We start from the raw sequence: 482,500 nt of genomic DNA, 5'->3' as shown, positions 1-482,500 counted from the left end.
CGTTTCAACGCGGCATTATTTATGGATATCACTACCATTTCTGGACATGCTGCTTCAGATACGTCTCCGCCTCCAAAAGGTATCACGAAACACGTATTCTCCATTTTCCTCACAATCCCTGACATGCACAAAAAGTCTGATGTGGCTGTTTCGGCAATATTCCAATTCGCTCAATCTCACTTGTTCGAAAAGTTTCCAGATTATCTTCAAGTTTTCACAGATGCATCTGTACACAACGACGGTCAAGGCGCCTCTGCAGCTTTTTACAGCCCTTCAACTCAAGTACGAGGTATCTTTCAGATACCTCATCCAACTTCGTCAACAACTGCGGAACTAGCAGCGATTAATGTTGCATTGAAATACGTGCTAGAGGTGTTAATTACATCGAAGGTTGTCATCTTTACGGACTCACGCGCTGCCCTTAGCAGGTAACAACGCAGTGAGCTTGATTGTCCACTTGTGCGCAGCAATAATGACCCTGCGAGCAAAATTACATCACGTGGGGTATCTCTCTTTGCTCAATGGATACCTTCACACGTAGGAATCACCGGAAACGAAGAGGCTGATCGGCTCGCTTCAAGTTGCGTTCATAACAACTGTGACTGCCCGGAAATTTTGTGCAAGCTTGATGACGTTCGTCTGCTGATTCGTCGCCACCTACTCAAGCAGCATCCAGATCAGCGCGTCGCAAATGGAACGTTCCCGCCCCGTGTTCGTGATCGAGGCTTGCCTCGTCGCGCTAGAGCACAACTGCTCAAGCTAAGGGTTGGTTGCGTGAACGTGCATGAACGTTTATACAGACAAGGGCGTGCGGAAAGTCAATTGTGTACGTCTTGTGGCTGCTACGAGACACTTCAGCACGTTATATTTGAGTGTCCCGCTTTCAGTGCGCAGCGCATGTCGCTAGTGAGAAACTATCATCTCCTTGGCCTGCGGTGTGCGACACTCGCGCAATGTTTATACCCCAGTGGCTGTACATCTAAACGTGATCAGGCCCATCGCGCCCTAATAACCTTTATAGAACTAACTAACTTAGGTTCACGTTTGTAGCATGAACATTGAACATTCTGTAGTAACATGACCTTCAGTGACCGGCCCTACTGTGTGTGATCAGTACTGTACCCTAATGGTTCTTCCTTCGAAGATGGGAGGTGGCGGGTTCAAACACCTGATAGTGTATATTGTGAACCGACTAACGGTGAAACGGTGATTACGTGCAGCTTTACTTGGCGTCTCATCGTGGAGAACACAATTAGCCGCATAGCGAACTAGCCATGGATGTGGTTGATAATTGTGGAGGCTGTTCGACGCGGCGTCACTTTAATTCCGGCTGCAGAGTTCTACTTTAGTCTAGAGTTGTCCTGTTGCAGTGTCCTGTTGCTCTCCTTTCCTCTTTCCTTTTTCCTCCCCTCCTTCCTATCTTCTATTTCTGTGTTGCTCTCACCTCCCTTCAGAAGAGTAGGCAGGCGTTGTGCCCCTTCCGGTGGCAGTTGCCAGCCTGCTCCTCGCTTTCCCTTTCCTAATACCTGTGTATATGTGTATATGTGTTCAAAACAAATAATAATCATAATAATAATTTAATGGTTTTTAGTATATTATTTTTGGGCGTCAAACTAAGCGCACATGCAGGGCATCCCACCGGAACGACAATTTGTTAAACATAACGCTAATGTGCCTAAGGCGATTCCGGATACATACTTAACTTTTGCAGTGAATATTGCACCTTGCAGCCTATCGATTCCGTTGCTCCCCTTCTGCACCGGGTTATTGCTTGTCGGCTGGCGTTTGCGCACCTTGTAAAAGATTTTTGTTTCCAGGCCTCCATTTAGGTCAGCTTCCCCTTTGGATATTCACATTTACCGCAACTGGCAGCCGTGTTATTCCGCGAGGTCCGGAAAAAGTGCACGGCGGCCATGTTCCTTAGATACCCGTGAGACATCTTGTACATTGCACTGGACATTGTTGCAATCCGTTTAAATATTAGTTAGGAAAATATTAAGCAAAACTTTCATCCCCGATGTGATGACAGAGGGCTGCGGAATTGTCTGAAAGAGCTTCAACCAGACTGACACGCACGAAGTGCGTTCCAAATACCCCAGGATGGCACGAACATCGAGGATGCAGCATCAAAATGCCAACACATCACACGACGTTACATCTTATTGAGCTAATGTGACTAGCATTCTTAGGGAACTTTCCCCAGTTTTGCGGTATGTTTGTATGTTGTACGAGCATTGTTGGATCAGTCTGCCCCGCTACCAACTGCGCATACGCGCCCGAAACTCGTCCATGGCACACAAAACACACTCATCGAAAGATTGTGCACGAAGGAGAAGGGGAAAGTGTTTTTACTCGCCTAACCTTAGCATAAGCAATGTGGGTGAGTGGGTAATCCTTGGTCTAAAGCTAAGGCTTCCATGCTCTATGGCGTTGTTGTTGGGAACCTTGCCTGTCTTCCCAGAGAGCTTGGAATGCAGGTGGGTGGGTCCTGGGCGGAACTGAACCTGACATATTCAGATGACCTCGTCTGAATATGTGTTCCGGCCTGCGCGAGGCGTCGATTTCATGGCGCTGCTGGTAGATGGCGCGGCCTGTCTAGAGGGATGCGTCAGAGAATAGCCTGGCTGCATACATGCCTCGTGCATGACGTGCCTCTGTAGTGAGAGTACGTATGTCGCTACATTGCTTCGGTGTTGTTAGCATAATGTCGACATTCATCGCGAGATGGGTCCTCCCCGAATTTCTTTCGTTTGCCGAAATAAAAGTGGTTTCTGCTATCTTAACAAGCATCGGCAGACGGTTACTTTCTCCACATACAAATGACTAACTTCAGCATGTAACTGAGGCATTTTAACTGTTCAAAATAGGTGCCGCGCGTACGCAGCGCACCAGGTGATAATAACATGTAACGGACTTCAAAAGTGATTCTTTTTCTGAGCAGTCTTTGCTTCACCCGCCGTGGTTGATTAGTGATTTTGGCGTTGCCTCAACCCGGAAAAAGCGGCCCTCTCAGTGCCAACTCACGAAAATTAAAGTTCTTCGAAATCGGTTTACACGAACATCAACGTAAGCCGCTATCAAGGCACTGCTGCGCTTTTAAAGGACAGTGAACTATGTGGCAAGTTGTGAATTCGTACTGTGTGACGAAGAATATATTATTGGGACGTTGACATTGTATAGTACTATGTACATTCTTCGCGGACTCTGTGTCAGCGCCCACAGAAAAGTTCTGCACTATGGGCGGTTATTTTTTCTTTCTCACATCTGCCTCACTCATTTCCCCGTTTCCCGATACAAGGTGTAGCCAACCGGATGTGTGATCTCGTAAACCTCCCTGTCTTTTCTTAGCCTTTAACTCTCGCTCTCTCTCTCTCTCTCTCTATCTATCTATCTATCTATCTATCTATCTATCTATCTATCTATCTATCTATCTATCTATCTATCTATCTATCTATCTATCTATCTATCTGTCCATCTATCTATCTCTTGGCGGTGCACTGCTAAGCATAATATCGCGGGCCACGGCAGCCGCACTTGGATGGGGTCTAAATGCAAAATCGCCCGTATACCGTGCATTGCGGGCACGTTAAGGAATCACAGGTGGTAGAATTTAATCCCGAATCCCCCACTACGACGTGTCTCACAATGAGATCGTGGTTTTGGCACGTAAAACCCTATAATTAATTTTTGATGAAGTGATGAGGGGTTCTATAGGTCCGATGATGGTTGATAACGGTTCGAGGCGGATGGATAAGATGCTGAAGAGCGAGAAGGACTTATAATAGCCGGAAGAATTCTTATAAGTTTGATAAGGACCGATAAGCATTGTTATGGGTCGGATCAAGTCTGATAATGTAGATAATGACCGATAAGGGTTGATAAGTGCTTATGGTGATCAGACCAAGTTTGATAAGATTGATACTGACACGGGGCTGCATTGAGATGAGCAAGTGGCACAATGTTTACGCATACTTGGACAACTTCAGTGGAGTTTCTGCGTGAATATTTTTGCATTTCGATTGTGTAACGTCACGGATTCTAGCATTGTTATGATTGATAGTAGCACTTGGTGGAATGGATGCATTGGTACAAACTGCGCGACAAGAAGGAACGCTAGGTAAAAAGCAAGACGAAATGGGACACAAAGTCAGACGAAACACACGACAGGCTGTAATGAATTTGTCTGTTCCCTTTCTTACAGTGTGCCTTGTCTTGTCGGCACGTTTGTACCAATATAGTGTTGCAGCGTGCTTCACCATATGTATGGCGTGCTGCGCACCGACCTAAATATATCCGGCCCAAGTAACCTTAGCAATAGGGCTTAGAAGCAGCGCTGTTTTCTTTTGAGCCTGTTTGTTGTTCATGTTTTTTGGGCGTGGCGAGCCGTGAGTTTGATTTTGACATATTTTCTTTTCAGGTAAAAGCTGACGCGTGCGACAATGCCACCACTAATGAAGCCCTGCTAAAAAAAGACGACGACGCCCAACTAACAACAACTGTTTGATGGAACGCGCACGTCGCATACAGACCGCCTTTTAAAGCACGTGTTATTGTTTCTCTTTAATCTAGAACATGGATTCATATTCGAGTCATAATATTAAAACTGGTTGCCAGCTTTCATCTTGCTTTTATCAGCTTTAATCAGCTTTCATCTCGCTTTAATATTTCTCGCTTACAGATACACAATCACGCAGCCCAGCCATTTAAAAACCAGAATCATTAACAATGACGAGGCCCACCTTCTCCAACTGTAGATTCAATGCCACACAACGCATTTCCTTGGCCGCCCACATAATGTTGCGCCATTCCAAATCCCTTTATTGGCTATCCTAAGCTTTTCTAGCAGCCGATCTTGACACAATATCTCGGCTAGTTAGCAAAAATACAGCAATTATTGTAATCACAAGCCTTGCTTCTGACAATAATTTGTACGTTATCGCAAGCCAAGGCCGACATCGCAACGTCCATTAGTCGCAGCGAAAGGTACTGTGTGTTTGAAAAATTTTGAGAAAGAATGGGGCCACGTGCATTGTATGTTACTGAATTTCGCTACATTTTCAACCCTTGGGAAGCAGCAAAACAACCATGTGAGAATTCACCGGGTGTTGCATATTAAGTAAAGATACTAAAAGCGAAACTGGCGGCATCCTCGGCAAATAGCACTGGTGCGCCCCGGGGCGCCCTCCTGTGGCGTTTCATCCAATCATCATCGCACCAGGGCGGCCCGGTGCGCACCGCTGCGATTTCCCGAGTTCGCCATAGCTTAACAGGTGGGCTGTTGCAACACGCGACGACGCAACGTCAGTTTACGTGATACACGCAGGATGCGCAGAAAAGTTCCAGAAAACTGCCAGGTTTAGATGGTCACTGATGCTCTATCCCGCATGATGCGTGCGTATGTCTCGAATAATTATGAAAACAACAACAGCGCTTTGAAACCGAGAGCATCGAAGTGATTTTTATAGGTAAATTTTCGCTGTTTGACAGAATGGTGGAACTGTCGCCCAAGTAAGACAGGCGTAAAGGGGAAAGAATGCACATATGAACATATATGCATGCATGTGCAATTATACACGCAAACACATACACAAGCACGTGCACACAAAGGCACACACATACGCACACACATACGCACACACGTACGCACGGGCACAGACAAACACAAAGTTCACGTCTGCGCTACACTGCAGCCGCACACGGATACTTCGTAGAGCGTATCTGTTACAGGTCCATAGGCCGTGGTGCTGTCCAGTCTTGCAAAGACTTGATACGTCGTTCCATTCAATAAGTTTGTAAGATTAATTCGATGGTAACTTGCGCTGGCCAGAGCACACAGCAAGCCAGGATAAAGAATAAGTTAACAAAACAGGAAAAACAACCATAAGAACTTGTGAAATATGGCACAACGACATGGTTGGCGCGTTTTAAGGCATAACATCCAGCATATTGTACACATTCAGCGTCACACAGTGCATAGAACAGATTTAAAAGGGGGCGAGGCAGGAAATTAGAATATTGTAAGCACTATTAACGTACTTCCTAGTTTTTATTTGTACATAGCCATCATCATCTTCCGTGTTCTTGTACTTCTTCGCGCATAAGCTGGGGCGTTGCGTTTCTTGGAATAAACAGCGCTGGACAACTTGATCGGTCTCGGTATTATAAAGTGGTGGAGGTACGTCAAGATCCCGACGTCCTCTCGCGTTCCCATCCTCCCTGGAGCTCCGTTCCGGTCGCCGCCTGCGGCCAGCTACCCCTACAACGATGGACATTTCCAACCCCGGTCCTTCCGGCCCCTCTAGCTAACCCTACCACACAGACAACTCCGCCTGCGGCGCCCTGTTGGACTGTGACGAGCCCTCAGCGTGATCCCCCGGATGACATCGACGATTGGATCGACCACTACGACCGCGTGAGTTCTTGCAATAAGTGGAACGCCATCCAGAAATTGAGGCCCGTCGCATTCTCCTTGACCGATGTTGCAATGATGTGGTATTTCAACCACGAATCCGACATCGCAGATTGGTCCACGTTTACATCCAAGCTGCGGCAAATCTTCGCTTCGTCGTCTGACCGTGCAGAAGTCGCCAAACAGAAGCTGGGAACGCGCCTCCAACTTCCTCAAGAGTATTACACCTCATACATAGAGGATGTCTTGGCTCAGTGCCGCCGTGCGAATCCTAGCATTACGGAAACCGAACGCGTTCGCCACATCTTAAAAGGCATTGGGTCTGTCGCGTTCAACAACTTAATCGTGCAATATTCGGCTTCTGTCCAAGACATCACTTCCACTGTCAAATCCTAGACGACCTGCAGTCTATTCGTCTTCCACATGACAGCAGCGATCCTCGGGTTCCTGATTCTCCAGATGTACGTGCTTTTATCCGCACCATCATCCGCGAAGACCTTCAACTACAAGACCGAAGGCGTCCACCTGCTGCCTGTGCCCCAACCCCCACCTTCGACTTGCGTGAGGTCGTAAAGCAAGAGTTGACAGCAATGACTGCACCCATGACGCATCTTGCTCCGGTAGCACGCCCCACACCTACCTACGCGGATGTTGCTTCGCTATCCACCCCTACCATGACCACTGCGCCCACTGACGTCCGTGCCTATGACCATTTGGCTTCGATGGGAACCAGAGCACCCTCAGTGGCGTCCACGTCGTCTGGTTTGTTTTTACTGTGGTACACGGGGCCATATATACCGCTTCTGCAACCGTCGCCAGCAGGATGAAAGGCGAGGCCATGCAGAGCACGAGAGAGACCGTACTCGCCGACCAGACGCCTTCTATCCCGCATCGTACTCGTTCCCTCAAAACCGTTCTTCGTCTCCTCCGGCTGCTCCGAATCGGCCTCATAGTTCCCGTTCGGCCAGACGTCGTTCTCCATCGCCTTACCGGCGCTCTACATCACCGCTTCGCCCCACTTCCTATCTTGTCGACCCGCACTCGGAAAACTAACTGTTGCAGTTTGCGGAGGGGAAACTGCTTCTTATCGGTCTTCGAAAATTCCTCCTGTTCGCCCAGCCTACATGCTTTCTCTAACTGTCGAAGGTGATCCCGCGTCAGCTCTCATCGATACCGGAGCCGCCGTTTCTCTTCTTCGTAGTGATCTGTGTTCACGGCTTCGGAAAGTAAAAACGCCTTATCTTGGACCTATTTTGCGTCGTGCTAATATTGCATTCATTCACCCCGACGGACAGTGTACTGCTCGTGTTCTCATCGACGGCATACACCACCACATTGAGTTCATCATCCTTTCAACGTGTATCCATGAACTTATACCGGGTTGGGACTTACTACATTCTGCTTCAGCCGTCATTTCATGTAGAGAGGAAGTTGTCGATATCACGAATACAGCGCTTGCACCTGTTACGGACTCTTCACTTTCATTTGTGAACTTGGCCATCGCTGCAGACTACGTCCTGCGTCCTAGTCACGAAGACGTTGTAGCCGTAACATCCAGTCAGATCGCCGACGGAGACGCCCTAGTCGCCTCTTCTTCCCGCTGTAATTCTCGCGGAATTCTCATTGCCACCTGTCTCGTCCGGTTTTCACGTGGCCGTGCCCTTCTGTCTGCTTGCAACACGACCCCAGATCCAGTGATGCTGCCCAAAGGGATGACTGGAGCAACCCTCACCGACGCTCAACCTATCTATATAGTCACGCTTTGCCCTTCTTCATCGTCAGCACCAACCTCAGGTTTGGATGATTCTTTCTCTCCTCCAGCCGCTCGTGGTTCTGACCTAACAGCCGTGCCATCTGAAGCCTTAATGGTGGCCTTGGCAAAGCACAAAGCCTGTTTCGATAGCTGTTCCCCAGTGATGAGCCAAACTCCTGCGGCTATACATCGAAACCGATGGTTCCGCTATAATACGACGACGCGGCTATCGTGTATCGCCATCCGAACGAAAGGTCATTGAACAACAGGTTGCTGACATGCTTGCACGGAAGATAATATGACCTTCATCTAGCCCATGGGCTTCTCCCGTGGTCCTGGTAAAGAAAAAAGATGGCTCCGTTCGCTCAGCCTCGATTATGGAGCACTGTATGTAAACCCAATCCTGAATGTAAATCCAATCCTGAATGTAAATGTATTGCATGTAAATCCAATACCTCGAATTGACGACGCTTTCGGCACAATACAAGGGGCGGAGTATTTCTCAGGCCTTGATCTTCGATCAGATTATTGGCAAAATCTGATGAACGAGACTGACAAAAAAAAGACCGCATTCGCTTCACCAGATGGACTTTATGAATTTAGCGTGATGCCTTTTGGCCTTTGTAACTCTCCTGCCACATTTGAGCGCATGATAGACAACGTACTTGGTGGTCAAAAATGGAAGACCTGCCTCTGTTATCTGCACGATATTGTCATCTTTTCGTCCGACTTCAACCAACATCTTCATCAATTAGACGAAGTTCTCAAATGCCTTGCAAGTGCTGGTCTCCAGATCAACACACAAAAAATGGAAATTTACAAGCAAGACTATAAAAGTATTGGGTCACGTCGTCTCAAAAGAACGCATTCAGCCAGACCCCGAAATTATTAGTGCTGTTCTGCAGTTTCCTCGCCCCCAGCAACAGAAAGATCTACGTAGTTTCCTCGGCTTGGCGTCATATTTTCGTCGATTTATACGCAACTTCGCTGCAATACCAGCTCTTCTACACAAGCTACTGGTAACCGGTGCCTCTTTCACATGGACTAGCGACTGCGAATCGGCTTTTCAAGCTCTTACGCGGCATCTTACTTCCGGACCAGTGCTTCGCCACTTCGATAATCGAGCCCCCACCATACTCCATACTGACGCAAGCGCACAAGGTATTGGCGCAGTACTTCTGCAACGTAATGCAGCCTCTAAAGAGCAAGTCATAGCATATGCCAGCCGAACACTTTCTCGAGCTGAGCGGAACTACACCATTACAGAGCAAGAGCGCCTGGCTATCACTTGGTCGATTCAGAAATTTCGTGCATACCTTTACGGCCGCCACTTTACCATCGTCACCGGCCATCATGCTCTGTGTTGGCTGTCATCAATGAAAAACATGTCAGGATGCTTAGGACGCTGGATGCTTGGATGGACGCTTGCAGGAATATGACTTTACTATGACGTACAAGTCTGGAAAAAGTCATCATGATGCAGACGCATTGTCTCGCTGCCCACTCTCACTCTCTCCCGGTGACGCGCCATCGTCTTCCCCACCACGTCGTTCCGATGCTACGCCTGCCTCACACCAGCTCTCGATAAAGCCCCTGGATCAAGTTATGCTTTCATCACTCTCTGGTTTCATATCCCTTCAGCGGGCCGACTCCTACTGTCGAGCTCTCGTGGATCGCCTTAGTGGGTTCACCGAACCACCCAACAGCCGCTTGCGACGCCAACTTCGACGATTCCGCCTTCAAGGTGGCGTGCTACACCGCTACGTTTACCACCCAACAGGTCACCGGTGGGTCCCAGTTCTACCTCGCTGCCTTCGCCTGCGAGTATTAGAGGCACTTCACGACGACGTACCGGCTGGTCACTTAGGCGTCCACAACACTTACGACCGCATAAAGACCCGCTGCTTCTGGCCTGGCCTATCCACAACGGTGGCTAAATATATTGCCTCTTGTGCGTCATGTAAGCACCGCAAACGCTCGACATCCCCTCCTGCCGGTTTACTACAACCTATCCCTTGCCCGGACGCACCTTTTGAATTTGTTGGTATTGATTTATATGGTCCCTTGCCGTTGACAGCCTCCGGTCACCATTGGATTGTCACTTTGGTCGACCGTTTAACAAGATATGCCGAGACTGCCCTCTGCGATCCGGTACCGCTTCTGAGGTCGTTGACTTTTTCTTGCGCCCCATCGTCTTGCGCCACGGGGCTCCTCGCGTTCTTCTCAGCGACCGTGGCAAGGCGTTCATTTCACAAGTTCTCGAGGAAGTTCTTCGGGCCACTAATACCGTCCACAAATCTACTTCTACTTATCATCCGAAAACCAATGACCTTACTGAGCGCTTCCACCGTACGCTGTCTGACATGATTCCCATGTACATCCGTCCTGACCACACTGATTGGGATAAAATTCTTCCTTTTGTGACATTCGCATATAATACTGCTATTCAACGGACTCCCAGCTACAGCCCTTTCTTCCTTGTGTATGGACGATCTCCTTCCACCATATTCGACAGAGAAGTCTTTTCCGCACCTTCTTCGCCTAACGCGTCGCTTCCAGAAGATTTTGCTGCCCGAGTTGCACATTGCAGTCAAATCGCCCGGCAAAGCACAAAAGCTACCCAAGCTGAGCGCAAGCGTTACTGCGACAACAAACGCCGTGACCTACGTTTTCACCCTGGAGACCAAGTCCTGCTTTAGACTCCAGTATACACCCAAGGCCTCTGTGAGAAGTTCCTTCAACGCTACATTGGCCCATACACCGTTTTGCAGCAAACATCTGCAGTGAACTATCTCGTCCACCCAGTACACTCCGTCACTGACCGGCGCCGCTGGAATGCCGAAATTGTTCACGTCTCGTGGGTGAAGCCCTTCACTCCCCGTTTAGATAATCTCTAATCTGCGGGCAGGCTGGCCGCTTCCATGACGGGGGGAAGTTAGTGTAAGCACTATTAACGTACTTCGCCGTTTTCATTTGTACATAGCCATTATCATCTTCCCCGTTCTACTTCTTCGCGCATGAGTTGGGGCGTTGCCTTTCTTGAATACACAGCGGTGGACAACTTGATCGGTATCGGTATTATAATATTTGTTTCTCTGCTTTACTAGTTTTTGTCATCACAAAGTTCAAAAATGTTGCCAGTTTCTTTTCGAATGTTAGAAACGAGTTGTTTCCTGGCAGCCTGTATGCAGTTAGCAATATCTAGGATATAGTCCGAAGCCTTCGCGGAAATGTCGAAATGGTGCTTCCGCCGATCTCTCATTTTGACCTCCTTTCTTCAGCACGATACCTCCGCATCGGCTTGCACTTGACGTGGCAAATCAGTTTTGTCGTCCCCATGGCTGTAGCCTCGTCGTTGCCTGACGTGCGTCAATTCGTGGTGTAATCGGCTAGATGACAAGTTTTCCTTTCTTCAAACTTTCACCATCTCGGTGAGTTCCAGCAGTAATGATTTGCCATATTCAGCGTCATATTCCCATGAGTGTCGCTTACTTGCGTCCATGAGGTGATTTCACCTTTGGCGCATACGTTGGCTCTTGGTGCATAGGTACCCGCTTTTGTGTAATACAATTTTCAGTTCGTACAAAGCGATGTCTCGTACTCTGCGCTTTCATCGTACTCCTCTTTTCGCGCAGTAGCTTCAGCTCTTCTCCAGCGTAGTTTTCAGCATGTTATACGTTACGAAGTTTCCAAATTTTCTGTTCTCAAGAAGGTGCACATACTTTCGCCCCCTGCCTTCTCACAATAGCGTCTACAACAAGAGCGGGAAGTATGCCGCCTGTAGCGAACGGCCAGCAAAACATCCGCGAGATGCTCATTTCTGTAGAAACATGTAGTCATTGAAAGGCGCACAGGAAGCATAGCAAACAAGCCACGTCTTCATTTTCGGCTGCCAAAAATATTTTGCGAATGAAATGCGGTGAATCTGTTATTTCATTTTTTTCGCGACCACTGCGAAGGATAAGCTATATGTCTGGTGAGGAAAATATAACTCTCCTGATTTCTTGTGGGTGATCGAAATTTCCGGAGACCTCCACTACGGCGTGCCTCATAATCAGAAAGTGGTTTTGCCACATAAAACCCCATAATAATTTTTTTTATATATTTCTTGCGGAAGAAGAAATCGGCTGGCGTTCCCGTCCCTTTTTTTTCTTTTGATAAACTTTGTGCATCACATCGGCGCACTCTTCAATAATTCAAACAAAACATAAGCGGATAAATGGCCATAAAAGCGAGCATCGTAAGAAATAACTTCTTTTGCTCAGCCTGTACGCAGCTTGCTTTGTTCGCAAAGAAAAATACACACTTTTCGACGCGCTTTGTTTCTTTTGCTTCGGGTTCGCCTAAAATGCTGGTGCGGAGCAAAGCTTGAAAAGAACCGCTTTCTTCCCTTTCTTTTGGGGCGTTTGAGGAAGTGACGTTGCTAATGGTTCATTTCTAGCGTCATGTTGATTTTGCTTTTGACGTCCAGGAATACGTTTTAAACGTGCAGCAGCTGGCGATTATCATTGCACCCGTTTCAACAGGTTTGTCACTGTCGCCTCCTTTTCATTCATTAAGCCCACGCATGTATGCAGCATGATAATATTGATTAGCCTTAGGACTAGCACTGGGAGTGTCTGCTTGCCAGTCTCTAGACGTTGTCTTTTTTTCTCGGAGTGGTCCCAAAAAAGAAGTAGTTTAGGTAGCTTTAAGTGACTTGCTTAATATTGCTGAACGGCAAGTCTTTTTCGGGGATAAGTTTGAGCCCCACTTACATTGGTGTAAATGGAAGCAAGGCAGCTGACTGAACGGTGGCTGATGCTCCCTGCTTGATTGTGATGATCAATCAGGATTTTTTTTTGTTTCAAATTGACGAGGAAAGCGTTCTGCGTAAGCTACGCAGGACGCTGTCTGGAGAGGTACCGGTTCAACAAGGAAACCAAAAGCGCTATTGTTGTATCGAATAGACCCTGCTCTACAGTTTTGTGTAAACATGAAAATTGACCGTACCTTCGATGCTCTTCTACTCGCTTTGCGACAGGGCGTCACCTAGACAACTCATTTTTTACATTGCGTGAAGGTAACCTCAAGCTGAACGTACTGTGACACTACAGACGCTCCTGTAGCGCATTTGTTCATCGATGTGACCAAGACCAGGTGCGAGCCCATTTCCACAGTACGTTATGTCCACTCGACCAGACATAACTTCGCTATTACAGTGAACTCTCACTTGAGTGAACTTCAAGGCGCCGAAGGAAATAGTTCACTTAACTGAAACTTCACTAAACTGAATATTCACTAGACCAACATAAGACATGGCATACAGAGTAAAAAGTTTGAAGTGCAATTCATGGAGCAAAAGACATGGCATCCATAGCGTTAGAAATGTATGAAATGGAATTTCTACATATCAACAAGTACAAGGTTCATAACAGTTATAACGGTGCCTTTCTCACTTAGAAAAAAATCTGTAATCTTCTTCTGCACTTGTGCTTTTAGAGCACAGGAAGTAGCAAAACTGTCCAAAGAGTCAATGTTTTTGTACACTTCTTCTGGCACAGCTTGCTGTTGAGACACAAAGGCTCTCAACTTTCCTATGTACCCTAAACCTCAGCTGGAGTTATAGGGCTTGAAACTGGCTCGGCAGTTGCCTCTTCTTCGTCTTCTTCGCCTCTTCGAAAGAAAGAGACGACGACCGTGCCACGACTAGCCGGTCGGAAAAAAAAAACGCACACGACGTAGCTTATGGTGTGAGAAATCGCCGCTTTGCACTGGCGGCGTTGTAAGTGCCAGCGATGTTACTTTGTTCATGGCCTCCGAGATTACATGCTTGCTCGTTTTTTGTGTGGGCGTGGCCATGCCTCTTCGTTGTTCGTTTTCCGCGCCGCCGCTTTGCCCCAGGGGCGCTGTAGCGCCAGCGACGTTACATTGCCGCTCGAGCGGTGGTTTGATGAGGGCGGGCATCGGTTCTGATCGTAAAAGCGAACAAAATCCATACCAACTGTAACAGGGACACAACATCGAGAGTACTCGCTGTCGGACAAGCAGTTTTCTTTCGAAACTTCGGAGGGAATCCAGTCTGGACGGAGTGAATGATTTTGGAAAAGCTAGGCCACAAATCATGGCTCATTAAAGGCCCTAACAGGTTAGTGCGATGACAATGTGACATCATCATGCCCGGTGCATTCAGGCAACCCACAGAATATTCGGTGACAAGGATAAGGGCTGTACGCTAACGGTGAACAGTGTCCCGCTCCCATTTATGCTTGGCATCAAAGCAGATAACTCCACGTTGTCAGAGGCCACTCTCTCAGGAATGCTGGAGCCTTCGCAATCATCGGTGTCCAAACGAGAGATTAGCACTGCCCCTGAGACCGTGCCAAACAGAACTGCAGAGTCATGCCCATTGCGGGAACGATGCCCTCCGGATCACTAAGGTGACTCCATTTGAGAAGGGAGGAAAGTGTTGTGTACAAGCGGTGTACCACCACTCCTCGGCTGGACAAAGCACCAGTGCAGACGAAACAGGAAGCGTTCCTAAGTCGAGTTCCAAGAATTCTCCATCACACCCAGCGTCTCGGCCACTGGGCAGGGACCAACAGTTTGCCCCCTCGAACACATGCGGCTCTCATCTGCGTCTCTTGTAGAAAATCAACTCGGTCTTTTTTCTGCCACCAACCAATGCGTATTCCTTTCACGGATGGGGCCACACCCTGTGCGTAACAGCTTGCAAGAACGCGCATACACGAACATACAGGTGTATCTAAGCCAATAAGCAAGGGATCTGTCGCAGCAGCAGCATAGCACACTGAAGCACCGCAGCGATATCTATTAATATACTGCTATACAGATGGTTCTATTATCACTAAATACAGCTCTGTTGACTGACAAGTCACTTCATCACCGAGCACGCGTGCGAATCATCAACAGTGCCTTGTTGATTTAGTTGCACTTTACGGCTGAGGTCTCTTTAGTAGCTATCATGTTAATAGTGAGCCTACAATTGATTACAGGCTGAATAATAGCAGGCTGAACAATATTGAAATTAAAGGTATCCCGTCAACGCAAGGAGAGGATTGCGCTGCCATCTTGAGCACTGTCGCTGAGGCAATTGACTGTCAAATTGATGTGGCGTACATCGACACAGTTCATCGGGTCGCTAGCAAATCACCCCATAAAATTTTAATCGTTCGATTTTGCTCCCGTGTCAAGAAGAATGACTTCCTTCGTAAGGCTCGTAAGGCGCGCCTGAGAACCTCCATGATTGGGCTCTCTGGTAATAATGATAGCCCTATATATGTCCATGAGCATCTCACATTTGAGAAGAAACGTCTGTTCAGCCGAGCTCTTGCTCTAAAGAAGCAGCATAAGTGGCAGTTCCTTTGGACAGACAACTGTCAGATTAAAGCACGGAAGACTGAAAATAGCAAAGTGTTCTTCATAAGCTCTGAGTCTGACCTCAGCGTCATCACTTAACCTGATTTGCGATTAGTCTGTGCGTTAGGCATCCAATCATTCCCTCAAACATGTCTTTGTTTTCACCTTCTGAAGCTACGTCACTGTTTAAATCTGTTGGTTGTTCATTGCTTCACTTCAATGCACGAAGTCTGCGTAAAAATCATGATAACATATCTTCATTCATTGACTCTCTTTCCCACACTTTTTCATTCATCTGCATAACTGAGACATGGCTTGGCCCGGCTGATAGCAATTTATACGGGTTCCGTGCCTATCAGGCTGAGTATTGTAACCGTGTTGCATATCAACATGGTGGTAGCGCGATTTTCGTCGCACCCCACATTAAATATAAACGTAGACTGGACCTTTCCATAGATCTATTTCACTGCGAAACTGTTTGGATCGAAACCGATGCCTTTTCTTTTCCAAATTATTGTGGCGGAATTATTATTGGCTGTATTTACCATTCTCCATCTTCTTCCATACCTGATTTCCTTCGTCATCTCAGCTTAGTTTTTCAAACAATTACTAGTCAAAACAAGCCTGTCCTAATTGTAGGTGATATAAATATTCGGACTGTTTTTCTGGCTTTGGGCTTGAGCAATTAATAACTTCGGCCACCAGGATTTCCACTCAAGGAAGCAGCTCCCTCTTAGACCATGCCCTCACTAATATTTCGCCTTCACCAGAGTCTAGTGTAATTGACATAGACACATCAGACCCTGTTTTCGTCACATTCAAATCTAGCCCTCCTAGGTCAGATCCCTGTTATCTTACGTCTCGTCTTGATATCATAAATTTTGTTGATGCAATTGACAAAATTGACTGGACAGTTATTGCTACCAAACTAAATCTAGAAGAAGCGCTTCAGTTATTTTCCTCTTTACTTTTAAAAGCGGTTCATGCTAACACTGTCACTGTTAAAGCAAAAAGAAATTTAAATTTCCGCATAATCCTTGGATCACTAATGGGCTACTTGTGAGCATGAGGAAAAAAGAAAACGTGTATAGGAAGACTAAAAACAGCCTTTCAATGTGAATTTAGCATTACGCTATAAGAAATATTGCAACATGTTGAGTAATTTATTGAAGAAATCTAAAAGACAATATTACGAAAATGAATTCATGAAAAATAAGTTTCATCCAAAAAAACAATGGCAACTTATCAACGAGTTTCTGAATGTACCACGTTCCGGCAGTTCCATTGAAAAGTAATCTACAATAATGTGACTATCTCTGACCCGCCTAGCATTGCTCTTGCGTTCAGTAATCACTTTTACGAAATTTATAATACTACCCATGTTCCTTCTGTTTATCATACTAGCCGATGCGATAAATCTTTCTTTTTGTTTCCTGTAACATATGAAGAAGTCCTTACTGAGATTTTCAACTTAAAGAACTCAAGTCCTGGTTCTGATGGAATTTCCGCATTTCATTTAAAGCATGCTCGTCCGACTATTTCAGATGCTCTCAGTAACTTAATTAACCTTATGTTCAAGACAGGTATATTCCCTAGTAGTCTAAAAAAAAGCTAAAGTGATTCCTGTTCATAAAAAGGGTGATAAAGCTCAAGTCGCGAACTATCGTCCCAAATGTATTTTACCTTCAATTAGTAAAGTTGTGGAAAAAATAATACATCGTCGTATTAACATTTACCTTAACAAATTTAGCTTGCTGAAACCCTGTCAGTTTGGTTTTCGTTCAGGAGGCTCAACTAACTTGGCTTTGCTAGCATTAACTGATTATATTCGACATTCACTTGATCTCGGATACTTTGTTGGCTCGGCCTTTTTAGACTTTACTAAAGCCTTTGATACAATAAACCACAAAGTTTTATTTACTAAACTGGAGTCTGTTGGCATTTCTGGTCTAGCTCTTAATTTATTAAAAAGTTATCTGTTTAATCGTGAATTAACAGTTTACGCAGGCGGGGCTTTCGCTGAAAGCAAAATTATTGACCAAGGAGAGCCTCAGGGCTCGATTTTATGTCCACTATTATTTACCATTTATATAAATGATTTACCTGACTGCCTTAATTATACCCTACCTATATTATACGCCGACGATACGACTGTTGCCCTCTCGGATAAATCATTACTTTCGCTAACATTGAAATTAAACAGTGGTCTGTCAAAAATTACTGAATGGTGTAACGCTAATTTTCTAGTTATAAACCCTACGAAAACGCAATTCATGGTATTTAAGTCATCACAGAGGCATTTACCTTGCTCTCCGACCATAATAACTCTGAATGGGCATGACATTCCTGCCTCCACTTGTGTCTCTTTCCTCGGCATCAAATTAGATCCCCACCTTAAGTTTACTAACCACATTGCACACATCAAACAAAAAACAGCATTTGGCATTAGAGCACTACTCAAATCACGTGCATTTTTTTTCCAAAGAAGCATTATTATCGTTATACTTCGCTTTCATTCATAGCCATATCATTTATGGTATCGCTTCTTGGGGTAATACTTATCATTGTCATCTTTCCTCTATTCAGCACATTCAAAATCAGGCTATCCGCATAATAACGCCAAGCCATTTTTTCTCTAACGCCTCTTCACAACTGCGTACAAACCGCATTCTTCAAGTTACTGATTTGTTTAACTATCATTTAGCGATACTATTTTTCAAATTACTAAGTCAACAAGTTTCTTACAACTTTGTTAGTTCTGATCTCCTTTTTAATCCCAATAACACAAGGTTTGCAGCACAAGGAAATTTCTTGTTGTCTTTATGTCATACTAATTACGGAAAGATGGCTTCCTCTTTTTGCGCGCTTAAACTTTGGAACAGTCTTCCATTTTCCATTAAGTTGTCAACTACCTTGTACACTTTCAAACCTGAACTCAAGAATTATTTGCTGTCTGATTAATTTCCTACAATGTTATTTTGCTATTTAGAAGCTGTGGAATTACCATTGATTGTGCGTCCTTCCTTTTGTTTTTTATGCGTGTCGTCACTGAGTTTCTTGGTTATGTTTTGCTTATTTCATGATTTCTTTCTCTGCTCTGTATTCCGCTTTATTTTTTTTATAACTTCTAAACCAAGGGTCCCGGTGCAGTCTCTCACTTTGGGACCCTTGTCTGTATACCATATTTTGTAACAAGTTGTTATGCACGAATAATAAACTGAAACTGAAATTGAAACTTCTGAACAATGATGTAACACTGAATGAACATACAATAGGGCACAGAGCTAGTATTTGTTCATTCTATGTTACGTCATTATTTCAAAGTGAACTGCCATGTTAAGTCATAACTAACCAACTAGCCATCAGTACGTCTTGAGCAATTGATTACAATTATGACAGGCATAAAAGTGATATGTACATATCACAGTTACTTCTTCAGGCAGAGATGCTTGTCAGATATGTTTTCAAGAGAAGAATTCTTGCACGAAAACAAATACTAATTCATATTGCTGAAAAGACACCCCATATAGGCGTGAATTCACGTAATGTTTCTGTTTCTTGTTACTGCTAAAATGTCCCTGCAGATAAAAGTAGCGTTATGTCTTTCATGCCTTAAGAGATGACAGAGGTTTACGCGGCGCACAAGGCAGCAATGCCCATGCATAAAGGCCTGGGTGGCCAATCTGCTGCCCCTTCACTATTTATCCATACCTCTATCAGCATTTCAACAATGTACAGCCTGTGGTCGAAGTGAATACAGGCACGCTTGCTCTCTCAGCAATGGCGACAATCAAGGATAATTGCCTTCAGACCGTTTGCTGCTGCCAACATCATTTGCACATGCATTCTCTTTTTAGATTTTCCACTAGATAAAAAGAAGCTTGCACAGTCAGTGAGCTATAGCAAAGTAATATTATTTGATTGCGATGGGCATGGCCCAAATGTCATTCATGTAGTGACAACCTAGCTAGCTAATGTACAGCCACATTAAAAAGAAAGAGAAGTGCATAGGCTAACAAACAGGTTCACAGTAGCTGTACTTCATCTCAAAGCAAACCAAGATTATCAAGCGACTATAGAGATCTAGATTAAGAGGATGCAAGCGTTGAGGCACCCTAGCACTTCGAGCCTCAACAATTGCATCTTCTTGATCTAAAACTCTCTAATAAGCTTTGCAATGAGTGCAGCTATCTTGCATGCGAAATGGTTAACGTAGTAAGTCGTTTTATATTTGCCTTTCTGAATCAGTAACCGCTTAAACAGGTACACAACAATGAAATGAAATGCTGGCTCATGTGGTGCACAAGACACAAGTAGGGGAGAACATTTGCCATACCTGCTGTAACACCAGTTCCAACATGCAGTAGCTTGTAGGCGATGAATGCATGTTCATTGTGTCAGTGCAACTTGCAACTACCTCTAATGAAAGCACAGAATGTCTGCATTGTAGACATTAGTTCACTAGCACCGTGTGTGCGGCAGCACAAGAAATTAAGGGAATGATTGTTGGCATTTTTTTATTTTCATAACCAACAGACAGTTTCTTGAGGGGAGCTTCGTGATGAATTCATAACATATTCTGTGTAAATCTGCAATGTGGGCATGTTCTATTATCCAATCACTTCATAAGTAGTCAAATTAATTACGCAGAAACGTAGAAATTTGCAGTTAGGAAGCCATAGTGACTCACACTCTGTGCTGAAAATAAAACAGAAAAAATGTGTAGTGGCAAGTTGGGTGGACATTCTCACCGGCCATACAAATCCACATATTACAACTAATCTTTGTCTTGTTCTCGTATTGCTTACAGTTGCACAAACCTTACTACAGCATCCTCTGTGGAGTAAAATAACCTTGCAAGTCAGAGCTACTTGTTCATTCTATTAACATATATTGGCCGCCAGGCTCTCCTCTATTCCTTAACGCATGCTACAATAGCATGACTGTGCTCAATCACCTCTTTCCATTCTTCTAAAATGAAGGTGGCATACATTTGTTACCAAAATATGCTCTAAAGCATAACTGTTTATCATTCTTTGAGCCTCTAAAAAGCAAGAATGGATGTTCAGCCTTGCTGTTGTGGCATTTCATAGGTTCTAACCCATCGTCATATTTCTAAACAAGCAATGATGAAATTCTATAATCAAGCCATACCATTAGTACAACTGAGGTATTGCTTCCCCAGGGAGTTTCACTGACACCTCCCCAATTTCGTAAATACTTAGACATGTTGACAACCTAGACACATTGAAGTTAACTTCACAGCCCATGTTTTAACACGACAAATAAACCAGATTAACCCAACAGCCCTTATATCATTCTCTTAATCACTTGAAATACTAACACATGGCATTATAGTCATATTATATTCTGTTTGTATGCTTCTTGAATTGTACAAATCACTTTTGTAGCCCTTACAGCCTAGCTGATGCTGTCTTTCTTTATAACATTGAAGCAACAACCTTACTTGGTGCATTGCTGCGAGAACTATAACTAGCTTCACAGTATCACTGCACATGTACCCTCAGACCACATCGTCGACATGCTTCTGTACATACTAGAGGCTGGCCACAGTCAATATAATTTTGAAATCTAGATTAACAGGGTGCGAATTTGTGTTTATCAAATAAATGTCTGTTCCATTGAGAGGCTGTGTATTTGTGTGCGATATAGTTATCAGTTCAGTATACTTATGGCAGAAGAACGGAATACACAGAACAAAATCAAGTTCTCTGAAAAACTGCTTTTCACCACTGTTATATACAGCAAAGTAGGACTTCAGAAACCACAAATATGGCTTGGGCGCATCTTTGTGCATTGTATAAGTAGAGGTGGGCGAATGCTTTTTTTTTTCAAATACAGATTGAGCAAAAATAGTAAGTGTCGAATATTGAATAGTGACACGATGACGTGAGTACTTGTAGTAGCAATATTTATTCCCATGTATTTACGTACTACATCTTAACCAACTAGTGCAAAAAAGAGCTAACTATTGGGGACAAAGGATAAGCTTTAAATGTAAGGCTACTAAATGTTACACTAAAAAACTATTTGAATAGTCTAGCAACAATTTCAGAGCCTCGTTGCAAAGAAGATTTCCAAGAAATAACGGCTGCTCTATGAAGAGCTTCCAAAAATGCACAATAAATTGTTTCCAAGAAAACGTGAAAGTTGTAGAAAAAATGAACATAACGAAGGCCCAATGTTTTGCGGACACATATAAAAATACTTTTTGCAAGGAAAACAGCACAGACTTGTCACATAAAAGATAAATATGCTAGCTCGAGATGTGTGGTTGACTTTAGGCAAAAAAAGCCTATGGGAAAGTTTTGTGCCAATATGGCTAAAAGATACATTCGTTATCGTGCTTGTCTTGAGAGGCTCCATACGCTTGTTCACATGCAAGTACTTGTTACATATTCATTGTTAAAAAACTTCCAATTTATATATTGACACAAAAGCCTCCTCTGATCACAGAAAAAGAATAGAACTGTCATATCGTATACATAACATTTAGAACGTCAGGGTACGATTTTTCACATTACGTAAATACTCATTAAAGGCAAAACTGCAAGAAACAGCATAACACTTTGGCATAATCCTTAACTGATTATAACAATGAGTTTACCATTTCATGTGGAAAAGTTGCATAGGGCAGATGGGATATGATATCTATGATTCATAGATACGTCATTGTATCTGGGCACCAGTATTATACAACTGATCATTGTGGGAATAAAGAAATAACAGGCATTAATTACCAGTGTCATCATGTCACTTCTATCTGAAAAGTGGCTGTCATTTGAAGTCAAACTTGCCACTGGCAAACTTGCATTGAGCGTCATTTTTATGTGCCCATATATGTGCACCCATAAACCATTGCTTTAAGTTATGGCCAGTCTCATGCCATTCCTGTATGTAATTGTGGTTTTGTACAATAGACCTATAAAACATTTGATCATCATCCTAGTACATTTCCTTGTTCTTGCACCACAGGCTTTCTGTCGCAGCACCCTCTTCGCACCCATGATAAATGCTGCAGTCAGTAAAATAGAGCTTTAGATTATTTCCTAAACTGCTTTCATTCCAGCAAGTAGATGCCGAGCAGACCCTGTGCCGCAAGTGAACATTTATGAGGGCGCTTATCCTTGCTGCTTATTAAGGTGGCTGCAAGGTAAATGGAGCGAAAGTGTACAGGTGAAGCGAACCTCTGCTGTCACATGCACGTAAACAAAGCTTATGGTTATGGCGTCAAAACATTTTTTCGTCAATCCTCCAACCATAGAGTATGTAATGAGAGGATGGAAAGCAGACACCGAGCAGATGGTGCGGCACGATGAACACATCTTGAGGGAAACTCAGCCTTCCTATTGGCATTAATCTGAGTGCAGCCCAGCAGCTTCCCCAGTGCTGCAGGGAACTACTGAGATGGAGTACAGCTCACAGAACAGATTGTTAGCCTGAAAGGTTAGGTGTCGTGTTCCAGGGCTTCTGTGTACGAAGAGGCAGACTGAACTTAAACATGTTTTATTGCATGGCGGCAGCAACTTAACGGGGCAGAACGACAGCCAAGGAATATAACGACAAAAACCACACCACAGCTTGGCGGCCAGCAATTATATACACATAGTGGGCGAGGGTGATGTGATCACGATATTGCCCGCGCGACGGAAAGGGAAACGCTATCCCACGTGTACGCGTGCACAGGTATGTGACAGTTGGGCAGTGGCAGAGAAGGTGCTTTGCTGTGTCGTCACATGCGCAAAAAATTGCATAAGGAGCATTTGCATAGTTTACATTACAGCAGATGACACCTAGCATAATATGAATAATCGCAATACATGGAGCTGTGATACAACTTCTAAGCTGTTCCCTGGCCTCTCCTCTTCATAAAGTGTAAAATGTGCAGAGACAGCTCTGAAAACAAACATGTACAAAGCAAGGGATCTGCTTTGATAAAATACCTATATTGATATGCATAAGAACATAAGCGACCAGCGATGCTTCTGCAGTGTTTATTACTTCAGAGCACATGCAATTGACAGAAAAAAATCTGAGACGATTACGACACTCCATAATACGAAACTTGAGTGCAGTTCTACAGGTGTTGTCATTGCGCTGGCATGGACGATCGGTCTCGTTTGGCATGTTGCAAACAGAGAGAAATGTGGCGCCACTGCCTTGCTAATCTGGAGATCGCGTGAGCCAGTGCATGGGTGACGCGTGGGCATGATTCACAGAAGCCACCACCAACAAACCTGCCAAACATTGCATGCTACTCTGGCACCATCTCGTAGCTACCGTCAGCGCACTTTGCTTTTATTCTCACACTTTTGCCATACACTCCTCTGCTTTCTGCCTGGTGGTTCTGCTGCACCTTCCTCTCCACTGTCCTTCTCATGCCTCTTCTCACTTGCCACTTTTTTTTTTCATCTCCCACTGCATGCTGCATTCACTCTCATTTTTTGCTGAACTCGTTCGCTTGTTTAAACTGTGCGAACAAGTGGTCCTCACAGCAGAACTAAAGCTAAAGGGTATGTGTTCAAAAGTAAACGGAATGACCAGCGAAAGGAATACCCTGAATGCCTGCACTACAAAGCACGTTAAAGGAATACTTGAATGCACAAGAGACGTGGTCTACAATATACCTTTGACACATGGGGCTCATTACGTGGGCCAACCAGGCAGGTGAGTAAATGATTGACTGTGCGAACATCGATACAACTGCAGTCTGATATAAGCACCCGGAGACCTTACCATACGAGGCTATTCATGCAAGTGCAAGCGTACCTTCCACAGGACGGGGATCTTACTGAAATGCAGTAACCAAACAAAAAGAGAAGTCATGGAAGACTACATCAAGAAGACCTTATGTGCCATCTATATCACTCAGCAAAGACATTAGCTTAATGACTGACATTAGATGGTGTGGGTAGACTGGGAAGAGCCTCCCTGCTCATACGAGTAGGCTGTATGAAGGTCTCATTTTCCGAAAAATAACACAGTTGTTAATTTGCACTCGGGTGTTGTGCATTGTTTTATGCTTTGCATATTGCAATCACTCAGTTCAGCCCTTGGGCGCGGCCGGGAAGCCACCATTGAGCTTATGAGCCATTGTTCATTGCTGCGCGTCTCATATGTGGGTCTATTCTATTTTAAGTTTGCTATGTTTGTTATTAAGTTGCTTCTATTTTTATGCGCTGCATATTGCAATCACTCAGTTCAGCCCTTGGGCGCGGCCCGGCAGCCACCATTGACCTTTAGCGCAACCACGTGACGTGCCGTGGCCCCCAACTGGCCCCCAAAAGCTGGCCCCCAACTCGCGCAACATGCAACGCATTCTTGGCTTAACCAAGCTAAGCCTGGCCATTTTTTTCTCTCTTAAGTCCTGTCCCTTCGTCACTTTGCGCAACAGTGTTATGTCGAACCAACCAGCCCACTGGGAAATTTTTTTTAATTATATGTAATATGCTCTGAGTGCACGTTTAAGTGACAGTCTTGTTTGCTATGCACATGTGAAAGACAGCACAAAAAAGATGCAATATTAGAGGTGAGCAAATAGGGATTTTTCGGACCGAATAGAATATTGCCAGAAGCAAATTGAATCTAATAATTTTGTAAAAATGAATAGCCATTATCATAATATAAACTGGTGTTTACATCTTAATATTTTTGAAGTTAGCAAGTTTATGTCATCATATAGTACCTTATTAGGTATTGTATCTGAAGGACACGAACTGAGCATTACGAGCAAACAAGTACTTTATTCGCAGGCACAGGGCTCTTCAGAGCATGCAAATGATCACTGTAGAGCCTGTAAAGTGTGGCTACCTGAGTGACCTAGCTTGCTCCCCTATGCAAGTTCTCATGTTTTATGGGCTATAGTATGCCTGTCGTCTACTCAACAATAGACCATATGACTATAGTATGCCTGTCGTCTACTCAACGATAGACCATATTCACACTATCCATCAGGTGATAGAAAAATGTGCAGAATATAACCAACCCTTATATTTAGCTTTCATTGATTACGAGAAAGCGTTTGATTCAGTCCAAACCTCAGCAGTCATGGAGGCATTACGGAATCAGGGTGCAGATGAGCCATATGTAAAAATACTGGAAGATATCTAAGCGGCTCGACAGCCACCGTAGTCCTCCACAAAGAAAGTAACAAAATCCCAATAAAGAAAGGCGTCAGGCAGGGAGATACGATCTCTCCAATGCTATTCACCGCATGTTTACAGGAGGTATTCAGAGACCTGGAGTGGGAAGAATGGGGGATAAAAGTTGATGGAGAATACCTTAGCAACTTGCGATTCACCGATGATATTGCCTTGCTTAGTAACTCAGGAGACCAATTGCAATGCATGCTCACTGACCTGGAGAGGCAAAGCAGAAGGGTGGGTCTCAAAATTAATCTACAGAAAACTAAAGTAATGTTTAACAGTCTCGGAAGAGAACAGCAGTTTACGATAGGTAGCGAGGCACTGGAAGTGGTAAGGGTATACATCTACTTAGGGCAGGTGGTGACCACGGATCCGGATCATGAGACTGAAATAACCAGAAGAATAAGAATGGGCTGGGGTGCGTTTGGCAGGCATTCTCAAATCATGAACAGCAGGTTACCACTATCCCTCAAAAGAAAAGTGTATAACAGCTGTGTGTTACCAGTACTCACATATGGGGCAGAAACCTGGAGGCTTCCGGAAAGGGTTCTGCTGAAATTGAGGACGACGCAACGAGCTGTGGAAAGAAGAATGATCGGTGTAACGTTAAGGGATAAGAAAATAGCAGATTGGGTGAGGCAACAAACGCGGGTAAATGGCATCTTAGTTGAAATAAAGAAAAAGAAATGGACATGGGCCGGACATGTAATGAGGAGGGGAGATAACCGATGGTCATTAAGGGTTACGGACTGGATTCCAAGGGAAGGGAAGCGTAGCAGGGGGCGGCAGAGAGTTAGGTGGGCGGATGACATTAAGACGTTTGCAGGGACAACATGGCCACAATTAGTACATGACCGGGGTAGTTGGAGAAGTATGGGAGAGGCCTTTGCCCTGCAGTGGGCGTAACTAGGCTGATGATGATGATGATGATGATGCCTGTCATGGTGAAAATTTAGCATGCTTTTCTACAATTTTATGTTTATGTGGGTGCGGCTGGCATTTTGAAATACCCGAAAGGTACGAAAAAAATATTCACATTTACAAAAAGTGACTACCGAATCGAATAAGGCGATATTCAATGTATAACTACAAAGTTGCAAATATTCACACATCCCTATGTACTATCAACCGTTTCAAATAATGGTTTCGACGCTTAAATACACACTACATGATCCAGCAGCCAACAGAATATCATATAATGACAAAAGGGTGTTTAACTGGGCTAGTTGGTTCATTCTTTGAGGATTGTAGCAGCAGAATTTAAGGAACACGGACACAGATGGAAGGACTAGACGAAGACACAGCTGCACTGTCAACTGATTTCTTTATTGAAATTCCCACTCTTACTTATTTCGTCGTCATATCTCTTCTCTTATATGTCTGAGGCTGTCTCAAAAAGGCGACTTCCTTTCTTGTCAAGGCGACTGACGGTGTGCTTACACATTGCACTTCTGTTTTACTTACAGCGAGTGCAGCGTTTAGTTCAGCGCTAAAGAAATCATGCCAGCATCAAACTGAACAAAGTTTTCAGCGGCACTTAGGTAGGCTGAAAAATGCATGGTACCCCAAGTCAGTGCTATGCAGCATAGCTGAAGGCCTCGTAGAGAAGAATAAAAGGAAACAAGAAGACAAAAGCTGACCTGAAGTTGCGGATGCCAAAAGTAATTCTGGAAGAATTCGATATGTGCATAGACTGATCCACAATCTCATCAAGATTGGTAAACGACACGGCGTCCGAGCAGTGTGCTCAGTATCAAAACAAGGGAAAAAGCATGTGCTCACGAGTTAACCAGGGAAAAAAGGAACCACAATGTCAGATCACGCACCAGAGCAAATACTGCGATTTCATCAAAGGGGTTGTGTACACCATCACCCGATCCTGTGGAAAACAATACATAGGGTAAACAGGAAGATGCCATAATGATTGGACAAGAGAGTACGCATTATCACTTTCAGGGACCTCTGGCAGCAATCTGGCCTTGCATTGCAAACATTGCGAAATCAACAAGAAGGGACAAGATAGCCAAGTAAGCATGTGCACCCCCAAATTTCATGAAGTGCAAGTCCTGAAAAGGAACAACAACAGGCTAACTCGGGAGATTCTTGAGGCATTTGAGGTAAACAAAACAGGAGCGCAATATGTAATCACACCGTTAGTCGCCTTGACAAGAAAAGAATTCGCCTTTTTGAGACAGCCTCAGACAGATAAGAGAACAGATATGGCTATGAAATAAATAATAGTGGGAATTTCAATTAAGAAATCAGTTGACAGTGCAGCTGCGTCCTTGTCTAGTCGTTCATTGTGTGTCCATGTTCTTTAGGTTCTGCTGCTACAATCCTCAAATCATATATTGACCATACTAGTTGTTTTATCATCCTGATACGTTGTTACATGCATATGGCATTTTATCAAAAAATGCAAATTTGTCAAGAATCAAAATGAAGTACCCAGTTTTCACACATTATATGCTCATCATGCCATGCCACTGGTGTTTGCACAAACTGTGTACTCGGACACTAACAACAAACAGCTGAATTTCTTGCACATGCAAGGCGTTCACATCCCTCAGTATAAAACTGTATACTTCGCTTAATCTAGAAATACGCCTCAGGATTTCTGCTGTTCACACCAATGTCCACATGACCAAAAATGAAGAGTGCCCTAAATTTGCGTTCATAAGAACAGTGCATAAGCGCGTCCACATTTTACGACAGCGCGCATGTACTCATGTAACTTTTAAGCTGTTCCTTTTGTTGCCCTCACCGATTATAAACACCTTCATAGCACAGAAATAACTTCTGAAAAACACATAAGATACGAGAACGAGGCAGAAAGAGCCAGAACCAAAACTCGCCCGCAACACACATGCACGGTTCACTTCAGATCATATGCATATTGCATAAAACGAACAATGATACGCCTAGCACCACTGTGACACGTTGCACGTACACATCACAATAGACTTACGCTTCGTAATAGTAAGAGCCCCAGTGCTCGAACGTTCTGTAGGTGCTCGTGGTCACCAATGCGCATCGCAGCCCGCAAAACAGCTCACACGAAGCAAGAGACAAACAGCACATTACGAATGACTGCGATGACACGACAACGAAGCTCATCATTACACATCGTGTCATCACTCCTGAACACTGCGCAAACTTAAATCTTCGTATCGATGAAGCGCGCACGCACAACGCCTACGAACACCATATGCTGAGGTGGGTGATTGCAATCTTTTCATTTTGGCGCGTACCGAATTATTGTCCTGCTTAGGATACAGGTGTATGCGATGGGAGAGGGTCTTCGCGTTTGCAATGCACATGCAAAAGACGGCCTAAAACACGAAATCGGCGGCTTCATTCCTTATGACCCTCGCGTAAACACATCACACATCCGTCTGTTTCCTTTGGCGATCGCACGTACTGAAGAGGTCAGGAAGAGTACGGGGTACAGGACTTGCTGCGTTCGACAAATAGCTTTCCAGCTGCTGAATAGCTCTAGCAATTATCACAATAAACCACGCAAAAAAAAACTGCTGCTGCAACCTAGGGGCCTAGGCCTCGGGCTTCGCTTCGCTACGAACCAGCGCCGTGTTTGTGCGGTCGCCGCATGGAGGCAAAAGTTCACGACCGTCTCTCGTGACCTCACCGCGGCCATTACTGACGGACCGCTCGCTTGCGGTGCGGTGTGCGGCCATGGGCGGCTCAAGCGTAAATCGTCCCTCAGGCGGGCATTCATGTGGCGAGTGTTGGCGGGGGCGGCGGCAGCGTAACCGAGCGAATGAGCACCGCGAAAGATGAATGCGGAGACGAATGCGGAGCGCAACAAGGAATGAAAGACGCGATGAGGAAAGCAGAGAGGAGGGTGAAGCGAAACCATGTGGCGGAAAGCGGAGGAGGGTATGGCCAAAGCATGAGAAGAAAAGCGTCGTGCGGCGATGATGGCTACTAGAAGCCGCCAGAGTAGCGCGCGTCACCTGAGAAATCTGTCGGTGGTTAGCGGCTGCAAATCGCACCCACGCGTCGCCCACGAGCTGGCTCTCGCGATCTCCAGATTAGCGAAGCAGTCGTGCCACACTTCGCTTCGTTTGCAACGTGCCGCACGAGACAGATTGTCCGCGCCAGCCAATATATCGCGAAACGAAAACACGTATAAAGCTGCCTTCAAATTTCGCACTGGGGATTATCCTAGTCGTCGGTAGTTGTTCTTGCTTGTACTCATAGTGGAAACGATGTAGGGACATTCACGTATCCAGTTTATTTATTTTTATTTGGCATTTAGTTATTAGGCATCTAATTTGGCAGTTTTATTTCGCACGAAAAGAGACGGTCCGATTAACCCATCACCAGCCACGTCAGACAGGCTGCCCCTGCCTTTCCCTTTCTCTTTTCTTCATGTTTGATGGCGCAAGCAATCCTATATACTGAGTCTTGCATAAATAGGAGAACTCGATTTACACTCAACCACAAAATTTTACGGACCACGAAATCTGAGAAAAAGCCTAAACATCTGCGCAGCCTCACAACGCAGCTTCGTATTCGAACAACATTGCGATGCACGGTTTTACTGGCTACTCTTTTAGGCTGGTCAGGAATGTCATGTTTCCTTAGGTACCATGCTCCGTAAAGATTTGTTGTTTGCTATACATGGCTTTATCCGTTATACCACTGCCTAATGTCCGCTCATTTTTTGCACAGACTTACAATTTTGCAGAAGGATAACTGCTGATTGCTTCCCTGACCTTCCAGGTTACTTACTCAAGCGTTCTTATGAATTTCATAGCGATGAAAGTTTTCTTTTTGATCGTACCATTACCCTACGACATCAAACAGTCTACAGAACCATCCGTCTTTATCCTACATGACGCTTTCGCCTTTGCCCTCCCCTCGAAAGTAATGCTGTTACTTTCGGGAGAGGTTGCGTGCCGAAATATGTGACCTCAGGGAAGCTCATAATTTCAAACACAACGCAACAGCTTTACTAACAAACCGTGCTTTGCGCTAAAAAGCCACCGTCAGAAAGGAACAGTCAATACTAGGCCAAATGAGGCAAGTCAGGCCACGCAGGAGAGAGCACCGTCGAAAGCCGAACGCAGTGACCGCACTAACATGCACCCGAACCCTTTGCGCGTCTTACGAATACTGACATGCGCATGGCACCGTCACTATCATAGACGACCAAACTGACAAGATTTAGTATGTCAGTTCAGTTCAGTTTATTACCTTAAAGTCCCCGTAGGGGCATTTCATAAGCGGTGGGTTTTATAAAATATCAAAAACATCGTGAGAAATAATAGTGGTTCACGTACCCTTGGATATTTAAAATGTTACCAATAATGCGCGACCACCTCAAATAAATAAAAATGTTGTTATATCTAACATTCTTACATGCACGGCTAGAATATGGGTAATCTATCTGGCACGCTTCTAAACCATATCTAAGGAGCACCGGCTCCCCTCCTCCCTTTGGCAACAGGAACGCTGCCGCTACTCACAACGAGGTTATTAAATTCTTCTACGTGTCTAGAGGGGTCTTTCCACTCCCTCACCCAAATTTGAATAGGGCGCAAGGCGTTTCGCTTAGCCTCCTACAGACCAGCCTATATCCGTGTCTGTCCGTTCTACACGAGGCTTACCGAGGCAGGCGATGACGCCTGCCCGTCCTGTGGGCAGACCTCCACTATAACACACATGCTCTGGGAGTACGGGTCGACATACCCCAAGTTCATCAAGGAGGAGTAGAACTCGCTTCTACGTAGTCCCGCTCTAGACAAGCAAATCCTGGCTGTCCGGCGTGCCCGCGACAGGGCCAGCGGGCACGCCTGCCGGTCCCGACGAGGGCCTAGCCGGGTTGCGACGAGTTCGCGTCTTCGCCGGAACTGCAATAGAGTTTCTTCACTCATTCACTCACTAAACCACATCTCAACTCCGATAGATAGATAGATAGATAGATAGATAGATAGATAGATAGATAGATAGATAGATAGATAGATAGATAGATAGATAGATAGATAGATAGATAGATAGATAGATAGATAGATAGATAGATAGATAGATAGATAGATAGATAGATAGATAGATAGATAGATAGATAGATAGATAGATAGATAGATAGATAGATAGATAGATAGATAGACAGACAGACAGACAGACAGACAGACAGACAGACAGACAGACAGACAGACAGACAGACAGACAGACAGACAGACAGACAGACAGACAGACAGACAGACAGACAGACAGACAGACAGACAGACAGATAGATAGATAGATAGATAGATAGATAGATAGATAGATAGATAGATAGATAGATAGATAGATAGATAGATAGATAGATAGATAGATAGATAGATAGATAGACAGACAGACAGACAGACAGACAGACAGACAGACAGACAGACAGACAGACAGACAGACAGACAGACAGACAGACAGACAGATAGATAGATAGATAGATAGATAGATAGATAGATAGATAGATAGATAGATAGATAGATAGATAGATAGATAGATAGATAGATAGATAGATAGATAGATAGATAGATAGATAGATAGATAGATAGATAGATAGATAGATAGATAGATAGATAGATAGATAGATAGATAGATAGATAGATAGATAGATAGATAGATAGATAGATAGATAGATAGATAGATAGATAGATAGATAGATAGATAGATAGATAGATAGATAGCACCAGGAGAGTGCGTGAAGTAGCCAAGCTAAAGCGCCAATGGTAAAGCTCAAGGGGCGGAATTGGCTTTTCCTTCATAATTACTCTTTGCCATTGTCCATCCGTCTTCGCTACTATTTCCGACATCACGAATGGCTGGCATCAGCTATTGCAAGCAACTTTTGCCTAAGAACTTTCTGTGAATACGGCCCGAATGAGCGGCTGCTTTGGAAAGCCTGGAAGTTTTTTGAGTAACATATTACAATGCAATGATCTCATTTGACGACTGGGAATGCGGTGGGACCTTTTTGTATCTGTGTTGTGAAGGCCCCCGCGTCAGTGCGCCTAGAATGTTGCGGCTTCTTTCTTTCTCTTTTTTTTTGTGGCAAACATGTGGGCGCGTTTCCAATTTTCTCCACTTTTAAAATGCAATGTGTAGCCGATGTACCGAGTGACCTCAATTTCATCTTACGCGTAGGCATCACATGCAGCGAAGGGCGTCCGAAACGCGACCCAGTTTTTCTTTCCTCCTTTTTCTTTCAATGGAGCACTTTTATTGAGAACAAAAAAAAAAGTTGTCGATCTCGTCCAAAGAGCCATCGAGACTGACAGTGATCTTTAGATTGGCGTTTGAGCTCGTGGGACGATGTTTCAGCCATACACGAGTCGCCTTTGGACAACTGCTAACCGTTTAAGCTGCACACTCCAGGCATAAGACGAACAACGATTGTCGGGCTCATTATATCTTCGGCGACTGGAGGTATAAAAGCCGACAATGCGCAGTGATGTCGACCATAGCACGGGAGCACATTGAGACGCCTATACCTTGTACATAAGCAAGCAAGCGCCGGCCAACACTATTCAGAGCGGATCGGGAAGCCTCCTTTGGACGACTGCTAACCGTTTGTTCTGCGCGCTACAGGTGGGAATTTTTACGGTCAAGCTGTTAGCGTCTAGTTGGTCGGCATCTTTCGTGCCCGTAGACGTCAACAAAAATGTGGGTTGATCCCGGCGGCAGTGCCGGAGCAGTGGCTCGTACCCCGTAAGGCACAGGCTTCAAGCAGTCAGCAAAGTGATGCGAACAGTCTATACATTCTTTGGAATTACGTGTACAAGATACAGAATATTATACGTTTCAATGAAGAAAAAGCAGAAAACAATCATCCGAACCCCATATTTGATCATAAGATACTCTTGATAACAATGCGTAGTACGTAGCACTCCCCACATACATTTCCCGGTGACGATTACAGTTGCACAAGGCGCCGGCCGACGGCAGCTTGAGACGTGGAGAGTGACGTCCCTAGCCTTTCATATAAAAAAGAACCAGCCTGGTAATTGATTTCAATGTTGGTGCAGCACGGCTTTGGGCGGAATTGTGCTGTCAAAAGTACAGTTATTCTCATTACTCCCATTACTCTAAATTAAAATTACTCCCATTACTTGAAGTCACCATTACTACCATTACTCTAAAGCAATAAAGCACTGTATACCACCCTCAGCAGTTGTGGTGGTTTTCAACAGCTTCGCTGGACATCCACTTTCCCTGGGCTGGGTTGGCGAGTCAATTTTTTTACTTTCGTGCAGTCTAGCACAACTGTCTCATTTCAGGCTCCGTAACTGCTCTGAACCCAACCTGTCCATCGAATCTTGGTCGTTTTTAGTTTTAGAACAATTCAAAAACAAAAAGACTGTCCTAAGCGACAAAATAGAATATAAATAGCTAGACAACCTGACCGATCTTGTCAGCGCTTCGAGCGAAAAAGCACCCAGTACTGTAAAGGATCTGCAAGCAGTACTGCTTCAGATTACTATTAACTTCTTGGATGCCTTGTCCGATATCAAAGCTGATATCTCTCAGGGCATCTGTAAGCTTCACAAGGGACAGTTTTTATGAAGTAATGAATGAAATAAAATCGCTGCACCAAGATATACAGGATGCAAGAAGTTGCAGCCCCGAGTGCACGAAAGAGAACATGAGGATAAATAAAAAAAGAGGTAACACAAGAAAACAGCTGATAGACTTGCGGTAATACTCGAGATGGAGCAACATTGAATTAAAACCTAGAGAAAGCAGTAGAAACAATTGCCAGCTGATTACGCGTTGATCGAGCTTTCCTGTCAAGACTTGAACGTAGTGGACAGAGTGCCGGCAAAGACCAACAATGCCCCAAATGTCGCGGTAAAATGTCACTCGCGGTTCGTGCGTGAGAAGGTACAAAGATCAGCAAAATAATTACATGCTTAACACAAGAATACTTAGTTTTGGAACAAATGCAGCCGTGTTCGTGAACGAACGCTTCTGCCTCGAGAATAATGTTTTGCTAAGTAAAGCCATACAGAAAAAAAAGGAAAAAAGCTGAAAATTTTTCTGGGTGTCAGAAGAAAAACTATTGACATGAACATCGAACAACTCGAACGCCACTCACAAAACATGCGAGGATGACCTCGCGAGGCTAGTGTAGGTACCTCTGGGACTTAAATTCCGCCTATCAGCATAACCATGCCATCGTTCACAATAACCCAAGCCTATAAACATCCATGGAATAAGAGTGGAAATGTTTTGACTGCAATATCAGCTGCATAATCACAAATTTGAACTCGCTCCTTGCATTTTTGTCAAAGTTTGGGCCCAGATTCGGCATGCCAGCAACCCCGGAAACTTGGTTAAAAAAATAAAGGAATATGGCCATTGTTGGTTATGTAGCTGTCGCATCCGCGAAACTAATGTTCACGTCGTGGTAGCGTGTCACTTCTTGCAAAGAGTGGCTACGCATTCACTAAAATATTATCGCTGAATTGCAGTTGCCCAGATATAGAAGCCCTCTTTCTTAGATAGGACAGTTTTTGTATAATCACCGCCATTTAGCGGCCGCCAAATTCTAACGTTGCTTCTATTTTCGACAAAGTAGAACAAATATCCTTTAATCTTTTGACGAATAACAACAAACCGGTGGAAATCGTTTAAGACGTGAACACTGTAACACACCACACTAGTCATGTTAACCACACACAACTCCTTAATTCATTCAATTTTCGCAACCTGGTCAACATTCCCACGATAATAACTAATCCGTCGACCACAACAATTGACCATACATCGACAAACATGGAATCGAAAATGAATGCTAGCATTTACAATAAACCAATATAAGATCACCTTCCTCTTTTGCTTGCATTAATGAACCAAGTAAAAAGAGCGCGACGTGTTTGACAATGGTCAGCAAAGTAGATTACAACTTACTGCGGAATAACTTTCTGGTCATTGACTTTGATAATGTATGCGATAATGACGTCCCTAAATTTCAGAATGTAATAAATATTCTACGCTGTGCCATCGATAATAGCCGTTTAAACGTACCCGTGTGCTCATGCATATGTCTTTTGAATCGCTGAGTGACGAACGAGATTCCTGTGTGGCTGAAGCGAAAATATTTCTGCTACCACCAATAGAGGCAAGATAAACATAATGATGACTATTTAGGGCAGCTCAACATTTTAAAAAATAAGAGCGCTCTTCTTGTGTGAGCCCGAAAGAGGGAATATTAATATCGTCTTATTGAACAAGCTCAAGTGAATTGTAAAAGAACTTGGGAGATTCAAAGCACATTCAAGAGAACCTGACACGGCACTGCCGCAAACTACTCCGACAATCAAAGAAAATGGTTAAAGATAAAGGCTACGAATACGTCTTGTACAGCCACAGTAAAGTTCTCGTCCGGAAGACGAAAGGAGCACGTGCTGTTCACATTAGGAGTTATGCTGACCTTACCCGACTCCAGACAATCTCATCACCGTTATGTTACTTTGCGAAAATACCTTAGATTACCAATCACCGTTATTATCTGCCAAATCCCCTCAATGATATTTTATGTCGGCTACGTCCTGATTCGTGTAGATGCGTGCACCTAAATGCGAGGTCGATTAGAAATAAGGTATCGGGCCTAGAACAGTTTTTCACTGAATTTTAATTCCAATACTCCGCCATAATGCTGACTGAAACATGGAGCACCAATAAATGCGACGTTTTTAGGCTGTCCATTTACAGGACAGTTTATTTAAATCGCATGTACGGCCATGGTGGGCGTGTTGCTTTGTTGGTTTGCAAACATGTTCTCTGTCAGCTGTTGCATTACTTTACGCAGACTACCCCTAATTATGAAATGCCTTGTGTACGTGCAAACAATAACGTGCTTTCAGTTTTTTATCTCCCACCAAATGGCGATATTGCAACGTTTCTTGATTTTTATGATCAATTCCTTTCATTTATGCCATTAGATAAATATACATTAATTGCTGGGGGAAACTTTATTATTTACGCCAGTTCTACAAGCTCTGTTAGCCGTGACTTTAATGCTATCATACTGTCTAATTGTTTCATAAACACAACGTACCCACGAGAGTGGCACTTGAACGCGAGTCAGTCCTAGATATTTTTGTAGCAAATTTGTATGAGATGAATATTAGGCAAGGTGTTTTGTCATGTTGTATCAGTGACCATCTTCCAATTATTTGATGTGATGTGTGGAACTATTGACACAAGGTACAGCAAAGCCTCGAATAATTAAGTTTCAGTAAATTACACCTGTGGCACTCAGTGTATTTCGTAACACTCTATTGCAGGGAGATTGGAGTGATATAAGAAAATCGCTTGACGCAAACAATGCTTACGATAAATTTATTTCAATTTTCAAGCGATTATATCATTTGAATTTTCCGCTAAAAGAGCGCAGATTAAATTGTAAAACACGAGAACCATGGATAACGCCTGAGATGCGTCATCAACTGAAAACAAGAGATAAACTTTACTAAACATCCATACATATGCCTTTACCGGAGGACTGGCTGGCCTTCAAGTGTTATCGCAACAAACTTACAAAACACTTGCGATCCGCGAGAACTCATTATCAATCCATATATCTTGAAGTTCCTGGCGAACGTTCTGACGTACTGTAGTCTGGATTAAACACACTCCTTCATCGCAGCCACTTTACCGCCCTTGTTTCAAAACCAGAAGTAAGCGGTATAGATATGGATGGATCAAATATGGCTGACGCATTTAAAATTTTTTTCACTGATATGATAACTACCGGAATCGCGGCTGATGCGTGCGAATACGTAAGTGTTCACAACGCTAAATCATTGTACTTGCGTCCTGTCACCGCCCACGAAGTCTTATGAACAATAAAAAGTATAAAACATAGCGCCAGTTGTGATATCGATGGAACTTAAATACGTCGTGTCAAAGACGTGTGTGATATTATCGCGCCGATTTTATGCGGTATCTTTAACATTTGTTTACCTAACTCTGTCTTTCCTTTATATAGGCAAATAGCAAAAGCAACCGTGCTTTATAAAGAAGGTGACCGAAATAACTTTGGCAATTATAGACCGGTGCCTATCTTACCTGTGATCTCAAAGGACTTCAAAAACATTCTGCACACTCGGTTTTCAAGTTTTATTGATAAATATAATTTATTTACGCCTAAACAACTTGGTTTTCGGAAAAATAAATCAGGGTAACTGTCGCTGCTGGAACAAAAAGGGTATATTCTTAAACAGATTGAAAATAAGGCGCTCGTTCTTGGCATTTTTACTGATTTTTCAAAGGCCTTTGATTTAGTAAACCATAAAATATTGCGCAAGAAATTGCATTGCTATGGTACTCATGGACAAACCTTAATGCTTATCGACTCTTATTTATCAGACAAGCAGCAGATCATTCAGATAAGCGACTCTATTTCCGGAGTGAAGCCTTTGCTGTGTGGAGTGCCACAGGGCAGTATTATAGGCCCACTATTATTTAACATCTATCTTAGTGACATAGTAAATATTAATTGCGAGGCCAAAGACATGCTGACGATGCCAGCATACTTTTTTCAGGGCACGACTTTCGCGAGCTTATAAGAACTTGTAATGACACAATGAACCGACCCTGTCTGACCTGCTTTAACTGCTGTAACGCACCACCAATGTTCCGACATGGTGCCAAACTGCTGATGTTGTTAGAAGACCCTACCCTCTTGTTGTAGTCAGTTGAAACTTTTTGACCCTTGGCCGATATTCTGAAATATAACCTTGAAAAAAAATTTCCCATTCAGTTAAACTTGTGCATTGCTGTGGAGTTCCAAAGGAGAATGTCCAGAATTCCTGGACATGTATTATGTGCGTGCACTTAAATTTCATATTGCTCTCGTTCATCAAACAATCGCCTACATATTGCCTGTAATGCATTGCATATCTCCGTCTTCTGACTGAACTCAACCTAAACTTATTGATCAGGGCCTCAGAATATGCTTTGGATTTCCTTGCTCAACATCATTTCACCAACCTTACTATAGCTGAAGCCAGGGAACCACCTGTCAAGCTCTACGTTCTGAGGAAACTGTTGGATATTTCATCAGGTTCAACTCATCAGGTTCAGGCTCAACTCAATAGTCACTCATGGCAAATTATTCTCTTTAAAAAATGTATATGAATATGCAGTTTATTACGCTTTAATTATTTCCCAGCAAAGTCAATCATCTCGCCCAAACTTCAACTTCTCTCCCTGGTATTTCACCGTACTTTCTGTAGCTCTAACAATTCAAGAAATCGACAAAAAATTTTAACGCGCTTTCGTTAAGGCTCCCGTTCAGCAGAAGAGGAGGCGGCTCCCACGGCGTGTCAAGAAATCCACGTCACAGTCACGTGATGGCTCACCAATCATCTAAGTTTATAAAGCACACGATTTTAGCTTTAAATAAAAGAAATGTTTAGATTCTAGGACTGAAACTGGGTCTGTTGGGTTGGGAGTCGGACTCGCCAGTCGGACACGCTACTGCTTCGCCACACAGGCAAGCTTAGAAAGTGTGAATATAAGCTTAGGTTTATATGTATGCTGTGCGGTCTTTCAAATGAAGCAGTATTTGGTGATTGTCGGCTCTGAGTGTTGGCATGTTGTCCCCCTATAAAAAAAAGAGTGATCTGCTTTTCCCCAACATAAAGCTGTATTCGACAGTTGTCGACTACCACCATGCGATTGCTGCTCCTATGTGGATTACTTTGGCATCGGTGTGCAGGTATGGGACAAATAAACAAAAGAAGGCCAAAGCACAACGGGCGTAAAGTTCATGAGAATCGCCCTTCAAAACGCCGTTATTACCAAAAATATTGGTGTGGAAGTCCGAACATTTATATGACTTTTTTAAATAAAACAACTGCAAAAGCCTCTCTGCAAGCATCAGCAGGCATTGCAGTTGCATTTCTGATATTCACCTTGCAGACCCGAGTTCAATTCACATCTCTTTTGTTGGCAGCTTCTCTCACGTGTGAAAGGTATTTTCGCCCCATCTCACAAAAATAGTGACAGCAAGCAGCGCGTCCTCACCACCACGCGAGATCTTCACCTATGCACCGTCGGGTCATGCGCAGAGCTACGTTTACTGCGCTGTGCTGTCTTGCACAAAAACATACGTTGAGTTTGTTGTTTTTACAAGAGGTCTCCAGCCAACGTAAAAATCGCTAAATAGACATTTAAGCACGAGACACACTTGTCCAATGGATGTGACTGTGCGGCATCAGCGAGAACCCACTGTTTTATGTCATCCTGTCTTGCCAGCTGTACGTGGCGAAAAAAAAAATGTTTCCACATGTCAGGCGAATTCCCACAGGCAAGAAATTGAAACGAGAAGAAAGCAATTTGTGGTTTAAGTGCAACGGTAACAAAAATTGCGAGCGTTAATGCGGTTGTGATAATAACCACACAGTGCAAACTGTCCCGTTTTCTGAAGCGTAGTTGTTTCTGTGCATTTCAGCGCTTAGGAAAGTGAATACTTATTCTCTTTGCGTAAATTCTACTCTAACTTCTTCCCTATAACGTAATACATACGCAGAGCCACCTAGAACCATCTGTTTCGTTACAAAAGTGAGGCTTTAGGCACGCTGGCACTGATTGCAATCTAAGTGAGTTGTTCCATGTAGATTCTTCCTGATGCTTTCGCAGAACAGTACCTATACATGATTTGCTAGTTTCAATAGACGCAACAGCATGAATGTATGAAGTGTGCATGAACACAGCCGAAAATTCACGGAAAGATACGCAGAATCATGACGTCTCATACAACCCTGTAACTCGCGTGACCGATTTCCAAGTTAGTATTAGTGGTCTGCATAGCGGAATGATTAAAGCTGTCTCCCTAGGAGCGCCAGGAAAAACTGCTTGCGAGTGCCTTTGGTAACTCGTGCCTTTTCATGAACGAGAAATGAAGACTTGAGGAACGCTCAGCACAGCTAACTGTTGGGAGACGAGTTGCTCTTCTCGCTTTAACTGAGGGAAGTTTCTGCTAAATTCTGTATTGCAGTTCCGAGGTTAAAATCCTCGTTATCACCAAACTCCTGCACCCAGGACACATTTCCGACAATCTCGTAAGCGGATCGGTAGCGGAGCGTTATTGCCTCACTGCCCTATTTGCAAGAAGCGCACATTGTCGAAGTATTGCGTCGAATGACACCGAATTGAATGCGCTGTTAGAGCGAGCAAATATATGGATAGTCCAGGCACATTTCTTTTGTCGGTGTTGACCTCACCGTGAGGTTCTGTCCACGGGCGATAAAATCGTCGGTGTGAGTCTTATGCTATATGTGCGCGCGAAAGCATTCGAGGGTGAGTCGACGATCGCGGCTCAATCTCGCGCACCCAACGGCGTCTTCCGCTCCCAACGCCTTCCGTCGCGCGCAAGGTTTCGGCGGGAGGATAGGGAGTGGTGCGCGCTCTACTCCGGGCGGCCCTGGCGGCCGGGCGCGCCCGGCCGCGTATTTCCAAGCGCTCGTGGGTACAGCGGGGCGTGGAACTTGCGGAGACGACGGACGTTTGAGCGCATGCGCGAGTGAGAGCGGGTGCGAGAGAGGAAATGTGGGGAGTTTTGCTCCTCGAAAATGCGACTCTGCCTTGGTACTACAGAGGAGTTTCTTGGCTCGCGGTGTATGCGCTTGTCCCTAGACATGACGGCAGAAGTCGCGGGGCACGGTTGTGCTGAACTTAGCATCGCAAGTTGGCGGCTTGACGCAATCATATTTAATCGATCATGTTTTTACTAATGAAAACAACGTGTCATTATTTCGCATTATTCGCGGCGCCTCCAGGACACCAAAGCGGCAACGGGGATATCAAAGCTAGAAGCCGGACTGGTCCGTGGGTTGGGGCTCGCAGAGGCCTGCGCGTGCCAGGGGAGTATAAAACATTGGCTGTCCGCGATAGCGGACAGCCAATCTTATACTTATTATTATACAATCTTATTCCAGATCCACTGCGACGATCTACCACACCGCGAAGACCCCCAAATCACCTGGCCTACACGCAGGGATTCCAGCAGACAAAGAGCCTAGGAATGTCGACTGCTACTGATCGATGTAGCGTGCTTTCCGTGTTTTCAGTGTTTTCATTCTTCAAAGAAAAGAAGATGCAACAGCCAACCAAGACAGCAACACTGTACGAACGAAGAGAGCAACGCGGCGCGCAAGCGTGGCTTACGTTCTCTTGCTGTCAATAAAGGAATCACCTTGTGGCCACCACCCTGTGCAGTACGCTCGATACAACAGAGAAAATGGTAGGTGATTGCCGTGGTTACATTATTTAATTTATATTAGTGTACAATACTTCATCTTGTGTGGTCACTGGCTGTTCCCACTTTTCTTACTCCAACAGTGCTATGTTGAGGTCATAAATTTATGAAATCTTCAGAACAATCACAGGCAGAATTGCTATGCCTCGCTTTTTCTGTGCCTGCTTTTTTTTCGTTGTATGAGGCTGAAACCTCACGAACTAAAATATTTCTGGGTTCACGTGAGAGCAGCCTGTTGATAGGATACTAGGTCAGAATAATATACCTCTTGAGATGGTGAACGTGGTGCGCCAGCTTAGATTCCACGACTAATTCAGCGTTCAGTGCGCACAAAATAAACAAAAATTTGGAGGACGCTTAAGCTTCGCCTTTCAGGGCCGAACACGACAGCGTTCGAAGACAATTAACTGCTTTTAATCCTCACCTGAACGGCGTACAAACATTATTTAGTGAAGGCCAAAAAAAGGGAAATTAAGATGCCGCCGTTCCGTGGGTGGCCTTCACGCTGCCGGTCGTGGCCACCAGATCATGCCTGGCGGTGACTTCCGCTTCCCAGATCGTTAGCTGTAGCTGGACATCCGGCTCCGAGCTGGCCAAAGCAGCTTCCCACAGCTGCGGACTAGGTAAATTCTAAGAGGCAGGGGGTGAGTGTTTAGGGCATGAATAAGGAATATGAGCATAGTCTGCTCGTGGGTGTCTGCAGACCGTGCATTCAGGTGAGAAGGCACCGGGTTGACTAAGGGCAAGTCGGAGCAGGAGAGAAGAAAGTGTGGGCCTGTGAATGGTGACACGTGCTCTGTTGGAGCTTACACAGGGATTTGTGAGGGGGAGGGAGGGATAGGCGAGAGTTGCGGTAATGAAGGCTGATGTCATGGAAGGTGAGGAGGGAGTCACGCTTGTCCATACCACAGTGGAGGGGGCCAGCTCGGTCTGTCATCTCGCAAGCGATGGAATTTGCCGCCTCGTTGCCAGGGTGTCCCGCGTGAGCCGGAACCCTGAGGAGTTGGATACGACGAGAAGGGGGAGGGGAGTGCTCAAGGATGATGAGCGCGGAGGAGGAGATACGACCCTTCGCAAAATTGTGGACTGCAGCTTTGGAGTCGCTGAGTATGAAACGGGCTGGGTTAGTGGCAATGGCGAGCGCAATAGCTGCTTCCTGTGCGGCAGTTGAGGTGGGCGCAGGTATAGTGGCAACGGTCAGGGGAGAAAGTGTATGGGAAATGGTGGCAAAGGCGTAGGCGGGGTGGGAATTGTATGGGCCGCATCGACATACACAGCGTTAGACTGTGTGCCTATTGGCGCCAGAGGGTAGAGGCACGGGCAGAGTGGCGGGCGGCGTGATGCTCAGGGTGCATGTTCTTGGGAAGACTGCTTTTAATGTTTCCCTGCAACTGCAGGTTATGTAACCCTAACGTTTATTGGGAAACGCTGGCTGCGAACGCTATGCACGAAGGCGAGCTTCCTGGTAGAAACGCGGCCTCTTGCGTGGATCGATCTCCTGTTATTGTTTCGTTAATATTTCAGTCTGAGAAGAGCTAACATAAAGGACATGCACTGTCGATGTTTTTTTTTTCATTACATATGTTTGTGGGTTGCCCTTCTGAAAATTCTGAGGAATAACCTTGCAAAGAATGAAAGACAATTAGAAAGTGGCGCACGACACCAGTTTTTAGGCTTTGTGAAATGTTGTGTGAGACAGCTGTACCTCCACGGACAGCTACTACACAAACATGGACAGCTGTGCTTTCACCTGATTTGCCCTCTCAAGTGAAGGATTTTCATTGGCAATATCAGTGGGGCATTCTACCTACAAGAGACGGGCTTGAACGCTGGCATATGGTAGCGAATGGTAAATGCATATATTGCGCACAAACTGAGACGAACGCGCATGTAGTAACGGACTGCGTTGTAGCACGCACCTTCTGGAAGCTAGTTGCAAGAATGTTCGGAATATCCATCGTGCGGCCACCACAGCGCCGAGATCGGTTTGCGAGCCTCGTCTACTACAGCGCTAGCTACATTTTGTGGTGCTTTTGTAACATCGCAGAACGATCTCGGCAGTCAAATGGAGCAATGTACCCTAGAATGCGGAAACTACGGTTGATAATATGGGGTCATCTTGAAGAACAGTTGTTCAAACTCGGTGAAGCCGAATTTCTTCGCCTCTGGTCTACGCGGTACATAACCGTCTCCCAACGCAAAGTCCTTCTACAGCCAGAATAATGCTCAATTCGGTTGCCCGAGTTCAGACTGTGTCTGTATGTGCCCTGAGTACCCTTCATAAATCCGAGGCCGACAATAATGCTTTTGCGTGGATGCGGTAATGAGTTTTGTTGTTGTTGTTGTTGTGTGGCAAAGCCATTGTCAAGCAGACACCATTTATTATTTCATTTGTTAATCTGTTTTGTTTACATCAAGTATGATGTATTACATGTGATGTACCTCATATTGTACTTTTCGTTCCTACCACAATTGTAAGCGTGCCTACGGGTGAATAAATTTCCTTGTCGGCCAACTGCGATACGAGCCTCCTTAACGCTGTCGCATTAAAAATTTAAAAACGCTCAAGCTTCGCCTTTAAGAATGCAACGCGATGGCATTCAAAGAACCCTGACTGATATTCGTGCTTCCCGGCAACTACTGCTTATGTAACCGTAACATTTACTGGGAAACGCTGGCGGGGAACGCTGTACACGAAGGCGAGCTTTCTTGTCAGAACACGGCTTATTGCGTGGGTCATTCTGCTGTTAATGTTTCACACTTCTAGTATTTGAGCCCGAGAAGAGCTAACATAAAGGATATGCGCTGTCGGCGGTTTCTTTCTGAAAACATTTGTTTGTGTGCTGCCGTTCTCAAAATTCCGCAGAATAACTTCGTAAAGAATGAAATACAAGATGTGAGCAACTTTGGTGTAGAAGAGTGATTGGCTATGCGTGGTTCTAATTTTGGTTAGCATCTCTCTTTTCCCGAAGCAATGCCGGATGCGGTACACCGATACAGGTTTTTCTGCGACCCGGGGCCCTAATGCTATCGCATTAATATTTCGGTCCAATTCAGGCTTTGTCGTTCGTAACGTTCAAACAAGGGAATTTGGTCCTATCCGTTAAATGGATATTGAATACAATTTTTTTTTTTAATTGCTGGCTCTCCCGTAATCGAGAGCAGGTGGAAGCATGAAATGGCAACCATTAAAGCAGATTGGTTGGAGATGATACTAGCCGCAATCTTAAAATCGGTGTAGTGCATGTTCGCAACGGCACACCCCACCACATCGCGACAGTAGATGGAAAGAAATACGGTGAAGTTGGTGGATGATAGGCAGATAAGAACGGGAACGGGAGTTGGTGAATCAAATTGGGGCAACTGGGTTTCTCGTCTTTTTTTTCTTTATCGGGTTTTACGTGCCAGAGCCACAATATGGTTATTAGGCATGCGGTAGTGGGCAAAAACAGAATAATTTGGACCATCTGGGGTTCTTTAACTTGTGCCTAAGTGGGTCTATACTGGCGTTTTCACCGTTCACCCCTGCTTCATAGTGAAAGTGATGACGTGGACAGAATACCGCATTTGCCGTGACGTCAGGCTGACCTTAGGAAGCACTGTCGTCTGGTCGTCAGCATCACCGGTCTGACTGTCAGTGGTTTTCTGTTGGCCGCTGTGGCTCTTAACCCACGTTCGTCAATACGCCTGCCTCTGCGTATACGGGTCTCCTCACCGAGTTTCCTGAAATCAGCTAGCAGGCCCCAAGGGAAAACCTCTTAAAGACACCGTGATAAATTTCTTGTCGCTAGAAATACACCAGGTATTATTTGAGTCTGTCCTTTTGTCACCACAGGCACGCATGAGCACTGCCACCCACACCGACATGGTCTTGACAAGTTCCGTATTGCTCGCAGTGGGTTCGAGCATACGTTGCAGCGGAACATAATTCATCAGTCATCAAGCGAGTGATCGTTGGTGCTCCGCATGGTGCTGAAGGGAACAACGATTGACGGCCCTGTAGTGACTGGTGCACACTGTCTCTGACCACTTCCACCTATCTAGCATTCAGCACTGCACTGTATTTAAAGCGTTAGCATTCGTTGGGTAGTTCACGCACTTGTCGGGGGCTATCTATCTATGTTTGGAACTTTCTACGTTTGCATCTATGTGTATGTGTATCTAACCTTTTTGCCACCTACCTCGGTTACTTCAACGAACCTGTTTCCAGTCGACAAGGGTCACTATAAACGCGGGACTAGGTAGGTTCGAATGGCCTCTTTGTCGCCGCCTTCGAGTACTGTGTATGTGCCACTAGGTCTGTGCTAGTCTCCAATGAACCTCTTGAAGACAACTTTTGTCACTGGGCATGTGCCAGTAGTGTGCCGCTCTTCAATAAACGTCTTTCACGCCAACTTGGTTAGCTAGGTATCTGGCTCTAGGAATTTACCACCCTACACTGACAAAAGGTATCCCTTAAATTTCTTCGATGCTCAGTGCAACGAAGTCCACGGCCCAAGGGTTCTTCAAGGGCAGCAACCGGGCTAATTAGCAGGCTGCTCCACAAATGCATTAAATATGGCTCCCTTTTCAATTAATGTATTTAAGTCCAACGGTTTAGCGAGCTACGGCATTAATGCACTGGGTATGTGCCACACTTCGATGAAGCTTTCGCCAACTTGGGTCACGGAGTATGTGCCACTGAGTGTGCGCCAAGCGAGGGAACAATTCTCAGCGTTCCCACGCACCGGCCCTCCATGCGTTTTGTCTCGGGGGCAAGCGCGGACTTCTCAGCAATGCCACTAGATGGCGCAGTGTGTCCAGAAAGAAGCGCGACAGAGGAGCCCAGTTGCCAGATGACGCGTTTCTGAGCGTTCGAAGGCACTAACGCGCCATGTATTTTGGGTACCATGCGCAGGCTTTGCACGCAGGAGGAGTCCCGCTACAGTACACGCTCTGCATACGGGCACGTGTTAGTGATCGTTAAAGATATTATACCGTTTCCTTGGCAGTCCTCTTCGCATGGCCTTAGTATAATTTAGCAGGACAATCAAGCTGCTGTAGGGCCAGCGCTGGTTTCCTATAGAGCTGCAACGGCTGCAACACCCCATTAAACATTAATGCTGTAAATAACGGATTTTCATTATTTATGTGTAATCTTATGTCCCATTGATAATTGCTTTGTGCGGTTTAATTACCCAAAGCAAGTCTGTAGCAGTCAGGAACGCCGTAATGAATGGCTCTGAAATAATTTTGACCACCAAGGATTCTTTAACGTGCGCCTTAATCTAAGTGCACAAGCCTTATCGCATTTGACGCTGATCAAAATGAAGCTTCCGTAGACGGCAATTGAACCCGGGTCTTTGTGCGCAGCAGTAGAAGACTCCATTACCTCACTGTTATTGCAATACGTAGGCTGATGTCAATTCCGCCTCCACCTAAGTGAGAACAGCGCAACCGCGAATCGAACCAGTAACCTCTTTATGGGTAGCATCCAAATAATGTAGATTTTGATCTTTCGACCCATCACAAAATATCCGCCATTTCGCTTTGGCAGTGAACATGTTTCGCTGCTCCAATTACGTGCATAACGAGAAATGGGGTAGTGAGAGCTGCCAAAAATTACGGCCTGGAGTGATAGCGGTTACACTTGTGAACCGGTCCCACTCGGTAAAGTTCAATATGCATCTTCTCTCTCAAGCGATATCGCTCGTAAATGATCACTATGTTTGGGAGTTCCAAACAAGTGAGTGATTGCGCAATATTGTCATATGAATTAACTTGCAGATATAAATGACACCGCTGATCTTTTTCCTTTTTTTTTTCTTCTCTGGGATTTTCAGGACCAAAACTTCATGCCCCACTACAGAGCCTTCAGTTGGAAAAGCACGTAAACTACTCCCCGTGGTTGTTGCCAATACTTTAAGAGTGCGTGTGTGCATGCCAGCGATGGTGCCTACGGCAGAGTACGCCGTGTTCAGCGTCTTGATGGCCCTCAACCTGGGACTGGGCCTGTACTTTTCCCTGCCGCGGAAGAAAGCGAGCAGCGCTGGCACCAAGGCAGAGGTGTTCTTGGGGAGCCGAGCGCTTCGCGTCTTCCCTCTGGCAGCATCGGTGGCTGCCAGCCTCATCTCTTCCATCGGCCTGGTGGGCTTGACGGGGCACTTTTACGCTTACGGCTTTCACTTCATGTGGACCTCCCTTACCACCGTACTAGTCGCGCCCGTGGCTGGCTGGCTGTTCCTGACTGTCCTGTACGAACTGCGCGTCACCTCCATCTTCGAGGTGAGACAGAGTGCCTTTCGGTTTCATGGCGAAAGTGTCAAGTGGCTCGTTGCAAGGGAATATACCCGGAAAAAGTGGTGTCTAGTCCAGTGGAGCAAAAAAATATCATCATCAGGAATGGCTCATAAACCTGTAAGCAAGCAAATATGCAATGGCTGAATATGAAGGAAGAAACGAAAGAAAGAACGAAGTCAAGAAAGAACAAAAGAACAAAGAGAGAAATAACAAAGAAAGGAATAACGAAAAAATGAAAGACGTAAAGAAAGAGAGGACCAAAAAATGAACAAGTTAACTGTTAAGTAGTGCATTAGGTGCTCCCATGCGTTGTTGAGGATGTGGACCTACAGCGCCATACGTTTACTTCACATTGCGGTTCGTTATGCCTTGTAAGAAGTCTGAGCATTCCGATCCTACGACTTAATTTGTTACTGCGTATGCAGCAGTCTTTCGTTTTCCCGTGTTACAGGGGTGTAACATGCTGCCAAACTTTATTATTGCAACTTTCATTGCCCTTACGACAGTCAGCATGCTTCAGCTACGCCTGGCTCATCTGAACCTGGCAGGGTTTCAGACTTTCAAACCTATCTTGGCAGTCCGAACTCTGAGCTCTTCTCGTATAATAAGTTTGTCTCTCTTCCCCTCTCTGATAAAATCGCTATAAAGTGGCCTTCGCAGACACTAAGAGCTGCTGCGTAATTCTTGTTACCATAGTACAGTATATGACTTCACTTATATCAACAAAAGCTTTTTGGGCGTAAAGCGGATATGCTTGTGTATAATATATTTGCTACTCATTTGCACCTATTTGTGCAATTGTAGCACACAAACAATAATATTAAGCTTGAATAATATGCTAATTTATCTTAACGTACATTGCACATTTGGCCATCTTTTGATGGAATGTGAGCAGCTGTTGGCGCCCGTTACAATGATTCGTTTAAGCTAGCGAAGGAAGGGCGCTGAGTGGAGGTCCATGAGATGTTGGCCGGCCATTAGAAATGGCGCTTCTATGGCTCAATACCGATTGCAACTTCGGGCGTTGATACCTGGGCAGAACACAAGGTCGCTATATCAGTTTTTTCCTGGCCTTCTCGGGAGCGCATTCTTTTAACTCCTGCCACAATGAAGAGGATCCAGAACAGAGCACCATGGCATTTAGTAACCACGATCAATCATGTTAACAAGGTGTCCGCAGGTCACAAGTAATCCTTTTTATCCAGCGTGTACACCGAACGTGTTTAAAGGGACGCTGGCCCCAAATGCCTCCAGAAGAAAATATGATAATATTACCCAGGAAAACGTTGAAAAGCAATTCCTAATGAAGATAAACAACGTGTGAAATGCTGCAGAGCACGCATTTAAAAAGCCAGGCTTTCTAGTTCTGTTGATTTTATTTGTGAAATCTTAATAAACGTAGCGAGAAAAGTAGTGTCAAAGTAATCGATTACTCTTTAGTAATAGCTCAATGTCCTTTGTAAAGCAGTAACGGTCACTGTAATCAATTACATTTTTCAAAGCAGTAATTTGTAATAGTAATCGGTTGCATTTTTTTCGGAACGTGCACAAGTTTGGTCCAATTATATAGGCTTGAGGTACGCGTTTTGTCGTACCTTAGCAGTTAGAGAATACTCCTGATATATAACCATTTTGTCGTCTATCCAATCGGTAACTGTTTATGAGGGCTAGTGGAGGCCCAGTGATTCCTAAGGCGGTCAGTTTAGTTGCAAGAATATTGTGACAAATGGAATCAAAGGCTTTAGTGAGGTCAGTGAATAGCGCGTGAGTATACAAGCCCGTGTTGATACAAGCCCGTAGACGAAAACAGTGTTACGTTAGTTGAAAAACCTGGGCGGAATTCTCATTGATGGGGTGATAGCAAGTCAAATTGAGATAGGCATTTATTTACAATCTTTTCTATAATTTTCGTAATATCTTGCTGAATAAACGCAAGTTATCCATGGGAAAACAGTTTTAAACGAGGCTGCGATGTTTTCTTATACATTAGGCCCATTCTCGCTTGTATTTTAACGCGAGAGCGTTAAGGAGCTCGTGTCGCAGAAAAGCCGGTGTCGTCGGCGTTGGTGTCGGCGTCGGTGTCGGTGGCATTGGCCGTGAGCGATAAATCCCAGCAGGCACTTCATGAATAAAAAACAACTTGCAAGATGGGCTGGGTGGGAATCGGACCAGCGTCTCCGGAGTGTGAGACGGAGACGCTACCAGTGAACCACAAGTTTTTTCTTTATTCACAAAATGACATACATACATAAAAACACGTTGGCCTACTTGGACGAACGTGACAAGCTAAAATTTCTTGAAATTCACTAATTCATCAAGAATACCCGACCAGTCAGGCGGATCTGCCTGTACACGATATATCTCACGTATGAAAATAATGCTTTCAACAAAATTTTCTCGTGCTGAGCGCGCATTCACATCGGCGTCGTACGGAAAGCCCTGATGGCTGTCTACCGGCTGGAAACGTATACCCTGTGCTCTTATCGGCAGTTCCCTTTTACGAGTTCTTTGCAAGACGTCCAAATAAAAAATTGCATCCCAGCACTCAATGAAAGCGTGCTCAATGGTCTCCGGCTTGTTATTCAAAGCGGTACAAAAGCGCCTCTAGTGAATACGGTGCTGCCTTAGAAACGAGCTGTTTCTAAGGCTCAGGCGTGCGTCGCTTGCTCAGGCGCACATTTCGTTGCCGCGCCGAACGCTGCGTTGCTCGACGCTCACCGCGTCCGATGCGGGGCGCGTAGTCTCGGCGCCGTAGCCCATTGTCTTACACCCCTTCGTGGGTCGACGGGAACGCTGTCGCGTTCCACTCTTGAAGGCGAAGCTTAAGCGTCCTCCAATATTTTATGCGAAGCGTAGCCACACAACCACGCTCTTCCTTTCTGCGCCGCGCGCGGCCGCGTAGCTACCATCTGACGTCATAACAGCTGCAAAAGCGGAGGCTCAACTCATGCGCTCGCTTGCGGCCGTTTTTATGCGAAGCATATTACGAGAGCTCAACCCAGCTCCTCAGGCGCGGCGGTGTCGCCGTCAATACCACGTGACACCGTGCCATACCACGTGAGACTGTGACGTCACGACAGAGCAGAAACGGGGCTCTAACTCGCGCCGTCGCTCGCGGCGTCGCTCAACTCTCGCAAGATGGGCTGGGTGGGAATCGAACCAGGGTCTCCGGAGTGTGAGACGGAGACGCTACCACTGAGCCACGAGTACGATGCTTCAAAGCGGTACAAAAGCGCCTCTAGTGAATGCGGTGTTGCCTTAGAAACGAGCTGTTTCTAAGGCTCAGGCGTGCGTCGCTTGCTCAGGCGCACATTTCGTTGCCGCGCCGAACGCTGCGTTGCTCGACGCTCACCGCGTCCAATGCGGGCGCGTAGTCGCTGGCGGGTTGACGGGAACGCTGTCGCGTTCCACTCTTGAAGGCGAAGCAGAGTAACGCATGAGTTGTTTCTTCGTCTAGCCGAACCAAATATAGCCAAGCAACAGCAGTTCACCAGGCTAAACAGTGGTTCAACAACTAAAATAAAGGCTAGTATGCTTCGCATCCTGGGCTTAACCTTAGCTAAGCCACAGCCATTTTTTTTTTTCGTTCTGAAAATACCCGGCTTGAACATGAGATTTGTAATATGGGAGCCAGGTAAGCGGTGATATTGTCACGTACGGGTTTGTGCCGCTGTGGACAAAAGTATGTTGTGAGGTGAAAATGAGATTGAAGTGTCTCGACAATCGGTAGATGGTGGTACCCTGTCTGCTGAGCTACAACCTCGTAACTGTATATACTGTAAATACATATATTTTATCCCTCCGTAACATTTTGGTGGACCTGCGGGGGACTCTCGCCACAAGCCGGCCCTGGATCTTCGCAGCGGGCGTCATATCGGTTCCGCTGTTATGGCTACTGACGCTGCCTCCGCCGCTGACGCTGCTACTACCGCTCAGACACCAGCGCAAGTAGTGCTAACCCAGCTACCTTACCCGATAATCTTTATCGGCAGTGGCAAGGTGGACGTCGAAGACTTGCTGACGTCGTATAAACACGTCGGTAAGCACAACAAGGGGGATGCCGCACTTTTGATGGCCAACGTGATCTTTTACTTGGGAGGAGCGAAGGTAGGGTTCGAGACACATGGAGCCGACATTAAAAGCTAAGACTCCTGCAAGGAAAAGCTACGCGATCTTTGCGGAAGACCTGTGGGACGTCAAATGGAGGCAAAGCAAGAGCTAGCGTCTCGTGGAAAGACATCAACCGAATCGTACGTCACGTATATTCAAGAAGTTCTGGCACTCCGCCGCAAAGCGGACGCGGACATGCTGGAGGCCGATAAGGTAGGACACATATTGAGGGCATCGCGGACGATGCGTTCAACTTCCTTTTTGCAGAATATGCTCAACGGTTGAGTCTACCATTAAGGAATGCCGGTATTTTATGCGAAGCATATTACTAAAGCTCAACCCACCTCCTCAGGCGCTGCGGTGTCGCCTTCAATACCACGTGACACCGTGACGTCACGACAGAGGAGAAACGGGGCTCCAACTCGCGCCGTCGCTCGCGGCGTCGCGGCGGTATACAAGCAGCTGCGCTTGCCTCTGCTAGACACTAACGAGGTGAGATGCCTCCTGGAGACAGAGCTGCTCGTTGGAATGAGAAGCGAAGGTTGCGGCGTGCTACAGAGACTCTTTCTAGGTGGCTTTGCTACGGCGCAACGACTACGAGCCCCGCATCGGACGCGGTGAGCGTCGAGAAACGCAGCGTTCGGCGCGACAACGAAATGTGCGCCTGAGCAAGCGCCGCACGCCTGAGCCGACGCCGACGACACCGGCTTTTCTGCGACACGAGCTCCTTAACGCTGTCGCGTTCAAATAAAGGCTAGTATGCTTCGCATCCTGGGCTTAACCTTAGCTAAGCCACAGCCATTTTTAGCAAGCGAAGAGCAAACGGATCGTACAACGCTTCGACCGACTGCAGAATACGGCTGCCACTTCCTCCTGCAACGACCCTCTGGCGTCACATTCACCTACAACGCCAAGCTTGACGCAGGTCATTCGTCGCGATCTTGAAGCTATGGCTACAAGTTCTGAATGCCCCCTTACGCGTGACAACACCATCTCGCTTAATCAAGCTGATGTTCGCCAAGAAATCGGAAGCATGGACATCCAGTCTGCCGTCCGCCCACGTCCCACCCCTACCGCTCCTGTCATTGCATCTGCTGCACCTCGACAGTCGTCCCCGAATCTATATTGGAAGTCCTCTGAGTGGCGAACACCGGATGTCAGGCCAATTTGTTTTGCTTGCTCCTGGGCCGGTCACATCTGCAGCCACAGCCGTAGTAGCCGCTGGTACACCTCGCCTCGACCATATGCTGATCGCCGCTTCGACCGTGACCCTTGGCCTCTGTCCCCCCTCTGAACCATATCATGCCGGCCTCCCACCTCGAGGACACACCACTGCCGCTCGCCGTCGCCACAACGCCGTCAATCCCGTTCGCCTACACCTCGACGTCGCTCATCCCCGTCCTACGTGGGCCGCTTCTCGGCAAACTAAGCAATCCAGCCCCCGCACGTGCGGCTACAGTGATAACTCCGACTGCAAAACCTCTGCTGACCCCTACTGCTGGACAGAACCTTGCTGAAAGTTTTGTTGATGATGTACCTGTTCAAGCCCTCCTCGGCACAGGCGCTCAGGTGTCGGTTATGGGATCAGATCTTCGTAGCCGCCTCCGTAACGTCCTGCCACCTGCCGAGTCGCCTGCCGTCCGAGTAGCTAATGTCAGTACAACAGCCGCGATGGGAATGCGCACCGCCCGTCGCCCGTGTGACCATTCCCCGCCGTCTAGTGTTAGTCCTGTTCACCGCACTGGCCGAGTGTCCCCCGAAGTGATTATTGGAAGCGACTTTCTTGGAATCGGCCATTCAGCACTTATTGTCTGTGCAACCGGCACCCTTCGCCTTGAACTGCCCCATTACTTTGCCCACCCGAGCGATGACCTCAAGTCCCGACTTCGTTCTACTGAATTTGTTCGACTGCAACCTGATGTTGCGACTTACGTCCTCATGTCACCTTCTGCACCATTTCGACATGGTCCTTACGTGGTGTCCCTACATTGCGACGTCCTCCTGGCCCGTCAAATAGCACTACCAAGCTCAATTGCGACTCTCGTCAACAATCAAGCGTGGCTTCCTCTTCTGAACTTTGGTTCGTGTCTGCAAACGTTTCCTGAAGGTGTATCTCTCGCTGTGCTGTCTGTTTTGAAAGACTGTATAGTAGCTGCTCTTACGCCCGAACCACGGTTCGACACTACTGCATCTCCTGCCCCTTCTACTTTACGCAACTACAAGTTTACACGAATGAAAGCTACTGATTTACCACCTGCTTACGATGACGCCCTTCGCCACATTCTGATGTCCTATGAAGATATCTTTAATTTTGGCAATCACCTGCTAGGTGGAACCCTTGCCGTCACCCATCCAATCCACCCTGATGACACTCCTCCTGTACACCGGCGGATCTACCGTGTGTCTGCGGCTGAACGCCAGGTGATCCAAACGGAGGTGGACAAAATGCTCTTCAAAAATATTATCGAGCCTTCCTGCAGTCCGTTGGCGTCACCTGTCGTGCTGGTTAAAAAGAAGGACAATACCTCGAGATTTTGTATCGATTACCGTCACCTCAATAAGATTACCAAAAAAGACGTGTATCCACTTCCACGTATAGATGACGCGCTTGACTGTTTACACGGTGCCAGTTATTTTTCGTCGATTGATTTGCGCTCTGGTTATGGCAAATCGCAGTGGATGAACGAGATCGCGAAAAGACCGCCTTCGTCACCCCAGATGTTCTCTACCAATTTAAAGGGATGCCTTTCGGACTGTGCAATGCCCGTGCTACCTTCGAGCGCATGATTGACTCTCTTCTGCGCGGATTCAAATGGACCACGTGCCTCTGCTACCTTAATGACGTCAATGTGTTTTCACCGACGTTTGAGAACCACCTCCAACGTCTCTAAGCTATCCTTGTTGTTTTTCGACGAGCTTACCTATAACTCAATTCTCCAAAATGCCAATTCGGCCACCGCCAAATACGAGTACTTGGTCACTTGGTTGAGGCTGCAGGCGTGCAGCCTGATCCTGATAAATTTCGCGCCGTTAGTGAGTTTTCACTTCCACGTTCCTCTAGTGATGTCCGAAGTTTCCTAGGGCTGTGTTCCCATTTTCGGTAATTTATCCAGAATTTTGCCCAAATCACTCGTCCTATCAAAGACCTCTTCAAAAAGGACACCACTTTTTGTAGGGGACCCGATCAGGCTGCAGCATTTTCAACGCTTTTCAGTCGCCTTATCAATCTACCCTTGTTGGGTCATTTTGATCCGCATGCCTACACAAAAGTTCGCACTGATGCAAGCGGGCAAGGCATTGGCGCTATCTTATCCCAATGATAGCGGGACACCAATCGCGTGATTGCGTATGCTAGCCGTCTTCTTTCAGCACCAGAGCGCAACTACTGCATAACAGAACGTGAATGCTTGTCCATTATTTGGTCCATTGCAAAGTTCCGCTTTTACCTGTTCGGTCGACATTTCACCATCGGGACCAATATTCATCCCTTATGTTGGCTATCCTCACTCAGGGATCTGACAGGCCGTCTTGGCGGCTTGGCTTCACGCCTGCAAGAGTACACCTTTTCCGTGTACTACAAATCTGCGTGGCTGCATAAGGACGCTGACTGTCTCTCCCGCTATCCTGTCGACCTTCCCGATGGCACCAAAACCAATACAGATACCTCCGTTTTATCGATCTCGGACTTCTCACGCATCGCCGATGAGCAGAGTCGTGACCCATATTCCCGATCCACCATCGAATGCCTTACCTCGGAGAAACAGGACGTTTGCCTCCCTATGTTTGTTCTCCTGGACGGGACTTTTTATCGACGCAATATGAATCCACATGGTGCTGAACTGCTTCTCGTCGTTCCCCAGCATCTGCGCTCGACAATTCTCTCACAGTTACACGATGTGCCCCCCGCTGGTCATTTGGGTGTCTCCCGTACTTTACGGCCGTGTCGTGCAGGCGATTTTTCAGGCCTGAGCTATATCGCTCTGTTCGAAGTTGCGTCCCTGCCTACGAACTTTGCCAACACCACAAGAAACCTCCATTGTATCCTGCTAGGTACCTTCAGCCTATAGATATCCCCTGTGAGCCATTTTACCGCGTCGAGCTGGACCTCCTTGACCCATTTCCAACTTCATCCTCGGGCAACAAGTGGGCGGCCGTTGCGACGGACTATACCACGCGTTATGGCATAACGCGGGCCCTCTCTACGAACTGCGCAAGTAATGTCGCTGATTTTCTCCTTCATGGAGCTATCCTACGAGGGCCGTTTTTATGCGAAGCATATTACGAGAGCTCAACCCAGCTCCTCAGGCGCGGCGCTGTCGCCATGAAACCACGTGACACCGTGACGTCACGACAGAGGAGAAGTGGCTTTGCCTCAACTCTTGCAAGACGGACTGGGTGGGAATCGAACCAGGGTCTCCGGAGTGTGGGACGGAGACGCTACCACTGAGCCACGAGTACGATGCTTCAAAGCGGTACAAAAGCGCCTCTAGTGAATGCGGTGTTGCCTTAGAAACGAGCTGTTTCTAAGGCGTGCGTCTCTTGCTCAGGCGCACATTTCGTTGCCGCGCCGAACGCTGCTTTGCTCGACGCTCACCGCGTCCAATGCGGGCCGCGTAGTCGCTGCCCTGTAGCCTATTGTCTTACACCCCTTGGCGGGTCGACGGGAACGCTGTCGCGTTCCACTCTTGAAGGCGAAGCAGTAATGCATGAGTTGTTTCTTCGTCTAGCCGAACCAAATATAGCCAAGCAACAGCAGTTCACCAGGCTAAACAGTGGTTCAACAACTAAAATAAAGGCTAGTATGCTTCGCATCCTGGGCTTAACCTTACCTAAGCCACAGCCATTTTTTTTCAACCTCCGATAGGCTATAAATAAAAGACAAGTTCATCTAAAACAATAATTTTATTACCAAAAGATTAGTACAGTTACGCTTACTTTTCGACATAATCACCGAAGAGATTAAGGCATTTGTCATATCTGTGGACAACCTTTGCAATACCCTCTTCAAAAAACGTTGCCGCCAATGAATTCAAGTAGTCCTTGACGTTGGTTTGAAGGTCTCCATTGGTTTGAAAGCGCTTCCCACCAAGCCACGTCTTCAGTCCAGGAAAAAGATGAAAGTCACAGGGTGCTAAGTCTGGACTGTATGGCGGATGATCGATAATGTCCCATCCAAAATGTTCGAGAAGCCGTTGAGTTGCTCCAGCAGTGTGTGGACGGGCACTGTCATGAATCAGAACAACTCCAGCGGTCAGCTTTCCTCTTCGTTTGTTCTGAATGGCTCTACGCAAACGCCGTAATGTTTCACAATAAACAGCTGCAGTGATTGTGGTTCCGGGCTCCATAAACTCCACAAGCAACACACCTTGTTGATCCCAAAACACAGTAGCCATGGTCTTTCTGTTCTTGAAGGTTTTTTTTTAATTTTTTTGGTTTGTTTGGTGAATTTGAATGCATCCATTGTTGTGATTGTCGTTTTGTTTCCGGTGTGTCGTATTGACTCCAGGTTTCATCCCCAGTCACGATTGATTTCAAAAGGTTGTCTCCTTCATCCTGATAACGCTCAAGGAACTTCAAAGCTGACGCCATTCGTTGAGTTTTGTGGCCGTCCGTCAACATTTTTGGGACCCAACGTGCACAAAGTTTTTTGTAGCATAACCGTTCAGTAACAATAGAGCACAAAACAGACCTTGAAACTTCTGGAAATTCGGTGGATAAAGCAGTAATGGTGAATCTGCGGTTTTCTTTAACCATTCTGTCAACTCGTTGAACCAGGTCATCTGAAGCGACAGATTTGCGTCCTTGGCCCCCTTCATCATGCACATCATTACGTCCATCTTTAAAATTCGACACCATTCACGCACAACACCATCACTCATGAAGTTTTCCCCACACACTCGACTCATTCTCCGATGCATTTCTGCAGCACCATGGTCTTCAGCCTGTAGAAAACGAATAACACTTCGCAATTCACACTTGGCGGGAGCAACAATAATAGCAGCCATGTTTACGTGGCTGTAGCACAATGCCGACTGACGCCTGAATGTCAACAATGGCGGAGTGTGTAGTGCGAGAGCTGCGCAGTCGCCTACAGCGCATGTCCGCCTTCTGCTGCCCCCGTAGCGTCTGCACGCAGCGATCGGAGGTTGAAAAAAAAACAGCCCTTGTACATCAGGTTGCCCCATGTCAGCTACTCACTGGTAGAGGCCGCTGTGTTATTTCTAAGGTTGTCGACGACCTTCTTCGCTCTTGCTCCACGTCCCACAAGTTCACGAAGGCTTACCACCCACAGAAAAACGGACTTACCGAGCGTCTCAACCGTACACTCGCGGACATGCTTTCCATGTACGTGTCCGATGATCACCGCGCTTGGGACTGCACCTTACCCTTGGTGACGTTTGCGTACAATTTGTCGCATCACGATATTACTGGTTATTCTCCGTTATAGGTACTATATGGCCATGACTCACTCCTGTCTCTTGGCTCGCTGCTCCCTTTCGATGCCATCACTAACACGTTCTATGCTCACGACGCCATTGTTCGCACGGCCACAGCACGTCGCATTGCCCGTGACCGTCTTCTGGCATCCAAGACTAGCCAAAAGCACTATTACGACAGTCGTCGTCGGGACGCTCATTTCAGCCCTGGGTCACTTCTTCTGCTTTGGCTACCCTCCCGCCGCGCCGGCCTTTGCGAAAAACTACTGCCACGATACGTCGGGCCATACTGAGTTTTTCGCCAAGTCACCAGCCTCACATATGAGATATCACCTGTGACTTCGACGACTACTACCCCATGAAGAACTGATATCGTGCACGTTTGACGACTAAAGCCCTATAACTCGGACACTGATTCGACACCCTAAGAAGCATCGAGACGGTGCTTCTGCCACCGGGGGTTAATGTCACGTACGAGTTTATGCCGCTGTGGACAAAAGGATGTGATGAGGTGAAGAGGAGGTTGAAGTGTCTCGGCGATGAGTAGATGGTGGTATCCTTACTACTGAGCTACAACCTCGTAACTGTATATATTGCAAACACATAAACTTTATCCCCCCGCAACAATATGTTCGACACGTGTTATATTTGCTGGGGGAATGTTGGTTAATTTAAGCTGCGTTATGATGGTAGCGATTTCTTCAGGACATGTAGGACACAGGAAGACAGATTGGGCACGACGATTAGATGATGCAAGTACTGCGTAGCGATAATTCGAGGAGTTATCAATTAACAAACTCATTAAAGGTGTTCGCAATGTCATATATACGATCGCACAGGAGGCCGGCCCTCCGTTGGCAATTCATTTATTGCTGTGCCATGTGTGTTGCTGCTCAAGAAAGAATTGAATATTTTCCATTGCTCTTTTGTATTACTACTTGCTTGATACAATTTGTTGTCACAGTACTGGCTTTTGGCTTCACTTAAAACTTTTTTGAGCGTATTACATCATGTAGAGTATCGTAGCCTTAAGCATATCATTGAACCATGACTTTTTAACTTTATTTATATTTTCTTCTTTTTCTTAAATGCAGCTCAAAGAGCGTTAGGGCTGTGTTGGGCAATTTTTTTTACACATTACAGTTGTAGATGGCAGTTGTAGACAGTTCTTTATGATATACTAGAAGTTAGTATGAGCAACGTTATCATCCGTAAGTGAAGTGACAGTTGACCAATCAATTTTGCTCATACCATCCAGAAAATGTTTTCTATGAGGTAATTTACTCTATAAAAAGGCATGAGTTTACGGCGTTTGATTTTATACCATTTGAGTCTAATGACTCAAATGACTTGGATCTCTCTATACCTTGTGACAAATTAAGGTCAATGCTCTGTTAATACGGAGAGCAACTTAATAACGCGATTATGCTACACGTTTCGTTATTGACTGGCTCAAGTGGCAAAGCTGCGTCAGCAGTTTTGGAGAAGCGAGTAAACCCCGAGGGAGTGATTGGTACTCTAAAGGACATTTCCATTCATGGTTGTGATTTGTAACCGAGAGCGATTCCGAGGCTTTTCCTTTGCTAACTTCAAAAGTAATGTCTCCAAGTGTAAATATTCACTGATTCACTAGCTATCTCAAGGTTGTTGTATTGGTCCTTTGAATCAAAGTAACCCTTTATTTAAAGTTCTTTTGAACTGTCTATATGTCATTTCACGCAATAAACCTTTTACTTTGTATTCAGCACAGAGTCCTCTATCTTCTAGTTGCTTGCCATGTGTTTGGAACTGTTTGTTCTGAAAAGCGTGCCGATTAACTCACCTAGTAACGTTAAGCCCCGTTTGTTTCGCCAGCTTGTCGGATGTGGCAGAGAAGCTCTTCATTCTAATGTACTCCTGAGTAAAAATAGGAAAAATTAAAAGACACTGCTCTGAATAAACCCCGTCCAAATGGTGTTGTTGTTCTTTGCTGTCTGTTAAATTAAGCTTTCAGCCAGCATATTGCACGCGGAGACGCAAGATGCCCAATGAATTATGAAACACGTGGATGGAACTGGAAGAAGGAACGTTATTAGAGGTATCAAACACCATTGTTTCTTTTTTCCTTTTTTTCTTTTTTTTTTGAACAGCAAAGAACTTGAAACACCCCTGCGTGAGAGAACATGTTGGAGCAACGTTTCCTTATTAACTATTTCTTCCTTTCGCGGGCCACTTGCTGTGTATAGTACTAAGCATAACTCGCCACTTCCCTAAATGATCCAATGCATGTTTACCAACTCGTAACGAAGCGTCGGAAAATGCTATTCAAGAATGTGAGGACGGGCTTATTTACGCATTTAGAAAAGACTGGCCCTGGGTTTCCGCGTTCTCAGCGCTGTCTTAGGAGAGTCCATTGTTGTGAAACAGGCATGAAGTTAAACAAAAGAGTCGCAGTTTCGCACGAAAGGCGAAGGATTGATAAAAATTTCAAAGTATTAAAAATAAATCCTGGCGTTTTACGTGCCAAAAGCAAGATTTCATTATGAGGCACGCCTTTGTGGGAGACTACGTATTAACTTTAGCCGCCTGGGATTGTTTAACATCCATCCAACACACGGCACGTGGGTGTTCTTGCATTTCGCCCCAATCGTTATTGCGGCCGCCGACGCCGGGATTCCATCCCGCAACCTCGTGCTTAGCAGTGCGTATTTCGGCAGCAGCTCCACCAAATGAAAGGCACAGGGTGTACCCAGATTGTGCCTATAGGAAATATGTGAGACTATAGGTGGCTAAGAAACGAAGAACTGGTGAATTCTACAACCGGTTTCGTGCTGAGGACGGCAATGAGGGTAATAATTTCACTTTTTAACACGAACTAACCATGGGCCATATAATGTAAAACTATTTCAATTTGTTTTTATTCCAATCTCCCGATGTCGAACTTGCGTAACCAAAAAGTCAAGCATCGGGCAGCAACCGGAGCGTTGTTTGGAAGGCCCAGTCAAACGCTCTCCTCATGTACAGGAGGTCACATTTAATTGCTTTTAAAGCACATAGTACTGCCGAAAATGAGCAGTTTTTCTTACATAATTGGCGGACAAGAGGCAATGAGCACGCTGAGATGAGGAGGGTTTCTGTGAGGCTGGGCTAGCGCAGTAAAATTAGACAACCGGACGAGGGAAGCGGTACCGGCATCTGCGACTGGTCCGCTTCCCCTTAGCTTGCGATGGCTGGTCGAAAATTGCGGTGGCGTGCAACGGAAGGTTGAAGATACCACTAAAGCGGGGACTCAGCGAAGTAGAGTTTGCAAAGCTGTTTGATGTACGTGCCGCAAGGGCCCGTTAACAATATACTTCAAGGGGTGTACGGTGGTGCGATTAAAAGACGGGACAAAAGAAGACACACAGCGGCATACACAGCGCTGTGTGTGTGTCCTTGTGTCTCTTTATTTGACCAGCCTTTTATCGCGCTATCATGCACACCTTCAAGATGCATTACCAACAAGCCCACATCGCAAGCCTCGGGAACAGTATACTGCCATGCAAAAATTTTTATGATACGCAAATAGATCCATGCACCCCGGCAGCTCCGAGTTGCCAGTGTGAGAGCAATCATCAGTCAGCCATGTTCTATCCGTTTCGGAACGGGGCTATCGTCGGCTATTCAGAAAATAAAAAGTAGTTTCGTTCGGCATGTTAATACATCTTTAAAGCGTACACGTCAGTTTGCCGCGCTTAGTTTTGACAGTTCTGTGGCGTCGCTTGAAAGAAAGACAAAGTGGGCACAGCCGAAAGCTGTTGACCAATAGCAGAGGGCTAATGGCGAAAACTGCGTCAAATAAGAAAGAATTATTTTTCTTTTGTTTGATCAAATTAGTCATAGTCATTGTGTACACGTCATATCATATGGAAAATTTTCGCGGTTTCCATGACGTCTAGCGATAGACAGGTGAGGTTGGGCTGGCTCGAAAATTGTTCGGCCTATTGTGGCGGGCTGACAGCAGAACGGGAATAGAAACAGTATGGAATAGCTTTCTTTATATTATAGCTCCCCATTCCTCCGAAATCACTACTCGCTTGTATTTCTCGTATTTACCGATATCAAATTGCCATCGCGTCCTGCAATTATCGGTAATGTCGGCGTCCATTCTTAGGTTAACAAAGGCTACGGTGATCGAAAAGTGTTTTTCATTATTATTTTCGACTCACTTCCTAACTGAATCACTGCACTTTTAGGCCCTTCGAATGGCAGGCTTCTATCTCACTATAAGATATGCGGTCCGTGACAAATGCTACACAACCTAAGGTTTACAGAATGCTTCCAGCACCCACTGCCCTACATACTCGGACTCAGCCAGAACAGTACCTTTTTTTCCCCTTCAGCCGTCAAAGTATACAGATGCTCCTGCATATGAAAATTAAAGCATTTATGAGCGTGTTTAATTTATAGCATGAGGGCAACTACGTCAAACATTCTCGGCATTGAAACAAGGGATTTTATATCCTAACAAATGTTTGTGTATGCGAACAAACCGCCTTTCATTGCCTTTTTTAATCTCCTCGTTAAGAATACGAATTCATCGTCCATAAATACCAGAGAGCAGTTTAAAATTTTCTCGCGTGAATTATAGCTTCAACTACGGTACATTAAGTTTAATGTCGTGGCGCACCAAGTAGTCCGACCTCGCGCTCTTTTAATAACATGACCTTGAAAAACTTCATCAACGTTGTTTCGCGTCCTGCTCTATTCGAATCACTAAAATAATCAAACAAACGAAAAGGCCGCAAAGTGCAGCCCTGACAAGGCTGCGTTCCTCTACACAGTTCAACAGCGATCAGCCTTGACACATTTCTGAGCAACACTTGTGCAGGAATCGAGAAAACATGCTAGGTGATGTGCTACGAAAAATGAAAATTTACAATATACATACACTTGTAAAGCATATGAGTTCGCGCCAGAGCAGTTAAGTTTCTTGTATTGCTGTTGCTGGTGTTCAGTGGGACGCTAGCCGTAGAGAGTCATGCCGGAAGCAATGTAAAAAAGTGGTAAATTTACTAATTTATTGCCAAATCGATTTGATCTTCATTGGTCGAAGAGGGGCGGACGGGACGGAAAGTGTCAGCAGCGAGTTTACGGAGGTCCTGGCTCCGTAATACGTGGTTGCACAGCTGTCGTGGAGAACGAACATTGTTCATAGATAATAAACACGTGGAACTCTTATAACGGTCAATATGCATGCACACCCGTGGTTTTACACTGCAAAGAGGAAACAGCAAAGAAAAGTTTTCATAGGAATATTACAGCAAGAGAAACACTTGTAGCACAGTTTGCACTGACAGAAGCACCTAATAGCTTTAGTGTCAGTGAAAAGAGGGTCAAAATACTCCCCGAGTAGTTTATTTAATTGTACAGGAATCGTGTAACGGAAAGATTTTGTATGACCGCAAGCTCTGCGGGTAGACACAGCACATGATTCTTTGAATCTCTTATTCGTGATACACGAATTTAGTTTCAGGTTCCTTAAGCAGAGAGTATAATTTTCATTCTAATGGAGGAAGCATTTAGTGTAATAATGTGTAATAAGATATAGAAAATGTGTAATGTGTAATAAAATATAGAAAACACAATCGAAATTTGATGTTAAAGAACAACGTCAGATGTCGCGTACAGGAAAAAGACATCTGCTTTACACCAGGCAGCTGTCTTTTGAAGCACATGCTGCTTTTTTTTTTAGGTTTGTGTCCCCAATTGCGCACCGCGCAATGCAATACGCTAGAAGTGAGGAGGCAAGTGAATTATGAACAGAATTCTAACTATGACACAAAGTATGTGCCTCAGCCTTGATGGCTGGCCGACAGCACTAAAAACTTTATATACACTTTCATCTGAAAAGTTATTGTGCGCAACAGACAGGGACGAAGAATAGAAGAAACACAAGGACGAGCGCTTTCATGTACTGTACTGGAATGAGCACACTGCACTCAGTGTGCTCACTGTACTCAGTGTGCTCATCCTTCTCGATTATGTGGGCAAGGGCTCTCTCTAAACCTTCTTTCTCCACCTTATTGCTGGATGACACTCCAGTGGACTGGAGAAAAGTTGAAAGTTATTCAAGTATGCAACTATAGCAATTATACAATTAGAGCAGCAAAACAAAGTACACCCAGTGTGCCCAGTGGATACACCCAGTGGGTGTAATTACACTGTGCATTCCACTTCATGCCCTTGAGCATCTAATAGTTTAGAGGGTGCATTTGAAAATTTCTGCATGCACAATAATGTGTAAAGGAGTGTCCAAGTAGCAGTCTACTGAAGTTTTAAAAAGGATTTAGTACTGTCTGAAATGAAACCAAATAAAACAGTGCATGGAAGTCAGGCACCCATTCCACAGCATGACTATTTGACCCCTCTGGTTGCTATGCACCCGTATCGGCTTTTACTGATTCCAATGCTGAAATTGTGCAAGGTGCAATTGATAAAAATGTTTATATGTAATGAGCATTGTGCTGTCTTACTTTTGTTTCCCATGTGTTACTGTATTACAACTCTGAAGCCATGCTACCCCCGACTGCATGCACCTTTATTACTCGGAAGGCCTTACCCTGCAAAATCTCTGCTTAGGCATGCATTTTGAATAGAAGTTTAGTATCGTTTACGTTGATTTTTTGTGAGATGCTGAATAGGAGGACGTAAAATCGTAAATGACATACAACTGTATCTGAGCTGAAGACATTGGACATTGCTGTCTCATTTAAAAAGGTTGGGAATAAATTTAAGCACACACTGAGTTCATCCATATTTCATCTGGATAAATTTTTTAATCAGAATGAAATCCTGTGCCTTCACAAATTCCACGTGCAGGACATTGTTCATGGCAGTTTCCAGTAAAGTATATATACCAAAGTCAGCAGAATTACCAGGTGTGTCCCAGGGGCCGTCACCTGCCAGGGAAAGTGGCTGTTGTTTCACCTGGTCAACAATGCCCCTTTGGTGTGACATCTATGCCCAAAAAAGAAGCACAAAACATTATCCCTACCTGTAATACTGAATAAAATTTCAAGAGCCTATATTTTGAAATTGTCTTATGCAATCTTTCTTTGCGAACCTATCTTCGCGCCATGACAGCGACTACACTTCCATGAAGAAAATTTAATGCCTTAGAGTTATAATTTTATGAACTGCGGCTACTGCTACTCTTCAAAACAGGTTTTAGTGTAAGTACATGTCAGTATTCCGACACATGCATACTAACATTATATGCTGTGTGGCCAAATTAGAAAAAAGATACTCTGCACATACCTGTTTTAAAACTTTCTAGTTCTATTTCCACCAACACTGCATTCACTAAACATAAGCTTAGCTGTGCCACGCTTCACTACAGCTGTTAGTTGTCATTTTAATAACATATTTACGAGTAAAAACCTGCTGTAGCGCTGGGAGAAGGTAGCGCCTCTTCTGCTGAAATTACTGGGTTTTTTGTAAGGATTGTACTCCCATCACAGACAAGAGCCGGATAAATTTCGTTGGGCTCCTACAAGTGAACAGGATCACACAGCTTAAGAGTACATTGCCAGGGGGCTTGCCTTTGGTCAAAGGTTGACTGCACCACTTTATCACCTGATTGCTGCATGTTCTGGTTGCACAAATCCTTGTTTTACTAGACACAATCTCTACAGTGGTCTCTTATCCTCCACAAACCACAAACTTGGCACTTTTTGAGGAGCTGAAAGTGGCGACAGTCAAAAATTGAGTATATTCTGAGCATAATTGAGTATACGCGCTTATGGTGCTGCTGGACTATGGAGACAAAAGGGAAAGCAGGGAATTAATTTTTACAGTGAATGCAGTTTCAGAAAGGCAGCTGCTGGTAACTGCTTGAAATGAATAAGTTGCTACTGACGTGTTTAGCACTTTCACAAGCTGCCCAAGTGGCAAATAAGGGAATCTCTATCCACTTGCTTGCTTATAAGAAGCCTTATAAGAAACTATTGTTAGCTTACTCAGCATCACTGTCATCTCCCAGCTCATCACACACATAGGATGATTCCTTTGCCTAGTCCCTGTAATATTTTAGCAGGTGTCTTAGTCAAAGGAGGGAATTCACATGCACATTTTATCAGTCAGGTGATTACTATGAACATTATAGAGAAAGTGAAAGGTCCCATTTACACGGCATTTGCAGTAATATTAAAGCATTAAATGTAAAAATCGCATGATTATATGCTTCTTTGGGTATGCAGTGTGACATTTGTTCCTTGTAACGGCAGTTCTGTGTGGAACTTCAAATCCAAATCATTGCATTCCTACGGGCTGTGTCAAGGAGCATCAGTAAAGCTTGGCTTACAGCATTACATGTATGTTGTGTGATCTGTATATGTGCATAATGAGCACAGAGCCCTGTAACACAAACCTCTCATGCATCTGCAGCTGAACATTTCTGTTAAAGTGTTTATGCAAATTCATGAGAAATACAACAGCCATATCTTACTCCTCATCAAGGTCCAATTCATCAGAGGCACACGGGATATCACGAAGGTAGCCACGCCTGAAGAAAAAATTAAAAATTACGTAAACAACTTTATTGGAAAAGCATTTTAACTTCCATTCTGAAGAATGCGTCACTGCCATGTCCTACCTGTTCGCATCGAAAGGTGGTGCATAGATGTTCTGTTTGATGTCAAACACAGATGTTGCTCTTGAGGTGACTCGGAAACATCTGCTAGCATGTCACTTGTTTGGATGCCGCTGTCCTGAACAAACACTGCATTGACCTGGACCCCTGTGATGCATTACAAGAATACGTAATACTTCTCGCCAGGGCTCAGTTTTTCTAGTCACACCAGTACTAACGATTTTTCACCAACAAATGAGTTCTTGAAACTGGTTTGGGTCGCCCTGGTACAATTACCAAGGTATGTCTGCACACCAATGTCACGCGAACGTTGTGCTGCGGCACTTGTATCTGTAACCCTTTGTTCGGCCCTGCCTGCTCTGCTGGTGGTGGCCTGACAGCTAGGGACACTCTCAGCACTGTCTTTCAAAGAACTGTCAAAGTGCGCAGCTGCATTGAAAGCTTCTAAGACGAGCTGTTTGCAAACCAAAAAATGAATGAAAGTACACTTTAGCAAACACACTGATCACGTAGGTGGGCTGTTATATATTTGGCTCTAACTGCGGAGGGCTGCACCAGCTTCCTGGAAAATTCCACAGTGAGAGCAAAATAACGTACAGATGATGTGAAATGGAAATATGCGCAAATTGTTCACATGATTGCAATACAATGTTATTACGGCAACCTAGTATTGCTGTAGCGCTATTAACCACGCCACTCTAACTATCTGGAATGTTCCAGCTATTCTTTTCTGTTTTGCAGTAGGCGTCATATCGTTCAGCGTTCAGTTACAAAGTGCATATGCGCATACCGTAAAATCCAATACGAATAAAACATTTCCTTTTGTGCATGCAAATTAGCCACAGGAAAGTTACACTGGTGCCACACGTGGCATTTTGGGTCGTGGTCAAACCCCGTCAGAATGGAATTTCTCAATCGTGCTTGCCTATTCTACGCAAGCTCCGGAAGGTAGCCAATCGCGATGGAGAAATTTGATCCAGACTGGGCTATTAATCTTAAGTGCCTACGATAATAAATTAAATCTCAAACAAGTTAGCGATTTTGGACATCGGCCTCAAAACCGATGAGAGACCGAAGTATGTCACTGGGATTTATTTGCGCGGTAATTGAGAGAGCTGGCGCTTGGTAGCTTTGAACACGTCACAACATGGTCTAACCTCTGGCATAACTTACCTCAGTTCATTTCCGCTTGACCGCTGTCCCTCGTGGTATTAGAGGCTGGCTGGGCTTAGTGTACATGAACTCCGTCGACACAGCGCCTTCCTTCAAGTACATATGGTAGTTTGGCGTTGCGAGTCCAAAAGCTTTCCCCATGTACACGCTGCCTTTATAGCACTCCGGGTGATGTGATCCGATCAAACAGACACGTTTTTGCTTGAGAACCTGTCGGCGACCCAAATAGCACAAAGCCACTTCTTCCGAAGAGCGCTGTTGGAAGGAAACCTGTCATAACAGACACCCTTCGTCTTCGCTGCTGTGTTCGTGTAACCGTCAGCACAACACCAGCTTCCACCAATCGCTTTATCGCCTACAATGCCTACAAACCGAAGAAGAATGCTTGCAGCAACGAGCGTCTGTCAAAACGATGATTGTAGGCTGCCGTCCCGCAGAAGAAGGAACGCGCTTCGTAGTCTGCTGCGCGAGCGGCGCTGTAGGTTCGAACGTCACAAGAACAGGGCAGCCAGTAAAAAGTTATATTCATGGGAATGAGTTGGGAACATGCAACCAATCTTTAAAACTCAATATCAGGGAAACTAAGTGCCTTGTGGTCGCATTGTTTGGCACAGATAATCAGAGTGACGAAGAGAACATATGTTCAAAATTATATTGAGATCAGTGGATATAAAAAAATCGTTGTAGTTGCCCTTTAAACGTTCTCTCCGTTCTTTCCCGGCCATGACCGTCTTCCCGTAGTGTCAGGTAGCAAACCGGGCATCATTCAAATTGATGTCCTTGCATTTCTCCACTTTATGCTCTTTCCTTTCAAATATTTATATTAGGTGGCTTCCGCGGGTGAGCCAGGGCACGCTGATAGCCTCGGAGGCGACGTGCTGCAATTTACGTCCTATCCGCTAACCACCTGGTCCATGCGTCGTCAGCTTAGGTTATTTTAAAACACTGCTAATGAGAAAGATATACAAATTATATCCCTTCAGCTTTGGCAATGTTTCAATGACTTGGACTGCGCATATATAAACAATAGAGCCAAAGTGAAATGTCATTGTAGGGGGTCTTTGTTGCCCTCGATTTATATATAGACATTTACTCCAACATGCCAAGAAATATATTGGCATGCAATATCTGTGATACTTGCATACAGGTGTGTTGCGGTTTTTGTCTGAATATTAGCTTCATGAAAAGAACATATATGAGGGATAACTAGTAATTGAAGCCCCTTTTTGAATAATTTCATGTATCCCTCATTCTCTTGCGCCCCGCTTAGCTGAAGGGAATTGCCCTGCAAAATAAATTTTTAAGGCTTCTGCTATTGAGTGGTCCCGTGCTCAAAATATTCTACAGTAAATCAGCTAACTAGAGCACCATGACAGCTGATAAAGTGATACGTTCTTGGTTTTGCAGGATGTCAATCTTTAGGTCAAGCTTTAAATATGTTCATTGTATTTAACCGCCAGTTCAGTTGCATATGACGGGTTGTGTCATGATAAATTTATGTCAGTTCGGCTACGAGTCTGCACAGCATTTGTTGTGCAAGAACAGCAGTCCTCAATAATAAAATGTTTGTTGCTTCTTTCAGTACATTCGGCTGCGGTTTGCTCCATGCATCTCATTACCCACCTCAGTAATCTACATTTTTGGCTCGGTAAGCAACAAAAACAATTTGCTGAACTTCGTTTTCTAAAAAAATCGAATGTGAGCATCCGAAGAACACGTCCGCAAAAGTTTATCTCCGTCTTTAGGTCACAGGTGTAAGTAAATAGCCCGATGGCACAAATGTTGAAAAAGTAGTACTTGAATGGACAAAAGTATTATTCCAATGTAACACTTTTTCGAAATTGCCGAAAGCGCATGAACTTGCTTATTCTTGTAGTGTTACGACAACTATGGGTTGATATTTTAGCAAGCCAATAATGGCAGTCATGTTTTTGACTCCATACTTTAAACAGCAGTGCTTGAAATGTCAAGTTGTGCTGGAGCTTCAGCATTAAAGGACGTAAATTTTCGACAAGAAGTTGTAATTTCGTGGGCTTTGCGCAAGCTAGCGCAGATAACCATGGTACGTGACTACCATCACAAATTCATTACGAAAAGTGGTTTGGAGAACTGCAAATTGTCGCTGCGTAAATAATTTGAGTCATAAACAATATGAGCCAACTTGCACAATTGCACCTCTGTAGCGTGACACTGCGTTGCGCGCTACATGCACTATTACTCGTACTCGACCCCAGAGTTGCGGAATATCGACTTCGAAGCTAGCATGATTCGGCAATAGTTACACGTTATCAAGAACTCGAAATGCAATGGAAAAATGGGACGGCAGCAATCATGAGGGTGGAATCGTAGTGGAATTGGAACCCGATGTTTCGGAATAGAATTCGAATAGAATGGGCTCATGGATCTTGAGCACTAACTGTTCATTTTAGGCGTGACTACAAAACTGGTAAATTTGTCAATTCAACTAAACATAACGCGGCCAATTATTTACATTTCTCCATTTTTTTACTAAATACCTGCTCTTTCAATATATTCTTAGAGATATGACCACATCTGCCGCGGTAATTATAAACAATATGGTATTCTAGACATCCTAATCCTCTGAAATCAGGTATCTTTTATGCATCACAAGGCTTGAGTGCATTTAAAGACAACAACGTTTACTTGTCAAGAATGATTCGATCTAGCTTGCTTCACCTATGGACCAAGCATGGAGGATGAAAACGATGTCGCAAACATTTGCACCATGCGTGGGTTCGTGGGGACGTCAAACGCGCGGAATGTATTTTCTCGAGCTGTCGTGTATCCAGAAGACTTGATAATAGGCATTCAAAGACGTTCGCTGAAAAAAAAACAGTGCCTGTTAAAATGGCAGTAAATGTGAAAGGAGAAAAATCATCCTGCAAGATATATGAAAGCGTTTAGTTTTTATGGTAGCCCTCAAAATTTCATGATACAGTGCGCACGCGAAAAAGTATCACCTAACGTTATTCATTTCGTACTTAAGATTTCCAAACTATGGTATTTCCTTCCATAGGCACGAAGGCAGGGGTAGCTTCATAATTAAATATAAAAGAAGCGTTTAACTCACTGGAATTAGAGTGGTGGAATATATCAGGTCAGACACTCCAGCGGCCGGCATGGTCCATCTCTCAACATTCCGAGGAGTAAAAAGGGTTGGAAATACGGTGTTCTCCACTCTCTGTAATGAAGTGTGAATAAAATGGAGCTTGCCACTCCGCAACTCTGTAGGACACACTGCGCGGGGGAAGTGGATACACGCGACTAGAAGGATTTGTCTTAGGGGATTATTCGTGCTAAGATTGTGTCGATGCCGAAAGAGGCACCAACCGCTATTCGCTGTATGAGACTGAAGTGTTTGTAACACACGTACTTAACCTTAACCGAGCTTTTCATGAACTAACCCCCACTGCTTTCATTTCAGCAAAGCTTTGGTGCGCTGGCCATTTTTGCGGCAAGCCTGACGATTGTAACAGGTATGTCTCGTGCAGTGTGAGATATTCAACCAATCGATCAATCAAGCAATATATCAATAAATAGATCAGTCATTACATCGATCAATACGTCAGTCAATACGCCAATCAATCAGTCAACCAATCAATCAGAAACTTTAATCACAGAATAAATTACGTTGTTCTATGGCGTGCGGAGGAAAGTCAGAAAAACGGCGACTTGACTACCAGTCCTAATTGCCAAGACAAATCAGAATGGCAGCAGGCGGGACAAGAGAATAAAAAGACGACAGATCTTGAGAGAACAGCAGCAACTACACAAAAAGAAACGTATTAGCCAGCTATCTTAACAGATGACTTCAAAAAAGAATAACATAAACAATATTCTCTTGTCAACCTGCCTTGAATTTATATTTAATTATGGTCAGCAGCTACTCGCCCCAAGTTGTTTTCACAAACGTTGCAACAAAACGAAACAACAAAAGGTCACAAACATCACACAAAAGTTGCAAATTTGTCATTGTTTCCTCTTGCTGACAAAAAAATTACAAAACTCTTCGGATTTGAGAGTATACAGGTTTCCGCGAGAACGGAGGGGGATCTATCATTTCCCTCATGAAAGTGTTCACAAAAAACATTCATAGCATGTTACTATATTTTTTACTTTTATTTACAATTCGATGGTACAGTATTGTTGCGTGCACAAAGTCTGGTCATTTACCGACATTCAATCTGACAAGTATTTCAACTTATTATTCATCCCACGAAAATGCTGGCTGCTCACACGAAGAAACATGGTGCTGCAAAGCTTGAAATGCCAGACCCTAGACCCCGGTGAAGCAGACTGAAAGCTTCTCGTCTAGAATCTAACTGCCTCACCTCACATGCATTGAACAACATAGCTTGATCCAACTACTCTTTCCTTTCAAAGAAAACATATATTCTCGCGCCTTTATGTTCGCTTGACTAGCGAATTAGTTTGACGACAGGTTCACTATGCAGATGAAGTCAAATTGAGGGTGCGGCTCCCGACGACAACTGCATGTCCATTATCAGTGAGCGCCACGTTATACCAGTTATTTCCGTCAAAAAGTATGTCAAAATAAAGCAGAGCTCATCACTGCACAGTGTTTCATATGGCGGAAATATAGCTTTAAGACGTTACAGTTGGGTTTACCAGCTTTTGCAGTGTAGCCTTGGTAAATATGGCTCAACTCTACTCTATTGCTTTCTCTTCTGAGATGCCTTCGTGATTACGGAAAACAGTGTTTAATGCTCATGTGGAACTACAACAAATATGTTATGCAAGAACACTGCCATTTCTTGCAGTATTCGGCGTTTCGCTGCTCTGGAGTAACATCGCAATTGGACTGTGCGCGACATGTTACACGGCACTGGTAAGTTTAACACTTCTTTAAGGAAGATGGTACTAATGCATTGCACATTAGTATGCGAGCTGTTTTCTGGCAAACAGTACTCTTACCCAAATATATAACCTAGAAATCCTACAATCTGTAAAAATGGAACGTATTGAACATGCCATAATAGACTCTGATTGCAAAACAGCCGTCACGGAGCAAAAAAAAGATATTAGGCTATGTCTCAACGTCCGCTATGAAACGGCCGTCCTGCACAAATGCATTCCAGTGGAAGGAGCAAAGCCATGTAAATGTAAAAGCAAGCCGCGTAAATGTAAACTTGCGCCCTCCGAGAACGTCTTTGATCTTATTTACATTTTCATCAGTTTCACTGAATTACTATATATATGGACAGTTACCTCTTGAGCATTCTTAGCGTACACATTCGCAGACCAGCTACGGATTACGTTGCAACCATATAACGGATTTTGATGCAAGATGGGACGATATGTGAGCGGTCTCCATAGCTACATGTCATGGACGGTGAGCAGCCGTTTTGCAGCAGCTGCAGTGATGATACATAGGCTTTAAAAATGTCATATACCGTGGTACTGATGTGGTCTTCGGCGCCACCGGAAGACTCTACGCTGTTGGGCTGTTGACGTCTTCGATCACTGAACTCTAGATTAAACGTGGCGAAATTACAGCGAGATACATTACACGTAGCAGACTGAAGACAATGCCCTTCTGCCACTGGGACACTCAGAAGTGGTGGCATCTGGCCATGTGTCCTACGCGGGATAATAATACGCGGATAATGCGGGGGTCTTGACAATTCATTGAGTAACAGCGAAAATAACGGCGGCAGTTTCCTGTTGTCCAGAGTCAGTGTGACATACAGTGTCGGTCCCGAAATTCGGCATCAGTAACGGTGCGTTGTATATATATAGAGAGAGCATGGTTCCCATGCAAAACATTTCAGGGGCGGTTCAGCGGTAAATCCGACAGAAGAGCCTTAGCATGACGTCACACCAGTTTGAGCTCCAGGATCCATCATTCATACCCCGTTCACCACATTGCACAGTGTTGTGCAGCAGTTCACCGGATACACGTTCTGCCATGATAGAATATCTAAGCTCCACTGGACGAGGATGTAGAAAGAAACAGCCACACAGAAACAGTGCAACTTTCAAGTATAGATTTAGTTTTCGCTCGCGTCTATAAATATATACCGAACAAGCAGAAGCAAACGCGGCAAAAAACATTCAGTGGTGCATGTCGATGAACAGTACACGTGTCCGGACATGATCAAAACATACACTCCTATAGTCATAGCGATCAACCAAGGAATCGTATCTCTTTTTCAGATCGCTATCTGAAAAGAAGATGTGATGAGGTTTGTTTGCTCAGATGAGAAGTACACCATATGTCAGTGCAGCTGCTTGAAGTCTGCACTACATTCATGGGTTTACTCTCATAGTTTTATTTCCTTGTGCGATGCATTCGAAGCTGGCGCAACAAGACTTTAGGTTTTATCTTGATTGTTTGATCAATTGAACACAACATACTTAGGTAACTTCCAATAGTTAACACGACATACAATACACGGCGGTCTCGTACTGTATCTCAATATGTCAGATTTCTAGTATGATGTTGAGGGGACAGCACTAATATAGAAAATGAACTTTTCTCAATGATTTGGCTATGAGAGACTGCAACGAGAGACCCACACTGGCTGGTCCATACCAATCAAGAACGTCACGCAGCCATTAAAATGAATCCTTGCAGAACGTAAGAAAGAATTGCGCTATATGAAAATGAAGACTAAAGGCAAATACAGACGCAATCTGGTCATATATAGCTCATTTGGTGCGTTCGGTTTTAAGAGCGCCTAATAGTAACGAACCGTCAAAAAAGTTCGAGGTAAAAATTTCTCCTTTCAGGCTGCACGGAAAGCCTCATTCTATAATGAGGCTTTCCTCGTAATGCAATGCCGAGCCGACCCGCGGCGGAAGTGACGCAGGCGTTAAGCTCTTCCCGTACGCTGGCCAATCCTGAAGGTAGTGCAATACCTGGCCGATCCGCGGCAGAGGTGAACCAGGTGTTGAGCACTCCCCGTACGTGGGCCGATCCCGAAGTATTGCAAAGCCGGGCCGACCCGCGGCAGAAGTGAATCAGGCATTAAGCACTCCCTATACGTGAACCGGTCCCGAATATTGTGCAATGCCGGGCGGACCCGCGGCGGAGGTGACGTAGGCGTTAACCACTCCCCATACTTGATCCAATCCCAAAGATAGTGCAATGCGAGGCCGACCCGTGGTGGAGGAAGTAAAAAAAAATCATGGGGTTTTACGTGCCGAAACCACTTTCTGATTATGACGCATGCCGTAGTGGGAGACTCTGGAAATTTCGACTACCTGGGGTTCTTTAACGTGCACCTAAATCTAAGTAGACGGGTGTTTTCGCATTTCGCCCCCTCGAAATGCGGCCGCCGTGGCCGGCATTCGATCCCGCTACCTCGTGCTCAGCAGCCCAACACCGTAGCCGCTGAGCAACCACGGCGGGTAGGTGGAGGAAGTAGGCGTTAAGCACTCCCCATACGTGCACCAATCCTGAAGATTGTGCAATGCCGGGCCGACACGTGGTGGAGGTGAAGTAGGCTTTAAGCACTCTACATACTTGGGCCAATCCCGAAGATAGTGCAATGCCGGGCCGACCTACGGTGGAGGTGAAGCAATCGTTAAGCACTTCCCATACAATTGGCCGATTCCGAATATTGTGCTATACCGGGCTGACCCGTGGCGGCGGTGCAGTTAACCAGTAAGGGGTCCACATTTCACAGCTTCCCTGGTCATCCTTCTGCACAGACCGGAAGGGTACTAATTTTTTTTAACTGCACCAAAAAATTACCTGTGGTTGAGAGCACAGTTTTAACTGTTGATTCAAATTACTGCATGAGGCGGCCATTATTCCTCCGAGAAAGCAAAATCAACCCTGTACATAGCGCTGCAAAGCTGGGGCAGGTATTTATGTGTTTTAGGCACATAGAAAGCTCCAAGTCTGTTAAATTTGTGTGCTTTCAGACGAAGTCTAGCTAAACAGAGTGCAAGTTTCGAAGCAGGATCATTTGCCTGTGAACATATGTCAGAGATTCAAATTACGCACCCGCTCACTTTGGAACTGCAGAGCCATTCCCGCCCTTCAAGTAGAATCCAAGAACTTCATACGGGCAATCCTAATACTTCCTGCCGCGAAATATTCATTTAACCTTAACATAATTTTGTGCTCTGCTGCTTCTGCGTTTCTTTGCCGACATCGTAGTCTTTTCTTCAACTTTCACTGCTTTTAAATGTACAAATTTTTTACACCACTTACGTTTACTTCGAGCCCATGTCCAAGCTTTTACAGCGGAGCTGTATATGGCTACTACCTGGGAAAAAATGAGTCCCCCACTCCCGAAATGCTGACAAAAACAAATCATATTGGGGGATACCGCAGAAAGGGTCCAAGCTCAGCGGCACATGCCTCTGTGGTCTCGGGGACCTGTAACGTGCCCTTGAACTATCCTTGTCATGCGTGGGACCCACGGAGGTCCCAGGTAGACGGGTAAAACAGACTTTTTTGTTCAAAAATGTGTTATACAAGTTTTTCAAAAAGGACTTAAAAACTTCGTGGCACCAACCGCGCAGACGCGTTAGTGCCACTGCTCGCGCGTTCGTCGTCATCGTCTTCATCAACAGCTCACTCCGTTGTGCGAAAAACGACCATCATCAGCAATGGCTCGAGTGTCGTCATGTTCTAAAGCTGGCTCCGTTGTCGCTCATCATTCCAGCGTAGATGATGATGATAGCAACATTATTGTACCGCCGGATAAGGAGGCCCCCTACTGCTCGTCCCCGGCATACAGGTCTTGGGGACGGGGGCCGGGAACTCCGCGATTAGAAGCAGGCAAAGAGGTCTGGACTCCTCGCGGCTTCTTCCGCTAGGTGGATGGCGTGTTGCTGTTAAGTAGGGTCCTCGTTCCGCAGCAAGGCTTTCCAATTTCACTTCCGTCGTCATAATAAGGCGGCCGCGTTTAGGGGGGTATGCGCCATGGCTTAAGGTGGTATGAGCCATTCATTGTTTTACGTGACGGGCACCTTTCATGACAGAGTTATTGCGCGAATGTGTGCGTGTATCTATATCGCCACGATGAACACAGATTAGGACAATAAATATGTTTGTACCTTTGTTAAATATCCTGGGTCACCTCTGTGTCGTGCGCTAAACAGCTTTACTGGTCGTAAATCTTCACATAGTGGAACGGCCTTAAGATTTTCACACTCTTGTGCGTATTATAATATCATGCTCAAATAGAAGGAAGAACGAGAAGAGCATAAACGTGTGACAAAAAATGAGAGAGCACCTGTCATGGTTTGTTTTCATTGTCTCCTTCCCATTTTCCATTTGTCCTCTACAATATACAAATTAGGGTGGACTCAGAGGTGTCGTCTGGACAGACTGCATGCAGTTAGTCTTCATCCTGCTGGGACCGGCAACTGTCATAGCGAAGGTCATCATAGACTCGAGAAGTTCTGCAACGGCAATACAACCAGTCGATGATTTCAATTTGCGCCCATACATCGCAAAGTAAGTTGCCTTCGAGAGTGGCGCTGTTATATCTTAATTGAACAACACTTTCCTGCGCCTTCCAGGAAGCAGCGATGGGTCTTCAACTGGCGCCAACAACAGACTAGTCGACACCATTGTGCGACATTATCGACAAATATTTCATCATCATCATCGTCGTAATCACCATCATCAGCCCGTTTTATGTCCACTGCAGGACCAAGGCCTCTCCCTTTGATCCGCAAAACCACTGTCCTGCGCCAACCGATTCCAACTAACGACAACTACTTTCCTAATTTCATCGCTCCAACTTGTCTTCTCCCGTCCTCGATTGCGTTTCCATTTTCTTGGCACCCGCTCTGTAACCCTAATGGTTCAATGGCTATCTAACCGGCGCGTTACATGAAATGCCCAGCTCTATTTTTTTCTCCTAATGTCAATTAGAATATCGGCTATACCCATTTGCTCTCTGATACAAACCGCTCTCTTTCTGTCCCTTAATGTTATGCCTAGCTGTTTTCGTTCCATTGCTCTTTGCACGGTCCTTAACTTGTTCTCAAGCTTCTTTGTCAGCATCCAAGTCTCTGCCCCGAGTGGGTGGTAAAATGCACTGAATTTACACCGTCCTTTTCAAAGATAACGGCAACCTTCCAGTCAGGAGTTGACAATATCTGCCGTATGCGATCCAACGCGTTTTCATTCTTCTATGAATTTCCTTCTCATGATCATGTTTCCCTATGATTAGTTTACCTAGATAAACATGCTCCTTCACAGACTCTAGAGGATGACTGGCGATCTTGAACTCTTGTTGACTTGTTCGGCTATTCATCACTATCTTTGTCTTCTGCATAATAATCTTCAACCCCACTTTTACACTCTCTCTGTTAATGTCCTCCATCATTTGTTGTAATTCGTTTGCATTGTTGCTGAACAGAACGATGTCATCGGCAAACCAAAGGTTGCTGAGATATTCGCCGTCGATACTTACTCCTAAGCCTTCCCAGTTTCAACGCTTGAATACTTCTTCCGAGCCCGCAGTTAATAGCATTAGAGAGATTGTGTCTCCCTGTCTGACCCCTTTCATTATAGATGTCTACCTGCTTTTCTTGTGTAGAAGTAAGGTAGCTGTGTTATCTGTGTAGAATGTTTCCAAGGTGTTTACGTTAGCTGTCTGTACTCCTCGACTACGCAATGCCTCTATGAATGCTGGTATCTCTACTGCATCAAATGCCTTTTCGTAATCTATGAAAGCCATACCGAGAGGCTTATTGTACTGTGCGGACTTCTCGATAACCGAATTAATGCCATGGATGTAATGTATTGTAGAGTATCCCTTCCTGAAGCCAGCCTGTTACCTTGGTTGACTAAAGTCCAGTGTTGCCCTTATTCTATTGGAGATTACGTTGGTAAATATTTTATATAACACCGGGAGTAAGCTAACGAGCCTATAATTTTAAATTCTTTAAGGTCTCCATTTTTGTGAATTAGTATAATGTTTGCATTCTTCCAGTTTTCTGGGACCTTTGCAATCGATAGACACTTCGTATAAAAAGCCGCCAGTTTTCCAAGCAATATATATGTCTCCTCCATGTTTGATTACATCGACTGTTATTCCATCTTCTCCTGCCGGTCTTGCTCATCTCATGTCTTGCAAGGCCCTTCTGACCTCATCGCTAGTTATAGGGGGCGTTTCTGTATCCTGCTCGTTACAGTTTCTAATTGAGGTATCCTGACTCCCCTGGGTACTGTACAGGTCAGTATAGAATTCTTCCGCTGCCTTTACTATGTCTTCGAAATTGCTGATGATATTACCCTGCTTATCACAATGCGTTGGCGGGCCAGTATGTGCGAATCCATGAATACTTTGTTTAGCGCAAAATGACAGACACAAGAAAGACGACAGGACAAGGCGCTTGTCCTGTCGTCTTTCTTGTGTCTGTCGTTTTGCGCTAAACAAAGGTACCCTGCTTATCTTTCAGTGCATACATCTTGGTTTGCCCCCTATGCCAAGCTTCCTTCTCACTGATTTCAGGCTGCGTTCATTTTTTACGGCTTCTTCAGACTTTCTCACATAATAGTTTTGAAAATCACTTATTTCCGCCTTGTTGAACAGTTTTGATAGTTCCGCGAATTATATGTTATCTCATGAGTTAGAGACTATCATTATTTGTCGTTTCTTTATAAGGTCCTTAGTTACTTGGGAGACTTTGCCTGCTGCTTGCTTTGGTGCCTTGTCTCCCATTTCAATTGCTGCTTTTGAAGCCAACCTGGTTACGGTTTTATTCTTTACCTCCATGTCATCTTCATGTCTTGGTTCTAAGGCAGCATATTTGGGTGCAAGTACCAGCCTGAATTTGTCTGCTTTTACCCTTACTGCCTCTAGGTTCACCTGTTTCTTCTTGACCAATTTTACACTTTATTTCTTCAAATTGAGTTTACTCCTAGCCGTCACTTACGTATGATCACTGCACTTTACCCTACCTATCACATCCACATCCTGCACTATGCTGGGATCTGCAGAAACTGTGAAATGAACTTCATTTCTAGTTTCACCATTAGGGGCTTTTTCAAGTCCACTTTCTGTTGCTACGCTTCCTGAAAAAGGTGTTCATTATTCGAAGCTTATTCCTTTCTGCAAATTCTACTAGCATCTCTCCACTAACGTTCCTAGAATCAACGCAGTAGTTGTCAATTGCTTCTTCACCAGCCTGCTTTTGCCCCACTTTTGCATTGAACTCGCCCATTACTACACTATACTCAGTTTGCGCGTTTCTCATCGCGAATTCAACATCTTCATAAAACTGATCTACTTCATTATCATCATGACTCGATGTTGGATCGTAGGCTTGTACTACCTTTAATTTATACCTCTTATTATGTTGATTACGGCTACAGCTACCCTCTAAATAATGCTGTAGAATTCATCAATGTTGCCCGCTATGTCCTTATGAATTGGGCATCCTCCCCCGTATTGCTTCTTATCTGAGAGATCTCTATAGCAGAGGACATGTCCGTTATTCAGCAATGTATAAGCCTCGCCATGTTTTCTAATCTCACTAAGGCCGATGATATTGCAAACAATGTCTGATAATTCCTCAGAGTCCTGCTAAGCTATCCTCACTTCACAGAGTTCGACAAATAAAGGTTGACAGGTTCAGTTTCCATTGGTGGCCTGTCCGGACCAAGAGATTGTTAGCACCCTCTGCTGCATTACAGGCCTGACCGCCGCCTTGGTCAGGTGCTCCGCAGCCACTCGGGACTGAGGGCCATGGGTTAGTTGCAGGAATAATTCAGGAGGTGGCCGAATACTGCACCAGGGAGGCTAATTCATGTTCTGGTGTGAGAGTGTCTTTGTTGAAGATTAGTGTTTCTTCCTAATTAGGTTGTACCTTGATTAGTATAGCCCCACTCGCTCTCGGCATCTTTTGCCGCTGACAGGCGTCCCTCCAAGCCTGCGGTGTCAGGCCTCGCTCCAATATTTAGGTCATACCAAATCATCCCTTTAGTGAAGCCTTAAGAAATACAAGACACGTATGTGCACCAGTGGAAACTGTATATGCAAGCCTCGAGTAGAACACTAGCAGGATTGTCCAGTATGGCCACTGCGACAATTTACAGGCTACCGCTATACCGGCTGCTTGTTTGCTCTGGTAGACGGGCTCAACACTAGCGGAAACCACATAAGTGACACAAGTGCTTCGGCATGATGACATTGTGGTAGTCAAGTGGCATGTTTTCGGACCATTTGTACCGGTAGACACCTGGCCTTCGTGGCTGTATGTGCTTCGCTTCGGCATCGTTTTTCAATAAACCTGTGTTTTTGCGCTGTTCTGTACCATTGGCCCGTCAGCTAGACGATGCTGCAAAAAGGATTAAGAAGGTGTTTGATTCTATTGTATTTTAGGAGAACTTGCAGGACGAATTGAGATTACGTCACATCTGAACGTAATGTAACAAAAGTGGCACAGCCTCATTCTTAAGATGGACATTCTACATCCTTCATCGATATCGTAATGTGCTTTGAGAGTTCTAGCACCCAGCATTATGTTTATGTGCACAAACTCTTTCTGCATTTTCGTTTTAGCTCGCCTCCATGGAGCATTTCATTCGCTTTGCCTTCTTTTTCCAGCAAAATGTAGTCAGCCAGTATTTACACTGGTCAACTTCCTTGTCTTCACGTGTCTTCTTTCTCCTCCTTCTTGAGAATTTACTAGTGGTTTTTTGGAGACAGCAGTGTAGAAAATCCCTTGCAGCTCTGTGAGTTCCAAGAATGTCAGAAATGAGTCGAGCATCAGCTTACGGTTGGTAGGCATGCTCCTCAGTATATCATGCACTCTTAGCTAGCCTAGCATGGTAGATAATGACGTCTGTTTTTCTTTTCCCGTGCCTCAGGCATTATAATGTGAAAGCAATAAGTACCCTAAAGTTGTATGGAGCGAAAATCTATGGCAGTCGGCGTTACCGAAGGATGATGTCAAAAATGGCTGACATCGCAAGGCGTAAAAATACGTGAAAATATGCTAGGATTGGCGTCACATTTCTCAGGGAGGTTCCTTTTAACAAAGTAAATCAACGGCTTTGAAAAAAAAAACAATATTTCATAAGTTTTGATCTTTGTGATAGCCGAATCCGGGTCTACAAGGTGCGACACCAGCACGCTTCCCCGACGCCACAGCGACTCTACGGTTCTGGCTGACTAGAGCTGTGCCCAGTGCGTGCGCCATTAAACAAGTGACGTCGCCGCCATCTGTCTGACTAAAGGTGTGGCCTAGTGCGTGCGTAATTGGGCATGTGACGGCGAAGCCAATGGGGAGGAGGTGGCGCCACTTGGTGAATATATGACATGAGCGCACTCATGGCGGTGCGAGGTCTACAAACGGTATAATGCTTTCGCATTCCCACACCTGGGCTGTCTTACTGGCCTCTGTCGAATTTTGATACCATACCTGAATTTTGCACACTCCGAATAGTTTCATAGCCTGGTATTAAATGGCAAAAGGTTATCATTACAAGAAAAATTGCACACGCATAAATTCCGCAGCGTCAATGTCCCTCACAATATACGAACGTTATGTTAGAGATTACTTTACATGATACAAGCCTACAGACCTATCCTTATGTCGAGTGGACGAGTCGATCTCAAATGCAATGAAATTTCTGCTACGGAACGACTCAGACCACGACCCTAACATAAACGGGGCCTGAATTGGCTCTGGCAAAATTACATTAAGTATTTTTATCAAAGTAACAGAATTTCCGGAATTGCCTCCAATAAACCTTGGCGCTCAGGGCGATCACTCTTCATTGATGTCTGTTTAATTTTTATCCTGATATTGTTGGTACATCTGAAAATCGTAAATGTGTGCGGTATGTGAAGCCTCTAGTTTAAGGCATTTCATGCAATTTCAAAGTTATCTATAGTTCAATTATACCACCGTCTTTACTTTAAGATTTTTGCTTCTTTACTATATTATATTTCCTCCTTCCTAACGCAAAGAAAATGGGGACTTGCATTTTGTAATTTATATTGAAACTGCACACATTATTTCTTTTTGTAACACAGGGGCCTCTCGCGCAAAAGCCACGGTGCGCATATAAGGTACGCCATATTGGGGGACTACCAATGCATTTTGAACATGAGGCGTTATTTAATGTGCACCTAAAACTACATACACGAGCCCCCATTGAAGTGTGACCTTTGTGGCTGGAATAGAACCCTAGGCCTTAAGCTGAGACGTGGAACGCCGTAGCCACCGGGTTAACCCGGTGGGTATGGAAATGTACCTAATTTATATGGTACACGCCAGCGTGTTGTATACGCTGTAACACATTATATCAACGAATAATCTTAGCTCGTGCATTAGAGCTCCACTACTGTGTTCTTCGGCTATACATTTGCAGAAAGGGTTATAGGGTTAGCACAAGGTGTGGAATTTGGCCCCTGAGTCACACATCACGTGAAGTCAAATAAAACATGTTTGGTGTCATCTTGTGTAGGTTTCTGATTATGTTAAAGCATGTCCGAGGCGAATTTCACTACAATAATCTAACCTGTAGCAATCATTGCATTGCTGGACTTTTTAAATTTCAAGCACCGAATTCGACCTTTCTCACGATGAAAACGTCTGGGTTTCTGTCGCTGCACTGACGGCATCTCTTTACGCTGTGGGCATGAACCAAGTCGTCGTTCAAAGGTGCATGGCTTCCAGAAGTCAAGCCAGTGCTAAAAGGTAAGAACATTTATGATATTCGGCATAAAACGGTAAACGTAGTGAGAGTTTCTCTGTATCCTGCAAATTTCGATGTACTTAAGAAAATTGGATGCATGTGGAATGTATTTGTCCGCTACACCAGAAGAGCATTAACTTATCGCCTTCTTTCCGAACTGGCACAACGTCGCATGAGCGAACTTATGCTTAGCGCTTTGACCTAATCATAAAGTACAAGCCTGTGCAGCGTCTGAGACTAGTTTTTTCTGAGATGCCCTGCATCTGTGAGGGCGGCCAACCAATGGGAAAGAGCACTTATGAATAAATAGCTTAGTGAAATCGTACCCAGGCTATTGCGTAGGCTAGAAATCATCATGATAAGGCTTGGAACGCACATAACAGGACAACAGGCAGTATTTACATCGTATAAATAACAAGCTGATTTTTACGTTTGGCATTATGTTTCAATCACATAAAGTTGGAATTGAAAGGGCAAGAGTACCGACAAAATTTGGCGATTTTATTTCAGTGCACTCTACATCGCTTGTAAAGAAGTGGACCTAAACATATTTTTCTTTGTCTTTCTGCTTGCTCCACACAGAACAGTTATATTAGGGGCCGTCCTTCTCATGGCCGTCAATCTTGTGAAATTAGCCATGGCAGTCGCCCTCATCCTGTGGTTTCGGGGCTGCGATCCTGAGCTTTTGGGAGCAATCAGAAGCCATGACCAGGCAAGTACGCGCTTTCCTTTTTTTATTTGTTACTCTCAAATTAACTAACGTCTCTTTGTGCCGCAATAACAAAGTGGAAGCACAGGTATTTCTTAATACGTCGACGAGAGGCTTCTTAAAGTCATAGGTAATAACGTCAGTTAAGAGGAAAGATAGGAACATTTACATCTAACGGCGTATATTGCATCCATTTGCATGGTACGCGATCAAAATGCTTTTGAGGAGTTGCCATGGCTGCATAACCATAGAGCTGCAGTTCATGTGCCTTGTAGGTAACAGGCGCTCAATAGAGAAAGGACGTTGCCATTTAGAATGCGTTGATGTGATCCGCAATACTTTCAAAGGCACGAAGAAAGGAAATTCCGTGGTGAAATTGGTGACAAGCTTTTTTAGGAATTCTGATCTCACTTTGATGACGGCCGATAACGAAGGAGGCTTTGTGGTCTTACCCCAGAAGCCTTTTAGTGACAAGGCCATGTCCGCTGTCTTAAAGAACTTTAGGATTGTAGATCTGAAACCGTCTAAAGTGAAGGCAAAGGCGGTTGCTCTATGAAGGGACCTGAATCTCGATCGGCTAAGAAGTGAAGTGGTGAAAAACAAGGTCACTGTGCTCTCAGTGTTCTTCAGTGCCAAGAGCCACAAGATGGAATGCCCTCTCAGAGCCATCGTTACGGAAACTGGTTCCTGGCAAGCTGCGGTCAGTCAGTACCTTCTGCGCCATCTGGGAAGTCTGACACCAGACGATCCGTACAAGGTCAGCAGCTCAGACCGTGTGGCGCAAGCACTAGGGGATAACGTTTCTGCTGTTAACTCGGGCTTCTCGGTTGACATTGAAGAGCTGTTCTATTCCCTTCCCCACGAAGACCTGTTCTGCGCAGTCCGGAACTGTATTGAACGATCTGGTGCTGTGTCTTTCCAGAATGCGTGTGGTATTTCTGTGGAAGGTTTTCTAGAGTTGCTTAAGGCATATCTTTCTTCAACCATTGTGAGTTTTCAGGATAAATTTTATGTGCAAAAACGCGGCATTTGTATCGGGTCGTGTGTAGCCCCTGTTTTGTCTGAGATCCTTTTAGCCGAACTTGACCTCTCGCTATCGCGGGTACTTTCTGACGACCGCATCGTTCGTGTGTTCCGATACGTTGATGATTTTTTAATTCTTTTAAATTTAGACCACAATGATAACTTGACACAGGTGGCATCGCAGGCTTTAGCATCCTTTAAGTCTGCTTTTGCCAGTTTTCACTTTACTATTGAACTTCCTGAAAACTCTTGCTTCCAATTCCTAGACTTAAAATTATTTTTTAACGATCCTGACCACCTCTGCTGGGCGTACATGCCTAGGTCGAAAAAAGCACTTCTACCCTTCAACTCGAGCCATTCGAAGCTGGTCAAGAGGGGGATTGCGTCAACGTGCCTCAGGGCTTCGTTAGTGAAGTCCTGCCCACATAAGGTTCAGTCTAGTTTTGATGCCCAAGCTGATCGCCTTCGGTCAGCCGGTTTTCCATTGGCCCTTCTTCGGGCTGTTGCCGAGTCCCTGCTGAAGTCCTTCCGACCAAGTTCAAAGCCTCGTGGGGTGGATCCACAGGAGAGGAGGAAGTATGAAGTTACGCCCTATGTCCACAGGGTCTCGCATGGCCTGAAGAGGGTCGCGGGTAAATTCGGCATACAGGTTCTCTTTTCGGCACCTTGTAAGCTGTCCAGTCTGTGCAATTTAGTTAGACCTGATAGGAAAAAGAAAATCGAGTGCAGCACTAACCACAGGAACAAGTTTGTGCCCTGTAGTGCGAATGTCATCTATGAGATTCCGCTGAGTTGTGGCAACGTGTACGTTGGACAAACAGGCCGCTGCATTAATATTAGATTATTAGAACATGCCAATTCCCTAGATGATTCTAGAGGACAGCATCTTCCTAAGCATTGCAAGACCTGCAGGCATGACGGCAAAGTTTGTACCCCACTTTTCGGCTGGACTAAGATTGTCGGACGCGCAAGGGATAAGAAAGAGCGTGAAGTAATCGAAGCTTTAGAAATCGCGAGATTAGGGCCAGATAAATGTGTTAGTGAGGCTTCCATACATTTGTACCGCAAGGAGTTGGTGTTTCTAGGCTCGACTACATGATAGCGGCATTGATCGTTGTGGTTGGGTCGCATGCGTTCTGTTGTTGGTGGGAAAGAGGCGTTGGAGCCTTAAACCAGTTGTTAGTCTGCGCCTGTGTCGTGTGGTTCTTTCTCTGTCTTGTCCTTTTTTTGCGCAGTTTTTCTTTGTTCTCATAAAGCTCAATATTTCCTTGCTCCTACAGCTAGAAGATGTGTAATTACATGAGGACGGATCAGAAAGTATTTGCCCCTTTTATTTTTTAACCAAATTATTGCTGTAAATGCCAAGTCAACATATTCATTCCCAGCGGTGGACCTTTGCTGGACCTGCCCGGCCTCATCTGCCGGTAGCTCTGCGACATGGCTCTGCTGTAGGTTGTTGAAGATGGCGTTCATGCTTCACAGGTCGACGCGTACGACCAACGAAGTGTGATTCATCATCTATGGAGCAAGGGACGAACGCTTATCGAAACCTGCGGCAAAGTGCAGTGCACGAATGAGGAAGGGTGCCTCGCTTTCAGAAGTGTGAGGTGGTGGTTTTTTGGGTTCGCACAAGGCCGTGAAGACTTGCATTACAATGAGGGTTCGGGGAGGCCGCGTGCATCGCTGACTGACGACAGGGGGCATCTCAAATTTAGTGCTGCGATGGGACAAATATCTGAGCCAGTGTGGGTACCCTGTGAAAAAATAGTGTAAGGCACGTATAATTTTCATTTTTCATTTCATTTATTGTACCCTCAGGGCCGAAGCATTACAGATGGGAGTGGCAAAAAAAAAACATTTCTGTGAAAAGATACACTGATACATGGAGTTATATAATGTACCAATACAAATACAAATACTCTAATTAACAAGGAAATCAATACAAATCACCAAACTACAAAACAATGTAAAATGAGTAGATGATGCAGGTAAGCACAAGCAAACAAGAGGAAAAAACGAGAAATAACATGAGGTAAAGATATATTAGTTACTGTTAAAGCATTGTCGAATTGTTGATGGTCGGTAATTTCTGCAGTAGTGGTAGGAAGATGGTTCCACGCTTCACAAGTCCAGGGAAAAAATGAATACTGAAAAGTAGAAGTCCGGCAAAAAGGAACGGCTACTTTATGTCGGTGTTGAAATCATCGATGAAATCACCGTGTAGTGAATGATGGTAAAATATGTGGTGAAAAAGACAAGCGATAAAACTTACGGCGACATGCTGGTGATGGTAGTTCAAGGCTCGATTTCATATTAGTCACAGTTGCGGTTCGAGCATAATTAGACATAAAAAAACGTGCAGAGTTATATTGAACCATTTCGAGCGAGTAGATTAGATTGTCATGGAAAGGGTCCCAAACAGAGGCGGCGTATTCCACCTTCGAACGAATAAGTGTCTTATAAAGTAGAAGTTTCAGAGCCTGAGGAGCGCGGGAGAAATTCCAGCAAAGATATGCAAGTGTTCTGTTGGCGCTGGCGATTAGGGATTCAATGTGATCATTCCAGGTTAGTTTTGAGGATATAGTGACGCCAAGATATCTATATGACGATACAACTTCTAAAGGAAAGTTATCAAGATGATATGAAACATTTGCACTAGTAGATCTAGTTACATCCATGACTTTGCATTTTAGAGCGCAGCTCTTTGGCGTCCGTTCCTGGGTTTCGCGTCGTCGTCGGCGTCGTCATCGTCGGCGTCGGCCTCGTAACCAGCTCGCCTCCGCCGCCGCGCTCCGCCGCCGCGCATGCGCCGCTGCTCCGCCGCCGCGCATGCGCGCTGTCGGCTCTCCGGGCGAGGGAGGATGATGGAAGGGAGGAGGAGAGACTGTGGAGGAGGGCTGGCTACACAAATGGCTCTTTGGCGTCCGTTCCTGGGTTTCGCGTTGTCGTCGGCCTCATAACCAGCTCCGCCCCCCTTTCATCCCCCCAGCGCTAGCAGCGACCGACTGATACCGCTTTCGTGAGTCCGCTACCGCACTCACGAAAGACGTCGTGCACTTCCTGCAACTCGCATTAACCGTCCATCGATCCACACCGATGTTAGTAGTGGGGGACTTTAATGTTGACATAAAGACAAACAGCAATTTCCTAACACTTATGCGGGAGAACATCCCGTTCCTCTCGCTCGTAACGCGTCCCACGGCTGTGACAACCTCGCGAGGCACTTGTATAGATCTCGTCTTTGAGAATCAAGCATTGGTGTACCAAGTCGAACATATATCAGTCTATTTCTCCGACCACAAAGCTTCCTTCATGACTGTCAAGAACTGTTAATGGAGTCTTTGTTAAAGGAATACGTGTGAAAAATAAAAAAAAAATTCTGTGATAGCGCATACATGTGTTGCTCGATTTCTTTGCCTCAATCTATCGAAAAGGTGAAACAGCTTATTTGCTGCGCTCAAATTTCGCATTAGGAAGTAACGTAATCGTCGGTAATTTTTTTAGTGTTTAATTCCATGCACCAAGTCTTACACCAAGTGGACACAGAATCAAGATCAGACTGTAGAATAGTAGTATCGTTAGGACTAGTTATTTCTCGAAATATTACACAGTCATCTGCAAACAAGTTGATATGGGAAGAGACGCAGGAAGGCAAGTCGTTAATGTAGATTAGAAAGAGGAGAGGGCCAAGCACCGATCCTTGTGGTATTCCTGAGGAAACAGGACTCGGAGGAGAGTCAGTGTTATTAACAGAGACAAACTGGGAACGATTTAGTAAAAAACATTCGGGCCATGCAAGCAGTTCAGAATCCAAATTTAATAACTGCAACTTATATAAAAGGAGATTATGGCATACTTTATCGAATGCTTTTGAAAAATCTAAAAATGTACAGTCAGCTAAAGAAGAACGATCGAGGATGGCATGAAGACGGTGAGTGAAACATACGAGTTGAGTATCACACGAGAATGTCTTGCGGGAACCATGTTGTGAAGGCGGAAAAAATGAATTCGATTCAAGAAAAGAAACAAGATTTGAAAATAGAATATGCTCGAAAATTTTACATGGAATGCTAGTTAGCGAAATGGGGCGATAATTTAGAGGTGAGCGTTTATTGCCAGACTTGTGAAGCGGAACCACCCTCCCGATCTTCCAGTCAGTGGGGAGGGAACTGCTCTCTAGAGACTGTTGAAAAATTTTGTTAATATAATTGATGAGTAACAGACTGCATTTATAAGAAACCTAGGATTAATTGAATCGTACCCAGGTGAGGAGGATGCTTTTAAATTTTTTATAGCTTGGACCACGCCACTGTAGTCAATTATAATGGGAGACATTACTATAAATCCTAAAGGCTTAACATGAGGAAGCATTGTTTGTGTTGTTGTATAGAAGTTGGAGACAAAAACTTCATTCAACACACGGGCACATTGCGCATCAGGTGTAGCATTCCCTGCAGAATCAACAAGACTGATTGCGCTATCATTTTTAGGATGAAACACGCGCCAAAATTTTTGGGGTCGGATGTGAGCATTGACGGTAACGTGTTAATCAGAAAAGTATCTTTAGCATTCTTTATGGCTGCTATGTACACGGCGGAAGCTTGTTCGTAGGCTGCCCAGTGGTCGTCATCTGGGGACCGTATTGCTGAGCGGTATGTGCGTTTTTTCTTATTCGACAAACGTTTTATGTGGCGGTTGTACCATGGTGCATCAGCGTTTACAATTATTGTACGAGTAGGTATGTATTTATTTGATAATTCTTTAACCTTAAATAAAAATAAATCCCAGTTTGATTGTACCATTCACTCTTCAAAAGCATCGAGAAAACCGTCAAGAAAAGTGCAAAGTTCCAGGATGATTAGTTCGAAATTCGCATTTTTATAATCTTTTATAACTTTCAGGAGAACATTCATTTGGGCTAGATGGTGCATACTTGAATTAGGAAGGAACAGCGCCAACTAAGACGAACACAAGAGGGGAGAACCACACAGGACAAGCGCCAACTTCATCTAACTTTATTCACAGAAAATTCAGCAAATATAGGAAAAAACACAGACATGCGCACAATGACCATCATGCGTCATCTGCCAAACCGCTCCAGATATGACATTTCACTTTTGAAGAGGGTCACGGAAGTATCACTTACACAGTTTTTTCCTCTTTTCTTTATATGGAATGCTTCTAACTTATATACCTTTATATAACTTTTATAACTTTCTTTCTGTTTTTGCATTTTGGACGTGAAAGGTTAATGCAAAATGATAGAATAGAGTGGTCACTTATACCGGGCAGGTGAGTGACGTTAGAAATGTATTCAGGGTGTGTTGCTAGTACGTGTAGGGTGTATAGTGTGTAGGGTGTCTGATACGTGTAGGGTGTAGTACGTGTAGGGTGTTGCTAGTACGTGTAGGGTGTGTTGTAGTACGTGTTGCTAGTACAGCGATATACAGAAAATTTATTAACTGGTGAAAAAACTTCATGATCCATTACCTTTGGCCGAAGCCAGGTTTCTGTTAATACGAGAATGCGTGCATTGCAAGTATAAAGAGCAGAGTTTAAACAGTCACGCTTATTAGACAGACTTCGAATGTACTAGTACGTATATTTGTAATTACTTGCACGTACCTTAGTTTGGCTGATAAAAAATAGGGCACTTATTCGCACAACGTAAAAAGCAGAACAATAGTTCTGCTAGTAACGGTATTTGTAGTTAATACCCACAACAACACGTGTGATATTTGGTTCTTGTTTGCATCTGTGCGTTCCGATCACGGAGATCACATGAATTGCGTTGTTGAGCACACGAACAACTTTGCGCCAGTCAAGAATGCGGCTTATTTATAGCGCAAGGTATGCTCAGTAACTGTTCTCTTCTACCTACAGATCCTGCCCTTCTATATAAAAACTTCCCTGATGAGCTTCCCGGGGTTCACGGGACTTTTCCTCGCCGCAGTAGTGAGCGCCGCAACCAGGTGATAGTCAAGCACAACAATATCTTTTGAAAATGGTCCTTTCCGCGTGAAGCGTAGTAGCAAACAGCGGGTTCGTTTTTCTTTTTCTTTTGATCAAACTGATCGAGCGATTGCTTTTCTTTGTTATTCTCCGTACATCACGTTAATAGTTATTACTTTCACTGCGCATGAATTCGATTTATCGAATCTTAACCATATGAATGTATTGTCCAGGCGGTACAAAAAAAAAAGCGTCAAAGGAGAATAGCTTCTACGAAGACTGTTGAAAGATTTGGTGACGGTGGAATAAAAGCCATCGCTAGGATCACATGTAGCGCGGAGTTGAAGCATTGTAAACAACGAAAATTTCAAATTTTCGAAAATTTTATGCCAGACACCTCACATCCCGGTGCGTTTTGGTGGTCACTGGATGAGCCTTCCGTTGGGGCGTTTCTTCAGTGACCGAAATGCGACTGATCTGTGAGGGCTAATGCGCTTCGCGTCACGCAACACTGACAGATAAGCAGTCAATGAGTTGATAAGAATAATACGCAGTAATAAGGGGTTATATGGGTCTCATCACGGTTGATAATGGTTCGACGTGGATGGATGAGGGGCCAAAGAGCGATAAGGGTTTGTAATGGCCGAAGCAATGATGATAAGCTTGATATGAACCGATAACGGTTGGTGAGGGTCGGGTCAAGTTCGATAAGGTTGACAAGGACCAATAAGGGTTGATAATGATCGAATCATATCCGATAGGGTTCATAAGAACAGATCTGAGTTCATAAGGATTTCAGCAATTGCCATATGGTTGATACCAACTAATAACTGCTGATAAGGCTTTGATCGAGGCCAATTCACCGCTGCAATACTAAGTCAACGGCGCACTAATTCACCTAAGAACCAGCTCTGCTTGAAATCAATAAAGCTATTGCCAAAGCTGGAGGGGGATGAACAAAAAACAGAAAAGGCGACACCAGTCCTACTTGATAAATTCAGTAAGTAGGGTGTACTGAATTGAGGTATCGAGCCGTTTATTCTATTTTATATTCCCATTTAGGTGGGGGTAAAGGTGGGCACGCTTGGCAAGCTGTATTCTTACCAAATCGGCAATAAATGTTATATTTTGCGTATGATTCGTACAGTATGTGACAGTTCATTCCACATGAGATCAGTACTACAGTTGCGAGTTAGCACCTCGAGGAACTAAACAGACAAGAATTTATCCTGTGTTGTTTGATTCAAGATGGTTTCTTCGAAACTCACATTTTACTATCATTCCATTTGCTTTATATACGACCACGATACAGTGAAAGCTGTTTCTCATACATTTAAATGAATTTTATGCGCCATAACTATCCCGAAAGATACCCCGAAACTGATATCATTTGATATAAAAAAACAAAAAACACAAGTAGGAACATTAAGCAAGCTGGAGAACAAAGCGGCTTGATTTTCGTTACAGTCGTATACGATTCGAACATTCGATCAAGATGAATGAAAAATGCGGACAATTAGCTGTGATTTCAATTTAAATGCAGGAATAAGGAGAAATTATTTATACATCCCAATTAAAGTCACAGCTAAGTTGTCCCAGTGTTTTCCTTAGCTTTTCTGTCCATTTGGCATCATGTTGTAATAGACAATGAATGTTGTGGTTTCCGTACTATTTTTCACAATTAATCGGCAGTTCCTGCTGCATTTTCCCCAGCACCATATCCTCTGCTATAAATTCCCAGGCAGCCATTATCTACGTCGACGTCGTATCGCCACACTTCAAGCAGCTCGATTCTCACGTCCGTTGGATAACCCGCGGTCTTGGTAAGTAGCACTGAATATATTATCCCACCGTAGCTGCACTTATAAAGACTTCATAGCGATGCTGCTACTTTGGTTTAATTTATTGTCCAACTCGAAAAGACGTTTGGGGCCGGAGGGCGGGCGGATGCGAGTGGACTTCGTTTTGACAATGAACCAAATACCTTTCTTTGCAGATCTTCCACTTCGGAATCTCTTACTCGACATCGTTGGCGTAAACCCATCAGTATCAGGAATAGGTTAAACTCCCACTTGCGCATTCCTCTGCGCAATGTATGACACACCTCTGTGTGGTTCATGCAGAAATTAGAAGATAAACTGCTGCGGTGTATTTGTTGTTGCTCGGAACTCATTAAATCAAACGTGACGTCGCCGTAGTCACCTCCTTAGTCATGACATCGTCGTCGCATTCATGGCATCATCGACGCCGTCATGCGCAAGCCACCGGTGTCGCCATCCCGTGGTTTTCGTCGCGCGTTCACCTGCCGTTCTTGTCACGCCTACGCGATTACTTGCCGTACACGGACACGTTGAGCCATCTGGTAACGATCAAGTACAATGAAAGTGTCTTGCGTAACATTGGTTCTCACTGTGCATGGAATCGCCATTTTTGCTTCCTTTCTCTCTCTCTCTTTCAACCATGCAAATAGGGATATTAATGTGAAGTGTGTCTTCAGTAGAAAGCAGAAGCGAAACCATAATTATCTCGGCACATTAACCACACTGTGACTGTGAAATTTTTCTCGTCGTAATACATTATTCCCCTACGAAATGGCAACACCTTCCCAAACCCGATCGCTTGTAATCATTGTTACCCTGAACTCTATTCGGAAAGATGCAAAGTCAAAATCTTCTTCATGCAAAACATTTAACTACATTGAGATGTCACATTCGTACTATCTTGACAGACATCCTTGGGGTCACTATTAGTGATTTTCTTGTAAAGTTTTGCGTGTCTTCTCAGTAAATATTTTCTAAAGAAAGCATACCTTTTCTTTTCAGCATTCCTTCTTGGTATCATCATGACTGTTTACAGCTGTGTCTGCGTCTATTTGGGATCCGTAATTGGGGTAAATGTAATTTGATGTTTATCCCTACTTAGCCCGTTTTTTTATTCAACGTTACGGTTTTCGGAATCCATAAAGTGTATCTCATAGCTAAACAAAGACGCCTATGTGTCACCTACGAAGGCGTTACCACATCTTCTTATGGAAGACGCAAAGCGAATTCTCGACGCACTGCCCTTGTTACATTTTGCAGCCGATAGAACCATGGTCAGCCAAGACGCGAATAAAGCGGAAAAACCTATCAAATTTTATCTGCCCTTTTTGAAAACGTGCTTTGCGGTGACGTTTTAGTATAACCAGGTAGCTCCGTATGCGTGCTCACTGATTTATTTATTTATTTATTTATTTATTCATTTATTTATTTATTTACTTATTTATTTATTTATTTATTTCCACATAATATAACCTTCTATGACATGGCGGCAGCAGAAGTGGTTAAATATAGATTTCAGCAATAGACAAGGTAAACAGGAGCAAAATTATTAAACATACGCAAGCGACAGAAGCAAACAAAAAAACTCAGTGCCCTTCCACTCTGTGAAGAAGGATGACCAGCCAAGCTGTGTATGTGGGCCCCATAATGACGAACTGCACTTCCGCCGCGGGTCGGCACGGCATTGCACTATCTTCTGTATTAGCCCACGTATGGGGAGTGCTTAACGCCTGCTTCACCTCCACCACGGGTCGGCCTGGCATTACACTATCTTCGGGATCGGCCCACGTATCGGGATTTTCTTGCTTACGACACGAAAAGTTCCTTAGGCGGTAGAGGTGTACAGCTTCGCTGCAAAAGGGATGAAGGCAAAACATTTGAAAGCGCAATTGTAATGGAAAAAACATCCATGATGAAACCATGTGCCAACAAGCGGGGAAAGAGTGCGCATGCTACCAATTCCTGAACACAACGGCCTAGCATCCCACGCCGTCTTGACACTATTTGTTCATAGTAAGTAAACCATGATCTTCTTTCATTTCTCTATTGCAGGCCGTAATTATGGTGGTTGTAGCAATTAACGGTCCTTGCATCGGACTGCTGATCCTGGCCATCACATGCCCGTTTGTGCACTCCAAGGTCAGATCATTGTCACCTTTATTTCTTCACGGAGTTCTATGTATAATGCCAGCATAAACTCGCTGTATTTCTTGGCATAGTTCTTGAAGTCACTGCGCTTAAAACACCCTTGTATACAGATAATTGTGCAGCTTTTAACTTTGTATTTTAAGTAAAGGATTTCCGACTGTCTTTGTTAGCTTTGCAGTTAGAGACACAGCTAGGCCCTCCCGCCATAAACACAGTCTGAGCGTTAAGTTCGTATATGTGCGCCCAAATGTGTACAAATGCTCTAGAGCAATAACTGATTACAATGCTGCCCGGCATTATTGTGTTAGCTGTGCATTCCTACCTGGATTTATCAAAGTGATTGAATTTGTAGTGGGAAGCTCTCCTCGTTTCGATGTATCAATGTAGCGCATCCCATTCACGCATTACTGCTCTTTCACGCGGGTTCCTGTAATCGTTTCTTTGCCTCTCCTATTTGGACCCTCCGCGATCGCAGTATAGCACAAATTAAAGAAAGAAATAAGTAATAAAGCATTCTTTCGAATGCATTTCGCAAGTGATTACGTGAACCCAGAAATAGACACGTTTCATGAAAAATCGCATGGAAAGCAAGACGGATAAAAAATAGACGACAGCAGACAGCGATTAGCCACAACTGATTTAAATAACAATAGCCATTGCATTTATAGTTTACTGTACTACTTTCAAAACCAACCCGGTAAGAAATATAGCTCATTATCAGCAGCAACTACCAAAACAAACAATTTCGGAAATTCTTCTGGCGAGATGTCCTTGACAAAATGTTGCGAATTTACACTGCTAATGGTGCGGGACATTTCGTTCTGGCAGTTCGGTTTTTCTTTCCTTTCTTTTTTTCACTGTGACTTAGTTTTTACTTGGGTGGAAATCGAGGGGTAGTGAATCTATGTCTTCAGCTTGCTATCTGCCATTTTTTGTAATCACGCATGAATGATAGTCAATTAGCCCTGATTGCTAGGATAGTTTTCGCTACTGAAACCAGCTTTCTACCTCGTATTTAAAAGGAACACTTGTGTTGTTTAGGTTATATTAGCATACAGGCGGCGAATATATAAGGGACGAGGGGTTTGGCATGACTGGTTCTATTCCTTCCGGCACTCTTGTGAGAATAGAAGTGGAATGTAACTATCGACAGACCAAATGAGTTTATGGGAATATGACGTACGCGTCACGTCAGCCTTGAATACACTTGTGCTGTTGAACAAACGACCACTTCATGTTTAACTTTCTCAAAAAAAATTAAAATAAAGCATAAAAACTGCATATTCCTATTGAGCCTGAAGTACGAGACTGCCTGGCTATGGATGCAATAGGTGACTCAAATCACCCTGAAATATTAGACTTGCCATTGCCTATTTCTTTAGCGTGATTTTTGGTTGCTAAACGACCCCAAATTCACCATGGCTGTTCAGGTGAGGCAATGAAATTGGGAAGTTAGCAGGTGCAAGTTGGCATCAGCTAGAGCAAGTTAGGGGGGATTCGAGATCAATTGGAGAGCCCTTCGTCCTGTAGTGGGTATGAAGATAGGCCGTTGTTGTTGTTGTTGTTGTTGTTGTTGTTGTTGTTGTTGTTGTTGTTGTTGTTGTTGTTGTTGTTGTTGTTGTTGTTGTTGTTGACGATGATGATGATGATGATGATAATTAAACATGCAGCGTTCCGAATGATATGTATAAACTCCTAATGTGGTTGCAATTTTCCAGGGCGCTGGCACCGCTACGCTAATCACGTTCGCCATTCAACTCTTCCTTATGTGGCAGAGAATCAGCAGTGGACACAAACCCCCGCACATGCCGGTGAATCTCGACTACTGCCTTGGAAACAGCAGCTCTTTTAGCCACAAGAAAAATGTCACTCTTCTCTCAATGCAACACAGGTACTAATTGTGCAGGAATTGCACATAATTAATTCCGTTCCCAAGAGAACCCCAATATTTCGACACAATACAGATTATACAGACCGGCAGTTGCATAAACGCGCATGTCTGGATTTTTTAAAGCCATTAGCATTCTTTGCCAACTTGAGCTGCTTTGAATCTATCTATCTATCTATCTATCTATCTATCTATCTATCTATCTATCTATCTATCTATCTATCTATCTATCTATCTATCTATCTATCTATCTATCTATCCTCTTACGTCGAACTAGTGACCCAAGTTGTGTAGCAGCTTGGGCCGCTAGGTATGTGCTGAGACAAACTTGCTCCGATCATGTGACCCGCCGCGGTTGCTTACTGGCTATGACGTTGGGCTGCTAAGCACTAGGTCGCGGGATCGAATCCTGGTCGCGGCGGCCTCATTCCGATGGGGCGAAATGCGAAAACACCCGTACACTTAGATTTAGGCGAGTGTTAAAGAACCCTAGGTAGTTGAGATTTCCAGAGTAACCCACTGCGGCATGCCTCATTGTCAGATCGTGGTTTTGGCACGTAATTCCAAATACATTTTTTCAGGATTATGTGTTGCTATTACGTTCTGATATAATCAGAACACTTGCAAAGGAAGGTTCCGAGAACGACAAGCACAGGGCATTTGCGAACTGTTTTTCTTTTCAGCAAACTGCACAGAAAATTCGTAAAATCTTAAAACGAGTCCAGAATTCTAGACTTTACGGAAAATTAGGAGCGTTGGCAGGCACGCTTTTAAGCCTTTGAGAAGTATTTTAGGCCTTTTGACATGTCGCGACCGTCCATGGTTGCTTAATGGCTTTGGCGTTGCGATGCTAAGCCGGAAGTTGCGAAATGAAATCGCGGCCGTGGTGGCCCCATTTCTGCGGCGGGATTAATACAAGAACGCTCATGTGTCAGGCATTGGGTGCACCTAAAAGAATCCCAGGTGGTCAAAATTATTCCGGACCCCCCCCCCTCCCTTCCCCACTTCCACTATGGCGTGCCTCATAATCATGTCGTGATTTTGGTACGTGAAAAATTGAGAATTAAGAAAATATTCACGTGTCACCTAAATGGGCCAAGTTTCAAGCATATAAATTTCTAAAGAATCTGAAACTCCAGGAACTCGAAATAGCGCTAAAACAATGTGATAGCGAAGCTCTGCTTGTGTTCTTCGCCGCGAAGGGACGTACACGCTAGATGTACCATTTAGGGTCATCATCACTAAAAGAAGCTCCCGGGAGACGCCAGGGGGTTCTTACAGCGATCGCTACAAGGTCTCGCTCCTTCGCACCCGTTTGCTATCTAAAAAGTACATGTATGTCATGGACTGGCTCAATCCAAACGAGTTTTGTGCCAGAGCCACGATTTCTGTTTATATTGAAAAGCGTGTGTGTGTGTGTGTGCGTGCGTGTGTGTGTGTGTGTTTGTTTGTTTGTTTGTTTGTTTGTTTGTTTGTTTGTTTGTGTGTGTGTGTGTGCGTGTGTGTGTGTGTGTGTGTGTGTGTGTGTGTGTGTGTGTGTGTGTGTGTGTGTGTGTGTGTGTGCGTGTGTGTGTGTGTGTGTGTGTGTGTGTGTGCGCGTGCGTGCGTGCGTGCGTGCGTGAAGATCAACCAAAATATGCATGGGAAGCAAGCAGTAACCACCTAAATCTCAAGCTGGAACATTCTGGAATAGTCTGGAACATTCGCCTACCGTGCGGCCCCATGCCGCGCTGGCCTTCGTATTAGTCAGCGGCTGCTTGAGCACCGCAATCTGCTTCCCACAAGTGCAGGGAGAAATCTCCTCCTGCATAGCAACAAATTTCGCCGTAGCCCAGTGTCGCCGTAACATGCCATAGGCATACCTTTGCTGCAACTGAACCTAGTTTATAGGTGGTTAGGTCATCGTCCTTGTTTTTTACAGAATTATTCAACGACTAAACAAACCACGGATTTATCCCCATTGCAACAAGTATACGTGATTAAGAGTACAATTCCTCTAATACAGGAGGATTAGGATAATAAATATCCTAATCTTGAGGATTTGCGTGTAAATGCTTGTGTGACGTACGTGCATGGAATAGATTTTGCCGGAGTCCGGCAGAGAGCTCTGTTGCGTTAAATAGCAAAGCCCTGGAGATTTGTCACTGTTGCTAACCAGACTCGACATCTTCCACTGCGCGCGGATTTCTCGGCGCTAGAAAGCTCTGTAGTATTACTGCGATACTTCACCAGCATCTCTAGAGATTTAGAGCGCTGCATACGCAACTGCGAGCAGGCTAGACATCGCAGAGTAAGCTATACCGTCTGTGCCTAGTCACTTTGGTGGCTTTGACGCAGGCTACACTCGATGTCTCAGAAATGTGCCGTTCTATTTTTGTTTTTTTTCATCCCTGCAGGTCACAGGATAGCACAGTTTTCTTCCAGATTTCACCTTTCTGGAGCTGCCTGTTCAGTACCGTGGCTACAGTTGTCCTAGGAATCCTGATAAGTTGCGCAGCAGGTATGAAGGATACGCCAAATTTATTAACAAAGTAGGGCACTTTGCATGCGTTCACCGTTCACCTAACTTGAAGTCAGCTGTCAAGTTACAAAAAAAAAACGGTGCGCGCGCATGCTCCTTCAGGTGTGCTGCCTGAGAACGCAAAAAAAATCTAATCTGCCTACTCATTATTATACGCAACTGGAGTAACTGTTTCGGTGATCGGCGCAAAGTTGCTTCAAGCTAAGGAACATTTTATGTTGTTTATCTTGATGCTCACATAAGGAGCTAGCTTTTTTCTTTTATTCGACATTAGATACAATATAGGAACAGTATGCTGGCTCTTCAGCTAACTGACTCTGCAAATGTCGGTAAAACCATCATGAAATCTAAAAAAAGGAACACGATACAACTGCTTAACATTCAAGCGAACCTTGGAGTGAATATCATCGATTACCCCGTGCTTCTTAACGTTTTCTGGCCAGTTTCACATTTCATTAAATATTTATCATGCTTGAAAACCTTCTCTAATTTAAATGGATAATTAGAATTTATATACTTCAAACAAATCAAAATTTGATATACATTATCAAACTATACCCGCGCGCTAATCCTTGCCTGTATAATATTTTAAAGAGGAATATTGTGTCTATCTTGGTTTAATGCGAGATTTTATTTCAATGGAATCACGACTATTCGCTAAAGGAAATTAAGAGACCTTGACATTTGACCAGTTTGGTTATCTCTCTTTTTACAGGTGAGAACCGACAGCGTCGAGCAGATTCAACTCTTTTAAACAGCTGGTTTGTAAAAATGTGGAAAAAACTAGGAATTATGGAGCGCGACGAACAGAAGGTTAGTTTGTTATGTCTCAGTCTACTGCTTCTTTTTTCTCTGAGGCTATATATCACTCCTAACATTTGTAGTTGAAGTTTTGATATTTCAGGTATATTGTTTGGAATACAGAATATTGAGAACAGTGTCTATTAATTGACTCAAACGCATAATATGTCGTGGCTTTGTTTCCGTCTGGAGCACTTTGCCAAAATGCGGGTTTCATAAATGAGAATACAGCAAGAAACAGGTGGCAACGAGCAAAAGCACGAAAAAAAGCGTGAATTCTTAGACAATCGAAGAGCCAAGCACTGAGATCTAATTCGAGACAAATTGTAATTTTTTTGTGCCAAAACACACTTATAATAACACAAAAGTGCTTAGGATGCGCTAACTTTGTTACGGTGTTTTATAAGAAAACAAAAAGACTTCTAGAGCTCCATATATTTGATAAAAAAAAAGAAAAGACTGCACTAGCGACAGCAGCGAGCATGTCCATGCCTTTTCTCCTTTCAACGCGTTTGCTCTGATTTGCACGGCGCTTATGTTGTTTCTTATGTGTTGACACTAATTTTAATGGTTTTTACTGTATTATTTTTTGGCGTCAAACTAAGCGCACATGCAGGGCATGCCACTGCAACGACAATTTGTTAAACATAACACTAACGTGTCTAAGGCCATTCCGGATACATACTCAACTTTTGCAGTGAATATTGCACCTTGCAGCCTGTCGATTCTGTTGCTCCCCTTCTGCACCGGGTTATTGCTTGTCGGCTGGCGTTTGCGCACCTTGTAAAACATTTTTGTTTCCGGGCCTCCATTTAGGTCAGCCTAACCTTGGATATTCACATTTACCGCAACTGGCAGCCGTGTTATTCTGCGAGGTCCGGAAAAAGTGCGCGGCGGCCATGTTCCTTAGATACCCTTGAGACATCTTGTAGATTGTACTGGACATTGTTGAAATCCGTTTCAAGATTAGTTCGGAAAATATTAAGCAAAATTTTCATCCCCGATGTGATGACAGATGGCTGCGGAACTGTCTGAAAGAGCTTCAACCAGACTGACACGCGTTTCAAGTGCGACGAAGTGCGTTTCAAATACCCCAGGGTGGCACGAACATCGAGGATGCAGCATCAAAATGCCAACACATCACACGACGTTACATCTTATTGAGCTAATGTGACTAGCATTCTTAGGGAACTTCCCCCAGTTTTGCGGTATGTTTGTATGTTGTACGAGTATTTTTGTATGAGTCTGCGCCGCTACTAACTGCGCATACGCGCCTGAAACTCGTACATGGCACACAAAACACACTCATCGAAGGATTGTGCACGAATGAGAAGGGGAAAGTGTTTTTACTCGCCTAACCTTAGCATCAGCAATGTGGGTGAGTGGGCAATCCTTGGTCTAATGCTGGGGCTCCCATGCTTTATGGCGTTGTTGTTGGGAACCTTGCCTGTCTTCCCAGAGAGCTTGGAATGCAGGTGGGTGGGTCCTGGGCGGAAGTGAAGCTGACATATTCAGATGACCTAGTCTGAATATGTGTTCCGGCCTGCGCCAGGCGTCGATTTCATGGCGCTGCTGGTAGATGGCGCGGCCTGTCTAGAGGGATGCGTCAGAGAATAGCCTGGCTGCATACATGTCTGGTGCATGACGCGCCTCTGTAGTGACAGTACGTAAGTCGCTACATTGCTTCGGTGTTGTTAGGATAATGTCGACATTCATCGTGAGATGGGTCCTCCCCGAATTTCTTTCGTTTGCCGAAATAAAAGTGGTTTCTGTCTCAACAAGCATCGGCAGACGGTTAGTTTCGCCACATACAAATGACTCGCTTCAGCATGTAACTGGGGCATTTGAACTGTTCAAACTAGGTGCCGCGCGTACGCAGTGCACCAGGTGATAATAACATGTAACGGACTTCAAAAGTGATTCTTTTTCTGAACAGTCTTTGCTTCACCCGCCGTGGTTGATTAGTGATTTTGGCGTTGCCTCAACCCCGAAACAGCGGCCCTCTCAGCGCCAACTCACGAAAATTAAAGTTCTTCGAAATCGGTTTACACGAATATCGACGTAAGCCGCTATCAAGGCACTGCTGCGCTTTTAAAGGACACTGAACTGTGTGGCAAGTTGTGACTTTGTACTGTGTGACGTAGAATATATTATTGGGACGTTGGCATTGTATAGTACTATGCAAATTCTTCGCGGACGGTGTGCCAGCGCCCACAGAAACAGTTCTGTACTATGGGCGAGTATTTTTTCTTTTTTCACATCTGCCTCATTCAATTCCCCGTTTCCCGATACACGGTGTAGCCAACCGGATGTGTGATCTGGTAAACCTCCCTGTCTTTTCTTAGCCTTTATCTCTCTCTCTCTCTCGCTCTCTCTCTCGCTCTCTCTCTCTCTCTCTTGGCGGTGCGCTGCTAAGCATAATAACGCGGGCCGTGGCAGCCGCACTTGGATGGGGCCGAAATGCAAAATCGCCCGTATACCGTGCATTGCGGGCACGTTAAGGAATCACAGGTGGTAGAATTTAATCCAGAGTCCCCCACTACGACGTGTCTCACAATGAGATCGTGGTTTTGGCACGTAAAACCCTAGAATTAATTGTTGATGAAGTGATGAGGGGTTGTATAGGTCCGATGACGGTTGATAACGGTTCGAGGCGGATGGATAAGGTGCTGAAGAGCGAGAAGGGCTTGTAATGGTCGGAAGAATTCTTATAAGTTCGATAAGGACCGATAAGCATTGTTATGGGTCGGGTCAAGTCTGATAATGTAGATAATGACCGATAAGGGTTGATAAGTTCTTATGGTTATCGGACCAAGTTTGATAGGATTGATACTGACACGGGGCTGCATTGAGATGAGCAAGTGGCACAATGTTTGCGCATACTTGGACAACTCCAGTGGAGTTTCTGCGTGAATATTTTTGCATTTTGATTGTGTAACGTCACGTATTCTAGCCTTGGCATGATTGATAGTAGCACTTGGTGGAATGGATGCATTAGTACAAACTGCGCGACAAGAAGGAACGCCAAAAGACAAAAGACAAAGAAGGAAGAAGGAACAAGACAAAATGGGACACAAAGTAAGACGAAACACAAGAGAGGCTGTAATGCATTTGTATGTTCCCTTTCTTACAGTATGCCTTGTCTTGTCGGCACGTTTGTACCAATATAGTGTTGCAGCGTGCTTCACCATATGCTCGGCGTGCTGTGCACTGACTTAAATATATCCGGCCCAAGTAACCTTAGCAAAAGGGCTTAGAATCAGCGCTATTTTGTTTTTAGCATGTTTGTTGTTATCGTTTTTCGGGAGTGGCGAGCCGTGATTTTTGATTTCGACATCTTTTCTTTACAGGTAAAAGCTGACGCGGACGATAATGTCGCCACAAAGGAAGCGCTACTAAAGAAAGACGACGACGCCCAACTAGCAACAAGTGTTTGATGAAGCAAGCACGTCACATATAGACCGCGTTCTAAAGCACGTGTTGTTGTTTCTCTTTAATCTAGAACATGTATTCATAATAGACTCATAATATGAAAACTGTTTGTCAGCTTTCATCTAATGGGTGTCAGTAATTCTCGCTTACAGACGCACAATCACGCAACCTAGCAATTTAGAAACCAAAAGCATTAACAATGGCGAGGCCCACTTTCTCCAACTGTAGATTCAATCCCAGACAAAGCATTTCCTTGGCCATCCACATAATGTTGCGCCTTTCCACGTCCATATATTGGCTATTCTTTGCTTTTCTGGCAGCCAATCCTGACACAATGTCTCCGCTAGTTAACAGAAATACAGCAATTATCGTAATAACAAGCCTCGCTTCTGACAATAATTTGTACGCCATCGCAAGCCAAGGCCGACATCGCAACGTCCATTAGTCGCAATGAAAGGTACTCTGTGTTTGAAAAATTTTGAGAAAGAATGGGGCAACGTGCATTGTATGTTACTGAATGTCGCTACATTTTCAACCCTTGGGAAGCAGCAAAGCAACCATGTGAGAATTCGCCGGGTGTTGGATCTCTAGTAATGATACTAAAAGTGAAACTGGTGGCATCCTCGGCAAATAGCACTGGTGCGCCCAGGGGCGCCCTCCTCCGGCGTCTCATCCAATCACCATCGCACCCGGGCGGCCCGGTGCTCACCGGTGCGATTTGCCGTTTTCGCCATAGCTTAACATGTGGGCTGTTGCAACACGCGAAGACGCGTCGTCAGTTAACGTGATACACACAGGATGCGAAGAAAAGTTCCAGAAAACTGCCAGGTTTAGACGGTCACTGACGCTCTATCCCGCATGATGCGTGCGTATGTCTCGAATAATTATGAAAACAAAAACAGCACTTTGAAACCGACAGCATCGAAGTGATTTTTATAGGTAAATTTTCGCTGTTTGATAGAACGGTGGAACTGTCGCCCAAGTAAGACAGGCGTAAAGGGGAATGAATGCACATATGAACATACATGCATGCATGCGCAATTATACACGCAAACGCATACGCACACACATAAGCACACACATACGCACACACATACGCACACACATACGCACACACGTACTCACGGCCGACACACATCGTTTTACCGAAGACTGGAAGGCGGAGGACAGTTCATGAAAGGGCAAATTGTCGTCTACCTGGCTGTAGCCTCGTCATTGCCTGACATGCGTCAATTCGTGGTGTAATCGGCTAGAAGACGTTTTTTTCCTTTCGTCAAGCTTTCACCATCTCCGTGGGTTTCGGCAGCAATGATTTGCCATATTCAGCGCCATATTTCGCGAGTGTTGCTTACTTGCGTCACTGAGGCGATTTCGCCTTTGCAGCATGCATTGGCTCTTGATGCATACGTACCCGTTTCTGTGTAATAAAATTTTCAGTTTGTACAAAGCGATGTCTCCTACTCTGCGTCTTCATAGTACTACTGTTTTCGCGCAGTAGTTTCAGCCCTTCTCCAGCGCTGTAATCAGCAGTTATACGTTACGAAGTCACCAAAAGTTCTGTTCTCAAGAAGGTGCACATACTTGCTGCCCCCTGCCTTCCCACAATAGCGTCCACAACAAGAACGGGAAGTATGCCGCCCTGTAGCGACACGCCAGCAAAATAGTTGCGAGATGCTCATTTCTTTAGAAGCAGGTAGTCATTGAAAGGCGCACAGGAAGCACAGCAAACATGTCACGTCATCACTTTCGGGTGCTAAAAATTATTTCTGTGAATCACATGCGGGGAATCCGTTATTTCACTTTTTTTTGTGACCACTACGAAGGATAAGCTATATGTTTCGCGAGGAAAATATAATTCTCCTAATTTCTTGCGGAATAAAAGCGGCTGTGTGGTCGCATCTTATTTTTTTTCTTTTGATAAAAATATTATGCATCACATCGGCGTATTCTTCAATAATTCAAACAAAACACAAGCGGATAAATAGCCATAAAAGCGAGCATCATAAAAAATAACTTGTTTTGCTCAGCCTATACGCAAGTTGCTTTGTTCGCAAAGAAAAATACGCACTTTTCGACACGCATTGTTTCTTTTGCTTCGGGTTCACTTAAAATGTTGGTGCAGATCAAAACTTCAAAACAACCTCTTTCTTCCCTTTCTTTTGTGGGGCTTGAGGAAGTGACGTTGCTAATGATACGTTTCTCACGCCAGCTCCATTTTCCTTTCGGCGCCCACCAATACCTTCTAAACGTCCAGCTGCTCGCGATTATCACTGCACTCCTTTCAACAGGTTTGTCACTCTCGTATCCTTTTCATTCATTTAGCGGATGCATGTATGCGGTTTGATAATATCGATAAGCCTTAGGACTAGCACTGGGAGTGCCTGCTCACCAGTCTCGACACGTTTACCTTTTTTTTTTGTTCGTGGGAGGGGTTCGAAAAAAGAGGTAGTGTCAGTAACTTTGGGCAACTTGTTTTTGTAATTGCTGCACGGGAAGTATATTGCGGGGACGAGTTTGATCCCCAGTCACGATGGTGTAAATGGAAAGAAACCAGCTGACTGAACGGTGGCTGATGCTCACTCCTTGAGTGTGATGATCCATCAGGATTTTTTTTTTAATTGACGAGAAACGCGTTCTGCGTAAGCTACGTAGGACGCTGTCTGGAGAAGTGCCGGTTCAACAAGCAAACCAAAGCGCTATTGTTGTATCGAGTAGACAATGCTCTACAGTATTGTGTAAACATGAAAATTGACCCTGTTTTCGATACCCTTCTGTTCGCTTTGCGACTGGGCGTCACCTACACATCTAGCTTTTTTTTTTACACTGCGCGAAGCTAACATCAAGCTCAACGTGTTGTGACATTACAAACGCTTCTGTAGGGAATTCGTTCATCAATATGACCAAGACCAAGTGTGAGCCCCTTTCCGCAGTACGTTATGTCCAGTCGACCAGGCATAACTTCGCTATTACTCAGATGCTTCGAATTCATTGAACACACCCTCAAGCCCCTAGCCCGCAGCCCCATCTTTTCAGCGGAATTCGCCAAACATCCATACCTCCAAGAACAGACGCAAGCCCCACCCTCGCCACAACTATGTCCCAACACCAATCCACAATAGCATCGCTACCAGGCCTTATGGTCTGGCAGTGGAACTGCCACAGTTACAACAACAAGAAAGCAGTGTGCCAACAACATATTACCACAGTAAACAAGAAACCCGACATTATCCTGCTGCAAGAAACGGCGACGGTGACCCCCACCCTCCCTGGGTATCGCGCTCACGTTAGCCAAGCGGAGGGACGGGGCGTCTGCACGTTCATCCGCAAAGGGCTCACGTTCATCGAGCACCAACTCAAACACGGCCGCAGCAGGGTGGAATACGCCTTCACCGAAATCATCCCAAGCAAACAACGGAAAGGCAGCCTGTTCATCGCCAACATCTACAGTAACCCCAAGCACCAAACACAGAAATTCAAGACCCTACTACACACAGCCAGCACCCAAGCCAGAGACAACACGTTGCTGATCGGAGGGGACTTCAAAGCCGCCCATCCAGCGTGGGGTTATGTGAAGGACACGGCCAAGGGAAGGGACTTACTACAGGATACCCCGGACAAAAATGTGTCCTAATCATGGACCCCGCGCATCCTACCCGCATCGGCAACTCCGTAGCACGAGACACCACACCAGACATTACGTTCATAAAAAATGACCACAGGGGCAAAGTAACATGGCACAACACGGGCGTCGACCTGGGCAGTGACCACTACATCCTCGAAATTACGATACCCAACCAATTACGGAGCAATACCATTATACATAAATGGAGCGACTGGGACGAATTCCGTAGGGGGCGCCTCACCACAGCACAAGACATCACAGAGATCGAAACCTGGACGGCGGAACTCCGCGATGCAGTGCGCTCAGCCACAAAGACCATAGAAACAGACGAGGACGTCATCATCATGGACAGCCGCCTCGCCCATCTGATAGCGGCCAAACGTTCGATACAGGCGCGTTGGAAGCAGCACCGACTGAATCGCAAATTGAGGAAGAAGGTGGCTGACTTAAATAGGGCCATTGAACAACATTGCAGGCTCCTGTGCCGTCAACAGAGGAACGAGATCTGCAACCGAGCTGACAGGGAATTACATCGCTGTTGTACATGGAATCTATTTCGGCACCTCCTAGACGAAACAAAAACCAAGACAAACCAGGGCGACCACCTGGCCCACCTCATGCACACCATCACACAACAACAAGGAAACGACGCTGTTATCAGGCGTCTGGAAGCCAAGTATCTGCCAGACACGCCAACAGAAACCCACCCGCCGTACGGGGGGCTGCCCAACGCGTGGCTCGACCGAGATATTACCATATCAGAGGTACGGGTAGCGCTGCACGAGCTCAACACCCGCTCAGCAGCTGGTCCAGATCTCGTTACAAACAAGATGCTACGCAACCTGGACGACGCTTCGATAGAAGCCCTAACCGATTACTTCAATGAATGCTGGCATTCGGGCAAGCTCCCCCAACAGTGGAAAACGGCAAGAATGATCCTAATTCCGAAACCGGGCAAACCACTGGACATCGGCAACCTGCGTCCCTTCTAGCTTGCGTCCTGCGTGGGCAAGGTGCTGGAGCACGTGGTCGCCAACCGGTGGCAGGAATACCTAGAGAAGGAAGGCCTCTATCCTGACACAATGATCGGCTTATGGCGCAGACTCAGCACACAAGCTGCCATGTTACAACTCAAACAAGAAATCCTCGACAACAAGACACAAGACAGCAAAGTAATTCTGGGGCTCGATTTACAAAGTGCATTCGACAAAGTCAAACACTCAGCCATATTAGGACAAGTATCAAGACTCAACATGGGGGTGACGAGCTACAATTTTTTTCAAGACTTCTTGACCGACCGCATGGTAGAACTGCACGCCGGAGACCTCAAGCTCCCCGAACACAAGCTCGGCAGTACGGGTACTCCACAGGGTACGGTCATATCGCCGTTGCTCTTTAACCTCGTCATGATCGGGGTAGCGAGGGCAGTAGCGGGGACCGGCGTCCGGCACACTATCTACGCCGACGACATTACCCTGTGGGCAGTCGGTGGCACCGACGCCAGCATCGAGCAACAGCTGCAAGCGGTGGTTGCCGCCATCGAGCAGCACCTTGATGGCACAGGCCTAATGTGCTCGCCCGCCAAATCCGAGCTGTTCGTCCTCACACCGCTTCGACCGGGACGGAAGCGCGCTCCTCTTCGGGAGTGTGATCACATCAAAATTGTGACTGCATCGGGGCAACGCATCCCCGAGGTTCCTAAGATCAGGGTACTGGGCCTGCTGCTCAACAAGAGCGGCCGCAACGACGAGACCATGAACAAGCTTACCACCAAGGCAATGGACGCCATCCGGCTCATACATCGAGGCTCTACACGACGGGCGGGCATGCGTGAAGACAGTCTCGTGCGCCTTGTCCAGTCGTTCGTGATCAGTCACATCGCCTACGTTGCGGCCTACCATAATTGGCACGTCACTGACGGGACCAAGATCAACACGCTGATCAGACGGGCTTACAAGACGGCGCTGGGTTTAATGGAGACCACGAGTACGGCTCGGCTCTTGCAGCTCGGCGTCCATAACACCCTAGAAGAAATTGCCGAGGCGCAGCTCACCGCGCAATTCGAGCGCCTCTCTACCACCAAGACGGGGCGCAGTATACTGACGTCCCTGGGTAACAACCCCCAAGCTCCCAGCCGGCAACCGTGCGAGATCACAGATGAGGCGCGGGCCCACATTTACGTGGACCCCATCCCGAAGAACATGCGCCCAGAATACAACCAAGAACGGCGGCAGGCGCGAGCCAAAGCCCTCACCGAACAGCACGCCCAAGACCCGCGCGCCTGGTACGTGTACGACGCGGAATACAAGCGGGAAGGCTTCGCGGCAGTGGTCGTTGCGGCGGCTAACGGCACCAAGACAACGGCAGCGAGCGTGCGGTGCACGAACGCCACAGACGCTGAGGAGGTTGCCATCGCTCTGGCGATCACCGAGGCGGAGTGTCGCACCGTGCTCAGCGACTCGAGGAATGCTGTGTGCAATTTTGCCAAGGGGCGAATATGCATGCCGGCGGCCGCCATCATCGGCAAGCTCCAATTTCAAGACCGCGGCAGCACCGTCCGTATCAAGTGGTTCCCGGCGCACGCCGGCGAGTGTGCATCCTCACCAAGGTGTGCATCCTCACCAAGGTAAGCGCGAGCGCTTACCTTCCGCGCCCCCGAGAGTGACCGTTCCGTGTGGCGGCTCGAAATCAAGGACAGATTGACTAGTTATGCCGAAGTAACCAAGTGTTACCGCTTGGCTCGACGGACAATGCCGCCACCCCACCCGGCGCGCAGTCGCGAGGAGGCCGTAATCCTAAGACAAATACAGACCGCGTCACTCCTCGCCCCCGCAATGCTGCACGTGCTTCACCCAGAGCTCTATCCGAGTGGGTTGTGCGGTGTTTGTGCAGCGGGTCCGGCGGACCAATGGCACATCATGTGGGACTGTGCCAGGTTCCCGACGGCAGCTACCTCCAGGACTTACCCGCCAGAACTTCAAAGTGCACTGCAGTCTACAGACAAGGACTCCCAACTGTGGGCCGTCCAGCAGGCCCGGGGTGCGCTCGAAAAGCACAAGCCTCATGACCCACTACAAACGGGCCCAACTGGGCTAGTGCAGAGTAGAGTGTAACCCCGAGTCGATGCTTGGCCAGCGTCACGACTCGTTAAATCGTCGTTTGCCGGCACTTTATTAAAGCTATCCCTATCCTATCCTTGGTCCATGGTCAATACTCGCTGAACAGCCAGACAGACAAGAAACATTAATTGGTCCTAAGGCACTACGTTGTTGTAGTCGCGGGCCGCATCCGCGCCGGGGCCGAAGACCGTGATCTTCAGCTCTGTCGCAGGCCCTTTGGACAGCCCGAAGCTGGACTTGAAGGTCGTCGCTCTTGATGGCTTCATTCCAGTCTTCTTGCCTGTTGAAAGGCGAGTGGCGCAACGCAGAACATTGCCACAGCTTGTGGTTCAATGTGGACCGTTCCTCGCCGCAGTCTGGGCAGCGGAGATCCACACCCAGAGTGTAGCGGCTCAGCCTTGAGCGAGACAGAAAGGAGCCCATCTGCAGCATTCTCAGCACCGAGGCCTGGAGTCTGCCTAGCTTCGGGTGAGGAGCCGGAAACTGCCTGCGTCCCCGCTGGTAGTGAGCAGTGATCTCGTGCAAAGTAAGCAGTGGGTACGTGGTTCTGCCGATGCCCTGCGAAGCCACGCCCTTCGGACCGGCGCCGTTGACAAAACCTCGCGCGCCTGGTCGTGGGCCAGCTTATTAGGGTTGATCGAGCCGGCGGAGACGTTCCGGCCCATGTGAGCCGGGAACCAAGTTATGTGCTGACGGGTCGTGCCTGTCTTGCGGGTCCTCAGCACCGCCTCGGCTGAGACCGAGCCGGCGAGAAAGGCCATCGCCGCCGACCTGGAGTCCGTGAAGATCTGCGTGCGCTCGGGTTCACACAGAACCAGCGCCACTGCGACTTGCTTTGCGACGGACGCCATCGAGCATTGAATAGACGCTGCATTCAGGATCTTGCCCTGTAGGTCAACCACCGTGACCACGTACGAGCTTGATCCGGGATACCACGCCGCGTCGGCAAAGGACGCGAGCTCTGGATTCAGCAGGACAGTCTTGATGAGTGCTTGGGCTCTAGCTGCGCGCCGGGCCTCGTTGTGCTGTGGGTGAACGTACCTCGGGGAGGGGGAGACTGGAAAGGCGCCCCTTTCACCCTGGCGGAGCGGGACGGCGCACAACGCCTCGGCCATGGCTACCAGACCCACCATCTCGAGTATTCGGTGGTCGGCCTTGGTGGTAGAGAGACGAACGATCTGTGCCATTTACTGTGCTTCGACGGCTTCGCTCAGGGTCTTGTGGACCTCGAGTTGCATCAACTTCTCCGTGCTGGTCGTCATGGGGTGCCAAGGACTCGTTTAATGCTCTTCCTCATGAGTGCGTCGATCTTGTTCTCCTCAGACCGCGACCAGTTTAGGGTGGAAGCCACGTAGTTCAAATGGCTCATGAGGAAGGCGTGGTAGGTCCTTACGAGGTGCGGAACACAAATGTGCTTTGGTAGCCCTACGGGATTTTGTTGTAGACAGCAATCTAACTGAGTTTATTCTAGATTCTTGTGTCTGATGTCAGTATACTTCAGAAATTATATTGATGTGTTACGGCTGTAGCAGTGTTTTTACTGAACATTGGGCATCCACTTCTTTTAAATAACGTGGGCGCATAAGGGGTCACTTCGCCCACTTTTTTGTGTATATTACTGCCGAGACTGCAGAGCAAACGGCAATCAATCTGGCATTAACGACTTACCCTGAAGTAGAAGTAATCCTAACAGACTCCTAAGCAGCAGCTCGCAACTATCAAAAAGGATGCATATCAGAAACCGCACTCCAGCTACTTCGAAATCACATCGCAAGCGCCCCGCTCCTTGACACCCACATCAATTGGATTCCAGGCCATCAAGGCATGACAAGAAATAAGGCGGCACACGCCGCTACACGCGAGCATACCAGCCGTGCTTTCCTGCCATCCCACACCAGTCTGACCACCAAAGTTGATGACATCGCGCTAAACTACCCGGAGCTTCTGCAACACCACCGACTCAACAGAAGGACGTACCCTTCACCACACAAGATTCTGAGCAAAGATGAAGTCATCCTCCACCGCTTACAGACAAACACCTACATACACGGTATAATCATGCACAGACTCTATCCTGCGCAGTACTCGCACACTTGACCCCGCCGTGGTTGCTCAGTGGCTATGGTGTTGGGCTGCTGAGCACGAGGTCGCGGGATCGAATCCCGGCCATGGCGGCCGCATTTCGATGGGGGCGAAATGCGAAAACACCCGTGTGCTTAGATTTAAGTGCACGTTAAAGAACCCCAGGTGGTCCAAATTTCCGGAGTCCTCCACTACGGCGTGCCTCATAATCAGAAAGTGGTTTTGGCACGTAAAACCCTAAATATTATTATTATTAGTACTCGCACACTTGTACCTAATGCGACGTCTCAGACACCTTGCAACACATGATGCAGGATTGCCCACTGCGAGACACATCCTCAGGCCCCATCTCACAAGATACACAAGACGATTCCAAATGAAGACGCCACATACAATCACAAGAAGAGCGTCCACACTCACCGCAGATCTATACCACAACTGAAACGTTGGAGGCCAAGGTTTCCTCTGACGACCTGAACGCCCGACGCGATCTCGTCACTCGGGCCAAGGAGGCAGCCTAAGCCAGATGGTTCCTGGAATATCGAATCTTCCCACCTAGGGTGAACCGGGTCCTGATTTGAAATTATTTCTCTCTCTCTCTATCTCTCTCTCTCTCTCTCTCTCTAGCTCGCTCGCTCGCTCTCTCTCGCTCTCTCTCTCCTTCTTGTTTACTTCTTTACAGACAAAGTATGTTTTTTGTATCGGTGCTAAATTAAAAATTAAATTCTGGGGTTTCATGTGCCATACGTACGACCTGATTATGAGACACGCCATTGTGATGAATTACAGATTAATTTTGACCACCTGGGTTTTTTTTCCGAGCGCCTAAATCTAAGTACATCGACGTTTCCGCATTTTATTCCCATTAAACCCGCGACTTCGAACACACTAGCACATCGCCGTAGCCATTGAGCTTGCATATTGTGTGCATGCATATTTACAGAGCAATGGGTTGTAACAACTTCTCGACTGTGTGTTAAGATAGCATTCACTACTGTAGCCTATGTTAATATCAGTGCTCATTTATTAAACAACAAGTACACGTTTTAGAAAGCTGCTGTTTGGGCAAATAAGTTGTTTATATGCACGTTATAATTAGTGCCTCTCTTACTAAGACACCTTTCCACATTAAGCATTCTTCTTTGTAACAGAACTACGGAAACGCCTACGGAACGTTCCCATGCATGCAAATTATGCATTACACACTCTTCTTAAACGAAAACCCAAAGGAAAGGACAAATAAATTCTGTTTACCGCGGATTCCATCTCCCGAGAGATTGAGCTCATGGGTACACAAGATGCTCCTTTAAGAGGGCCAGATACTTTTTTGCCAACAGCAGATAACGTGTAGCAGACCTCAATAAAAGCATTGTTCTTGCAAACTTTCTGCTTGCACGCATCCGCTGCCTGGAGCTAGCTGTACAACAGATAGCTGCAAAAAATACAGTAATTCCACTAAAATAGCAGCCATTTTATTGAAGCAACCACTCTCGAAGTCATCGATAACGCTTAGCATCTCCAGCAGCACAGCATTGTTCAAGCGTTTCTGTGCCACCATCAGAAACCTCAAAGCTCACCGACATTGCCATTACTAAAATACCAGAGCCAATCATGGCAGTGGTAGAACCACACAAACCACGGCGCCAGCGAAACCCAGCAAACACCACCTTGGCGAGGACAGGTCGAAAGGCGCAAACAGCTATGCGTGTCACGATGCTGCTATGATTGGCGGCTCTGTTCGGTTTTCGGTAATATATTTAAGGACGCAAGTTAAGGAAGCTTATACCCGAAGCTGTTTTGGTGATTTTTTCTAGCTACCAACCATCACGTGAAGCTCCGGAAGTAATCACTTCCAATCAAAATCACTTCAACCTGGAGCAGCAAGAAGGTGGCGCCCACATAATTTTAATGAAGTGTTTGCGAGTGATATACGGTGTACAAAAGCACAAACGATGTCACAGAACACAAATAGACGCGGGTCGCATTTCCAGGGCTTATTTCTCATGGCATATAGCGACCATAGGTCGTCTGTGCCCCCACGTGTCTATGCTGCAACAAACACAAAGAAACTTCAGTATTCAATAGCGTCGCTAACAGGAAAGTATATATTACATGTAGACAACGCACCCCAAAGCTCGGTGAAGGCGTCTCTAGTGAGGTAACACTAGGACAGCAAGGCGACCGCAATGAACGTGAGCCATCTTGTGAACAACAGGAAAGCTGATCACACATAAGTTAATGCGGGCTTTGTTTGTTAACATAACAAAAAATTGACCTGAACAAGAAACGATCATAGCTGATAACAGTGCAATGCAAGTATTGAGGATGTAGTCTTTTTATTGGCCAAGCATCTGCCTCTTTTGCCGTTTTGTTGTCCTTGTAGTCAAGAGTCCCATTTTTGTAGCAGAATAAAAGCATTGTTAAAGAGGTATGCTCTAACGTTTCGACGATTCTTCTATCACCGAACTCACAGAAATGCCGACTGCAACAAATTCAGGAGTAGGTATGCAGTGAAAAAAAAATGATGCTGCCACTTGTGGAATACTTATGAAATACAAACGCCCACCTGTGGACATTTGTTGTAGTCACTTGTGGACATTTTGTTGCACCGGCGCTACAAAAGAAATTGCAAAGGAGAACAGTTTCTGTCAAGGCTTTGTTAAAACATTTGGTGACGGTGGAATAAAAGCCACCTCTATGACCACATGTTGCACTGGAGCATTTTAGACGACAGGAATGTTCCAACTTTGCAAGCACTTAATCCCAAGCAGGCCACGTCCCCGATGCGTTAAGGGGGTCCCGGGATGCGCGTTCCGTTGGGGCGTCCCTCCACCGACCTAAATGTCACCGATCTCTGAGGGTCCATGCACTGCGCATCGCACAACATAGGTAAGCACTCAACGAGTTGATAAGGACGACAAGAAGTGATGAGAGGCTAAATGTGTCTCATCACGGTTGATAATGGTTTGACGCGGATGGATAGGGTGCTAAAGAGTGACGAGGGCTTATAATGGTTGGTAATTCTGATGAGGTTGATAAGTACAATTAAGGGATGATAAAAGTAGGATCTACTACGATAATGCTGATAAGGGTTTATAAGGATTTATAGTTGTCTGATCATGTTTGACAATACTAATAATGAAACCAGGCTGCACAAAAATGAGCAAGTGGCACAATGCTTACGCGTACATAGACAACTTCCGTGGAGTTTCTGCGCAACATTTTGCACCATCGAGGAGCGACGCTTGCAACGCCATCGCTTTTTCATTGCGTTAGTATCGTTGCACGGCTGTTATCTTCCAAGGCGCTGCTCCTGATGTTATCTCGCGTGCTGTGCCGCAGCGTGTGTCCTCCACCTATTATTATAATACCGTGCGATGTGGTCGAGCGAAACGCTAAACCTTGATCTGACTTTTTTTTTACAATTTTTTATTTACCAGTAGACTTCCTCCAGGTCATCTGCATCCTAGATATACTTTCTATGCAATTAGCAAAATTCGTAGTATTCGGTGACAAAGGCATTAGCTAGTATTTATGCTCTTTAAGCTGTGTGGTGAACTTGATGCTGGCCATTATGTTGCTGGCCCCTACTTCTTCACAAGGGGTACCCCGAAATTCAGACAACAAATGCATGTGCACTATGCAATGATTTAGCGAATTTACCTCACATGCTCTGGTGATGTCCCGCGTTACACAGCGATGAAAACAACACTTCTTCACGTTGGGGTGCGGTCCTACACAGCCCCAACCTCGAAGAACAGTTATGGGCTGTCCAACGGGCCCGCGACGCGGCGGAGAGACTCGGCCTCTCTGTCCCGACGTGGGAGCGGCCCGCTGCGCGCTAGTGCGCGCCCTAAAGGACTCTAATAAAGATTTTCATCCATCTATCCAGGATCGGCCCACATGATGATTTTTCTGTTGACGGACGCCGAAAAAAACTACTTGAAGTTAGTCATTCATTGCTTTCGCGGTAAAAGGTAGCAAAATGTTGACCACCGAGTAGATTGATTTGTCGACGCTTTAGGAATGTGTGTGAAGAGTGCTGCCTAGGGCACATAGGGGGATGGGGGTATGCCACTTAATTTCAGAGAGGACCCGCCCCCCCCCCCCGGGTCCCCCCTTGGATACGCGCGTGGTTCTCCCTAAATATGCTCTTCTAATAGAGAAGTAGGGTAGAACTGTCGGTGCTTAGGCGTGGTGACCACTGCATTCTACTGACGACCGTTTTCAACTGCGGTCACCATTACAAATCGATCACTTTTGGGAGCACCCTTCACAAGCGATAGTTAGGTGCACCAACGGTGATCACGGCAATTCGAATCATCGTAGTTAACGTGATGATACCTATGTGGCATCTTCAAGTGTACACGTCCAGAAATTTTTGACATTGATCATTTGAAAATCTGTTCAACTTCACCGCAATACACCACCGTAACACCAATGGCAAGATTTTCAAAAAAAAAGATTATATTTCGGGAGGTGAGTGAGTTTCGGCAAGTTTCCATTAGCAATGTCGAGAGTCTACTACCTTACAATAACAAATGCATTTACGGCACTTATGCTAACTTTGATTTTGCTTGATAACAGCGTTTCGATGAGGACCAAAACATCGCTACAACGCAGCCCCAATCGCCGACTAAGTGTCATAAGTTTCGTATAAACATTTGTGAATGTAGATGGATCTCTTGAAATATCATGTTTGGAAGTGTTGCCCACTGAGTAACGCTGGTATGTTGCGGTAAAGTTCAACAAATTGCTGAAGGAGCGATGACAACAACTCCTGAGCATGCCCCGCCTCCCCCCCCCCCTCCTATCTCAGGCTTCTTCAATTCCTGTGCTTCTCGCAGAGCCAACCGACAGCGAGTAACAGTGAGGACTGTGCAATTCATCCTTAGAAAAGGCGGCTCTTGTAAAACATGAATGATCGAATTCTTTAGGCTATGCGTGTTTTGGCCAGTTTGCTTCACAGCTCTCACAAAATTTACCGCATTACACAACTTCAAAGAACGAAAACTTTCCAAGCCTTCTCGTATACCGAGTCGAAATCGACGTCAATGCAAGCGTGTTCCATTCTGTCGCGTAGCTGTCGTACAGATAAGATGTCCCCTTGACAGTTTTCTATTTGGGATCTGCTGCTGAAACACTGATATGTTAAGACATATGTATATATATTAAAAAATGACCCAATGTCATATATCTGGGGGTACATGTCACCACTTGCCGGTCCTTTTTGTACTCACTGCCAATGAAATCTGAATCATCTGTGCGCACGATCACTGACTCGCTTTTCACGAACTTTAAGAACCGACACCAAATCACTCGTGCAGTTAAGTGATTACTGACATTCTGTTCCGCAGTACTGTTGTCGTTGCGAAGTATTGCTTGAATGCTTGTTTTCTTAGTTCAGAAGCGCAGCTCTTTTCGTAGTTTCATTTTTTATACTCACAACAAGCGCAAGCTCAGTCCTCCTATACTGCAATATTTTAACGCAAAATGCTACCAAGTCAGACATCATAACCACATCTGGTACTCGTCTTATGCATCCTAGATATATGTTAGTAAGAACGTCCAAACAAAAAGCAGGAGATTTTTGTTTTCCCGACCGAAAGAGACACGTATATTCTACATTTACGCCGGCCAAGTTAAGGCGTGGCGCTTCTCAAAATAACGCATTAAATTGTGCAATTATTCCACAGTCTGTTCAAGGAAACGTAACAATCATAAACTGCCTCTTTAAATGGCGCTCCTAACAACGCGCATTTATAGCTATGTTGTAGCGCTGTTTTTCTTGTTTTTTTTTCTTTTTTACAAACGGTGAAACTTGTCTCTAATTCACTTGACCTCGACTGATGCTTCACGTAATAACATATTTCTTTTTATTTAGCTCACGTTTTTTTCTTTCTTGTTAAGAAGCCCCACTCAACAGAAATGCAGCTGCTTGCTTTACACCACCACAGTTGTCATAAAAGAAAGCACTATCTTAGACTTAACGAACGTTGTCTTGTGGGCATCGTGTTTTCACGGTCACCTAGTCGCTTAACCATCAAAAGGTAAGCTCCACAAGCAGCGTTCTATATATCTGCATGTTATTTCTGCGCTACGTAAGAAACCGATGCTAAGAAGGCAGGGACATCGACAAGAGAGCAAGCTAGTGACAGCTTTGTTTTAGTGCTGACACAAGTACTTATAAAGAACAGAGAATAAACTAAGTGAAGGAGCGTACATATTCAAATCAGCATTTCATATCAGGTGATAGTCACTCTGACTGGTGCAATGGTGTGGCGATCACAGCGTGCTCTTTTGGCCAGAGTGACTTGCCAGCTATAGGAAGCGCTATCTATAGAACTCGCTTTTTTGTGCAGCCGTAATAGATATAGCCACTCTCTGGTTGCGTTCACAGTCTCATTAAAGGGCATCACCATGTCGCTGTTATAGCAAAATGACGAACACTGGCCCATGATAGCTTAAAAAGCAAGTTGTCCAGAACAGTGGCGCAAGAAATCTCAGCGTCTTTTACTGAATTGAAAAAATAAATCCAAACACAGTATTGTGCACTGCAGTTGGTTTTCTCGGCATGTTCACGAATGGGTCCTTTCCAAAAAATTATATTTTCGAGACCATCAGCATATTTCCCTTCGGTCTTAGGTATGGAGGGCGCCTGTACAGAATGGTTTATAACTTACGATATTATTTTGCATAGATGTCTTAGAAACCTAAAGTTTGAAAAACCTTCACTTGTCTAGCACATTTTTATTTACTGCGTGTCAGGTAGCAGTCGCAATTTTATTCCACAGATACTTCCCTGTGTTTCCGGCAAGTGGTTACGTGAAAACGGTAGTGGGGTAATAGGGGGACCCAACGTTTAGACTCACCGGGGAAGTAATCCGTAAAAGGAGCATGCGCAATTTTGTGCTTTCATTGCACCAATCCCTTATTAGTACAGACTGTGTGCATGACAGGATTATTGCCGGCTCAGAAATGTACGTCTACACTATCCTGCATATTGATCAAGAACAGCGCATATGGTCTAACATTTCGTTGTTTTCTTTGCCTATAAAAGGTATACAAAAGATGATGAGTATACTTACGATCATGTCTTATGTTTTCATTACTTGTTCTAATGGCCATATGAATGTCGCGTTTTTGCAGGATCCGCTCGTTAACATAGTTTCTTTGGTCAACAATGAAATGCTTAAGTGATTTAAACCCACGTGCTATCCGTCCTCGAATAAATACTAATAGACTGTACAGTCAACAAAATAAATTTGTTCATTTCCAGACTACAGAGCACAATAATGAGCCGGACAGCATGGATAACCTTGGTGTGCCTTCTTTATTTTAATGTTGCTGCGGGGAAACGTAGGCAGGTTTGTATAATACATATATTTTTAATCTCTCCTTCTAGTGTAACAATGTTCACCATTTCTGAAAAAAACGTCTTCATACCTCACAGCTCAGTTTCGCAGATCAATTTTGCAAGACAGTTAATGAGACAATTGCTTTGTAGTGCAGTTACTAATGATCAGTGTTTTACATAACTATTGCATGATATAATGCAACGACATTTACTTGAGTACCCTGAAGTTATTGCTTCTCAAGTGTGTGTTCACGCGTTTCCCACAAGGTAATAAGCTACCTATTCGCTAGTTAACCAGATTTGTTATATTAGGCAAATAGTTGTGACCCCTTTCTTCATTTAAAGCGCAGCTCTTAGTCGCCTATTCTTGCACTGAACGTCGGCGGGATTCGGCGTCCCTCGGTGTAATCGAGTGAACGAGCACAGCGAAGGATGAAAGAGCGAACGCAGAGCACTGCGAGGGATGAAAGACGGCGGTATAGCGAAGAGAGCGCGAGAAGGAAAGCGGAGAGAAGAGAGTATGGTGAAAGGGTGAGAAGGGTGCCACACGACACTACGAGATGGCACCATAGTATTTGTAATCCGATTGTATGTGCGACGCAGATTGCGTAATGCTTTTTTGGAAGCCATGCGGGAACCAGCTATTACACTGGAACCTTCGACGAGCCATGCATAAAAGCCGGCGGGCTACACCAACACCACTGCCTAATGATGCGGAAGGGGTCGCCGGCGCTCTTGTAACAGCGATGCAAAGAGGCGCTAGGAAGGGTGACTGAGTGGAGTGCTCACAGCAGGCATGTGGAGAGCTCTCCGCGGCATTGTGATTCAGTAGTGACCACAGCGTGAAGACGGCGGAAACATAATGAGCACAATGACGACGAATAAATGATCGGAATAGCATGAATGCGATGAAACGACGATGACGGGATGATGAAAACAACATGTGGGTGTTAGAGCACACGCCCGCGCTGGCGTATGTCACTTGCCATCCCTGGCCGCCTCAGTTTGCACTATATCCAGTGCTTGTTTGTACTATGTCCGCTACCGGCCAGTCGTGCAAGAGGACAGCCAGCAGGGATTACTATGGTATGATCAAGCCGGCGTGAAGATGACGGCATCGTGAGGATGCTATGTCGATGCTAAAATTACCACGACGGTGTGGCGACGACGTCGCGACAAAGGAATCACAACATTGGGATGAAGACCCTTCCATAACTACCAGATAACGATGACGATGGACCGACCATGTAGGGCATGAAAAGAACTGTTAGACGATGGACCAATGACGACGACTGCTCGCCGATGGGGGAGTGATGACGATACGACAACGCCATGACGATGATATATTAAAGATGGCGGTAGCATCATCGCGACATGACAACGAAGGAATGATCACAGACATGATGAAGGCGATGGAACGACGACGATGAAATCACGACAGCATGGCACGACGACGGCGTGTTGGTGTTAGATCTGACTCCACATTTACGTGTTTCGCCCCTCCGCATTGTCTATTCCACCCTTGCTTCTTTCAGCCTTCCCCAGGTGTCGCGGGAGCGTCCCTGGTTAGCTTACCTGTCTTTCCTTTTTTTTGTCTCTCTCACTCCCCATTTGCTGAGCCGCCCAAATTCGAACTGTATCTGGTGCTTCTTTGCACTATTTCCAGTACAGCCCAACTGTGCAAGGCAGAAGCCAGCAGACAGAAGCCTGAAGAAAAATTACTTAACAGGGGCAAAGAAAGCGTCGCTTTAAACAAGCAATGTTATTGGCACGCATACAGAAAATACAGTTTTTTTTTGTGCTGAATAAAGTATAATTTAGCATGAGTAATTTTAAACCTCTGAATAATGAACAAGCTATGACCGCAATAGGCTCCATCGACCTGCAGACCGGATTTTCAATGATCGCCGACTCAGCTTCTCGCTATCCTTGTGCTTACGTGTTACTTTTTGCATACTCTTTTAACCTATGAACACAATGACCACACAACTTTCTGGTTTTCATATTGATCGCGGATATACATGGTCGAGTTTTGTACGTATACATGCGTACAATGTTTTAGAGTGCAGCTGTTAGTCGCCCGTTCCTGGGTTGAGCACCGGCGTCCCTCGGCGCAACCGCACGAACGCGCTTGTGCCATTATTGGCGCCTTCGTCGTCGCCTTTTTCTACAGCTGGCTCCGATGTCTCGTCATGCCAGCGCTCCCACACTGCTCTTCCCTCTGCCAAGGCGCTGACGTCACTGGCCTACTGCCAGTCGGTGCGGTGATTTCGGTCTCAAATTCTTTGCCTCAACATATCGCTCAATAAAACCAGGTATACAAGTGCGCTGAAGTTTCCATTACAGAGTAACATAATCATCGTACATTCTTTTTGACTCTCTTAAATTAAATTATGGGGTTTTACGTGCCAGAAACACTTTCTGATTATGAGGCACGCCGTAGTGGTAGACTCCGGAAATTTAGACCACCTGGGGCTCTTTAACGTGCACCTAAATCTAAGTACCACGGGTGCTTTCGCATTTCGCTGCCATGGCCGGGATTTGATCCCGCGACCTCGTGCTCAGCAGCCCAACACCGTAGCCACTGAGCAACCACGGCGAGTCTTTGACTGTCTTGAACACTCTTAATACAATCAACAATATCTCCGTTGTTCTGTTTAGTACAGTTCTTTCGTTCAGTTATCGCAACAAGCTAAGTATTCGTGAAGCGTGCATAAGAAGTGACATCTGTGTGGAATCTTAGAAGATTTCAGCGTGTGCTTAGCCCAAATAACCGGGCAAAATAAATTTAAGCTGAAAAGTCATTAGAAATAGTTTAGGTCGTCGAGGGATGCAGCTGCTATGGCTAAGTTAGGTTAAGTGTACCTCTTTACCGCTTAGCAATGGGAGGAAATATTCAGAGATGGTGACACGCATCCTGCTTTTTTTAATAGTAGCGTACTTCAGCCATTCCTCTGGTTCTCCACTAATCTGCTGCGACAGCAACAGGTTCTCACTGAAGACACTGCCATACACCGTTGAACACCATTTCTAGCGACGAGAGTTGCCGAAGCCTTCAGCCGTGAAAAAACAACTCAATTTTAGCCCCTCACATTGTTCACTTAATCCGTCAAACTTGAGGCGGCTACTGCGAGTGTTAACGCAGAACGTTGCGTTCCGCAGAACGAAGTAGGTAGCACATTGCTGGCTGCGTAATTAATAGAACTCTTTTTGGGGTGAAAGGATAGCGAATTTTGAGACCAAACCGAATAAGGTTCGAATAGCGCCAGTGGCAAATCGAATATAAAATAGTTTTCTAATAATGAACAACCAGTATAACAATTATTATAAAACGATTTTCACCTCTTATAGTATTCTAAAAATTACCAATTTCTGTCATTCATAGTAGATTATGAAATGTTCATTAAAAGCACAAAGGGAGCATTAGGAGCAAACTCGCAGCTCATCGCATGCACAGAACTCTTCAGGCAGCCTGTAAGGAAGGCTACCCAAGCGAAGCTGCTTGGGGCCCTATAACGTAACACTGTTCCAATATGTTTTTATTCCAATCTCCTGATGTCAAATTTGCGTAACCGCCAACGCAAGCATCGGGCGGTGACCCAGAGGTGGTCTGAACAGACCAATCAAACGCTCTCCTCGATCATAGGAGGTCACTTTTGTTTGCTTGAAAAACGAATAACAGTGCCTACATTGAGCGGCTTGTAGTATCTAATTGGCTGACAAGAGGTGAGGAGCACACTCAAGTGGAGAAAGATTCAATGGAGCCAAGCCACTGCACTTAAAATTGATAACCGGATGAAGAGGGTCGTGCCGGCGTCTGCGATTGGTCCGCTTTACCTAAGTTAGCTTGCGCTGGCTAGTCGAAAATCACGGCGACATGCAACGGAAGCTTCAGAATGACACTACAACGGATCCTCAACGAAGAGCCATTGGCAGAAGGAGGTCGTAAACATGCCGAAAGTGCTCGAAAACGTTACGCGGCCACGCAGAAAGCTTTATTATACGCAAATAAACCCACGCTCTCCGGTAGGTGCGAGTAGCCAGTGCCTGAGTGATTGGCGGCAGCTATCTTTTATTCCTTTCGGAACGGAGCAGCCTGCGGCTATTCAGAAGAATATTCAGTTTTGTTCGACATATTAATGCATCTTTAGCGCTTACACGTCACTTTGACGCCGTGAGTATTCGCGGTTTTGTGACGTCGGGTGACAGCAGATCAAGTAGGTGCAGCCCGAAAACTCTTGACAAATAGCCGAGGACTAAAGTTGAAAAAGCGTCGAATCAGAAATAACTAGTTTTAATTTGTTCGTTCAAATCATGCATAATCAGTGTGCACACGCTATATCATATGGGGAGCTATCGCGATTTTTGTGACCTCGCGTAACAGATAGGCGAAATGGGGATGGTCTAAAACAGTTTTCGACTAATCACTGAGGCCTGATTGCAGAATTTGAATAGAAAATTTTGGAATAGCTTTACGCTATAGCGCCCCTGCACCACTATACAAGTTGTCCTGTTTTAAGGCTATGCTATGCCCGCAGGGGTGAAAATCAACAGTATTTTTGTTCCAGTTTTATGCTTAATTGGGCACAGTTGAGGTTTCGAAATATTCGAACAGTATTCGAAAAGAATCTCATTTATGAATAGTGACTATTCAATTCGGCCTTCGAATCGAACAGGACGCTTCGTTTAGTTGTTCGAAAGTTTAGAATATTCGCAGACCACTAAACTCTGTAGCCGAGCATGGTATGTGTCGACGGTATAGTCAAACGCTGATCTCCTCATGTGTACGGTGGTTCCACACAGTGGCAGCGAAGGCGCACCCGGCGTAACGTATCGCGTACTACAGTAGCCTATTTCGTATTACGCAATGCTAAATCAACCTATTATTTTATTTAAAATCGCGAGAGAGCTAAAGCTACATTGGTTGCACTCCTATGGCTCGCATAAAGCAAGCTTTTGTGCGTTCTGGATCTCATACTCCTGTGCACGTAGCACTCGCTTTAGCTTTACATCTATAGCACGTCTTATATGCAGTTGCAATTACGCTTTCTTTTTCTTTACTAGTGCATGTCTCATTCAGTCATGGTGTAGACGACCACGTTTCCTCGCAGCTCTGAAGGTGTCACCGATCTTCCTAATGACAGCGCGGTTAGAATAATGTTAGCATTTGCTTTGCAAATAATGCATCGCTTTTTTTTTCTTTCTTTTAAGCGGCCACTTACTGTGGCACCTAGCCCTCGTGCGGGTACAGAGGTTCCCGATCATGTGTTACACTGTCAACTTACGGGGCACTCGGTAAGTTACCTTTCCAGCGTACTCACCTAAAAATGTATACATGCACCTAATGTTCGCCTCTTCGAATTAAAGCATCGGGGAATATTCAGCCCAATTGCTGAAAAATTACCCAAGTTCAAAGAACGAGGAGCGAGAACTTCGCGCACGTACCGGTAATGTGTGCAAGTGTGCATAATCGGCGCAGCGAACCCCCCCCCCCTCCCCCCCGCAAATTCTGCATCAGCCTATTCACACTTTGAGACAACACGCTGGTCGACACTGCTACTAAATGCGCGTGAAACGTGCGGCTGACGGGCTCTGCTATACTTACGCAGACGACCATAGATTAGGTGACACCGCTCTTCCATCAGAGAAGAAAAACGAGACGACATGCTCACACTTTATGTTATTTGGTCTAACACCTCAAAAATACACAGCGGGTTATGAGGGGCACAGTTCTGCAAGGCTCTAGATTAACTTGCTGTTGATGTTCTTGCTTGGGACTTTTCCGCCGTTCTCTTCCACCTGTGTCACGTGAACAAACCACTCGACAGCTCCTCCGCGGTAATCGAAAAATGGGTGAGCGTGCATTGATAGACCGCGGGACCTGTTTGTCAATATCTCTTGTCGAGCGGCGTCGGGCCAGACTGGGAGATGTCACCTTCTCGAGTGGCTTCAGGCTGAGCATAAAGCTTGATTTCGTATGCCCAACAGAAGCCCTTCAAAGACGCGTAATTAGAGGACATGTCTGTCACAAATATTAAACAGCTGAACTCGCCCGTCTTCATAACGTGACGAAGGTGCCCCTTAATTTTGCATTATTGTACAGGTGAATATAGGGCGCAATTATTTCGGCGCTGCACTCGGGAACGCCTTATTTCTATACAGCATCCTCCTAGTGAGGTTAGTGTGGCGCTTGCATGAGCCAGAGTTCCCAGGACCCGCCGTGGTGGCTTTGTGGATATGGCATGGTTCTGCTGAGCACACGAGCTCGTGTGTTGAACCCTCGAGTCCCGGCGACCACACTCAGACGCTTGTGTGGTGTGCTTTACGTGCACTTAAACAGACCGCACGTAACCAAATCTATTACGGAGCTCTCCATTACGGCTTTCCTCATAGCAATCTGTGAAGATTTCGTAGGTTCTACACAAGAATTTTTTTTAGCAATTATGGTATATATGGAGGTTCAAGCAGCCTGAGAATAAAGGATTGGTAGTGCGTCGCTGTTTCTATACAACCTGCGGCTTCAAAAATCTAGATTGTTATGGAAAGAGCGACGCTTAAAGGCAAAAGGCGAAATCAAGAACGCAAAAATGCTGCACTGCCACATGGCGTTTGACATTACAGATATCTGCCAACACGCTGGCCAATTGTTTGGGATCCTGTCTGGCTGTGTAAAAAGCGCCTAAAGCGCATACATTGGTACTTCTTTTTCTTTATTTCAAGAAGAGTGAAAAGCTTTTGCGGAAACTAACGGAAGAACGAATGGGCGTATTAAACCATAAGCTCCGTTTTGCAGGAAAATAACCTTGTGCAACATAATTAATCACGTTTATATGCTCATGCGACTAATATTTGTGCGCAAAAAATATGATAAAATGATACAGCTGCATGCACAGAAACGGGACGCCCAATGCAAACGAGTGTTTTGTAACGCGATGAACGGTGTCAATTGGTGCACGTTCATGGTTATATTGGGCGGAGCTTTAGCGCTGAAAACAGGAACGACTGCGATAAGATTGCAGCTCGTCCTTCTTTGTTGCAATCGTTCAGCGTTAATACTCAGCGCAACGTAATCGTGGAGTAACTGTTTATATTTTTTTTTTAAATAACATTTCTTAGTTGCGCTTCGTATCCTGTGTCTGTGGTAGTGTGCTGCTTTCGTAACTTTTCAGCACAAATGATATGTTTGTTTAACCGACTAGCCTAGTGTCAAATTTTCCTTAGGTGATAAGATCAGCCTCTCAAAGGAGATGAGGATGAATTTACGCTCCTGGTAAATTCCCTGCAAGAATTATGTTGATTGTTGTAGCTAAATGGAGGAACGGCGCAGCCGACAGTCACTTGTCTGGGTTTGTATTCCGTTTATCCATCTCCACTCTTTTATTTATTTATTGTTATGGGGAATTATATGGGTGATTATTTCTGTGTGTGTTATATGCGTATACACTGTTCGCTCCAATATGCTGAGCGCTTGTAGCCTGTGCCTTACGGGCATTGAGCCATTGCATTTTCGCTTGCCCGAGAGGGAATGATCCATTGCTCAGGATGATGGATGCTTGTTTTGAGCTCGTTCTTTATTGAAACGAAACGCTGTTCTGTATGTTGTATGCGTGATTGTAACGAACGTGTCCACCGTTCGCTTCACTTTGCTTAGTGATTGTAGCCTATCCATTACGAGGGGGATAATCCATTGCATTTTTCGCTTGCTTTGGAATGCATGAGCAATTGCTGCTGATAATTTTTATAACTCAGGTTTTTTTAGCGCCCGAAAAGGGACGAAAGACAGTGACAAGACGCGGACACAGCGCGGTGTTTGTGTCTTGCCACTGTCTTTCGTCCCTTTTCGTGCGCTATAAAACCTGAGTTATGGAATACCAACACGCCCTAACCTACGCTCTTTCATTGTAATTTTTGTTCACGGACGGACACAATATATGCCGACGACGGAGTGGCTAACAGCTTCGCTGTAAAACTACTCTGTTTAGATACAACACGTAACAACCATCGTAAGTTGGCACTCTTCTGTTGGAATGCCATTAGTTTCACCTAAGTGACTGTGCATGATTCAGGGAAGGACAACCTAGGGAACTGCGTTGGCTGCGCTATTCACTAGCGGCGTACGCTTTCTGCTCCGCTTGCTGGACTTATCTGGCACACTGTCAGTGCCTGTGTATTAAAATTAGGCTTCTTTTTTATTGGCGTAACATAAGCAGATGTTATCGCGTGAATGGGGTGCCGGCTACTCCTTTGCTCCGTTTTTAATTTTCGCTGGCTTCTCAGTAGTACCCAAGTCAAAAGACATAGTGAGAGAGCCAGAAAAAGCTATCCTGACACCTGTATAGCGGTTATTATATTGTAGAACCGAATAAGATGGAGGTGTACTCGGTCGATTTTTTTTGGACGGAATTCTGAGGTTTTATATGCTGAATCAGCGATTTTATTATGAGACCCGCCGTAATAGTTTTGACCACCAGGGGATCTTTAGCGTGCCCCTAATGCACGGGACAGGGCGTTTTTTTTTTTTTTTTGCATTTCGCCCTCATCAAAATGCGGTCGGGAAGCGGATAAGCAACCACGGCTTGTTCGCGTACTCGATTGGCTGTTAAAATGTTCTTTTTTTAAGTTCTAACATATGTACTGTTTTAGAAAGTGCACTCGAGTTGTGTTACTAATAATAGCATAAATACAATTTACAGACTTGGGGCGCTATAACGTAAAACTATTCCAAACTTTTCTATTCCAATTGTGCTATCAGCCCTCCATGATTGGTCAAAAACTTTTTTCGACCACCCCCACTTCACCTGTCTGTCATGCGACGTCACGAAAACCGCGATACCTCCCCATCTGATATGTTGTGTACATACTGATTATGCATGATATCACAGAAAAAAGAAAAACAGTTATTTCTGATTCGACCTCTTTTCGCCATTAGCCCCCGGCTATTGGTAAAAAGTTTTCGGGCTGCACCCACTTCACCTGCCTGTCACGCGACGTCACAAAACCGCAAGAACTCACCGCGTCAAAGTGACGTTTATGCGATAAAGATGCATTAATATGCCGAACAAAAGTGAATTTTCTTCGGAATAGCCGCAGGCTGCCCCGTTCCGAAAGGAATAGAAGATGGCTGCCGCCGATTGCTCAGACGCTGGCTACTCGCACCTGCTGGAGAGCATGGGTGTATTTGCGTATAATAAAACTTCTTGCGTTGCCGTGTAACGTTTTCGAGCACTTTCGGCACGTTTACCCCCTCATTCTGCCAACTCTTCTTTGCTGAGGGTCCGTTTTAGCGTCATTCTTGAGCTTCCGTTGCATGCCGCCGCGATTTTCGACCAGCCACCGCAAGCTAAGTAAGGGAAAGCCGACCAATCGTAGACGCCGGCAACACCCTCTTCATCTGGTTATCCACTTTCAGTGCAGTGGCTCGGCCCCATCGAATCCCTCTCCACCTGAGCGTTCTCCTCGCCTCTTGTCAGCCAATTAGATACGACAAGCCACTCAGTGAAGGGAATGTTATTCGTTTTTCAAGCAAACAAAAGTGACCTCCTATGAACGAGGAGAGCGTTTGATTGGTCTGTTCAGACAACCCTGCGTGTGACCGCCCTGTGCTTGCGTTGGTGGTTACGCAAATTTGACGTCAGGGGATTGGAATAGAAACATATTGGAATAGTTTTACGTTATAGAGCCTTTGGTTATGAAAAGCCATATGGCTCCTGCTTGCCGAGATCGCAAGCCAGTGAATGCGACGCGTATTCCTTTTCCATCCGGGGCCCGATAACTTAATAAGGGCACGTGCGTTCCCACTACATTTTTTTACGGTTTAACCATTGCAACGCTATCTTCATTTATTTTTCTCAGTGTCACGAGGCCATTGAATGCTGCCAGGGAAAGCCGTGCAAGGACGGGAAGTGCCTGTAGGCTGCCTAATTCAAGGGCAGTGACATCCCGGAACCTACAAGGAGACCAGTGCCATAACGGCACGTCTATCGAAAAGAAAAAGAGCCAGCGATTGATACCGCAGTCTGCGTGGCGGGAAATACATTTACAGTAAATATAAAGCTTCAGTGATATCATGTGATTGATCTCACTCTGTCCTAATGAAATTATAACTGGAAAGTTTTATTTAGCCATATAAATTTCATTTGTCAGGATAGTTTTCTTCTCAAAGCTCGCATTCTTGCTTCCACCAAGAAAGCGAAAGCATTCGAGCATAACAGAAGCCGCAGCTAGCGTTGCTGTTGTTTGTAAGTGAAGTACGGTAGGCAATTGTCTTGGGCATTTAAAATTTCCAAGGTCAAATTTATTTCACTTAGCAGGACTGCTTTACTTCAGGCAGAAATGAGGCCCGAGAGGTTTGATTCGTAAAATTGATAAATATCTGGGCTGAGTATCAGCTATGTTACGTCGCTCCGTAATGATGACGTTGAGGGCAGCAATAGAAACGCGATGAAAAGACCCTTGCCTTTCGTTACCTTGTTGTAACTGCAGGCGCTCATGTATTACTAATATCATAACTATGGAAAACTTTCTATTAAGTGCGCTGTGACCACAGCTGCGTATAGCCTGTCCGGTAAAACAACTGTGTTCAATAGGTTTTAATTTAACTAAACGGTTTTGTCACTGTTAACAATAAGCGTTTGCAGTTTTGAAGGTCATATTCGTTCCTTTCGCCTAGTATGCAGCACAAATATTGTAACTGTGCAAGGCGCAGAAATCAAATATTTTCGCTAAGTGTAGAGTGCCAACCATATAATTAAATATTACGCGTGATATTTGGTTCCTACCTTCGTTGCCTCTCACGTATTATTAGAATTTTTTATGCCATTGTCAGTCATTACAAAAAAAATCAAAACGAAACGAGGCAACTGTTAACATTTTCTCACTTGTTGCGCCTTAATTTCTGTCTGGAAGCACGTCAGAATGTTCTACATTCATGAAACAATATCATTTCACAATAAAGAGCCCTTAAACATTGCCTCTAGAGGAGGTTACGCAAGCTTCAAAGAAAGTTATTTCCTTCGCGTGACGCAAAAAAAAAATCGCACGGTGGCAGATTTCAAGAAAGGTAGGTAACCTGTGGCATCACGAGTTCACACCTGAATGTAAGTCGACAAACGTTGACCTCATTGTGCACCTAGTCTCTCAACGTTCCACGTTTGGCTGATGGCTAAGAACCTTCCCTGAAATGAAAGACGGTTTCAGCAGCATGCCAACCACACTTTGCACAGCGATAACTACCATTGAATCCCCCCCCCTAGTTACTTTGATGTACTAAGGCATCCGTCACTCAAATTCTGGAGTTTCTTGCCAGAACGCTTTGAAAAAATAAAGTAGCAGGGCCCCGCGAGTACTTGGACTCCGGATGGACCTACAGATCGACAGTTGAAGATTCTTCCTCTGTCACTTCGCCGACGCTGGAGCAAATTGAAGCACCAACGGAGCGCAGCAGGAAATGACAAGGCTTTGTCGGTTTAAAAAAATGCGTGCCTTTGTGCTGCATGTGAGATAGCTTCTCTCTAGTGGGCACAATGGAATTTTCATATTAAGCTGTAGCATTTATTTTTTCTCTGTTCATTGTGTTTCCAGCGGTTTTATTTGGCTAGTATAATTAATTATGTGTCTTTGAAGAGCACGAACTCTTCTCGCGCTGTCAAGTACAGCGCATCCTAGAAAATTTCTAACTGCAAACAAACGGCAGCTTTTAGCCCAGGAGCGCGTTTCAAGTGTTTCATGGAAGAATAAATAAAGTTCAGGTTGAATTATGCTTCACTTGGTATCTTGAGAGCTTGTTAAAATGAGTGACTAAAGCCACGCGCTAAAGCTTGTCTATAACCGAGGGCTGAGGTGAAAGATATTAAACAAAGTTAGTGATCACATGAACAGGCAGGACACGAAAAGGGAGGAAGGGAGATCGTATTTCAGGGCATCTCTACCACCAGGGAGCGCCACAGACACGAACGAAGATGGGCGGCTAAAGATCACAAGTATCTGTACCTGAAAAGCGCGGACACAGAATCGAGGAACAGGTCGAGGAAGTGGGCAACCAAGCCCAGGGTAATTTAAAGTGCAAACAGACAAACCAGGAGTCATCAGAAATGAAGTGAGATAAGCAGAGACAGCGAAGTGGATGCAACGAATGGAAGCAAAAAAGACCACGGATAATTACAAGAATGATAAGAAAGAAATAAGAATGGAAAAGTCCCACGATAACACAAAGGACAGTGCCTTGCTATTTGAGGCTCGAGCTGGTTGCCTAAGGACAAAAACATACCGAAGGAAATATTTGCAAAAAGGGGAGGCGTAGGTATGCTGCAGCAAAAATCCGGAGTCGACTGAGCACATCCCAAAAGAATGCGAATGGATTTACCCAGTGAGGCACGTTGGTAACGTAGAGACGATTAGATTACTGGTGTGAAAAAAAATCTGGGAAAATACTGATATGACGGGATCTCTTACAGGCATAGGTAGCGATACAAGGTAGATAGAAAAGTTTTGAGGAAGAAAAAGAATTTCAGGAGACGTATACAAGAATGATAGAATGAAAATCATGTATAGCATTCCTGATTAAATGAAGCAGGCTAGGTGAATATTTGTAACTGTCCCGTTTCAAAGGGGATGCCACTAACTCGTCATCAATATCACCAAGGCCACTCAGACTAGAATCATCACTGAGTAATGTTTTCCTGTTCTACTCGAAATAATATTGATCGCACCCACCTGCGTATGTTTACTTCAACGGCTACCACGCAAAACAGTGAAGGACTTTAGGCTCACTGTACTATGCCAGCTAACGCATAGATTATTTGCATTATCGACGAAACAACAACTTATTTCCGAAGCGATACGGACAGGACCAGCGATGTATGAAAGGGCGTTCGTTGGAGGTGGCAGGCACGACTGCGGAGAACACGAGGTGTACAGCGCTATAGAGTAAGATTCAGCGAGATGCTGGGTCGTATTTCACGTCGCAAGAGTAGTGAAAGTATTGAGCATTATTACAGACGCTCTTGTTCTGCCTCGTGCTGACATGTCTTGAAACTCCAAGGCGAGACGTCGTTCTGTTAGCATGACAACTTGCAAATGTTTGCTACCTTCAGAAGCCCTCTCTATATGCGCCGTAGGGTGCTGACGCTGACGGTACAAGAAAAAATATGGTAGCGCAAGCCTTAAATTTAACCATTTAGTAATGCCTAAAAACACGATTGCCATTAAGCTCTCCTATAAAGGCCATACTATTTACGGCATGAAAGCCTTACCATCGTCCATCGCTTGCTAAAAATAATGCCGCGAAAAACTTTGTGGAGAGAACGTGTGATAATGTAACTACAAGGCAATTTCGACTGCATAATGCTTCCCAGCTAAAACATAACTAAGTGCAGAAGTTGTACACTTCCTTTAAAAACCTGAAGACATTCCCCTCTATGTACTGCCCGATTCTGGGCCCTTAGCCTAAATAAATGAAATTATATTCTGCACGGACCATTTCCCTAGGGCAAGTATTTTGTATTTGCACACAAACGTGTAATTTTTGGGATTGTTGAAATAACAGCAAGCGCTCGAAACGCCGATCGATTCTAAAAGAAGTTGGGCAGCGCCAGAACTTTCAAGGTTTCTTCTGCGTTTGTTCTGATTATATATATATATATATATATATATATATATATATATATATATATATATATATATATATATATATATATATATATATATATTGCACCGAGACTCAGTTCGCGCAGCCGATCCGCCCTTTATTGTATCAGAAACATGCCTAACCAAAGTTTATAGCAAGTCGTGCTTCATTATACTGCTAAAGTTTCGAGTCACAAGTAGCTGTCAATATCGAAGTGGCGTTGTTGTGCTCCGAATTGAACCCTACACTAGAATGAAAATGATCGTTTCAGATGACAATGATACAAACGCACAATTATGCCTTAATTCACTTTATCTTTTTCTTTTACACCGAACAGCAACTGTATAAGCACTGCGCGCTCTACCTAGGTGAATCAGTTAAAAACAAAAGTGGTGAAGCAGTAAGTCATGTCAAAGAAGACAATCTTAGCAAGATGCCTCGCTGGAAGGTCTTCGGCAAAACAACTGTTGCTATCAAAGTTCGTTGAACAAGCAAGCTTCACATGGCTGACACTCCAAGCGTAAAATTAACGGTCCTGTCAACGCGGCCTCACCCCATCTGGCTAGCTTGCCGGGTCCTGCAATAGCGTTAGCGTGCATAAAAGCCAGGTCTTTTGTACATACTGTATTACACACCATCGAGAGACGAACGTCGATAATAGAAGGCTTGCAAAAATCGGTCCCCCTCGAGTACAGGTAAGCTGGTGTATCTTTGCTGGGGCACCAATGGGAGGTGGTATATACGGAACGGAGGTGCGGACTTGAGTAGAAGTAGTATTTGCACCGTCTCATTCCACACCAGGAAGTAGGTCTGAAATTATTTGCTTGAATGCGGTCAGATTATGCATTAGTATTGCACTTCACATATCCTTCTACATGACGTTTTTACTACCTCGAGCGTACTGCTACTCATGGTCATTTACGCGTCTAACTGCTAGCGTCTTCAACAGAAATAGCTGATTGCTATTATTGTGTAATTTAATAAGGCTGCACATAAAAAATTTAAGATGGTGTGATACCCCAGGCTTCTTCCCCAATATCTAAAAACTAAATTGTAACATTTATTTTTGCTACGGTGCTCTCAGGTCTGCCTGTGACGAATTCCCTTCATTTGACATTTGGTTATTTTTTGACAAACGTAAATAAATTGCGCATATTGGACTCTCATTTAAAGGATCGTTACGACACCACATTTTCGCAACGCAACTCTTCCTGTGCTCTTCTTTGCCGTGCTATTCGTTCTCCAAAAGCAGCACGAATTAGTATCATTTTGTGGATATTTTTCAATGAACATTTTTTGCTTACTCGAGAGCGCTATCATAGTCTGGTTGCTTTCGCGGTATTGTTCAGTTTTTGACGTCATAAGCCACGACCCACTCCTCGCGTTATCGGCTGTACTGGCTGCCGACGTTACGGGTTCATTTGACGTGACGCGAAAACTGCACTTCACTCTAAATAACGTGCCAACACAAGCAAGCACTACAAATTTAGTGAACAGCTTAGTAATGTCATATGAGTGCTGATGAAATATGAGTGGTCGAATTAGGCAAAAGAGTCGGAATGCTGTTTGCATCAGGGTCAATGCCTGTATAGTGCGCTCACTGCGGCATCGTAAACGCGGTCGGACCACGTGATCGACTATCGCAAGCAAGGTTTCTGTGGTGGTTAACACACTTCATCTAATCCTGGAGACAATTGTACTTACATGAAACCTCTGGCAGTTTTTTTAGAGCGCAGCTCTTTGGCATCCGTTCCTGGGTTTCGCGTCGTCGTCGGCGTTGTCGTCGGCCTCGTAACCAGCTCCGCCCCCCTTTCATCCTTTCATCCCCCCAGCGCTAGCAGCGACCGACTGATACCGCTGGATGCCGCTGACGCCGCTAGAGAGTCAAGATAACGTGACTGCATAGAACACCGTCGCCGCCATGCAGAAAGAGGAGGAAAGGGTCCCCCCCCCCCTGTTCTTGTGTGGCGGATAGGGTACTCTTCAGTTGCCGACGCGCCGGTTATTTCACGTAGGCCCCGGCACGTCGACGAATACGTGACCACCTTCCCACGGCTAGACCTGGTTCTTAGCGCTGCGGAAGCGAGGGTATCATATTGTTTGTGTCGGCATCGGCGGCGTTGTCCCTGAAACCAACTCCGCAACTGGGGTTGACTCACTATCGGCGTCAGCGGCATCAGTCAGTCGCTGCTATCTCTTCCCTCCTCCCTTTATCGTGTTGTCCGCTTGCTGCGCGCGCTTCTGCCCCCATCGTTTGCCGCTAGGTGTACACGTCACCCCCCTCCCCCTCTTCCTGCGCGTCTCCGGTTGTCAAAGCGCCGGCTCGAACTTAATTCCTTTCTTCGCTCCTCCTCCAATGCAACCCCTGTGCGGTGGCAATCAGAGAGCCAGATCGGTGGCGGCGGATCTGTATATGTGCACCGCCCGAGCCGAAATTGCCTCTGCCGTTCGCCACTGCGAAATTATCTGCCAGTGATAGCGCATACATGTGTTGCTCGATTTCTTTGCCTCAATCTATCGAAAAGGTGAAACAGCTTATTTGCTGCGCTCAAATTTCGCATTAGGAAGTAACGTAATCGTCGGTAATTTTTTTTCTTTTGTAACTGACTGTCTGTCACTTTTTTCCGCGGGATTTGATAGTACAAATGTTGCTCAGGTCTCATCTTGCGCAAGTTTGATGCTTAGACTAAGCCAAACGGCTCTAACATAGGTGCACAAAATTTTAATTTGACAGCACGACACTCCTAGATGGGCGATGCTCGAGGTCACGCTCATTTTCTCCAAATTTCCATCTTCTTTCTAGGCGACTCAGTATAAAGCACACTTCATTCACAAGCTAAAAGAGCCTTGCAACGCTCTTTGAACCTTGGAAATACATCAGACCACACGCGCGACAACACCGTCATGAACACAAAAATCTAAATATAACAGACTTCCACGCAGCAACACATCGTGGAATGTTTGTTTATGAAATACTTAAGTGGCTCGTACCCTGGTCTGGAAAACGCGGCGTGCGGTACAGAAAGTTAGGTGAGCTCGCCTCGCGCCACTGCTCACACGTTCGTCGTCTTATATGCCACAGCGCGTCTTTTATGTGTCTAAGGTGTCGTATGTGTGCCCTATAGAACGTCAAATTACATATACGTCATGATTCCGTGATAACGGGCGACGGTTCCAGCATGTGCTCTAGATGCACTCATCGGATGATTTAGGCAGGTCCACAGTTCTTTGACCTTTGATGTTCTGAAGTGTCCTGATATTGGTTGAGCAAGTGTTTCTCCCCGCAAGTGTACTATATCTCAGGCAGTCCACATACACGGCACGGCTCTGTTGCAGCATCGATTGCACTTATGAACCCAGAGTACACACGCCTAAAATTTTTAAAAACTCCAAAGTTACATGTGTCTAAAGCATCCGCACAAAAATTATATGTTGTACTTCCCGTATTCGGTGGCCCTGGACTGTTCAAGTTATGCCGACGCCGCAGTGCAATATACTGCTGTAATTGGAGTTCGGCTGACCTCTAGGCCAGTGCGAGTCTGTGTGCTACAGAAGGCCTTGCCTTTGTGCGCTGAATTTGTGCACACCTACAAGCTCAACTGAACGAAAGCGGAACTGGCATCAATCGTTTTTTTATTCTTCTAAGACACATAATTATTTATAGGTTTTGTCTGTCATGCCCTCAAAGATCACCATGCGTGATAGTTAAAGGAGGTGTGGGTATTGGTGAAGGCTACGTAATTATTGTTTTGAACCGGCTAAAAGAAATTTGAAGGAAGCAAGTTTTGTTGTGGCGATGGAAACGGGAAGTGTAATCCTTCAAAAGTTGCACGTGTTGTTAGGAGACAATGAATGATAAAATATGGGACAAAGGCAAAGACGGTCATTTTTAAGAGAAGAAGAGTTGTTTGATCAAGCTGGAATCAAGCTAGGAGGGTCAAACACTGAGCATGCATAACTTATCTTCAGTCGCACCGGGGTATTGTAGGCGAGAAGCTTTAGTTAAAGTGGTGCTCAGGCTACGTTGGGCCTTAATAAAACCAAGAACACGATTAGAAGAATTCACTATGGCATTATTAATGGACCGATCAAGCTAGATCCGGACAAATGTGTACACCTAAAGGCTTCTCCACATAAGTGGTTTCAGCTGCCTTACATTTAAGAACATAGCTACGTGGTGTATATAGTTACTCGGACGGGGGAATAAGATTACCATTGACTCAACGACAGCAGTCATTTATTGCATCATTATTTAAGTGTTTAAATAGTCCAAAGTCAGAGTGAAAAACGGAAGCAGCGTTTGTTGTAGTAGTAGGGCGCTGAACTACAATCCTCGGCGAAAATCTGTTTTTAGAAAGGAAAATAGCGGTATTTCTTCCATTCTAAACGGCGCAAAAAAACACGCGGACAGAAAAGAGCACAGGACCAGTGTTAACAGCCAACAACATATTTATTGAAGCCCGCACAAATACGTGCAATATCCGCAACAGCCTTAAAGAGCCAAAGAAGAAAAGGAGGGCAAGTCATGGTCAATCAACTCTTGCTGCGCATGCGTCACCAACGTAAAACTATGCAAATGTGAAATACACGATATCGACACAACCCAAACTGATTAAATTCCAAGGAACTTAAGTTCCTTAGAAGGTGTGGTTGGAACCACGGATTGTGCTTCTAGAAAGGCTCGCACCAAACGCTCTCGCTTTCTCGGAGGCCCAGAACAGCGAGAATGTCACAGACGCGGTTGCTTTGGGAACGTGGATGCTTGGACCATTGCTGCTCCTTCGCGAAAAAAAAAAACAGCGCATGACTTACGCCACACTGTCTCCAACACGACCCGGCTGGCCGGAAAGTCTCCCAATCTTTCCTTCCGCCTTGTGCGTACTGCAGCAGCGGTTCCTCTCTCACGCTACCGTCTGGACATGCTGAATCATCTAGCGGCGCTGCCGCAAGGTCCACGCGTGACCTCGGAGATGCGTGACGCACTTGTGCGTAGCAACACTGGGAATTGCACCCTCGAGGGCCGTGTACCCAGTGGTACAAATACGGCAACCAAAGTTCGCGTAAAAGAAGTTCATTTAGGAGCGGTGTATACGTATAGCCAGTGCATTCGTGCTGCAGCTCACTAAACCATCGGACTGCTGTACTTCAGGAATCATTGTGACATTGGTTCGATTCCGCTCAGTGCGGGACATATTTTAGAAAAAATGATTGCAATAGAGGCATGGTAACAGAGCCTATAGGGACATTGTTTTTCTATTCATTCTCGATAGATGAGGCTTACAATCGCAAGTTTTGTCCAGGTGGTGAGCTTCCTGTTGCAATAACAAGCGAGCATCAGGGTTGGCTGCGTTGGCAGAAGCTCATTCTTAACTTTTCGCCAGTCCTCAGGTGACGTCTATGCTTCCTACCTATGAGAGTCGGACGAGCGAGAATTCATGATTTTGTTGTACTCAGGCCGTACCCCAACAATACGGCTGAGTCTCTCAGCTGCAACACTTCTTTGCTGTACCTCAAAGAAATATTTGCCAAACTCTCTCTTTTGGGGAAGGCCATTGCTATAGCCATACTGTAGTTCAGTAAAGTTCATAAGAGCTTTGAATAAGGCCTAAAGGATTTAGGTGTTCTTAAAAGAAAGGAGTTGATCGCTCTGAGCGACGAGAACGAGAACGAAGAATTAGAAGAATCTCCAGAAGTAATTGTTCAGAACATTCAATATATTCTACATTATACCTCTCCTCTACACGCCTAACATGAAGCCCACACATATTGCGACCGCAAGAAACCCCACTTTTCTCACTTTCAGGAGGCACCAAAAAATAACCACATAATTGAAAGGCGAAAATAATATTTTGAAATAGGAGAATAAACTCTCTCTTGCACATAGATATCATCCATTCGTCTATTATAAGCCAAAATGAATCTCTAAACTTAAAACGCGCCATAGTGACGTGAAGGGCATGGAACGTTGCGGGTCCCACCCCGATCAGCCATAGCTTCCACTGTGCAAATCGTTGAAGGAACGGGATCACCGCGGAGGGACCTTTGTCATCTCCATATTAATCGTCAAACCCACTCTTATGCTTTCTCGGTGAAGATTATGAATTATTTGTTGCAGTTCATCGTCAATGTTGCAGAACAGGACAATGTCATATGCAAACCGCAGGTTGCTCAGGTATTCACAGCTGATCCTCACTCCTGTGCGTTCCCAATCTGCTAGCTTGAATAGCCTGCAGTGACTACCATTGAAGAAATCGTGCATCCTTGCCTAACCTCTGTCTTGATAGGTAATTTTCTACTTTTCTTCTGGAGAACTAAGGTAGCTGTGGAATCTGTTGATATTTCACAAGATATTCACGCATGCCTCCTGTACTTATTGATTGCGCAGCACCTTCATGGCTCCTGGTATCTCTGCTGATTCAACTGCCTTTTCACGATCTATGAAAGCCATATAGAGAGGTTTATTGAACTCCGAAGATTTCTGAATAACCTAATTGATGGCATGCATGTGAGCCGTCGTAAAATACCTCTTCCTGAAGGCAGCCTGTTCTCTTAGTTTATTCAGGTCAAGTGTGGCCCGGATTCAGTTAGAAATTATCTTCGTGAGTATTTTCTACAATACTGGAAGCAAGCTAATGGGAATATAATTTTTCAATTTCTGAACGTCTCCATTTTTGTGGCTTAGTATAACTTTGGCATTCTTCTAGTTCTCTAGGAGCCTTGAAGTTGTGAGACATTTCGTATAAAGGGCCGCAAGCTTTTCAAGCATGACCTCTCGTCCATCTTTGAATAAATCAACTGTTATTCCATCTCCACCTGCCACCTTTCATCGTTTCCTGTCTTCCAAGGCCCTTCTAACTTCATCGCTAGCTATATGAGGAACCCCTGTACGCTACTCATCCCTACTTCCAATGATTGTACCGTGGCTGCTTTGGGTTCTGTACAGGTCCGTATAGAATGCTTCCACTGCTTTTGATATATCTTCCAAATTACTGATTATACTATCCTGCTTATCTTTCAGTGCATACATCTTGGCTTGTCCAATTCCAAGTTTTCTTCTCACTTATTTCATGCTGTGACCATTTTTTGCTGCTTCCTCAATCTTTCCGACGCTATAATTTTGAAAACCCCTTCCTTCTTGTTTATCAGTTTTCACAGTTCAGTGAATTCAATCTGATCTCTCGAGTTAGACACTTTCATGCTTTGTCGTTTCCTTATTAGGTACTTTATTACTTGGGAGAGCATACCTACTGTTTGCGTTAATGCCTTACATCTCACAATAATGGCTGCTTCTCAAATCAGCCTAGCTGTGGTTTAATTCATTACCTCCATGTTACCCTCACCTCCCTATTCTAGAAGTTTTTTTTTGTTTTTGTAAAGCTACCACTTTCGTGATCTCCAGCCTGCTTTTTTCCCACTTTTTCATTGAAGTCGCCCATGACTACAGTATTTTGATTTAGCACCTTTGATATTGTTAGTTCAACATATTTATAAATCTGCTCTATTTCTTCTTCATGATGACTGGAGGCTGGAATGTTGGAAACTAGAATACATGATCGCCTGTCAGCCTATAGAGTCTATAGGGTCTATACACGAGTGCATTTATCTAGATTAATTACTCACATACTACCCTGATAATGAGAACGATCTTTACAGAAGAATAAAAATGGGTTGGAGTTCACACGGCAGACATTACGAAGTCTTGAGTGCAAGCTACCCACCGTCCTTAAAAGTGTACAATCATTGCATTCTATCGGTGCTGTCATATGGGGTTGAAATTCGAAGATTAACAACGAAACTTGAGAACAAGTTAAAGACCGTGCAAAGAGCGATGAAACCAAAAGTGTTAGGCGTAACGCTAAGAGACAGGAGGAGGCTGGTGGGAATCAGAGAGCAAACGGGGATAGCCAATATTCTAGCTGGCATTAAAACAAACAAATGGAGCTGGGTCCGGCCATGTAATGCATAGCGTAGATAACCGCGAGACTATTCCAGTTAAAGAGTGGACGCCAAGGGAAGAGAAGTGCTGTGGAGGATGGCACAAAATCAGGTGAGGCAATGAAACTAGGAAAGTCGCAAGCGCGAGTTACCATCGGCTAGCTCAAGACAGGAGAATTTGAGATCACCGGGAGCGGCCTTCGTTCTGCAGTGGACATAAAAATAGGCTGATGATGATGAACTGCACCTATACTGAAGGAGAAGAAAGTGAACAGAGGGGCCCGATTTTTATTAATCAAACGGCGCCGCAGTAGCTCAATTGGTAATAGCATCGCACGCGTAATGCGAAGACGTCGGTTCGTATCCCAACTGCGGCCAGTTGCTTTTTCATCCACTTTCATTCCCATTAATTTATCATTTCTTGTACTCAATTAGTAACTGCAAGCAGTTCCCTTTGCGTTCTCCTTGGTGTCTTTGTTTGTTGGCTTATTATTATACTACTACAGAAAACATTGAAATACATTTTGTTTTGGAACATTACTACAATAGTGTCTTTTACACGATAATACATCTTACGACTTCTTTATAAAGCAAAGCCTCTTTGACGCTCTGCTGCCGAGGTTCACTAATTCTTGACGTAGTGAATTATCAGCAACTCCAGGGTAACGCACAGAAATTACGGGCTAGTTTTGGCCTTTTGTGTTCTCCACAGAGGGTGCCAGGCTAACAAATAATCTGAATTAGAAGCGAACAGGCATCGACGCAACCTTGCTGCAGTCGAGCGCGTGCATTTTCGCATTTTACGTATGGCGTTCAACTGCTGTATAGGAGATGAGGCTGATCACAAAATATAGCTGGTTTTTGTTCTCGTGCACCACAACATTTGTTCGCACCACTATAAACCTTCCAGCATGTGGATTTAGGCCTTGAATGGCTGCATTTAAATGGCTGGACACCGGGCATTTGCGAATTTTGTCGTACTCCCGTGGTTAGGCAGAACTGCACCACGTGTTAAGCGAACAACTAACAAATAAATCATATTTAGCAACGCTAGTCGAATCAGGTAATCAGGTAGACCATCGGCAGCTGTTATCGTGACACTGATGGTACTTTCAGTGATGTTTGATGGGTTCTGATGCAATGCGACACGCAGGAGATGGCGGTGCGTAACGCCACTAGCATGCTTTGTTTATTTTGTAACGCGGGATGCACGGCTTAGAGATTACCTAAACTAATTACCAGGTTTCGTAATAAGAAGTACAAGGGCTCGTTTTATGTAATGGATGCACATCCTTTTGGTGGATCAGTTCCTCTGAGGACGCGTCTTCCACCGAAAGGAGACAGTGATGGCAGCGAGACTCAGAGAAGATCATGACGACCGTGCATACAGAATCCGAGACACAACGTCTCAAATTATTAACACGACCAGTGAGGACGAGGAAGACGAGAAGTACAGTCGCTCCGAGTGCGTGATCTTCAGCAATTGAAAAAAAAAATGTAGCGGACGAAGATGCACGAAGAAATGTGACATGGCGGCAGCGGCAGAGATCTACGTGAGGGTTACAGGGGGAAAACTGCGGTTGAGTATTTCGGAATTTGGCTATGAAACAGCATGCTGTATAACAAGAAAAACGACACTGCTCCATGATATAGTGGCAGACTGTCACTGTCTATGAAAAAAAAAAACCATCTTACTTGCGAAGGGGATGGGCCTCCTGAAGCCAGTTCCAACTTCTGGCGTCAGGATGATAACTCGGGGCATTGGCCACTAACAAAACACATACGTCAGAGTTGCAAAGAACCTAGCTGTAAACAACAGTAGGTTTTTACGTAATGCCTGTCTCTTCTCGGTAAACATAAGAATTCCTTCTTGAATATTCATCAAGATTTGAGCAAAAAAAAATAATAATTTATAAGGCTTCTTATATACAAAGGGTTTTATAGACAAAAACCGTGCATTATTTAAGTGCGTACGTCTGCATAAATTTTCAACATTGAGTGAAGCTGGGCCAAATGCCCATTGTCGTGAAGTCGTGACCTTTTAGTTTTGATAAATGCAACAGTGCAATTAAGTATTCTGTTTTAGTCCTTTAACGTAGGAGGAAAAGCGAAGTAAACCGCTAAGCTCGAAACTTTTTCGAGCTCATAAGAAATCGGGCCCCAAGGGATTTAGAAGTCCCTGGATATACCCAGAGCAATCGAAAATGCAATATCAGTCAAATGAAGCAAAGAAAAGCCTCGTGCTTTAAATTTTGTTTTGCTGCTTTGATCAGGCAAAAGAAATTCGTTTTAATAGGAGCTACGTACCTATCGGCTATGTCTTCGTGCTCGTGAACACTGTGATTATTTATTTCTTACAAATCCAGTGATTTTCAGCACTAAGAAGCCAGGATGGGCTCTTTTGGGAGGATTCTAGCTCTGGCACTGGTGACAGCAGTTATTGCTTATTCATCGGCTCACGAGGTTTGTATAATTTATATCTTACTTCTCGCTTGCAATACTGCGCGAAAAGCCTAATACTCAGGAAATAAAAGATTTTTTCTATTACAGCAGTGGTATAAAAAGGCAACATTACAGTATACGTAAGACCGCAAGATCACAAATATTGTTAAATAATAAGGCTGTCCAGAGTGCAGGAAAATAACGCAGGGCTCTTGCTCGATGTTCCATGTGATATTACAAAACAATAGTTTTTTTTTTTATGAGAAGCAGGGTGAACTGAAATGAAAAGAACAAAGTGAAGTTCACGCTTGTGCAACGCTTGTGCAAGCAACAACGTAATCAATGAGTTGGGTATTGCACTTTGCGGCCAGACAGGAAGAAGGACTCTGGAGACATGTTCGATTAACGGCGATGTGCTTTTATTGTGACTGCTTGATCAGGAACTCAGTATAGTATGTTTTGTCACCTTTCCTCGTCTTATGTCTGTGTATGCTCCAGCGCGTCTAGCTAATTACATAAGAACTCTACTTTAGACGTTCTGAACTGACGAAGCTAGTTCTTATTTTAAGAATATTTTTCTTAATATTATTACGTGAAAAGGAGTAGACGTCACCATTACAAGTGAGTAAACATATGTTTTATTTTCCTGACAATAAAAACACAACAACACGGAATTCTATGGAATAAATATTTACCGTACATAAGCACAGGAAAAAATGTTGACCCCTGTAAGCCTGTGGAGAACACTGGCTGTCCATAATTCCTTTCCTATCATCCCCTGTGTGACACTTCAGGTATTCCCGAAGCAGAACGAAATGCTATAGGAGAGCGATAAAGTATCATTTATATTATACGATAGGCTGTTTCCAATCAGTTTTTTTTTTCTGAAAGGTTTATAGCTTTGTCTCTTCACTTCATTCCGACATGCAGTGTACCCTGACCGGCCGCCAGGGTCAATACGAAGGAGAATTTACCCGTGAAATGCGCGTCATGCAAAGACAGGTTCTGAGACGCCACAACCATTATCGCCGCTCGCATCGTGTCCCCTTCCTTCGACTGGACGATACGGTGAGCTTCGTTGGCAATATTATGTACACCACAGTTCATGAGAATGTATATGGCGATGCCGTCCGGGTGGCAGCGCGGAATCATTGACGCGATAAACCATAAACAACAGAATAGACTAAACCTAAAATAGCGCATAAAGACGCGGTCAAGACTGAACACAGGCGCTTACCAACAAGTGACGCCTCTCAGGAAACAGGTGAAATAATAAAATGAGAATTCAAGCTCCGCATATGCCCGACGCGAATGTCAACGAGGCGTTCAAAAGCGAACAATTTCCGCCAGTCCTTTATCTCATGTATTGAGCCTGTCAACTCAGTGTTTCCGGCAACTTCGCTTCTCCCTTTCTCAAGCTATAACAGACGTGTCACTAACGCAATCGCCACCCCTCTGCTTGATAAAGAAAACTTCCAAGAGCTCACGTGCCACAGAGTCTTTACTCCGACCTAACATCTTTTTCTGCCCAAACAATGGCACGCAATAGCAACTGCCGCAGTGCGCTGGAAGATGAGCGTTTCCCTTGTTTTCCCTCGAGCGTCATTGCACACGTCATGTCGCAGCCATTTGGCTCACTGTAAGTGTGGCCTAGTGCGTGCGCCATGGGGCACGAGGTGGCGCAGCCAGCGGGAAGGAGGTGTCGCCACGTAATGAACGCATAAAACGAGCGCGCTGCTTCCTGCGTGTCAGAACACCGTATAAAACACCGAACCAGCAGACAGTTCTTCAATGCATCATGACGAAAACATCAGTCGAGACCCACTTCCCCAAACCACACCAAATCGAGACCATTTCAGGCGATACAGGCTGTGAATAACAACCTGGGCAGGGCAACTGATAGACCGGCTGACCTGAAAAAGAATGCTGTTAGCGTATTAGGGGACCAAGAACTGCGGAAGCTATCTGCGACTATAATGCTGCCGCATATCCAATCGTGAGAAGTCATAAGTGTTTCTGCCGAATTTTTTTAGCACTCTCTGCTGCGCCGCAGGTCTGTACGCAGCCACTGGAGAGTTAGGGTCAGGTGTTCGTTGCGAAATGCACGAGGAAAGTAGCGGCAAACCGCTGCTCCCGCAAGGCCGGTTCCTGCGGTGGTGAGGGAGCGTCTTGTTGAAACGCAGTGGGAATTCCTAATTTCGTTGTAGCTGCACTAGTACAGCCCCTTGGCTCTGGTGTTTTCATTCTTTTTTTGTGGTTGCAGACGCCACTTCGAACCTGAAAATGTATTGACCTCGACGAGGATTCGAACTTCCGACGCCAGCACATTAAAAAGTCTTTAGTCTTACTTTGTCATTGGCTAATTATATGCTCTTTTCTTTTATATTCCAGCTTGTTAACTTACGTGCGAGTGGCTTTGACTGCGTAGCATTGTCCGTGCACCTGCTCATCTCGATCGCACACCTTGCTTCATATATATATATATATATATATATATATATATATATATATATATATATATATATATATATATATTGTTACGCTCTTAGGTGCATAGTGGGTTCACGCCTCAACAAACAGTATGCGGGGGCACCGAAGAGTGGTGAACGAGGAAGACGACGTGTGGCTAGCTGGCTGAATCTCGACAGGCGCTCAGCTGATCAAGGCCATCGCTTCTAACTCTACCCGGCTTCAAAGTAACGCCTTTTGTGGGCGCAACAGAGTGGTGGAGGTGCGGGGTACTGGCAGATTCCTATGCACGCGGCAGACAAGGAGAAAACGGCATTTGTAACACCAGATGGACTTTTTGAATTTAATGTGATGCCGTTCGGGCTCTGCAATGCGCCTGCAACTTTCGAGCGCTTCATGGACAACATCCTGCGTGGTTTGAAGTGGGAAGTATGCATGTGCTATCTAGATGATGTAGTGATTTTCGGGCGCACGTTCAGTGAGCACAACGCACGTCTCGATCTTGTGCTAGACTGCTTGGACAAAGCGGGTTTGGTCCTCAACTCGAAGAAGTGCCATTTTGGAGAGCGCCAAACACTCGTTCTGGGACACCTAGTGGATAAGGACGGTATACGACCTGATCCAGCGAAGACTGCTACGGTGGAAGCCTTCAAGCAACCTCGCCATGTAAAAGAGCTACGCAGTTTCCTAGGGCTTTGCTCGTACTTCCGCCAGTTTATTCGTGGATTTGCCAACATCGCGTATCCGCTGACATGCCTCCTCCAGAAGGGCGTTCCCTTTGAATGGACACCTGAATGTGAAGCTAGTTTTCGTGAGCTGAAGTCTCGTCTGACGTCTCACCCCATTCTCCGACACTTCGACCATGCGGCTCCCACAGAAGTTCATACGGACGCTAGCTGTATTGGCATCGGCGCTGTCCTTATTCAGCGCGTCGACACCAAAGAACACGTCGTCGCCTATGCGAGTCGTTCTTTAAGTAAGCCCGAGCGTAACTACACCGTTACAGAGCAAGAATGTCTTGCAGTTATTTTCGCAGTACAGCGCTTCCGGTCGTACCTGTACGGGCGCCCCTTCACTGTGGTGACAGACCATCATTCTCTCTGCTGGCTGGTTAATCTCCGTGATCCGTCGGGCCGGCTTGCGCGTTGGACACTCCGTTTACAGGAATATAACTTTACCGTTTCTTATAAAAGCGGTCGCCGACACGCCGACGCTGACTGCCTCTCGCGCATGCCGCTTCCAACGACGGACTGCGACGCGGACAACTTCGACTGCTATATTGGATCACTGGAGCCGGGATTTCCTGATATAAATACCTTCAAGGTCGAGCAACAAAAAGACAAAACTTTAGAACGACTGCTCATTACTGCAAGGCAATCAGCACCATCCTCTCGTTTCTGTGTTCGTGATGGGGTTCTTTACAAAAAAAACTATTCTACTACAGGCCCACGATATCCTCTGGTGGTCCCGGAGAGTCTCCGTGTCTCCGTCTTGCGCGCTATGCATGACGATCCAACATCTGGACAGTTGGGTTCTGCGCGAACTCTCTACCACCTTCAAGAAAGGTTCTACTGGCCTAAAATGCGCCAGACGACCGCCCAGTATGTGTCCAGCTGCAGCGAGTGTCAACGTTATAAGCGTCCGACGAGTGCTCCTCCTGGTCAACTCCATCCAGTGCCACCCCCCAGCACTCCCTTTGAGCAAGTTGGCATCGACCTCCTCGGTCCTTTTCCGCGTTCATCCGATGGGAATCGCTGGATTATCGTGTGTGCCGATCACTTGACACGCTACTGTGAGACAGCTGCAATACCATCGGCTACTGCAACCGAAGTGTGTATTTTGCTGCTGCGTTTTGTAATTCTCCGACATGGACCTCCCAGAGTCATCATCAGTGATCGTGGGCGGCAGTTCACTGCAGACGTGGTCGAAGAGATGCTTCGTATATGTGCTTCAAGGTTTCGACATTCCACCCCGTATCATCCCTAAACAAATGGCCTTACGGAACGCACGAACAGAACTCTTACTAACATGCTGTCCATGTATGTCGAGTCAGATCATAAGAACTAGGACAGCGTGCTACCTTTCATTACGTACGCATTTAACACCTCAAAGCATGAAGTTACGGGCTACAGTCCCTTCTTTCTTCTTTATGCTCGTCCGCCTCGTTATACACTAGACACTATCTTCCCGTTTTCCAGCCACGATAATCTTTGTATATCAGAGACAGTCTGTCTTGCTGAAGAAGCCCGACGACTTGCTTCCTTACGCACTCTTGTTTCACAGGACAGCTCGAAGGCACGCTGCGACCGCCGACGCCGACACGTGATATATGACCCTGGTGATTTAGTGTTGCTCTGGAAACCAACCAGGAAACGTGGACTATGTGAAAAACTGCTGGCCCACTATGTTGGACCCTATGTTATTACGGAGCGCGTCAGCGAATTAACCTACCGCATAGCACGTCTCACATCAAATGGCCGACGGTCAGCCAAGACTGAACTTTCGCATGTCGCCCGTTTAAAGCCCTTTATTTCTCGACAGCCTGTTTGACTTGCCCGGCGGGCTTCGTCTGCGCGGAGGGAAATGTTACGCTCTTAGGTGCATAGTGGGTTCACGCCTCAACAAACAGTATGCGGGGGCACCGAAGAGTGGCGAACGAGGAAGACGACGTGTGGCTGGCTGGCTGAATCTCGACAGGCGCTCAGCTGATCAAGGCCATCGCTTCTAACTCTACCCGGCTTCAAAGTAACGCCTTTTGTGGGCGCAACAATATATATATATATATATATATATATATATATATATATATATATATATATATATATATATATATATATATATATATATATATATATATATATATATATATATATATATATATCCCTTTCTATTTCCGCTTTTTTTTGTCCCAACGAAGGGTAGCCAACCGGACTCTTCACTGGTTCGCACATCTACCTTCTTTTGTTTTTTTCTCGCTCTTGTTCACCAACTTTGGCACGTATTTAGATACCTTGCAAAACAACATTCGTACGTTCTGTCGAACTGCTAAGCAACATTCTGCGGACATACGCGCTCTTCATGCGATTTAAGTAATCATGGTTGTGGGCTGCTGTATTTGCGCACGCGCAATTTCCGTACAATCTGGGCTTAAGTGTCTAATCAGGCACAATATATTCTGATCCTGGTTTTGTTTGATTGTGCCCCTAAAATAGATCTTTATTTTCCACAGCTAACCCGCATCGCACAAGGCTGGGCTCAGCACTTAGCGGATACGCATACTTTCAAGCATTATCCTGTGAGAAAATACGGGGAGAACATCTTCGCCGGAACAAGTGGAATGTGGAACGGTAATGGGGATTAGTTCACAGAAGCGATTCATTGTTTTACTCCCAATTTTGTACATTTCAAAAGGAGCTACCTCATTTTTTTTTCGCTATAGAGAACTGTAGGTCATCCTCTCTGTACTTCTGACAGGCAGAACTTTTGTTGTTTCTTTGTTCTTTTGTTGTCTTGTTCTAGTTTTCGTTTTTTGAAGGAAATAATTAAAGACCAAGATTACCAAGTGTTTCACGTCTTAGCTCAATGTCAACCATAGTTGCTCGAAAAGTTTGGCATAGGAAGCTTCTTTACACAACCTTTCCTTTCTTTGTTTTTTTTTGTGTGTGTGTGTTTGTGTATTTAACATGAAGAGGAGAGTCAGTCAGGGAAGTAAACGGAGCATAAAGCCGCAATGAACAGTCCGGCGCGAAAGCCCTCTGCTATAGGCTGCTCCGGGTGACTGGGCCAACCTAACGTTACCGCTTGCTTTTGGGGTCTATTACGGCATTCAGTTCTGTTTTCTGCATGCCACTAAAGTAAGGTCAGGAAAAGCCGTGTCATATGACATAGGTGCAAATATACCTAACCACTCATGCTTAAGAAGAAGCAAGTTCATCGCAGGTCGTGTTCACACATCCTTAGAGAGCATTTTATAACCCTTACGACTCTTTCAAGGAGGGCTATCGTTCACTCCTGCTCTTCCTGTCTGGCCTTTACGAGCAAGTTCAATCTGTGCCATGAAAATTCCCAGTCGGGGAGAAAATTACAAAAGTAAGGGAAAGAGGCATAAGCGTGTCAATGTTATAGCCGACTTCTATATTCTTATTTTTGTGCGACTGCCTGTGTTAACTATTCAAGTGTGCCCATCCGCAAAATGTTCACGCTGTTATTAGCAATGTAGCGTCAGAGCTTACGAAGGCGTTACGGGAAAGCTCATCTCATGGCTTTTTTTTTTCTTTTTTATTTGTCTGATGTCAAAGGACAAGTTGGATCATTTAGGCGACAGCGGCTACTCTTTGTCGCTTGGCAAAATGAAATATTGTAATGAAATTTCCATAAAAATTTGACAAAAAACATTTGAAAAATTCAGTCAGTCAGCAGTATCACAAAGTTCTGTACACTAGCCCAGGGACCCACAGAAGGGGAACATGCATACAGTAGCATACGCAAACACATGTGCTTCGTATTTCCCGAGAAACAAATGCGCAGACCCATGTATACCTACACATAACATACTACGTACGTATCTATTTATTTATTCATTTGTTTGTTTGTTTGTTTGTTTGCTTGTTTGTTTTTAGTGTTGGTTGGTTGGTTTGTTGATTGGTTTAATTATTTACAATACTGTAAGCCCTTCCGGACTGTTGCAGGAGTGCGAAAACAATGTAGAGATATGCAGAATAACCTGCACAGTACAACACAAAGCATGATACAACAAGCTTATACAATACTCATGCAAAAAGTGTTTCCAGTCGTTGCTGAAAAGAATCGGCTCAGTGGAAACCTATGAAAACTTATGAATAAAGCTTATTCCCCTCATTAATTGTTGCGGGCAAGAACGAGAATTGGAATACATTATCTCGTGTGGTGCTGGGCAAAATATCGTCAGGATTACTTGTACGAGCTGATAGTCGCCCAGGAGGGAGCAAATACCAGGCAGGATCTGGTTTTAAATTTCCGTTATACACCTGGTAAAGGAACTTCAAGCGAGCAATCTTTCTACGGGTGGAGAAAATTTGAACACCGGTTCTGCGGTATAAAGCAGGGCTTGGGTGCGGGCTAGTTGGCATTCCATTGGAAACCATACTTACAGCGCTACAGCGACAGGGACGAAAAGAACGACGACGACAAGCGCTCACTTCAAACTGATTTTTATTTTTCAATTTGAAGTCAGCGCTTGTCTTCGTCGTTCTTGTGGTCCCTGTGTACGTGAGCGCTGTAAGTGATGTTTGCTGCGGAGTAAAGCCTTTACAGAATGCGTTCTCTTGTAGCATGACGAAACGAACCTGAGTGGTAACCTCCGGATACTCTCTAGCTCTGTCACTAAGGGCGCTCGTGTTGGTTCATTCTCTGCTACGTCGTTTTTTCGAAGTGCGCTGCCATATTCCATCGTGACTAACCAACTAGCCCACGAGTACGTCTCAAGCACTAAGTGCTGACCGTGCGAGTCCCATAAAATGTTGACGTGCTCTAAAGCTGGTCGAACTCTCGCTTTACATGCCGTCAGTTTTATTTCAGGTGTGGTGCCCTCAACCTTCCCTCTTTAAAAAACCCCTAACTTGCGCTCTGCCTATGCACAAGTGTTCTCAATGTGCTTGTCCCAATTTATATTATTGCTGATTGTGGCCCCCTCAAACTTTAGTTCATTGGATCGCATAAGTTCTCTACCATGAGATTTATGTTCAAGCTGGAATGGTTCTTTCTTATTTGAAGCACTCATGAAGGCCACTCTACCGAAATCGATTTCCGTACCCCGTTTTCGCACCGCTCAACAGCAGTCCTAGAAGAATTATTAGGAAAACTGGGTCTGCAATAGTCTTGACGCGACAAAATAGCACAAGATTATCAGCAAACAATCGCACTTCAACAGAACAAGGGACAGAATTAGCAAGATCACTTTTATGTGTAAGGAATAAGATCGGTCCCAAAACCGTTTGAAGACGTGCGAGCACCATGCGTTCCATGGTTTTCCCCACACAGGAAGTGAGCGAAATGGATCGCAGGTTGGAGAGGGTGGCAGGCTTTCCAGGCTTCGGTATGAATGATGATGGAAGAGGTCCATTCATTGGAGAAGGTGCCGGTGGTCCAGGGCTCACTTATTTTGCGTAAAAGAAATAATCCGAGTCAGGTAGGTTCTTCAACAGGTGATGTGGCTCGCACCTGGAGTTGTTGCAGCCTTGTTTTGAGCCAAGGCCTCAGCCAGAGTGAAAGGGCTGTCGAAACCGTTATTGGGAGGCCCTGTGTAATCAGGGTACAGGGAAGAAAGTGGGGGAGGGATATATGTATCCGTGATTGATGAATTAGGGAAGTAGCACTATGCTCGGAGAGATGCTTTCGGTTTGTGGGGATAGGAACAGGTTGAGGGCCAAGGAGGGACTGGAGGACAAACCAGGCTGATTTAGTGTGGATGGAAGAATTGATAGAATCGCATATGCGATTCTAATTTGTTGTGTCAAGGGTGGAGCATTGAATCAGTATGTCAGTGTTGAGTGTGCCTACGGTCTGTCTAAGCTGAGTGTTCGGAGGTTGGGAACAGATGCAGCTAAAGAGGCGTTTACGGCGTCTCCAGAGATGCATGAGGTGTGGGTTGGGATGGTCTGACGGAGGGTTAGCTTCTGTAGTAGTGGTGGCCTGGGGCCGCTTTCGCTGTAGCGAGTCCACACACACACATCATAGTTGGGAGCTGACTGCTAAACTCGCAGGAGGTGAAAGAGGTCCAATTTGATCTCAGTGATTCGTTTTGGGGGTTTGTGAGTGAGGGTGAGCTTAATTTCAGATAAGTGATGGTCGGAAAGTAGCGTGTCCGGAAGAATTTGCCTAGTCTATGGAGGGTTGTGGCCATCGTGAAAAGTTAAATCAGGCATTGTATGGCGTTCTGTCGCGTGTCCATTCCGTGTGGGTGTGTCTGGTGTATTGATGAGTCTATATGAATCTTACATAGTGCGTGCGTGCAGAAGGCGGCCAGGGCGCAGAGTGTCTGGATATCCCCAGATGGAATTTGGGGCATTGCATTATTAACCAAGAATAATGTCACGGTGTTTTGGATAGGATCGAAGAAAATGAAAGAGTAGAGAGAGGGTGGTAGTAGAATTTGGGAGATAGTAGAAATTCAGAAGTGGGAAAGATGGAAGGGAGGCGAGGTGTCTGGGTAAAACGAAAAGGCTGTTCTCCAACATTCTCCAACGGACGCTTAGAAAGGACATTGGCAAAACTCCATACTCAATTACATTTCTACCGTTTAACATTTCTGGCGGTCCTCCTAATGAAATCTTCATGGTACTGGGTTTATATAGCCTATGGAGATGTAGACTGTGCGTTCGACATGCCGAAAACCCGCGATGTGCATGCTCCTTCTTTAGCGAAAGTGCTGCTCATGTGAGAAGTGTGCATGCTGAGGAGGAAGTTCCGCCAGACTGGATGCACTTGTTGGACGCATGTGTGTGTTTGCCTGAGTTCTGAGTGTTTACGTGTGTCCGCTCTGTAATCTACCTTCAGTTTTGTTTTCCATGTAATAAAGAAAATCCACGTGATACAGTGGTAGGATACTGCGTTCAAAAACCTTAGGTCATAAGTTTGAATCCCAGGCTGAAATGTTTTTTTTTTTACTTTCTACATTTTGTTGCACTTACAAATTTACATAGACTGAAGGAGCGCCCTGTTGAATTTTCATTAAATATTGATCAAGAACTACAGAACGTCAGACTACAGGACGTCAGACTACAGACGTCAGAAAACAGAGCGTCCGAAATTACGAAAGGCTGAAATTTCGTATTGTGTCTTTAAACTGGGAATTAATTATTTTAAGGCATATATTGCAATTTACTTATTGCAGCGCATGAGTTTGCAAGGAGTATCCACTTGGAATTCATTTCAATGGCACGAGTTTGGAGATATGCGCCATCAAACGTCGGAAAAATGCACTGTTGTTCCATTTACTTCTTTAACAAAACGCTCTTTTACCTGTTGGTTTAGAAGTGGAAAAGTAACTGGAATACCCATTGGTTTCGTCTTGAATATTGGGAACTAATATCTCCAAACTGGTGCCATTCTGTAAATTCACTCCAAGTGGATACGCCTTCCAAACTCACCGTCCACAATTCGTCTATTGAAATCTGTGGCGTAACGTAATTAAGAAGTGAAATATAACATATTTTGTAAATTCTTTGAATGTTTGTTTTGATTTCTCGTGCTAGCAATGTTCGTCTCTTTGCATATTCCAACACAAGTACAAGAATTATGATATCTGCCAAAGGCGATTTTTAATAAATCCAGGATATCTTAAAAAGTATCACCCTACAGATCTGCTGGTTAACGGCTCTACGGAGTTACGCATTGAATAAACAAACGCTACCTAACAATTATCACTGCAGCATGTGTACGCTTTCAAGAGCATCATCATTTTATTGAAAGGAATATCTTACTGGAAGCGTTCGGCTATTGCCTTACGCTGAAATCATCGCCATTGGTTTCAGTGCAATGTTTCCACACACCAATGGCCTCACAACCACCATGCCGGAGCTTGTTCTGTAGTGCGTCTGTGTGTGTGTATGCGTGTTGTATGTGTGTGCGTGTATGTGTGTGCGTGTGTGTGCGTGTCTGCGTGCCTGTGTGTGCGCGTATGTGTGTGCGTCTGTGAGTGCGTGCGTGCGTGCGTGTGTGTGTGTGTGTGTGTGTTTGTGTGTGTGTGTGTGTGTCTGTGTGTGTCTGTGTGTGTGTGTGTTTGTGTGTGTTTGTGTGTGTGTGTGTGTTTGTGTGCGCGTGCGTGCCTGCGTGCGTGCCTGCTTGCCTGCGTGCGTGTTTGTGTGTGTGTTTACCAACATTTCCAAGAATTTACATTTATTGCTACACGCTCGCACTGGATGCTTTCTAGATCCAAAACTCTGCAAAACGTTGTCACCAATTTGACTGCACGAATTGCTCGATTCTAAGAATTGAAAATTCTAAAGCATATACCGAACCGACTTTGTTCGTCTCACAAGATTCGATGACCACCGATTGTGCGCGCAGCTATCATTTGCACTTAAGTTCTGCTTTCTTTCTTAAGCAAACGTACGCTGCATAGCACGTCCGCATCCCGATTTAGCGTGATGGCAATTTTTCTGATCCTTGACTGTCGCTACCTCGTGACAGTAAAATCTCATAATAATACTAAATATTATGGCTGTTTGAATCTATGAGAAGGTGTCTGTGCTTTAGTGACTCCTATGAGATCACGTTATATTTACGTTTTATGTATTGATATGCAATTTTACAACGCCGAACAAAGATGAGCACAGGCGCTACATAATTGGTCGACATCCTGTGCAAATATATATGCCGGTCATATTTTACATGGTTACGTGTGCGTGTGTGTGTGCAAGTGCTCGTAATTGAGTCCATTCATGACGTGTTTCTTTCTCCAAACGCAGGTAAAGGCATTGTAGACGATTGGTACTCCGAGATCTGCAAGTACGACTTCGATGACCCTAAATACGACCTTGAAACGGCGCATTTCACCCAGATCGTATGGAAAAGCACCCGCCTCATCGGCGTTGGGTTTGCTAAGGGCAGTGATGGTAAGGACTACGTAGCCTGCTTCTACACGCCAGGTCAAATCCCGCAATGGATAAAGACCCATGTTAAAAGGCCGAAGAAAGGCATCCCTATAAAATGCCGGGATATGGCATATAAATAAGGATTGAGCGTGGGGCTCTTTTCTTCAACAGCTATGAAATATACGTTGCTTAAATTTAGTGCATCATCGCACATTTGTCCCACAAGTCGACTGGCCATGCCTGTCATTGCGATCAATGCTCAGGTGTGTGTTCTTCCTCAACGAAAGCAATAAAGGCAGCACACTGCTGTGCTTTTCTATGATTTATCATCATTTAACTCAGTCAGCAGCCAAGGCGGTGGAAATTTAAGAAAGCACGCGGGACGGTTACGAGTGCGTAGCACGAATATTTAAGCGCTGGGCTGTGTTGTGTGGGCTAGGCATTCTCGCTCACGATCTTGATCTCGCAGGATTACTTGGAGGTTTGAATGCCCCCTTTCTGCAGTGAGAGTAAAGGGTAAATGATATTTTATTGCGTTCGTGTTTAAGCTACTGTGCTCCTCTCCGATGCTCCTACGCTCGTCGGCTTTCTGGGCATGCTTGTTAAACAGCCCAAACCGAAACAATCTCCGTCCTTTGTCTCGTTTTGCGCTGCTTAAAGGGAAGCTGAAGAGTCTGTCGAATTCAATAAGGCGCTCATATACGGATGCGGAAACCTTATAAACCATGAAGGTAAAATTTTGGGGGGGATTTTTCACTTAGGAGCGACGCAATCGTCGGTTAAAATTGCGCTTTAGCTCCACCCCCCGTCGAGCGCCGCGCGCTGCTGCTGACGCTGACGATGCGAGCGGAGACCGGAAACCGCGGTATAGTGACGTTAACACTGGTGTTCCGCTCCTTCGCAGTCTCCACGACCGTGCCTGACCTGGCTTATTTCTGCGTGCGTGCCGTCCTAATCTGCTTCGCTCGACCCTACATTCCTTTATTTGTGTGAATATAGGAGTGGTAGTTGACGTGCGCAGCATCAATTGAACCTTTAGGCCGATCATGCCGGCGTTCTTTGCAGCCTACGCTTGCACGAACACCAGCGGCCGCGATGATGTTCCAATGTTCCATTAGTTCCTGCAATACAAGAAGCTTTCAGCTAAGTGGGAGGCTGCTGTGAAGCGAAACAACTTCAAGCGCGCAAAAACAAGTGTTGTGCTCTAACCACTTCCGTGACGATTACTACCGGAGTTTATCAATAATGCGTGCTTTGGGTTCTCCTAAAAAAATAGCAGGCTGAACCGAAGGTGCATCTTTATCGCCCACCCTTGACACAGGTTTCATCGCCAAGAGCCGAGAATTTTCTATTTGCACGTGTGTTGTGAAACAGCCTGCATGCAGCTACCATAACGCAGTGTAAGCGTAAAGTTTGCATGCGTTGGAAAGCCTGCTCACGCCGACACTGCGCTCCCCCTTCTCTCGCACACATAAGAAACCGACCATCTCACGTAGCCGACGGAATTCGCCGGTTACGAGTAGGGTGCGGATGGCGCACTGATGAAGGTTCCATACTACACGTGCTACAACAGCCGGTAAACTTTTCCCGCGTTTAAACCGTCTTTCAGCTTTCAGCGCACAAATGCTGAAGGTCGCATCACCGCTTACGTTCTACGAGGAGGCATGCAGGAACATAACACTACAGTTGTTTGCCCGGAAACGTACTCACTGGAGCGCTGAATACAGCTTAGAAAAAAAACATACTCCGCAAGGAACATTTCCAACAAAAGGAGATGCTAACACTTCGCCTTCGTTCGCGTGGAAAGCAGTGCTTGCACCAGTGTTTTTCGCTTCTTAGAGAGGCCGGCTCTTCGCAATCGGCTCGTACATGTAGTATGTAGAAGTATGTACGTACGTGTAGTATGTACAAGTATAAACCCCTTACAAGTGATCTTGCACGTGACAGCCAAACCGCTACAAGCGACGCTATGGCTGTCGCGTTCACTCGTCGTCTGCAAGCCGAACTACACGCGAGCGACGGCTTTGAGCGACGACTTCCCGGTATGAGGGCAGCAATATACGCGCCGAAACTAGCGTGACGCATACTTTATCAATTTAAGTTGATGTACTTTACTGAAAAAGGAGCATAAAATATTTCTGAAGGTCTTCCACTAGGGTATTATTCTTGCACGTGTAAAATTCAATAGTTTGCTCGTTCCGTGCGACAAACAGTAGTATTTGAGTCATGTACATCCAGCTTCGGCTTCGCACAATTGGCTAGTCGCTCATAGCATTTCCGGGCGACGAGCGACGAGTTCTAGATTTCTAGAAACGAGCAATCGAGCGACAACACCGAGCGATTTGTTCAGGCGACGGCCCGTTTTGTCGCTCGAAGCCGTCGCCCGTCACCGTCGCGCGCAAAATCGCTCTCGTAGAGTTTGGACTTAACGCCGAACTCCTCAGAGAAACGCAAGCTCTCGAAAATTTCCATGACCGGCTCAGCAAAACATCACCAAACAACTTTGCACCGTGCTTCGTGTGTAGCGGCAGCAGTAGGTCCGGACGAGCACCATTATTGACGTCACGAGGCGCCCGACCAATCACAGGCGGAAACGAGGCGCACAAGCTGGGCGTGTCTGCTGCTGCACTTTTCGTCGAAATAAAATATGTTTGCGCTTTCTTTCGCTCAATTTCGATACGATATTCGAATTCGGAGGGTTGAAAACCATTATGTACAGATGTTCACTCATTTTTTCTGGACAACCTTTCAGCTTCCCTTTAACAAGATGGCACACAAACTAGCCCGGTCTCAAAGCCTACTGCGGTTTACTTCTAAACATGCGCTGGCCCAACCGAAGGCGTTATGATGACGACGGCATGAAAATGGAATGACGATGAGTGTATGACGACGATGCTATGACAAGGATCCGGTATTGAAGCTGGAATGGCGATGATGCAACTGTAGAAGTGGACGGCGCTCGAGCGATTGCTGATGATGATAGTTTTTTTGCACAACGGAGCCAGCTGTGGAAGGCGATGACGACGATGAACGTGCGAGCAGTGGCACGAGCGCGTTCGCGCGGTTCGCACTGCCATTATCAGTCAAGGAAGGCAGTGACATACGATATTGCTGAAGTGACGTTTATCTACAAAAAAAAAAACTCGCCATTCCAGCCCTGCGAAAGTGGATGTCCAGCGAAGCTGTTGAAAACCAGCACAGCTACTGCTGAGAGGGTTTTAAAGGCTTTAGAGTAATGATAGTAGTGCTGCTTTAGACTAAACGTAAAAATGGTAATTTTGACAGCACGCCACCGCCCATAGCGTAAGTGAAGCAACCTTGAAATCTGTTGCTAGGCTGGTAATTTCTTATGCGAAAGGCTAGGGACATCACACCCCATGTCGCAAGCTGCCGTGGTGACGCCAGCTTGCGCAATAATAATGTTTACCGGGAAACGTATGTAGGAAGCGCTACGTGCTTCGAATTGCAATCACGAGCACCTTATCATCAGTTATGTGGTTCGGATGCTTCTTTTGAGCTTGTTCTTCATTAAAACGTATGCTGTTCTGTATGTTGTATGCGTGATTCCAAAGAATTATGCACCGTTCGTTTCACTTTGCCGAGTGCTTCTAGCCTCAGCCTTACGGGGCTATCATCAATTGCATTTTTTTGCTGGCTTACAGCGATATGGGTGCTTAGTGCTTACTGGGGTATGCGCCCTTAATTATGATAGTTTTCTGTCGACAGAAGCAAAGAATCTCGGCATCCTAGCCATATGCAGCTTCGCTGTAATATGTATTGGTCAATCTGAGAATTCCCTTACTTCGGCTATATGCGACACACACTCTCTCGGTTATCGGCCCACTTTGGAATGACGTTCACTTGAGAAGGTCTCCCTTGGGCACGACGGCACGACATCGACTGTATGATGACGACGCATTGCCGACGATGGAATGATAAATGAATAACTTCACTGGAACCACAAGGGTGGTATGGCGAAGACGGAATGATGACAACGAAATAAAACGTCGCAGTTTCACCCGAAAGGCGGAGCATCGATTGTGATAGCAAATTAGTAGACAGCTATAAGAAGTATAAGGATAACAGTTTTATCGGCCGTGTAAACTTGGAGACATTCTCTTACTAAATTAACAAAAGCATGGTGTCAGCGCTCAAAGGCAAACACAAACACATCATTCTCGACGACAGTGGACATAAGCTGGCAGCAAGAGCGAGCGAAGTGACCTTCGTGCTGGTAATCGCTTCAAAGCAAACTGACAGGCGAGAACTCAGCCCACGCAAAGCTACGGGCCGTATGCCCATTAAGACTCTGCCCCCAAAGCAGACCGCCTTCACGATAAAGCCCACGCGTTGCTGCCGAAGTACAACGTACCCGCAAAACCCTAATCCCCCTCTTGTCGGCGCGCTTCCTGTCCGCTTTCCTCCCGCCATTGAGCGCGCGAGATTTAGCCGCGATCGTCGGTTGCCCTTGCGCGCGGTCACGAAATACGTAGTTGTTGCCGGAGACCACCGCCGCCCCCTTCCCTGCAATGACGATGCAATGACGGCGATGGCATGACAACGGCGGCATAATGAGGATTGAATGACGACAGCATGATTACGCCGGAAAGGTGGAGAAGAATTGACGTTGATGAAACAACGAAGGCAGTAGTCAAAGATGGCTTGATGCTATTGGGATGAGGTTTCGGTTGCGATGACGGTGTTAAAAGGACAGGGTGACAGCAACTGCATGAAAAAAATTGTGTGATGACGACGGTGTGAGTACGATGGCGGGACGACGACAGCTTTGACAAGTGTGGGGTGAAGAATTTATATTGACACGGAAGGAATGCCAACGATGGCATCATGAGGACGGAATGACAACGAATGCAAGACAATGGCGCAATGGCGACGATGACATCCCAAGCCTATGAATACAGTGACACGCCGGTGAGTGTATCTCAACGACAGCGATACGACTGCTGTATCACGAAAGCTAGGAGAGTGATGGTGTGACGACGACCGCGTTACGACAGCCGGATCGCGATGATGACGTCCACAAGCTGCAAAGCACGGCATCCCGACGATGGTGTGGCAATGAACGCCCAATGACTGCATGACGACAAAAGATACGATGATGGCTTCACGACTACGGTCTTACAACGAATGCGTGAGCGCGACTTTCTGATGGCGACGATGGCATTACAACAACGGCATGATTAAACGATAGCAGCATGAATGCACAAGAATAACGCAGAAGGGATGACGCCGATGGAACGGCTAAGGTAGTATGATGACGACAGCATGAGGTCCATGAGAGCATGTTTATGAAGTGAGGACGCTGGCATAATGACAAGGGTATGACAGGGACTGCGTGGCGACGATAGCGCGACGACGATGGCATGACGAGAGTGGGATGGCGAAGGTAAAACGATGACCAAGGAACTACTACGACAGTATCAGGACGACTGTATGATAGCTAGTGTATGACGACAATCGCGTGACAACTACTGTATCACGATGAGTGTGTGACGACAATGGCTTGATGACGACTGCATGAGAAGAGCGGGATTACAAAGACATAATTACGACGATGCGCCGAACACGATCGCATCACGACCACAAGCACATACACAGTGACCCAAGCTGCTAGACTACTTGGGCCACTGGTTCGGCTTAGATGGCGTAACGAAGGAGTCATGATGAGAATCAGATAACGAAGTTGGACCGACGACAATCAAACTACCATGACGACATCAAGGCTACGAGCATATGCGTAGTAGCTCAAACTGGAGAAGGGCCCACTGTGGAAGTGCCCAACTCGCCCAAGAACTCGTTTGCCTCCGCGCAACGCTGGCAGCGTGCGTCGGCGGTAGCAGCTGCAACAGCCATGAGTCAGGACGGCGTCGTCGACAGCATCGATATGACTCCGGAAGAGATCCCCGATTGGCGCGCGAAATTTATTTACTCCGAAACAAAGAAGCTTTCACCCATCTCGCCCACCACCCTAAAAACTCCACCGCAAGTAAGCCACATTCTGCCTCGTCCTCCTCCACTTCCAGCAGCAGAATACAAAATAATTCTTCGTGTACACGGTGGAGTCTGCGCCAACATACATCCAGTCTCTCTCCGCGATATCATCATCAAGGCCACTGGTCTCTCCACGGCTGCAGCATCGCTAGATCGACTCTGGGCCAACGAGATTAACAACACAATCATCATAAGCACTCCCTGCATGGACAGGTCTGATCGTTGTTTGAAGAGAGCCACCCTCACCATCATGGCAAGCGCTACGAAGTCTCCACGCACGTGGCAGACCCTAAAAATTCTTGTAGGGGTATCACCAAGCTGCCAGCCTCCCTGGTAGAAGGGAACGCGTTGGCTAACCTTCGAGAGTCCAATCCAGCAATCAAAATCCTAGCTGCTCGTAAAATGGGCTCTACAGATTCCATGATTTTGGCTTCTAGCGCGAAGTGATACACGGACACAGCTACCGTACCAACTCGCCCAACTGTCTATCCTTTTGCTCTACAGATTCCATCCTGGTCACTTTCCAAGGTTCAAAGGTCCCCTTATACGTACATTGACTACCTCCGCACACACCTCCGCTGCCGACCATATCCACAAAAAGTGGAGTCATGTACTAAGTGCCGGCAGCTTGGCCATCGCCAAGACATCTGCCCCAATGTGACCATATGTCTCTGCCCAAAATGCGACACGCCAGGTCCTCCTCAGGACCACAGCTGTACTCTCACTTGCATCATCTGCAACGGAACACACGGGATTGGCTCCTCAGAGTGCAAACTTCGTTAAAAACCATGGACACCTGCCCCGGCACCTCCAACGTCACTGTACAGGCCCCCAATCAACGCACCGGACATGAGAAGCCGCAGAGCAGCTCTGGCCGCAAGCACACTGCAACAACGGCGCAGCTTCCATCATCGAAGCAAGCTTGGCCTCCGCTGACTTCACGGAACGAGGAGAGACCACCCATCAACCATACAAAGGTGAGCTGGGCAGGAATAGTCTCCCACGATAGCAGTTCCTCACAAGATGCTGATAGCTCTGTCATCAAATACATGCTAAATCAGAACGAACTGCTTAAAAACGAAATCAAGCAGCTCAAAGCAATGCTCCACCCCCCCCCACCCCTCCCCCCATAGAAATCACTGACACTCCTGCTGCTACTACCAAACCACTACCACAAACTCTTGTGCCCAAACTCACACACCCTCCGACAGAACAAATCGACACTCTTGCATCCACTGCTACGACGGAAGCCGCAACTCTAACGCCGCCTTCATCACACACGCAGCTCCCACCCGCAAAAAAGGAAGAATGCCGAAATACCAGACACCGAGAACAACGTTGAAAATGCCATATTTGTCCTCGCTGACCGCATGGACATCCTGGAAAACAAACTTGTTGCGCTTGAAAATCGACTAGAGAGCAAGCTTGATGCATTTATTGGTGAGGCATCTGCACAGTTTTGCCGGTTCCAAGAGCTAACCGACAGCTGGGGAAGACGCTCCGCGACGTCACAAGTTCCCATCCTTCAAAACGACAATAATGATGAAGCCATAATGATGAACCCCCTGCAGTTCCACCGCAGGGGGTTCCGCAACAAGTGCGCATGTCTAACACTATTTCTACAGAGTCTTCACGAGCTCCCTGACATTATAGCCTTGCAGGGAACACACGGGTAAGTCACGCTACCTGGATACCACATGTTCCAAGACCCTCACATAGACAAGCGCATTACTGCCACACTTGTAATGGGACATCTTTCTGTTAAATGGGACACATTCAGCAGTACTGAAATCCCCCATGATTTCATCTAAATTCTACCTCAAAGCCACAAAAAACCCACCCTATGCCTCATCATCATCATCATCATCATCATCATCATCATCATGGTTATGCCCACTGCAGGGCAAAGGCCTCTCCCATACTTCTCCAACAACCCCGGTCATGTACTAATTGTGGCCATGTCGTCCCTGCAAGCTTCTTAATCTCATTCACCCACCTGATTTTCTGGCGCCCCCTGCTACGCTTCCCTTCCCTTGAAATCCAGTCCGTAACCCTTAATGACCATCGGTTATCTTTCCTCCTCATTGAATGTCCTGCCCATGCCCATTTCGTTTTCTTGATTTCAACTAAGATGTCATTAACTCACGTTTTTCCCTCACCCGATCTTTTCTTCTCCCTTAACGTTACACCCATCATTCTTCTTTCCATAGCTCGTTGCATCGTCCTCAATTTAAGCACAACCATTTTCGTAAGCCTCCAGGTTTATGCCCTGTAGGTGAGTACTGGTAAGACACAACTGTTATATACTGTTCTCTTGAGGGATAGTGGCAACCTGCTGTTCATGATTTGAGAATGGCTGCCAAACGCACCCCAGCCCATTCTTATTCTTCTGATTATTTCCGTCTCATGATCCGGATCCGCCGTCACTACCTGCCCTAAGTAGATGTACTCCCTTACCACTTCCAGTGCCTCGCTGCCTATTGTAAGTTGCTGTTTTCTTCCGAGACTGTTAACCATTACTTTAGTTTTCTGCAGACTAATTTTTAGACCCACTCTCCTGCTTTGCCTCTCCAGGTCACTGAGCATGCATTGCAATTGTTCCCCTGAGTTACTACGCAAGGCAATGTCATCAGTGAATCGCAAGTCACTGAGGTATTCTCCATTAACTTTTATCCCCAATTCCTCCCAATCCAGATCTTTGAACAGCTCCTGTAAACATGCTGTGAATAGCATTGGAGAGACCGTATCTCCCTGCCTGACGCCTTTCTTTATTGGAATTTTGTTTCATTTTTTATGGAGGACTACGGTGGCTATGGAGCGGCTATATATTTTCAGTATTCTTACATACGGCTCGTCTACACCCTGATTCCATAATGCCTCTATGACTGCTAAAGTTTCGACTGAATCAAACGCTTTCTCGTAATCAATGAAAGCTATATATAAGGGTTGGTTATATTCCGCACATTTCTCTATCACCTGATTGACAGTGTGAATATGGTCTACTGTTGAGTAGCCTTTACGGAATCCTGCCTGGTCCTTTGCTTGACAGAAGTCTCGAGTGTTCCTGATTCTGTTTGTGGTTACCTTAGTAAATAGTTTGTAGGCAACTGACAATAAGCTGATCGGTCTATTATTTTTCAAGTCTTTGGCGTCCCCTTTCTTATGGATTAGGATTATTTTAGTGTTCTTCCAAGATTCCGGTACGCTCGAGGTCATGAGGCATTCCGTACACAGGGTGGCCAGTTTCTCTAGAACAATCTGCCCACCATCCTTCAACAAATCTGCTGTTACCTGATCCTCCCCAGCTGCCTTACCCCTTTGCATAGCTCCCAAGGCTTTCGTACCTGGGGGATTTCGAATTCCTCTAGACTAGTCTCTATTCCATTATCGTCGTAGGTGCCACTGGTACTGTATGAATCTCTATCGAACTCCTCAGCCACTTGAACTATCTCATCCATATTAGTAATGATATTGCCGGCTTCATTTCTTAACGCATACATCCGATTCTTGCCAATTGCTAGTTTCTTCTTCACTGTTTTTAGGCTTCCTCCGTTCCTGAGAGCCTGTTCAATTCTATCCATATTATAGTTCCTGATGTCCGCTGTCTTACGCTTGTTGAAGTGGCAAAACTTGGAAAGTTCTGCCAGTTCTATTCTAGCTGTAAGGTTAGAGGCTTTCATACATTGCCATTTGGCTGCTATCAGGAACTTTAATAACGGCTACATTAACAACCTCGCGCACTCTGTACTAGTCGCTCACCCACCAGAAAACGACATCGCTCTCGTATGGACTCCAGCACATCAAGGACTCCATGGCAACGAAACGGCTCATGCCACTGCTCGAGGACTCACGGACCGAGTGGCCGCAAATATGCGCCTAAATCTATAGCCCAATGACTCCCAACAACACACCAATGAAGGCATGCTCGTCACATTCCATGAAATTCGCACACATTACAAACATCAACGCCTACTGTATCCACCTCTCTCTGTGCCTAGAAAGCGCCAGAGAGAAATACTGTGGCGCTAACTACAAACTCACACTTTCCTTACCCCACGGACGGACGGACGGAAAAAACTTTAATGGAAAAAGGACCTGCGAGGTTGCCAGCTCGGGCTCAGGCCACCCGGGCATTGTGTGCGGTGAGGCATAGCCTTTCCACCACTGCCCGGGCCCGCTGGATAGCCCATAATTGGTCGTGTAGTTCTGAGCTAGTCAGAGCGCTTAGCCATCGCTCCTCGAGAAGGTCCGGTTCTATCTTGTCCTCTACGTATACTGAACCGATCTGTGTGCACTTCCACAAGATGTGTGCCATGTCTGCGTGTTCGTGTTTGCAGAGCTTGCAGCTTGCGTCTGGATATTGTGTTGAATTTATTCTGTTTAAGTGTACTGGGTTTCGGAACGTTCTGGTTTGAAATCTTCTCCAATCTGTTTCTTTAGACCTGTCGAGTTGTTTGTGGGGTTGTGGGTATGCTTCTCTTTGTTTCGTGTAGTGTGTCAGTATGTCCTGGTACGTGACCAGTCTGTCCCTGTCGTCTTTTACCCCACGCACTTCGCACTTATTCTTTCCCGCCACATACCCGACACCCAAATGTTGCTTTTGCCCTGTCCCGATAGCAGATCTCTACCATATCATGTGGCTGCGCCCGATCAAAACTCCCGCCCCCCCGCACCCTCAAACCATTAATTAGTAGCGAGGAGTTGTGGGAGACTGCCCTGCGCAGCTCCTATCCCACCCTACGGACCGAGTCCTGAGGTGGGCTGAGGAGGCAGCGGAGGCCTACCGCGACGGGTAGACGGACTTCTAGCCACATAATGTGGTGACGGACGCCTGCTGGGACTGGAGTACTTTGACTTCCCTCTCTCTCCCCGGACCCTGCCCACTCCTAAAAGGAGCATAAAGTTCATTCATTCATATTTGTTCTACAGTGGGCCCTTTTTTTGTATTAACCAGCAATTTTCTTCAGTCAATGCATTATTCGCCAACATTGTCTAAAACGGTATCCCGTGCAAGGCACATTGCCGTCTGTCTCAGAAAAAGTCAGATTCCGGAAGAAGTGAGTGCCCTTTTTGGTCCTGTTACGCCTTCGTGGGGACATGTGAAGCGCGTTGGCAAAATTCTACGTTCGGAGCTATGGCGACAAGTGCGTATTTACCAGGACTGGCTGTCAATGACTTGCTACTCCCATAATCACCAGTGGCTGGCTGTAACCAAGCTGCGCTACCTCATGTGTCTCACGGGACAACAGACTGCGACGTGAAGGGGCTATTACCTAAAACAAGCTCTCCAAAATCTGCAGAAGAAAAAGATGGAAATAACTAGGGGAAGCTTCACAGTACTTGGAGGAATTGACTTGCCCCATAACATAAGCGGACTCCTGAAAAGGGGACCCAAGTATGGACTACCACCATCGGTACCTATTCAAGACATGCCGCACTGAATCGCCGTATAGGAAGGAAGGAAATCAACTTTTTTCGAGGTCCTGCAGGCCACGAGAGCTTTGGACTAGCCGTATAGCAAAGAAAACACCGACAGAACAGCGAGAGAGATGCTTGCTTCAAGGGGTGGACTGTCTGAAGGAAGCTGTTGTGTCTAGAAATGAGCAATGTACAATGTCTTTGCAGAAGGTTGTCGCGCACTTTAAAGAGAAATAATTATCACTTCTACAGGCCGGCAAAGAAGGAGGCTTTGTAGTTCTACGAAAGGGCATGTTTCACGAAAAAGCACTTCAGGCAGTTCAGAACAACTTCACTGTTAAAAAAGGCCGCCCCACTACTGCAAAACAAACAGTTGTCAACTTCACCAAGGGTGTTAGAATCGACAGGCTAAGTAACGAGATTATCAATTGTAAAGGCAATACGTTGGAAGTGTTTTTAGTGCCAAGACGCACAAACCTGATGTTCCTTTCTGCACTATAGTCAGTGAAAAGGGGGACTTGGCAATTGCTTGTTAGACAGTTTCTTTAAAAATCAATAAAATCATTGACCATCACTGACCATTTCGTTACAAAAAATTCGAAGGAAGTTATCAATTTTCTGAAGTCTAAACCGGACATTAGCTACGCGTTTTATGTAGATGTAGAATTATGTTATTCAATACCTCCCCAAGAGCCCTTCACAGCACTGAAACAATGCATTGACAAGGGTGGCGTCATTCCTTTCCAGAATTCGGAGGACATGTCTGTTGACAATTTTTTTACCCTTATAGATTTTTGTCTCCAAAGTACTTTTAATGCTTTTAATAACAAGCACTATTTGCGCACCAAAGGCATTTCAATTTAATAATGCGTTGCACCCTTTTTACGTGGTATTTTTTTAGCAAGCATTGACCCCATTTTATCCTCTCTTTTTAATCCTGACGAGGTCACGAAAATGTACTGATACGCTGACGATTTTTTATTGTATAGGAAAGGCAGAGCGCTTTACACTACTGCGTTACTGTTAATAATACTTTAGATGCTTTTAAAAAGCATGGAAAGGGACTGACGTTCACTTGTGCGTCACCGAAGCGGAATGCCCTTCAGTTTTTAGACATACGTGTAAAGATTGGCGAGGTAAAGTCGCCCAAATCTTTAACTGGTGTGCGGGAGCGGCGACTTTTCCGGGCGTCAGCGCCGTATGACGCGGCGAGGCTGGAAACAGCCTAGTAGACGATGGGCCCAGCTGAGCGCGCTTTGTCCGCATGCGCTTAGCCTCAGACTGTTTCCAGCCTCGCCCCGTCAAACGGCGCTGACGCACGGAAAAGTCGCCGCTCCCGCACACCAGTTAAAGATTTGGGCGACTGTACGTGTGTGTTGGGCCTATGTTCCATGTGTACAAAAGCAGCTCTTGTCTTATGATTACGCCCATTCAAAGACAGTAAAATGAAGTATTGGGAACCTATGCCTGCTATCAGCACTGGAGAAATCGTGCGAACATGAAATGCAAACAAGCTTTAATAGTCAATTGGTAAGATTTTTAGCTTCTAGCTACCCTCAGCTGGTCGTGACGGCTGTTTCCGAGACCCTTCTGAAATAAGTGAATAGCATGACGAGCCTGAAGACGAGTGAAGAGGATAGAAGCTTTCGACCAGAAGTGGTGCCCTCCTTACACAATATTTCACACAACCTGAAGAAGGCTGTGAGCAGGTTTGGTGGACCACTCGCTTTTTCTGCTCCGGAAAAGCTATCAAAGCTATGCCCTTGTATCTCCAGCAAGGAATCCGCAAAAGGTGTATGTGGAATAAAGCATATGCCAGGCCATATATGCGGTGCCAAGCAGGAGTGGTATACGATATACCGCTGTGCTACGGAAAAGCCTATGTAGGCTAAACAGGCAGATGCCTGAACGATGCTGAGGGAACACCAACGAAATTTAGAGAACAGCGAAAATGTGCGCTTAGTACAGCACTGCAGTTCCTGCAACAAGTGTTCGCCGCATTTTGACTGCGAATATATTTGGTAGAGGCAAAGACCAGACCGCATGAGGGCTACTGGAAGCCTTCCATATACAAAATGAAGTGATTGCATTAGTGATACGTCAATTGTGTTATATAGTTCGGAATGTCACCTTTTGTCAGCAAGAAGATGTACTTTGTGGGGTGTTGCGGTAGACGCATTCTCTGTCACCGAACGCGCATGCGCGAAGCAGCCTTTATATTCAACTTCTTTTCATGGAATAAAATCAGTTGTGAGTGAATCGACTGTCCATGCCTGTCAGTGTTCCTTTCTTTTGTGCGTGTTTTTTGGCGCTGTTTTTATGCCTGCAATTACAAAACCATGCCAATCATGCACTTCATCGCGAAAACAATGACAGCTACCAACTGGAAAAGCCAGTACTGCCTCAAGAGGCCGACCAACTCTATCTCAAACTCGTTCGTCACTGCCATTCCTAATTCGCAGCACTCCTCTATTCTGGTCTCCTGAGGTTACTCTCACGCAGCAAAAATTTCGGGCCAAACCATTCATATGTTGGCGGATTAGCCAGCGAAGCTGTCGATCGCAGACCGAGCAACTATGGCCCAACTCCGCGTCCAGAAACATTCTCTTGAATTTGGAATTCACCGCGGGGAAACTCAAAAGAGGCAACTCACGCTTCCGTCGCTAGAGAGCAGACTCGAACGCCCTAGCTTGACGCTTACGATCGGCTTCCAGTGCGCGATCTTGATCGGTAGCTTGCGCTCAACGCCGACGACTAGACACTCGCATCTGCTCTCGCTGACGTTCCTCGGAGGCAAAGTCACTGGCCAAACTCTCCGCTATTGCACAGGCACGTTGTCGTTGGTTATAGCCGCATCTCTGCTGTCGACGCCCTTCCTCGTGCTCGGCTTGTACTTCGGCCGTGGGCACAATGCGTGGTTTTCCCACTTTTCCGCCTTTGTTGGAGTTGCAACTGAGGAAATGGTCAACCTATGCAAAGCAGAATCCGGTTCCTACACACCGCGGCGGCTACAGCGGCGCACATCCCCGTGTTTTCCCGCCACAACTGCAGCGCCGTTGGATTGAGGGCAGACGACAACAGATGCAACCGGCAGCAACGGCGGCCAGGGCTGGTGCGCTCTCCCACTGCGCAGCTGCGGCGCGCGGTGAAATCACGTGTCATTTCTTTCTTCTGCGCCTTCCTATCGTTCTTTATTCTTTTTGTTCGCTTTAGGGGCGTTAGCCAGCCCAGGCAGCAGTCCGGCGAGGTCACGCAGCGCCGCCATCTTTATTGTTCACATCACGGACGTTAGCCAGCCCGGATGCCCTCCCTACGAGACCCCGCAGTGCCACCATGTTTTTTGTTCACTTTGCGGACGTTAGCCAGCCCAGATTTTTCAGGTTAGCCAGTCAGACATTTCAGGATGCAGAATTAAAATAATGTTTCAGCCGTTAATGCCCATGTCACAAACATTCAGTGGTAACAAATTGCTGCTCCTCTACATGGGCACATACATTGCACATAATTTTCGCCTATCGCGGGTAACGCTTGTACATCAGTTCTTTTTTTTTAGTTTTCTGTTTCTCGGTTTTGCACCGCCTATATCCACCCGCATTCTTGATGCGTCATTGTGATTCCCGACGACGTCACACAAAACGGTGCTCCAAGCCGCCATCACTCCATCACCTTTGAGAGAGAAAGTGAAGGAAAGCGAGAGAAGTGAATGAGAGACTCCTCCTGTTTGATACCCTGTGCAGAAATAAGGGAGTAATTGGAGGAAAAGAAAGGGAGTAAACACTAGGGGTTTCGCTTGTGTAAACTACTGACGTTCACAGAGGTCTGTGTAACTACAGCAACTGGAGTAACGCACGCTTCACTTTCTGTGCTTGTGAGACGTGGGACCACGGCCCATGTACATTTGTCACCATGAATGATCTTCAATCCTGGTGATTTAACGTGATGTGGTACGTCGCCATAGTAGTGACACATACAGTGGAGATTAGTAGCGTTCCATTGCTATAGCTGCCGAGTTTAACGCTCACTATCCTCCAAACCGCCATCACCTTTGAGAGAGAAAGTGAAGGAAAGCGAGAGAAGTCAATGAGAGACTCGTCCTGTTTGATACCCTGTGCAGAGATAAGGGAGTAATTGGAGGAAAAGAAAGGAAAGGGAGAAAACACTAGGGGTTTCGCTTGTGTAAACTACTGACGTTCACAGAGGTCTGTGAACTACAGCAACTGGAGTAACGCACGCTTCACTTTCTGTGCTTGTGAGACGTGGGACCACGGCCCATGTACGTTTGTCACCATGAATGATCTTCAATCCTGGTGATTTAACGTGATGTGGTACGTCGTCATAGTAGTGACACATACAGTGGAGATTAGTAGCGTTCCATTGCTATAGCTGCCGAGTTAACGCTCACTATCCTCCACGTTCCCAAACCAGCCAGTGTGCACCTGGTGATGAACATAGCCCACCACTAATTACTTCCTATCTTATTACGTGCTCTTCGGCATAAACATAAGAACGTACTACAGGGATTCAAACTGGCTCATGCAGAGGTCCTTGTATGATAAGTTTATTCTTTTTACTGCAGCTGTCGTTTACGATTCGTAGACACCCCTTTATGTTACAGGTGACAGCTTGCTAAGCAATAATGTTTCTGTGTGGGTGCTCAGCCTTCATGCATATGTAAGCTCTGCAGTTGTGATGTCATTTTTTATTTCTCTCTAGCACGCTCGCGTCTGTCTTTTTCAGTTTTTGCCTTAGGCCCTGCGTTTGTACGATAAATGTCGAACAACAGTTACGTTAATAGCGATGGGAAGCCCATACTATGAGCCGCAGACTCCGACAATTCAGCAATGACGCTTTATCATTTATGTTTCTGCTACTGCATTGGTTTTGACAGAAACACCGGTCTTCAATCTTGACGACCACACGTGCCGAGTACGAAAGCCCTGTGTCATCCAGCTGGTGTTTATTATTTCCGTTCCGTTCAACTGTTCTCTATAACGAGCTTCGTTCCATAGGCGTATATATCGGGGGGAAGGGGGGGGGGCACTTGCACCCTCCCTCTTTGCCGGAAGTAGAGGGAAATGTCGGCCACTTGGAACCTCATTTATTTAGAGCAGCACTGTCAGCTCCCCACTGCCAAATCGAACAGAACAAGAGCCGAGGCCAAGTTTCCTTTTATAGCACCGTGAATAGAATCGACTAACAGCGCCGTGAATATAGCCATCGTGAATCAATACTTCACAGCACCTTTCAGGTAGATCAAGGACAAAACTGCAGTATTTGAATCGCATACGCCGAGTGAACATCGAGAACCGGGAAAATGTGTGTGGGTGGGCTTTCACCCTTTCACACCCTCACAAGCAGTATGCAAAGCTAATTTCCAGAAAAACAAATAAATAAACAAATTCAAGGGGTAACATCGTTCAAGTGGGCAAAAACAATGTAAAAACGGTCGCCATTCCTGGAATTAGAAAGGAAAGGAGAGTATGTGTGGATGGTGCAGAGTAGAAATCGATTACATTCAAGTTGTTTTTCTTCCAACATTCAGTAATCTTGCACGAATACAGTAAATATACAAAACGAGCTCTTTGATTGCATTGTGTCAGCCATTAACATGTTCTTCAAGCTCACTAACAGCTGTTCGAAACTTTCATCGCTCATCTTCCCTCTCTTCTAAAAACATCAACAGCGACACTGTAAACTCACTTGGTGTGTGCATCGGATATAATGGCGGTACTGTAGCGGGTGAACATCTTGAGCGCGAGACCCTGGCATCTCAATCCTATGATGCTCGTGTCGGGGTCATGTATGAAGCGTAGTGTTTCATTGTTGCTGAAGCTCGGAGGAGACGCTCCTGCTAGGGAAAATCTGAAAAAAATCGTCCGCAGGTGATTCGCTGTCAACAATGAGAGAGAGAGAGAGAGAAGAAAGGCAGGGAGGTTAAGCAGAGGTGAGTTTCCGGTGTGCTACCCTGCCCTGAGGTGGGGAATGTAGAGGTTAGAAAGGGGGCATAGAGAAAGTGAAAAAAACGAAGAAAACATAAAAATAAAGAAAAAATAACAGGAAGAGGTAACAGAGAAGGCGTTCCCACCACAGTCGTTCATACAGGTCAGTCGACCTCAAGAAGTGCAGTAGCGCTTGCACGACAGTAGCACTTGCAGTAGATTTTGCAGTAGTGTTTGCAGTCGCGTCGATGTTTCAAAATTCTTTCTTCCGACAGACGCTGGCCGTCCAACTGGATGACCCCGACGGAAAGCAAGTGTCTCTGCGCACAGTACTCCGGGCACTGCCAAAGAACATGCTGAATTGTTTCCGCGTCACCGCAATCACCACATTCTGCGGTATCGGCCATCCCTAGGCGGAAGGCGCATGAATTGGTGCACGCGACGCCCAACCAAAGCCTACACAAAATGGTCGCGTCCTTTCGGGGAAGTCTTGGTGGAAGTCGGAGACTTAAGGTTGGATCCAAGGTGTATAAACGGGCGTGCATAAAATTCGGTTCCTTCCACTCTCATGTAGTGCATTCGCGTGTAAGTAGGCGGACCATCCTTGCAGCATCTGTCCTAGACAGCGGGATTGATAGGCGGTTGCCTCGAGCTGAACATGAGTTGAACGAGCAGCTTGATGACACCACATTGACTTGGTAGCCATTGAAAAATTATTTAACCCGCCATGGTTGCTCAGTGGCTATGGTGTTAGGCTGCTGAGCACAAGGTCGCGGGATCGAATGGCGGCCACGGCGGCCGCATTTCGATGGGGGCGAAATGCGAAAACACCCGTGTACTTAGATTTAGGTGCACGTTAAAGAACCCCAGGTGGTCGAAATTTCCGGAGTCCTCCACTACGGCATGCCTCATAATCAGAAAGTGGTTTTGGCACGTAAAACCCCATAATTTAAATTTTTTTAAAATTATTTAATGTCCTTTTTCGCCAGGTGGTGTATGATCTTTGTGATTTCTAATGCCATGTGTTCATGTGTACCACGCCGTGAGACTGACAATAAGCACTTTAGTGCCATCCTCTTATTGTTGTGTTCATATAGGAGGTTGTGGCCAAGTACTGCACCAGGGTGGCCAATCCTGCTCTGGTGAGGGAGTGGGTCACCGGTTCTGGTCACCGGGATCAGGCCACACTCTAGTCGCAGAAAAGCGATCATTTCTGTGTTGGTTCGTCATTAATAAAGTGCAGTGTGACTCGAAACGCTGCGAGTTCTGCTGACGTTGACGTTGTCAAATGGGCTATTTTTCAACCTGACAGTGGTGGTTTTTGCTGGAATAACGACAGCTGCGGTATGTATAGCCGTTAGGCTGGACGGAGCCGCGCTGGCAACAATTTCCGAGGTGGTAATTGTTGTGGAGTCGTATACTGGTTCAATTTGTCACCCAACATTTCTCTTTCCAGCCCCCTTTCCTCGTGGCCATATCTACTTAAACAGAAGTATTGCAAGGGACATCTCCAGAAATTCACGTTCTTCTATCAGATGACTAAATCTGTAATGTAAATAAATATACAACTGTTTATCACTCAGCCTTCAAAATACTGTTTATGACATAATCGCAAAAGTAGTGCATATGAGTTACATATCCTGCAAACAGACAAGAAAATGTACGTTTAACGGCCGAAAACCTGTTTATGTGAGAGACTTAATAAGCAGCGCTCAGCGAAGAATTGAGTAGCCAGTCTTACTGCCTTTCCCGGCGTGGTTGTTCAGTGGCTATGGTGTTGGGCTGCTGAGCACGAGGTTGTGGGATCGAATCCCGGCCATGCATGGCCGCCTTAATGCGGTAACACCCGTGTACTTAGATTTAGGCGCACGTTAAGGAATCCGAGGTGGTCGAAATTTCCGGAGTCCTCCACTACTGTGTGCCTCATAATCAGAAAGTGGTTTCGGCACGTAAAACGCAATAATTTCTTCTAGTCTTACTGCCTATAGAAGCCGTTCAAAAGTGCCTCCCAGAGAGGTGTGCAAAACTCGGCTCTGCGGGAAGAAACAAGTGCATCTAGGAGGCTTCCCCGTTGGAGGGCCGCGGTCGCCCTACTGCAGTTCTCGCCGAATTCGAGTGGTAAAAGCTGCGTGTTCTGTTCCAGCTTCTTCTCGCAATAAAGTAACTGGTTGCATGTAACTAGCTACTGAAAAAAGGAGCTGAATTATGGTGACCATAACTGAGCAAAAAAGTAACACTTAAATTGCAAAATAACACACAGAAAAGTAATCGATTTCAAGAAATTAATTACATGTAATCCAGTACGTGTCACTCTGGTATAGACGGTCTGCCTATAAACACCCCAGTGGGGCTTACAGATGCGCGTAGGCGAGATACACACGCGTCACAAAACAAAATATGTCTTAAGGAGGAAGAGGAAGCTCGAAATGTAAAAGTAAAAAAAAATCGCAGTTTCGCCTGAAAGCCGAAGCATCAATTGCGATAGCAAATTAGTAGACAGCTATGCGAAGTAAAGATAGTAGTTTTATCGGCCATACAAAGTTGCAAACATTCGCTTACTAACCGCAGCCGCCGGAGCAGAATGCCCACCCCCCCTCTCTCTCTCTCTCTCTAGACGCCCCCTCCCGTGTGCCTCGCGTGCAAAAGAAGACAGCGCGTATCCACCCCGCCTTCCTCCATCACGCATACGTGATTGAGCCGCTGTCGTCGGCTGAGCCTAGCAAGTTTTCACTCGCACTTACAGCGTACGCTGCGCGGCGACAATGTTGTCGTGTTTGGACTTTATACGAAACAGTACAGCGACGGCGACGGCAGAAATTCCCTATGAGTGCCCATACATTTGATAGTGCAATAAACATCAAATCAAGGACAAGACAAGGCCGCGGCACCCTGTGGCCCACCCCACTGGCGCACCACGGCTCTGTTACGAAGTGTTAGTCTTGGTTATCGTCTGGAAGAGCACGGCCTTCCATTACTGTCGGTGCGTCTGTCGCTTTCCTTTCAATGAATGACGCCCCTACTTTTCGAGTCAGGGAAAAGCCCCAACTCCTCCTCCTTCTGTCTCTCTCTTATTTATTTATTTATTCATTCGCGTGTGGGCGTACGTGTGTGTGACTGTATGTGCTATTAAGCGTTTACCACTGCATATCGTGAACATCACCCGCCACTTGGAGTACCATGTCACGTGAACAGCCAGACTAACATCTCCAGCACGTCATTAACGCTTTCATCTCTCTCTCTCTCTCTTCACTGCTTCGAACAGCGTGAATCGCTTAGATGAACACTACGCTCGAATTTAAACTTCTGCTTTCAAAGAAGTTCAGAATTGGAAGCCGGTATGCGTGCCCACGATTTATTCTAATTCTATAAAGTTCTTCCATAAGTTAATGCATCTATTGAACTTTCACATTTTGTTTCTTTGAAAAGAAACGCTGTGTTGCGACTAAAGGTTGCACGTTGGTCTTGATGGTACGTCGCACGTCGGAGTACTCGCAAGTGCAATCAACGCACACACACAAACACAAACAAATACGCCACGCACGTACTGTTACGTTTCGCCTACGAAGCGCGGTATAGCCGGCGCGGATGCAACAGACGCCGAAACTTCGTTCAAAGCGGCGGACATTTTGGCCCGTTCAGATCTGCCGCAACGCATCCTCGCCAAGCGCGTCCAGGCATGTTCAGTGCCACGTGTCTTCGTGTGTGCGTGTGTGTGTGTGTGTGTGCCCACGCTTGTCAAAGCGCGGCAGCCGTGGAGAGGAGCTCCCCAAGTGTGAAGCGAGGATGTCTGACCGGCGCCGGCTCGGCGGATGAGTCACTACACTCGTCTCAACATGTCTCTCAGCTCGTCCGTGCCCTGCCGTCACGTGGTCTCATCCCGTGACCTTCCTTCTTGCCCGCGACGCCGAGAGTATAAAAGCAGCTGCCCCCGGACGCCAAGAGAGAGGCTCCGAATTCTTCTGTCGTGCAACGTGCTCTCCCGTCTCTCCACTTCGGTCGACCTGACCGGCCGCTCTTTTGCGATGCTAGAATAAATAAGTTGTTCTGTTAGCAGTCGACTCATGCTTTGCTGGGACCTTCGGATGCTTCCAGTTGTGCCCCAGGCCGCCAGGCCAACCCTACCCTTGGGGCTTGCGACCCAGATGCAACAGTACGCACACACCAGTCACCACCGTGGCTTCGTGATTAAAAAAAATAAATTAAAAGACAAGAACGCGTGTCAAAACAAACAGAAGTGGTTAAAAAATAGATAGAGGCAAATTGTTTGGTTCTAAAGGACCCACCGTTTTAGTCATGAGAACAGCTCGACGTTGCACGTTTTGACGCACACGTGAGGTACAGAAAGCGACCAGGACCGAAGTGAGGCGCGTATAAGGCCAACGGTGCATATTAACCAAGAAAAAATAACCAAAAACAAGGATGCGATTCCATGAACAAGGAAGGCCGCTAAGCAACAGGTGCAAAGCCTTGGGGCCTGGAAACAACGGCCAACACATGGTAGCTGAATACAAGCGTTAGCGTCATTCAGTGACATGTTTTCCATGCCACTAAAACGGTACCGCGCATGCTGCCGCAGCGATTGTCTACTGTCTTTTTGCAGAAACTTGATGCCCGTGGTTCTTCACAGTCTTTCCTACAAAAGTTACTGTAGAGGTAGTTCTTACGATAGCGTCTACGGGAACTGCAGGCAAGGTAGTTCGGCCGTCATGTGAATGGTGGTTAGTAGATGTGGATTTCCCTAGACCTCGTTCTTCTGGCTTCAAATGCCTTCTGGAACATCGGAGATTGGCCACTTTCAAAAATATACTACTTCGCAAACGCAACAGTTCGCAATGATTATGCATTTGCGCGGACAATGCGTTCAGAAAATTATGACTGCCTTGTAGTTTTATGAAGATAACACCCTATATATACTACCGCAAGAACGCCTGGAGATAAAAGTATAAATATTCGATAAATCGAGGTACTAGCCATTATTGCCATGGCATTATTGCCATGCCATCGCAGCACCGCAATATCCTTTAGTAATTTTTGTAAGAAACTGTTTGTTTCTGCAGAAGCCCAACTAACGCCTTTATTGTCGACGCGAGGCCTCACTCCAATGTATCATTTCAGCAGGAGTAACACCGCTAAAAGGGAAAAAAAGTGATGAAGCTCCTGGTCACTTTAGACTTCCCGCAAGTTGTCCGCACAGTCACATCTATTGTAAGGAATATTCGCTTCGCCTTCTCAACCCTCGAGGACCAGCGAGCCCTCGTGAAAAGCGCTCGGTGGCCTTCGCCAACGGAAATCCGGAATAAGAATTCGACCACCCTTCTCCTAACTCCCCTTCCCTTTTCGTTAAACAGAACGTCTTCATCAACATCAGCAGCAGCAGGGACATAGTTACATCCATCTTACCACGAAGGCCTCTGCCAGGGCCTCTCCCAGGGATGGGTGATTGCATATTCGGGACAGAGTATGCGCTGCTCTTCAGTGAAACTGTTTGACGCTGACTTGGAGCACTAGCTCTGTTCTGGTGCTTAGGGCACCTATTTGATGCCAACTTGTTTTACTGGGTACGTGCCAGTAGGTGTGTGCCGCTCTACGATGGTGAAAAATAACTGTAAAATTTTATGATAAAAAAATGTGGCCACCATTGCCCAGCTTTGATCCCGTGCCTTCGAGATCGGCAGCGCTACGCCGAGGAGGAGGAATAGGAGGAGGAAATGAAGAGAGAACACAGGGTTGTTAACCAGAAATTCGTCTGGTTGGCTACCCTGCTCTGGGGGACGGGAAAGAGGGAATAGATAAGATAAGATGGACAGGACAGGGAGGACAGCCGAGGTGAGCTCGCGTACGCGCGCGGAGGGCCAAAGTGAGTCAAAGGCGTCCACATAGGCCAGTAGTCCTCAAGAAAGACAAAAATGCCTTCGTAGCTTTGTGGGCCACCACCACCAACACCAATAGCCGAGGTTGCAGAAAAAAACAGTTGCCATTCATGGAACGTAGGGTGTCCAACTAATGTGAGCCAAGGTGTTCACCGATAACGAAAGATTTAAAAAACACGGTGCAAGGCACAATCATAAGAGCTAAGGTGTTCGTCGTCAGTCGTCTGATAACAGAATAGCGTAAGTCTTTGTATCTTGCACCATGTTTCTTTTTAATATTTTTTTCTTTCTGTAAAAAGCTAGGATAACGTTAGCTGGGACGCACTGTATAAAACACTGTAGGCCTAGAATGGAGGTATTTTGGTGGCTTGTTTCATTCGGTAGAGCCAAATAAGAGGTTCGAGCCAATGGCATTTTGCGTATACGGACAATGCACTGCCATGAAATTGTCAGTGCTTTAGACAATCCTTAGCCGGCGGGTGCCTCAGCATACGTGTTGAGTGAATTCCGCCGCGCAACTGCCACTTTTCGAATACTCTTGGAGGTCCCCCTAGCAGGTTCTCACTCGGGAACCTCCTGATGATGTAATATGTACGACCGTTTTGTGTACATGCAGTGACAAACAATAAACTTCAAACTATTGCCTTGTGCAGCTGCAACGTACTCGCCTATGTCAGTGCCTGCGAAATAAATAGTTGCCGTAAAATATATAACTGCATTTCCTGTCCTTCTGCATAGCCCTCCACAGCTTTTAAAAAAATTGACGACGGTTTTTGATAATAGCTGTGTCTTACCAGTAGTCACCTACGGGGCAGAAACCTGGAGGCTTACGAAAAGCGTTCTACTCAAATTGAGGACGACGCAACGAGCTATGGAAAGAAGAATGATAGGCGTAACGTTAAGGGATAAGAAAAGAGCAGATTGGGTGAGGGAACAAACGCGAGTTAATGACATCTTAGTTGAAATCAAGAAAAAGAAATGGGCATGGGCAGGACATGTAATGAGGAGGGAAGATAACCGATGGTCATTAAGGGTTACGGACTGGATCCCAAGGGAAGGGATGCGTAGCAGAGGGGCGGCAGAAAGTTAGGTGGGCGGATGAGATTAAGAAGTTTGCAGGCACGGCATGGCCACAATTAGTACATGACTGGGGTCGTTGGAGAAACATGGGAGAGGCCTTTGCCCTGCAGTGGGCGCAACCAGGCTGATGAAAAAAAAATACACTCGAAACGCGCCTCATTTTCTACGAATTATGACACAGCAAAGTCATGATTCAAAAGGGATACCGCTGTATCGCGGCCAAAGAGCACCCCCAATGTTCACGTCGCAGGATTCGCAGCCTTATAACAAATGAAAAAAAATACTGTAGGTGAACATGTTGGGAAGTTTATGGCCTAGCACACGTACATATTCTCCAAATGCTCTGAGTCTTCGTCAAACGAAGGAACAATTGCTGCCGTAACGTGGATCATCGAAAAAAAGTGAATCGATCCCTCAATGGCATAGTAGGATCCAAAACTCAGTTATTGCGGAAGTGCTCCCCATCGCGCAAACCTTACGCCGCCGCGCATGCGCTTTGCCTTCATCCTTCTGGCGCCGCGTGTTTAGGACGTTGACGCCTCTACGCCGTCCTTGTGTGAAGCGCAGTACCGACAGATCGCGGAAAAGCTAAATGGTGGAAGCCGCGTGACATGAAAACACTTGCGACTGCGCGAACAGACCCCCTGCAGTCTGTCGATTGCTGCCCTGCGGCTGCCACAGGACGTTGAATCTGAAAGCTCGCAGGTAAGCGCCGAACTGCTGCGGGCCACTAGAATGCACGTTCATGGTTTCCGTATAAATGACGACCATTACCTGGCATTAGAGGCTAGAAAGTACCGATTGGTGTCACTGGCGACCGTCGTCATTTGTTTCAGCCACCGCTTATTAGGTACGTTGTTAGTAACGCATGTAGCGACTCACGCACACAAGCGGCGTAACTGACTACCTGATGCATTCGTGCCAACCACTGCCTACTTCAGTTACTGGATTACCGCAGTCTTTTCGCTTGACAAAACGTTGTCCCCAATACTCGTTCGTCCTTTAAGTGCAAACTATCCTCCTTGTTGCCTGCACCGAACAGCGCGGTCCCTTCACGTGTTATATCCAACTCTGAATCAACAGTTTGTTTCATATCGCCCAGGAGAAGGCTCATTTTCTTCATCTGCCACCTCTTTTTCTTAGTCTCGCCAGCCGCATACACCAGATCCTTCCCATTACAAGAGCCTCTGTTGCTAGCGAGCAGCCTTTTTACACATGTGCTTACTACACCATCCACATTTCATCTATCCAGGCACACCAGGTGCAGTGCGTCTCGTTCACTTAAAGTGTATACTTTATGGTGCTTGGCAAAAGCAAAGTACGTCGTATTCACAAAAATGTCTTACACTGGAATTGTTCGTAAGAGCAAATACCAGTCAATCTTGATACTGAACACATTATTAGCAAATGCCACCAGCCAATGACTCAGAGGACTTACCAACGAAAAGCTTTGTGGATTTGGGCTCTGTCCTTATTTATTTTGCCTTATCGTTTTTTTTCTTTTCTTCGTTTTCTTTTTCTCCTGTGAACAGCCTGTAACATGTCAGGCTTTATATGCCTGCGAAAACGACAGCCTGTGATACGAGCACACAATCAGCAAACGTGTCTTTGACCCCCAAAATATCTCTACCGAGAAATTCACACGCTCGCGAAGAGCTGGCTTTAATTCGGGCTCATTCAGATTATTCGTACTATAAGTTTGGGACGACTCAGTCCGCATACGTGCCAGGCACGTCCCGCAGACAAGCGTAACCATGCCAGGTTCCGAAGGGGAGCTCGTGTTAGGCAGCTGTTTCATTTTGTTGAATCAAAAAGACGTCTCGATCGCTTCTTTTTTTTAATTCTATCCGCGCCGCACCAGTGTTTCTGTAGCTCAATAATGTGCCAACATGACGTTGCTGCAGATTTACACGTCAAACTACTCCGCACGGCGCAGCGCCAGCGCACGCTGTAGCGATCATGCTACCGCTAAATACTCATGACACCGTTGAATAACTACCTCAAAAATCGCTTCAGGTAGAGCAGTTGGAAAATTATTATTGGAGCCGTGTGCTGCCGTCAACAAAGTCTACAAAAGCATGGGTGTATAGAGGTGCGAGTTAGCGCTGCGACACTGATGCCATTTCGCTTCGTACGTCGAAGAACTGCCCTTCCCGCTGGTGTTTTCTCAATTGGAAGTTCTCGTGCGCGGTGTCATCCGTCCGAACGTGCAAAGCTTACCAACTGGTGATTGGTTTATTTTTTCGATTGTTACTGGGAAGAAAAGCTACGCAATATATATATATATATATATATATATATATATATATATATATATATATATATATATATATATATATATATAAGAGAAGAAAGGGTGTTAACCGAGGGGCCCGATTTTTAATGTTTAGTAGTCATATCAGAAGAAGCCAACAAACACTGGCGCCACGGGCAACATAGTGGAAATTACTTGTGCGTAATAAATGACAGAAAGAAAGCATAATTTATGGAAATGAAAGTGGATAAAAAACAAATTGCCGCAGGTGGGTACCGAGCCCACAACCTTCGCATTTCGTGTGCGATGCTCTACCAATTGCGCAACCGCGACGCCGTTTTCCCATCCGCATTCAAGGGTATTCATGTTTACTGGTAGAACCATGGGAGTATTATTAGCCAGCGCCACCACTCACAGACCTTAGCGGCGGATGTGGAACATCCTTTCTGTCGCAGACGTCACGAGATCTTTTTGGGTGAAGGCAACTGGTCAGTAAACCCACAAATGCTACCTTGAAGACATCAATGTTGCCCGATTGGAGACCCTCGTTATGTAATAAACGAGAATGTATATATAAAGGCACAGCAACGCCGGTCAATGTCGATGCGCGTTGGCGGCAACGGTGGGTTTAGTCGTTTTCGGCGGAATAATTGTAATTTTTTTTCTTATCGTTTCAGACATGAACATTGAACTCATATGCTGCAAAAAAAAATAATTTAAGCTATAAGATTGTTACAAAACGCACACTAAAACAGATTTCAGCTTGCATTCAAACAAAGCACTCTGCATGATTAGTATGCTCAAACCGCAGCAAGCTTTAATGACTTCACAAATGGGACGCCAATTCAGCGAGAATCCAACAAAAATGCCTTATGCAGGAGCTAACAGCATTCTTCACTCTGAACTGCGTCTTTTCTGAAAAAAAAATTCAGTAACCACGATATCGAAGATGTCTTCGGGCGAAAACAAAAAAAAGTACTTTTTCGTAGTCATTCTGATAAAACTCAGCGTGTTTAATCCTTCTACAAACGAGGTTAGGCAAAAGCAAAATCGACGACAGTTCTGTGTGAAGCCACTGCAGCAACAGCTCAACATTGGCAAAAGCTGGGCATAAATTGATCCAATAGCATGAATAGCGTGACAGCCGAGTGGACGATTTAACGGGCCACATAAAAGCACAAACATCAGTGCTTGCAAGTCGAAGCAGTTTTAGCAAAACAATGCGATGCAGTCGTGCATCCTAGCTAGAGCAACAAAGAAGCGACAAACGGTAGAAGTGCATGGCAAGTGACATTTAGAACCTAAGTTTTGAGCATAACATATTTAAATGGTTTCACTGACCATAAATAAGTTAATGCGAGTCCCGTCCCGTTTCGCTCGTGCCAGAACAAAGAGAATCCAAGATTATAACAAAGGAAAATACAATATTATCAATGCTGGACTTGAAACGCTTCTTGGAAGCTTATCATTTCCTTATTTCCCTAACCGATCAGTTCATGATAACTGAGTTTCGTTCAAAAACAAGTTAATAATACTGGTTAATGAACATGTTCCATTAATTAAAATGACAAATGATAAAAGCAACCTGTCGTTCACTAAGTCACTTAAGAGAGTGGGAAATAATAATTAGCGATTGTGCGCGGCCGCGAAATTCACGTGCACTCTAACATCTTGGAAAAGCATACAGTGACTCCTTGAAGACGTACTGATCGGCAGTACGCGCTGCCTGAGGTAAGCATTTTTTCCATGATTTGCCATCACTGCTCACAACTAACGGCAAAAAAAATTTGGGGAAGCAGCGAGTCCGGATCGACACGACAGCAAGATCACCTGGCCGGATGACGACCAGATTTCTATTCCAGACGATGACTATACTAACGCGCTCAATGCATTATTTTCATCGATATATACACCAACGAAGGTCATTACAAGGCACCCGAGGTAGGTGATCTTGACTACCGCTTTTTGCAACCCATCGAGATCACTGTCCACGGCATCACATCCATTATAAATCATCAAAAAGTGTCCACATCAGCAGGCGTTGACGAGATTAACTCAAAAGATACTAAAAAACACGATATCAGTCCCATGCAAAATATCATATCATATATTCGGACAATCGCTATCGACAGGAAAGTTTGCCCATCACTGGAAAATAGCGAGGGTCGTTCCCATCTTTAAGTGCGGCAATAGATATACGCCCCCGGAATTAAAGACCCATTTCACTAACTTCCACCTGCTATAAGATGCTAGAGAATATCATCGTCTCTCATATTTACAATCATTTATAGCGTAATCACTTCTTCTTTATAAATTAGCATGTGTTTGGTAATTACTTATCGTGCGACATTCAACGGAATTCCATGGAGTTCATGACTGAATTACATTTTAACCTGGACAAAAACTTGCAAAGTGAGTGCGTTTTTCTAGATTTTTCAATAGCATTTCAACGTGTTGCTTAAGTGCCGACAAATTTCTAAGCTATCTTCTTTTTGCTTAGATTCACAAAAGCTATCTCGGATCCGGGACTTTCGTACCAATTGGCAGCACTTCACCGTTGTTAATAATTTTTCCTCCCTCTCTCTTACGTTCCACCTGGTGTGCCGCAGGGCACTACTCTTTCCGATATACATTAACGTCTTTTCGAACAGCAAATCTTCTCATGTGCTGATTTTTGCTGAAGATTGTATAATTTACAGGGTCATTACTAGTACTGAAGACCACTTAAAATGCAAAGTCACCTTGACCTTAATTGCAATTGGTGTAGCATGTGGTCAATGTGGATGTGCCCAAATAAATGCAAAGCAATGCCTTTCCCTCGCAAACATTTAAAATCAAACTTTTCATACTATATGAATAACAACCGTGTGTATGAAGTCACATCTTTCAAATATCTAGGCGTAACCCTGACATCAAACCTTTCCTCGGCGACACAAAGCAACAACGTCTGCGGCAACGCGTCTCAGCCCATGGTCTATTTTTGCCTAAACCTGCGTAAGACGCCGAATTATGTACGCATATTAGCCTACCTAACAGTTGTTCGCCCTAAACTTGGATTTGCATCTTCAGTATCGTCCCCTCATTACATTATTTGACCGCTATGCTAGAATAAGTTCAGCATAAAGTCGCTGGATTGAGCTCAGCAAGTTAGAACCACAACGTAAGCATAACGCCCATTAAAAACAGTTTATAAATTCCTTCTTTGAACCCTCATCGTGATGTAGCCTTCTTATGGCTGTTTCACTATACGTTCACGGATCAAGGCCATCACCAGTAAATATGCAGGCCTCCCTATTCCTTTCCGGGAGATTGCATAATCATCTGTCCTTCACGCACATGTATGGTAAAACGGACTCTTTTAACTCATGTGCCCTTGCACGTGTCGAGCGCTTGTGGAATGACCTGCCCGATATCCTGATAGCTGAAGCTAACAAAGCAAAATGCCGTGGCGACATGAAGGCGCATTTCTTACTTTAACTAACTTCTGTTTTGCTTTCCATCTTGCTCTGAGGATTTTCGACTTCGCGTAAACTCGTTTCTCCATTGTATCATCATTAAGAAAGCGTTCTTATGATTTGCATGCTCCTTATACCATGCAAGCTCCCCTTACCCAATGTTCATTCTTCGGGCCTGCAAAGTATTTTGAATAAGTAAATAAATAGGTGAAATTGGAAATCACGGGGTATCGGTCTCCCACCAGAAATTTATTTAATATACAGTTTTTTTTTAGATGCCAGCTGTTTCTTGAGCGCATCCACGACCCTAATTATAGCAAGCGAAGAAGAAACAAAATACTACACTCTCGAGAGCTCTTTTTTTTCTTTTTGAAATGTTGTTCGACTCGCAAACGTCACCTCCAACAAACCCTCAAATGCCCAAAGCTAAAAGCACTCCGCTTCCTGCGAATACATGCTTATGATGGCGAAGTGGCACTATATGGTGCACCACGGCAGGACCGAAGAAGAACAGGGCCGTCCCCGCGCCCCCAGCGGCTCCACCACAGCCACGTAAAGGCTTTCGGACACCCCCAAACACACCGCGCAAGTGCGTCCCAAAGGGCTGTAATTGTTGGCCTTCGGTGGAGAACGCACCACGCTACTCGGTTGCGCGCGCGCGCATGGCCTTTCTACTAAGCAACACACCGTTCGATAAAGTCTCACAGAGCCAGTTTCCTCTCAGCTACGGTACATTTCGTGGTTACCAACTCCGCAAAGGGTTACGTACGCCAACTACTCAGTATTTCGGGGTGATTTTCGATCGAGAATTCATCATCATCATCAGCCTGGTTATGCCCACTGCAGGGCAAAGGCCTCTCCCATACCTCTCCGACTAGCCCGGTCATGTGCTAATTGTGGCCATGTTGTCCCTGCAAACTTCTTAATCTCATCCGCCCACCTAACTTTCTGCCGCCCTCTGCTACGCTTTCCTTCCCTTGGAATCCAGTCCGTAACCCTTAATGACCATCGATTATCCTCCCTCCTCATTACATGTCCTGCCCATGCCCATTTCTTTTTCTTGATTTCAACTAAGATATCATTACCTCGCGTTTGTTCCCTCACCCAATCTGCTCTTTTCTTATCCCTTAACGTTACACCTGTCATTCTTCTTTCCATAGCTCGTTGCGTCGTCCTCAATTTAAGTAGAACCCTTTTCGTAAGGCTCCAGGTTTCTGCCCCGAACGTAAGTACTGGTAAGACACAGCTGTTATAAGCTTTTCTCTTATAGATATATAGAGCAGAACAGTCGCCTGTTCTGCTCTATATATCGCCCGAAGGCTCGTTGCACTAATTTTCAACAAGCTGCTTGTGAGCTTTACTTAGCGAGGAAAAAAAAAAGAAGAAACCTAGTGCTCGACATTTCAGAGTATCGACAATAACTGTCATGATGGCAATTTCTGTTTCCGCTGCAGCACATGGGTATATAGCTCTCATACATTGAGAGGGGACATTTTAATAGAGCATTAGACGCACTTAAACTGACAATTATAATTGTACGTTTGCTTTATTTTTTCTCCAAAGGTCGATAGTGCGCTTCATCAGCGGATACTTCGTCTCTAGTATTTTTGTCATCCACCAAAAGACATTGCACAAAGAGAGCCTCGGCATGGCGTAACCATTTGGATTGATTAACGAGCCGATGTTGTAATAAAAAGGGCTGTTTCACTGAACCGTCCTGGCGGTGGTGGGCCGCACCTTCTAACAATAAGAAAAGAAAATGATCTGCTGAATGCCACTCTGAATGAAACTGGCACAACATATCCGGCTCTAAGAATCACATTCACGAATATCCCGTCAGATTAAGCTGGCTAGATGACTAAGCTGGCCAAAGCGGTTGCGGCGACCGAAATGCTCATCTTGAACTACGAAAGAAAATACGGCAGAACCGTATTTATACTGGCAGAACTGAATTTATACAGCGCCACAGCGTGCTGCCGCTGCCGAAACGAGTTGTGCATGACGTGCGTACTGCAGCGGTACGCAGCTAAGCCATTACCGCCCTGGGAGTGGCAGGTGATAGACTATGACGTGTCCTTTGTAGAGGTCACAAAGCACGCACCTGATCTCGAAATCGCTATGCAATTCCGCGAACTCCAATAGACGTACGTGTGCTCAGAATTCTGCACAAATGCGCCAAAATCGCATGCTGGTGTATCTTATGCTGCTGTTGGCCCCTCTTTTTCTAAATCTAACGTATTGAACCCGTTAAAAAGTATCTTCACTGCAGAAGCCTATGCAGTACTGTCTGCAGTAAAACATATAAATAAATTAAAACTCGACAGAGCAATAGTATTTACAGACTCGTTAAGTCTTGTAAAAGCACTCATTTCATTACAAAAGCATACGAATCCTGTCTTCAATGAACTCTACTCATTCTTACGTAACATCTACTTATCACATAGACATGTTGTAATATGCTGAGTTCCCGGCCATAGAGGAATCGAGGGAAATGTGCCTGCCGACGAGATGGCCAAATCAATAGCATCGCAGGGCATTCGTTCTGCTGCAGTCCCTGCCACAAACAAGAAGCCTTTCCTAAGAAACAAACTGCGAAGCCACTGGTAACGCTTGTGGGACGCAGAAACGAGTAATAAGCTTCACCTAATTAAGCCCAAGTTAGGTCTCTGGCACCCAACTACGAAAACACGAAGAACAGACGTCCTATTCAATAGACTAAGAATCGGACACACATTCGGCGCTCATAATTTTCTCCTTACTGGTAACGAGCCTCCAACCTGTGGTAGATGTGGCGAAAGCCTGACCGTCCTCCATGTCTTCCTGGAGTGCCGGGAAGCCGAAAAAAACAGAAAGAAACATTTCCCTTTTGCACACCGCCATTGTATTCCCCTGCATCCGGCCGTGTTTCTTGGTGAAGAACCGCTTTTTAAGACCAAAGTCGTCCTCGCCTTCTTGAAAAATGTTGTGCTACATGTTACAAGCCCGTTCATTTCGTAGCGCATCCTCTTTCCAGAGGATATCGCTAGGATAGTTTTCTTTGTATAGCACACACCTCTGGGCCCTTGGGTTTCAAGGGCTCTAGTGAGGCAGTAGTGCTAGACAATTTTAGCATCGCACGTATTTTATATATTGCATCATTCTTTCTCAATGCATTATGATGTTCATAGTACACGTAAATAGTCATTCCCATAATTTTATGACACGTACATTTTATGGAATTTACATCAACTTTTTTAGGCCCCTTTACAGCCACGTCACATTAAGATCACAGAACCCATCAGTCCACTGCGAACTCATTAACACTAGCATGGCGCTCTTTGGCCACACCTGGCCCTTGCGTCATTAAACATCAAATATTCATTCTACTCCTCTTTCGTGCTTCTATGATGATGATGATGATGATTATGATGATGATGATGATGATGATTTGTTGGCATTCCCTTTGAAACGGGCTGCTGACAAATAGTAACCTAGCCTGCTTGAATTAATCAGGTACACCATACATGCTTTGCATTCTACCATTTTTGTGCACATCTCCATAATGTTTCTTTTTTTCCTCAAAACTTCTCTATCTACCTTGGTATCGCTACTTATGCCTGTAACTGATCTGGTCATATCAATTTCTTCCCTGCTTCATTTTTTTCACCAATACTCTAAACGTATCTTGCCTATCTCGACAGCTGACCGGTTGGTGCTTTCGTTCACTTTAAATACAAGCGCTTCTGAAAGGTGTCCGTTACCTCCGGGTCTCACGGGATGAATTCCTTCGCATTGCATAAGGACGTGCTCAGTGGTCTCGGGAGTTTTGCTGCAGCATACACGTGCCTCAACTTGTTCCGAATATTTCCTCCGGTGTGTGTGTGTTTTTATCCTTAGGCAACCAGCTCGAGCCTCAAATAGCAAGGCACTGTCCTTGGTGTCGTGCTACAGATTTTCCCTTCATATTTTTCTTTCTTCCCATTCTTGTAATTCTTCACGGTGTTCTTTGTTTTCATTATTTGCATCCAGTTCGCTGTCTTCTCTCGCTTTCCTTCTGATGATTCCTGGTTGTCAATTTACACTTGCTTTTACCCTGTACTTGGTTGCCAACTTTCTTGACCTCTTCCTTTATTCTGTGTCTACGCATTTCAAGTACAGATACTTGTACACTTTAGCCACCCATTTATTTTGATCCATGTTGCTGTGTTTCTCTTCAAAACTAATTTTGATCTGCGCTTCCCTGACTTCAAAAGAAGCCCAAGCCATGTCATCCTGCACTTCCTCATTTTTGGTACTACCGTGGCCCCCTAAACGAACCGGCCTACCGTTTTTTGGTTAATTTCCAACCCCCGAGAAGATATACAATTTTAAGCGCAGAATGATATTTACGAACGTTAGCACTGGTGCCATTGCTCCTGCCCATTCCCATTGTTTCTTCTGCCTTTCAACCTCTGACACCGCGCACACTGCTATTTGTATTTCCTTTTAGACATTGCGCAGATCGGTAACCCCCGTTGGCTATTGGCTTCACGATGCATGTCCTCCGTCCTTGCAGTATGTCAATCACTCCGCCCTTTAGCGCCACTAGGAGCCTCTCCTCCATTGTGTCCCACATGTGTTCCTTGGCTTTCATTACACTTCCCTATTCGGCTCTCCCGGGAGCATACTAACCTGGATTCGCTCGTCTGCACTGACCCTCTCTAGTATCACTGGTTCGACTTCGCACATGTTTGAATCCCCAACAAGGACAACTCGACGCCTTTCCTCCCCCTCGCCACCGAAAGCTGCACCTCAGGCCGCGATGTCCTCCCCTCCTGTCTTAATGTCAACCTTCACTTTGTTCTCTTCCTCCGCGGCCGGCACATCAGCGGTAGCCCCTTCGTAACCATCCTTGACGTGTACGGCACTGCTTTCCAACGTGGTGGTTTCGGCTTCCTTACTGTTCTCGCTTCGGAGCCAGGCCCATTCGCGGTACTCCCATCAAAGCATTCGCCATTTCTTTGCGGAATGGCGGCCTTCGGCTTCATTTCTACGTTGACTTGCTTATCTTCTGCCGCATTCCTTTGTGTCTGCTCGCTCCCGAGTTTCTTTTCCAGCTTGCCAACCCGCTTAGCTAGCTTATCGTCCCGCTCTAGACGGTCCAGTCGCGACCCTCGCACACACACACATCCTACAGATAAAAACTTCCCTGTTTGCATCGCGTACTGACTCAAATCTCTTTTTTGCCAACGTATAAGAACGCTTCCTCCTTATTTATTTATCAGTTACCTACTTATATCTGGCCCAAGAATCCAAATAGCATGAAAAGCTATATATATATATATATATATATATATATATATATATATATATATACATATATATATATATATATATATATATATATATATATATATATATATATATATATATATATATAGAGAGAGAGAGAGAGAGAGAGAGAGAGAGAGAGAGATATGAGAGAGAGAGATTGCTCGTTCAACCTAACGCTTCTAGCAACCACGTGAGTGAAAAACCACACAATAAGAACATCGCTTTCGCTTGGTGCTCTAGCTGCGCTGAAAAGGCACTCCCAATCGTCACGTCTGTTCCGTTCGGCGTCACTCGCGAGAGTAACGCCATCACGAAACCTGCGCGCGGCCTTCGAAATGTATGGCGCGCCAATGCGTGCGAATGCTGAGAAATGCGTCACGCGGCAGCCGCGCTCCTCTCTCGCGGTTCTTTCTGTGCGCGCTGCGCCATCTAGTGGCATTGCCGGGAAGTCCGCGCGTTGCCTCCGAGACTACCTGGTGCGCTGTAGCGTGCGAACGCCCAGAATTGTTCCCTCGCTTGCCTTACACCAGTGACCCAAGTTGGCGAGAGGTTCGTAGAACAGCGGCACATACCCAGTGCATTCGTGACGCAGCTCGCTAAAGCATTGGTGTGAAAAACGTTCACTGAAGTGCAACACATACCCAGTGCATTCGTGGCACATTTTGCTAAAACGTCGGGTTTCTGTCTTTGAAGAAACCGTGTGACGTGGGCATGATTCCGCTAAGCATCAAAGAAATTTAAAGAATATTTTTCGCATTGTAGAGCGGCACATTCAGAATGCCACATACCCAGTTAACCAAGCTAGTGTCAAAGACGTTCATTGAATAGCGGCCCCAGACCGAGTGGCAAATATCCAGCGTTCAAAGTCTGCGTCGAAGAGTCACTTCAAGCATTGGTAGCTACCGAGTCCCGCATCTACAGTGACCTATGCCGGCGTGAAAGAAGTTTTTTGAAGAGCGGCACATATTGCCACATATTCAGTGGTCCCCGCTGGTCCCACTGTTGGTTTCGAACCCTGTTGCTTCAGCACAGCAGCCCGACGCGCTACCCGTTCGACCATGAACTAACCAGTGACTGAGGTAGGAGGGAAAGAAGTTAGATACGTAGATATATACGTAAACAGTTAGCCCCCGGAATGTGCGTGAAGTACGATAAGAATGCTAGTGCATTAAAACTCTGGCAGAACCATCCTTGGGTTGATGTGACTGTTAGCGACAGCTTGCTTTCTTGTGCCACTCGAAACTGGACAAGCTTCCCTTCATCTCTACGCATTCTCAGCAGTTTCTACTATACCGCTTAGCCAGTAGTAAGCGCGGACGCCTTTATAGATGTTAACCTGCGGCGCACTGTCTTCTCGGTGTCTATTTCTCATTCGCTCACCACCGTGCTCACGTGCCATACTAGAGTGGAGTACTAAATTTGTGATACAGAGCACAATCAGGCCTGTCGAGCGCTCAAGATCGTCAACTCATCACTAGTTCTAATGCTCCGACACCATCTGCGAATCGTAAATTAAACCGCATTTGCCGCTTCGCGTCGTCTCTGCACACTTAGCAGCGTCAAAACAAACAGCCGATATCAGTAACAACAAAACATACCTAATAATTTTGCCCTCGGCGTGAAATGAAACTAAGCGATGACGGATTTTATCATTTGCTTGTGGCTGTGAAGTTTAGGCTGGCTATTATGGTTATCTGTAGTAACCGCCTCCATTCATCGTGGTATCGACACGAAAGCAAGATCACTTGGCCGGATGGCGACCAGATTCCTACTCCAGACCATGACTATACTAACCCGCTCAATGCAATATTTTCATCAATATATACACCAACGAAGGTCATTACAAGGCACCCGAGGTAGGTGATCTTGACTACCGCTTTTTGCAAACCATCGAGATCACTGTCCACGGCATCACATCCATTATAAATCATCAAAAAGTGTCCACATCAGCAGGCGTTGACGAGATTAACTCAAAAGATACTAAAAAACACGATATCAGTCCCATGCAAAATATCAAATCATATATTCGGACAATCGCTATCGACAGGAAAGCTTGCCCATCACTGGAAAATAGCGAGGGTCGTTCCCATCTTTAAGTGCGGCAATAAATATACGCCCCCTGAATTAAAGACCCATTTCACTAACTTCCACCTGCTATAAGATGCGAGAGAATATCATCGTCTCTCATATTTACAATCATGTATAGCCTAATCACTTCTTTCTAAATTAGCATGTGTTTGGTAATTATTTATCGTGCGACATTGAACTATTTGAGTTCACGACTGAATTACATTTTAACCTGGATAAAAACTTGCAAAGTGAGTGCGTTTTTCTAGATTTTTCAATAGCATTTGAAGATGCTGCTTAATTGCCGACTAATTTTTAAACTATCTTCTTTTTGTTTAGATTCAGGAAAGCTATCTCGGATCTGGGACTTTCGTACCAATTAGCAGCACTTCACCGTAGTTAATAATTTTTCCACCCTCTCTCTTACGTTCCCTCTGGTGTGCCGCAGGACAGTGTCCTTGGCCCATTACTCCTTCCGATATATATTAACGTCTTTTCGAACAGCAAATCTTCTCATGTGCTGATTTTTGCTAACGATTGTATAACTTACCGGGTCATTACTAGTACTGAAGACAATGTAAAAATTCAAAGTGACCTTGACCTTAATTGCAATTGGTGTAGCACGTGGTCAATGTGGATGTGTCCCAATAAATGCAATGTAATGCCTTTCACTCACAAACATTTCAATTCAAACTTTTCATACTATATGACTAACAACTGTGTGTCTGAAGTCACATCTTTCAAATATCTGGGCGTAACCCTGACATCAAACCTTTCCTCGACGACACAAAGCAACAACGTCTGCGGCAACGCGTCCCAGCCCATGGTCTATTTATGCCTAAACCTGCGTAAGACGCCGAATTCTGTACGCATATTAGCCTACCTAACAGTTGTTCGCCCTAAACTTGGATTTGCATCTTCAGTATCGTCCCCTCATTACATTATTTGACCGCTATGCTAGAATAAGTTCAGCATAAAGTCGCTGGATTGAGCTCAGCAAGTTAGAACCACAACGTAAGCATAACGCCCATTAAAAACAGTTTATAAATTCCTTCTTTGAACCCTCATCGTGATGTAGCCTTCTTATGGCTGTTTCACTATACGTTCACGGATCAAGGCCATCACCAGTAAATATGCAGGCCTCCCTATTCCTTTCCGGGAGATTGCATAATCATCTGTCCTTCACGCACATGTATGGTAAAACGGACTCTTTTAACTCATGTGCCCTTGCACGTGTCGAGCGCTTGTGGAATGACCTGCCCGATATCCTGATAGCTGAAGCTAACAAAGCAAAATGCCGTGGCGACATGAAGGCGCATTTCTTACTTTAACTAACTTCTGTTTTGCTTTCCATCTTGCTCTGAGGATTTTCGACTTCGCGTAAACTCGTTTCTCCATGTATCATTATTAAGAAAGCGCTCTTATGATTTACATGCTCCTTATACCATGCAAGCTCCCATTACCCAATGTTCGTTCTTCGGGCCTGCAAAGTATTTTGAATAAGTAAATAAATAGGTGAAATTGGAAATCACGGGGTATCGGTCTCCCACCAGAAATTTATTTAATATACAGTTTTTTTTTTTAGATGCCAGCTGTTTCTTGACCGCATCCACGACCCTAATTATAGCAAGCGAAGAAGAAACAAAGTACTACACTCTCGAGAGCTCTTTTTTTTAGTTTGAAATGTTGTTCGACTCGCAAACGTCACCTCCAACAAACCCTCAAATGCGCAAAGCTAAAAGCACTCCGCTTCCTGCGAATACATGCTTATGATGGCGAAGTGGCTCTATATTGTGCACCACGGCAGGACCGAAGAAGAACAGGGCCGTCCCCGCGCCCCCAGCGGCTCCACCACAGCCACGTAAAGGCCATCGGACGCCCGCAAACACACCGCGCGAGTGCGTCCCAAAGGGCTGTAATTGTTGGCCTTCGGTGGAGAACGCACCACGCTACTCGGTTGCGCGCGCGCGCATGGCCTTTCTACTAAGCAACACACCGTTCGATAAAGTCTCACAGAGCCAGTTTCCTCTCAGCTACGGTACATTTCGTGGTTACCAACTCCGCAAAGGGTTACGTACGCCAAGTACTCAGTATTTCGGGGTGATTTTCGATCGAGAATTCATCATCATCATCAGCCTGGTTATGCCCACTGCAGGGCAAAGGCCTCTCCCATACCTCTCCGACTACCCCGGTCATGTGCTAATTGTGGCCATGTTGTCCCTGCAAACTTCTTAATCTCATCCGCCCACCTAACTTTCTGCCGCCCTCTGCTACGCTTTCCTTCCCTTGGAATCCATTCCGTAACCCTTAATGACCATCAATTATCCTCCCTCCTCATTACATGTCCTGCCCATGCCCATTTCTTTTTCTTGATTTCAACTAAGATGTCATTAACTCACGTTTTTCCCTCACCCGATCTTTTCTTCTCCCTTAACGTTACACCCATCATTCTTCTTTCCATAGCTCGTTGCATCGTCCTCAATTTAAGCACAACCATTTTCGTAAGCCTCCAGGTTTATGCCCTGTAGGTGAGTACTGGTAAGACACAACTGTTATATACTGTTCTCTTGAGGGATAGTGGCAACCTGCTGTTCATGATTTGAGAATGGCTGCCAAACGCACCCCAGCCCATTCTTATTCTTCTGATTATTTCCGTCTCATGATCCGGATCCGCCGTCACTACCTGCCCTAAGTAGATGTACTCCCTTACCACTTCCAGTGCCTCGCTGCCTATTGTAAGTTGCTGTTTTCTTCCGAGACTGTTAACCATTACTTTAGTTTTCTGCAGACTAATTTTTAGACCCACTCTCCTGCTTTGCCTCTCCAGGTCACTGAGCATGCATTGCAATTGTTCCCCTGAGTTACTACGCAAGGCAATGTCATCAGTGAATCGCAAGTCACTGAGGTATTCTCCATTAACTTTTATCCCCAATTCCTCCCAATCCAGATCTTTGAACAGCTCCTGTAAACATGCTGTGAATAGCATTGGAGAGACCGTATCTCCCTGCCTGACGCCTTTCTTTATTGGAATTTTGTTTCATTTTTTATGGAGGACTACGGTGGCTATGGAGCGGCTATATATTTTCAGTATTCTTACATACGGCTCGTCTACACCCTGATTCCATAATGCCTCTATGACTGCTAAAGTTTCGACTGAATCAAACGCTTTCTCGTAATCAATGAAAGCTATATATAAGGGTTGGTTATATTCCGCACATTTCTCTATCACCTGATTGATAGTGTGAATATGGTCTACTGTTGAGTAGCCTTTACGGAATCCTGCCTGGTCCTTTGCTTGACAGAAGTCTCGAGTGTTCCTGATTCTGTTTGTGGTTACCTTAGTAAATAGTTTGTAGGCAACTGACAATAAGCTGATCGGTCTATTATTTTTCAAGTCTTTGGCGTCCCCTTTCTTATGGATTAGGATTATTTTAGTGTTCTTCCAAGATTCCGGTACGCTCGAGGTCATGAGGCATTCCGTACACAGGGTGGCCAGTTTCTCTAGAACAATCTGCCCACCATCCTTCAACAAATCTGCTGTTACCTGATCCTCCCCAGCTGCCTTACCCCTTTGCATAGCTCCCAAGGCTTTCGTACCTGGGGGATTTCGAATTCCTCTAGACTAGTCTCTATTCCATTATCGTCGTAGGTGCCACTGGTACTGTATGAATCTCTATCGAACTCCTCAGCCACTTGAACTATCTCATCCATATTAGTAATGATATTGCCGGCTTTATTTCTTAACGCATACATCCGATTCTTGCCAATTGCTAGTTTCTTCTTCACTGTTTTTAGGCTTCCTCCGTTCCTGAGAGCCTGTTCAATTCTATCCATATTATAGTTCCTGATGTCCGCTGTCTTACGCTTGTTGAAGTGGCAAAACTTGGAGAGTTCTGCCAGTTCTATTCTAGCTGTAAGGTTAGAGGCTTTCATACATTGCCATTTGGCTGCTATCAGGAACTTTAATAACGGCTACATTAACAACCTCGCGCACTCTGTACTAGTCGCTCACCCACCAGAAAACGACATCGCTCTCGTATGGACTCCAGCACATCAAGGACTCCATGGCAACGAAACGGCTCATGCCACTGCTCGAGGACTCACGGACCGAGTGGCCGCAAATATGCGCCTAAATCTATAGCCCAATGACTCCCAACAACACACCAATGAAGGCATGCTCGTCACATTCCATGAAATTCGCACACATTACAGACATCAACGCCTACTGTATCCACCTCTCTCTGTGCCTAGAAAGCGCCAGAGAGAAATACTGTGGCGCTAACTACAAACTCACACTTTCCTTACCCCACGGACGGACGGACGGAAAAAACTTTAATGGAAAAAGGACCTGCGAGGTTGCCAGCCCGGGCTCAGGCCACCCGGGCATTGTGTGCGGTGAGGCATAGCCTTTCCACCACTGCCCGGGCCCGCTGGATAGCCCATAATTGGTCGTGTAGTTCTGAGCTAGTCAGAGCGCTTAGCCATCGCTCCTCGAGAAGGTCCGGTTCTATCTTGTCCTCTACGTATACTGAACCGATCTGTGTGCACTTCCACAAGATGTGTGCCATGTCTGCGTGTTCGTGTTTGCAGAGCTTGCAGCTTGCGTCTGGATATTGTGTTGAATTTATTCTGTTTAAGTGTACTGGGTTTCGGAACGTTCTGGTTTGCAATCTTCTCCAATCTGTTTCTTTAGACCTGTCGAGTTGTTTGTGGGGTTGTGGGTATGCTTCTCTTTGTTTCGTGTAGTGTGTCAGTATGTCCTGGTACGTGACCAGTCTGTCCCTGTCGTCTTTTACCCCACGCACTTCGCACTTATTCTTTCCCGCCACATACCCGACACCCAAATGTTGCTTTTGCCCTGTCCCGATAGCAGATCTCTACCATATCATGTGGCTGCGCCCGATCAAAACTCCCGCCCCCCCGCACCCTCAAACCATTAATTAGTAGCGAGGAGTTGTGGGAGACTGCCCTGCGCAGCTCCTATCCCACCCTACGGACCGAGTCCTGAGGTGGGCTGAGGAGGCAGCGGAGGCCTACCGCGACGGGTAGACGGACTTCTAGCCACATAATGTGGTGACGGACGCCTGCTGGGACTGGAGTACTTTGACTTCCCTCTCTCTCCCCGGACCCTGCCCACTCCTAAAAGGAGCATAAAGTTCATTCATTCATATTTGTTCTACAGTGGGCCCTTTTTTTGTATTAACCAGCAATTTTCTTCAGTCAATGCATTATTCGCCAACATTGTCTAAAACGGTATCCCGTGCAAGGCACATTGCCGTCTGTCTCAGAAAAAGTCAGATTCCGGAAGAAGTGAGTGCCCTTTTTGGTCCTGTTACGCCTTCGTGGGGACATGTGAAGCGCGTTGGCAAAATTCTACGTTCGGAGCTATGGCGACAAGTGCGTATTTACCAGGACTGGCTGTCAATGACTTGCTACTCCCATAATCACCAGTGGCTGGCTGTAACCAAGCTGCGCTACCTCATGTGTCTCACGGGACAACAGACTGCGACGTGAAGGGGCTATTACCTAAAACAAGCTCTCCAAAATCTGCAGAAGAAAAAGATGGAAATAACTAGGGGAAGCTTCACAGTACTTGGAGGAATTGACTTGCCCCATAACATAAGCGGACTCCTGAAAAGGGGACCCAAGTATGGACTACCACCATCGGTACCTATTCAAGACATGCCGCACTGAATCGCCGTATAGGAAGGAAGGAAATCAACTTTTTTCGAGGTCCTGCAGGCCACGAGAGCTTTGGACTAGCCGTATAGCAAAGAAAACACCGACAGAACAGCGAGAGAGATGCTTGCTTCAAGGGGTGGACTGTCTGAAGGAAGCTGTTGTGTCTAGAAATGAGCAATGTACAATGTCTTTGCAGAAGGTTGTCGCGCACTTTAAAGAGAAATAATTATCACTTCTACAGGCCGGCAAAGAAGGAGGCTTTGTAGTTCTACGAAAGGGCATGTTTCACGAAAAAGCACTTCAGGCAGTTCAGAACAACTTCACTGTTAAAAAAGGCCGCCCCACTACTGCAAAACAAACAGTTGTCAACTTCACCAAGGGTGTTAGAATCGACAGGCTAAGTAACGAGATTATCAATTGTAAAGGCAATACGTTGGAAGTGTTTTTAGTGCCAAGACGCACAAACCTGATGTTCCTTTCTGCACTATAGTCAGTGAAAAGGGGGACTTGGCAATTGCTTGTTAGACAGTTTCTTTAAAAATCAATAAAATCATTGACCATCACTGACCATTTCGTTACAAAAAATTCGAAGGAAGTTATCAATTTTCTGAAGTCTAAACCGGACATTAGCTACGCGTTTTATGTAGATGTAGAATTATGTTATTCAATACCTCCCCAAGAGCCCTTCACAGCACTGAAACAATGCATTGACAAGGGTGGCGTCATTCCTTTCCAGAATTCGGAGGACATGTCTGTTGACAATTTTTTTACCCTTATAGATTTTTGTCTCCAAAGTACTTTTAATGCTTTTAATAAGAAGCACTATTTGCGCACCAAAGGCATTTCAATTTAATAATGCGTTGCACCCTTTTTACGTGGTATTTTTTTAGCAAGCATTGACCCCATTTTATCCTCTCTTTTTAATCCTGACGAGGTCACGAAAATGTACTGATACGCTGACGATTTTTTATTGTATAGGAAAGGCAGAGCGCTTTACACTACTGCGTTACTGTTAATAATACTTTAGATGCTTTTAAAAAGCATGGAAAGGGACTGACGTTCACTTGTGCGTCACCGAAGCGGAATGCCCTTCAGTTTTTAGACATACGTGTAAAGATTGGCGAGGTAAAGTCGCCCAAATCTTTAACTGGTGTGCGGGAGCGGCGACTTTTCCGGGCGTCAGCGCCGTATGACGCGGCGAGGCTGGAAACAGCCTAGTAGACGATGGGCCCAGCTGAGCGCGCTTTGTCCGCATGCGCTTAGCCTCAGACTGTTTCCAGCATCGCCCCGTCAAACGGCGCTGACGCACGGAAAAGTCGCCGCTCCCGCACACCAGTTAAAGATTTGGGCGACTGTACGTGTGTGTTGGGCCTATGTTCCATGTGTACAAAAGCAGCTCTTGTCTTATGATTACGCCCATTCAAAGACAGTAAAATGAAGTATTGGGAACCTATGCCTGCTATCAGCACTGGAGAAATCGTGCGAACATGAAATGCAAACAAGCTTTAATAGTCAATTGGTAAGATTTTTAGCTTCTAGCTACCCTCAGCTGGTCGTGACGGCTGTTTCCGAGACCCTTCTGAAATAAGTGAATCGCATGACGAGCCTGAAGACGAGTGAAGAGGATAGAAGCTTTCGACCAGAAGTGGTGCCCTCCTTACACAATATTTCACACAACCTGAAGAAGGCTGTGAGCAGGTTTGGTGGACCACTCGCTTTTTCTGCTCCGGAAAAGCTATCAAAGCTATGCCCTTGTATCTCCAGCAAGGAATCCGCAAAAGGTGTATGTGGAATAAAGCATATGCCAGGCCATATATGCGGTGCCAAGCAGGAGTGGTATACGATATACCGCTGTGCTACGGAAAAGCCTATGTAGGCTAAACAGGCAGATGCCTGAACGATGCTGAGGGAACACCAACGAAATTTAGAGAACAGCGAAAATGTGCGCTTAGTACAGCACTGCAGTTCCTGCAACAAGTGTTCGCCGCATTTTGACTGCGAATATATTTGGTAGAGGCAAAGACCAGACCGCATGAGGGCTACTGGAAGCCTTCCATATACAAAATGAAGTGATTGCATTAGTGATACGTCAATTGTGTTATATAGTTCGGAATGTCACCTTTTGTCAGCAAGAAGATGTACTTTGTGGGGTGTTGCGGTAGACGCATTCTCTGTCACCGAACGCGCATGCGCGAAGCAGCCTTTATATTCAACTTCTTTTCATGGAATAAAATCAGTTGTGAGTGAATCGACTGTCCATGCCTGTCAGTGTTCCTTTCTTTTGTGCGTGTTTTTTGGCGCTGTTTTTATGCCTGCAATTACAAAACCATGCCAATCATGCACTTCATCGCGAAAACAATGACAGCTACCAACTGGAAAAGCCAGTACTGCCTCAAGAGGCCGACCAACTCTATCTCAAACTCGTTCGTCACTGCCATTCCTAATTCGCAGCACTCCTCTATTCTGGTCTCCTGAGGTTACTCTCGCGCAGCAAAAATTTCGGGCCAAACCATTCATATGTTGGCGGATTAGCCAGCGAAGCTGTCGATCGCAGACCGAGCAACTATGGCCCAACTCCGCGTCCAGAAACATTCTCTTGAATTTGGAATTCACCGCGGGGAAACTCAAAAGAGGCAACTCACGCTTCCGTCGCTAGAGAGCAGACTCGAACGCCCTAGCTTGACGCTTACGATCGGCTTCCAGTGCGCGATCTTGATCGGTAGCTTGCGCTCAACGCCGACGACTAGACACTCGCATCTGCTCTCGCTGACGTTCCTCGGAGGCAAAGTCACTGGCCAAACTCTCCGCTATTGCACAGGCACGTTGTCGTTGGTTATAGCCGCATCTCTGCTGTCGACGCCCTTCCTCGTGCTCGGCTTGTACTTCGGCCGTGGGCACAATGCGTGGTTTTCCCACTTTTCCGCCTTTGTTGGAGTTGCAACTGAGGAAATGGTCAACCTATGCAAAGCAGAATCCGGTTCCTACACACCGCGGCGGCTACAGCGGCTCACATCCCCGTGTTTTCCCGCCACAACTGCAGCGCCGTTGGATTGAGGGCAGACGACAACAGATGCAACCGGCAGCAACGGCGGCCAGGGCTGGTGCGCTCTCCCACTGCGCAGCTGCGGCGCGCGGTGAAATCACGTGTCATTTCTTTCTTCTGCGCCTTCCTATCGTTCTTTATTCTTTTTGTTCGCTTTAGGGGCGTTAGCCAGCCCAGGCACCAGTCCGGCGAGGTCACGCAGCGCCGCCATCTTTATTGTTCACATCACGGACGTTAGCCAGCCCGGATGCCCTCCCTACGAGACCCCGCAGTGCCACCATGTTTTTTGTTCACTTTGCGGACGTTAGCCAGCCCAGATTTTTCAGGTTAGCCAGTCAGACATTTCAGGATGCAGAATTAAAATAATGTTTCAGCCGTTAATGCCCATGTCACAAACATTCAGTGGTAACAAATTGCTGCTCCTCTACATGGGCACATACAATGCACATAATTTTCGCCTATCGCGGGTAACGCTTGTACATCAGTTCTTTTTTTTTAGTTTTCTGTTTCTCGGTTTTGCACCGCCTATATCCACCCGCATTCTTGATGCGTCATTGTGATTCCCGACGACGTCACACAAAACGGTGCTCCAAACCGCCATCACTCCATCACCTTTGAGAGAGAAAGTGAAGGAAAGCGAGAGAAGTCAATGAGAGACTCCTCCTGTTTGATACCCTGTGCAGAAATAAGGGAGTAATTGGAGGAAAAGAAAGGGAGTAAACACTAGGGGTTTCGCTTGTGTAAACTACTGACGTTCACAGAGGTCTGTGTAACTACAGCAACTGGAGTAACGCACGCTTCACTTTCTGTGCTTGTGAGACGTGGGACCACGGCCCATGTACATTTGTCACCATGAATGATCTTCAATCCTGGTGATTTAACGTGATGTGGTACGTCGCCATAGTAGTGACACATACAGTGGAGATTAGTAGCGTTCCATTGCTATAGCTGCCGAGTTAACGCTCACTATCCTCCAAACCGCCATCACCTTTGAGAGAGAAAGTGAAGGAAAGCGAGAGAAGTCAATGAGAGACTCGTCCTGTTTGATACCCTGTGCAGAGATAAGGGAGTAATTGGAGGAAAAGAAAGGAAAGGGAGAAAACACTAGGGGTTTCGCTTGTGTAAACTACTGACGTTCACAGAGGTCTGTGAACTACAGCAACTAGAGTAACGCACGCTTCACTTTCTGTGCTTGTGAGACGTGGGACCACGGCCCATGTACGTTTGTCACCATGAATGATCTTCAATCCTGGTGATTTAACGTGATGTGGTACGTCGCCATAGTAGTGACACATACAGTGGAGATTAGTAGCGTTCCATTGCTATAGCTGCCGAGTTAACGCTCACTATCCTCCACGTTCCCAAACCAGCCAGTGTGCACCTGGTGATGAACATAGCCCACCACTAATTACTTCCTATCTTATTACGTGCTCTTCGGCATAAACATAAGAACGTACTACAGGGATTCAAACTGGCTCATGCAGAGGTCCTTGTATGATAAGTTTATTCTTTTTACTGCAGCTGTCGTTTACGATTCGTAGACACCCCTTTATGTTACAGGTGACAGCTTGCTAAGCAATAATGTTTCTGTGTGGGTGCTCAGCCTTCATGCATATGTAAGCTCTGCAGTTGTGATGTCATTTTTTATTTCTCTCTAGCACGCTCGCGTCTGTCTTTTTCAGTTTTTGCCTTAGGCCCTACGTTTGTACGATAAATGTCGAACAACAGTTACGTTAATAGCGATGGGAAGCCCATACTATGAGCCGCAGACTCCGACAATTCAGCAATGACGCTTTATCATTTATGTTTCTGCTACTGCATTGGTTTTGACAGAAACACCGGTCTTCAATCTTGACGACCACACGTGCCGAGTACGAAAGCCCTGTGTCATCCAGCTGGTGTTTATTATTTCCGTTCCGTTCAACTGTTCTCTATAACGAGCTTCGTTCCATAGGCGTATATATCGGGGGGAAGGGGGGGGGGCACTTGCACCCTCCCTCTTTGCCGGAAGTAGAGGGAAATGTCGGCCACTTGGAACCTCATTTATTTAGAGCAGCACTGTCAGCTCCCCACTGCCAAATCGAACAGAACAAGAGCCGAGGCCAAGTTTCCTTTTATAGCACCGTGAATAGAATCGACTAACAGCGCCGTGAATATAGCCATCGTGAATCAATACTTCACAGCACCTTTCAGGTAGATCAAGGACAAAACTGCAGTATTTGAATCGCATACGTCGAGTGAACATCGAGAACCGGGAAAATGTGTGTGGGTGGGCTTTCACCCTTTCACACCCTCACAAGCAGTATGCAAAGCTAATTTCCAGAAAAACAAATAAATAAACAAATTCAAGGGGTAACATCGTTAAAGTGGGCAAAAACAATGTAAAAACGGTCGCCATTCCTGGAATTAGAAAGGAAAGGAGAGTATGTGTGGATGGTGCAGAGTAGAAATCGATTACATTCAAGTTGTTTTTCTTCCAACATTCAGTAATCTTGCACGAATACAGTAAATATACAAAACGAGCTCTTTGATTGCATTGTGTCAGCCATTAACATGTTCTTCAAGCTCACTAACAGCTGTTCGAAACTTTCATCGCTCATCTTCCCTCTCTTCTAAAAACATCAACAGCGACACTGTAAACTCACTTGGTGTGTGCATCGGATATAATGGCGGTACTGTAGCGGGTGAACATCTTGAGCGCGAGACCCTGGCATCTCAATCCTATGATGCTCGTGTCGGGGTCATGTATGAAGCGTAGTGTTTCATTGTTGCTGAAGCTCGGAGGAGACGCTCCTGCTAGGGAAAATCTGAAAAAAATCGTCCGCAGGTGATTCGCTGTCAACAATGAGAGAGAGAGAGAGAGAGAAGAAAGGCAGGGAGGTTAAGCAGAGGTGAGTTTCCGGTGTGCTACCCTGCCCTGAGGTGGGGAATGTAGAGGTTAGAAAGGGGGCATAGAGAAAGTGAAAAAAACGAAGAAAACATAAAAATAAAGAAAAAATAACAGGAAGAGGTAACAGAGAAGGCGTTCCCACCACAGTCGTTCATACAGGTCAGTCGACCTCAAGAAGTGCAGTAGCGCTTGCACGACAGTAGCACTTGCAGTAGATTTTGCAGTAGTGTTTGCAGTCGCGTCGATGTTTCAAAATTCTTTCTTCCGACAGACGCTGGCCGTCCAACTGGATGACCCCGACGGAAAGCAAGTGTCTCTGCGCACAGTACTCCGGGCACTGCCAAAGAACATGCTGAATTGTTTCCGCGTCACCGCAATCACCACATTCTGCGGTATCGGCCATCCCTAGGCGGAAGGCGCATGAATTGGTGCACGCGACGCCCAACCAAAGCCTACACAAAATGGTCGCGTCCTTTCGGGGAAGTCTTGGTGGAAGTCGGAGACTTAAGGTTGGATCCAAGGTGTATAAACGGGCGTGCATAAAATTCGGTTCCTTCCACTCTCATGTAGTGCATTCGCGTGTAAGTAGGCGGACCATCCTTGCAGCATCTGTCCTAGACAGCGGGATTGATAGGCGGTTGCCTCGAGCTGAACATGAGTTGAACGAGCAGCTTGATGACACCACATTGACTTGGTAGCCATTGAAAAATTATTTAACCCGCCATGGTTGCTCAGTGGCTATGGTGTTAGGCTGCTGAGCACAAGGTCGCGGGATCGAATCGCGGCCACGGCGGCCGCATTTCGATGGGGGCGAAATGCGAAAACACCCGTGTACTTAGATTTAGGTGCACGTTAAAGAACCCCAGGTGGTCGAAATTTCCGGAGTCTTCCACTACGGCATGCCTCATAATCAGAAAGTGGTTTTGGCACGTAAAACCCCATAATTTAAATTTTTTTAAAATTATTTAATGTCCTTTTTCGCCAGGTGGTGTATGATCTTTGTGATTTCTAATGCCATGTGTTCATGTGTACCACGCCGTGAGACTGACAATAAGCACTTTAGTGCCATCCTCTTATTGTTGTGTTCATATAGGAGGTTGTGGCCAAGTACTGCACCAGGGTGGCCAATCCTGCTCTGGTGAGGGAGTGGGTCACCGGTTCTGGTCACCGGGATCAGGCCACACTCTAGTCGCAGAAAAGCGATCATTTCTGTGTTGGTTCGTCATTAATAAAGTGCAGTGTGACACGAAACGCTGCGAGTTCTGCTGACGTTGACGTTGTCAAATGGGCTGTTTTTCAACCTGACAGTGGTGGTTTTTGCTGGAATAACGACAGCTGCGGTATGTATAGCCGTTAGGCTGGACGGAGCCGCGCTGGCAACAATTTCCGAGGTGGTAATTGTTGTGGAGTCGTATACTGGTTCAATTTGTCACCCAACATTTCTCTTTCCAGCCCCCTTTCCTCGTGGCCATATCTACCTAAACAGAAGTATTGCAAGGGACATCTCCAGAAATTCACGTTCTTCTATCAGATGACTAAATCTGTAATGTAAATAAATATACAACTGTTTATCACTCAGCCTTCAAACTACTGTTTATGACATAATCGCAAAAGTAGTGCATATGAGTTACATATCCTGCAAACAGACAAGAAAATGTACGTTTAACGGCCGAAAACCTGTTTATGTGAGAGACTTAATAAGCAGCGCTCAGCGAAGAATTGAGTTGCCAGTCTTACTGCCTTTCCCGGCGTGGTTGTTCAGTGGCTATGGTGTTGGGCTGCTGAGCACGAGGTTGTGGGATCGAATCCCGGCCATGCATGGCCGCCTTAATGCGGTAACACCCGTGTACTTAGATTTAGGCGCACGTTAAGGAATCCGAGGTGGTCGAAATTTCCGGAGTCCTCCACTACTGTGTGCCTCATAATCAGAAAGTGGTTTCGGCACGTAAAACGCAATAATTTCTTCTAGTCTTACTGCCTATAGAAGCCGTTCAAAAGTGCCTCCCAGAGAGGTGTGCAAAACTCGGCTCTGCGGGAAGAAACAAGTGCATCTAGGAGGCTTCCCCGTTGGAGGGCCGCGGTCGCCCTACTGCAGTTCTCGCCGAATTCAAGTGGTAAAAGCTGCGTGTTCTGTTCCAGCTTCTTCTCGCAATAAAGTAACAGGTTGCATGTAACTAGCTACTGAAAAAAGGAGCTGAATTATGGTGACCATAACTGAGCAAAAAAGTAACACTTAAATTGCAAAATAACACACAGAAAAGTAATCGATTTCAAGAAATTAATTACATGTAATCCAGTACGTGTCACTCTGGTATAGACGGTCTGCCTATAAACACCCCAGTGGGGCTTACAGATGCGCGTAGGCGAGATACACACGCGTCACAAAACAAAATATGTCTTAAGGAGGAAGAGGAAGCTCGAAATGTAAAAGTAAAAAAAAATCGCAGTTTCGCCTGAAAGCCGAAGCATCAATTGCGATAGCAAATTAGTAGACAGCTATGCGAAGTAAAGATAGTAGTTTTATCGGCCATACAAAGTTGCAAACATTCGCTTACTAACCGCAGCCGCCGGAGCAGAATGCCCACCCCCCCTCTCTCTCTCTCTCTCTAGACGCCCCCTCCCGTGTGCCTCGCGTGCAAAAGAAGACAGCGCGTATCCACCCCGCCTTCCTCCATCACGCATACGTGATTGAGCCGCTGTCGTCGGCTGAGCCTAGCAAGTTTTCACTCGCACTTACAGCGTACGCTGCGCGGCGACAATGTTGTCGTGTTTGGACTTTATACGAAACAGTACAGCGACGGCGACGGCAGAAATTCCCTATGAGTGCCCATACATTTGATAGTGCAATAAACATCAAATCAAGGACAAGACAAGGCCGCGGCACCCTGTGGCCCACCCCACTGGCGCACCACGGCTCTGTTACGAAGTGTTAGTCTTGGTTATCGTCTGGAAGAGCACGGCCTTCCATTACTGTCGGTGCGTCTGTCGCTTTCCTTTCAATGAATGACGCCCCTACTTTTCGAGTCAGGGAAAAGCCCCAACTCCTCCTCCTTCTGTCTCTCTCTTATTTATTTATTTATTCATTCGCGTGTGGGCGTACGTGTGTGTGACTGTATGTGCTATTAAGCGTTTACCACTGCATATCGTGAACATCACCCGCCACTTGGAGTACCATGTCACGTGAACAGCCAGACTAACATCTCCAGCACGTCATTAACGCTTTCATCTCTCTCTCTCTCTCTTCACTGCTTCGAACAGCGTGAATCGCTTAGATGAACACTACGCTCGGATTTAAACTTCTGCTTTCAAAGAAGTTCAGAATTGGAAGCCGGTATGCGTGCCCACGATTTATTCTAATTCTATAAAGTTCTTCCATAAGTTAATGCATCTATTGAACTTTCACATTTTGTTTCTTTGAAAAGAAACGCTGTGTTGCGACTAAAGGTTGCACGTTGGTCTTGATGGTACGTCGCACGTCGGAGTACTCGCAAGTGCAATCAACGCACACACACAAACACAAACAAATACGCCACGCACGTACTGTTACGTTTCGCCTACGAAGCGCGGTATAGCCGGCGCGGATGCAACAGACGCCGAAACTTCGTTCAAAGCGGCGGACATTTTGGCCCGTTCAGATCTGCCGCAACGCATCCTCGCCAAGCGCGTCCAGGCATGTTCAGTGCCACGTGTCTTCGTGTGTGCGTGTGTGTGTGTGTGTGTGCCCACGCTTGTCAAAGCGCGGCAGCCGTGGAGAGGAGCTCCCCAAGTGTGAAGCGAGGATGTCTGACCGGCGCCGGCTCGGCGGATGAGTCACTACACTCGTCTCAACATGTCTCTCAGCTCGTCCGTGCCCTGCCGTCACGTGGTCTCATCCCGTGACCTTCCTTCTTGCCCGCGACGCCGAGAGTATAAAAGCAGCTGCCCCCGGACGCCAAGAGAGAGGCTCCGAATTCTTCTGTCGTGCAACGTGCTCTCCCGTCTCTCCACTTCGGTCGACCTGACCGGCCGCTCTTTTGCGATGCTAGAATAAATAAGTTGTTCTGTTAGCAGTCGACTCATGCTTTGCTGGGACCTTCGGATGCTTCCAGTTGTGCCCCAGGCCGCCAGGCCAACCCTACCCTTGGGGCTTGCGACCCAGATGCAACAGTACGCACACACCAGTCACCACCGTGGCTTCGTGATAAAAAAAAATAAATTAAAAGACAAGAACGCGTGTCAAAACAAACAGAAGTGGTTAAAAAATAGATAGAGGCAAATTGTTTGGTTCTAAAGGACCCACCGTTTTAGTCATGAGAACAGCTCGACGTTGCACGTTTTGACGCACACGTGAGGTACAGAAAGCGACCAGGACCGAAGTGAGGCGCGTATAAGGCCAACGGTGCATATTAACCAAGAAAAAATAACCAAAAACAAGGATGCGATTCCATGAACAAGGAAGGCCGCTAAGCAACAGGTGCAAAGCCTTGGGGCCTGGAAACAACGGCCAACACATGGTAGCTGAATACAAGCGTTAGCGTCATTCAGTGACATGTTTTCCATGCCACTAAAACGGTACCGCGCATGCTGCCGCAGCGATTGTCTACTGTCTTTTTGCAGAAACTTGATGCCCGTGGTTCTTCACAGTCTTTCCTACAAAAGTTACTGTAGAGGTAGTTCTTACGATAGCGTCTACGGGAACTGCAGGCAAGGTAGTTCGGCCGTCATGTGAATGGTGGTTAGTAGATGTGGATTTCCCTAGACCTCGTTCTTCTGGCTTCAAATGCCTTCTGGAACATCGGAGATTGGCCACTTTCAAAAATATACTACTTCGCAAACGCAACAGTTCGCAATGATTATGCATTTGCGCGGACAATGCGTTCAGAAAATTATGACTGCCTTGTAGTTTTATGAAGATAACACCCTATATATACTACCGCAAGAACGCCTGGAGATAAAAGTATAAATATTCGATAAATCGAGGTACTAGCCATTATTGCCATGGCATTATTGCCATGCCATCGCAGCACCGCAATATCCTTTAGTAATTTTTGTAAGAAACTGTTTGTTTCTGCAGAAGCCCAACTAACGCCTTTATTGTCGACGCGAGGCCTCACTCCAATGTATCATTTCAGCAGGAGTAACACCGCTAAAAGGGAAAAAAAGTGATGAAGCTCCTGGTCACTTTAGACTTCCCGCAAGTTGTCCGCACAGTCACATCTATTGTAAGGAATATTCGCTTCGCCTTCTCAACCCTCGAGGACCAGCGAGCCCTCGTGAAAAGCGCTCGGTGGCCTTCGCCAACGGAAATCCGGAATAAGAATTCGACCACCCTTCTCCTAACTCCCCTTCCCTTTTCGTTAAACAGAACGTCTTCATCAACATCAGCAGCAGCAGGGACATAGTTACATCCATCTTACCACGAAGGCCTCTGCCAGGGCCTCTCCCAGGGATGGGTGATTGCATATTCGGGACAGAGTATGCGCTGCTCTTCAGTGAAACTGTTTGACGCTGACTTGGAGCACTAGCTCTGTTCTGGTGCTTAGGGCACCTATTTGATGCCAACTTGTTTTACTGGGTACGTGCCAGTAGGTGTGTGCCGCTCTACGATGGTGAAAAATAACTGTAAAATTTTATGATAAAAAAATGTGGCCACCATTGCCCAGCTTTGATCCCGTGCCTTCGAGATCGGCAGCGCTACGCCGAGGAGGAGGAATAGGAGGAGGAAATGAAGAGAGAACACAGGGTTGTTAACCAGAAATTCGTCTGGTTGGCTACCCTGCTCTGGGGGACGGGAAAGAGGGAATAGATAAGATAAGATGGACAGGACAGGGAGGACAGCCGAGGTGAGCTCGCGTACGCGCGCGGAGGGCCAAAGTGAGTCAAAGGCGTCCACATAGGCCAGTAGTCCTCAAGAAAGACAAAAATGCCTTCGTAGCTTTGTGGGCCACCACCACCAACACCAATAGCCGAGGTTGCAGAAAAAAACAGTTGCCATTCATGGAACGTAGGGTGTCCAACTAATGTGAGCCAAGGTGTTCACCGATAACGAAAGATTTAAAAAACACGGTGCAAGGCACAATCATAAGAGCTAAGGTGTTCGTCGTCAGTCGTCTGATAACAGAATAGCGTAAGTCTTTGTATCTTGCACCATGTTTCTTTTTAATATTTTTTTCTTTCTGTAAAAAGCTAGGATAACGTTAGCTGGGACGCACTGTATAAAACACTGTAGGCCTAGAATGGAGGTATTTTGGTGGCTTGTTTCATTCGGTAGAGCCAAATAAGAGGTTCGAGCCAATGGCATTTTGCGTGTGCGGACAATGCACTGCCATGAAATTGTCAGTGCTTTAGACAATCCTTAGCCGGCGGGTGCCTCAGCATACGTGTTGAGTGAATTCCGCCGCGCAACTGCCACTTTTCGAATACTCTTGGAGGTCCCCCTAGCAGGTTCTCACTCGGGAACCTCCTGATGATGTAATATGTACGACCGTTTTGTGTACATGCAGTGACAAACAATAAACTTCAAACTATTGCCTTGTGCAGCTGCAACGTACTCGCCTATGTCAGTGCCTGCGAAATAAATAGTTGCCGTAAAATATATAACTGCATTTCCTGTCCTTCTGCATAGCCCTCCACAGCTTTTAAAAAAATTGACGACGGTTTTTGATAATAGCTGTGTCTTACCAGTAGTCACCTACGGGGCAGAAACCTGGAGGCTTACGAAAAGCGTTCTACTCAAATTGAGGACGACGCAACGAGCTATGGAAAGAAGAATGATAGGCGTAACGTTAAGGGATAAGAAAAGAGCAGATTGGGTGAGGGAACAAACGCGAGTTAATGACATCTTAGTTGAAATCAAGAAAAAGAAATGGGCATGGGCAGGACATGTAATGAGGAGGGAAGATAACCGATGGTCATTAAGGGTTACGGACTGGATCCCAAGGGAAGGGATGCGTAGCAGGGGGGCGGCAGAAAGTTAGGTGGGCGGATGAGATTAAGAAGTTTGCAGGCACGGCATGGCCACAATTAGTACATGACTGGGGTCGTTGGAGAAACATGGGAGAGGCCTTTGCCCTGCAGTGGGCGCAACCAGGCTGATGAAAAAAAAAATACACTCGAAACGCGCCTCATTTTCTACGAATTATGACACAGCAAAGTCATGATTCAAAAGGGATACCGCTGTATCGCGGCCAAAGAGCACCCCCAATGTTCACGTCGCAGGATTCGCAGCCTTATAACAAATGAAAAAAAATACTGTAGGTGAACATGTTGGGAAGTTTATGGCCTAGCACACGTACATATTCTCCAAATGCTCTGAGTCTTCGTCAAACGAAGGAACAATTGCTGCCGTAACGTGGATCATCGAAAAAAAGTGAATCGATCCCTCAATGGCATAGTAGGATCCAAAACTCAGTTATTGCGGAAGTGCTCCCCATCGCGCAAACCTTACGCCGCCGCGCATGCGCTTTGCCTTCATCCTTCTGGCGCCGCGTGTTTAGGACGTTGACGCCTCTACGCCGTCCTTGTGTGAAGCGCAGTACCGACAGATCGCGGAAAAGCTAAATGGTGGAAGCCGCGTGACATGAAAACACTTGCGACTGCGCGAACAGACCCACTGCAGTCTGTCGATTGCTGCCCTGCGGCTGCCACAGGACGTTGAATCTGAAAGCTCGCAGGTAAGCGCCGAACTGCTGCGGGCCACTAGAATGCACGTTCATGGTTTCCGTATAAATGACGACCATTACCTGGCATTAGAGGCTAGAAAGTACCGATTGGTGTCACTGGCGACCGTCGTCATTTGTTTCAGCCACCGCTTATTAAGTACGTTGTTAGTAACGCATGTAGCGACTCACGCACACAAGCGGCGTAACTGACTACCTGATGCATTCGTGCCAACCACTGCCTACTTCAGTTACTGGATTACCGCAGTCTTTTCGCTTGACAAAACGTTGTCCCCAATACTCGTTCGTCCTTTAAGTGCAAACTATCCTCCTTGTTGCCTGCACCGAACAGCGCGGTCCCTTCACGTGTTATATCCAACTCTGAATCAACAGTTTGTTTCATATCGCCCAGGAGAAGGCTCATTTTCTTCATCTGCCACCTCTTTTTCTTAGTCTCGCCAGCCGCATACACCAGATCCTTCCCATTACAAGAGCCTCTGTTGCTAGCGAGCAGCCTTTTTACACATGTGCTTACTACACCATCCACATTTCATCTATCCAGGCACACCAGGTGCAGTGCGTCTCGTTCACTTAAAGTGTATACTTTATGGTGCTTGGCAAAAGCAAAGTACGTCGTATTCACAAAAATGTCTTACCCTGGAATTGTTCGTAAGAGCAAATACCAGTCAATCTTGATACTGAACACATTATTAGCAAATGCCACCAGCCAATGACTCAGAGGACTTACCAACGAAAAGCTTTGTGGATTTGGGCTCTGTCCTTATTTATTTTGCCTTATCGTTTTTTTTCTTTTCTTCGTTTTCTTTTTCTCCTGTGAACAGCCTGTAACATGTCAGGCTTTATATGCCTGCGAAAACGACAGCCTGTGATACGAGCACACAATCAGCAAACGTGTCTTTGACCCCCAAAATATCTCTACCGAGAAATTCACACGCTCGCGAAGAGCTGGCTTTAATTCGGGCTCATTCAGATTATTCGTACTATAAGTTTGGGACGACTCAGTCCGCATACGTGCCAGGCACGTCCCGAAGACAAGCGTAACCATGCCAGGTTCCGAAGGGGAGCTCGTGTTAGGCAGCTGTTTCATTTTGTTGAATCAAAAAGACGTCTCGATCGCTTCTTTTTTTTTAATTCTATCCGCGCCGCACCAGTGTTTCTGTAGCTCAATAATGTGCCAACATGACGTTGCTGCAGATTTACACGTCAAACTACTCCGCACGGCGCAGCGCCAGCGCACGCTGTAGCGATCATGCTACCGCTAAATACTCATGACACCGTTGAATAACTACCTCAAAAATCGCTTCAGGTAGAGCAGTTGGAAAATTATTATTGGAGCCGTGTGCTGCCGTCAACAAAGTCTACAAAAGCATGGGTGTATAGAGGTGCGAGTTAGCGCTGCGACACTGATGCCATTTCGCTTCGTACGTCGAAGAACTGCCCTTCCCGCTGGTGTTTTCTCAATTGGAAGTTCTCGTGCGCGGTGTCATCCGTCCGAACGTGCAAAGCTTACCAACTGGTGATTGGTTTATTTTTTCGATTGTTACTGGGAAGAAAAGCTACGCAATATATATATATATATATATATATATATATATATATATATATATATATATATATATATATATATATATATATATATATATAAGAGAAGAAAGGGTGTTAACCGAGGGGCCCGATTTTTAATGTTTAGTAGTCATATCAGAAGAAGCCAACAAACACTGGCGCCACGGGCAACATAGTGGAAATTACTTGTGCGTAATAAATGACAGAAAGAAAGCATAATTTATGGAAATGAAAGTGGATAAAAAACAAATTGCCGCAGGTGGGTACCGAGCCCACAACCTTCGCATTTCGTGTGCGATGCTCTACCAATTGCGCAACCGCGACGCCGTTTTCCCATCCGCATTCAAGGGTATTCATGTTTACTGGTAGAACCATGGGAGTATTATTAGCCAGCGCCACCACTCACAGACCTTAGCGGCGGATGTGGAACATCCTTTCTGTCGCAGACGTCACGAGATCTTTTTGGGTGAAGGCAACTGGTCAGTAAACCCACAAATGCTACCTTGAAGACATCAATGTTGCCCGATTGGAGACCCTCGTTATGTAATAAACGAGAATGTATATATAAAGGCACAGCAACGCCGGTCAATGTCGATGCGCGTTGGCGGCAACGGTGGGTTTAGTCGTTTTCGGCGGAATAATTGTAATTTTTTTTCTTATCGTTTCAGACATGAACATTGAACTCATATGCTGCAAAAAAAAATAATTTAAGCTATAAGATTGTTACAAAACGCACACTAAAACAGATTTCAGCTTGCACTCAAACAAAGCACTCTGCATGATTAGTATGCTCAAACCGCAGCAAGCTTTAATGACTTCACAAATGGGACGCCAATTCAGCGAGAATCCAACAAAAATGCCTTATGCAGGAGCTAACAGCATTCTTCACTCTGAACTGCGTCTTTTCTGAAAAAAAAATTCAGTAACCACGATATCGAAGATGTCTTCGGGCGAAAACAAAAAAAAGTACTTTTTCGTAGTCATTCTGATAAAACTCAGCGTGTTTAATCCTTCTACAAACGAGGTTAGGCAAAAGCAAAATCGACGACAGTTCTGTGTGAAGCCACTGCAGCAACAGCTCAACATTGGCAAAAGCTGGGCATAAATTGATCCAATAGCATGAATAGCGTGACAGCCGAGTGGACGATTTAACGGGCCACATAAAAGCACAAACATCAGTGCTTGCAAGTCGAAGCAGTTTTAGCAAAACAATGCGATGCAGTCGTGCATCCTAGCTAGAGCAACAAAGAAGCGACAAACGGTAGAAGTGCATGGCAAGTGACATTTAGAACCTAAGTTCTGAGCATAACATATTTAAATGGTTTCACTGACCATAAATAAGTTAATGCGAGTCCCGTCCCGTTTCGCTCGTGCCAGAACAAAGAGAATCCAAGATTATAACAAAGGAAAATACAATATTATCAATGCTGGACTTGAAACGCTTCTTCGAAGCTTATCATTTCCTTATTTCCCTAACCGATCAGTTCATGATAACTGAGTTTCGTTCAAAAACAAGTTAATAATACTGGTTAATGAACATGTTCCATTAATTAAAATGACAAATGATAAAAGCAACCTGTCGTTCACTAAGTCACTTAAGAGAGTGGGAAATAATAATTAGCGATTGTGCGCGGCCGCGAAATTCACGTGCACTCTAACATCTTGGAAAAGCATACAGTGACTCCTTGAAGACGTACTGATCGGCAGTACGCGCTGCCTGAGGTAAGCATTTTTTCCATGATTTGCCATCACTGCTCACAACTAACGGCAAAAAAAATTTGGGGAAGCAGCGAGTCCGGATCGACACGACAGCAAGATCACCTGGCCGGATGACGACCAGATTTCTATTCCAGACGATGACTATACTAACGCGCTCAATGCATTATTTTCATCGATATATACACCAACGAAGGTCATTACAAGGCACCCGAGGTAGGTGATCTTGACTACCGCTTTTTGCAACCCATCGAGATCACTGTCCACGGCATCACATCCATTATAAATCATCAAAAAGTGTCCACATCAGCAGGCGTTGACGAGATTAACTCAAAAGATACTAAAAAACACGATATCAGTCCCATGCAAAATATCATATCATATATTCGGACAATCGCTATCGACAGGAAAGTTTGCCCATCACTGGAAAATAGCGAGGGTCGTTCCCATCTTTAAGTGCGGCAATAGATATACGCCCCCGGAATTAAAGACCCATTTCACTAACTTCCACCTGCTATAAGATGCTAGAGAATATCATCGTCTCTCATATTTACAATCATTTATAGCGTAATCACTTCTTCTTTATAAATTAGCATGTGTTTGGTAATTACTTATCGTGCGACATTCAACGGAATTCCATGGAGTTCATGACTGAATTACATTTTAACCTGGACAAAAACTTGCAAAGTGAGTGCGTTTTTCTAGATTTTTCAATAGCATTTCAACGTGTTGCTTAACTGCCGACAAATTTCTAAGCTATCTTCTTTTTGCTTAGATTCACAAAAGCTATCTCGGATCCGGGACTTTCGTACCAATTGGCAGCACTTCACCGTTGTTAATAATTTTTCCTCCCTCTCTCTTACGTTCCACCTGGTGTGCCGCAGGGCACTACTCTTTCCGATATACATTAACGTCTTTTCGAACAGCAAATCTTCTCATGTGCTGATTTTTGCTGAAGATTGTATAATTTACAGGGTCATTACTAGTACTGAAGACCACTTAAAATGCAAAGTCACCTTGACCTTAATTGCAATTGGTGTAGCATGTGGTCAATGTGGATGTGTCCAAATAAATGCAAAGCAATGCCTTTCCCTCGCAAACATTTAAAATCAAACTTTTCATACTATATGAATAACAACCGTGTGTATGAAGTCACATCTTTCAAATATCTAGGCGTAACCCTGACATCAAACCTTTCCTCGGCGACACAAAGCAACAACGTCTGCGGCAACGCGTCTCAGCCCATGGTCTATTTTTGCCTAAACCTGCGTAAGACGCCGAATTATGTACGCATATTAGCCTATCTAACAGTTGTTCGCCCTAAACTTGGATTTGCTTCTTCAATATCATCCCCTCATTACATTTATTTGACCGCTATGCTAGAATAAGTTAAGCATAGAGTCGCTGGATTGAGCTCACCAAGTTACAACTACAACGTAAGCAGAACGCCAATTATAAACAGTTTATAAATTCCTTCTTTGAACCCTCATCGTGATGTAGCCTTCTTATGGCTGTTTCACTATACGTTCACGGATCAAGGCCATCACCAGTAAATATGCAGGCCTCCCTATTCCTTTCCGGGAGATTGCATAATCATCTGTCCTTCACGCACATGTATGGTAAAACGGACTCTTTTAACTCATGTGCCCTTGCACGTGTCGAGCGCTTGTGGAATGACCTGCCCGATATCCTGATAGCTGAAGCTAACAAAGCAAAATGCCGTGGCGACATGAAGGCGCATTTCTTACTTTAACTAACTTCTGTTTTGCTTTCCATCTTGCTCTGAGGTTTTTCGACTTCGCGTAAACTCGTTTCTCCATGTATCATTATTAAGAAAGCGCTCTTATGATTTACATGCTCCTTATACCATGCAAGCTCCCATTACCCAATGTTCGTTCTTCGGGCCTGCAAAGTATTTTGAATAAGTAAATAAATAGGTGAAATTGGAAATCACGGGGTATCGGTCTCCCACCAGAAATTTATTTAATATACAGTTTTTTTTTTTAGATGCCAGCTGTTTCTTGACCGCATCCACGACCCTAATTATAGCAAGCGAAGAAGAAACAAAGTACTACACTCTCGAGAGCTCTTTTTTTTAGTTTGAAATGTTGTTCGACTCGCAAACGTCACCTCCAACAAACCCTCAAATGCGCAAAGCTAAAAGCACTCCGCTTCCTGCGAATACATGCTTATGATGGCGAAGTGGCTCTATATTGTGCACCACGGCAGGACCGAAGAAGAACAGGGCCGTCCCCGCGCCCCCAGCGGCTCCACCACAGCCACGTAAAGGCCATCGGACGCCCGCAAACACACCGCGCGAGTGCGTCCCAAAGGGCTGTAATTGTTGGCCTTCGGTGGAGAACGCACCACGCTACTCGGTTGCGCGCGCGCGCATGGCCTTTCTACTAAGCAACACACCGTTCGATAAAGTCTCACAGAGCCAGTTTCCTCTCAGCTACGGTACATTTCGTGGTTACCAACTCCGCAAAGGGTTACGTACGCCAAGTACTCAGTATTTCGGGGTGATTTTCGATCGAGAATTCATCATCATCATCAGCCTGGTTATGCCCACTGCAGGGCAAAGGCCTCTCCCATACCTCTCCGACTACCCCGGTCATGTGCTAATTGTGGCCATGTTGTCCCTGCAAACTTCTTAATCTCATCCGCCCACCTAACTTTCTGCCGCCCTCTGCTACGCTTTCCTTCCCTTGGAATCCATTCCGTAACCCTTAATGACCATCAATTATCCTCCCTCCTCATTACATGTCCTGCCCATGCCCATTTCTTTTTCTTGATTTCAACTAAGATATCATTAACTCGCGTTTGTTCCCTCACCCAATCTGCTCTTTTCTTATCCCTTAACGTTACACCTATCATTCTTCTTTCCATAGCTCGTTGCGTCGTCCTCAATTTAAGTAGAACCCTTTTCGTAAGGCTCCAGGTTTCTGCCCCGTACGTAAGTACTGGTAAGACACTCCTGTTATAAACTTTTCTCTTGAGGGATAATGGCAACCTGCTGTTCATGATCTGAGAATGCCTGCCAAATGCACCCCAGCCCATTCTTATTCTTCTGATTACTTCAGTCTCATGATCCGGATCCGCAGTCACTACCTGTCCTAAGTACATGTATTCCCTTACCACTTCCAGTGCCTCACTACCTATTGTAAACTGCTGTTCCCTTCCGAGACTGTTAAACATTACTTTAGTTTTCTGCAGATTAATTTTGAGACCCACCCTTCGGCTTTGCCTCTCCAGATCGAGAATTAGGTTCCCGCTATGCCGGATGGCGGACCTCCAATTATGAAATTGGCGTCCAGGTATCCCGTCCATGCTTAGGGCTACCAGCCTCAATAGACGAAAGGCGCCACGAAAGAAAGCAGCTGCTATACGCAGCAATTGTGAAAAATAGCCGCTTCCGGCTGACGTGAACAGAAATTTCTTCCTGTACGTCGCGCGAATGTCGCTGCGCCAGCAGCGTTTCATCCTCGCAGTGACCTTACCTCGCGATCAAGAATCCACAAATAGTGCAGCGGATGCATTTGCGCAGCTGTGCTATTTCGAGCGCTTCCAGAGGCATTACAGTCGCCTGTTCTGCTCTATATATTGCCCGAAGGCTTGTTGCACTAATTTTCAACAAGCTGCTTCTGAGCTTTGCTTAGCGGGGAAAAAAAAAAGAAGAAACCTAGTGCTCGACATTTCAGAGTATCGACAATAACTGCCATGATGGCAATTTCTGTTTCCGCTGCAGCACATGGGCATATAGCCCTCATACATTGAGAGGGGACATTTTAATAGAGCATTAGACGCACTTAAACTGACAATTATAAATGTACGTTTGCTTTATTTTTTTTCCAAAGGTTGATAGTGCGCTGCATCAGCGGATACTTCGTCTCTAGTATTTTTGTCATCCACCAAAAGACATTGCACAAAGAGAGCCTCGGCATGGCGTAACCATTTGGATTGATTAACGAGCCGATGTTGTAATAAAACGGGCTGTTTCACTGAACCGTCCTGACGGTGGTGGGCCGCACCTTCTAACAATAAGAAAAGAAAATGATCTGCTGAATGCCACTCTGAATGAAACTGGCACAACATATCCGGCTCTAAGAATCACATTCACGAATATCCCGTCAGATTAAGCTGGCCTAAGCTGGCCAAAGCGGTTGCGGCGACCGAAATGCTCATCTTGAACTACGAAAGAAAATACGGCAGAACCGTATTTATACTGGCAGAACTGCATTTATACAGCGCCACAGCGTGCTGCCGCTGCCGGAACGAGTTGTGCATGACGTGCGTACTGCAGCGGTACGCAGCTAAGCCATTACCGCCCTGGGAGTGGCAGGTGATAGACTGTGACGTGTCCTTTGTAGAGGTCACAAAGCACGCACCTGATCTCGAAATCGCTATGCAATTCCGCGAACTCCAATAGACGTACTTGTGCTCAGAATTCTGCACAAATGCGCCAAAATCGCATGCTGGTGTATCTTATGCTGCTGTTGGCCCCTCTTTTTCTAAATCTAACGTATTGAACCCGTTAAAAAGTATCTTCACTGCAGAAGCCTATGCAGTACTGTCTGCAGTAAAACATATAAATAAATTAAAACTCGATAGAGCAATACTATTTACAGACTCGTTAAGTCTTGTAAAAGCACTCGTTTCTTTACAAAAGCATACGAATCCTGCCTTCAATGAACTCTACTCATTCTTACGTAACATCTACTTATCACATAGACATGTTGTAATATGCTGAGTTCCCGGCCATAGAGGAATCGAGGGAAATGTGCCTGCCGACGAGATGGCCAAATCAATAGCATCGCAGGGCATTCGTTCTGCTGCAGTCCCTGCCACAAACAAGAAGCCTTTCCTAAAAAACAAACTGCGAAGCCATTGGTAACGCTTGTGGGACGCAGAAACGAGTAATAAGCTTCACCTAATTAAGCCCAAGTTAGGTCTCTGGCACCCAACTACGAAAGCACGAAGAACAGACGTCCTATTCAATAGACTAAGAATCGGACACACATTCGGCGCTCATGATTTTCTCCTTACTGGTAACGAGCCTCCAACCTGTGGTAGATGTGGCGAAAGCCTGACCGTCCCCCATGTCTTCCTGGAGTGCCGGGAAGCCGAAAAAAACAGAAAGAATCATTTCCCTTTTGCACACCGCCATTGTATTCCCCTGCATCCGGCCGTGTTTCTTGGTGAAGAACCGCTTTTTAAGACCAAAGTCGTCCTCGCCTTCTTGAAAAATGTTGTGCTACATGTCACAAGCCCGTTCATTTCGTAGCGCATCCTCTTTCCAGAGGATATCGCTAGGATAGTTTTCTTTGTATAGCACACACCTCTGGGCCCTTGGGTTTCAAGGGCTCTAGTGAGGCAGTAGTGCTAGACAATTTTAGCATCTCACGTATTTTATATATTGCATCATTCTTTCTCAATGCATTATAATGTTCATAGTACACGTAAACAGTCATTCCCATAATTTTATGACACGTACATTTTATGAAATTTACATCAACATTTTAGGCCCCTTTACAGCCACGTCACATTAAGATCACCGAACCCATCAGTCCACTGCGAACTCATTAACACTAGCATGGCGCTCTTTGGCCACACCTGGCCCTTGCGTCATTAAACATCAAATATTCATTCTACTCCTCTTTCGTGCTTCTATGATGATGATGATGATGTTGATGATGATGATTTGTTGGCATTCCCTTTGAAACGGGCTGCTGACAAATAGTAACCTAGCCTGCTTGAATTAATCAGGTACACCATACATGCTTTGCATTCTACCATTTTTGTGCACATCTCCATAATGTTTCTTTTTTTCCTCAAAACTTCTCTATCTACCTTGGTATCGCTACTTATGCCTGTAACTGATCTGGTCATATCAATTTCTTCCCTGCTTCATTTTTTTTCACCAATACTCTAAACGTATATTGCCTATCTCGACAGCTGACCGGTTGGTGCTTCCGTTCACTTTAAATACAAGCGCTTCTGAAAGGTGTCCGTTACCTCCGGGTCTCACGGGATGAATTCCTTCGCATTGCATAAGGATGTGCTCAGTGGTCTCGGGAGTTTTGCTGCAGCATACACGTGCCTCAACTTGTTCCGAATATTTCCTCCGGTGTGTGTGTGTTTTTATCCTTAGGCAACCAGCTCGAGCCTCAAATAGCAAGGCACTGTCCTTGGTGTCGTGCTACAGATTATCCCTTCATATTTTTCTTTCTTCCCATTCTTGTAATTCTTCATGGTGTTCTTTGTTTTCATTATTTGCATCCAGTTCGCTGTCTTCTTTTCTCTCGCTTTCCTTCTGATGATTCCTGGTTGTCAATTTACACTTGCTTTTACCCTGTACTTGGTTGCCAACTTTCTTGACCTCTTCCTTTATTCTGTGTCTACGCATTTCAAGTACAGATACTTGTGCACTGTAGCCACCCATTTATTTTGATCCATGTTGCTGTGTTTCTGTTCAAAACTAATTTTGATCTGCGCTTCCCTGACTTCAAAAGAAGCCCAAGCCATGTCATCCTGCACTTCCTCATTTTTGGTACTACCGTGGCCCCCTAAACGAACCGGCCTACTGTTCTTTGGTTAACTTCCAACCCCCGAGAAGATATCCAATTTTAAGCGCAGAATGATGTTTACGAACGTTAGCACTGGTGCCATTGCTCCTGCCCATTCCCATTGTTTCTTCTGCCTTTCAACCTCTGACACCACGCACACTGCTATTTGTATTTCCTTTTAGACATTGCGCAGATCGGTAACCCCCGTTGCCTATTTGCTTCACGATGCATGTCCTCCGTCCTTGCAGTATGTCAATCACTCCGCCCGTTATCACCACTATATAGGAGCCTCTCCTCCATTGTGTCCCACATGTGTTCCTTGGCTTTCATTACACTTCCCTATTCGGCTGTCCCGGGAGCATACTAACCTGGATTCGCTCGTCTGCACTGACCCTCTCTAGTATCACTGGTTCGACTTCGCACATGTTTGAATCCCCAACAAAGACAACTCGACGCCTTTCCTCCCCCTCGCCGCCGAAAGCTGCACCTCAGGCCGCGATGTCCTCCCCTCCTGTCTTAATGTCAACCTCCACTTTGTTCTCATCCTCCGCGGCCGGCACATCAGCGGTAGCCCCTTCGTAACCATCCTTGACGTGTACGGCACTGCTTTCCAACGTGGTGGTTTCGGCTTCCTTACTGTTTTCGCTTCGGAGCCAGGTCCGTTCGCGGTACTCGCATCAAAGCATTCGCCATTTCTTTGAGGAATGGTGGCCTTCGGCATCATGTCTACGTTGACTTGCTTATCTTCTACCGCATTCCTTTGTGTCTGCTCGCTCCCGAGTTTCTTTTCCAGCTTACCAACCCGCTTAGCTAGCTTATCGTCCCGCTCTAGACGGTCCAGTCGCGACCCTCGCACACGCACACATCCTACAGATAAAAGCTGCCCTGTTTGCATATATATATGTATATATATATATATATATATATATATATATATATGTATATATATATATATAGAGAGAGAGAGAGAGAGAGAGAGAGAGAGGAGAGAGAGAGAATGCTCGTTTAACCTAACGCTTCTAGCAACCACATGAGTGAAAAACCAAGTAATAAAAACATCGCGTTGGCGTGGTGCTTCAGCTACGCTGAAAAGGCACTACCAATGGGGCTCTTGCATTGCCCAGGGGGCGCTGCGAAAAAGGTGCTAAAAAGCGCCCTCTGTCCTAAAATGGGTCGTACCAAGCTCGGTCGTCTGCTCCGGAAAGCACGTTTACAATATGGACCCGACACTTTCGTTTGTGTTGTATCACGGCCTGCAGCGAATATCGGGCACCGAAGAATTTTTCAGGGGTGGCACGCTGCGTAAAGGCAAGAAATTATGCAGTGCCGAATGCGTGTATGCCGTTCAAGAATTAAGCGGCGAAGTTTTAGCGCGGTGTCAATGGCAAGTGAAGCGAGTCGCGTACGAAGTGGAACTTCAGGTAAGGTTTGCACGCTGCTAGATTCAGGCGCACAAACGCGAGGAAATGCTTGCTATAAATGAATCCACAGCAGCGATAAGCAGACATCATGTGTACGGAACTGCTCGAGCACACGACGGTACGCGCCGCGATGTACGAACTGCTCGAGCGCACGATCGTACGCGCCACGACGGCAGCGGTCTTTCGCCATGCCGCGAAGCGGCGGGCCTCCTGCAATCTTTGTTGACTGTATGCCGCTAAACAAGTAGTTATGTCTGCGTTGTAGTAGCGGCCATCTGTCCCTTTTAGTAATTAGTAATAACTGATGCAACGCATGTGAGCTCGCACGTACGTGCGAATCGCACTGCAGCGCGAGCTCGTGCGCTGCTCGTTTGATGTAGCTTTTAATGACAGCGCTCGAACATCGATCTGCTGTAATCAATGCTACCTTGCTGCGCTGCCTCAACATGCTGGCTTGAGGTCAAGTATGAGCACATTTAACTCTCTAACCTGTGCTGCTCGTAGTGAGGTAGTGAATGGTCACCGAATCTGCCCGGCCATTTGTGGTCATTTGCACACACCTGGTCACTTCACCACTTCGCATCGGTCGAATTGTTAATCGTCTCTGTGGCCGGGTCTCGAATCGTGAATTACCAGCCATGCCTGCTGCTATGTCGGTCTGCTGTCGGGACTGTAGGCGCAAAAGACCGAAATTCAGAACGCAGATAATCAAGCAAGCTTCAAGACAGGCGAAGCAGTCAGCATGGCGCGAAGTTTCGCTTACTCAGCACGACGAACTGCAGCTATGCAGCGCGCCCGACGCTCCACTTCATGAGGTCTTGAAGGAAAACGGTAAAATCTGATGTTGGTATTCAGGCCTTCTTGTTCATGGCAGCCCACGACACAGAAGTAATGACGGTGACGCCTTTTCGAGGCTGGGCTAGTTCTCTCCGGATCGGCGTCACCGATTGCTTCTGCTCCCAGCATTACGTCCCACGGCACACGGAGAGTCCGTTTTCGTTAAATTATAGGCTGCGGTGAGCTCGCAGCGTGGTCGGGTCGGTATGGTCTGTGAGAAGTGACGAGCATTTTCGCACTTGCAACATAGCAGAAAAAAGTGCGAATCGACGCAAAACTCGGCCTAGAAACGTGCTTCGCCACAGCCACGGCTAAATACGACCCAAGCTGGTACGACCCAGATGTCGTTTCCCGCGCCGCCACCAGGCGCCGCTACTATACCTCAAACTCTAGTGTTCCTGTTCCTTCTTTCGGAACTGTACACCCTTTGCGGTGTGTATTCATATAGCCTCGTTCACCAAGTGACCCAATTCGTCTAGTAGGCTTGGCCATTAGGTTTGCGCTTGCTGCGTTCCCGCCTAGCAAAGAGCATTTGCCACTGGATATGTGGCCGAACAGACATCTTCGGCACTGCGTGTGTGGTACTGGCATGTGCCCATTATTGGCCAGTTCTCCAGAAATGACGTTCTAATTTGGCGCAAGGGCTGTGGAACCTTACGTATATTAAAAGCGATAGCGCCCCATCCGCAACAAACATCCCCGCGTCGAATGCGACCGCTTGATGGAGAGCTATCGCAACCAAGTTGCAGCCAGGATACTAAGGACACCATGGAGTTTAAGCTGGCGCACCCGTTGACAAAAATCATGTACGCAAAGTACGTGTCGTTTAACAGAGCACATTTTAGTGTGAGAAGAGCCTACCTCCGAAGTATAGCTAACGCATTGTCCTCCGGAGTGCATGGTCTCGGGTTGGAATGCATGCAGCGACTGCTTCGCAATGTGGCGGCAAATTAAATGAGCCGGCAGATCAAATGAACCCAGGTAATTGAAATTCGGTAAAGTCAACCACTTGGTCTGTGCTACTTTGGGATGCTAAACTCATCAACGCAGATAGCTGCAGCAGAAGATATAGAGCACGCTTAGCAAACTATAGGGACGTTTTACACCGGCGGTGGTTGTGGATGGCGCGGCTGAGCGCGACCAAGAGAGCACTGTCTTGAAAGTGATCTGAGATGAGCAGAGTCTAGCCACGGGCAGGGTTGATGGCTTCGTACGCGCTGTGTTCTCGCCGCTTTGTTCGCGTTGAAGTGAGAGGCAGCGTGAAGGTCAGTTCCCTGCTGCTCCCGCTCTTCCTCACGGCAGCGCTTTGACAGCGAGTGTCCGCGGTCATCGAGTGCGATGCGTGCGTGCTTGCCTGTGCGCGCGCGACACCGTGCTTCTTATTGTAGTTAATAAGCGAATGTTTTCAAATTTATGCGGCAGATAAATCTACTATCCTTACTTCGTATAGGTGTCTAATTATTTGCTATAGCAATCGCTGCTTCGTATTCCTGGCGAAACTGCTACTTTTTTAATATATAATTCAAACTCCACGTGCCAATTTAGCTCGGCTGACAATGATTCTGACGACGCTGTCGGTTCAACTGTGCCGACTAAAAGTGAACTATATACCTCAAATAAAAAGTATTGTTGGTTGTTGGTCGCCATATGCGACTACAGGGGTATAGTTAAAACTCTTGAGGAGTTTATTGATCCTAGTACATAGTGAGGCGTAAAGGGCGTCTGAGTTTTGTGTGCCCAAACTTCTCACTAGCCTCATGAGACGTTCTTTTTGAAATGTTGTAAGCCAAATTTTTTTTAATATATAAGTACGTGAGGCTTGATGCCCAAATACTTGTATTGACTAGGCGCAATAACAGCGACAGGACAAGCGCTTGGCTTGTGACATTTACTTAAGTCCTATCTCTTGCTACACATCAGAATACACTCCCTATGATTTCGATGTTTATCATGGAGAAAACTACCTAATTTAGCCGCCAATCTTGTTATCAGCGAACAGGTGACATTTGTTGTGGTTCTGCACATATTCCTGGTTCCCCACCTTTAAGCACTCTTGTTAAACCCTAGGCATGTCTGCCTATAACCGTTTGGTGTGTCCGTGCTTTGTTTCAGAAATGGAGTGGCCTGACCTAATAATTCCAGGTTTAGTTAGCCTCGTACTGTATTTTCTCTGGTATTTCCAACTCGGCAAGAAGCGCATTCCACCTGGTTCCCGGCTACCCCCTTCTCCGCCAGCCAAACCGCTGATCGGTCACGTCGAGTACAACCGGCCACACTTCTGCGCGACTACGGCAATCGAATGGGCTCGAATCTACGGTTCTACCTACAGGTGAACTCACTATGACCAACCGCGGTAGCTCAATGGCCATGGCGTTGGCTGCAGAGCACGAGATCGCAGGTTTAATCCCGGCCACGGCAGCCGCACTCCAATAGAGGCAGAGCGTGAAAACGCTCGTGTGCCGTAATCCAGACTTACCCACTACGGAATGCCTCAAAGAATTAGGTCGTAGTTATGGCACGCCAAGCCCCAGAATTCAATTTTTAATTAGTACTTACTAGAACTTACAAGTTCAGGAGGATAAGGAAAAGAGGAGGGAGGTTAAGTGAAGGTGAATTCTTTATTGTACCGCTGTGGAGATGAAGTGGTGAATTGGTCTTGTACACCAGGAACTACATAATTATTAATTATTCGGTTAAATTACATTCGCTAATCGACTTCTAAATTACCTGCCGAAGATCACAATATGCACCTCTGATGGGCGATTCAAGCTGATCATCGAACAAACCATCAAATAATCCCAAATTCGTTTACGCGTCTTGTGTATTGCCCTGACATGGAGCCTTTGAGGTAACGAAGAAATTAAAAATTAAATCAGGAGGCTTTACGTGGCAAAACCACGATCTGATTATAGTGCACGCAGTAGTGAACATACTTCGGAATAATTTTGACCACCTGGGGTTCTTTAACGTGCCTCTAAATCTAGGTACAAGGGTGTTGTTGCATTTCGCCCCCATCAAAATGCGGCCGCCGGGGCCGGGATTCGATCCCGCGACCTTGTGCTTAGCAGCCATAGCATCACCATAGCCACTAAGCAACCACGGAGGGTAAGAAAGAAATGACGGGAGGAATCATGTTTAAAATGCAGATTTGTTGCCAGGAAGTGTTCAAAGCAAGCCTGATTTCTTTTAACATTGACTATACAAACGGTGTTGGAGCGTCGGAATCCTAAGGGTGCCAAAAGATACATCGGTACTAAGCATTCATCCTGTAGTGCGTAAAGGTAATCAATCAAGAAAATGATGAGCGGAATACCGATGCACTTCGCAGCAATCTTGCACAAAGGTATTTCAAATCTAGTGCTCTTTTCCTGATACCTATCACATGCACACAAAGCCAATTACTTCTATTCCACATTTGCAGCAAGTTTCTCAAGTAAACAATTACAAAATTAGCTAACTTCAGTCAAATAAGCTATTAATTAGTGATTTTCCTATCGAATTGCATACGAATATCCGAGAAAAATGACCTCCAACGGTCGAATCGAATATTTAATACTTTCAAGTTCTAAACAAAGTGAAACTTAAATGTTTCATGGAGTCTGGCAAAAGAAAAAGTCCTATATAGATTATTTCATATATGTATAATGCCGTTAACAACTGGCTTTCAGTTCAATTAAGAAGCTTCAAAACAATAAGCAAACGAAGGTTGCCGCATATGGTGCACCATGACAATGACAGTACTAAGATAAAGAAGGAGCACGCAACTAGATGCGCGTAGTAGAGTGTATAGCGCTTGTTGAAAGGAGCTATGCCCAATACTACAGCGCCACGCATCGTTTTAGAGGAATCCGCACATGGTGACACTGGCCAAACGAGAAACTTACTTGCCTAAATCGAGACGGTGGGTCTGTAGGCTGTCTGAGGTGATACATGCATATTTAACAAGAGCAAACTATTGCGCATAAGCGCACTTAAGGTTTGATCGAGAAGTGGTGCGTATACCCAACAACCATGGCTCTCCTAAAGTATTTCTACCTGTAGGCTGCAAGAGCAGTTGCTTTTCGCTTATAGTGCTCGAACGAAACGAATATTCGAAAACTTCTAATAACGAATTATTGAATGTATTACGAATCAAAAAGCGACGACTATTCGATTCGTATTCAAAATTTCATATATTCGCAAACCTATTGCGACTATCGAAAAACAGTTTTAGTATTCGCCGACGCAAATCACAAGCTGCCATAGAAAAACACCTTTTTTTCTCTGCTGCACTGCTGCATTACGAAATTGTTAAAGCCTTCGCGGAAGCATTTAGTACTTTGAGAAAAGTCTCCTTATGAAAGCGTCCTGACGCTTTCATTTCTGTGAAAGCCCGTGTTTGAGCCTGCACTCATCATTCGGCGAGCGAGTTATTTAGTGCCAGAAACTGCGTCTTTATGACTGCTCGAGCGGGTACGACGCTTTATTGCCATGTTTTATGCCCTCTGTTGCACCAGTTCGCTTTGGCCATGGCAGGGTCATGCACCAAGAAAAGCTAGCATATTTCCTTCTACCTATAACGTTCTTGTGCGGCTCGAACTGCGACTAGGCCATAGCTTTCAGCTATGTGATAGAGCCAGATATCAGCCGCACCAACCTATGAAGTAGACAAGCGAATGATTAACTTCTCTCAAGCTGGTATTTTTACCCGCTCCTCATTTTCTATACTCATTTCTTTAAAGTTTATTGCAGTTTTTAGCTCATAAAATTATGTGGGACGTGTAATATCGCAAGACTGTCTTGTATGTTGTTGATCAATATTTTCAGTCATATTGGGGCTTTCAAGCTATAGTAAAGATCAGACACTACGGGAAGCATTGCCTTTTAATATGGCTAAGAGACAGAGAGATGCTTTCTCTCCGCCCCGTCTATGCAGAGAAGTGTGAAGATTGGCTTAAGAGGTGTGCCTGTAACGAGCTGTTCCACGTTCGGGATGGCATTAGGGGCGAACTTGAGAAACATCTAAAGTGACTTCAGCAGATTCTTCATGGCAGGTGTGTTTGCCTACATCATTTCCAGATCCGCAACATTAACGTGAACAAGTTTCCGACGATAGTTACTACTGTGACCAAAAAAGTACAAAGCTCCACTTACTGCACCATGTTCAGGAAGGCAATTCAGCATTCAATACCGCTGTGTTTACAATGATGTGGTCATCTTCGTATTGGCACTGCCAAGCAATATCTACTCACAGAAACGATTAGTATTATTCTGCGACGTACTACCTGATGATTAGCAAGACTCTTTTGAATATAATTCCTGAAATGAGTCAAAGGCACCGTAGCACGTATACTATTAGCTTTTTTAGGCTTACCAGTGGACGATGCCTGAACACAGAAGCAATAACACTGTCGCCTCCTCCATCTTTCAGGATCAGAACGGGATTGACCGAGATGGTCATCGTGAATGACTTTGATGCCATAGAAAAACTGTTTACCAGGGATGAGCTCCTGTACCGCTCAAAGAACTGGCGCCTTTATGGACTCTCTGTCGGATGTAAGTAAACACAAATTACATCTACACAAAATTTAGTTTCACTTGCACAGCTTCAATTCTTCGGAAATCCACAAGGGGGAGGGGTGGGAGAGTTTTCAGAAGCGGACAATTGTAATGCACCCGAAAGTAGCTCACAGCTACCAAGAAAATCTCGGGTTTCTCAGAAACTCGTTTGGGATGGCATTCACTTAACTGCATAATAACAGAGCTCCGATGCCCAGATGACATCAAAGATAGGTAACGTGACGTCATTCAACTTACCTGGTGGTGGTGGTGGTGGGGTGGTGGTGGTGGTGGTGGTGGTGGTGGTGGTGGTGATGGTGGTAACATCGTGAATATGGGCCTCCTGTAGATCGATGCAAGAACTGGGAAGTTCAAAACGAAGTAAGAAATACGAAACGTAAGAAATCGGACAACTGCGCCAACAAAATACTTGCTTTGCCTTAGTAAACTTGGGTGACGAAACGCATGACCGGTACTTTTCTGGGGTCACGATCACAACGCTGCCACAGCGCGGATAAATCGGGTCTGTATGATAAAAACGCTTGACGCTGACTTCACGGTCATGTAGCTGCGTTGAAGTTTGAGCGAAAAATTCAAGTGGATCTCACCGGTAGTAATCAGCCTCTTGTTCGTCATATGAGTGAAACAAAAACTACGAAAGAATATTCTAACAATCTAACCTGATTTAACGTTTATTTTTATTTTCCCTTTAACGCATGGAATCATGGCACACAACGCACGTGAATGGTGGCGATATTTTACAGGCTGCCAAACAATAATTATTGAACCGTATTTCGTTTCACTTCTTTGCATGTAATCTTTGTAACCGCATATTATTCGCAATGTTGCGTCTGTTTTGCAGAATCATTTCAATGCGTTAGCGCACATGATTTCGCGTGCGTGTACTTGCCGTCCATGTTTCGTTCTTTCTATTTTCTTTTAAGAAGGACGAGGGTAGCTTCTTCTATATTTGCTGTTTTGTCGTGACTAAAAATCAAGGGTCCCGTCACACTTGCTGACTTCGCGACCTACTGTATAGATACAATCTGAACATACAATTCGTTACCCGCCGGTTATACACATCACCTGTAGATAACGGATTGTGTTATGAACGAACAATAAACTCAATGTGTAACTAACAAGGAATCTTTTTTGCACTCGATTCACGTGGAACATTTGCGATTCAGCGCCTTCTCCAAAATTATCACTCGCATATAGGCTACACTTAAATTGCCCTGTTTCTGAGCAGCTGTGCTTATTTTTGTTTCACGGTTTCAGCTTTGACGCAACTGTCAGTGCAGCTGCAGAATGACAGTACAGCTCACCATTAGCGCGTTCGCCACTTTCCAGCTTCCTGCGTGATATACCACTGTAAGGAATTGTTATTGAGAATAAATATATAAGAGAAAGAGCAGGGCAATTTTAACAACACTTTTGTGAGTTGTCTTCCCCCTCTTCTTCTGCTGTTTCACCAAAGCAATCAGCAGATTTCATTTGTTCGATTACAAAAAGGATGTTTTTAACAAAGCTAGTTCTCTTATGGGAGTGTACACCGCTACGACGCTCTCACTACAATTTTCTCATTGACGCTTTTCATCTAGGTATAATAATTGAGAAGTGGATTGGTTAATTAATAGCAACTATGTAATTAGGCGGAATGCGAGAAATTATCTGAGTATCTCCAAGTAACGGCAAGCAACATTACCTTGGTTCTATCCATCTGCGTGGCAAACGTATATTTTTCAATCTTGGTGCGTGATAGTTGGAACATCCTGTATATATATTGAACGAAGAGAAGTGTAGTTGCCCGATTTCTTTTATTATTTTTTTTGTTAGTGACAATCGTATGAAACAAACGGCTAGACAACAAAACCAAGGAAAGCATATGATGATTTCTTTCTTCTTTTTTTTGCGATTGAAATGTAAACATGACAAAGCAAGGAAATTTAAAGTTGAGGAGAAAGAAACTACAAGCAGGCGGGATCCGAATCCACCTCCTCGCGGTATATTTTGCATCGTTTTGCTTCGTTGTGCCAGCGTTTTCTGTGGACCACCTTCTCGCGGTATGCACAAGGCTGCCATCACTCGTATCCCACACAGATCCAATGTCACTGGAGGGAGACGAGTGGGTCGAAAACCGCAGGTTCTGCATCCAGGCGCTCAGAGATATTGGCTTCGCGAAGCCCACCATACAGAACGACATTCTGGTAAGAACGCGCCGTTTCTCAGGCTGATTTCGAATCTATATAAAAAATTAAGGTAGACTCCCCACTGGGGAATTATCATAAAGTACGTAGCATTCTTTGTGAATACTTATGAAGCCTATAATGTACCTTTGAAACCAAGAGGAGGAGGAGGAGGAATAAACTTTATTTGTGCACAGCAGATTTGAGACCTAGGCCTCTACCTAAATGACGGCCTCGAGCCCTTGGGCCCTGGCGGCATCTTCGGCCTACTGGATTGCATTGCGTTGGTCTTCCGGTGCACAGCTGAGCAACGCGGTCTCCCACTGCTCTCTGGTTTTAATTATTTTATTCTGTATGGGTGTACAAGGACAAGCCCATACCATGTGTTGTAGGTCCGCCCTTTCTTCACAGAATCTACATCTAACCGTGTAAAGGTCCGGGTAGTAGCGGTGGTAGGCCACCGGGTTCGGATATGTATCTGTTTGTAAGAGGCGCCATGCCGTCGCTTGCCGTCTATTTAACGAGGAGTGTGCCGGGGGGAAATGGGCCCTTCCCAATTTATAGTGTTTGGTGATCTCGTTAAAGCTGGTCATCCGGTCTCTCTCCGTTCCCAGTATTTGTTGCGTGTCACCTGCTCGGCCTGTCAGTTCTCGAGCCAGGTTGTGCGCTATTTCGTTGCCGGGAAGGGAGGAGTGTGCGGGTGCCCATATAATGTGAATGTCGCGATCTTCACGAAAGTTGTTTAAAATTCTGAGTGCTTCCGGCGAGATTCTTCCTTTTGCATAGTTCTTGACTGCTGTCTTGCAGTCGCTTACTACGATGTTGGCTTCCGTGGAGGCTATTGCCAGTGCTAAGGCAGCTTCCTCCGCCACCTCTGCCTTCCATGTTTTCACCGTCCCACTAACTCTGCAGTCACCCTCTAGACTCGTAGCAACTATCGACATACTCTGTCCATTTGCGTACTCCGCCGCGTCCACATAGACCACGTCCCTGGCATCACGGAATCTTTTGTGGAGAGCTCTCGCTCGTGCGTTTCTTCGATCTTGGTGAAACTCCGGGTGCATGTTTCTGGGGAGTGGGGGTATTGATAGATGTTCCCTTATTTTCCTTGGGATGTCGTATTTTTTCAGAAATAAACAACTGCAGAGAATACCAGGCACACTGTGACGATCACCCCAGTAGACTCATCTTTACTACCGATCTTGTGTTTTGTAAATGAAAGAAATGTTGCTGTAGTGCTTGCTTTTCTAGCACAATTTGCCCGCCAAAACGCTCGCGTTCGTTACAACGCGTCCTCTCGAGAAGCTTCTCCCCGTTCTGGTGGCTTGCGTTATTCGCGCGTTCCTCGTCCACCCTAACACTACTTAAAACTGCAGCCAACCAAGTGGCCCGCATGATAACGCGGGTCTCACGGAAAAGACACGGCATGAAGGAAGCAGACACACTCAAACTGGTCAGAAGCCTGGTGGTCAGTAGAGTGACGTACAGCCTCCCGTACTACCACTGTACGAAGCACGAAATGCAACAAGCGGACGCAATCCTGAGGAAAGCCCTCAAGACGGCGCTCCACCTACCGCAGTCAACATCGACCGGCAAACTCCTGGCCCTGGGGCTACACAACAGTCTCGAGGAGCTCCAAGAAGCGCAGATAATCGCGCAAATGCAAAGACTAAGGCTATCGGCAACGGGCAGAAGACTCCTGAGTAGATACGGCGGTGAAGCTACCATAAAGGAGACACAAAGCACGGAGACGATACCGGACGAATACAGAAACACCACCAAAGTAGCACCGATACCCAGCAATATGGACCCGAACCTACACATGGCACGAAGACAAGCAAGGGCAGAGTATGTACAAAGAACACTGGCAACTAGACATGACACAGTGTACGTAGACGCCGCCACCTACACTCAGGACAAAAACCACAAGAAAAGCAAAGTCGCAACGGTGATCAACTCGGACTTAAAAGAAATCACCAGCGCATCAATTCGGAACTGTACGGTAGTTGAGGCCGAAGATGCAGCCGTGGCTCTAGCGGCAGCGGAGGGCTACCGATCCAACAGGTCCTTAACCATACTCACAGATTCACAAGCAGCATGCCGCAACTACCTAAACGGCAGAATCAGCCACAGCGCGCTCCGCATCCTCCGCTCAAGTGGCAAAACCGTCAACAACCAGGCCAAACACACGATAGTTTGGGTGCCGGGACATACCGACATTACGGGAAATCAGGAGGCCGATAGGATAGCTCGAGGGCACGCAACAATCCGAGCATCCAACATTCCCGACCCCACTGAGGAACCCGAGCCGGTAGCCCAAAGCTATTCAGAGATACTCAATTACTACAGAGGCATCACACGAAAATACCCACCCCCTCACAAACAACTAAACAGAGAAGACGCCGTAGCATGGAGACAGCTACAAACGGGAACATTCCCGTGCCTAAACATGCTAAGCAAGATCTACCCCACGCAGTACGAGAGCAAGCGCCCACGGTGTGGAGACAAACCAACCCTATATCATACCACATGGGCTTGCCAGAAAACAGAAGGGCTAGCCATAATAAAAAACCCGAGTGCGGAACAGTGGGAGAGGATGCTATCCAGCGACACCCTGAAAGTCCAACAAGGACTAGTAAGGCGTGCACGCAGGGCAGCTACCCTCAGCGGAGCCCTGGACTAGGGGAACCGACCCTGGAGAGAAGATGGAAGACTCCATCTGATGCCGCAAAAATCACTGCAAAATAGAGCAAATAAACGTTTTTCATCATCATCATCATCGTCCACGCAAGCTCCCGTCTGCGTTCTAACTGCGCCTCGCTTAAGGCCAAATCAAAATGCGCCTAGATGGCGGTACGGTAGTTTTACAGCGTAGCTCTTAGGCGGCCCGTTCCTGCGGGTAGCATCGGCGTCGTACCTCATAACCGAGCGAACGAGCACAGCCAAGGATGAAAGCGAACGCGGAGCGCAGCGGGAGATGAAAGACGGGGACAGCGAAAGGCGCGCGAGGAGGAAAGCGGAGAAGGAACGTACAGCGGAACAATGAGGCGGACAGCGGAGGATGAGGGTATACGGCGAGAGCGTGAGAAGAAGAGCGTAGGGCCGCGCAAGACGGACTCTGCGACAGGGATAGCTACGACACTGGCTGCGCATGTCGTCGTCTTCTCAGGGCTGAACCAATCCACTAACGGCATTAGCGCACGTGACACAACGCATATACGAGCGTTTTACAAAACGAGTGGAATCCTTGCCCATGGGTCCCGCAGAGAAGAACGGAGAATGGCACCGACGTCATATCTAATGCAAACAGGGCTCAAGTGGACGCAAAACTTAAAATGCGTCACTCAATTGCGTCTTTCGAGGTTCATAATTATTGCGCCGCTCGAAGGTGTTATACAAACGTTACGCAGATGAAACACACGTGTTTCCCCCTTGTCCCGGGAGAACGAAATGTGACACTAAGTTGAACACTGAGGATATTTTGAGTAACACTATGGTGTATGTGCCGGCACCATTCTTTAAGTGTGTCATATCTTATAGGCAATTAAAGGTAGGAATGCAGCTGTTAACTGAAGAAAATAATTAATAGAACAATAATTACACCTGGGTAGCGTTACTCGCAAAACGTTAGCTATATTTGGGAAACTGAAGGCTGCAAGGTGTAGACATTTATTTATCCAAGAAAATGCGTGCCACTAATTGCGAGGATAACTCATTACAGCTCTAAATAAATATTGCGAAGCTACCATGCAATACAGTTAAACTTATGGTAATAGCATAATTTGCAAAAGGATATAGCGTTGGGCGAGTTGGTACTGTAACAAATTCTTGGATTGTAGCGCGAAGTTACACACACACACATACTTGTTCCAACACAGACATGTTTCAACAGGAACATGTATGTTGGTACTGCTCGCCCAGGGCAAAGAAACCACTGCTTGAATTTTCTTCTTGCCATTCCAAACTTGTTAAACAGGGGATAGCGTACTCAGCTCTTAGGTCTGCCATCGCTAAGTCATGTCCACACTGTACACAACAGAGTTTTTCTCAACAGATAGATAGGCTCGAGAAGGCTGGTTATCCTCTTCATTTGTTATCACTAACCCGTGAAAAGCTTTCGAAATGGGTAAAACGTGCTGCTGAAACAAGAAAAATAGAAAAAGGAAAAAAATGTTTGCTGTGGTGCCCTATGTACGTAGGTTGTCACATGTTTTACGGAACGTGGCCAGTAGATATGAAGTCAATACAGTTTTGTCGGCCGCCCGCAAATTGCCTATGACGTGCCCTATGACAAATAGGAAACTTGAAAAGGGGAGACAAATGAAGAAATAAATTATTGCGGTATTAGGCACGTGTCCCCTTTAGTGCCTTGTAACACTGGTATAGTTTATCAGATTCCACTCAAGTACGGGAAACCTTACACTGGACAGGGCGGCAGGTGCCTCAATGTCAAACTAAACGAACACAAACAGTCACTTAATAACCCTAATGCTTCACATCTAGCGTCGCATTGTTTCAATTGCGGTTGTAAACCTTTGTTTGAAGACCCAAAAATCCTTTCAAGCCACAAATGCCAAACCACACGGGAAATAATTGAGACATTTCACATTAAAAGATTAGGAGATACTTGTAGTAGCCGCGCATCAATATCTCTGTTAGAAAGCGAATTTCAATATCTTCTCAGCAAGTGTGTTAACCTTGGATTGTGCCTTCACTCCAAACACTCCAAGCATGACTTGCAATGCACGTTCACAACAAGCCCACGCCAAACAGTACCAAAACGTATCCACTAGAATATGATTCCCGGTGCAGCGCCAAATCCCCCTCGAATTTTGCCGAGGCACTTTTTGCCTTATACGGGGTACTTTGCGATACTAGCACTATTTCGCGAGTGACGTCAAGGCGAGGAGGATACGGTTCGCTTGGCTGCTGCGCGTGCTCGTCCACACGTTCATGTGCGTAGTAGTGAGGCCGCCAGCGTAGATCCTCAAAAATATTTCGGCACTTTTCGGTTGACACGCCTAAACTTCAGTTTGCTGTTCGAAACCACGTCACTCGTGACAATTTGCAAGCTTGGACATTGGAACTTATGTATAGCAGAAGGAGTCTGCTGCTCTTCCAACGTGGAGGTGCATCGTGTCTGTCCATAAATGTTGTCGCGAAAGACTGCTTGAAAATTAAACGTGCGAAAGTTTGTGCGCTGTGTCGCCCCAAACATAAGGCATTCGCGTATTACTTATTTATAGCAGACACTGCATTTTACACAGAACAGCCATCTTGCTATTTAGTGTCAACATTACAAACTCGTATGTAACACGAATAGTGCATGCGAAAGTTTAATCAACCGTCATGTTGCTTTGATGACTTGATGACTTTGATGAAACGGATGCATTGAAATAATGCGCTAAAAGGGGGCTATGCGCACATTTCGTATGAACGAATTTGCTGACTTTCACCGCCCTCCCTGACAGGCAATCACATAAACATTGTTCATGGCAATTAGAACGGTTTCGCGTCATATATACTATAGACTTCACAAATTCCTTAAAAGTAATCATAGTGGCCTGCAGCAGCCTTCATTCGATGATATGGCTCACTCTTGCCGCTACGGAGCCAAGTGATTGCCCTTACGCTAGCGAAATCCATCCGTAAACGACAACGCTGCAACTTCGAATTGAAACTGCGAAACGGCTTTTTACACATGCAAATTGGACTGCCTAGAATTTACTCGAGGCACAATTGCGCAGCTTATGCTACCTTGGCCAGTAAAGTGAGTTATCCTGTGCAGGAAACATGCCTCGAATCTTCGTGGCTTGAATGCAAAGCTACAGCTATTCACTTCGACAGTACAGTACATCCAATCAAAGCATGCAGTGCCGTGCCTCACTTTACTTTCTCGTTTCTTTATTTATACATTTGGTGTTGCCCTCGGCTCGCGAATTCGCTGTCGAGGTCACACAGACAGTCGCGACTGTGCGGCCTCGTTCAAGCATACTGCACATGACATGGGCCTCACCTAAGACCACGTCCACAGCCTGTCAAACTTTTAGAGTGGCATTATCGCATCAACATGGCTAAAACAACGCTCAGTCGCCCATTTCTAGTAACGCAGCGCATGGAGTGCACGTCAATGTTGTGATTAATGTACCTCTTCTGACGCATCGCTGTGTTCTTCATCGGTAGTTTGAAAGGACAATCCAATTATAACAAATTGCTTGCATAGCGGACACGTTGCGTGTAACGAAGGTGCTCGTTATATGCGGGCTCCGCTGTAGTTCATTAGCGTCCCGTTTCACTCTACTCGACTCAATTGCTCATTCCTCAGCGACGTCAAGGCGATTTGATTGTAGCGCATCTTTATTATTGCGATGTTGAACAAGTCAAGGCAAATTGTTGGAAACAATTTGCCGCATTTGCTCTCTCGATCTAACCAGGACGAGTGTCATCGCCTCATTGAGCGCATATCGGAATCGGACGGCCGTCCGATCGCCATCGAAGAGCTGATGCTGCCCAGCGTTTCCAACACCGCCGTCGCGCCCGTCTTTGGAGAGAGTTACCCCTTCGACCACCCGAAGCGCAAGTGGCTAGACGACACGCTGCGGAACCTCGCTGTGGCCGTCAACACGACCCGCCGAATGACGCCTTTGGGCTTCATCAAGGGCCCGTTCCTGAACACGCTCGCGTTCCCCGGAAGACAGAACATCGAGAAGCACTTTCGCGCTTTGGGCGACTTTACAAGGTGCGTGTGTCAGTTGGAAACGATCTTTAAACGCTGCCGCAACTGCCCAGAAACATAGGCGACAATGGTCTATCCTATTAGACTGTCCGGCCTATCGAAAGGAAAACGAAATTCAAACGTACAAAATTTTGCCTTGTACCACGTTAGGGTCCTTTGCGTTGTTCCTCTGTGCAGCGTCAGCCTTTAAGCTTATTGTTTTCATTTTAACGGAACGTTCACTTGTTTCACAAGCTCTGGGAAATGCTTCAAGCACATCACAATAACTGAGTTATACCGCCTCTTTGTTCCCTCCTTATTTTCTGTCCCTTTTTTTCTCCCACCCTCTCTCTCTTTCTTTCTCTCTTGAATTTTCGATCCCTCATCCCTTTTCTCACGCAGAGTAACATGTAGAGTATGCCGGCACACACGCATATAGAAATCTCTGTGTTTTAATAAAATGCTTTACATTTACTTGAATCGAATGCATCTACACGTTGCTTGCTCCCAACACATTACTAGTATTGTCAGAAATATATTAGTAGTAGTAGTAGTAGTAGTAGCAGTAGTAGTAGTAGTAGTAGTAGTAGTAGTAGTAGTAGTAGTAGTAGTAGTAGTAGTAGTAGTAGTAGTAAAGAATGGCGTCGGTGGAAGCCCTCAGCCCAGAACTTCGATGGTGCAGTTTTTCAGGACCGCGCCGGTGAATCGATAGGGTAGAGCGATGAAGAGGTAAGGCAGAATAATGTGGAGGAACAGGCGAGAGGGAGCACTGTCATAGGATGAGCTAACAGTTAGATTAGACCCCACAATGACAGACAGGAGGAGGTTCATCGATGAATGCGCAGAAATGTAGGCTGTTTGGAGAGTGGCAAACGTTGAGCTGAGCCTGTCGTATTAGAACGTCGTGCGCACGTGAGAGAGAGAGAGAGAAAGAGAAAATAATTTATTATATTCTGCCACCTATTCGAGGCTACTGAGTATTGGAGACGTTATAAAGAATAACGGGAAACGGCTCTGAGGGTGCAACGTTCATGGCATCGTCTTGTAGAGCCCGGTAGGACAAGGCCGGGGTGGGCTTACACGTCTCAGAGAGCCGGATAGTTCTACACTGAAGGATGTAAAGGATACGTGTACAGAGTTCTTTCCGACATCTAGGTAGCCTGGCGTAACGTTTCACATGCATGATGATCAGCTCGCTATTTCCCTGCAAGAAAAGCAGAGCACACGACGGCCCTCTCAGAGAGATAGACACGGCATCTGTGTGTCGCGTTTTCGATTGCAGTCATTGTTGTTGTTGAAAAGCTGGAAACCATTTTCATGTACATCCTTTCTTGGTGTTACTAGATCCTTGGATTGCACGAGCCTGATCATCTATGAATATTGGCGCGATTTCTGGTGAATAGATGTGCCGTGTGTTTAAAAACGCGCAAGCCAGTGCAGCTCTTACAAAAGCGCATGTGTCATCTTCTAATCACTCTAATGTCGCAGCTAGCAGCCTTTCTGGTACTATATAAGCTCACATGCAGCCGCAGACCTCTCAATTCAATAGCCAAGCTGCAGAGCGTGACGTCACGAAGATGTGATGGTAGCACCACCGCGTCCGTGCAGGCAAGAAAAAGAAAATTGCTGTAATTTATTTGCGTGAACTTTCTCTGAAGCAAAGATTAATATGCGTGGCCACGTTTTCGATAGTTTTTTGGCAAATATTACTCTTCCAATCGACGAGCAATGAAGAATCACACCCCTGTCATCGTATATACTAGTAATCTAATCATTTTGCCTATGATGCCTGTTTGTTTACAAGCGCTGCAGCTTGTCTATTCTGGCACGTCAATGCTGGACGCCTTCGTTTCGAAATAAGGCCTTAACTGCACTTCGCTCGTCACCAAACTTTGCCTCTCTCTCTCTTATCCCCCTCCGTTTCCTGCATCCTTTCTTTCTTTTTTTTTCTGTTACCTCTTCTTTAACAGATCAACACGATAGCTCACGCTTAGCAGGTGGCGTCATAAGCAAAAAGTTACCCATGCTGGCCTGCCTTGTTGCACCCATGTATTTATTTCTGGAATAAAAAAGAACCATTAACTGTTCCGCTTTTCTTTCCTTAGAAATGAGATCAATGCTCGGAAACATTCCATTAATAAATCACCGTCCAAGACGCTTATCGACGCGTACCTGACGAAGATGGAAGAACGAAAGAGTGATCCGGAATCTAAGTTCAGCGGTAAGTGGCGAAGATCATTTGAGTGTGGCCATGTCCGAGCTATCGAGTTAATGTGCGGTGTCGTACATTAGTGTGCCGACGTTTGTGCATGTCGTACAGAAAACTGGTCACCGACTGCAGTTTTCCTTTTTAGTTCGGTGACACCATTCTCGTGACTAGGCATTATGACAGGAACACTCTCCTAATACACCTCTGTTGTGTGCTTTTATTGTGTGTTTGTATCTTAGATACGAATTCTTTTCTTATCCACATTTCGGAATGCAAAGGCATTTGCGAACAGTCCTAAATGAGGTCACTGCGTCGATAAATACGAAGGTATTTGCATCAACTACACTCGTTAAAAAACCCTGAAGCAATTACTAACGTAAGTTAGTATCTGTAAAACATACACGTAGCTGGGGCCCGTATTCAAAAAAATCTGTTACGCTACTTTTTCTCGTAAGAACATTTCGCTGCCAATCCTGACGTATTATAAGCGAAGGCGATCAGCCAATATGGATCACTTAGGAACGAAAAGGTTTGTGGGGAATTCGGTCCTATAGGTTCTTAGTAAGGTTCAGACAATAACGGTAAGGTTGGTTAAAAGACTACGTTGGCAAGCTCGTCGCACGAACAAGGAGCGGCTTCGCTAAACCTCGTAGCAAGTAGGGTTTTGCATACCGCGCTCAAAGGGCCACCAAATCACACCTGAGCGCAAAAAATACGGTGTACGTCGTTGCAGTACACCATTGTGGGTCACCGCAGGAACAACCGAAACAGTTATTGGAATAGTCTATGTATTGTATTGTATTTAGCCCACACATTATATCTGTCGGAACAATTATGTACATTTCTGTGTTAACGAAAACAGCCTAAAGATTTTCAACTCCGCATCACTAACGAAATAGTACGTTATAACAAAGCGCCCTAAAATTGTCATTATACAAAATAACCAACCGCATCGGTTAGTTGGATTTACGAACTGAACAATCAAATTGATTATGGGTCTCTTGTGTATTCCAGGGGGTTATTCTAATGTTAGCTGGATATAAAAAGTTTTAAAAGAAAGAAGTTTCTCCGTTTTGATTACCCTTCTTTTACAAGTGTATGCGCTTCAATACCCTCCCCTCTCCTTTCTCTCCTAGCATAAGAAAACTATCTTACTTTTTTTAGTTCCAGTGCACAAAAGCAAGGACATGCGTTTCGCACATGTTAGTAGAAGTATCGCTGAGTAATGTTTCTTGCTTCTTTTTAAATTTCTACATAAAACTTTTTGCGTTTAATAGTTTCGATAACCACGAACCATACCTAAACATGTAGTTTTCATTAAGCGCAATAATTCGTAGTTGTGAATCCTTATTAGCAGTCCTTGTAACACTGTAGTGTCCGTGTGCTTACACTGTGCTTTATTTACGCCGCTACTTCTTAACCAAGATGTTTTCTAACCCTTTGTGCGTTCATTCTTTCGGCTCCGTGCAGTGGAGAACCTGATGAGCACCGCCATCGGCTTCTTCCAGGCCGGATCGGCGGGTGTCCCAACGTACATGAACTGGCACATGATCAATTTCGCTCTGCGAGCCGACACGCTACAGGCGCAGGTGCAGGCCGAGATCGATCACGTGGTGGGCTCGCTCAGGCGCCCCACGTGGGAAGATAGGCACAACATGCCGCTCACCATGGCCGTCGTGTGGGAGATGCTCCGTTGGAAGGCCATCACGCCGCTCAGCGCACCTAGGAGGTAAAGCGAGTGCGCCCTTGCTTGCATCTAGGCTGAATTCAAATGGAAGATTCGGAGCGCGTCCGGGCCAGTATACTCTGCTCATTGTTGGAGCAAGTATGTTCCAACGGTAGATCGAGAGCCAATCTCGAGCTGAAACTGCCCGGCAGAACAACCCAGCGCCCTATGCAGAGATCGGTGTATACGACCGGGAGTCTGCTTGGTAATTCCGTCAGCGGGTGTTGACTGATGCCGTCCCTGTAGCGTAGAGTAAGATGTCTGTAGCAGACGATACCAGACAGCACACGAGTGCTTCTTCGTCTTGCTACAGCGATGGATAATGATTGAGGTCACAATATTTCTATACTGAAGTCGCGACTTGCAAGGAAGCCTAATTAATGTAAACATTTGTGTGTAAACACAAGCTGTGTGTGTGTTGTGTGTTTCAAAACAGGGTGTTTGAGCATTTACGTGACCGGTGAGAAAATGGCGAGTTGGGCGAATTGGTAAGAATGCACGACTAAAAAAGAACTGAAAATAAAGACGTGAGAACGTAAGTATGCCACCAGAGCTCAGCGTGCTCCACTAAAGGATTACAGTGGGGAAAAAATGACATGCAGTTAACGCACAGACAAACGTTAGCTCAGGAAAAATTACTATTCGCAGGTTGACGCCCAACAGATATATATGCTGTGCAGATGTTGTTGCACTGCAAAATGCTTAGAAGGAGTGAGAGCGACGCTTGTGTCAAGCGGCAGGTCAAGATGGTTTTCGAAGTCGGTGAAGGGTACAGCCACAATGCGCGTAGTATGTTGAAACTCCTACCTTGGGATTTGTGATGAAAATTATCTTAGCGTTGGACAATACAATAGTTCGCGTTTGAAATGTTTACAATTGTAGAGACCATGGTAAAGGTTTTCTTTAGGTGCGTGCGTGCGTGCGTGCGTGCGTGCGTGTGTGTGTGTGTGTGTGTGTGTGTGTGCGTGAGTGTGCGTGAGTGTGCGTGCGTGTGCGTGCGTGTGCGTGCGTGTGCGTGTGCGTGCGTGTGCGTGTGCGCGTGCGCGAGTATGTGTGCGCGCATTCTTAGGCTTCCTTAAGGACGTCATTTCCGAAATCCCACATGCACAGGCAAAATTAATGCAAAAAAAACTGAAGCATTTCTATAGCAGTTGTTGTTTAAGTGCGTTTTGTGTCTAACTGTTTGCTTAGTAAAATTAATTTCTTGCACAGAGCCGCGGTGGATTTCACCTGCGATGGTTTCTTCTATCCTGCCGGAATCACGGTGATGGCAAATTACTGGGCCGTTCACAACGATCCCTGCGTGTGGCCTAATCCGGAGAAATTTGACCCGAGTCGCTTCATGAACGACGACGGTTCAGCGACTTGCGAGCGGCCTAAGCGCCTTCTCTCATTTTCCTTGGGTACGTATCACTTGAGCGCAGAAATGGATTAAGTACGTTTTGCAGGAAAAGAAAAAAAAATGAAGGGTGGTTAACCTTGGCCTTTAAGAGTGGAACGCGATAGCAAAGATCCCTGACGGCTTTTCGCGCATCCCTGCAACTGCAGCTTGTGTAACCGTAATGTTTACCGCGAAACGCTGGCGACGAATGCTACGCACGAAGGCGAGATTTCTGGTAGAAACGGGGCCTCTTGCGTGGGTCGCGATGAGCCTTCGCCGCATCGGTGTTGCAAGGAACCGGGCGCGCAGCTTTATAGTCTCTGAGATTTGCCCGGGCCAAGGCACGCAAATATCGGTGGCCATGGCCGCTCTGTGAATGGTAGAAACGCGGAAAAAGGGGTTTGTGTTTTCAGGTTCCGCGTAACGGAATTATGTTTTCTCGCATATTCAAATTACAGTCCGACGCTATCATGTCTGTAGGTTGTGTGTAAGTCGTACTTTACATTTTTTCTGAAGTAACTTCCTTCAGTAACTTCCTTCCGCTATACGTGAATGGCGTGCGTGATTGGGTTTGCTTGGTTCGAAATTATTTTTGCCGAAACGATAGTCGACGTTGGACGCGGGACGCCACATTTTCTGCGACACGAGGCTCTTAACGCTTTCGCGTTAATATGAAGACGCATTGAAGAGGCTGCCATCAGCGTACATGCATAGACTCACCAGCACAATATGATCTGGGTTCCGTAATTACCGAAGTTCGTTTGACACGTATTGGCGGTACTTGGGCAGCCGGGGTTGGCCTGCATTGTTACTACGGAGGCTTCTACACCATCTGCGTTCTCTGCAGTGGCAAGAATAACCGGTTAACTTAAGCGCCTGATCGCCACCACGAAGCCTCATGTGCACTCCTGTTGTAATAGCAGTGGGCTACTCTTCTTTTTTTCCGGCGTACACGTTGCCTTGCGGTGTCAAATCGAGATCCATTGATTTCCACAAACGTATAGCAACGTTAACACTACCGAACAGTGCTCTACACGTGCGCCGTTGCAAAGGTCTATAAACTCTGAAGATTTCCAATGTGCAATAACCTTAGCTATTTGTCGAATTAGAGAAGACAAAAAGCAGCGCGCAACGCCCAATAGAACGAATGTTGATAGGTGTAACGTTAAGAGACAGGTAGGTGGTATTATGCACTACGGAGCGAACAGGTGTTGCTGATATTGCAGTTAAGATAAAAAGAAAAAGTGTAGCTGTTGTGGCCGTATGATGCATAGAGAACATAACTGGGGACTTATTACAGCAAAAGGTGCCAATGAAAGGGTAAAGCAGCCGATGACAGCAGAAAATTAAGTGGCAAGATAATATTAGTCATATCATAAGAAGGTGCGGTAGCTCAATTGGTAGAGCATCGCACGCGAAATGCGAAGGTTGTGGTATCGTTCCCCACCTGCGGCAAGTTGTTTTTTCATCCATTTTCATTTTCATTAGTTTATCGTTGCTTCATTAAGCACAAGTAATTTCCCCTATATTGTCCTGTGTGTCAGTGTTTGTTGGCTTCTCATGATATGACTAATAAAAATCGGGCCCCTCGGTTAACCCCCTTTCTTCTCATTTATTACATAACGAAGGCCTCGAATCCGGCAACATTGATTCCTTTAGGGAGCATGTGTGGGTTTATTGATCGGTTGCCTTCAGCCAAAAAAGATCACGTTCTCTTGACGCTTGTGGCAGAATGGATGTTCCACATCCGCCGCCAAGGTTTGTGAGTGGTAGTGCTGGCTAACACTCCCAGGGTTCTACTAGGAAAACATAAATACCCAAGGAAGTGGATGGGGAAACGCAGCCGCGGTAGCACAATTGGTAGAGTCCCGCACGCGAAATGCGAAGGTTGTGAGATCATTCCCCACTTGCGGCAAGTTGTCTTTTCATCCACTTTCATTTCCATTATTTATCGTTTCTTTATTAAGCACAAGTTTTTCCCCTATGTTGTCCTTGGTGTCAGTGTTTGTTGGCTTCTTATGATATGACTAATAGAATTCGGACCCCTCGGTTAATCCCCTTTCTTCAAGATAATATTAGGAAATTTGCAGGCGCCGCATTTATCCGGATGACGCACGACAGTGGCAGTGGAGACCACCGCAGGGACATTTGCCTTGCAATGACCCCAAATCATGATGATGACGATAATAATTTAAAGTTATAATGCATTTTAGCAGCCGTTCCACGCTATTTCAATGTACGACACAGGCTAAATCAGCTGTTACATGTCATTATCTCATCACTGTATTTATTAGCTGCAATCTCTTGCTTTGTTTAGACGTTGGAAATTCACAGTCCCTTCTTAACGAAGAGGCGCGTGAAAAAGACGGAGACGGGAAAGAGAGAAACGACAAACACGGACGCTCGTGTTTGTCGTTTCTCTCTTTCTCGTCTACGTCTTTACCACGCACTTTTCGTTAAAGTGGAACCACGCCAACTCGCCCAGCTCTCAGTTTTGATGAATTCACAGTCCCTGAATGGTGAGAACAAGAGCTGTACGAGCCTTGGATTCCTAAATTACCTTAGTGGTTGGTCTCCGGTAACATATTTCCTATTTTATGTGCACGGCTCCCTTACCATATTCCCACTGGCGCATCGCTACGTCTTTCCGGTGCCCTTCAATAAGCCTTGCTTCCAGCAGTTATAACGCCGACTTCAGGATCGGCGTCGTAACATTTTACTTGTTTCTATGGGTTACTAATGAAAATACGCTGTACAAACTATTTAAAATGATGACCGTCCAAGCACTCAGTACGGCTGGTTAATCAGCGAAGCTGAAACGTGCAGCCCCGGTGTTTTATCACTGGGTTAATCCCGACGGTTCACTAAATGACGGCTTGGTAGGCTGCCGGATCCTCAGTACGCAATTGCTGCTGGCTTCACGATCTTGTTCTTGCATCCGGGCTGCAGCATCGGGACGCCATAGCCGAGTTCATTCCTGGTTCTGCTAGCAGCGTTGCTGATCGAAAGCTGCCTGCTCCTCAGTAGTACGTATGACGCGTCCCCTACACATTTCGGAGCCTGTGTAAAACTGCTGCGGGCGCGCTCGGCTGCGACGGAGAACAACGAGGTCCCTACTTGCACAGCCAATCGCGCGCCTTTGTTTTATTTTTTCCGTGCAAGCGCATTGGCTTCCGCCGGAGGAGTTTTCGGCGTACAGGCGACAGAGGCACGGAAGAAGCGGTTGGCCATGTGCAGCTTCGCTGTAAAATTGCTTACCATGCCCATACGCTAAAGACAAATTCACATTTTCCACGGAGTTATGGTCCTTTTCGCACCTTTGCTGGCACGCGGTTGGCATTTAAACTTCGGCTTATGCTTTCATTACACGCTTTTATAAAAATAAATATTCTTTGTGTTTCTGCTGCTATATTTCTTTCATTCAGCGTACGAGTTCAATAGGCCAACAATGTCTTTTAAATGTTCTTTATCTTCCAGGAAAGCGCAAGTGTCCAGCGGAGACGCAAGCCATCATGGTGATATTCCTTTACATCGCTTCCATACTTCAACGCTTCCGAGTGCTTCCCGAAGAAGGAGTCACTATTGACCTTGGCGATGCAAACGATCGCCTTCCCACCAAGAATAAGTACCGGCTCCGATTCACTCCCAGGAGAAAGTAACGTGCAGGGACAGAAAAAGAATTAAGCCAGGTCTATCCATCTGGTTCTCCTGAATGGTTGTGCAGCACCGTTCCACGTTGCCGGCAATCTTCACACGCCACTATAAGCAGTCGCGTGCGTTTACTGATATTAAACAAGCTTGTGTGACTTACTGTAAGTGCGTTGTATTCATGGGCGCTTTAAAGCGAAGCTTTCTTTGCCTCTTACCTCCACTTTGCGGGTGAGAATGTTGCTGCTCCGCCGAGTATGCAGCGACTTGGGGCCCTCCAGAATGCGGATGTGGAGCTGGGTAGACACGCCCTTATAGACGTGCAGTAAAAGAGGGAAAAAGTGAAAGAGTCGGCAAAAGAAGTAGCCAAGTGCAGAAAAAAGAAGCTTAGCGAACGAAGTGGAAACAACAGGAATCAAGATCAACCGGAGAGCGCATTGAGCGAAAAGCGTTAAGGCACACAGAAGCGGAGAAGAAGGACACGTGAAAACATTTCAGTAAATATCAAAAAAAGCTCCGCGTATCAGTGATTTCCCACGTATGCGTAGGATTCGTTTATTTGTTTCCTTGTTTCTTCGTTTTCTTTTATTCGTTAACATTGTTTACGTTGTATCCGCTATATAATTCTGTATCTTAGAGCGAACAGTCATTGCCATTCTGAGGTCAGTAGGCCTCGATTTTATATTTTAAAGGATGTGAACAAGGGCACTGAGCAAATGACCAGAGCTTACGCCTTTAATCCAGCTGGCGCCCAGTCGCTCCGTACTTCTCTAAAGCTTTGCAGAAAGTGGATAACTTCCGTCCGCAACGTCCGGAGCATTCTAGCACTCTACTGACTGACACAGGCTGCCCAGGATTCTACAACACTAGTGCTCCCATTCGTTAAGTTTTTTTTTTCTGACAAAGGCTGCGTACTACACCATTTCCGGGTGATGATTACTGTTCAGACATGCTTTCTACGAAACTACAGTGTGTCTTTCCATTCAAGCTTGAGTAGCGAGCACTTGTGCCTGTGTAGGAGAAGTAGTAAGGTTGAAGGGGAAAATGACCAACCCGTCCTCCACCAGAAAATCGATGTAAGCGAAGCTTGTCCTGCGTGCGCCTGACTTTCGTCACGGTTAACAAGCAATTAATATCTAGTGAGGAGCAGTGGGAGGCTGCCTTGCGCAGCTCCAGGCCCGATCTTCAGGAGGCCATCCTGGAGTGGGCTGAGAGGATAAAGGAGGCCTACTTCAAGTAGTTCCTCCCCCACCCTCTATTCCATTGCCCCCTTCCCTTTAAAGAGGGATAAATAAAGTTTTTCATCATCATCACGGTTAAGTAACCCAGAGGTAATGGTGCCGGTTTGCTTCCGCCTCCCGCTCTCTATGCTTGGGGTCCTCTTCTCGTTGCTGTCGAATTGCCTTGGCTTGGGTGGCACTAACGGCTCAGTCGGTGCGCCAACGGTGAGCCCTTTACCGGGCGAGGTCTCGCCTGTACTCGTCGAACACTGCCCGTTATTCAGGGGAACGCCCAACGCGGGACCGTCCCATCCGTTTTCCGACACTGAACTGAACGCAAACGAAGGCAGCGTAGCGCGCTCGATACCCTTTCCTGCCCTTGCCCTCTTCGGCGGAAGCGAAACGGCTCTGATTGGTTGCGTGCGTGGCGTGAGCGCGCGCCTATGCAGCTGGAATCCTTGCTAATGACTCACGATTCGGCACCGGCGCAGCTGTCAAGTGATCAAACCGCCCTTTCCCGCAGCTGCTGTGCTCTAGGAGCAGCTGGGTTTTTTGTGTGACTACGAAAACGCCACTTGTGTCCCAATACAAGCTTCGATTGAAAGAGCTGCGATGTCTTAATGTCTTAATGAAAGTGCTGCTTTACGTCAACGTGATCACAATAAAGCTTCACATTGTCAACAGATTATTATGATGTTAGATAATGGAGTCGCCGTTGCATAAGAAGTGACAAGCAATATTAGCCTAGCTGCGTGAGCTAATTACGTGTTATTATAGATATCGTAATCTGGCATACAATCTATCTCTGCTTTGTCTTGTAAAGTTAACCATGTCTGTAACGATTCTGCTCCCATTCCTTCCCGGTTCCTTTTCTTTGCTCTTTTTTTTACCATTATTCCACTTGTCTGTTGCTGAACTCCACAGCTCGCCAGCTAGCACTCTCATGCGCTCTGAACCCAAGTACTTCTGGAAGGGGGACGTTCTTTTCAGCTTCAGCAACTATTGAAGTTCCTCCTGTACGTTTTGATTGTCGTAAGCTCGTAGTGGCCAGGAGCAATCTGGAGCAATCTGGCGCCGAGCCCAAGTGTTTCATGAAACTGCGCTGTTAGGCTTTACTGAACTTCGCTAGGGAAACATTTCATTCACTTGTCACTCCCAATGTGATAATTGGATGAGAAGGACGTCACCGATTGGAGTGGGCAACGAGCTGAAAGGAGCACCTTTAAGGTGTTCACAAGTGCCGAACAGTATGAACGATAGGAAACAAGCAGAAGCCACGGAAGGAGAACATCCAAAGGATAATTAGACATAACATCGTGCGATATTCACTATTTTACCTTTCGTGTGGTCGCGACACCACGTTTCCCTTTGGCACCATCCTGCCTTTCACGCCGTCTGGTGCTGCTGAATACGGTCATGACGTCATCGAGTTGGCTCACATGGCTGATCAGATCACCCAATATTGCCTCTCCACGTCGCAGGATTTGCAAAAAACTCCGCTATGACCACCGGCATCGAAACATGATGTTCTTTTCAGGCTCTTGCGTACTCCTCTGGTCCCCATGTGGCCTTGTCGGCATCTCCTAGAAACTTCTGTCGCGCTCCATACGGCCCTACAAAGTCTTGCGCTAAGTTAAAGGTGGGAATTATGACATTGCGCCGTTGCGGTCCATGTTGTCCGTGTTTCCCGGCTGATAGCACCAGACTTCCTTTCCAAGTCCTCACCGGACTTTCACCAAGACGGCGATTCAGCTTTCGGGGGTTCTGTTACAGAGTGATAAAGTAAGAAGACAACGTTATCAGGGTACAGCCTGGTGAGTGAATGTTTTGGTGAGCCATCTTGACTTTGTCTGTACGCTGTCTGTAAGTGCACCATATATATTTTCTGCATCCCCGAACAATAAAGAATACTTATTTAACCCTCCTTGCATCATTCCATTCTTTTGTCTCGTCATTGCTTTCCAATCGTGTACTTGTTTATACTATTTGCTATACTCCCTCAAAGCGGAGTGCTACCTGCCATAGTGCCCATTATTTCTTTCATCATCAACCTGTGCCAGAAGCAAAAAATAATAAAACAACTTGAAAATCTCTCATGGCCTCAGAATGCTTTCGCAATGTCGCGATTCAAAGAGAAAAGGTTGAGGATCTCCTTTACAGGCTTACTGTACTCTATAGAGGATATTTTACCATATACCAGCTCTCATCCCAAGCATTGCTTATATTAATTTTTTTATCTGAATAACACTATTTCTAAAAAAAACCTATTTTCTTCTTTTTTATTGCTTGCGTCACTTGTAATCTGCAGATGAACTTCTTAAGTACCTACTATGGTCTTTGTCGTATGAATAATTTGATACTGTACTTATTCTACAATATGTAAAATAAATCTGTTTATACAGCTAAATAATTACGCTGGCACACCCTATGTTTTAACTCATTGTTAAAAACTGCCTGGTCCGATTTTAGAATGTCACGTTTTTTTCGTTAATAACGCTTTTCGCTGATCCACCTCAAAGTTTCACCGCATTCTGCCAAAACTGAACACTATTTTCTCTGCTATATTCGTCTACATATTAGGAACAGCATAAACTGCTCGGAACTATTTATTTATTTATTTATTTATTTATTTGTTTATTTATTTATTAAGAAAATACTGCCAATCCAAATTACAGATTTTAGGCAAGAGTGGGCGATACATTGGAGGAAACGCAGTACAGAAAATTCAGGGGCACAAAAAGAGCATTGCGAGATGTAGACCTAAGAAAATGAAATAGAAAAAAGAATCAGTCGTCTAGAACAAAAATCTAGAATGAGATGTAGAGTAAAACAAAGAGATATAATACTACAGTAACAGCAAGTACCACTTACATAGCACAATGAGTAGTGATGAAACAGATACAGGAACCGTAAAGAAACGAAATCTGGAATATTAAGTAGAAAAGCTGTATCAGCAAATGATGAGAAATATTTTGGCGGCAAATACCACCAAAAACAATAATAATGCAAAGTAAAAGATAGAACAAGTGCACGATAGCATGTCCAGTTACAAAACTGATGAAAAATCCGATCACGAATGAAATAGTCTAACGTGAGAATGGGATTTCACAATATCTGAACCATTGATGCATAAGCTGCAGTGTGTTGTTCCTTCTTCGTTATATGATAAGCTTGGTTTTTTCGAAGGGTACTATGACGACACGCCGTACCTATCAGCCGCTGCGTGTATTCGAAATATTTATTAATAAATGGGCACAGGGGCCCACACGTTGCGTAATAAAAAAGAATCACCGCCCAAGCACTCCATACAGATGGTTAACCAGGGAAGCAGAAACGTGCGGCCCCGGTGTTTATCACTGGGTTAATACCAAAGGTTAATTAAATGATGGCTTGGTAGGCTGCCAGATCGTCGGTACGCAGTTGCTGCTTGCGCTCGGCTGCACGAGCCCGTTCTTGTGCCCGCGCTGCAGCAATGGCAGGGCGTAGACGAGCTCATTCCGGGTTCTGCTCGTGACGTTGCTGATCGAAAGCTGCCTGCTCCTAAGGAATACGTATGAAGCCTGTTTCACATGATGCGATTTTCGCCGCATCGGACGTGCGATTTCCGTCGCTTGCGACGAACATCGCAGTCCCAGTGCCACTTTCCCGATTTTCGGCTGTGACCAACTTGTTCGTCGCGCGGTCGCACTGTCACAGCGATCGCTGCTATTTTCCGTCGAAATTGCGCCGGGAGCTCTTTCGCAGTTTGTTTTGGGAAATAGCGTCTCGCTCAAAAATTGCAATGCGCGGAGCCATGGATTGCCGAATGCGGTACGTACGCGAAGGGAGAATAAAAGGCTTGTACCGCACATTGCATTCTCCCATTTCTATGCGTTCGTTGACACGCTAGGCAGCAAATGAAGTGCATTTTCACATTTGCTTCGTAGACCTTTACGAGTTGTCAATACTACGAGGCGTTCTATCTGCACAAGAAGACATGGCATTTTGGGGTCTTCACATTTTTTTTTTTGTAGCACACAAAAATTGCGCGGTCGGATCAGCTTAGATAATCTCAACCACGGCAAGTCGGCATGTCAGCGGGCCACCGGTCAACACCATGACAAACCCGTTCCTGCTTTTTGCGCAGATTCCACTCAGCCGGACTGGACCGGCACGCATACCGGATGGAGCAACACGTGTGACCATTGCCAGACTTTACGGAGTCTGCGCGCCAATACTGCCACTTTAAGTCGACGCTTTGAAGGCACCGACCCCAAGTTCCACGGCCACGACCTGTATAAGAACCTCGTCGTACGCTCATCACTTCAGTGCGCATGTTAGCGGGCCACTGGTCAACACCATGACAAACCCGTTCCTGCTTTTTTGCGCAGATTCTACTCAGCCTGACTGGACCGGCATACCCGATGGAGCAACACGTGTCACCACTGCCAGACTTTACGGAGTACCTGTATGTACAGGGTACCTGTATGTACAGGATATTTTGGTTTCAATGCTGATGCTCTGTGGTGATGTCGAAGTTAATACCGGGCCAACCACTGAGGAGCTGCTATTGCAACTTCTGAATGGTCGAAGAGTATGCAGGAAAGGCTGGACGCAATCGAGGCAGAGCTTGAGCAGGTGGAGGAATCAGCGGCAATAGTACAGAGGTAGGCCCGAGGATCGCTGATATGGAAAGAACAATTAAAACTCTGTAAAGAAAGTTAGTTGAAATTGATGACAGAAGTAATATAAACAACCTAACTGTGTTTGGCAATCCTGAACACCGCGATGAAACTTCTACGTCACTAATGGAAGATTTGGTTGATGGCTTGTTCCAAATTACACTATGCGTACAGGTATCTTCCGTAGAAAGGATACACAGAATTGGGAGGAAGAAAGCTGATAAACCAAGACGAGTAATTATTAAACATATTGATCACCGTGAAAAAGTGAACGTTCTTCAAAACTGTTTCACGTTAAAAAAAACATATCTGATGAAGAGTTCTCGGCAGCCAAGAGGCAAGTAAGAAAAATCTTGTGGGACAATACGGCTGCAATTAGAAGGCAGGGAGGAAAGGTAAAGTTGATATACGAAAAACCCGTAAAAAAAAATTATTGAGAAGGCATTGAACTCTCGTAGGTCAATGTTGAGTTTTTTATTGAGGAATTATTGATAGTTGGTTGGAGAATTGTTGGGCTGAGTGTTGAAGACTCTTGAATATTGGTCACTGAAATTTAATTGAAACACCATTGCGTACCTCAATGTTGAATAATTGTTAAGTTACCATTGAAAGTCCATTGTGTTTAGACGGCCCGTTGTGTTCGTTTTGTTGAATGGTTGTTGAGTTACCATGGATTCTCCGTTGAACTGACGTTCAGATAGTTCTGTTGACCTGTTGTTGAATTATTATTGCCACAGCACTGAAAAGCACATTGTGGCACAGTTGAGATGACATTGAGATTTCAGAAGTTTCCATTGAAATATGATTGACGTTTCGTTGGGCTAGTGGATGTTTATTCATATATTGAAATTGCTTTGCTGTTCACACTTGCATGCCCCGGTGCCTTCTCATAACACAAACAAGATCAAAGGAGAGACTGATCAACTTGAAGTACCTTTATTTACACTAAAGATACGTGCACGTGAAACATTATTACAGTACATAAGGCACCACTACATCGAACCTGGAGACATAGGCTAGTACCTACAGCACTCTAGCAGTGTAAATACATCTGAAAAAACCTATACATACGAATTCAATCAAAACGATCATTGTGGTCTTCACTTTCGACTTAAGTTTATGACTAGAAGGCAAAGCGACTCAAAAGGCAGGGATTAAGCATACCCTTGTAACAACCAACTTTTAACACATGAACACTTGAAGCTGCTTGCATGTGAGTACACAAAATACATCTGAATATGTTACATTAAAATGTTTCGTACTCTAACACATCACAGGAAGAGCTACAGCTGACTGTGAGAATGAAAAATAACAGACTTGAAACAAGTGACTTCACGTAAATATATACAAGCTTTATCACGTCTTTCACCGCGATTAGAACAGAGATGAGAGCTTGCTAGTGAATCAGCCACATATCAACGGGTGTCTCTTGCACGACGTCAAGGTGTGTTTGGCGTAGAACACTTTGCCACCTGGTAATTTGCTGCATGCGTGACCTGTGTGAAGGGAATGCGGACAGAAAATGAGATTACGCGGAATAAGAATCTGCCACAACAATGCACATAAGTACGCACGAAATAGAAGTACACACTATACTGGCAAGTAAAAATTTGCGACTCTGTACGAGTGCCATCGAGAAAAGGAAGGAATGGGTTGCTACGGTAAATGTTAGCTAAAACACGCACAGTGATGTTTCGCAGCGGGGAAAAATATTCCCGGCTCTCTCGCAGAACCAAAGACCACGCGACAGTGCATAGCCGATACCAAGCAGATATGGAATCTTTGGGTAGAAGTCCAGCAGAAGGAATGACCTAAAGATACGCCGAGAGCGATGCGAGCGTGAGCGTGCCTGTACGAGTGAGAATATGTACTGCTTCTTTAAAGCTAGCCGCTCCGGCGTGGCTCCGATCATCCCGCGCGATTTGTGTGCAGAACGTCGCGTACACCCCCTTGCACGTTTTGCGTGATAGCCTCCGCGCAGTGAGCTAGCTTCATGCACGCGTCGTTCTTCACCGCGCAAACGGTACTCAAGTGCAACGCTCAGCTCGAGGCGACAACGCGCCGATTGGCGCTACTTTCGCTTCTGGAAGCAATGCACATTCGGATCGGTCCAACTCAAAGAGGCAGCAGAGAACGGTGGCATGTTTCGGTTATCGCCAATTAAAATTGTACAGTATGCCTTCAACGGCAACCCACCGCGCTAGATAAAGATGCTTACTGCGGTAGTTTTGGCGGTGATAGGCGATAAGGTGAGCCCGTCGGCGGCTGTGGTTTTTGCCGACGTCGTCACCAAACCTCTGTTCATTTGCGCTGTGTATCCGTGTACAGTCACCGCGCGGAAGCTGCGACTTATCGGTTGGCCGCTCTCCGCAAATCCCAAAGAGGCGAAATATATTTCGCGACGCGCCGCATCATTAGCCGCAACCTAAATCGAGGAGCGCTTAACCCCTACGGCACAAAAGGTGATCACACTAACCGTATGGTATACGATAAGCCACTACGAAAAAAAATAATTCTGATGTTCCACGTGCCAAACCAACGATCTCATTATGATGCACGTCGTAGTTGGGGACTCCGTAATAATTTTGACTTCCTGGAAATTTTTACGTGCATACAATGCACAATGCACGAGCGTTCTTGCATTCCGCTCCTTTGGAATGCGGCCGCTGCAGGGATCGTATCCACGACCTCGAGCCCCAAATTGCCACGGCGGCCGCCATAGTTACGAAATGTGTAAGCGTGAAGTGCAACACTGCCCTCCGGTACGAGTGTGGTACAAGCGCAGCACAGCTGCACACCTGCTGCTCAATTATTTGTCGCGGTTCTCCTACAAGTTCGTAGTGCCTGCCTAAATACCTTGAAAGGCAGCGCGCCTCTCACGTACCGGAATGCGATAACAAGCGCTTAGACAGCCCACGTGAGCCCCCATGAAAGATGACGTGGCCACTGTACAAAATTATCACTGCGCAGAGAAGCCGATCCTTATGTTCCAATAGTGTTCTGTCATACAAATGAAGGAAATGGTATTAGACAGGAACAAATGAAGCAATGCAATTTTACGCACATGGGGCGCCGCTGCCTCTTCGCCTACCATTGTATCAAACGAAGTGACGGAGGCAGCGAGAGATATCGCACGCATTTGCTCCGGGGCATGCGGTTTGCTAGAAGAAAGTGAACGGTGTGCTTAACATGTCACGCTCGTCAATGTCAAAATAGAAAAGAAGGCTTCGTGCCCAAGAAAACGTGATTACTTACCTATCTTCAGAAGTGTGGCTGCGACTGTTTCGGGGTGCCTTCTCTCCAACAGGCATCATGGCCTATGCCGCGCAACTCATCAAAACCGTCAGGCTCACACATCAGTTGAAGACTAGTAGCTGGGTGAGCCAACCACTTCAACGGATAAACGTCCCACTTATGTCGTTAAAGCATTTCACTAAAATGTGCGTCATGATGTCCGAAAAGAAACAAACACTTTCATCAAGAAGCACGAGGCGCGAACCACCGCTCAACTGCAACCGAATAACTAAGTCCGAAAGCCTTTCACAGCTTCACTATCGTATTCAGTTATACAAAGCTTTCAAACACAACAAAACGGCACTTAAAAACCGCCAATTGATTAGCAATAATTTTTCATCAACTAACCTTTATAAGTTTTTAAGAACAACCTAATTCATAGCGTAAACAATAAATACTACGACCAAAAATGCGACTACGAAACTAGCGGTAACCGTGTGTATTGTTGCAAAAGTGTGCGCAAAACGAAGCTCGGTTGCACCCGCTTGCGCGCACACATACGCACCCGAACGCTACCTTGACGTTTGTCGCGCCACCTAGAAATAAAGATTACTACTAGTTCTGTTATTTCTATAAAAATAAAGCTTCTAAAATAGTTTGTAATGCCCTTGCAGATGACGAGGTGACAAGTAAGGCATGATAAGAGTCCGTTACCTGTATTTCTTTCATTTGCCTTTGGTGTTCTTAACTGAACATACGAGACCTGCACAGGCTAGGGAGATTAGACGACGACAGTTCGGCGAGGCTCAAATAAATCGCGTGCTTCTTGCAAGGCGAGAGACGGGAGCAGCCGCAGATACAGAAATGAGCTGTAATACTGTTGCGGCCGTTGCTGAATCTGAAGCTCTTTGAAGTCAATGGTTATAGCGGCTGCGCGCTGCGATCTCAAAGCGCGTTCTTCTTTGATCTCTAGTACCACGCACATTGCATAAAAAAACTATATTTGCTTTGCGGACAGAGGGTACGCCGTAGGAAATTCGAAGACCTCACCCGTGTATGTTTGCAGCGTGTGCGCGCTTGCATCATACGGTTCCCGCAGCGCGTCTGATGCTCGAAGGTAGCGTCGTCGCCTGTCGGCACCTGTCTTATCGCCGGCCGCGCTGCCGCCGGGTCTACTTTTGGGGAACTCCACATGCGCGTAGTCACCGTGTTTGCAAGTGAATTTCGCATTCTTCTGCTCCCCGAAACATGCTCATTTCGGATAGTACCAATGGTTATGTCATCTAGTGTATGTTAAAACGACGATGGCATTTGTAGAGAGGCGAAGAAATAAATCGTTATGAATTTTGGCGCTCATGAATCTAGTCTAACGTTGCAGTTTTTACGTAGCGAAAATGGCTACGAAAGTGGGGCGGTCCCGGAGATAGGCGCTTCAAAGCACCAGCTGTAGCGACAGCACCAGGAAGTGGCACGCGGCGCACGCGCCAAGCATTTCTGAGCTTACTGGTTTTCGAATGAGAGGAGTATGCGCGCGCTCGTGGCCTATTCGTTAGAGTACCGGGCTCGACGGCCGACCTTCGATTCCACCCCATCGGTCATACATTATTTTCTTTTAATGAAAGCGAGGTGAAAGAAGAACCTACCTGCCGCAAAGTGACAGGAATGAGGTTGGAACACATCGAAATAAATGTTTGGAATGTCTTCATATGCGAGTCCTAATTGTTGTATACTGGACTCAACTGCTAAACAAAAAAAAACAACTAAAAAAATCAACAAAAATTACCCAATAAATTGTTTATTGGGAACACTAAACGGTAACATTGTTGTGCAAGGTTTGAGTGAACTCAATTGCTCTTGAAAATTTGTTGAAGTCCGTTGTTTGAACAGTTCCCCAACAATATATCAATGGTTAATCAACAGTAATTTTTGTACGGGAAGTTCGCATTGACAAAAAAATGTTTCAGTGGGATAGTACCCAAATGAAGATGGTGCCTATCGTTGTACGTTCACTCGCGTCTGAGAAGAAAAGATGACCCGATTTTCCTGTTAAAAGTACATTTTGTTGTCTCAACGTGAACGCACGTAGTATAGTTAACAAGAGAGCAGATCTGGTAAGTATTGTTAATGGTCCATAACCCACAGATCATAGTTATTACTGAAATTCGGTTACATTGAGATTTCAACGATGCCGAAATCACTCCAGCAGGTTATGGAATTTACCGTAACGACAGAGATTCCTGAGGTAGTGGCGTAGCCATACTTTTTAAGGAGTGCTTGAATGTGTCCAGACTACCTGACCCTGTTGGAATGGAAAGCGTTGTTGTAAAGTTTGTTCTTGAAGATTTTTATATAATTGCGGGATATTATCACCCTCCAAAGTGCAGCCCTGCATTTTTTGAAAACCTGAATGAATTTCTATGCGAACATAGGAACCAATCTTGCCGAATTTTGTTGGCAGGTGATTTTATCGTCCCAGATGACAATTGGGCTAATGAGTTCCCAAATGCGCACTCTCCTACTGCGGATCCCTTTGTTGACATAGTTCTGCTGCACAATTTAACGCAGTTAGTGAAACTGCCTACTCGTGTTCACGGTGGAAGTGCGTTAACTTTAGATTTATTCCTCGTTAATGACAAAGTTATTAGTATGAATCCGAGTGTGCACATTTTTGAAGGGACTTCAGTCCACAAAATAGTGCCCTTTATCGTGGAATTGACGAAAGTTTCAAAACTGAAACAGACGGGGACCTTTGTACTCGATTTTTCTCGCGCCAGTGATGTGGATGTACTCGTGAAGTGCATTGGACAATTCATTCCCTTCCTTTGTTTTCCAATATGAATGCAATGGCATATCCGTTGATACGTTATGGCTGCTCTTCAATGATTTAGTCATGCACTGCACAATATGCTTCATTCCAAACAAAAAGGTTGCAAAACGTACTTGCAAGCCTTGGATGACTAAACAAATAGCCAGTGCAGGCTGTAAAGCCAAAAAAGCAAGGAAACGGTATCTACAACGCCTTTCCCCTGAGGGCGCACACCAGTTATCTGAACTGCCTTGTCAAAAATGCTATCAAAAAAGTAAAGATCATCATCAAAGTGTACGTTTAACAGAGTTTCTTGTTGCGTCACCGGCAAAATTTTGCCGTCACTTGCCGCCAAAGAAGCAATCAGTTTCGAACCTTATGATAATTCGCACTGCCGTAATGGATCGAAAGGACGTAGCGAATGCCTTAAACCTTTACTTCTGCTCCGTCTTCACAAGCGAGCATGTAATTCCACAATTCAATTCTTTTGACGAAATTCCTGCAATAAGTAATCTATCTATTGGGGAAGAGAGTATACTGGCACTTCTGCAAAATCTAGATATCAGAAAGTCGCTGGGAATTCACGGCATTCCTGCTTCTTTTGTCTTCTGTAACCCTGAATGGTGCGTAAGCACTTATGCTTTACATCTGACAAATCATTTCCCCTGCTGAACTTACGAATGATTGGAAACATGCTCGCACCAATACCGGAAACCGATGACCGGTCTCTTGTCTCTTCCTAGAGGCCTATTTCCTTATTATGTACATGTGCGAATATACTCGAGCACATTATGTTGGCACATATTTGCACTTTTGCTGAGGAAAACTGCATTATTGATAGCCGACAGCATGGTGTCCGTCGCAAACATTCCACGGTAACGCAATCATCAGAAATTGTCCATGACCTCGCAGCAGCATTAGATAGGGGTAATCAAATAGACATGATATTTCTGGATTTCGAGAAAGCTTTTGATAGAGTGTGCCACCAAAAACTGCTTTTGGAACATGGACCTATTCTGAAAAACGGTACATTGCTCGCATGGCTAGCGGCATACTTATCATTCAGGCATCAAACTGTATATATTGATGGATTCAGTTCGGACCCTGCCCCTGTAGAGTCCGGTGTCCCTCATGGCCCCGTCCTAAGACCATTACTTTTCTTGGTTTTTTCTAAATGACATTGCTGCCAATATATCAATTAAAACACGTATGTTTGCCGATGATTGTATACTTTGCCATGATATATTGTGCCACGACCATCAGGAATTATTGTATATGTCTCTACGTAAAATTCAGACCCGGTGCTCAACTTGGCAAATGTGCATTCATTATGAAAAAATAGTAGATATAACTGTGACACGCAAAGTTAATCCTTTGAAGTTCCGCTACACCATCGATAACACCTTATCTGAGGTTACAGAATACAAATACTTAGGAGTCATAATTACATCAGATCTGAAATCGAATGACCGCATAACGAACACTGTAAATATACAAGTGAAACCACTTGGATATTTGAGAGGAACCCTTTGTAAATCCTCTACAGAAATTAGACTGCTCGCGTACAAAACTTTCATCAGATCAATTCTAGAATATGCAGCAGTTGCGTGGGATCCACACACAAAGTGCAATATTTTACCAAACTTGAGAATGTCCAACACAAATGGATCAGGTTCATATATATTTGTTACAGTTGGAAAAAATTCCCATCAGCCCTTTTGCAAACGGCCTATTTAGGGACCCTACAGGTAAGACGACCGCAGGAAAGACTAAAAATGTTCTAATTATTTGCCATAACCAACTTGGAATAAACAAAAATGCATATTTTCATTCAATTACCCAGCGACAAACCCGTTCTTTCCATTCAAAGAAGGTGAGCGAGTTCTTGTGCAGAGGAAAATGTGTTCAAAGCCTCTTTTTTCCCGAGCACAAATCGCACATGGAATAACCTACCTGCCAATGTGGTTGAGTGTTGGAAGGTGTCTTCTTTTATAGTGCTTTCCGCAATAGCTAACGATGCTTCACGTTGTCGTGGCACATTGTTTGTACTTCGCTTGGTACGTCTTATGAAGTTTCTTCTAATGCCGCACTTCCTCGACCAAATGTACATTGTATTCCTATATACTGTACTACTACTTACCCCACTCCTCCCTAAAACCTGACATCCAAGCTGGAAGTAAGTAATAAATAAATAAATAAATAAATAAATTGCAAATGACAAGAAAGACAAGTACCCGAAGTTTTAACGGTGTGCTGAACGTGGTACAGTTCAGCTGCATATTCATGTCTGTTTTCTAGCATGAATTTCCTTATGCGCCTTGAAAGGTTATCTTACCTCAATTACCCAATAAATTTGACATGGCGAATGTACAGGCTATCGGAAAAAAATTTGTACGATAGCATTAACTCCGTGGCATGAATAAACAGCGTTGTCATTTTGTTTTCGAATGTTTTATGCACATTAATTTGCATCTCTTCTCTGGATAATTTTTTTCCTGCACAGAAACCAATAAATCTTGAATATGTTTGTCTGTTGTATGCTTACTGCACCTGTATTAACATTTGCTTTGAATGGTAATTACCTCTACAGATAGCAAATTATTGGCTTGCTATAGTGGCACAGTGACAACGCACCCTCCTACACCGTCATGTAAAACGGGCCACAATGCGCGGGAGAGCAGCCTATTCTTGGGTAGACAAACGGTAGAAGACGATACGTCAAAGAAAAGTAATACAAAACTATGCAGCGAAGTCAGCCAGTTGCATCACTTCCTGTGAATTTTTTAATCACGCGCCGCGAAGTCATTCTTTTTCTGGCATAAGTAGGAACACTTGCCGCGGCCTTGGCATTCTTCTGGCGCATGAAATTTTCCGCATTGGCGGCATTAGGACTGCTTTTTGCTGACTCGTTCAGTTCCTCTCGTGCACTCTACTTGTAGACTTTCCTTAGATCACGCCGCATTTTGCTGTGCAGAAACTCCAGATGCTTTGCACATTGGGTCATGTTTGTGCAGGCTAAGGTCCTTCTCGTCAAGCAACTTTGGTCTAAGCTTTTTATCGTTGATACCACAGACCACTTGCTCCTTTATCAAGATTGTTCAAGCTCTCCAAAGTTGCAAAGTTTCGCTTCCTTCTTGATATCCCACAAAAATCTTTCAGAGTTTTGCCTCGTCCTGTACTCGAACGCGGAACAAGTGCCTTTCATAAACTTCGTTCCCTTGCTGGACACCATACCCTTCAAGCTTCGTGACCAAAGTTTAGTAATGTTCTTTGTACTCACGTTCTGCAAACACGAAGTTGTTGTACACCTCCAGGGCATCATCACCAGCGGTGCTGAGGAGGGTTCACACTTACAATGCTTCTATCCTTGGCTTGTCTGACGAAGTCGCTGCGATGAAGAGTTCCAACTGCTTTTTAAACAGCAGCCAGTTTCTTTTCAAATTTCTGGAAAGCTGCAGCGGCATTGAAGGCTTGATAGGGTCCATTCTGCTGCCGAGACACAATTCTGAAGCCGTGTATTGTGTTGGAAGTAACAGACTGAAGAAACACGTTGTTGAGCAAGGAATGACCGGCTGGCCGTTTATTCATATCGCTAATGTATCTGCATGGGCAGCGAGGAAAAAGAAGAGTCATGGGAAGAAGACGCAAACGCTATCGGCGCACACGCGCGATAGCCCGTTCTGATATACTGACCAGTTACGTTTGCGCGTAAAAGTACGTTATGCTTGTTATCTGAGACCCCCCCCCCCCCACTTAATTAAAAGTAAATCAAAGTATGGGTATTCCCGTGTCAAAACCGCGATCTCAGTAAGAAACATGCCTTTGCGGGGGACACCGGAAAATTGAGCAACTAGGGTTCTTTAACTTCCCCCGATACTCGGTACACGATGTTCTTGCACTCAGCCCCCGTCCGAATGCGGCAGCCGGGCCCAGAATCAAACACGTGACCTCGGGCTCAGCAGCCCAACGGCACGGCCACTCAGTTCACAACACTTCAAGAAAAGAACATCTATTAACGTAGCTTGGATTAAAATTCCTGGGTATGCCTGATTTCTTTACATGAGTGGTTGCGTGCCAGACTAAAATGGCTGCATAGACAATTGGGCACGCGCCAACATCATCGTCCCTAATGTGCAATCCAGCAAGTTGCTCACACAGCCTCCTATATGGTCCCTCATTAAACAGCCGCTTCTCAGCACTTCGACGGTGCTGAGTTGACAATGTCTTGCGGATGATGACTATGTTTAAGTGCTTCGATGGTGAAGCACCGTCGAAGCACTTCGACGGTGCTGGCGGTTTTCACCTGCTATCCTCGATGCCTTGCAGTCATCTTCTCATACTTGGTAATTTGCCCTTGAATATGCATGATGTCCTTAGGCTGTAGCGTGTATTTTGAGGAAGGAATAGTGGAGCTTCCTGCAATACGTAGAATGACAGAGGCAGAAGGTAAGCAATACTGGAGTCTCCAAAGCTATTGTATGTAGGTGCTACGTTCCTTCGTGTAATACATATTTTTCTGCCGCGTCACTGTTTTCGCCGGCGTCATCACTCATTGTTGCGCATGATTAAAGAAAAGAATGCAAAATGAAATTATACGTTACCGATGGTCAGCACCTGTTTACTTCTTCAAGGCCATTATGCCCCTTCCGCCACTTGTCCATGCAGCTACCAGTGACACAATGAAATACGAAGAGAATAAGTAACTCTTTAACAACATGCAAAATAACTTCCTGCCGTCTTACCATGAAACGGCGACGAAGCAGTAGTGTCACACGCTGGCAGAACCCAACAACAATCCTAAGAACCTAAGAACGATGCTCAGGCGCATTTCATAGAGTAACGACGTCGTAAGCCCGGAGACCGGGCGACGGGGTGTTACTGGGCATCGCTGCTAGTCATTGCTGCAGGCGTAGCCACGACCGCCGCCACCTCATCGGGAAACACGTAGGGCCACCTGCCGGAATCGGCGAATCTCCACAGCTCGGCCGCGAAACGGCTCGTGTCGTTTACTGTGTTATTATATGCAGTTATATCGCAGGCGAGAGCTTGCGCGGCCAAGAAACACGCGGATAGAAATAGGCTCCGAGAGTGAAAGCGAGGGTGACATGTCACCGCGGTGATGCCCTCTCCCCTCGCGCAGCACCTGGCGCGCTGATGCGGCAGCAGCTGTGCCCTTTCGCCCACTCTGCTCCGTCGAGGCGCGCTCGTGACGTGGCGTCGTAGCCAATAAAAACCAATTTACGTGCCGTTTCGCTGCTACAGACCGGCTTTTACGCTCAATCAGCCATTTGACACTTTCGCATCAATAACAACGTGTAATTGTTCGTAAACCCACTATTGTTCACCACTAGGCAGAATTGGAAATCAGCCTTTCAACCCTGGCTTGGTAAAGTCAACAGAACAGCCAGGATAATCTATGCGTCAATCGGTTGTTTTGTTCTTATTTGAGTCCAAACTTCCAAGTTTTTCTTTCTGTGCCCCTGGATAATCATGTTGTCCGCCATCGTGTCTGGTTCTCGGTTTGCGAAGAGAAACGGAGGTTGAAAAGCTCCGTATGCGATAACCATGGTTAGGCGACTAACCACGGTTACATCTGCCACGTAGCTAGCAGTAAGTATACAGTCAGCCGTAATCGTAGTTAGCTTAACCATGGTTAAGTCTCCCCGTGTGACAAGGATATAAGTGGCCCCTATATTTTGTTTTCATCTGACCGACGACCCGGATCACATTAACAACAAGGCTCTCAGAAACCTAGAGGACGCATCGATCGAGTTTTTCACAGATGAGATAAATCGGATTTGGGAGGAGGGAACTCTACCGGAACAATGGAAGTTGGCGAAGGTCATACTCATCCCAAAGCCCGGTAAACCGCGGAGCTTGGACAACCTCCACCCCATCTCACTGACGTCATGTGCAGCGAAGGTAGCCGAGTACGCCATCCATAACATAATTGCCCAGTGTATCGAGACCAACGACCTTTTCCCTCACAACATAATAGGTTTCAGGCCAGGCCTCTCCACCCCGGACGCCATGAAGCTTGTCAACACTCAAATCCGGGAATGCTGCTCTCGGGATATGAGAGCCATCCTTGGTTTGGACCTGGAGAAGGCCTTTGAAAAAATCCGTCACTCGACCTAAGCTCGTCCTTCCATGCCTTCGTCAGTTCTTTCTTGAGCAAACGATGTCCCATCCTTAAAGCTGGAGATTTGGAATCACAGAAAATGGAGATGAGCAGAAGAGGCACCCCCCAGGGATCAGTCATCTCACTACTCCTCTTCAACATTGCAATGGTCGACCTCTCGAGATACCTAGGCAAGGTCCAGGGCATCGGTCACATGATCCACGCGGACGATATCACTGTGTGGGCGCGGGTGGCAGTGACGCACAAGTCGAAGTAGCTCACAAGGAAGCTGTCGACACTACGGAGAACTTTCTAACACACAGGCGACTCCAGTGCTCCCAAAATAAATCGGAGCTCCTTCTCTACAGCCCAACTAGAAAGGGCCGCAAGCCACAGAACTGGAAACCCCCACTGAAATCGACATTTATCTCTACACTAAATGGGGATCACCATTCACAATAGCATCAATTAAATAGCATCAAATAGCATTACCATTCAAAAACTAGAAAAGAAGACGGATAGCGTCATCGGTGTAGTCAAGCGGGTAGCTAACAGGAGATTTCTGAGCGAAGAGAATCTGATAAGGCTAGTCCACGCTTTCTTGTAATGCCATTTCACGTACGTAGCGGCCATGCACGTCTGTAAGACGGCCGAGCTAGACAAGCCAAATGCCATGATAAGGAGGGGGATCAAGAGTGCGCCCGGACTACCAAACTACACATGCTTTGAACGACTCCTGCAGTTGCGTATTCATAATGCTCTGGAAGAAATTGCAGAAGCACAAGAAAGGGCAAAGATTATTAGACCCCTCCGGCACCAGGGCGGACAGACGACTCCTAACAGAAGTGGGCATCTCCCCGGCCACTGTCGAAGACGCCTACAAGGGCCTTACGAAAGAGCAGAAAGAAAAGCGCTTTCCCCGCTTTACCTGCGGGGAAAGCGCTTTCGGCTCGATGGGGCAACAGGAGATGTAGTTCAGCAGTGGCCTTCGCATAAGCGTACAACAGGATTGCCTCTCAGGGTTCTAATCATTATTTGCAGGAGCATAAAGAATAAAATTGACAAATTTCAATGTCTGCTACGTACCCTACAGCCCACGGTAGTGTTGGGCACCGAGTCATGGCTGGATTCTTCGGTTTTAGATTCTGAAATTTTTCCGGCAAGCTACCAGTGTTTTAGGCGTGATAGAAATTATCATGGTGGAGGTGTCTTTATTCTTGTAAATAGTAGAATACATTGCGTTCATGTGGCAAGCCCACTACTTGATATTGAGGCAGTTTTTTGTAAGTTTCGGCTCGTAAATGGAAAAAGCATGGTGTTCGGCTCCAACTACCGTCCACCAAGCGCGTCGTATGAGCAGTTCATCAAACTTTCTGAGTTTTTGGAGTGTTTGAAAAATGACCGTGTTTTGATCGGAGGGGACTTTAACCTACCTGAAATTGACTGGTCATGTGCAGTTCCCAGGAACTCTGTTAGTGGTTGTTTGTACTCCTCGTTTTTTGATCTAATGGACACTCATGCATTTGAACAATACGTCCTCAGTGCGTCACGTGATGATGGTACTGGCCATGTCTTGGACTTGCTATTGTGTAATTGGTCTGGTATTGTATCAGACGTTCATGCACTACCTGGATTGAGCGACCATAATATTTTTATTGCTGACGTTAGCGTTACAAATGTGCCAATAGTGAAAAAACCGCCTAGAAAAGTGTTCTTCTATGGTAAGGCTGATTACTGTTCTATAAATCAGTCGTTAGATTTGTACTTCCCAACGTTTGACACATTGGCGGATGATTTGAGCGTTGAACAGCTGTGGGAAAGCTTTAAAGCAAAGCTCTTCTATCTTCGAGATAAGTTCGTTCCAGCTCGGATGCTTTCATCTAAACGTGATAAAGATAAACCGTGGTTTCGGCAGGAACAGCGCATCTTGCTGCGCAGGGTGCGGAGGGTATACTTAAAGTATAAAAAACACAGGTCCCTGGAAGACTTATCCAAACTAAAGAGGTTAAAGCTTGATTTTGAGAATTCAGCCAAATCGGCTAAGGAATCTTATTTTGCTCGTCTTGGGGAACGGTTGGTAGAAGATACCAAAGAATTTTGGAAGTATATTCGGCATAGTGGACAGAACGACAGTTCTGTCCCTCCTCTTGAATACCTAGGCACGGTACTTGATGATGACAAGCGCAAAGTTGAAGCATTTGGTAGTTATTTTTCTTCTGTGTTTAGTAATCGCCAGTTTCGGGTTGTAAGTCTCGATTTTTCGCTATGCAATGAAGAAATGCCCGAAGCTGAGTTTGCTTTGGAAGGTGTACGCAAGCTCTTAGAAAATGTTTCTCCCAGAAAGGCGAATGGACCAGACAATATAGCAGCAGCAATGCTTAGTAGTTGTTGTGAATCGTTGTGCATTTATTTCCGCCGTCTTTTCCAAAAATGTTTAGACATGGGTGCCGTACCTACCGACTGGAAATTGGCAAATGTTGTGCCTGTACACAAAAGTGGGCCCAAAAACTGCATTGAGAACTACAGACCGGTGTCTTTGACTAGTATTACATGTTAACTAATGGAACACGTTATATATAGCTGTATTATGTCACATCTAGTTAAAAATAATCTATTAAATGCAAACCAACATGGATTTCGGCAGGGTTTTTCTTGTACTACGCAGCTTGTTGAATTCACTCACGATTTGGCTCAAGCAATAGACAAAAGGCAGATAATTGATTGCATCTTTTTAGATTTTCGAAAAGCATTTGACGTTGTGGCTCACGACCTACTTATTAGCAAATTACACGCCTACAAGTTGCACAAAAAGGTAATTGCATGGATATCTGAATATCTTTCACACAGACAACAGTCTGTGGTTCTCAATGGCATCTCCTCTGATCTTGCTGCAGTGACCTATGGAGTACCCCAAGGTTCTGTGTTGGGGCCCCTCTTGTTTTTATTATATATAAATGATATCACTAGCGGTATTATGTCATCTTTCAGGATGTTTGCAGACGACTGCGTAGTATATAGGGTTATTGATAGTGATTCCGATTTTTATGCACTTCAGAGTGATTTAGACAAACTTTCAACTTGGTGTGCGAAATGGGAAATGTCACTTAACGTTTCAAAATGTTTAAACATCACCTTTACAAGGAAACATTCACACAAGACATACGAGTACAAATTAAATAGCGTTACCTTAAGCAGGGTTACGGAATGTTAGTACTTGGGAGTTTGGTTTACCTCGGATTTAAGGTGGAACAGGCATGTACAGGAGGCAAGAAAGAAGGCGGCACGAAAGTTGGGCTTCCTCCGTCGAAATTTTGGCCAATCACCTAGTAAATTGAAAGAACAGTTGTATTTTACTCACGTACGTTCGGTACTTGAGTACGCTTGCATTTGCTGGGATCCTTATACGTGTCAGTTAGTCGATTTACTGCAAAAAATTCAGAATAGGGCGGTTCGATTCGTTCTTGGTAATTACGACAAGAACTTCAGTATTACCGAAGGCAAGCGCAGACTTAATTGGCAAGATCTAAAGGATAGAAGAAAGTGCCTCAGACTCAAATTTTTTCACAGTATTTACTATTCTAAAATAGGCATCGACAGGAACAAATATATTAAATTACCATCGTACATTTCCCGTAGAAGAGACCATGCCTTGAAACTCCATGAATTTCCTTTTAAGGGTGACACCTTGCGTTATGAATTTTTTTACAGGACCACGAGGGAGTGGAATGCTCTCCCGTCAAATATTGTTGGTATACAATGTAATGAAACGTTTTACCGCGCTTTGTGTGTTGAAATTAGTGTCAACTGATGTAGATATGTATATACCCCCCTGCTGTAATGCCTTCTAAGGCGATGCAGGTACTCAATAAATAAATAAATAAATATGCCCCGCCCCGCGCAATATGCATCTCCAGCGCAACGTAGAAAGAAGGAAGGCCAGGGCGGTGGCGCTCATACGCCGCGTGACAGAACTTCCTGGCGGCTGCTGCTTCGTTGACGCGGCCTAGTATAGCAACAGCAACAATTTCACGGTAGTCTCCATCAACCACGGGTGTCGTGCCGTTAACGGTGCTTCGGTACGAAGCACGTCATCGCGTGCGGCCGAGCAAGTGGCCATTGCCTTGGCCCTTCTGGACGACAAACATGCTAATAACTTCAGTGACTCCAGGGCAGCCATCCGCGCCTTCAGCATTGGCGCAGTGCGTAGGGAAGCCTGTCGCATCCTCGACGACAAAAGCATCGCCTCCCACACTCTCACGTGGTATCCCGCTCAAATGGGATCCATCATGGGAGGCCCCCAAAACCTCAACGAGCTGGCCCACTACAAGGCGCGAGGTCTCGTTTTCCGCGACCACGGATAACTCCACAAGCCATAACATATGGCTAAAGGGGCAGCCGATACCGGAAAGCCAACAAATCAGGATCCTTGGAATGTGGGTGCAATCCAACCAGCGCTGCACCCACACGCTGAAAACACTCAAGCAGTCAACAACCCAAATAGCACGCATGATCACTCGGGTGTCACAAAAGAGATATGGGATGAAAGAAGGAGACACACTTAAGCTGGTTGGCAACCTGGTGGTCAGCAGGGTCGCATACTCACTCCCGTACTTCAACTGCACCAAACAGGAAATACAAGAAGCGGACACAATTTTACGCAAAGCGTACAAAACAGCACTTCACCAGCCGAACAATACATCGACAGAGAAACTAATGGCACTTGGTTTAAGCAACACCTTCGAAGAACTAAAAGAAGCCCAAAGTATCGCACAGCTCATGAGACTCCAGCAGACCAAAACGGGAACGGAACTGCTAATAAGGCTAGGCTTCGCGGAATCAATCAAAGAAACCCAAAGAACGGAGGGGATTCCTGATGAATATCGGAAAACATACACTGTTAGCCCCCTACCCAAAAACATAGACCCAAACCTCCACACGGCGCGAAGGGACGCAAGGGCGAAATACGTCGAAAAGTACCTGGCCACGAAAAACACAGTATACACAGACACACAGTATACACACACAGCATCTGTGTATACACAGTATACACAGATGCTGCAGTATACGCCAAGCAAAGAGGCACAAACATAGTAAAGACAGCTGCGATAGTAATAAGCCAGGACTACAAAGAGATCAGCAGCGCGTCAATGAAGGACTGCTCGGTAACGGAAGCTGAGGGAATAGCCGTAGCTCTAGCGGCAGTGGAGGGCTACCGATCCGAAAGGTCTTTAACAATACTCATCGACTCGCAAACTACGTGTCGGAATTACATGAACGGCAGAATAGGACGCAGAGCGCTTCACATCCTCCGCTCCTGCAGGGCTATCAACAAAGTCAGGCATACAATTTTCTGGGTACCGGGACACGCTGGAATAGAAGGGAACCTAAGGGCGGACAAGGCAGCTCGAGAGCACACAAACCGAGCGGCCACAAGCACCGACCCTGAGGAACCCATACCAGTCAACCCAAGCTACTCAGACATTTTGAATTACTATAAGGGCGTCCGAATCAAATACCCTCCACCCCACAACAGCCTAAATCAGCATGAAGCAACCTCTTGGAGGAGGCTGCAAACAGGAACATATCCAAACCTAAACATACTAATAAAGATGTTTCCCACCCAGTATAGAGACATTTGCCCCTGGTGCAGCGCCAAGCCCACCTTATATCACATAACATGGGAATGCGTTCAGAATCAACAATTCCTTCAAATAAAAGACCCGAGTGCGTAGCAGTGGGAGAGAGTGCTCTCCAGACCATATGCTCTGGCGTCGCCCCTCGTTACGAGGCACAGGACAAATCAATGAGCTCAACTGGCTCTCCGCTATCAAGAACCCCGATACCGGGGTGCAACTATGGGCTGTCCAGAAGGCCCACGACGCGGCGGTCGAGCATGGCCTGACTGTCCCAACGTGGGAGCGGCCCGCAGCGCGCTGAGTCGCATGCCCCAGGACCTTCGTTAAAGTTTTCCATCCATCCATCTATCCACCCATTTGACGGACAGTACTGTTTGTCAACTTCTTCCCCCTTCGTTTCTCGCAAGTTAATCCTGCTTGTTGACGTTCGCACTCCTGTGCTATAAGTAAAAAAATTTCACCTACTGTAACACACCACGCTAGAGGGAGCCACGGCTCCCACTCACCGCCAAACTTTCGAGAGGGCGGCTATGCTATTTGCAGGCCCAACGAGCCCAACGTCATGGCGCCGCGAGCAACGCGCAAGCACCTATTGCCGTCACACGCCCTACGTATAGAAAAAAGGCACTTTAGAAAACATATTTTACGGCTTTGGAAGAGTCAGTAGAGCAGTGCGACATAGTTGTGAACGCCAGGCAACCACCGAAAGCCGGTTACGCACCCGCACTCAATGCGACGTGGGGCCCAGTAAAACATTAAGCTACTTCTACCAACAAAGGTGTTCGATCCATACTTGTTTTAACCACCACCGTGACTGAGTGGTTATGGCGTTCTGCTTCTAAAGAGTTCGCGAATTGTATTCGCATTGAACAACAACTGCGTTCTGACAGGCACGAAATCGGAAACAAAACGCTGATATGCATATTAGGCGGACATTTATAAACCACACGTGGCTTACGAAGCAAACAATCCCTCACTCACCGCGCTTCTTTTATACGGTGTTTCCATCGCGCAGGTGCGTTATGGCGTTACCTCTAACGCGTAATATCCGAATATCGGTCTTTGAAAATCTGTGCGCAGCTGCGTGGTTGCAAAATATATGCAACATATCGCTAAGCAAAGCGCATTAAAACTCTTGAACAATATACTGCCTTCGCTGGGGAAACATTCACTCCGCATGACTCTCAGAGCAGCGCCGGGATTCGGACAAACACCCTCTCACGACACATGCTGCTATGTATTTCTAAAAGCATCGTCATCCCCAATAATACCCACGTGTGTCACAGAGGTGAAGCGCAAAAGTTTTTGCGAAGACATGACTGTTTCTTTTATATGTTGAACGACCGCCCAAAGTAGGGCGCGAAGCATTTAAATTCATCTATAGTAAACTTTGCCACATTTCTTTGTTTGGCCAAAGTACCTCAATTTACCAGCAAAAAAGTGTAGTAAGCACACTTATCCAAATCCCCAAGCAGAAAGCAATGTGACTGTTATTCTTTCACCCCCATACAAATTCAGAAAGCTGAGACAAGCGTGCGATGCGGTTTGGGCTTCGCGGTAACCACTGTCCGTTTCCAGATTTTACCATCTTCAGTTTACCGACTTTATGCAAGAGTGATCCGGGCAGATTATGCCCATTGTTCGCGCGCTAATATAACGGCGCGCTTATGAGTCCGTCTGTTGGGCGCTGTCTCGAGTTGGCACTTTGTTCGGCGAAAAAAGGAAGGCGCTAGAACGCCGGGCACTCCATATCGTCGGAACCTGAGGGTTGATGAAAGGCGGTGTCTCGGGCGAACTGCTACTTTCCTTCGAGGTTACGGCAGCGCTTGTCAACGCTGCTGCTCTTCCGGAATCGTCCTGTTGAAGATTTTTAGCATCGTCGGTCGTCCGATCCCAGGCACAGACTTCTTGTGCTGGCAAGCGACGGCCCTCAGCCTCATTTTCTGCTTCTTTTTTGCCGTCCAAGCGTGGTGGAGTGGCGGCCTCTGCAATGGCAACACCGAAGCTGACTCGCTTTGGGTCGAGAACAATGGGCCGTTCCTGTGACACTGACAACAGGCCATGTGAGTCCTGGCCAGGCGGCGTGGCTCTGGAGCTAGTGGAGCCCTGAGAGACTCCTTCGAGCCATCCGCTGAGCCGGGACACCATTGGTGCTTTCGGAGCGAGTTGCCCCGATGTGGCCATCACGGTTTGTTGGTCTGAGCCTTCGGTCCGATTGAAGCCGACAGAAGGAAAGGAAAGTGGCCTCGACGAACTGAACAGGACCCCTCGGGTCAGCCCTTTCGCCGAAACCTCGATTGGGCTGACTTGTTGGGCCACTGCGATGAAAAGAGGCCCTCGTAAGAGAACTGTTCTCTTAAAGGGGTTTGATTGCGAGGAAAAATATTATGCACACCTCAGGCGCTCCAGGAATTCATTTAAGTGAAGCTTTTATCTGTGTTTGCAAAAACGCTGTTCTTGTGACCTTTTTCTTCCCCTCTTCCCCTTCCCTTACGTAGAGTAGCAGGCCAGATTATCCGGCCGACCTCTCTACATTTTCAAGTAATTAAGATACCTCTCCTTCTTTTCCGTTTGGAGATATATAGCTCACAAAACGCATCGCTCAATATAAACTTGTGCGGCCGAATTTGGAAAGCTTTTCGTTAGTAATTGCTGTTTTTCAATGGCTGATGGCCTTGGCTAATAATATTTCCTACATCACTATTGGCTGGCACGAATGTTTTGCCGTAAGAACCTTTTGTGAATGCGGGCCCTGGTGTTGGAAGATACAAGTCCTGTGCAATAATGACGAAGGAATGTGGACGACGGCGGGAATAAGGGATGACGACACTACAGCAACGACCCTATGACGACGTTAGATGACGATGTTAGATGACGACGACCTCGTGACGACGGAGACTTCGGGACAACTGGATAGCCACACTGGAATGACAAAGACAGGTTGACCACTATGGAATGACCGTGATGGCATGATGACACTTGAATGACTACGACAGAACGATGACCATATAACGACATGACGACGACATTATAGGGCGATCACGGCAAGGCAACAATGGGTTGACGACAGCGATACTACGACAATGCGATGACGAAGCTAGAATGACGACGTTGGAGGGATCACGACGGCGTTACGACAGTGCGATGACGAATCGGGAATGACCGCAATGAATTGACCACAAAGCGACACATATAAGTTTCGCATATATCTCGTGAGGAAGCCAAAACCCAATCCCGGAGAAGAGATAAAGAAATCACTTAACTAAAAATGTTCACTTTTGCTGACGGAACGTGGGGCGTCGAATGTCGAAAATTGCAGTGCCTTTTCTGAAGTGGTCATGTGTCAAAAATGGTCGTGTGTAGCTATACCGTCCAGCTCGAAGTAAACTAGAATCACGTTAGATATAGGCAGATGGTTCAATTTAAACGCAGCTCAGCGTAAGTGCTTTTCTTGTATTTTTTTTCTCTACACCACCACGGGGACAGAATTGGCACACACACAAAAAGCGCGTACTCAAATGTAGACAACGTGACTGAAGCTGTTATGTTGAAACACTCTGCGCTAGAAAGAGTGCATATCGCTGGAGACAAGAAACCGCTTACACTGCTCCGGCTGGTCCTTAGCTGGGCATTCGAGATCGTGGCCTTCGTCGGCGACCAGGTCGGGTTCTGTGGGAAGGACCAAGCGGCGCGGATCGTAACGGGCAGTCTCCTCGAAGTGCCTCATGTGGGGCGGACCCAAGCCGCATCCGAGCTCTTCGATCTGCATCGCCTCGAAGCTGGATGAGGAGGGGATCCACCGCTCGCGAGAGCTGCTCGCCCCTGGCATCTCAGCGTTCGACGAAGACTTGTGCAAAGTGTACGAGATCCGCCCCAGGTTGGGCACCACGTGCATGGCGTAGCCGCTCTGCGAGGGGGGGCAGGGGTGCAGGAGAGGGATGTCAAGGATAGCTGGAGAGGCTATAGCGTGGCGAAATGCCTGGCATGACACTCCGTATTATTAGGGCGAAGGATTCAATAAATAATTTCCGGGAACGATATTAAAAAGCTCGGTGCGAAAACAATCATTCATGGAAGAAGAAACAAGAAAAGCAAAAAAAGAAACGACACACTTTAACAAAGGTCCTTGTGTTTCAGTAACAGTATAACTTCTCCTTCAGTAACAAAGGTGAAGTTAGTTCCGTCATGTAGTATTGAAAAGCAGTACTGACGGCATCTTTCCAACTTTTCATATTTTTTTACCGCAATCGAAAGCCCGGGCCCTCTAAACAATAGACGAAGAGGTAAAGCATATGACCGTCCTAAAAAATTTACTGCAATGCTTGATTGTCATGATCCGTCCGGGTTCGTGAACAAGGTAGGGCTCGAGGCACCCTCCGTTAGACGGATGCTCTGCAGCGTAGTGGGGACGAACGATGACTGACCGCCGAGCAGCTGTGCTCGTCGGTGTTTACTGGGTGCGGTGCCCAACGTTGCCTACCGGGCATGGCGGGTCAACGAAGACTATGCCCGAGGGGGCGTCACATGCTTGTTACATTGATTTCTTTAACCAGTTTCGTTTCCAATACCCAGGAGGGTTGATTAATTATGACGTCACCATGTAAGTTAGCGCGCACCGTGCCTGCGCTTCTTATGGTTGTCACACGCAAGCGCAGCCATAATAAATGCGTGCAGCACACTTGTTGTATCTCTCTATGAAAACGCTATCATGCATAGCCTTATTGTTACAGGATGTCAGCAAATTTAAATCTCTCATGACGTCGCGATGTCGGCTATGACGCAAACCCTGTCATTTTTAGAACAAATTTAGTGTCAGATAAAGCTATCTTATAAGTGCTTCCCAAATTTCCCATTTAGTAAGTGCCATCATTCCTCATGCGCGACACCTGTAGCAGAGCAAGGTCGATCCAAATAGGTCGCGAAGCGGTTCAGTACAGATTGTCATCGACATGAGCATGGGGGGTTATGGGAGCAGCGATTGAAGCGCGACTATGTTTGGAGGGAACAAACACTGGGAAAGAAAAGCGCGTTTTTAATTCAAACGAGACACAATTAGATTCATTAAACGAAAATAAAATTCCTAGTCAATTTTATATATTCGGGATGAGTTAAAAAAATACGTTTAATTTCATTATTATTAACAAATGCATTTCTTTTCAGCGCCCATCGCTACAGGGGGCGTTGACGCCACTATCACTCGAAGTGCAATGCACGTCTTGAAAAGGGCAGAAAGGCGATCTCATATCACCTGTTGAAATACGCCCCCCTCACAATTTGTGCTTTCTTGCTTGTCGAAGTTTGTCTAAAATTGGTGACGCGGGTAGCTTCATTGCTTCTTAATCTGTTCAGTCTAAAGTAGTGAGTTACGACCGCCAGATAATTGTGTAGTTGTTTTCGTGCGACTGCGCTGGCCGACGGGCTTGGCATCCGACAATAGGATCGGCACTCTACACCTAAAGCTTTCGTCGGCCTCCAAAGAAAGTATGTTCTGTGCAGGGATGCGATTTCGACAACCGTACGGCTGGCCTTTTCCTGCATCGCTTTCCACGCTGAAAGCTCGAAACGCCCATCAAGTCGAATGGCGGGGCATTTGAATATATAGCTCCAAAGGAAGAACAACAAAACAAATTTCGCGCCTTCGAAAACAAAATCACGTCACTTCTGCTTTTAACGGACATGGCGTCATGTTATTTTTTCTTCCGCCGGAAGTGTTTCCACAACATACAGATGGCGCTAAGCCCCATGAGCCGGCGATGGACCGCCATGTTTTGAACGTATGGGCTCCTATGGAAGCTTCGCTACCAGGTATATTTACCTTGTAGCAGAGTGTCTAAAACTTCGAAAATACATGTGAGTGCTCCTTTAATCCGTGTGTCTCGAAAAGAAAAGTCACACACGCCTTTGCCGCACGCAAAGCAAGCACGGTGTTTCCCCCCCTAGTCAAGAACGATCCGCGCGTTCATGGCGTGTTACTCGATGGACGTTTAGTGAACTATTTCAGTTCTTTATTGCGGATACAAATCACTTGCATGTGCGTATTATAGGTGCCAAATCCGCGCGAACAGTGCATACGTGGCATATGCACGAAGACATGCGCATTGAGCGATCAATTTGGTGAGCGGTCAATTTGGTGGTCATTGCCCTGGTTCTTACCGAACCATAATTTCTATGGCTAAGAATGCGTTCTCGCCGCTTCCGAAGCATATTGTTTCTTGTGGCTCCACAGTTACGCCAAGACTTTTAAGCTGTACAAACATGATCTCGAATGTGCGCACTCTATTCCTACGAAATTTTTTAATGCCCCGTATTTCTCTGTCAACTTTCTTCCCTTTCTTTTCATAGCGAAGCTGTTAAGGGCTAGTTCCCCCGGGACCGTGTCCGTGTGTAGACACAAAACCAGCGTCGTCGTGTGCTTCCACAGCTGGCTCGTTGGCGCCCCCTGATGCTACCTCACGAACGCCCTCGCGCCACTGCTCCCACGTTCGTCGTCTTCATTAATTAATTAATAGTTTAAGTAAGTAAGTAACATAACGACATAACCAGTTTTACACAGAAGCTATTAAGGGTTCGTGTCCCCGGGATCGTGTCTGTGTGTGCACACAAAACTCCTCATATGTGGGCTCATCCCGATGGTTGTACAAGGCCGCGCCGGCCCGCGGCGGGGGAGGCAGGCGTTAAGCGCTCCCCATACGTGGGCCGGTCCCGAATATAGTGCAATGCAGGGCCGACCCACGGCGAAGGTCCAGTTCGCCATTAAGGGGCCCACATACACAGCTTCGCTGGTCGTCCTTCTTCACAGAATGGAAGGGCAATGATTTTTTTTTTCGATTTGCCAAACCCTCTGCTAGGCGCTTCCATAAGCGCGACATTGATAATTTTGTATCGATACAGTACGTGACCAAGTTTTTCAAGGACCGTAAAGCTACAGTCCTAATCTGCATATGTTCTTCCAACATTTCAACTGTGTCCGCCCAGAAGAAATCTTGCCTAGTTCTTCCAACCCTACGAAATGCTTCCACAAGAAATTAACGAAGATTTTTACAATTTCCCACAGATGACCAAATTAATCAACATACTCATCACCTTGCCTGCACACCACCCACAAAGCACCATTAAACGAGCAGCAGTTCTCCAGCTATCAACGCAGACGCTTGACGGACGTGCTGAGCAGCCTTAAGCGGGACACTTTTGACTGCATCTAGTTCTTAACATCTAGGTCGTAACATCTGTACCTAATTGTCTACATTTGTCTGTAAATGCATCTAGTATTAACAACACCGAATGGAAGTTCTTACGAAATTGTTAAGACAACTAGATGCTGCGCAATCGATGAAATCACCATGCGGACCACATAGCAACTTTTCTGTCAGGAAACGGCACAGGCACGGCAATGACCTGCATTTTGGATACTCAACAACAAAGTTATGTTATTTTCCGCCTGGTCGCTATTACGTCATATTGCTTCCGGTGCATGCGTCTTACGTTCCCTCTTTGTACGTCTTCGTTTTAGGTGCCTTTTATGGTGCGGGGAGAAAGTGCTTCGCTGCAGAGAAAGAGCATAACTAATTGAAATGATGGGACTTTGCGCCTCTGAAAGCTACACCATGGCGGTGACGGGCATCGTATAGTCGCAGAAGGCTGTGGATTAACCTCAGCCTTGATTGAGTTCTGAGCATACATCTACGGAGTTTTCGCATTCCACTCCTGTTGAAACACGGCAGCCATAGCGTGGAATTCAACCCGTGGCACCATGCATTTCGTCGTAACCCACGAGTTACTTTCACGTGGGTCGCGGCTGAAACAAATTGTACTCTGTGTAGAAAACAAAAGAAAGGCTTCCCATTTACTCTGACAGAATTATTGTCCGTAAGTCTAACGTACCTTAAAGGGGCCCTGAAACACTTTTTATCGAAGTGGAGAAATACATTTTAAGTGAAAATGGGCTATTTCAGAAATACCTTGCCGCAAAAAGTACTTCAATGCATTCAGCAGAATGCGGAGTTATTGACAATCAAACACGGCCTCCACTGTGCTCCCGTTCCTTCTTCAATGCTTTGCACTGCGAAGGCTATGGCCCAGAGTGGCGTCCCCAAAACACTCCGCCTTCTAAATGTCACCGTGGTGCGCAGTTCAAATTTCATTTTGGATGTTGACGTAGACGCCATGAATTCTGCCTTTGATGTATCGACGCGCTAAGCATACGCCAAGCGCGGTTGTCCTCAGCGAACCGCAGTGCGCTTAGCCAGTGGACTCGGGCCTGCATCCGACCGCCATGTAGCCGACCGCAGCTCGATGTCAGCTATCGGCCAATAGTTGGCGTCTAAGGGAATGACGAAATAGTGCGTCTAAAAGAGAGTGAGGACAGGGCCTGCTGTTGAAAAGAGAGCGTTCGAGAGAAAGGTTAATTCGTGATCCACTTGCGAGCTCCACGCACCGTGTACGACAGCAAAATTTCGCTGAGATGTTGACAGCAGCGTATGCTAGCCGCGGACTATGTTATTTCACCAAGCCAGAGGTTTGATTCAGGGCCTCTACAATAGTTTGTTTTCAAATCCGTTTATTAAAGTGTGTCCTTCGTCCTGTCGCCTGCCGGCCGACGTTCAGTCTCGTTTGATTAATATTACTTGTTTGTTTAGTTGGTTGGGAATGAAAAATTTTGCGGGTTGGGAATGAAACAGCACATCGCAAACGTCTGAGCCTCGTGTACCACCACTTCAGCTGTGTGATTAATATAATGCTTTTCGGTTGAAGAACTAATCACGTACAAGACCTGCCTTCAGTAAGTTAAGCGTATCCGCCATTTAAGCATATCCTCCGCGAACATTTCTTCTTTTCCTGTTTACTGTCTACCTATTCCTTCATGTACAAGACGCAGTCTGCTCCAATGAGAAATATGTACCCACAAAGTAGTCCACACTGTGACTGATCGCACAGTCTAACACATTGCGCGAAACGTGTTGGTTTCTCGGCAAAGTCGCCAGCCAGTGCGTACATTTTGAAAGGAAACATCCACCGTTGTGCACACTTACTGGCGGCAACCACTCGCACGCGATATTCAGGTGACAGCGACAAGCGACGCGACAGCACGACTCCGTCACACTGTAGTAATTGCGGTTCCATGGAACCACGTGAACGCGCCTGCCGTATGCCGAAATAAAGTATCTGAGGAGGCTTAGGCACGCGTCAGTAGGTGCACATCATTGTGCGCATGAGTGTAAAATGGTCCAGATGTTTGGGTGACCGGGGCTCTCTGTCTGGGTGTATATATTGCATACGCGCATGAGCCCATGTTAGAGCGTGGATGGATGGATGGAGTAACTTTATAGAAAGGTCCTGCGAGCTACGGGGCGCAAGGTCCCATAGAGCGGGCTACTCCCACGTTGGGACCGGGAGTTGTAACTCCCTGGCCGCATCGTGGGCTCGCTGGACGGCCCAGAGCTGCTCCGCCAGGTCCGTGCTGCGTAATGCGTCTTGTAGCCTGGCAGAGTCTTGATCCTTGTTTGCGTGGGTCCGACCACACGGCCAGAGCAAGTAATGTACGTCTAGTGTGCTATGGCAATTTTCGCAATATGATGTTTTGTATAGGTCAGGCATGTAGTGATGTAGTCTGTTCTGCGTGGGGTACGTGTTTGTTTGAAGCATTCTGAACGTCAGGGCTTCAGGCCTGGTGAGCTTATTGTGAGGTGTGCTGTATATTCTGCAGTCTAGATAAAAGTGCTTTATGATCTCGTTATATGTGGAGGGAGGGTCCCGATTCTCGCTGGGATGGTCACGACCAGAATAGGTGGCGTCGCGGAAGATTAGGTCTCGCGCGCTCCTGTGAGCCATCTCATTGAGATTGCGAGGGGCGTTTTCGATCTCTCCGAGGTGTGCCGGGAACCAGCAGATGGTGTGATGCTGCAGCGGTGCGGATCGATTGATTATTTGTAGTGCTTGTCTTGCACCTGTTCCTTTCTGAAAGGCTTTGACGGCCGAGCGTGAATCGCTGGTGGTCGGGTCTGTGAGCGCGATTGCGATGGCAGCCTGTTCTGCTATCTCGGACTTGTGGGTCTTGACTGTGAGAGCGTTTCTCACTTGACCTTGCTTATTGATCGTGGTGGCAACGAAGGCCTTCCTGGTTGTGTACTGTGCCGCGTCAACGAAACAGGCTAGGATTTTCTTATCACGTATTTCGCGCAGGATGAACGATCCGCGTGCCAGCCTTCTGGGTTGATGGTGCGTGGGGTTCGTGTTCCGCGGTAGTGGGCGAACCGTGTAGGAGTTGCGTGTGCCCGTCGGAACGCTTTGATGTAGATTCTCGATTGCTGTGGTGTGATGGCCTAGTTTGGCTAGGATTTCTCTACCCGGTTTGGTTCCAGAGAGTCTTGTCCATTGAGCCCGTTCTTGAGCTTCGGCGATTTCTTCAAGTGTGTTGTGTACCCCCAGTTGCAGCAGGAGCTCTGTCTCGGTGTTCTTGGGGATTCCCAGCGCTAGTTTGACCAGCTTCCTCAGTTGTACATTGAGTTTGTCCTTCTCCGCTACCTTCCATCTGTGCATGGCCGCCTCGTAGGTGAAGTGGCATAGCGCAAAGGCGTGTGTTAGCTTGAGGAGATTTTCTTCCTTAAGGCCGTGTTGTCTGTTGGCTACGCGTCGTATGAGATTCAAGGCATTATTAGACTTTGTCACGATCTTCTCCACTGTAGCTGCGTTAGAGCCGTTGCTCTCAATGAACATCCCAAGGACTCTGATTTTGCTGACGTGTGGAATGGTTCCTCCGTCTTTTGTTCTTAGAGTAACGACGTGTGTGTCTCTGATTTCGTTCTTTGGTTTGGGACCGCTCCTCGATGGTTTGTAGACGAGGGGCTCCGACTTCGCACGCGAACATCGCAGGCCAGTGGGAGCGAGGTATTCCTCGATCACGTCGATCGCTTCCTGCAGAGCGCTTTCAATTGATCCCAGGCTACCTCCGGAGACCCAGAGCGTTACGTCATCGGCGTATATCGTGTATTTGACGTTCTCGATTTGATCCAATTTCTTGCCTAGGCCGGCTAGCGCAAGGTTAAAAAGCGTCGGAGAGATGACAGAACCTTGCGGGGTGCCCCTGCCTCCGAGTTTGTATTTCTGGGACTTGATTTCCCCTAGACGGAGGGTGGCCGTTCTGTCACTCAGGAATGATTTTGTATAAGCGTAGAGTCTCGCGCCGAGGTCGAGGTTGGAGATCGTGTCGAGTATGTAGTCATGTGATAAATTATCGAATGCCTTTTCGAGGTCTAGCCCTAGGATTACTCTCGCGTATCTCGTGTCTGCGTCAATGATCTGATGCTTGAGGAGCTTCATGGCGTCTTGGGCGGATAGCCCGGGTCTAAAGCCGATCATTGCTGCGGGGTAGACATCTTTATCTTCGAGATGTTTCGAGAGCCTGTTTAGGACCGCGTGCTCGGCTACCTTGCCGACGCAAGACGTCAGCGAGATAGGTCTGAGGTTATTGATGCTGGGCGCCTTGCCAGGCTTTGGGATGAGCACGATAAGGGCCGTTTTCCAGTCTTCTGGTAGTGCTCCATCCCTCCAGATGTTGTTGATTTCCTCTGTGAGGGTTTCGATTGAGGTTTCGTCGAGGTTTCTAAGTGCCTTGTTAGTTACGCCATCCGGCCCCGGCGCTGACTTGCTGTTTAGGTTCTGAAGCGCCGTGCATATCTCTTCGGTTGAGAAGTCCCGATCAAGCTCTGGGATGGCTTTGCCGCGATATGCATCGGCGGTCGTGCCTCTAACATTTTTGGCCAGCGGGAGGTACTTGTCGGCGAGTCGGTCAATGAGCTCATTTTCCGTAGTAATTTTGAGTTCCTCGTGCATGATCTTGTTCAGCGTACGACCCTGGTCCGCTTTGGTTTTGGTTCTATCTAAAAGATGTTTGAGCAGGTGCCACGTCGTCCCGCTGTTGATGCGGCCGTCCGCGGCGTCGCACACCTCGTTCCATTGCTGGTTAGATAGTTGCGTGCAATATTCTGCAATCAGCCGGTTGAGGGAAGAAATTCTTTTCCTGAGCCGTCGATTGTGTCTTTGTTCTTTCCATCTCCTGGTGAGCGATTGTTTGGCTTCGAGCATGTGGGCCAGTCGGCTGTCCATGCTTTGAACGGGAAGATCTGTCTCTATTTCTTTTGTGGCCGCCTTAATGTCGGCCTTTAGTTGCGACGTCCATTGTTCCATTGATTCTTTGCCTGTTCGGCGTACGTGTCTGAACTCGCGGAACTTGTCCCAGTCGACGTACGTCATTTTTCTGGGTCCTCTGGATGGGGTGTCAATCGTTGTCTCAACAATGTGATGATCGCTGCCCAGATCCCCGAAGAGGTTGTTCCACTGATAGTTTGGGACGTTGTGGCGTCCGTGAATATCACGAACAATTTCGTGCCTATGTGGTGATGTTTTGCTTGCGCTTGGCGTCGACCGTCATGTAGGTGTGTCGGTCAAGCAAGGCGTCAATCATTCCTTATACCTGGGTTGATCCCAAAGATAGTGCAACGCTCAGCTGAGCCATGTTGGAGGTGCATTGTGCCATTAAGAGGGCCACATACATAGCTTCATTTTTTTTTTCTCCACCTTTTTGAGGGGTGAGAGGTGGCTGAGTTCCAATGTGGCCCCGTGTCACTCCCTCCTATCTTTTCTTCACTCCATCTATTACTCAAACTTTTTTGCCTCGTTGCTAGTTTTGTCACTGCGCAATGCACCACGGCGCGTCGAAGTCACACGTGCAGCTCCCGTAGGCACCGTAGGGACAACGTTCCCTCTAGTAATTTTTCGTTGCAAATTCTGTCCTGTTCTCTACTCGCTGGAGTGAGTCGACGAACATTATTACTATTTTTATACACGTCCGCACGCCAAGTTACATCCTAGACGCCAGCGCTCGTGTCTCCCCCTGGGAGAACGCTTTCACCTCCCACGGGTGTACATTTCCACCGCTTCCCTTCAAGGTTGCGCCCACGCATAGCTTGCGCTGAGCGCGAAACGTCTCCTATTAGCGACGGCGCCTCTTCGTATGACTGTTGTTAACTGTCACAACAGCAATGTAAACACGAAATTCTTGATGTCACCAGTGAAATTGTGCCGATTCACGAAAAAAATGGTACGAAAAAAAGCAGTTAACGACATGGATTATTGCAGTGCCCCGGACAAAGTAAGCAAACAAGTGGCAAACGAAGCGATCTCGTCCATTGATCATTCGAGAGCGTATGACAGTTTTTACATGTTCTCCACATGAATTTCATGATTACTGGGCACATAATTCTTTTATCCAAATAAAACCTTTCAGTTGTTAGACCAGCGCTTGTCCTGCCTTCTTTCTCGTGATTATTTTTTGTGTGCGCTGCCCAAGTATGGAAACCATTTGTGTTGCATGCGCTAGCAGTGGCCGGAGTTTACGCGTGCCGAGAAATTAAATATGTGCATGATGCATTGAACATGACCGGAGTCCATTCCTTCATCCCCTCTGCAGCGACCGATCAACTTCATCATCATCATCATCATCATCAGCCTGGTTGCGCCCACTGCAGGGCAAAGGCCTCTCCCATGCTTCTCCAACAACCCCGGTCATGTACTAATTGTGGCCATGCCGTGCCTGCAAACTTCTTAATCTCATCCGCCCACCTAACTTTCTGCCGCCCCCTGCTACGCTTCCCTTCCCTTGGGATCCAGTCCGTAACCCTTAATGACCATCGGTTATCTTCCCTCCTCATTACATGTCCTGCCCATGCCCATTTCTTTTTCTTGATTTCAACTAAGATGTCATTAACTCGCGTTTGTTCCCTCACCCAATCTGCTCTTTTCTTATCCCTTAACGTTACACCTATCATTCTTCTTTCCATAGCTCGTTGTGTCGTCCTCAATTTGAGTAGAACCCTTTTCGTAAGCCTCCAGGTTTCTGCCCCGTAGGTGAGTACTGGTAAGACACAGCTATTATATACTTTTCTCTTGAGGGATAATGGCAACCTGCTGTTCATTATTTGGGCATGCCTGCCAAACGCACCCCAGCCCATTCTTATTCTTCTGATTATTTCCGTCTCATGATCCGGATACGCCGTCACTACCTGCCCTAAGTAGATGTATTCCCTTACGACTTCCAGTGCCTCGCTGCCTATTGTAAATTGCTGTTCTCTCCCGAGACTGTTAAGCATTACCTTAGTTTTCTGCAGATTAATTTTTAGACCCACTCTTCTGCTTTGCCTCTCCAGGTCAGTGAGCATGCATTGCAATTGGTCCCCTGAGTTACTAAGCAATAAACGCCCGCGTCTTCGTCGTGCCCGCATTGCTGGAGCAGAAATGACTATTAATACTTTCAACTTCCGTCTCTTGACCACTGTTAAGAAATGGCCAAGCTATTTATGCTGCTGCCTACATTCTATATTGTAAGGGACGTACTAGTTAAAGTTGGGGGCATATGTCTTATTTGTGCTATGCGACATGTTTTGTATATTTCCGCGCAGTGTCGATGGAAGTTCGTTGTCGCCAACAGTGCCAACACAGATTTGTAGCAAACATTTTGAGGGCTATTGCAAAAATGACTTAAGCTAACACGCATCGTATGTGCCGACGATTTTTCCGGCGGCACATACGATGTCGTTTCCTATTGCTTGCTCATCGTTACTTACATGGCAAAGCAGACGCTGCCCTTTCGCCGCATTGCAACCATGAAAATAATCGTCAAGCGCACCAATCTTCTTAAAGGCAAATACAAGCGTGTACATCGTACCTTGAATAGAACGTCCGCTCACACGCATGCACACAGCGCGCGCGGTACGAAACGTGCCCAAACACGCGCAGTGCAACAGGCAATCAAGGCGGTGTAAACGAGAGATGGGAGAGGTGTATACACCCGCTAGTTGAATTCCGCCCCGCGCGCGGCGCTCTCACGCCGGTGTGACAGCGCCGCTCGGCGGTGCCATTCTTGACCGTTTGTGCGTACAGGAGGCAATACTACATGATACTACCTGCTCCTGCAAGTCCTCGAGGCCGCTCGGGCTACGTAGCTCTGCCGGGTCGTACAGCGTGGCTGGTTGCGTCACCCCGCTGGCCAGTGATGGGGCACCGCCAGTACTGCCGCGGCTTCGAGTCTTGGCGAGTCCGCCGGGGCGCGGAGGCCCGGGACCGGGGGTGGGCTCTGCGGTGTAGCCAGCAGAGTGTGTGCTCGCCATGCGACTCGCGCAAAGCAACAACTTGGGGAATTGTAGTTCGGTTAGTATCACGTGCACCATCATTTCAATGAGCGGTTTTGGGTGTTGGTAGGAAGTTAACAGGAAATATATGACCATTTCTCTTTTGCAAGAATGTTACTAGGGTGTATAAAGATAAATGTTCATAGGAAATTGGTAGGAAGTTTAAAGACATCCTATGAACATGTTTCTATTGAACAGTCGGTGACATAGGATGTCGGTAGTATAGTTGGTGACAACCTAAGAATACAGTACCCGCTCCACCCACAAAAAACGCAGCGCATCTGCCCTTCACCTCTGCAAGAGAGCCGAGCCAGCTGCAGTCCCTTTGGAGGAGCACCGTCATCAGGATCACCCGTAAAATTTGCACAGACGCTCAGATTTCATCCCAAAACCAGGGCGCTATGATGTAAAGCCATTTTTCTATTTCATTTGTACGATCAGCTTTCCACGATTGGTCAAACTTTTTTCAGGCCACCCACACCCCCACCATCGCTTGTGTGTCACGCAACGTCAGGAAAAAGCGCCAAAGCTCCTCACCTGATATGACGTATATACACTGATAATGCGTAATTAAAAACTGAACAAAAGAAAAATAAATCTTTCTGATTATGCACCTCTTTCACCGTCAGCCCTCCGCAATAGGTCAAATGTTTTCGGGTTGCGGTCACTTCACTTGTCTATCATGCGACGTCACAAAACCACCAAACCTCGCCGCGTAAAAGTGACGCGTACGCAAAAAGATGCATTATTATGCCAAACAAAACTGAATGTTTTTCGGTGTAGCCGGAGACTGCCCCGTTCCATAATGCATGGAAGATGGCTGTTAGCCGAGCGTCCTGGCACTGGCTACTCGGAGCTGCCAGGGAAAATCGATTTATTTGCGTAATATGAAAAGCATTTGCGTGGCAGCACAACGTCGTCGCGTCTTTTAAGCACATACGTGATATCGCTCTGCCAAATTTTGTTCGCTCAGGTTCTGGATTAGACGCATTTTTACTCTTCCATTTCACGGCGCCGCGGTTTTCTACCAGACACCGAATGCAAGAAGAAGTGGGCCGTTCTCGTCAGGTTATCTGCTTTCACTGCGCTAGAAAGGCCACCCTGAAACCCACTCTACTTATGCATGTTTCTCGTCTCTGGTTAGCCAATTAGATAAGAAAAGCAGCGCACTGACACGGACACAGAGAAGACACACAAGACGACACTCGCTGCACTCGCAACCATTTTAGTTCAGAACGCATACTTCATATTTACATACCTGCGCAACCTCAGGCGTCAAAGAAGTTCAAGGCAAGGTTAAAGGCAATTTTAAAAAATCATTTACCAGCGCCCACTCGGGCGTCAAAGATATGGCACCTGTCTATCGTATTTGTTGCACCCCCAAAAACATTTTTAACACAGTTCTTTTCCTTTAGTGTACTTCCAAAAAGGCAACCTAAACATGGCTTAGATGTACAGATGACTGACTGATACAACCCTCTCCTCTCTTGTGAATGTGAAAGGCTTCGATTATCTCCTTGATCAGTTGATCCTTATGGTGCGATAAAACTGTAGTGTCATTGTAAAGTGGCCAGCACCCATGTGGTGAGCAGTGCCCTTTAATGTGGGAATGAGTGTTTCCCCCCCAGTGACCTTTTGTGTTCCAAAAGTTTTGTGTGTCGTCACTGTGTCCGTGTCAGTGCACTGCTCCACCAGCAAGGTATGATGATCAATCACCAACTAGCCCAACTTTATCCATTACTGGACCTTACTGGATAAGAAAAGCCTGTCAAGGTAGGGAATGCTCTTGGCTTCGAAAGCAAACAAAAGTGACCTCCTGTAAACGAGCAGAGCATTTCATTGGCCTGATCAAACAACGCTGTGAGTCACCGCCCGATGTTTGCGTCGGCAGTTGTGTAAATTTGACGTCAAGAGTTTGGAATAAAACAGATTCAAATAGTTTTACGTTATAAGGCTCCAGCTGCACAAACATAGGATAAGGAGAAAACAGTCCTCTTAAGCACGCAATGCCGCTTGACGTCAGGGAATTAGGCGAATCTAATTGGTTCATCTAATGCAAATTATCTTTGAGTTGGACAACGTACATATTACATTTCATTCATTGCCTGTCGCCGACTATAGTTTCTATTGGATCTGCAAGCATGGCTGTTCCGTCAGCATGCCAATGAACGATGGTTAGGACATTTATTTGCTCTAAACATCGTTCTCCTGACTTGAGACGGCTTTGCAGCCTAAAAACGAACTATTTTCTACAAAATATTGCGTTATGCGTGAGCCAAGTCGCAGAGATTATGTATTCGCATAGATTGTTACTTCCTACTGCGCTTAGAAAAATATTATTGCTTGCAAATGAAGGCCAATAAAGGCAGGCAAAGCACATTAAGTAAAGCCACATTCACGAAGATTATATAGTAAAGCTATACACTAACCACCATACCCGTATATAGTGGCAGAACGACCGTAGCGCCAGAGTTTTCTCTAGTCATATTGTCGGCTAACTTTATGAGGAGCAGCATAAGGGACTTTCCTGTTGTATCGCGCCCGCCACACGTGCCACATTGGAGGAGAGCAAGAGAGGATTGTATGAAGTTGCCATTGAAGACGATCGAAAAAAATGCAGATGCCGTTTACGACGCCAAGGTGTAAGTTTGGGCTTGTTGGTGACCAATTACCAGCAGTGTAAACACGTAGAGCAAAAAAGAAGCGACTCCTTTCGATTCTTTTCTTTTTTTTTTGTCATATTCAGCATCGCGCTATATCTGTACTGCACTTCTCGAAATCGCCTTTGCTACTCAGTGCCATTCCTCAGTTCCTCTGGCTTTTTTAAAGATACCTGGAATCCAAAATGAAATACCCGCTGCCTGTGGCGAAAACATTTTGTGAGGAAGTCCTGGGATCCAAACTCTGACTTTCTCGTACCCTGCATGTAGCTAGCCCTGCGCCGTACTCCGGACTCTTTCATGGCCACAATGTCGCTGCTATCGTACACAAAGCGCACTTTGCGGCAACAATTCCACAACTCAACAGTTCCACAATTTCGACAATTGATTTGCAACACAAAACTGCTTATTTAAATCGTTTCAGCGCTTGGCCTATTGAAGCACTTCAGTGTTTCTCTCGCACTTAATTGAATAAGTTCTCTCGTACAGGGTAGCCGCTGAAGCTCGCTAGCTGACGTGACGTCATGATGTTGTGCACAAAACACAAATATTCAAACGGGAGTCAGGAGCTAGGCAAGGACCATTGCTTAATTATGGCTTTCGTGTTCTTATCCCTGTGTGTTTTGCAAAGCAAGCAAACGTCCACGTCATAGCTCTGTGCTCAGAAGCTTTGTCTGGTATCTAGCTAGTAACTATCCATTTCATGTTCTATTGTTCTTTCTTTTATTGTCAGTCGCACAGAGTAGCCGATCCCAAAATTAATGCCCTCAGGAGACGATGATTCCGCTATAACCAATAATGTCGAACTTAAAACGCATGGACACGGCCCTTCGCACGATTTCCCCTCTGATTCACTGACAGTAGGTTCGGCTTCCTCTGCATGGCCACGTTGTGCAACACAGCGTAGAAATCGTCCAGAGCCTTGCGTTGCACGACATGTTATACGCTATAATCAAGCGCCTACTTCGTATTAGACATACCCGCTCAAGAAAAAAAAATTACTGACGATTATGATACTCCCTAATGGGAAATTTGAGCGCAGCTCTATAGGTGTTTTCATTTCTCGAAATATCGGTTGGCGCGGACAATCTGCCTCGCGCGGCAAGTTGCAAACGGAGCGAAGTGCGCCGCGGCTAGCGCGTGGGTGATGTGTAGGCACGATTCCCAGCAGCCGCCGCAGGCAGCCCTCCGCTCATGCAACGCTTTATTTCCATACAAACTATGCGCGTTACCCTAGCGCCATTCCATTGCCATTGTTGTCGCACAGCCCGTCTTGCGCGGCAATACGCTTTTCTTCTCACGCCTTCGCCATAACCTCCTCCTCCGCTTTCCTCCCATCGCCGTCTTTCATCTCCCGCTGCGCTCCGCGTTCGCTTTCGTCATTCGCTGCGCTCGTTCGCTCGGTTACCAAGTGCGACGCCGACGCTCACCGCAGGAACTGGTGCCTAAGAGCAGCGCTCTAAAACGTACACGAGCCAACCGTCGCCGCTGTACGGTGGTCTTGCTTTCAATATGCGAGCCTGTGGACATACGTCGAGTACGCCATTTGCTGATAACCTCTTTGTGTGTTGCACATCACCCGCTTTCCCTTATGGTATATCAAAAATGAAACGCACCGCTCGACGACCCAATGGATCGCCAGGGGTTAGGAGTTAGCCACTCGAGGAGCGAGAATGACCCGGCACCGCTGCGTCGAGTCTGGCGACCGTCGCTGGGAACGTGGGGCGAACGGGGTCTGCTCACGGGGCGCCTTTCGATCTGGAACCAGCGCCACGGGTTGCGCGGATCCACAACCGAATGGCTTGACAGGTCGGGTGACAGCGCCGGTGTGGCCTCCGCCTCCTGTTCCAGCTTCGACAGGTAACTCAGGTAGAAGCACACCAGGACCAGCGCCTGCCCCGTCCCGAAAAGTCACTGTTTATTGATGACATGTTCTATCCTTGATCTGTGGCAACGGTAGAGTATGCCAGTACAATGAAAACATCACTTCAAGCAATTCAACAAACGTATGCACGAATATTGCACTCATACAATGGTCCAGCGCGCGCCGACGGATGCGCCACTGGTGGCGGCTCAGCTAAGTGCCCTCGGGAGAGGAGGCAGCCGTCCGCCATGGTTTTCGGCGTCGTATCTCGTGCTTCTCTTTCTGATCCACATTTTTTTGAGTAAAATAGGCAACACCCATCGCATAAGCGCGGTGGCCACGTCATCGAGGTATGCTGAAAAACAATTGTTGCGTGCGAGGTGCTCAAATACTTTCAGAAACTCCCCGGCGACACGGTTCTAATCATTTCCCCGTATGCCGCATGAAAGGCAACAAAGACATTAATGGGCCGAAACCGTTCGGCAGAAAATTGCTTGGTTTCGCGGTTTCTTTTGTCACTGCAGCGTTGCACTCGATCATGTTTACACGGTTAAACAGCGTGCAAAGTAGTCTCCATTACCGCTGTCGTGCGTCAGCCGGATAAATGCGGCGCCTGCAAATTTCCTAATATTATCTTGAAGACAGGGGGTTAACAGGGTGGTCCGAATTTTATTAGTCATATCATAAGAAGCCAACAAACACTGACACTAAGGAAAACATAGGGTACCTGAAGACACCCACACATGCTACCTGAAGGCATCAATGTTGCCTGATTCGAGACCCTCGCAATGTAATGAACGTGAAGAAAGGAAACCGAGGGGCCTGATTTTTATTAATCAAATCGTAAGAAGCCAAGAAACAAGACACCTTGTACAACAGAGGGAAAATTACTTGCACAGCTACGATTTCTTCGATGTATCAGTTGCTAATATTGGCATACATCTGCTGTTCTTTTTATAATTCTTATTAGTTTGGGTGCGTGCTTAGCCTCTTCAGACGGCTCACCGGGAGAAACTAACGTTATTTGCACAAGAAATCAAACTGTTGAGGCAGTTATTATCCGTGTGTCAAAAGAGTTTGACTCGCTGTATTATTGCCAACTCGATGTTGTAGGATGATAGGAGTTCTTCAAAAAGCTCCTGTAGCATTATTTTTCTTACTTCCTCGATTTTTATTGACACAATAAAACAAGGAAGAACGAAAGTTAAAAAGAAAGCAAGCGAATTTAACAGCACCGATGATCATCACTGCTTTGCTCGCAACAGTATGCTGGGACTGGGTTTTCTCGTGTAACTGAGCGTAACTGCGGCACATCTCCAAAGTGATATAAAGTCAGCCACGAAAGTTCCCAGGACACGTTTTTCACCACAAATGCAAATCTCTGCTCGGTTATAGCATGGTGCTTTTAATTTAATCCATCAATACGTACTCCCATGAGTAAAGGTGTACCGACCACAGGATCGCCGAAAAAGAAAAGAATTTCTTCGTAATCAACATGCATAAACTAAAATTGGCGAATGCACTAGAAAGTTAGCAATGCCAAGATTGGACTGCAGTCGTCTATTTGAAGCTACATTCGCAGAAAAAGGAGAAAATTAGCTTTGTCGCACAATCTCTGGTTTGTAAATTTGTGCTCCCTGGTGTACATCTCAAGAACTATATTAGAGATTAAAATCTTGCATTCGAAGTTACGCACCTAGGCTTCACATGGTTCGTTCTTTTTTTTTTGCAAGACCTCCCTTGCCCACACAGTTTTGTGGCCTGTCCTTAAGGGCATCATCGAAGGAAGGAGCCATCCAAATATGACGTGGAAGTCTTCCACGTCGTATTTTTCAAGTGCACTCCCTTTCCGAAAAACACATAATAAACAAATCATGAACGCAGACTTCACATGCTCACTGCTCTATACTTACCCTCACGCTTGCTATCACTGTGACCAACACGAGAACACTCCAAAAATCCCGGTCCTGCAATGAGGAGTGTAACCGTGAAATAGGCAGCAGCACGCAGCTGTGACGCTACATTTTAATGTCACAACCATACTTCTTCAGCTGAGCAAATATACTGCAAGGATAACAAATTTAACGCAGTCATGCCACGGCAGCGCTTCCCTTGTTGATCAAGTTATGCGAACACTGGCAAATTCCTTCATGTTCGAGCTTTGAGCCTATCAGAGAGGACGTAGCCGCCCTGCTAACCATCAGGTTGAATAAGGTTGAATTTGACAATGTCCAGACTCGTTGACTACCCAATAGCTTTTCTCAGCAAAGAAACAGCTTGACTTGGCTTTCTGTCTAATTCTAACAAGGACAGCATCCGCACAAGTTCCTTCTTTTCCTTGACTCTCGGTTTCAATGAAAGCCTTGATGCTGTCACATTCCAAGCAGGTAGGTTCTCCGGCAACTCAGCTCAAGCTGACGCTCTTCTAGAGCAACAATTTGGAGTTGCTTCCGACAAATAAATTCATTTCTAGATGTTCTATCAGGCTGGAAATTATGTATGCGCGTCCAACTTTTTCATGTGGAACGCTTCGCTAATTTCTCTTTCCATTTTGCTGCGCTCTCTCCCCACTGTCGATACACTTTCAACTCCCAAATATTCAAGTAGTAGTACATTACGATTAACATATGGAAAAAAAACCCTTTTCTCCGCGGGAAGCAAGGCAAAAAATGAAATGCAGAAACAAAATCTGGATGGCGCCTGAATTTCCCTGAACTGGCTTGCCAAAATGTCATGGATTTTGGCAACGTTTGCATGTATCAACAGTTAACTATTCTTCGCTAAAAAAGTACCGCAGTCTGCATGGCATTTTGAATAAACGAAAGGCTCAATCTAGCAGCTCTTGTGAACACATCTGACACCGAAAACGGCCCATACACCAAAGCAAAATTTGAGCTCGTCACGTCACATTTACGTGCGGCTCTGTGATTTTCACAGAAATTGAGAAAAGAAAGTTTGGCCTGCCTTTCTTTCAATTATTTACCAAGCCTTCTCTCACTGAATGAATAAAAGTTGTAAGAATACTGTATCAGTGTGAGCTGTGGGTCGCACGAGACAATCTATATATTTACGGCTCATCTGTTCCCAATATTTCCGTACCTCGTTTCCGGCCACGTGGTTGACCGATATAGTCCTTGCCATAGTGAACCCACAACACGCAACGGAGCCTACGGCATCCGCAGTCCGAAAACCTGAACTTCCAGGTGTGTGTGGACAATACGCCAGCCAGCCCTCCCCAAGAGAGTACGAGAGCGCGCAGGTGGCATGGTCGGTATATGAGAATTCTGAATGTTGCTACGAATCTGAGTGAATAAAGAAGGTAGTTATTTCTTATAGAATGTCAGCATCCTGACGCAAATTTTAGAAATAGGTCCCAGGGTGCACTGTCGTCTACTGTTATTATTACTTCCATTTACTAGAACATTATAGAATACTTTTGCTATCCTTCTAAAATTTGCGGAAAGAAAAACCTTTTGTTCTTTTCATGTCCTGTTTCGTGCGTTCGAAGTTACCGAAAAGTTCACCCCTCTAAACACAACAAAGCTCCCACGAAGTTACCGCTTTACTCTGACAGTCATCCCCCGATGGTTCCTGCTCAACATCTAGCTCGACATCAAGCGGAGCTTTCTTAACCTCTCCTCCCCACTTTGCGGGTGTTGGCTGCTGCTGCCTTGCCAACAACTCGGGTCACTGGGTATGTGTAACCTCGCCATGTGACACGAGCTATAACATTCTCGCTCAATACCCCAGAATGGGTATGCGTCACGGGGTGCTCGCACATACATACAGAACAAGAGGCAAGAAATGAAGAAGTCGTCAACGTTAACAACAAAAATAGGTCGGTAACAAAAGCAGCCGAGTGCCAAGTGAACGAAATGAGACCAGAGAGTGTATTGAGCGACGAGAGTTTGGCTGCCTAAAAGTGAACAAGGAGAAGTGAAAACATTTCAGTAAACATCAAGTGAAACTTCGCTTATCAAACGCGCGGGATATCCGCCGATTAATGCAAAGTATTCTTCGCCACATTCTTCGCACATTACGGTGGGTGCGTAGTTAAACAGGTAGGTTCCTGTCTTACCTCGCTTTAACAGAAAGAAAATACTCTGAACCTATGGGGCTATCAAAACGCTTCCACGGAGTACAGTAGCCGGGTATTATAACCACTGGGCCACGATCGCACGCACACTTCAAACGTTCTAAAGGCAGCCAGCTCGTCGAAACACTCGGCGCGTGCGGCACGTGCCACTTTCTGGTCTAATTTCCTTGTGACAACTCGTGCTTCGATGTGCTGTGTATTAGACTACTCCCTAAACTGGCCCACTTTCCCCAGCACTTTCACGTAGCACTTTGCGCAGTTTAGCGGTTTCTTCGTAACCCCCACACTCACGTACGCTCGCGACCCGCACCCACAGCAATTCAATTTGCACCAACGCGTTTGTTGCCTTCATAGCCATTTGCAGTACCTCAAGCACTGCAATGTAGCCAGGTACCTGCAAAATGCTTCGCAAAACGGTGATTCCCATGGTGCGTGGGATATGTAGATTTCTTTGTTTTTTTTTTCGTTCCTTTCTGGTGCGTCTGTGAGCACCACTTACCTGCTCGTGTGGTTTGTGATCTTCATTGACCGTAAACACATTGGGTCCCCTCGTTTCGAGGCTGCCGTTGGGCGAATCACCAGTGTCTTGAAGTACCTGAGAACAACATGACAGAATCCGCTAAAGAGCGAATGCAAATAACCCATAATGAAGACGGATATAACATGTACTCACCTGGCTGTACCTGTAATGAACTTGAATGCACGCAGCGATCCAGCAGAGGAAGATGGTGACGGCGTTCCAGGCGATGAACATTTTCAATATTCCGATGATGTTCTGCGCAAGTAGAGTGGTTACATGCGACTCACTTGAAGACAAAGGAGCTGCTGAGGGGGTGAACGCCGAAGACTGTTATTGGAGACTGAACAAATACTGAAGACACGCACCAAATGCTGCTGACCTTCAAACAATTCCGTGGCATACGCTACGTGTTTAAATGCTATTTTTCATCAATCAGTGAGTGATTTGTGCAGCTTGATTACGCTGGAGGATCCAAAACGCTAGGGGGTAGGGGGAAGGGGGTCAGATTAGCCCATGGGTTAAAGCATCTGCGGCCTCGGGCCTGCGACTGACAGGGGCCCCATATATAAGGATTATTTGACGCCCCTTCAACAAGTCTAAGGGGAGCCTCGTCAGGGCCCCGCCACGAATTTCAGTTACACAATAAATGTAGTAATGCGTCGTGCAGGGAGCGCTCTACCACAGGAATTCATAAAATAAGTTTAGCAGTAGCTGAATTAGAAGCAAACAATCTATCTAGAGGCTATCTTCCTTTGCTCGACCAGCGTCCGCAAGCGACCTTTCTATCTGGCCTTATCTCAACGAAGACAGGATTCACATCCTCAGCAACAAAGTCAATGAAGAGGTAGCCTCACGGTCAGGTTCAGAGCACAGCAAGGATGTGCCTACACTTTTCTAACGACACTCGCCGCGCCTTTATTATACTTTTTAATGCGATTAACATTCTTTGTCGACTTCAGCCGTCTTAAATCTATCTATCTATCTACCTATCTATCTCTCTATCAATCTATCTATCTATCTATCTATTTATCTATCCTCTTACGCCGACCTAAAGCGATGCCGTCGTGGTCGTTTCATCGTCGTCATTCAAGTTTCGTTATTTGACTCTCGTAATGCGATCGTTGCCATACCTTCAGCACCAACCCAGTGGTCAATGTTTTCTATTTGATCGGGCCTAGGTAGGTGCTCGTGGTCGTGATGTCATTATGGTCTTTGCACCGTCGTCATTCAAGCTTTGTTATTCGACTCTCCTCATGCCGTCGTCGTCACGCCCTCGTAGTCATCCAGTCATCATGCGTACGTTGTCACACCGCCGTAGTGATGCCATCGGGGTCATTCCATCGTAATCACTGGTTTTATCGTCTGACTCTCTTCATGCCATCGTCGTAATAGAGGCTTCGTGATACAGTCGTCGTCCCGCCTTTCTCGTCGCAAAGTCGTCGACATCCCATTGTCTTCATACCGTTGTCATTCAGTCGTCATTGTTGTGTCGTCGTCATGCACTCGACGCCATGTATAGCCTTCACACGTCGTAGTGACGATGTTCCATCGTTGTCCATCTCACTTCATTATCCGACTCTCGTCGCGCTGTTCAGCGTGACGCCATTGCCGTCACAATGTCGTCATCATACCGTTGTCATCATGTCATCGCCATCCGGCTCTGCTTTCACCATGGTTATTAATCCAGTAACGCGGTCCCATTGTCGTCGTCGTACCAGCTTCCTCAGTCCGTCGACGTCATTCCATCTTCCCTGTTCTATCGTAGTTATGCTATCGCCATTCAGTTCAGGTTATACCCCGTTGTCTTGTTATCGTCGTCATTGCGTGGTAGTCAGACAGTCGCTATCATGCATATGTTTGTGTGATACCGTCGTCATCATATCGTCGTGGTCGGGCAATCACCGTCATTGCAGCTTCGTCATACAATTGTCGTCATACCGTCATCGTCACGCTATTGTCGTCATACACTTGTCATCCCACTGTCCCCGTGTGGTCGTTATACCATCGTCACCATTTAGGAAACGTCTTCTCGTTGTCGTCATACCATCGTGGTAACACCGCCTTTGTCGCTCCATCGACGCCATCGCTTCTTCGTCATTCCACTATCGTCACTGCATTAGCACCGTACAGTCACCGTCATGCCACCATGCTCATGAGAGCACTTGGCAAGTGAATGCCATAGCAAAGTAGGCCAATACCGATGTACGTCACATGTAGCCGAAGCAACGAAAATATCAGAATGACCACTACAGATGTTAAATAAATGTGACTTCAGAAATACGGTGTGTCGCTACGTTGCTCGAGGGCTAATCGCATTAACATGGGCAGTCATCATGAGGTGAGTTGTGCCGTAATTTGTATCGCAATTGGTTCGCAGAAGATAATTTAATACGTCCACTAGGGTTGAGGATAGGACGAGTTCGTGTTGCATTTTAGAACTGGTACAGCGCAACATACAAAGGAAGAAACAACGCGAGGCGGCCTGATGAAGTTGGAAGTCACCGCTTTGTTCCTTTATCTGGCCGGCTCGACTTGTTTCTTCCTTTCTATGTTGCGCTGCACCAGTTATAGTAATACGTCCATCATATTTCCAAGTCAATCTGCAGTGAGATTGTTGACATTGCGGCATGTAATTAACGTAAGGAGATGGATTGTTGTGAAGACGAGAGAAGCCAAATGTTCTTTCGTTGTTGATTCCCTGCCATATATTGGCTAGCATTCAGTAATTATCAGATGCATGTTACACGATGATGTAAACCAAATATTCATTGGGTTTGTACTAATTCAATTGCGCACTTGTGAACATCTGGCAGCATTCGTCTGTTCCCTTCTTCGGAAGAACGTGATTTCAATCAGCACCTGCGGAGGCCAGTCCTAGGATTCAGGCCAGCAACAAGGCAGGAGTGTACCAACTCTCAGCTAGAAGCACGAGGGCCTCCAGCTGCAAATAAAGAAGGGCCTACTGGATATTTATGTACCATGCTGCAGTCACTTTTTAAACCCGCTCCGTGCTTGGAGTGTAGACTGTTGTGTCGAGGAAGTCGATCTTTTTCTACACTCTGTGAGAAGTTGTATGAGTTCTTTTCCGCCTTGCCAAAGTAATGGAATTACTTTTTGAAGGGACTCTAACAACATGGAAAGCTTTCTGTTCCGAAATGCTTGTGAACTACAAAGTGGTCCCGCCATGCTGAGTTGTGCCTTTCCGACTCATGGAAGATACTCTTCATATTCTGGCTGAACATGAACGAGAAACTGGCAACACCCGGGTCGATCGAGACACAGATTTCTTCTCAGAAGCTGTCGAAACTCTAAAGTGCTTCACAGCAACTTTATGAACCAAAATTTTTGAAGTGCTTTGGCAACACGAGGCAGTGACGCGCTTCAGAAGCCTGGTTTACATCTTTCCTAAATAGACGTGTATGTTGACTCTGTGCGCCCATATACGCATATCTCTACCCTAAGTACCAGCTTTTTTTAGGGGAGGGCAAAGGCACTGAGTGTACACATAGGCGCTATCTGTCCTTTGCGAGAACTTTGAGTTTTTGTCAGGTATCAAGGAGGCCTCTGAGTGCAGCGCAGTATCCATCAAGCAGGCTGACGAATTAGTCTAAATGCGCCGAGTCGATCTTGAGTCGACATTTTCTGCTCAGGTCGCACAGTTTATCACTCTCGCGTAACTGCACATAGCGAGAGAGTAAACTTCGTAACCTCACGAAAATGTTGAAGCGAACACACATTTTGACCACTTTTTTTTTCTAATGTCTTTATTTTGCTTGGGATATATTCAATTATTCCAGTCTCAAACTGTGAGACGGAAAGCCCTTTTCCAAAGCGTTTGCATGATTCAGAATTGTGTGCGCTCCACTCTCAGCGATAGGAAGCTGTGGCACTCCGCAGAGAATATGACTGTTGGAAGCCACAGTGCGCGTTTTGAGAAGTTAAACTAAGAGAATGCCAGAAACTTAAAGCAGAAAAAATCGAGAAGAAGACACAGACAAAGCGAGGGGAAGGTGGCTCTCCTAGTATTTTCTCCTAGTATAACCATGTACCAACTAGCCAAACAAACCGCTCTCATGAACTCATTTAAAAGTTAAATTTGTTTGTGCTTCACGACATTTTCATAACCTCATTTTTCGTATATGAATTAAACCAACTGTCGCGAGGCTACTGTGCATACTGGGATTCTAAAGAAAGCTAGAAACACAGGTGCGGACATAAAAATGATAACACATAACGCCATGTGTTATTTATTTATTTATTTATTTTATTTTTTTTAAGATATCTTACAGGCCCCTGGAGGCATTGCGCAACGAGGGAGAGTACACTCAAAGATTATAATACACAATAATCAGAATACACACGTGAATATATATACAAAACATACACTTTAAGAAATGCGCTAACATAGAATAATGTTGTGTTACAATTGTACAATGGACAAACCGAATGATTTTCAACGCGAGAGGTCACTGCACAATGTACTTTCGCACAGTAAAATATAATCAATAGAATTACAGAGCGAGCGGGACATATTTGGCTATAAAAAAACATTATTTAACGGATAGCAGCACATTACTAACGGGAAAGGCAACAAAAAATAACACGTTAGGTTGTGTAGAGTTTGGAAAATGCGTTGTTAGAAGACACCAGAAATTTTCTTGGTCACTCTCATAGGCAATCGCCTTAGGAAGGCCTTTCCAAAGCCGAATGGCTCGTGGAAGAGCGGAGTAGTTTTTGTTTTCAAGTATGGGCGTTGTCTTTTTAGCGCTATTTAAGAACCACGCTTGGGGCGCATCTCCTCCTTCCCACAGGCATGCCGGCACTTTAGCGGTAGACAATATTGAGTCTGCAGCAGTATTCCTCTGTAAACCGCGAAAATGTGTACTTCGATCAAGATGCAACAATGAAGTGTTCCGTGTGACCTTGCTTGATTCTTATTTCAAGTATTTGTTTCACGCCTTAAATACAATATCAAGTACGTCATTTAAACTTCTCGCTACCAGCATCTGTCTGGTCACCTAAATATTGTTAAGAAAAGTCACAAGTTCGTTTGTATATACTTACGCGACCTTCGGTATCTGCATGCGTGCACTGTTTCTGAAAGTGTATAAAACAAGAGTAAACCTTTTTAGGCCTGCCTCAAAGATTTTGGGCCTCCACTGATAGAATACCGTGTTCATGTATATAGCATCTGAGCCAAACCCCCAACACCTGAATGAGTTGTACAGGAAGACTCAGACGTCTAAAATATCAATCCCAAGAAGATATTAAGGCAAAAGTACCCCTGCAGTATTATTGAATATTCAAGAAAATAGCTCCTCACTTTCGAGAAACTGGCGTATGAGTGAAACTAAAGAGCACACAGCGAAAACAAAGAAATCAGTTACAGAGAACTAAATTTTTAAATACTAAAGCAAGTATTGTAACAATAATATTGTGAAACCTGAGATCTGATATTTTCGTTGTCGCCCATCACTTAGTCGGAAATTTCTTCCCCAATCGCATTAGCCCTTAATTGTCCGTAGGTATCTTACGTGCACTTTCCTACCAATAAGTGACGGGATTCGACTCGACAGCGTAATTACGATGCCAAATTTCTTCAGAGGGTGCTTGAAACACAGCGTCTTCTGTAGAGCACATAATCGAGCGGGTTACAATAACATGTGGGACAAGTTCTTCGTTTACAGCATGTCAAGCAGTTATACAATCGTCTTTCTTGTAGAGTAGGAGAAGCAGCTACGACCCAAAAGAAAGGAGGGAGAAAGCATACGCACAAAATAAATGCTGAATATGAGGATGACGTCACTGGCTGCGTTTGTGAAGAGCACGATGTTGTACACAGTGTTGAGCGCCAGTTCTCCTGCAAAAGCGGAGATAAAACGGCTCTATATTTAGAGGAACCACCAACAACGAGGCAGTTATGTGGCAGCGCACCGTAGAGCATCGAGCTACTCTGCGTGAGGAAATCCTGTGAAGAGGCTTCGATTCCGCAAAGCACTGGAGAAATTCTAAAGGACTTGTTTATTATTACTTAAGAGCGCCGTGAAAGATGTCAAAAGAAAACAGCTAACACAGATGTCAGACGGTCAGACAGATGGCAGGGAGAATCGCCACTTGGGGAAGAACCCCGGCACGCTTTTCCGGGAAGTCGAGGGCGGAGAGTGGCCCAGATCTGCGCAACGTCCGTGATCGGCCCGCATTTTTTTAGACTGTGCTATCATCAGGACCAGCCCATTAAAACGGCTAGCCAGATGGCAGATGACAGGGAAAAAACGTGCTACACTGCTATGCCCTCGACAAGAATGCTTCGCTGTAAAAAAACAGCGCATATGATAAGACTACGGGAATACAGTGCCCGTGTTGGCATCTTCCCGTATTCCTATTCGTTGGCGCTGTTTTTGTCTATGAGACGCGACCACGAGATCAGCAGTGCAACGCTATAACCACAGGGCTACCGCGATGAGTGTCAAATATGAGACTTCTTTCTCAGCAGCAGATCACCACATTATATAACTTACCATTATAAATCATTATACAACTAGCTGAGAAAAGTATCACGGAAGCAGCTTGATCCAACTATGGTACATGGTGATCCTGGGAGCATCGGTGCCACAGTTAAGCCGCAGTACAAGGAGGGCGATTACCAGCCGTGTTTGCTCAGTGGCTATGGTGTTGGGCTGCTGAGCACGAGGACGTGGGATCGAATCCCGGCCACGGCGGCCGCATTTCGATGAAGGCGAAATGCGAAAACACATGTGTACTTAGATTTAGGTGCACGGCAAAGAACCTCAGGTGACCACAATTTCCGGAGTCCTCCACTGCGGCGTGCCTCATAATCAGAAAGTGGTTTTGGCACGTAAAACCCCATATTTTTTTAAGGAGGGTGATTCTAACGCAGCGTAGTAATATTGGCGAGGGTCGTAACGACTGCGTGATAAAGCCCCAAAGCTTGCCATTGTTACCAAATTTTCAATAAATCATGGTGCAGCGCGGCCACCACCGCGGCAATCAGCGGAGAGCGCTCCTTTTCGAAATTTTACCAGTCTCCACGTACGCTTCTTCAGGCTTCAGTGATTTTTGTTTATAATACAGCACCACCTAACTATTGCATATGGGATTCCTTCACGGCTCTTAAGCGTTCGCCTTCAGTTGATGCCGTTCTTGATGCATGTTTACAAGAAGTTCGCGCAGACCTGCGAACGTTCTCGAAAGTGAACCTTTCCTTTTCGGAGGTGGCTGAGCTGCTGGAACATCTTCAATTATGAACTTATTTTATCGCAGGCTTGTGCAGACGATTATAGCAATGATAATCACTATTTATGAGCTCAACTGTAGCTGTGAATGTAGCTATAAAGTCACTGTAGCACCTATACAATCACTGTAAAAGAGCGTGCACTTGTTAAGAGGAAACACAGCAGCAACAAAAAAGTAATACCTTGTGTTTGGTGCATCCCGATTTTTTCGAATCCCCAATCGTTGGGCACCGCGAAGAGGAAGACGCAGTTGTAGCACTGGAAATAAGTGCAGACGCACAGAGCGCAGAAGTTACGGGAGCACTGTTACGATTTCCTGAAATGCAGTTGGATGATGTCGATTAACCTTTATGTCTATATAGGCTTCCAATTCATACATAAGTAAACCGTGAGGAGGAGGAAGCGCTCGCTTTCTGTTCTTATGGTGAGTGACAGATAAATAGCTAGGGCGGAAGGAAAGGAAGCGAGGTCAACTAGACTTTGTTTGATTACACTACACGTGGGGAATGGGACAGTGTTGAACAGGGAGAGATAGGACAGCAGTTCAGAGAGCTCAAAGAAAGAAAGAAAGAAAGAAAGAAAGAAAGAAAGGAAGAAAGAAAGAAAGAAAGAAAGAAAGAAAGAAAGAAAGAAAGAAAGAAAGAAAGAAAGAAAGAAAGAAAGAAAGAAAGAAAGAAAGAAAGAAAGAAAGAAAGAAAGAAAGAAAGAAAGAAAGAAAGAAAGAAAGAAAGAAAGAAAGAAAGAAAGAAAGAACAGACAGACTTTCAAAGCGATGCTTTCCGTGCAAGCAGGTCATACATACACTGACGCTTACCAAGCAGCCACTGGTGACCAGTAAAACCACCCTCGAACTCTGGCAGACCTTTCTTGTCCACATCTTCTCCTCTTGAGGATCAGCCATGTAGAGTGATGGGGTGCCGACGCCTCCGCGATGCATCATCCGGTAAAAGTGCCGTAGGCACGCCTTGTCCTTGTTCCTTAGGGAAATGGCGCACCGCCGCGACAATGCATCTTCTTCTACTTCTTCCTCAGAAACAGCTGCCGCGTGTCAGCGACGCAGTCGATTGTTGCTTCTTCTTCACGCCGGCTATACACGCGACTCCATCATCGAAAAAGTGATTTCTGGCGTTCCGCTGGCTTATCATTATGCTTGGTAAAAAACTTTTATATAACATGTATCGAGCAACACAAACCTGGATCGGGAATTTTTCAGGATCGTCTACCATTTACTAATTTGCACTTTTGCTAGAACAGAACATTTACGAAGTTGATTCATTATAAATAACGAATTATGTGATTCGCCGGCACACGAAAAATAGTCTGACTCAACCGATTGCTAAAGCACACAGCACTACCTTGGTTCTGCCCAGCTACGTGGCACTCGCATACTTGGAAGTTTTCGCACAAGTTACTTGGTACACTTTGTTATAGTGAAAACAATGTGTAAAAACCCCCTTACTCAATGCTCATTGCTGGTCCGTAAGGCAGTTTTGAGTACCCGATTTGCCTATGAAGTTGCAACGTTGTATTAGTTGATGTATACTTTTGTTTACCTTACTTTTGCAGCTCAGCGTTAATATGGTTTCAGGAACGCTTGATTTTTTATTGACAGGCAGTGCTGGTCGAAATGCCGGCTTTAATCAGAAATTGGAGATGTTAGGCTGCAGCTGACGGCATGTGGAGCTGCTCCAGAGGCTCCTCTGAACCTCAACGAGTCTGCCCACGAGGCGGCGCGTGGCTTTACCGACCGCGCTCCTCTCGGATCGGGCGAGTCTCTCCCCGGATACAGAGGCGCTCCTATAACGCACAACGAAATCACTAAATTTTTCACTTAGAGAGAAGGCTTTTCCCGCCGCCTCACTCCAAGCTAAGCAGACTGCAGGCGGTCACACTCAGACTCCTGCAAACGAACTCCTACCCAAATCCGGCGTCCCTTAACCGCATATATCCCGAGATTTATCCGAATTGTTCTTGCGTGGCCTGTGGTGAGGTCGCTACTTTGCCTCATATGCTCTGGGAGTGCAGGACGCAGGGCCCGAAGTTCATCAAGGAAGAGTGGGACGCGCTCCCGCGAAGCCCCGTCTTTGAGGACCATATCCTGGCGGTCCAGGGCGCCCGCGATCGGGCCGGCAGACTAGATCTGTCAATCCCGTCGTGGGATTAGCCGGGTGCGCGTTTCATCGCGTTTTGCTGGGCCAAATAAAAGTTTATTCACTCACTCACTCACTCACTCACGATCTGTAGTGGGTACGTGCCATCAATTCAGATCATCATGACTATCATTATCATATCATCATCATACTGGACGGGCAAGGACGTGGTACGCCGGGTCGCTCCGCCACCAACGCTTTAATTGCAAATAAATGTGGCCATGGTTGCCTTGAGCGTAAAACACATACTAGACACTAACCAAAACCCACGACCCCACGACCACCCACGACCAATCCTGATCATTTGGGCACCAGCACACTCCTCCCTAGCCGGCAACGATGCCGCCCACACTGCCGCTCTAGGACTCGCCAACCGAGCACCCGGGCGGCTCACGCTAGGGTCAGAGAGGGATCGCATGGTCAGTTACCATGAAATAACACAGCAATAAAGGTTAGCCAAGCCAGTGTACCCGTCAGCACACAAGTCGCTTAGCAAGCGACAAGAAGTAGCTTGGAGACGACTTCGGACGAACACCTACCCCAACTTTGTCGATTATCGCTAATACTACCCGCACCTATACCCTTATACACGTAACCATTTTAAAGAAAAAGCGGATCTGTTCTATATTATGTAGTCGTGCCCAGCGGAAAATCACACAAATCACGAAATAAGTAAGACTGAGCATTGGGAGGCCGTGTTGCTCAGCTTCGACCCTGAACAGCAGGCCAAGGTCATCAAGACAGCTGAAGAAGCCGCCCGGGCCCAAGGGCTCGTGGCTGCCTAACAACAAGGTCATCTGTCAATACCTTGTTTTCAAATAAAGTATTTACTCACGCACTCACTCCACATGATTAGTCTCGAGTGAGACGGAGCGGTGGATGGGAGGGTGAGTGAGTGGATAAACTTTCATTGGGTCCAGCAAAACGCAATAAAGCACGCACCAAGCTAATCTCACGACGGGGCTGACAGATCTAGTGTGCCGTCCCGATCGCGGGCACGCTTGACGGCCAGGATTTGTTCCTCAAAGACGGGACTTCGCAGGAGCGCGTTCCACTCTTCCTTCGTGAACTTTGGGCCCAGCGACCCGCACTCCCAGAACATATGAGGCAAAGTAGCAACCTCACCACAGGCCACGCAAGAACGATTCGGATAAATCTCGGAATATATGCTGTTAAAAGACGCCGGATTAGGGTAGGAGTTCGTTTGCAAGAGTCTGAGCGTGGCCGCCTGCGGCCTGCGACCGCCGTGAGGCGGCGGGAAAACCCTTCTCTCTAAATAAAAGAATTTAGTAAGTTCATTGTGCGTGATAGGAGCGTCTCTGTCTAGGGGCAGAGAGTCGCCCGATCTGACGGCAGCGCCGTGTTTAAAGCCAGGCGCAGCCTCGTGGGCAGTCTCGTTGAGGTTAAGAGGAACCCCTTCAATCGCCCCGACGTGGGCAGGGAATCAAAGGGTGGGGTGTATGGAGGTATCGCCGTGTTTGGCGCCTTTCAGAATTTGAATTACCTGCAGGGCTACCCAGCCTTTCTGGATTGCCCTTACGGCCACTTTCGAATTGCTATACACCCTTTCTCTCCGACCGTCTTGCATGGCGAGTGCAATGGCCACTTGCTCAGCCACCTCGGGGTTCATCGTCCGCACTAAGCACAGTTGATGACTTCACCCAGCGTGTCCACGACGGAAACCGCAAAAGCCTTGCCATGTCGATATGCAGCTGCGTCAACGATACCATCTTCGATCTTGTCCTTGTTTATTTCCTTCAGTATATCAAATGCTCTTGGCTTGCGACGACCTGCGTTGTGAACGGGATGAACATTGTGGGGCAAAGAGCAACCACAATCTTCTCCCCTATTTCTCTGGAGATTTCGGTGTTTTCAGCCGAGTTATTGGTGGGTGCGACTCCGATCTCCTCGAGGATAAGCCTGCCGGCCGGCGTTGTGGACCGCCGAGTTAGCTGGGCGCGTTCCTTAGCCTCGGCTATCTCCTCCATGGTGTTGTGTATGCCGAGCTGAAGGAGGTCCTCGGTATGCGTTCTGACGGACAACCCGACGGCCCTCTTGACGAATTTTCTAATGAGGGCACTAGGTTTTTCCCGCTCGGCTCTGAGCCAGTTGTGCATGGCCACCGTGTAGGTGAAGTCACACAGCACAACGGCGTTGATGAACCGAAGCAGGTTGTTCGTGACCCTTCGCTCGAAGCGAAAAGCATTGTCGGTCTCCGCAATTATCTTGCGCAACGCAGTGCCATTGCCACCACCTGATTCAATGAATATACCCAGAACTTTGATGGTGTCGACCCTGGGTATCGGGTCACCGCTCCGAGTGAACAGGTGAATATCACTTTCCGAGACCGGTTTCCAGCCCTTTGGTTTGCCGCCTTTTTCTTATAAAGCAGAAGCTCATATTTGGTCGGGGAGCATCTGAGTCCGGTGGGTAGCAGGTATTGCTCCGTGACGTCTACAGCCTCTTGCATGGCGCTTTCCACTTGCCCTTCGCTACCGCCGGTGTACCAGATCGTGATGTCGTCGGCGTAGATGGTGTGTTTGATTCCCTCAACTTGGGCCAAATTCCTCGAGAGGCCGACCGTGCAGGTGTTGAAGAGAGCAGGCGAAATGACCGAGCCTTGTGGCGTGCCCAGTTGGCCCAGGGGCACCTAGTCGAAGACAAAGCCGCCGATCCGCAGCTTCGCTTTCCTCCCGGTCAGGAACGAACGGACGTAGTTATATAGTGTGGAACCCAGCTCGAGGTCTGCGACGCAGGCCAGAATGTACTCGTGAAGAACGTTGTCAAACGCTTTCTCGAGGTCGAGTCCGAGCAGGGCCCTGGTGTCCTTATTACTGCCGTCAATCATTTGATGTTTGATCATCTTCATGGCGTCCCGCTACGAGAGGCCGGCACGGAAGCCAATCATGTCGTGAGTGTAGATGTCGTTCTCTTCGAGATATCTGTTTAGTCTGTTGAGGACGACGTGCTTCACCACTTTCCCGACGCGGGAGGTGAGAGAGGAGTCGGAGGTTGTCCACATTCGGAGCCTTACCGGGTTTGGGGATCAGGACGACGTTGGGATGGATGGGAGGACTGTACCGAACAACCCTGCAGCATGAGAAAGGTAACCTGGCAATGTTGTCAAGTCATTCAATACGAAAGGCTGGCATTTAAGCAGCATATATAGATGTGTGCGTGCGTGCGTGCGTGCGTGCGTGCGTGCGTGCGTGCGTGCGTGCGTGCGTGCGTGCGTGCGTGTGTGTGTGTGTGTGTGTGTGTGTGTTTCTTTCTACCGATCTTTTATTTGGCCCATGTTACTACCTTTGCATCTCTTTAAAACAATGTGCGGGGCTGCGCAGTATATCACTTTACCCTAGTTTCAACGAACACAGGGCTGTACGTGCATCTGGCAACGTATGCTGTTGCGCTATTTCATTAGTGTCATTGCCACAGTGCCCCAGAAAGCATTATTACGCGTGAGCGTATGTTCCCCCACTTGGAAGATTCGCGATGCAGGTGTATAAAGCTCAGTGATAAAAGCTGGCACCGCGCCAAGAATGAGGTCAGCGGCCCAGCTGTCATGGCGAATGGTGGATGACCTAGGTAAGAATAGGTTGGTTTTATGAAGTTTCATGTCCCAAAACCACTTTCTGATTATGAGGCACGCCGTAATGGGAGCTCCGGAAATTTCGACCACCTGGGGTTCTTTAACGTGCACCTAAATCTAAGTACACGGGTGTTTTCGCATTTTGCCCCCATTGAAATGCGGCCGCCGTGGCCGGGATTCGATCCCGCGACCTCGTGCTTAGCTGCCCAACACCACAGCCACTAAGCAACCACGGCGGGTAGGAAAGAATAGACGAACGGCGCTGCAGATGACGCAATCGCCACAGCAGGCGGCGGTGCCGACTCGCACAGGTATCGCGGAGCGGAGCAGATGGCTTCAGCGCCTGACATAACTCGGCGCTCGGAGAGGCGCGTTATCTGTATCGGCGCTTGGAAAGAACAGTGAACAGTGAACGCTAAGCACGAAGGCGAGTTTTCTGGTAGAAACGCGGCCTCTTACATGGGCCGACCTTCTCTTATAGGTTCGAACTTTTAATACTTCAGTTTGGGAAGATCTAACATAAAAGGTATGCGCTGTCGGTGTTTCTTTGTTTGCGATAGCAAATATATGGACATTCCAGGCGGATTTCTGCCGTCGCCGTGAGCTTCCGCATGAGTGAAAGCGTGTGATGGTTAGCCGGCAAACGCGGTTCAATCTCGCGTGCGCGAGCGAGGAACGCGGCCCGGATGCGTGCCCTCTCCTGTGAGGCGCGAGGCAGGCGGGTGAGGCGAGGGAGGAAGGGCGTTCTTCACCGGCGGCTGCTAGGGTGCCTCGATGTCCTCGTCGCCCCCCGCTCCGAAGAGAGGGGACACAACCACGGTGTCTACTACGGCGTTCTATGGGAGATTTTTGATGAGACAAACAAAACTAAACCACCGCCTCGGGATAGGCGATCCAGTCTAAAACATTTTTTAGATGAAAAGTCTGACCAGCAACAAGCCAAGTTTCGTGTAAAATAATACTATGTGGAGAATATTTAGAAATAACATATTATAAATCTGTTGCAGCGGAAAGTATGGAACGACATTTCCACTGAATTATTGTTAAAGTTACTATGGTGAATAAATCCGAGCAGCAGAGACTGCTTGTTCTAAAATGCTCTTTTTTAAGAAGTCCTGCTTAGTCGGAATCTCTCTAACGTGTTTTTTTGCCTTGGAGTTGGTGGGAGAGCTAGGTTTTTTTCTCTCTCGGTGACCTTGTTCATTTAAGAGATGTTGTTGTTGTTGTTGTAGCCTGTGGCACGTGTGGCTCCTACCCACGATGGGGGATTGGCCAAGAAATGGATGGATTATTCCAGAATAATTTATAATCGGAGGTCTATATCTACATCTTGATTTTCCATCCCATCTGCGTCGGTGAGACAGATTTGGTCGACTTTCTCAGAAGTTGATGGCTTTGATGAATCGTTATTTGTGAATGTCTGCGCGGTCGATATTTCAATTGGTGGAGTCCGCGGTAGACCCGACACCGGATCCTCAATATTGGCTTTATTATTTAGTTGAAGCCACGGAGCTAGTTGAGAGGACAGCACCTGAACAAGGGAGTCGGTGAGATTTGACATAGTGCGCTCCACTGCTTTCTCCAGCGCCTTTTCTACGGAAGCTGCCACAGCCTCAGAGATTGAGTTTACCGTACACAGCGTTTGACAGGCCGTTATAACCAGCATACCCCCTGAGTCCTGCTCTGAATTTCTACAATGGCCATCACGACGAGAGCACCGACGTCTATCAATTATTTAAACGATTTGTACTTCTTTTGACCTTGCAGGGCAATTAGGCTCATCTGCGGGGTGGGGACCACTGCAAAGGCAGCAGGACTCATTTCGGGAAGAACAGTCATTAAAATGATGGCCTTCTCCACAAATTCGGCATCGTGTGTTCGACCTGCAGCCTTTTTATGGAGTGCCCGAACCACCAGCACTTCAGACACTGAAGCACACGAGGTGATAGAGGCTCAACTCGGTATATAAGTGGCCATGCCTTGATTTCCAATGAGTGGTTCATTCCAGCAAAAGTAGCAATGACTGCTTATGTGGGTGTGCACTTATTGTGAACGACAGGGCTGCAACGATACACAGAAATCACGCCTGCCGCTGAAAACATTTCCAAAATTTCTGCCGGACATAGACTTATGTCGACACCACGGACTAGGCCTTTGGTACATGCAAGGTGATTAGAAATGACACTGCACACCGGATGTGTCGCGAAAACATCGCACTCCATTAAATCTTGAACACAAGCCTGGTCTGACGAGCAGCGAACAATGCCCGCTTGGCCAAACTGCAGAACCTCGGTGATTTGTTTAAAATTGGCCGAGGCGGCCGAGGCCATCCGGAGTTCGGTTTGAATTGCTTTGGGATTCTTCATGCTATTCACTCCGTCATCACTCGGAACCAAAGCCACAGGTACGCTGCTCGTCCCACTGCGTAAGAAAAGCTCCACCGGCAAATCAGAGTTAAGCCGACCAGGAGGAAGCCTCCTGACCTGGCGATGAGAGTGACAATGCAAAGAAACAGAAAATTACTCTGCAAGGTTAGCAGATATTGAAACAAAAGGTGAAAAGCAATTACGTGAAAGAGACAGATTAAAAGAAAACCGCCAGCTACTTGACCAGAACCAGTGTTCGGGAGCTCAGGCACCACGCCTCGTCAGCGCGCTCGCTCCAAGAGGCCTAGGCTCGCCGAAGCCTCTTGCTTTTAAAGGTGACGTTTTGCGGTTACTTTTCTGTCCTGACAGCAAGCGCCTGAAATCTTCTTCCGCCTGATGTTGTGGTAATTACATCTGTTGATGCTTTTTACCACGCTTTGAGTGTATAAATACAGTTCTACAAATTATTGTATTTTGAATGAAATTCCGCCAGCTGTAATGACTTATTGGCGATGCAGGTACTGAAGGAATAAATAAATAAATACATAAATAAATACATAAATAAATAAATAAGCAAGCGGGAGCCACTTGCTCACATTTACCGACAAACTTTCCAGAAGGCGGTTATACTATACGATCATTTGCAGACCCAACGTCACGGCACCGCGAGCAATGCGCAAGCAGATATTGCCGTCACATGCCCTACGTATAGAAGGGCGTTTTAGAAAGCTTATTCTACATCTTTGGAAGAGTCACTAGAGCACTGAGGCATAGTTGTGAACGCCAGACAACCACCGAACGCTGGTTATGCACCCGTACTGAATGGACGTGCAGCCCAGTATAAAACATTTAGCTACTTCCACCAACAAAGCTGTTCAATCCGTACTTGATTTAACGGCCGCAGTGACTGAGTGGTTATGGCGTTCTGCTTCCAAGGAGTTCGCGAATTGCATTCGCATGAAACAACTGCGATCCGACGGGCACCAATTCAGGAGAAAAAAACGCCGACATACACATAGCAGACGCAAACCATCACCGGCTCACACCGCTCCCTCTACGATGTGTCCATCGCGCAGGTGCGTGATGGAGTCAGCTCTAGCACATAATACTCCGAATCTCGGCCTTTGAATATTTCTGCGCAGCAGCAGTGGCTGCAAAAGATCTTATGCAACATATCGGTAAGCAAAGCGCTTTAAGAAACACTTGAACAATATACTGCCTTCGCTGCTGATACAATCGCTCCACACGACTCTCAGAGCGTCGTCGGGATTCGGACAAACATCCAGTCACGAAGTATGCTGCAAGGTATTTCTAAAAGCAGCATCATCCCCAATAATATCTATGTGTGACACAAAGGCGCAGCGCAAAAGTTACAGGCATGGCCACGAAGAGTCTTTGCTAAGACATGACCGTCTCATTTATATGTAGAACGACCTCCCAAAGTAGAGCGCGAAGCATTTAAATTCATCTATATTAAACGTTGCCACATTTCTTTGTTTGCCCAAAGTACGTACCTCAATTTACCTACGAAAAATGCAGTACGCAAACTTATCAGAATCTCCAAGCAGAAAGCAATGTGGCTGCTATTTTTTCGCACCCCTACAAATTCAGAAAGCTGAGGCAAACGTGCGACGTGGTGTGGGCTTCGCTCTAACCATTGTCCATTTCCACATTTTGACATCTTCAGTTTACCGACCTTAGGCAAGTGTGATCTGGGCAGATCATGCCTATTTCTCGCACGCAAATATAACAGCGCAATTATGAGTCCGTCTGTTGGGCGCTGTCTCGAGTTACCACTTTGTACGGCGAAAAAAGGAAGGCGCCAGAACGCCGGGCGCTCCATATAGTCGGAACCTGAGGGTTGATGAAAGGCGGTGTCTCTCGTCGACCCCTTATCGGCTGGATCCTCTGTACAGGCACCGAACTGCTACTTTCCTTAGAGGTTACGGCAGCGCTTGTTGACTCTGCTGCTCTTCCGGGATCATCCTGTTGAAGATTCTTTGCGTCGTCGGTCGTCCGATCCCAGCCACAGACTTCTTGCGCTAGCAAGCGACGGCCCTCAGCCTCATTTTCTGCTTCCTTTCTGCCGTCCAAGCGTGGTGGAGTGGCGGCCTCTGCAATGTCGACACCGAAGCTGACTCGCTTTGGGTCGAGAACAATGGGCCGTTCCTGTGGCAATGACAACAGGCGAGGCAAGTCCTGGCTAGGCGGACCGGCTCCGGAGCTAGTGGAGCCCTGATGGACGTCCTCGTGCCATCCACTGAACAGGGACACCATTTGTGCTTCCAGAGCGAGTGGCCCCGATGTGGCCGTCACAGTTTGTTGGAGTGAGCCTCCGGTCCGATCGATGCCGTCAGAGGGCAACGAAAGTAGCCTCGACGAACTGAACAGGACACCTCGGGTCGGCTCTTCCACCGAAACATCGTTTGGGTTGACTTGTTGGGCCACTGCAATGAAAACAGCCTCTCGTAAGAGAATTGTGCTCTGAAAGAGGTTTGATTATGAGGAAAAACATTATCCATACCTCAGGCGCTCTAGGAATTCATTTAGGCGAAGCTTTTATTTGTGTTTCAAAAAACGCTGTTCTTTTTTCATTTGTAGACATAGAGCTAACAAAACGCATCGCTCAATATAAACTTGTGGGGCCGAATTCGCAAAGCTTTTCGTTCGTAAGTGCTGTTTTTCATTGACTGATCGCCTTCGCTAATAATATATCCTACATCACTACTGGCTGGCACGAAGGCTTTTATCGCAATAACTTTTTGTGAATGCAGGCCCTGGTGTTCGATAACACAAATCCCGTGCATAATGAAGAAGGAATGTGGACGACGGAGGGAATATGGGATGACGACACTGCAACATGACGACGACGCTATGACGACGGTATATGACGATGACCTAGTGACAACGCGACGTCAGTACAACTGGATAGACATATTTATACTTTTTGTGCGCAAACAAACAGGAACGAAGAATAGGGGCAACACAAGGACGTGGGGCCGAATTCGCAAAGCGCTCGTCCTTGTGTTGCCCCTATTCTTCGTCCCTGTTTGTTCGCGCACAAAAAGTATAAATATGAATATGTTCCAACTAGGCCGACTCGCAGTTATGGATAGACACATTGGAATGGCATAGAGAGGTTGACCACGATACAACAACAGCGCCGATATGACGACTACACAACGGCGACGATGGCATGACGAAACTGGAATGACTGCGACAGAGTGATGACCATATACCGACATGACGACAGCATTATACGACAATTACTGCAAGGCAACAATGTGTTGATGATAGTGACACTACGACAATGGAATGATGAAGCTGGAGTGGCGGTGTTGGAAGGATCACGACGGCGTAACGACAGTGCGATGACGAATCGGGAATGACGGCAATTAAATGACCACGAAGGGGCACATATAAGTTTCGCATATATGAACCCTTCAATATATCTGGTAAGGAAGCCAAAAGCAAAGCCCAACCCTGGAGAAGAGGTAAAGAAAGAGCCTACCTAAAACTGCTCACTTTTGCAGACGGAACGTGGCCCGTCGAACAACAAGATTGCACTGCCTTTACTCACGTGGCCTTGCCTCCAAAATGGTCGGGTGTAGCAATACCCTCCAGCTCGAAGTAAACTAGAATCACGTTGAGTATAGGCAGATGGTTCAATTGAAACGCAGCTGCGCGTACGCGTTTTTCTTGTATTTTTTTTCTCTACACCGCCTCGGGGACAGAATTGGCAAACACACAAAAAGCGCGTACTCAAAGGTAGACAACGTGACTGAAGCTGTTATGTTGAAACACTCTGCGCTACAAAGACTGCATAGAGCTGCAGACAAGTAACCGCTTACAGTGCACCGGCTGGTCCTCAACTGGGAACTCGAGATCATGGCCTTCGTCGGCGACCACGTCTGGTTCTGTGGGAAGGACCAAGCGGCGTGGATCGTAAGGGGCAGTGTCCCCGAAGTGCCTCATGTGCGGCCGGCCCACCTCTGAGCGGCGACCTCTGAGCTCGGCGATCTGCATCGCCTCGAAGCTGGATGAGAAGGGGAGCCACTGGTCGCGAGAGATGCTCGCCGCTGGAATCTCAGCGTTGGACGAAGACTGGCGCCAGATGTACGAAACGCGCCCCAGGTTGGGCACCACGTGCATGGCGTAGGCGCTCTGCGAGTGGGGGCAGGGGGGTAAAAGAACGATTCTAACGATAGCTGGAGACGCTATAGCCTGGCGGTTTGCCTGGCATGATACTCCGTATTATTAGGGCGAAGGATTCTATAAATAATTTGCGGGAATTATTCTAAAAAGTTAGGCGCGAGAAAAGTTATTCATGGAAGAAGCGACAAGAAAAGCAAAGAAGAAACGGCACATATTAACAAACATCCTTGTGTTTCAGTAAGAGTATAACTTCTGCTGCAGTAAAAAAGGTGAAGTTAGTTCCGTCATGTAGTATTGAAAATCAGTACTGACGGCATCTTTCCAACTTTTCATATTTTTTACTGCAATCGAAAGCCCAGGCCTTCTATAACAATACAAGAAAAGTTACAAGCATATGACCGCACTAAATAATTTACTGCAATGCTTGATTGTCACGATCGGCCCGGATGCGTAAACGAGGGAGGGCTCGAGGCACCCTCCGTTAGACGATGCTCCGCAGCGTGGAGGTGACGAACGATGACTGACCACCGAGCAGCTGTGCTCGTAGGTGTTTGTTGGGTGCGGTGCCCAATATTGCCCACCGACCATGGCAGGCCACCGAGCCTGGCGGACCAACGAAGATTATGCCCGAGGGACCGTGACATGCTTGTTAAACCTCCTTACCCCCAGTTTGTTTGTCGACAACAAACATCCAAGTTCAAAGTACGAGGCTCCGCCTCCGTCCTAGCCGGGTCGACAGTGCCTGCTACACAGGCGAGTTACGGTCCGGTGGCCTCCGCCGTGGAGTACTCCGCCTGGGCACAGGTGTTGACGGGCCAGGTGTGTCAACGCCAGGTGCTGCCCGAGCCAGCCTCGCTCCATCCGGAGGGTTCGTAGTGGTCGGCCTTGTGAGTGGTGCCGGACTTGTCTGTCATCGGCCAAACGGGCGCCGCACCACTGGCAACGCTTGCGGCCTCCGAGATGGGCGGTGCTCCGCTGGAAGCGACAGATGTTGCCGCCAGTCCTCCTGCAGGCCGTAACTCTGAATTGGCAGTCGAGGGTGCGCCCCGTCTGGCATGCGCACGAGCAGCGATGAGACGCTGGCAGGATACACCACCAGTCCGGCGGAACAGGGTGGGCCAGGACGGAAGTTACTGGCGAAAACTGGAGCTCCCTACTCCGGCAAAAGCCCGCGACGGCACGCTTGGTCAGCAGCCAGCTTCTGCTTCAGCTGCTTCAGGAGCACTGTGGATCGGATGTCCGGATGCGAGACTTCCAAGGGTATCTTGACCATGCGACCCACCAGGAACTCACAGGGGGCAAGGCCAGTGACATCGTGGGGCGTGGTCCGGTACTGAAACAGTATGCGGGCAATCTGAGTCCGGAAAGCACCTCGGGGTACGCATGCTCCAGCATGAACACTTCAGCAGGTTCCGGAACAGCATGAGATACCTTCGGCAGGGGCAGGCGGCTCAAGGCATCGGCAGGTCCCAGGTCCTTTCCCGGATGGTAAACCAGCTGGTACCTGCAAGCCGCCAGCCTCAAGGCCCAGCGTACCACTCGAGGTGATGCCTGCACGGGAACTGCCTTGTCAGGCCCCAGCAGCCCCAACAGCGACTTGTGGTCCGTTACCGCCTCGAACTTCCACCCCGTAGATACTGGCTAAAGCGTTCGACACAGAACATGACGGCCAGGCCTTCCTTGTCCAGCTGGCTGTAGCATTGCTCTGCAGCATGAATCCGACGAGAAGCAAACGAGACAGGGCGTTCTTGGGCATCGTTGTGCCGGTGTGCCAGGACGGCACCTACGCCGTGCAGCGACGCATCTACGGTCAGGACGACATGCTTGGCAGGATCGAAGTGTACCAGTACTGGAGCCTTAGTGATCAGCTCCTTGCTGCGCTGAAAGGCCTGGTCCTGCTCCTTCTTCCAGGCCCATTACTGACCATCTTGAAGCAGTAGATGGAGCAGTAGATGCTCCGAAGCAGTAGATGGAGAAGGAGCTGATGCTCCGACAGTTTCGGCTGGAAACTACTGCAGAAGTTGATGAGGCCGAGGTAGCTCTGAAGCTCCTTGTACTGGAGCTTAGGCGCCTTGAGCACAGCATCAATTTTGCGAGGAGCCGGGGCTAGTCCAGCCAGGGAAATTACATGTCCCAAGCACTCAGCACTGGGGGCCAGGAAAACGCAGTTTTCCAGCTTGAGCTTGAGACCGGCGTCCTGCAGCCGTGCCAGGACGTTGTGTAGGTCCTGCAGGTGGTCCCCGTCGTCGCTGCCAGTAACCAGGATGTCATCCAAGTACACCGCGATGTGCCTCCTGTCCCTGAAAAGGTTGTCCATCTCCTTTTGAAATATGGCTGGGGCTGGGGCTAAGCCAAACGGTAAGCGCGTGTACTTGAAGAGTTCCAAAGTTGTCGATATTGTGACAAACTTCCGGGAGGCAACCTGGAGCACCAGCTGCTGGTAATCACCTCTGAGGTTGAGCTTGGTGAACTTCTGTCCACTGGGCAACGCTGACCAGAGATCTTCTATCCGGGGCAGCGGGTACTTCTCGACGGTAGCGACGGGTTGATGGTAACCTTGCAATCCCCGCAGATCCTGACACTGCCGTCTCGCTTGAGGACGGGTACGATGGGAGCGGCCCATTCAGACATTCTGATGGGCACCAGGATGCCCTCTCGCTGTAACGGTTGCAGCTGCTGGGTGACCCCGTCCTTCAGGGTGAACGGCAGTGGGCGAGGCTCAAGAAAACGTGGCTGGGCTCCCTCAGGTAGATAGATGCCAGCCATCGTGCCGTCGAATGTGCGCACCCCTGGCTGGAACAGGGACTTGAACTTGGGCATGCAGGCTGGGCATGTCTTTCAGGACATGCATTTTGGCTTCCTGGTACCCTGGCACACGAACGCCCAGTGCATGTATCCAGTTTCGGCCTAGCAGCGTCGGCGACTACCCTTATTTAAGTAAAGGGGAAGGATTGCCTCCCTGCGCAGCAGCACGCCCGAAGCCTCAGCGGACATACCGGGGAATGTACGCTTGAAGAGTTACCCGGCCATTACCGACACGCTAACCCCTGTGTCCAGCTCCATGAAAATTGGGTGCCTGCATATTTCGATGGTGAGCATGTATGGTGGCACAGACGACGGAACAAAGCCTGTGTCCCACATGTCGAAAATCGGCATGACGACGTGGCCACGACGGCCACGACTTGGAGCCTGGCCGCGGAAGAACTTGAGCCTGCACCCGCACGCCCCCGCAGCGTACGCTTGCGACGGCTACTCTGGCCACGGGCTTGTCTAGTACCTGGGCTTGAACCAGGCTGCTGCTGTTTGCTGTTCGTCCTCCCCCTTCGGCATACCCGTGCCAGGTGCCCAGATTACCCCGTACGTGAAGCATTGTGCTTGAGAGAACTGGCACTGTGAGGGGCTGTGGTCACCACCACAGCGACCGAAGGTACCGCGCTTTGTCTCCAACTTGTTGACCACCGCTTCCGCTGTCGGTGAGCCAGTGGCACGGGCCATCTCGCCGGCGTCCTTGGCGGCAGCTTCCATTGCCGGCGCTGCGTTCACGGCGTCGTCCAGCGAAGGGTCGGGAAGCTTCAGGAGTCGCGTCTGCATGTCGGGGTTGTTGATGCAGCAGACGAAACGGTCCCGGAGCAGCGAGTCCAGCTGGCCCCCGGAAACACAGGCACTCGCTAACCCTCGTAGCGCAGCAATGAACTGCCCGAGAGTATCTCCTACCCGGCGGCTCGGGTTATTGAAGCGGAAACGCTCCATTAGTGTGGACGTTAGTGGGTTCAAATGAGAGCGCAGTATGGCGAGATGCTCACCCTGCGTCTTAACATGCGGCGTGGCTCGCTTCAGAAGGTCGAGCAGGAGACTGAATACGCGGGTCCCGCAGCTGGCCAGGAAAATGTCCCGCTGTGTGCCCTCGGATGTGTTGTTTGCCCGGAAGAGCACGTGAACTTGTTCCTCGTAAATTGGCCAGGCGGACTCACCTCCCTCGAACGGCTCGAGCCTTACATACAGCGGCATAACGGCACCAACGGGGGGGGTCGGTGTTTCGCAGCTCGCGGTGGTATGGGACAATCCGTGGGTGCTCGTCGCTAGTGTCACGATCCGCCCGGGTTCGTGAACAAGGGAGGGCTCGAGGCACCCTCCATTAGATGGATGCTCCGAAGCGTGGTGGTAACGATGACTGACCGCCGAGCAGCTCTGCTCATCGGTGTTTATCGGGTGCGGTGCCCAATGTTGCCTAGTGTGCATGGCAGACCACCGAGCCTGGCGGGCCAACGAAGATTATGCCCGAGGGGGCGCCTCATGCTTGTTACATTGATTTCTTAAACCAGTTTCGGTTCCAATGCGCAGGAGGGTTGATTAATTATGACGTCATTATGTAAGTTAGCTCGCACCATGCCTGCGCTTCTTATAGTTGCCACACACAAGCGCAGCCATAAAAATGCGTGCAGCACACTTGTTATATCTCTCCATAAAAACGCTATCATGCATAGCCTTATTGTTGCAGGACATCAGCAAATTTAACTCTCTCGTAACGTCGCGATGTCGTCTATGACGCAAAGCCTGGCATTTTGAGAGCAAATTTAGTGTGGGATAAAGGTATCTGATAAGTGCTTCCCGAAATTCCCATTTAATAAGTGTCATTATTCTACATGCAAGACACCTGTAGCAGAGTGTCTACAACTTCGAAAATACATATCAGTACTTTAATCCGTGTGCCTCGAATAATAAAAGTCATACGCGCCTTTGCCACTCACCAAGCAAGCACGGTGTTTTCCCCACAGTCAAGAACGATCCGCGAGTTCACGGTGTGTTACTCGATGGTGTTTAATGAACTATTTCAGTTCTTTATTGCGGATACAAACCGCTTGCATGTGCGTATTAGAGGTGTCAAATCCGCGCGAACAGTGCATGCGTGGCATATGCAGGAAGACATGCGCGCTGAGCGGTCAATTTGGTGGTCATCACGCTAGTTCTCACCAAACCGTAATTTCCATAGCTAAGAATGCGTTATCGCAGCTTCCGGGGCATATTGTTTCTTGTGGGTCCACAGTTACGCCAAGGCTTTTAAGGTGTAACAACATGATCTTGAATGGGCAAACAATATTCCTACGAAATTTTTAATGCTCCGTTTATCACTGTCGACTTCCTTTCTCTTTTTTTTTCATAGCGAAGCTGTTAAGGGCTAGTACCCCCAGGAGCGTGTCCGTATGTAGACACAAAACTATCATCATCATTTTTGGCTCCAGCGTCGTCGTGTGCTTCCACAGCTGGCTCGTTGGCGCCCCCTGATGCTACCGCGCGAACGCCCTCGTGCTACTGCTCCCGCGTTAATCGTCGTCCTTAATTAATTAACACAAAGGCGTAACCAATTTTACAGCAAAGCTATTAAGGACTAGTTCCCCCGGGATCGCGTCCGTGTGTAGACACAAAACTCCCCCTACGTGGGCTGATCCCGAAGGTTGTACAATGCCGGGCCGACCCGCGGCGAAAGTCCAGTTCGCCATTAAGGGGCCCACATACCCAGCTTCGCTGGCCGTCCTTCTTCACAGAATGTAAGGGCACTGATTTTGTTTCCCATTTGCCGAAACCTCTTCCATGACCTTCCTATAGCGCGACATTGATAATTTTGTAGTGATCCACTACATCAGCAGATTTTTCAAGAAGCCTAAACCTACAGTCCTAATCTGCATTATTCCTGCAACATTTGAACTGTGTCCGCCCAGTAGAGATCTTGCCTAGTTCTTCGAACCCTACGAAATGCTTCCACAAGAAATTAACGAAGATTTTTATAATTTCCCACAGATAACCAAATTAATCCGCATGCTCATCACCTTGCCTGCACGCCACACACAATGCACCATTAAACAAGCAGCAGTTCTCCAGCTATCAACGCGGACGCTTGGCGGACGTGCAGAGCAGCATTAAGCGGGACACTTTTGACTGCATCTAGTTGTTAACAGCTAGGTCGTACATCTGTACCTCATTGTGTACATTTGTCTGTAAATGCATCTGGGATTAACAACACCGAATAGAAGTCGTTACGAAGTTGTTAAGATAACGAGATGCTGCGCAATCGATAAAATCACCATGCGGACCACATCGCAACTTTTCTATCAGGAAACGGCGCAGGCACGGCAGTGACCTGCATTTTGGATACGCAACAACTAAGTTATGTCACTTTCCGACTGGTCACTTTTACGTCATATTGCTTCCGGTGCATGCGTCTCACCTTAGCTCTTTGTACGTCTTAGTTTTAGGTGCATTTCATGGTGCGGGGAGAAAGTGCTTTGCTGCAGAGAAAGGACATAACTATTTAAAATGATGGGGCTTTGCGCCTCTGAAAGCTACACCCTGGCGGTGACAGGCATCGTATAGCCGCAGAAGGGTGTGGATTAACCTCAGCCTTGCGTAACTTTTAAGCATGCATCCACTGAGTTCTTGCATTCCGCTCCTATTGAAACACGGCAGCCATAGCGTGGAATTCAACCCGTGGCACAGTGCGTTTCGTCGTAACCCGCGAGTTACTTTCACGTCGGTCGCGGCTGAAAAAAATTGTACTCTGTGTAGAAAAAAAAACAAAGGCTTCCCCATATACTCTGACAGAATTATTGTCTGTAAGTCAAACTTACCTTAAAGGGGAACGGAACCACTTTTTATCGAAGTAGAGAAATGCATTTTAGGTGAAAGTAGGCTATTTCAGAAATACTTTGCCACAAAAAGTACTTCAGTGCATTCAGCAGAATGCGGAGTTATTGACAATCAGACACGGCTTCCGCTGTGCTCCCGTTCCTTCTTCTAGGGCGCAGAGCGGCGTGCCCACAACACTTCGCCTTCTAAATGTCACCGTGGTGCACAGTTCAAATTTCATTTTGGACGTTAACGTAGACGCCATGAATTCCGCCTTTGATGCCCTACGACGCGCTAAATATACGCCAAACGCGGTTGTCCTCAGCGAGCCGCAATGCGCTTAGCCAGTGGACTCGTGGCTGCATCCCGCGGCGGCCACACTATCCACGCCATATAGCCGACCGCAGCTCGATGTCAGCTGCTCGGCCAATAGTAGCCGTTTAAAGGAATGACGAAATAGTGCGTCTGACGATGAAATAGTGCGTCTAGAAGAGAGTGAGGGCAGGGCCTGCTGTTGAAAAGACAGCGATTGAGAGAAAGGTTACATCGCGATCCGCTTGCGAGCTCCACGCACCGCGTACGACAGCAAAATTTGGCTGAGATGTTGACAGCAGCGTATGCTACCCGCGGACTATGTTATTTCACCAAGCCAGAGGGTTGATTCAGGACCCCTTTAATAGTCTGTTCTCAAATCCGTTAAATAAAGTGTGTCCTTCATGCTGTCGCTAGCCGGCAGACGTCCAGTCTCGTTTGGTTAATGATACTTGTTTGTTTAGTTGGTTGGGAATGAAACATTTTGCGGGTTGGGAATAAAACAGCACATCGCAAACTTCCATGCCTCGTGTGGCACCACTTCAGCTGTGTGATTAATATAATGCTTTTGGGTTGAAGAACTAATCACGTACAAGACGTACCTTCGGTAAGTTAAGCGTATCCGCCATTTAAGCGTCTCATCCGCGAACATTTCTTCTTTTCCTGTTTACTGTCTACCTATTCCTTCACGTACCAGATGCAGTCTGCTCCACTGAGATGCATGTCTAAATTTCTGCTGCCAAATACCCACAAAGTAGTCCCCACTGCTACTGATCGCACAGTCTAACACATTGCGCGAAACGCGTTGGTTTCTCGGCAAGGTCGCCAGCCAGAGCGCACATTTCGAATGGAAACATCCACCATTGTGCACACTTACTGGCGGCAACCACACTCACGCGATATTCAGGTGATAGCGGCAAGCGACGCGACAGGCCGACTCCGTCACACTGTCGTAATTGCGGTTGCATGGAACCACGGCAGTGCGCCTGCCGTATACCGAACTAAAGTATCTGAGGAGGCATAGGCACGCGTCAGTAGGTGCACATCACTGTGCGCATGAGTGTAAGTGATATATTATCGCGAGAGTTTCCGGAGTGGCTATCTTAGGGGGGGGGGGGGAGGAATGCTCCAGCTGTTTGGGTGATCGATGCTGTCTGTCCAGTTGTATATATTACCAACGCGCAGGAGCCCATGTTAGAGCATTTGGCGTCCGTGTATATCATGATGCATTTCCTGCCTATGTGGTGATGTTTTGCTTGCGCTTGGCGCCGACCGTCATGTAGGTGTGGCGGTGAAGCAGGCGTCAAGCACTCCTCATAAGTGGCCTGATCCCAAAGATAGTGCAATGCCCGGCTGACCCGTGTTGGAGGCGCAGTGTGCCATTAAGAGGCCCACATACATAGCTTCATTTTTTTTTCTCCACCTTTTTGAGGGGTGAGAGGGGGGTGAGCTGGAATGTGGCCCGGTGCCACTTCCTCCTATCTTTTCTTCACTCCATGTATCACTCAAACTTTTTTGTCTCTTTGCTGGTTTTTTCACTGCGCAATGCACCACGGCGCGGTGAAGTCACACGTGCAGCTCCCGTAGGCACCGTAGCGACAGCGTTCCCTCAAGTAATTTGTGGTGTTCCGGCGAAGAAGAAGAAGACAGAAGAGACAAGAACAGGAGGAGGGGAAGAAGAGAAGGAAGTGATCAAGACGGATACCGGTAAATAAATGAGTGTATTTTAACTCGTACTATATATAATTTTTCGATGGAAACTCTGTGCTGTTCTCTACTCGCTGGAGGGAGTCGACGAAGATTATTACTATTTGTATACACGTCCACACGCCAAGTTTCATCCTAGACGCCAGCGCTCGTATCTCCCCCTGGGGGAACACTTTCACCTCCCACGAGTGTACATTTCCACCGCTTCCCTTCAAGGTCGCGCCCGCGCATAACTTGCGCTGAGCGCGAAACGTCTCTTATTTGCGACGGCGCCGCTTCGCATGGCTGTTGTTAACTGTCACAACAGCAATGTAAACACGAAAGGGTTGATGTCACCAGTGAAATTCTGCCGTTTCACGAGAAAATGGTACGAAAAAAGCAGACGAATGACATGGATTATTGCGGTGCGCAGAACAAAGCAGGCAAACAAGTGGCAAACGAAGCGATCTCGTCCATTGATTATTAGAGAGCGTATGACGGTTTTTACATGTAATCCACATGAGTTTCATGATTACTGGGCATATAATTCTTTTATTCAAATAAAAACGTTCAGTTGTTAGACCAGCGCTTGTCCTGCCTTCTTTCTCGTGATTCTTTTGTGTCTGCGCTGCCAAAGAACGGAAACCATTTGTGTTGCATGCGCTAGCAGTGGCCGGAGTTCACGCGTGCCGAGAAATTAAATATGTGCACGATGCATTTAACATGACCGGAGTCCACTCCTGCATCAACTCTGCAGCGACCGATCAACTTAGTGGACGATACACGCCCGCGTCTTCGTCGCGTTGGCATTGCTGAAGCAGAAATGATTACTAATACTTTCAACCTCCGTCTCTTGACCACTGTTAAAGATATCCAAGCTATTTACGCTGCTGCCTACATTCTATATTGTAGGGGACGTACTAGTTAAAATTGGGGGCATATGTCGTATTTGTGCAATGCGACGACATGTTTTGTATATTTCCGCGCAGTGTCGATGCAAGTCCGTTGTCGCCAACAGAGCCAACACGGATTTGTAGCAAACATTTTGTGGGCAACTGCAAAAATGACTTTAGCTAACACGCATCGTATGTGCCGACGATTTTTCCGGTGGCACATACGATGTCGTTTCCTATTGCTTGCTCATCGTCACTTACATGGCTAAGCAGACGCTGCCCTTTCGCCACATTGCAACCATGAAAAACCGATCTTCCTAAAGGCGAATAGAAGCGTGTACATCGTCCTTCGAATAAAACGCCCATGCACACACACACATGCACACACACACAGGCACACACCGCGCGCGGTACGAAACGTGCCCAAACACGCGCCGTGCAAGAGGCAATCAAGGTGGTGTGAACGAGAGGTGGGAGAGATGTACACCCGCTAGTTGAATTTCTCCCCGCACGCGGCGCTCTCACGCCGGTGCGACTAGTGTTCCTGTATATGCTCCCGCAGGGAGCAGAGTTGCGCATACCTTTTCCAGCGCCGCTCGCACCGCTATTGGCCGAGCGCGAAAAATGACGTCAAATCATCCGCGCCGCAGCGTAGCCAACTTTACGGGCGCATCGCCGACTCATGCGAACTCGTCGTTTCCGTCAGTGCCATCGCCATTGCAATCAGCGGACTGTCGATCGTGCGTTGAGAGGAGCAGCTGCTGGTTTCAGGTACGGTATTCGACGATGTGAAGGACCTTGGTGAAGTGATACGAAACACATCGTACTGGCACTTGTATTCCAGTATGACGGGGTGCAGCCCGCCACACTGCACAAACCGCACGGAAGTCAGCCATAGGAGTAAATGCTTCAGCCAAGCAAACTAGCTGGAGACACACTGATACTATAGTGAGAGTGTTGTTGCTAACAAGTCTGGGCTTCTTGACTGAATGCCAGAGTTGCCAGATGCTGCCGAGCAAATAAGCAAATAACCACCCCAAAACAAGCCCGAAAAAAGCGGCGCGACTTTTGCTAAGAAGCCCAAAAGAAGCGGACGATAACAAATTTTCTCATTCTTGCAAATCGTTTAATTATAGTATTTAAAAATCGTACAAATACGAAGGGAAGGAAAACAAATCACTTTAATTATTTTGAACAGCAACAATATCAGCAAGAATGAGCGAAAACACTCATGCACTTTTTAACATTGTCCCCAGGGTAGTCTGCAGCCTGTTCATTGCGCGTTTGCCAGTACATGAATGAAGTTACTTGTTGACTCCTCCAATCAATGTTTGATTTCACGGTTCAACTACATACAGTAATCGTCGGATGTGTTCGACACATCAGGAAAACCCTCCGCGTCCACTTCGGAACCATACATGTTTTTAGAGTTGAGTAGCTGCAACATTTTCAATGTCGGTTGAAAGTCCCGGCAGCAAAGACCTCGAAACTTTAGGCCATAACGTACGTGCAGGATGCCGCTCAACATAGGATTCTTCATTATGTTTCGGTGGTGCGACTTCACCAGGTTCATGTGCGAGAGCACGCGCTCGACATCGGCATTGCTAAGAGACATGGCCAACAACGACGGAGCGAACTCTGCTATTTCCTTGAAACAACTTTCGCCGCTTGCATCCTTGAAATCTAGCACTTCTACCCAGAAAGAAGCGCCGTCCTTGTTGTTTACATTTTTCCAAGAAAGGAGGCAGAGCCGTCTATACTGTGTATCCAGGAGCCCTACATCACCCTTGAACAGTTTGAGGAGAGGCACATCCTGAAGGGGCAGTTTTACCTGGCTCAGTATGTTCTCGGGCGAGAATGATTTCATGGAATTCCAAAGATGAATGTTGGGAGGAAGCCTACGGGCATTAAAATAACAATATTTGCACGAAAAGCGCGAGTAAGCCCAAAAAAACGCGACAAGCGACTGTAAAAATTTACAAGCGACTCGGTGAAAAAAGAAGCCCACATTCGCTTATATTAAGCGGAACTGGCAACCCTGCTGAATGCACCCTTCAGAGTTTAAAATTGAAATGAATAATTTGTACCTCTCTCGTCAACCGCAATTTCTGAAGAGCTAGGACATCTTTGCAGAAAGCACAAAAGGGAACAAGGATAAAACAGGTGCTAAGTTGGCATATGCATATTTAGCTCTCGAGCTGTGATAATTGTAATATATTCCTTCTCCGTGTGAAGTTTTGAGAACAGTAAAATTGATTCTAGTCAATTTATTGTCTTGAAGTGCACAGGCTTATTTATTTTGTTAACTAATTGCTGCCATAGAAGCTAAGCCGCAATTGTATGTGTGCTAGCTTGTGAGCATCATGTATCAGCCAGTGGAACAAAAACTTGTCGTTCATTTAAACACGCTAGAAATCTACGTTGTGCTTTGGTGAATGCTATTTCCTGTGGGCGGGAGTGGAGTGAATGCACTGTTCAATGACGTAAAATTTCCTTGCCTCTGATGCGATAGGTCACAAAGCTTTGTAACCTGGCTTTTTGGCCAAAACCTGCTACAGTGATTTCATTGATTTGATACAGTGTCTTCAACTACTGGCTTTTCTCCGAGCGGTAAGAGATCAAGAAAAATGTGTTGTCAGATTACAGTCTGCACTGTGTGAATAATTACTCTGCAAGTTTGCCATCTTGATATGATTAGTGCAATAAAAATAACCTGTTGGTACTCTTAATAGCTTGTTGCCTTTCCAGTTTCTTTGAATTCTGCCCCCAAGGTTCCAAGAACCAGCACACTTGGCCTGCTGCAGCAGCCGTTCATGCATTCCCTTGTATGAAAAAAATTTGATCTAGAAGCTCTTGCATCTTGAATCTTTTTCTACTTGCAGATTTGCTGCTACTATATAGCTAATTAGTCTGCGGTATGAATGAATCGTAAAAGTAAGTAAAATGTGCGCATGTGAACATTTGAAATGCGCTTAAATCTGTGTCTGCACCGCATGTATCGAAAACGTGCAGCTGTTGTGAACGATGGTTAGTGATAAATGACGCTCTGTTAACGGTCACTGACAGAACTGCAGGCACGATAGCTCTCTTGGCGACGGTCATTAATCGGCTGGTTTCGGCAGCCAAAATGCGCTAAGTGTCCACCTTACGTGTGTGAATTTTAAACACTCTTTAAAACATTTCTTGCTTTCTGACAGTGATAAGACAATTCATATGCATGCTGAAAATCATTGCACCGCCTTTTGTGGCAACGTACTGCGCGTTTGCGAGCGAACCTTGGAGCTGTTCGAGCCACGGGAGTATTTTATTTTGTGGAATCGAAGGCGGTCCTACCCCCTATTAGTACGTTCATGTGTGTGTTTGTATATGCGTGTTTACATAGGTACATACAAAGTTTCGGTTGGTTGGAAGCCCACCCCTTCCGACTGCACGAATGACTCGTTCGAGCATAGCCGGTATTAAGAAGTGCCCTTTGCTAAGTGCCTGCGAACAATTGGCGCTTGTAGCTCGCGACCACTAGAGAAAAAGGCGGAACACCGCGCGGCATTTGGCTCCTGCGCGCACGAGGAGTGGCTTCGCTGCAGAGCTGGATCACGACGGCGGACCTATGCGCAACTCTGCTCCCTGCGGGAGCATATACAGGAACACTAGGTGCGACTGGCGACTGGAGAGGCGACTGAAGAGGCGACTGGAGGATTGGTGGAAGAAAAGTAGGGAAACGACAAAAGACGGAGACGTACAAAAGCACAGTTCGCAATAGGCGATCAGAAAATTTGGGCGTGGTAGTTCATAATGTTTTTTTTTCTTTTTTCATTGTTTAACCTAGGTAGAATATTAGGCAGTATAGTAGCAAGAGCTTGGTGGGGCAACCCACCGCCCCGTTCCAAAGGGGACGCTCATAACATCCATCCACATCCATCCGACTGGAGTCACTGGAAAAAATTTCAGAGTACCGCAAAGGTCGGGATTTGACTGGCAACACTGAGTGGCCACCGCCATATACCTTCCAAGCCGACTGCGTCGCGGGAAGGCCGCTGTGTTGGAAGAGGTTTATATTCGGTGACACATCGGATTGAGTGTTTACTGAAGTACAACTACTTTGTGCCCGGAGATAATGGTTGCTAAGAACGAAAATAAAATCCTATTTTGTGCGAATTAATGCAGCAGGTGGTTGTTTTGCACGCCTATCGTGTTTACTGCTGGAACTGTGCTACGATTGTGGGCAGCAGCTTAGCGCTGCTATCGGGAGCTTATGCTCCCCCACTTTTTTTTCCCCTTCCGCGGAGCGGGCTACGAAGGAAACACTTCGTCACTTCGAGCCGGAATGAGGCAAGCTTGTGCTTTTTGGCATGAACATCGTGGACCGCCCCATCGGCTTCTGTTGATGTTTCCAAGTAGGACGAAACCAACACCTGACAGTGTCACAGGCACGTACGTTCATTGTGTAATTTCACAAGCTAAATCGGATACATTTAATTTAATTTGCAAACGGATACCCCGCGTTCTCGATTCTGCCGGGCGACTTCGTCCGCCGTATGCGCATGACACACTGCGACTTCCATGTGCGCACCGGTGTTTGGCCGTGATCGCGTAAGACGATCTGTGCACAGCAGGCGTAAAAACCAACTTCGATGACCATTTTGCGCACTAAATCTTGTGGAAGGCCAATATGAGACATTTGCGTGATTACAGCTACGTATGTGTACTTCTGTACACTGATAATGAGCGAGAGTTTGCTACATGGAGATTTATGAACGCGGCTGTCTAGTGCGTGCATGAGCGGCTACTCTTCTCAACTTATTTATGACTGTTTTCTTAGACTGCGAAGATTTGCTGCCTGTGGAAAAAGAAAGCAGGAACGCCCGCTGGTGACGCAGTACTTTTTTTTTTCTAAGTTACATAGTCGATGTATAAAATTCTTGTGCTTTTAGAGCGGTTTATGTAACATGCATAGTGACAGAGTCAAACTAAAGCTACTGAGTGTTCTGTTGTTTTGTATTTCTTGTTATGCATCAAGCACACCATTATTTGGGTATGCACCATAGCATTTCAACATAAAACATATGTATGCTGACTTCAGTTCATTGCATGTGCTCGCCTTACAAGCTCAAAATTTAAAGCATGTGTTTCAAGCTCGAAATGCGTATGTATAAATGAGCAAACGATAAGTGGAAAAAAGGAAGTATCATGGGCCTCGCATTGACCATGTTTTTATTGACTGCGATCGTCACGATCTGCGAAAAACAAGTGCCATATGGGTCGAGTGACTCGAGGCGAGAGCGCGTTCACGTGTGCGGAGAAATCATCCGAGTACCTGGTGCACGTGAGGACGCGGAATTCTCGCGCGACAAGTGTGCCTTCGCGTGCCACGAGCACGGAATAACCGCGTGCGTTGAGCAACAAACGCGTACACGTGTACCCGCGTCAAGCGTGCAAGAGAGAGAAAAGACTTTATTGCTCAGTTAATCGGAGTTATGGCAGGTCTGGGTGGGGCCCTCAGTCCAGGGCTCCACTGGCTCTTGCGGCTCGCTGAGCTTGGTCCAGGAGGGCCAACTGGCTCCCCTGATCCTCGCTTGCGAGTAGTGCCTCCCACTGCCGTACGAAGTATGTGACGCTTAGAAAAGGTGAATTGACGTTGCTTGGCCGAGCCGTACATTCCCACGTTATGTGGGCCAGCGTGGGTTTCGCGCCGCACCACGGGCAGGTGGCGGTGTAATATGTTGGGTGCTGCTTGTGTAAGAGGTTTAGGTGCGGGTATGAATTGGTTTGTATGCGACGCCAGTCTTGGGCTTGTCTTCTATTTAGTTTGCAGTGCGGAGGGCCGTAAGTGCGTCTCCCCCTCCTCTGATTCTCTAATATGTCGCGCACTGCGGACAGTGCTTCCTCTAGGGTTCTGGCCGCTGCTCGGTCGTTGCTTCCTCGAGCTATGCGGTCTGCCCTTTCGTTCCCGTCGAGTCCGTTGTGCGCGGGGCACCATGTAATGCCGTGGTCCAGGACCAGTCGTGAGCCGAGTATTCTTTGGGCGCTGGGCGGTAGCATTCCCCGCATAAAGAGTCGACACGCTGCCTGCGAGTCTGTAAGCACATGAGCCGACTGACCCTTAAAATCGGCGTCTCGTATCGCCAGCGCTATTGCCGCTGCCTCTGCTGTGCATATCGAGGTAGTCTTAACCGTAGCGGTTATCGTGGTGACTCTATTGGTTGCGGCGATCGCGTAGAAGTCCCTGCGAGTGGTTGCACTTGCGTCCGTGTAGTAGGCGGCCGGATCCTTGCCGAATCGCTTCTGCAGAGTCCTCGTCCTGGCCTGTCTGCGGCCTGCGTGGTACCTGGCACTCATATATCGTGGTATAGGTGAGACATGGACGTGCTCCCTCAAATCTCGTGACAACAAGCCTGTTTCGTCTCCGCAGAACAAGGGTCGAGCGTTGTATCCCAGTCTTTGAAGAATAGAGCGGCCCTGGGGCGTAGAGCTCAGCCTTTCTCTTTGCGATATCAGAACTGCAGAGGCATGTTCTTCATATTTGTTGTAAATACCCAATCGCTAACACCCCGTGCACTTCGCTTAAATATCTTCTAAAACAGTGCCGAAAAGCACAAGCAAGGTGTACTTATGACTCGCACACGCGGGTGTTTTTTGTAGGCTTGAAGTTCTCCCGGCCGATACTGTGTAACCACGCAGAAGGACGCTCTCGGTCATTTTGCCCGGTCGGAATCTAGGGAAAAGTCTTTCCAGACTCAGTTCGGTTGCTGCATCCGAAGGCGCAGCAGCCAGGCATGATTTCCTTGCAGTCAAACGCGAGCGCGACAATCGGAACATAAAAAAAAAATCGTAGGGAACTTGCGTGACTCAGCTGGCCCGCCCGGCGCTTGGAAGGTATATGGCCCCCCAAAGTCACGTGGTACGGCTGGGCCAATGAACGCGTCAGCAGCGCGGGGAAAACGAATGCGGTACTCTTAAATTTTTTCTAGTGACTGTGCGACAGCGCCGCTCGGCGGTGCCATTCTTGACCGTTTGTGCGTACAGGAGGCAATACTACATGATACTACCTGCTCGTGCGGGTCCTCGAGGCCGCTCAGGCTACGTAGCTCTGTCGGGTCGTACAGCGTGGCTGGGTGCATCACCCCGCTGGCCAGTGATGGGGCACCGCCAGTACCGCCGCGGCTTCGAGTCTTGGCGCGTCCGCCGGGGCGCGGAGGCCCGGGACCGGGGGTGGGCTCTGCGGTGTAGCCAGCAGAGCGAGTGCTCGCCATGCGACCCGCGCAAAGTAACAACTTCGGGAGTTGTAGTTCGGTTAGTATCACGTGTACCATCATTTCAATGAACGGTTTTAAAGCACGGAGCTGCATCAAGCTTCCTACACAATTTACTAGAGGGAACTCTGGCGGTATAGTCGGTGACAACCTAAGAATACAGTACGAGCTCCACCCACAAAAAACGCAGTGCATCTGCCCTTCACCTCTGCAAGAGAGCCAAGCCAGCTGGAGTCCCTTAGAAGGAGCACCGTCATCAGGATCACCCGTAAAATTTGCAGAGACGCTCACATTTCATCCCAAAACCAGGGCGCTATGACATAAAGCCATTTTTCTATTTCATTTGTGCGATCAGCTCTCCACGATTGGTCAAATATTTTTCAGCCACCCCTCCCCCTCCCACCTTCGCTTGTGTGTCATGCAACGGCAGGAGAACCGCCAAAGTTCCTCATATGATATGATGCATATACACTGATGAGGCGTGATTAAAAACCGAACAAAGAAAAATAAGTCCTTCTGATTATGCGCCTTTTTCACCGTCAGCCCACCGCAATGCTTCAAATGTTTTCGGGCTACGGCCACTTCAATTGACTGTCACAAGACGTCACAAAACCGCGAAATCTCGCCGCGTCAAAGTAATGTGTACACAGAAAGATGCATTCTTTTGCCAAACAAAATTGAATGTTTTTCGGTTAGCCGCAGACTGCCCCGTTCCATAATGCACAGAAGATGGCTGTTCGCCGATCGTTCTGCCACTGGCTACTGGGAGCTTGTAGGATGAATAGATTTATCTGCATAAAAATAAGTTGCGTGGCAGCACAACGTTGTCGAGCCTTCTTAGCACGTTCATTATATCGCTCTGCCAAATTTTCTTCGCTCAGGTTCCGGGTTAGCCACATTTTTACCCTTCCGTTGCACGGCGCTGCGGTTTTCTACCAGACACCGAATGCTAAGCAAGAAGAAGCGGGCCAGTCGCATAGGCTAGGACGAACCTTCTCGTCAGGTTTTCTACTTTCACGGCGCTAGCAGGGCCACCCTGAAACGCTCTCCCCTTATGCATGCTCCTCGTCTCTGGTCAGCCAATTAGGTAAGAAAAGCCTGTCAAGATAGCCGATGCTCTTCGCTTGGAAAGCAAACAAAAGTGACCTCTAGTAATCGAGCGAAGCATTTCATTCGCCTGTTCAAACAACGCTGCGAGTTACCGCCCGGTGTTTGCGTCGGCAGTTACGTAAATTTGACGTCGAGAGTTTGCAATAAAAAAGATTGAAATAGTTTTACGTTATATGGCCGTAGCTGCACAAACACAGATTTGTAAGGAGAAAACAGTACTGTTAAGCATGCACTGCCGCTTGACGCCAGGGAGTTGGGCGAATCTAATTCATTAGTCTAATGCAAATTATCTTTGAGTTGGACAACGTACATATAACATTTTATTCTTAGGCTGTAACCGACTATAGTGTCTATGGGATCTGCAAGCATGGCTCTTCCGTCAGCATGCCAACGAACGATGGTTAGTAGATTGATTTGCTCTAAACATCCTTCTTCTGGCTTGAAACGGCTTTGCGGCTTAAAAACAAACTATATTCTGCAAAATATTGCGTTATGCGTGAGACCATTTGCAGAGGTTATGTATTCGCATAGAGTGTTACTGCCTACTGCACTTAGAAAAATATTATTGCTTGAAAATTTAGGTCAATGAAGGCAGGTAAAGCGCATCAAGTAAAGCCTCGACAAGGGCTGAAGCTACAACCACGAAGATTACATAGTAAAGCTAGACACTAACCATCGTTCGCGTAATGGCGGAACGACCGTAGCGCCAGAGTTCTCTCTAGTCATATCGGCAACTAACTCTATGAGGAGCAGCATAAAGGACTTTCCTGCTGTGTCGTGCCCGCCGCGCGTGCCACATTGGAGAAGAGCACGAGAGCATTGTATCAAGTTGCTATTGAAGACGATTGAAAAAAATGCAGATGCCGTTTACGACGCTAAGGTGGGAGCTTGGGCTTGTTGGTGATCTATTACGAGCAGTATGGAGACGTAGCACGATGCATATGAGCAAAGAAGAAGCTGCTCCTGTCGACTCTTTTTTTCCCATGTTCAGCCTAGCCCTATATCTATACTGCTCTCCTCGAAATGGCACTCGCTATTCAGTGTCATTCTTCAATTCCTCTGAATTTTTTAAAGATACCTGGAATCCAAAATGAAATACCCGCTGCCCGTGGCGAAAACATTTTGTGGGGAAGTCCTGAGATCCAAATCCTGGCTTGCCCGTCCCATGCATGCTAGCCCTGCGCCGCACCACAACCTCTTTCTTGGCCACAAAGTCGCTGCTACCGTATATAAAGCGCCCTTTGCGGCAACAGCTCCCACAATTTCGACAATTTATTTGCAGTACAAAGATACTCAATTAAATCGTTTCAGCGCTTGCCTATTGAGAGCACTTCAAGGTTTCTTTCGCACTTAATTGAATAAAATCACTCGTACAGGGCAGTCGCCGAGGCTCGCTCATTGCCATGGCGTCATGATGTCGAGCACAAAACACAAATATTCAAAGGGCAGTTAGGCACTGTAGGCAAGGACCATCGCCCAATTATGGATTTCGCGCTCTTATCCCTGTGTGTTTTGAAATGCAAGCAAAGATCGACGACATAGCTCTAGCTGAGCTCAGAAGCTTTGTCTGGTATCTACCCAGTAACTATCCATTTCATTTTCTATTGTTATTTCTCTTATTGTCAGTCACACAGAGTGGCCGATTCCAAAATTAACGCCCTCAGGAGACGATGATTCCGCTATAACCAATAATGTCGAACTTCGGACGCATGGACACGTGCCTTCGCACGATTCACCCTCTGATTGACTGACGGCAGGTTCAGCTTCCACTGCATGGCCACCTTGTGCAACAGTAGACATCTTCCAGAGCCTTGCGTCGCACGACATGCTCTCTCCTATAAGCAGGCGCATCCTTCGAGTTATTTAAACATATTCGCTCCACAAAAATATTGCTGACTCTTACTATACTCCCTAATGCGAAATTTGAGCTCACCTCTATAGGTGTTTTCATTTCGCGAAATATCGGTTGGCGCGGACAATCTGTCTCGCGCGGCACGTTGCAAACGGAACGAAGTGCGCTGCGTCTAGCGCGTAGGTGATGCGTAGGCGCGACTCCCAGCGGCCGCCGCAGACAGCCCTCCGCTCATGCAACGCTTTGTTTCGATACAGACTACGCGCGCTACCCTGCGCCATTCCGTAGCCATCGGTGTCGCACAGCCTGTCTTGCGCGGCAGTACGCTTTTCTTCTCACGCTTTCGCCATAACCTCCTCCTCCGCTTTCTTCCTATCGCCGTCTTTCATAGCGCCACTTCCGAGCGATTCTGGTGTTCGCCGAGGATATCGCCCTGCCGATCGCCTCTGAGGCCCCTCCCCACACCTACGGTGGTTCGACCGCTGCTGCTGCTTCCCTGTTTCTTCCACCACTCTTTTCTACCCCTTCCCCCCTGTGCAGCACGGTTGAGGTGTCCTCATCTGAGAGACAGTTACTGCGCTGCACTTTACCCCATGTTTCTTCCTTCACAAACAAGAATCTCTCTCTCCCGCTGCGCTCCGCGTTCGCTTTCATCATTCGCTGTGCTCGTTCGCTCGGTTACCAAGTGTGACGCCGACGCTCACCGCAGGAACGGGTGCCTAAAAGCCGCGCTCTAAAACGTACACGAGCCAATTGTCGCCGCTGTACGAGTGTCTTACTTTCGATATGCGAGCCTGTGGACCAAGCTCGAGTACGCCATTTGATGATAACCTCTGTGTGTGTTGCACATCACCCGCTTTCCCTTTTGGTATGTCAAAAAATAAAACGCACCGCTCGACGTCACAACGGATCGCCAGGGGTTAGGAGTTAGCCACTCGAGGAGCGAGCGTGACCCGGCACCGCTGCGTCGACTCTGGTGACCGTCGCTGGGCCCGTGGAGCGAACGGGGTCTGCTCGCGGAGCGCCTTTTGATCTGGAACCAGCGCCACGGGTTGCGCGGATCCACAACCGAATTGCTTGACGGGTCTAGTGAAAGCACCGGGGTGGCCTCCGCCTCCTGTTCCAGCTTCGACAGGTAACTCAGGTAGCACCACACCAGCACCAGCGCCTGCCCCGTCCCGAAAAGTCATTGTTTATTGAGGATATGTTCTATCCTTAACCTGTGGCAACAGTAGATCTGGGGTCAGTACGTTGAAGACCTCACTTCAAGCAATTCAACAAACGTATGCACGAATATTGCCCTCACGCAATGGTCCAGCGCGCGCCGAGGGATGCGCCACTGGCGGCGGCTCAGCTAAGTGCCCTCGGGAAAGAAGGCAGCCGTCCGCCATGGTTTTCTGCGTTGCATCTCGTGCTTCTCTTTCTGATCCACATTTTTTTAGTAAAATAGGCAACACCCGTCGCATAAGCGTGGTGGGCAAATCATCAAGGTATGCTGAAAAACAATTGTTGCGTGGTGAGTGCTGAAATACTTGGAGAAACTCACCGGCGACACGGTTCTAATCATTCCCCCGTATACCGCATGAACGGCAGCAAATACATTAATGGATCGAAACCGTTCGGCAGGAATTTTCTTGGTTTCACGGTTTTTTTTTTTGTCACTGCAATATTGAACTCGATCATGTTTACACGGCTGAGCAGTAACGTTATCACGGCAACCCATGTTTCGGTTCTGTTTGAGCGCAGTCCAACGTGTCGGTCCTGAATGTGGTTTGCCTCTTTTACCATTTGCCGCTTCTTTACCATGGTGCTCTAGCTACGGTGCATGAGTATACGAGTCCATCGTGTTGTGTGTTAAAGCTGCTCATACTTGCTAAGAGTGATTTTTTTTTTGTTTACGCGGCTCGTTAAATTGTCGCACCAGCTGTCACGAAGATCATGTTTCTGTATCTATTGTATGCGTTCCTTTGCGCTTCTTGAACGGTTGTTAGACGCTTCGTAAATACTTTTTTGTATGCTTTACTATTAGCAACGTAAAGGGGGGAAAGGTGCATGTGTGTGAAGGGTGACAGCGCTGTCTCATGGTATAGGCATGTGTGTAATATATATATATATTCATACACTTCACACGCGTACGCATTTTCCCCTTTACGTTGCTTATACTAACGCACAAAAAAGTTCTGTGTGAAGCGTCTAACAACAGTTCAACAAGCGCGCAGGCACGGATAATGTAGATCTAGAAACATGGACAACAAGGACAACACCGGGAAAATTACTTGTACTTGGGTTAAAGAAATGATAAGTTAATAGAAATCAAAGCAGATGAAAAAACAACTGGCCGCAGGTGGGAAACGAAGCCACGTCTTCGCATTACGCGTTCGATGCTCTTACAAACTGAGCTACCGCGGCGCCGTTTTCCCGTCTACTTTTTGGGGTACTTACTAGAACTGACCCTATAGGAGCATTAGCCAGCGCCACCACTCATAAACCAAGGCGGCGGATGTGTAACATTCTGTCTGCCGCAGGCGTCACGCGTATGTGATCCATTTAGGTGACGCCAACTGGTCAATAAACACATACATGATACCTGAATGAATCAATGTTGCCTGATTCAAGACCCTCCTAATGTAATGAACGTTAAGAAAGGAAACAGAGGGGCCCGATCTTTATTAATCATATCGTAAGAACCCAACAAACAAGACACTTTGTACAACAGAGGGAAAATTACTTGTACAGCTACGATATCTTCGATGTATCAGTTGCTCATATTGGCATACATCTGCTGTTTTTTTTATAATTCTTATTAGTATGAGACCGTGTTTAGCCACTTCAGACGGCTCACCGGGAGAAACTATCGTTATTTGCACAAGAAATCAAACTGTTGAGGTAGTTATATTGTTCATGTGTCACGGAAGCACGGAGGAAGGAAACTAAGGAGAGGCCCTACCCCCTCCGCGCGCTAGGAGAAAAGTGTGGCGGAAATGACGTATAGGTTCTCATTTTTTTTGCTGCTTTTGTATTTTTTTTGCTGCATGGCCACGCCTTTTGGGCCACAATGGAGGCGTTGTTCTGATTTTTTGAGCGCTCACACGTGTTGCTCTGGTAGGTTTCGTGCCGTGGCAAAGGCGCTGTGTGGGCGGGTTTGCGTTAGTCACCGTGTCTTGTTGCGCTGTGTTACCTGCACCGTGCTCTGCCGGATGTTGCGCGAGCGCGCGCGCTCCGCGCGCGAGACCACGCGCAGCGCGGCGTGGTTTCGCGAAAGATGTAAACAAGAGAGGAGGGTTGCACAAAAGGCGGAGCATCGCCATGAGCAACGCCAACTTCCGGCTTCACTTTTGCTTCACAAAGAGTGACGTCAGGGCCTCTCCTTAGTTTCCTTCCTCCGTGCACGGAAGTTTGACTCGCTCCATTGTTGCCAACTCGATGTTGCAGGGGGTTGGCAGTCGTTCAAGCAGCTCCTGTGGCTTCTTTTTCTTTACTTCCTCGCTTTTTATGGAAAGAAAGAAAGAAAGAAAGAAAGAAAGAAAGAAAGAAAGAAAGAAAGAAAGAAAGAAAGAAAGAAAGAAAGAAAGAAAGAAAGAAAGAAAGAAAGAAAGAAAGAAAGAAAGAAAGAAAGAAAGAAAGAAAGATAATTTAACGGCAACAATTATCATCACAGTTTTGCTCGCAACTGTATGCTGTGGCTGGGTTTTCTCGTGTAACTGAGCGTAACTGCGGCACATCTCCAAAGTGATATGAAGTCTGCCACGAAAGTTCCCAGGACACGTTTTTCACCACAAATGCAAATATCTGCTCAGTTATAGCATGGCGCTTTCAACCTAATGGATCAATATGTACTCCAATGGTACGAGAAAATCAACGAGAAAATCAGCTTTGTCGCCCGATCTCTATTTGCAAATTTCTGCTCGCTGGTGTACGTCTCAAGAACTATATTCGAGATTAAAAACATTCCATGCTAGGTTACGCGCTTAGGCTTCACATGGATGCAGTTTTTTTTTTTTTTTTTTTGCGCATCCTCCCTTGCCCGTACAGTTTTGTGGCCGGCTGTTAAGGACATCATCGAAGAAACGAGCCATGCGAAGTCTTGCACGTCTTATTTTTCAGGTGCATTCCCTTTCCGAAAAAAGGCACAATTCACAAACCACGAACATAAACTTTACATGCTCACTGCTCTATACTTACCCTCACGCTTGCTATCGCTGTGACCAACACGAGAATATTCCAAAAATGCCGGTTCTGTAATGAGGAGTATAACGGTGTAATAGACAGCAGCACCCAGCTGGTGACGCTGCACTTTAATGTCACAGCCATAACTAAAAAATACCGCAAGGGTAACAAATTTAACGCAGTCATACCACGACAGCACTTCCTTTGTGGATCAAGATATGTGAACACTGGCAAATTCCTTCATGCTCGCGCTTTGAGCCAATTGGAGCGAGCGTAGCCACCATGTCAACCACCAGAGCTGACAATCAGGGGGAATTTGACAGTGTCCAGGCTGGTTGACTGCCCAGTAGCTTTTCTCAGCAAAAAAAAATAGCTTGACTTGGCTTTCTGTCTCATTCTGGCGAGGAAATAATCCCCAGAAGTTCCTTCTTTTCCTTGACTCTTAGTTTCAATGAAGGCCGTGATGCTGTCACATTCCAGGAGGGTATGTTCTCCGGCAGCACAGCTCAAGTTGACGCTCTCCTAGAGTAACAATTTGTAGTTGCTTCTGACAAATAAATCCATTCACTAGATGTTCTATCAGGCGGAAAATTTCAACTCTTAAATATACAAGTATTAGTACATTACAATTAACAATCGGCAAAAAGCCGCTTCTTTCTGCGGGAAGCAAGGCAAAAAAATTAATGCTGAAACGAAATCTGGATTGCGCCTGAATTTCCTCCTCGAACTGGCTCGCCAAGATGTCATGGATTTCGACAACGTTTGCATATATCAATAGTTAACTGTTTTTCACTAAAAAAACACCACAGTCCACATGGCATTTTGAATAAAGCAAAGGCTCAACCTAGCGGCTCTTGCGAATTTATCTGACGCCGAAAACGGCCTATACACCAAAACAAAATTTGAGCTCGTCACATCACATTTACGTGCGGCTCTGGGATTTCGACATAAATTCAGAAAATAAACATGGGTCTGCCTTTCTTTCAATTATTTACCAAGCCTTTTCTCACTGAATGAATGAAGGTTGTAAGCATACTGTGTCATTGTGAACTGGTATCAAGTGGGTCGCACAAGAGAATCCACACCTATGGCTGTTCTATTCCCGCTATTTAGGTACATCTAAATGCGCCCACGTGGTTGACCGATATAGTCCTTGCCAAAGAGAACCCACAACACGTAATTGAGCTCATGGCATCCGCAATCCGAAAACCTAAACTTCCAGGTGCGTGTGGACAATACACCAGCCTAACCTCCCCAAGAGAGTACGGAGCGCGCAGGTTGCATTGTCGGTATATGAGAATTCTGAATGTTGCTACGAATCGGAGCGAATAAAGAAGGTAGTTATTTCTTATAGAATGTCAGCATCCTGAAGAAACTTTTGAAGATAGGTCCCAGCGTGCACTGTCGTCTACTGTTATTATTACTTCCGTGTACTAAAACATTACAGGATATTTTTGCTATCCTTCTAAAGTTTGTGGAAAGAAAAACCTGTTGTTCTTTTCATGTCCTGTTTCGTGCGTTCGAAATTACCGAAAAGTTTACCCCTCTAAACGCAACAAAGCTACCGCGAAGTTATCGCTTTACTCTGACAGTCATCCCCCGATGGTTCCTGCTTAACATCTAGCTCAACATCAAGCGGAGCTTTCTTAACCTCTCCTCTCCACTTTGCGGGTGTTGACTGCTGCTGCCTTGCCAACAACTCGGGTCACTGGATATGTGTAACCTCGCCATGTGACACGAGCTGTAACATTCTTGGTCAATCCCCCATAACGGGTATGCGTCACTTGGTGCTCGCACATACACACAGAACAAGAGGCAAGAAGTGAAGAAGTCGTCAACGTCAAAAATTAAAATAAGTTGGCAACAGATGCAGTCGAGTGCCAAGAAGTGAATGAAATGAGTCCAGAGAGTGCATTGAGGGAGAAGCGTTTGGCTACCTAGAAGTGATCAAGAAGAAGTGAAGACATTTCAGTAAACATCAAGGGAAGCCTCGCTTATCACCTTTTCCCAGATGCGCGCGGGATATCCGCCGATTCTTTTACAAACGCGAAGTATTCTTCTCCCCGTTCTTGGCCCTTTGCGGTAGGTACGTAGGTAGACAGGTAGGTTCCTGTCTTGGGGCGCTATAACCTAAAGCTATTCCAAACTTGTGTATTCCAATTCTGCAATCAGCCCTCCGCGATTGGTAAAAAAACTTTTTTGGACCACCACCACTTCGCCTGTCTGTCACGCGACGTCAGGAAAACCGCGATAGCTCACCATCTGATATGACGTCCACACGCTGATCATGCATGACTGGAGCAAACGAAAGAACAAAATAGTTATGTATGATTCGACGCCTGTTCGCCATTAGACGTCGGCTATTGGTCAAAAGCTTTACGGCTTCACCCACTTCACCTGCCTGTCACGCGACTTCACAAAACCGCGAAAACTCTCACGTCAGAATGACGTGTACGCGTTAAAGATGCATTAGTTTGCCGAACACCACTACTTCCTAAACTGGTCCACTTTCCCCAGCACTTTCACGTAGCGCTTTACGCAGTTTAGCGGTTTCTTCGTAACAGCCACACGCGCGTTCGCTCGCGATCCACACCCACAACAATTCAATTTACACAAACGCGCTTGTTGCTTTGACAGCTGCTTGCAGTACCCCAAGCAATGCTGGTTAACCAAGTACCTACAAAATGCTTCGCAAAACGGCGATTTCCACAGTGCCCGAGATCCGCAGATTTCGTTGTTTGTTTGTTTTTTCGTTCCTTTTTCGTGCGTCTGTTAGCACCACTTACCTGCTCGTGCGGTTTGTGATCTTCATTGACCGTAAACACATTGGGTCCCCTCGTTTCGAGGCTGCCGTTGGGCGAATCACCAGCGTCTTGAAGTACCTGAGAACAACATGACAGAATCCGCTAAGGAGCGAATGCAAATAACCCATAATGAAGACGGATATAACATGTACTCACCTGGCTGTACCTGTAATGAACTTGAATGCACGCAGCGATCCAGCAGAGGAAGATGGTGACGGCGTTCCAGGCGATGAACATTTTCAATATTCCGATGATGTTCTGCGCAAGTACAGTGGTTACAGGCGACTCACTTGAAGACAAAGGAGCTGCTAAGGGGGTGAAAGCAGAAGACCGTTATTGGAGACTGAACAAATACTGAAGACACGCACCATATGCTGCTGACCTTCAAACACTTCCGTGGCATACGCCACGGAAGTGTCATACGGAAGTGCCACGTAAGTGGACACTTACGTGGCACTTCCGTGGACACTTACGTGGCACTTACGTGGCATATGCCATGTAAGTGTATATACCACGTATATATGCCACGTAAACACGTAGCGTATACGCTACGTGTTTTAATACCATTTTTCATCGATCGGTGAGTGATTTGTGCAGCTTCATTACACTGACGGATCCATAACGCAAGGGGGCGGGGGGAAAGGGATCAGATTAGCCCGTGGGCTAAAGTATCTGCAGGCTCAGGCCCACGTCTGACAGGGGCCCCATATACAAGGTTTCTTTGACGGCCCCCTCAACAAGTCAAAAGGGTGCCTCGTCAGGACCCCGCCTCGAATTTCAGTTACACAATAAATGTAGTGACGCGTCGTGCAGGGAACGCTCTACCACAGGAATTCTTAAAATAAGTTTAGTAGTAGTTGAATTATAAGCAAACAATCTATCTAGAGGCTATCTTCCTTTGCTCGACCAGCGTCCGCAAGCAACCTTTCAACCTGGCCTTAACCCATATAAGAAAGGAAGGTTCACCCCCTCGGCAACAACGTCAGTGACGAAGTAGCTTCACTGTCAGGTTCAGCGCACTGCAGGGATGTTCCTCCTCTTTTGCAACGACACCCGCCGCGCCTTTATTATACTTTTTAATGTGATTAGCATTGTTTGCAAACTTCAGTCATGTTGAATTTATCTATATATATATATATATATATATATATATATATATATATATATATATATATATATATATATATATATACATTCTCTTACGCCGACCCAGAGCCATGCCGTCGTGGTCGTTTCATCGTCGTCATTCCGGTTTTTGACTCTCGTCAGGCCATCGTCGCCATGCCTTCTGCACCAACCCAGTGGTCAAAGTTTGCTGATAGATCGAGCCTGTAGGTGCTCGTGGTCGTGATGTCATTATGGTCGTTGCACCGTCGTCATTCAAGCTTTGTCATCCGACTCTCGTCATGCCGTCGTCGTAACGCCATCGTCGCCATACAGTCATCTTGCATCCGTTGTCACACCGCCGTAGTGATGCCATCGGGGTCATTCCATCGCAGTCACTAGTTTTGTCGTCTGACTCTCGTCATGCCATCATCACCGTGCCATCGTGAGGCTAGAGGCTTCGTCATACATTCGTCGTTACGCCTTTCTCGTCCTACACTCTTCGTCATCCCATTGTCCTCATACCGCTGTCGTGCAATCGTCATTGTTGTGTCGTCGCCATGCAGTCGTCGTCATGTATTCGTTATCACACATCATAGTGACGCCGACGTTCCCATCATTGTCCTTCTCCCTTCATCATCCGACTCCCGTCGCCCTGTCGCCGTCACACCATTGTCGTCGCGGTGTCATCATCATACCATTGTGATCATGTCATCGACGTCGGGCTCTGCCTTTACCATGGTTATGAATTCAGTAACGCGGTCCCATTGTCGTCGTCATGCCACCTTCTTCAATCGATCGACGTCATTCCTCCTTCCCTATTATATAGTAGTTATACTATCGCCATTCAGTTGAGGTTGTCTTCATTCAGTTCAGTTCCCGTTGTCTTGTTATCGTCATCTTTGCGTCGTAGTCAGACAGTTGCTATCAGGCATACGTTTTTGGAATACCGTCGTCATCATATCTTCGTGGTCGTGTCATCGCCCTCATTCCAGCTTCATGAGGTTGTCGTCATACCGTCGTGGTCACGACATTGTCGCCGTACACTGGTCATCCCGCTGCCCCGGTGTCGTCGTTATACCATCGTTCCCATTTAGGAAGCGTCTTCTCGTTGTCGCCATACCATCGTAGTAACACCGCCTTTGTCGTTCCATCGACGCCATCTCTTTTTCGTCAGTCACCGTCATGCCACCATGCTCATGAGACCATAGCAGAGTAGGTATGTCAATACCGAAGTACGTCGCATGTAGCCGAAGCAATGAAAATGTCAAAATGACCACTACAGATGTTAAATAAATGTGACTTCAGAAATATGGTGTGTTTCTATATTGCTCGAGAGATAATCACAATAACATCGACAGTCATCATGAGATGAGTTGTGCCGTAATTTGTATCGCAATTGGTTCACAGAAGATGACGTAATACGTCCATCATATATCCAAGTCAACCTGCAGCGAGTTTGTTGACATTATGGCACGTAATTAACGTAAGGAGGTGGATTGTTGTGAAGATGAAAGAGGCCAAATGTTCTTTCGTTGTTGACTCCACGCCGTACATTGGCTAGCATTCAGTAATTATCCGGTGCATGTTACGCGGTGATGTCCACCAAATCTTCATTGAGTTTCTACTAATTGAATCGCACACTTGTGAACATCTGGCAACATCCGTGTGTTGTCTTCTTTGGAAGAACGCCATGTCAATCAGCAGCTGCCGAGGCCAGTCGTACGATGATGCCAGCAACAAGGCTGGAGTGTACTAAACTCCAAACTGAAAATACGAGGGCCTCCAGCTGCAAATAAAGAAGGCCCCATTGGATATTTATATACCATGCTGGCAGTCACTTTTTTAACCCGGTTGGGGCTTGGAGTGTAGACTGTCATGTCGAGGAAGTGAATCTTTTTTTTTTACACTCTGTGAGAAGTTGTATGAGTTCTTTTCCGCCTCGCCAAAGTGATGGAATTACTTTTTGGAGAGACTAACAACATAGAAAGATTTCTGTTCCGAAATGCTTGTGAACTACAATGTGGTCCCGCAATGCTGAGTTGTGCATCTTCCGACACATGGAAGATATTCTTCATAGTCTGGCTCAACGTGAACGCGAAACTGGCAACACTCGGCCGTGTCGATCGAAACACGATTTCTTCTCAAAAGCTGTCGAAACTCGAAAGTGCTTCACGGCAACCTAATGAACGAAAATTTTTGAAGCGCTTTGACAACACGAGGCAGTGACGCGCTTCAGAAGCCTGGTTTACATCTTTCCTAAATCTTATAGACGTGTATGTCGGCTCTGTGCGCCCATATACGCATATCTCTACCCTAAGTACCAACTTTTTTTAGGAAAGGGCAAAGGCACTGAGTGTCCATATATTCGCTATCCGTCCTTTGCGAGAAATTTCAGATTTTGCCAGCTATCAAGGAGGCCTTTGAGTGCAACGCAGTATCCATCAGGCTGACGAATTCGTCTAAATGCGCCGAGTCGATCTTGAGTCGACATTTTCTGCTCAGGTCGCACAGTTTATCGCTCTCGCATAACTGCACATAGCGATATAGTAACCTTCGTGACCTCACAAAAATGTTGAAGCGAACACACATTTTGACCACTTCTTTTTCTAATGTCTTTATTTTGCTTGGGACATATTTGATTATTCCAATCTCAAACTGTGAGACCGAAAGCCCTTTTCCGAAGCGTTGCATGATTCGAAATTTCCTGTGCTCCACCCTCGGCGATAGGAAGCTGCTGCACTCCCTAGACAATATGGTCGTAGAAAGCTGCAGTGCGCATGTTTAGAACTTAACTTTGTTTGTTCTTCACGATATATTCATAACCTTAATTAATCATAACATAATTTTTTGTATGTGAATAAAACCAAGTGTTGCGAGGCTACTGTTTATTCTGGGATTTTAAAGAGCGTAAAAAACACAGGTACGGACCTAAGAACGACAGCACATAACGCCGTGTTTTATTTATGTATTTATTTATTTATTTATTTATTTTTATTTATTTTTTATTTATTTTTTATTTAAGTAAAATATATTCAATAGAATTACAGAGCGAGCTGAATGTATTTGGCTATAACAAAACATTATTTAATGGATAGTAGCACATTAATAACGAGAAAAGGCAAGAAAATATAACGCGTAGATTATGCAGAGTTCGAAAAATGCGTTGTGAAAAGACGCCGGAAATTTTCTTGGTCCCTCTCGTAAGCGATGGGGTTGTGAAGGCTGTTCGAAAGGCGAATGTCTCTTGGAAGAGCGGAGTAGTCTTTTTTCTTTTTTCAAGGATTGCCTTGTTTGTTTAGCGCTATTTAGGATCCACGCTTGGGGCCCATTTCCTCCTTCCCAGAGGCATGTCGGCACTTCAGCAGTAGACAGTATTTAGCGTGCAGCAGTATTCTTCTTTAGGACGCGAAAATATGTACTTCGATCAAAATGCACCAATGAAGTGCTCCGTCTGACCTTGCTTGATTCTTATTTCAAGTATTTGTTTCACGCCTTAAATACAATATTAAGTACCTGATTTAAACTTTTGGCTACCAGCATCTGTCTTGTCACCTAAAAATTGTTAAGAATAGCCCCAATTTCGTTTGTATATACTTACGCGACCTTCGGAATCTGCATGCGTGCACTCTTTCTGAAAATGGAAAAAACGAGAGTAAACCTTTTTAGGCCTGCCTGATTGATTTTGGGCCTCCACTGATGGAATCCTATGTTCATGTATATAGCATCTGAGCCAAACCCTCAACACCTGAATGAGTTGTACAGGAAGACCCAGACATTCACGAAATCACCCCCCAAGAAAGTGTTAAGGCAAAAGTACCCCTGCAGTATTAATGAATATTCAAGAAAATAGCTCCTTACTTTCGAGAAACTGACGTATGAGTGAAACTAAAGAGCACACAGCGAAAACAAAAAAAAAATCAGTTACCCAGAACTAAATTTTTAAATACTAAAATAAGTATTGTAACAATAATATTGTGAAACCTGAGATCTGATATTTCGGTGGTCGCCCATCACTTAGCCGGATATTCTTTTTCCCCAATAGCATTAGCCTTTAATTGACCGCAGATAACATACGTGCACTTTCCTACCAATAAGTGACGGGATTCGATTCGACAGCCTAATTACGACGCCAAATTTCTTCAGAGGACGCTCGAAGTACAGCGTCTTGCGCAGAGTATACAGTCGAGCGTGTTACATTAACATGTAGGGCAAGTTCTTCGTTTACAGCATGTCAAGCAGTTATGCAGTCTTTCTTGTAGAAAAGGAGAAGCAGCTACGACACAAAAGAAAGGAGGGAGAAAGCATACGCACAAAATAAATGCTGAATATGAGGATGACGTCACTGGCTGCGTTTGTGAAGAGCACGATGTTGTACACAGTGTTGAGCGCCAGTTCTCCTGCAAGAGCGCAGAGAAAACGGCTCCATTTAGAGGAACCCCCACCAACGAGGCAGTTATGGGGCAGCGCACCGTAGAGCATCGAGCTACTCAGCGTGATGAAATCCTGTGAAGAGACTTCGATTCCGCGAAGCACTGCAGAAATTCTAAAGGTTTTTTTTTATTAATTTAAGAACGCTGTGAAAGATGGCAGAAAAAAACAGGTCAGACAGATGTCAAACCGTCAGACAGACGGCAGGAATAATCGCCACTTGTGGAAGAACCTCGGCGCGCTTTTCAGGGAAGCCTGATCTGAGGAGCCGAGATCTGCACAACTTCCATGATCGGCCCAAATTTTTTTTAGACTGCGTTATCTTCGGGATAAGCCCACGAGAACTGCTAGCGAGATGGTAGATGACAGGGGAAAACCGTGCTACAGTGACATGCACTCGACAAGAATGCTTCGCTGTAAAAAAAAAAAACCAGCGTAGATAGCAGGACTACAGGAATACAGTGCCCGTGTTGACGTCATCCCGTATTCCTATTCGTCGGCGCGGTTTTTTGCAAAATGTCAATAGGCGCGACCCCGAGATCAGCAGTGCAACGCTATAATTACTGGACTACCGCGATGTGTGTCAAACATGAGACTTCTTTCCCAGCAGCAGATCGCCACTGCCATTGAGCCAATCATTATATAATCTTAGAAAAGTATCACGGAAGCAGCTTGATCCAACTATGGTGCACGGTCGTCCTGGGAACATTGATGCCACCCAGCGTAATAACCACTAAGCGTCAGTGAAAACTGGAAGCCCGGCAGAGTGAGCAATGGCTCGTCGCTAAGTTGATTGTAACGATTGATTCATGTTCTGTACACAGACAGACCAAACGTAGTGCAGTAAACGTCACCTTAATTCAACCTGTGATGGCGCTGCTAGCGGTTCATCTATCTCCACTATGAAGGAACCAGTTCCATAGCCACATGAACACCGCGTCCGTATAGGTAATATTGCATTATATTGCAAAGCAAGCCTTACAATTCCGAAATTCAACGGTTTCGAACCTTTGCTGTACAAAACCGGTCCAAATGTGCGACAGTTCCGCAGAGTCTACACCCTCTGGCCTTGTAGCTGGATGTACAGTGAGCGCTCCGAAACGCCTCTCGAGACGTCTGAGAGCGCTGGTGTCTTAGCGCTCACATTTCGTCGATGTCTTTATGGCGCATTTCGCGTGAGTGCTAGCTTTGCGGGTACCAAGTAGACACTGCGTACGTATTGGTGAGAGTCGTAACGACTGCGTAATAAACTTCCAAAGCTTTAGAATAAAAAACAGAAACTTCTTTTTCGGATATCTATGTCACATTCAATGACGTCTTTATATTCTGCTTCTGCAAATAAAGCATTTGGTTGCTAGTCAGCGCTCTGTCCTGTGCTCTTTACTCGCTCGTGTTGTGTCGCGCTGTTTTGTTATTCTAAAGATGAACCAACCAGCCCCTTTGGACATGCTGCTAACGCCCCAAAGTTTGCAATTATTACCAAATTTGCAATAAACCATGGTACAGTGCGGGCCACCCCCGCGACAGTCAGAGCAGAGCGCTGATTTTAGAAGCGTTACCAGTCTCCATGTACGCTTATTCAGGCTTCAGTGACCTTTCTGTATAATACAGCACTACCTAACTATTGTATATGAGAATCCTTCACGGCTCTTAAGCGTTCGTCTTCAATAGACGCCGTTCTTGATGCATGCTCACAAGAAGTTTACACAGACTTGCCAACGTTCTCCAAAGTGAACGTTTCCTTCTCGGTGGTGGCTGAGCTGCTATAACATCTTCAATCATTTCTTTTATTTTATCGCTGTCCTGTGGATACGATGATAACGATGATGGTAACTATTTATGAGCTGCAAACACCGCTGTGAATGCAACTGTAAAGTCAATATAACACCTACAATCACTGTGAGATATATATATATATATATATATATATATATATATATATATATATATATATATATAGCGTGCACTTGTTAACACGAAACACAGCAGCAACAAAAAAGTAATACCTTGAGTTTGATGCATCCCGATTTTTTCGAATCCCCAATCGTTGGGCACCGCGAAGAGGAAGACGCAGTTGTAGCACTGGAAATAAGTGCAGACGCACAGAGCGCACTGGTTACGGGAGCACTGTTACGATTTCCTGAAATGCAGTTGTATGATGTCGATTAACCTTTAGGTCTATATTGGCTTCATATTCGTACATAAGTAAAACATGAACAGGAGGAAGCGCTCGCTTTCTGCTATTATGGTGAGTGACAGATCAATAGATAGGGATGAAGAAAAGGCAGCGACGTCAACTGGACTTTGTTTGATTATAACACACGTGGGAAATAGGGCAGTGTTGAACCGGGAGAGATAGGACAGCAGTTCAGAGATTTCAAAGAAAGAAAGAAAGAAAGAAAGAAAGAAAGAAAGAAAGAAAGAAAGAAAGAAAGAAAGAAAGAAAGGAAGAAAGAAAGAAAGAAAGAAAGAAAGAAAGAAAGAAAGAAAGAAAGAAAGAAAGAAAGAAAGAAAGAAAGAAAGAAAGAAAGAAAGAAAGAAAGAAAGAAAGAACAGACAGACAGACAGACAGACAGACAGACAGACAGACAGACAGACAGACAGACAGACAGACAGACAGACAGACAGACAGACAGACAGACAGACAGACAGACAGACAGACAGACAGACAGACAGACAGACAGACAGACAGAGTTTCAAAGCGATGCTTTCAGCGCAAGCAGGTCGTATACATACACTGACACTTACCAAGCAGCCACTGGTGACCAGTAAAACCGCCCTCGAACTCCGGCCGACTTTTCGTGGCGGTAACCTCTCTTCTGGAGTGTCAGGCATGTAGTTTGATATGTTACTGACGCTTCCCCGATGCATCATCCCGTTTAAGTGCCGTAGGCACACCTTGTCCTTGTTCTTTGGTGAAATGGCGCACCGCGGCGGCAATACATCTTCTTCTACTTCTTCCTCAGAAACAGCTGCCGCGTGTCAGCGACGCAGTCGATTGTGGCTTCGTTTTCACACCGGCGATATACGCGGCTCCATCATCGGAAAAAGCGATTTCTCGCGTTCCGCGGGCGTTTCATTGGGCTTGGAAAAAAAACTTTTATATAGCACGTATTGAGCAACAGAATGTTGGATCGAGGATTTTTCAGGATCGTCTATCATTTATTCATTTGCACTTCTGCTGGAACATTCGAGAAGTTGGTTATAAATAACGAATTATGTTAATAGGCGACATGCGAAAAATAGTCTGACTTGCGGCAATTGCCACAGCATACAGCATTGCCTTGGTTCTGCCCAGCTTCGTGGCACTAGGATATTTTAAAGTTTTCGCACAAGTTACTTGGGAAACATTGTTATAGTGAAAACAACGGGTGGAACCCCTCTTACCCAATGCCCATTGTTGGTCCATAAAGCAGTTTTGAGTATCCGATTTGCCTATGAAGTTGCAACGTTGTATTAGTTGATGCTTACTTTTGTTTTACCTTACTTTTGCTGTAGATGACGTAATGGCCACAGCTGCCGCAGTGCCAACTCGCACAGGTAGCGCGGTGCAGAGCGGATGGCTTCAGCGCCTGACATAACTCGGCACACGGAGAGGCTGTCAGGATTGGGGGCTCAATCCCATCGCTCGAGATCCGTTGCCAAGATTGGAGTCCGGCATGAATTCGAAGGTAGCTGGCCCATGCCGTCGTCCAACTTATCCACGCTGAGGACGTTGATAAAGGGAAGAACTGCTTCTCATCGAGAACGAGGACTATGGGTTTATTTACAGTATTTAAATCAGTCTAACATCAGTGCTTGAGAAAAGTGCATCAGTCTAACATGACTGCTTAAGAAAAAGTATGTCAGTCCAACATGACTGCTCAAGAGAAGTGTCTCCAGCATTCGCACCACAGCAGTTTTTATACACTCAGTCCTCCCGTGATACAAGGTGACGCGAACGTTCGTTTACTCATTGTCAACTTGCCGCCGCCCCGCAGATCAGTTTACGCAAACATAGGCACACACATTCCGATGTCCGGCGCCGACGTCAGAGGGGCGCCATTCCGCAGAACAGTTTACGCACACATAGGCACACACATTCCGATGTACGGCGCCGACGTCAGAGGGGCGCCGTTCCGGGAAGCTCGGAGCCATGGTGGGTAGCTCGTTGTCCTGCGTCCCGGTCGCGCGTGGGAAGCAACAAAAAACGGCTTTCCCGCGGCAGCTTGCTCATGCGTAGCAGATCAGGTCCGCGCTGGATAGCTCGGGCACAATAGTTCGCCCGCCGAACTCGTTCCGTCACAACGACGATGGGGCTGAAGGATGGAGGCGGTTTTCAGCACAAAGCCCGCTTCATCGAACGCATCCTAGCTGCAGCGACGGAGAGTGGGGGATGCGCGTCTTCTCCCCCAGTCGTAATTGGGTGGTAATCTTGCATTGCAGCTCGCCATTCTTAACAAGGCACGCAAGCAGTTCTGTATCGGCGCTTGGAAAGAACAGTCAGTGCTTCATCGCTCGCAGTGAAGCAGTACGAACAGTTTGGGTCCTTTTCGTGGTCTTGAAGCTGAACCGTAAAGGAAGAAATCACTGAACGGCGAGCTACCCGCCGTGGTTCCTTGGTGGCTTTGGTGTTGCGCTGCTAAGCATATGAGGTCGCGGGAACAAACCCCGGCCACTGTGGCCGCATATTGATGGGGGCGAAATGCAAAAACACCCGCGTACTTGGATTTATGTGCGCGTTAAAGAGCCCCATCTGATAAAAATTAATCCTGAGTCCCCCACTGCGGCGTGCCTCACATTCAGATTGTGGTTTTGGCATGTAAAAGCCCATGATGTTACATTAACGGAAAGCAAGAAGAAAAGAGATGCAACGGTAGCACCATCTAGAACAACGTGAGTCTACCGATCCCTAAGTCGTCGCTAAACCCTGAGCCCAGGCCTGACGTGCTCAGCAATACATGAGGGATGGACGCGCCAAGGAGACCCGAGAAGAGGATGCAGCTCGACCATAGGCGTATCTACCGGAGGGAAAGAGGGGGTTGGGGGGGCAGGGGGTATTCCCCCCCCCGCACTGTAGAAAGTGGGGGTGGGCAAAGGATGCCATTTGCCCCCCCCCCCCTCCTTTTTGAAAGCGGCCACTTTCGGCTGCAATCTGGAAATTCCAACAAAATATACAGCTGAAACTAAATAAAGAGAGGAGTCATAGAAAAAAGACAGATTCACCATATAAGTAATGCTTTAGTTTATTACGCATATTCTGCTTGGACAGCGAGGATTATCTTTTGTGCCTTCTAGGGACGCCCTGTAGCGGACGATGCGCGAGATTCACCATACACGCTCGTATTGCGGAGAACGCCATGGCGCTGGGCCGTTCCCGCTGTACCAAATGTCAGCTTGCGCAACTTGCATCACACCCAGTTTTTTTTTTTTTTTACCCTATATCCGTATTCGAATCAGCATGCTGCATTTAACCTGCGGGCCACGGTGAGGTAAGAATAAAGTATTATAATCAGCCATGCCCCACGATTAAGTGCCTTAGAGCATGAAATCATTAGATTATCAAATGTTGGAACTATTTATATTTGTTCAGAAACAGCCTACATAGCGTTACAGCCTCAGTATCTTATCATAATCAAAAATCTAATCAGCCTCTTCTAGGTATACCTGCCCAATTTCATTGTGTTATCACCACTTCTCGTAGATATATTCCCGCAAGTGACCTTCATCTAACGTGCAGAGCTATTTCGGTCCAATAGAACATTGACTTTATTTTCTTTCTAAACACACGTGCTACTTCTGACTGACAATTTCATTTCAGGCTCTTTCTAAATAAGAGCTACACTATTATGTGTTTCCCGGCAAGAGGAAAAACAGCAGATATTTGGTATTTTGAAAAAAAATGAAGGCCCCTTTTTGAGTGACATGTACTGAAAATTTGAATTGTGTAGGTTGCTTACGTGCTCCGAAAACAGTTACTGAACAATCACTTTCTACCACTTTTCATGCGTTATACATGCCATTTTGTTTTCTCCCCCGTTTTCCTTCGTAAAATATGCGGGGCACGGTGTATATATTTATTCGAAGTACGAAGCAATGTTCTGAGTGACCAGCGAGATGTGTTTATTCTGTGTAGACTCATTACAGCCTTTGTACTAAGTTACTCATTAAAGCTTTCCAGGGTGTCATACTGAGCTAATCGAAATGTTATCCAGACTCCTAAAACAACAGCGCGAGAGACGACTGAATTCCCGTGAGAAAATTTGGAGGACGCTTAAGCGTCGCTTTTAAGAGTGTAACGCGATAGCATGCAAAGATCCCTGACTGCTTCTCAAGCTTCCCAGCAACTGCAGCTTATGTAACCGTAATGCTATACGGGGGAACGCTGGCGGCGAACGCTGTGCACGAAGGCGAGCTTTCTGGTAGAAACGCGGCCTCTTGCGTGGGCCGAACTCCTGTTATTATGCGAAGCATATTAACGTAGGTTTCGGGCCTTCGCGCGACGCCCGGCGGTGGCCACCATTGACACTGAAGTGGGGTCACGTGACATGACGTCACGTGATGACGTCACACAGGCTGCAGATGGGGCCTCATATCGCGCCGTCGGACGTCAGCCCGGCGGAGGCCTCGACGCTTCGGTTCGCGCCGTCGCGCGCGACGCGGCGGCGGCGCCACCATCGCTGCATCACGTGATATGTGACGTCACGCCAGGGATGAAGCGGCGCGCGCCCGCCGTCGCGTCAGTCTCTGTGCCCGCAACCACACCAGCGTCTTTGCGCCGGGCGTGTATGCGGTCAAGATGCCTCCAAACGCTAAGGATACGCTAAGGTTAAGCCTCCATTTTTTTCGGTTCGCCCTTTTAATATCTGTCTGAGACGATCTAACATAAAAGGTATGAGCTGTCGGTGTTTCTTTTATTGCACCAATTATATGGACACTCCAGGCGGATTTCTGCCGTCGCCGTGATCTTCCGTATGGGTGAAAGCGTGCGAGGGTGAGCCGGCGAACGCCTTCAATACGCCTTCACTCTAGCGTGCGCAAGCGAGGAACGCGGCCAGGTTGCGTGCCTTCTCATGTGGCGCGCGAGGCAGGGGGGTGAGGGGAGGGAGGACGGGCGTTCTTCTGCGGCGTCTGCTACGGTGCCTCGATGTCCTCCTCGCCCACCGCTCCGTACAGAGTGGACAAAACCGCGGTGTCTACTACGGCGTTGCCACCTGAATCGCGAACGCCGCAGTAGACGCCTTTGGCGGACTCTGTAGGGACGCGTTGCCGGCGCTCGTGTGTCTTGAAAGCGGTCTGCGACGTGGCTAAAGTGCGCGCCCGCGCGGGCCTCATCTTCAAAGCGATCTGCGATGTTTGCATAGTGCGCGTAGTTCCTGTAGCTTCGTATGCGCTGTGCTTCCGACGTTTCGTACGCATTGAAGCGACAGATGCACGGAGGTCAATTGGCTTGCGGCTGCTGCCGCGACTCCTAACTCCAGCGTTTTCGCAGACCGTTTCCGCTGTCATCGAGCGATGTGTGTTCATGTTTACTTGTGCGCGCGTGACACTGTGCTGGTTAATTAAGTTGAGACATGTTGACGGGATAGTTGGTTTGAATCCATGATAGAATGTGTGAACGCGACTGAACAAGGACGTAGAGAGAAGCAGACACGCAAAGACAGCGATGTCTCCGTGTGACTATTTCTTTCTACGCCCTCGTTGAGTGACGCTTACGCATACTGTCTTTGGTAATTTACTTACTAAGTTAATGTTTACAAGCTTATACTGCCGATAAAACTACTCGCCTTATTTCGTACAGCTATCTACTAATTTGCTACCTCAATCGGTGCTTCGCCTTTCCGGTAGAACTGCGATTTTTTTTCATCACATTTGTTGTTGGGCGGTCAATCTCAAAATTATGAGGAATAACTTTGTAAAGAATGAAACAGAAGGCATGAGCAACTTTGGTGATAGAAGAGTGATTGGGTATGCGTGGTACGGAATGATTGTTGGCGAAAAGATGGTTGACGCTAGACGTGGGACGCTGCCGCCTGATTTTCTGAGACACGGGGCCCTTAACGCTATTACCTTTATCGAGAGGCTTTTGAGCACTATGCATTGCGAAACTTTCATTTTCCTGCTTTAAGTACAAATGTTGCAGATAATTACTAAACCCCCGTTTTCCCATGTGATTTTGTGCATATCTACGAGATGGGTAGTTTGTTTCCCCAGTATCCTTGGTGAGCTAAACAAGGCATCTTATTTATATCGGGGGAAAATTAGGGGCACGGTATGGACAATGTGTAGGCAATGTTCCAAATGGGTGGGTTAAATGCACATTTTCTTGTAGAATATGTATGCAAGTCATCCATAGCGTTACGTCTATTTTACGAAAGGTGTAGAACTTAGGCGGCTGCGCTGGCATCATAATTACAACTACAACTGAGATCAAATTTTGCGAACATAAGGGGAACATAACGCCAAGTTTATGTGCGATGGTAAATGCATTTTCATCAAATACAAGGTTAAAAAAATTGCAAGCAAGTGTTCGAAAGTATCTCGCTGCTGCTGTTAGCTAGGTTTCCGCATGTCCCAAGAGAACTCTGCGTTTCAGATATTTGTAATTTGAAGGAATAGCCAGCGCCCACCGTGGTGTTGGGCTGCTAAGCATGAAGTCGCGGGATTGAATCCCGGCCACGGCGGCCGCATTTCTATGGGGGTGAAATGCGAAAACACCCGTGTACGTAGATTTAGGTGCACGTTAAAGAACCCCAGGTGGTCAAAATTTTCGGAGTCCTCCACTATGGCGTGCCTCATAATCAGATCGGGATTTTGACACGTAAAACCCCATAATTGAATTAAGAAATAGCCAGCATTTTAAGTGTAATGTTTCGTGTAGTTTTAACGTATATGGCTTATTTAAAAGCGGTACGAATAAGTATTTAACATTCATCTTTCTTTCCTTTTACTTTTTTTATGCCTGATACATTAGTTTCGTCTGGTGTCCTCACTGAACTAAAGGAGGCCACTTCGTTATGTTTGGTGACTGTAAGGACACGTTAATGGGTGATGTGCAGTTGAGGTTCAACATAGATGGGTAATTGGGGCTTTCACAATAAATTACTTATGCAAGCACGCATGCGAGCGTGTCTAACGAGCCAGGAAGAATTGGGCCCGCAGTCCTGGGAGAGCTATAAAAAACCACCGAGACAAAATTTTGCGAAAATTGGTGGCACGCTACGGAAACTATCTGTGCGAAGTTAAATGCGGCTAGATGAAACACATCCTTTCTAAAGAAAATTCATATTCGCGTGTTAGAGCTTATGATACGACCGCTATCAGCTATGCTCCTCAGTATCCTGATAGCTGAGGTTTATATTTTGTATCCTGACAACAGGTTTTGTATCCTGACAACCTGTTGTCAGTATCCTGACAACAGGTTTATATTTTGTGCAAAAGGGAGGGGGAATCATGGTAGGTGCAATGTGCAACAAAATGGCTACGCTCCTGGTCCAGTTAAAAGCGTTGCCAATAATTACTGCGCCGTCGTTTTTCTTTCCCTATCTTTCAGGCGTCATAACACATTCCAACTTGGCTAAACAAGGCGTTTCATTTATATTTGGCAAAAATAAAGGGCACCTTATGGGAAATATGTTGGTAAACGTCAAAGACAGGGGCCTAATTATGATATTTTCAGTAAATTGCGCATGCAAACGATCTGTAACATTATGAATGTGTTTTGCGAACAAATAATTATGCCGCTGCCTTGAGGAACTGTGAGCTTAACCGATAACAAAGCTGGCGGGAATTGAATGGGCTTGGGGCAGGGAGGAAGGGCGGACACTATAATAAATCATCAAGCTAGCAATAAACTAGCCCATCTACGTTTCTGTGAGCCATGGTAAATGTCGTGGCGAGGTAACATACGTGTTGATGAGTTACTGGCGTTTTAAAAATTCCCAACAAGAAGTGCTCCATTCGGGCAAGTTTTCAAACGGAACATTCAGATATATATATGTCCGTATATATACGGACAACATTTTAATTTATGTGATATAATTGCAAGAAACTGAAACGTTTATTGCAGCTGTTGGAAAGAAACCGCTTCGCTGGAAATGAGGTTGTAATTCTCCAAGGTCGCCCACATCTGCTGTCTTCTTTTGTTGTGAACATGGCAAATAATTTATGTTGATAGCAATTCATTGCGTATAACCTTGACAATACTATTACCTAAACTAGCGATGTATTTATGCTGCAGGCTTAGACACCTATTACAATTCTTTGTTTAATTACAATTCTTTGTTTAATTATTCAATTTGTTTGACGCAAATGTGCATTTTTCTGTGTGCTGTACTGCAACTACTGGGCGGGATCCGGGACCTCTGTGAGCCACTCATTTGCTTTTGTTCCTTCATCTTCTTGAGATTTTGTTAAATATAGATCTGTTAAATATAAATATAACTGGCAGAAGCAATTTCAAGATATTTCACTTATCATTCTGATAGCAATTATATGGCCAGAGCCAGGCGCATTTTTGCTGTCTCCGTCACCGTCACCATGGTGCTCCGTATAAAGTTCAAGGGCAATAACACCGTCACCGCGCACCGTATGCTGTATGTGCCGGTGCAGGTGTGCGAGGCTGAGCCGACGATCCCGGCTCAATCGCGCGTGCGCAAGAGCGGGGAGCAAGCGTGCCATCTTCCACCGCGCGCAAGGAACTGGGGTGAGGGGTGTGGGGGGGGGGGGGCGTTAATCTTTGGCAGCAACTAACTGCTTTCAAGACAAAGCCCGCGCGTTCACGCGGGCTTTGTCTTGAAAGCAGTTAGCGTTGGGGGCACAGTATAGGTAGCTTTCAATGTGCTGTGTTCTCACCACTCAGTTTGCTTTGAAGCGATAGACAGCACGAAGGTCACTTCGCTCGCTGCTGCTGCCGCCACGCTTCCATACGCCAGCGTCTTCACAGCGACTTTCCACGGTCATTGAGTGTGATGCGTGCATGTTTGCCTATGCGCGCTGACAGCATGCTTGTCAATTTAGTTAGTAAACGAGTGTTTAAAAGTTTATACGGCCGATAAAGCTACTGTCCTGCACGCGCAGTGGGTCGAACCAAGCAAGCCAGTGAAGCTGCGATCAAAGACTACTTTCGTATTTGCTTGGGAGACTAGTCTTATTTACAGACTCGAGCCTCGTGACTACGGCCCAGTATATTTTCTTCCCTTCGGCTCCTATCTTAAACCAGGCGAACACACCTTTGCCATTTTAATAAACATAAAACGATATCTTATTATCTTTTATGCGAAGATAGTTTTTAATCTTATAGGACTGTTCGCAAAGCCGCAAGGCATCGCCACTAGTGCACTGAAAACGAGACTCATCCTGCTGCAGGAAGCCAGGGACGCATCTTCTCCCTTTATGTCTTCAACATACAAGACTACTCATCACACTTTAGAGGCTAACACCACCTAAAACGTTACCATTATCACTACCGCCACCACCTATACTCTCAGTTGCACGTTCTTGACCACTTCCAGCACTAGGGCATCATTTATGACATCCCCCGCTGCTGGACATTGCAGTCATAAACGACGTTCAGCAAGCGGCACTCACTTGCAATTCATCGGGAGAAATTAAATCACACTGGTGTATCTGATGTTCTGACAGTGACGTTGGTCCCGCAATGGAAAGACCAACGCTGTTGGAGTGCTTAATTTTACTTTATCATGTATCTATTTTCAATAACGATGAAAGCGAAAAGCGGCCTAATGCCGCACATCCCGGGATCATAGGCGCGGAGTAGGAATAATCAGATGGGAACGGCTTTTTTGTAAGAGGAAACAACAGAACATAAATTAAATTTTGACTGTGACACTGCCGGTGTGCCGCCTCCTTCGTCCGCGCATACCTATGGCGTAACAGTAGATTCATTAAATCAAGCTTTCCTGCACATAGATCTTTGCTGAGGAAAAGCCGGCATTAAAGGGTTCCTCACAGGGCCCCGACGGATATATTTGGTTATCACCGAGTCATAAAGCTCCGCCCAGGATACGTTTCACCGCAAGGATTTTTACTGCGATAAGCAAATTATTTTAAAGCTTTACCTACTTTGCGATATGTCTGTGCTTCACCTATTTCACCCAGTTACCCAAGTTGTCATGTCTTCTAGCTTGTGCCACTAGATATGTGCAGCCCAGACCACACGGGCCGTTGGGTATGTAGCCGAATAAACAACTTCGGTGAAGCGCATGTGATATTGGTACGTGCCCATTCTTCGCCTGAGAATGGATGCGCCAATGTGATACAACGGTTATATGCAGCCTTAAATGTACCAAAGCGATAGCGCCCCATCCGCGTCGAGAGCGGCCATTTGATAGATAGCCATCGCAACGATGGCTATCCATAACGGCGTTGCCGCTAGGGGGCACATGGTGTCCAGAGTAAAGCGCGAGCAGCCATGCAGTGCACACATCACACATGACGCCACTCCACGTGCCCCTTTAGTGAGCCCTCTTACTGTCTCCATGCCTCGCTCAAAGAACCTGCTTACCGCTCACGAGCTCAAAGAACGCAAGCACCGCAGCGCTATGCAGCGGAGGCCCGCGCCGCTTCGCTTGGAGCAAATGGGAGACCAACCGACAGCGCCTCGCGGCGAAACGGACGAAGAAAGATCACAATTGCCATCGTATCCGATAAACACATATACCATCACAAATTGATGACCGTCGCCAGAGCACAATACGTAGTGCCACGTAAGGGTAATGCGGAGGTTGTGGGTTCGTCTACCATCGGCGGCAAGTTGTCGTTTCGCCCACTTTCATTTTCTTCGGCATTTTCTACATTTAAACTTCAACCACAGCTCATTACCCTGTGCTTTCGTTTGCTTCATTGCCTGCTGGCTTTATGTGGCCGTGACACCAGCAGCAGTAAAGCTTTCCAATCGCAATAACGTCCCCAATCCTCTGCACAGGATGGATGCGGCACCAATTTAACTTTGTAATGGCTTTCCCAATCGCCTAGATGAAGCAAGTGAAATGTGGTGAGGCCACGGTGCGAGGAGGCGGGCCACTTTCCTGCTGCCTCGCCGAGCGCCCTCAAGCGTCATTCCTCCCCCCCCCCTCCCTTCTTCCATATCAGAGCCGAGGGCCCACGTGACGTTTCCGTCAGCGCTCACACTGCCTCCGTGTCTTTCTCTGCGCTGCCTCTTTCTTTTTAGGACCCCTTTGCACTTGCTGCGCGACGCATTTCCACAAGCGGTTTCGCCGCTCTGGTTTTAACGGATCATCATCATCATCATGTTTTATGTCCACTGCAGGACGAAGGCCTCTCCCTGCGATCTCCAATTACCCCTGTCCTGCACCAACCGATTCCAACTAGCGCCCGCGAATTTCCTAATTTCATCGCTCCACCCAGTGTTTTGTCGTCCTCGATTGCGTTTTCCTTCTCTTGGTACCCATTCTGTAACCCTAATGGTCCAACGGTTATCTAACCGGCGCATTACATGACCTGCCCAGCTACAGTTTTTCCTCTTCATGTCAATTAGAATATTGTCTATACCCGTTCGCTCTCTGATCCAAACCGCTCTCTTTCTCTCCCTTAACGTTATGCCTAACAATCTTCGTTCGATTGCTCTTTGCGTGGTCCTTAACTTGCTCTCAAGTCTCTGCCCCATATGTCAGCTCTGGCAAAATGCACTGATTGCATGCACACCTTACTTTTCAATAATAATGGTAAGCTTCCAGTCAGGCGCTGGCAATGCCTGCCGTATGCGATCCAACTTATTTTTATTCTGTGAATTTCCTTCGCATGATCAGCGTTCCCTGTGATTAATTGACCTAGGTAAACGTACTCCTTCACAGTCTCTAGTGGCCGACTGGCGATCCTGATCTCTTGTTCCTTTGCCCGGCTATCTATCATTATCTTCATCTTCTGCATATTAATATTCAACCCCACTCTTACACTCTCTCCGTTAAGGTCTCCAATCATTTGTTGTAACCCGTCTGCATTGTTGTCGAATAGAACAATGTCATCAACAAACCGAAGGTTGCTGAGAGTTTTGCCGTCGATCTTTACTCCTAAGCCTTCCGAGTTTATTGGCTTGAATTCTTCTAAGCATGCAGTGAATAGCTTTGGAGAAATTATGTCTCCCTGTATGACCCCTTTCTCTATAGGTATCTCCCTGCTTTTCTTGTGTAGAATTAAGGTAGCTGTAGAACCTCTGTAGATATTCTTAAGCGAAGGATGAGTCAGTAAGACAAGAAACTATTTACATATTATATTTACAACAACGGTTGCAGCGAAGACCGGTCAGATTCACAGCGCGAGCCCAGTTCATTCTTCCTCCTCTTTGCTGGAGTGATGGCGCCCACGCGCCTCGTTCAAACAAACAAATACCACACGCATGTAGCAATATTTTCCAAGCGTTTTACGTTAGCATTCTGTACTCCTTGATTACGTAGTGCCTCTATGACTGCTGGTATTTCTACTGAATCAAATGCATTTTCGTAATCTATATAAGCCACATAGAGAGCCTTATTGTACTCTGCAAATTTCGCGATAATCCGATTGATGACATGGATGGGATCCATTGTAGAGTATCATTGTAGAGTATTTAGAGTTGACAAAATCGAGTGTTGCCCTTATTCTATTGGAGATTATTTTGGTAAATATTTTACATAATACTGGGAGCAAGCTAAGGGTCCTATAATTTTTCAATTCTTTAACGTTTCCTTTTTTGTGGATTAGTATAATGTCTGCATTCTTCCAGTTTTCTGGGACTCTTGCAGTCGATAGACACTTCGTATAAAGAGCCGTCAGTTTTCCTAACATTATGTCACCTTCATCTTCGAATAAATCGATAGTTATTCCACCTTCTCCTCCCACTCTTCATCGTTTCATGTCTTGCAGGGCCCTTCTGACCTCATCGCTAGTTATAGGAAAGTTTCTGTATCCTTTTCATTACTGTTTCTAAGTGAGGTATCGCGACTCCTCTGGGTACTATATACAGGTCAGCTTAGAATTTTTCCGCTGCTTTTACTATATCTTCGAGATTGCTGATGATATCAGCCTTCTTATCTTTTAGTGTATACATCATGGTTTCTCCTATGCCAGGTTTCTTTTTTACTGATTTTAGGCTGCGTTCATTTTTTACGGCTTCTTCAGTCTTTCTCATGTTATAGTTTCGAATATCAGTTATTTTCGCCTTGTTGATCAGTTTTGACAGTTCCGCGAATTGCGTAACCCTGTGCGGCCGCCAGTCCCATACAACCGCGTAGAGCGCAGGACTCTGCGATTCTAGACGCACTACGCTCACCGCGAAAGGTTAGAAAAACACCCACATAAGCACAGCAGTGAGGTGGCTGCGTGAGGCGGTTCGACCGATAACTGTAGAAGCGTCATTCAAAACATGTAATTGTTCTCCACTTCCGGCGGCGTTTTCTCTGTTTCCTTTCTAAATAAAAAGATGTTGATCCATAAATATTCTCATAAACAACGGTTAAATTTTGTATCATTCGCTTTTGCTTGCAGTTTGGTTGTTGCCTTGGCTCTCTCCCTTAGTAGATCGCTTAATTTCTCAACTCCTTGCGATTTTCATTTCCATTTTCCAATTTGGCACGAAAAGTGCTATAGAATTAGGGAAAAACAGACGAGGTAACAGGCGACAGTCATCTTGCTTATGGGCTTAAGGGTTATTGCAGGGTTTCATGATGGACGCTCTTTCACATTATTTTGTTTCCCACCTTATGTAACCCATATCACGTGTATATGGTTCCGGACATCTGCCAGCGTCGCGGCGAGCCGTAACTCAAGGAAATAATGAAGCAAAGGGAAAGCTAAATGCAATTGGCGTTTTCTCCGCGGCCGCAACTCGTTCCATGAGTGTACAGACCAGCTGAGTAACAGCCACATCCCTTTCCTGGTCCCAGGATCAGCCTAAACAAAGAAGGATGAACTAACAAAAGCAACAGCTATGCGCGTGATGGTTGAATAGATGGTGACAACTGAACACATCTCGAGTTAATCGCGCGAGTGCAGAATCTATGACAAAACTGTCCTTCACATTACAAGAGATGCCGATAACTACCGCCATCTAAAAGGAGTGAAAAAGGCAGCATAATGCTGACCGATGAACAGCTGCCAAGTCTCAACATTGATCTGGCAGCGCGTCAGGAATGTGTGAGGAGTGGTGGCGTGGGTGGGGAGGGGGGGGTATGCCACTTGATTTCGGGGGGGGGGGGGGCCTCCCCCCCCCCCCTGGGTACGTGCCTGGCTCATTTACAAGATTCCTGAATGGGTGGTGGAAATTAAATAAAGCATGACAAGCACGTATCCATCGGTGTGACATGAAGAAGGGTGATGAGCAAGCCAATCTAAAGTAAAGACAGTATTCTTCAGGACAGTCATTTTTTTAGAAATGTATATTGCACCCCCAAAACCCCTAATCTTCTCAGAAGCCTGGCACTATGTGCCCCTTTTTCTTTAGTCGCTTCATCTTGGTCTGAAGCTTGGCCTGCTTGCGTGCCTTGATGTTGTCCCGACGTTTCTGCTGGCGTTCTTCTTGACGTTGCTTGACGTGCTCGGTGCGAGACTCCCACTTCTTGCGGCTCTGCTGCCGGCGCTTTTCGTGCCGTTTCAGCGATGCCTTTAGCAGTGCAGGGTCATCCCTCACCTGCAAATGCAGAGAGAGCTCTTTGATGTTCGTGATATAGGTGGAGCAGTGCCATACAGACCGACATACTGAACAGCTAAATTGTACAGTTTTAACCCACAATGTCCATCCATAGCATACAGTATTTGCAAGAATGCAACCCAAGATAAAACAGCACTTTTAACTATGTAATATGACATTGTTTTCTAAAAATGATATGTAGTACAGCTTTTAGCCAAAAAGTCACAAAACCTACAAGCAGTCACCTTATGCTAGCATTGCTTGTGCTATTACATAGCCGTTCAATTCGTAAAAGCTGGTGTCTACAGGCTAAATGTCTATGTGTCATTTTGCTTCAGTCAAAGCCTCATCAGTTTTGTCTCAAGCACCAGACAGACATAATATAATAACCTGTAATATTTATTGCCCAGGTATTGCTCCCTCACAGACTGCCTCTACAAGTCTGATTCCTTTTTACATTTGTTGAACATTGTTCAATGAATTGATTTTTAAGGTAAATAATATTTAATTCAACTGAAATGCACCCATGCATGTTTAAACACTTTACTCATTCAAATGAGTTTTGCATGATGTTTCGCTGGGACTGTATACACAGAAGTCAAGTGTTATAGGCTATTTAGGTGTCTACATTATTGTACCCTAAAATAATTTCTGAAGGTTGTAATAAAATGTTCAGAGTACCACAAAGGTATTTAATACGCTAAAGCATCATGAACTAAGACAAAGGAGAGGCCAAACCGAGTCAGGAAAGACAGCAAGATGCTTTCAAACATGGGAAAAGAAAAGTGCTATCTTTGCCAGCTCTGTACTGTGAAAGTAAGCCATGTACAATCGTACAGCATGCATGCAAAATATTTTTCCGCAAACCACTGTCAAATGTGAAAAAAGTATGTGTTTAAAATTGGCAACAGAAAGTGAAGGCCAAAAAAACTAGGCCGCAGCCGTGGCCTAGTTGCAGAGCGCCTGCCTCGGCTGCACGAGGTTGTGGGTTCAATTCCCACCTCTGCCGGGCACCCACTGGTTCTGAAAGGGGCACAGGTGAACTGCAGCCTGGCATTCGGTTTTCTTCAGGGCACTTGAGGAAGGAGCCTGTGCACAAAATTTCTATTGAAACCCTCGTGAGCACGAAAAAGAAAACAAAGTGATGTTTGGGCCGCTTCCGTGGCAGCCATTTCCCATGTGGCGCCCAAAATGCACCTATTGAGGTGGGCATGCGTTCGAGTTGGAGGCAACCATGCCTTTCTAAGGCATGAGGTCCCATAATGGCCGAGCATCAGGCTGGGAGCGTGCTTGTAGTACCTATTTTACCGGTAGGTAGCCGGTGGCAGCACTTGCCTCCCACAGACGCGGCGGATACTCTTCAACAGGACTGTCTGTGGTTGGACAACCAGATGCCCAGAGACAACTCGTAAATCTCTAGTGGGCACTCTATTCGAGATTTGAACACCCACAAATGTAGAGTACCAGGCCTCTACCCATTGGAGAAAGCTGGTGGGTTTCCGGCAGCACCAGGATTTTAACTCTGTATCGCCCGCATATGAAGCAGATGCTCTACCGCTAGAGGCCACTGCTGTGGTGGCCTCTAGCGGTTGGAAGAAAAACTTTTGACCAAAGACAGCCTTGTTAAAGAACATCTGCCTCAGTTGTGGGAGACAAGTGCTGCACCTGGGTACCGGCCGGTAAAATAGGTACAAGTACACTCCCAGCCTGGTGCTCGGCCATTATGGGGCCCCACTGCTTGGAAAGGGGTGTTTGTCCTCAACCCGAAGGCTCAATAGGTTCATTTGGGGCGCCACATGGGAAATGGCTGCCATAAGAGCTGCCTAAACATTTGTTTCTCTCTCCTTCTTCTTTGCTCACGAGGGTTTTGAAAGGGACGCCAGGCCAGGGCACACCGGTGCCCATATGAGAACCAGTGGGTGCCCAACGGCAGAGGGAATCGAACCCACAACCTCCTGCAGTTGAGGCAGGCGCTCTACAACTAGGCCACAGTTGCTTACGTAAATGCATGCATCACTATGCCCTGTTAATATGTACATTTTTAAACAAAGAAACTAGCATTCATCTTACTGTTTTACTTATTATTATGGCTCTGGCATTGAAACCATACACTTGGTCTCAAAACAACTGCTAATTGTTTGCTCTTAAACCATTTAGGCTGTGAATAACATTGTCAACTTATGTCATCGAACTTTCCAACATAGCAGCTCACAAAGAACGCAAGAATTGTCCTTTATTGGAAGATACTGAAAAAGGCCACTTACAATTTGAACCCAGACATGCTATTATGAAGGGCAATTCTGGGATTGCAAACATGAGTTCAAAATGGCCTTTGCTGCAAGTGGTAACTGGAACTGAGTTCACGAGGGTTGCAATGTGCGCTTGTTGGTAATGCATCTTCAAGGGGTGTACGGTAGCGCGATTAAAAGATGGGACATAAGAAGACAAACAGGGACACACACAGCGCTGTGTGTGTCCCTGTGTGTTTTCTTATGTCCCATCCTTTAATCACACTACTGTATACCCCTTCAAGATGGAACTGAGTGATGCAGTCTCTGATGTTGTAGTTGGACTGCGCCACATGGAAGTTCACTGTACATGGCTGTTGCATGTGAACATGGTGCAGCGTGCACAGTGAGCCTTTACTTTCAGCAGCCTTCATCAGCCTGACTCTATGCACTTCATTCGTTGTTAGTTTTGCTACCCCCCGCCAGCCATGAAAAAAAGACGACGGCAAACATGTCAGAAAATGGCACTAGTTTTGTGCTCAGTGACAGTGATGACAGGCTTCTCTCACTCCACAATGTTTTCAATTTGAAACTGCCACCGACTCTATGCATAAAAAACAAGACTTCAAACACTTTGGGACCTAAATATAGCATCAGAAGCAAATTTGAAGAGCCAAATCCAGAAAAGAAACTTGCGTTAATATGCAGGTTTTGCAGTTTTACTTTAATATGCAGGTTTTATTTGGTTTTGCATTGCAGCAGAAGTAGGGGTCCAAACGAAGACGCTGCCAAGTTGATCCCACAAGTACTGACGATGCCCGCTCCCAACTTTATCTGTGCTGTAGCTGGCAGCTGCAAATCGCTTGTGGATGGTTGATTATGTGAGGAATCCGTGTTTAGGCAAGCGGCTGCTGATAAGAAACAGGCTACACTGCTGCATTACTTTCAGCCAAATAAATAAATACTTTGCGTGAAGCTTCAAATGAGTATTTACTGCGCCACTACTGGGGCGCGATCAGGGATCGTTGTTCGGTTGCACCGCGCAAGACTGGCCGAGGCCTTGCCGACTTTGCGCGGCGGACGAAGTAGGTGCGGCCTAGGCTAATTTCATGCGGCATAGTCGACCCCGCGCACTTGACAAACTAAGTCGACGCAGCCTAGGCCAATTGTGCACGGTGCAACCGAATGCGCACATGTTGTTTCACTGATTGATTGATTTCCAGAAGTTTTTGATGCATTTCTTACGTGATTTTATATATAGAATTCTGGCTATATCTAACTATTTCACAATTACCGCACTGTTCAATATATCGAGGTGAAAGTGACTTGATTAAGAAAACTGCACATGGAAACAACTTCCACTAGTATGTATATAAAGTGTGTATATATGCTTCTGTATATGTGTGTGTATATATGTAGGTATGCATACGAGTGTGTATGCATATACGGGTATATGAATGCGTGTGTGTGTGTGTGTGTGTGTGTGTGTGTGTGTGTGTGTGTGTGTGTGCGCACGCATGCGTGTGTGTGTGTGTGCGCACGCATGCGTGTGTGTGTGTGTGTAATGCTCAGCAGCATCTTCTTATTTCATTTGTATTCACCACGAGAACTACACAAGCTACCTTAGGTATTTTTGATCTAGTCACCAGTGGCTCTGTATGTATATGGGTATGGGTGTGCATGTGTATATGCAAGTACTTGGGTTCATGAGAGTATATATATGTATAATGCATATGTGTTTGCATGTATGTTGTTGCCGAATATTCTGTAGGGGGGGCTGCGGGCCTCATCAAGCTGCTTCTACTGGAGCAGCTTTTACTTGCAGCCTCCTAAATCAAGTAGATGGAAATAAAGTTATTCTATATTCACATCACTGATATTTTTTATAAAAAACAAACATTTAGCCACCCACCTTGATCCCTTCAGCCCTGTCCAGGGCCCGGTGCCACTTCTGCTTCTCCTGAGCCTTTTTTGCACGCTCCGGATCAAGTTCCTCAAGGTTCTTCATCTTTTCTGCCTTCATCTCCAGTTGATGGACGAGCTTCTTCTTCTCAACTTTGGGACGCGCTTCTGTCCCTGCTGCTGAGCCAGCCAGCTCAAACTTGCTGTACACCATGTGACTGTCGCGGTTGAAGACCGGCGCTGCCTGGGGTGCCTTTCCTGCTTTCTTGCTGCTTGCAGCAGGTAAGGTATCTTGAGTTGGTTTGTGTCGCTTGTTCTGGGTCGGCTTGGCAGTTGGCTTGGCAGCTTGTTTGGTGGCTTTGCGCTCCCCTCCTTCCGGTCTTTTGCCTGTGACAATGAACTCTGTGTTAACAATTCAAGCACTTATACAAGTAGCGACAAGTGTGTTTCATGAAAGCATGGGTGTCTGCTTTCACCAAAGCAACAAGTGTGAGCTTTAGGAGAGTTTGCTGATGGGCTAGTTGGTACATGATGCTACGTAAGAACCAAACAGCACAAGAAATGGGACAAAGCACAAGCACGTCCAGTCACATAGGCACAGCCTATCGTGACAAAGTAAAGGCCATTTGGCCATCACCAGCAATCACCAATGGGCCTTTAGCTTTTTCAATAGTCTGTACAGTTCTCAATGAATGAAATCTATTATAACAGCATATGGCTAGCACTACACTTTGTGCTCTTCTTTGAAATGCCGGGAATATTTTTATTGGCAAGCATTTTACACAAGTGTGAATGTTGCTGTGATAATGACATTTTTCATTATGTGCATCCTGAAGAATAATGTATTCCCTGAAACTCAAGCAATAATCTGAGTGTCAGATGTTTACTGCAGTTTGAGATGCTAAGTGTTCAAAGTTAAAATTATAGTCCACTTAATTTGTTGAGCAGAGTAGAAGCATGGCTACACATTTTATTACACTACATTTTTAATCCACATGAGTATAGTTCCAATTCGATTTCAATAGATTCAATGTTTAAGCTTCAATTGATTCAACGTTTGTCTTTTTAAGGCATGGAGGAGATGGCATACTGCATGCTCTATGCCTTTCTGACTCCACGTGCAACCCTAAGGATATTTCTAGGACAGCCTCTCTTCCAACCTAAACATCACACAATGGCAGCAAGAATGATCTCCTCACCTCTTAGAGTCTCAATCTTGCGGCTGAGCCGCTGTCGGAGCTCATCCAGAGAACTGGCCCGATCCAGTGCAGCTGAGTGCAGGCTCGCTTCTGCAAGAGTGTTGAGTATGCACACACTGATCAGGGCACACACCTCAACTAAAGGCACTTGGTGTCACCCACAAAGGAAGAGATATTTAGGAGGTGAAACTTCACACTAGCATTAGTCTGAACAGACACCAAAAAACATCTTGGGAATCATGGAGAGCTGCATAAGTGGGGCAGGGGCATCTCAGTAAATGCTGCCATGAATACTGGGCCACACGAAGGTCTGCCATCTTGTATCTCTCATTATGAGAAAGCCTTTCCTTTTGCATGAAGATGCCCAGACTCAAAACAACAAATGCAATTTTCAGCTGCTTATTACTCACGTTAATTACTACTTTATGTTGCCACCAAGAACTAGTCTACATGAAATGCATGACTTGATGCATAAAGCATGGTGTGAATGTGTTACTGACGGCACATTTTGCACAATCCACAGCCCTACACTGCAGCACCTCACATTGATACGCAAAGAATCTTTTTGTTCCCAAGCATTTCAGGGCTAGAGGTGTGAGTGTTATTGTGGCAAGTATATTTCTCACTATGTTTGTCCAGGGTTGAAACTCTCCCTTCAGTGTGGGGGGGGGGGAAGGGAAGAGGGGTTCGTAGGGCAGCCACAAATATAGCGCACTCACACACATGCACGCTATATATATATTGCATTGAATCACAAGAACCAGCAGGAAAACAGGTCAAAGAATAGAAGGACGTAGGAAAAATACCAGGATTTTACTGACATTTCAGCCGGGGACCGGCCTTCACTCCGGCAGAGGCCAGTCCCAGCTCACTGTCGGAAGAATGGCATGACGAAGAGTGGCAGCAGCAGCAGCGAACAAATGCTTGTTGTAGCCTCTAGCTTTAACGCTTCTTCAAAACTTGAGATTATGTGAATTTCTACACGAGGGACGCAAGAACAGAGTAATGTGATGCAAGAACATGACTAAATGTGATTCTACGTCTCAGTCAGTTTCGTCACAACTGTCACAGGGCACAGAAGTTGTGTTTGGGACATTCACTTTTTGTTTACTTTATTGGCGCTGAAACAGCCAACTTCAAGCCATGCAGTGAGGCCAACTTTCTTTACACCTAAAGCAATTTTTATGCGTGTTCTGCAAATGAATAGATTATTCTGGGTGTATTTTGGGCATTTATTTAATGTGCCGATCCAATCAAGCACTTTAGAAACACTTTCTTCTTTTTTTTTCAGAAATATTTCGGAGAGTAAAGGGTTACATATATGTAAACTCGAAGCAAATAAGTGTAGCTGCAACACAGAACATTAGGTGCTTTGCGTCATTGACAACCTCAGGCACTGCAACAATATATTTTATGGTTTCACACCTACTCACCTACAAAAGTAGACAAAATGCTTGTCGTTGTTATACCACAGCACTCATTGTGCACAACTAAACGAATGATAATTAACTGGTAACCTAAAGAAACCAAGGTGAACCTTCACTAATTCACAAGCAGGTAACTTCATGCTCAGGCGACTGAGCATGAAGATGCTGTAGCACGATTCTTAGTGGAACAAAGCTGGTGACTGTCATGTGCCGTGCCTCGGGGAAATGCATGCAGCAGTACCACAATGCTTCCTTTCCTGTTTTTGCTCTTGCCACATCAATTGATTATTCGCAGTTAAACCATTAACCAAAAAATTAGAACTGATTCACACAAGGCACTACTGGTAGTAAAATCAACTCCAGCGCTTATCAAATGGGTACCGCAGTGCTACAATTGGCCTGCCTAGTGGAGGACGAGCCCCCCCCCCCCCCCCCTTTTAATAATGGGGGTGGGGGGAGGGCCCTCCCTGACTTTAAGCACTGTGTATGTTCCAGAACATGTAGGGGAAGGGGGGGGCTGTACTTCTGACACCAAGGGTGCGATCTTGTACGCGTTCGAAAATCGAACGGAGGCGGTCCGTTCTTTACGTCACGAAATAGGCAGTCCGTTTCGTTCCGTTCGTACGATAGCAGACGACACGGTATGATTGACAGCAGATATCATGTCAGATTTGACGTCATAGCGTTCGTCACGGTTCAAATTGACCAATCTTGTGCGGCTCGGTGGAACGGACCGCCTCCGTTCTATTTTGGAACGCGTACAAGATCGCACCTCAAATGTTTTGTAGTTGAGACCACCTGAAAGAAAGGAATGAAAGACTGCGCAATGGTTGGCTATAGTCAGAGGGATATGCCGTCCTGCTTGAAATGCAATGCCAGATTTTCAAACAAGAGAGAATCAAAATGTCATGCAACATTCCAAATTTAAGGAGAAGCTCTGCAATATCACTGAGTAACTGGTCACTCACTGGCCTTCCGGGGTTTCTTGCTTTTCGGTTCACCAGCCTGCAGTAGCTGGCTGACAGTCTGGAAAAGGCACGGGTCTAGCCGTGCCATTTTGTGTGCCTTCTTGACGCCCGAGCCTTGGAAGGAACACAGTCAATTCTTGCATTAATTCAGGCTCCAGAGGATCAGAAGACTTGGTTTGAATTATTAAAAGACTGGTTAATCGAAATTTGAATGAGATACGATCGATGCAAAATCTGTGGCTCATTACATAAACAGATACACAACCATGATCAAAAGGATGCAGACCAGGAGTTCTACAAAAAACAAAAACAAATTTGTGTACGGAAGCATTGTTCATTTTAGCTACTGCTGTGTGAATTTTTTTTTTCTCTTTGAATTGTCGGTGGTCTCAGAAAGTGGATTAATTGGCACAACCTGTTCTCAAAAAACACATGGTTCGAATAAACTGAAAGCCTCATTTGTATTGAGCACATACAATGTATGCAGCACAGCAAATAAAATGTCGAGATTTGTTTAACTAGAATAACGAATTATCCAGGTTTGAAATATTGTGGTACCATTGCAGTAGCACAGCAGGCGAAACAAATTTGTCAGATGAGCACATGCTCATTCCTTTGCAGCTTGGCTAGTTAGCAAACAAATGTTCTGTTGACTCAATGTGGGCATCCTTAATTCCACAGGGTAGTATACGAGGCCCATGGTCAGTTACATACAGACCAATAAGTTCATGTACTATGTGATGCCTGCAGTAGAAAGGATGTTCCATGTCCTTTGCCAAGCCTGTGAGTAGCATTGGCTAACACTGACAGGACTACATCTAGTACACATACACCAACACCCAAGAAAATGTACAGGAGGATCGCGGCCATGATAGTTCAGTAGTAGAGCATTGCAGGTGTAATGTGGAAGATGTGGGCTCGATTCCCGCATGCTCCAAGCTATATTTCAATTCCCTTTCTTTCCCTTTTCATTATTGTTTCTATGTTTCAACTGAAAAGGACAGTTCCCTCTATTTGCCTGGTTCCATTTCTTTTGGTTTGATGCAGCTTTAACTAACAAACCTAACAAAACATAGATCCCCTTAGTTCCTCTCATTCTTCTTGCTCACAGATCATAATTCACATAGCATGGGGATGTAGCTCCACGCATTTGGATGCTATCAATTCATCATGGCACTGAGATATTTTCTTTTGTGTGCAAAACATAGTTAGTTGCACTTGGAATGCACAGTCCATGATCAATATACATGACAGTTCGGCTGCAGCTGTTCACGGCAGCTTTTCTGTCTTTGTGACATTAGAAGCATGTCACAATTTGGAAGCAGTTCATCAATTTCCCACGATTTGAAGTGTTATGGTTATCACATGGCAGTCCAGTGTGGCTACACAAGTAATAATATGAAATGAAGCTTGATAAAGTTGTCACAAGTACTTGCTGATGATGACCATGCCCCATCTGTCCACTCATTTTCTGCAATCACTGTTTTGTTTCAGCGGCTGTATATTAAGGGGACACTAAATAGAAAAAATTATCTCACCTGTGTTACTAAACTATCCTTCTACAATACCAAAAGTGGCACTGTTACCACGAAAAGAGGCTTGGTAGGCCAGAAACGGCACAAGAAGGAAAGACAGGTGGCGACGCCACCTCGAAGTTCCCGCATGAACTCGCCATGACGTCACAGATTTTTACGGCGTCTGCTGGAGCCTAAGTAATCATTTATAGATAAAAATGGACTGGTATGCATTGTGTACTAAAGGAACCAAAAATTTAACATGGGAAGTTTCGGAAACATTTATTGAGCCTACGCGGCCCAAATGCGGAAAAACACTTTGACATAGTGACGTCGCACTGACGTAGCGGGGTTGGAGTTTCGGAGCGAAATTGAAAAAAAAAAAATTAAACAATGACCTTAGTTGTTGCTTTTCTAACAACCAATCTATTTTCGCGAAATTAACGAAAATAGAATTTTCAAAGACTCTGAGATGCGGCATACACGTGAGCTGCAGACCCATGAGCCATCGCGGCAGACCTGCCGATGAGTGTTCACATGTAATATCAGCCTGAACTGCTTTAGTGTCCCTTTAAGTATTCCGTTGATTTCACCCCTTCGACCACATCATACGGACAATTGGCGTACGGAGGTGCGATTTCACAAGTGCGCTCCGAAGAACGGTTCGACTGGTCGCAAGCTTAGGTGACAGCACTGAGTTCTGTTATAAAAAAAACGCTCAGTGCGTGAAACTGCAGGAGCTTAGCAACCAGACGTCGAATTTCGTAATGGCACTTGCGTCAATTTAGCAACTTTCCATCAAGAACGTGATCGGTAAATAACGTGAGAGCTGTAAGATGACAGCACAGCAAGCATCTCCGCAAGTGAGGAAAACACGACAGGGCATGCGAAAAGGCTGCGCTTTTCTAAGATACCAGCTTACGTTTTCTCCGGGGTAAACCCTTAAAAACATCGCAACACAACAACTCACACGCTAGCGAGACACTACCTTGTACCCGGTTAGCCACTTTTGAGTTGATCTCTTCGGTCAATGCCTCCACGGTGTCAGAGTCAAAGTAGTACTTCGGAGGCACCGTGTCAATCAGCCGAAGCATGTAATCGTCCTCAGCCATCAGTCGGCTGCGCAATGAATCATCACGCGATCGCTCAGATTCGTTCATGGTAGGTTCGATCACGGCGTCGTGGGGATCACCACCACGCGTAAACTTCAATCTATGGGCTGCGCCATCTTGCAATAGGCTCGCAGATAAGTTACTAATAATTAAATATAAAATGTCTTATTAACGCTATAAATATCCAAATTGTAAATACATTATTTATTTTTTATTACTAGAAGTTTGTATTTTCTTGTTTTTTGGTCAGCTTTTTTATGTTTAGTGTTTATAATTAGCTGCGGTCCGAAATTTAAAGGCCGTCCCTTTTGTCAGCTGTGTGGCTGACCTACGCTGGCTGGTTCCCCTAACACTTGTTGCTGCCTGAGCGCCGTCCCGACGCCTAACATCAAGGTAAATACGCGGATATGTCATCTCTTAAGGTGAGACATATCGAGGGCGATGGTCAGGCGTGGCAAAGCGTAGCCACGTTTCAGAGAGGCAAGAACTTGCGACGAGTTGGGAGACGTACGGCGCTAGCTCTAACCCATTTCGTGTGCGTGTCATCGTGGAAACCTCGTCATTGAGTATTCTCTGGCCGCGGCGAACTTACACGCCTAAATAAATGATTCTGTGTTTACGTATGTTTGTTGTCTCCCATGGCTGGCGGACGAAGCTGACGACGAAAGCCGTGCTTCGCACACAGAGCCGAGCACGGTTATTCTTCCTCTCTCACGTTCTCTTCATTATTATTTTTTGTTTTTTGTAAATAGATTTTGGCGATCATTTAATGAGCTGCAAGCTTGAATTCTCGGTGTTCGCGGTGCGATCTAGCTTTTTATTTCAGGAAGAAAGAAAAAGTGATGCGGGCATGCTTCACTCATGCTTGTGACAGCGAAAAAAGAAACATGGGTGTGTCATTAGGCTGTGGCCACTTTCTACTTGCGTAGCCAATCCCCTTCGTGGGTATGTGCCATGTTCGACAGGGCTCGACATCAACAACCCGTGGTCCTGGTCGGCGCTTAGAAGGACCGCTGTGTTGGAACAAATGCCCTCGCTCAGGGTCGCGACAGGCCCGAAGATTCTTTCCTGCATGCCTGAAATTTCGATATATATATATATATATATATATATATATATATATATATATATATATATATATATATATATATATATATATATATATATATATATATATATAACTAGCGTTACAGCTCTCTTAAATCGCGCGCGTCACTTTTTGCGCTCGCGAAAACCATATTTGCGGATCTCGGCGCGTTATACGTAGATATAACCACGGTCCAGGAGTATGCTATGAAAAAAATAGTGAAAAACTTATATGCGTTAATTGTCTCAGTAACTGGTGTTACAGCGCAACCACCGCACCTATTCTTCAGCGGAATCATTCAGAACAGTCATATCCATCATTATCTCTCCCTCAATACTTCAGTCAGTGTTTTTATACCTCGCATATAAGAAATGAACAATTGACAACTTCGGACACAGAATTCTCAAATCAAATAGCAAGAGATAGTTGATTCATATTGAAAATTTGCAATATTAGCACTCCCCTAAATAAAAGTGATCCTAAAGGACAAATGTTCAATGATGCCAAGGTAATTGTACCCGAGATCGTTCAACAGGATGTAAACATCTTGTAAATAATGTGACTATATGTTACAGTGACCTATTAGGAAGCATATACATACAGTAATGTGGCTGTTTGGCGTGTCGGTAAGACATGACTAAAAACTTTATTTAAAGCGCGCAACCAGATGAGGACAATAAAAGAAGTCATGAGACACACAAGCGCTAACCTGCAACAATTTATTGAGAACTGCAGAGCGGAATATAAAGATATGCCGTGGCCATACATCATCAAAGTGCAGCCAGCGCAACAATCAATGACGATGCAAGCACTGCAATTCCTTCAAAGAAAAAGCATTCCATGGCTTGGACACACCACACTGTTATCCCCTAAACTATCAATCATCGCTGCCTCGATGATACCACGCAAAACATTTCTTCATGGATTGAAGAAATTGTAGAAGAAACGGGCAGTATTAGTAGCAGTGGCCGATTTCAGGATGTGTTACGTATAGCAATATGCTTTTTATAGTTTAACTGATAGGCTTTTCCATTGGTAACATTAAGACACATGTTGGGACTGTCAAGTTCAAGCAGTTCTCAATGCATTTAGCCCTGTTGCAGGGATCCTCATGTATCCTGGGATCCATGAATTTCAGTATATTTGTCTCTGAAATGTGCTATATGATAAATACATCAGTGTTCCTCATGATTTTGTTCTCCAGTGTACGAGGAAGGACTTGGGAAATGTTTGTAACAACAATCTATTTTACTGAACGCTTTAATAAGCATTCCAGAGCTGATGCTTGTCTCAGAATCTTGCTGAAATGAGCATGGCTCCAGTAACCATTTGCATAAATTCTGCACCTGCAACACATGCTACTATGTGATTATACATATTAGCATATGTGTATAGTAGAAGTTTGTATAATTCAATTTGTGATCAATGTTGCTGCAAATAGTCTATTGCTGATCTTTTAGAATCTCCAACTCCACTGCTCTATTGTTTTTCACTCCTGCTGCAATAAATGCAGCATATCGAAACTTGCCTTAGAGTGCAAATACTTCACCTTGTTTGTTTACCTGCTTCTAAAAAGGAAGGGGGAAAATCTGGAAATGCCAGGCAGTACAGTATGAGTGCCTATTTGATTTAATACTTATTAGAATTTTATTACTGTAAGCTGCTTGCAAGTGAGAAAAAAGCAAAAACCTGAGCACTGTTTGTAGTTGATTTATCGCAGACTTTTGATGTGGCTGATGGATTTATATGTGCAGACCCATTTCTGTTATCAGCAGGCTGCAATAATGGCAGTAAGCCCATACATTCAGCTTTATCCAAATATTCAAAAAATTTTAATATCAAGTTCTCAAAATCACACCTAAATTGAAACAAAGGCGTTTCAGTTCAGTGTTTCAAAAGCATTCATATGTTTGTATGTTTCTTTGCGTTCCTCATCCTTCGTCTCATTTTCTTTGTGCTGGTTAAAGTTTGTTTCAAGATTCAATTTCATATTCAGAATTTCTAATGTCTTTAATATCTTTCAGGATAGGACATCAAGTGCATAGAAATGCTGCTGTGTTCGTCAGTGCAAGTGAAAGAGATGTCCATACCTCTCGCATAATGTCCGTCAGTGAGTTTGGGGTCATACATAGCAGGATTACAGCATACCCTGATTGCGCAAATTTTGTTGAAAGACAAGGTATACTTGGGGGGGGGCAGTTCGCCGTTCAAAAAAGAAAAGCAAGAGAGGTTCTACAAGCTTTGTCGATGGCTGGCTGATGTGTGAGTGTTCACATGTAATGTCAAACACTTCTGCAAATTTTCAATCATTGTTTCACATTACAAGCAAAGAAGAGCAAGCCAGTAGGGCAGGTGACCAATACATTCTTCAGCCTTAGCATTCTGGAACATACCATTCTACCTTAAATTAGAGAGCAAATATGAATAATTTTCTTTCTAATCCAATGAACTTTTCATGCCATTGTGCTTCCCTCTGTTTGCGTGATACACTTAAATACGTCAGGTTTTTTCCATGTATCATGCGTTGATGCCTTTTCAGTTACTGAAATCTTTTCATGTTTTTTATTGATATAGTTATAGCCATATATTTTGTTTTCATCATCTTTAATTTGACAATATTAAATAAGGTTTTATATTTAACATTTTTGTGTGTTAGCACTGTTGTATTACTTATTCTTATCATGGACTGGAGATCCAAATTTAGTACCTCATTAGTGGACTTCTTTCTATGTATACATCTTTTAGAATTCCTACCTCAATACTGACATGAATAAGATTGCCTTGATTCATAGAGTGCAAGTAATTTTTGCAACTTTACTCTATATAATAACATATGGGGTCAATGACTACTGGCACTTGCAGGTATAAAAAGCCCAAATAAATTGAAGTGGCAGTTTTGTTCCATGAACATCCAGCATGACCTCTTAACAACACTACATAAACATAAATGTCACATTATATTTCCACTGTAAATTGTTTTTCACTATACTGCACAGATTACTCATATTTAGCTTCTTTTTTTGCTTTTATATTGAGCTAAAGATATGCTCATCTATTGTACCATTATGGTACTGTACTAATAAATTTGGTACTGCAGATTTGCTTGAGATAACTGAATTCATAGTGAAGTTTTTAAACGGTTGTGCAATGAAATTTTATAGCTGAGTATCTTTGCTATGACTGTGTATGTACATTATCATGATAACTAGCTGTTGTTTATTTTGTCATCGGGTTAAGTACCACCTAGTGCACAATACTTGTTTCTGTCTTTTAATTGTATAAGTGTCAGTACCTGGAGTACACTACCAACCTTAGAAGTATTTCTTTTTTCTTCTAAAATTTGCACAGTGGTATGTATTGCTTTTTTAGCTTTGTTGCAATGCTAGGCTTTGCTTGTACATTATTTGCACAGTTCGTGCAACTCCAGGAAGGCAGGCGGATTTCCCTAAGTCCAAAATGTTTGGGAATCCCTGCTCTAACAAATGCAGTTTACAGAGCTGCGATATCGGTTCTTGGTACAGATTTCCATTTTTTTTTTTAACTTACCATTGTTTGGAAATTTTTTGTCAAGAATTTCTGGCACTAAATAAAAATTTTGTTTCATAGAGTCACTATAATTTAGCTTTTCCTCTCAAACATGACAAGGTTCATTCAACCCAGTCTAGCAGTTGTCTCATTAAAGCATTTCTGCTTTTGACATGTGTTTGAATACTCACTAGAGAAACTGTCAGTAAATTGAATTTTTTGGTTGCATAATGTGGTTTCAATTCAGTGCAGTGTGCAGAGTATTCCTACATGTGGCCACATTACTGATGACAGTACCATGTTTGACGGAATGTTCGGCATGCCATGTTCTGTCAGAGCAGTGGTGAAGCAAGTTTTTTTTTCTTCATCATTAATACTTGTTGCAAATATTTAGCTTTTGCATATTTAGCTTTTGCATGTTCTTTGAGCTTGTGCATCATTGGCTTTTATGATGAAGTGTGGCATAAATTACTGTGCACTAAAACGAGGTTTAATTCCTCTGTAATTATGAGTACTCAGTTATGTAATTATGAGTACTCAATTATGAAAATGCACAAAGGACAATCCTACCACTCTTCCTTTCAACAGAGTTGGCAGTTCCTTGGAATAGAATTATGTAACTTTGCCACCTTTATTGACAGTTCATCAGAATATGTGACTGAAGGAGATGTAGAAATATTCGTACCTCAATATAACAAACACGGATATAACAAAGTAAGTATAAAATATTTCTCACCAACATCACTGTGTAGTGAATGTATGTTTATAATATATGTCAGATATATAAAGAATGTATTTTCATGTCATATTCGGCTTTGCTATAATGCGGTTCAACTGTTAATCTTTTTAAAAAACTCTGTCCAGCCCTACAGTTCACATCGAAGATAAGCAGCCCGTGGTGAATGTTCACTGTTGCATACAGGTCTCCCTGCAATGGACACCAAGGACCTCAGTGACAGCCTGATTCGGCTGCGGCGCTTCCTTCGCACGGGCCTTGAAGGCAGCCGCTACCAGGCTGGCGGAGTGGGCGGAGCTGGCACCAAGTTTTCAAGCGAGTCCGCACCGACAATTCACTCAATGGTTGAGGGACCGTACGCCTACATGGTGATGGAGGAGCTGCTCCACGTTATGAAGTCTAATCAGAAGTCTCAGTGGCAGGCAGCATGCCCGGAGGCCATAGCCTATTCACTGGCAGTCTGCGCAGCCTCGGACCACCGGCCAACCAAGACAGCTGCTTACCTGGCTTTCAGGGAGGCAAGTGCGCTCTGCAGAGTCCTTGTTCTTTCAAACATGGGTTCATAGGCAGCTGCGTCAGAACAAGCTTGCCAGTGCTTCAGTATGTGTGTTTCTGTTACATTGTTACTGTGAAGGAGCACCGTAGATAAAGAAATAAAGTTGTTCTCGCAACTAGAATTTGGCAGCTGGTGGGGTACTCACACGTTTTCATATACTCAGTATGCTGGCCTGATGGTAATTCAAGGTTCAATAGCCTCTTCAGTAGTTCCAAGCTTAGATGAGAGAGAAGGAACTGCATGCGTACATGAGAACAAAAATTATGTACTAGTACTGTGATGGTTTTACTGGAGAAATGAGAAGCGGGGCCATGATTTGCCTCACTTGATTTGCCTCACTTGCCTCACATGATCTGCCTCATAAACAGACCGTGGTTCTGTCACAGAAACGCCCATAATTTAATTTTAGACCTTCACAGTATAACCTTGCAGTCTGCCAAAATGATCACAAACCAAGCTAAGCTAAATAATTCAGCTGTAATAAATAAAATTTGCTTCTTGTCTAAAAAATAGATACTTTGTTGTCTATTACATTAGAATTATTGCTCCTTTTACTGCATGTTACATGTAAAGAAAGTAACGTCAAAAGCAGCATTGGCTTTTCACCAGCAAGTTTGAGTGGTGGAATAGGTAGAAGCAACTCTCATTGAATGGCAACATATGCAAGTGAAGCTGTTTAATTCCACAATGGTTCTTGTGTGGTAGCGGTGGCAGCGGCAAGGACCTGTGAAAGCCAACAAAAGCCTGCAGTCACTATCAAATGGCAATCAAAAAGGACCAGTGATGCAGCCTGCATCTGAGCCCAGAGGCGGCCATACAACCATTGCATCAGCGAAGATGTGCAGTCAGATGCTGATGCCGGTGATGAGCCATTGCTAAAAGCATCGAGCAGGTGTTCAGAATGCACTCCAAGACGCCAGCATTGGTAGTGCTGCTGCAGCATAAATCTTGGGCGTAATGAAGAAATTTCAGCAGATATAGAACCGGTTTGCAAAGTCTTGTGTAGCTTTTGGGCACTGGCAAAACAGACCTGTAGTATTACCTGAAGGTGTGAGGACTCTCTTATACAGCTTCTGTCTTGATTGTATGAGTGGTTCAGAGTGGCATACATCTGCGAAAGCTTTTGTTTGTTTGTTTTTTTTTTACTTTTTTTTCATACTCATGCAAATCTCATGTTTGCTAAAATTTGCTAAAAATGCATCAATTCATGCTGGGAGATAGTGCCAGCACTGCCTGAACAGAAACTGAATAGAAAATTCGGCATGGTTAGCAAAAGGACCCGAGTGTACAAAATTGGTCAGTGAATGCTTGTCTATATTATGCAAAATGACAAACTTGACAGTATGGAATAATTCGACAATATGGCAGAATAGCCATAGAATTTCTTACAAAGGTTGCTAAAGGGAATGCAAGTGTCTATGGGAGCTACAAGTGTGTTGGTTTAGGCAGCATGAGAATAATGAGTAGTGTGTTACGTGGATTTGCCTGAACTTTATTCTTCTTGCTTCAAACAGCTTTATGACTTCGCAAATTCACCATTTTCAGCAAATCATTGCATTGTACATACAATGAATCGTGAATCAAACAATTATGCATACGTGCAGAAACTTATTGCTGTTATGCTTTTAGAGGAATACAATTGCCTAATAATTTCGAAAGCTAATACATAATAAATAATAGCACGAGAATGCGTGAAGTTACTAGCATGAAAATTCAACAAATCCATGTGATGCCAGAGTTCCCTTTTCTAATTTTTGTAGGAAACTTTACGAGAATATGAATAGCCCACCTGCCATGTGAAATCTTAGCCCATCGGCCTTCTTATATCCCGCCGCTGCTGAAACATGACCATCGCATATGATAACTAAAAGTGTGATTTTCTGTTCGGCAACAGAACACCACTACTACAGTAATGGTATGGCAGGTGGTGATGGAACCGCATAGGCTGCAGTCATGAGCTTATTACTTACCCTGTACTCACAAAGCAGCCCAGACTGGTCATTGACGGCCAGTTGTTCACCTGCAGATTTGCAAGTGCCCTTCGCAGCTTTTTGCGGTCACCCGCTACCTGGAGCAGGTGAGCGAGGGAACGGGCTGGGGCCGTGCCCACCGCCGAGCTGTGGCCCACTGGTACTCGGCTGGAGAGTACAGCAATGCCCGGCAGCTGGCGGCACAGGCAACACGTGTAGTGCGGCGTCACCGATGGACGCATGCCGATCTGCTGCGGCTTGCACATGTTAGACCACCCCAACACAAGCCAGGTATGCAGCTCGCCCTTCATTTTCTTATGAGCAAAAAACGGGCAACGTTTGCCAAATTTGGTGGTCTACATCCCATGGAGCACTCAAGTTTCAGAGAGCATGGTCTTGTCTCATTTTGACTAACTAGCAATAGGCAGGTAACAGGTTACGTACAAGTTCTCGGTTTGTTGGTTTGTGAATTGTTTGCCTGCAGTTGTCACCAACTTGGATTGACCTTATTCCACCGCAACAATGTGCTGTCACAAGCTGGATTTACTAAACATTGAGCTTGTCATGTAACTCCTGTGTGTCAGTTTCTGTGGTGAACCTAATGTGTGCTATACATGCTCGGAGCAGAAATCAGCATCTTTGATGGGAGATGTCATCTCTTTAACCCTTTAAGTACCACCAAAAGATCCTAAAGATCATTCAGAAAATGAAATTCTTTTTGAATTGCACCTATGTATAGCAATACTTTTACCGATTCGAAATATATATACCATGGGGGCAGGGAATTCATAACTTATGTCTGAAAATACGAAGTGACAAGAATCATTTATGTCTACTAGAAATTTGAGTTGATAGGATTTCATTTCTACTGCAACCGCTCAATGCTACAGGTACGTTTTTAGAGCGAACATTTGTTGATGAAGGGTTGCAAATGCGAAATCAGAGTTCTTGAAAAGTGATATTGGAGGATTATAATGCTGCTTTCATTTGAGAGATCTGAAAACACAGAATGAGGCAAAGTCTGGCATGACACTCCTTGTACCAGAAAAGTGTATTTCTTTGCTAACTTTATTGCCAGCATTGCTCCAACCTTTTAAACAGACAATGCACCGCTTTGTAGCGGTTACTTGCCTCCTGTATACAGGATTAAATCCACAATTTGCTGAGCCCTCAGATTAACAAGGCCTGCTTTTGAAGAAGTGCATGCCTGAGGTGACAGACACACACGACTGGCAACAGTCATTTTTTTTCAATCTCTACAAGACACAGTCCACAGGCCCCATAGTAGCCAAACGGAGAACTCGCCAGAATGTAAAAATTGATTGGACAAACACGATTGGTTACTGGCACTTAGAATGTGCGCCTAAATATGTAGATGGGACATGACTCATCCTTTGCACTTTATGCAAGAAGTATTGTCACAGAGTAATGCTCATGCACGGCACATAAGGGGGGAAGTGGGTTACCCTTGTGGAGGTGGGTAAACGGCAACCCCGGCAATTTTTGCATGTCAGAAAGGTTTTCGTTTTAGATAATTCTACTCCTTCTGAAGACGCAGCTTATTTCATGTGAAAATGCAGAAGTAACTTGGAAGTGAGCAAAAAAAAAAAAAAACACCATTCAAGTAAAGGTCCTGTGCAGGGTGATTTAAGCTGAGGCTTACTCTGCATCAGAGGCACTCAATTAAACTTGCCCCCAAATAACCTATGAGGTTATTGACGACTGCAGAAGCTGCTTAGCCTGCTGAAAGCCTCTGCTTCTGGCTTTGTCCACTTCCATCTGCTATTCTTGTCAAGCAGCCTGGGTTCCAGGCTGTGTGCTGCTCCATGCAGGAATCTGTTGCAGAAGTTGAGAGCTCCAAAGAAAGCTTACAGTTCCTTTCTGCACTGTGACTCTGGTACTTCATGCAGAACCTTGACCTTGTCATCTGTTCGCTGGATCCCTGCCCTGCTGATATTGTACCCAAGACACCCAACCATATCCGTGCCAAAGACACATTTAGTCTCTTGATTCAGTCACACACCATCGTCTTGTATACTCTTCATCACTGCTTCAAGACGTCCATTATGCTCTTTTTCATCTTTGCCACCAAACGAGATGTCACTTAAATAGTCTTGCACCTCCTCGAGACTCTGAAGCAGCTCTTCCATGTACCACTAAAATATAGCAATAGCCACAGCTGCTTGAAACTGCAGGCAAGTTACTCGGAAGAGTACCCGGTGCATTGACAGTGTCAAAAGGTGAGCCGTTTCTTTGTCAACAATGAGCTGCTGGTACACTTAGTCAAAATCAAGCTTGGAGAACTTGAAACAGCCAGCCAGCTTTGCAAGCAGTTCCTCTTGCATAGGCAAAGGGTAGGTGTCCCAGCAGATGACAAGATTCAGATTACTCTTTTAGTTTCCCCAAATTATTTTAGCACTGCCATCCATCTTGACTACGAGGACTATTGGTGTGGCCCACTCAATATGTCAGACAGGCTCCAGAATGCCTTACCCAATAAGTTTATCCAGGGCCTCGTCGACCCACGAAAGCAGACCAAAAGGAACGGGCCAGAGCCCTTAAAATCTGAGTTGTGCATTTGGTTGCTCTTTTACTCATAGAGGTGGCCCTTGGCTCTTTCCAGGACCAAGCTGGAAAACAGTGCTTCTTCAGTATGCCAGTGAGGGATGGGCTCTGGCTCATCATGTCCTTTCCCAGTTGATCAACCTTCTGCTTGACCCCAAAAGCCTCAAAGGGGCCCTAAACCACCCCTCGGGCTTGGTGAAAAAATGTTGTCCACAGATGGCATGTGCTGCTGTGAACATCTCAGCCAAGTTTTGCAGTTGTGTGCAGCACATAAAGCTTGCAAGCTGAGCGCAAAGCCACCTTTTTCTCAAACGCTCTCATTATAACACAAGCCTGCTCCTCACTCTCTTCTCGATGCTTCATTGCATCATATAGCAGATTCCCATAGTGGCTGCTATTGGCCAATAGCTGACGTCAATCAGTGCAGTTCTTCCTAGTGTTACTGTATGTCTTTATTGACGAAGTTCAATAAGTAGGCTTAAGTAAGCAAAAATGTGCTTTCAAATTTCGGTAATAATGACATAGTTCCAGAAGAAGCCCGTGTGCTTACATTTAGGTGCTCGTTAAAGAAACCCAAGTAGTCCAAATTATTCCGGAGTCCCCCACTACGGTGTGCTGCATAATCAGATCATGGTTTTGGCACCTAAAGACCCATAATTTTTTTTTTTTCTGGAAGAAGTCGACTATCGTCTGCTCACATTGGACTGTGGAAGCCCGCGCAGGAAATAAACTTTTGCCTCCCTTCTTATCGGTGTCATAGCTGTCGGGTCTCATCAATTTCGACTAGTAGTCGTGAATGCTCAACTAGCCTCAATCCACGCAAAACTTAAAGGTCAGACCATACTCACATTTTAAGTGCATGCTCACTTCGTGGCGGCTCCTTGTAGATGCCTTGGCAGACTAATTGATAGCACTTAAAGAATGCGCAAGTCCTAACGCAATATTTCGTGATTTGAAGCTAGTCATCTGAACATATTTGCTTCCAGACATCCAAAAAGTTGATTCTGCTATGTTCTGCATCGCAACGAATTCCAGGCAAATTCACTTCCAAAACTGAAACTGAATCGCATAACAGCACATTTGTCATGTCTTTAGCTGACGCCCACAAATGATGCGGCATTTACACCTCACTGTGGCACAAGCATGAGGTGAGCATCCTTATTATGCTGCAGTCTTGCGTAAATGCTGTGAGCTCACATGCTGGCTTTTTTGGGGCACAGTGTTGTGCTGATGGTGCCTGCTCAAAAGCATCCTAAATGAGAGGGGGGAAACAAACTTCAGCTCCCAGCTCACCGTTGCTGCGTGAGGCCACAGCAAAGTGGAACAAAACAGTTGAACAAGTGTGCAGACGAGCGGTGATGGACAGAAAGAAGGGAAAAAGACAAGCGAGGAAGTGCTTTTCCGCATTTCCTCTGGCTCAGCTAGTGAGCTGCTACCAGGTGAAAAGCAAGTGCAAATGACGTTGCCAATGCCACCCCGTTGCCTTTTCCCTGGTATTTCCGAAGGTTTCAAGTTACTTGGAGTCTGATGCAAAAGAATTTCAAAATAAGAGGCGAGAAGCACATGGGCTGATATCCTGCTGGAAAAAAATTTGTATTTAACCAGTATTTCGAGGTATCAGAGTTCAAGTTAACGAGCGTTTACCTGTACACACCCACATAAGCATGCAGAAATGGATGCTCTCCATGTACATAAAAAGTAATAAAATAAAAGCTAAAAGGTATTAAAAGTGGTCATGTACCCAAAAATAGCATGGAGCAACAAGGGAAACCCATACAATACTTCAGAAATAAAGCTTTTCAGTTTCCAGTGAATGAGTTCTTCCCTTTCGCGAAGCTTCCTTCACCTAATGGACTTCCACAGAACTGATTTACTTATGCATGAACAGCATCCCCTTTCTGTTCATGCTAGCGCTCGCATAGTTTACAAACTGCCAGTTGAAATCGAACAATAAAGTTTTATGCTGTTGCATGTTGGCAGGTGTCGCCGTGTTGCTCCGCTACTTGACGCATGGCCTTCCAGCGGCCACCAAGCTGGTGGAAGAGAAGGAAGCCGAAGGAGGCAGCGTGGCAGAAGAGGCTCGGGATGTCCTGGCCTACCTGCAGGCAGTGCACGAGGTGCGGCACACCAAAGATGAACAGGTGGCTGCCCGCCTCATGGAGGAACACCAGCTCACCCTAGAGCATGTGCCCTCACACCTGCTGCGCTCCAAGGAGGTATGCGTCATCACCCTTCACTTTGGTGCTATTACTGTGAAACCTGGATTTAACTGGAGCAATTTTTTATTTAATGTAGTGGTTTCAATTTCCCAACACATATTCATAGAGACTAATGCACTAAAAACCTCAAATCAAGAAAGGAAACTCGCTTACTTTTGCCCAATTTAACCAAGTTCTCGGTGGAAATATGGGGGAATTCAAGAGAAAATGAGGGTTTATGCCATGTTTTAGTTCAGGTGATGAACGCCATTGACCTGTTAAGGTTTGCCGCTCCCAAGAAGGAACGCAAGACAACTTGGCAGGCTCGCTGTCTATTGGTGAATTCCATTGACAGATTCTGAGCAGGCGACTAGCTTGACAGGCAACCACCCCATTCCGGCTTAGCTCTTTTGTTACTGTGCCTATAGAAATCAATCAATATGATCGACAGTTTTTCTATGCGCTGTTATACATTTCTATTGGAATTCTTCTGCAAGCAACCTCATGCACCCTCTGGAATGGTTATATTGTGCTCAGTTTTACACAGACGATATTAAGGAAGGACAGGACGCGGGCGAACGTAGCGCAAACTACCAACTGTTTATTACTGTTAAATAACGCGCTTATATTCAAGGAGATATGGCGGGGGGGGGGGGGGGGGGTATAAAAGATATAACAAGTTCACGGAATGTGATCATAGTTCGGGTCAGGCATACGTCGTTCACTGGCACCCGTTCACCCTGGCAAACTCAACCTCAGCTTTGATAAGCGCGATGGACGGAGTGCTTGCGCACATTTCTTTTTCTTTAGCTATCGCAAGCACCTCCCATATTTCTCGCTCCGTTTTTGTTTTTGATGTGCCAATGACTGTGACGCTTTCTAGAAGCGGAGAGCATTTGCATTGTTTGCAATGTGCAGCCAGGTTGCTGGGTGCTGTCAGAAGCTGGCACAGTCATTGGCACATCAAAAACAAAAACGGAGCGAGAGATATGGGAGGCGCTTGCGATAGCTAAAGAAAAAGAAATGTGCGCAAGCACTCCGTCCATTGCGCTTATCAAAGCTGAGTTCGAGTTTGCCAGGGTGAACGGGTGCCAGTTAACGACGTATGCCTGACCCGAACTATGATCACATTCCGTGAACTTCTCATATCTTTTATACCCCCCCCCCCCCCCCCCTGTACCATATCTCCTTGTATATAAGCGCGTTATTTAACAGTAATAAACAGTTGGTAGTTTGCGCTACGTCCGTCTGCATCCTGTCCTTCCTTAATATCGTCTGTGTAAAACTGAGCGCAATATAACCATGAACGTTCACCAACTAGCCCCTTCATTGCTTTACCCTCTGGAATGGTGACTGAACTTTAGCTGCTGTTTGTCAGATGTTGCAATTTTTAGCAAATTAGTGAGTCTTCAACTGAAGGTACCATCAGGATTAGCCTCCGGTGCTCCTAGCACTTCTTCAATAAAAAGGCTTAAACGTTGCACTCAATTGATTCGACAAGATAATTTTAAATGAGAACAGCAGCGAAGGCTCTCAGGTTGTTTTACTAATGTTATTTGTTCTCTGTGCTTCTCTCGGGTTGTCATTTTTGTGATCAGGTGTATGGGCTGTTTTGATGATGTCTCTAGCAAAGTTAGATGCTCATCAGTGCATGTTATTTTGATAATTGTGCTCGAGTATTATCAAGCACAACTTTACTTTGCCCCCCATGTGTTTCTTTTATCTATCAATGCTACAACAGCGTATGCACAAACCATTACAAGCAATCCTTCCCATTGTGCAGGGTTTTTAACCCACACAAGACTACACAGTCAATTGCAGACTGATCTTCAACTGAAACCTGACAAGCTGTCTAAGCTCTTCAATTTTGAACACCACCTATTCAAGTGCCCTTATTAATTACTGTACAGTATTATGCAACATTCCACATTACTGTACACCACTGTACAGGAACTGAACAAAGCATGTGCACGCTCCAGTGCCTGTTCAACACACACTAGATGACCTTGCTCTTACAGAGAAGCTTATCGAACAATATAACTGAGGAGGCTTCTGCCTGCTCTCTGACCTGACAACCGCTGCTTGGAAAGCCTAAAGATGCAGTAAAACTGGAACCAGGTGCATGCTGCAATGAGTACAGTCGAACCCGACTATATCAAACTCATTTACATCAAATTATTCTATATATTGAACAATTTCTGGTCATGGTATAGTTACAATGAGTATTATAGCAAAAATTACGCTTACATTGAACAAAAATAGCAGCGACTCCCGATATATCGAGCGTCACACAGCAAGAAGTGCCCCCGGAAGTTTGCTTTCCCTTACGGTGGCGGGAAAACCCAGCGGTGCGGATCCATCCCACCACCCTCCCTACCGTGACCGCACTCCCTCGGACGAGCTTTCGACACCCCCCTGCAAAAAATGATCCTGGCCCGCCTGCAGCGCTTGCTCAGACAGCCAATCAGAGGCTCTTGTGTCCTCGTTGTGCAAGATGGCGAAAGTGCGAGTTGTCTGGCTGCTTTTGTGATTCATTGTGTGTGCACCTTGCGGGCCTTCTTCCGCAGTGTTGCAGTGATGAAGCGGCAGAATTCGCCTTTCGTCATGAAGCTCGAAATCATAAATTGGGTCGAACGCGATGAGAAGTTGGATGTTCCCGCAGCATACAAGATTCCGAGGAGCACTCTCAGCACAATCTTGAAGAATAAGGGAGAGATTAGTGCTAAAGTGGCCAAACTCACTACTCTTTGCCCGTGGCGCCCGACGCGTATGCACGGCCGTGTACTAGTGGTCCATCCGAAATTGCTTCAGCCGGTGCCAACTTCCGCGTGCTCGGTGATGACTGTAAATTCTGATGAATGCGACGAAGCCGTTGCTGGTATTGCTGAAGTTTCAAGCGAGCTGTCAGAATTTCCGGAAGCCGTTGAAGAATCAATTGTGAACGAGTTTGTGAGCACAAATGATGGTGTCGCTACCACGGGAGTGCCTGAAAATGAAGAATGCACCGCCAACATTGTACCAAGCACAAGTGAAAATGGGCACAATGAGGAAAGCAACGACGGTCCATGGCCCACATCCTCCGAAGTCATTGGTGCGCTCGCACTAGTCCGGTGCTTCTGCGCAAATTCGGAAGGTTGCGGCCTTAGCTGCTCCCCACTCCTTAGACAATGTGGAGAAGTGCGTGCATCGCAGGCAGCGAAATTGCCCAAGCAGAAAGAAATGTAGGACTATTTCATGCGAAACTAAGCTAGTTTCATCAATAAAATTATTTTATAAATGGTATGTGCTTTTGTGGCATCCAAATTTTTAGCAGGCTTATATCGAATTGTTCGCTATATCAAACTGATAGGCGTTTTTTTTTTTTTTCAAGTTCTATATAGTCGGGTTCTACTGTACTTGATGCAGGATTGACTGTCGGGCTAGTTGGTTCATGATCAGCACCATGTTTGTGCACTTTGTTGTCTTGTCTTATTTGGTAGCGGTTTTAATCTGAATACCTTTAGTGTTTTTCTTTTATGTCCCTTTAATGATGCAAAAAGCCTTTTTCCTTTCTGTTGCCTGTGGCAGGTGTGGCTGTACCTGGTGCGCCGTCTGCCCCTGCATAAATTGGTGGCGCACGTGCCGCAGCTGTCAAGGGCGGGACTGCTGGCACGAGGTCCCCTAGTGGGGGCACTACGAGAGCGTCTGCAGTCAGCCTGTAGTGAGGACTGCCCACCGGTGGGGCCTCTGGAGACATATGTCCTCAAGCGCAGCCTGGAGGCTGGACGCCCCAAGCACCACAACCACCACCACCGGTCATCTTCGTCGCACCAGCTGGATGATGTTGTTGCTGCCCTTCATGAGCACTCATTCAGGGTGAGCATCACAAAGTCGAAAGAGCAGCGCCATGGCATGCAGGAAAGAAAGCATTTAGGGGAGAGCACGACATTGGGCACCAATTCTAAGTGACCACTGGTTATTTTGCCCTACTCATGACATGACCTGCCCTGCTCCATCTTCAAAGTGAATAGCTTTTGTTGGCTCTTTCGGCCATCTTCGGGTTCATGGTCAGATGCCAGTTGGTGGTCAGAGGTAGGACTCTTGCCGCTGATACAGTGCAATCCACTTATAGCGATACCATATATAACAATATATCGGTTATAACAATGAGTCAACTTCAGGGTATCAACTTACGTATTAGGGCTGCGAGAAGAAAAAGAACATACATAACCATATGTTATTCACCGCATATTGGATATAACAATCGAAATTCTGCTTTTTGGAAGGAGTTTTCCATGCAGAATAATCGTGAAAGTTGCATTGCTAAGTTCCCCTTAACCGAGACAGGGCGAAAAGTTTGCCTATGCAAGTTTGTATCTGCTGCCATTACTGTACAGCGTGTCCTGCCAGCGCACCAGTTGCGAAAGCCACTGAGAGCATCGCAAGTTGGCGCAGTGTTTCACAAGGTGGTGCCAGCTGCTTCATGTCACCGGCAAGTGTTTAGAGAGGGGGAGAAAAACTAACCGTGCCAGCACTCACTTTCTACAATCTCCCTCCCTTCCTCAGCGAGTGCAGAAATGTGCCCCGGAAACAGTGGTGGGTGCGCCTACAAAGCGCAAAGCTCCAAATTTTGCAAGACTCACAAGTACGAGCTCAAGGAGTCTATGATATCCACGATTCTGAAAACTGTGAGCGCCATGATCATGAAGGCTAAAACCAGTGACCATGCCGATGAATAGAAACGGCGGGCGTGGCATGAAGGTGTGTTGGACGGAGCGGTTCTCACTATTTTTTTTATTTCCCTTTTCTTTTTTTTTGTGTGTGAAGACGCCCAATAGCAACATTTCATTATTATATCTAATAACATGGCATGGGCATGTTGTAGTAGGCAGTTTATTCTACCATAGAACACACACAAAAGTTGATCATTGATTGGATGTTCATTGTTACATCCAAGTGTTAAAACCACTAATGCTATGCAGTGTAGTCCACTTATAGCAATATCAAAAACAATGAAAAATACAATCGTTATAACCAATCATTGCTATATAAGGACTGCCATAAAAAATATGCTGCTGAACATACCTTTGTAGCTCCAAAACCGAATTTTCCACTTGCACCAAAAAAATAGGCTTAGAAAGTAGGCTGTGAAAAATAAAACATTTAGCTATACCTCTAGACAGTGACTTAAGCGTGAGGCATGCTGAAATAGTCAGAAATCTGCACTTGCTTTCACAAGAGTTTCAGGTTCACTACCACGGTGTGCATGACATCACGTCGAGCTGCTCCGTGAACACTGGTGGCAGTAATTTAGCACGTATGAAATGTATGAGCAACTCGATTGACAACAGTGCGAATTGTGTGAACTTTGGGGTCGCTGTCAAATATGGGCCATTGCCAATCTCGTCACTGCCACTGCTGTTGTCACCTCCGTTGCACAGTGCCGCCATCTGTCATCACTACAATGATCGCCCCATTGCAAATCTCATCGCTGAACGAGGCAGCACTATCTGCTCTCAAAAACTCCTCCGTTGAAGCACCACCTGTTGCACCACCGGCAGCTCGGCAATGTTGGTGGCTTACACCATGTTGGTTTCACCCTGGGGGGTCTCACCCTGGCGCTGAAAGCTTGCAACAAAGCCCGCATTTCCTGATGATTGGCATGGCCACCGGTTCCAGCCTTCTTGGTTGCGACACTCACGGTTTTCAGAATCGTCCATGTCATCGACTGTGCGAGCTCATACTTCCAGTCTTGTAAAATTTGCAGCCTCATCTCAAGCAACACAGCTTTACGCTTTGTCGGTGCCATATTCTATTAACTGCGCTGTCCACTGCTTCCGCGGCGCATTTCTGCATTCACTGAGAGAGAGAGAGATTGTAGAAAGAGCGGGCACTGCTTTGACTTTTGTAGTTGATTTTTGTTTTTTCTCTTCTCTTCTCTAGATGCGCAAAGCATGAATGCGGGCGACGCGGCTGCCAAGCAGCTGAAGCCATCTTGTGGCATGCTGCACCAACTTGTAATGCTCTCAGTGGCTTTTTTAATCAGTGCATCATCACTTCCAGACCTCCTGCATTCTTCCAGCCACGTCGACTTGCACCGGACAAGCTCAAAGTTGCACGTGCAGAGTTCGAGCACATGTTGGAATTAGGCATTATTCGGATGTCCGCCAGTAATTGGGCGGCTCCACTCCACATGGTGCTTAAGAAATTGGGTGACTGGAGGCCATGTAGAGATTACAGATGTCTCAATACTAAGACCATTCCGAATCGGTACCCTTTGCCCAACATACAAGATTTCACCGTTGCTCTCCATGGCACCAAAATCTTTTCAAAGATTGGCCTTGTCCGCACCTACCACCAATTTGCTGTAGCTGAGCAAGACATACCTAAGACGGCCATTACAACGCCATTCAGACTGTTCGTGTTCCTGCAAATGCAGTTTGGTCTCGGGAACACTGCCCAGTCTTTCTATCGTTTTATTGACATGGTAACGCATCGGCAACCATTCGTCTTCGCATACGTCAACAACATTTTGATAGTGAACAAATCCGTCAATGAGGACTTGCAACGTCTATGCCTTTTGTGCCAGTGACTATCTGAACATGGCATGATCATCGTCTCCAAGAGTGAGTTTGGTGTCGCCAACTTCTAGGACATCACCTCGATGCCAGTGGCATTCGCCCACTTTCATGAAAAATCAAAGCAGTAGGGAGCTTCCTTAAGCCCATGATGGTCACAAAGCTGCGACAGTTCCTCTGCATGGTTTAATTTTTACTGCCAATTTATCAGGAACTGTGCAGCTATATTCCTCTCAATCACCACCTTACCAACAAGAACAAGACATCCTTGCTGCATTGGGACGCCGCCGCTGAAGGTGCCTTCCTCAAGATCAAGGGTGCACTTGCAAATGCCGCACTTCTTGCACATCATAACCCCACAGCATTACTGGCCCTCATGACGAACGCGTCAAACAAGGCCATGGGAGCTGTTCTCCAGCATCACATTGATAATTCATGGCAACCCCTAGCCTTTTTCTCCAAGAAACTCACTTTAACCCAAGCTCGCTACAGCACCTTCAGTCGAGAGTTGCTTGGAATTTACCTGGCCATCCGTCACTTTCGCCACATCGTGGAAGGCTGACCCTTTACCATTTTCATGGATCACAAGCTTAAGACATATGCACTTTCCAGAGTGTCATCGACACATATGCTATGAGAAATCCGGCATCTCTCATTTATATCGGGATTCTCCCCTGACATCCTACACATCAGCGGGGACCAGAATGTACCTGCTGACACCCTGAGCCGTGGGAGTGCTGTGACACCACCTGCTTGTCCTGCACTACTCGATGTGCAGACACTCGCCGCACATCAAACTAATGATTCCAAGCTCCTTCAACTGCGCTCATCGAAAACAGCACTGTGGTTGGTTGATATCCTGCTTGATTGTATCACGCTCATCTGTGACACTTCTACAGGCACACCAAGACAATTTGTCCCCAGCATGTGACGCAGGCAGCTTTTTGGCACACTGCACCAGCTCGCTCACCCCAGTGTTCGTGCCACACAAAGCCTTATCTCATTGCACTACATATAACCCCGGATTAATGCCGATGTACGCAACTGGGTTCATGCATGTGCATCCTGCCAATGTGCAAAAGTTTATAGGTATTCTGTTCCCCCAGCACGCCAGTTTCTCCAACCTGATCATCATTTTGATGTTGTGCACATTGACGTAGTTGGACCACTACGACCGTGTCAGGCATTTTGCTACCTGCTCACCTCTGTCAACAGGTTTACCCATTGGCCAGAAGCAATACCCACTTCAAGACAGCTCTGCTGCAACGGTCATGGCAACTTTTGTCACTACATGGGTTACCCACTTCAGATGCCCTACCAAAGTTGTTACTGACAGAGGACAGCAATTCGAGTCCGCTCTTTTTCAAGCGCTCCTGCGCTTGCTTGGCATGAATAGTCTGCGCACAGCCGCCTACCATCCCCAAGCCAATGTCCTCGTGGAACGCTTTCATCAACATCTCAAGTCAGCGCTGATTGCTCGTGGCTTGCCATCGTAATGGGTTCATTGGCTACCACTGGTTCTTCTGGGTGTCCAGTGCGCCTTGAAATCGGACATCGGGTGCTCGAGCGTGGAGCTCGTCTATGGTACTATGCTCCGTCTGCCCAATGACTTCTTTTCACCACAACCACCTTCGGCTGTTCTGTCTACTCACGAATATGTGCGCCTTCTTCACGACCTCTTCCAAGATCTAAAACCCTGTCCACCGCGTCCAGTTCCGGCACGCTCGCCTTATGTTTCAGCTGACCTTGCAAACGAAACCCACGTCTTCGTGCGCTATGGATCTGTTCGGCTTGCTCTCCATCCACGCTTACCAGACCCTTTCTCATACTGGAGAGACACGAGTCCACATGCATCGGGGATATTCATGGCAAATCTGACACCATCGCACTTCACCAGCTGAAACCAGCCTACTGCAAGGCGACTCTCACAGTCGCATCCCTTAATTCAGCCCCAGACATCTCCATTCCGTTCGATGCTCATGCCTGTTCAGTACGCGAAGTGTCATGGACGTGCTGATATTGTTCACAGATCATGCTGCTCTCTAGAGGGGGAGCTATGTAGTGCCACCTACATCGACGGCATCACCCCAGGAAACTGAGACTTTTTTTTTACTTTGGACGTTTGTCACTCACTCTTTGCAATAACATTGTTAGACATTGTGACCAATGTTTCGGAAGTGAGGCGTTTCGGATACTACGGACTTCAGATGAAATGGACGTTTTTTGTCGCATTAGCAGGGTCCGTTGTAACGAGAGTCGACTGTACCAGGAAAAACGTATGAAAGAGGAAAGTATCAGCAGGGTTCTACTGTATATTTGTTACATGCTGATATCAATGAGATAAATTTTAGATTTACTTGATTATATCCGATAATTTCCGATAATTATATCTGATTTATATCCGATATCCGATAATTCATTATAAAGAGACTTGACTGTATCTGTGTTCATTACATTGACATTTGGCTACAATGTAGTAAATAAATATCCAACTGGCAGCTTATGGTTAGCCAGGTGAGGTCGGGTCTGCCTTACTCATAGCTGCGAACTCCCCAAAATTTGTCCTAATGTTAACGAATTTGGACTCATTGTATGATTTTATAAATATTGCCTCAATTTTTACAGAAACAGATTCTGTTCATGACAAGTTTTAGAGCTGTTGGAGGATAGAGTGTTACAAGATTGCAAGAACTGCATACGCAAATGAAATTTGTAATGGTGCCTTCAATGCCTTGTTATTGCAGCATAAGGTGCCATATACCAGAGGGGTACTTGCTTCGAGCAAATTTATTCAGAGAAGTTCTCAAAGCTCCTGAAATTGGCTACAACAGAACCCGCTGAAGACGTTCCTGCAATGTAGAAACAGTGCATTGCTTTTCCATCTTGGCTGTTCCTAGTTTCTTGGTGTTTGTGTGCAGCATCTAAAGGTCAATCATTGTAAATCAATTGCATTTGTATCTCGCAACAAGTGTGAGCAAAGAGCAATCTCCTAAAAAAAATTGTGCTATCGTCCCTCCCCCCTCTTTGTCATTTCCACGGGATTTTTGCAATTTTTACAGTGTTATTAGATTTGTAGGTGCGATTACTGCAGCAGGAGATTCCCTTGATGCAGGCAGTACCCCCAAATGGCATGCGCTACCTGGTGGCTGTGGATGTCCGCGGCCCCATGACCCATGCGCGCACCCGTGGTCTTGATGGGCTTACGCCCGCCGAGGTGTCGGCACTGCTTCTGCAAGCACTGGTACGCTCAAGGGACGCGGTCACTGCAGTGGCCTTCTCCGCAAGGGGCCTGGCACCACTTGACCTGGACGCTCAGATGAGCCTGGCCGACATCAGCCGACGCCTGCGCGAGGTAGGCAAGAGCAAAGGAGTAGATAAGAGGCTGCATTTAAGTGGTAGTAGTCACGGAGTTTTTAGCAAAAATTACTAGCGGAGACTCAAGTTCTGCAATCATGTGGCTACCATGGGAATAAGTGGTACACAGATTTGTCTTGCTTTTGTGCTTATGGCTTCAGACATCCTTATGGCATTATTTGTTATGCTTTGTTTCAAAATTGCATGTAAAGGCCAGGAAGCTTTTCAGGCATAGTATCTTTCCATCTTTGATTAAATCAGCTGTTGTTTCATCTGCTCTTACTGCTTTTCCCCGGTACACTTGAAGCTGTGAGACATTGCGGCCCTGTATAGGCATTGCGGCCCTTTATAGGCTTATGGGCAGCTGTGCCAGAGAGCTGAAAGAATGCCAAGAGTATACTAATTCATAAGAAGGGAGACATTACAGAATTTAAAAAGTATAGGCCCATTAGCTTGCTTTCAGTATGGTATAAAATATTCACCAAGATAAATTTTAATAAAATCAGAGCAACACTTCAACCAACCAAGAGGACAGGCTGGCTTCAGGGAGAAATATGCTACAATGTGTCATGTCCATGTTATCAATCAGGTAATTAAGAAATCTGCAGAGTACAATCAACCTTGCTATATTGCTTTCATAGCTTATGAAACCGCATTTGATTCAGTAGATACCAGCAGTCATGGAGGCATTGCATAACCTAGGAGTACAGGAGACATACATGAATACCCTTGGAAATATCTATAAAGGTTCCACAACTACCTTGCTTCTCCACAAGAAAAGTAGAAAATTACCTAACAAGAAAGAGGTCAGGCAAGGAAACACAATCTCTCCAATGCTATTCACTGCATGCTTAGAAGTATTCAGGCTATTAGACTGGGAAAGTTTAAGAGTGAGGATTGACAGCAACAACCTTCGGTTCACAGATGACGTCTCATTCAGCAGCACTGGGGATAATTGCAACAGATGATTGAGGACCTTAACAGAGAAACTGTAAGAGTGGGGTTGAAGATGAATACGCAAAAGAAAGATAATGCCGAATAGCCTGGCAAGGGAACAAGAGTTCAGGATCGCCAGTCAGCCTCTAAAGTCTGTGAAGTAATTCGTTTACCTAGGTCATTTACTCAAAGGGGGTCCTGATGATGAAAAGAAAATTTACAGAAGAACAAAAATGGGTTGGAGTGCATATGGCAGAAATTGCCAGATCCTGGTTAGAAGCTTACCACTATCATTGAAAAGAAAGGTGTACAGTGGATGCATTCTACCGGTGCTGACATATAGGGCAGAAATTTGGAAGTTGACAAAGAAGCTCGAGAACAAGTTAAGGACATTGCAAAGAGCGATGGAATGAAAAATGTTAGGTGTAATTGTTAAGTGACAGGAACAGATCAGTGTGAATCAGAGTAAGCAGGGATAGCCGATATTCTAGTTGGCATTAAGAGAAAAAAATGGAGATGGGCAGGCCGTGTAGTGCATAGGGCAAATAACTGGCGGACCATTAGAATTACAGAATGAGTGCCAAGGAGAAGGGAAGCACAGTCGAGGAGGTTAGAAAATTAGGATATCTCCAGGTGCAAGTTGTAATCAGCTAGCACAAGACGGGGGTAATTGGATATTGTTGGGAGAAGCCTTCGGCTTGCAGTAGACATGAAATAAGGTGGTGATGATGTTTCCAAATTATCAAGAAATCTTATTTTTTCTGAATACATGAAGACAATAAGTTTCTACATGTATGCTTAATGTAAATTTTTTCAATAATGACGAAATATTTTGTTTGAAAATGATTGATTTGACAAGTCCCAATGCCGTTTGAAGACAGAAGGAAGAAGTTCAGGCAAATCTATGTTACTACGTGACATTGCCATGCTAGCTGAACCATCGCTTTCATAGACACTAGCTTGTAGGAAACTGCCTTATTTGCACAAATATAGTGGAAGGTTTTTTTTTTTCTACTTTTTAGAAATTTAGGACCTCAAAATTCATCTCACATTATAGTCAGGTTTGTGACGCAGGCATAACATTTTTATTTTATTTATGTCTGCCGTTTCAAATTGCAGTAAGCTAAACCACTAAGCAACGCTGCGATCGCTACCACGTACGGAGCCATGTTCGATTGTGCCGTGGGCACTTCTGTAGTGCTGCCTGCCCAGTAGCCTTGGTGGCATGAGGGATAGCACTGTTCTTGTTCACATTGATAAAGACGTTGGCAGTGGCGATTAAATTCTGCATGTACTCATCCTTTCACTGTATTTTGTAATGGCAGTTCACAGCAATGATGAATAAAGTGCCCTGCGGGCATCCACTTTTGCATGTAGTTTCCGGTTTCTATGCGGCATAACTTCATGTTACAATCATATGCTTTTTGTTTGCTTTTTCTTCTTTTTTTCTGAGAGACCGAAAGTCCCCCCCCCGCATTATATTCATGGTCATGCTATTTGCGTGCAAATATGGTATACATGAAGTCATAGCAAATCGAGTATCCATACGTGCCATTTTTTTTCTTTTTATGCAAAATATTTCTAAGTTACGTGAAGGTTGTGTCTGGTATATAATGCACGCAGAGGGCCTTTATGCATGCAGAGGGCAACATTCACTTGCGTCCACTGTTGCACATTCCTTCCAGTGTTCGGGGTGATTAGCGCCTGTATTCTAGAATGTCCCTCCACTCAACGTTCCCACCAACATCCACTCATGACAGTGGATGGCACTGGATTGCAGCACCTCCCCTCAAAAGAAGCGGTCACTGTCCTCCAATGATACTCCATGGCATTTCTTGAGAAACGGTGCAACATTTTTCATAAAAGGGTGGGGCTGTGTCCAATTCAGTGAAGTGGAGGAAGAGCTTTTGAGTCAGAAGATCATTTGAAAATACAGGGGTAAGAGTCTTAGTCTGAACTATTACCATTATTATAACACTAAAATGCGAATTATGCACACAGGAACACTAACTGGTGGTGACGTCTTGCGATGCTTTGTTAAATCAAATAGCACAGACAGAACGTTTATTGCAGTGACTAATTCTGTTTCACTTAAACGAGTACATTCAAACCCACTTATAGCAATACCGGTTTTAACAATACATCAGATATAACAATGAGTAGCCGCAGGACCTTGAACTTTTGCGTGTGTTCTGTGGTAAAATAAACCACTTACTGCAATGCCTTTATGCTGAGTTATTGATTATAACAATTAAATCTGGCTACTGGGTGTGTATGCCGAAAGTGAAAAGACCACAAGATAAAAAAATTACCGACGATTATGTTACTTCCTAATGCGAAATTTGAGCGCAGCAAATAAGCTGTTTCACCTTTTCGATAGATTGAGGCAAAGAAATCGAGCAACACATGTATGCGCTATCACAGAATTTTTTTTTTTTTTCACACGTATTCCTTTAACAAAGACTCCACTAACAGTTCTTGACAGTCATGAAGGAAGCTTTGTGGTCGGAGAAATAGACTGATATATGTTCGACTTTGTACACCAATGCTTGATTCTCAAAGACGAGATCTATACAAGTGCCTCGCGAGGTTGTCACAGCCGTGGGACGCGTTACGAGCGAGAGGAACGGGATGTTCTCCCGCATAAGTGTTAGGAAATTGCTGTTTGTCTTTATGTCAACATTAAAGTCCCCCACTAATAACATCGGTGTGGATCGATGGACGGTTAATGCGAGTTGCAGGAAGTGCACGACGTCTTTCGTGAGTGTGGTAGCGGACTCACGAAAGCGGTATCAGTCGGTCACTGCTAGCGCTGGGGGGATGAAAGGGGGGCGGAGCTGGTTACGAGGCCGACGACAACGCCGACGCGAAACCCAGGAACGGACGCCAAAGAGCCATTTGTGTAGCCAGCCCTCCTCCACAGTCTCTCCTCCTCCCTTCCATCATCGTCCCTCGCCCGGAGAGCCGACAGCGCGCATGCGCGGCGGCGGAGCAGATTCGTCGGCGAGCTGGTTACGAGGCCGACGACAACGCCGACGACGACAACGACGCGAAACCCAGGAACGGACGCCAAAGAGCTGCGCTCTAAAAATAAATATGTTTGACGATTATGATACTCCCTAATGCGAAATTTGAGCACAACTTAATGTGTGTTTTCATTTCGCGATACCCAATAGAACCTCATTCATACGTTTTGGAAAAAATGTGCTAACCAGGAAAACGTACAATCCGAAGTACCTAAATAAAATTTGACAGAGTCATCTATTGTTGATATCTATATAATGCAAAGAGTCATGCAGATTGTTGCAGCACGATATGCGAACGTGCGTCGGGGTGGTGGGGCTCTGGCGGCCTGAGACGTGTTTTGTTTTTTTCCTATTGCATGGCGTTTTAAGCGGGTGATGGGAAACTGAAACGAAATCAAGCTGTTGGGCGATGCTGGATGCGGTTGAAGCGAAACGTGGTGCCAACATTGCGTCGCCTGCAGCAGGGAACAGTGGCACGTTTGAATTATCACTTACCTAAAGTGTGCAGTAGCTACCAATGGCACTGCGCTCCACACACTGCAAAACAGATAGGTGAAGGTGCTTATCGGTATACGGTATATATATGGTGGCTGTAGTGTCTCAAAGTTAAATTGAGGTGGCGGCTGCAAATGAAGTGCAGTGACTACCATAAGTCCCTTGCTAGCAGCCGTAAGTGGCTCGCGGTTGTTGATGTTGTTGTCTGGAGACATCACCATCAATTTAGAGTGAATCCCACTTCTGATGGATTTGGCTGGAGGTCATGAGATACCAGTACAGGATTTTGTACGTTCTGGGGAAGCTGCTGGCAACTGAGCCCCCCGTCGCACCAGCATCCACAGCTGAGGCAAACCAAGTGGAGTTGTACGTCAGTGAGGTTGTCGGCATCATAGAGGAATGCACACCAGTCAGCCTTGAGGCAGTTGGTCAACACCAGCCGATGGATGATGAGTGCGTCGCCCTCATGAAATATTGCAGGCAAGGTTGGCCCTGAAAGAGCAAGGTTCCTTCGAACCTCTTGAAGTATTGGAAGCACCAATGGGATCTGACACTAAGCAAGGAATTGCTTCCTAAAGGAGGGCATCGCGTGATTCCGGAAGCTCTGCAGAGGGACGTGTTGGAGGCAATCCATGAGGGTCATCAGGGCGTGAACAACTTTGAACATCAGGTCATGTGCCTGCGACTTTGTTTGGTGGCCTCACGTAGGCAAACATATTGCTTCAATGGTTTAATTGTGTGAACGGTGTGCAAGTACAAGAGTTCAGCGGGCCGAGCCTTTGCTTCAAACAGCTTTAATGGAGCGCATGTGGCAACAAGTGGAGGCAGATTTGTTCCTAATGGAGGAAAAAAAATTTCTGCTGCTTGTGGACTACTATTTACTCTATCTTGAAGTCGTCATGCTATGCAACACTTCCAGCCAGGTGGTGATTTCGGCTATCAAGAGTGTTATGGCTCGATTCGGTATACCGGAAGTGCTCCGAAGTGTTCTCGTCACACGAGTTTGCAAGTTTTGCTAAAAATGATAGGTTCATTCGCCTTACTAGCAGTCCCAGTTGGCCCCAGTCAAATGGTGTGGTGGAACATGAAGTGCAGACTGTGAAGGGTCTCTTTCGCAAGAGCATTGACCGCTTCCTGGCACTGCTAGCGTATCACGACACACCAGGTGTCATGGGTTACAGCCCGTCCCAGCTGCTCATGGGTCGGCAGCTACGAACACGTATACCCAGGAACCACGGCAAGCAGTTGCCAGGAATAACACCACCAGACGTTTTCTCCCACAAGGTCACCGCCACCAAAAAACGGCAAGCTAGAGACTTTAATTTAAAGGGCAACTCCAGTCAATGGATGTCGATGAAATTCACTCGGTATGTTCCTCTGAACACTTCCGTCATGTCCTCAAAAAAGCAGGTTTGAGACTTGCGAAGATTTTTTACAAATGAACTTAATTGCCTCGAACACCCTACCATGCCTCCTCCTCAGTTACAGGCCATATTATGCATGGCGTCAGGAATGTTCCATGCAGAGTGTGCCGGGATCATGCAGACGACAGCGATGAGAGCATCGAGGAGTCGACAAATGTGAGCTAGTGAATGGCATGAGATGTTGCTGTCATGAGAAGTTGCGTTCCCTGTAGATGTGCAAGAGATGGGAGGAAAGTGGTGTTGCGTTGTTGGCTGCATGAACTTCAACCCTCGCCATCCACACACACAGTTCAAGCTGATGCCAAAGCCCTAGGTCTCAATCTGTTGTCCACAAATAAAGTTTATTCCTCCTCCTCCAGTCATGTTCAGCTGAGTTTAAGCCTATATGTTACCGTCGCGTAGTTCATGCATCTGCTGCTGGCAGACCTGAGCGACTGACCTCAATCTAATCAGGCCATCAGGATGCAGAAAACTCCTTCTGTAGTTCAGTTTTGCCCATATGAATTTGAAATAAACCATTCCTAATTTCATACTGTGCGCACACAAAAAGCGAGCAGTGACAGCACGGAGCAGTATCGCCATCGGTACATTGCCGTTTTTGACAGAAAGCTGCCCGCCACACTCACTGGCACTGCCCTAAATTAAATGCGACTATGAAGGTGGGTGTATTTTTACGAATTGTCATTACAGTAAAACCTCGTTAAACCGTACCCGCTTAGATAGTAGTTTCATTTTAAAAGTAGTGAAGTCAAATCCCCAACACAGCAGCCATTGAACGTAATGTGTTTTGTATCCACACAAACCTTACCAGGTCATTGCGTAGGTGTTGGTTAATACGTAGCGCTTCCACTTTTCGTCATGCAAACACGGTGGTGCGTCATCTCCATTGGGCGGCCCGGCAGAACAAAAAGCCTCAGAGGTCAGAACAACGGCCTCCAAGCGCCCTGTGTGTGTGCGCTTGAAGCCACATAAATTTCAACATTTTGGCACTGTGCCAGAAAGCGTTGTGGTGTCGTGCAAACAAGGACTCTCGTCATGCTGAAGCTCAGATAAAAAAGACGCCGGGTGCTCAGCATAGAAGAAAAATTAAGACATTTCACTACACACACTGTTAGTTGTAAAGGCGACCTTCGGCTTGCAGAACGTCACTGACGTTCTAGTTTCAGAAGGAAAAAAAAAAAAGACTTGATTCTATTTGACAGAAATTCTGTTGATAAAAAATATTTTCCGGACCATCATATACTACAACTGAGATGTAATCAATGCTGGCATACTAATTTGGTATTCTCTGTAATAAGAGTAGACTGTACTCTGTATCTTGATTTATATGTACCTAAGTTACATAGTTACGTAGTTACATTCTATTTATGCAATACTATGAGACTCCCGAGCACGTGCATCACCATGTTTTCTTGCCTAAAATCTGTAAGGATTAAATTTTGCAAAAAAATTTTCTGATATTTGATATTCAATTCGATATTCGACTTATTTTTATGATTGGATAGTCGATTTGAAATCTACTACTATTTGGTAAGCTTCTAGAAATATGGAACTACCTCGCAGCTCGCCAACTTCATGTTACTGCTCACATTCAACTGTAGAAAGTGGTGGGCATACGGGTGCGTCAGTGACATGGCGGGACAGAAACACAGAGACATACGAGTATGTCAGCGACACAGAAAAGGTTAAGCCATTTAAGTAAGATGGATGTGTTGTCAAGAGGGCTACACCGACACCATTAAGTGTGGCGTCTGCATCTCTTCTTTGTGCGCCTAATTTTGCACTGCTTACATGAATTGGGACAAGTAAAAAATGTCACGTCAATAATCCTGCAGACTTGAACCACCTGCCTTCCAGCTTCGATGCTGCCAAGCATGATTGAGCTTCACAGTAACGGATTACTTGTACTCGCAGACGCCGATGGGCCCAGTGGATGTGTCACTTCCGCTGCAGTGGGCCCGTGAGCAAAAGCGTGTCTTTGACCTGGTGCTGGTGTGTACCGACAACCAGACTCAAAGTTGGTCCGTCCATCCCGCTCAGGCCCTGAAGGAGTACCAGGAGAGCTGCAAAATAAATGGTCTCAGGTGAGCGGCCACTACATGCTGCAACTTCCTAATCGAGCATGTTTTATCTCGGAGTAATACACTGGTGCAACTGTCTGTCCTTGTTTGCTGGTGCTAAATATGCTTTCCAAGTCGGTTTACCAACACACCCAACAAACGGCAATGTTGTGCAACTTGCCACCCAAATCTTCCTTCTTGCTGGGAAGTGTCACTTAAAGACCAACCTCAATTAAATGTTGGACTGCGCCAAGAAGTCTACTTTCAGATTGTGTATATTAGAGCAGCTTCGGTACAAAATTTTACATTTCAAATACCTTTAATCCCCGATATATTAAACTAGGATATGTCAAATTATTATCTGTGTCGAAGAGTAGTAAAATTCCATTCGAAATCTCATGCAAGAGTACAGCAATGTGCTATGCGTATATTGAATTCCCGTTCGCCGCGACATTCCATATATTGAACGTTGTGGCACACCACACCCCTGCAAGTGCACTCCCAACAAGGATGCAGTCACTCTCGTGTCATCGGAAATAATTAACGCCAAGAATCTTAAATGCCACCATTTTTTCAGGTGCTGTCAAACAGAAAATTAACTCTAAAGAGTACATGCCATGGAGGAAAAATGAGCAAGGTGCTTTCAGTTTTCCTTGCTGCTCATATAGAACCATGGCTCGTGTAAACTGTGGCTGTTCGTTATTGGCAAGAGCAGATCCCCGTTATGCTCAAGCAAAAAAGCAAATGACCTGCTGGTCTGATATGCATTTCTCAAAAAAGTCGCAGTTTCACCTGGAAGGTGAAGCATCAATTGCGATAGCAAATTAAACAACAGCTATACGAAGTAAGGATAGTAGTTTTATCAGCTGCATAAACTTGTAAATGTTCGCTTACTAAATTAACAAGCATGGTTTCACGCAGGCACAAACAAAGGTGAACACATCTCACTCTATGACCGCGGAAACTCGCTGTCGAAATGCTGGAGTGAGGAAGCGCAGCATCAGCAGCGAGCGAATTGACCTTCATGCTGCCCCTCACTTCAGCGTGAACTAAGTGGCGAAAACACAGTGCACACGAAGCTATGAGCACTCAGTGCACTCTGTCCGCATCACTGATTGCTTTAAAGATAGGGCCCGCGTGGCCACGCCATACGCCGCAGCCACCAAAGCCACCACCGGAGGGTGAGCCGCCATCATCGGCTCACCCTTGCGCACATTCACTCGCTCATGCAGCATGCACACACGGCAACGGTGATGACGACGGCAAAAATGCACCAGGAATGCCCATATACAGTCCACGTATAATCAGACCTCATTAATACATGCCCACTTAATGAGTAATTGCGGTTTAAACATAGTTGCAAAGATTGCCCCACCCAGCCCTGATTTAACCTCATTGAACTACCGCTCAAGCCGTAGTCGCTCATTGCCCACCAAATGGTTAGTGGGTACTATTTTATTTCTTGTTCAACACGCACAGGCATAAAATCAGAAAAATCTCATGTGCACAGACATTCGATTCCCAAGTTGTGACACCTGAATGGCAGCTGCTAGCAATAGTGACATTAAAATAAGCCTACCATGACGTAGTTCCTGCTCATACTGATGTTGCCGATTGCAGCGTACAGAAGCGTGGCCTTCGAGATTGGCTTCCGGTAACACGAAGAAGCTGCCGGTAGGGGTGCGAATTCGCTATCGCCGTCGAACCCAATCCAATCTAAATCATGTAGTAACCTCGCAGAAGCACATTTTTTTTAATGCGTAGCCATTTCTATGCTTCCCCTGCGAGAAAAATGTCCCTCCATCTGTCCGTCCTGTAAGACGACCACTTTCAAGATAAAGCCCGTAGCAGTGGGCAACTCTATCCCAACTGCCCATCGCTTCAATGTGAACGAGGTGGCAAGAACACAGCACTTGCAAAGCTCTCGGCAGAAGCTGCACCCTGCCTCTTTTGCAGATTGCTTTCAAGGTGTGGGCCCACGTGTATCTCCTCAGCACGCAGCAACAGAAATGCAGTGTGCGGAGCTATTAGCAGTAGGCACTCTCTGTCCGCATTGCAGATGGTATTCAAGATATGGTCCGCGTGGCTGTGCCATATACACAGGCGCCGCTGGTGTACATTTAATCACGACTCATAATGGTTTGATGCAGATGGATAAGATGCTGATGAGCGATAATGACTTATAATGATCAGAACGTCATCAGCGCACCGAGCACTGCTACCTGCAGTATGTTGCTTACTTTATCAATACACCTTGCACCGCCATCCTCAACATTTCGTGACGCCGCAGTGCTGTTGTTTGTTTGGATTGACCGGATCAAGTTTCATAACGTTGATAATGACATTAGGCTGTGTGGAGATGAGCAAGTCGCACAATGCTTATACATACTTGGACAACTCCCATAGAAGTTCCTGCGTGAACTTTTTTTCTCCATTCGTCCATTGTGTTTGTGGTGGTGGTGTCGTCATGGTATTCAACAGTCCTTGCTCGAGAAGTTGACGTTGTTACAGCCGTGGAGTTCTCAGACAGTGACATTGTTGCCGCCGTTGCACCTCGTCCATCTTCAAGCAAAAGTGATGACGACAATGACAATGTGGGAGTGGACAATCGCCCTTCATTATGTGACGTTGCGTATGCTTTGAGCGTCATGCAAGCTTTTGCAGAGAAGCAGGGCCTCGTGAAAAAACTCGCTTGCAGCCTTACCAAGTTCGAAGATGTCACAGTAAGGCCACCACGGTGGCAAGCGAAGATCACCAATTTTTTGCTGCCTCCCCACAAATAAAGCATGTCTGAGTGTGTGTGTTTGCGAGCATCGTGATGTAGTTCTTTTCCGGTCAGTAAGTAGCTTCTAAACTGGCATTGGTGGTGAATTCGTACATTGTTTAAAACATCATTCCTGGCCGACTTCGAATTATAGACGTTTGACTGTACATATATACTTATAACAATATTCAAGTGCCATGAAGATTATTGTTATAACCAATAATTGTCATAACTGGTTCGCGTAAAAAAATCAACATAGGGAAATGGCAGAGATGTAGTGTGAAAACTATAAAAGCAGGGAAGCCAGCACCTCTCCCCGCAACCTTCCTCCATCCGGCTGCTGATTGTGTTCACTCATTTAACTGTTTAACTTCGCTTCCTGCATGCTTCAATTGCTTGTAACAAGCCGCAGTTTTCGGCATTCAAGAATGGCAGTGCTATAACAACTGCACAAAGGGGTCATGGGTGGCAAGCGAGATGTGAGTTCTGCCGACGCACTGCTTTGGTAACCCCAAAAGGGGTCCTTTAAAAAATGCAAGAAGGTTGCCGCAGTAGCCTGTGAGCTTGAGAAATCCAGAAGAAACGCTGGGGCGAGATCGCCACAAGCATCTCACCTGGGTTGCACTTTTCACTGGGTTGCACAAGAAAACCCCATGTCCATCAGCCTTGCTTGCTATACTCAAAGCTTGCTGACATCCTTCTCCAAGGCATCCAGCTGCTCCACATAGCGCAGCAGAAGGTCCCTCGTGAAAACAAAGCCCCGGAGGGACTGAGCCATCTGCAGGGCCTCCTGTGAGGACAAAGCAGAGGCAGCCTGTCCTACCGCATCATTGTTGCCATCACTGTCACCATCACTCTCCGATACAAGTATGTTCCCGGCGATCACCTCATTGGTTAGAAGCACTTCATTTTCAAATCTATAGCAGTGTGCTTCCTTTTCGCCGCCAACGTCATGCATTGCCGATGATCACCAGGTGGATCAGCCATTTTTTGCTTCAGCGGCAAGTCAAACGAGGCTAAGAAAACAGGTGGCCAGGAATGACTTCAAGGCAACCAACAAAGACGAGCATGAGCGACTTCATCCATTGACAGAACTGCACAGAATGAGGGGCCAGAGGTAACCTGGAAGCAGCGCAGCGTTGTCAGCACAGTTGGTGCGATCCAGTCATGTTTCGAAGGGTGGCGTGGCGTAGAACTATGGGTGCAACCAATTCGTGTTTGAAGGGGTGGAAGGGTGACAGGAGAGGTGCACGAGGCTGGTGGTGCGAAGAAGGCTGGAAAATGAATGCGCAGTGGCCGTTAAGGTAGCAGGCGATCATGCATCGGCTTGAATTTCTTTCTTTTTTCTTTTCGAGGATTTTGCATTTCATTACTCTTTGGCACGGACACCCAGCAGGCAGACTTCATCGTTATGAGCAATAACCCTGCTTGGGGACATTGTAGTAAGTAGGTTATTTTATGATAGAAAGCATACAAAAGTTGACGGTGCAGCAGCTTGTTATTGTTATAACCAATATATTGTTAAAACCGCTATTGCCATAAGTGGGTTCGACTGTAAGGGCTATTGCAATAAGAAGCGTAGATGATACTCAATCTTTTCACTGAGTAGGGCCAGGCATGAGAGACTGAACTGGAGATATTGGTGCTGCCAGGCTTGTTTGTTGTAGACACGGGTTTTCCACGAACGACATTTTAGGGTTCTTCAAGTGATGAAAACGTATCCGACCTCAACTCCAACTTGGACTGATCTTTACATTGCAGTTTAACTTTAACAACCACTGCAGGCCACATCTATACTTTAGCAGAAAGACCATGGCAACTTCAGCACGTAAGACTCATCACTGTGCGATTTGAGAATCCGTGCTGAACACATTTTAGTCATGCTCGCATGGTTACAACCGAGCGAAAATGGATTAAAATGTTGTGCAAGGTCAAGGCCACTCTTGAAACTTATAGCGTTTGTGTAGTGATGGCAGTTACTGACGCAGTGGCCTAAGGGGAAAGGCCAAGAATGAAGGCGTGCCGCAAGGTGTCGGAGCGTTGATCAGCAAAGACTTTCTAGGGCGACCGAGAAGTGAGGATGACTGGTTCCAACAGGAAGTCAGTTCCAAAGCCCAACACAATAGTCTGCCTGGTTCGTTTCCCACATATATCAATCGTCCATTAAAAGGTGTATTTTTTTGCTATTCTGACAGACACAGAGCTAAGCATGTTCATGCACGATTCATAGTATAAGTCTACTGTTGGCAGTACCATGCATATTCATCAGGGCGGTTTACTTCCATGGTTTGTCCATTTCTATTTATTTATTTATTTATTTATTTACAGGATACTGCCGGCCTTAGTCTTAGGCCTTGGGCAGGAGTGGACAGTACGATATACAGATGAACAAAACAAAAGTTGACAGCAAAAATCATTACAAGAATTCAATACATTACAATAGACATATTCCATGATCCGCACAAGCCGTACAGAGCATTCCAACGAAACAAGAATTCAATACATTGCAACAGACATATTCCATGATCCGCACAAGCCGTACAGAGCAATTCCAACGAAAAAAAGCATTACAAAATTTCAATATATTTTAAAATATGGATATTCGCTGAACCGCAAAAGCTGTACAGAGCATATTGATAACAACAGGATATTGATAACGAGGAGTCGCATTCATACTGGAATGCTGAAAGACATCGCGCATGCTCGGTAGGTTGAGCAGCAAGAAATCTACAAATAGCAATGACAGGCAAGCGAAAATAGCATTTCCGTATATTGTAAATCAAAAAAGAAAAAGAAAAATTACATTCATACTTATATATATATATATATATATAACATCGTCTAAATGCTATTCAGCTGGTTGCAGAATGACTGGACGGTCGGGCATTCCACTGTACTCGCAGAGAGTGCGTTCCACTCACCTATCGTACGAGGAAAAAATGTGTTTTTAAATACGTTTGTTCTGCAAGAAAATTCCTTTATTTTCTTCTGATGATTAGATCGTGTTGCACGCCTAGTAACTAAAGTAATATACACATCCTTATCTATCCCCAGCATATCATGGTAAAGTAAATACATGTATTTCAGACGGTCCCTATATCGCCTTAATTTTAATGTTTCCAGGTTGATTTCATTGATAAGAACCGTCGGAGATACGTGCCAGCTATAACAGTTAAACACGAATCTAACAGATTTTCTTTGAATATTTTCCAATTGAGTAATGTTCTTCAGGGTGTACGGGTCCCACACTACCGAGGCGTACTCAAGAATTGGCCTAATATACGTTTTGTACGCTAAAAGACTGATTTCTTGTGTGGACTGTCGGAGCGACCTTCTCAAGTAACCAAGTTGGCGCATTGCCTTTCTTGAAATATAAGATATGTGATCGTTCCATCTAAGGTCGGATGAAATTACGAGGCCTAAGTATCTGTAGCTACTAACCGTAGATATATTATTACCACTGAAACCTTATCTTTAACGAAAATGTGCAGCAAGCACTTCCAACATGTGCAAGGCACACCATGCTCATGTGTCCGGTCGAGTGATGCAGGCTTTAGGGTTATCATTGCTATCAGTATATCAAAGACCATTCCACAGCGATAGCAACCTTGCAACATTGGTGGGCAAAAAAAATTTGGCAGCATGCTACACGCCTGTAATACGTAATGGCGAAAGCCTGCTGCACACTTCATAATCCACTAGCTCACAGTGTCGCATTGCTGCTTTCGCAGTTTGGCTTCTTCGGCATGTTTTCTACAGTTAGCTGCAGCTTCTCCCACACGTATAGCGGGGTCAGACTTGTGCCGACGACGTTTCTCTTCGACTTTACGTTGCATCTTCTCAGCAGGGGATTGGAACATTTGCTGTCCTGCGTGTTGTAACGGTAATTTCAATGAACGTATGCACTGTTTGCTTCACGCTTCACGCTTGTAGCCTCTGAATTATGAGAAGGATGAGCCTTTTCATTTTTTGCTTGCTTAGGGGGGTATGAGCCACTGCTGATCATGATAGTTTTTGTACCGTTGAGCTGGGCTCCGCATTTTTTTTTTTTTTTCATGGCTATCGGGAATATGAGCCATTTAAGGCTTTCACCTTAGGTTAACTTTTGACATGGCCTTACCGAAGCAAATCAATAAATTTCCACTTTTTACGATCTCGAGAAGCTGTATGAGACACGTAGAGGTCTCGGATGACCTTCAGATAGACATATTTTATATTTAGAATTGCCATTTTATCTATCTAGCATGCGATTTTCTTTGCGTGCGATATATTCAGGATTAACTGTATACTAGGTGGGTCACGAAAAGCGCAGAGAAATCGACATTTTTGATACTGAAGCTGAGAAAAGAAAAAAAGAAAACACCAGTCATTATTGTTCACTGGAAAAACCCACAATGTTGAGAACCGGTGCGGCTCCTCGGCATCGGACCTCTAAGATCAGGCAGTGCCCGTGGCATGCTGAAAATTCGGGGCCATGTTCTGGAATTTGAATCGTATCTGCTAATCAGCAGACGTCCACATTTTATGCTAAGGTGCTACATGAAACTCCTTATCGGCCAGTGTCACAAATTTGTGACATACCAAATAATCGTCAACTCATTAACGCACAAAAATTAGGGGCTGGTTTTAGTCTTTGTCCTCCATAAATAGCGTCTTCATTGAAAATTTTGGATCGCCACTTCTGGGCAGTAATCTGAATGAAAAGCGAGTGCACGGAGACAACTATGCTGTAGTCGAGCTTGTGCAAGCTCCCATTTTTCCGTTGTTGTTCTACTGATATGGGAGATGAGACTGGTTCTAAAATAAAGTTGCCATTAATTCTCAAACACCTCAACGTTTATTCTTACCACTACAGTAAAACCTCATTAATGTTACCCCGTTGATTCAGAAAACCAGATAAGTTGGACTTGTCCTCTGGTCCCGGCAAGCATCTGTATTAATCCTATGGCAGGCAAATAGCAAATTTTAATTTCAAGATGAATTCAAAGTGATTAGTAATTTGGTCGAATAATTTCCAATCGATTAGTTTGAATAGTAGTATTACCTTGTATACCTCTGTACTACATACCACATATTTTGGTGAAGAAAGATGCGACAGCATTTACGATAATTCAGCTATTACAAATATCAATATTTTGGCACGAAGTGAATAGCTGTGGTCTTTACACTATTACAAATATCAATATTTTGGCTCAAAGCGAATAGCTGTGGTCTTTACATAAACCTTGATATGAGCCAGACGTCGAAAAATTAAAATAAAAGAGAAAGAGGCAAGGTGGTGCAGAAACACCTTGGTTGCATACATGCCAAGTTTTTTTTTTTTCAGCGCTGTTATGCAGATATTTTCACGCAAAAATGGAAGTTAAACATTTTTTTACAATTCCAGCAGTATGGGAAGCAGCACAGAAAACTTATTTGCAAACTTTTGCTCAATCTTGTGGTTTCAGTATACAGTAAAACCTTGTTGATATCTTTTTGAAGGAACTGAGGAATAAAAGTGTAATAGCCAAGAAAGTGTAACAGTGAGGGAGGCCTGAAATAGCTACAGTAATTTCAAAAACAGTTCTGCACACCTGTATAACTAAGGGACACACTCTACACATCTAATGCCTAGGATGGATAACCAGTGGACGATTAGAGTTGCAGAGTGGGTGCCAAGGGAATTAAGGGAATCGCATTCATCAAAGATGGCAGAAAACTAGGTGGAGTGATGAAATTAGTCAATTTGCAAGTGTAAGTTGGAATTGTTTGACACAGGACAGGGATGATTGAAGATCGCAAGGAGAGGCTTTCATCCTGCAGCCGACATAATGACTGCAGCCGAATATGACGACTATATTCGGCTCCTTTCAGCTCCTGATATTCTTCGCCGCATAACATACCTTTATTGCGGCGAAGCTGACTTCAGCCAGCAAAAACTACAGCCTTGGTTGACATGCTTATTCGAGACCGACGATCACATCCTTATGGCATTTTGTACTTCTGAATTTGCCTCTGCACAGCTATATTTATGGGACTGCTGCATTGAAATGTAACAATGAAACGTAAGATGCGGGAACATTACACAATAGCAACATATCAAATAGAAACATAATACATAGGAATTAATGAGCTTTAGGTCAGGACTGTGATAATGCGACTTAGCAGCCAGGAAAATGCAACAGCGAGTCAACAGCGAGTCAAAATGCAACATGTCAACAGCAGTTAGTCAATCTCACTGGGACATTTCACGTTCGCACGGCGTGCGACTCTATGTGTGTCGCCCGGCAAATTTATTTACAGATGTTTGCTCAGTGTTGCGGTTCAGTATACTTGAATTTTGTGATGGTTGTGCTCTGAGGGCATTTTCCATTCGCCCTTTGCGTGGCTTGAAGTATGTCATGCTTCGCCGCGATTCTGCAAAGTGCACATGTAGCATGCAACGTTAGCTGTGGCAACTGTATGGCATCTGCAGTTTAGGCTCAGTGCTTTCTACCTTCACGTGAGTTTAACCTACTCTGTCCAGTAAGTGCTTAAACTTAACACACACTATAGTTTATGGCTCAGCACCCTTGGTCGCCTGTTGACCTGCACGCCGCTTCTGCGGCCCTCTGCCTATCCTGTGCAAGTGATCTCAGGCACGATCACCGATGAGCAGCAAACTTCACATGACAGTTTTGGCAAATTTTCATCGTGGCGACCCTGCCTTGGTTGATGGGCCTTATCAGCACTGCTTCACCAAGTGTTGGTTACCAAAGTTGCGGTTTCGTCGCCGAGAAATGACATTGCCAAGAAAAGCGAGGATACAGGACATGATCTACATGGCACTATTTGTCAGATTTTCCAACATCATAAGCACGAATGATATAAAAAAATTTATTGAGGCGCCACACAGAAATAAATGCTTCAACAATTGAAAAACTGACCAGCGATACTGTGGCCCAATACTGGCTTCGTATTTTGTTTGTGTTGGCTGTCAGGTGTGTCATCGACAATGCTTCTTGCTCACCAAAACCGACCTTGTTCATTCTACATTTTGAAATTGATAGTCATTTGTTCCAGATAATTATAGAATTCTGAATCCTGAAATTTGATCTGAAGCAAATACCAAATAGCATAACATTCGATTAAATATTCAGAAATATTGAACACTCGCCCTACCCTAGGTAATGGCATCAAACTCATTAATTCAGACATATTTTACTGGACACCATTTAATTCGTATGACCATCAAAGCACGCCAAACACAGAGTGCCACAAATGTGCAAAGCAAAAGAGCACAAGCAGCGCTAGCGTCCAACTCAAAGGAATCGGTCCACGTCCCCATAGTCATTGGCGTGAACCACACGGGCGTGCATTCATGCAAGAATGCCGAAATGCTTCATGTCAGTTTTCGTCTTTTGTAACCTTTATTCTTGCTTTTAACATCGTTATGAAACTGCATTGACTGCATGCCTTCAGAACTGCGTAATCACCATCCACAGTCGCGTCAGTAGCAACCACAGTTTCACCCACAGAAGTTGCTATGAGCAGTAGTTTCATTTTAACTCTGTGATATTTTAACTCTGTGACATTTTAACTATGTGACATTTTACCTCGGTGAGCCAAGATACCTCCATTCGAAGCAGTAATGAACAGGTTGCAGAGACTCCTTCTATAACTAGCGGGGAGGTTAGAAGGGCGTTGTTAGACATGAAAAGGGGAAACGCGGCAGGAGAAGATAGAATAACAGTCGATTCAAACAAAGATGGAGGAGACATAATGCTTGAAAAACTAGCGGTGCTCTATACGAAGTGTCTATAGACTTCAAGGGTCCCATAGAACTGGAAGAATGCAAACATTATACTAATCCACGAAAAGAAAGGTGTTAAAGAATTGAAAAATTATAGGCCTATTAGCTAACTTCCAATATTATATAAAATATTCACCAAGATAATTTCCAGTAGAATAAGGGCAACGCTGGACTTTAGTCAACCAAGGGAACAAGCAGGTTTCAGGATGGGATACTCTACAATGGATCACATCGATTTCATCAATCTGGTAATCAAGAAATCTGCAGAGTACAATCAGCCTCTCTATATGGATTTCATAGATTATGAAAAGGCATTTGATTCAGTAGAGATACCAGCAGTCATAGAGGCATCACGTAATCAACAAGTACAGGCCGCTTAGGTAAATATCTTGGAAAATATCTAGAGAGATTCCACAGCTACCTTATTTCTACACAAGAAAAGCAGGAAGATACCTATAAAGAAAGGGGTCTGACAAGGAGACACAATCTTTCCAATGTTATTCAGTGCATGCTTGGAAGAAGTATTCAAGCAATTTAACTGGGAAGGTTTAGGAGTAAGGATCGACGGTGAATATCTCGGCAACTTCTAATTTGTAGATGACATTGTCCTGTTCAGCAACACTGGAGGCAAGTTACAACAAATGATTGAGGACCTTAACAGAGAGTGGGGTTGAGTGGGGTTGAATATTAATATGCAGAAAAGAAAGATAATCATGAATAGCAGGGCAGGGGAACAAGAGTTGAGGATCGCCAGTCAGGAATATGTTTACCTAGTCAATTACTCATAGGGAACCCGGGTCATGAAAAGGAAATTCGCAGAATAAAAATTGTTTGGAGCAAATATGGCAGACATTGTCAGCTCCTGACTGGAAGCTTACCATTATCATTGAAAAGAAATGTGTACAATCAGTGCATTTCAACGGTGCCGACGTAGGGGGCAGAAACTTGGAGACTGACAATGATGCTTGAGAACAAATTAAGGTCCGCACTAAGAGCGATGGAATGAAGAATGCTAGGCATAACGTTAAGAGACAGAAAGAGAGTGCTTTGGGTCAGAGAGCAAATGGGTATAGCTGATATTCTAATTGACGTTAAGAGAAAAAAATGGAGCTGGGCAGGTCATGTAATGCGCAGGTTAGATAACTGGTGGACCATTAGAGTTACAGAACAGATGCCAAGAGAAGGGAAGCACAGTCAAGGACAGCAGAAGACTATGTGGGCTGATGAAATTAGGAAATTGACAGGCACTAGGTGGAATCGGTTGGCGCAGGACAGGGTTAATTGGAGATCGCAGGGAGAGGCCTTCATCCTGCAGTAGACCTAAAATAGGCTGATAATGATGGTGAAACACATCAAAGATGTACTAAACAAAGTGCATTTGTGTCAATAACAAATTTTACCAGTGCTGATTGAGTACCGAATGTATCAGTAGCTCTGCTGTTAACGACAAGAATGAAAAAATAACTTCCTGCTTTGTAACCCCCCTTAGGAATATTGACTGATTTGACTGTTTACGCAGACGACACCAGCCTGTTTTTTTATGGTGACTCGGGTCCTAATATCTAAATTGAGCCAATGAAATGCTTGCAAACGTACACACGTGAGCGACAAACAATTATCTTACGATTAATGTAGAATAAACAAACAGTGCTGTTGAATTCATGTAACAAACAGTATCAACTATCCCCCACTAACCTAAAAAATATTTAAATAGAATTAGTATCGTCTTTCAAATCACTTGGCATGTATTTCTCCAAAACAATGACATGGGATTGCCAAGTAAATCACTTAGTTAGTAAATTGTCTAGAACAATAGTTACTATGCATTGCCATTGTATTTATCTCCCCATATCCATTAATATGCTTTTATATAATTCAACGTTTTTTTTTTCTTTAATTCAATATGGAATTCTTTCCTGGGGAATGACTTCAGCGGAGAACATGCATGAACTGACAGTATTGCAAAAAAGAGCAATACACCTTGTCTCCCAGGCATCATGTCTGTACCAGACCGTTCCGTTGTTTTCAAAGCTTAGAGCTATTAAAATTGAATCCTTGTATATATATATTATAGGCTTTGTCGCTTATACAGAATTGGAAAAATTAAGAATCATGACACATTAACAAATCTGGCATCTTTACAGCAGCATAATTCTTTTTATAAGTTACATCAGCCAGAACCTTGGAATGTTAACACGAACAGAACTAACTATGGTGACGAAATGCTACAGTTTTGTTTGCCGACACTGTTAAGTTGAATACACAAAGAAAATGGTTTCAGCGTATCTATACTGCCTCTAATAAAGCTATACAATATATTTGTCTTATGGCATTTGCTGCTGTGATGTCTTTTTCTTTGTTTTATCAGTATACCTTTTTTCTCTTAGAACTGTGCCAAATGCTCTCACGATAACTTTGTTTATAATCCTGACAGTAGCTGTTCTCTCGTTTAGTATGATAGCATGAGGGTACGAAGGGCCACACCCCCAACTCAGCAGCCGATAATTTCAAGAGAAACAAATTTCCAACGAAGAAGCAATCGTCTTATCTGGGATTCCAGTGTGCGCACATATGAAGGCTGCGCCGGCACCATATTGACCAAAAGGTTTAGTCTCGTATAAGGGCCACACCTTGTCAAAATTGTGGTAAAAAAGAGTGTGGCCCTTATACGAGTATATACAGTGCTTTTGGAGCATAGATGCCTGTCTTTGAAAAAGGTGTGAACTAATTGCAAGGTGGTGTGTTTATTTCATACAATGGAGGTATGTTTTTTGATGGATCAAGTTGGCCAAGGACACGTCTTGCACCTAAAAGCGACAGTGATAACAGCTGTCTGCGCAACAGAGATCACAAGTATTATTTACACAGTCTCCAAGACTTGGCGTCTCCAATAATTGGCCCAGTTTGCGAGGACGAAGAAAACGAAAGCTGCAGTCACTCTGAGCATGTGCCTCTTATCAATAGAAAAGATGGATTAGACGAAGACATCCTGCATAGAGCAATGTAAAATACTGCCATGACAAGAATCTACCTGAGAGTGAGAGGGTGAAAACTGAGAATTTCAGATTTTTTTTTTTTTATGAAGCAGCGTGCTCTATAACAGGAAAAATAAGACTTCTCTAAAGCAGAGGGGCAAGATGTCATCGTCCATGAAAACACTCCTAGTGATGAAGGGTGGTCTCGTGAAGCCATTTCCAACTGCGGGTATCTGTATGCAAGTGTGTGGCACTGGCCACTTGTAAAAGACATGTGGCAGAGGTGTGAGGAACCTAGCTGTAAAGAAGAGACGTTTTTCATTGGCTCGAAGTGCCGTGTCCATCTCTGCCTCAATAAACACAAGAACTCCTGCAATTTCCTTCACCTTTTGAGCCAGCAAGATTGAATTCGTAAGATTTTTTAAGATTAAAAAAGTGTTTCAGATGAAAAAAGCGGGCATCCTTTAACTACATGCAAATCTACATAAATTGCATGCCGCTTTGAGTGCAAGGCTTTTGCTACATGAACCATCTATATTTTGAGACATGCACCTTGCTAATTTTTCCTCCATGACATGTACTGCCCTTCAGATTCATTGCCTTGCTTGACATCATCTGTCAAAACAGTGCGGTTTCGTTGACGCGAACACTTCTGAGGTCGTGAGAAGTGATAGTAGCACAGTGTGGCACAGCATTTGATGTATCGGATGTGAGAGTGAGCAGGAGCTTGGTACACATGTTGTACAGCACTATACTTTTACGTCATATTTGCAAGGAGATGTCATAACAGTATACACAGACAATTCAGTGTATCGAGGTTTTATATTATCTGGCATCGATTGTAGTACTCGTTTGGGACCAATTGAGCCAAAGTGAAATTATGTTGCAGTTCGCCTTAAAAAAAGGGTATTCACATAGAGGAGAGAACCTGTTGCTGCAAGTCAAAGCACAAGAATAATGACAAGACAAGAATGACGTGACAAGACAATAATGACGTGACAAGAACAATATGTAGTAGTCCCATACCCATTCGCTGGAGGACACAAGCTTTGCATAGATGATGGTAACACTCTGCAGCAAAGTTGGTGCTGTATTTTGTGTAGCCTACACTGTTAATGGCACTCCATTGCATTGAAAGCAGGCACTGCTAAATCACTCTAGTAATGTTGATGCTCCTCCAAGCTCTGTTGCACTTCCATGAATGAAGGAGCTGCCGTGGAGTTTTAAATTTCTACCTGCATTGGTGTTTTCCGGTTGCTAGGGCCTCCCTTATGAGAACATTGCTTTAAGGATGATTTGTCGCAACAAACTTGTATCACCACTTCACTTTGCAGACCGAGTGTGTAACTTTAGCCAAATCGTATCTATTTTGTGTCATTAAGGGGTATATACAACAATGACAACTAAAGAAATTGCAGTTGTAAGTCAATGCTATGTGTTTTCACCTTGTCTTGCTGGTGATGTCACATTGATCTTGACAGTGCTATATGCCTGGTCACTTCTCATGTGCCATGCAATATGTGCCATGCAACTCTCATGCAACTTGCAGGTTCGCGGTGTGTGCCATGTGCAGCCAGGGCTTCTCGCTGGCACCTCCTGACGAGCTGAATATGCTGGACATCGCAGGCTGCGACAGCCGCACCATTCACCTGATAAAGGATTTTGCTACAGGCCTCTTCTGAGCTGCCATCCATTTCTTTCCTGTTTCATCATAGCTTTGAGCTCATCTCCCGGTGAGAGTCTGGCACTGAGTGGAGTAGATATTTAAGTAATTTTATCTCTTAAATCTTTTGCTGTCTTTTACTTGTCATTTATGTTTCGATTGCCTACATGCAGTAGGGGAGTATTAGCCCCTTAACTTGACATCAGCTTATCATGAGTTATCATCACTATATGCCTTATGACAAGCCTTCCTCAAAATGTACATGGTGGTAGATGTTCTACATTCATGGATTTTGTTGAAAAAGGTTTCCCACACTATTTGCAGACCTAATATTGTGTTTTAACCATGTTATCAAAGCATTTCATGCCAGAAAGTGAGCCGTTATGGTAGAAAAAAAAGCACCCTTAACCCTTTCGCTGTCGGACCTTTCTGGCCGTGACGCACCCCCAGTGTGGGCTTGCTTTCAGGGAACGAGTATAACAGGGAATGAACATAGCAATTCATTTTTGATTATAATTGGTATACAAATAACATAGCCTATGCAATATGCACATTTCCGTGTTCTGCAGCTGTTGTTAGTAATCATCATCATCATCATCATCATCATCATCATCAGCCTGACTATAACATCCGTTCAACATCCGAATCTGACGATGCGGAATTCACCTCTTCCTCGCATGAGACTCTGTCCAAATCTGAATCCGAGCTTGGCTCGTATTCTGAATCAGAAGAGCCACCGTTCCAATGAGCAGACGAAGGTCCCGTGCGCTCAGCCATCCGAAAGTAACCGCGCACAGGAAGGATGTGATTTCAGTCACCCGCACAATGGAGGGAAATGGGACGTTGTGTGAACAAGAAGACAGAGGGAGATGGAAAAAGGCTCAAACAAAGTTCGAAGGGCTTTACATTTACTGCTGCAAGTCGGAAGCGAGAGTGCGGCGAGAGAGCGAAAGCAGCAATCGAGTCACTCTTTTTGGAGAGGCAACGGCGCGTGCCTCTGAACTTGACGCGCCGTAGCAAACACACCAACAGAAGAAAAATAAAGACTTTCAAACCAGCGGAGATGGCAGAACAACCCTCGAACCCATAACCCAACGCATGATCCAGCGAACACGAAGCCACCGCACCACTCAGCAAAGGGAGAGGGGCCAGTGGCGGTCGCACCGTACTCTTCAATACATGTACACACAGTGCGGGGCGAAAATTTGAACTTGTAGAAAGATTTAACAGATGGCAAGGCCAGTCCAGGAGCGCCAGCTTTGCGCTCAGGCACGAAATTTTGAACGCACGATAGAGAACGTACTGGTACATCAGTGACACTGTGGGGGGGAAGCGCAAAGACGTACCTGTACGTCCGTGACAGCAAAAGGGTTAAAGGGGGTAAAGGGAACCCAAACAAATACTGGACAGACTCTCGGTGAATTGCGTATTCTTCGGTGGCTTCCCTGCAGTAACGATATAGTCATGGAGGCAAACCTTAATTAAGGCATGCAGACCTGTTAGGCAAAAAAAAATGAAATGAAAAGAATGTCACGCCAGTCACAGCTTTATAGAAACCCAGGTGGTCAAAATTAATCCGGCTCCCTACACTACTGCATCTCTCAGCCCATGTGTTGCTTTGGCATGTTAACCATTGAGGGTCGATTTTTTCGTCATATACGACCACCGTGGGTCGATTTCTTTTATTACAGATTACAATTCTTTTTAAGGACTTATTTCAAAAAAAATTTACCATAATTTTTCTAGGGTGACTGTAAAGTGAGAAAAGATATCTAGCATTGGGGGGGGGGGGGGGGGGTATATATGTACTCTTCATTCATCAGTAACAACAATAAAAAAGGAAATAAACTTATTAGAATTAAAAATTTGATGCATTGTTATAGTGCAAGGCTTTGAAAATGCACACAGAAGAATATTTCGCAAGACTCAAGTGTTCCTGCTCTTACACTAATATGTACATCCATAGCGTAATCGAACTGCGTAGGTGCGGGCACTCAAGAGAACTGTATGGTTGTGTGTCCATCAAAAAAGCAAAACTTGTGACAAACTTCCGCTAATCTTCATCTTATTGCCAACCACTAGCAATTAGTTTTCGCGAGTCTCCCCCTAAGAAAGAGAGCAACGGAAAAGTATGCTTGGCGGCATCCTACCCATGGGCACCCCTGTGAGCACTAAATGAGCGAGAAACAAGCGGTTGCCCTTCAAGTGATTAGTAATGAGATAGCCATCAGTTTTGCAAGTGCAAGAAGACGAGACCGCCCGCGGAACTAGACCCAAACCACCACCCGCCCGCGTGCGTCCCAATGCATGAGCTGTAGTATATATACACGCGGGAACGAACTAGCACTAAAACAAACCATGCAAGGAAAACCGAAAGAGGGAAGCATGCGAAAAAAATTCCCTGTATTCCCACATAGTGGCAGCACATGACGGAAAACAAAAAGTTAGGAAATTGGACCGCTTTTTAAACGTACAGACGGCACCATAAATATACAGCATCGGCCATTTTGGACTTGTTCACGGTGCTGCATATTTATGTCAGTGACCCTCAAAAGGTTAAATCCCACTATATCATTTTTTTTTCTGGCCAGGCACAGTTCAAACTGGCGAAAGGTCGGGTTCCAAACCCCAGCTAGCCGGTCCATGGCTACTTATCTTGTGCTTCCACCTCTGCCTCTTTCATGGTTGCAATGTCGCTGCTTCTGCCTGGCGAACAGGCTTACTGAGCACAAGTTACATTAAAGCCTTTCCCCAATTATTTTGCTTCCTTACTCCCTCTCTTCTGAACAGGACAGCAGTCTAAGCTTGTTCCCAGTGCCCCTCAGGAGCACTTCCCTTGACAGGCACTCCCATCACCCCTTCAGAAAAGCACGGTTCTGGTCTGGTCTCCTACCTGAATGGCAAGAACAACTTCTGATGACATAGCTGTTCTGACTCAGGCGCAAAGCAGGCGGGTAACTTTGTCCTCGCATTTTTTCCTTCTTTCTGTCATTCTGCATGGTACCAGTCCTGAAAAATGTTTATAGAGTGGCTAAAGCACTGAAATGCTAACGGAAAGCGTGACGAGCAGGCAATACAGCAGTGCATGTTTTTTGTGACAGTCTTTAGAACATTGTTGTCTTCCTAATCCCAGTTAGGCAGTAGGCATTGGAGCCTTAAGGTAATCGTCATTGGCTGTATAAGGGGAAGCCTTAGGCTGGAGCAAACATTTTGGCAAAGTCATGGGCCTTCATCAGGCAACAAAACATAAATGCTGCCATGAATGTACATGAATGCTGCCAAGAAAACTGCTTACACATTGCATTGGGCTCGTTGGTTTTTTATTATGCTATACCAGTACTAGGGAACGAGACTTGAGATGAGACGTGTCGATTTTGTTTTATGTGTCGTTTCCCAGCGCTGGTATCAGATAACTGCCACGAAAAGCAGTTCTTGCCCCAATGAAGATAAGTTCCATTGAAATGTGTGCTCTAGCTGGCTTTCCTTGTTTTCTCATTGTTAACCGTTCTCTTCTTCATGCATTGGTTGCTCTGAAGGCATTTTACTCAGTTTGAGAATTGTGTGAAGCGCGATCACCTTCTCTTCTGCAAGGCATGTAGCAAGGGTGTTTGAAGAGGCAGAAAAAAAAAGCAACACTAAATCTGGAAGGAGGCACAAGACAAACTCTCGGCATTAGCCAGGTATACATGTCTTTCTCTCGGGAATAGCATCAAGACAAAAACAAAGTGAGGCATAAAGAAATGGAAAAGAGTGAGGCAGAAGGAGAAAAACATCACCATTCTAATTGCGATGAATGCAAGTGAAACATGCGCGTTGTTTAATATAACCTAGTTTAGAAGCTTCAAGTTTGCATGTAAGTAGCTCTTATTTTTCAGCGGTATTTACCTGAGCATGGCCTTGGTGCAGCCTATATAAATACTGACTCATTTGATGTGTGCTGCCACGATCAAAGCAAGAGAACTTGCTTGGTGCTGAAAATGGGGAAGGAGAGATTAGAGGAAATTTCATAAAGGAAAAAATTGCTATCCAACCAAATGTAGAATTTTGGTACAACGGGACCCATTAAAAAGGGCCTGCTTTTAAAAAGCAGTCTTACCAGTCGAAGAAAAATTTGGCCATCTCGGGATTTATTTTGCTTCTGTGTTACGATGGTCTAACAGGTCATATGGTAATGCAACTCTGCTGGAGATATTTGCTTCAATAGACAGAATGCAAAATTTAAAGCAAATATATTTTCAAGCCATCAGACTTGTTCCACTCTTTCGGTAGTGCTGCTGAAAGAGAAATGGCTGATTTAATGGGATTTTGATGCTTTTGGTGTAATGTAACTTCAAATGCTTAGCCTTTGTTGTGACCATCTGTTTCTGGCTTCTCAGTGAATTTGGAGTCAGTTATCATGCTTCCCACCATGTGTTGTCAGCAGACTGATTTCATGGCACATTTCACTATGCCAATGCTTCTGCAGAGTTATCATATTTACGAGGTTGTACGGTATTATGGCCGACGCTGGCTAAGTACTTCGTTTGTCGTGAAAAGAACTCAATGGTGTCTTGCATTTCCCGCAGTGGCCTATTTTTGCATGTACAGTGGAACCTCGTTAATTCGAAGTCCGTCGGACCGCGAAAAGTCGTCGAATCAACCGGGTTTTCGAATCATCAAAAATGGACGAAAAACGAGAAATAAACGTACAAAACGTGGCTGTATCAACACTGCACCTTTATTTCGTCTGAAAAACGGTCACTTGAAGTAGTCATCGATGCGTGACTGCTTGGCGCGGTAGTTAGCCGCACCGTAGGCTGCGTCCTCCAGTCTGCTTACAGTGCGCGAGGCAATTCACTGTTACCACCGCTACACTCCACAAAACTGCGCACAACGTTAAGCGACTCAACAACTGCAGCTAAAGCTGGTGCTCGGGTGGGCTCAACATCACCTTCACCTTCGTTGGAAGGCCCATTGTCAGATATTTCTCCTTCCAAGTTGGCATAAGACGTTTGGACGTCAAGTTCCGTGCTCAAATATTCCACAAAGGTCAATCCGTTGCTCTCGTCGCCGTTTTCTTCGTTGAAGTCGGTCATGCGCGCACACAATGACTCTCCTTCGTCATCCAGTGTGCAGTTGGCATCAGATGCATCCTCAGAACTGTCATCTTGTTGCTTGGAAAAACCGGCGTGCATAAAGCAACGCCTGATCATATCTCCCTCCACCTGCTTCCAGGCATACTTGATTAGGCATATGGCACCCAGTAGGTCTACGGAATATTGTTTGCCGTTATCGTAGCACAACAAGTTCCTTTTAGGCAAATAGCAGCAATAAATCTTCCTCGCTTGCAGAATAACGCCTTGGTCCATAGGCCGCAATATAGCTGTAACATTCGGCGGCAGGAAGACAAGCCTAACTGCTGTCAAATTCTGGATGTCGACGTGGGCTGGGCAGTTGTCAGCAACAAAAACAACTTTTCGTCCCGCGGCAGCAAACTTACGGTCAAGGTGCCTCACGTACTCCTCGAACAGCGCTGCCGTCATCCAAGCCTTTTTGTTACTTCTGTACAGCACGTCATCCTTGGGAGGAAGTCGTGCGTTCTTGAAGCACCGAGGCTTCTCCACTTTTCCGATGATCAGCAGCAAAAGTTTGTGACTGCTGGACATATTCGCACCAAACAGAACGGTTATTCTGTCCTTGGGTTGTTTTTTTCCCGTGACTACTGCATCTTTTGGGGCAAACGTCTTTGTTGGCAGCATTTTATAAAACAATGCGGCCTCGTCCATGTTGTAAACATCGTCCTCCGCACACTGCTGAAGCAGCAGAGCCAATGTATCCTTTTTCCAATTCTCGACAACATTTGGGTCGACGCTCCCGCTTTCACCGCACACTGTCACGAACGTGAGATTATTGCGGTCTTTAAATCTGGACAACCAGCCATTGCTGCACTTAAATGCTTCATGGCCCAGCCGCAGTGCAAGCTTATCGGCCTTTTCGCGCAGGAGCATGCCGTTCACAGGCAGGTGTGCTGCATTTGCATGCTGAAGCCACTTTATCAAGGCGTCTTCAACGTCCGGATACTTAGGAATACGAATCCTTGTCCGTTTCGTCGAATGCGTCTTCCCATAGGCCTTGAAAATCTTTGTCTTATTCATCAATGTCGTCGAAAGGGTCGATAAAGGCACCTTGTGCTTTTCCGCCAGCTGTGTTTTGGAGCTCGTCCATTTTTCAGCCTCCTCAATTAGGCACACTTTCTGGCAGAAAGTCAGAGTTCTGTAGTACTTCGGCATTTTCTTGACACCAACACCGCACACGTGGTCAAGAATAACTATCAGAGCACAGAACACGTCTGGTCGCGGCACCGAACAATCAAAACACTACGAGCAGTGCCTGCCACAAGCTAGACGAAGAAACAACGGAAACGGAACCAGAAAAATTTCGACCTAGCGGTACCTGGTTGTTGCTTTGTTAACTAAAGCTAGCCTCCAAAACCGGCTGTAGTACTGTGCAGATCACTGAGGCACAACAAAGCACCGGAAACAAAGTTGATTTAAAGGGCAGCCTGGCTGCCACTCCAGCAACTATACTGGCCTCAGAGACTGGCACACTAATTTTTTTGTTGCAGATCACAGAGGCACGGAAAAATCTCGGAGGCCATGGTTTAAACTGACGTATTATCCGGATATGCGCACGCTGGCTGTTCAAATTATCCGGCAAAATTTGCATGCAAACTGTTGGGACCGCCGAAAACCTTCGAATTACGCGGGATTTCGAATAAACCGAGTTCGAATTAACGAGGTTTTACTGTACTATACAGCAAACTTTTGCATATTACCCACACTACAATTGTGACTTGTGCAAAAAAAAAATCGTCCCTATAAACAAGCATGAATGACTGCCTGCAAGAACATTTGCCGATACAAAGCACAGCCCTAGAAACAATCTCATTTTATGCATTCATGAACACTTTCGCTGCTCTAGTAAGTTTTTAAGGGGCACTAAAGAGAAATTTGAAATTGAGGTTGATTCAAAATTCAAGTTCCTAGAATATACTGGAAAATTCAGGTGTTGCTGTGAATTGAAGTTTGGCAGGCCAGTAAAATTAAGCCGGGCAGGCTGTGTAATGCGTAGGGCAGATAACTGGTGAACCGTTACTTATAGAATGGGTTCCAATGGAAGGGAAGCACAGTCGCGGACAGCAGAAAACTAGGTGGGGTGATGAAAATCGGAAATTTTCAAGCGGAAGTTGGAATCGGCTAGCTCAAGACAGGGATAATTGGAAGTCACAGGCCTTTGTCCTACAATCATAGAAGTAGAAATGAAGAAGAAGAAGAAGAAGGAGAAGAAGAAGAAGAAAGCCAGAAGGCTGCAAGAACTAGAAAGGGGTAGTGAGGTGTTATAGGAGCACCTCACCACAATGTTACCAGTCTCGGCAGTGTCGACTCTAGAAAGGTCTTTATATGAATAAAGAAGGCCTGCACTGTATTCTGAGGAAGCTCTTTTTCCATACTTGGCCCTTATGCCACAAAACGCCAAATTCATCATTCTGAGCAAGCCAACGGCTCACCTAAGCAACTTTCGAAAACGTTTTCCTGTGCGAAGGTGGTCCAAATACTCGTGGGTTCGATCCTGGCCACCGTGACCACATTCTGATGGGTGCAAACATACTAATGTACCGTGCATTGTGTGCATGTTAAAGAACCCCAGATGGTGAGAATTATTCTGGAGCCCCCTACTAGGTTCACCTCATAATTGGGTCGACAGAATTTAAAGAGAGACCAAGGAGAAAAACAACTTCAGCTGTATTAGTAAGTTATCCTTCTACAATGCCAAGAAAGCTACTCTTATTATGAGGAGGAAGCAATATTGCTCATGCACTTGGTGATTTAGGTGCACATGAAAGAACCCCAGGTGGTCAAAATTAATTTGGAGTCCCCTACGACGCCATGCCTCATAACTTACCTGCCAATCCCCCCCGAATGTTTCTTAATGTTTATGAATTTGGGCTTCTTTTACAATTTTAGGATTGTTCCATGAAGTTTTACGAAAAATGCGTTCTGTTTGCGAAATAGTTTTACTATCGGTCTCAGAACTTGCCGTTTGAAGTTTTCTGATGGTAAACAAATGCCATGGTGGCACTTGCTTCGAGCAAGCTAATACAGGCAATTTCCTAAACAAGGCAAAATCAGCAGCAGCAAAGTCGCTGAAAACGTACTGTTATCTGCATTGTTGCTTGTCGGTCTCCACTGTTCCAAGTTTGCTGCTGCTTGCGTGCCGCGGCTCAAGGTCTAAAGGGTCGTTTAATTATTAAAGTGCGTATGTACCCTTCAAAAGGCGGGAGGGTTGCAGGTATGCTCATAATCAGATCTTGGTTGTTTAAATTGATTTAGCGGTGGTCTGTAGCATCCCTGTGAAGCACAGTGCAGCTTCAAAACAGTGACAAGTGCATTGCCATGAAGCTGCATGTGAAGGCTATTTTTGTGTATGTAATCGGTTGCATTGTACTTGGCAATTCGTGAAGTCTTGGTGTGGGCTGTTTGCGCAGAAATACAATATATGCCATAGCGCAGAGAAAAAGTGGAGGCATTACATGGAGTGCAAACCATTATTGCCCACAGAGACCACTTGCAAAACCTGTCTGTAGCTGTGGCTATTAATTGTACTATTTCCGTGAAACCCTGAGCGCAGTAGCAAGGGTATACATGTTGAATATATTAGCAATGCAAAAGATGGTGTGAAGAAAGGAGAAACGTGCGGACCCAACGTTTTGCTTATTGGTTTTGCCTGTCTCCGCCGCCCACCCACTCCTCCTTTCTATTTTTTTATATGTGTAGCATTTTTGGAGAGTAACCGCGATTTCTTGTGACTGTCAAACTGTTTTCATGGGCCCATCCCAAAGATAGTGCAGTCCAACACATTGGTAAAAGCCGCATGGCAGTACGGCACTAGCATGCTACCGTGCAGTAACTTACGGTGGAGCGTTGGCAGGGGGAGTGTTCTCACATTCTTCCATCGTGACAGCTAGCATTTGTGAGATGCTGCAGCCACAAGCAGTCACAGACATTACACAGGGTTCTGAACTGCTCCTTAAAGGGACACTTGAGCGAAACAATAAATCAGTTTAGACTACCGGAGCATTGTTTAAGAAACCTGCCGGCAGTCATTTCAAAAATATAGTTTGATTATTAGAAGAGAAAATGAAGGTCCAAGTATCAGTATTTGAATTTCGTGCCGAAACCCCAGCGCCGGTACGTCAGCGTGACGGCAAGGATTCCAAAGTATGTTTTCGCATTTGGGCCGCGTTGGCTGAGTAAAGGTTCCTGAAAGTTGCCATGTTTGATATTTGGTTCCTTTAGAACACAATGTAGTCAACCTGTACTGCTATATGTAATTAGTAGGCCCTAGAAGATGCCATCAAAATCCAAGACATCACAGTACCTAGGGCTGCGGGAACTTAAGTAGGCGTCACCGCCCGTATTTCGTTCTTGCGCTTTTTCTGGCTTACCAAATGCCTTATCGTTGTAAGAGGGGTGTTTTTGGTGTTGTAGAATGGTAATTTACTGATGCAGAAAAAATCATTTTTCACTTTAGTGTCCCTTTAATGAAGTGGCGCTTGAAGTACCGGTTGGCTATTGGGTATGTGTAAGGGAAGCATGGTAAGGACACCATCACCCATAGCGCATAGTGCAACATAGTGCCACAAGTAACCACTTCCCGAAGCATGCTAAATGCATTTTTGGATAGCAATTGGGGTTGATTCTTCATAGAAAAAGATTTTTATTTGTTTGTGTTTTTGTTGTTGGTATGTTTACGATGCATTAACAGGCCCAAGTTCTAACACATTTAGCGTGGCAAGATAGGTTTATTAGCCCTGAATTCTGCATTGGCTTCTAGCAAGTGCAGATGCTGCATGTCAGCATCGAGAAAGGCCAGGACTGCAAAAAACAAGGTAATCTTTTGACATTGCCAATATCCTGGAAGTGAGGTCAGAAAAGCTTCACCACAAAAACAATACCTCTTGTTCTAGCTCTGTGCACTCTTTACAGGGTGTACTGATGTAAAATGAATGGGAGACATGGTTATGAAAATTCAGCGCAAACACAAGAGGCATAGAAGGATATTCAGTGCATTTCATTCTGTCCCCCTTGTGTTTGCACTGAATTTTCGTAACCATCAATCCAGCATTCCAACTAGCCCAATTAGCACTCTTGAATAGGAGAACTGCTGAAATAAAAAATCTGCTTTGCAGCATTTCGTTTTCCTACTGTGAGAAGTATTGTGAGTAAGTCGTATTCAGACTTGCACTTATGCTGCAGTTGTACATTGGAGGTGTGATTGTTTCATATCGGATCGTATATACCACACTATACTATTTAATGGCTTAACTTGAGACCAAAACGAATTGAAGCTAGCCAAGAATGAATGCTTACCAATGTGCAACTTGGGTTAGGGTGCTAATTTCGGAAGTGTTAAGACTTGCTTTAATGGGAAGCATTCTTGGGCTCATCCAAGGCATCTTGTGGTAGGTATGTAGGTAGGTTATTGTTTTGAATCATTTCAGGCCTCTTCAATAAAGTTGAATTTAAGTGTCTAATCGATGGTAGGATCAAACCTCAGCCAACAGCCTGATGCTCTCTCTAACCATTCAGCCATGATAACATGCATGCTTCTATTTTTCCAGTGCAAAACTAGCTCTTTCAGACATCTGGCGTGTCCGGCACATCACACATAATAAGCAAGAATGTGTGCTCACAGGCCAGTTTTCGTTCAGCTACAGACTTGGGAATGAGACATGCGAGTATTAGTCGCATCTTTTGCGTGCATCATGTCACTTGTCATGCTTATAAAAGCAAGAGTGTGCCAGTTTCTCCCTTTTTTTCCTTGTGGCAGCTAGCTCTTTGTGACGCTCATGTTAGTCCGCACTGCCTTCCGGATCGGCCCAACTTTTAACGAAGCAGGTTGTAACTTTTCTTAGCCGGAGTACAAAAAGGCAGTTGCCATGCCATTGCCGTCATACTAATGTCGCCGCCACCTTCTTGCAGCTGCCATGATGCACACATTTGTCATGCACACAATTGCGTGACATGCACATGTTTGTCCATCTGGTAACACTTTGCAGAACCCCAAATGGTGCTAGATAGCTAGCTGCGCATGATATTTGCAATTCTTTTTTTTTCTCATTAAAATTTATGCCTGTCAAACCGCTTTTACAAGAAATGTGTACTTGACATGAAATGATGCAAGAAGTGTCATCTGTCAATGAATGCCAGTAAGTTCAATGAAAAATGCACTGTGACTGAGCTCGACACAGCCCTAGCTCTGAAGAGTTCTGCCATATTCATCCGAATAGTGATTCTGCATTAGCAGAAAGTTGTACATACACACTCCACCCCCTCCTGCCCCTCGGCCCACAATGATCCAAGGCCTGTGTGTCGCTACAAAATGGTTCAAAACATGCAGTTCCTAAAATTGCAAGTCACGGAATCATTTTGTAGAGGTTGCACTAGCTGTGCAACTACAAGACCTGGCACAATTTTTCAGTGTGGTTGCAGTGTGCCAAACTTGCTTGTAGCGCCATCCTACATTTGTAATGTCTTTGCACTTTTGAACCAATACTAGTAGTCACTCTCCTTGATAACGCAGAAAATGAAACTGCATCTGTATTGCAAGTCTGTTACGCTCTTAGACGTGTACACAGCGAGTCAGAATTGTACGTGGAGTGTGGCGCTATCACATTTCATTGGGGTTTGAGCCCTTGTAGCCTCACATAACCAGAACCTTGTTTGCGGTTCAGAAACACATTATTACTTCGAATGACAAAGGCTCTCACAGATGGTGAAATTTTTGTACAAGCTTTGTGCCTACTTGCAAACTCACTAGACATCATGTGGCATAGGTCACATGGTATGTGTCCCATTGGCTGGTACACATGTATGTAGGTTGCGATCCTGGCACCACACAGCGATCTTGTGTGCAGAAATGTCCAGAAATTGTCACGCTTCCAGTTTGTATCGTGTCATTCACAGAACTGTTACACTCTAAAGAAAAGTTAAAACCTTTGGGGGTGTATCTTGTTCCCAAACAATAATCGTCATCTGTCATGCTTGCATTTCCCTTCTTGAAAACCCTGCTCTTGCTGCTTTCTTATGAGGAATGCTATGTCATGCTGATAATGTGCATGTAATTCATGACCTGGAACTACTGGGGGCACAGCATTAAAGCAAGGAAAAATGCGCAAGCTAGGGGACAATTATTGTTTGGGGGTGAGATAAGCCCCAAAGTGGTTTAAACTGTTCCGACGGTGTAGCCTCGTGAATACCGCATGAATATTTGGTCACCTTTAATTCCGCACGTACTGTTCGATTCCTGTTTTTGCTTGTCTTTTAACTCATTTGAGAAGCTCTTTGTAGTGTGGCTATTTTCCACACGTTCCTTTGTTTACTTGCTGGTGTCAGACTTTTTTTTTTGCAACCTAGGGGGAGAAGGTTTTTGTTATACCAGGGATGAACACACTGTGTAGGCTACTGCAGCTTAACATTGCTGCCACGTTTTCACGACTCGAGCAGCGCCACCTGTCACAATGTCTGCTGAGAAATGCACTTCGCATTGTCATGCAATAACCATGCAGTATATCGGGAGCCTTTATGGGCAGTCGTATTAGCGAGCAAGCAGTCATATTCAAACTGATGTGAACTGTGGTGAGGAATAACTCGATACTTTTGGGCAGGCTCTGCTTTAAATTGCGAGGTGTGACAGCCCAGAAAGTGTAGCCTAGGGACATCTGCAGCAGATGACGCTACTCGTAGTTTATGATACGGCAGTGCCCTGTCGTGGCACACTGGTGTTCAGAAAGTTACACATATTTATGTATTACATAATGTCTCTGTATTCTTTGCATGTGTTATTTATGATGCTTGTAGTGTGGTGCATGCAATCTTCTGTCGCATTTTGATGGGTTTTGCATTGTAGTGTTTCCTATTTATATACATACATATATATATATATATACCCTTCTTATGTGTTTGTTATGGGTCTTGAATCGAGCCCTTGCCGTGTCAGTCATTACTTGCTCTGGCAAATGTCCATTATGTAGAGTTGGCTGAACTATTTTAGCTGAGTGTTATTCTGTTTTTTTTGCTGTTTCAAATGCTATTTAATGAAATTAATTGGCTAGCACTGGAATGGAAGGACATGCACAATAGCTTACGAAGAGAAACTCCCACTGCTTGTTAACTTTGTAGCACGTCTTGCATTTCACCCGGCTTGTTTTAATGATATGGTCTATAAGCCCATTGTTTACAGTTGGCGTGCATTTGAAACAGATCTTGCAAGAGGGTGACATGATTTCAGCGCATGCAGGAGCACGTCATGATTTATAGTGTGATTTGTGACTGGCAGTTGCCTACCAAAGCAAGAAAATTCGCAAAAAGTCAGCTGCTGGTACTCTTGTGAACGTTGCGAATCCAGCCATCTCGTGAAAGCCATATATTAATCCGATCACATGCTGTAGCACCCAAAGCAGTGGCATGGTCTGCGGACATGCATACAGCATGATCAGACAAAGGACCCACTTTGCGGTAGTCTTGTCATAGTTTTCACTTTGTCAGCTTGTGCTATACCTCACCCACTAGCCCAAAGAAATGTGCTAGCTGTGATGTTATGTTCTCATGAACAGACCAGAAGCCATGTACTATGGACATAGCTTGTGTGCACTTCACCTGAGCCAATTGAGTGCACAAATAAACAGCTGTTACATTAGACTTAGTGTGAACTGATCATTGCAAATACAATATCTGAAGCAATTATCTTTAATGTATTGTTGTTGCCTGATTGACAAACATGTGTAGAAGCAAAAAGAAGAAAACAAAATATAAAATGTGGCACCCTGTAGTTGATGTTGGGAACCACTGGAGCGACATAATTGTTTTAATATTTGGTCATGATTGTAGTAGGTTGTATTTTCCTGCTGTTACAAATTCATGTAGGCTGTGCTGTAGTTTTACAGTGTTTTACAATCCTTTTAAGTTTCACACTTATGTGATAAGGAAACAGTTTCACGTAGCATTACGAGTGTTAAACTTTGCTGTCTTGCAAATGTTTCAATTCTTAAACTTTCCGGTGTTTTGTAAATATTTCAGCATCTTCTGACCTGATATTTAATCAGTGCTGTTGCATGGCATCAGCGTAAAGACAATAACAAGCTGTTCTCTTTTTCAGAGGCAGCCTTGTTTAGCAGTGTGTTTCGTTGCTTAGAATTATGATACTGGTACTGTAAGCTCAGACAGGTTGTATGCTTGGACAGTCAATGGCTAAAGTGGCAACATTTTTATATGCCAAGTTTACATGCTTAAAGGGACACTAAAGATGGCATCACGCTTGATTTGAGGATCGCCTTCCCGAAGTAGCAAATAGTATTTTCACTGAAATCAGAACTATGGAATGCCGGAACACAATGTACAGTAGGCACCCTATTAGACGGTAGTGAAGATCTTTGCAAAGCTTTTTACCTTCTTTGCGTGACTCTACACAGCACAAAGTCATGGTTTTGGTTCCCGGTTGCGTGAGCTGCATTTCTTTAGGGCTGAAATGCAAAAACACTCCTTCACTTTATCATACGAATAAGTATAAACAGCCTCTGAATAACTATGCACATGTGATCCCTTAACTGGCGAATGAATCTTTCATAAAGGACCGTGCTCTTATTACGCCTTCGTAGGCATTTTCTTACCACACAGGAGACATACCAAGAGCTTACCACAGTTAATTTCAGTAGGTGGTTGTAGTATACTGAATTCGACATGATTGTCAGCCACAAGACATGCACCACACAAACATCATATGAAACAACTGTGCATTTTTTTTTCCTTGTTCTGCAGTCACATCGAGCACTAATTAAACACTCACTAATCACTCAGAGTGTTAAAGAGTTGCAAATTATAAAAATAGATTAAAATTCTTCCTACAGCATCCCTCTGTGCAGCGTTGGGACTCTAAACACCGTGATTTAATCGGTCTCATTGAAAGTTCAGCTTAACAGAACTGTACTGCTGAATCTGTGGAAACTAAATGAAGGCCATCATTGTTAGTCACCTTATCGGAAAATTGAGCTTGCCAATGTTCATTTTGGAGGGTGTCAAAAACGTTGATTCAGCACCTTCTCAAAATTTGTGAAGCAACAGCTTGTGATTTAACAAGATAGTGACCACAATTGGCTGGTGCAGTTAATGGTTTTTAGAAGAAAAAAATCTATCAGCCAACTTTTGCATGACAGTCTCCGTAGTAGTGATTTCTGAATTACCTTCAACTAACTGGGGTTCTCTTAAAATGCACCCAAATCACAGTGCACAGGCATTTTTGCATTCCACCTCGATCGAAATGCGGATGCACAGCAGCTGAAAATCGAACCCAGAACCTTGTGCTTGGCGGCAGGACGTCACATAGCCACTGAAATACCCTGGCATGCTTTGGTAAAAGTAAGGCTTCCGACACATTCGGGGTAGTAAACCATCGTTTCCCCTTGATGCGTCTTTTCTTAGTGTCCCTTCAACATGTGCAAGTCTGTCGGGGCAAAGTACAAAAGACGTACACACATCTATCAGCCTCTGTCTAGGATGTCTGGGACTATGGTTATTGTTCTCCTCAGCTGTTGTAATTCTGCACACTCTTGATGTCCAATTTAGCTTTGTCATTCTGTAGCGTAAACAGTTTGCAAAGTATGGTGCCTGTGGTGTGCTTGTTTGAGACCCCTGCTTTAATGAAGCATCGACCAAAGGTGTAGGGTCAAATTGTTCCTTCTGCAGCAGTATATATATATATATATATATATATATATATACACACACTATTCTGGATAATAAAATGCTTTCTTGCCAAATCGCTTCGCATGTGTGCATTCTTCCATGGTGCTTAAAGGAGTACCGACACATACCATTTATGTTGTAGAAGTACTACCACGCACTTCTCGTACATAAAAGGATGACACTTTGTTAGTAAATCCGTTGGTGAAACATAAGACATGATTTGATAGTAAAGTTGATCTCAAAATGCTGGACTTTAGCATTTTGTTCTCAATATTATCATGATGTTGTGACGCAGAGCTGAATTTTCTGATGTTGTGTAGCAATAAGGGTATTTATGGTGATGTTTCTCATAAAAATGTGAACAAGAGAGCGCATGTTTCTTCTGGCTGCGCTCGCGTGTAGCAGTCGCAGCCATTGCAGGAACGAAGCAAGCCAGCATATCGCGACATTATGGATGAACTGGTTTATAGAAGCAAGTATTAAAATGAATTATTATTTAAGCTGTTCTGACATTTGTTTCATAGGGTTTAGATTGCTTGGCCCATAATTTACAGAAAAAAAGTGGAAATTGTATTTAACATGACAGTTTCCACTAGTACTCTTTTAAGCGTAAAGTACTGCAGAAAGCATGGGTAGTGATGAGAAATATCCAGCTATTTACACCGTTGTAAATATGTATTCTAGATATCTTGGCGTTTTTACTTTGTGCTATGTCACTGGAGAAGCACTGGAGAGATGTCACTGGAGAGAATTCAACAACACAAATTATTATAAACAAAGTGTAGGATGACAAATAGGGTGCTGACTTAAAGGGACAATAAAGGTAAATATTAAGCCACGCTAAAGTGAGAGATTAGTGCTCAAGAATGCCTAAGGCGTCAATATTACTGTGAATAGAGCTTTAGTAATCGAGATATTGAGGTAGGTGCAGGCTGAGATTAGAGACTCCCCAGGACATTCAAGACGAATGCCCTCTTTCACTAGTACTCAACCACTCATAATAAAAACATCATTGTGCTGCCTTGTAAAGAAAATGCTACTTGTCCAGTTCTCTGGGATTTTTGGAAAAGGAACTGATTGACGTTGCCCTTCATAACAATGTGGGTGGTCAGTGGGTTTTGTGGTTTTTTTCTCCACTCTTTGCCGCCCACACTTTAGTATTTCAGTATTTTTGTTATCGCATAGTGCTGCACCAGTTTTGCTGGCGCATGAAACACTCAAACTGCAGGTAGCAGAGTATGCCACATCCATGTGCTGTCACAGGATTCCTGAATGGTCCCTGCCACATGACCAAGGACAGCGGCAAAACCAATCCAAATTTGTGTTCAGAAAAGCCTAGGGTTATCTGTCGGGCATCATTTTACTCGTAGCAGTAAAGTGTGGTGATGTCTTCGCTACGTCGCGACCACCCGCTCAGGGTTGGGCGCTTTGAATTGCGCCAAAAGTATACAGACCCTTCAGATGCAATTTTCTCGTAAATGAAGTCTTTTTCTTGACACAAAAGAAGCACTGCTAGGTTTCTGTAACGGTATTTTAACAGTTCACATCAACTTGGTATGTATCTTTACTGTCCCTTTAAACCCAATTTGTGTTGCATGTGAATGGGAGTGTATAGCTGCAAGACACATTACGTAAAGAACATAATTGGCAGACTGTCGCATGTTTGGGAATTGTTTTGCTGTGTTGCTGCAATATATCAGGCATATTTTCACACATGAATCACTACTTGGTCCACACAAAATAATTTGCCCATCTTGCAAGTGCACTGCACTTGGTAACATAAGATTGTGCAATTATCAGATGAATTATCATACTTGACCTATTGCGCATATTTTGATACATCAATCATTTTGACTGCATGAAAAAAAAAAGCCACAGAACTACAGATGCCTGCTGCAAGATTCATTGGACGATCTCGCCGCTGCCATTCAGATGTAAGATTTGGCAGTCGTAGCAGTAGGAAGGAGCTTGACTCTTCGTCGGAACTTAGGAGGGCAGGATTTATTTACATGTTGTTTACAGTTGAACATGAGATGCATCGACAGTCTAGCGTGACTCCCAAATGGAGCCCACAATACGAGCATACAGCAAACAGTTTACGAGCACACAGCTCACGAGTACATCTTGAGCACGACAACGTGCACGACGACGAGCACACACTAGCAGCCGACAATCGCTGCTTATAAGCACTCCGTTCGACGTCATTGTAGATGACCCGCCCTTTTGGAGGAGGCGGGCTCTCTACTTGGAGGAGGAGGATGAGGGCTCACACACACATAGGTGCAATGGTCCGGAGCCGACGTCAGAGGGGCTTCGTAGAACTCTGAGCCATCCCGGGTAGCGCGCCCGGGTAGCACATTGTCTTGCGTCTTGGTCGGCGCGTGGGAAGGAGCCCCTGCGGCGTTCCCGCGGCAACTCCCCCACTCAGTAGAACAGGGCGGCGTTGTCGTGTTGCGCACAAAGCCTGCTTCGTCGAACTCGGAGCCGTCCCGGGTGGCGCGCCCGGGTTGCACATTGTCTGGTGTCTCGAAAAGCGCATGGAGAGGTTCCACCGATCACCTCCCCTCGAGAACTCCCCTGACCTGACCCCTCACCACGTGGCTGCCGGTTATCCGCAGTTCTCTGAAGTGCGCCACCGTCCCGGTTGGATCGGAACACATGCAGCGGGCTGAAATAGCTGCAGGCCAATCCTAACACTGCATCCAAGAAAGCGTCGCATACGTTTCCGTTCACAATTCTGTTTTCTCAACAATTTTTTGTTCACCACATGGCACTGAAAAGTATTATTGCTCCTGCTTTCGTTACGACCTTCAGCATGTAACCTCGTGTACGTGCAGAACAACCACTGCGCCATAACAGAGGTTCTTTTTGGCCTTCTTTGCCATTTCCTGGTGACCCCATGCAGTGACCGTTCCACAGTGGATGAAAGTGGTGACATTTGAAACTCGACTTTCTGTAGCTTCTGCTCTTGGCAGTCACCCGACAGCTACATGACAAGGTAATTGCTGCCCCAGTATAAAAGCATCTGCTAGCAAGCTTCGTTTCTTCTTTCTTTTTTTTTTGCAACATTATCCTCAGTGCTGTTTAAATGCTGGCATGTGTCAGCTACGGAAACATAGAGCCCAGGAATTAGTATGGTGCCATTGTGAAGAGAAACACTGCAGTGTGCCAGCATTCGTTTTTTTTTTTTTCATCATCATCATCAGCAGCAGCAGCAGCCTGTTTTATGTCCACTGCAGGACGAAGGCCCCTCCCTGCAATCTCCAATTACCCTTGTCCTGCGCCAGCCGATTCCAACTAGTGCCTGCAAATTTCCTAATTTCATTGCTGCACCTAGTTTTCTGCCATCCTCGACTGCGTTTGCCTTCTCTTGGTACCCATTCTAGCTGTAACCCTAATGGTCCAACAGTTATCTAACCAGCGCAATACATGACCTGCCCAACTCCATTTTTTTCTCTTAATGTCAGTTAGAATATCATCTATACCCGTTTGCTCTCGGAGCCAAACTGCTCTTTTTCTGTCTCTTAATGTTGTGCCTAGCAATCTTCGTCCCATTGCTCCTTGCGCACGCCCTAACTTCTCAAGCTTCTTTGTCAGTCTCCTAGTAACTGCCCCATATGTCAGCACTGGTAAGGTGCTCTGATTGTACACCTTCCTTTTCAATGATAATGGTAAGCTTCCAGTCGGGAGCTGACAGTGTCTGCCATATGTGATCCAACCCATTTTTATTCTATTAATTTCCTTCTCATGGTCAGGGTTCCCTGTGATTAATTGACCTAGGTAAACATACTCCTACACAGACTCGACAGGCTGACTGGTGATCTTGAACTCTTGTAAGGGTTCCTTTGCCTGGCTATTCATCATTATCTTTGTCTTCTGCATATTAATCTTCAGCCCCACTCTTACACTGTCTCTGTTAAGGAACCTCAATCATTTGTTGTAACTCGTCTGCATTGTAGCTGAATAGAACAATGCCATCCGCAAATCGAAGGTTGCCGAGATATTCACCGTCGATCCTTACTCCTAAGCCTTCCCAGTTTAATAGCTTGAATATTTCTTTCAAGCATGCAGTGAATAGCATTGGAAAGATTGTGTCTCCTTGTCTGACTCCTTTCTTTATAGGTATCTTCCTACTTTTCTTGTGTAGAATTAAGGTAGCTGTGGAACCTCTCAAGATATTTTCCAAGGTATATACGTAAGCATTCTCTACTCCTTGATTCCCTAATGCCTTTCTGACTGCTGATATCTCTACTGAATCAAATGCCTTTTCGTAATCTATAAAAGCCATATAGAGAGGCTTATTGAACTCTACGGATTTCTCGATAACCTGATTAATGACATGGATGTGATCCATTGTAGAGTATCCCTTCCTGAAGCCAGCCTGTTCCCTTGGTTGACTAAAGTCCAGGGTTGGCCTTATCTATTGGAGGTTATTTTGGTAATTATTTTATATAAGGTAATGGGCCTATAATTTTTCACTTCTTTAACGTCTCCCTTTTTGTGGATTAGTATGTTTGCATTCTTCCAGTTTTCTGGGACCCTTGCAGTCAACAGACACTTCGTATAAAGAGCTGCCAATTTTCCAAGCATCATGTCTCCCCCATTTTTGATTAAATCGACTGTTATTCCATCTTCTCCTGCCACTCTTCCTCGTTTCTTGTCTTACAAGACCCAATCTGGCCTCATCGCTAGTTATAGGAGGAGTTTCTCTATCCTGTTCATTAATGCTTCTAATGGAAGTATCCAGACTCCTCTGGGTATTGTACAGGTCAGTATAGAATTCCTCCACTTCTTTTACTATATCTTCGTGATTGCTGATGATATTACCCTGCTTATCTTTCAGTGCATACATCTTGGTTTGTCCTATGCCAAGTTTCTTTCTCACTGATCTTATGCTGCGACCATTTCTTACGGCTTTTTCAGTCTTTCTCACATTATAGTTTCGAATATCACTTATTTTCGCCTTGTTGATCAGTTTTGACAGTTCCGCGAATTCTATCTTATCTCTTGAGTTGGACACTTTCATTCTTTGTCGTTTTTTTATTAGATCCTTTGTTTCTTGAGAGAGCTTGCCTACTGGTTGGTGCCTTGCCTCCCACTTCAATTGCTGCCTCTGAAGCCAGCCTAGTTACGGTTTCATTCATTAGCTCTCATCATCATCTCTCTGTTCTAAGGCTGCATGTTTGTTTGTAAGTACCAGCCTGAATTTGTCTACTTTTACCCTTACTACCTCTAGGTTGACCTGTTTCTTCTTGACCAATTTTGCTCTTTCTCTCTGCAAATTCAGGTGAATCCCAGCCCTCTCTAACCTATGATCACTGCACTTTACCGTACCTATCACTTCTATATTCTGCACTATGCTGGGATAAGCAGAAAATATGAAGCCAATTTAATTTCTTGTTTCACCATTAGGGCTTTTCCAGGTCCACTTTCTGTTGCTACGCTTCCTGAAATAGGTGTTCATTATTCAAAGCTTATTCTGCCAACATCTCTCCTCTAGCATTCCTACAATCGACGCCGTTGTTGCCAATTGCTTGTTCACCAGCCTGTTTTTTCCCCACCTTTACATTGAAGTCGCCATTACTACATTATACTGAGTTTGCACTTTTCTCATTGCTAATTCAACATCTTCATAAAACTGATCTGCTTGGTCATCATCACGACTGAATGTGGGAGCGTAGGCTTGTACTACGTTTAATGCATAACTCTTAAGTTTGGTTACTACAGCTACCCTCTCATTAATGCAGTAGAATTCATCAATGTTGCCCGCTATGTCCTTGTAGATTAGAAATCCTGCACCTTATTGCTTCTTATTTGGTAGACCTCTGTAGCAGAGGACATGGCTGTTATTCGGCAATGTATAAGCCTCACCAGTTCTAATCTCACTAAGGCCGATTATATCGCAAACAATGTCTGATAGTTCCTCAAAGAGTCCTGCTAAGCTAGCCTCACTCGAGAGTGTTCGGGTGTTAAATGTTGGAAGGGTCAGTTTCCATTGGTGGCCTGTCCAGACTCAGAGATTCTTGGCACCCTCTGCTGCATTACAGGTCTGATCGCCGCCTTGGTCAGGTGCTCCACAGCTACTGGGGACTCTGGGCCATTGGGTAATTGAGTCATTTGAGAGGGAGTGGCCGAATACTGCACCAGGGAGGCCAATTCCTATTCTGGTGAGGGAATGTCTTGTTGAAGCTTAGTGGGCCTTTCTAATTTGGTTGTACCTGGATTAGTATAGCCCCACTCGCTCTCGACATCTTTTGCCGGTGACAGACGTCGCTCCAAGCCTGCAAATGTTCCTATTATAATTACTAGAGGGAACTCTGGTCTTGCAATTGTTCATTCACCACAGGAACGAACACAGCACCAGAGTTCCCTCTAGTAACTATAATAGGAAGCTCTATACATGGATTTGTCTAAACTTCGTGTTTTTGGCCTAAGATTTTCATGTGGCCCTGTTTATCACACTCTATCTGCCTTCATTTTCTTAAATTTCCAAACAAGCTATACTTTTCTAAATGCAGAAGGCAACAAGACTGCGAATGTGTATAATCATTACTGATTGCAGTGGTTCCATCTGTCGAGGCGGCAAAACCAGAATGCACCAAGCATCCCAACGCGCTGCCCCCCCACCCCGGCACATGCGAAGTTATTGATCTATGCCACTTGTAGACATGTGCATCCATGGTGTAATGGTTTCAACAGTGGGCTTCTGTGCTATAGGCCGCGTGCACCGCCTATAGAGGCGCCACTGATAGCCACCTAGCGGGCGCTTCCAACAATACGCGTGGGAGCAGTAGCAGACGACAACGCTTTGCAGCAAGGGTGACTGGAGTTCGCGGCTGCGATTTGTCCTTTATTCGGGCGCCAGACTGCTTCTTCTGCGGTGACAGCTGTAGGGAAGACGCAGACCTCTGTGGGAGCGGGTATGAACAAGATGTTACCGGTGTTTGGGGCAACATGGTCCACATACGCGCCAGGTGCATCCCGCAGACAAACGCCATGAAGACCATTTACATGAAGTGGAGCTCATGTAAACTTGCCGACAAATTTTGTTGACTAATGCGATGTCTCGACCGTGTTTTCTTTTTTAAATTCTACCCTTGCCGTAATGCTGCTTCTGTACCTCAGTAATAAGCACCCGTCGTTAGTGCAGACTTAGATAACAAATCCGCACGGTGCGATGTCTGCATATGCCGTTGTGATTTTTCTGCCGATGAATACATGTGACGCCGCCGAATAAGTGTAGTGAAAGTCGCCTGAAGAAGAATAATTGCGAATTTATTGATAGAAACGCGTACACTACATAGTCAACGAAGCCACCAAACGCACGGGTTAATAAAAGCGCGTGTTAGCGCTGTAACGCCGATGAACTGCCGCTCGCGCTGCAGTTTTTGCAATTTTAAATTCCCTAAGGGAGCTGCTTGGAAACGTACAAAGCTATAGTCTGACTAACTTTGCAGTAGTTTTTTAAAATGTTACTAGAGAGTGGTGCCACATGATATATTTAAAGGCAGAGCAGCGCAAGTCCAAGTAGATGAGCGCTGGCGGCAAGGTCGTGTTTAGTCGTATGCGGCGTAAGCATAATAAGAAATAATTCAGTTGAGTACAAAATTCACTTGCAAGAAGCCACTACGTTGTGAAACAAACAAATCACTTGGCATGTTAAGTCTGCTCAGAAAGCATCAAGGTGTGATGACTTACCAAACGTGACGCGAACTATTCAGCGAAAAATGGATCAGCGAAAAATGTAACAAAAATACCATATGCAGCAACTATTAGCAATTCTCGCCCTGAGCTACCTATTTTCTAAACACATATCCCAAAAAACCACAATATCTAAGATGCCCTCGGGCGAAATGAATAAAGCTGTTAAAGAAGCACTTGCTTGGTGTCATTCCGATAAGACACAGCGTGATTTATACCCTTTACAAACGAGGCAGGGTGAAAACCTCGCAGCTCAAAAGAATCAAGAGTTATGCATGAAGCAACTAGCAACAGTTTAACATGTGCGAAGCCACGCATAAAATCGATGCAAAAACATGAAGTGCGTGACAGCTGGTGCGAGGATTTACCGGGCCACATAAAACTAACAGTTTCAGTTCTAGCAAACTTCTGTAGCTTTAACATAGAATACAATGCGCTCGTGCAGTCGTGCTGCCTAGCTAACCCAACGCGGTAAAGAAGCGGAAAACAATATAAGCGGCAAACGGCATTCCGAACTTTAGCGAAATGCCTTTAAACCGCATGTTGCACTGCAGACGAACTTCGTCGCTTACGCGTCTAACTACAATCGAGTAAAAAATAATAATAAAAAAAGGAAAAACACCGAAGCGACAAAGGAAAGGATGAGAACAAGAAATTTCGAGCCGAAGCGACGATCCATTGCCCGTTGCTCCTGCTGATGAGGCTTTGCGGGGAATAATTAGAACCGTATCGCCGGCACGTTTTCGCCGGTATTTGAGCCCCCCACCCTGCAACAATTTTTCATCGACATTCTTCGGAAGCTTTGGCCATCCCACACATGCGAAGGGTGTTGCCTATTTTGCTCTGAAAACACAAATAAGGCGGAGAAGCACTATCAGCGACGCAACAAACTACGGCGTGCTACGGCGCGCGGCTCGCTCCTCTCCCATGCGTTCTGCGCAAGGCCGCCACCAGTGGCGCGGCCATCGGCGTGCACGCCGCGTATAGGTCTTATGTTCGATTCCTGCTGTCGGACAATTTTATTCATGCTTACTTATTTAAAACACTGTACTTTGTTGAAAACAATCAGTTACGAAAACGAGCGGAAAGTCACGAAGTCGCTTAAAGCCATATGGACAAAGTTAAGCAAATCGGTGTACTAACCATCATTCCCACGCTGGCTAAACTGCCCTGCTTGCAGATACCGTATACACTATCACCACAGTCCCTTCTAGTAATTACAAAACTCTGTGGCTTTTTGTACGTATGCTTCTCCAGACAAGGGGGCTCAAGAAAAAGCTCTCCACCTCGTGTACAGATGTCCCTACCACTGCCTTCAGTGCACGCTAAGCACTGGATTCCCAGCAGATACTGCTGCCTTTTCCAGCCACACAGAAGGTGGATACTACACTGTTTGCTGTATCTGTCAGCAGTGTTTCCTACACACTCCAGTAACCTAAGTGCGCAAAATTAGCTTGGAGTCTGTTTCTTTACTGGCTCCTTGTTCATCACAAGCTCGTCTGCCACTGTATGCAAGACCATCCGGTGCTCGGGAGAACTCGGTTGGACAGAACATTTACAGAAGTGGTATATGTGGATATATGTACAGTTGGGAACAACAAAAAAATGTGTAGCGGTTTCGCTCAAAGGGCACAGTGTTGGTGGCAACAGCAAGGTGTAGCATTGTGCTTGAACACCTTGGACGATGTTCAAACTAGATATATGTCGAACATATAGGTGCAGCACAGCATGCAAGGAAACTCTTGCTGGCAGAAGGAAGAGCACCATAGGAGCTACCAGGCGTCTCGCAGCACTGGTGTGATGAGCACCGCCAGTGGTGTTGCACCTCGATGGTACACGAGGTGAGACTGACTATAAACCGTCGGTGTTAGCCACACAGTGAAATGATATTAGGCATTGGCTTGATGTTTACTGCTCGGACCAGAGCATATACACGGCAGCTCAGCAGGAACACAAGTGCGCTTAGATCGTTGGTGTGCACAACGCTCCTGCCAGTAGCGGAACACTGTCCTTGCTTGAGCCACGCAAGCGTGAAATTTTTGCAACATATTGCACATTTGTGGGCCTTGCAACTCCCTATGAACACCAATTTCAGTTTGATTAATTATAGTACCTGCCAAGGCACAGCGACTTCCATCAGACACAGCCATTCCTGCTCAGGTGGACATGATGCAAGTACTAAACGAAATTGCGATGTGAATCGATATTCCGATCCGTGAAAGGATCTGCATGTTGCGATTCCTTCAAGAATGGGGGACCACTGTGTGGTCTGCAATAGTGACCATGTCAACAAGTCCTAATCTTCTCGCAGCAATAGACATTATTACAGGAGTGATGATATTGTAATTTGGAGCTTACGAAGTGTTCAAATGAGCGTGAGATTAATCTCCACGACTTCTTTCGCGATATTCACTTATAGCCTGGGAACTGCATTGGTGTTGACCAAGTCAGTGGAATAGTGCCCGATGAGACATCGTGCAGCACACATGCAAGGGGTGGGAATGCCCTGTCGTTCTGTAGCAAATTTTTGAAGCGGATGAAATTTGATTCTGAAACAAATTGGAGCAGTCTGCAGCATGTAAATTTAAAATTTGGCTATTTGTATAACTAAGTGAAGTAACAGTCGCAAAAACTTGCATTCTGCAGCATGGAAATAGTGTTGCATGAGCAGCCTAAAGACCTGTCAGGCTATTTTTGTATTTAATGCTAGCAAAGTGACTGGAACTATTTTGCAACAGAAGTTGTGAAGCTAGGGTTAGTGAACATAAGTTTTATTCAGACACTTTTAGGTAACGTGACAGCACCAACTAGCTCAAACCAAGATTTTGCAGGTGACTGACCCCGCTTTAAAGTTTGTTTTTACCCCCACCACCATCCATAACATTTGTACAAAGTAATGATCAGAGTGCCTACCAAACGAGAAAACGGGGAATTCTCAGGGATATCGAATAGTATGGAAAAACTCGGGGAAAAATCGGAGAATCTGTGCTTCAATCAGGGAAAGTTAGCTGTCATTTTATTGAAAGGGAACGAAAGTCACCCTACTGCTGACTCAAGTAAAAGAGAGGAATCGTAACGAATTGTCTTTGACGCCATGTCGTTGGCTGGTGGAGTTGCCAGTGTACAGTCAACGACCGATTTTCCGGATGCCCGATTTTTGGGAAATGCCCGATAATGTGGACGGCTTCGCGGCACCACCACGTACACCATAGAGCCAATGTATAAGAACGTCTGTAATTTCAGATGCAAGAATCCTTCGCTGTCCGATTTTCCATACTTGCCGCGACTGCAGGTCCTAAACAGCATTAATCAAAGCCAACATCGCCGTTTTGATTATCTAACCGACTTGAACCAGCGCTCTCGCACGCAGATCCGCTGACAGCCGTAGCCACCACCGCGGCAACGCGAGGCTTAGCTGCTTCGACGAAGCTTTAGCTCGGGTGCTCCCATCTAAATACATGTAAAAGGAGAATTCGTTTTTCTCGGCAACCACTGCAGCGAACTTGATGATGTTTGTTGCATTTAAAAGAAAAACTTAGAATCTAGCGACTGTTGGTCTCGAATATTTTATTTAGGTTGTCAATTTTTTACTAAAAATAGACAAATATCACAAATTTTCAGAAAACGAAACTATCAAGTTTACAACTCCATAACTCGGCAATGAAAAATTATACGACAATTCTGTAAACTGCACCTCTTAGTACATCTAAAACGGACAAAATTGATATGTTACACATGAATCTCAAAAAGTTTAGTAATATGGAAATAGTTTTTGAGAACCCTTTACACAACGTAAAATAACGTAAGATATAAAATGACATATCGAATTTGTCCGCTTTCAATGATCTAATGAGTGCCATTTACAGAACCGAGATATCTGTTCTTGATGCAGAGCTATTTGTAAACTTCGTGCTTTTTTTTAGACTTTTGAATCTTCGAAATTTTTTTTACAAAATGCAGGTCCTAAATCGAAATTCCACTTCCAACAGTCACTAGAATGTAACTTTCTCAAATGCAACAAATTTCATTAAAGTCGCTCTAGGAGTTCTCAGAAAAACGTTTTTTGCGTTTTACATGTATTTGAATAGGCCGCGTCGGCATTGGGCCCGAGCTAAAGCTTCCTCTTAAGATTCTTGCCATTCGGTGCTGTATTTTTAATTGAAAGAACTTGCCGCTGTCAGTAATGGCACCGACTCCGCCTCTGTAATCCTCATGATTGGCTTTGAAGCTTAAAAAGCATGGCGCGTTGCATAATGCCGGTTCCCTAATGGTAGCTTCGCCTCAGTACAAGATGTTACGCGGTGAAGCGTATGGGAAGCACTGCGGTGAAGCTTAACAAGCCTGGGAAAGGGAAATTGTCACGGGGCAGAGTACGTATTCCATAATTATACAAGCATGCACCCGCCATCTCCTGTCACAGTACGGGCTCCTATATGCGTAATAAGTGTACTGGCAGGCCTTCAGAGCATTTTTGGATGTGCCTGTGATGATTTGAGCCCTTAGGGGCAGTAAAAGACATGCATTCGTTTATTTCAACTGCCCGATTTGATTTTCCGGATGCTTTCGTAACCCCTAGAGTCTGAAAAATCGAACGTTGACTGTACAACTGACCAAGAGCACGCTTCAAATGATCCGTGGGGTGAACGTGCGGTGGAATGAGGACAAGGACAGAAATGACTGTCGCATTGAGGAATGATCGGGAAAGGAATTGCGCTGCCGTTTTGAAGGAGCTTGAGCTCAAAAAGCAAAGTGTTGGTTGATGCAAAGGTGCAGGTTACCCTCATTCAAACCAAAATAAACTCTTGAAAGCAGTGAAACACAAAACGGAGGCACTGTGCATGGTCTGAGTGTATGTAAGGACAGTTCAGGTTGACTTTCTAGCTGCTGAGAAAATCTCACTTGTGACAAAGTTTGGGCCTAATACGAATGATCTTGCCATCACTTGATAGAAATAGCTCATTTTCAAAAATATTTGCTTCTGTATCCATCTCTTTTTATTCATATTTGAAAATGTTCAGGCTTTATTTACAATGGGCTTTATCATTTTTCTTTTTCGAATGTTTTATTTGCTGTGCATTTTATTATCCCCTCCCTTCAGTTTTCTGTTTTGAATAAAATAAACACTGCTCCTTACTATTCAAACTTAATTAAGTTGTTTTTCTTGTAATTTTTTAAAAATTATTGCTTGAGAGTGACAGCATCAGGCGACGTGGCTGTCAGCCTGTCTTGACATAAAATAAAGTTCTGTGTTGCTCAGGGAAAACCTGGAAAACCCGAGGAACTTGAAAATGTTAACTTGGTAGACACCCTGGATGATCAGCCCGCATAAGCGATAAGTGTTTGTGTGCACAGCGGGACTGTACACAGCGTCATATAGGCGTAGGACATAAGCCTTAAAGCATCTCAATTTTGTCAGATGTGTCAATAAGAGGACAAAAGAAAGGAAAAAGAAAAATTATGACAACTAAAACATGGCGGAAACATACGCCTAACCAATGCCGCTCGGTGGACTCACTGGGAGCACCCAACTCCCTCAATAATCTAAAGAAAGCGACATTCCTCCTCTCTAGCTCTTTTTCAGAGTCCCCTCATCTCTCACGCTTCACAGCAATGCGATCGACATATCGGGATTTGCAATTGCGCTTATCATGGGGCTGCGCACCACTCACACCGGCGCAGGTCAGAACAAGAAATTTAGAAAACGAAAGGCACGGCCAGCAGTGCACCAATTTCTGTGGGAATGGCACCAGCACAACCACACAACTTTGCTCCACCAGTTGGGTGGTGCGGATAAGCCCCAGACCTCCTTGTTCACTGGTTCCAGTGGCAAGATATAAAAATGTCACTACGTTTAGTTTTACCAAGGGGACTTAACTAGGCCGTTTGCACCCACTGGCAGCCAGAATACAAAAGTTGCGTTTACATGCCCTTTGAGATCAACGACACAAAGCCCTGCACCGCACTGGCAATCTTTCGCTGACATCTGCCAAAGAAAAAGCTGCCAAAGATTTTCTGGCGCAGCATGGTGCAATTTTGGTCATTTTTCTGCTTGCAGCACGATTTAGCGCAGCAATTTCGTTGCGTATCAAATTAGTGGAATTGGTGCAGGACTCGCCACCCTTACATATGCTTGTTCAATCTCATTAAACATTGTCAGGAATAGTGCTATGATGCTTCCTTCTTTCGAGTGAAGCAGCAGAAAAAGGGTGTGAATGAGACTATTTAATGAAACAGCTTCATCACAGGCTCTACTGTGAACTGTGATTAATAAAGCTTAAAGGGCAGCCACTTGCTTCAAGGATGGAGAGAAGGTATGTGTTTGCTCCAGCAATGCCAGATAAAGTACACAATGTTTTCAGTGAAACGAATAGTGGGTGGGGGGGCTGTCTGTCACGGTTGCAGTGAAGTGTGTTGTGCAGTGTGTTCCGGCCATTTCCAAGACAAGCTATACATTGAATATGGCATTGCTGCAGAAGGCAGATATGTGCATGTTTCAATCGTTGTTGTGGATGAAACAGAGGAATATCTCATCTGTTAAGTATCTCGGCACAGACCTGCAAAAGAAAATGTTTCACACAAAACTTAAAGTTTCGACATGCAGGTTTGACAGAACGACTATACTGCCTTGTTCCTTGCTGTTGGCCAAAGCACCATTAATGCAACGGGCACACCGAGGTAGTGTTTATGTTCACGAGTCATGGCAGATGTTGCCTCCCTGGAACTGACAATAAGAGCAGTTTTGCCAGAATACAGTAGCCAGTGAAAATTTATGTACATTTATTATGAACATTTTTCACTCCAACCACACAGGACAGCTGAAGATTTGAGAACTGTACCCGGAACAGACTCTTCACAAATGGCCGCCTATTGCCACATTAGCTTCGAGCAAAGTGCCACTGTCAACTACAGGTAATCCCTCCAGTTCGCTATGCTTGCTCACTGGACACCATGGCTCTTCAGAGCAGGCAGAAAACAAGCCTTTGTCATTGAATGCATCGCGAGGCTTCACATGTCATTAACAGAACCGATTTATATGGGGAACCGAAACCGCATATAGTGAAAGCTTGCCTAGTCTTCTGGGAAGCACTTTGCTTGTCAACTGCTCGAGGAATGGCACAGTCTAGCCTGACCAGCTAGTCTGTCCAATGCACCGTTCTTTCAGTGACAGACACAGCCCCTTCACTTTCTCCACAACAGTGGGACTCCTGCCACAGTGTCGCCATCTAAAGGCCCTCCCCAGTTTCCTGCTGCTTTTCCCGCGCTTCTGTCCACGCTTTTGCTATTGTGCGCTTCATTTCATCGTCACCTTCGTCATACAACTGCTTCATCATATTCATCAGTGATGAGCCCGGGTCGCTGCCATCTACTACATCCGGCTTTGGAACCCTGCATGAACAGAAATCAATGTCACATTTGCAGCTTTCGTGGGTTACGTAATTGAGCAGAACTAGCAGTTTCAATGGAATCCCTGAAAGTATAAATGAAGGCACTGGGCCTACAGTTTGGCACATGTCGACTGGTAACACATTGCCATTGATTTCTATCACAAATAAAAAAGCACAACTTCAATGCATTAATATATTCAGGGTGTGCAAACATGCCATTTCAATGCTTACTAATGGTGCAGATGACTGTGTCCATGCTGTAAAGTTCCCTGAATTGATCCTGCGTGTACTTTCAAAAAGGAAGACGCAGTACTCAATTCTACATTGCACAAGCGCTGCATGTGGATTTGGTGTCTCACAGTTTCATGTAAAAAGTCAGATTGCTTTAGTGGGCTCTTACAACCGGTGGCACAGTCACTGACTGATTTTTTTAATGACCTGCTAGACTACGTGGACATCTATCGAACCAATATATAATGGCTACTGACATTCCAGGCACTGCGTCTCGCTCCATTTTTCAAACATGCCTTGCATGGGCAACGTCAATAACGTGGTGGCAATGAACAAATTTGCTGCAATCTGGGTTTTCGCCAATACAGTCGCCGACCGATTTTCCGGACTCCAAAAATTCGGACCTGCCTGATTATTCGGTCAGCTTCGCGGCACCGCCATTCTCCCCATAGACCATAATGTATAACAACTGCCAAAAGTTCGGACACCTTGCAACCTCTCGTCTGATTTTTCGGACACTCCTTTAGCCAACTCGATCGAGAGCACCATGCACCGACTCTGACCGGTGCATGATTCGACTTGCTGAACGCCATTTTTGTTTTTAACGGAGCTTCCTTGCTGCCCCACGAAGTGGCGCTACTGGAAATCCCCGCTCATCATCATCGTTTCTGCCTGGTTAGATAGAGCGGCTCTGCAGCAGTTCCGGTTTCAGCTTAGTAAGCAATGTCAAGACAATCCAGCAGCTGATTTGTTTTTTCGCGCAAGACGCTGCGAGCAGGCCGCATTTTTCGTTTGTGCGACTGGTGTCGGCACAGTGGTGTTTGCTTTGTGTGCTGTGTCGAGGTTTCGGTGATCCAACGCGGCATACGTAAACATCGCATCAAGGGTCTAATGGCGCCGACAGTGCCCGCGCAGACTGCGCTGGGGAATGCCGGCAAGCGGGTGCCGGGAGGCCTAAGATTTGTCGCCTTCCGATGTGCTCCCTACTGACGCGTAAAATGTTCTGCCGAGACCTGTGCAGTGGTTGCATTGCGATTCCGGACACCGTCTCATTTGACAGTTTCATAGGTGCCAACACTGCTGTACTGACATGCGCAGAACTCGACGACGGCAAGATCATTCGTCAGGTTTCTGCTGCACCGCCAGGCGATGACTCTGAGTCGGGAGATGACGCACCATGTGCTACGCTGCCGTCGCATGCGGAGCGTGTACAAGCAGTGACTGTGCTTTCAGCCGCCAATAGTGACCGTACGACCCTCTCCGAGATTCACGCTTATCTGATTGCGCGTAAACGGAACAGCGTGCAACGGCGCATTCATGATTTCTTCCAAGCCTACTACTGCCGAGCCCGAATAAGTGCGCGGAAATAAAGGATTTCATTTTTTTTTTTCTTAATCTGCTTTTTCGGACACCTGTTTATTCGGACATTTTCGCAGTCCCTGTGAGGTCCAAATAAACGGTCGACGACTGTATTCACACTTTCATTGCCATTGCCAAGGCGATTTCTCAGCTTTCCAAGTGCCATTCAGGAGCGGTGGAGAGATCTTAATTTAACCTCAAACTGTAAATTTTGGTCTTTGGCTTGCAATAAAACAGCACTGGGTAGACCTTGTCAATGTCACTGTGTTTGATTTTTTTTATTCACCTCCGCCCATCAAGCAGTTATTGCGAGAAACTTGTAACTATACTATGTTTGCACTACCATAGTAAGGCTCACTGGCAATCGGGCATGAGATCACAATGCATGGGCTAGAATGACAAGACATGAATGGGCATTTCAGTTCATAGGCAATTGGTAACATCACAGTAGAGAGATTTAGCACAATGGCGTTTGCGTAATTTAGGATTGGGTTACTGGATCCTGGTAGCAACGTCTTGTGATGCTTCGTCTAATCACAATGCCTTAGAGACACAATTTTGTGTTCCACGAGTGTTCTTGTAAAAAAAAAACGCATAAAAAGGCAACTTGCTCACGATTACACGGCTGCTGAAAATTTACACCAGCAGCAAGGTGTAATACAGTTGGTTAGTGCAATAATAGCTCTAAGTATGACTGGTTGAACAATGCGCCACCAACTCAGCCGTTTGCGCCTCTGGCAACCCAGTAAGCCGCAAATGGTCAGATGATGACGGGCATACTAAAACTCTTAACAAGTACCTATTAAGATTGCCCATTTACTAGATGAAGTGATGCAACTTTGCATAAGAGCGAAGAGCTACGAACTGAATTCACACAGCGTATCCTCAATTCTCAGCATCTAGCAACAAAGGTAGCATGCACTTTATGGCATCATGACACGAAACACAAAATGCCTCGGGGCCTCTACAGTTTCAAAATTTCAAGCAGATATTAATTCACTGAAGCACAACGCTGAATAGCAATACATTCTACTCGTTCATACATATATCTTGTTTTAATTGAACGGCTGAACCAAAAGATTTTCAGACACTTCCATATTAAAAAAAAATCAGCCAGCAACTTTAGTATATGGGTACAATGAAAGTGCTGCAGCCAATCACTAGTTGCCGTAATGGCATCGCCAAGCTAAATTTCAATATCACAGTCTTCCAAATGACAACTGGCATGCTACAAAATTGGGAAGAGGGCTTCTCGCCGCCTTTTGAAACGCAATGCAATGCAACCAACTCCTGTTACTTACTTTGCTTCCTTCGCCTTTTTCTCGAGTTCATTGATGTCCGACCACTTGTCTGCGGATGTCTTTCGTAGGAACACTGCCACCATGTCGGTCTTTACCTGCAGAAGGAAGCAATAACTTCATGAGCGTGATCTAACTTACTGTTACAACTTCACATGAGACAGTAATCAGTTGCAGCATCCCCTGATCATGCACTGTGAAAGCACTACACAATACCAAACAAGGCAAGGCACACTTCCCACAGTGTAATCTTGTCCAGGAAGCTACTGGGCAATGCCACAGCTGCTGCCCAGGAGGCGAGATGAACGACATGGCGCTTTGCATGAACTAGTTTGTTATGGCACAGGCCCAACAGACACATCAGGCACATGAGACAACACACAACACCAAATGAACAGTGGCAAAAGCTAGTGTGTATCTACATTTACCCTATGCATTTATATATGCAAAACGAACTGATGACATAACACATCACTCACAATTTGCACACTGCCAGGTATTCTCGCCTAAGCTTTTTAGGCAAATTGTGCATGGCACAGATCTTAAAGCAGAAAATCTGAAAGTTCTTAGTGCAAAATGAAAGGTGCGACTGACCAGCGCATACAGCTGTATTTAAATTTAAATGACCATGTGAACTATGCCATATCTGTTTCTTCCTCCATTTTGTAAGCCTCTGGCTTTAGAGTATTATCACCACTGTGGCAGCCAACAGTCACCTTGTGATAGCTGGAGTCGGGAACAATGTCCTTCATGAGGCTGGTGATGAGCAGCTGATGATTCCGACCAGCCAGTGAACTGACCTCGAGTTCTAACCGCCTGTGGAGAAGAGATTGGTATGATTATTCCCGTGCAGTACAGTCACATGTACAATGTAACAGTATCATGGTACGTATATCAAAAGTTAACAACCACTTTGCATGAAACAAAGCAAGTTTGTCACTCACTGGATGATGGCCTGTTTTAGCTGCAGCACATTTTGAATGACAGACCTGGCTCATTTTTTCCCTCAATATGAGCATACAATTGTGAAAGTGCCATTACTATTGCAGATGCTCCTTAGGTCTGGTCCCATCTCAATCCCAAACCCTATGAGGGCAATGTTGTGCACAACATCGACGAGCAACGGCTTCGAGCAACGAAACAGGCCATCGCGCGAACAGATCACTCATTCTTGCTGCTCGGCTCTGGAAATCTAGAGCTCGTCACCCAGAAGTGCTATGAATGACTAGCCAATAGCACAAAGCCGGAAGTCAATGTACATTAGTCAAGTACTACTGATTGTCACACGGAACAAGCAAACGAATAAATTTCAATACGTGCAACGACAAAAAACCTACTGCAAGACCTTCAGAAATATTTTATGCTGCTCTTTACAGTAAAAGCATGCATCATGCCAGTTTCAGCACTTATTTGCTGCCCTCATACCAGCAACACAGGGAAGACATCGCTCAGTTTCGTCGCTCACATGATGTTCGACTTGCAGGTGGCAAGCGAACATGACAGCCATCTCCATCGCATCACTTTTCGCCAAGATCGTTGCGTGGGGTTTATACTTAATTATCATCTGCTTCCGCCACATCTGTGCCACTACAGAAGGACAAGCGCTTGTCCTCGTCTGTTCCATGTGTCCTTGTCCAAGTTACTTGTGCTTAATTTTCCAGTCAACTATGCCACTAACCATGGGAACCTAGAGCTTTCCTATGTGCCATTCAGACACCTCTTTTAAGTTCTCTTATAACCATCTTTCATAAGTGCAAAGGCTTCAAGCCGGGCTTCAAAGAATGCCACTCAATCACTTAGTAATTGGCGGTAAAGTTGTCATGAAGAAAAGGAAGGAAATTACTACTGACGACACTGTAGATGTCCAGCTACATCTTCTGACACCTGAATGGCGATCAGCAGTGTGGGTGAGGGGTAAGGGACAGGGAGAGAGTATAGAGTAAGGGGCCAAGGGAACTATTTACGCACTGTACAATGAGGTCAACCAATGCACGTTGGACTTTCCTTTAAGTTCTTCATAAGGCAGTGTTTATTCAAAAAGAAGTTATTCTCCAGCCATACCTATGGCGCTTCAACAATGTCACAACACATGCTTCTATGCATCCAAATGCCCAATGAAACACTACAGCTCAAGTGCCGCTGATGTAAGTCTACTCACCGTGTGCCAAATACAGATTTGATGTTCTCTGGGGGCAGTTCATGCACTCCGGGCAGCGTTATATACAGCTTGACAAACTTGTCCGACTGGTCCCAAGCTGCAATGCAATTAGTGACATGGAAGTTACTGGTGTACGAGTGCGACATCTTGAGGCTTTGCAACTTGGTTGCATGGTGAACAGGTTTGCAATGCTTCCATGTTAGGGAAAGGCACTCACATGTCAGGGATATAAGCAGCAATAATTCTCAGACATGTGCAATAGAATGAAGATGTAATCTCACTAAAAACGGCTTACTGCCAAATTATGTTAAAGGCCATGTTATTAACATAGCCTTTATATGTTGATAACAGATCAACTAATACCAGTATCCCATGAGCACTTTTGATGACGATCAACCCCAATTGGTATAAAATTTCTCGTCTGCTATTGGCTTCCTTCCGCAGCGTGTGCAAAGGAGCTAATCACAAACTAGAAATTCAATCCCACCTCGCTCAATCACAATAGAAATGCAGTGCGCGACACCAGTATTATACATGCAAGGTAGGTGCAAGCATGCATACATGTCACTGACGTGGCAACTCCTGCACAAGATATAATACAGCATGAAGAAACAATGAGAACATTTAGACATCTCATCCCAAAATATGTTGCACTGTCAAGCTGAAGAACTGTGCAGTTTTCTGTGCAATATATTATAATACTCGGCTTCTGCTAGTTCAGTGAGACAAGTACATTTGGAACTCTGTGAGTGGTGTTTCCCACTGATGAACTTTTGAATTGGCCAGCTCACAACTGCCAAATGGCATCTTTCGCTTTCGGAGACTAAAGATAAGGGATTGAATCATTCCTGGAGTAATGGCGCCGCACAGAGTAAACGAGGAGGGAAAGAGCTCTTCTTTGTCCATTTAAACACCAGAGCAATGTGGGCACATAAATAAGCAACAAACCTAATCTGTAAAGAAAATGTTTCATATCGTTCCATCTGAAATTCAATTTATAGGTTGTGCATTTCATCCTGTGTTCATTTCGGTCCATCCGGAGAGCTAAATTAGAGTAACCAATATACCTGCAAGTACCAAGCAACGAGAGAAAGGATGAGAGAAATGAGCTTGTCTCGTGGTTCCTAAGGGAAGCAGGTGCATGCAAGCCTACCATAGTCTGTGATCTTGGTTGTGAAAGTGGTATTGCGCGACTGCTGTGAGGTGGCATGCCTGGCTTCTGCATGGGGAGCTGTGGCAGCTGCTACCTGGTCCCGCTCACGGATCAGTTCCGTCTCAAGCTTGCGAATCTCAATGGACAGGATCTGCTGCACCCGACTGCGCTGGGCACTTGCCTCAAGAGCACGCAGCTCCACGAGGTCCTGCTCCAACTGCAAGCATAAACATGTAGACAGTCAGATTGGCATTTTTGGGACTAAGCACAACACATTACAAATATTTCACGCATGCTTGCTTGCATCCCGCACAAACAAATAAGCTAAAAAACATGAAGATGGTGTTGATCTTTTCGGTGCCTGTACGTTGTTTCAATAGTGTGTGGTACAGCCATGTGATCTTACAGCATGAAGCTGTAGATTAATGGAATAAATGTTCATGTAAACGGTCTTCTGCCTAATGCGTCGCTCTAGAAATATTCAAATAGCTGGGATGAGTGCGTCGCTGCCAGTGGCGTAGCCAGGGTATGAAACGTACCCCCTCCCCCCCCCCTACCCCCGTAATGTGCTTGTCGCGGCTCTCACAGTCCCATGTCCCCTTCCTCCCTCTCTGCCATTCCCCCCACCCACCGAAAAAAACTGTCTGGCTAAGCCACTGCTCGCTGCACGTGAGGCGGCTTCTGCTTTGACAATGCAGCGGTGACAAGAGGCAGACGTGCCACGACGGGATAGAACCAGACCTAAATCTCCGTGGACAATGTCCATATACAGCCACAGAGTAAATTGTTTTCGTGAGTACGCATATATCTCCTAAATTATTCTGCATGCGAGTAGGCGGATAAGTGCGATGCTGCAGAAAGACCTATTTGCGTTGAATATTAACGGCGAACGTAAAACTGTTCTGGTTGTGTAATTCTGCTCATGGATAAAACAGAACATCGCATTTAGTTCTTTCGATCCAATAAACGAAGTAAATTCCAGCATGACAACGAAAAGTAGAACAAATGTTGCTAGCGCGTGGAAGTTCGTACATTACTGCGGCATAACCTTTCGCACGGTCCAGCACGCTGAAGTCCAATTCACATGTCGCTAAAGTGTTGTGTGGCGTGAAAGCAAGCGCTAGAATTAAGTTTCAGGATCTTCGTGCGCGAGCAGCACAAACGGCGAGTAAACGCGCGCGCTCACGTTTTCCACGCATGCAGTCATCGCGGCTTTTGTGAACATTTAGTTGTAGGTGAACACCACACGCGATCGCCGAGGCGAGGACGTAGAGGAATTGGCTGCGACCACTTACCTCCTCGAGTTTTGGCATTTTAATCGCAATATACGGCAGCGATACCAAAAACGGCTTATCACGCCGTCGCGATTTTATTCACTCCGCAACGAGTTCTAGAACGTGCTAGAATGAACTACTGAGTTTGTCACTCCTGACGTCTCCCTAGAGGACGCTATTAAGCAGCTAACAATACGGCCATCTTGCAAGGACGGTGTAAGGAGGTGTTTTCAAGCACATTAAACAAGATTATGCAGCGTTTTACAACGTAGCATGACCATTTTTAGTGCACACTAGCGTAGCTAAAATTACATTATAGTGCCCACGGTATTCACATCACATATCTCTCTCCACATGAAGAGACTGGCGACTGCTTTAGAGTAGCAGAAACTAGTGGGACATTGAAAGGAACGAAAAATAATTGTAACAACGGGGGTGCGTTCCGCCATGGCTTACTAGCGCTAGTAAATCGGGTCATGCCGTATCAACAAACCTGTCAGTCATACTTTCGAACACGGTGCTTAGGAACCTCCGAGATTGTGAGACTGTGAGAACGTGTGCCTTTTCAGCTGACTAACATCAGCAGCGACATCGCGGCTGAGCGCGGACATACGCGCTCAATTTAAATGGTTTTATTTTTCACGTGGAATGAACCTTAATCCCATGGTTTCCTCCGATGATTTCCTGCAACCACAGTTTTCACAAAACATGAGCAAATGCGTTTCACGACAATTCGAGGTAATCTTAAACCGCCGCTGCAGAGTTCCGCATCCAATCTTCTACCTCATAGTTCTGACAGGATGTTCTAATTTCCGACGACTCCTCTAGTCCACAGAGCTATGCCACAGAGTAGCTCTACGCGCAACTTTTTATCGACCTAACAGGGTGTCGAATCGAAACTTTTTCCGGTTTGTTTGGGGTTCGGGGCCACGATTTTCGGTCCGGCTTAGGTTCAGCTCCGGAGCAAGAATTATAATGGTTCGAACCTGTTCGGAGCTTTGTTAACCCGTTCGTTTTGGTTCGAAACGGGTTCGAAGAAAGAAAATACATTCGCGTGTTTCCGGTTCCCGCTAAAACGCGCGGCACATCTGGAGAGAAGTTTGCTTTGATTGGAACTACTGCTAACCGTTTTCTTTTACACGTGCATTGACCTATCATCTTTTTTTCTTTAGGAATATGAGAAAGAGAGAGACTACGTGCACTGTTGTATATATGCATGTCGAATTTGTAGATTGAGAGTGATTCATGGCGCCCTGTGGGTCAATTAGACGCGTTTTCTAATGAGATTTTCGTGACGTGTAAGGGAGCCCTTGTAAACAACCCCTACGCCAAGAAGCCGCGCTCCATTTATTGCGAGTTTTGAGCAGGTCACATTAAAAGAGAATATAATTAGTGATTTCTTGCGCGTTAGAGAAGTTCTGGCACCATATAGTGTGTAGTTATGGGTCAGCAGCTATGTGACAGAGAAAAAAAATAAGCAAGACGCAAAAATGTTGAAAGTACTTCGCTAAAGTGGCTCGTTGTCCACATTTCCCCGTAAACGAAAAAGAAATAGACTTCATCTTACGCTTAACTTATGCATTACGTGTTAATTTTTCTAAAACTGAAAGGAGGCGCCCATAGTTCTAAGAGAACACGTAAATCAATTCACAAAAGTGAGCTGTCTCAACTAACAAAACCTTAACAAAAAAGCTAAAATATTTAGAGCCGCTAAATAAATACCCCACTGAAAGCACTCAACAGGCGTATAATACTTTGACTAAGGTGCGTCGCCATCGCAAAAAATTAAATGAATATACTGTATAAAAATTTATCGAAGGTTCTTAAATGCCGAGAAAGAAAAATAAAAGCAGCAAGCTTGTGCGGCTTTACAGAATGAGTTTAATTTCCAGCTAGGCTGTTTCTCAGTTGCATTAAGAGTTTCAGCTGCCCGCATAATTCAACGACACACTTTAAAGCGTTGCCCGGATATGACTCCTTAGCAAATGCCGTACTTCACCCGCCATATTCCTTTAACTTCGCATGCGCATGAACAATACTGTTCGTCAGTTTTAACCAAGTTTGATTTCGGTGACTCGTTCTTCCAGTGCCGCCATAGCTACATTGTACGCCGATTCTTTTAAAACGCACTTATAACGTTCTGGAGCGCTTGCATAAGTAATTTACTACAAAAATGCCGCAATTAAAGGGACACTAAAGGGGAAAATGATTTCTTCTGCATCAGTAAATTACCGTTCTACAACACCAAAAACACCACTCTTACAACGATAAGACGTTTGGTAAGTCAGAAAAAGCGCAACGAAATACGGGTGGCGATGCCTACTTATGTTCCCGCACCTGGGGGCTGTGACGTCTTGGATTTTGATAGCATCTTCTATTTATTTATTTATTTATTTATTTATTTATTTATTTATTTATTTAGGAACCCACAGCGCCATAGCATTACAGTGGGGGGGGGGGGGGTACAAGAAGAAATACATACGACACCTCTGCTCCTGTACAGTGTTAAAAGTGATAACAAAAGAGAAAAAACGAAAAAAAAACGGAAAAAAAGGCAACACTCTTAGCAATGCACATCTACAATCTACAAGATCAAAAAGAAAGCATCATTTGATTCAACTCTCACAACATCACTCGGCAGTATATTCCATTCCCTAATGGTTTTAGGAAAGAAAGACATTCTAAACAATCCAGTTCTTGTCGCAAATTCACGGACCTTAAAATCATGGTCAACACGATTGGATCTATAAAAAGGCTCTTGCACAAACTTTTCTCGATCAACCCGAACAGCTGAATAATAAATAGCATGGAAAAACTTCAGCCTGAACTTCTTACGGCGCATGTCTAGTAATTCCCAGTTGAGTGCTTCCTTCGTACGCGATGCACTGTATTGAGCCCCGCGTATGCCAGATACGAAACGAGCGGCAATGTTCTGCACCCGCTCCAGCTTATCTTTATCTCTACGAGAATGCGGGTCCCAAACCGTACACGCGTATTCCAGAATTGACCTCACAGAAGTCTTGTACAAGATGTCCCGACATGACTGTGGAAAAGTGTTTGCATTTCGGCAAAGAAATCCCAGGATTTTAACGCGATAGCGTTAAGGAGCTCGTGTCGCAGAAAAGCCGGTGTCGTCGGCGTCGGTGTCGGCGTTTGTGGCGTTGACCGTGAGCGATAAATCACGGCAGGCGCTTCATAAATAAAAAGCAACTTCCAAGATTGGCCCGGTGGGAATCGAACCACGGTCTCCGGAGTGTGAGACGGAGACGCTACCACTCAGCCACGAGTTCGATGCTTCCAAACGGTGCAAACGCGCCTCTAGTGAATGCGGTGTTGCCTTCGAAACGAGCCGTGGAAAGTTATACTGCGGTGTATATCGGTAATTATGAACATGTAACGTACAGAAGTCACAATTACACGAGTTGCGAAGTGCGTTTCCGCTGCATTTCTTCTGCGCTTTCCGCACACGCAGAGCCATCTTGCGGCAAACACAGAAGACCCCCTCCTCTCAATGTACGGCGCTGCCCCGACAGGAGGCGCGCCGCGCGCGCATTGGGACCGCTGCCAGGCGCGTCGCGGGACTCCCTCTCCCCTGACGACGCTTCGCCGTGCTCCCGGTCCTTTCTTTAGATTACTATCTCTCTCTCTGCCCGTGCCGATCGCGACGTTTGGCTGGCGTAGATCGTTTCCCCTCCGAGACACCGAGTTCTTTGGTTCGTTCCGTTCGCTCAGGCGCACGTTTCGTTGCCGCGCCGAACGCTGCGTTACTCGACGCTCACCGCGTGATAGGTGGGCGCTAAGTCCGATGCGGGGCGCATCGTAAGTGATCGCTGTGCCGTAGCGCATTGTCTTATACCCCTTGGCGGGTCGACGGGAACGCTGTCGCGTCCCACTCTTGAAGGCGAAGCTTAAGCGTCCTCCAATTTTTGCATGCTTTAGCAGTGACATAATTGACTTGACGGCGCCAATTCAAAGCGGGAGTAAAATAAACACCTAAATATTTAAATTCGAATACCTGTTCGAACATTACATTCCTAATAGGATACGGTTGCATATCAAGGTCTTTCTTCCTTGTAAATTTCATATGAACAGTTTTAGACAAATTCAAATTCATATTCCATTTGACGCACCACTCCGATATTTTGTTCAAGACTTCCTGAAAGATCTCAGCATCACGGTCACAAGTGACTACTCTATAGAGGACGCAGTCGTCCTCAAATAACCGCATTTGAGACACTATTCCGTCACTAATGTCGTTCACGTACAGCAAGAACAATAGCGGCCCCAACACGGAGCCTTGCGGAACACCGGACACAACTTGCACCTTCTGTGACTGAGTACCATTCACCACCATAAACTGCTGACGTAAGCGTAGGTAATCTTCTACCCATGATATTACTAAATAGGGCCTACTAAATATATATAGCGGTACAGATTGACTACATTGCGCTCTAAAGGAACCAAATATTAAACATGGCAAGTTTCGGAGACCTTTATTCAGCCAACGTGGCCCAAATGCGAAAACATACTTTGGAATCCCTGACGTCACGCTGACGTACTGGCGCTGGGGTTTCGGCGCGAAATTCAAATACTGATACTTGGACCTTCATTTTCTCATCTAGTAACCAAACTATTTTTTTTAATGACTGCCTGCAGGGTTCTCAAGCAATGCTTCATTAGTCTAAACTGATTTATTGCTTCGCTTTAGTGTCCCTTTAACCTGCACACTTCGAACTTTTCCTATGCACGTCACCCGTAACCTGACTCCTATACTTCCACAAAACATAAACAAGGTGACTCGTTTAGTTCAACGAGAAAACCGCGGGCGCCTCGTTTAACACCTGATAATGCGGAGAAAACGGGGATCCAGTAATTACCTGCAGAGCTCATAATTAAGCCATAAGAGTTAAATTTCGTCACAGATTACACTTAACATGCTCACATTTCCCACAAATGTAAACTCAGTGTGGCGTATACAGTTATATCGGAACATTAGTAAACATAGCTGATAACGGCTGCATAGCACTTTTCAGCACTTGCTCAATGAATGCTTCTTTTCTTTTTTCAAACGGCTGTGATTTATACACAAATATTTTACTGTCCATGTTTATGAATCTTAGTATGTCCCCCATTTTCACTAAATTGATCTCGGCGGCAGCTATATAGTTCTTCCAGGACAGCAGGCTAAATTATGCGCCGATTCTTGAAACGCACTTCTAAAGCTTCAGAGGGCTTCCATACCTCAACACTTTGATGTTTATCAACAGCTCACCCACATCCTTCCCCTTAGTTTCTCCAATAAATGTAATAGTAATTGTAAGTTAATGGGAGCTTCGCGTTTCACCAATTTTCGCATTCCCAATTGTCTTATTGACGGCTTCAGAAAATATCGGTTGTTATAGACGTCCAGGTTTCTATATTACCTCTAATTTTTTTTTTTTTGGGGGGGGGAATTCATATCAACTACATAGTTAAGAGAGCCAATCGGTCACTTGGGTATCTACGTATAACTTTTTTAGAAGGCATCTTCTTCACTTAAATTTCTTTATAAACGCCGTATACCGCCGTTACGCCGGAGGGCCAAATTTTCATCCCATGGACCGTCTAAGGCTTTCGCCTTATTAAACAAATAAAGAAACAAAGAAAGGCAGACAGACAGACAGACAGAAATGATAGATAGATAGATAGATAGATAGATAGATAGATAGATAGATAGATAGATAGATAGATAGATAGATAGATAGATAGATAGATAGATAGATAGATAGATAGATAGATAGATAGATAGATAGATAGATAGATAGATAGATAGATAGATAGATAGATAGATAGATAGATAGATAGATAGATAGATAGATAGATAGATAGATAGATAGATAGATAGATAGATAGATAGATAGATAGATAGATAGATAGATAGATAGATAGATAGATAGATAGATAGATAGATAGATAGATAGATAGATAGATAGATAGATAGATAGATAGATAGATAGATAAGGTGCCTCGTTCAGTTCACCAAGCACACCGCTGCTAAGCCTGCTACGGACCTCGTATAACGCGCGATGTGGAGAAAAAGAGGCTTCCGTAATTTTTTACAAAACTCATGATTAAGCCAGGAACTTTAAAGATTTCCCACAAATCACCGCTAATTACCACGGCAGATTTTTCTACTGAACTTGAACAGTTCGTTGGGAACATTCGGAAACACTTTAACGGTCGCATAACGCTTTCGAGCACTTGCTCAAGGAATTAAGCAACAAAAAAATATCATTTCTTGTTTGGAGTGCGCTGCGATTTCTCTTCCTCCCGCAAGACGTGTCGTGCCGATATTTGATGCACATGCCTTGGTCCAATATATATTACATACGCATACATACGTACGCGCATACGCATACATTTCACGTATATACACTTTTTTTTCACTTTGTCATTCCTAACGCTAACGCATTAAAGCTTATCTGTGTTTGTTTTCCAAGGCCTGCCTTTGAACAAATATTGTAATGCTGTTCTCAGCCCCATTACAATTAAGCGAGTATAGCGTAAATAATTCTACACGGTAAACAAAAGGGCGGGGGGGGGGGCGGTCTTCGTCAGCAGGCGTTTGCTGTGTTGCGACACCACGTACCCGAGCACATGAGGGTCGGACCCTCCCGCGTGTAACCGTGCGTGGATTAGCCGGGTCCGGGGAAAGGGGGACCCTGGCATTTGTGCTAATGCCGGTTGTTTGGATCTTTACGGCACCTCGGCGGCGGCAACACACCCCTTTGGCCTCGGCTTCACGTGGACGGCACCCCCGGACTGGCCCACCCGGGGGAAATCTGTGGTTGCCTCTTCCTGTCCCCCTCTCCAATCTTCGTCTTTCTCTCTGTTTCAACCTTCCCTGTCTTCTACTGACTTCATTTTACTTCTCGTTTCCCAGGCAGCAAGGGTTAACCGTGTGCACAGTATTGGGCACATATATTAGGGAATAGCGGCGTTGTATAGCTGCTGTCTACAGGTATTTTCCTAACCTTGTAGCGTCCCCTTGTTGGGCTCGGTGGTGGGTGGCTACCATCGCTGCTTAATATTCCAAGAATGTCAAGGCAAATGCATTCACCCCCCCCCTTCCAGATCGCCCTTACAAAAGACTGTGCACCGAAGCAATTTCTAATTTCACGTTAAGAAGCAACTTAGAAACATTCCCCCTCTACCATGTGATGTACAGTGAAGGAGCCACACGAATAAGAAAACTATCTCCATTCCTAGTGACACAATGCTTCGTAGATAAGGAAGGAAGGAAGGAAAAAGTGGAGAAGGAAAGGTAGGGAGGTTAACCAGTTTAGATTAGCCGGTTTGCTACCCTACACATGGGAGAGGGATGGGGGACATTAAAGATAGGGAAGGGGGAGAGGGAGAGAGAGCACATAGCACAGCACACAGACATCGTCCGTTGGAGTCCATCAATCTGATGGTACGTGACATCACTCTCACAGCCGCTTGTCCAGTCCCGTCTCTTTCAAAAACCGAAGTAGTCCCTTTGTCGCCTTCACCTGCGATGCCTTCTGTCGGCGGCATGTGAAAATCGTGTCGAGGGACAATGGTCTACTGTCAAGGTGCGCTAGAACAGATGCCAGGGACTGTCGCTGAACATTATATTCAGGACAGTCGCACAGAATATGTTCCAGCGTCTCCTCGCAAAGACATGCATTACAGATAGCGTTGTCGGCCATTCCAATGCGGAAGGAGTAAGATTTCGTGAAAGCCGCCCCTAGCCATAAGCGCTTCGTAGATAAAATTGGAAAGCAATACAAGGCCTCGAGGATGTCAAGTACGGACCTCCTCCTCGAACTCGAAACCAATGACCAAGTAGAAAAGCTGGTTGATCTCACCAGTGTCGGTGACATCGAAGTCACAATCTCAGCACACCGTTCTCTAAACACAAGCAGGGGCGTGATATCAGAAGACGATTTCTTTAACCTGAGCCATGAAGAACTCGTGGAAGGTTTCCAAGAACAAAATGTAATCAAGGTTCAAAGAGTAACCAAACACGTCGTACTTACATTTGGTACCAGTATTGTGTCTAGTTCACTTGATTCAGGGTATGTGCAAATCAACGTGAGAGCGTATATCCCAAACCCGAGGCGGTGTTTCAAGCGCCAGAGGTTCGGACATGCATCACAATCATGGAGAGGTAAATAGAAATGTGCAAAGTGTAGTGCCAATGGTCATCAGTCGGACAACTGCAATGTTCCTCCACAATGTACAAACTGCAAAGGAGATCATCCAGCGTATTCACGATCTTGCCCTTGCTGGAAGAAAGAAAAATAGATAATTGCACTCACGGTGAAAGAGGAGATCTCCTTTTATGAAGCAAGAAAGAAGTTATCACACTTACCTCAAACAACCTATGTCAGTGCGGCGCGGCAGGGGGTAGCGCCACAGTGGCCTCAGGGGTCTACATAGATTGCAGTCAGCGGCGCAGTAGTAACTCCATCCGCCCCCATGCCCAGTGCTGCTCCACTGATGGAGCAGCCAGTGCTGCTCCGTCATCATCAAAAACGGGCCTGCAGACCCCGGTTTCGCCAGGCCTTAGGCTAAACCGAACTCCAAGCCTGAGACGCGCGTCTCAGCGCCTGGTTCTCGATCATCCAGCGCCTTGGAGAAAGCTATGGAGGTCGACGCAAAAACTCCGGCGTCATCGACGCCAAAAGATCAGCGCTCTCTGGAGCGCACTAAGAAAGACAAGTTCTTAATAAATGCGCATAGAAGGGGACCAGTAACCTGAACGGTTACCGTTCTTCCAATAGTCCAATACCTTTAACACATGCCACCTACAATTGTTGAGTACTTACACATAAATTAACATTCTCAATTCCGCCACTATGACTTTTATCACACACTGGAATTGTAGAGGACTGATTCACAATTTTGGTGACATAAAAGACATAATAAATACGTTCTCGCCAGTCGTTTGTCCAGCTGTTTGTCAGGAGGAGTATCCGAAACATTCAATCAAATACATCTTTCAAGGCTGTAGCCATCACTGTTATATCATTTGAAGCTGTTACCATCTGTTCAGTTTATATTCCACCTCACACCCACGTTACGATTAGAAAACTAGAAAATTTATAGAACTGCCGCCTAAGCCTTTTCTTTCAGTGAGAGACTTCAATGCTCATTCTACTCTTTGAGTCAGCGATAAAACTGACCAAAGAGGGCAGCTTATTGGAGATTTCGTTTTATCTAATAACATTCGTCTTTTAAACTTAGGTACGGCAATCTATTTCTCGCCTACTTCACGGAATTTTAGTTGCCTAGATTTAGCCTTTTGCTCACCATGTGCTTTTAATTATATTAAATTGGAAGTCCTGAACACCTCATATGGTAGCGATTGTCTACCTGCTATCATCAAACTCGCATCATCGCTACCCATTACACATTTTAAACCGCGTCGCTGGAAAATACATCTTACTGACTTGCCGCTTTTCATGAAACATGCAGGCCGAGGAAGTCTTTTCTAGTGAACTAAGCGTAAACAAAATTAATGAAAAGTTCACTGAGGTTTGAATTTCAGCGGCAGGAAAGGCCTCAAACATCTAGCCTTGTGCGCAAAATAATCTATCCCTGCTGGACTTCTGAGTGTACAGAACCAAAAAAAGGATCAATAAAGGGCCTGAAGAATTTTACGAAGATACCCCGCCTATACCAACCTCTTATGCTTTAAACAGACCAAAGCCAAAGCACGATTTATCCGAAGGCAGGCGGAAAAATCATCGTGGAAGAAACACATATCTTCAATAAACAGTTCAGTCACATCTAAACGAATGTGGCAACAGGTGGGAAAGTTTCGGGGAGATTACTCATGCCCAGGCACACAAACAACACTACAAGAACAGGCAGATATACTAGGCAAACATTGTTACGATGTCTCCAGTTCAGTGGGAATTATACAAAGGAATTTTTAAAGTGCAGTCTGCTCAATAACAGAAGCTGCCCACTACTGGCGCGTCAAATGAACTGTACAATGCTCCTCTCACACAACAAGAAATAAACAGAGTCCTTTCTGCAGGAGAAGAAGCAGCGGTAGGTCACAACCGTATTCACTACGCCATGCTGGTACATCTATCTCAAGCATTTGTAGATGCTCTCCTACAATTTTTCAACATAATCTGGGAATCTGGTATAATGCCGGAAGAGTGGGGAAAAGCAATAGTAGTTCGAAAGCACCGCCAAGTCAGTATTAAGACTTGACAGCTATTCAGCGGTCAACATTTTGTTGCCTTTTATCACTCCTTTTGGATGGCGGTATAGTTATCGGCATCTCTTGGAGTGTGAAGGCCAGTTTTCTCATAGATTCGGTGACCGCGCGATTAACTAGAAATGCGTTGAGTTGATCACCATCTATTGCAACGGTCACGCGCATCGCTGTTGTTTCGTTAGTTCAGCCTCCTTTGTTTAAACTGATTCAGGGACCAGGAAAGAGATTGAGTTTAATCAGCTGGTCTGTATGCTCATAGAACGAGTTGCGGCCGGAGAAAACGCCAATTACATTTAACTTTTCCTTTTGCTTCATTATTTCCTCGAGTGACGGCCCGCGGCGATGCTGGCAGATCCCTTGAACCCGCGATGTGGGTTAGATAAGGCGGGAAATAAAATAATGCGAAACAGCGTCCATCATCAAACCCTGCAATAACCTTCAAACCCATAACCAACATGGCTGTCACCCGTTACCTCGTCTGTTTTTTTTTTCCCTAATTGTACAGCACTTTTCGGGCAAAACTGTCAACTGGAAGCAAGAGTCGCAAGGAGTTGAGAAATTAAGCGATGTGCTAAGGGAGAGAGCCAACGCAACAGCCAAACAGGAAGGAAAGGCAACAATTAACAAATTTTACCGTTGTTTATGAAAATATTTATGAATCAACATCTTTCTATTTGAAAACAAAGTAGAGAAAACGTCACCAGAAGTGCAGGACAATTCCGTGTGTTTTGAATGACGCTCCTACAGTTACCAGTCGAACTGCCTGACAAAGCCACTTCTCTGCTCTGCTTATGTGCGTGTTTTACTAAATTTTCGCGGTGGGCGCAGTACCTAGAACCGCAGCGTCCGCGCTCTGCGCGGTTGTACGAAACTGGCGGCCACACATCGTTACGCAACTTCCCAAATAACAATACGAGTCGGTTTTGAAACTTGGTGAGCAGTAAACGAGGGACCCAAAAGAACTGTGATTGTTCCGCAAATATATATTTATCTATAATTCTTTCAGAGCTAATATAAAAAACGCTGCTATAGTCAGATATACAACTTTAAACCTGCAGAGAAGCCCCGCCTACGCCCTCATAACCACCAGTCACTGTTCCTCCGCGAGGCTGCAAATAATTCGTACTTCAAACTTTTCCTGTTACCCAAATAAAGCGCAAACCACAAACATAAAATTATTAGTGCGTTATTATACGTTTTTTCTCGCCTACTGAAATGGTAAAAGCCTAATTCTTTATTGAATTGAAATAAAATGCTTGCTTCGCTGCAAATATTTATTGTTAAGCTTCACTTCAGTCGGCAGTGAACCTTCATGGGTAAAATGGGCTCAGATGTAACATGAACTGTACCGCAGACTTTTGAAGAGTGAAATGCTCAGACTCCATGCACTCTGTCCATGTCTGTTGCGCACCTCACAGCTTCCGCCGATGAAAAGATTCTTCAAGAACAGCGGACTCTCCGAAGCTATCAAGTTCGACGCCATTTTGGAAAGGCCGCATAACGATGATTTTTTTGCTTCTGTGATTGGCTGGCGGAGTAACACAACCCCGCGCGGTCCATGTGCCTTGGTTGCTAACTGCTGTTTTTTTTTTTAAGTTGCATTCTACTATAGAAATCTTTATTTTACACTTTCGCTTCTTTACTTGTTCTTGGCAGTGTTCTTCCTGCGCTCCTTTCCTGCGCAGTCCATATGGTGTAGTTCCTTGTTTGCAAAGGAGATATATATCGCATGGGCCTACCTATGAAATACACCTTATTTCAGTTCTCTTTTGCGGGTTTACGCGTCTTTATGGCGAATGGTGGGTGTTATTCATATTTCTACTAGCAAAGGTTCCACCACCCCTCATTTTCATAGATGTGTTACCTTGGGCTGCCCGCCCCCTCCCTTCCCCGAAAAAAAAAAAGATCCTGGGTACGTGCCTGTCCTATAGTCCCATTGATTATCTAACGTGCGTAAAATTTAGGTGACACCGGGTTTTTACATAAGATATGGATTAGCACAGCTTTTTTCTTCCTAAATTGGATTTTAAAACACCTCGTATTTGGCGCAGCGTAGCCTTAGCCACTTTTGCGTCACTAAACCACATGTAACTAGCAGTAAACAAAAGATTCAGGACTCCTAAGCACAGGACCTCCGATCTCTGTAAATAAAAGATCACTATGGTATAACTATTGAATTACCTCGGCGGCTATAACTTCAAGGAGAGTGTCTTGGAAGCGACAAAACTGCAGTTTCTTTTCTTTTCCTTCTTTTCTTTCTTATGCCTTGAGTAATTCAATTAACTCCGTAGCCTATACACGTAGCCTATACAAGGCTACGTTCCACGGAAAACACCCGCCGTGGTTGCTCAGTGGCTATGGTGTTAGGCTGCTGAGCACGAGGTCGCGGGATCGAATCCCGGCTACGGCGGCCGCATTTCGATGGGGGCGAAATGCGAAAACACCCGTGTACTTAGATTTAGGTGCACGTTAAAGAACCCCAGGTAGTCGAAATTTCCGGAGTCCTCCACTACGGCGTGCCTCATAATCAGAAAGTGGTTTTGGCACGTAAAACCCCATAATTTTTTTTTTCCACGGAAAACGACTTCACGGTTTAATGCGGCTTGACGAAAATGCTGTGCACGACAGTGGAGAAGAATAGTGTTTTATCCGAAACGAAAGTTGTAGCGTACCTGTAGCTTGTGCTAATACTAGTAATAATATTAGCACGAAACCCTGTGTCTGTGGTCTAATGGGTAAGGCATTCGGCTATCGCGCTATGGAACCCTGTTAATGCTGTTAATAATGCTTCACAATAAAACGTTATCTCAGTACATACACTTAAGAAAGAATCGGTGATGAACGCGACAAAAAATGTACGCGTACTAATAATCTTACACATGCAGGGCCGCCAGATCAAAGCACATCTTGTACGCTTTGATCCGACAACCACGACACAAGGTTAATGAATGCAGCATTTGCTTCGCCGCATGGCCAGAATTCGTGTACAGTGGCGGAGCAAGACAAGCTTAGAGGGGAAGTATGCGGTGCAGCAATCACGTCCCGACGTTTCATTAGAAGGGTGCGTGAGATACAACATGCTTCAAGGTTCCTTGATCAGCAATACAATGACCGGCGCGTCTGCAACAGATGTCTACGTATTACTGTATGATGCCCTCCACCTCCGACTCCCTTTCACGTAGATGTCATTAATCTTCCAGCGTGTCTGAATTCCAGTAACCGCGCTGCATCGTGTCGACTGTTAAACAGCCCACACACCTGCGCGACAGAGTGAGAGCCGTTACGTAGGAGATCTACTCGAAGAAGTAGGTCGTTAATAAACGTTGACCGCATAATTGCGAACGGTTATTGCCGTGCGCGTGCGTACAGGGCGCCCTCTTTTGGCCTTGCGTCCGGCGCGCGCGTTTCGAGGAAATCCAACAAAGACGCTCTTTGTTACGTGTATTCATCTCCAAAACATCGACGCGTCCTCCGTCCTCCATTAATGGGCATCGCGCTGCTGGGCCACTTAATAGGGCTCCATATTGCGCGCGGCTGTTAGCGAGAACACCGTTGGAGGTCGCTGCTCTCGAAAATTGCTGCCCTTCGCTCCACTGTTGTCTGACTGGTTTGGCTCTTAGGGTTGCGCAAGCAGCTGCTTTTCTTTCTTTCTTTCTTTCTTTCTTCCTTTCTTTCTTTCTTTCTTTCTTTCTTTCTTTCTTTCTTTCTTTCTTTCACGCATACGGAATATACAGGGTGTCCCAGCTAACTTTAGTCAGAGCTTAAAAATATGCAAATGCCACGTACCTGAACACAACAAAAGTAATGTTGTTTGGCGTCGCTTGGAGATGCTCAAACTATTTTTTTTCACTACGCCTAATTAGATAATTAGGTTTAATTAATTAGACAGCTTGTCAAATATTATAATTAGATAAAGAGTGTCAGTGATAAAATTGTAGAGCGACATGCAAAACCCCCGATACTGCGTTTTGTTGCTCAATACGTGCTAAGTGTTTTTCCGAGCTTGAAGGAAGCCCGCAAATGCACGCTGTTGCAACGTCAGCGCCCCCCCCCCCCACCCCTCACCAGAAATTTTCGATATCCTTGTCTTCCTGACTACACATGGGAGGGGGGGGGGGGAGAGTATGAGAGAAGACTTATGGGCTTCGGGTGCCAAAGAGCCTAGCTACCCCACTGCTCGAGGCACTTTGCATGGTGTATTCACGGGATTTCTTTTTTCATTTATGTGTGTGTGTGCGTGTGTGTGTGCGTGCGTGTGTGTGTGTTATCATTTTTTTGTCAGTCTTAATTATTGTTTGTTATTGGATAAGTAGTTTCTTATTACATTTCTTTTTTTTTCTTCTTTGGAGCCGAGAGAAATCGAGTACCGACTAAGGCATTTTCTGCCTAGTCTTCTCCACAGGCAACGTATTTGTGTGTTTAACAAGAGGAACACGCAGCGCCGCGGAATGTCGTGCCCGAGCTCGCTGCGCGCCTTGACACCTTGCCTCCGAGATCACCCCCGGCACGCTGGAAAACACCTGTTGCATTTCTTCGCCGGCAGGAGGCAGCGGCGGCGTCGTCTCACGCTTCGTGATGCTTGTGTCCACGCTGTCCGTCTACGCAAGGTCATCCCTACAAAATTCATATACAGAACCGAGCCCTCAAGCCTATTACGTTAAAATACAACTTTACGTACAGGCCATAAAGCAATAAAAGAAGTACATACTCTGTTCGTTCAATTGCCCGAACGACTGTGTGGACCGTTACCGCACAGTCGTAGTAGTCGGGCATACAATTTTGCCGCCATTGCCTTCCGCTACAGTGCAGGCGCTGGCAATAATGCGGTTTACGATGCGGAGTCTCTCGGTGGTACCAAACAATGGTCACGTTAGGAACACCTCTTGACCCGGTCAGGCCTTCCGTTAGGCGCTCCGCGGGTTTCTATGGGAACACGGTCAACGCCTCGTCTTCATTTTATGGTGACCAGCTGCTCGACAGGTTGGATTGCACTTGGGCTGCGTCGCTTCTGCGTTCAGAGTTTAAAAGGGTCAGCACTACTGTGAACTGTGGCAGAATGCGATCTGCAGCTTTACCTCACGAAAAGCTGCTGACTGCATTCTGATGCCAAGGGAAGTTAAACTGTACGGGGCCAACGAAAAAAACGAGAACAAAATAAGTGTTTACTAAACATTGTTTTTTGTGCGCTAGATAGGACAGACAAACAAATACACTCACACGCGCGTACGCCTGCAAGCCCAAGACGAGGTTGTATTAAAACAAATGTTTACATGCACCGTTACACACGTAAATGACGAGAAGAAAATGACCACCATGTATAGGTATTTCAGGTAGCTGAATCATACATGTAATATGAACTGATGTCACATAATTCTACAAATAAATAAATAAATAAATAAATAAATTTTTGAATGAACGTGCTCAGACATTGTCATTTAGCAGAAACAGCAGGAAGGAAAGAAATTTTAAAAACTTTCGAGTGTGAAACTTTCTTTAACTATCACATTTTCGCTGAAGTTATTTGAACCATTGATCCCTCTCAAGATATCAGCCCTTCGAGAATTGCTCATCATTTCGGCCTCGGCCTGCCATCCGCTAGCATCCTGGTTAGTTGGTCAGCTCAGATCAGAGAGTGAATGTCAAAAATACTGATAAATAAATAAAAGAACAATACACGAGAATGCAGAGAATTTCCCCGTACCCACAGAATTGCGAAACTGAGGTCCGTCAATCATTGTTTAAAACAAGGGCTGCATTCTTTTTTCTCCGCATTACAGTTCTCCTCGCCCAAAGCAACTTCGTTCTTCTGGCCTCTTGTAACAATCATTTTCAATTGCTTCCGCAATACGCTGCTCGCTTTTCATAAACTTTCTAGAATAAATATTGTGAGTATTCTTTACATATAATTGTGGATAGAAATGTCTAGTATCCGCGTAGTAATGAGGGATCCATGCGGTGTCTAGATAAATTGTCGTGTACAAAAAGCAATAGCACTAATTGATAGAAAGTATAACAACATTACACATATTTGCTGTCACCTTTGGACGCTCTGCAAATACAAGATATCTCTCAACCTGCGCGCTAAGAACAGGCGAAGAATTCATATGCCCAAAGTTGCAAATGACGAAAAGAGAAACGAGTCACTTGCGGAAGACTATTGCGTGTCACTGTGTTTTCCCCAGCACAAGGTAGCCAGCCGGTCCATGAATACTTTTTTTCGCGCAAAACAACACACTCTGTTGTTATGCGCTAAACAAAGTATTCATGGATTCGCACGATCTAGCCCGCCAACGCATTGTGCTAGCCAGCCGGTATTTACACTGGCTAACCTCCCTGTCTCTCCTTCCTTCCCCCCTCTCTCTCTCTCTCTCTCTCTCTCTCTCTTTCTATGGGTCACGGGGGATGCCCGAAGCGTCGCTTTCCTTTCTCGATTTCTCTCTGTCTTTTGTTTCCCCTTTGTTTTTCCACGATTGCGCGCCTCAGCCTGTTCTCCTAACCCTTCTTTGTGTTTTTTTCTTATCCGCGGTGGGCGCATTCATCTCTAAAGGAAACTGCCCTTTCGCGCTTATATAATACGTTCATTCACCTTTACCGTGACTCCCGCATTCTCATCCCAGTGTAATCATCAGCAATAAAGCACTGCCACTACAGCGCCAGACCCAGCGGCGCCATTCTCGCCGGGCTGGCGAGAAACGTGAGAGCGGTCCGGGGCCGCGGCGTTCACCAAATCCCCTTTCCCTCCACATTCGCTTTTCGCTTTTTCTGGTCGTCTCCTTTCTCCGTCACAGCGGGGAGCCAGGGAGTGGCACAGTTGTCGGAGGCAAGTAGCGCATCTGACCCCGAACAGAGCGGTCGCCGCCTCCGGTTTCGGGGAAGACGCTTCGCGGCCGCTTGCATTCCGGACACCCCCTCCCCCCCGCTGCTCCCCCCTTCCTTTCCTGCTGCACTGTCCGGTCGCTTATTTGCCCAATGACCTCAAGTGCGGCCGGCCGGGTGCGATTATGTCGCGCAGGGAAGCACAGACCATTACTGCGCGACCCCAGTTTCCGCAGTGTCTTTTATTTAACTTTTTTTTCCTCGCGAATCCTCCCGGCATCGGTCGACGTTATACGAAACTAAATAAGAAGCGAACAAAGTTCGTCGCCAAATACAGCATCTTTTTTTTCGTTGTTTATTTTTCGAGCGCGGGGATGCCCCCAAGCAGCCGCAGCTCACTCGGCTTCCTCCTCGGGTCTTTGTGTGCGCAAGCGGATGTAGCCTGGTCAAACTGCCGCCATTTGTCTGCCTTAGCGCCGCATATTTGAGGGGTGTCGTCATCCGCTCCCACTCATCAGCTAATCCAGTGTAAGCGGTTGAAGTAGGCGCGAGAACAACTTCCTACCAGAGAGAGAGGGTGATTATTTTACAAGCGGTTTTTTGTTCAACAAACTATGGCGACTCGGACTGTTTGATTGGTACTCATTTTAGAGAGATCATGCATCGCAATGTGGTTTTGCGCTACGAGATATTTCTATTGTGGCTCTTCGTCCGAGTCATCGTTGCTGGTAACGCGTCATTTGTTGCTTTAGAGTTAGGACATTCCGCGGAAATTCGGATCGCTCTGGGCCGTTTCTCATCGCGCAGCGTACACCAAGGTATCGCGTACTCGGTTTTGTGCACTGCAATCGACAAGGAAGAACATCATGCCATCCGCGGCACTGCAAGAAGTGTGCGCTTCAGAGGCGCAGCATGGCATGTTCTGCGTAATCATACTAGCCTCGAGCGATCAGATAATGTGAGCAACTAGTAGAAAAAGCAAACATTGGCGTGTGTAAAGTAATTAGCATGCACAGGGCTTGCGTAGAAGAGAAATGGTTCCGTGAGCTATCGCGCTCGACCATTGATGCTGAACAGGCCGGACCCTGAGATGCGTGCAGTGCTGGGTGCTGTGCCAAGTGTTCAGTGGCTTCGTTCCCTGAGACATCGACGCGCAACTCCACTGCAATCCCACTGTGAAGCCTCGGTAATGCTGTATATGATCAATACGGAACATCAGTGAAGGGTAGCAAACAGAATGATGTCGGCTCGGTAACCTTCATGCATATTCGCTCTCTCTCTCTTTCTCTCTCTCTCTCAACGTAGGCAAGGTGGAAAAAGTTTGCATTGTAAGATGGAATGTAGCATGTCGGATGAAACGCTTGTACATTTTCGAACAGATTGTGCCGACAGAAAGCACGGCGGAAAATTTGGAGGATGCTTAATCTTCGCCTTTAAGAGTGGAACGCGATAGCATTCAAAGACCCCTTACTGCTTTTCATGCTTCCCGGCAACTGCACCTTATGTAACGGTAATGTTTACTCGGAAACACTGCATGGCCGCGAACGCTGCACGAAGGCAAGCTTTCTGGCATACAAAGGCTGCCTCTTGTGTGGGTCGATCTCCTGCTATTGTTTCGTACTTATCATATTTCAGCCTGAGAAGAGCTAACATAAAGAATATGCGCTGTCAGTGCTTCTCTTTTTTTTTTTACAGCGAAAGCTGTATATAACTAACCTTCCGTAGTTTTTTCGGTGTTCGGCAACAGAAACGTACTTAGCGATTTCTAACAAACCCATACACAATAAGTTTCATTGTTTGCTTTGTGTGTGATCACGTACGGGTGCAGTGCGGTGGCGCAGATGTCGAAATGCGGAACAGATCAGAACGCTCGGCGTGAAAGATAGCGTGACGTCAAGGTTATTGTAGTGTATAATCAGGAGAGGTATCGACGCTAAATACAGCGCGTTATCGATACGGCGGACACGTATAGTTTGTGCACCCGAAGAACAACGTGCGTACGAGGAGCGCTGGAGTGAACAGCAACGATAATGTAAAGGGCGCCGGCGCGAAACGACCACCGATGAAGAGAGAGAGAGAATAACTTTATTGAGTTGGGGAAAGGGGGATAGGGGATTTAGGAGCCTGATGGGTGGCGCCCCAAGTCCAGGGCTCCACTGGCTTCTGCCGCTAGCCGAACGTGACCAAGAAGAGCCTTCTGCACCTTCTGATCTGAGCTGGCGAGTTGTGCCTCCCATTGCTCCAGTGTGTTGGTTAAATTATACCTAACTAAGTAGACATTTAAATTCGGTGGTGTATTTTGGCATCCCCGTGAGATGTGGTACAAAGACGGTGGTGAGTCGCTACACCACGGTCAGGCACGCCCGTACATTGTTGGGAAAATTTAGCTCAACCTTAATAAATTTGGGTAGACCCCCGTTTGAATCCTGCGGAAATCTACTGCGTCTTCCCCTTGCAAAGATGTGTGTGTGTGGGGGGGGGGGGGGACGCCGTATCTTTGCCGACTGACGAAGAACGTTCCCGCGATGCTGAACGAAAACGACAATCGCGAGCACGGGCAACAATTCCACTCTGTGAAGATGGAATGGCAGCGATAAAACTTTGCTTTTCGTTTGAGAGCTTTGACTGTCGTCAGCTTTCGCTGCCATTCCATCTTCACAGAGTGGAATGGTCATTTTTTTTCATTACATTTGTTTGTGGGCTGCCGTTCTCAAAATTCCGAGAAATAACTTTGTAAAGAACGAAGGACAAGGTATGAGCAACTTTGGTGGTAGAAGAGTAGTTCGTTATGCGTGATTCGAAATTTGGTTCGAAATTCTTTTCGCCACAGAGACGTCCGACGCTGGACGTGCGCAACGCCGAGGCCTGTCGCCGACGCCGGATTTTCTGCGACACGGGGCCCTTAACGCTATTGCGCTAATGCATTTTTGTGCACGTGCGTTTCAGCGGCATTTAGAAAGCACCCGGCAACTTGAGATTCCGAAGTCGTGGAAACAAGAAGAAACCTACAAAGGGAAGTTTATTGATGCACTAATACCAATAACAGCACAGGTATCCGTCATATGGAAAACAGTGTGCAGTAATAGTTATAGGTAAAACAAACAAGTCTTCCACACTGTCATTGCGAAGCATTATAGCGATCGATTCCCATGCTGATTTGTTCATTGGGCAGTACAGTACAGTTTAATTCTGACCTACAAGTGGTGGAATGGGTGTATCTCAGGTCCGCGTAATAAAACAGTGAATCTTGGCGTAAACCCTGCACAAGTGATGTTGCCTCATAGGTATCTCTAAGGCACAGAGAACTCTTGGTAAAATGGGTGACTGGTATGAGATGGAAACTGAAGGACAATACGCAGGAACGCAGCTCAGAGCAGCGCGCCTTCATTCGCAGTTTATTTTACTAAAAAGCCAGTATGTGCCACGCGCTCTCGCGAGCAGCACTTCGTTTTCCTATACTTTCCTGCGGACCTCAAAACTTTGGTGTACAAAGCGTGCATTCTTACGGAGCCTTAGGTATGTGGTTATTGACGTCAGAATAGTGGCACGTAAAACTACCCTAATGGCACCCAGGCGAGCTCTGACAGCGGAAGAAATTGAATTGCGCAAGCGTCGTGAGCGTCGTCGTGCTGATACCGAACGTCGCTGCGAAGAGCGAAGAGTCGAGCGTAACGAGACAAGTAAGACGAGAACGACAGCGTGCTGTTTGAACCGCACCGATGGCACCGGCTGTTGGAATCTCAGCGCTGCCACCGGCTGTTGGAACCTCAGTGCTGACACCCGTTGTTGCAACCGGACCGTTGGCGCCCGTTGTTGCAAATGGGTCGCAAGCCCCAAGGGTAGCGTTGGCCTGGCGGCCTGGGGCACACTGGAAGCATCCGAAGGTCCCAGCAAAGCATGAGGCGACTGCTAACAGAACAACTTGTTTATTCTCGCATCGCAAAGAGCTGGCGGTCAGGTCGACCGAAGTAGAGAGACGGGAGAGCACGTTACTCAACAGAAGAAATCGGAGCCTCTCTCCTGGCGTCCGGGGGCAGCTGCTCTTATACTCTTGGCGTCGCGGGCAAGAAGGAAGGTCACGGGACGACACCACGTGACAGCGGCGACGGACGGACTGAGAGACACGTTGGGACAAGGAGGTGACGTATCAGCCGGGCCGGCGCCGGTCAGACCTCCTCGCTTCACACTGGGGGAGCTCCTCTCCCCAGCTGCCGCGCTTTGACAAGCGTGGGCACACACACACACACGCACACACGAAGACACGTGGCACTGAAACATGCCGGGACGCGCTCGGCGGGGATGCGTCGCGGCCGCTCCGAACGGGCCAAAATGTCCGCCGCTTTGAACGAAGCCCCGACGTCCGTTGCATCCGCGCCGGCCATATCGCGCGTCGTAGGCGAAACGTAACAGTGCCCAAACTGCTCCGAGAAATCAAGAGGAGTGTCACGGGCAATCGCAAGCGAGAGGTGCAAGCACTTAAACGCTCGTCGACTACATCAACCCTTGCCGTTCTCCCCATATCATACGCAAATCCCAGATTACGTGGGCTGTACGTGACAAACTCTTAAGAAACATTTATTCACGTGCGTCATGCGGGGAAATGTTCTGCATGAACATGAACGCCCACATTGCGTGGGGGTCTCCGCACATCTTCTGAAAAAAAAAGCGCATGAAACAAACGACGAGGTAGAGAAGACCGCCCTCTCGCTCACTGTGGTCCCTTGAGCTCACTTCAGTATTCCTTCCACTGCTTGGCAAGCAAGCTTGTTTAAGGCGGTGTGGGCAACAATAACGCAGTCCTAACATTCAAACTTAACGAAGCTTGACCTGCATGAAAGGCAATAGCATACTCTTCAGTACAGTTTCTCAATAGCTCATCGAGAAGGTATCGACGTATAGTCGCCAGTGCACGACACAGTTCGCGGCGCTTCTTTCGTTTTTGCATATCACGTCGCTGCTCGGCAAGGCAATCCACGCTGGGCTCGTTTCATTGCCAGCAGGCGCCTGTTCGATAGGACTATAGAAAAGGGCAACTACTGCTCGAAATAATCTATGAAAAACACGTCTTTCGACTCTACAGTATATACTAAAGGTAGCATGCTTGCACTGCGTCACGCGCTTTCCTTATACCGAGTCTCATTGGGCAAGTAGAGTCACATTTAAGAGGCTCGAATAAAGCTTTTCGGGAGAGCTCGCACCATCTTTAAAAATCAATAAACTCTGTAATACGGCTGTTGATAGGCGTGTGTTGTTTTAGACCATTTTAATTTCCATTGTTTTCCCTTTCAAGTTTTCCGTTTGCGACCCGCCGCGGCAGCCTCACGTAGAGGCTCGCGCTGCTCGCGAGACCACGTGTGACCTCGCAACGCTTGAACACGAAAACGTGCATAGTGATACATTGATAAGCGAACTTCTTGCGTAGCTTCCACAGTGGTGCACTTTAAGTAGGAAAGAGAATATCAAACCAACAACTCATTGTGTCCGTTTGGCAATGGGCTGTATACACTAACGGCTCAGGCGTCACCTTGGCTCAAGGTTAAATATGAAGCAGACCACGTGGATGACGCGTTAGCAATCACACCACATTTTTTTTTTTTGACGCTCGTGAGCCCACGTAACCAGCTCTGAGCCACTAATTGGGCCCCCGCGACTCGTTGAGCAGTGCTTGTCACTTGCACAGCTCGAAACATCCAACCTCGAGATTAGGTGACTCGTGATCCGGTCCAGATGGGGGGGGGGGGGGGGGGGGGTGAGCCAATTTGTTGCGCACAAGGGGGCCTTGGTCCGCCGTCGTCCTGCGCATCCTGTGTG

General features: G+C 45.8%; 7 protein-coding genes and 2 long non-coding RNA genes across 17 annotated transcripts in view; 3 read left to right on the top strand and 6 right to left on the bottom strand.

The window, feature by feature from the left end:
- Positions 1-480, bottom strand: part of LOC139059917 (uncharacterized) — a 42,826-nt gene extending 42,346 nt beyond the window's left edge. The window contains exon 1 of the long non-coding RNA XR_011514505.1: positions 384-480. This is a non-coding gene — a long non-coding RNA (uncharacterized lncRNA). The remainder of the gene's footprint in view (positions 1-383) is intronic.
- Positions 481-71,209: 70,729 nt separating this feature from the next.
- On the bottom strand, positions 71,210-305,184 carry LOC135910778 (uncharacterized). The gene is made up of 14 exons (XM_070538487.1): positions 304,972-305,184; positions 304,352-304,427; positions 302,691-302,776; positions 301,981-302,013; positions 297,070-297,171; positions 296,896-296,991; positions 294,214-294,267; positions 292,053-292,329; positions 287,552-287,721; positions 276,198-276,501; positions 270,317-270,382; positions 231,310-231,413; positions 71,662-71,772; positions 71,210-71,412 (listed from the first exon to the last, which is right to left on the bottom strand). Exons 1-14 carry the CDS (start codon positions 305,107-305,109, stop codon positions 71,338-71,340), a joined length of 1,692 nt encoding a protein of 563 aa, XP_070394588.1. The 5' UTR covers positions 305,110-305,184; the 3' UTR covers positions 71,210-71,337.
- LOC135905813 (uncharacterized) lies at positions 106,661-130,783 on the top strand. Of its 2 annotated transcripts, none has more exons than XR_011514883.1 (4): positions 106,661-106,819; positions 120,634-120,721; positions 125,923-126,006; positions 130,564-130,783. It is a non-coding gene; the product is annotated as an uncharacterized lncRNA (long non-coding RNA). The 2 variants fall into 2 exon arrangements; XR_010565511.2 differs by lacking the exon at positions 106,661-106,819 and adding an exon at positions 119,249-119,404.
- LOC135910760 (cytochrome P450 2J2-like) lies at positions 233,020-249,028 on the top strand. Its single transcript, XM_070538488.1, has 7 exons — positions 233,020-233,054; positions 233,152-233,258; positions 239,672-239,976; positions 242,058-242,173; positions 243,632-243,890; positions 245,100-245,290; positions 248,746-249,028. The coding sequence occupies exons 2-7, from the start codon at positions 233,157-233,159 to the stop codon at positions 248,925-248,927; spliced, it is 1,155 nt and encodes a 384-aa protein (XP_070394589.1). The 5' UTR covers positions 233,020-233,054; positions 233,152-233,156; the 3' UTR covers positions 248,928-249,028.
- Positions 305,185-313,472: 8,288 nt separating the features above from the next.
- On the bottom strand, positions 313,473-351,633 carry LOC135910779 (uncharacterized). 5 transcript variants are annotated; one of them, XM_070538486.1, is made up of 12 exons: positions 351,408-351,633; positions 350,666-350,741; positions 348,543-348,628; positions 347,830-347,862; positions 343,281-343,382; positions 343,107-343,202; positions 340,336-340,389; positions 337,045-337,321; positions 332,988-333,157; positions 316,265-316,438; positions 316,126-316,191; positions 314,452-314,721 (listed from the first exon to the last, which is right to left on the bottom strand). In XM_070538486.1, exons 1-12 carry the CDS (start codon positions 351,531-351,533, stop codon positions 314,587-314,589), a joined length of 1,395 nt encoding a protein of 464 aa, XP_070394587.1. In that variant the 5' UTR covers positions 351,534-351,633; the 3' UTR covers positions 314,452-314,586. The 5 variants fall into 5 exon arrangements, with proteins under 5 accessions (XP_065298946.1, XP_070394584.1, XP_070394585.1 ...); XM_065442874.2 differs by having other exon boundaries at positions 313,473-314,721; positions 316,126-316,438; XM_070538483.1 differs by lacking the exon at positions 347,830-347,862 and having other exon boundaries at positions 313,473-314,721; positions 316,126-316,438.
- A 13,368-nt stretch (positions 351,634-365,001) lies between these two features.
- LOC135910780 (uncharacterized) lies at positions 365,002-375,749 on the bottom strand. The gene is made up of 5 exons (XM_065442875.2): positions 375,510-375,749; positions 373,008-373,121; positions 370,613-370,702; positions 369,424-369,800; positions 365,002-365,283 (listed from the first exon to the last, which is right to left on the bottom strand). The coding sequence occupies exons 1-5, from the start codon at positions 375,679-375,681 to the stop codon at positions 365,062-365,064; spliced, it is 975 nt and encodes a 324-aa protein (XP_065298947.1). The 5' UTR covers positions 375,682-375,749; the 3' UTR covers positions 365,002-365,061.
- A 171-nt stretch (positions 375,750-375,920) lies between these two features.
- LOC135910781 (RNA-binding protein Ro60) lies at positions 375,921-424,999 on the top strand. Of its 4 annotated transcripts, none has more exons than XR_010567136.1 (9): positions 375,921-376,026; positions 381,168-381,499; positions 383,564-383,798; positions 388,053-388,288; positions 391,838-392,125; positions 397,940-398,179; positions 405,977-406,146; positions 421,182-421,365; positions 424,091-424,999. XR_010567136.1 is itself a non-coding variant. In XM_065442876.1 (8 exons), the coding sequence occupies exons 2-8, from the start codon at positions 381,179-381,181 to the stop codon at positions 421,312-421,314; spliced, it is 1,623 nt and encodes a 540-aa protein (XP_065298948.1). In that variant the 5' UTR covers positions 375,921-376,026; positions 381,168-381,178; the 3' UTR covers positions 421,315-423,046. The 4 variants fall into 4 exon arrangements, 1 of the variants encoding a protein (XP_065298948.1); XR_010567134.1 differs by having other exon boundaries at positions 424,086-424,999; XR_010567135.1 differs by having other exon boundaries at positions 421,182-421,400; positions 424,086-424,999.
- A 1,110-nt stretch (positions 425,000-426,109) lies between these two features.
- Positions 426,110-427,564, bottom strand: LOC135910782 (tigger transposable element-derived protein 4-like). Its single transcript, XM_070539418.1, has one exon. It carries the CDS (start codon positions 427,562-427,564, stop codon positions 426,110-426,112), a length of 1,455 nt encoding a protein of 484 aa, XP_070395519.1.
- Positions 427,565-451,535: 23,971 nt separating this feature from the next.
- Positions 451,536-459,811, bottom strand: LOC135910783 (calcyclin-binding protein). The gene is made up of 6 exons (XM_065442879.1): positions 459,655-459,811; positions 458,360-458,576; positions 457,207-457,303; positions 455,765-455,864; positions 455,052-455,146; positions 451,536-452,161 (listed from the first exon to the last, which is right to left on the bottom strand). The coding sequence occupies exons 1-6, from the start codon at positions 459,670-459,672 to the stop codon at positions 451,999-452,001; spliced, it is 690 nt and encodes a 229-aa protein (XP_065298951.1). The 5' UTR covers positions 459,673-459,811; the 3' UTR covers positions 451,536-451,998.
- Between the last annotated feature and the right edge of the window lie 22,689 nt (positions 459,812-482,500).

The sequence above is a fragment of the Dermacentor albipictus genome, chromosome 5, assembly GCF_038994185.2.
Source record: "Dermacentor albipictus isolate Rhodes 1998 colony chromosome 5, USDA_Dalb.pri_finalv2, whole genome shotgun sequence".
NCBI lineage: Eukaryota > Metazoa > Arthropoda > Arachnida > Ixodida > Ixodidae > Dermacentor > Dermacentor albipictus.
The sequence above is the reverse complement of the archived record's forward strand: the minus strand, read 5'-3'. Positions and strand labels throughout refer to the sequence as shown.

Bases quoted from the DNA above. Each gene is read 5' to 3' on its own strand.
- LOC135910783 (XM_065442879.1), bottom strand. The intron at 457,304-458,359 runs GTAGGCTTGCAT...ATTGCATTGCAG, and splicing joins AACCAAGATCACAGACTATG to CTTGGGACCAGTCGGACAAG. The intron at 452,162-455,051 runs GTAAGTAACAGG...CTGTTCATGCAG, and splicing joins AAAAAGGCGAAGGAAGCAAA to GGTTCCAAAGCCGGATGTAG.
- LOC135910780 (XM_065442875.2), bottom strand. From the start codon at position 375,681: ATGAACGAATCTGAGCGATCGCGTGATGATTCATTGCGCAGCCGACTG. The intron at 373,122-375,509 runs GTAGTGTCTCGC...GTTCCTTCCAAG, and splicing joins AGTGGCTAACCGGGTACAAG to GCTCGGGCGTCAAGAAGGCA. The intron at 370,703-373,007 runs GTGAGTGACCAG...ACACTCTTGCAG, and splicing joins CAAGAAACCCCGGAAGGCCA to AAGCGAGCCTGCACTCAGCT.
- LOC135910781 (XM_065442876.1), top strand. From the start codon at position 381,179: ATGGACACCAAGGACCTCAGTGACAGCCTGATTCGGCTGCGGCGCTTC. The intron at 381,500-383,563 runs GCAAGTGCGCTC...GTTCACCTGCAG, and splicing joins CTTACCTGGCTTTCAGGGAG to ATTTGCAAGTGCCCTTCGCA. The intron at 383,799-388,052 runs GTATGCAGCTCG...GCATGTTGGCAG, and splicing joins ACCACCCCAACACAAGCCAG to GTGTCGCCGTGTTGCTCCGC.
- LOC135910760 (XM_070538488.1), top strand. From the start codon at position 233,157: ATGTCACTGGAGGGAGACGAGTGGGTCGAAAACCGCAGGTTCTGCATC. The intron at 239,977-242,057 runs GTGCGTGTGTCA...TTCTTTCCTTAG, and splicing joins GCTTTGGGCGACTTTACAAG to AAATGAGATCAATGCTCGGA. The intron at 243,891-245,099 runs GTAAAGCGAGTG...TTTCTTGCACAG, and splicing joins CCGCTCAGCGCACCTAGGAG to AGCCGCGGTGGATTTCACCT.
- LOC135910778 (XM_070538487.1), bottom strand. From the start codon at position 305,109: ATGATGCATCGCGGAGGCGTCGGCACCCCATCACTCTACATGGCTGAT. The intron at 302,777-304,351 runs GTATTACTTTTT...CCGCTTTTGCAG, and splicing joins CGGGATGCACCAAACACAAG to GAGAACTGGCGCTCAACACT. The intron at 71,413-71,661 runs GTGAGTTAAACG...TTTTTTTTTCAG, and splicing joins ATTCCACCACTCTAATTCCA to CGAACGTCTTTGAATGCCTA.
- LOC135910782 (XM_070539418.1), bottom strand. From the start codon at position 427,564: ATGCCGAAGTACTACAGAACTCTGACTTTCTGCCAGAAAGTGTGCCTA.
- LOC135910779 (XM_065442874.2), bottom strand. From the start codon at position 351,533: ATGATGCATCGGGGAAGCGTCAGTAACATATCAAACTACATGCCTGAC. The intron at 333,158-337,044 runs GTGCGTTTTATT...GCTACACCGCAG, and splicing joins ATCCGTTGTGACGTCGAGCG to AGCCCACCCCCGGTCCCGGG. The intron at 314,722-316,125 runs GTAAGCGGTTAC...TTTTCATTGCAG, and splicing joins TGAGGACCAGCCGGTGCACT to TGGCCCAACAAGTCAACCCA.